The sequence below is a fragment of the Cetorhinus maximus genome, chromosome 12 (assembly GCF_964194155.1).
Source record: "Cetorhinus maximus chromosome 12, sCetMax3.hap1.1, whole genome shotgun sequence".
Taxonomy (NCBI): Eukaryota; Metazoa; Chordata; class Chondrichthyes; order Lamniformes; family Cetorhinidae; genus Cetorhinus; species Cetorhinus maximus.
The window spans coordinates 11923450-12463526 of record NC_135890.1 but is presented as its reverse complement, the minus strand read 5'-3'; the positions used below and the strand labels follow the sequence as shown (position 1 = coordinate 12463526).

Genomic DNA, 540077 nt, shown 5'->3' with positions numbered 1-540077 from the left:
GGGGACCTTCCTAAACAGAGATGACATGGGGCTCATGGCAAGACCTCCATTGCCTACATTAGATTCCATCCAATGAACACAGAAACAGGTCATTTGGCCCATCCGGTCCATGCCAGTGTTTATGCTCCACCTGAATGAACCTCCTCCCACCCTTCACCCGCTCCCACATTTCTCCATCTAATACCATCAACATATCTATCTGTTCCTTTCTTCTCCTCCTGCACTGCACCGCGCGCCCCCCACTCCACCCCCCCCGCCCCCCATGCTAGGTGTCTCAACTGTTCCTTGTGGTGGTGAGTTCCATGTTTAACTTTTCTGGGGCCAAGATCACCTCTTTCCACCCCCATGACATCGCCCAGCTCTGCATCTTACTCTGTTCATCTACTGCAGAAAATCTCATGCTGTGCCCCCTTGTTATCTCTAATCTTGACTATTCCAACGCTCACATCACACTGCCAATTAGTGACTGGAGCTTGAAACAAATTTGTAAGAAATAACTGTTGGTGTAATAAAATTGCCTTATTAATGTTTACATTGCACCTTTACATTTTAAATCTTGTCACGATTTTTTGTAACGTTTTACCTCAACGGGAGGTAAGGCGAACAAGAATTGGAAGCAGTAGGCAAAATTCTGTGTGTGAAAATATACGTTCACATATTCAAATTTATTACATGCATAAAATGTACATCATAAAGTGGGAGACAAAGAGCAAAGCATTATTTATCATTGAACTACCTCTGGAATACAAAATCGTTTTCAGAAAAAGCATAAACATTGAAAAAACATAAATGCTGAAAATCGAGACGACAGCTGAAAATTTACAGCAGACCAGTTAAGATCTGATCGAGAAAATCAGTTAGCTCTTCAGGTGGGAACAATACAGTAATCAAAACTGAATGTGGAAAAATACCCCTCGTTTAGGGCACATCTTACACACACACACGCACACACACATCAATGTTCAGGCATCAGGATGTGTTTTCTGATCCATTGTCGCTGGGTCAATATCCTGAAACTCCCTACCTGACAGCAGCTGGGTGCACCTTCACCACATGAACTGCAACAATTGAAGAGGAACACCTACATACCAACTTCACAAGGGCAGCTAGGGACGGGCAATACATTCCAGCCTTATAAGTGATGCCCATATCCATAAATAAATCAGTAAAAGAGAAATGCTCCCTTCAATACTTTCACTGATGCTATAATTGTCCTATGTCTGGGGTAGCCTGATATGGCCCTTTTCTGGTCTATAAATGGTAAGTCCAGTCTCCCAGGCATTAGTTTGTTCTTTTCAACTCCGGGATTAGAGAAATTCCAGGAACCACAATGGTTTTCCATTAACAACGGAGTCACCATTTGTTCCAGGATTAGGTGGAGTTAACCTAGTTTACATGGGTCTGTGGAGTGAGATCGAACAAATGACTGAGGCAAACAACATAAAATTGAGAACGTCAAGTTTACATTGGATCAGGTCCAATTCCTCTTTAAGCTTACAACATTTCACATGAAATATTTCATCCCATTTGAGGCATTTATTATGAATTCATATTTGTGACTTTTTAAACCACCAGCAAGTTTCTAGCTCCAGAAAATCAGATTGCCTTCCTTGTAAGCTTTCTTTCCATTCTTGAGTGTAAAATCTTTTGAGTTTGTTACCCAGGTTGCAATCAGGAAGAGTCTCAAAACACTCCTCCCACTTCCAAGATGAAACCATCTATGTGACTGCCTCTTCCGTACCCAATATATACAGCAGATAACTTTGGATGTTGTTAGTTATGTTTCCCAGGAGAAATGAGGATGTATAAATGATTGCAGAAAGTGCCACAAACAACTATAAATCATAAACAAAAATGAGTACTTGTCATCACTAGAATAAGCTGACTTAATCATTTTTTAAAATATTCGTTCACGGGATGTGGGCGTCGCTGGCAAGGCCAGCATTTATTGCCCATCCCTAATTGCCCCCATTCAGAGGGCATTTAAGAGTCAACCACATTGCTGTGAGACTGGAGTCACGTGTAGGCCGGACCAGGTAAGGATGGCAGATTTCCTTCCCTACGTGACATTAGTGAACCGGGTGGGGTTTTTTTTAATGACAATTGGTAACCGTGGTCATCATCAGACTTTTAATTCCAGATTTTTTTATTGAATTCAAATTTCATCTGCCATGGTGGGATTTGAACCCAGGTCCCCAGAGCATTACCCTGGGTCTCTGGATTACTAGTCCAGTGACAATGACACTGCCTCCCCCTATATGCATAAGTGGCTTTCATAAACTTTATCACTTTTATTGTGTTCCTACTTTCTGGATACTCTGTGAATATGAATGAACTGTGGAAAAGGCAACCTGTCGTTCCAAGAAAATTTAATATTTGCATTAGGTTTTTGTGGCCGATAACTGAAAAGCAATCTAGCTGTGGGGCTATAATGCTTAACTCAAATAGGAAGTCCAATCTGGGATCATTTTATTGACCCCCGCCCTATCTAGCGTGGGGCCTAAATGGTGATTAAAATTACTGTGATGACCAATGACCTACCTAATTATGCACTCATAATCTGAGAGTTTGATCCACCCTTGCTTGCTTGGAAATCAGCCATAAAGTTATATATAAACACCATTACAATGGGAGTAGCCTGTCAAATAAGGGTTAAGAAAATTTGTTCTGCTGATCTCCCTTTCCAAGCACGTATCCTGACTTCCCTCTTTACAAGTTTAGAAATGATTTAGCAGCAGCAAGTTTGTTCCTCAGATTGTGCAAAAACAAGTAATGTGACTTCCTGAAAAGACTTGTGGTTCAGATTTCCCAAATTTTGTAACGAACACCAAGTCTTGGAACTTCCTGTTCCAACCTTAGGCCTTTCAATGGATATTCCTATTGTGCCAGCTTCAAAAGCCACTTAGTCAGATGAGTTCTTGCTTCCTTCAAGCCAAGGTGAGATCTTATATTTGTAATATCTGATGATGTAACATAACGCTGAGTTGAACAGGAAGCCCCAGTTGTTGTGCCTGCTCACTTGAAATGACGCAGGCCATCTGCCACCATGTCGCTGATTCTGCTAAATCTGTTCCTAAGGCTGCGTGAGAACAAATGTTAATAGCATGAGTTCTTCAAATGGCTATGGTTCAGACTTCCTCTCAAGGTGGATCGGACTGTTAAGACAACTAAATCAATGGACAAGGGATACTTTCACTACATGGCTGCAGATCTCAACCTTACGTTGAATTTAGAAACAGGCCATTTGGGCCATCGAGTCTGTACCACTGTTTCTGCCCCAATGAGCTTCCTTCCACCCCATTTTATCTAATCCTATCAGCATACATTCTAGCTTCCCCTAAAGACACCCCCATTTCATTTGCCTCAAACTATTTTATGTGGTAGTGAGTTCCACATTTGAACCTGCACTCTCTGGGTAAAGAAGCTTTTCCTGAATTTTTTTATTGAATTTTTAAGGTCTACCTTTTACTTACTGATTCTAATTTTGAACTCCACCACATAGATTTCCATAAATTGACACACCTTGTTATCACATTCACCTGAAACTTCTACTATAGCCAACCAAATTTGAGGAAATAATGCAGCTGCTGCCTTACCAGGCAGCTGATGTTCACGCTAATTTTGCTGCCAAAGTCAACACCATATCCTCATCAGGCAATCAAGGTGACTTGCAACACAGAGAGAAGCCATTTGGTCCATAGTCCCTGTGCCAGCTGTGTGAAAGAGTTATCCGCTCCCCCCATTCTTTCCTCATAGCCCTGCAATGTTTTTGCTTTATTCAATTCCCTTTTAAAGTTACTATTGAATCCGCTTCCACCATCCTTTCAAGCAGAGTATGGCAAATCAATGGCTGAATGACAAATGCATTTCAATTGAGACAATGAAAAACTCGCGTCCTCAGGAAATTCACCAACTTGTTAATGAAATTTCAGGAAGACAACAATTTGTAGCTCTAGTGGATGTTTGAAAGCGAAGTATGGTTCGATTCTAATGGAAATGGACAAAATCAGAGAAATGTGGAATGAATACATAGAAGAATGGTATGATGGTGACAGAGGACCTTGACCAGATATAGGCCCAGAAATTTTGTGAGAAGAGGTGAAGTTGGTGTTAAAGAAGATGAAGAATGGGAAGCACTGAGACAAAATGAAATAACAGGAGAGCTAGGAACTGAAAAACTATCATTACCAACTAGATCTACAACACTGGCATTATCCCTGAAGATCTAACCATGTCTATTTTTATCGCTTCGCCAAAGAAACCTGGCACAATAGAATGTGAGATACATCAAACAATCAGCCTAATGTGTCATGTAGTAAAGATCAACCTTAGAATCCTAATGGCCAAAGTTAGAAAGAAAATTAAATCAGAGATTTAAGACACTCAGTGTGGCTTTGTAGAAGCTAAAGGAACACAAAATGCAATCTACCTTTTAAGAACCTTGCAAGAAGAGCCATTGAAATGCAAATCAAGCTCTACCTACGTTTTATTGATGACACTAAACCATTTGATAAAGTCCAACACAATCTTCTCATGAAAATGCTGGAAGAGATCAACATCAACCAGAAAGATCTTCGTTTCATCAGGAATATTTATTGGAATCAGGTAGTGATGATCAAATATGAGAATGAACTCGGTGATTGGAAAGCAGTCAAAAGAGGATTTAGACAAGGCTGCATTCTCTCACCAGACTGCTTCTCCCTATAGAATGATTGCATTCTTACAGGAATTGGAGAGGTGGATGGTATAAGGTAGGAGGGAGCGTCATCAACAACATCCGTTGTGCATACGACACTGTATTTATAGCAACAAACTGCAGAATACTTGCAAATATTAATCAATACACTCATAAAGTAAAATGGTAGATACGGCTTACACTCAAATGCAAGAAAATGTACATTATGGTAATGTTAAAGGACATTCCAGTATGCAACATCACAGTAAATGGATGCAAGTTAGAACACATCAATTAGTTCAGCTATTTAGAAAGCACAGTAATATCCAATGTCCAAATCTGAAATCCAAAGGAGGATTGGATAAGCCAAAAATGTTTAACAAAATTAAGCAAAATCCTAAGAAATGTCAGCTTGAGTCTTCAAATGAAAATCTGTGTGCTAAAATGTCATGTCAGTAATGAATTAAGGATGTGAAGCTTGGAGCATTGGGAAAGAGGAAGAAAGGAAAATCAACAGCTTCGAAGTGTGGTGCTTAAGAAGGATCCTATGGGTTAGCTGGGTGGAGAAAAGAACTAATGAAGAATTACTGAGAAGATAAAAGTTCTTTGGACATGTTATTCGTGCAGATGGGTTGGCATGCCTAACCACCAACAGAAGGATTAATGGAAGAAGAGCAAGAGGGCAACAGTGTAGGAAACAGCTAGACACCATTAAGGATTGGCTTAACCAGAAATCCAACAACGAGACCATTTATGATCGCAATGACTGGAAGGTTTGGAAGACCCTGGTGCCATTCAGCATGGCACTTAGATGACGACGATTCCAGATTATAATAACTCACTGAATTAAAAAAAATACTCCACTGCCCCTTTGGATCTTGTGCCAATTACTTTAAAGTAGAGGTATACTTTTTGGAATATAGATGGAGCAGCAGGAAAAGCATCATAATATAGTACCAGACAAATAGATTTTAAAGACAGGTATTTTTTAACTGCAGAGATTGTGACATGTTCCCATATTTGAAGGCGAGTGAATAGATAATGTTGCTCTGTGATATGCGTATTTCTCTATGGAGTATCTTCTTTTAATGAGGAAAACTAAGTAACATAAATGAATTCCATATTTTATTCTCAATGCTAAAACCAGATATCTGTACAAAGGTCAATAAATTGTAACTATACACACACACATATTGATAGATATGTACATAATATATAGATGGGGTAAAATAAGGAATGGTTTACTCACCCAAACAGTCCTCTGCCATTTGTTCTGGCCCTGGGTTACTGTATTGTGTAACTTATTTTTTAATCATAAGGGCAGTGTCATTCAAGTCACTTTCATATTGCTGGTAGAGATTAATGAGAATACTCCTCCTTCATTTCAGAAGGTGTGTTGTGAAAGCTGCCGATCGTATTACATTAGTACTGGACTCCAGTTTGATCTTGTTTATCGGGATATGAACTTGGAAAACTCCCCTCAGGTTTTATAATGGTGCAGTGAACAAAAAGTTAGATTTGAACAAGAAGTGCTACAGTAACCTATAAGTTGGCCATGCCTTTGTGCCATTGATTTTAAGTTCTCTAACTTGCTATATGTTTGTGGCGTTGGATAATTGTGACCAATAAGCAATATTTAATCATATTCTGCTAGTTTTCCTATATTAACAGAGGTGAAACTCTGCTACCTGGCACTTTGAAACCTCTGATTTTCAATCGTAAATGATATTTCTGTTACTCAAGTCCAATTAGTAATTTTTTAGTAATTAGTATTTTTTCATGTATCTTTTCTAGATGGAGATTCTCACTTCTGTTTTTTTAACATTGTACATGAGCAGGAAAAGGCATTCCTCCAGGGAATTTGATGCTTTTTGGCATGCAGTAAATAGATTTTTTTTTAACTTAAGTAAAGCACAAATTTAAAAAAAACTGTGCTCCATGTTTTTGAAGAGCTTAACATTTAAGGAACTTAACTTTGTAGCATTACAGATCCATTCGGTATTCTGAATGCATTTTGTATTAATTCCCCTTGCCTTTCCAAGGGTTTAATGTTAAAAATTAATGATCTCAACAGTTGAACAGTTTATTAGTATTGTCTAGTTGTAAACTTGTTTACCGAATGATTTTCACATCAGAATAGACACTTGTGATTCTGGCACTAAGAACCCCTTTAGTCAGTATCACCTTATCACATTGGAGGATGTAACCTTCATAGTTTAATGGGAAGTGGGACTGCTGTGGCAATCCCCAATTCCGTATTTCCTGATCTTAATTGTGCCAAATAAGATGGTGACTAATAAATCCAATGGGAAATTCAGGAAAAACTTGGTTTGGATGTGTGACTCACTACCACATAGAGTAGTTCTGATGAATAGCATAGATGCGTTTAGGGGAAGACAAGGAAAATACATGAGGGGGAAAGAAATGGAAGGTTACGTTGATATGGTGTTAAGAAGTAGGGTGGGGGGAGATTCTAGTTGAGCATAACACTGATACAGGGGTGACTGACCTGTCTCTGTGCTGTAAATTCTATTTCGTTTGAAGTCATTGACAGGAAGCCCTCTGCTTCAGGCACTGAAGAAAAATGTGAAGCAGCACCGGTGTTTCTTAATTTCAAAGTAACAATGAAAGAAAGCTCGGGAACAGGATTGTCACATTGCGCTCTTGCACATGAACAGTTCATCGTGTACAGGGCTCAAGGAATAATAAAGGGAGTGTCCCCCACAAATACAAATATGCACTCATGCACTTTACTTTGAAAACACAGCTGGCCTGTTTGTACAAATTTGGTAGTACGTTGTTCATGTCATGAAGAGATATTAATGTGTATGTGTCTGTGTGTCTTAATTGGATTAAAGCCAACTAGTCTGGATGCTTTGATGTATAGTAGTTTGAGATGTTAATTAGATAAAAGGAAGTTAAAAGGTAAAGTGTACATTTGCATTTGTTGAATAAACCATTCAAAAGAAGGGAGTAAAATCTTGCACCTAGCTGGGAGTCTCCAAGTAATGTGTTTATATTACTAATAAAATTGGTGGAATGAAAGGGTTTATTGTTAGGAGAGGTAAATTTATACTCAAAGGGAAAGGAGTTTGTGTGTGTGGGTCAGAGGCATGTAGCATCTAACCAGCCTGTAAGCCTACAACTGTCTGCAAAGGAACCCCATTTTGAATTGGTAAGGTCAAATGTGCTTTGCTTGGTGCCTGTTTAAAGTCCATGGGTTACTGTTGCCTTGGTGAAGATTTACATGGGAGTGATTAATTTGGGGATTTGTTTAAAAGTTATTATAGTAGTAATTTGTAGACGTGTATGTGTTTAATTTGTGGTTAAATTAATAAATGTTTAATTTAGTTTTATATTAAAAACCTTTTGAGGCTTGGTGGTCTTATTACTGTATGCAGAGCTGCATCTCAAACATACCAATTGAAAATATCGGTTATGACAGTTGTTCAAGTTTCCCTCTGGGATTTAAACAACCCAGCCTTTACCAACTGCTGTGTCATAACACACAATAGGATGTAAGGACAGATTCCTGATCTCAGCTGACTGTGTAGGAAAGGCTGAGAAGGTGAAACTCCAAGAGACCTGAAGAACTCTGCTGAAAAGGGGGTAAATAGGAAAGGACCTCTATATGACTGGCTACAGAGGTTGGTACAGGTACACGGTAATATGCCAGCATGCTATTGTTCTGTATTTGATTAAATGCAGTGCAACAATATCATTTATTGCTCAAGAGCTTTCCTCCTATCTCTGTCAGGGTAGGAATGCCCCAAGTCCAAAGAAGCCACTTTTTAATATCAGTGTAAATGCCAATGTGAATGAAAAGTGGGAATGTGCTTTGAAAGAGCTAGCACAGACCTGATAGACCGAATTACCTCCTTCTGTGCTGTGCAATTCCATGATTGTAACTACACCACCAAGAACACACAATTCTGGTTGGTCAACCTCTTGTTTAAACCACTCGGATGATGTTATATTCTCAGACTTTATTTTTAATTTTCCAAATAACTGTCAGCTAGCTCTGCAGGGTTCTGCTTGTATATGACCTTTAAGGAAATGGTGAATTTGGCTCCTGTGCCCTGTTGTTGCTAGGTGGAATAGAGGGAGGGGAACAGTTTCAGATTATACAATGACGTCTATCAGGTTTTACTCCTTTGCAGTGAGAATTCTCTCAATTTGGTTTTAAAATGCAACTTTCCTGAGGTCTGTCATACAAAGATAGTTTTACAAGCACAAGAATCCCTCCAATTTGTCACCCAACTTCATCTGTAATTGTCAATGGTAAGCGTAAACAGACTATTCAGCTGGCAAGAAGCATTTGTTGGCCAGGGGCTGCAGCTGAACTGCTGACACAGGCAAAAGCAACTTTTCACCTGACGTAACCTGAGCTCAGTCACTGGCCTGAGCAACTTTTGAAACCTGAGTCCAGTCACTGGGCTGAACTGGCTAGAACCGGTTTTGACGTAGCTGAGCATCTTGAAGACAAAGGAAATGTGATGAGTCCTTATTTAGAAAAGGAGGAACGAGGTGATACTGCAAGTCTTGGAACAGAGCCAATGAGAATATGCCACAGATCAGGCAAGCAGACCTAAACTAACGGGAGAGAGACAGCACAGCTTGAAGAGATAAGATTCAGTATAATACTGGAAGGATTTCGGGCGTGGAGCAGCGAGACTCCGGAGACCAACCATCGCAGAAGTGGAAGAACCTACATCAGCAACGTAGAGACGCGAGAGAGAGAGAACGGAATACCTGGCCAGCATCAGCTCTCCTTTTCGGGTATTAGCTTTTATATTCTGTGACCACTCAGGGAGTGTCAGAGAAACCTAGTGGGTGTGCGTTTAGATCCTAATTTTGGGTATAAAACTGTATAACCTGCTGTAAACTGCATGTCTATATTTAACCAGATGTATAAGCTATATGTAGATGATCTAACGACATGAATAAAGCGAATTTAGAGTTAAGAGAGAATTGACTCTTCTCCTCTGTGCACTCAGCCAATAACGGTTACCGGTGATCTCCGGCAACACATTACATCAGAATCCAACGCATCCACATGTATGCTTTCCAGTCAAAAAGAAATCGCTGGAAAGTGTTCAGTGGCCTTTACAAATGCATTCTTTTCCTTCCTAGATAAACTATGACCACTTTCACAGACTATGCTGCCGCCCCAGCTCATTCAGCACATGGCGGTATCCAACTGGACTGAGGCTGGGTATCACAGTGTGGGATCACAGGAAAGCTGTAAAACTGTAACACACTAAACAGATCTTAATTCAGCTAAAAGCTAATCATAGACATTTGATATCTGACCCCATGTGGCAGTTTTTATGCGTATGTCTAGCCGGAGTCATTGGCTAGCAATTCATATCTGGAAGCCTGTCTATGGGAACCCTCCCTATGCCACAGGGGCACTGAATAAAGCTGTCAGTGTCTTGAGACATCTTGCTACATTTAAGGTACCATATAAATACAGGCTGTCATTGTAGATTCCCCATCTGAGGTCAGCCAGCTCAGCATTGGTCAGTCATCAAACCTAGTACGTTCTGTTTGGCTCAAGTACCAAACCACTGCAATAAGTCAGGGCTGGGACTGAGGGTAAAACTGATTTGTAACATTATCAGCGCTCAGGCAGCAGTCTCCATTGACTGCACATGGATGGTTAAATGCTGTGATCAGGAAGTTGCTGTCTGAGTTATCCTGCTCTTCCACAGGTTCCGCATCTCACTGAGATTCTCTGTATTCAAACACATGGAATGGACAAGTCACTACGATTATGTGATAAGTACCCACTAAATTTACGAGAAAAGGTTAGGGCTTGTCGATTCAAGTTTAAGTGAGTTTTTAATACCTTGATAAGTCTTAATTACTAACCAACAACCTCTCTGGCTCTGAAAATGAGTCTGGATTCTTATTCCTTTAGAATTTTAATTATTGGAAAGCTAAAAAAATTTTCTAAAACCTTTTTGTCACTTTTACTGACCTCTGAATCCAATCTTTCTTTTCTGCTCTTTATTATGCTTTTTGTACCTGAGTTAGCATTGAACTAAATATTTTAAATTACACTTTCTGCTTTAAACTGCACTGCTCAGTAGCAAGTTCTTCAATCTGATTAGTTACAGAGCTACACAGTTGCTTGCCCTGTTCACACAAGTCTCTGAACCCTTGTAAAGGGTACTGCACTGAAATGGCTTTCTAATAACCCCAATCTCCAGCGCAAAAACCCATAGAAAATCTGCGAGCGAATGAATGGGGTGTCAAAACAAAAACAGAATTACCTGGAAAAACTCAGCAGGTCTGGCAGCATCGGTGGAGAAGAAATCAGTTAACGTTTCGAGTCTTCATGACCCTTCGGCGGAACTGAGTATAGTTAGGAGAAAGGTGAAATATAAGGTGTCAATATTTATTCACTGCTTACTGCAAAGTCTGGCCCAAGATCTTGTATTAGCACATGATTTTGCCTCCTGTTTCACAGGACATATTTAATGTTATTTAATTCCCCACCCCACTCCACTCCCAACCTGACCTCTCTATCCTCACGTTCCGACACTGTTCTAATGAAGCTCGATAGAATCTCAAAGCACCTCATTTTTTGCTGAACTATTTTAGAGCCTTCCGGATTGAACACTGAGCTCAACAATTTCAGCTCTTAACCACTGCCCTCATTTCATTGGGTAGCAATTTCTGGTAATGGTTCTGCTTTTGTCATTTTCCAGTTTCTCTAGACTCAGCTTTTATTTATTTTGGCATCCCATTACCACCCGCCTTTGCCATGCACCATCGTCCCTTTCGTCACTTACTCACTCCCGCTTCCCACTCTGTCACAGGCCTTCCTTTTTGTTACTTCCTCCCTTCCTGCTATTCCCTGCTTTTGTACTTGCTTAAAATCTGTGACATCTCCAACTTTTTCCAGTTCTAATGAAAGGCCATTGACCTAAAACATCCACCCAGTTTTGCCTTCAGTGATGAGGCTTGCCACTGACCTCGTTAAAAGTTGCCTACAAAGATCTAAAGATCTCTCTGCATGGATTTCCCCTTTCCCGATATTAGTTTGATTTTGGCGTCAAGTCTTTGGGTTCACCAGGAGTCCAGCAACAGTGATGTCATCAAGCAGGCCAAGCAGCCAATCACATTGAAGAATTCTCAGACAGCAAACCAGGAAGCAAATTGTACAAATTATCATTCACTTTTTGTAAATTTTACAGAGTAAAATAAAGATTGAGACATACACATGGAAGTATGATAGATGCTAAAATATCGTAAAGACATTTTTTAAAAATGTTAAAAATCTCTGGAATGTTATAATGTAGGAATTTGACATTACCCAAATATAAAATTTTCAGGCCTAGCATTTGTGGAGAGAGAAACAGAGTCAGACTTTTCTTTGGAACCGGGTTTTTTTTTACAGCATAAAAGGGAAAGTTCATGTCCAAGCAAGTGATCTCTAAAGATTACTGTCTGCAGGGACTGCAACAGAGCACCCTCTAGTGTGGGGGAAGCAGGGAAATAATAACAGTAATGCCTGGATTTCCACATTAAAAGCACAAGCACACAAATGAGCAGATGCTGTCAGTTTCAGAGAGGAACACAGTTAACGTTTCCAGTCCGAAGCGTCATACGGACTCGAAACGTTAACTGTGTTCCTCTCCGCAGATGCTGCCAGACCTGCTGAGTTTTTCCAGGTATTTTTATTTTTGTTTTGGATTTCCAGCACCCGCAGTTTTTTTTGCTTTTATCTGTCAGTTTCAGAGTCGTGATCACGGCAAGTGCTGGTGGGTTCACCGTTATGACAGCCACCTTCGCGCGTTAACTCTGTTTCTCCTCCACGGATTCCATCTGACCTGCTGAGTATTTCCAGCATTTTCTGTTTTAATATTGTGTGAAATCCATTTTTTTTTTAATTTGGAAGAGATTATTATTTATTAACTGTGATATGCTGGCTGAAAATGGAAGACATAAGATGGAGTAAGGAATAACTTTTTTTTGTTATTCACGGGATGCGGACATCACTGACGAGGCCAGCATTAGTTATCCTAATCACCCTGGAACTGAGTGACAAGATTTCGTCCCATAAAAGGCGTTCGCGTCCAGATGAGTTTGTACAACAATAAATGAAAGTTGTCATGGTCACCATTACTGAGACTAGCTTTATAATTGATTTAAATTCCACCAGCTGCCGTGATTTGAACCCACACCCCTCCCCCAAAGCAATATCCTGGGCCTCTGTCACGTTATTATTATTATTATTACGCCATCGTCTCCTTCCCTCTCAACAATTTGACGGCACTGCTCATTCACCTCCGACCCCTAAAATCTTTCCAACTTGGGGGGGGGGAAAGCTTTTCCCCAGCAGCGCTCCGTGGTGTTGCATTCAAGCAGAATATTTTTTTTAAAAAACACATACATGCGACTCGATGTAAATCCCTCCCCCTTTAATCCTCCCAGACTGATCTCATTGCGACTAATTAACCCAACTCCGCCCATTAAAACATGCTCACCACCAACCCCACACACACACACATCTTCCACTTCCGCATGTCAGTTTCGCAGCGCCCATCACTTCCCGCATGCGCACGCGCCGCTTGATGTTGCAACCGCAATGTAGCGAGTGTCGTCCGAGTCACGTGACGGAGCCCAGCTGATGTGAAGATGGAAAGTGGTAGCGGCGGCGGCAGCAGCAGCGGCGGCGGCGGCAGAGCATTTCAGAGAGGAATGGGAGACATTGGTGAGTTTTTCCAGAGTCTGGGTGACGCGATCGACTGTGTGTCTACTGACTGAGACTGTCCGTGGAAACACCTCGTCTTGTGCCGCAGCAGAATTATTTTGTTTTTCTATGTGTGTGTGTGTGTGTGTATCTTGCTTTGTCAACAGCTGCTGGCATTTGTGTAATGCCTTTAATAACAACAACAACAGCAGCTTGCATTTATATAGCATCGTTCCCTTTACAGGAGCACGATCAGACCGAATATTGACACTGAGCCAAAATATTAGGGCAGGTGAATAAGACCTAGGTCCAAACTCTGTTCCCTAGCTACTGACTCCATCCCTCTCCCTGACAACAGTCTGAGATTAAGCCAGTCAGTTTTCAACATTGGGTATCACATTTGATCCCGAGATGAGATTCCGACTTCATTCTTGTCATCACTAAGGCTATTTCCGCCCCTGCAGCGTCACAACTTCATCCCTGTCTCAGCTCATCTGCTGAAACCCTCATCCATGCCTTTGTTACCCCTAGGCTTGACTATTCCAACACACTTCTGACTGGGCTCTCACACTCTACTGACTGTAAACTTGAGGCCATCCAATGATCTGCCAGTGTTTAAACTCGCAACAAGTCCCGTTCCCCTATCACCCCTGTGCTTGTTGACCTACATTAGCTCCTGGTCAAGAAACATCTTGATTTTAAAATTCTCATCCTTGTTTCCAAATCCCTGGTCTTGCTTCTCCCTATCTCTATAATCTCCTCTAACTCTGTAACTCTCTGAGATATCTGCACTCCTCTACTTCTGGCATCTTGTGCATCCCCAATTTTAACTGCACTACCATTGGGATCATGCCTATAGTTGCCTCGGTCCCAAACTCTGGAGAATACTCCTTACACCTCTCTGCCTCACTTTCCTCCTTTAAGACACTTCCTAAAACATATCTCTTTGACCAAGATTTTGGTCACCTGACCTAATATCTCCTTTATGTGGTTCAGTGTAATTCTTTTGTCTTAATGTTCCTATCAAGTGCCTTGGGGCATTTTATTACAGTAAGGGTGCTATATAAATATATATTGTTGTGGTCAAAGAGGTAAGTTTTATGGAGAATTTGGAAGAGGTGAAGTTTTGGGAAGGAGCTTAGATAGTAGGGAGCTGAAGGAATGGCCATCAATGATGGGGGAAGAAAACTGGGGATGTAGAAGAGGTCAGAGTTGGTGAAACGTGGAGTTCAGGGGATGATTATAGGACTGGATGGACAGAGGGAGGAGTAGCACCACATGGATTTGAACACAAGGATGAGAATGTTAAATTCAAGGTGTTGGTGAATCAGGAGTCAATGTTGATCAATGAACTCATGGGTAACGGGTGAACGAAACTTAGCCATCCTTAAGCCTTGGATGAGCTTAAGTTGGCAGAGAATAAAAGATAGGAGACTCTTCAGAGGAGCATTGGAATAGCCTGGAGGAAGCAAAGGTTTCAGAAGCTGAGCTGCAGATGGGCAATATTACGAAGATGGAAGTCTTGATGGTGGGGATGTGGGTTGAAAGCTCAGCTCAAGGTCAAATAGCACGCAGCGATTGTGAACATTCTGTCTTAAACTGACCAGGAAAGGGGATGGAATCGGTGACAAAGGAATTGACATTGTGATGGGGACTAAAGACAATAGTTTTCCTTCCTTTGTTTAGTAGGTGCCATCTTTCAGGTAAAATATTAAACTGACGCCTGCCCTCTCAGGTGAATGTAAAATATCCTGTGGCCAATGATGCGATCAAGGAGCATCATGGAGGAGAGCAATAGGAGGGGAAGATGATAGATCCTTGGGGAAAGATCAGAGGTAATGGTGCAGGAGTGTGAAAAGAAGCCATTGCAGGTGATTTTCAGGCTACAACTCGATAGTGAAGAATGGAACTAGGTGAGTGCAGTGCCACTGAGCAGGACAACCAAAGGGAGGTGTCAGAGACAGATGGTGTGGTCAGCTATGCCAAAGACTAGACAAATCCAGAAGGATGAGGAAGTGATGGTTTACTGAGGTCACAGTTGCAGAGAATGTGCATTGTGACATGTGCCACTTGTAATTGACATCTTTAAAGGATAAACTGGATTTATATTAAAAAATGAGATTGCCGCTGTGTTGTCATTCTATTATTTTTGTTTCATGAAAATGTTGAAGGCTTATCAGATATTATCAATGCTACTACAGTGAGATTTATGTTTCTTTACATATTTCAGGAAAAGGTGTAGTATAGCAGTTCTAATTGAAAGGGACCAAGCTGCCTTTGTTAACATGCACTTAATGTACCACCCAGCATGGAACTGAGACATCCAGATCAGAGAAGCCCCAGAATTAGATCCTGAATAGGTCTAGGGTGTGCCATGCCAACTTTCCATGTAGCAACTTGCCTCTGCATCCTTACTTTTCACTAGGCGTCACTAAAAGGCAGTATGTGTGTGCAGATATCTGACAATAGAATTAGGCTGAGGTTGCACCGCTCTATGGACAATAGCCTTGCAATGCACACAGTACAGGATTACCCATGAGCATCATTCATTTCGGTTATCATGCAAGTGAAACCAAACCTCAACACAAGTCAGCTTCCTGGGGAGGGGAAGACAGCAAAAAAAAAACATTAATTGTCATTTATCCTCATTCAGGTCATTTTAGTAATCATAGATATCAGAGTAGCATTGTGGTTATGTTACTGAATCTGGACTAATAACCCAAAGAACGTGTGTGGAAATCTCAACATTGCAGTGTGAAAATTTGAATTTAATTAAAATAAAATCGAAAACAAGAGAGAACTTTAAAAGAAAAATTGCCATTAAAAGTCCAACAAGTTCACTGACATCTTTTTTAGGGAAGGAAATCTGCCAACGTCGCAATCGGATTATGGCAGTGCTGTCAGCTGATATTAGCTAATTCCGCACAGACCAGGGATCAAGCCTGGACACTGCCTTGCCTATATATCACGGCTTATACTTGATAAACCCGCTAAGTCATCAAGAGAAGCTGCAGGTTGCACTCAATGCTGGAAGGTGGATTTGGACGAGAGCAGAATTGGGTTTAACTAGAATGATACCTCCATATTGAAATACTGTGCCAAAGCTTGGCATTGAGCACAAGTCAGAAACATTCCCCTGGGAAAGATCTCATGGTATGATTTTGAGGATGAACCAGCGATTTCTCCCTGGCGTGGTAGCTGTTGTAAGGTTGTTTGGTGTCTTACTAAGAAGTCTGGAGGCTTGATGGTTGAATGTAAACCGTTTATTGGTAAACCATAACTAGATTCATGTCAACGGTACTACCATGCATGAGTGCTGGCTCCTTTTCAGACTCTTCTACACACAGTCTACCAGCACGTGATTCTCTAAATCAAACCTTGGAGTTACAGCTCTGCAGTCTACATTAACCCTTGCTCTGCCCAAACACCCTTATACTGCACCTCCCCCAAGTCCTTACCCAAATATATTTACAATACAATCTTCTTTACTTGCTATCCCTTCTCCCCCACCTCAAGTCTCTGACTTTTATAAATTCAGGCGGCCTGGAAGAATTGTCAAGTCTCCAGATCTTGTTCTTGTCACGTTTGGAGGCTTGGTAGTTTGTTGTTTTGGGTTGACTTTGTTGGTTTGGCAGTGAAATTATAGTACTCAGTGTTTTCAGTACTTGGTTGTCTCCATTTGATTCACTTTTTGCGCTCCTTCAAGAGGCCTTTTTCTTTATCGACAATCCATCTGATTTGTTCAGACAACCGAGGGTTTGTCCCGTTCCTTCCAAAGGGAATGTTCATTCCTAGAGTGCACTCGGATTTTCTTTTTCTGTGGGATCCACCACACGGATGGTGACGTTTCAAAACATGGAATGCTCATTTCCACTTCTTTCACAATTTCAGCCAAATATTTATTTACTGTCTTATTTTCCAATCCTTTTTCATTCAACTCAGCAACTATTTTGGTGAGTTCAGTTGTCTTTGTTTCAGAGTTATCTGCTTTTAAAGGCTGGATTTACTCTTCCATTACTGCGCATCTCACATTTCATGCTGGTCAGATTGGACCAAAGTTCAAGAATTTCATTGCTCTTTTCACGATGAAGTTCCAACATTTCATCAGTTTTGGCTGTTAATTCTGCATTCAACCAAATGTTCTGGTTCATCAGTAATTCCTTTTCCTATTCCAGGCATTTTTCACACTACTTGATAGATATTTCTGATACTTACGTTCGTCAAGTTCTAATTTTTCATTAACAAACTCATCTTTTGCCTGTGAACTTTGGTTCTCTGCACTGAACAGTTTTCCCTTAGCAGAGCCTAATTCCTGTGTGCGACCCTTCAAGCTCACGTTCTGTCATTTTACTTCTGCTAGTTGTTTCTGAGACTCTTCAGTCCTTTGTGAGAGCTCCTACTTTCTCTTGCAACTGTTCAACTTTTTCTTGACATTCTAGGTTCTTGATTTTCGTTTCATTTTTCAACTCAATTGTTCTCGGTACATTTGAGGCATCCAGTACTTTTTCTAGTTCCTGAGCTTCAGTGTTGGATTTACATCGTCCGATCTTATTTCCATCTTTTCTTTCTCTGTCTGCAGCAGAGCTTTATCCTTGTCCTTCATTTTGGTTTCTCTGTTGGCCAGATCTGTCTCTGATGAATTCTTAACTAATTATGCTACGCATGGCTTAATCATCTGCTCGCAGCTTGGAAAGTTCTACGGCTTTTCCTTTCAATGTCTTCTCTTTTCCATTCAACTGGTTGTTCAGTCTCCTTCTTGTACCTCTTGGCTTCTTCCTCCTGGAATACAGAACATTGCTGAGTCTTCTCTGCCAACTGGTTCTTCAATTTGTTGAGAGTGTCATTAAATTCATTTTGCTTCTCTTTGTAACTTTCCAGAGGAACAAACTTTGGGATCCTTATAGCATGTGAAGGTCCTTCACCGGGTTTTCCTTTTCTTTCCGAAGTTCAATTGGTTCATCTTGAGTTTTCTTGTGATTCAACAGAGTCTCCTCAACTTTGTTCTGCTGTCGTTCCATTCTGCTGTTCAAGACAGTCTTCATTTCTTCGTGTTGCTGAAGGGTTATGTACTCGTTTTGCATTTGGTCTTGAAGGGCAATCAGCTGTTCTCTCAACTGTTTATTTTCTTGTTGACCTCTTGCCAACCCACTCTGCATTTTAGTGCATTGCTTTGTCCCTACTAATAGTTTCAAAGCAGCTTTTTCTGAAGTTGTATGCAGCATATTTTTTAACCACCATGTTTTTCAATGGGCATGTATTGATTCTTCAAAGTGTCTTTCAGGCCAATTAATTCTTTGAATACCTTTTCTGCTTGCACTTCTGGTTGAGTTCGTTCAGCTTGGCTTTGATACAAACATTTTCCTGTGGGATATCTTTTTGTTCTTTTTGCAGGTTTTGTTCCTTCTGGGTTACCTCAGATAGCTTTCCTTCATTCACAGCCAGTTGCTCGCTCTGCACTGCCCCCTACTGTTGCAGTTTGGGTAATGTATTGGCAGTTTCAAAAGGCTCTATTTGTAAGCCTTTCAGCTGCTTCTCAGCCTCTTCTTTCTTTTAACTAAACTCTTTGGCTCGTGCATTTCATTGCACTGACATGGTCTGCGACCATCATGTGGTTTGCTTAGCTATTGTCTCAGCTTGTGTCCCCTGACTCAGGCCTCCTGAAAATGCCTCGCTGTCCCTTGAATAGAGTTATGGAGTGATTATGGCACAGAAGGAGGCTATTAGGCCCATCGAGTCCATGTCTTGGGATCTTTTATGTCCACCTGAGAAGGTTTGCAGGACTTCAGCATAATGTCTCCTCTGAACACTGGTTTCTCTGACAGTTGAGCATTCCCTCGGTACTGCACTGAAGCATCAGTGTAAATTAAGTGCTCGAGTAGCTGGATTAGGACTTGAGATCACAACCTTTTGGCTCAGGTGAGGGAGATATCAATTAAGCCAAGGCTAACATCGGGAGGCTTTCTTGGAATGTTTTGAGGTCACAAAGGGTGCTTTGTGGGTGCAAGTCTTTCATTACTTGAAGATTGGCACCAGTAGGACTGTTGTATAGCAAGGAGTTAACATCTGGAGGAGAGAGATGGAGATGAAATTAGTGGTTAGGGGAAAATGTGAATTGAAAATCCAGGTTACTTCTTGACTTGTGAACTTTTTTGGAACTATGAGGCAGCAAAGATCAGCTCAGTCAAGACAGGATGGAAGAAAACTAATTAAAATTTTATTAAAAACTCTATTTTGATGTAAGTCAACCTCAACTCAATTTGATTTGTTGTTCATGCCGTAGATAAATGATACAAAGGAATAAATACTTATAGGGATATATATAATGTCTGTTGATGATGACTAAGCTATGGTCTAGCATTGAACCAAAGGGAGATTGATAGCATTCACAGAGCTTTAGATCAGTGAAGTGGATGGGCTTGTGTGGGAGAAATAGAAATTTAAGAAATTTATCAATTTGTGCAACACTGAGCAGAAATATGTGAAATTATTTCCTGTAAATTATTCCTGTAAGAGTACACTGTAAAATGATTGCCCATTAGTATGTTTATAAACCAGTTGCTGACAGTATTCTAGCTTGGTTCCTGCTCTTTCACTGTCTGTTTCTTATTTTCACTTTCCACCATTAAGTTTCACTTTCAGAATCGTGCATTACTTTTCAGTTTCCCTTGTGTAAGTCACTCTCTTTCTCTTTCATTATCCCTTGTGTTTGCCTTTTGCTTTATATCCATTCTCTCTAACACTTTCTATTCTTTCCTGTCCCCTTCCTCAGTTTGGGCATTTCCACCAGCTGGTGAATGGGGGAGAGGCATTGGAGGAAGATGGTGTGGTTGACTGTTTAAAAGGCTGCAGCATGATCAAGGGGGAATGAGGAGGGATAACACATTATTGTTACAGACAATGTCGTTCAGGCTGTCTTTCCCTTTCCACCTCTCTCCATCTATCACTTTCTCTCTAACTTACTTTTAGTTTCACTATTGTTCCTCCGCTTTTCCCTCATTGTGTCTCCCCCATTTTCAGGTATGGTTTCTCGTTTGCTTTACCTTTGTCTCAATTTATGCTTTCTATGCTACATTTTAACCCCTACTTTAACTTTCTATCTTTTTACTCTTTCAATTTCTCTCTCTCTCGCACACTCCATTTGCGTTGCCTTCAACTTTTGCTCTTCCTAATTTACTGCTTTTCCATCTTTTTCTTTCATTCAAATGCAATTTTATTTTTCAGATTTTTGGCTGGCTGTCCTCTTGTTTTGCTCTATGTCTGACTTTCACTTTCCTAGTAACACTCGTGTACACACTTTTTCATTTTGTGTGCACTCACTATTCTTGCTCTCACACTTCTTGCTCCCACACTCATTCTCTTTCTCAAACATTCCTCCTTACCCTTTCTCATTTTTCTACCCTGATATTCCCTGTGCTTGTTTTTTTTTCATATATTGATTATTAGTTTTTTTTAATATTTGTTCGTGGGGTGTGGAAATCGCTGACTAGGCCAGCATTTATTGCCCATTCCTAGTCGCCCTTGAGAAGGTAGTGAACATAAAACCTTTTACTTCTCAATTTGTTCCATCTTTCACCTTTTTTCTAAATTAACTTTTTTTTGTTCTTGTCTTTTTTTTCTCTGTCTCTGCTTATCATTTGATCTCTTTTTCTCTCTCCTCTTTCATTTCACTCTCACCCTCTTTCCCCCTCATGCATGCACACACATTTTCTTTCCTAAACTGTTTCTCTACAGTCCTCTCTCGGCATAACCTTGGTGTACAATAAAATCTCCCAAAATGTTAGACGTATAAGAGAAAGGATAAGCTGGAAATAGTAAATTAGGGGAGGGAAGACCAAAAACAGAGTCAAAAAATGAGGCTTGAACAGGCTTTTAAAGGGGGAGGGAAGTAATGAGGTGATGCGATTTATTGCTGGAAAAAGAAACAAATTGAACCCCTTATCCACTGCAAAAAGAAATGTTTGTACAAAGAAATTGTTAAGGGTCATGGAGGAGGGTCTTTTCAAAATGTAATGCTTTGTATAGAATATAGAGGCTTTTGATTTAATTTATTTTGAAATTTTGGTTTTACATAAACCTTAACCTTAATATAAAGAGAAGGGAATCTGAATCTGCTAATTGTAAATTAATTGTATGCAGGCCGTGAGTGTTAACTGGGGATTCATTTGTGCCACTATAAATAGACACAGACTGAAACTGCAGTTGTAGGGTTGAATTGTATGCTTGTAATGTTCATATCTGTAAATGCTTATAAAAGTATGTCAAGATTGGCTCCAGTTCTACTGGTCACCAACTGGCTTTCTGGAATATAAGAGCTGTTACAGAAAAACATTTTTTTTTATAAGAAGTGACTTCACAATTATTTTCTTTTTAGGTTTTTGGGCTGACCATACACCCGTGCATGAAGCAGTCAAAGAAGGCGAGATCTTTAAACTGAAGCAATTGATTGAGAATGGTGCTTGCGTGAATTTAGTTACTGTAGACTCCATAACCCCATTGCACGAGGCGAGTCTGCGGGGGCAAATCCAATGCGTACAAATGCTGCTTGCTGCAGGAGCACAGGTAAAATCTGAGTGTTCATTCATTAACTGTCATGTGTTTGTGTTATTCCTCTATAAATAATAGGTTTCTGAGAGAGACAAGCGAGGAGAAGAGTCATGGCTTGTAGGACAGAACATGGCCTAGGGTAGGAGAGAAGATCCTGTAAATTGAGTGTTCTCGTTACGTGAATTTTGATCACTTGTAGCTTGTAAGGAGAAGGGAAGACCCAGGCAGGTCAAGCGTTCCATAATTTGAAGGATATGGGAAAGAGAAAAATTGGAGGTGTGTGTAATCTCAATCTCAACATGGTGGGGATATAGGAAGAAGCAAGTGTGTAGGATCTAATATTTGGTCCCCAAGAGGAACATGCTAAAATAAGCATTAACTCTGTTGATAACGGGAGAGGAAAAAGGTTGTGAGAGAAGCATCTTCTATCTGACTTTACGTGTTTTCTTATGCCCTGTTTAGACGTGCAAAAAGAGTTGCTAGATGATTCGGGTGCAACAGTCAAGTTCAAAGAAAGGGCTTGTGTATATCACTGAATCCAGGATGTATCAAAGTTTTGAAAAAAATTGATATATCTTCACCCGAGATCTGAGACATTTGGCAATGTCTAAATCAATTCTGGCTCCAATGCTTTTCAGACTGGAGGAGCTTACCAATATTTAGAGGCTGCAACATCTTAAGTGAATAAATCTGTTGCATGTTGTGGTACTGAGACCAGAAGGCACAGGCTCAGTTTCTGGTTTATGCTAATGGCATGCTACTATTGGACATGGTATTCTAGGGTTAGGAAGTAGAAAATTAGCTAGAAAAGTAGTACGTGGAATTCTCTTCCTCAGAGCAGTGGAAGCAGGGTCGTTGAATATTGTTAAGGCTGGGTTAGATAGATTCTTGATTTAACAAAGGAGTCAAAGGAGGTAGAAAGGAAAGTGGAGTTGAGGCCACAATCAGATCGACCATGATCTTATCAAATGACGAAGCATGCTCTAGGGGCTGAATGGCCTACTCCTAATTCCCATGTTCGTATGTAAAAACCTGCTTTCGAAGCTGTTCCCATTCAAAACCCAACAGAGACTGGTTGGACCAAATGGTCTGTTTCTATGTCATAACTTATAAATTTACCCATGTACTACATATGCCAGCTAGCTTCACTCAATATGAATTCCATCAGCGTTTTCCAGATTAACATTGAGCAGCTTCAGCAAGTTGAACAATGACTGTTACTCTGCAGAATCCTGGCATGAGTCAGCAACCTCGTGGGGTTTGGGGGGGTGCAGTAGAGGTGAAAATGTCTCGGCGAGGAAAGAGCAAGGAGCTCTATGGATCCATACTATATGTACAAGGAAACTGGTGTCTGAATCATGGCATGTACAATCTCATTCATGTTTGAACACTGACTCTACAGAACCTTTGTGCCAAGTGTTGGGTTAAACATTAATGGGGATAAATAGTGCCATGAATGTGAACAGGATCTTTCTCGTGGGCATGTTTATCATTGGGTTCCGCCCAGCTTTGATGTGAGCTGAGGTTTGGCACCCAGTACCATGTGAAATTTGTACCATGTGTACTGAGTACAGGGTGGTTGCCTCTTGTTTGGCAATTGTTGCAGAATTGTGGCTTAATTGTGCTTTGTGACACAGAACACTTCAGAGTGATATTAAAACTAGTTGCACTGCTCATACTGGTTGGGTTGCGGCAAAGTTTTGCAATAAAGAACAGAAATTCTTCCTCCGTGCTCTTGTGAAACTGGTGGATCGCCTGTTCGGCTGCAAGACTCCATGTTAGGTTCAATATGTTTTAAATGCAGGAATTACAGGAGAAAACACATGGCAAACAAACCTGGGGTTCAGAAAGAGTTTTGTGTGTGATTCGCTGAACTAGGTGTTGAAGTATTTTTGTTTGGTTCGTAGGAAGTTTGAGCTAATCAGAAAATCATGCCAATTTTTCTACTGTGCTCGGGTGCATTTTAAGATGTTACCCGTCACATGCAAGGTGGCTATGTCTTCAACCAAGACATTTTGGAATTACTTCCTTAAAGTGTTCCTTCAGGTATTGCCTGATAATACAGCATTATGGAGCCATTCATGTGGACACTGTGGAAATCTCCCAATTTCCCATAGAGCCAGTCTTCTCCGAGGGGAGCAGTCACAGCTAAGCACCTGATTCTGTTCATTTGGTTGACTTTTGAATAAAGCCACCCAGATTTTGTTTCTCAGTGTGCCCTATTAGTTGGAATTTTTTGTGCATGTTTAGCCTTAAACATTTTCTGCTCCCAAAGTTGCCGGAAGTTTCAGCTGAAAGGAACCTGAGAACAGGAATCGGTCATTTAACTCCTTGAGCCTATGAGATCATGGCTGATCTTTAACCCTATATAACAGCACAGTGAGGGTAGCAAGACATGTGAGACCTTGGCGACCAACAGAGCAAACAGTGTATCTCCGTTTGCCTTGGCTGGACTAAAGAACCCTGAATTTATAGTAAACTGAGCTGGGGTTACAGTAACCAGATTCAACCAGTTAGCTAATTAACTACTGGGCTCCTACAGCTGAGAGTGAGTTTACCCTGTCCAAACTGCAAGAAAGAAAGAATTTATCCAGTTTACACAGTACTTTCCAGTCACTGCTAATTACAAACTAGATTAGATTTTAAGAGCAAGATTTAAGAACAAAATTAACACTTCCCCTTTCACCTAACTCCAAGTCTTCACTCAGCTCAGCTGCACTCCATTTTCTCTCAGAAGGTAAGTGAGTCTTTGGAACTCTCTTCCTCAAAAGGCGATGGAAGCAGAGTCTTTGAACATTTTAGAGGCAGAGCTAGATAGATTCTTCATTAACAAAGGAGTGAAATGTTATCGGGAGTAGGCAGGAATGTGGGATTGGGGCTACATTCAGATTAGCCATGATCTTATTGAATGGTGGAGCAGGTTGAAGGGACCGAGTGGCCTACGCCCGCTCCTAATTTGTATGTTCAGATGTTAATGGATTAGATTAAAGGATTGAGAAATAGAGGAATGATGGAGAATGCACTATAGTGGGTGAACTCAGTGCTGAATTGGATACACAAAGAGAACTCAAGTGAGCGAAAAATACATTAGATTCAGGGAGATTATGGTAACAAAGAAAAAATCTCCTAAAACTCACAACCTGAAGAAGTGAGACTTCACAGTTCTAATTGTTCATGTTCTGGGTAAAGAGGTTGATAGGCACATGTTGACAATTATTACATCATTAAATGGGTACTTACCCAGTGAATTACTAGATTTAATTTTTTTGTGTGTTTAGTGGATAATTAATGCGCACATTCAGCAACATCATAAACATCATGGGAAGGGCGAGCATGAGATGATTTGTGAAGCTAATGGCAGACTGGCACAAATTGGCTGGTAACATGTGCCCATTTACAATTCATGTAGTGAGGAAGAGCTCCCGCAAGTTACAGGCTGATATAGTGGCGAGCATCATTCAAGTGCTGTTAATTGTTTCAGCAATATATGGGCCATTATGTACATTTCACTCCTGAAGACCACTTGATATGAAATTTTTAAACTCTATGATAGCCAGTAAGTCAAATTAAGAGGTACACATTAAGTAACGGAGTTCTAATGATAGTCAGTCCCAACCAGCTTCTCACCCCTTCCCACCCTCATTCTTATTTTGGTTACTTCAGATTAAGAAGCGATTGTAATGACCTAAATTTGTAACCCTTGTTTCCTCACTGCTCTGAAAGCAATGTTTCACACAGATCCTGGCAGCTGCAACCTAGGGGTAAACTGGAGGTATTCTTTCAGTGTTGACAAGGCTGTGTTTGCCTGACCCGCGGCTGTTTGATTGGCCTGGGAATTGGAGGAAACTTTTTCTCTTGCAGATATTGTGACCTATGAGCCTTATACACAGTAACTGTTTTGCTGCAGAGTGATTTCAACTGAATGCAATCTTCAGGCCCTCGTTCGCTGTTGAAAGCATCGTGTTACCCCAGGAAGCATGCGTGGAATTTGCACTGAGTGAAGAAATGTTCTCAAGTAATGTGAGCTCAGAAGCTCAAAACATGTTTATTTGATTAAAGGGTGACACAACATTGAAGCTTATTGATTTACCGCATTAATAATTTTTTTTTATTATTATTCATTCACGGGATGTGGGTGTCTCTGACTAAACCAGCATTTAATGCCCATCTCTAGTTGCCCTTGAGAAATTGGTGGTGAGCTGCCTTCTTGAACCGCTGCAGTCCATGTGGTGTAGGTACACCCACAGTGCTGTTAGGGAGGGAGTTCTAGGATTTTGATGCATAACCTTTTCACACCATTGATTCTCTCCACCGCCAATGAATCTGGTCTTTTCATCTTGGGTCTTAGGTTTTAAATAGTGCTTTTGACCCTTAGAATGTCCCAAAGTACTTTTTTGAAGTGTAGCCACTGTTGAAATATAGAAATTGCAGCAATCTGTGTGTGTACAGCAAGATCCCACAAACAGCAATGTGAATGACCCTTAACCTGTTTGTGATGTTGGTTGAGGGGTATATATTGGCCAAGACAGTGGGGGAGAACTCCCTTGCTCTTTGAATAGTGCCATATGATTTTTTTTTTACATCCACATGAAAAGGCTTGTGGGACCTTGATTTTAACACTCATTTGAAAGGTGGTACCTCTGACAGTTGAGCACTCCCTCAGCACATTGTTTTCTGTTCCCATGCAGTGCCTATGTACTTACAGAGGTGCCCAGTGAGTTTTATTACTTGACTGGAATCTGCGGCAGATAATCCTTATCTTTTTTTAATGACAGATTCAAGAAAGATAGAGAGAGTAATGTGTTAGACAATTAACTTCCACTTATGATTATTTCAAACTATTACGTGCAGAACAGTGCACAAAGTCCCACTTTAGAAAACTTATGTGCAAAGAACTCCCAAGGGATCTTAAACAAGTGCCTGTCCAGGTTATTCACAGTACTTCTTGAAGGTAGCTGAAGTTCCTAACTGAGTTTAACATTGTATCCTTTTTTTAAAAATAGCATTTTAAAAATAAACATGCAGCACCTAAGATCTTGCTGAGTTTAACTTTGATGACCTGAAGGTTATAAGATATCCAACAAACAAATTCCCAAACATAGTTACAACCAAACAGAGCCTTATTCTTAGTCATGTTCAATCAGCAAACTTTTGTTTCCCACCTTTGCTGTTCCTGAATTATGATTTTGTTTTCGAGTGTCATTATGATCAAAAGAATAGACCCGGAGGGCTCCAGTTTAAACCAGTTTTTTTTTTCCTACTTGTTGCTTAGCCACAATTGCCACAATAGCTTCACTGTCCTGTGTTAAAACGGCAATGTGAAATGTATCTATCCTCCTAAAATCTGTGTCTCAGGTTGATGCCAGGAACATTGACGGGAGTACTCCGCTATGTGATGCATGTGCAGCGGGCAGCACTGAATGCGTCAAGTTACTGTTGAACTACGGAGCAAAGGTGAACCCACTCTTCTTCGCTGCATCACCGTTGCATGAGGCCTGCATGATTGGTAACTCAAGTATCATTTACTTCCTTATTTATCAATTCATTAAAATGTATGTTATGTAACTGAGAGAAATGGGACACTTCAACTTCACACCTCTCAACACCAAGCAACAACAACTTGCATTTACATCGCTGCCTTTTGAAGTGGTAAAACAGCACAAGGCGCCTCAGAGTAATGTTGTCAAACAAAAATTGGCACTGAGCCACATCAGGAGATATTAGGATAAAAGCAAAGAACTGCGGATGCTGGAAATCCAAAACAAAAACGAAAACAAAAATACCTGGAAAAACTCAGCAGGTCTGGCAGCATCGGTGGAGAAGAAAAGAGTTGACGTTTCGAAACGTCAACTGTGCTCTTCTCCACCGATGCTGCCAGACCTGCTGAGTTTTTCCAGGTATTTTTGTTTTTGTGTAGGAGATATTAGGACATGTCACCAAAGGCTTGGTCAAAGGTGTGCGATTTAGGGGGAACGTCTTCAAGGAGGAGCGAGGGAGGAGAAACACAGAGAAAGGGAATTCCAGAGCTTCAGGCCCAGACAGCTGAAGGCACAGTCACAAATGAAGGAGTGATTTAAAAGTTGGGAATGTGCAAGTGGCCAGAATTGGAGGAGCGCAGAGACCTTGGAGGGGTTTAGGCTGGAGGAGGTGATTACACAGGGTGGGGGGTGACATCAGGAACATCTGATACTATCGACTGCTTTTATGATAAAGACATCCTTGTTCAAATCCATAAATATATGACGCGGTCATTCATTTCCTTCCGTGACCTGCCCCTAGTTAGCTATAAATCTGGCACTCCCATTACCAGCCTCTACAATGTCAAATATTCCTCTGATTTTTTTTTTTTCATGGTGAACCATGGCTTTGAAATTTGTCACTGGAAAGTATTGAAAGTATTTGATTTCTTCCTAGCTAACAAAATGGACTGGTCTCTGCTGATTTTTGCTCGGTGCCCAACCATTGCTGAATGTCACTGGGAGAAGCAGCACCGCAAACTAGTTGTATTCACCAATGATATCCCATGTGGTGGGTTATTGACCTCTGAGGTAGGCCAATTTGGGAGCGGGTGCAGCAATTGTTTAAGACTTCTCTGCACAGAGAGAGGGGTGTTTGGAGACAAACCCCACCCGCTCCAGAAGGGGAATGAAGCAGTAAAAACTGGGAAATAAGAATACTGGTCTGAACTGGTCTCGCATACCTTAAAATAGAACACCAGTGAAAATTGGGATATAAGAGCACTGGTCTGACCTGCTTTTTTTTTCCCCTTCTGGGCCTGGACCAATCCACCTGTGCTGTGACAGGGAGAAGAGAGGGTGTAAAAGGATACAGGTGGCTTTGTTTTAATTCCTATAATTTCCTCTGGCTTTTGTTTCAGGTAGCGCAGAATGCATGAAACTGCTCATCGATGTCGGCGCAAATCTAGAGGCTTACGACTGCCATTTTGGAACCCCGTTACATGTGGCTTGTGCAAGGCCGCATATCGACTGTGCAAAGCTGTTGCTGAGCGCAGGTAGTATGTTTGTCTCCAGGCTGTAATGGAAGTGGCCTCTTGTTGGCGTGTTTATTTGTGAATTTTTGTGCCTCTTAAAAGATGACAGCGCTAGCAAGTGGAACACGTTCCCTCTCCGCAGCCGTTATCTATGGTATTCACTTCCTGCTCAGTTGTAGGGCAGGCTAGGTGCAAAAGGTAAACCTGCCCTGTTCTGTCACAGTGATCTACCTTAACCGCAAACTCTGAAGGGTGCCCAGTACCCACTTCCCTCAAAGCTCCAAACTGAATCTGTTTCTCACACCTGTGATCTTTGTGACCAGTCTGCTTGAGGTTCAAGCAGTTTGTATTGAGTTTTATTATTATGGAATGCTGTGACTGGCATTGGGGACAGTCAACTGCCTGAATGAAGATGTCCAAGGTGCCATACAAATGCAAGCTTGTCCTTGTGTTTTTGAATGTGGTTATTCTGCTCCTCAGGATAGTGTCCTAGGCCCAACCATCTTCAGCTACTTTATCAATGATCTTCATTCCATCATAAGGTCAGAAGTGGAGATGTTCGCTGATGATTGCCCTAAGTTCAGCACCATTTGTGACTCCTCCAATACTGAAGCAGTCCATGTCCAAATGCAGCAAGACCTGGACAATATCCAGGTTTGAGCTGATATGTGCCAGTGCCAGGCAATGACCATCTCCAGCAAGAGAGAATTTAACCATCGCCCCTTGACATTCAATGGCATTACCATCGCTGAATCCCCCAATATCAACATCCTGGACGTTACCATTGACCAGAAGCTTAACTGGACTAGCCATAAATACTGTGGTTACAAGAGCAGGTCAGAGGCTAGGAATCCTGTGATGAGTAACTCACCTCCTGACTCCCCAAAGCCCGTCCACCATCTACAAGGCACAAATCGAAAGTGTGATGGAATATTATCCACTTGCCTGGATGAGTGCAGCTCCCACAACACTCAAGAAGCTTGACACCATCCAGGAAAAAGCAGCCCATTTGATTGGCACATCATAGACAAACGTTCACTCCCTCCACCACCGACACAGAGGCAGCAGTGTGTACCATCTACAAGATGCACAGCAGCAACTTACCAAGGCTCCTTAGATGGCACCTTCCAAACCCGCAACCACTACCATCTAGAAGGACAAGGGCAGCAGATAGATGGGACCACCACCTGGAAGTTCCCCTCCAAGTCACTCACCACCCTGACTTGGAAACATATCGGCCGTTCCTTCACTGTCGCTGGGTCAAAATCCTGGAACTCCCTTCCTAACAGCACTGTGGGTGTACCTACACCACATGGACTGCAGCGGTTCAAGAAGGCAGCTCACCACCACCTTCTCGAGGGCAATTAGGGATGGGTAATAAATGCTGGCCCATCCAGCGAAGCCCACATCCCATGAATGAATTAAAAAAATAAATAAATAAAATTCTGTTTCAGGGGCAAACGTGAACAATGCTAAGGTCCACGAAACAGCACTTCACCTTGCAGCCAAGGCAAAGAATGTAGATTTGATAAAAATGCTAATCGACTACGGAGCCAACGTTTATGCACAGGACAACCGAGGGAAGATGCCTTTGGACTATGCACAATCTGGATCGCTGTCCTCAGAGTGCTTGGAGTACTACCAGAGTAAGGATGTTTGTCATGTATTAAATATGTGGCATGAAATGGCATGTAGCTCAATCCACCCGTATCCAATGCCACCCACTTACCTAGGGTTCCAACATCCCCCATTGTGTGAAATTGTTTGAGATGCTCTGCGCTGGATTTTAGTTCTGGGGCCGGGACCCCCCCCCGAAATCGGGTGCAATTCCTGGGTCCCAACTCCGTGTTTTGTCGGCGCTGGACGCCCCACGGGATTTTTGATGAGCTAGGCTGACTGGAGGCTGGGAGTGTGCTTGTTGTCCAATTTTTAAGGATGGCGGATGGTCAGCTGAGGCAGGCGGGCCAATAGGAGGCCCTCCAGCACTGACACACCCACAGCGCCCACCTCTGACAGTGGGGTTGCCAATCTAGGTAGGAGAGAGAGGGGATGCCTCAAGATGGAGGTGCCTTCTAAAGATTTTATTAAAAGGTTAAAACTGGCCACAGCTGGCAGCCCACTACTGTGACAGGGGATCATGATCATCGCCATGGGGTCGTAGGTGGGGCAGTAGAAACAGTCGATGGAGCACTCTTCTGGTCTGCTGCATTTTGTGCCCGACCGGCGATTCCTGTTGGCATCGGCAGAGTGGCCTTAATAGGCCCTTGCTGATGCCTAATTGGCTCTCCCTGCCCAAACTGCATGTTCCAAGATGGCCGGGAGGTAGGAACGTGTTGACAAACCAGCGTGCCAGCCGGTGGGAAAATATTGCAGGTCCGTCTGCCTCTGTTGACGTTTCGAGTCCTCACGACCCTTCAACAGTTCTGTTGAAGGGTCGTGAAGACTCGAAACGTCAACAGTGCTCTCCTCCACCGATGCTGCCAGACCTGCTGAGTTTTTCCAGGTATTTCTGTTTCTTTTTTTTTGTTTTGGATTTCCAGCATCCGCAGTTTTTTGCTTTTTATCGTCTGCCTCTGTAGCTGTTTAAAAATTCAACCTTTTGATTTGAGCGCAATAGTTATTGTAACATGCGAATATACTGCCGTTATGTGGTAGTTTGAGGGATAGCAGCTGCCTATTCCCTCAGAGTCCTTGTTCCCTGCACTTGCACAACAAACTGGCAGAATACCACTTTGTGGGGAAAAAAATATTATTTTTTTCTCTTTCTCTGCTTAAGAGGTCCTTTCAAACTTTACCTGTAAGCGCCTTTTTAAAATTCCGACTCTGGGAACAAGGGTCAGGGGTAGGGATGTGGGTCTGGAATCTGACTGCAGTGAGGGACAAGGGGTTCCAAAAAAATATGACCCGACTACCCCAGACCTGCCGCTAACACTCAGTTGACGCCATTACTGTCCGCTGTGGGTCCTGGCTGTAGTGTTTTTAATACAAAATGTACTTCACATTTTTCATTGGTAAGAGTATCAAGTGGTATGTGTCAAGTGGTATGTAACACAAGCAGGTAAATGAAATCGAGGTGTAGCTCAGCCATGGTTGAATTGAATGGCAGAATGGTAGCTCGAGAGACTGAATGGCCCCCTCCTGTTCCTATGTGATAAACCATGGATGATGCTTAGAAGTTGGCTGCGGGTCACGATCCAGGCTGGCGCTCCCAAGAATGGTGCCAACAGGTGGGTGCCTGAATGTGTTATGGGTAGGAGGCAAGGTGGACCATTTGGGCAGTGACGATATTGAGGTGTGACAGGTAAATATGAGCTGAGAATTTGGTCCACCATAGCTTTGAAGAGCCACAAACCTGAGCCCAAAAGATCTAAAGTTTAATTTCTGACAGCATTGGCGGTTTTATGTGAGAGTTTAAAATACTTTTGCCATGTTTTATTTTAATGGATTTGTGTGCTATGTTGTACATTAACGTGTCGAGTATTGCTGAAAAAAGAGACATGCGGTCAAAGCTTTTCGTCTTGGACTCATCAGGACAGTTCCCAACAATAGCTTTTTCAACTAAATGAAAGCTTGGGACAGCCATTCTCTGGTTCATTCCCCATGGTAATGCCTTGACCAATCCGAGTTGACCTGCCTGGTTTGAATTTGAATGAAAGCTTGGCAATTAACTGTTCCCTGGTGCATTCTGCATGGTGCAACGCCTCTACCAATCAGCACTCTCCTCTCCTCTCATGCAGTATAAATTGTTGTTCCCTTTACTATTGGTATTCTTGCGAACTGTCCTGTTGGGTGCAAGACGAAAAGCTTTAAGAGCATGTCCCTCTTTTTCAGCAATGCTCAAGTTCTGCGCTACCAAATGACTATTTAAGCTGTTGGTCATTCACAAACTAAGGGGTAGAGGGGCGATAACATCTACCAAAGAAAATTCTGAGTGTTTGGTGTAATTTAGTTTCACTTCCATCTTGTTTGTTTACAGAGTTTTGTTGCATTTTATGATTTGTTGAAAGCGAAGTTTGAGTGAAAAGGGTGCTGAGGTTGAAGTGAGAAAGTATAGTTCCTGTGTGAGTGAATCAAAGAGCGTGACTCACTGTGTGACGTGGCAAACAGGAACCTATTTTCAAACATCATGGATTTTTTTATAGGAGGAATGTGTATGTGTTTGCCTGTCTCTTTAACCATTGCTCTTAACCAATGTGTTTTTACTTTAGGGACACCGCTGAGTTTGTCACACTACTGCAGAGTGACGCTAAGGAAAGCCCTTGGCCCCCGGAGATTGCACGCAATCTACCAGTTAAACATTGCCCCAAGACTCATCAGCTATCTCTGCTATGATTGAACCTTCTTTTAACTCCCAAAATATTAATGGGCTCTTCAAAACTATGATGAACTAAGGAGTAAGAGCCCAATCAATGATTTTTGTGAACACGTTTGATGCACTTTCTTACAGTTGCTGCCAATAGAAGACCAGAGACTACAAAAGTACACTGAACTGAGCAGTAACTTCTCTCATATCCCAAACTGCAGCTGAAGTTCAAAACAATCTCCCCAAGTGCAAAGGTTGACTCTCAATCATTAAGTTTGCTGACGTTCTCTAGATGGCAGTAGAAAGTACTTTTAACCTGTCTCGCCCTGTTGATTTAAATTTAAATCTTACCTGTATAATTAAGAAGTTTTTAAACTTGGTCACCATGGAAATCTCCACTTATCATTGCAGAGTATCTATTGACGTCACTGTGTTCATCAGTGAGTTGGAGACGAGACGGGACTTAACATCAAGACTCACAGCAAATAACATATTCAGCAGCAAACTCAGCAAACAGCAAAGCAAAGCAAATATAATCTGTTTAGTCTATTTTGAATGACTCTGCAGTAAACAGAACCCGTGACTGAAATTACAGCAACTTCTAATAAAATCAGGGAGATATTTTTCCCCAGCAAATTGCAGCGAGTGGGAGGATAGTCGCAAACAGATTATAGGCGTAAAATCAATCCTGTCACTTACTGCATTATGGTCTCCAAGCATGATCGATGGGGGAAATGAACCAATCATTTCCATTCTGATCAGGAATGGCTGTGTCCCTATATGTAGCTGTAATGACTTAATGGATGTGAGAATTCCGAATTTGAAAATTGCATTGTGCAATATTGTATAAATGTTTAGCATGTTTGTTATTCCTACGTGTCCACTCCACTTTCACTTCAGCACCCTGTTTTGGCTGGAATCTTCTGTCCTCTCCCTTGGCGAGATTGGCAGGGGGCATTTAATCTGGCAGGTGGGGACCCAACCATCTTCCTGTCTCCACCCTGGCTAAACCTGCAGCTTGAAGGCCCGTGGACAACCATCTGCCCTACCTCCAATTGAGGCCCTTAAGCAACCAATTAATGCTCACTTAAGGGCCTCATCCCACCACCACTGGTATTAACCCAACGGTGGGCAGGGGGCCTGCCCTGCAGGAAATACGACAAGCAAACTCTGGCAGGGTTGCTTGTGGGCTCCTAAGAGGTGGGGGCTCCCCTGTTTAAAGGCACTTAGCACCTAATCGAAGGACCTAGCGTCAGTAAGGGATTGAGGGGAGGTGCCACTGAGAGCCACCCCCCTCTTTCCCCCCACCCCTCCCCCCCAGGCCTGTCAGTACTCACTTGTGGCCTGGGGTCCATTGATGATCGTAGGCCTCAGGTGGGTGTCATACTGGCAACAACCACTGCCTCCCTGGTGGCGCTGCCATTCAATAAAGCAGCCAGCTTTTGATTACCCAACAGCTCTCAGTGGGTGGGACTTCCACCCCAGGGTCCTTGATCCCAGGAAAAGGCCCCCTACTGGTCCGTCGAGGGACTGAATGGAAAAAGATGCAGCAGGACTTCCTGCAAAGAGCAATGTTCTCGCTGGGTCTCCAGCCAGCAAGCAAGAACCATGTTGCCTCTGTAGATTCCGGCCTTGATTCAAGGTGTTTTTTTTCTTTTCAAATCATTATTGAGATGTGGGCATCTTTGGCAAGGCCAGCATTTATTGCCCATCCCTAATTGCCCTTGAGAAGGTGGTGGTGAGCCGCCATCTTGAACTGCTGCAGTCCCGGTGGTGTAGGTACACAGAAGGAGTTCCAGGATTTTGACCCAGCAATGATGAAGGAATGGCGATATAGTCTCAAGTGAGGATGATTTATAACTTACCAGAGACCTTGGTGATGGTGATGCTCCCATGCATCTGCTACCTTTGCCTTTCAGGGGATGGAGGCTGAGAGGCTAACATGTCTGTCAAAACAAGAGAAAATTGTTACAAGATTAGCCAGTAGAGCATGAATAATTTCTAGACCCAGATTCATACAAGAGATTTCTCTGGGTTTATTTTTCTACATCAATTCCCTGCTTGACTGTTAATGCATCGTACGTTAACAAAATAGTGTTACACGACAGTTAGATTCACCAAAATGTCTGGTGATGTGAGGACCACAAGAGAATGGCTCGAGTCACTAAACCACATTATCACTTGTCACCAGAATTATGCAATGGCCTAAAAATTGGAATAATCTGTTTGGTACAGTCTAGGACGTAAAGGGCATTATTTCAACTGAGTGCTTGACCAATGGTGGTGAACCCAAGGGGGATGAGCTTCAAGGCAAGAGGTCTTAGTTTTTACCTTCCTTTCTTTGATGCATTTGAATTTTAAATTTGTTTCTGGGGGGCTGGGTGCTGGTGGTGGGGGGGTGGGGCGGCGGAATCTGCCACATTCATAATTCTTACTAGGTTTTCTCACATTTTGGTCGCTGTTTCTGAGGTTTGGGTAGGCAAAATGTGAGCAGACTTCCACTAATGTCACTCTTGATGTGGCTGCAGGAGGGCATGTAGAATTACCCCAGCGATACGAATCCCACTCGTTCACTGCTTTTACCCCTCACCCCACCCCATGGACCTTCCCATTAAGACACAGCTGGGGAGATGGTGGTGCAGAGGTAATGTCACTGGACTAGTAATCCAGAGGCTAATGCCCTGGGGACAAGGGTTCCGATCCCTCCAAGGCAGCTGGTAGAAATTAAACTCAATTAATAAATCTTGAATATAAAGCTAGTCTCAGTAATGGTGAGCGCCATGAGAACTATCATTGATTGTTGTAAAAACCTATCTGGCTCACTGATATCTTTTTAGGGAAGAAAATCTCCTGTCCTTGTCCAATCTGGCCTACATGTGACTCCAGATCCATAGCAATGTTGACTCTTAACTACCCTCGGAAATGGTAAGCCACTCAGTTCAAGGGCAATTGGGGATGGGTGACAAATGCTGCCCTTGCCAGTGACACCCACGTATCATGAAGGAGTAAAGAAAAAGAAACTTGGCCGAACACGGCCTCTATCTCCCCACTCTATTCATCCAACACCATTCACTGTCCATCTTTTTTTATCAATAAATGGTAACTTATCCATAGACGTTCAACAATAGTCTTAATGCTGCCCACTAATTTCAATGTTTTCCTAAGCCTTTCTGATGTCTGTAGATGCACAGTAGTTATTTCCTGTAAGTAAAATGTCAATGGTTTGACACGAGTGATAGTGAGAGTGGTTTATCTGGTCGGACCGGGACTTGTCACAACTGCAGGAAATTACATAGGACACCTTTTCGTTTCAAATAAGAACAGAAAATGCTGGAAATGCTCAGCTGTTCTGGCAGCATCTGTGGAGAGAGAAACAAGAGTTGAAACGTTTCAGGACTGTGTGACCTTTCATCAGAAATCCATTTTAGCACCTTTTTGTGTTTGTATTAGTGTTCTCCGTTTCTCTCTCTACAGACGCCGCCAGATCTCCTGGGTATTTCCAGCATTTTCTGTTTGTAACTCAGATTTCCAGCCGTCATGGTTTTTTGCTTTTGCACCTTTTTTTTAGTTTAATGCTTCCAGCTGCCAGGCGATGGTTTATAATTAATATTGTAAAGAAGTAGGATTCGCCAGTTTTGATGCTGGCTGAATGTAATTATACTATCACTTTTGCTTTGTCGCATCATTCTACAACATCTGTCATCTAACTGTGGAATGAAACATTGTGACTTCCCCCCACCAACCCCTCCTCCCACCCTCCTCCCACCCTACTCCCGTTCAGCGTCAAGCCACATTCCAAGAAGATTTGGATTTCATTGGGCCTGCTGATCGCTTTACAAACTGAAGTAAAAATGTTTAAAATGTTTCAAAAAGCGCTTGCTCCTGCTTTGAACCACCCCCTGTGTGGAGTTTGGTGCCCGTGTACAGTTCCTTTATACTGGAGGAAGTGAAAATTTGCAGACTGTGGTACAATTGCAGTGTAGCAAGAAGCCGATCACTCACCAATCACAGTATAGCCCCAAAGTGACCTGTATTCATTCAACCCTGGCTTGCCCAGACCACATTCTGTGTTCTGGTGTAGATGGCAATCTAGGGTTGAAATCTTCTGAAAAAAATAGTCCCATGAACATTATTGGAGACTGAAATAACTTATCCCTTCCCTGTTTTTCCCCACTTCCCATTTCCTGCCTCCTGTGGGCACCAAGTGAGGTGGACCTGAGGTGCACTATGCCTATAAGCAGATCGTTGTCCTTGAATCTTTGGTCACATGTCATCGGCCTAGGCTAGTGGCTTTTCCATTGGAGGCCCACCCCCTGGAAAGGTTCACCTGCATTAGGTGTTGGCTGAAAGGCAGCTGTTGGCTAAGACAGATATGGCGCAATGTTCTTAAACGGCAATGAATGCTTTGAAGTGCAAGGGCTGTTGTGGAGCCATTTTGGTGGCCGTTTTGTGCACAGCCAGAACAAGCACCAAGTAAACCAATCATCAGTTAACCTGTTTCTAATGGTATTGGTTGATGCAGGAATGCTTGCGTTGAAATGCCCATGAAAGAAAGGCTTACTTAGGCTCATTCTCGCCCATCTGCTCGTGCGTCAATCTGACGGGGGTGAGGGATTGGACAGAAACCATTCAATCGCATCCGCTCCTGGCTGACTTCTGCCCACTGCTAGCAGTGGGGGAAGCAAAGAGGAGTCCATGAGGTGAACGTGTTCAAATACTTTCCCTCAGTTTTCAGGCTGATTCCAGGATCTTGGCAGACCATTTTTTTTTTTCGCTGTTGGAATTTTCCAATGGACCAATGAAGAGGAGAGTAAGGTGGAAGGTCAGAAGCTGAGCTGGATAGAGTGAACAGTCTTTTCATTATGTTGTCGCCCTGTCTCAAACAGACCTCAAAACAATGGAAAGTGCTTTGTAATTGTTTTCGGTTAATAGGTGAGTAGGTCCAAGAGATAGAAGCTCATAATGTTCTCTGCCCTTGTCGCAGTGATGAGCTGTCAACTTTTTAAATGGCTGCTGTTCTTTGTGATTATGTGCAACGAGAACATTTGGAGATAACCGAGCGCTCGCCAGTTATCATTTACAGTCCCCGTGTCAAACTCCGCTCCCTAGCCACCAACTCCATCCATCTCCACGGCAACAGTCTGAGTTTAAACCAGTCAGTTCACCACCTTGGTCTGACACATTTGACCTCGAGATAGTTTCTAACCTCATAGTCACCCCATCACGAAGGCCGCCTATTTTCATCTCCGTGACATTGCCCAACTTCGCCCCTGTCTGAGCTCGTCCGCTGCTGAAACCTTCATTCATGCCTTCGTTACCTCGAGACTTGATGGTTCCAATTCACTCCTGGCTGGTCTCTCACATTCTACCCTCCATAAACTTGAGGTCACCCAAAACTCTGCCACCCATGTCTTAAATTGCATCGAGACCCTGACACCCTTGTGCTCACTGACCTACATTAGCTCCCAGTCAAGCCATGCCTTGATTTTAAAATTCTCACCTTTGTTTTCAAATCCCTCCACAGCCCCTGCCTATCTCTGCAATGTATTCCAGCCCCTTAGCCTTCCAAGATATCTGCTCTCCTCTAATTCTGGCCTCTTGAGCATCCCCAATTTTAATTACTTTACCTTTGGTGGCTGCGCCTTCAGGTTCCTGGGCCCTAAGCTTTGGAATTCCCACCCTACACCTGTCTGTCTCTCTGTCTCACTTTCCTCCTTTAAGACGCTCCTTAAAACCTACCTCTTTGATGAAGCTTTTGGTCAATTGACCTCATGTAGCTCACTGTCGTACTTAGTTTAATAATGTCCCTGTGAAGCACCTTGGGACATTTTTGTTACATTAAAGATGCTATATTTATATAAGTTGTTGTTATAAGCACAACTAGGTGGAAAGTAACTCTGCCACCCTGTCCTAATGATGTACCTCAACTCCAAATTGCAACAATTCTCCTCTGCTACTCTAGGTTATATCCAGCTGGGTAGAGTGTTATGGACAAGCCTTTTTCAAGAGGAAGAAATTATTTTTGTCTTTAAAATAGAATTTTCATTAGCAGTTTTAATTTTAAGAGTGGGAATAAAGCTTCTGCATCATTACATTAATTGTGTGCAGAAAAGGATATTTTCTCTGTAAAATATGTAAATATCTTGTCGCTCAAGGTGTTTAGGCATTGCTATGACATCACCATTAAAATGCATGTCTGCAAAACATTGAATTCTACATGTGTGCTGTCTCTTTGTCCTGCCTGTTTTTGCAGTCCCTGTTTACTTGAAGCTGTAGCAAGTGAAATGCTGCCAGTTAATGGTGTCGGATGTAGTCATCGCACCGCGGAGCACAGGATGGGGCCATTCAGCCCATCGTGCTTGGTGCTGGCTCTTTGAAAAAGCCATTTCAGTTAGCCCCAATTCTCAACTCTCCACAGCCCTGCAAATTTTTTTCCTGTTAGATTTCCGCCCTGGATTTTTCACTTACCTGTCTTTAGGTTTGAGAGCGGGTGCAGGAAAGAATAGAGATTACATAAGAATTTAATTCAGCATCATATTGACAACAGGGAAGTCCGGAGATTTTGGTGCCTAACAGCCTTTTGCACATTGGATGTGCATGTATTCAAAGTTCAAATTGCTAGCTAGTGCCTAGATTAATAAATTTAAGTTTTCTTCAGGGTTTGTCTTCACATGGGGATTGCTGGTCGGGAGGGGGCTAGAGAGAGTGAATGGTCTTTTCAGTCTTAAATTACGTTGCCCTCATGTCTTAAGTAGCCCTCAAAACAATCCAAAGTGCTGTGGAATTGTTTTCTGGTACTCAGTGAGTCGTACTGAGCAATAGAAGCTCGAAATGCTTTCTATCATTATCCCAGTGTTGAACGATTGACTTCAATCCCCCCCACTTTTTTAAAAATGGCAGCTCTTCTTTGTGATTATGCATAATGAGAGTATCTGGAGATAACTGAATAATCGTCAGTTATCAGCACAGCTAGGTGAGAGGTAACTCTGCCACCCTGTCCTTTTTAATGCACCTTAATTCAAACCTGCAACATTCTCCCTCTTGTACAGCACCATGGCAACTCCATCTCCTGCACTAGACGTAATTGTGGCCATGACTGTGTGAAGTTACCTATTAATGCTTTTACGACCGGGACGAGAGGAGTGCGCAAATTATCAAGCCCCACTGCTCCGCTGGTCATACCATTAATTTAAATCTTTAATTTTCCCACCAAAATGGCCAATTTTTTAACCTATTCTTCCAGTACCCAGAAGAAAAGAGACTCTGACCAGGCTTCTTTCAAAAACTCTAAAACAAAACTTCTTTTAGCAAGTTGCAAGTACTGGTTAACACAAGTGTAATTGGGAAGTATAGATAGGTAGATAGGAAGATATCTCTTCCTAAAGAATTCCCCCAGCACACACACATGCACACAGACAGACAAAGGAAAAACAGATAGGATCTCTCTGCAGAGATGCCCTTTGGAGGATGGGCATTATAAAATAAAGGACAAAGTCCGCAAAGCCTCAACGCTGTTGACCTGCAGTCCTCTCGTGTGAAGACAGGCCGCTGGTCCTGGTGAATGCCTGGACGTTCTCTCCACTGGTCTCCACTTTGCAGGTCCAAATGCAGACCGATGACACTCAGATGAGGGTTCTCTGGCTACAGATTGATAGCCCCACATAATTTTAGGCAAGGTAGAGCGAGGGAGCCAGTCAAGGTAGTCTTCTTTCCTTAGTTTGGTCTCCAACAAAACTCCCTTTCAAATAAGCAGGCTCACAATTTAAGTTTTTTTCTCTCTGCCATGTGACTGCTTTTATGTCTCCCAGCTTTTCATTAATTAAAGTGTTTTGCAGTTCAACACAAACAACTCCTTCTCAGATGCCATATAGGTCAGGTGATTTCTTGGAAGAGGCCTGCTTGTCTATCAAGGTGAACTTATGACCTTTCAAAAAAAAAATCCCAGGTTAGCATCCAGATGACCAGATCATGCCAGGTCCTTCCACTTTGTAAAAGAAAACTTCAGCCTTTTAGCGAAATGATTCTAACACTTCATCAAGAACAGTTTTTCATTGTATGTCCACACCCACTAGGATGTGGACAGCTGTCAAATCATGGATTATTAAAGTGTGTACCATCTACAAGATGCAGCAACTCATAAAGGCTCCTTTGGCAGCATCTTCCAAACCTGCGACCTCTACCACCTAGAAGAACAAGGGCACCAAATGCATGGGAACACCACCGCCCCCAAGTTCCCCTCCAAGCCACACACCATCCTGACTTGGAAATATATCACCATTCTTCACCGTTGCGGGGTCAAAATCCTGGAACTCCCTTCCTAACAGCACTGTGGGTGTACCTACAACACATGGGCTGCAGCGGTTCAAGAAGGTGGTTCACTACCACCTTATCAAGGGCAATTAGCGATGGGCAATAAATGCTGGTCTTGCTAGTGACTCCCACATCCAAAGAACGAATAAAAAAATTTATTCACAGCCACCAGAGAGACTGAGAGGGAGAGAGTTAACCTAACATATCTGACTGGGCTAAATTTGATCTAAAGATCTAGGAGGGAAAAAGGGCTGCACAAACACTTCCTTGTGTACCTCCCCTGTGCAAGTAATTTATTATCAGAGTATGCAAAGACTGTTGGAGATAGCAGTGGAATGGCCAGAGGTCTAATACGAATGACACTCAATCACCAAAAAGCATTTTGATAATCTTCCCACTGGATTAATGTCCTGGTGAATGGCTTTGAAATAGTGAGGCACAGAAGTAAATACATACATGCTGATGAAGGCAAGTATGTGGGGAGTGATTGATATCATGGGCAGTTAGGTTATATGACGCAAAAGGGTTGTTTTAAAAATAGCCTCTAATACTACAGGAACTTCTTGCTGTGAGAATAGCCCCTTTAGTCATCTGAACCCTTTTTTATGCACAGCCTACTCTAATAGACTTGTATCTATCCCTTCAGGAAATGCCTTCAAAACACAAAATCATTTCCATAAATTAGTTTTGCTGCAGAACACTCTCACTTTAGGTGGTTTCCTCAAATCTTGCACACCGTTATAACCAAGTGTAACTGCAGTGTACATCTGAGCAGGAGGAACTGGGCAGATTCAAGTTCAGACAATCCAGAGAAGTGTTGTCAAATTATAAATACTCCAGGTCTTCAAGGATTTCTTAATATTCTGTGCATTCCAGGAATGAACGTTTTGCAGTGAAAGCCCCAAGACTGGGCACATGAGATCAAGCAAAGGGTTCTTGTTTACCTATTCAGGGCTTGGTAAGCTTGATAACAAAAAGAGCAATTTGTTAAATTTAGTCAAAAATGCGAGATCTTAAGAGCTGCAATTCTGCTCCGCAAATGCCAATAGTAATTAATTATAATTAAATAGCTCGATGCATTTATAATGTTTTATAAAAATTTTATTGCATTTTTTTAATCTATTGTGTTAAAATTTTTGTAATTAGCACCGATGTTATCATGTTTAAAGCAAAGAACAAACGGAATTGAGGGCATTAACGTTGGCTAAAAATGTAAATGAAAATTAGATGAATGCCGCAAACACGAGATGGGCATACTTATATTTGCATAAATAAGAAGATGGATGAAAAACATAGGAAATGTAAAGAATAACTTTTGCTTTAATGTTGTTTCTGTGGGTTCAATCAATCAAGGTCAGGAGCTGAACATGAGCCCTTAATGAGGTGTAAGCGGCTCTGGGATTGTAGGTTGCAGAGACCCCATGAGCTAGTTGGATAGACACAGCCCTAAAGATTATAGCTGAAAGCTGACTGAACTGAGGGCAGCCTACTGTTATAGAGTTGATCTTCCGATGACTTTTCTTAGTGGAAACCTTCGACTTTATTTACAAGGCAGCAGCAGTAACTACACGCCTTCATCAAGCTCCTGTGGAGGAACTACTACCCGTGCACCCCACAGTAGAATACCATCTTGACTGCTCATCTCGTGTCTTCGGCTGAAGAACGGTTTCAATTCATCGGAGACTGGCTCCTGGGACCGACCATGTATCATTTGGTCTCTCACTCGTGACAGGACTGGATCACGATTGTTCAGTTTCTTCTCTGTCTGGCACAGACCAACGAGGAATCTAGAAAACACATCACTAGTACGAGTTCCTGTGGAACTGGGACATGTTCGACATTCTCTTGCAAAGGCAGGTGACTCAGGGCATTAGCATTTTCTATATGAATCCCTGGTCTATGTACAAAGGTGTATTCATACGCTGGCAAAATTAGGGCCCTTCTTTATATTCTTGCAGGGGCCATGGGAGGTATAGCCTTTTCCTCGCTAAACTGACCCAGAAGCGGTTTGTGGTCTGATACCATCGCGAAACGTCGCCCGTGCACATATTGGTGGAATTTCTTTACACCAAAGATAATTGATAGACCTTCCTTTTCGATCTGAGAATATCCTTTTCCAGCTGTGGTAAGCGTCCTGGATACATAAGCTATTGGCCTCTCTGCGCCGTCATCTATTTTATGAGATAGTACCGCTCCCACTCGATAGGGGGACACATCGCAAGTTAGTACCAATGCCTTTGTTTGGTCATAATGCACTAACAAATTGGAAGAGTGTAAGGGCTGTTTTACATTCAGGAAGGCTTCTTTTTGGGGTGCCTCCCAAAACCAACACTGGTTTTTTCTTAGCAGGGAATTCAGAAGGGCCAGAACTGTGGATAAATTTGGTAAAAATCACCCATTATAATATCATCCCTAAAAATAATTTAGGTTCAGAGGTGTTCTTGGGTGCAAGTGTCTGCCTTATTGCTTTAACCTCCTCTTCAACTGGGTGTAACCCTTGAGCATCGTCCCGGTGGCCCAAATAGATGACTTCATTTGCTTGAAAAGTGCATTTTTCCTTCTTCAGGCGCACTCCTGCTTGTAAAAATCGCTTCAGGACTTCCTCTAGGTTAGCCAAGTGTTTCTTCCCTGTGAATCCAGTTATAAGTACATTGTACAAGTAGACCACAACCTGAGGTGATCCCTGCAGTAAGCTCTCCATTGTCCTCTGAAAAATGGCACAGGCTGAGGAAAAACCAAAGGGCAGACGTGTATATTGGTATCACCCTTTGTGGGTATTTATGGTGACAAATTCCTGAGAGGCATCATCCAGCTCTAATTGCTGATATGCGTGACTCATATCAAGCTTTGTATACATTGTCCCTCCTGCTAGTTTGGCATATTGGTCTTCAATTTTGGGAATAGGGCACTTGTCCAGCTTGGCTGCTCTGTTGACCGTTAGTTTATAGTCCCCAGACACCCGAATGGTTTAGTCTGGTTTAAGGACAGGGACTATGGTTGCTGCCCACTCTGAGAACTGAACCGCTTTTATGACACCCAACCTCTCTAGCCGGTTCAGCTCAACGTCAACCTTCCATCTCAGGGCATATGGCACTAGCCTTGCTTTCAAGAAACGGGGGGTTGCTCCTGGATCATAAATCTTGGCTTGTAGGCCTTGGATTTTTCTCAGTTCATCCTTGAAGACGGTGTCATTTTTTTAGCAGCTCATATAGTCCACCTGCTCTCAACTGGAAGATTTCGGACCAGCTTAATTTAATCCCCTTTAACCAATTGTGCCCTAGGAGGCTTGGCCCTTCACCTTCTACCATCATCACTGCTAGCTGTGCCGATTGGTTTATATAATGAACAGTTGCTCTGGTGATACCTTTTACTTGGATTTCTTTGCCTGTGTACATTTTCAGCTTGGCAGATGTTTGTTCCAAATTTAGTTGTTGATCACCTTTATTTAGATATCTGAAAGTGTGTTCTCCTATTACAGTGGTGGAAGCTCCTGTGTCTACTTCCATTTTTAATGGTTTACCATTTATTTGCACTGTAACAAATATTGGCTCTGTCTTCCCAACTTTCATGTTGAAAATGAATAAATGCCTGAATTGGTTGTTTCTGGCTCTTCTACACAATAGACTTCATTGGACTTCCGTCACTTCTGTGACAAAAATAGCATTGTATTTTTTCATTATGCCAATCGCTAGAAGAATGATTGTTTCCATGTTGCTGAAAGTTATTTTTCGATTGAGTTACTAAGCTTTTTCCTCTAATTTTTCACTTAGCGGGGGCTGTTTCCCACTTCGCGATGGAGTCCTGGCTTTTAGCGCCACTTTCGGCTGACTGTCCCTGCCTGACTAGGAGACCGGTGCCATTTTGCGCCCCTTGAACTGCTTGTGAATCCCTTACAACACTTTCCATCACCAGCGCTATTGCTAGCGCTTTCTTAAAATCAAGATTCACTTCAGCCAGCAATCTGCGCTGAATAGTGTCCTCCTGCACACCACATACTAACCAATCTCTGAGCATGTTATTCAGGGTTTCACCGGAATCACAATATTCCATTAGCTGTTTTAATTTCGCCACGTAGACAGCAATTGTCTCACTCGGGCCTCTATTTCGTGAATTGAACCTGAACCTCTGCATTGTGACTGAGGGTTTAAAAATGTCCCTTAACGAGGTCTGCTAATTCACTGAAAGTCTTTGAATCTGAGGTACTGGGTGCCATCAAGCTTCAAATCAAACTGTAGGTTTTGCTCCCACAAATACTCAGGAGGATCACTCTCCTCTTCTCTTCCCCTACGATTTTATTCACTTGAAAGAAGAACGCAAGATGTTCTATATACTGAGACCAATCATCTGTGGCTGGCTCAAAGAGATCGATTCTGCCAAACTGGTATTTCGGATGAGTATATCTTCTGTTATTTTGTAGCGAACTTAGATACTCACAATCGCTGAGCGAGGTACAGCACCGAATCTGATTTATCCTCGTCGCCGGTTTGTTATAGAGTTGACCTTCAGATAACTTTTCTTAGTGGAAACATTCAACTTTATTTTCAAGACAGCAGTAGCAACTACACGCATTCATTAAACTCCATAACTAAAGAAGTACTCTCCCTGTAGAGGTTCCCCGTGCTGTTAACACATGGGTTTACACAGATGATGTGATCTTTCAACACAGGATTATTCTTAAAGCTACAGTCAAACATTTCCCAAAACTATAATTAACACACTCACAAATGGCTGTTCTGCTAATTTCTTGTGTACTTTTCAATCCCCTTTTCCTGAAATTGCTGACCCCCGACCTCTTCAGCACTCGTTCCTGTGTGAACGTAGAGAGACTGCTTGACATTGGAGGGATGGAGTGGGGAGGACAGGGGCTTTGAGGAAAATCACAGGAAGCCTGATTTGATCCTGACTCAAGGTCCACACACATGCAGTTTCCAGCACTAGTCATTGGATGGCGATCAGGAGCTGGAAAGCTGACCAATTTTCTGCTTGCTGTTTTAAAAATCAGTGCCCTGACAAAGGCACAAACTGAAATCAACTAATTCAGACCAGGCCAGGGATTAAAATTGGGATCTTTCTGATCTCAAGAACCAAACTTGGCATTAAGTCAATGGCACGCAGACAATCAGTCTCATAGCGGGGAATTTTAACCCCCATAACCGGTCCATATGGAACAAAAACAAAAATAAAAATACCTGGAAAAACTCAGCAGGTCTGACAGCATCTGCGGAGAGGGACACAGTTAACGTTTCAAGTCCATATGACTCTTCAACAGAACTAAGGAAAAATAGAAGAGAGGTGAAATATAAGCTGGTTTAAGGGTAGGGTGGGACAAGTACAGTTGGATAGAGGGCCAGTGATAGGTGGAGATTACCAAAAGATGTCATGGACAAAAGGACAAAGAGGTGTTGAAGGTGGTGATATTAGCTAAGAAATGTGCTAATGGTGACATTAAGGGTAGAAAGCAGGATGAGCAAGGTACAGATAGCCCTAGTGGGGGTGGGGTGGGGGGAAGGGATCGAAATAGGCTAAAAGGTAGAGATAAAACAATGGGTGGAAATACATTTAAAAATAATGGAAATAGGTGGGAAAAGAAAAATCTATATAAATTATTGGAAAAGAGGGGCAACGGAAAGGGGGTGGGGATGGAGGAGAGAGTTCATGATCTAAAGTTGTTGAACTCAATGTTAAGTCCAGAAGGCTGTAAAGTGCCTAGTCGGAAGATGAGGTGCTGTTCCTCCAGTTTGCGTTGAGCTTCACTGGAACATTGCAGCAGGCAAAGGACGGACATGTGGGCATGAGAGCAGGGTGGAATGTTGAAATGGCAAGCGACAGGGAGGTCTGGGTCATGCTTGCGGACAGACCGAAGGTGTTCCGCAAAGCGGTCACCCAGTCTGCGTTTGGTCTCTCCAATGTAGAGGAGGCCGCATTGGGAGCAGCGAATGCAGTAGACTAAATTGAGGGAAGTGCTGCTTCACTTGAAAGGAATGTTTGGGCCCTTGGACGGTGAGGAGAGGGGAGGGGTAAGGAGCTGGAAATCTCAAAAAATCTCAAACCTGAACTCTGCCCATCTCAAACCTGGTCCATTTACAGTTTTAACAGAGATGGGATGGAGGAATTGGGTAATCGACCCTCACCAGGAGGGAGTCCCTTGTTTACCTGGATGGGCGAAAACTCTCCAAAAAGAGGCATCCAGCTGAAGAGAATGAACTTTGAGGTGCCAAAGGGCACTGGCAGACCTGCAATGATTTGTTTATTTAAGATAGTGTGAGCCATAAACTCAGGAAGATCCTAGTCAAATTCCCCAGCCTCAACTGAGTTACTGATTTCACACCAGACAGCAGCGGGATACAGCCTCAGTATCTGTGTTGTAATAAGGAAAGAGAAAATTAGTAGCCAGAGTTCATGTTCCTGATTGCAAGCACGCGTGTGGGCCTGAGCTGAAGCTGTGATGCCTCCTACAGTCAAATTCCCAATGGCACTCGATGTCTAAGCTGCCGTGTGTAGTCGGGTTGGTTGGGTAAGGTACCAGGAGCCAAACAGGGCTGTGCCCCAGCAGAAGTTTGGAAAGATTCAGGTGATGTAAGGGCAAAAGCGAAGAGGGTTGAAGAAGGAAGTAAAATAAATTCACCACCTGACCTGGAATGCAGGGTGGTCAGCAATTGAACCAATCAACATGCAGGACTGAATTTTACACTCGGGAATTGGGAATGTCGCCATCCCACGCACATGTAAAATCCGGCGTGGTGATGCCGGGATGCTATCCTGATGTCAACACTCCGGTTTCCGATATTACGGAAGCTGGAGCCTGCCGAAATCATCAGCCCGTCCGCCACCTTTTCAAAACACATTAAAGGGCAATTGAGTTTGTTAACAAATGAATATTATGCTGCCCACGCCACAGTGTGGTTGGCGGTGGAAGGTGGACAACTGTTGGCAGGCTGCATCTTAACCAACTCTGGTGGCAAAGCGGGAAGGAAGGGTGGTTCCAACCTCCATTGGGGGCTGCCCTGTACACATTGGGAGGGTCCCCTAAGATGGTACCCACCGCCCCCCTTTGTACCTCCCCCGCCTTCCCCCCGACCTCCAAAACCCAACCCACCCTCCCCTCCCCCCAACCCCTCCCTAGGGTGCCCAATACCTCCCCACTCAAACATCCCAGACTTATCTGAGTCCAACATCCATGCTGCCTCCTTCCTGGGATGGCTGGCTGTCCTAGCAGTGAACCCCTACTGACTTCTGGCGCTGTTGCGCCCAATGCACTATCGCTGTGCGACCGCCTTTGTTTAAAGTCGGTAGGTTTGTGACTGACTTTTCTACTCCGGGGTGGGGGGGGGGGGGGGGGGGCGGGTGGTGGTGGCGGTAATTAAATCCAGCCCGCGGTGTGAAGAAACTATGAACTGACCAGTGTTCACCATGTGGAGAAATGTAGGCGCTGCTGTGTTGAAATGGTAAACAGGTGGGAACAGTTTGTTGGGTGGGGGGGGTTTGGGTGGAAGAATAGGTAAAGTCCTAAAAACTGATCAATTCCTCATTAGAACCTCCCCCATTTACTGGAAGGAATGAAGAAGTGTGGAAATGTGCACATGTGCACTTATCCATCTTATCCCACCCACCTTTGCAACCTTCCCCATTGGTAATCCAACATGTACCCTCCGCCCTCTCACTGGCTTGCAGTATCTCCCTCTGTCCCTAACTTCCCCTATCAGGGGTACAGGGAGCATTCAGCCATCATGGTCTTGGTTTTCCGAAAATCTTCCCAAACCCCTCCACCTTACCACACCTCTCCCTCTTTCAGGTGAGACTTTAAACTGACCTGCCTTCTTGGGGTGGATGTAGGAGACCCCGCGGCACTGTTTCGAATGAGATCAGGGGAGTCCTCCCCTGGCCAATGCCCTGGCCAATATTTATCCTTCAATCAACATAACAAAAGCAGACTGTCTGTTCATTATCACCTTGCTACTGTGGGAATTTGCTGTATGCATATGGGCTGCCACTTTCCCTACATAACAGCAGTCACTACACTTCAAAAGTATTCCATTGGCTGTAAAGCACTTTGAGATATCCTGTGGTCGTGAATAGTGCCATATAAATGCAAATCCTTTTTTTCTTTTTGCCTTTAAAGGCCCAGTGCACCTTCGGCCATCTCTCCTGCTGCTGCTGACAGTCTGTTTTTCCATCTATGAACACTCCAGGCTGCTATCCATAATAATGTCAAAGGTTTTCAATGCGGTAGAAAGGACGCTCATTTTGCACGATGACTATATGCTGTAAAAAGCTGTAATACAATCAGATTCAAGAGGGCCGAGGCCGATTTTTGGATTATTTTATTTTCTTTGTTTTTAGGTTTGCAGTGGAATGCAGGATTAGCGAGGCAGTTGTACTCTTCAAGGTTGCGTGGAGATTAGATGTCAAAGCTTAAGAAGCAATAAAAGATTACTAAATTAAACAACCTTGGCCTAGGCAGAGTGGGACAGGGGTGGGGTGGGAACGTAACTTTAAGAAAACTGATCAGTGGAAAGTACGGACAGGAGCACCTACAGATAACCAGCTTCACGATTCCATCTTTCCAAACTTCTCCATTTCTGTAACACCCTGACTGGTTAGCAGTATGTCTCTCTACCTTCTAATCAGGGAGCACTCAGCCATCTTTTTTGGGACTCTTCCTAAACCCCATCCACCTAACTCCACCTTTCCCCACCTTTCCCAGTGCACCTTCAGTCAGCTCTCCTACTTGTGCAGACAGTCTGTTTTCCCTTCTCTTCTGCCATGAAATATTATGGGATACTTCGCTGAGGCAATGGCCCTATGCATGTGCAAATTACTGTCATTGTTAATAGGGACACATGACATTTCTTACGCCCTGTACAGAATAATTACCTTCTGAGATAAACCCATTGCCTACAATGACCACTCTACGTACACAGATTAGAGTAATGTACCATCAATAGTCAGTGCACACCAAGCTGACATTGATGCATAAAATCCGTAGAAACCGGCTGGAACAACCTAGAAATGTCCCAGTACTTGTGTTCAAAACAAATTTCATGTATTCCAAAGCACTTTCTCCACAAATCTCTTCCATAAACACTATTGTGTGTAGTCAAAACTACCTTCTGATTGGCACAGTTTTATTTGGAATGTGGGAGACTATATTTTTAAGTTTCCATTACTAAAGCTGGCACTTATCCTAGACATGGGTTTTTGTGAGTCTGTGATCCTATCAGGTTGAAGGCACGGGGTTCAGGAGAAATGTCTGAAGCCAGACCACAAATTTAACCTTAACAAGCATCAAGGTAAAAGCACCCCTCACCCTTTTCCACACGTTAACAATTTCAATGCCACTCAGCCCAATAATGAAGCTCAGTGATTTGGTTACTCCTCCTCCTGTCTGTTTCCAAATCAAGATTCAGTTCCCTTTCAGACTTTTTTTTTAAAACACTTTTGACTAGAACCCATGATCTTATTTGATTAGCAAGAGAGCAAAATATGCTTATAATAAGAGATGCAGCAACATAATGGTTATGTTACTCGACTTGTAATCCAGAGACATGGGCAAATGCTCCGGAGACATGTGTTTCCACCATAGCAAATGGGAAGTTAAATCCGGTTAATAAATCAATCTGGAACAAAAGCTGGTAAGGGTGATCGTGAAACTGCCGGATAGTCACACAAACTCAACTGATTCACTGACGTTCTTCAGGGAAGGAAGTCTGCCGCCCTTACCTGGTCTGGCCTACATGTGACCCCAGACTCACAGCAACGTGGTTGACTCTTCGCTGACCTCTTCAATGGCCTTTAAGCCGCTCAGTTATATTCAAGAAAGCCGAGCACCGCCAACACCTTCTCAATGGCAGCTAAGGATGGGCAATAAATGCTGGTCTTGGCAGCAAGGCCCACGTCCCATAAATGAATTAAAGGGAGGGACATGTTTGTGATTTCACTAAACCTGGAGCACTGATTAAAGACGAGCGTTTTTTTTTTGCTGCCTGTCCTGGAAGCTACACTAATGAATTCCGCCCCTAAATCTTCACCCTGTAAATCCATTCTTGGAAATATTTGTATTGTACCAGTCGCGGCTCTTGTAATGTAATATCAATTTCAGTAATGGAAACAATGAATGTCCAGACTGAATCTCCTTCAATAGGATTGCAGCTTGTACCAGATTGCAACTGGTACGATACAAATATTTCCAAGAATGGATTTACAGGGTGAAGATTTAGGGGCGGAATTCATTTGCATAGCTCTGTTTCCAGGAAAGGCAGCAAAAAAAAAATGTTCGTCTTTCCTCTGTGTTTTTCCACATTATTTGGTTTACAAAGACAGTGGAGTCTATTATTTTCCTCCTGCCTCCTCACGTGTTTGTGAGCAGATATATTGAGGCCCTCACGATACAAGTGCTAGAGAGGACTTGTTCACTAATGATGGGAACTAAATCGTAGGATGATACAATACAGAAAGAGGCCTTTTGGCCCATCATGGCTGTGCCAGCCCTTTGAAAGAGCTATCCAAGTAGGCCAACATCCCACGAGTTTAATGAGAAGGAAAACTGAGCATGTCAGAGATCTCAAGTAAAACACATAGAGCTCAAACTGTACAATGCCTGAAACAGAATTGGTAAGGTTAGCATTTCAAATAGGAGCCCTTGTAGCTTAATTGTGATAAAGAGCCAAGCCTGAAATATCAACATGATCACAAAGAGCCATGGAGCCGATTCAATTGTGAATGACCCTGAAAGTGCCCCAAAATCAGTAAAAATGTGGTCCTTAAATGATTCCAAGTTCTTTGCCTACACTCTTCTATCCAGAATTTCATTCTATGTGTCACTCTTTGTTAAGAACTTCCTTTATCAATCCTAGTTTGAACCGGTGATTCCTGCTTTCTCTCCAAAAAATTAACTTAAAGTCATTTTTTTTGATTTACCTTTCCCACGCTGTAGTTGAGATCACCTCTCAAATGCTTCCTTTCAAAGTTGTAAAGACGTGGCTCCCTCAAGCCTTTTGCCTCATAATTCAGACCTTTGACACTTGGGCATCATCCTGTGGCTCCTCCCAACGTTCTCCTCAATGGTTGAATGTCTCCCTTGTGTCTTGCTAACCAGTACTAGGCACAGCGCTCAAGACGTGCACTAGCCTGAGCAGCTTGATCACCATTTCCTCTGACACATCATTCATGTTATATGTAGTAACCCATGGAAATAGATCCCTTGTGATCTTACAGGAATTTGACAAAGAAGAATGGGTCTGACTGGTCCCATTTATCTGTGTGCGTCACTGAGGGAAAAGCTACGCACCAGTTCTTGCAAGGACAGGTCACATCGACCCAAGCTAATGCTTGAGAAGGCAAATGAATATTTCAATGTGAACCAGGTACTGAGAATACACACTATTCGATCACTAATATATTTGACGTATTAGTGAAAATTTGAAATGTTACTTGACGGCAATGATTTAAAGAGATGACTTGCACTGTCGGAATTTAATACTGGGCTGGCAGTCCATAAAGGATTTAGAGTTTAGTTTCTCCTTGAGTAATTTTGATCGCCTAAGGTGTGGACAGTGGTAGGGGTTTGGGTGTTTATGTGGTTATAAGCCTACCTCACAGGACATATCTCACAACATAGCATTGGGGTGGGGTGTAGATTCTTTCTTTTTATTCGTTCACGGGACATAGGCGTCGCTGGCTAGACCAACACTTATCACCCATCCCTAATTGCCCTCGAGAAGGTGGCGGTACTGCCTTCTTGAATCGCTGCAGTCCACGCGTTCTAGGAACACCCACAGTACTGTTAGGAAAGGAGTTCCAGGATTTTGACCCAGCGACAGTGAAGGAATGGCGATATATTTCCAAGTCAGGATGGTGTGTGGCTTGGAGGGGAACTTGCAGGTAGTGGTGTTCCCTTGCATCTGCTGCCCTTATCGCTCTAGGTGGTATAGGTTGCAGATTTGGAAAGTGCTGTCTAAGGAGCCTTGGCGAGTTGCTGCAGTGCATCTTGTGGATGGTACACACTGCTGCCACTGTTCGTCGATGGGTGGAGGGAGTGAAGGTTTAAGGTGGTCAATGGGGTGCCCATCAAACGGGCTGCTTTGTCTTGGATGATGTCGAGCTTCTTGATTGTTGTTGGAACTGCACTGATCCAGGCAAGTGGAGAATATTCCATCACACTCCTGACTTGTACCTTATAAATGGTTGGCAGGCTTTGGGGAGTTGGGAGGTGAGTTACACTCTGCAGAATTCCCAGCCCCTGACCTGCTTCCGTAGCCACAGCATGTATATAACTGGTTCAGTTCAGTTTCTGGTCAATGGTAACCCCCCAGGATGTTGATAGTGTGGAATTCAGCAACGGTAATGCCATTAAATGTCAAGGCACAATGGTTAGATTCTCTCTTGTTGGAGATGGCCATTGCCTGGCATTTGGGTGGCACGAATGTTGCTTACCACTTGCCAGCCCAAGCCTGGATATTGTCCAGGTCTTGCTGCTTTTGGACATGGACTTCTTCAGCATCTGAGGAATTGCTAATGGTGCTGAACATTGTGCAATCATCAGTGAACATCCCCACATTACTGCGGATCTGGTGTCACACGTAGGCCAGACCAGGTAAGGATGGCAGATTTCCTTCCTTGAAGGGGCATTTGAGAACCAGATGCATTTCTATGATAGTCAACAATGGTTTCACGGTAGCCATTAGACTAGCTTTTAATTCCAGATTAATTTAAGTTCCACCATGGCAGCTGGTTGCCAGGGTCGCCTGTTGGACTTCAAGCTTGAGGCCTTATTGGAGGGGAGGCAAGGGCAGCCCTGCAGTTGAATGTAGCACACAAGCATTTGGGGTGGTGGGTAGGTTGGGTTAAGGAAGCGGCCACGCATTAGGAACACTTATATAAAGTGACCATTCCTCTGCAACTGAGACAGTTCAGGCCCAGCTATTGATATGATTGGAGTTGGGATTCTAGCTTATCAGCCCACTCAAGCAACACAGAGGCACCAAAGTTATACCAAGTGTTCCAGGGCTTTTCACCCCTCGAACACAGACGGCAAACTAATGAGCATTTTAGTGGACTGCGGAACAGTTGGATGACTGGACACGTTGTACAATCTCCTCGCTAAAGCTGACCATGGAGCAGTCACTGGTGGAGGTGCTCACAGCCCCTGCAATGTCATCATCCTGGTTTGGACCAGTCTCCCCCAAGGTTCAAGCTAACAGTGCAGTCTTGCAGCGCAGATTAGGAGAATGCCAATGCCTGAGCTGAGAGCGCAGCATGCAGTCCAATGGGCAAAGCTGCCGGCAAACAGTCAGGTGGAGTGGGGCAGAGGTGGGTGGGGTTTTGGGCAGCCATGCAGTGCACTAAACTCTGGCCACCCAAATGGTGGCCAGCACTCTCCGGGATGTGTTAAGGGGTCTTCACACTTGACCAGGACAGGTTCTTAGTGCACCCACATTAACCCATATGCCTCTTTGTTTCATCCTTCAAGAGGATTACATCAGGATCATGGAGCCTGGTGAACTAGCTGTATGCCTCGTGGCGTACAGAGAGCGAAGACGACAGAGGAGGGAGCGACTGACTTGCCTGTCTGCGCAGAGGGAGGAGCAGCACCCTCAGGAAGAAGGGGCGGCTGGGGCTCCCGCACATGCCACGTAAGAGCCACAGCGAGCCATTGCTGGTTGGCGCTTAGCGATACCCAAAGTCAACAGCCATGCCATCTTTCATTCCTGCAGATGACCGTTCTCGGTTACAGAAGACTGTGCATGTCTAGGGAACTGGTCAGGCACATCTGCCATCTGCTGCGGGATTTGGCACCACAAGGACATGGAGGGCATCCGCTGCATTGGCTGTGAAAGTGACCGCGGTGCTCAATCTCTACGCCAGTGGCTCCTTTCAGGGCTTCACATGTGACCTCTGTGGGATACCACATGCCTCCACTCACAAATACATCCATGAGGGCACACAACTTTGTGCATTTCGCGTGGGACCAGGGCAGCCAGGATGCAAGAGTGTTTGGATTCACCCAGATCTCAGGTTTCCCACAGGTGCAGGGTGCGATCAACTGCACTCATGTGGCGCTCAGGTCTCTGTCACAACACGCGGTCAACTACGTCAACCGTAAGGGATTCCACTCGCTGAATGTGACCACGTGTGCGACCACCAGAAATGCATCCTGCAGGTGTGTGCACGGTTTCCAGGTAGTGTGCATGACTCTTACATTCTCAGTTGGTCACAGATCCCTGATGCATTCCAGGGTCCACAGAAGCTGCAGGGATGGCTCCTTGGGGAGAGGACGTGGCTGATGACACCTATGCAGCGGCCTCAGACTGCAGCAGAGCGACGGTATAATGACGCTCATGCAGCAGCTCAGAACTTGGTGGAACAGACCATCAGGATGCTGAAAATGAGGTTCCGGTGCCTGGACCAGTCTGGTGGAGCCCTGCAATACAGTCTGCAGAGGGTGTCATGCATCGTCATCGCCTGTTGTGCCATTTACACCCTGGGGCTGCAACAGGGAGAGGAGCTGGCTGAGGATGAGATGGAGGAGCTGGAGGTCTCCTCAGATGAGGGTGAGGAGGTCCTCAAAGGCGGTGATGCCGGGGATGAGGCCCTCGCACTGGCCAGACGAGGCAGGCGCGCTCAGGAGGCCCTCATAGCTGCTAGATTTGTGGAGGATGATGACGACATGCAGTGAGGAGACCCCATAGATCCTCACATCGCAGTTGTGAATGTTTAACTCCAGTCTGGCTTATGGCAGCACAAATAATCTCTGTGAGAATGCTCCTGTCATGGAGGCACAGTGGAGGCCCTAATAGTTGCTCGATTGCAGGAGGACGATGGTGACATGCAGTGCACTCCATAAGTCTTCACAGCCTCTGAGAATGTCTGACTCCTGTCTGGCTGAGGGCAACTCGCTTCAACACCTGACCCCTTCTGGTGCACAGCGTCAATGGCTACAGATGCTGAAGAGATGGGGACTAGCCCCACCTTAAAGGAGCTGTGGGCACAGAGAGAAAACGATGGAACCCTGTGACACCTGCCCACGACATTCTGGCAGCAACGACAAGCACCACCGTTGAGGTGCAGGCATCAGTAATGAGTCCAGGGAGTGTGAAGCTGGACAATCACTTTGGTCTGAAGGCTGCACAAAGCACAGGGAAGAGGTCCTGGACTGAGACAGCTGCCTTTATCTTGTGCAGAAAGGCTTCACATCTGAGTGACATGAACACTGCTCATCAGAACAAGGAGCCATAGGCAGGGAGACATTATTGGGACTTTATTGACAATAATGAACAGTGTGTACAAGCGATTAACACCCGTGTCCAGGCTGTGCAACTATATCGTCTTAACTTTATTAACCCTGCTGCTAACTCTTGGTGCTCCCTGGACATCCACAGCAGAGGTGGAGGCAGCCTGCTGACTGCTACGCCCTGTCTGTGACGACCCTGGCAGTCGTCCTCTGGAGGGCCAACACCTGGAGGACCCCGGCCTGCTTTCGGGGTCCTGCTGTGTGGCAGCGGCACCCACCTCGTCATGCGGAGCCGAAGCTGCTGAGGTCACAGGAAGAAGGGATTCAGATGGGTCGGACATTCCTGGAGTCACCTCGATGGATGGCCCCAGGGTGTGCGCCTGCTGATCCTCCACCCTATGGGTGCCCAAGGGCTCCAGACTGACTCCTTGAGGAGAAAGGGTAGTTGGAGTGAGATCAAGCTGCCCCGCACCCTTCTCGCATACAGACTGTTGGAGGCCAACTATGGCATTAGCGATGGACTTGAGACTGCGCAGCAGTGCAGGAGCAACGTCCTGGACCTAGGTCTCCATGGCGGCCGCCATCCTACCAGTGTTGACCTTGGTGCATTGGCATGCTGGCGCTATCAGCTCAGCCTGAAGATGGACGGACTCCTCCATCATGCCTTGCAACCTGAGGAGTGCAGCGGACATCCCTTCCTGATATTCCTGAGCTTGCCTTTGCAGCTCCAGCAACTGTGACATGACCGAGTCCAGGGGCTCGTCACCTGACTTGGACTCAGCAAATTTCTGGCCTCCAGTAGTCCTCTGAGTGTTGGACACCTGGGAAGCACCTGCCGCCGTCTGCTGTGGATCAGAAAGTGCGATGTGCTCACCAGATTGTGATCCCGAGGCTACTCTAAAGCTAGGTCCCACTGAAGTGTGTGTCTCTGCGCTGGTGGAGGGTGTGGGTGAGCGCTGTGATGGAACTTCAAGGAGGGTACCTTCAGATTCCTCTTCAGACGTTTCTTCCGGGCTTGATTGGAGGCCCTGGGTCATGGAATCCGTCGGCTGTTTCCCAGATGAGCCTGCGGAAGTAAGGGGAGATAATTAGTGCATGGCAGTGGCCTGTGAAACAGGACACATCACTCACAGCATGGTTGTCTGATGGATGTTGCATTGCTGGGCCCTCACTTGGTAGAGCAGCGCCGACCTCACCATCAGCACAGGAATGGTCCAGATCTTCACCGGCCAGCTGGATGGCTCTGTTTTCAAAGACCATGGGGACCTTGATTTCAGGCATTCCTCCACCGGTCTGCGACCTCTCCCTCTTGTTGTCCTGCATGAATAGAGATGGAGACAGTGTAAGCAGGATGCCTGCCAGACCAGATGATAAGTATAAAAACAAAAAGCTAAAAGCTACTGCGGATGCTGGAAATCCAAAACAAAAACAGAATTACCTGGAAAAACTCAGCAGGTCTGGCAGCATCGGTGGAGAAGAAATCAGTTAACGTTTCGAGCCTTCACGACCCTTCGGCAGAACAGATGATAAGTATGCCTGGCATGTGTGGGTGGTGAGTGGTCCATGGACGGGATGAGGACAATGACAGTGAGTGTGAGAGAGTGAATGGTGATGTCCCTTGAACCAGCAGTGAGTGAGGGCCCTGTGGATGTGTGATGGGTTTGTGAGTGTGTGGGTTGAGGGTGATTAGAAGAGTGACTTGCCCTGAGGGAATGGAGATCATTCATCCTCTTGTGGCACTGGGTGGCTGTCCTCTTTTGAAGGGCGTCGGACCTGACCACCACCTCTCAAGCCTGGTTGCTCATGCCACTGCCCATCCTGCGGCCAGAGCGGGGGTAGAGGACATCACGGCGGGCCTCCACGGCATCCGAAAGGGGTTTCAGTGACCCGTCGCAAAACTTGAGGGCTGCAGTCTTCTTGACTTTCGTGGACATCTTCCCTGCAAGCAATCGTGGGCTGGAAGCACTGAAATGTGCACAGGCGGCTAGACTTCAAATATGGTGCCCGGTGTGATGAAGCAGCGAGGTGATGTCGTGGTGGGTGAATGAGAGCCTGCCCGCCATGGAAACAGCGTGTTTCCCGGGAATGCATAATTAACGCGGCGGGTTTGGGACGATACGGCGTGAAAAACCCGCCATTGCGGCCAGCGGGTAAAACGTCATTTTACCCACCCGCTACCACACTTAGTGCAAACCTGGGACGATTCCGCCCAAAGTCATTTATCCATCAAATGGCCCCTGAAAGCAAAAAAAAACCCTTACTTCACAATTCTTTGTCCATAAAACAGCTTAAAGGAAATGTGCAAATACTAGATTGAAAATAAACTTAAATGAAAAATACAAATTTTGAATCAAATGAAATGTTTGTTTTACAATGTTGGTTTGCTTGCTGAGCAACAATTAAATTTATCAAGAAAGTTGGTGGTGAGTGGTCCCATCAGTAGGCAATTCAACAGTAGATGCAGGTCCTCTGGCAGACTATTGATTCAGCAAAATAGTCACATGGCTACCAGCACCTAAAAGGATCATTAGGAAACTGTACAAGACAGTTGGGTGATTACTGTTGATAAATACGTTTGATGAAGAATAACGCACATCAAGTTTTTATTGTTTTGAGAAGATTCCGCGTCAAGACTTCAAATATGGCGCCTGGTGTGATGAAGCGGCGAGGTGATGGCGTGGTGGGTGAATGAGAGCCCGCCCACCATGGAGATGGCATGTTTCCCGGGAATGCATAATTAATGCGGCGGGTTTGGGACGATATTTGAAGTTGCTCAAGGTCAAGTCACAGGTTATGCTTTTTTCTAATTCATTCATGGGGTGTGAGCCTCACTGGCAAGGCCAGCATTTGTTAGCCAAACCTATTTGCCCTTGAGAAGGTGGCAGTGGTCCATCTGTTGTAGGTTCCTCCCCCCACCATTTCCTAACCTTGTAATCTTCTCCAGCCCCACAACCCTCTGAGACATCTGTCCACTATTGGTGGCCATGCCTTCAGTTGTCTTGGCCCCAAACACTGGTATACCCTCCCAATATCTCTCCAGCTCTCTACCTTGCTCTTAAGACATGCCATAAAACCTACTTCTTTGAACAAACTTTCAGTCACCTTAGCTAATATCTCCTTTCATTATATTTTATTCTATATACTCCTGTGGGGTGTGTTAGGATGTTTCATGATGTTAAAGATGCTATATAACTGTAACTTGTTGTTGTAATTGTGTAGCAATTGTAATTTTAAACCTTTCATACTGTTCATGCGACCATATGGACGAATCAGCCCTAAGCACGGGCAACCTTAGGGGCGGAGTTTTCTGGCCTCGGTCTCGGTATAAGAATGTAGCTTCATCAGGAGAGCTGTAAGTAAAGCCTACTGTTTCTACCAGAAACCTGCCCGGTACTCCAATTTTATTGCAATTTGCAATTGGGCTGTAGATTCCCCTGCAGAAACGGCATAAGGTTTTGTCCGGCAGTAAAATTGTGAGAAAGCAGCAACCAGTGGGCAACGTTCCCCATTCCTCAAACCACTGGAGTACAACCATGATGTTACTGCAGGGGGAGTTCCACACAAAACGCCCTGGCCAGCAGCTCTAGAGCCCAGGACGCAAGAAAGCAAAGACTGAGAGACGCCAGTTTAAGTGTCCAGATACATTCTTTCATAATACGTAAGACCGAGTGGCAATTTAGATAAATCCTCTTAGCCAATAAACATGAAGGTTTATAAGTTGGCATATGGTTTTTAGTCAACACAGTTTAAATTAGAGCTGGCAAGTCCACAATATTTTGAGTGAAGCTTGCTGTGACTATAATAACCTACTTCTGAACTTCTCACTGTACAGAAATGACTCCAGTTTGCAGCATTGTCTGACACTGCTCAGGACTTTGGGGTAAAACTTAGACAACAAGGATAATGTAACCCAGCTGATTCTAACCAATTATAATTAACTATGCCAGAACACTTCATATCTTACATCTTCCTCCAGCTCATGAAGTAGATGGAAATCTCCACATTTAAAAAACATTTTCGCAAGCATCCCGGTCCCACGAAGAAGATGAGAATGAAACACGGGTTAACCTGCGTGCGCTTTTTGTTTTAAGTAGCCAGTTCCGTTAGAGAATTGCACCTTTCTCCAGATACGGAATCAGGAGGCGCACTTCAGTTTAACGTTTCATTCAAAGGATGGCAACTCTGACAGTGCAGCGTTCCCTCCACCAGACACGGGTAGTGCAGATTGTGGGTGGAATTTTATGGCCCCATCACAGCGGGGGCAGGGCTGAAAAATCCCAGAGGCAGGAGGGGCCCTGAAATTCCAAACTATGACTCAAATCCTCTGGTGCAGGGTTCAAATATTTGAAACAACAATTTATCTAGCGCTTTGACGCAATGAAATGTCTCAAGGCGCCACACAGGAGCATTATAAACCAAAGTGTGACACTGAGCCACATAAAGAGATCAGACTGGGTCAAAGAGGTTTTTTTAGGGAGTGCCTTAAAGGAGGTAGTGAGGTGGAGAGATGTAGACAGGATGTTCTGCATGATTTTATGTGGCTGTTCCAGTAAAGTTTCTTAAACTTACGGTAAATAGGTATGACTAATAACAAAAGCTAATGCGGAGAGGAGCACAGTTAACGTTTCGAGTCCGAATGACCCTTCAACAGAACTCAGTAAAAATAGGAGAGGTGAAATATAAACTGGTTTAAGGGGGAAGGGTGGGACAAGTAGAGCTGGATATCCCCACCTATCACTGGCCCTCTATCCAGCTCTTCTTGTCCCACCCCTCTACTTGTCCCACTTGTCCCACCCCACCCCCTTAAACCAGCTTATATTTCACCTCTCTTCTATTTTTACTTAGTTCTGTTGAAGGGTCATTCGGACTCGAAACGTTAACTGTGTTCCTCTCCGCAGATGCTGCCAGACCGGCTGAGTTTTTCCAGGTATTTTTGTTTTTGTTTTGGATTTCCAGCATTCGGCAGTTTTTTGCTTTTAACAAAAGCTAATGGTTTGTTTGGGGAGGCAAACATGTTCTGCGTTCAGTGTCTTAGGAATTACAAATCCAAATACACATTACAAACTGTCAGTTTTTATACATTTCTCTCACTCCTTTTACATACTCAGACTTAGATTTAGTTCCTCTGGTCCGCTGCAGGACAATGGACAGCAAGACTCCGCCACCAGTCCTACTCCATCACAATTTTCTTTCACCCCAGCCCCAGTGGTATCCCGCTCTCGAAAGTCCTCCTTAAAGACCAAAGGTCTCGTCTGGCCGGCCCTAATTTCTTTTTCCAACCGGTGGCATCCATTCTACTGCCGCTCCAGCAGGGTATATGTCCAGGAGGTGAAATATGTGTCCGGCCAGTCACAGTCATCTCTCCAACACGATGTCCCACAGGTGCTTCTGACCAGTTCCCTGTAACAGTTCTTCATTGGTGATATTGGCTGGGATTTTCCAGTCCCGCCTGTGGTGGGAATGGTTGGGGGCGGGACGGGAAGTTTGACGGACCGGCCAAAGGTCCGTTGACCCCGGGCAGGAATTTCCGGTTCCGTGGCGGGCAGGACAGGAAAATCCTGACCACTGTCTCTCCATGTGATGTCCAGAATCTAACGTAGGCAACGCTGATGAAAGACGTCCAACTTATGTGACAGCTTTCTCTTCCCATGTCCCATGTCGGTTGTTACTCCGATGGACATGTAGAGTTGCAGCTTCATGGCCGCGTTGATGGTGTTGGGTGCCCACAGACTGTGTGAAACCACTGGAGGACTGACGTTGCATTTTGCTGATTCTTGTATGGATGTCACCCTCCCTGAAGATTTTGCTTCCTAGGTAGGGGAAGTGGTCAAATGTCCTCGATGTTCTGTTGCCCAGTGGTGGTGGTGGGAGGGTCTTATTGCTGTCCTGCTGCCACCGTCTTGGTCTCCTCACAGCTGATGCGTAGGCCAACTTTGGCACTGCTGCTCTCAAGGCGGGTGGCCATGTCTTGGAGCGCACGCGTGACTCTTTGGTCGGCAAGGCGATGCCGCCTGTGAAATCCAGGTCCGTCAACGGGTGCTGCCATGGGACACCTGCCAAAGCCACGCCAAAGACAGTCCCAAGCCCAGTTGGAAAAGGAGGGGGGGTTGGGTGTGGGGCTAGCATCCTCACCCTGTAAAAACCCATCACCACTGCAGAAACAGCAAGTTATAGCCCTCTACATAGCAATCGGCATAATTCTGCACTATATAATTACATGAAAGTTAAATTCTAACTCCATATAAGGACGATTTAATTGACTTATCCTTTGTCAACAACTTAATGAGCTAACCAGTATAATGCCGTTTCTTTGTTATCTTGCTAATAGTTTCACTCGCTGCATATAATTGCTAGTCCACCAACTGAAACCTTTACTTATAACTCCATCTTTGTTGCTGTATCATTCGTACCAATTAGAAAGGACGATGGAGGCTCCGAAATATACTTTGTAGAATGAACCACACTGTTATCAACTGATTTAATCTCTTAGCATGCAGTTTGGCACGCACTTCTCTGTTTAACAGGTACAGACTAAAGGTTAATATTCCTCCAATATAAAGAGGAACCATGACCACATGGACTTGAGGGCACCTGATTAAACCTTTCCTTACAATTGTGATGTAAGGCTTTCAGCATTTTAATCTCTGGCTCAAAAAAATGTTGCTCTACTTCTGGCCTCTTGTGCATTCCCCATTTTCATTGCCCCATCATTGGTGGCCATGCCTTCAGTTGCCTCCAGGTAGTGCAGAATTATGTGGAGTGCTATGTAGAGGGAGTGAGAGAAATGTATAAAAATTGACAGTTGTAATGAATATTTGGATTCGTAATTGCAAAGACACTGAACACAGAACTGCAACATGTTTGCCTCCTCACACAAACCATTAGCTTTTCAATGCTTAAGAACCAAATTGATTTGCAGGGCAAATTTTCAGTAAGAACCCCTCAGGGGAATAGAACATCAAGGAAAGTGTAAAATGGTCCCAATTCACGAACACTCGTTTTATACCCCAGGTAAATGTTAACATTTTTTTTTGTAAAAATATACTTTATTCATAAAATATCTTCAATCACATTCCAAACCATTTCAAAAACACCATTACAAGGGTACAATCCAGGTTAAACTTTTACAAAATGTATCACCAGGTGCATCAGTACAAACAATATTACAATCATTTACAGCCTTTCATTTTGAGCTGTACAGCCCGAGGGGCTCTAAACAGTTCCCAGTCTCTCGGTGCGCTGTGGCAGAAAGGTCTTAGACAGCGACCCTTCCCCATTGCGCCTTTGCGGCAGCTGCCCCAAGCTTTAGTGCGTCCCTCAGCACGTAGTCCTGGACTTTGGATTGTGCCAGTCCGCAACAATCGGTCGGGGACAACTCTTTGTGCTGGAAGACCAACAAGTTTCGGGCAGACCAAAGCGTGTCTTTCACCGAGTTGATGATCCTCCAGCTGCAGTTGATGTTTGTCTCGGTGTGTGTCCCTGGGAACAGCCCGTAGAGCACAGAGTCCTGTGTCACAGAACTGCTTGGGATGAACCTCGACAGCAACCACTGCATCTCTCTCCAGACTTTCTTTGCAAAGGCACAATCCACAAGGATGTGAACAACGGTCTCTTCCCCACCACAGCCACCTCGAGGGCAACGTGCAGAGGGGGTGAGACTCCTGGCGTGTAGGAAGGATCTGACGGGGAGGGCCTTTCTCACCACCAGCCAAGCTACGTCTTGGTGCTTGTTGGAAAGTTCTGGCGATGAGGCATTCTGCCAAATGACTTTGACAGTCTGCTCGGGGAACCATCCCACAGGGTCCACCCTCTCCTTTTCCCTCAGGGCCTCTAGGACGTTACGTGCTGACCACTGCCTGATGGACTTGTGGTCAAAGGTGTTTTTCTGCATAAATTTTTCCACCAGGGACAGGTGGTATGGCACGGTCCAACTACTTGGAGCGTTCCGCGGCAGCGTGGCCAGACCCATCCTTCGCAACACCGGGGACAGGTAGAACCTCAGCACGTAGTGACACTTGGTGTTTGCGTACTGAGGGTCTACGCACCGCTTGATGCAGCCACACACAAAGGTGGCCATCAGTATGAGGGCGATGTTGGGCACGTTTTTTCCCCCTTTATCTAGAGGCTTGTACATCGCGTCCCTGCGGACACGATCCATTTTCGACCTCCAGATAAAGCGGAAGATGGCTCGAGTGATCGCCATCGTGCAGGAGTCTGGAATGGGCCAGACCTGCGCCACGTACAGCAACAGTGAGAGTGCCTCACACCTGATGACCAGGTTCTTACCGGCAATGGAGAGGGAGCGTCGCTCCCACATGCCCAGTTTCCTTTTCACCTGTCTTGTACGAATATACATATGAACATATGAATTAGGGGCAGGAGTAGGCCACTCAGTCCCTCAAATCTGCTCCACCATTGTGTTGCACTGTCGGAAAACAATAGTAGCATTATAACAAAACTGTGCATTGCTCCTGGCATTGCTCACAGTAAGCTGGCTGATAATCTATTTTATAAAACGACAGGTGCAGTAATGCACAATGTATTATTCCGTTGCTATGCAGCAGCATTTAAACTGGCCTATCTCTGTATCAGCATAAAAGTCTAATTGCAGTAAGCAGTCAGAGATGAATTGCTGTGAGGGAAGTTTGCAAATTGGAATGTGGTCATAAATTTCTAGCTTCAGATAATTAATTAAGCACAAAATGACCCCTTTTCTTTTTTTAAATTATATTTTTTAATACTTCAAGGTTTGATGGAGGATGGACAGACAGGCAGGAAGGCAAGCAAGCATCAAGAGAGGGAGTTCAATGCTCCCTTTGTCTGTCTCCACATAGTCTGTAGCTTAGAGTCAATGTGCTAAGCTGCTACATTTCCAGACTCTGCTCCCCCTCCCCAAGCAAACCCAGGACTTGCTATCTAAAAGCAAAAAACTGCAGATGCTGGAAATCCAAATCAAAAATAAAAATACCTGGAAAAACTCAGCAGGTCTGACAGCATCTGCGGAGAGGAACACAGTTGACGTTTCGAGTCCGTATGACTCTTCAACAGAACTAAGTAAAAATAGAAAAGAGGTGAAATATAAGCTGGTTTAAGGGGGGGGCGGGCGGGTGGGTCAAGTAGAGCTAGATAGAGGGCCAGTGATAGGTGGAGATAGCCAAAAGATGTCATAGACAAAAGGACAAAGAGGTGTTGACGGTGGTGATATTAGCTAAGGAATGTGATCATTAAGGGTAGAAAGCAGGACGAGCAAGGTACAGATAGTCCTAGTGGGGGTGGGGTGGGGGGAAGGGATCGAAATAGGTTAAAAGGTAGTGATAAAACAATGGATGGAAATACACTTAAAAATAATGGAAATAGGTGGGAAAAGAAAAACCTATATAAATTATTGGGAAAAAGGGGAATCAGAAAGGGGGTGGGGATGGAGGAGAGAGTTCATGATCTAAAATTGTTGAACTCAATATTCAGTCCGGAAGGCTGTAAAGTGCCTAGTTGGAAGATGAGGTGCTGTTCCTCCAGTTTGCGTTGAGCTTCACTGGAACATTGCAGCAGGCCAAGGACGGACATGTGGGCAAGAGATCAGGGTGGTGTGTTGAAATGGCAAGCGACAGGGAGGTCTGGGTCATGCTTGTGGACAGACCGAAGGTGTTCCACAAAGCGGTCACCCAGTCTGCGTTTGGTCTCTCCAATGTAGAGGAAACCGCATTGGGAGCAACGAATGCAGTAGACTAAATTGAGGGAAGTGCAAGTGAAATGCTTCAGCGCGCCATTCGCTTGCTCTGTGGTATTCCTGGTTGCTACATGGCTCTCATTGTAGGCACACTGACCTCATGTGATCGGGTAGCGGAGGGGAGTCATTAGCCAGGTGTAAAGCGGTTATACCTTGTCACCAAGCTGCCAGCCTCTGGTTCATTCTGCTGGGCACGGCTGACTGTCCTGCTGCGAGGCTGCAAATCTGGACGTAGAAGATGGTAGATGTGGTAATCTGAGGTACAATACACCTTTAAGAGAATGTGAGCAGGTTGGCCACATGACTGTATGACCCAATTGCTGTGTAGTGCAGGCTACAATGTTAAGTAGTAAGCAGGGGACTGGTTGGAGAAGCAAACATCATGTTAGCTGTCTGTTATCTGTGTAAATAAACAGCATGTGCTTCATCTTATATTGGTCTCTGAGTCTGCAGTATATTGTTGCCAATTCACCAGCCGTTAGATAGGCGTGCAACCATGTTTGCGAGCAAAGTGACCCACGCAACTGTAGAACATAGCAGTAGACTTCAGTCACCCACTGCTTGGTGAAACGCAGCCACCTTGGACATGTTCCTGGCTGAGGTGGGGGTGGGAGATGTTCTCCTAAAGACCCTTGGTGGGCATGGCCTTCTATTGAGAGTCCTTTTCCCCCTTCTCCCTCGGCACAGAGTTTCCCTTTTCTACTGTCCATATTCCTCTGATCACCTTGTTAAGATCCAGCACCACGCACTCGAAAATGCAAAGACTCCTCCAGTCACACAGTACACAATACTTACATTAACACTGCACCAGCAAAATCATATAAAGCATCTCACATGGATAGCACATTAATCAGCGGCATTGGAGGTTTCCTCATGTAGTTGAACACATATTCAGTTAGAGGTCATTAAAGGGGGCATTAACTGGACCTGTGCTACCTAAATGGCAGGTCGTGCACCAGATCAGTGTTAGAGGCCTTTTGATGTCACGATCCACGCTTTCAATGCACACACGGCACACCCTTGCTTGCGCTTTCAGTCAGGGCATGCTGTGTGGGCCATACTCAAAGTGGCCAGAAGCACTGTGGCCGACATTTATTGAGTTCAGGCCTTCTGTAGTGCCGGCACTAACATTGCTACGGAGTCAAATTTCGCAGCCTAAGCGTCAGAGCTTTGAGAAGCTCAGAGAGTGATAGACATTAACATATGCTGTGCTCAGTTGTGCTGGTGTGTGTATTAGTGTGTGAGTTCATTTGTCTGCGTCAATGTTTGTGTGTGTGTGATATGAGTGTGTATGTGTGTGTGTGTGTGTATGTGCTTGTCTCTCTGCCTGCGTCTGACTACCTTTGTGTCACAGATGCGTGATTTATTGAGGGCCAGTGTAACCTAAAAAGTCAGGATAAATTGCTTGAGTCAGAGAGGTGGAATGCCACACTTGGTCTGGTCAGTTTTACACATTTCTGGAGCCAATCCCCTCCCCCCGGCATATTTCGAACATGACGAATAAAGTGGATTGCCTTTCTTTACACAGGTTTACATAAAGGCCATTTATCAGTTCAACAAGGTTTTAGGTTGAGCCCGTTTACTGCAAGGTTTCTAGCAACCTTTGAACAGCCCTTTGTTGAAATCATCCACCCTGTAAATGACTGCAAGCACGTTTGATTAATAATCCTCCAAGGCATCTAGCCATGCCCTAATGTGCAGGTACACTTACTCTGAACAGCAAGAAATTACACTTTGTAATATCAGCATATTAGTATAAAATGGCTCTAGCATTCTCTTATCAAACACATTAACCAACTCAACAGGAGTCTCAGTAAAATAACAAAATCATTTTCTAAAAGCCTTTTAAAAGCTTGCACCCCATCATCACAGCCTTCAAGCTGCCAATGTCGAAATGCGTGCATTTGCAATGACGTTAGTTATTGCACTTGAAGCACCTTGTTTGTTGTTGTCATTTTATTAACAGGGCTCTGACCCAAATTTAATTTCTACATGATCTACCACACGTAAACATCGCATGATAAGGAACTGGCTCAAACCGTCCCATTACTGTAAATAATTTAATTGCCAGACCAGGACTTCAGCACAGAAATTACCCTGACTCTCCAGTACAGCATTAAGGAAGTGCTGCAACCTAGGTTCTGAATGAGGCATTGGATCGGAGACCTATCATCTTGGAAGGGAGATGCAGTGGGACTAATTGGAAAGAGGTCATTGGTCAGCTGTTTGCACTTTCATCTCTGAGTTAAATGGTCATGGAGATTCAAGCCCCACTCCTGTGACTTGAGGAGAGAATGTAGGGGGAGATTTCCATGCAGTACCAAGGGAGTGCTGCACTGTAGGAGGTACTATCTTTTGGAAGAGATGTTCAACTGAGATATCTGCCTTCTCAGGTGGCACAATTCAAAGCAGAGTAGGGGAGCTCTCCCCGGTGTCCTGGCAAATAGTTATCCCATATCTAACTTTTGAAACAGGTTTTCTGTGTAAATTGGTGTTTCATACCAACAGTGACAACACTTTGAAATTATTTAATTGCCTGTGAAGCACTTTGAGGCATCGTGAGGTTGTGAAAGATGCTGCATAAATACAAGTGCATTCTTTCATTCTTTATTCAAAGGAAATGAGAGAGTGGTCCCAGTGCTCTGCCCATTATTCCTCCCTTAACCAACACCACCAAAAAGATAAAAACAAAAAGCTAAAAGCTACTGCGGATGCTGGAAATCCAAAAGAGATTATCAGGTTATTGCTGCTCATTAACATTCCTGACACAAAATAATATTTGCAGTTACTTTCATATAAGCAGCCATTACACTCTATAGTGATTTATTTCTTAAGTTATTGGCTTTCTACAGAAATAAGGCATGTACTCACGCCCTAAGAGCCAACCCTAATGCTGGCTCAGGTCCCACACTGACCTGCAAACGGAGACCTGGGCTGTGTTGCTGCTGTTCCTCAGTGTTGGTCCTCGGTATTGGTTGCTGACTCACTTGTTCAATATACGCACACAGCTCAAACATTTATGTGGAACTTTTAGCATCCTTAAAATATGAATAATTCAGGATGTTTTGGGAATGTTGGCTGATGTTTGACTAGCTTTTAAATGTCAACTTGAAAGGATTTTTCATGTGTCTCCAATTACAGAACTTCCATTCTTTGATTACCAAAGTGCAGATGTTAATCTGTTTGATAATCTCCTTTCTTTCCACAATATTTCATTCGCTTTCAGAGCCTTGCTATTGGTTTTCGTACTATCGAGTGGTCATCTAGCACGTCCTTCACCCGGACACTCACACGTCCCAGTGAGTAGCTGTTGTTCACATCAGAATCTCACCAGAAAGTATCAGCAGGCTGAAATAAAAACAGAAAAATTGGAAGCACTCTGCAAGTCAGGCACCATCTGTGGAGAGAGAAACAGAGTTAACGGCACAGAACTTCCAACCTCTGAATGGTCGGACCCCAGAAGTACCCCTCAAGGTGCTCTGGGACAGCCCTCGGAAGTCACTACGCACTGACTAGATGGGAATTCTCTTCAAAGTTTGGACGTCCAATGGACAATTCCCCTGCACCTGGAACCCTCTGAAACTCCGCACTAAAGTCAGAGACTTTGTATGGTTCTGACTCACTTATCAGAAGAGTTACCAATGAAAGGTTAGAAGGATTAAAACCAGTTCTAACTCCTGGGTAACACTCACCCACCTGCCACCTTACACCCTCACCCACTTACCTGCCACCCTACCCCTTCACCTACCACCCTACCCCATCACCCACTTATCTGCCATCCTACTCATTCACCCACTTACCTGCCACCTTATATCTTTACCCACTTACCTGCCACCCTACCCCCTCATCCACTTACCTGCCATTCTATCCCCTTATCCACTTACCTGTCACTCTACCCCCCTCACCAACTTACCTTACATACTTACCTTCTCTCAGTAGCTTCTTAGAGTGGTTTGGGGACATTTAAACTCTCCTTACCAGAATACAGTAGCTAGTGCCGTAGGCATGGGGCATGGCTTGTCTTCCCCCGACGATCTCGTTCTATAAGGAAGGACACCCAGAACAGCTACACTCCACATTCCTGAAGTGGCCCCGTTCGGACTTCGGACTGTGATTGCTGTGCCTCAGAATACTCGGCCCAATGTTTCAGGTCGATGCCTCTTCTCTTCTTCTTAGGCAGCCCTTCGGGACTGAGGATGACTTGTTTTCTTTCCGGTTCGATGGGTCCTGTGACGGCTGATAAATTCGCTGCCTGATCTGCAGACTCTGCCACATGAGGGGCAGGTGGCGCTCGGAGGGTAGGGGAGATGAATTGTTTGAAGTTTGTGCGCTCCCTCCAACGTCTCAACATCACATCTGCACATTCTCGATGAGGTCTTTCAATGTTCAGTGCCTTCCTGTACGAACCTTCTCCATTTTGGTCGGTCACAAGCCAGAGTCTCCCATGAGTCAGTGGGGATGTTTTGACCTCTTCAGGGATGTTCTGAAGACATCCCTAAAGCTTTTCCACTGTCCTCCTAGGAGTGTCCTGCCACGACTGAGTTTTGAGTAGAACAGTTGCTTTGGGAGTCTGGTGTCAGACATACGAACGACATGTCCTGCCCACTGGACATGGTTCACTGTAGCTATGATGAAAGGTCATCTAACTGAAACGTTAGTCCTAATTCTCTCGCCACAGATGCTGCCAGGCCTGTCGAGTATTAAGGGTATTTTCTATTTTTATTTCAGATGTCCAGTAGCTGCAATATTTTGCTTTAGAATGGGTATGTTATTCTGCTATGTCAGGTGACCAGCTCAGCTGAGTACCGCCCTCATCCCATATCAATGCGCACACATGCACATTTCTGTTCTCCCCAACCCAGCTGTAATGCCTCTACCACTGCCCCAGTCAAAATCAGCTACCTCAGCAGACACCAAAAGTCATGCCTGGAACATTTTGGGCCTGCCTGACTCACTTTCACACCAGACGGTTGTGACTGATGAAGGAACCTCTCACCCTGATTTTCTACCTTTTCTACAGGGAGTGGACTCCCTCAGCTTAGAGCTTCTCTGCAGTAATGCAGCTGAGATAAGCAGTGTGTGTAATATGTACCAATAGTGAAGTCCCACCTGCTATTACCAGTGCAGCATCTTGGCCTTCCATACTCTCCATTCGAGCGTCCTGTAGCCATACTGGAGCTATTAACAGGGAATCAATTATTTACCTAGAATTTTCAGCTCAGTGTAAAGCTAAAGAAAGAAAGATTTTGTATTTCTATAATGTTTTTCACTACCTCAGGATGTCCCAAAGCACATCATTCCAATGAAGTATTTTTTGAAATCATTCACTGTATGAAACATACAGCACCTAATTTGCGCACAGCAAGATCCCACTATGAGATAAATGACCTGATCCAATTACGTTGATTGAAGGACGAATGCTGGCCAAGACACCAGAGAGAACTCCCCTGTTCTTCTCTCAATAATGCCCTGCGATCTTTTATGCCCATCTGAGAGGCCAAGCTGTTCCTTGATTTAATGTCTCATCCAAAAAACAGCACCTCCAACAGTGAGGGTCTTCCTCAGCATTATCCTAAAGTGCCAGTTGGGATTATGGTACTTAATTCACCGGAGCAGGGTTTGAACCTGCAACCTTATAACTCAGAGCTAACACTGGCACCACAGAGCCACAACTTGCCATGAGCTTGCATCTCCTTGCTGGCACAATTCTCAAAGCAGTCACTACATTCTATGCAAGTGTATTGTAAGGATATATTATCGTTGAATTTTAGCTCAGCTCAGTGGCTCCTCTTTCCCTAAACCAACCCAGCCAAAAATGGGAACTTAGCATGCGAGGAACTACTTACACAAGCTTGATTATATCTTACCGCAATGCCATACTGAATTAATTTAACAGGAATTAGTAGAAGTAGTGATGTAATAGATATGGACTAAACTATTTGTACTGAATGAGCAGATGCACACACAATATTTACTTTCTCCTTAATATTTAATGTTCGCTTTAATTCAACTTTATTATGTTCTTCCCTTCACAACACATTGCAACCAGTTTGACATGTTTTGCTGATGCCTTTGCTAATGTCACTCAATGGCTGTCTGCTGGGCACTGAGAGTCATTCAGTGTGACCCGTGTTCCAATGTTTGAACCCTAGGGAGGAGCAGCTGATCTGCCCTCAGCATCTCCGCTCTGATATATTGACAAGTGCAGTATAATCAGGAGAGTTGAGAGTGTGAACTGGCATCTAATCAGTCCATGTTACATTGCAGTGTAGATACAGTGCCATCTTCTAAATAATATGGTTGAAGCTTCAAGCAACATATCATCTGGATAGCCCATGATGAGGGTGTAAGAACAGTTGGCAGAGACAGCAGTGATGTTCGAGCGGGTACCTAACCATGTTTGGTACCTAACCATGCTTCCACATTCAGTCCTTTGGTCTGTGCTAACTATGTTGACCTCAGATAGACAAGCAGTTGGCTTCCTATGCCCGTGGGACAGGGGAAGGGGAGGGCAGAAAAATGTCAGCATTGGATCCCAATCCCGATCACTATATGTTGAGTCCAGCTGCATGAAGTGTTCATGTCAGAACCCAGGGCAGGGACAGGATGGGCTTCAGTTATGATGACCTAGCCCACACCTCCCCGAACCCCACTGACTAGTCTCCTCCGTAAAGGATAAGTATTTGGTTGAGGTGTTGCACTGTACTCCAGCACAAAGCAGCCCCTTCAGGAGAAGAGAACAGGGGATAATGAAAGCTCAAACAAAACTCCGAACATCACTCCTGGCAATTGTAAATGAATCTTGTTGCTGGGGGAATTTGACCAAATGGTTGGTGGGTGAGGTCAGGAAAAGATATTTTCAATTTTGCATATCCTTGACATGTGGCAACAGGTGTTTGGTGTTTCAAGCAATAAAATCCTTTAGAACGGGACACAGAAACAGTAAAGGTCAAATTCCGAGGAGTCAAACACAGACTTTAAAAAAGATATACAGTACAATGCTGGAACCATAAAAGTTATTACAGATTGTATCAGTTAAAACTTATGAATAAATTATTCCAAAAGACATGATCATTACTCTTAGAATTACAAAATGGTTACAACACAGAGTAGGTCATTCAGTTCACTGAGACCATGCCAGATCTCTGATGAGCAATTTCACTTATCCCACTCCCTGACCCTTTCCCCGTGCTCCTGTGTTGTATGTAGCTGGAACTATCCCTTCCCATCTAATTTTCCTCCCCCTTTTCCTGGAGATGTTGATTTAAACCAGGCCATGGCTCCACCACCAAACATCCTCAACGCTTCATTGGAATGAACATTCTTGATATTATATCTTACCACAATGCCACATTGTATTGATTTAACAGGAATTAGTAGAAGTAGTGACGTAATAGATATGGACTAAGCTATTTGTACTGAATGAGCAAATGCACACACAATATTTATTTTCTCCTTAATATTTAATGTTCGCTTTAATTCAATTATATTATGTTCTTCCCTTCACAACGCATTAATGCGTAAGCCCCTGCGAGTCCGCAAGCTATTCAACTGTGATGTGAGCCAAAGCTTTAGCAACCCTTTGGCAATGGGTGAGAGGTGGAATGGCTGGAAAAATGGCGTGGGAAGGCATTGGGGACATGCCAATTTGCCAGTGGTGGGAAATTTGGCCAGGAGCCCAACTGAGTCACTTAAGAGGCCAATTAAGGGCCATTTCCCATCTCTGTAGGCATTTTGCCTGTATCGGGTGAGGCCCACCACCATATGGAAAGACTGCTCAGTGAAATCTGACAGCCTCCCAGCAGGATCCGGATGTAGGGGGTGTACCATGGCCCATGGAGGCCCACTGCAAAAATACCACCGTGCATTGTGACCCTCCCCCCTTGATTGTCAGGGCCTGACTTCTTGGCCCTGGCATCTCCCAAACCCACTTATCCCTCTGGAGGGTGCCGGAACATTGAGGTGCCCTCTCCCTGTAGCTGCAGCCTGAGCAATGGCCACTACTAGCAGTAGCACTGGCTGCAGAGCTGCCAGCCCTCTGATTGGCTTGGCACCCCTTATGGGTTTGGGGGCGGGGGGGTGGGGTTGGGAGAGAGCCACAGTCCTCAATTGGAATAATCCTCCCCGGGCAATGCACAAACCAAAGTGTTAGGATCCCAGCTGCTGTTTATAGTGGACAAGTCAGATCCCAGGATGAAACCTGGCTTGACAGATTCTAACCTTTTTTTTTAGAAACCGTGGAAGAAAGTTACTGAACAAATTCACAGGAGTCTGCTGATGAATTTTTAATACAAAATATTTATTATAACAAGAAAAGTGAACGATATTACGCCAGACAAAAAGGTTAGAAAGATTTCAATACAGACACAAGAAAATGATTCAAATTCCCATTATTTCTTGACCCCAGCAATATCTTTACGGGTACATCAACCAGTGAAGAATTACCACTAGTCTGACACTTGGGACAGGCACAGTTGCACATCGTTTTCTTCCAGAGGATTTCTCTCCCCCAAGACACCTAAAAACCATCCTCTAAGCTCGCTGTTGCTTCAACTGCAGAACAAGCAAATGAGTTTCCTTAAACTCAGTCTTCCAGCCGCACCTCTGCTAAACTGATCGCTTTACTGACCCCCATAACTGATTATTCAGTTAACTGCAGTCCCACTAGCCCTGCAGATTTTCTTCTAAAACAGCATAAAAATCCCCATCTTCTCTCTCTGACCCACACGTTGATCACTCCCTCTCTCCACTCCCGTCTTTCTCTGCATCTATGTCACTGGGTCACTGTTGCTAGGTCTTTTCTATTTTTTTCCTTTTCTTTCCCACTGAACTTTCAATCCCTTTTAACCCATCTTTTTAACTTCAGGGGTTGTAAAACCCCACTAAAATGTATATATTTACAAACACCCAAAAGTCCTGAAACTTTTTAGTCACAGTCTACCTTGACACCCAGGCACCATAAACAAAACCTAAATGAAACTAAGATAAAGCAAAACAATGCAGAAGCTGTAAATCTGAAATAAAAACAGAAAATGCTGGAAAAACTCAGCAGGTCTCACAGCATTTGTGGAGATACAGAGTTAACGTTTCGAGTCTGTGTGACCCTTCTTCAAAGAAGGGTCATACGGACTTGAATTTTGTTTCTAAATGAAACTAAAACCATTTTACCTTTCTTAACACACAAATATATATAATATATACATATATATTTTTTATATATATATAAATTCTGCTTAAAATTATACATTGTTTTTAACAGAAACATGGCCATCATTCCAATAAAATTTAGCCCGTGGTGATACAGCCAAAACTATTTTCATCCAGTGTTCATTAGATAGCAATCAGGAGAAGGAATTCTGAATGTATTTTCCTTTCCCTAGCCTCAGGCCGCTGAGACTGTAGCATCTAACTGTTATCTCCTGTGATATCATTCAATTTAGCATTTACCAAGGTTTTGACCAGTGGCTTAGACTTTCTAAGCCAGCGGCATAGTGGTTTTGTCACTGGTCTAGCAATCCAGAGCCAGTTTCGAATCTCACCACAACAGGTGGTGGAATGTGAATTCAATAAATAGCTGGATTATGTCTAATGCTGACTATGAATCCATTGTAATTGTTGTAAAAACCCACCTAGTTCACTAATGCCCTTTAGGGAAGGAAATCTGCCGTCCTTACCTGCTCTGGCCTACACGTGACTCCAGACCCACAGCAATCTGGTTGATGCTTAAGTGCCCTCTGAAATAGCTTAACAAGCCATTCAGTTGTGTCAAACTGCTAAAAACAATCATGCAACCGGACAGACAACCCAGCATCGACCTAGGCACCAGAAATGACAATGGCAAACTCAGCCTTGTCGACCCTGCAAAGCCCTCCCTACTAAAGTCTGGGGCTTGTGCCAAAATTGGGAGAGTTGTCTCACAGACTAGTCATGCAACAGCCTGACAAATAGTCATACTCATGGAATCATATCTTACAGATAATGTCCCAGACACCACCATCACCGTCTCTGAGTATCCCATCAGCAGGACAGACCCAGCAGAGGTGGCAGCACAGTGGTATACAGATGGGAGGGGGTTGCCCTGGGAGTCCTCAACATCGACTCTGGAACCCATGAAATCTCATAGCACCAGATCAAACATGGGCAAGGAAACCTCCTGCTGATTACCACGTACCATCCCCCATCAGCTGATGAATCAGTACTCCTCCATGTTGAACACTACATGGAGGAAGCACTGTGGGTGGTAAGGGTGCAAAATGTACTCTGTCTATGGGATGTCAATGTCCATCACCAAGAGTGGCTCGGTAGCACCACTACAGACCGAGCTGGCTGAGTCCTAAAGGACATAGCTGCTAGACTGGGTCTGCGGCAGGTGATGAGAGAACCAACAAAAGGGAAAAAATATACTTGAACTCATCCTCACCAATTTGCCTGCCGCAGATACATCTGTTCATGACAGTATCGGTAGGAGTGGCCACCTTGTGGAGACGAAGTCCTGCCATCACATTGAGGATACTCTCCATCGTGTTGTGTGGCACTACCATCTTGCTAACTGGGAAGATTTCGAACAAATCTAGCAACTCAAGACAGGAAAACCATGAGACACTGTGAGCCATCAGCAGCAGCAAAATGTATTCGACCACATTCTGTAACCTCATGGCCTGGCGTATCTCCCACTCTACCATTACCACTAAGCCTGGTTTAATGAAGAGTGCAGGAGGGCATGCCAGGAGCAGCACCAGGCATACCTAAAAGTGAGTTGTCAACCTGGTGAAGTTCCAACACAGGACTACTTGCGTGCCAAACAGCATAAGCAGCAAGTGATAGACAGAGCTAAGCGATTTCACAACCAACAGATTAGATCTAAACTCTGCACTCCTGCCACATCCAGTCATGAAAGGTGGTAGATAATTAAGCAACTCACTGGAGGAGGAGGCTCCACAAATGTCCCCATTGTCAATGATGGAGGAGGTCAGCACATTCGTGCAAAATATAAGGCTGAAGCATTTGCAACAATCTGCAGCAAGAAGTGCCAAGTGGATGATTCATCTCGGCCTCCTCCAGAGGTCCCCAGCATCTCAGATGCCAGTCTTCAGCCAATTCGATTCACACCACATGATATCAAGAAACAGCTGAAGGCACTGGATATCGCAAAGGCTATGGGCCCTGACAATATTCCAGTAATAGTACTGAAGACTTGTGCTCCAGAACTTGCCACGCCCCTAGCCAAGCTGTTCCAGTACAGCTACAACACTGGCATCTACCCGGCAATTTGCCCAGGTATGTCCTGTACACAAAAGGCAGGACAAATCCAACCGGGCCAATTACCGCCCCATCAGTCTACTCTTGATTAGCAGTAAAGTAGAAGGGGTCATCAACAGTGCTATCAAACGACACTTGCTTAGCAATAACCTGCTCACTGACGTTCAGTTTGGTTCCACCAGGGTCACTCAGCTACTGACCTCATTTCAACCTTGGTTCAAACATGGACAAAAGAGCTGAACTCCAGAGGTGAGGTGAGAGTGACTGCCCTTGACAACAAGGTAGCATTTGACCAAAAGTGATATCAGGGAGCCCTAGCAAAACCAGAGTCAATGGGAATCAGGGGTAAACTCTGCTGGTTGGAGTCATACTGAGCACAAAGGAAGATGGTTGTGGTTGTTGGAGGTCAATCACCTCAATTGCGGGACATCACTGCAGGAGTTCCTCAGGGTAGTGTCCTAGGTCCAACCATCTTCAGCTGCTTTTTCAATGACCTTCCTTCTACTGGAAGACCAGAAGTGGGGATGTTCGAAGCTGATTGCACAATGTTCAACACCACTCGCAACTCCTCAGGTACTGAAGCAGTCCATGTAAGTGCAGTAAGACCTGGACAATATCCAGGCTTGGGCTGACAAGTGGCAAATTCCATTTGTGCCACCCAAGTACCAGGCAATGACCATCTTCAACAAGAGAGAATCTAACCATCACCCCATAACATTCAATGGCATTACCATCTCTGAATGCCCCACTATCAACAATCTGGGGGTTACTGTTGTCCAGAAACTGAACAGGATCAGCCATATGAATACTCTGGCTACAAGAGCAGGTCAGAGGCTAAGAATCCTGCAGCGAGTAACTCACCTCCTGACTCCCCAAAGCCTGTCAACCATCTACGAGGCACAAGTCAGGAGTGTGATGGAATACTCCCCACTTGCCTGGTTGAGTGCAACTCCCACAACATCCAAGAATTTTGACAACATCCATGACAGAGCAGCCGCTCGATTAGCACCCCATCCACAAACATTCGCTGGTTTGATTGATGGCTGGTTTGATTGTTAAAACAATAAAGACATTCCCTTAGACCCATTTCCACTTCCGCTTCTTCACTATAATTTTTCTAGAATTCAATGTGGCTAAAATTGTGGTTTTAATAATCCAGAAGGTTGTAGAAGTTTGTTAAAGAATTCTGTGGCTTCCCATCACTATATATAAATATGCTGCATGTGGCTGATTTCTCCTAATTCTAGTTTACAGTCTACTTTAATCATGTCCAAAGCCTTCACTCAGTGTCACTGACTATATCATTTCTCTTGCCGAAACACTTATAATTTTCTTTTACAAACATATGTCACTGATTGCATCAAAATACAACATCGCACAATTTATATGCGACTGTGACTAATTGATGCCACCAGGGATGATGTGGGCAATTAGCTGGAGTCCACGAAGGCCAAAAGGCATCTCTCTCTAATTAGAGGGATAGCTCAAAGGAGCACCACTCCACATCCAGCGTGAGGCAAGGCAAGTCAGTGCATCTGGTTGAGCCCATGCTGTTGGCACCATCCTGTGTACTCTAGCCATCTGGCTAAATAAGGTAGCCAGCCCAGTTACAGTATTTGTAACTCTGTGTTGTAAGATTGCAGGTTCAAGTACCACTGCAGGGCTTGAGAGCTAAACTAAATGGTTGAATTTTACATGCCCCAGGTGGGCTTATTTCCCATGGGGAGGGCATGTAAAATAGGGCGGGTACCCATCTCATCACCTTCCCGCTCTCCCCCATAATACGGGGGGGGTGGGGGGGGTGCCAAAATCGGCAGCCCGCCCACCATATTTAGATGAATAATCAAGGGTCAATTAGGCTTGTTATCAAGCAAATCAACCCTGATAGTACATCACCCACACCATAAAACATTTGGCGGGAGCAGGAAGCCCGATTTTTAAAATCAAATGTTTAAAGGGTGGGGAGGAAAGCGGAGGGGCTGGGGGGCGTCACAATTCAGGGACTGCTCTTTACCAACACAGGGTGCCCCCCTTCACCACTTCCTTCCTACCCGCTCCCTCCCTTAAACCCTTCACTCCCTAACCTACCCAAACCCCACCCCCACCCCCCCGGCCCAAGAACCCAGATTCACGGGCCTGAATATTCTTCTTCTTCTCCTGCAGTACCAGCAGCTGCCACTGGTGCCTTCCTGGTGCTGCTGTGACCGATGGGGCTGCTGGCCAGTCCAATCGGTGAAGCTATCAGCTGTGGCTGGCTTGGTAGGTAACACCCTTACCTCTTAAGCCCAAGAAGGTTATGAGTTCCAGTCCCATGCTTAGGACTTAAGCGCAGAAATCAAAGCCAATATCTCAGGGCAGGACTGAGAGAATGCTGCATTCATGGAGGTGCTGTCTTTCTGATGAGATGTGAAACAGAATCCTTTGTTTGCTCTTTCAAGTGGATGTAGAAGATCCTGATGCAGGAAAGATTTTTCATGGGATGTGGGCATTCACTGGCTAGGCCAGCATTTATTGCCCATCCCTAATTTCCCTTGTTCAGAAGACATTTAAGAGTCAACCACATTGCTGTGGGTCTGGAGTCACATGTAGGCCAGACCAGGTAAGGACAGCAGATTTCTTTCTCTAAAGGACATTAGTGAACCAGGTGGGTTTTTACAACAATCGGCAAAGGTTTCATGGTCGTCGTCAGACTTTTAATTGCAGATTTTTATTGAATTCAATTTTCACCATCTGCCGTGGTGGGATTTGAACCTGGGTCCAGTGACCATACTGCTATGCCACTGCCTCCCCGGTGTCCTGGCTATCTACCTTTTGAGGTGTTGATAAACTATATCCCCTTCGACCACCTTCAAGCTTTTGTAAAACTCAAGTTCGATTCCAGTTAATCATCACAATGTCATTCGCCTCATATTGTCTTCTTCTACCCGATTTTAAACCTGGCAGCATCCTGCATTATGGGTCTTCAGCCTGTCATGAAGAGATATTACTGTCCGTAATGTTATTGCAAATTCCTTTTAAAATGGAATTGTAGTGGGGTCTCGTGTCTATGGGGAGAATTTTCCCTCTGGCGGGCGGGCTGGGCGGGCGCGGAGCTGATCGCCGCCCGCGGTCGGCTGCACACCGCCATTTTATGCGGTCGGGCCAATTAAAGCCAGCCCAGCATAACGCGCAGCCGTTAGCATGTGTGCGAAAGTGTGCAGCAATCTCCCTGAGGCACGGAGCTGCCTCAGGGACACTGAATGGATCATAAAAGTTTTTAATAAATTAAGTAAAAATTTATTTAAACATGTCCCCTCATGTGTGTCACATGAGCTGGGACATGTTTGTGATGTTTGGAAAATTTATTTAACCGCTTTACAAAACCTTCAGGAAACCTCATCCCACCCGTGGATGAGGTTTTCCTGAAAAACGCGAAGGCCGCACGGGCTCTTCGCCTGCCCCCCTCACCCCGCCAACCTTAAGGTCGGACAGGCAGCTTTCTTAACTGGGTTAATTACTTTTTTAATAGCCTTGACATTTCAGTGGGCCCGCAGCCACCTCCAGTGCGCCCCCACCGAATGAAATATCGAAATGACACATGATGATGTCGGGACGCATGTCCAACATCATCGTGCATCATTTTACATGTCGGTGTGTTGGGTCCATCCCCGCAAGCCAACCGGAAGATTCAGCCCCGTGTGTTTGACTGTGTGTCTTAATTGGATTAAAGCCAGCCAGTCTGGGTGCTTTGATGTATAATAGTTTTGAGATGTTAATTAGATAAACATAAGGAGGAGAAGGTAAAGTGTGAATTTGCATTTGTTGAATAAAGCAATCAAGAGTGGGAATAAAATCTTGCACCTAGCGAGAAGATGCCAAGCAATGTGTTTATTTATTTTCTCAGCTTACTGATTAAATTGATTGAATGAAAGGATATTATTGTTCGGAGATGTAACGTTAACAGTCTGCTGATACAATGGAAAATTTACATTCAAAGGAAAAGCTAGGTATAAACAGAAAGGAGTTTGTGTGTGTGAGGCAGAGGCATTTAAGACCTAACCAGCCTGTAAGCCTACAACTGCGCCTGCAAAGGAACCAAACTGCAAGGAACCTCATTTTGAAATCATAAGGTCAAACGTGCTTTGCCTGGTGTCTGTTTACAGTCAATGGATGGGATTTTCTGCACCCGCCTGCCACTGGGATCTTCCGTCCTGCCACAAGGCAATGGACTTCTGGCTGGGGCACCGCCTCGCCTGTGATGGGGCCTTAAAATCCCGGTCTATGGGTCACTGTTGCCTTGGTGGAGATTTACCTGGCAATGATTAATTTGGGGATTTGTTTAAAAGTTATTATGGTAGTAATTTGTAGACATGTGTACATGCTTAAGTTGTGGTTAAATTGATAAATGTTTAACTTAGTTTGATATAAAAACCTCTTGAGGCTCGGTGGTCTTATTCATGAATTCAGAGCTGCATCTCCAACATACCAATTGAAAATATAGTTTATGACAGTTGTTCAAGTTTCTCTCTGGGGTTTAAACAATCAGCCTTAACCAGCTGCTGGGTCATAACAGATCTTTGTTGAAATCTTTCAATGATTCAAAGAAGGCTCGGACTGCTAATAATGATAGCATAAGAAATCGAGCGAACTGTACGAAAATAATTATTGGGGAAGCGGAAGGTGAAAGAAAAAAAAGTTGACGTGTCTAATTCCCACGTGATATGTAAGTTTGAAAAAGTGATGGTTGTACTTCTGCTTCCACTGTTAGGCTGCTCCTTAAATTTTACCTCAAACTTTCGGTTTCCTGTCCTAATATCGGCTTATGTGGCTCGGTGTCCAGTTTTGTTTGATTGTTCATGAAGTGCTTTGGGACGTTTTACTGCACCATATAAATGCAAGCTATTGTTGTTATTTTGCTAATCACATTTTGCAATTTTGGTCCATTTTTTGCATGAAAACGTAAAATAAATAGCCTTGTCTATAATACACAGAAGTGGTTGCTATGCTGTATAATTAAGGTTAAGCGTGTGATCAATGTCCAATCAATGGAATTGAACCACACATGGTACAAATTTCCAATGCTTCAGTAGGGTGAAGAGAGGAAAGTACCCATAGGTTGACGGCTACAGGCTTTTTGTGAGCACACCCCTTACCATAGCGACTGCAAGTACTCAAGAAGAAGGCTCACCACCACCACCTTCACAAGGACAACTAGGGGTGGGCAGTAAATACTGGCCCTGACAATTAATTAATGTATATTTTAAAAGGGCATAAAATAACTATGCTATTGTCCTACAAAGCCTACTACATGTGACCCATACAATGAATGGATCAGCCCTGAACCAGACCAGAAAAAAACAAGGAAATAAACTGGGTACCATTCAGTTTTCTTTCCCTGTGCAGCTTTGAATTCCTGCTGTGATGTACGAGTTTTGAAGCAGTAAAATAGGTTGTAAAAGTAAGCGCAGCACCATGAGTTGATGCAGCTCCTTGCTTGTCTAGACACCATAATCTCATTTGCTGAACGTTTACAAGAAACATTTAAAAATTATGACTGCTGGAATAGTGTTTTGGTCTTGAGATCAGCAGCCTGGCACATGAAAGCTGTTGGTAATGTTCTCAAATGATTGAGCCAAGACTATTCTTTATGATGTGATATAGGCGCCAATCATTATTGCTGTTCCCACAGTGCCCATCTGCTAAAAAAATCAAGCAGCTCCAAGGTAGGGAACCAGGGGAAAGTGGAGCTGCCAGGACACTGTGCCGGGGATGGATTCCTTCTCCTGTCAATCTCTCAGTCAGGGTGACGCTATGTACGGGATCACTGATTTACAGTTGAACTCTTGGGCAGTTACTCTGTGCGGTCCTTCCAGCTCTGGCCTTTTGTGCTTCCCTGATTTACTTTGCTCCATTGTTGGAGGCGGAGGGCTCAGGGGAGGGGCCGGTGAGAGGGAGGAAGCGAGCGAGGGAGCGAGAGAATCTGCGAGCAGGAGGGTCGGGGAGGGAAGCGGTGAGTGAAAGAGTCGGGAGAGATTGGTGGGGGTGGGGTTTGGGGAGCGAGGGAGCATCTCAGGGAGCAGGAGAGGCCTCTCCCCAAAATGGCGGCGATTGGATCATGCACGTCTTGTCGACCCTGGTACGAAACAATGCTAAAGCGAAAGTCCTGATGCTAAGTGCGCACAATGGCCCTATTAAATCCGCGATGCTAAAGCGAAACACTCTGAATGAGGCAACTTAAGATGGTGACTTACCGTAATCTCTCTTAATCTCCCTATTTTTAAAATTCATTTATTGGATACGGGCATCACTGCTAGGCCAGCATTTATTGCCCACCCTTAATTGCCTTTACCTCCCTATTTCTTTCTCCTCCTTTTGAATGCTCCTTAAGGTTTGTGTTCTTTTTCCTAATATCACCTGGTTCAGTGTCAAGTTTCGTCTGATTGTGTTCCTGTGAAGCCTTGGGACATTTTACGACGTTAAAAGCACGATATAAATGCGCAAGTTATTGTTACAAAAGCAAAATACTATAGATGCTGGAAATCTGAAACAAAAGCAGAAAAAGCCGGAAATACTGAGCATGTCTGACAGCATCTGCGGAGGTAGAAACCGAGGGCAGAATTTTGCCCTTGACGGGCGGGCGGGCAGCCGATTGCTGCCGCTGAAACGGGCCGTGAAGCTATTTTCCGCATGCGGGCCAATTAAGGCCCGTCCAGCGGGTTAGGGAGTCCCGTGGAGAACGGGAAAATAGTCACGGGGGGCAGGCGTGCTCAGACTGCCAGTTCCAATGGGGAACCAGCGGCCTGTACAAAGAGTGGCCAGGCAGTCTGCTCGAGGCAGTGCACCAGGGTCACTCGGGGAGAGAGACAGGCAGCTATAGGACAGGAGCATGAGCAGGAGGAGGGGGGCAAGGCTGCAGGAGAGGCCAGTCTGCCCCTCGCTTCTCTGATGCCTGCCTTGCTGTCCTCCTGCAAGAGGTGTCCAGCCGTCGGGATATATTGTATCCGGAGGATGGGAGGAGGAGGGCCCCCCCATGTCACCAGCCAGGTGTGGGAGGAGGTGGGTGAGGCTGTCAGCGCCCATGATGATGTGCAGCGCACTGACACCCAGTGCTGAAAAAGATTCAATGATTTGCTGCGCTCTGGAAGGGTGAGTACCATGTCAGCCTTGGCCATTTGACCCAGAAGGTGCCATCTGCTGGCCTCGGTGCCGCACCTGGTTGTGCCTCCCTGCCATGGGCGCTAAGACCCTTGTGCTATTCAAAGTGATGGACGCCGAATGTCTCCAAGATATCCGTTGGGGGAGGGGGTTGGGAGCAGCCGGAGTATCTTCTGGAGACTGATCACCAGTAGTGTGGACAGGACCCGCTGGAGGCCTCAGATGGGCCACTGTGGTTGGGGTGCGGTGTGCGCGTGCAGAGTACATGAGCAATCAGCCCCAATAAACCCTCTTCTCTGTTCTGCAGGCAAAAACTGAACACTATCAGCGGGAGCGCCAGAGGACTGGAGGTGGGCACCAGCGCCTCACCACCTACAAGGAGCAGGCCATGGAGCTGGGCAGGAGTCAGGAGGCCAGGGCGGCCGGGGGTGGTGAGGCTGGGGTCCAGCGGCCAGGTATTTGAAGCCCACAGTCCCATCCACTCTGTCTCCCCACCATCCAAACCACTGATGGTTGCTGCAATCGTTAATGCTGAAACACTGCTCATTCACAGACTGAGACACTCTGACGTGTGGGTCATACACAAAGGTCCCTCGTCCACTTGAGGAATCGCGTCTCCACCGCCTTCCAAAGTCACCTTATCCCATTTGTGACCACTATCTCCATGGCCTAACATGCCATGGCATCGCTGCTGCACAGCCAAAGTCTTATTGCATCTGAGGGGGTTTGGGACCTCCACCATCCTTTCAGCCAGTGCGCCCCACATTACTCTGTCCAAAAGGTCCTCAGCACCTCAGCTGTGAACCTCATGGCACTCAACTTAAATAAATGCCACCATGTTACTCATCCCTGCGCCAAGGGGAAATGTTGCCTTCTGCCCACCCAGTCTATGCCCCTCCTAACGGAATGAAGGTCAATAATGTGACCTGTCAATCTCCTGTGATCCACGGCAAACGTTGTGTTTACGATGTTTCCTCAGCCCCGCATCTATCCAGGCCAGAATGCATCCAGGTCAAGGACCTCTGCACTCTCCCCACTCCAATGGCACATATAATGCCATGTGGCATTCCTGAGGCCATCTGACCAGCCTGTCTGTTTGCGCGTCTAATGTTTGGGCCTCCTCTTGACTCTTTTTCACCCCATCAATGTTCGTCTCCTTAGGGTCTTGAAGGGTGAAAGACTTATGAAGCTGGGGCGGGAAAGGGATGAAAGGTTGAACTGACTGTACACTAACTGATGCACTGTCCTTGTTAATTTCAGCATCACCACCACATGGCCATGCCCAACGACACTGCAGCCCCCCCTCTACACCTGAGGGCCAAGACGTGCAACTTGCAGCACGTCATTTCAGCCAGCCAGGCACCAGCGCAGACACATACACCTCAGTGGGAAATTTACTGTCGGCTAGTGTCCCGGGTCACAGTGGAGAGGGCACTTCACAATCGCTGGAGGAGATGGTAGGGACAGAGAGTGCCATTGGTACCAGCAGCCAGAGGGCTGCAGGGGACGAGGCACATGCTGAGTCCAGCACTGATGATGTGCCTCTGGAGTTGTCACCAATGCAGCAGCTGCAGGACAAGCGGCAGGAATTGCGTTTGCATCTGGCAGGGCTGCATGAGGGTATGCTTCAGTTGGTCTCTGCGATGGAGGAGTCCAGGCAGAGTGCACGTGAAGGCATGAACCTCAGGGCAGAGCATCAGGCTTCCTCCACTGAGAGATTGGCGACTCTCATGGAGAGGGGGTTTGATTAGATGGAGATTCTTCTGATTGGGTTACGCTCTGACCTGCAAGCCCTCACAGCGGTACTGGCCACGGGTGGTCATTCCCAATGTGGGAGATGTTGTGGGCACCAAGCATCGGCGCTTGGTGCCCATGCATCTGCAGTGAGCAGGGAGGGTCGTCGCTACGAGCTCCTCTCAGGGCGCTCCGGGTGAGGGCAGCAGCTCCTCCGCCCCTCTGCCAGTCAACGTTGCTTCTGTTGAGGCTGCGACAACTGGGGAGGTGCCAGTTCTGGAACTGGCCACTCCCTCCCAGGTGGGGCCATCACAGGCTCCACGGGCCAGAGGATGCCTGCCAAGGTCATTGACACCAACAGGACTGCAGAGTCAACAGGCTGTCTCTCAAGCCACTCCGACCAATGGAGCGGCACCTAGACGTAGCACCTGCAAATGAAAGCATAAGGCATGTTAGGCACTCAACAGGTATCTCACTGGTGATTTTGTGTTGGCCTTAGAATAAAGAAAAACATACTTATGTTTGCAATAGAGACGTTTCTGTTATATGTTGGACATAATAAAGTCCACTTTTCTGACCATGGCTGAGGGTGTTTCCTTTGTGCTGCATTTGTCTTTTTCACAGACATATCATGAGTGTTTGAGTGGACATTGATGTTTCTGTACTAAGCCCTTATTTGCAGCTGAACAGGTGGAAGATGTAGCACCTAAGTGCCACGTGTGGAAATTCCAGGCAATGCTGGTCCTGCTGATCCATGTGTGTGGAGCTAGCTGAAGGTTCGTTGGATGAAATTATCCCGGGTGTCCCTGCCTCCTTGGTGTAGTAGCAGGTTGGAGTGCTGCCCTTCATCATTGCCCTGTGTTTCCTCATCCTCTGAGCCACTGCTGGATTCATCATGTGCAGCCTCATCCAGGGCGTCAAGGTCTTCATCGTCCACTGCATCCCCCCTTTCCAGCGCAAGATTGTGCAGAGCGCAGCATACTACCACTATCAGAGAGACACGATCTGGGGGGTACTGGAGTGCGCCCCCTGAGCGGTCCAGGCAACGGAAGCACATCTTGAGCCCTTGTGGTGCCGTAGCTCCTATTGTACCGCTGCTCAGCTTCTGTTCTTGGATGGCATAGTGGCGTCATGAGCCGCCTTCTGAGGAGATAGCCCTTGTCACCCAGCAGCCAACCATCCAGCCGAGCCGGAGCACTGAAGAGCCCCGGCACCTGGGAGTGTCTGAGGATGTAGGTGTCGTGGGAGCTGCCAGGGTACCTTGCACAGACTTGAAGAATCAGCATCCTGTGATCACACACTATCTGCACGTTCATGGAGTGGAAGCCCTTCCTGTTGACGAAGGCACCGAGCTCACCTGCTGGCGCCTTGATGGCCACATGTGTACAGCCTATAGCACCCTGGACACGGGGGAAGCCAGCAATGGCCGCGAAGCCTCTGGCTCGCTGTGTCTGACTTGCCTGGTCGCAGCGGAAGTAGATGAAGGTCAATGCCCATCTGAACAGAGCGTCTGTAACCTGCTTGACACAAGTGTACACAGCTGATTGGGAGACACCACAAAGATCACCCACCGAGCCCTGGAAGGAGCCAGAGACATAGAAATTGAGGGCAACTGTGACCTTCAGAGCTGTTGGCATGGGGTGTCCACCCACACAGTTAGGGGAGATCTCAGGGCCAATCATCTGACAGATATAGTTGACTGTCTCCCTTGAGAGTCGGCGCCTCCTTCGGCACTGCACCTCAGAGACATATTGAGGTAGCTGCTTTGCCGCCTGTAAACCCTGGCAGCAGGATAGTGACGTGTTCTGTGGACCCTTGCACCTTGGACAACCTCTTAGTCCTGCGCCCATTGTGCCTGCGCCTGGCCTCCCAAAGGTGGCTCCCCTGGAGGCTGATTGTCCAGTCCTGGCCTCCTCCTTGTTCTATCCCTCCCTTCCTCCACAGGGGAGCTGCCTCCAGTGGAGATGTCAGAACCCATATCCCCAGGCTAAATGGAGGCCTCCGGAAAGCTGCAGGCCCGAGAAAGATTACTGTCTGCAGGCTGGTTTCAAAGAACACAAAAAGCTCTTGGAAATCAATGTGAACTGCTAACAATCAAACAGGCAACTTTAAAACACATTCTGCAATTAAAACTTTGTGGAAAACATGAACAACCCCTCTGAGTCCACATATCCTGACATTGAATGAGTTTTCTTAAAAAATCTCCTACCTGCCTGCCCATTGGGCCCGTGCTCCGACCCGAAGTTCGCACGGGCCCCTCAAAATCCTCGACAATTGGCAAGTTAAGGGCCTTAACGAGGCCTTTAATTAATGGCGGGCGTGTGTCCCACTGCATAGCGTGCCCGCCGACTGAAATATCGCGATGCCGCGTGCTGACCTCGGGACGCTCGCGTGACGTCAGTGCGCGACATTTTAAGCGCTGGCGTGTGGGCCCCGCCACCCACACATCAGCCAGAAAATTCTGCCCAGAGTTAAAGTTTCACGTCTGATAAAAACTTACACAACTGAAATGTTAACTCTGCTTCTGTCTCTACAGATGCTGCCAGACCTGTTGGGTACTTCCAGCATTTTCTGTTTTTACAGCAAGTTATTGTTATTTTACTGATTGCATTTTTCAATTCTGATCCACATAATATCAGCATCCTTGTCTACAAAACACAAAAGTAGTTGCCATGCTGTATAATTAAGGCTCTGTGTGCGTGCGCATGTGAGTGTTTGTGTGTGAGTGTGAGTGCGCGTGTGTGTGTATGAGTGTGCGTGTGTGTGTATGAGTGTGCGTGTGTGTGTGTACACGCGCGCATGTGTGTGTGTGTGAGTGTATGAGTGTGCGTGTGTGTGTGTGTGAGTGCGCACGCACGCACGCGAGTAAGGGTATTTGTGTGATAGCATTTTTGCTTTAGTGTCAGAAGCTTGACCAATGCATCTTCCCTAAATTAACACTACAAGAGATCTTGCTTCGCAGAACTTCTCCACCACATTTACCTACCTAAGAGTTATTACGCTTTAAAGTAATGAATTGTATGTTTGTGAGAGATGTGAGATGGTGCTGTATAAATGCAAATCTGCCTTCTTTAAATGACAGAGAGTTCACAGGACAAAATTTGTTAATAGATGAAATCAACTGAACCTCTCACGGGTAACCACGTTCTCTCTTTGTATTATCGTGCCCAGTTTAATGGATGTCTTGTCATTGGAATAAATTGCACAAACAAAACAGAGTTGTGGGTGCGTGACTCAAACTTCCAACTAAAGAATTTGGCATGGAGAGAATTAAGTCCTTTAAGTCCCATCTGGTTGGAAGATAAACTGCTGTTATGACGTGGCATAAACCCATAAGGGAAACTTGGCCATGCTATCATAACAGTTTTGCAATTCGTATTTATTACAAGAAGATTTGCGCCCTGAATTCAGAAGTAACGAGTCCACTAACACCTTTAGAGATTTTAAAAATTAAATTAAAACATTTATTAACAAAAAAGATTTTAGCACATACATAAGACTACCGTTACTTAATATTATAACAAACCCCAAAATTCCTAATTAACCTGACTCTCAACTACACACCTTCTTAAAGGCAACAGTCCAAAATGGATTTTAAATGTTGATAGACAATCCAGCAAGTTTACCACAACACCCACTCAACAATGGAATTCCAAACTTTGGTTACTGGACACAACAGAGTTCTGGAAAGTGGATGGATGTTTTTTCCCCAAGGCTGTTTTACACAGTACTTTTAGATCTTACATAGTCCCCCAACATAGTCTTCTATCCTTCTTTATACATGTTTCTCTCTCTTTAATCTGTAAATTCCATTGTTCTATATGCCTTTGGAAATTTAATTTCCCCATTATATAAACATCTTTCGTGTTGCCAATATGGTCAGTACCTTTGGGAAAAATAAACATACTGCTTGGCCTTGCTCACCTTGTTTGTTGTTAACATCCTATCATCCCTTGATGAAACCCAAAACCCAAACAATCCCTTCACTTACCTAAAAATGCAAATTTCCTTCACACTCTACGTGCTAAGCCCTCATCCATGTTTACTCGTTAGCATTTCAAATGCCTTTTACTCCTAACTACTTTTGATAATTTCAAGCTTGCAGTCTATCTGACTCTAATTCAATTAAATCACACAGACAGAACCATCCACACTCACACCCAGAAGCCTACTTTACAATAAACCACAATAATATAATGAAAAATATGGTGGTTACACGACAATGCTTTTTCCAACATCTTTTGAACTTTGACACTATCCAGGGCCAGCGAGTCCTCTAGGCAGTTGCCTGGGAGGCACCTTTTGTGGGGGGGCAGAAAACTGCCGGCTTTTTTATATTAAAAAATGGAACTGAAAGCTGGCTGGATCTGTACTGATGAGCAAACAGCAAATTTGTTTCCACTTTCCACAGATTAGGTTATTTATACTGAAAGGAGGGGTTGTGCCTATTACTCCAGCTGCATTCTCATTTGAGAAATAGTGGTAACTTTTTATACCGATCACTATTTTAATAACCTTGTAAAATAAGTTGTGGCTCTGGCTGGGCCACCTAGCCTGTCCACTGCGGCAATCCACCATCCCTTTAATTAGGTGTGAATTGCGGCATCTTTTAGTGACAGCCAATGCACTACGGAAAAGCAATTAATGCAATGCAGATTGCATAACAATACTCTGATAATTAAAGATTTAAACTATCCTGAATTCCTTTATAAGTGCCTCTGTTGTTAAACTCAATCAAGCCTTTGTGTTTTATTTCTATTCCAAAATGTAGAATGGGGTGGGGGGTGGGGGCGGAGGATGGGAGAGTTGGGACAAATTAGCACAATAGAGCCATGGAACCATAGAAAAGTTAGAGCACAGAAGGAGGCCATTCGGCCCATCTTGCCCATGCCAGCCCGCCAGGTGCCCCTTCTAATCCCACCTTCCTGCACCCGGCCCATAGCCCTGCAGCTTACAGCACTTTAGGTGCAGATCCAGGTACTTTTTAAAGGAGTTTAGAGTTTCTGCCTCTATCACCAACTTGGGCAGCGAATTCCAGACACCCACTACCCTCTGCGTAAAAAAGTTCTTCCTCATGTCCCACCTACAACTTCTGCCACTTATCTTGAATCTATGTCCCCTGATTCTAGAATTCTCCATCAAGAGAAACAATTTTATCCTGTCCACTTTATCTATTCCCTTCATAATTTTGTACACCTCAATCAAGTCACCTCTCAGCCTTCTTTGTTCTAAGAAAAATAATCCCAACCTATCCAATCTCTCCTTGTAGCTACACTTTTCTAACCCTGGCAACATTCTTGTAAACCTCCTCTGCACTCTCTCCAGAGCTATTACGTCCTTCCTGTAATGTGGTGACCAGAACTGCACACAATACTCCAGTTGTGGCCTCACCAGTGTTTTATACAATTCCAACATTATATCCTTACTTTTATATTCTATACCTCTGCCAGTGAAGGAGAGCATTCCATCTGCCTTCTTTACAACCTTGTCTACTTGAACTGCTGCCTTCAGGGATCTGTGTACTTGTACGCTAAGATCTCTCACTTCATCTACCCCTCTTGATATATTCCCATTTATTGTGTAATCCCTGTAACTGTTTGACCTCCCTAAATGTATGATCTCACACTTCTCTATGTTAAAATCCATCTGCCACTTTACCGCCCACTCCACCAATCCATCAATATCGTTTTGGAGATTATGGCTCCTCTACACTATCCACTACTCGGCCAATCTTTGTGTCATCTGCAAATTTCCCAATTGTGCTCCCCACGTTCATGTCCAGATCGTTAATATATAACACAAACAACAAGGGTCCCAACACTGAGCCCTGTGGAACACCACTTGAGATAACTTTCCATTCGCAAGGGCATCCATCGACCATTACCCTTTGTTTCCTGTTACAAAGCCAACCTTTTATCCAGTTTGCCACATTACCCTGAATCCCATGGGTTTTTACTTTCCTGACCAATCTGCCATGTGGGACCTTGTCAAATGCCTTGCTAAAATCCATGTACGCAACATCCACTGCACTCCCTTCATCAACCCTTCCTGTTACTTCCTCAAAGAATTCAATCAAATTTGTGAGGCAAGACCTTCCTTTAACAAGTCTATGCTGACCATTCCTGACTAGTCCATGCCTTTCCACATGACAGTTAATCCTATCTCTCAGGATTGATTCTACTAATTTGCTCACCACCGATGTAAGACTAAGTGGCCTATAATTGTTTGGCATTTCCTTTGATCCTTTTTAAACAATGGAACTACTCTCAAATAGTCTACTCTCGATCATCACTAAAGTGATGGAAGGGATCATCAACAGTGCTATCAAGCGGCACTTGCTTAGCAATAATCTGCTCACTGATGCTCAGTTTGGTTTCCGCCAGGGACACTCAGCTCCTGACCTCATTACAGCCTTGGTTCAAACATGGGCAAAGGAGCTGAACTCCCGAAGTGAGGTGAGAGTGACTGCCCTTGACATCAAGGCAGCACTTGAGTGAGTGTTGCATCAAGGAGCCCTTTGCTAGTTTTGCTAACCGGAGTCAATGGGAATCAGGGTTTAAACTCTCCACTGGGTGGAGTCATACCTAGTGCAAAGGAAGATGGTTGTGGTTGTTGGAAGTCAATCATCTCAGTTCCAGGACATCACTGCAGGAGTTCCTCAGGGTAGTGTCCTTGGCCCAACCAACTTCAGCTGCTTCATCAATGACCTTCCTCCCATCATAAGGTCAGAAGTGGAGATATTCGCTGATGATTGCACAATGGTCAGCACCATTCATCAGTCCTCAGATACTGAAACAGTCCATGCCCATATACAGCAAGATCTGGACAACATCCAGGTTTGACGGTCGCGTGGCAAGAAACATTCGCGCCACAAGTGTCAGACAATGGCCATCTCCAACAAGAGAGAATCTAACCAACACCCTTCGACATTCAATGGCATTACCATCGTTGAATCCCCCACTATTAACATCCTGGGGGTTACCATTGACCAGAAACTGAACTGGATTAGCCATAAAAATATTGTGGCTACAAGACGAGGTCAGAGGCTGGGAATCCTGCAGCGAGTAACTCACCTCATAACTCCCCATATCCTGTCCACCATCTACAAGGAACAAGTCAGGAATGTGATGGAATACTCTCCATTTGCCTGGATGAGTGCTGTTCCAACAACACTCAAGAAGCTTGACATCATCCAGGACAAAGCAGCCAACTTGATTGGCACCCCATCCACAAACATTCACTCCCTCCACCACCAACGAACAGTGGCAGGAGTGTGTACCATCTACAAAATGCACTGCAGGAACTCACCAAGGCTCCTTAGACAGCACTTTCCAAATCCACTACCATCCAGATGGACAAGGACAGCAGACCGATGGGAACACCACCACCTGGAAGTTCCCCTCCAAGCCACTCACCATCCTGACTTTGAAATATACCGCTGTTCCTTCACTGTCGCTGGATGAAAATCCTGGAACTCACTCCCCAATAGCACTGTGGGTGTACCTATACCACATGGACTGTAGCAGTTCAAGAAGGCAGCTTCTCAAGAGCAACTAGGGATAGGCAATGAATGCTGTGGGCCAGTGATGCCCACATCCGATAAATTAATAAAAAAGAGGCAAATGCTACTGCATTTAGTAACACGTACAGAAATGAAATGCAAATGTTTTAAATTAAGTCATTGACAAGCAACTGAACTGCACTATTTTCTAAATTAGAACATTAAAGATAGTTTTTCCAAATCCAAGTAGTTACTGTCCTAGTGCAGCGCTGATCGAACTAATTCACAAACCTGAAACAATATTTTGAGATCTCCTATTAAATGGCAATAAACTCTCTGAGCTACAATCTAGCTTAACAATTATATTAAAACGTGTGGCCTGCGTAGTTGCCAGTATATATACACTTGCTGGATGATGATGCAGTGTAACCTTTTTATTAAGGCCCCTCCCAGCGTGGAAGACGAGTGGCAGCGCTAAACGCTGCCTGTGCGGGCGGGTGGGGGAGGGAGGCCGAGTGGTCTTGGCGCGCCATTCACGTATGCGCGAGAACGAGCGTTTCAATCACCCTGAGGCACAGAGCTGCCATCATCAAGGAGATGAGGCGCTGCTTAAGAAAAAAATAATAAAAAGGAAATAAAAACGTCATAAAACATGTCTCCCCTCGTGTGAATCTGTCACATGAGCAGGGACATGTTTTTAATTCAACTGTTAAATTTTTATTCGTATTTGTATTTGATTTTGGGAACCTCATGTCGCCCGTGGATGAGGTTTCCGACCGTTAGGTTGAACGGGCAGTGAAAAATTCAGTACAATTGTTAACTTAATGGCCTTAATAGGCCTTTTAATTGACGGCGGGCACGCTGCCAACTCCAGCGTACGCCTGTCGAGCGAAATATCGCGAGTGTGCATTCGGCCGGCGTCAACGCGCTTGATTTCACGCTCTGGCGTGGCGGGCGCGCGCCTGCATGCCAAGCGTAATTTTCTACCCACAATTAACTTTCGAAAATGAATTACTGATGGGTGGTTGTTATCCGCAGCCTGTCTTCGCTCCTCTCTCAGCCTCCCACAGTTCTGCTGCTGTGCACTGCCATTTCAAAATATCTGCAACCCTAAAAATCGATTTCTTTGACTGTGATAAATTCCAAATGGTTTCAGATGTGACCAATTCTGTTTCCCTTACTCCAACGAAAGAATCTGTGTCTCCTTTCCACACTTATATCCTAATCTCACTGCACGACATTGTGCCAGGATTCCCAAACCCCTTTGTGATCTTATGGAACAAAAGATCCAAATTGGAAACCACCAAATCTAGTACAAGTAATAAGTTAAAAAAGACCCTGACATATTTGTAAATTCCAAAGTACTTCCACCTGGCTAGATTGTTGGTGCAGAAATTGTGATAACAAAGAATCTTGAAGCTTGAATATCCATGAAAAAAAGTGTAAAATCGTGGTGTGGAGCTGATCGTGGGCGGCGTTCGGCTTCCCAACCGCCCACGCCCCCACCGAGTACCACCACCAAGGGCAAAATCCTGTCACGCGTGTGTGTGTGTGTGTGCATGTGCGTGCGCATGTGCGTGTGTGTGCGCATGTGTGTGTGTGTGTTTCTGTGCGTGTGTGAGCGCATGTGTGTGCGCATATGTGCGTGTGTGTTTGTGTGTGTGCGTGTGCGCGTGTGTGTGTGCACGCGTGTGAGTGTGTGTGTTTGTGTGTGCGCGCGTTTGTGTGTATGTGCATGTGTGTGCATTTGTGTGTGTGTGGGTGTGTGTGCATGTGCCTGTGTGCATGTGTGTTTGCGTGCGTGTGTGCGCGCGTGTGTGTGTGCGCCTGTGTGCCTGTGTGTTTGTGTGTGTGCGTATGTGTGTGTGTGCGCGCGTGTGTGTGGGTGTGTGTGCACATGTGCCTGTGTGTTTGTATACGTGCGTGTGCATGTGTGCGCGTGTGTGCACATGTGTGTGTGTGTGCGTGCGTAAGAGTGTGCACACGTGTGTGTGTGTGTGTGTGTGCGTGTGCCTGTGTGCATGTGTGTTTGCGTGCGTGTGTGCGCGCGTGTGTGTGTGTGCGTGTGTGGGCGCCTGTGTGCCTGTGTGCGTGTGTGTTTGTGTGTGTGCGTATGTGTGTGTGTGTGCGCGTGTGTGCATGTGCCTGTGTGCATGTGTGTTTGTATGCATGCGTGTGCATGTGTGCACGTGTGTGTGTGTGTGTGTGAGTGCGTGAGGATGTGTGCGCGTGCGTGCGTGCGGGTGTGTGTGCGCGTGTGTGTGGGAGCCGGGAGTCAGCAGGCTGAAGATTCACTGACAGCAAATTCCCTTGTGCCGACCCTGACAGCTTCCTGCACTGAGATCTTGATTCTCTCAATTACAAACAACTAATAAAAAGAAACATTTTTGTTCGAGGTGTGTTTCAGTTGGTACAGTTGGTTACAGCCTTGCCTTTGCATTAGAAGGAAATGTGTTTAAACCCATAACAGGTTTTGAGCTGACTTTGTGCAGACATTTTGTTGCAGTTCCAAAAGTGTGCTGCTTTGCCAGTGAGATGGTGGGACATGAATGGTCTTGGCTGACTGTGCAGGTGGATGTGAAAGATCCCCTTGCCTCTTTTGAACAGCAGGGCATTACCTACATTTCTGCCTAAAACCAAACTGATTCCTTATTCATCTCATTGTTGTTTATCACACATTCCTGGGGCAGAATGGAGGCTGAGATTGCCTACACAGCAAATCACTGCATTCAAGCACAACTCCTTGTATGGAGTTCTTTGAGGCATTTCAGTTTGACAAGGCACTATGTATAAATGCAAGTATAATTATTATTAATTTGATAACCATCTTTAGTTCTGGTTTCATCAGAGAGAGAGAGGCTGAACTGGGCTAGCTATAGAAATACTGTGGCTACAAGAACAGGTCAGAGGCACGGAATTCTGCACAGAGTAACTAACCTTCCGACTCCCCAAAGCCTGTCTACCATCTAGAGGGCGCAGGTCAGGAGTGTGATGGAATACCCTCCACTTGCCTGGATGAGTGCAGCTCCATCAACAATCAGGAGGCTCAAAACAAAGACAAAGACAAAGCAGCCAATGCACTACCTTAAACTTCACCCTATCCACCACCGACACACAGAGGCAGCAGAATGTACCATCTAAGATGCACTGCAGAAACTCAGCGAGGCTCCCTCAGCAGCACCTGCCGAACCCACAACCTCTACCACCTAGAAGGACAAGGGCAGCAGATTCATGGGAACACCACCACCTGGAAGTTCCCCTCCAAGCCACTCACCACCCTGACTTGGAAATATATCACCGTTCCTTCACTATCGTTGCGTCAAAATCCCAGAACTCCCTCCCTAACAGCACTGTGGGCTGTACCTACACCACATGGACTGCAGTGGTTCAAGAAGGCAGCTCACCACCACCTTCTCAAGGGGCAATTAGGGATGGGTGACAAAAGCTGGCCTAGCCAACGATGCCCACATCCCAAGAATGAATAAAACAAACTTTGCTTGTCTTACCTGTACACAATGGTCAAGGTTCAATTCGGTCTGGGGTTTATCTCCAGAATATGGTTTATGCACAGGTTCTGAATCGTTCCCTATTCTCAGTGACTAACTGCTGACTACATCAGAATGAACATTTCTTGACCATAATGGACTGATTCTTTCCTTTCTTATGGTTGAAGTAATACAAAATGAATAGATGGGTCACTAAGATAAAAGCAAAATGCTGAGGATGCTGGAAATCTGAAATAAAAATAGAAGATGCTGGAAAAACTCGGCAGGTCTGACGGCTTCTGTGGAGAGAACTAAAAAACAGGGTTAACATTTCGAGTCCGTATGACTCAGCTCTGAAGAAGAGACTTACGGACTTGAAACGTCAACTCTGTTTTGTTTACTCTCCACAGATGCTGTTAGACCTGCTGAATAGGTGGGTCACATTTGGCTTATACCTTTAATTGTGCGCAAGAATAGTAATTGATCATTTTTCTCATTATAGACACTCTTTCTTTGACAAAAGATAAAAAGCCGATTTTAGTCCTTTGTGTCAAAAGGAGTTTCCATGAACTATTAACTAAAAATAGCACGAATCAGACAGTGTTATTGGGAAATGCTTGCTGTTTGAATGCCTCTGTCAATACCAGAGAGGTCAATCTCCAAACTTCCTGGATGTGTGCCCTTGAGCAGAATATTTGTCAAATGAAGTTATTTTTTCCGCATCACTTCTCCTCTTTTGGAAACTCCCCACATCTCACAGCTGAGAAGTCTCAGTCACAGGCACCCTATGACATGCAACTAGTAGGAGGCCTGTGGTGAACTGACCAGCACTTGCTATTCCTTGTAGGGAAATGTCTGGACCCTGCCTATGCCTTTTGCATAAGGGCATTACTAGGCGTTTGAAATGCACAGTATATATTCCTTGTAAAGCATACAGCCCAAGGGACTCTACACAGTTTCCAGCCCCTTGCTGTACAATAAGACCATAAGCCCATAAGACATAGGAGCAGAAATTAGGCCATTCGGCCCATCGAGTCTGCTCCACCATTCAGTCATGGCTGATAACTTTCTCAACCCCATTCTCCCGCCTTCTCCCCGTAACCTTTGATCCCCTTACCAATCAAGAACCTATCTATCTCCGTCTTAACTACACTCAATGACCTGGCCTCCACAGCCTTCTGTGGCAATGAATTCCATAGATTCACCACTCTCTGGCTAAAGAAGTTTCTCCTCATCTCTGTTCTAAAAGGTCTTCCCTTTAGTCTGAGGCTGTGCCCTCGGGTCCTAGTCTCTCCTACTAATGGAAACATCTTCCCCACGTCTACTCTATCCAGGCCTTTCAGTAGTCTGTAAGTTTCAATCAGATCCCCCCTCATCCTTCTAAGCTCCATCGTGTATAGACCCAGAGTCCTCAAACGTTCCTCATATGTTAAGCCTTTCATTCCTGGGATCGTTCTCATGAACCTCCTCTGGACCCTCTCCAGGGCCAGAACATCCTTCCTGAGATACGGGGCCCAAAATTGCTCACAATATTCTAAATGTGGTCTGACCAGAGCCTTATAAAGACTCAGCAGCACATCCCTGCTTTTATATTCTAGTCCTCTCGAAATAAATGCAGGCATTGCATTTGCCTTCCTAACTACTGACTCAACCTGCAAGTTAACCTTAAAAGAATCCTGGACTAGGACTCCCAAGTCCCTTTGCACTCCAGATTTCTGAATTCTCTCCCCATTTAGAAAATAGTCTATGCCTCTATTCTTCCTACCAAAGTCCATGACTTCACACTTCCCCACGTTGTATTCCATTTGCCACTTCTTTGCCCATTCTCCTAGCCTGTCCAAATCTTTCTGTAGCCGCCCCAACTCCTCAATACTACCTGTCCCTCCACCTATCTTTGTATCATCTGCAAACTTAGCCAGGATGCCCTCAGTTCCTTCATCTAGATCATTAATGTATAAAGTGAAAAGTTGTGGTCCCAAAACTGACCCCTGCGGAACTCCACTAGTCACCGGCCGCCATCCTGAGAAGGACCCCCTTATCCCCACTCTCTGCATCCTGCCAGACAGCCAATCTTCTATCCATGCTAGTACCTTGCCTCTAACACCATGGGCTCTTATCTTACTGAGCAGCCTCCTGTGCGGCACCTTGTCAAAGGCCTTCTGGAAGTCCAAGTAGATAACATCCATTGGCTCTCCTTTGTCTAACCTACTCGTTACCTCCTAAAAGAATTCTAACAGGTTTGTCAGGCATGACCTCCCCTTGATGAAACCATGCTGACTTTGCCCGATTTTACCAGGCACTTCCAAGTATTCTGAAATCTCATCCTTAATAACGGACTCTAAAATCTTACCAACGACTGAGGTCAAGCTAATCGGCCTGTAATTTCCCATCTTTTGCCTCACTCCCTTCTTAAACGGGGGTTACGTTAGCGATTTTCCAGTCCTCTGGAACCCTCCCCGACTCGAGTGATTCCTGAAAGATCACCATTAACGTCTCCACTATCTCTTCAGCTATCTCCTTCAGAACTCTGGGGTGTAATCCATCTGGTCCAAGTGATTTATCCATCTTCAGACCTTTCAGTTTTCCTAGCACCTTCTCCTTGGTAATGGCCACCATACTCACCTCTGCCCCCGGACTCTCTTGAACTTTGGGGATGTTACTCGTGTCTTCCACCATGAAGCCTGACACAAAGTACCTATTCAGTTCCTCTGCCATTTCTTTGTTCCCCACTACTACTTCAGCTGAAAGGATCTTAGACAGTGACCTTTCCCCATTGCGCCTCTGTGACTGCTGCTCCAAACTTTGATACGTCCCTCAGCACATCATCCTGGACCTTGGAATGTGCCAGTCTGCAACACTCAGTGGAGGACAATATCAAGAGTATTGAAGTTGTATTCAGATATCTCAGGGTGTAGCATGCTGTATGGAGACAAGTTGAATTTTATTGCACCTTCTGTCATTTTCAAGTCAAAATATTTTGTAATGTAATTTTACAAATTTTATGAATAAAGTATATTTTTGGAAAAAAAATCACTAGGGGTTTGGTAAGCACTTTCTCTGAGAGGGAATCACAGGCACAGACCTCTCTTCTGCCATTCTATGCTACAGTGCTACAGTTCTATACTAATCCTCAAAGCAATTGTGGGCGAATTCCTGTATTTAATGCAGTTAATTAAGCCAGTCATTAAATTGAAGGAACTCTCAAAAGCCAATACCTGGGAATCTAATTCCTTTTCTGGGTGATTGATTTCCGAGGAAGTCAGATGTTCTTCCATTTTCACAAGGTAAAAACACACACAGATCCCTCCCAAGTTCAAAGCTCATTGAGACAAAATGTTCTTAGTTGAATGTTACAGGAGCTTTTATTAAGAGAGACTCTTCCAGGTCATTTGAATATTTGGAATGAGTCCCATTCAGCACCAAAGCCTGGGAGACTATGTTGGTTAAGTGTACTTCTGAATAGATGTAATGAAACATCTGCTGACATATTTCAACCCCTCTATACATTACACTGCACTCTACTTAAGAGTCTTTTCTTCTTGGGCAGTTCCTCAGGATCAAGGATGGCTTGCTTCCACTCTGGTTTGATAAGTCCAATGCATGATCTGCAGACGGCTACATGTTGGGCATCTGCGACATGTTGGGTATCTGCCACATGTTGGGTATCTGCTACATGTTGGGTATCTGCGACATGTTGGGTATCTGCCACATGTTGGGTTTCTGCTACATGTTGGGCATCTGCTACATGTTGGATAGACGGGTTGTTTAGAGATTTGTGTGCTCACTCTGACACCTTGGCTTTACCTCTGCACATTCTGGTGCCTTCCCAAATAAACTTTCTCCATTTTGATTGGTCATAGGCCAGGGTCTCCAGTGAGCCGGCGGGGATGTTTGACCTCTTCAGGGATGCTTTGAGGACATCCCTAAAGTGTTTCCACTGTCCTCCTGGGAGTCTCCTTCCATTACCAAGTTCTGAGTAGAGCAGTTGCTTCAGGAAACTGGTGTCAAGTATATGAGCTACAAGTCCCACCCAGCAGAGCTAGTTAGTGGCAGATACTTAATAGTAAGTTTGTGTTTAGTATAAATTATTTCCAAATTCTTCCTAGAAGTGGGTACAAAGGTTTAATTAACAAAATGATATCAAGGGTGAGGGATTTCAGTTATGTGAAGAGAGTGGGGAGGCTGGGATTGTTCTCCTTAGAGTAGAGAAAATTAGGGGGAGACCTAATAGAGGTGTCCAAAATCCTGAGGCATTTTGCTGCAGCAAGTAGGGAGAAACTGTTTCCTCTGGCAAAGGGGCCATAGAAGAACTAGAAGGAAAGATTTGACAGGCTTACACACAGGCTTGTTAAAGTCTAGAATGCACTACCTGAAAGGGTGGAGTCGATGTTGAGGACTCCCAGGGCAACTCCCTCCCGACTGTATACCTCTGTGTCGCCACCTCTGCTGGGTCTGTATGTCCTGCTGGTGGGACAGGATATACCCAGCAATGGTGATGGAGTCTGGGGTATTATCTGTCAGTATGGGCTCCATGAGGATGACTATGTCAGGCTGTTTCTTGACTAGTCTGTGAGACAGCTCTCCTAATCTTGGGGCTAGTAAGTTAGTGAGGAAGACTTTGCAGAGTCGACAGGGCTGTGATTGCTGGGATGCCAGGTGGTCCATCTGGTTTCATTCCTTCTTTGTGATTTTTGTCACAAAATTACTAGGCCATTTCAGAGTCAACCACATTGTTCTGGGTCTGCAGCTAGGCCAGACCAGCAGATTATTAGTGAACCAGATGGGTTTTTACAACAATCGACAAAGGTTTCATCCAGATTTTTATTGAATTCAAATTCCACCATCTGCCATGGCAGTGTTTTGAACCCAGGTCCCCCAGAGAATTGCCCTGGGTCCCTGGATTACCAGGTCCAGCGACAATAACACTGCGCCATTGCCTCCCCTATTTCTATAACACGTTCACATTGTCAGGGCATCCCAAAGCACCTTAATCCAATGACTTAAGTTCCTTTTACTTTTTATGAGATGATAAAATATTTTTGTGTTCCCTTTTACGTTACCTGTGAATCCTTCCTCATACTTTCTCTTTGCCCTCCTTATATACATTTTCAATGGCCCCTTGCAACCTCTGCATTCTACCTGGTTTTCTATTGTATTCTATAGGTATTTGACATTTGTCATAAATCTCTTTTTTCGATTTTGTTTTAAGTTTTGTGCCCTTTCTTCATCCAGGCATCACTTGTTTCGGTTTCCCCTTCCTTCCTGTTTTTGGTCAGTAACCGAAACTTCTCTGCCTTGAAGAACTGCCACTGTTCATCAATTAACAATCTTGTTAGGTAAACCTCGGAATATACCAACGTATTCAGGAGAGGCAGAAAACAAGTGCTCTCGTAACTTTGTTTCAGTTGATGGTATGCTCAGAAGTTTTCCTCAGTAATGCATCTGTCAGCTACCTAGCAAGGTATCCCTCTGTTAAACAGTAACATAGAAATTACCATCCTGTGTTTTATAAGCAAGATCGTAAAAGCATGTGGATTTTCCACCCAAATTAGATTGATTTACGAGTGTGCTGCAACTTTGGAATCATTACTCTAAGTGGAAAAAATGACTTAATGTCCAGTCTGTCACAGGTGGTGTTTTTTATAATATGGAGGCCCTGCTGTCATTAATGTATTTAATGAGCGAGTGGCTTAGCTCATGCTTGTGGAATAAACTACTTCCGCCAGTAAAGAAGATGCTCCACTTTCAACCTCTAGCTTTGTGTCTATTTAGCACTTATATCATTAAATTACTTAATGTATGCAAATAGTTTCTCCTATGCAGGATTCAGCAAATTATGAGGGCAATATCGCAACATTTGATGAGAAGAGGTGTGTTATCAGTTAGGCCCATTTCACAAAATGAGGAACCTTCTGGTTTTCATGAACTGTGCTCGAGGGGGAATACAGGGGAATCGAAATCTAAATCGTAGTGATTGTCAAAAAACAGAAGTCCAAAAAGGGAACATCACCACAGCTATAGAGAACAGAAAATTTCCTAACCTGCTAAGAGCTTAAATTATAAACTATTGTCCTCATTTCCCTTCTCGTTCTTCTGTGGCCCCTTTGCCAGAGGAAACAGTTTCTCCCTACTTGCTGCAGCAAAATGCCTCAGGATTTTGGACACCTCTATTAGGTCTCCCCCCTAATTTTCTCTACTCTAAGGAGAACAATCCCAGCCTCCCCACTCTATTCACATAACTAAAGTCCCTCGCCCCTGATATCATTTCGTTCATTAAACCTTTGTACCCAGTCCAAGGAAGAATTTGGAAATAATTTATACTGAACACGACTGAAACAAAGTTATGAGAGCACTTGTTTTCCGCCTCTCCTGATTTATTCCGTTGATATATTCCGAGGTTTATCTAACAAGATTATTAATTGATGACCAGTGGCAGCTTTTCAAGGCAGAGAAGTTTCAGTTACTGACCAAAAACAGGAAGGAAGGGGAGACCTTTGGCGTGCAGGAGCGGGCCCCGCACGTCCGCGTGTAAAATGACGCGCGATGACGTCAGGCGAGCGTCCCAACGTCACCGTGCGCCGTCGCGATATTTCGCTGGGCGGGCGCGCGATGATGTCCGACGTGCGCCTGCCATTAATTAACGGGCCACTTAAGGCTGTTGAGGCGCCAATCGACGCTGATTTTTCGGCGCCTGTGCAATCTTCGGGTCGCGCACGGGCGCAACGGGCAGGCGGGTAGGACATGTTTGTATAAACCTCATCTACGGGTGGGATAAGGGGGCTCAGTGGGGTTGCGAGTGTGCACAGTCAAGCATTTATTTCTGAAAGTGTGTGATCTGCAGTACTTCAAAACACATACCTGCTACTTGGACTGGACTCTTAACCTTCAGGTCAGCACTCTGCAGTGAGTAATCTTTTCTGGGCCTGCAGGTTTCAGGAAGCCTTCTCTTAGCCTGGGAATGGGAGCTGAACTATCCACTGGAGGCAGCTCCTCTGAGGAGGCCAGGAGTGCACATTCAGCCTCCAGGGGAGCCACCTTTGGGAAGAGAGGCGCAGGCACAAGGGGCGCAAGGCCAAGAGGTAGTCCAAGGTGGAAGGGGCTGCAGAAGACGCCACTATCCTGCTGCCAGGGAGACAGTCAACTATCTCTGTCAGACGATAATGCCTGAGATCTCCACTAACTGTGTGGGTGGACACCCCATGCCAGTGGCTCTGAAAGTCACAGCTGCCCTCAACTTCTATGCCTCTGGCTTCTTCCAGGGCTCGGTCGGTGATCTTTGTGGTGTCTCCCAATCAGCTGTCCACACTTGTGTCAAGCAGGTTACAGATGCTCTGTCCAAAGCGTGCATTGACCTTCATCCACTACCACTGGGACCAGGCAAGCCAGACACAGCGAGGCAGAGGCTTCACGGCCATTGCTGGCTTCCCCTGCATCCAGGGTGCTATAGACTGTACACATGTGGCCATCAAGTCACCAGCAGGTGAGCCCGGTGCCTTCGTCAACAGGAAGGGCTTCCACTCCATGAACGTGCAGATAGTGTGTGATCACAGGATGCTGATTCTACAAGTCTGTGCAAGGTACCCAGGCAGCTCCCACGATGCCTACATCCTCAGACACTCCCAGGTCCCTGGGGCTCTTCAGTGCTCCAGCCCGGCTGGATGGATGGCTGCTGGGTGACAAGGGCTATCCCCTCAGAAGGTGGTTCAAGACACCTTTCCGCCATCCAAGAACAGAAGCTGAGCAGCGGTACAATAGGAGCCAGGGCACCACAAGGGTGGAGAGAGCCATCAGTCTTCTCAAGATGCGCTTCCGATGCCTGGACTGCTCGGGGGCCGCACTCCAGTACCCCCCCAGATCGTGTCTCGGTGATAGTGGTTGCATGCTGTGCTCTCGACAATCTTGCGCTGGAAAGGGGGGAACGCAGAGGGCGATGAAGATGTTGACGCAGTGGCTGTGGCTGCACACGATGAGTCCAGCAGTGAGTCCGAGGATGAGCATTGCAGAAGGAAATGCTGAGGGGGTAGACGCTGACCCAGGCATACTCCAGGGAGGCAGAGACACCCGGGAGGCTTTAATCCAACGAACCTTCAGCAAGCACACCACAGACGGACCTCCAGGACAAGCCTGGGCTGTAGGCTCGATACGCGACACCTAAGTGCAAAATCTGCCAGGTTAGGAACAGTCACTAAGGGCCTTGTTAATAAAGCTGAATGTCCAACAAAGCATTCATTACAGTTTTGGAAACAATACACATGCAAAAGAAAAGGGGCACCCTCAGCAATGGTGACATATCTGTCAAGCAAACCAACTTATTCCAAAAAAAAAGAGAATAGTGTTACCAAACAAAGCAAATCATAAGGGCCTTATCTCAGGCAAACACATAAGCACCAGTGAAAAACTCGTGGTGTGCCTAAGGTGTCTTATGTTTTTGTTTTCGGGTGCTACGTTTTGGTGCTGACCCATTGCTCGGAGTGGCATCTGAGCCAGCCTGCTGACTCTGCTGTCCTTTTGGCCTCGATGACCTTGGTGGTCGTCCTCTGGCCCGTGGAGCCTGTGCTGGCCCCGCCTGGGAGGGAGTTGCTGAAGTCAATGCCGATGTGAGGGCTTGCTGGTCAGAGCCAATCCCCAGGAAGCCCTGACAGGCCTTCTGGAGGAGCCTCTCTACGAGAGTGTCCACTCTCTCCATGGAGGAGGCTTGGTGCTCGGACATGTGGCTCATTGCATTGGCGATAGTCCGTGTAGACTCCTCCACTACAGAGACCGTGCCAAGCATAGCCTCATGTATCTCCCCCAGATGCTCTTGCACACCCGGCCACATTTCCTGCAGCTGCTGTGTCGCGGACGACTCCAGAGGCACATCATCAGGCACCGACTGAACATGTGCCTGGTCCCCTGCAGTCCTCCGACTGCTGGCGCCATGGGCACTCTCTGTCTCTGCCAGCTCCTCCAGCGACCGTGAAGTGCCCTCACTGCTGTGCCCCAGGACTCTAGCCGATGTTCGAATTCCCACCGAGGTGCTAGTATCTACACTTGCGCCTGCCTGGCAGAGATGGTGTGACGCTGGTGGGACTTCAGGCCCCTCAGGTGTGGGAGGGGGCTTCTGCTGCTCCTCCTCCCGGCCCTGCTCCAATGATGCTGAAAGGAAGAACAAGGACAGTGGATCAGTTAAAGTGGAGACAATGTCAAAGTGCATCCCTGTCCCCCGGGTAGTCATGTGCTCATCCTTCCATAACCAATGATCAAGTCATGTTGCAAAATTAAATCAATTAACATTCAGCAGTGCTATGACTGCTGGGAGAACAATGCTGACCTCACTGCTGGCCATATATAACTGGCCGTAGCACCCCAGCCTCACCGACACCAGTGGACCTGGATGCATGGCGCCTCTCCAGATCCAGGGCCTCCTGCTTGAAGCGGCTAAGACTGGCAATCTGCACCTGGCCGCCGCCAGTCCTCACACGCTCTGCCGCGTTATGAGCATTCTTCTCCTGAAAATGACAGATGAGCATTGATTAGTGCAAATTGCACATTGGCTCTGTTCGTGCACGGCCCACCCCAACCAGAGTGGGACATATCAGGGCTCCAGTGCCTCCTCATCCCACTGCTGCTGAACACACACAAAGATGCTAGGCCTGCTCCATACCCCCCCACCCCTCCGCTTGGCCACATGCTGCCTAAATCACATTAGACACCACACGGTATATCCTTCCATACTAAGGAGACGCAAGCACGTGGAGCGCAGAGGGCAGCAGATCAATTGGTGCCAATGCCACCTTGAAGCTCCCCTCCCAGCATCTCATCACCCTGACTTTGACATGTCCTGGAGTTCCAGCACTGCCCCTAGGTGCAGCTCCTCCAGGTTGCCCCCAAAACAGTCATGTGGGTCTCAGTGCATCACGTGCTGTGGGTGCAGAACCCATCTCTTCACCACCTTCTCAGGCTGACCTCAGCATGTTCGGTATCTGCTTGCCCACCCAGCAAAGGACAAATGACGTCAATGATTCAATGCAGTCATTACACTCAGACTTGGGGGTGGGGAGCAGCATGGGGGGGTAAGCCGACCCGCTTGGTTACATGACCAATGCTGACATGGTACTCACCCTGCCAGAGCGCAACAAGTCGTTGAAGCGCTTGCAACACTGGATCCAGGTGCGCCGCACCACATCGCAGGAGCTCACCACCTCCACACCTCCTCCCAGGCACGCTTCGTCATGTGGCGGGGCCTCCTCCTCCCATCCTGGGGAACCAGCACCTCCCATCATGCTGCCACCTCCTCGAGGAGGGCAGCAAGGCAGTCATCTGAGAAATGAAGGGCACACAGGCCCCCCACCCTACCCTCCGGCCTGGCCTGTCCCACTGCCCTACCCTCCGGCCTGGCCTGTCCCACTGCCCTACCCTCCGGCCTGGCCTGTCCCACTGCCCTACCCTCCAGACTGGCCTGCTCACCAGAAGCCCTCTGGTGAGCCCTTCCACTTGACATTGTGAGCAGCCTTGCAAAGGCTGCCAGTGCTACACATAAACAGGCCACCGGGTCGCCATTGGACCCAGTGGACAATGCACTCCCGCCGCCGCCCGTCCACTCTCACTATCCTCGGGAGCCAGGCATTGTGCCGGTTGGGCCTTATTTGGCCTGCCCGCGTAAAATGGCGGCGCAGACCCAATCGCAGGAGGCGATCAGGTCCACGCCCGCCTGTGCCCACTCCCCCCACGCCAACCAGAAAATTCAGCCTTCCATTCTGAAGGACAGAATCCATTTTTAAATAAAGCTCCCACAAAGATGTGTCAACAAGAAAGAAATATATTGTATTTACATCACGGTTTTCTTGCCCTTAGGATGTCTCAAAGCTCATTTCGACCCTGCCCCTTTACTTCCCCTCTCCTCACCGTTCAAGGGCCCAAACACTCCTTTCAAGTGGAGCAGCATTTCACTTGCACTTCCCTCAATTTAGTCTACTGCATTCGCTGCTCCCAATGCGGTTTCCTCTACATTGGAGAGACCAAACGCAGACTGGGTGACCGTTTTGCAGAACACCTTCGGTCTGTCCACAAGCATGACCCAGACCTCCCTGTCGCTCGCCATTTCAACACTACACCCTGCTCTCATGCCCACATGTCCGTCCTTGGCCTGCTGCATTGTTCCAGTGAAGCTCAACGCAAACTGGAGGAACAGCACCTCATCTTCCGACTAGGCACTTTACAGCCTTCCGGACTGTATATTGAGTTCAACAATTTTAGATCATGAACTCTCTCCTCCATCCCCACCCCCTTTCCGATCCCCCCCCTTTTTTTTCCCAATAATTTATACAGATTTTTCTTTTCCCACCTATTTCCATTATTTTTAAATGTATTTCCATCCATTGTTTTATCTCTACCTTTTAGCCTATTTCGATCCCTTCCCCCCACCCCACCCCCACTAGGGCTATCTGTACCTTGCTCGTCCTGCTTTCTACCCTTAATTAGCACATTCCTTAGATAATATCACCACCTTCAACACCTCTTTGTCCTTTTGTCTATGACATCTTTTGGTTATCTCCACCTATCACTGGCCGTCTATCCAGCTCTACCCCCCCCACTTAAACCAGCTTACATTTCACCTCCTTTCTATTTTTCCTTAGTTCTGCTGAAGAGTCATTCACACTCGAAACGTTAACTGTGTCCCTCTCCGCAGATGCTGCCAGACCCGCTGAGTTTTTCCAGGTATTTTTATTTTTGAGTTAGTTGATGCACTGGTTTTAATTTTCCAAAATTCCCAAGGTTCGGGGAAGGTTCCGTTAGATTGGAAAATAGCAAACTTAACTCCTTTATTCAAAAAGGGCGGGAGACAGAAAGCAGCAAACTACAGGCCAGTTAGCCTAACATCTGTCATAGGGGAAATGTTAGAAGCTATTAATATAGATGTTATAGCAGGGCACTTAGAAAAATTCAAGGCAATCAGTCAACAAAGTTCTTTAAAAGGGAAATCATGTTTAACCAACTTATTGGAGTTCTTTGAAGGAGTCACGTGGCTGTGGATAAAGGGGAACCAGCGGATGTACTGTACTTTGATTTCCAGAAGGCTTTTGATAAAGTACCACATCAAAGGCTATTGAGGAAAATAAAATCTCATGGTGTAGGAGTAACATATTGGCATGGATAGAAGATTGGCTAGCTAACGGAAAGGAGAGAGCTGGCATAAATGGGTTTTTTTCTGGTTAGCAGGATGTGACGAGTGGTGTGCCATGGGGATCAGTTCTGGGGCCTCAACTTTTTACACTTTATATAAATGACTTGGATGAAGGAATGGTTGCTAAATTTGCTGACGACACAAAGATAGGTAGGAAAGTAAATTGTGAAGAGGATGTAAGGAGGCTACAAAGTGCCATAGGTTAAGTGAGTGGGCAAAGACCTGGCAAATGGTGTATAACGTGGGCAAATGTGAAATCATTCATTTTGGCAGGAGGAATAAAAAAGCAGTTTATTATCTAAATAGTGAGCCCTGAGATTCTGAGGGATCTGGATGTCCTAGTGCATGAATCACAAAAGGTGATGCAGGTACAGCGAGTAATTAGGAAAACTAATAGAATGTTATCATTTATTGTGAGTGGAATTGATTACATATGTAGGGAGACTATGCTTCAGTTGTACAGGGCATTGGTGAGATCACATCTGGGGTATAGTGTACAATACTGGTCTCCTTATTTAAAGAAAGATGCAAATGCATTAGGAGCAGTTCAGGGAAAGTTTATTACACTAATACTAGGAATGGGTGGGCTGTCTTTATGAGGCAAGGTTAGACAAGTTAGGACAAAAACAAAAATACCTGGAAAAACTCAGCAGGTCTGACAGCATCTGCGGATACAGTTGACATTTCGAGTCCGTATGACCCTTCATCAGAACTAAGGAAATAGAGAAATGAGGTGAAATATAAGCTGGTAGAGGGGGGTGGGACAGATAGAGCTCGTTAGGGGGCCAGTGATAGGTGAAGGCAAAGAAGTGATTGCCAAAGATGTCATAGACAAAAGGACAAAGGGGTGTTGACGGTGGTGATATTATCTAAGGAATGTGCTAATGGGGACATTAAGGGTAGCAAGCAGGACAAGCTAGACAAGTTAGGCCTGTATCCACTGGAGCTGAGTAGAGTAGGAGGAGACTTAATCGAAAACCTTTAAAGCCCTGAGGGATCTTGACAGGGTGGCTGTGGAGCGGATGTTTCCTCTTGTGGGAGAATCTAGAACTAGGGGTCACTGTTTAAAAATAAGGGCTCGTCCATTTAAAACAGAGACAAGGGGAAATTTTTTCTCTCAGAGGGTTGTGAATCTGTGGAACTTTCTTCCTCAAAAGTCAGTGGAAGCAGAGTCTTTGAATATTTTTAAGGCAGAGCTAGATAGATTCTTGATTAACAAGGGGGTGAAAGGTTACCGGGGGTAGGCAGGAGTGTGGGGTTGAAGTTACATTCAGATCAGCCATGATCTTATTGAATGGCGGAGCAGGTTCAAGGGGCCTAGTGGTCTACTCCTGCCCCTAATTCGTATGTTCATATGTCCTAGGATGTTTTACAATAGTTACAATCTGAATGAAATCAAACTGATATCTTGGTTTCATTTCTAAAGCGATGGAAAAATTCAGGGAATTAGAATATTTAGGCCTTTTTTAAGCATCCAATGGCCTTGAGTTTTCTTTCAGAGAGGTGGTGCCAGAACCAATAGCACTGGCACAAAGTGTCCTGACCTGCCTGGGCCGGTTGGCTTTGTAACAGGTTTTCTGATCTTCCACAGTGATACAGAGCAAATACTAATATATTAATGAAGAGTGCAGGACGGCATACAGGGTCAGCACCAGGCGTACCTAAAAATGAGGTGTCAACCTGGTGAAGCTACAACACAGGACTACTTGTATGCCAAACAGCGGAAGCAACAAGCGATAGACAGACCTAAGCAATCCCACAAAGAATGGATCAGATCTAAGCACTGCAGTCCTGCCACATCTAGTCTTGAATGGTGGTGGGCAATTAAACAACTCACTGGAGGAGGAGGCTCCACAGATATTCCCATCTCAATGATGGGAGAGCCCAGCACATCAGTGTAAAAGGCAAGGCTGAAGCATTCGAAACCATCTTCAGCCAGGAGTGTCAAGCGGATCATCCATCTCGGCCTTGACAGTGCTACCAAACGGCACTTACTCAGCAATAACCTGATCACCGACGCTTAGTTTGGGTTCCACCAGGGTCACTCAGCTCCTGACCCCATTGCAGCCTTAGTCCAAACATGGACAAAAGAGCTGAACTCAAGAGGTGAGGTGAGAGTGACAGCCCTTGACCACATTTGACCGAGTGTGGCATCAAGGAACCCTAGCAAAACTGGAATCAATGGGAATCAGGGGGAAATCTCTCCGCTGGTTGAAGTCATACCTAGCACAAAGGAAGATGATTGTGGTTGTCGGCGGTCAATCATCTCAGTCCCAAGACATGATTGCAGGAGATCCTTAGGGTAGTGCCCTAGGCCCAACCATCTTCAGCTGCCTCATCAGTGACCCTCCCTCCATCATAAGGTCAGAAGTGGGGATGTTCGCTGATATTTTCACAATGATCAGCACCATTTGCGACTCCTCATATACTGAAGCAGTCCATGTCCATAAGCAGCAAGGCCTGGGCAACGTTCAGGCTTGGGCTGATAAGTAGCAAGTGACATTCATGCCACACAAATGCCAGGCATTAACATCTCCAACAAGAGAGGATCCAGCCATCTTCCCTTGAAATTCAATGGCATTACCATCACTGAATCCCCAGTATTGTTATGACCGGTCCCCTGATGAGGTACCCCCAATTGTTATGATCCCGTACGAGATACCCCAAATTGTTAACTTTCTGAATGGGACCCCAATTTTGTTATGCTCCTGAGCAAGGAGGAATGAGTTGGTTCCCCTTTTTCATTCAACTCCCTTGGTTGGTCACAACAAGGTTATTTTAAAAGGGATCCCTTCCCTCATGGATGCCTTTTCCCAGTCCATATTTATTTTTTAGAAGGAGCCAATTTAACCAGGCTTTCTTGAGTCAAAGAAAGAGTAAGTTTATTTGTTACTAAAAACCTGAAAAAAAATAATAAAAACGCAACAAACAGATCAGAAATGAGAAGTTGTATCCAAAAATAACAGTTAAAAAAGACCTATGAATCAGTCTTTAGCTTGTCTGTGAGGAGTAGGTGGCGAAACATTGTGGCTATTAAATTGGGTGATTCCGGTAGAGCTGATTTTGGCAGTTCAGCAGTTGGTTTGGAGACACTTGGTTCTGCAGGTTAGCTGAAAGAGCTGTCCTATTTCCTTTTTCTGATTGTTGCTTTGCTGACTTGCCTCCAGCCACAGAGAGAGAGTAGAGAGAGAGAGAGAGAGAGACTTTTACCTGCAAGCTGCAGGGATGCCTAGTTGATGTTCTTCTGCTGTGACCCTCACAGCACACACCAGCACACCAGAACTAGAACACACACATAAGGTTTGCAACTAGCTTTTTAACCAATTTTCTTGTGTATTCCTGGAAGGGAAAAAACAAGCATGCCTTTCGCTCAGAATCTGCTTTCTTTCAGCTCGGACTATTTCCACATTCTGAGATATAACTCAGCAGGAGATTGGTTTCTACTAAGATATGGTAATCAGTCTCCATTGTCTCCACAACTAAAAGAGATTAAGATTTAGTCTTTTGAATTACATCTCTTCCTTTCAAGTGTCTCTGTCTGAAGTAAGCCCTGACGCCTTTTTTAGGTGCAACATTCTGGACTAGTCATTCAAATATAATCCACATAGAAATTTTCCGGAAAGTAGTTACTTTACATTCTCAGCTAGCTTTTGCTTGTATGTCTCTTTTAAAACACACATGCCTTCCTTAAAAAGTTCAATATGCCCATAACTAATTCAAGGTTGTGGTCCGCTATCATGACACTATCACCTTCCTGGACTGAACTGAACTAGCCATATAAATACTGTGGCTACAAGAGCAGGTTAGAGACTAGGAATTCTGCAGAGAGTAACTCCACCTCCTGACTCCCCAAAGCCTACAAAGAACAAGTCAGGAGTGTGATATGGAATACTCTTCACTTGCCTGAATGATCCATCCAGGTCAAAGCAGCCCACTTGATTGGTACCGCATCCACCACCTCCAACACTCGCTCCCTCCACCACCAATGCACAGTGGCAGCAGTGTGTACCACCTACTAGGTGCATTGCAGCAACTGACCAAGGCTCCTTCAACAGGACCTTCCAAACGCGTAACCTGTACCACCTAGAAGGACATGGAGAGCAGATGCATGGTAACACCACCAACTCCAAGTTCCCCTCCAAGACACACACCATCCTGACTTAGAAGTATGTCACCGTTCCTTCACTGCTGCTGGGTCAAAATCCTGGAACTCACTCCCTAACAGCGCTGTGGGTGTACTTACACCACATGGACTGCAGCGGTTCAAGAAGGCAGCTCGCCACCACCTTCTTGAGGGCAATTAGGGGTGGGAAATTAATGCTGGCCCAGCCAGCGATGTCATCAGCCCGTGAAAGAATTTTTAAAAATATACACGAATGTTAGGAGTAGATTCAGTATTCTAAGATTAACCCTTTTCAACTAATAAACAATTTGAAGCAGCGCTGCTCAACCCTCCTGGGTTCTATCCTATTTCAACTTTACTTTTATAGAGAGATGGTGGAGATGGGGAAATAATGGCCTCGTGACAATGTCACTGAATCAGTAATCCCAGAGGTGCAGGCTGATGCCCTGGAGACACGGGTTCAGGGCAGCTGGTGGAATTTAAATTCAATCAATAAATCTTCAATATAAAGCTAGTCTCAGTGATGGTGACCATAAAACTATCATCGATTCTTGTAAAAACCCACCTGGTTCACTAATGCCCTTTAGGGAAGGAAATCTGCCGTCCTTACCCGTTCTGGCCTACATGTGACTCCAGACCGGCAGCAATGTGGTTGTTCCCCTCTGAAATGGCCTAGCAAGCCAATCAGTTCAAGGGTAACTACAAAGTAGGCAAAAAATGCTGGCCTACCCAGCAACACCCAAACCCATCAAAGAATTTTAAAAAAAGATAAAGGACTGGGTTTTGCCTTGGACTTTGGAGCCCCACAGCACCAGATGGGGGTCCTGAGCCTGCACTTCATAGCAAAGACAGATAGAGCAATCTTCCCAGAGGTAGGCTCCTAATTGGCTGCCTCTGGGCTCACTGACCTATTAAGGACACCGGGCGGGCTCCCGATATTGCTGGCCCAATCAGACGGCCAGCAGCTCTGGAGTCTCTGCAGCCCCACCGGGAGAAGTGGGTGCTGCTGAGGCAGGTAGAAGATCACAGATGAGCCTTAATATAGAAGTGCTCTTGCTGGCCTGCACATCAATCGACAAATCACCAACATTTAGACCAATAGGTGAACCTGGAAGGGAAACCTCTGCTGGACCAGTCTCAACCGCAATTGCATCCTTTCATTAATGCAGCCCCGTCTTTGTGGCATGAAGTCTCCGACTACAACCTTTATGCTACACCCCTAAACGAAGGTCTCTCTGCCATTGACATAATGGTGGAGGGGTGGCAAAATTGTCTCTAATTGAGAGTTCAACAATGTTAATTAGCCAATGCCTCCGTGGAACGAGCAGCTAATCCGCTTCCCAGCCCCTTTCCTGGGAAAGTTCCCTGGAGATGGGAATGCGACAGGGAGCTGTCCTGACACAGCTCCCTCCTATTGCCCCACACCCCCATCCCTATCACCCCCCCCCACCCCCACCTGCGAGTTCACCACCACAGAGCCTGGAAGTAGTCAGGGTAGAGAAATGCTACTCAGCCTATGAAGGCTTGCATTAACCATGCTAAAATAATAACCTGCAGTATCCCCTTCACTATGCCAACTAATGTACTTTAATTCTATCATTTTAAGGAATTTTCCTTCTATTACTCCAAGCACTGTGGAATAAAGGCAATTTTATTTGTTTCCAAAGCAACGCTGGAGAATGGATAACAAATGCTCAACCCAAACAACCCAGCCCTATCAGAACTTATAAACGTTTGCAAGGCTGTGTGCCCCTCCTTTCAATAACAGATGTACAGGTTCCACTGGTATGGGTGGCCTTCAACTCATAATTTTCCACTAGTGAGAAGCTGAAGGCAAAAACTTTCAAAGCCAAATAAAACATGTAATCAACTTATCTTCCTGAAATAGTTCTGCTTTATTTTTTTTTTCTGAATTTCCTGGGACCCGCCTTCTGGTTTTGAGGTGGGTCCAACACTGGGAAAAATCACCTTGTGATTGAACAAACAACAGCCCCAAACACCAATTTTATGTCAGGCAATTGAGTGACAGCTTAGCAACCATTGACCTGGCCATATCATATGATATATATAAAGCTTCAGCTAAGGGCCAAGCTGACATGTTAAAATGAATCAATAATTGAACTAGTTGTGTCTATGAAGGCAGTAGCATGTTATATACTTCACTTAGGGAGTCCCAGAGTGACATGCACATGTGGCAACATACTCCTTACATGCATGTTGCTGGCCAGAGATATGGATAGAATGGCAGAGGCTCCAACTTCTTTCCATCTCATGGCTGATCCCAAACCTCTCCCACTCTTACTGCCTGCTATTGGCATGTGTTGGAAGGATTTACAAGTTAATACTCAACTGGCTTGGCCATGTTAAGATTGCACCTCAAGTCCTGGAGTGGGATTTGAACCAGAAGCTTCTCAGTTCAGAGACAGGGACACTACCCACTGTGCCACAAGGCCTCTTTGCTAATTGAAGGGCAAGTTACTTTACCCACAATGCCAATCTGAATGCACCTAGATAGTAAACTTGCCTACAGTGCAAGTAGTGCAAAGGTACCTGGAGAAAATTTACAACATGAGCTTAATCATCGCTTTTCATATTACAGCTTTTTGCTAAGCAGTAATGATCAAAAACTGAGCATGTAAGCATTATATCTGGATTTCTCAATGAGTAGTTTTCTGGCACATGTGAATCTCCATAGCCACTTCATTCCAAATACATAGCATTACATTGGACAGATGGCACAGAAACAAGCCTCTCGGCCAAATTAGTCCGTGCCAGTGTTTATGCTCCGCTTGAGCCTCCTCCCATTTTTCCTCTTCTAAATCCATCATCATAACCCTCAATCCCCTTCTCCCTCATATGCTTGTCTAGATTCCCCTTAAATGCATCTATACTGTTGAACCACTCCCTGTGGTAGCCAGTTTCATATTCTCATATACTCATATACTCCTTGGGTAAAGAAGTTTCTTCTGAATTCCCGATTGGTGACTATCTTATATTGATGGCCTCTAGTTATGCTCTTCCCCACAAGTGTGTCCAGCCTATCAAAAAATAAGCTGTAAAGCTCAATCTTAGCTGTCAGACCCAGTGGTGGGATACTGCCTTCTCCCTGCTTTGAATTACCAGCACATAGTTTACATTGGGTATTTTACATTAAGGGTGACCTCCTTCCTCAAGGATAGTGGAGTGTGGAGGGGCAGTTTAGCAGTTGTTCTAACAATCTACAGTGGCTGATGGACCCCCTGCTCTGCTTTCTGGTTCTTATAGTGCAGCTGCTGCTGCTACCAGAATGATTCATGCTCCTTCTGCAGTCTGAACAAAGGCTGATTCTAAGGACAGGTGGTACTTGAACCGAGTTCAAGAGTCCCTAGTTCCTCCTGAATTTAATACTGGAACATGGGAATGTATGTAGAAACTTGGCTCATTTCAAGCTGTTCCACCTTGTAATTAGTCGTTTAATTAATAGTTTAACAACACTGGTGGTAACCATTAATACCAGCCATTAATCTAGGCTCCAAAATACAATCATGTACATTCATTTGAAGCTGATTTTTTCATCAAAACTGCATTTTTTTGCTCCCAGTTATACTTGCTGAAATACGCTTAATAAAATCCAGACTTACACCCATAACATTACTATTGTACAGGTGGTGCCTTCTATTTTCACAAGCAATAAAACAAACCTAATCACAACACAGCATTTCAGAACCTTCTGTACTGCAATTATTTAAACCTGGTCTTTGTTTAAAGCAGCCAAGTTTCCATTCCAATAGCTTCAAATGGAAATGTTGATCATTTTTGTAAATAAAATAAAACTGGCCCAAGAAGATTAGAAAAGCTATTTATTTTTTTCCCAAAATGCAAAATGAGATTCTCTCCCCAGGGAATCTGTGTCAGTTGTTAATGGTATGTTAATTCTATTGCTAAGGTACAAATGTGAAGGGCATTATTTAATTAAGTACTTAGAGCACTTACAAAGAGATACTGCTGGGCCACTGATGTCCATGGGTAGGAAGCAGACATATGTAATGCTGTATTCTGTGAATAAACCTACTATCAAGAAAAATATTAGTGCCTAATTTCATACTTTACCAACTGGCTTGGGAACAAAATAACATCAGTCAAATAATCTCATCCTTTTAAAATTTATAGTGAGTTCAGGTTGTCATATCCCAACTAAAGTGATCAGATTTAGGAGAGATAACAAGTCCTGGTTTTAACAGGGTTTAGGACCAGGGCTTCCTGAATAGACCTATTCCCAGCTTTAAGGTATCTCAACATCAATTCTTCAGATAATGAAGCAGTCGATGCCCGCATGAAGCAAGACCAGGTCAATAATCCAGGCTTGGGCTGTTTGTTAAGTGACAAATAACATTTGCATCACACAAGTGCTAGGAAATTACTATTTCCAGCAAGAGAGTCCCTAACCACCTCCCTTTGACATTCAATGCCTTTGCTCTTGTTAAACCCCAATCATCAACATCCTTTGGATCATCATTGACCAAAAACTTAACCAGGCCAGCCACATAAATACTCTGGGTACAAATACATTTCAGAGAATGGGTATTCTGCAGCAAATGCCTCCAAGGTCTTTCCACCAACTACAAGTCATAAATATGAAGTTTGATGGAATACTTTCCACATGTCCAGGTGAGTGCATCTCCAACAACTCTCAAGAAGGTCAACACCATCCAGACCAAAGCAGCCCACTTGGTCGGCACCCCATTCACAACCTTCAACATTTATTCCTTCCACCACTGGTACACAGTATAACAGAGTGTACCACCTACAAGATGCACTGCAGTAATTCTCCAAGGCTTCTTTGACAGCATTTTAGAAGCTTATGACCACTTAGAAGGACAAGAGAAGCAGGTGCATGGACACATCACCACTGACAAAAATCCCCCCAGGCCACACATCATCCTGACTTGGAACCATATTGCCATCCCTTCATCAACACTGGTTCGAAGTTCTTAAACTCCCTACCTAACAGCATTGTGGATGTCCCTACACCACACGGACTGCAGTCATTCAAGAATGCAACACCTTTTAAGGCAAGCAGGGATGGTTAAGAAATGCTGGCCTTGCCAGTGATGCCCAGACCCCTTGAATTAATAAATAATAAAAAAACAAAGCTGTTGGGAAATTGAATGAATGTATTAATTGGTAAGAATTTTCTTTGCTTGGAATACCATGTGGTGTATCATTAGTTGGTTTGGTGTTTGTCACTTTAGTCATCTGTTAACTAACTTTTATTCCTTTTCCTTTCAGTGTTTCACCTCCTCTCCTGAAGATACTGAATCGAGTTAGGGTATGCTTCCATAGTCACTGACCAGTCTTCATGAGCTTGTCCAAATTCCTCATGTGTGATCCTGTGGTGGGTGTTAGACAGAAACCTGATCCTGTTTCACTCAACTCCCAGCCGTATGCATTTTTCAATATAGTTCCACGGAAGTGATTAGAGACCAGAAACGTGGCTGATTTTTTAAACTGGCAAAACTTCCAATGAAGGTCAATCCTTTAAAGTGTTAATTTTTTTCACTTACCAGACATTGACAGGTTTTGCTGTTTTTTCCAACCTTTTTGTGCTTTTAATTCAGGGCTTATTTACACATTGACTTTAACAGTTATGCTGACACATTTGGGCTTATTCCCCACATGCCTATGTCCCTCCCTTTCTCCACTCTTTCCCGCTCTGGGCACCAGATAGATAAAACACACTTCAAGCACATTCACTCTTTCCCCAGTGGTCTATAATCCCTGTATGTCTCGTATCAGGTTAATATCATGCCTCTAAAGGACCCCTAGCGAGCAGTAATCTAGCCATGGCTGTGAGCGTGAGAGGCCTATAGCAGTGGGAATGGTCATTATTTCTAGTTACCATTTAAAAAACAGGCCTCCAGGCTCAAAGACTTCTGGGAGGATGTAATAAAAAATGCATTAACTTCTTTGGTCTTGCTAACTGACCATCTTAGATCTTTAGGAGCTAAACCCATGAAACCAGGTTTTTTTATGGACCCAATTGCCTTTTTCTTCGAGATGTGTGGTTCTAAACTAATGTCAGCTCTGATTTAAACAGTATGGATAAGAGGAAATATGCACATTGTAGATGCAGGGCTGCATTGTATCTTTTTGCAAATGTGACCTCCACTAACTATTGCCTGGTCACACTTTGGTCACTGGTGTAGATAGAGTTTAGGAATAACATCTCAAGTGTCAGCTGCAGCTCAATGGATCACATTCTTACCTCTAAATCAGAAAGTTGTGGGTTCAAGTCCCGCTCCAGGGCTTGAGTGTAAGAATCTCAGTCGACACCCCAGTCCAGCACTGAAGGAGTGCTGCACTGTTGAAGGTGCTGCCTTTCAGAATAGATATTAAGCTGAGTCCCTGTCTGCCCTCTTAGCTGGATGTAAGAGATCTTGTGACACTGTTTTGAAGGAGAGTTGTTCTGGTGTCCTGGCCAATATTTATTTCTCAACTGACATCACAAAGACAGATTATCTGTTCATTATCACATTGCAGTTTGGGGGAGTTTGTTATGTGCAAATTGGCTGTTGAGTTTCCTACAATACAACAGGGACTACACTTCAAAAATACTTCACTGGCTGTCAAGCATTTTGGGACGTCCGGTGGTCATGGTAGGCACTATATAAATGCAAGTCTCTCGTTTTTCATCTGGCATTATTTAATACATTTTTTGCAACCACAGGTTGCTATCCCAAAACTGATTTTTCTTTTCGCTGTTTATTGATAGCTTGCTGATAAATTGTGTAAATCAATGATGGAGCTATAGAAATTGCTTTGATATCCAGGGGGTGCCAAGTACTCTTTAATGGTATGGATATAATATCAGAAAACACTTGCTCAGATATCTGTCAAATTCTACCTTGAGTCAACCACTGCGCATAATAATCCAATAATAATGAAGGTGGCACTGAAAGTATTATTTGCCTAATAAGTGAGTGGATGTTTGGAACTGATTCCCATGAAGCACAGTTGATTAATTCTGCTAAAAAGATAATAGAATAAAGATGGTAAGGATAAGCACAAAAATAGATAATCAAAATAAAAAAAAGGAGAACAATACTTGTACCATAGTTACAATGGATGAATCATCTGTGATCATGAATCATCACCAGAGCTAGCTAGTGCAGGTCATAAATTTTATCTGATTAACCTTGAGAAGGCTTGAAGGTTTTACTCGTGATTATGCTTTCCTCAGGAGACTGACTAGCTTACATAGCTTCAATAGATGGGCAAATTGGACTTGGTGTGTGAGGAGAATCTTGAGGGATTGAATAGCCTTTTCTTGTTCAATACTTTCATATGTTATCAAAGGTACAGTCAAATACTGGAATTCCCTAGGATATGGTTGCTTGCAATTGTCTTCTTCATATTCTTTGTCCCACTTTTTTTTTTTAGTAATTGCTCCTCTTTTTTGGTAGTACGGAACTTGAGCATCGCTGAAGAAAGAGACATGCTGTGAAAGCTTTTTGTCTTGCACTCATTAGGACAATTTGCAAGAATACCAATTGGAAAGGGAACGACAATCATTCATGCATCTCCTGGTGACTGGTATTGGAACAACATGGGCTGAGGCTTTGAAGCAGATTATCTAACTCCTCTCTAAATTGAAATAGGATGGATTGCAGAAATAGGTACTCTGTATTCAGCAAGAAAAGGATTGCTGAAAAAAGAGACATGCTGTCGAAGCTTTTTGTCTTGCACCCATCAGGATAATACACATGAATACCAATTGTAAAGGGAACAACAATTTATACTGCAGGAGAAGAGAGTGCTGATTTATTGGCAAGTGGCATTGCCATGGAGAATGCACCAGGGAGCAGTTAATTGCCAAACTTTTGTTTAAGACCTGCCTGGTTTGACCATGCTAACCAATCATGAATGATGGTTTGGAAATGGTCTTTCTGCAAAGGTTTACAAGCTGTCTCAACCGAGAGGTAGATTTTCTTTCTCTATGGTGGATGTGAGTGCTGAAAATTAAATGAGATTGATGTTAGCCTGTTCTTGTTTTGCATATTAGGCCTCATTGTAATAAAGCTTCTGACATTGAGCTGCACAATGGGTTAACAGCTTGTGTGCAATGGCTTAGGGCTGAATGTTCCTGTGGTGAATTGCTATCATAATTCTTCAAAAAACACAGACACTTCACTCTTTAAAGAAGCCAACAAGAGAAAATATTACAGATGTATAAAAGATACTAAATAGAACTACAAAAGGTAAATCAGGAAATCATTACAATTCATTAAAATAAAATAGCATGAGAAGAAGACATTGGTAAAATTGGTTAAAGGCACCTTCAAGACTATTGTCATGAAGCACTTTGTCAAACTGGGTGGTGTTTGCTTGAATGATCTCTTAGGTGGGGGCAAAAACATTTCGAGTCACTTAAAGGCCAGTTGAGTGTGATAATTGTGGAACCATGGGTTTTATAAAATCGTAGAATAATACAGCACAGAAGGAGGCCATTCAGCCCATCGAGTCTGTGCCTGCTCTTTGGAAGAGGAAACCAGTGAGTTCCATTCCCTCAGCTCCTTTCCGATATCCCTGCAATTTTTTTCTCCAAGTATTTATCCAATTTCCTTTTGAAGGCACCGAGTGGAATCTGTGTTCACCACCATATTAAGCAGTGCATCTCCAAATCCTAACCACACTTATATAAAAAAGATTTCCCTCATGTTGCCTCTGCTTCTTTTTCCAATTACTTTAAATTTGTGCCCTTAGATGATTGAACCTTCAGCTATTGGAAACAGTTTGTATTTATTTATTCTACCTGTGACTCCTCAGATACTGAAGCAGTCCATGCCCATATGCAGCAAGACCTAGACAATATCCAGGCTTGGGCTGACAAGTGGCAAGTAACATTCACGCCACGCAAGTGTCAGGAAACGAACATCTCCAATCAGAGAGAATCTAACCATCGCCCCTTGACATTTAATGGCATTATCATCACTGAATGCTCACTATCAACATCCTGAGGGTTACCAAATACTGTGGCTACATGAGCAGGTCAGAGGCTGGGAATGATGCAGCCTTCATGAGGGAGGAATAAGATAAGGCTCTGAACATTCTTTTTTGGAGCTCGATAAATGCAGAGGTTGTAACTGAGGATTGCAAAATAATTATGTTTTTATTGATATTCCAAAATAACCTAAAAACTTCTTCCTTTGCACAGAAAATGATTTCTCTGGGTACCCAGCAGAAGAATGTCAGATACCTGCTCTTTTTGAAGTTTAAGTCACAGCAGCCCCACAGTATCACTCTTGCAGCGATGGAAAGATGGTTTTCCGGTTCTTGTGGTCCATGCTCTACCAAGATTCGGTTGTGCCCCCTGAAAACAGCAAAAGGACAATGAATGTTAAAAAGAAAGACTTGCTTTTATGTCGTGCATTTCACAACCACCGGCCTTCCCAAAGCACTTTACTGCCAATGAAGTGTTTTGGAAGTGTAGTCACTGCTGGAGATCTAAGCTACAGATCTAAGCTCTGCAGTCCTGCCACATCCAGCCGTGAATGGTTGTGGACAATTAAACAACTAACTGGGGGAGGAGGCTCCACAAAACCCCTATCTCCAATGATGGAGGAGCCCAGCACATCAGTGCAAAAGACAAGGCTGAAGCATTTGCAATCATCTTCAGCCAGAAGTGCCATGTGGATCATTCATCTCTGCCTCCTCCTGAGGTCCCCAGCATCATAGACGCCAACCTGCAGCCAATCTGATTCACCTCATGTGATATGAAGAAATGACTGAAGGCACTGGATACTGAAAAGGCTATGGGCCCTGACAACATTCTGGCAAAAGAACTGAAGACTTGTGCTCCAGAACTAGCCATGCCACTAGCCAAGCTGTTCCAGTACAACCTCAACATTGGCGTCAACCTGGCAATGTGGAAAATTGCCCAGGTATGTCCTGATCACAAAGAACAGGACAAATCCAACCTGGCCAATTACCACCCCATCAGCCTACTCTCGATCATCAGCAAAGTGATAGAAGGAGTCATCAACAGTGCTATCAAGCGTATCAAATGACACCTACTCATCAATATCCTGCCCACTGATACCCAGTTTGGGTTCCGCCAGGGTCACTCAGCTCCTGACCTCATTACAGCCTTGGTCCAAACATGGACAAAAGAGCTGAACTCAAGAGGTGAGGTGAGAGTGACTGCCCTTGACATCCAGACAGCATTTGACCGAGTGTGCCACCAAGGAGCTCTAGCAAAACTGGAGTCAATGGGAATCAGGGGGAAAACTCTCCGCTGGTCGGAGTCATACCTAGCACAAAGGAAGATGACTGTAGTTGTTGGAGGTCAATCATCTCAATCCTGGGACATCACTGCAGGAGTTCCTCAGGGTGGTGTCCTAGGCCCAATCATCTTCAGCTGCTTCATCAATGACATTCCTTCCATCATAAGATCAGAAGTGGTAATGTTTGCTGATGATTGCAAAATGTTCAGCAAAATTTGTGACTCCTCAGATACTGAAGCAGTTCATGTCCATATGCAGCAAGACCTGGACAATATCCAGGCTTGGGCTGACAAGTGCAAGTAACATTCGCACCACACAAGTGTCAGGCAACGAACATCTCCAATCAGAGAGAATCTAACCATCGCCCTTGACATTTAATGGTATTATTATCACTGAATGCTCACTATCAACATCCTGAGGGTTACCAAATACTGTGGCTACATGAGCAGGTCAGAGGCTGGGAATTATGCAGCAAGTAACTCAGCTTTTGACTCTCCAAAGCCTGTCCACTATCTACAAGACACAAGTCAGGAGTGTGATGGAATACTCTCAACTTGTCTGGATGAGTGCAGTACCAACAACTCTCAAGAAGCTTGACACCATCCAGCACAAAGCAACCTGCTTGATTGGCACCACATCCATCACCTTAAACGTTGGCTCCCTCCACCACGACCACAGTGGCAGCAGTGTGTACCATCTACAAGATGCACTGCAGCAATTCACCAAGGCTCCTTCAACAGCACTTTCCAAACCCTCTACCGTTTAGAAGGACAAGGGCAGCAGATGCATGGGAACATCACCACCTGCATATTCCCTTCCAAACCACTCACCATGGACTGCAGCGGTTCAATAAGGCAGCTCATCATCACCTAGCCAATGACGCCTACATCCCGTGAAAGAATAATAACAAAAATTCAATTTTAACAGTTTCAAAGACACAATCTGAACTCTAGCACCTAACAGCCCAACACAGAGTCATTTCCTTTTCTAACCCTTGATTGGCTGCGTCATGATCAGCTCCACTCCTAGCCATGACACACTGCCAGGTGAAAAAGGGGAAAAGGGGAACCCAGTATTGGCAGCTTAACTCCTTCACTTTTCCCCAAGATTGGTGCAGCAAATAAACGTACAAATAAGTATGGAAGCTCTCTTAGTCAAGGGAACGATAAACAAAATTAGCCTCTCTAAACCCCTGTGTATCTCTGAGCCTCTTGTGTATTTCTGAGCAGACTGTTGCAGAGTGACCTCATGTTTTATAATCCTTTCAAACAATAACGATGCACAACTTGGTCAGCGGATGTACAGACTGGTTCTTTGTTGAATTACATCAGATGATCAGGTGGGTTGATTAATACCAGATCTGGATGTTCTGCTTCTTTTTTACATCCAATGTAAAATGATGAGGTTGGTGGACTCCAAGACACTAAGCTGGAATAATCAGGTAAAATCATTGTAAACTCATCAAACTCAACTGATCCTAGTTGTGCTGCGATGGTTTTAGATCATCAGTGGCCGAATAGGCAGCCAAAACTAGCATTCAAGGTGATTTGACAATGTATGTTCAGTGTTTGTGTTAACCAAGTTCAGTTTTGTCATTAAGTGAAATATAAATTGAACCCTGGAGCATTGCAGAGTGAGAGCCCTCATAGGGAACACATCGCACACGGTTTGTTTTCACACCACTTGGATTGTAGAATCCATTGCAGTGTCAAGTCTGGACCCATGGGCGCTCCATGCTCCCCCAATCTTTATTTGAATATTTAGAGAGAATGGAGCCCATCCAGTGGCTGCTGCTGGAAGTGTATATGGGGGCAGGGCTCTGCTGGGATGCTTCCCACATTGAATTGACTTTGCCACTCACTGTCAAGGCTCACCACGAGGAACAGCCATTCAGGTGAGATTTGGAGAGTCACTGATGCTTGAGGAACTACATCATAACAAGAGGCCTACAACTTGTAAAGCAGAGAGGAGAGAAAATTGGCAACAAAATGGTGCAGTAAATAAAGAGATGAAGCTTTTCCTAAGGAAGATTTTGCTGCTGTTGGTCCATTTTGAACATGGAATATATTTTTTGCCTTTGAACAGTATTCTCTACAAAATAAAAACAGAATTACCTGGAAAAACTCAGCAAGTCTGGCAGCATCGGTGGAGAAGAAATCAGTCAACGTTTCGAGCCCTCATGGCCCTTCAGCAGAATCTGCTGAAGGGCCATGAGGGCTCGAAACGTTGACTGATTTCTTCTCCACCGATGCTGCCAGACTTGCTGAGTTTTTCCAGGTAATTCTGTTTTTATTTTGTTTTGGATTTCCAGCATCCGCAGTAGCTTTTAGCTTTTTGTTTTTATAACAGTATTCTCTATATGAACCTTACCCCACTGTTGAAGATAGCAATTACAATAAAAGTTGGATTGGGATATCAAATTAAACACAACTGCAGTTAAAGAATACTGTTCATCAGTAACCAGAGGACACATATTTAAGATAATTGGCAGAAAGAAGATAAGGAACCTTTTTTTATTCAGTGGATTTTGACCTGAAATGCATGAAAAGATGCTGGAAGCAGAATGAATAGCGGCTTTCAAAAAGGAATTGCCAAATAGCTGAAAGGGAAAGATTTGATATGGGGATATAGCAAATGAGTAGGACTAATTGGATGACCCTGTCAAAAAGCCAGCACAGGTACAATCAGGCAGAAGCATGCTGCCACCATTTTGGAAAGCTCGCCAAAAAGTGTGGGAAGTCCCATTATTCGGCAGTGAATGGCAGTACCATCTTGAAAGCCTGTAATCTCTTAAAGCTGTACCCACACTTATAAAAATCTTCAAAATGGATCGCAATTCCACACTTCCAGCTCCTCTGGGATTCACCCATGGCCCAGACCAGTGACATAATTGGAGTCTTTGGAGGAAAAGATTTTTAAGATACAGCATTGCTACAGGTCTAAATAAAAAATTAAAACCAGAAGAAGTCAGTACACTTCTTTACTCCACTGGGGCAATTGCAGATGACGATGCTTTAAAATCCTTTGACGCTTATTTCAACCTGAGATCCAATAAAATTTTGGAGAGACCCAGATTTAATAAGAGAGTCCAACTGCCCAGGGAACCTGTTGATTCCTTCATAAACAATCTCTACAGGCTAGAGACAGTTTAAAGTCTGAGCTGATTTGAGACAGAGTCTTGGTAGGTGCTGCAGACGATTCACTCTCTGACCTTCTCCGAGCTAAGGATGATCTCACCCTAGTCAAGGCAATCCAGCTGGTTAGACTGTCTGAGCTACTTGAACAATACAGGACCATCCTAAGGGGAAAGAACACTTCATTGGGCAGAAACCAATCCTCAGTCCATCATATCAGGTCACAGAAACGCAGGGACCATCCCTGAACTGCCCAGCAGAGTGACCTTGCCATTGCTGTGGTGCGAAGCGCCCTCACAGGAGAGATCAGTGTCCTGCGAGCACTGCCCAGTGCTTCCACTGCAACCGACATGGGCACTTTGGTAAACTGTGCAAGTCAAAGCATCAGCTTTACACAGAGAGCCCAAAGGTCATCAACGAGGTCGAGGCAGAAAACCCTGAAGACATACAGCTGTGCTTCTTGGGTGAGATCAAAGAATGCGGTCCTTTATTTTAGAATGATGGCGTCCTGGTAAATGGTCGTTTAACAAATTTTAAATTAGATCCGGGTACCAGCGTGACAGTCCTGTCAGACAAGGGACCATGGCTCCAAAGCCTTTGGATTTGAACAACCAACGCTCCACCTTAAGGAGCAGGGGGAATCCGATTCCCCGGTCATCGGCGTGATCCTTGAACCACTGAGGTATGGCAACAAACAGATCTTTGAGCTGACAAATGTTGTCCGGAATCAGCCTTTCTCTCCTCGGAGCAGGGATGCTCCCTGCGTAGCCCCAGAATCCTCAGGACGGCAGAAAATGTCAAGACGACCACTGTCGTTAGCCAGCCAGAACAGCACGGTCCTCAAACACTGAAGAGTACTCAGACTCTGATATCACCTGTGGTTTCTCTTCTCTTTGCGGAGCAGGTTTGTCCATCATCGTGAGGTGGGGAGGCGTAGTGGTAATGTTGCTGGACTAGTAATCCAGAAACCCTGGCTAATACTCTGGTGATGTGGGTTCAAATCTCACCACGGCAGCTGGTGGAATTTGACTTCAGTTAATAAATCTGGAATATAAAGCACTTCTCGTGATAGTGACCATGAAACTATCATCGATTAATGCAAAAACCCATCTGGTTCACTAATGTCCTTTAGGGAAGGAAATCTGCTGTCCTTACCTGGTCTGGCCTACATGTGACCCCAAGCCCACAGCAATGTGGTTGACTCTTAACTGCCTTCTGAAATGACTTAGCAAGGTTAGTTTAAGGGCAATTAGTGATGGGCAACAAATACTGGCCTTGCCAGAGACACCCATGCCCCATGAAAGGATTTTTAAAAATTCCAGGTCCGGGAAAGTCCCCAGTGGTCAGACCAACCTACCACACATGAGATTACCATTACACCTCTGGTGGAAGTGGTGTCAGAGAAGGATCAACAGCCTGAGGGGCATCTAACCCCAACTATGGGGATGGTGCAGTTGGTAGGCACACCACCATTGCACACTGCAACATCCAGCCAGCATGCAGAACTGCCAGCAAAAAGTGCCCTGGTCTTCTTTGGACTAACACCATGGGATCCACAGGGCCTCAATTTGATATCACACCTCAGAGACAGCACCTTCAACAGTGCAGCACTGGAGTGTCAGCTTAGCTTGTTGCAATCAAGTGTCTGGAGTGGGACTTGAACCTTCAATCTTCTGATTCAGGGTTGAACAACAGAAAACTGAAGGTGTCTCCACACAATGTGGCACAATGGATTGGCAGGGTAGCAGCAGGTAGAACATTTCACCCCCATCCCCGCACCCACCCCCACCCCCACCGCCACCTCCGTCCCCAACCCTGAATCCAAGGGTTGGGTTTAATGCAGCCTGTCATGGTGGGAAACATGGTGGCTGGGCCCACTTAATTGCAGGAGAGGCCACATGTCAGTTCCCCAGCGGCGGTTAAGTTGGAGGCCAGAAGGGACCCATTGGGGAATCTCGCCCATTTGTGATGTGTTGTCAGTTAGGCTCATTTTTGAGCCAATTGACACCAATTATTCCAGAGCCCATGAGAATTTAGTAGTGGCTCAGGGATTAAATGGAAGTGTTCAGCTTTCTTGTGCCTCCCGTAGGCCGCCCAACAAGCCCTGTTGTGTTTGCTTGTGGCCTTATAGGGGGCATCCCTCTTTCAAAGGTACTCTGTGCCCGATCAAAGGGCCCGGCATTGGGAAGCTGGCTGGCTTCTGAAGGCAGCATCACCCCGCTTGACATTGCCTCCAACCTTGTGCCCCCCCCTCTCCCACAACCTCCATCTCGCCCTCACTCACCTGAGTCCAACGGTCCCACAACAATTTCTGCTGAAGAACCTGGAGCATTACTGCCATCAGCCACTGCTCCTGGTGGCGCTGCAAGCAATGGGGAGCTGCTGGCCTCTGATTGGCTGACAGCTCTCGACAGGATTTCTGCCCTCAGGGTCCTAAATCCTGACGAAGGCCTGACGCTGGCCAGTTAAGTGGCACTTAATTCCACCGGGCCTCCCCCTTAGAAGCAACGGGATTTTCCTCCCAGTTTTCAAACCGGGGCTGAACCCGTGTCAGTTGCATTAAATTCTGCCCCATATTTCTGGGTTGGGCGGGATCAGTAACGTAGGGCTTGCAACCAAGATGGGGGAATTCTCGCTGCCATAAAGGAACCTACAATTTCACGGCTGCCGAACTCTGCTGCACACAGCAAGGCAGCGAGGATTTAATGGATGCCCAGAAGGTGCAACTTTTTATTGGGCCCCCATCAAAGTCAAGGCCTGAAGAGGTATGTCCCATGTGAAGGGGGGAAATGCCACGGGTAACTGTAAATTCCTCGGAGATTTTCCCAGCTCTACAACCTTGGAGCTATAGGAGCTGTGTTGAGGATCCGCTCGGTCACCTGCGTTGTACTTCACTTGTGATTGCCTTTGCTGTAATGTTTTGTGCGATGATAATGCGATCACAGTTTTTTTTTTGGGCGTCTGCCAGTAGCCCATGCTCAAGATGTCCCAGAGTTCCACAGTCAAGGAAGTGTTTTTCATTGGAGAGGCTGTTGCTATGTGGGCAAACACAGGGCAATTTGCTCACAGAGAGTCCCACAAACAGCCAAGTGCATGAATCTTTCCACAATCTGGCTGTTGATTGCAAGACGCATGCTGACCAGGACATTGGGAAAACTCCCTGCTCCTCTTTGGCTAGAGCCAAGGGACAATGCTTGCAGCATTTCCCCTTCTGTATCAGGAGTCAAACAGAATCCACATAAAGAAAAAAAATCCTGCTGTTCGCTGTCTCCCTTCTGGATTGTAACACTATCAATCAATTCCTTTTGACAAAACAGATCACAGCCAGAGTGAGCAACCATTAGTATTTGCATAAATTTGAGTATACTGAGCTTGATATACAGGGCAGAGGGGTTGACCAGTAGTAGCTGATCTCAGCCTCCTCACTTCAACAATCATTCTGGCAAGACTGAGCAAGTCACAAACTACAGGCACTGTTTTTATCAACCAAGCCTTCAGGGCGTTGCAGAAACATCTGATTGTCATGCATGAATCATGCTGATTTTTGAGGGTTTGTTCTTGCAGCCACACTAATTGTATCCATTCAGCTGAGCCTGCATTCTTTCATGGTAACAGACAGGTTTGAAACCATATTATAACTACATACTGAGATTAGAGGGTGTTTTGAAGTTACAAAATGTGTTCATCAGGTGGTTCAGTTGCTAGTTGCACTATTCTCTCATCTCGCAATTAATTTGCCTAAACCCAAATCATTTTTAAAAATTAGGAAATGTTGAATATGGAGGTGAATGGCTTTTAAAGGGGCTTTGATTGTGTATGCACCAAGCACAGCAATATGGTGAAATATAAGCTGGTTTAAGGGTGGGGGGGGTTGTTGGGACAAGCAGAATTGCTTGTCCCAACAACCACCCCCCACCCCCCACTTAAACCAGCTTATATTTTACCCCTTTCCTATTTTTACTTAGTTCTGTTGAAGGGTCATGAGGACTCGAAACGTCAACTGTGCTCTTCTCCGCCGATGCTGCCAGACCTGCTGAGTTTTTCCAGGTATTTCTGTTTCTGTTTTTGTTTTGGATTTCCAGCATCCGCAGTTTTTTGCTTATGTAACAGCAATATGGTGGTTCAACTCACCTAACGCCATGCAAAAATATCCCTGCATTGTTTGTGGGTGACAATGTTGCATCAAAAGACGCTTTAACCTTACATTATTGCTGGTGACTTCTGGTGTGTAAGTCTTGCACAGTTAATAGTATTGCTAAATGCAGCCATTAATTGCCTCAATATGACGAAACTTTTAATTTGGTCTCTAAATCCGCCACCAGCTTCTCTTACTGCCCTTGGCTTGGTTCAGTAGTAGCACTCCCCTCTCCAGAGCCAGGGGCTATGGGTTCAAGACCCACTCCAGAGACTGAGCACAAAATCTAGGTTGACATTTCAGTGCAGTACTGAAGGATTGCTACGCTGTCAGATGGGACAAGAAAGTGAGGCCCTGTCTGACGTCTCAGGTGGGTGTGAAGGATTGAATTTGAAGAGATGGGGAGCTCCTTCAGTGTCCTGACCAATAAAAAGCATCACTAAAGACTACGTGGTCATTTTCATATTGTTGGTTGTGGAACCTTGCTTGCTGTTTGCATATTTCCCTACATAACGACAGTGACTATGCTTTGAAAGTACTTCATAGGATGTCCCAAATTGCTTTACAGCCAATGATCATAAAAGGTGATATACAGAAGGTACAAAGTTTCTTTTTCCTAAATGAGCTAGATTAAATCAATGAGCCCAATGTCTTGCATCACAATATAAAATTGAATCCTACAGTGTACATGATGAATGCATATGACTCAGGATGTAATCCATCGCCCATGGCATTTTTATTGCAAACTGCAAAACGTTATCCTGTGCCTCCGGATACCTGAAGACAGATGTAAAGAGTGAGTCGGATGAATACTTAGAAAAGGAGAGGGGGCCATGAAAAATATGAACTCGGGGGAGAAACCCCCAGGGATTAGGTTATTAGGGATTGCTTACTTACAACTGAAATTTATTGAAAAATTTACCTGCTTGAAGCTCATTAAACTTCCTCTTAATCCTAACCACACTTCCCCCCCCCATTTAGCTTACACTTCTGAAGAAAATGCAACTCCAGAGTACATAATTACTCTTTATAGCTCCCATCCCTCCATTTTATAATGCCTTGACGAAGCAGACTGTGCCCAAATGATTTAATCATTAAAGGTTTCACGCCCCCGTGTACACTGAGCTTCAACATATAATTAATACAGGCGGCAACATATGGTGAGTCCAGTATTAGTCCCCTTTCTTACCTAATCATAAGGCGTGGATTTCCTCAGGGCAGAAACTGGATGCAACTCGTCTCAAGCCATTTGGGAAAATGCAGACAAGTAAATGGCAGTGTTCCAGAATGTGGTGAAGCACTTCAGGCCTCTCTGCATTTCAGCAAGTACGAAATCTTCTCAAGGTTTTTATGGCTGGTTTTGAAATTCTTTGACCCTCGCTCCCTTCGCACCTTTCTCACTTTTCTGTCGGTGCCATTGCCCTCATTCCTTAGGCACCGGCGGCTCAGTGCACCGTGTCCAACCGGCTATTCTTCAGGCGTGAGCCCGGGCTTGTGAAGGTCAGCTGCCAGTCACCCGACTGACTACGTTGCCTTGAAGCACAACTCTTTATGCAGGGCTGTCTTTCAGTCATGCAGTTGGAAAGAGGTAAAACCTATTAAAGCTTCCGCATGGGAAATCCTATTATTATCGGTTAACAAATCTCCATAAAGCCGTTGGATCGTGGGAAAAACCCAAAAGGTTCTCTAATGTAAACAGAAACAGGAGTACCTGGAAAAACTCAGCAGGTCTGGCAGCATCGGCGGAGAAGAGCACAGTTGACGTTGCGAGTCCTCATGCTTTTATCTTTGGTTCTCTACTGTGGTGGTTCTCAAATTTTTTAGGTTGAAGAACACCTTTTCAAATGGATTAGTAATCATGGATCACTCCATCTAAATTGGGGAAAGTGGCACCCTGGGTGAATGTGTTCTGGGGCCCTTTCTTAGAGTTTAAGTATGTACTACTTAAATATATTTAAAAAAAACTCCCCTCTCTTGAACAAGGCTGATCTCACCTGGCACCATCACCAGCCTTGGTAACTGCAGGTCTACCTGCCGATCTTCGTGCCCTTCTCAGCACTCCTCCATGCCCGTTCCCCTCTTTAGGAGGGACAGCTGCCCACTTTGTGCTGCATATGTAGCCACCATGTTCCACTCACACCTCATATCTGTCCTGCCTCACTTACTCTTATCTGCAGCATCCCCTGACCATGGCACCCTAGGCAGTCATCCACATTGCCCACCTGGAAGGCAGACCCAGCTTGATGTCTTTCACATTATGTCATGGACCCCCTGAATAGTCCTAACAGATCCCAAGGTTCTGTGAACCCCAATTTGATAACCACTTCTCGAATGGGGGAGGCAGTGGTATTGTCACTGGACTTGTATTCCAGAGACCCAGGGTGATGCCCTGGGGACCTGGGTTTCAATCTCACCACGGCAGATGATGAAATTTGAATTCAGTAAAAATCTGGAATTGGCAGTCTGATGATGCCCATAAAACCATTGCTGATGGTTGTACAAACCCATCTGGTTCACTAATGCCCTTTAGGGAAGGAAATCTGCTGTCCTTACCTTCTCTGGCCTACATGTGACTCTAGACCCACAACAATGTGGTTGACTCTGACATACCCTCTGAACAAGGGCAATTAGGGATGGACAATAAATGCTGCCCTAGTCAATGAATTTTTAAAAATGTACTTTTGGGAAGGAAATCTGCCATTCGTGCCTGGTCAGACCTATGTGTGACTTCAGTCCCGCCCAACACGATTGACCCTTAACATCCCTCTGGAGTGGTCTAGCAAACCTTTATGCATCCTTTAACATTTGAAGCAGGGAAAGTTGCAGAGCTATGAGAAAGATCAGGTCTTGGGATTAGATTTGGATTGTTTTGGGAAGGAGCCTGCACAGACACAGTGGTTCAAATGGCCCTCTTCTGTGCTGTAAACCTTCATAATTATATACCCCCAGGCATCTTCCTAGGTCTGTATTGGGAATAATACTAAATTGTACCTTCTGCAGTTTTTACATCAACTGTGCTTGTTATTATATCAAATGGATTATAATTTACTTTGAAAGGTGGACGAGACCGATGGTGTTAAATCTTTCAGTTTACAGCTAAGTAAAAAAGGCCTTTGCATAGCTATCGCCTTCAATCAGGAAACATATCAGTTTCAAACTGTGAACATAAACAGGGCCGAGTCAAAAGCTCCCTAATTCCAGTGTTGCTGCTCAGGTTTCATGAGTTACTTTCCTTTACATTGCTCATAAATTAATACCGTGTTAAAGTTAATGACTATGCCCTCTCTGCCTGTAAAAACAAAGGAAATAAATTGAGAAATACCTACAATCATTAACCTTGATTTCCTCCAGGAATGCTCATCTCTAAGGTATTTATTCCTCGATCAATCCTGAACATCCTGTCAGCGATATGACTGTTCACAAGGTGCTGAGAATTATGCAGCCAGCTTTCCTTAGACTCTCCCAACAGGCAACAAGTTCTTGTGGATTGGGGAATAGTGTGCCTGTGGCACAATGTGGCTCGTTATCTCTATTTCCAAAAGAACAAGTGATTGAAAAAGGTCATGCACCTCACTATGAGGTTCAGACCCTATCTTTCACAGCTTTCTTTAGCACAGCTGGCTGGGACACAATTCTTGTGCCAGCTGTTAGCTGTTTTAATTTATACAGGTGAGGCTGGGCACAATCCACCATTTGTGAATAGAGCACATCCCATAATTTTGAACAAACTCTAGATACTTGGGCAACTTCACGAGATAGAGACATGAAAATGGTACAATTTCCACAACGCTAGCTCCACTTAAGAGTACAAAAGGTTCAAATGATTAAACTTACATATGACAAAAAAAAAGACACAATAGAGCTCTTCAATCTACTTGAACTCACTGGTGAAAGGGTGGTGGAGAAACTCTCATAACACTTAAAAAGAACTTGGATATGCATCCAAGTGCCATAACCCACAAGGATACGGACCAAGAGCTGTAAAGTGGGATAAGGCTGGATGGTTACTTGTCAGCCAGCACAGACACCACAGACCGAATGGTTTCCTTCCATGCTGTAAATATCCTTGAGCCTATGTATGCTTCTATAATTAAAAGTTGAATTAGACATGTGATTGAATTTGGAGAATGAGGGCAGGATTAGAGAACACAAGTACAATTTTCACAAGCTTGATATTTTTTTTTAAAAGTCTCATTAGAACTGTGCACATGTGTAATACACATTCACAGAGAAGGGTGTTAATTCGAGGGCATTTTATGCATTAAAAGGGGGAGAAATTGAGAGTTACAGAAGGATATCAACAGCAAAAACAGAAAACAGAAAATGATGGCGATGGCACCATCCATTGAGAAAACCACGCTTCAGTTGATGTTTCAGGTATAAACCCTTCATTCACAGCTACCTGGCTTTATCATCAGGGAGAGGTTGAGGAAGGAATTCAGTGCTCCTTGAAATAAGAAGGGAAGAAATTACATTTTATCTATGACTTTATCCCAGAGCACGTAACAGAAAATGAACTGTCTAGAAAGCTCAGTCACTTTTGTTTTGTAGATAATTATAGCAGCCATTTTGTGTACAGCAATGTCCCACAAACAGCAGTAAATTCTATGACCAATTCATCAATTTTTTTGGTTTTGGTTGAGGGGAGGATGTTAGGGCTGATGCCTGCTCTTCTTCGAATGGTGCCTCGGGGCCTTTACTTCCATCTGAACCAGTGAAAGTCTGACTTCAGTCTAACATTTCATTAGATGAGATGTTAAAACAAGGCCCTACCGAGGAAAGCAAATCATCAGAGCTGGCTGTCTGACTGGAAATTGTGTACATACGTGTAGGATGAGGAAAACGGCAGGCTTGATTGTGATTCCCTTCATGATAAAATAGCCTGTGTTCAGCCCCAGGCTTTTCACCTCCCAAATCCGAATTTATTTTCCATCAGATCCGAGGCAGACAGCAATTCTCAAATGTACTCTTGTGTGCCACTATCTCACTACCATTTTCCACAGGCCATTCCCAATGGGGTGTATTCTGCCTGCCAGTACGCATCCAGCGCTCAGAGGTAAGTGGAGGGGGCCTCGGACAACAAGGGGGTGGTGTAAGAATACTCAGAGCATTGATGTATTTTGTTTAAATCGACATAAAAGTTTTCTAAATGCTTTTAAAACCAGGCAACCTTTTCCCTTGCTGGGGCTACCTCTCTTTTGCAGGAACCTGCTACCCCCATACCAACACAACTCCCAGATAGCATGTAAACATTGGAAATGCAGGTATCCTCAACAAGGACGCCTCCAGGGCAGGTGGAAATCCTAAAGATGAAGTAGTGCCACAATCTGGGGAGGTGGTTGGAACAGAGGGCCCTGGCTTGGACCTCATTATCTAGCCTCAGACATGAAGAATAGCCACTGAGGTGAATTACTTGGGGCCTGCTCACAACTGAGGACCCCCACACGTTAGAATTAGCATCTTCCGTATAGGAGGGAAGTAGTAAAAGTTGAAAATTTGGGAAAAAGTAGAACATTAAGTATTTTATTCAATCACTTGCATTTATACAGCACCTTTCACAATGTCAGGACATTTCAGAGCACTTTACATCCCATTAAATACTTTCAAACTGTAGTCACTGTTGCAAGGTAGGAAACAGGGCAACCAATTTGCACACAGTAAGGTCCCAGAAACATTTATATGGTAATGACCATATTTCTTTTTGTGAGATGCTTGAGATGTATATATTGACTAATACAAGGGAGATAACGCTTCTGCTCTTCTTCAAAAAAGTGGAGATCTTTTACATCCTCCTGAAAGGGCGGATGGGGTTAACATCTCATCTGAAAGACGACACCTGAGTGAAGCACAACCTGTAGTACTGTGTTGAAATGTCAACCCAGATTATGTGCTCTAGTCTCTGCAGTGAGATTTGAACCCATAGCCTCCTGACTCAAAATGCTACCCACTGAGTTACAGCTGACCTAAGGAAGAACAGAAGAAATTTAATTGGAGCAATGATCCTAACATCAATAGGAAAAAAACTGGTGATGGGGATAAAAATAATGACTAGAAGTGAATAGATCAGAAGTTAAACATAAGGGTGAGCTTCAGCTATAGTAATTGCTGTGAGATAGTTGTCAACATTAGATATCCTGGGCTGAATTAGCCTCAGAAATGTCAGGAATTGGGCAGATGTAACTCTACGTAATAAACATTTGAAGCACATGTAAATGGAAGAAAAAAAATCACTTCCAAGTCTCACCATCCTTGAATATACTCTGCAATATGTTGTACTACTAAAATCCACTTTTTATTTCAAAGTTGCTTTCTGCTAATGAAAATATGGCAAAATAAATGGTGATGGAACAGCTTTTTCTTGAGACCCCAGCTAAGCTCCATTTTCTGAGGAGGTCAATATTTGAACAGAACACTTCAGTACCAAGTACCATTTACCCAGCACATTCAGTTAAGAGAAATGATTTAACTTTTGACACTAAAAACTGTACAATTGCTCAACAAGTCCCTCATCATTATTATAGCTTATCACCCCAAAAACCACCAGATTTGCCATTAGGACTGCAGAATGTTGATAGGGTCACTCTACCAGGTTCACGTATCTGTTGCACAGAGGTGCAATTTCACATCGGAGGTCATTTCTCAGTTGTTAATTGGTCAGACTGTCAACAGCCTTTCCCACTCCACAGGGAGGGGCAGGGCAAAGATGGTTGCCAACAGCCTCTCAACAGTTAATCAGCCACTCTAGAGGGAAGTGTGTGTGTGTGTGTGTGTCAGACAAGCACAGGATTGAGCTTGTCTGCAATGTTCTCCAGTAAAATAGCTGATCAACAAACTGTCCAAACCTGTAGATTAAGAATGTCACTTGGACAGTGTTCAAGAGGAACCTGAATAGTACAGCCAGTGCCCGAGGCAAGTTGGAAGAGGTGGAAAAAGCTGCTTCGATGATGAATCCAGTGTGTCGACTTTTGAATTAGATTTGAAGTTTGTACCCGAAACTGGGGAAACACAGCAAAACTGGGAAACACAATCACCAAAATCAAATTTGCCAAGTTTGTGCCCAGATGCTTTATTTATTTTAGACAAAAAAAAACAGGGCATATTTCCCATTAAGGGAGGGAACGGTTTCCTTTACCTCCTCATCCCATTTCCACAGTACAGATGAGTAAACACCTTCAAATCCTTATTGCCCCTGACCTGGAAACACACACCCTGGTAGCTGCAATAATACTGAACATTTCCACAATTAAACACTTGTGGTAGATCTCTCTAGATTCGAATGTAGTGCTGAATACAACTTTATAGGATATAATATGACTTTCCTTAGCGTAAAAGATGACCCTACCAGATGAACAAATAAAAATATGAAATTACAGATTTTACAGCACATAAACAGGCCATTTGGCTCAGTTGGTCTATGCTGGTGTTTATGCTCCACATGAGCCTCCTCCCACCCTATTTCATCTAACTCTATCAACATATCCTTCTATTCCTTTCTCCCTCATATGTTTGCAACTTGCGTCAACTATTCCTTGTGGTAGCAAGTTCCACATCGTAGCCACTTTCTGGATAGATTTTATTCCGACTCTCATTTTGGATCCTGACAGCAGCTAAAGTTGGGTGTGAACTCTGTCTCTTGCAAGCTATGATATCAAATGTCATTTTAAAAGCAAACTCGCCAACATTTATGAGGGGAACACTGGTGGCAAACTCACATCCATATTTGGAAAGAATATCTATTCAATAAAATATCACATCGCCCCTTCAAATACACAAAACTTCATCCTTTTGGTCCTCCAGAGGATTGGCTTTCATCAGTTAAGTGACAAGATCGAGCTGACATCCCAGACACACAGTAATTTAGTCTATATTTATTCTGTGGGAGTGAATGTTATTTTTTAACTGCTCAGGAAAAAGGAGGCACTCAGAGGTTTGTGGACCTTTTAACATTTGAAAATAACACTGCCAAGTCACAGGCACCAGTGAAAAGGACTGCACAATGTATCATTTTTGTCAGTTTATTCACTGCTAGCTGATATAAAAAAGGCTGTTTTGTATTTTAACTCTCTGTGCAGCTGTAGAGTTTACATGCTTACTCCTATTAAACTGTCCATTGGGACAAATTGCTTTTACAAGATGGGCTTTGAATGGATATTTTCTCAATATGTAGGCTGGGCCATTGTTTGTTTATTCATACTGAAGGAGAAAATTTTCCTCCTGTCCCACCCCTCCTTTGAACTCTGGATGATTTTAACCTCCCTAGCCCAAGGTCACGTAGACCAGTTATAGCTTTGCGAATGATGGTAGCCTTGGGTTCTTTCTGGTCTGAGCATCATGCTGCGCACTGTACTTAGCCCCCAAAGAATCAGGGAGTCAAAGTTTTTAAAAGCAAGCAGTTGAGACACCCTGAGGTTAACTCTTGCATAGTTCTGAACTGAATGCAGATTCTGGGGCTAGAAACAATGAATATTTTACATGGGTTGGAGGGGAAGGGGGTAGAACATGCAGAAGTCCATACGTAAATGTAACTAAGGAAAGTTATTTTTTTCACTTGATACTACACCCAATACAAATGATTTCATTAAAACATGTGGTGCTTTCACATCCCTGATCTGTAATCTTAACCCTGTAAGACGTACACTTTGTAAAAGGCATCGCCAGTTCTTGGCAAATCACTTTAAACTGTTACTAACCCCAGAATTTACCAACTGTGTACAACATTTTAATTTGAATGCAAATTGTACAGATAACAAGTGATAACAGCTGGCTTGTATCATATGTTACAGTGAAGGCTGGAACAGAATCTGTTGCTTGCAACAGGCTTACAGTTACACTTAGTCAGCTGTATTCTTTGTATAATAAATGACCGAAGCCTGGCTTATAAATAATATAATTCAAGCATTTTATTGTTTTTGGTGTCAACCTTTCCAGATAATACCACAGTTATACATTAAACAATAAAGGTGAAAAAAGGAATTCAACAATACACATCAAGATAATTACTCAAGAGGCCATTCAATTGTTCTTAGCTCACTAATCTAGAAAGACCTGAAAATATTTCCATTTCTGCATTCGGTGAAAACATTCGCGTTTTCATCTTCACGACGCCATCAGGGAACCATTCCATGTGCTGACCGCACTGTGCGAAGAACGTGCTATCAGTCTCAAGATTGGCTTTTTAGGGGTTTGAACCCATGCTCCCTTCTCTCAAATTAATTTTTCACAGGATTGCAGTCGATTAGACAATTTTCCAGCCATGGACATGAACAGGCTATAGGCAGCCTTACAAATGCAAATATCCAGTCAATTTTTGCACTCAAGGCGAGAGGGATATTAGCATGGGGTAAGCTACACTTTCAGTTCTGGCACTCAAGAGTATCAGAATGAAGCACTCCCAAATCAGTTAGAGAATGGGTAAAATGCCAAGTGATGCGGCCTCTAGCATCTCCCAACAATTGGGTTGAAAGCACAGCAACAAACAGGTTTTGAGATTGTCTGAAATTGTCAAAGCCTCGGAGATGCTGAGGAGATTTACTGGTAGGATACCAGTGTTGAGAGATTTTAGTTAGGTGTAGAAGAAGATTAGGGAAACTGGGATTGTTCGCCTTCGGCGCAGAGGTGGTGGTGGAAGCAGATTCAATAGTAACTTCCAAAACGGAATTGGATCTATACACGAAAGGGAAAATTTTGCAGGGCTATTGGTTTTGATGAGAGGCCATTGACCCGAAGCATTAACTGTTTCTCTCTTCACAGGTACTACTGCTGGACCTGCTGAGATTTTTTTTCCCCCACAGCATTGTCTAGTTTTATTTCAGATTTCCAGAATCTGCAGTATTCTTTTGTATTATGATTGAGATTCAATAGAGGTGTAAAAATTATGACTGAACTGAAAGGGTCATTGGCCTAAAACAGCAATGCTGTTTCTAAAGATCATCAACCTGAAACATGAACTCTGCTTCTCTCACAGATGCTGCCAGACCTGAGTAATTCCAGCACTTTGTTTCTTTTCAGATTTACAGCTTGTTACTCTATTTAATTTGAATCCATCCATATGAAATGGAAGTAAACACCACCTATTAGCAGGGATCAGTGTAAACTTAAAAACAAAATGGCCACACAACATAGGTTACAATTTTCCAGTTTTATTGTGTATTTGAGGCTAAATTTTTACATCAGAGAAATTCCCAACTACAATATTTCTTTCGCATTTACCACTTTTCCATGTGTATTTTATATACAATTACCACTACATACCAGACCCCCTCTTCAGCACTCACTTTCATGAAACATACTTGTGCCATTTTACGCTGTGACATTTTTTTCCACATTATAATGCTAGCGGCTGTTTAAACCTTACAGCCACTTGTGCACCATCTCAGTTACCTCATGGCTGTTTGCCAAATTACTTCTTGCTCACCAGCTTTCTTCTTCAATTCCATTAAATCCTCATTCTTCTCTACCTTTCTGCAACTTTCTATTATCCATCAAAACCTATTTTCTTAGAAATTCTCTCAGTAGTCAGAAGCACAAAACACTTTGTACACACTTACATTAACAAAAATCTTGTGCAAGATCATACAGCAGGTGAATGGTCAAAACAATCACAGGAATGGCTCAAAGACTGAATTGCATGACACCTAGAAATTGACTTGACAAAATTTTTGCTGATTGAAAAAATGCATAAAATCAAAAAGTACTTATGTCTGAATTGCTAAGTAGTTTTTCCTCTAAGTATTACTTTTGATCTCATTTTCCCTGGTTAATTAAAAAAAAAGTTATAAACTACACAAATAATAAAACTTGAAGCCTGCAGGGACAATGGATAGCATAAGGGAATGTATAGTACAAAAATATTGGTAAGACAGTAAATGCCATTGACAAAACTGCAGCAAATGAGGCTTTAAACCCAACTCTGCTGCAGTGAATAACCCAGTAATTTAAAAACACTACTGGATTACAGTCACTTTGTGGAAGAACCAGAATAGTTCAGCAAAGCTGATTGCATTTAATAGCTGCCATAAAACACACACACACATATATATATATATATGAAAAATATATATATATATATATAAACAAGAGATTAGCAGTTTAATCCTGCTGCTACACCACAGTACAAACACTGTACAGACGTATAAATAGAGTTCTTTTCCTGAGCCAGAAACATGAGTGCTCACACTAACGTTTCTGATCTCTTTGTCATTTGTTCTTGTTGCTCGACTGTTTCCAAGCTTTGTTTTGATAAGAAATCACACTGCTCTCCTATTTCTTCACTCCCTATGCTGGTTCTCAGGCTGCTTGCTTCGGATTCACTTGTGTCCATGTTGGAGCCTGTTTCTGACAGACTATCTGCCATTTCTGCACCTTCAGAGAGGATGGGTGACTGTCCTTCCTGTGAGAGCTCTGCTGGCTGGGATGGGCTTTGCTCGGCTTCTTCATTCAACTCAAAGAGCTCTTTGTGGTCTGTCGGACAAGGTGACGTCTGGTAGGGGGACACAGCATTTCGTAGGCAATTCATCCACTGCTGTTTGTTGTAAATATCATTGGCCTGGAGTGTATGTGATGACTGCCCTTGCATTGTATGTCGGAAACGAACTTTGAAGATGTTTTTAGCTGTGAATAAAGAACATAATAAATGAGAATAGTTTTGGTGGACAAAAGGCTAGTTTTCTCATTTAATAATATTTACACATTATAATCTAAGAATCTGTGAAGAAAGCACAGATATCCATGTCCACCTATTTGAGAGGAGTGTACGCTGTAGACATTACAACTGTAAAACAAATCTTGAGTGCATGTCATTTACTAAATTAAAAATTAACAGCAGCAACAGTAGAAAAGATTGAGATTATCTTATAGTCCTCCACCATCTCAGGAGTTGCAATTAATTGACATGTTGCTAATGCAAGTTATTTGTCCACATTTTAGACATTGAAAAAAGCGCATGATAGTTCGCAGCTACAATCAGCAATTCATGCAGCTGCTAAACTTGCCATTCTACACGCGATCCTTGGCTTACCTTTGTCAGAATTGCCAAAGGCTCCTCTGAAGGAACCTCCCATTTTTGTATCACCATCCTGAAGATCTTCCAGTAGAAGATCTTTAACTGGGATTGGCTGACGGTATACTTGGTAACACTGGCGGTCATTACGGGACACGGGGCGAGTCAAAACCAGGATTTCTTGGAACAAGAAGACGTACAGCTTCTGGAAAGGTTAAAAACAAAAAGATTAAAAACTTTTATTTCCCCCAAAAAGTCCTGCAAATGATTCTGACTTAATAACTCATCACACGCTAGTAACAAAAGATAATAAACCCGCGGGTATTGACATTATCAATTTTTCTCAATTCAGTTGTATAACTCCAAATATACATACAGATAACAAAACTCAAAATACACAAAAATAATGATGGCAAAGGGTAACTAATAAACTTACTGTTCCCCGGTTGTTTCGCAACTCTCCGTGGCAAAGCAGCACTCTGCTGCTTTCAATCCGAGCATCCTTCTGTCTCTCTTCCAGATAGTCCAGCTTGTCAATGTAGTACTGACAGTCAGATTCTCCTTTTTTCACATTGATGTCTGATAGGACTCCTTGAATAATGGCGATCTAGAAAGCAACATCTGAAGATCAGCAATTGCATTAAAATGTACTCCAATGGCTATAAATGTGTGGCTTGCTGCCTTTATTAAAGGATTTAACAAGCATTTTCTTTACAAAAGTTGTGGTCAATTGAAATATCTGAATTGAAAACAAAACAATCAATTCTAATTTAAAGCTCCTGCACTGTTGTCGATCACTGCTAACACTGCAATATCATAAGCCTGCAACCTACGTTCTCTGTAAGCTGCGTGGCTGCGCAACTCGAAACACCTGCAAAGGTCTTGCATCAGTTGGCCCATTTAGTTATTGCACATGCATAGCTACACAAAAAAAATTAAAGGGGCTGTATACTTAAGCCCATGCGTTGTAAAAAGAAAATTAGAGGGAACGTTGCCTGCAACCACACTTAAGCGTAGATGAAGAGAGGTACAGATACATGCGTGTGGAAATGCTAGTAGAAAAAAAAAGCCACTGAAAAGATGAACAGGATTCTGGATTTCATATTTGGGGCACTGAATGCAAAAATCAAAAAGTGATGCAATTCTGGTAATCATATGATAAGGAATTATATTGTAGCAATGGCAAGCAGACAATATAGGTTCATCAACTGAAATAAGTGATTCAAGTTGAAAGCTCAAAAAAGGGGCATTTTTCAACAGGTTAAGGTGGGCCTAAATGATTTTTTTTAAATGATGAAAAGTTTTCAGACAGTAAACAAATGGTGAAATGCTCCTCTCACTTGTTAGAAAATTGGTAACAAAAGGCCACAAACAGGGTTATTACTAGAAGAATGAAGGGGAGAACCTCAAGTGGCTGCTGAAACAAGGAATGAATATATTCTTTAAAAGCAGATTGGATACATATTTCAACATCTTCCTGCATTTTTAATGTTTTTTTTAATAAAAAAGAGCAGATAAATTCAGCGAAGAGTTAGCACTAAAACTGGAAAGATAGGCTAAATAGTCTCCTTCGATGTAATTTCTATAACTCAATCTGCAGAATGTTATGATGCATGGTTTCTGTTTAAAGAAATATTAATCCTCACAGCAACAACGTAGCTACATCCAGTATAGACACTTACTGCATCTTCCAGACTCTTCTGGTCCAAGTGATCAGTCGGCGTATGTCGCAGGATCTCCTTTAACAGTAGGGGGTACTTGACCAACCGGCTGCGAGGAATATCCAGGAAACTCCAAAGGTCCAGTTTCCTGCTGAAGGGTGACTCGAGGCAGCGCTGAAGGAAATCCTGCACTCTCTTGTCTTGTTTCTTTTGATCCAAGAGTGCTTTTGCTGCCAGCTGGTTACTGCAGTATTCCTTATATTCATCAAGCCGTGGTAACTGGAGACACAAAATATACTTGAGCATCAGGAGTAGTTTTGTAATGAAATGATGGGATGAAATTAATTTATATAAAAATATGAAGAGCATTAAAGAATTTGAATTAAAATTGTTCTAGAAGTAAGTATTTTAATTAAACTATAGCCGTAATATTCTGGAAAGTTGGAACTAGCCAAGTCAATATGCAGAAAAAGTAGCCCAAGCGATTTAGACATTTCACGCAATGTGACATCTGTCATCCCATAACACTATCTCGTAAAAATGTCTTTCAGATATGTAGATTGAAATGAAGCCTTGTCCACTTAACTAAACTTAAAAATAGGGTTTTCGAATGTACCCGCATTTAGACATGCTGCTTGGGGTAACTCAAACACATTGCCGTATCTTCTGGTAAATGGTTCTGAGAAAAAAGAAAAAGCCTTCGGCAATGGCTGCTTGCTTCAGGACTATCCTACATCATTAACCAAGGTCAGCCTTTGTTGCTTAAGAAGTAAATTCATTGGAGGACGGCACAATAAAGACCCTCCCTTGTTAACCAATATGGTTGCAAATGCTCTGATTTATATTTGTTAACACTCCCACATCACAGCAATGTAATGTCATTCGGTAATTTGATGATGGTGAGTATTAAATCAAGTTATAAGCCTTTGTTTATCCAGAAAAACTGCAGTCTTACTTCTAATGGAATTATTTTAAAGCAACCTACCCAGCTAACAAGAATTTGACCAATTTGTTCCACTGTTCCATCTTGTTTTGTAGCTTTTGCAAGCTTGGTCAGCAGATCTGGAAGAAAACAAATGCATCCATTCAGTTGTCAGCAGCATCAATCATCAACTGATGATTAACATGAAAACCTAAAACTCGAGTAAAAAGAAATCATGTATTTCAGCACTTGGACCAATTGTGCAATTAACTTCCCTTTGGTTTAGAAGTCAATGCATCACAAAAAGCCACTTGACACTTGAGGCAGAATAAAACTATTTGGGAGTACAACAGCGATGATAATTGGGAGTTCCTTTATTTATTAGGGTACATGTTGATGCTCATTGTCAAAGAATTAATTTGATTTAAATTATCTTTCAAACGGAAGTGACAAGTGATGTGCTATTATCATCAACTGTCCCACAGTGATAGATTTTTTTTTATAAAGAAATATTCACCTTCATGCAGAGGGATGTAAGAATCAAGAGCTCCAAATATCTGTGTCAGTTCTTCTTCTGTCATAATGGACAACTTCAGCATAGGGTCATGATAAGCCTGCGCACAACAGACAACAGCAGAGTGTTTACACAATTCTCTCAAATAAGTTTTAACCAACAAGAGAAGGTATGGAGCAGAATGTTCATACTGCTATAAATTCCTTACACTGGTGCATCTGATTTTAGACTTTGCTACAATATAACTCAGCAGTTACTGCTCAATTCATTTGGATGAACATTGTTATAAAAATCATTTTATTATATCAGCCTTGAGCCAGTAAACCAAATGGTTAGTGTTTATACGCTTATATAGAACAAAACTTCACCAAAGGGTAACTTCTACGAGTATTCATTCAAAAAGGTATTTAAACTGACAGCTATTTCTATATGACTAAGAACTAAAAATTTATTTGCAAGGAAACAAGTATTGCGTGCTTTCACTAGAACACTGACCTTTCTTGCTAATTTTAGGTCTTCAATTAAATCTTGCTCCCCTCGAAACAGCTCAAATATAGCCTGGGAAACACAAAGAAAGCAACTTCAGATGACATGTACTTGGCATGAAACAACTGTGCAAAGAACGGCATGTTATCATAATCATCTAAAAATAAACTAATTTTATCTTCCAAATATTTTTCCCTGAAACTTTTAAATTTAGCTGTACCTATTATTGCTAAATTCAAAAGGTAAAAGCATACAATGTTCATTGCAGAAGCAGCTGGTTGAATTTAACATGTACTTGAGTGCAGGATTAAGGCATGGAGACAATTTTGAGAGTTTGATGTTATGTCTACATAGATATCAATGCAAATTAACTGCCCTGAGAAAAACAGTTTTGTGGATTTTGGAACAAAAAGTAGCACTGGTAGGCCAAATTAAATAAGTGACTGATTTAAATGGTTAAATATAGTCTTCACAATTCTCTAAATAATGCCAACATCATGGAAAAAATATCTTCCAGATTGAGATGAATGCATTAATATTTCAACTTTCTTTAAAAAAGACTTTCCATTTCATCTTTTTGTTTTCCTTCCATCAGACATTTTTATTCAAAAGAGTTTTGAAGTTTACTAGATATATTTTGTCCTTACACAGGAATAAAAAGTGCTTTGAAAACTATCTTCTATTGCATGTACTTCATACCTCTTGTCGTTTAATTTCCTTCGAAGAAAAGTTCTGCTTCGTGCTCATATCAAGAGTCTCGGACCACAATTTGCTGTTGCGCCTTTTAGGTGGAGTTGGGGCTGAAGTTTTGCTGCACAGCTTTTGTGAGCAACTTGGAGATTTGTTGTCACTACGGAATGTGATGGATCTCTGCAGTTGGAAAAATTGAGACTGTTAGCATTCCAAAAAACACAGCATTATAAAGCACCTAAATTCAACAGGTTTGAAAACTGCTCACTCATTACAACTTCTCTGTCCTGAACCAAAAATAAAAATCAGAAATTTTCTTCATGGGATGCTATACTTTGAAACTGTACATCTACGACATCATGGCTGGGGACTCAAACAACAGCACCAAGTGATAGAGAAAGTTCTGTCAAGATGATAACACGCACACACACACACACACACGGGTGGACGAGTTCATTATTTTGTTACATTTTCTTCACCAAAGAAAAAACACTAGGTAAGATAGCATTCAAGGAGCTCCTTCCAAATCTACACAATGAAATGACCAAGATGTTCTCAAAATCAAACATGCAACATAGGCTTGTGTGTGTAAACTACAAATATGGCTTAGCACTGAATCCTGATGTTCTTTTTTGTATAAAACAGCATCTGATTTGAGGTCAGCTTTTGACATGTCAAATTTCTCAAGAAATTCTGACTATACTTGAGGTTCATATCTGTATACAAAAGGTGTTCAATGTTTGTTTTTATGCCAAGGTAAATTAACTGAAAGCTATCAGCTTAAGATTTCATCACGTACACATTCACTGTAATACTGATCAAACAGAAACTCAAATAAGAGGCTTTCAAACTCAACTTTAGTACAAAATTTTGTTAGCCTCAGAGATGCCCAAGCCAGGTTTGCACTGGTAGAACTTTTCCTCTTCAGCATCTACTTTACCGTTTAACTCAAAAAAGGAAGACAAAGACAGGATCCAAGAATGACCATGATGCCCTTATTGCTAATCAGTTTCTCAAAAATTTCCCAAAAAAGCTTACACATAAAAGCTGCTTTGGCGAGGCAGCAGTGTGCACCCATTCCCTGCTAACATTTGTGAAGAGGAGAGGGCAAGAGTATTTATTCATTGCCTTGTCGACTCTCTGAAGCATTTCAAAGTGCTTCACAAAACCCAAGGTTGTTCTGAAACACAAGGGCTGTTAGGTAGAAAAACAGAAGGGGCAAGAAAGAAACATTACCTGTAACGTTTGACCAAAGCGTCTGACTGCGCCATTTTTTGAGGGTGATATTAAATTTGCCAGAGACGTTACGCGTGACAAGGGTCGAACCCGCTTGTTGCTTGGCTCCTGTAAGAGAACAAAAGTACTGCTCATGAACTCTGATTGCCAACTAAGACATTTGTTCACACACGACCAAAAATACAATCAATGTTCTCAAAGCAGACAAAAGCTGTGTTTGGTTACTGACTTAGACCAACCTGGCCAAGTTCTACTGCTCTAGCCAGGAACAGTGACTGTCTTTAGGGGCAGAAGGGAAGAGGTGGATAAAGTTTTTTTTCTGGTAACTAGGAATGCGTTTCATCAAGCTGATGAGAATTTCCCTAACCTAGCATTGACAGACAGCCCAAGGTCTCTCTCAGCAGTCTAGGTGCAAAAAAGTTGACTTGGTGCCAATAAGATTCCTTACACCCCATTCAAGCAAAGGGTATTCGACAAGTGACCTGGAGTAGCTCAATGCCGATGTTAAATGTGAGAAAGTACACCCATTCTACCAAACAAAAATAAACATTTGATGTGGTTATAAATGAAGAATCAGTCCAAGTAGCTCAAAGTGGAATTCATACACAAACAGATTTCAACTCTAATCCACAGGTTTAATGACAGAACCTTACAAAACATATGAAAACCCTCCAACTTCAAGGCAAGTGATAACCAGTACTTAAGCGTTTTGATAATTAGAAGTTTCCTCTGTTTCAAAATCACCATTTTGGATGAACAAGTAAAATTGTACAAAAATGGATTGAGCTATTTTATACATTGTGCAATAATCTCACTTTGCATCAGTGTTCTAACTGGCAGGTTAATCTGTGTGCTATGGATAGCTGCTTCCCAGAATCCACTGTAAGTTCAAGTCCACTGGATCTTTCTTGCAGACAATCAAAAACTGTGCACCATGGACGTTAAAACGTCTCTCTCACTTAGTAGCAGACTACACAGAGCAATAGTTGTTTGGATTTAGATCAACATGTGTCTCCAACCTGGATTTTTGTTGTAATCCCAATAAATTCTTTACACGCTATCAGGAACGTTATGGTCCCTCTCTGACCACTTCCTGCTTCTCCTTGGTCCTCATTATTTAAGCTTCGAAAGGAAATCTATTTCACGTAATTTCTTGTCATTTTCAGTAATGGGCCATGTTCATTTAATTAGAAACCTAGGTCGTCACCTTATGTCCATGGATTATTATTTGCTTCCTTTTCACATAGCTAAATGTTGGCAAGGCCTGAGATACAAGCAACCACCTGAATTGCTTTTAAATGATTTAATTGTTGGTGCCACCAGTCTCTCAACATGGGGATCGATTAGCCAGAAGTAACCTCAAAAATCCCAATAGGTCCCATTTGAAACATGCCACCAGTTGCATGAGACCTTTGCATTAGGAGCTGGCAGCAGTAGGATGCCATTAAACAAATAGAAAAACAAAGATTGAAAAGGCAGGACTAAATAAGGAAGTCGAAATTAGGAAGTGTCAAATACAAGAGAATTCCAGAAAGAAGAAAGGGAGAATTCTAACTTATGAAAGGGCTGAGGCTTTATGCAAGAGGCAAAATTTTACAGCCCCATTGCGACGGGGTCAGGGCTGTAAAAAAATGGCAAGCCATTCAAAAGTCCACCGACTTTGGCAGGACCATAAAATTCCACCCAGGGTTAACACAGCTTTTAATTCAGCTTCTAGGGTCTGGCATCCATCAGCAACTCCTGTGGTTCATGATGCTGAATCAGCTTTCTATAGTTCAAAGGCCGATTCGTAGGCCGGGTTTCACCTGGATCAGAGTGTTTTGCAGCAGGTTACAGAAACAGGCTCCGCAGCACAAAGTCAGGAACCAGTTCCTGGATGGCAGCCTTTTGCAATCCAAATAAAAATATAAAAGCAGCTCAAGAATTGTGGTGGGAGAAAAGTGTGTGTTTGAGCCCAGGGACAGGCTTCTTTCAGGTAGCATTACTTGCATGCAATGGTTCCATTGATTTGCACGCCACTCAATTGTGAGTTGGCATGAATTGGGTGTTTTTTTCAAGCTGAACATTACTTAACAATTATAGGCGTAAGAAGAAAGCATGCCTGAAGTGATTCAGCTCATGTTCCTACAGGAATGCTGAAATACAGCAACAGAGCGTTACTAGGTGTGAAGAAAGTAAACTCAGTCATCTAATGCTCGACCTGTACAATCGTGGCAAACCTGCTTTTTAGTTTTCCATAAGAATTTTCACATTAAACTGGGGTCCCAGGAGAGTTGAGATTAAACTCAGATCCCCAACCCATACGCCAATCTGGCCAATTTATTTAGATTCCTACCTCCATTTTAAAACAAGAGCAGTTGGGATGTCAGAAATCCACAGCTTGAGAAGGAACCAACTCTGCAATATTTAGTTGCAAACAAAAAAAAATCAAAGGCAGTTCAAGAAAAACCATGTTTCTAATAACTGTGGATGGCCCAAGGATCGTATGGCTGTTATGATGCCATACCCTCTAATGTAGAAGTGCCATAAAACATGGAGCACGTAACAGAAAATTGATTACATAAAAAGATTTGAGCAAATGCTTGTTACAGGTAGCAACAGAATAGCTGCAGAACAGCTGATTGGAGTCAAATTAGACAGATCAATCTTCCATTCCTTCGCTTCCTGCCAGCTCTAACCCTCGCTGAGGCAAAAAGACACTTGACAGGACAGTTCATCTGCAATATTGCCCCTCCTACCCAGCTGCTCTACTGCATTATTCTTATTTGAAACTGGAGTGCAATGTCAGATAGCCACAAAAATGCAACTTCCAACACACAGGATACATCAAACATTGAAACCACCCAACATTTTATATTTTATAGTATTTGGTTCAGCATTGAATCTTAGGCCATCTGATGGAAGGCAAAGTCCTTTTTATTAGCACCATTAATTGCCATCTAGCATGAACATAATAAGCGCCCAGGCCTATACTGAATTATTGTAATGCAGGATGAGAAGAAAAACTGAGGAACGAAATCTGGAAGGCCAGGCAAAATGCTGAAAATAATAGTTCAGTTCAGGTCAAAATTTGTTGAAATTGTTTTTTGGTGCTGATAGTTGTGTATGTCCATTATTTTCTTCGTGTGGCTTTTTTAGTTTAGCTAGTGACTGTACGTGTACCTATACAATACCCATATAAGCACTTGTGCTGTGTGCTTATCATAACACAACATATGCATTCAAAGTTGACTGCAATGAGGAAAAACCTCATGACTTTGCCCAAGAGATACATGTTCTGTCCATACCTGCCAGGCACACCTGTACAAACTACTCTGCTACAGCACAGACAAGCGGCCGATATTTCAAGCAATGTTCATTTAAAACAACAATGCCCTTGGGGCAGAGAAGTCACGACTGAGGGAGTGATTTTGGTCTTCCCACAACCTTGTTTTTTCTAACATGTAGCAATGGAAAACATACTCCTGCCTGTTGCTCACTGTCCCCTCCCCTTGTCAACCTGAACCCAGGCCAGGATCAGCATGTGGATGGGCTGCTGGGCTTCCTGCGCCCTTCAACACACCAACTGGCGAGCTGTCAAACAACACTGGAAACAAGTGGGCAAATTTTCAGCAATATCCAATTAAAATTTAGTTGCTACACACTTCAAAACTACTTTGTGCTGCTAACCGTATAATCCCCATTTTTTGTATGAATCCTTACACAATGGCAATCTTGTGCATCACTCACCAGTATGTTACAAGCCACTTTTATTCTGTCACTTGTTTGGTTGTAATTCTGGAAGATTGATGTCAGTGAGTCACCTCCTCAGGTTTGCAATACTAGAACTAGCACCTTATCCAGGCAGATTTGCAGACCTGGTTTGATGTAAGTGTACGATTTCACTGCTTGGATAAGTGAGTTAGGTCCAATGGCATAATACTGGGTGTTGGTTCACATGCTGACATCCCAGAATGTGACAGAAAACAAGTTATCAGTCTAAATCTGGATAGAATGATAAATGGGCAAATATAATGGAAATTTAAAATCAAGGAATTTATTTGCACATGTAACTAATGTGTCTTCGTCCCGCATTCACTAAACCCCTGATAAATGGGCAAATATAATGGAAATTTAAAATCAAGGAATTTATTTGCACATGTAACTAATGTGTCTTCGTCCCGCATTCACTAAACCCCTGATAAATGGGCAAATATAGTGGAAATTTAAAATCAAGGAATTTATTTGCACATGTAACTAATGTGTCTTCGTCCCGCATTCACTAAACCCTATATTCTGGTTCTCTGCCAATACTCAGCTAGCCTCAACCATGGTTCTTAGCGCACTTCCTAATCCTTTCACATACTGTTAAACATGGAAATACTTTTTTTTTTAAAAGGACCGCTTCATCAAGGAAGTGGTTTTGGATTATGCTGGTTGATGTGGTAGTTCCTTAAAAATGACCACATTCTTTTATCATGCTTCCTTCAAACCTTAAAACTAATTTTTAGATTCAATCTGAATACAAGATCATTAACACTTCACACTGCAAATCAAACATCACACCAGTAACATCAAATTTTTGCCATGTTTGCAGAAAGACAATCCATCTAGTACAGCTTCTGCAATCTTTCACCTTGGCTCGTTAAAGTAAAAAAAGGAAACTGCAGCTCTCCACAGCAAATTCTCAATTTTCAGTGCTGTATACACAGTGGGATGCAGTTTTGTATATTCAATATTTAACAGTGATGGATAACCCAAAGTAGCTAGAATTTTAAGTTGTAGGCGTCTTTTGCATGAGAAGGGAAACTTTTAAAGTTTTTGTTGTGCAAATTCAAGTGTTAAACAGCTGCAGCCTCTTATTGTAAAGGCAGTTGACATCCATCTTTGGATGGATGCTATAGATAACCGAAGGTTATTTGATCCTTGGGGAGTGACACTTGCATCACAGATGAATATTCATCTACGTGAGTTACTTTGATCCATACCTCTGGCTTCATCATAGATGCCTATATTGCTCTGTGTGCTTGCCTCTTTTAGGAAATTCTTTGTGAAATAGTGAAAAAGGTTTAAAAAAAATCAACAGAGATTGCACACCTTTGATGAAAATGGACACTGAACTGTCCCCACAATTCCTGACGTCCAGAGTTTCATCTTCAGTATTTCTGTTTTTATTCATTTTTCTTCCTCGATGTTTTAGAAATGTTCCTGCATTTTCTGGGCTTCCTGTCCATTTCTCTCATTCTGCAGTTCTCTGGCTCTGCTCTTCTCAATCTTGCAGCACTACCTTTATCCTGTGATCAATAGCCTTTGTGACAGTTCAGATAGCTTGCTGTGGTTACTGTAAGTTCACAATTATAAATGTTGTCTGGTTTAAAACATTATTTTACATGCATTAACCTAAGTATTCAATGTACTATGGTAGGCAAGTTAAAACTGCTTAAGTTCGAGTTATTCCTTTAGTCAACATAATTGTTATTTGATCACTGCAGCCAGGGCTATGAATTTCAATCCATTCAAGACTAACTGAGAATACTGCTCGCCAATAATCAAACATTTTACAATTACGGGTGCTTAAATGCTGTAATTGGAGGTCTGGCTCTATACCATCACAGTAAACTTGCCAGATTTGTTGTGGTGGGAAGACTTGCTCTTTTCCTCCGGGTGATGGGGGAGGGCGTACAGACTAAGATGTAAGCAAAACTACGAATGCTGGAAATTTGAACAGGATTGTTTGGCAGCAACACTTACTGGTACTTGTTTAAATCTGACAGAGACATTTGTAAATGAATTTGGAAAAAAATAATAAAAGCAGTAAAATAATAATATAGTTAATTTGAAATGCTAACTTTTCATGTTAACTGCACAAGGTCTTTCTTTGTAATTGTTAATTCCAACTCTTGAAACCACCCACTGAAATTCAAATTAGCAGTAATTTTCAATTCGAGCCATTGGCTAAAGACAAGAAACAGGAATTATTCTGACAATGGGGTGACAGATCATCTCAAATGCCTTTTCTGAGAACAGGAAGAATTCAGGAATCAAGATAAATCTGCTCCTTTTGTTTCCGTGATTAAGTGTGAATTCTTTGCACTCTTGACATATAGGGCAGCTGTCAAAGTCGCAAACCACCCATAGATCCAAGGATCAGAGATTCTTGACTCTCAACTCCCAGAGAGAAAAGCCCTTTCATTTCAGGCACAACCATCAAGAGGATGCATGCTAATATGATGCTGGGAAACAAGTTTTGCAATGGCAGTTACAGAACTGAACCAACATTCAAATATCAGCATGTGTGCAAGTTTGCATGTGCGCAGCATTAAAATTGTAAAATGTGACTTATTGATGGAGATCAAAACTTTCCTCACTTTGTTTTTTTTTAAAAAGAGGCCATCAAGAGAAAAACCCCATTCCTGACATTTTATGTGGCACGTGCACAGGAACTTTAACCACTCAGTTTACCTCAACCTTATATGGGTATGTCACCCAAGTGTTTATAGTGCTCTTCCTGTGGCCATCAGTGGAAAACCAGAAGGTTCACGGGTCAAGTGCCATTTTGTTTTTACAGAGTTGGAGTTGAAACATGTTAATTGGTGCCCATAACTTGACTCGGCACTCAGGCAGATATGAGGGGGATAATATAAACAAACAATCTGCTGTCAATTGCTATCCAATGATTGCTGCTGGAAGATTTATACATTTGTATATTGAATGAGAACAAATCTATCCTCAGCAGTCATGCCCTCAAAAGCCAAATAGCTTTTTCGGCACCCACAAAATGTACATATGTAGATGCAGGAAGGCTTGTAGATAGCCAACTCAGCAAGAGTAGGTATTTTCAGAGAAGGTGAAAAGTGGGAAAACGGTGATAAGTTTTAACTTGTTTTGTAGCATTTTAGTCAACACAACAGTTCTTTAACTAGTGTAGTGTCAGATCTTCCTTTAGACGTTATGTAGATGCTGTTGTACATGTCCACTCTATTTCCCAGAACACTGTATCAGAAGTAAAATCTCACACCTAAAATGAAACTGCGTTGGTTGGACAGGAAATAGTATAATCTTAAACTATAAACCTTTCAAAGGATGTTATGGGAATAGGGACAATCTTTAGGACAATCAAAAAGTTCCAACATGTGCATCCTGTAGCAAGAAAAGTCCCTTCAAACATCAATCTTCAGATTTTGGCAAAAGAACGGACATCTCTGAATGACTTATTGAATTTGGCCAAATGCTAGTCACCACCTTCATACCTTACTGTTTCTAAATTAATGGGAAAACACTGGCAGGCAGTACATTGTTCTGAAATTACAAATTCCCATCATATTTTCTAGAATATGTAACAATATTGAATAATGCTTTTGAAACTTTCCCTACACGTCCCAACCAACCAGAAAGACCCTATTTTGAAGACCATCCTTGTGTTGCACCAAGAATTTTTGATGTGGTACTTGAAATTTGCTTTCCATAAGTTTGGACCTATGCCCCTTGTACAATTTGTGTTAGCAAGTTAAGAGGAGTTTGGGATATACTTTCCCTCTATGAAACTATCCCTTCATTTGCTTTTCCAAAGATGAAAACCCAATTTTCTCATCCCCCCTCTCCACCCCAGTCCAGTCTGGAGACTCTTCTCCACACTTCTTTCAGAGTTTAAATGGCTCCCTTGCAGATGACCAGAACTGGACACCATATTCAACCTGCAATCTTATTAGAGCGCTTAAGCATAATTACCTCAGATTTGTAATGTACAATTTGGTTATATAGTTCAGCATTCTTTGTTGATTTTGGTTAGAATTAATTATCAGGATGTGGGCATCACAGGTAAGAACAGCATTAATTGTCTATCCCTAGTTGCCCTTGAAAAGGTGATAGTAGGTCCTCTTGAATAGCTGCAGTTCACTGTAGTGGTTTGATACAACTAAAAAACTTGCTTAGCAACTTCAGAAGGCAGTTAGCAGTCAATGTTGGTATGGGACTGGAGTCACATGTAGGAAAAACAACAGATAAGTAGTGTGTTTCCTTCACTAAAGGGCATCAGTGAACCAATTGGGATTTTGTAATAATCCAACAGTTTATGGTGTTTTTTCATTGGTAGTTTTAATTTTAAGTGAATTCCAAATCTCAAATAGCCATGCTGGGATTTGACCAGTTCAGCAACATAATCACTACATTACCCACATTCAGAGAGCTCCAAGTTATTGAGTATGTTAAACATTTTATCTACTGATTATTCTAGGTCTCTTGTCTGGAGCTATTTTGATATCTTTTAATCAAGCACTTGTGTCATCCACTTTCTTCCTTGTACAGTACTTCATACTTTGTATTAAATATCATCTGCCATTGTTCTCTATTTACATATTTTCCCTCCCTCCAACTCTGGCTCCAAGTTTGCTATTGCCTACAGATTTAACCTGTTTGCACTGAATTTCCCAATCCAAATTAGAAACCCGTTAGTATGTTATCCATAAATCCTCAACCCTTTACAGTAAAGTATAGCAGCGACTTGTGCATTAAAAGGTGCTGGGATATAAGCGGGAGTTCATTTAAAATGTCACTTGGGCAGAGAAGATAATTCAGAGTACATTATAAATAACATTGTCTCAAAGAATGAAGATGCAATTGTAGTTTAATGGTGTTCAGACAAAAAGGCAATTTACAGATTACTCCCCATTCTTTAAGGGCTTCACTGATTACATCTTAACATCCAAAAGAGAAGCATTATCTCAACACTGTTACATAAATTATAGTTATCCAGCGCTCTACCAAACAAAGAAATACTGCTTTGAATGATTTAAACACTGAATACACTATTTCTACTTTAACATTTTTTCTGAAACTATGGATACATTTACTTGACTAATTTATTTCCAAATTAAATTAATCCACAATCTTACTTTAAACTTCATGACTGTAAGTCCTTAAGATATGGAATTGAATACTAGGATTTTGGTCTGTGCTACATGATTTCCTTCAAGTGTTAACTTGTTATACTTTTGCTTACATATTTCAGATTTCATATTACATATTTCTTTGCTTACATATCCTGTGCTGAGGGCAGCATCTTAATTTGGGATATGTACAAGCAGTTTACTTGTACCTCACACAGCAGGGATCAGAGAATGGGTAGATACTGATGGAAGGTCAACCAGGGCATCCTCACTGCTGTGCTGGCTAAAACTAGCTAATTTAGTAGAGACAAGGGATCAAACCTGGACCACCTTCTTAACCAGGGAACCCCAATTTATGATTTTGATTAAACACAAATATGATAAGGGTGGGTTTTCCCCCAGACTTATTTTGTAGCAGTGAACACCAATTCTACTATTTGTGGAATGAAATTTCCTTTCAAAAGGTATCGTAACCCAGAGTTTTTTAAACAATTTTTTCTTCTCCAGCTCTAATACGTTTTCTAGGCTTTTAAAAAATCTGCTTCAGTCCACCATTTTCATTTTTCCGTGTCTTGTGTGTGCTTTGTGGCCTCCATGCACTTGCGGACAGCTCCTTGATAAAGAAGTCTCATTGGTTATGTAATGACTGTCCTACAGTAGATTTGTTTCCCATATGTGTAATCAGTAATAAGGTGAACGCTGTTTGCTATTATAACAGCCAATCCTTGTAAGCAAACAAAGCCTTCTGCACCATGGAACAGTAATATCTCATTTTTCTTCTGTCTCACAGTGAGTTCCAATCTCAGATCAGTTATCTGGAGGGTAGGTCACATGGCTACAAGGTAACTTACCCATAATAAAGAGAGGGAATAAAAAAGTCTAAAAAAATTAAGTGAGATGGTGAGCATGCCCTTACACCACCTACCACTTCAACACAGAACATTTTTTGTAGATAACAAGGGACAGATTAGTTATACATGTCATTAGCAAAGAAATGGTGCAAGGCATCAAATGGTGCTTGCTGGTGGTGGTAGGGAGGAAAGAGAAAGAAAATGAAAACTATGAGGGAGCTTGTAAAAGGGCTTCACAATATTCCACTATGTAGCCAGACAGGAGTTATAAATGAAATTGCATTTATTATAATTTAAGGTGTAATGTTTGCAAATGTGTTGGTTTTCCTTGCAATCTGTTGAAAGCTAATTTTTTGGATGATTTTAGTATGTAATATTACATAAAAGAATAATGTCTACTTTCAGTAAATATATTTTGAATATGAGGAATATTCTAAATCCTTTAGGTTGGTTTCAAAAAGTATATTTTACAAGGTCCTCGCAAAGCATAGGATTAGAAAAGAACTGGAGTGGAGTTTTAGGAAAACAAAACTGATGAAAACTGAGCCAAACTTTACCATAATCAGAGGTCGTCCAAACTGGGAAGCGAAACAGGAAAGCAGAATAAGGGTCACAAAACACTGCTTGAGAAAAGTGATTGCCTGTTAGCTCTTAGGGGAAGCAACTGCCCCAATGTAAACAGTATAAAAGCTATTTGAACCAAAACTAACAAGACCAACCTGACAAAGAACCATCAGGTCATTTCCAGCTGATTCTCAACAAAAAAAAATCAGCAAGTCAACACAGATTAACATGATCAAAGTCGTCAATTGTTGGGAAATCCAACTAGTGCCCTCACCCTCCCCCACCAAAGTCACCAAGAAATGCCTGTAAATGTGCAAAATATACTTTAACAAAGACAGCAATTAGAAGAATTCTTCAAACCCCCAGCAATTGTCAGTTTAGTTATGCTGTAATGCCATTTTGTCACATTTAAGGTTAGCTTTACATAAAATGGCAAAAATGTTCCTAGCCAATGTTAATCAATAGCCTTGCATGCACTAGTTTGGAAATCACAATTGCTAAGTTTTCAATTGGACTTTGATTTTAGTGGCCGTTGTGGTGGGGGGTGGGGGGAAGAAAGAAAGAAGGGATAAAAATTAAGATAATTCATGTTCACTTATTTTAAAATGCTGGTCCCGTTTCAGAAATGTTGGGTAACCGGTTCAGGAGCAATATATTTTTTGAGAGTTCTTTTGTGGGGAGTTTTCAAACATTTTTCTTCAACAACAGAAGCCAGAGGAACATTGGCTCCTCTTAGCTAATCTAAATTATATTAAATACAGAGCATGGCCATCGACTTTCCCCTGGTGATCAGAGGGTGAAAAACATTTTGCAAGCCTAATAAAGTTAGGCAATACTTTATAATTGGCTAGATAACAAAGTTCCAACTGTGCAGCAATTTAAACTGACAACAGATTTGACCCACATGCCAGTTAGACTTTTATTTAGACATGGTATCAGGACCCAGTCTTTTCAAGGACTGGCAAAATATATCCGATCATTCTGCACAACTGTCCTGACAAACACTGAGCCTCTTTCAGCATATATGAGAAACAGTATCTGATTACACTGAATGCAAACTGCAGCCCGAGGTCATAGCCTAATTACTTAGTACCTTAAATAAAAGGAAGTTGGGACCCCGGCAACTGACGTAGTATTAAAAGTAACAAAAATACAACTTCGTATTAAAGAAAACTTTACGGATTATAGTACACAACTAACCCCACTCTACATAAAACTTACATATCAAACCAAGATTAAACTTGTGCTTCAGCGAGTGTTTAAAGAAAATTCTTACCTCCAATTCTTTTGTGGGGAAGACCTGCGACTGAACATCTACCACGGTAATAGTCCTTTTCGTGGGCAAAAGGTTTTGTATCTCATCAAAAGCAACCATACTTCCTAAGTTCCTATTCAAGCCCTGTTAAAAGGCTGAAGTTCAGTGCACAAAACGCACTCCAGTCTCCGTGCTGACTTCTCTACTCTGCTGCTGCCGACTAGCTCACACGCAACCTTAGACAGCTGGGAGGAGCTAATGCTGAAGTGCAGCTGCCCACACTTAGGTAATCAATCATCTGGTAACTCCGTAGGTGGGCCACACCCTCTCTGCTCCATCGACAGATCCTTCAGAAGTTGAAAAACTCTGAACAGAGTGGGAAATTGAAAGCCACAAACTGAACTCGAACTAATTCAACTCAGATAGATAGCAAGGATTCCAACATATCCCTCCCTCTTGCCCACAGAAATGCTTCAAAGGCAAATACATTTTGTTCAAAGTACTCTATTTTTATAGTCAAAACTTGTATATAAAAAGAAATCAAAAATCTTTTTATGCTTGAAAGACGACCTGCCAAGCCTCTCTCCTGCTATTAGGCTGTTCGAGGTGACACCCTAGAATGGCTCAAATGAAAGCAGTGGAAGGGATGGGATTCCTTTCCCCAAAAGCCAGTCCCCTCAGGCTGAAGCAGTTGTGCCCAACATTGGCACTCTGTTCAATAGGGAGTTGAGCTTTCAGCCCCACCAGGCCCAACAATGCCCACTTATGCCACTGCCGAAACCCGCATCAAAATCTTTAATATCTCGAGTATCAACTTCACTGACCTCCCTGGTTCCTTAAATTTCAGCTGATGTAGAATTTCATGGTTGAGCCCTCATGTACCAATCACCCAATTGCTGTAGTGCCCCAGTGAATAAATATCAAGATCCTTGTCTTCATTTACAAATTCCTCAGCAACCTCATGTCAGCTGCCTTACCACTTTCCTTCCCATTTTAAAACAAACATACTGAAAACTTTCCTTTTTAACTCCCCCTTCATGATCATAGACTCAAAGGTCATATTGCGCATGAGGAGCACTATATAAATCAAAGTAGTTTTTAAAATCACCCTCAGTCACTTAGTTAAATTCCTTCACTCCCTGCACAGGTTCCATTCTTGTCCCAGTAAAACATCAGGGTTTTTCTAACACCTGGGAAACTACATACCCAACTGGTAGTGCAGTTCCTTGTAATTTGATGGCTCCAGATTAGCTCTTAGGGTGGTCTAAATCTGTGAACCCATGTTGGCTTCAAAAGGAGCTGTTCCACAACACAGTTGGTTATTGAAGTCATCAGTAAAGCAAAGCAGTAAGGGGGTTTGGACTGGCAGGAATCAGTACAGGTTTAAAAAAAAACTTTACCATGCTGCCCCCCTCCCCACTTGCATATAAAATGGCAACTACTGATGAGAAAGGGCTCTCCTGGCTTTGGCTATCTCTTTAAAAAAAAATAATGAACCCGAAGTTCTCTCTCTTGATAGCATAACATGTTTTCAAGAGGGAATTAGAATACTATTTGAAAAGAAACAATCTATAGGGCTACAGGTAGAAGGCAGGAGAATGGCACCAGTGAGGCGCTCATTCAGAGAACTGGTGCAGACATGATGGGCTGAATGGGCTTCTTCTGCACTGTAATGATTGTGATTATGATCTGTATTTTGATTCTCTATTTTAAAACCAGAATTGGATTGGACACAGAGGCTTCATAATTGGTTTTATGTCAATGTCTCTTACAGCGAGGCATGAAGGAGGAAAGAACACACCAAAATTTCTGTACCTGGGGTTGCTGCTGCATATTGGGTTGGCAGTAATTAATGTTGCTCACTACTTTGGAATGGAACGAAAAATTAGGAAATCTGTTGCAATTTTTTTCCTGTAGACAATGCAATACTGTCTGCTGTTAGTTAGACTTGCCCACTTGCTGGCAGTAATTAACACTTCTGTTTTAGAGTATTTAGACCGAAATTACTAGACAATATTTTGCGGTGAGTTTAGTTTGTAACTAAATTGCAAATACAGGAACGTCACATGATTCAATGCATTTCAATGGCAAGGCAGACTGCAAGATACCATCTGCGGAGAGGAATACAGTTAACATTTCTTCAACAAGAGTCATTCGGACTCGAAACGTTAACAGTATTCCTCTCCGCAGATGCTGTCAGACCTGCTGAGTTTTTCCAGGTATTTTTATTTGTTTTGGATTTCCAGCATCCACAGTTTTTTGCTTTTATCTGCAAGATACCATGTCTGCAAAGCTGCCAGTAGAGCAGTGCATTTTAGACAGCAACCAATGAATTTCCACATTTTAACTGCATACCTCACACCTTGCTTGAAGATGCTGTTGAATTTGTGCATACACGGAGAGCGCTGCTAGGCATGTTGTTATTTTTGATAGCAAAATATATGCTAACATGTTTCAGTCATTCATGGGGGAGTTTGTGGAGTGTTTGAGACAAATACAGGTATAGAAACAGGAGAAAAATCAAAGGAACAGAACAGAGGGGAAACATTACAAGGAGTAAACTAGAAACTGGAATATGAAACAGAATTGCAAAATGTTTTAAATGCGACAGGGATGTGTTAAACCAAAATATACCACAAACTTAAGCTTTCAACTTTAATTTATCACTTGCTCCTTGACCTAAAAATGAAACGGTGACATTTAAAAAAAACTGCATCAGGATTCACTGATGACTAAACTGCTCAAGCTGGTAAGCCTGGCGATTTTTCCCATAACTGCACTGTATAACATTAAACTGATCTGGATCATTTAGAACCACCAAGCTTGGCAATAGAAATTAATGTCTAAGAAAATATTTATTCTGAAATGGTTTCAGGATATCATTGAATGGCTTCCTTCTGTGCTGCAACCATTCAGCCTGTCAAGTCCATGCCAGCTATCTGCAAGAGCAATTCAGCTTGTCCCATCCCCCAGCCGTTCTCCATGGCCCTGCAATTTTTTTTTAAATATCTCTCTTCGGATGCTGATCCAATTCCCTGTTGAAATCCACAATTAAATCTGCTTCCAATACCCTCTCAGGCAGTGCATTCCAAATCCTAACCACTCACTGCATTAAAAAAATGGTTATTTTGCTAAAGACAACACGAGAACTTATCGCCTTAAGTTGGGGTCCTCTGCTACGACCCCTGTGCCAATGGGAAGAATTTCTCCCAATCTACTCTGTCTAGACCTCTCATGATTTTGAACATCTCTACCAAATCGTTTCTTAACCTTTTCTTTAAGGAAAATAACTCCAGCTTCTCCAATATATCCTTATAACTCAAGTCCCTCATCTCCCCCCCACCCCCCACCCACATTCTGGTAAATTTCTTCTGCACCCTCTCTAATATCTTCACATGTGGTGCCAAGATTGGACACAATACTTCAGTTGAGGATGAATCAATCTTCTTTTAAAAGGTTCTTCATAATCTTTAAGCCCAGGAGCCTATATGGCTTTTTAACCACTTTCTCAACCTGTCCTGCCACCTTCAACCATTTATGCACATGTACACTCAGGTCTCTGTTCCTGCATCTCCTCCTTTAGAACTGTACCCTTTACTTTACATTGCCTCTCCTTGTTCTTCCTACCAAAATAAATCATTTCAGACTTCTCTGTATTAAATTTCACCTGCCACTTATCCACCCATTCCACCAAACTGTCTATGTACTTTGAAGTTTTACACTATTCTCTTCAGTTTTGTATCGTCAGCAAATTTTAAAATTGTGCACTGTACACCCAAGTTATTAACTTATAACAAGAAAAGCAGTGGTCCTAGTACCGAATCCTGGGGAACACTACTGTATACCTCCTCTAAAAAACAACTGTTCATCACTATTCTGTTTCCTGTCACTCAGCCAACTTTTTATCCATGTTGCTCTTTAGTTTCTTCATTTAGGGGATGTGGGCATCGCTGGCTAGGACAGCATTTATTGCCCATCCCTAACTGCCGTTGAGAAGATGTTGGTGAGCTGCCTTCTTGAACCACTGCAGTCCCGATGGTGTAGGTACATTCACAGTGCTGTTAGGGAGGAAGTTCCAGGATTTTGACCCAGTGCCATTGAAGGAATGGCGATACAGTTCCAAGTCAGGATGGTGAGTGGCTTGGAGGGGAAATTCCAGGTGGTGGTGTTCCCATGTAGCTGCTGCCCTGGTCCTTCTAGATGGTAGTGGTGGTGGGTTTGGAAGGAGCCTTGGTGAGTTACTGCAGTGCATCTTGTAGATGATACATACTGCTGCCACTGTTTGTTGGTGGTAGAGAGAGTGAATGTTTGTGGATGGGGTGCCAATCCAGTGAGATGCTTGGTCCTAGATGATGTCAAGCTTCTTGAGCGCTGTTGGAGCTGCACTCATCCAGGCATGTGGAGGGTATTCCATTATACTCCTGACTTGTGCCTTGGATATGGTGGTCAGGCTTTGGGGAGTCAGGTGGTGAGTTGCTCACCATAGGATTCCTAGCCTCTGACTTGCTGTTGTACCCACAGTGTTTATATGCTAGACCAGTTCAGCTTCTGGTCAATGATAACCCGCAGGTTGTTGATAATGGGGGATTCAGCGATGGTAATGCCATTGATTGTCAAGGCACGATGGTTGGATTCTCTCTTGTTGGAGAAGGCCATTGCCTGGCACTTGTGTGGCACGAATGTTACTTGCCACTTGAAAGTCAAATCTGGATATTGTCCAGACGTAATCTATCCCATTTAGCAGGGTGGCAGTGCCACACAACACGATGGAGGGTGTCCTCAATGTGAAGATGGGACTGAGTCTCCACAAGGACTGTACGGTGGTCACTCCTACCGATACTGTCATAGACAAATGCGTCTGCAGCAGGCAGGTTGGTAAGGATGAGGTCAAGTACGTTTTCCCTCTTGTTGGTTCCCTCACCACCTGCCGCAGACTTAGACTAGCAGTTATGTCATTTAGGACATGGCCAGCTTGGTCTGTGGCAGTGCTACTGAGCCATTCTTGGTGATAGACATTGAAGAACTCCACCCAGAGTACACTCTGCACCCTTGTCAGCCACTGTGCTTCGCCCAAGTGGTATTTAACATGGAGGAGTACTAAGTTACCAGCTGGTAATCAGCAGGAAGGTTCCTTGCCCACGTTTGACTTGATGCCATGTAACTTTGTGGGGGCTGGAGTCAATGCTAAGGACTCCCAGGGCAACTCTCTCCCAACTGTGTACCAATGTGCTACCAGCTCTGCTGGGTCTGTCCTGCCGGTGGGACAGGACATTTAGGGTCAGCTGTAATATTTGCTATGGCTACATAGCCTGAAATCATAGTCAAAATCCAAAATATAATGCTCAAAGAGGTTTGCTGGAGTGATCTTGAGAAACCCCCAACAAGTTTGAGGTAAACAAGCTTTTAAAAGCCATATGGACAAGAAAACCCAGGATTACCATAATGTAACTCAGGCAAGTATTTAAAATGCATCGAGATAGGCTTCCCTAGAGATTAATACATGCTTGGAATTATCTTCCAGTTGGGGAAAAAGACACAAAAAACAAACAAATCAAAATGCAGCTGGATATTACAAATTGAAGAGTTTGGATAATGGAAGGAACTTCAATGGGCCAAGGGTTTTTTTGTCCCCACTTTTTCACATATTGAGTGGGCAGAGGATGGAAAAATGGAGAGAAATTTGACGCACATACACATAATTGTAAAGAAAATGGAGAAACAAACTAATACTGCAATAAAATTTGGAGCTAGCATTTGTTCTCTCATTCCTACAGCTGGCACAAAAGGAGAATAATGGGTTGACAAGCTTAAGAAACATAAACTGTTCTTGTATTTTGCTGCCAAAAGCTTAAGCAGTGGCTTTATTCTTGTCCTGCTCATATGATAACTGTTGATAAACCAATTTGCAAATTATTACAGCTTCACTGTGCCGGTTTATTACTTATTTTACACTGTTACCATACAGGCTGCTTCCAACAGCAATTTTACCATTGGAGAAAATGCTGCAAAGTAAATGCATCAATACCAGTACCACCAATGCCAAAGATATCACTGATTCAACTTAACAGGAAGTTTGCTACCTGAATCCAATGGCAAACGAACAACATTCATTGCTACTATATCCTTTCTTCTAACAAGGCCACTCCAGACAGGGTTGCAAATTTGACTTTACACCGAATGTACATTTACAAATGATTCTTCCCCAAATGATGATTTTAAAATTGCGTTTACCATTTCAAAGCAACTAAATACAAATCTCACATGCATGGTTGCTAAATCTGTGTACAGCATAGTGAGAGATTTGGCAGCAAGGAACTGGACTACAGAAGAATTTCAATGGTAGCAATTGAGGAATACATACCAGCTTTATGTACTGCTGAGTCTGCCCTACATATATTGAACTGAAATTTAGGCAATAATGAGAAAAAGCACATGGCCTTGACATCTCTAAGCTAAGGCACCTGATGGTCAACTTCTTTCTAGGCCACATTCTTTAGCTTTGTTGCTGGGCACTGTTGGGATTGATCAGATATGAAGCTCCATGTAATGTTTTCCTTCCCCTGCTGGATGCCTCCCAGTCCTAACTCAACTGGGCTCAGAATGGGAACAAATTGAGAATTAAATTAACTTTCATCCCCATTAAATGGCAGGAAGTTAGTGTTCCAGCATTCAGCACCATTGTGCCAACATTCTTCATTAACAAGCACCTTTATTATTTACTCAGCTTCTATATCCCTCAGATGGCGAACAGAAAAAAATGCAGACTCCCGGGTTCTTGCGATGGCCAGATTATAGAAACGTCTGAAATTAAGTTATACAAGCCTGTGTTTCAGCATAGAATTTTGAAATCAATTATTTCAACTGGAACAATCTCTTATGCATCTAGAAAATTAAATCACCTGTAGAGAAAAGTCTCAAACTTTCCGTAAATTTGAAGAAACTGTAAATACAGGAAATACAGGAAAAATGGAAAGAAATACAGGAAAAGTGCAGAAATGAGTATAAGAGAGATGCATGTGCATTACATGCAATACAAAACATTAAAATTCACAATAACTGTTGCACAAAGCCTGAGAAACAAATTTAGTCCTTAAAATCCTTTAATATATCCTAGGCAGTCAGAATACTTTACTTTAGAACGACAAAATAATTCCTTTATGAAGGTTTTTATGAATCAAGTGTCAGTATTCCATTGCTAGATCTCAATTCATGAGTGGGGCTTGATTTGATCAGTCACCATGCATGATTTGCAGATTATTGAAGACATATTAATGTTTTCAATGAAGTGAATTCCATGCTCATGGCTACATATGCAAAATTTGAAGGATTTAATCAAGAAGAGTTTTTTTTTGGGGTGGGTTCTTGGATACACTGGAATGTTTTTAACCCATTCCTCTTCCTTTGTTATTTTTGTCAGACTGTGATGGTATCTGCTCATGTACTGTGCGCTTTTGTTAGAAGTAGGTTAAAGATGCAACTTGATTAGAAGCAGTAGATAGTTATTCTGCTGACTGGTGCAAAAGAATGCCATCGATTTAACATAATTCTTTGCAGAACTTTGGATGGTTCCAGGAATAATGAGGGTACAGTATAAAGATATTTGAATCACAAAACTAAATAATAGTTTTATTATTTAATTACTGCCATAAAATAATGGGGACACAGCTCTATTATAAAGCAATATTTTAACTAAGTGTTTCTGATAAGCTAAACGCCTGAGCCTAGGACATATAGATGTTCAAACTGGGATCAGAGAGGATTCCTTGGGGTCTCCACACAGTGCAGGCATTGCATTGAGAATTCTTTGTTCTATATTTTTGAGTCTTCATTCGCATGGTGACGCATTATATGTGTTACTATTTACCAACAAAACCATTTTCTTCATTAACAGCATGGTTTTCTTTTGTGTGGTGCACACTGCAAGCAGTCCCACACATGGAACAAAAAGTTTAAAAGCTACTGTTCTAGGGGTTCTACATCCTGAACCCTTATAGCTTATATTCTTAAAACTCATAGCTTTGAAAATCACTCCATGCGCAACTTGTCTAATCTAAAGGTATACTGTGGAATTGCATTTCTTGCACTTGTTTTTATCTCCTTCCTTGAAGGTGCACAATTCTTTTGGGAATATGGATTCAGGTGCTAAACAGGCTGCCAATAACTTACATAGGATGTACTTCAGACACATTCGGCCCAACCAGTCCATGCCGTATTTAAGCTCCGCTCGAGCCTCCTCCCATTTTTCCTCATCTAAATCGTTCATCATAACCCTCAATTCTCTTCATTCCTTTCTCTATCATATGCTTGTCCAGTTTCCCCTTAAAGAAATTACCTATTCTTAATAGTGAGTTGTACAGTCTACTCAATTATTGTGGGTACTACAGATGATACTCGTCAGAGTCACTGAACAGCAATCACTGGGAAATTCATTGCTGTTATTCTGCTTTTAAGGCAAAGCCTCAAAGGCCAATTATAGGGCTGCAACTGCCTCCTTACATGAGCAGAGCTAACTCAGCCAAAAGCTGATTGTCCAGTCTGAGTGGTAGCACTCCTACCTGAGTTAGAAGTCATGGACTCAAACCTCATTCCAGAGATTGAAGGACATAACCTTTGCTAACACTTTTGTGCAATACTGATGGACATCTGCACTGCTTGCTGTGTTGTCTTTTAGGTGAGGCACTAAACTAGGACCCTCTCTGCCAACGCAGGAGGAGATAAAAGATCTCATGACACTATTCAATAGGGAGAAGTGGAGCTCTCCTGGTAAGTTGGCCAACATCAAAATCTCAACAATCATTGAAACAAACTATATCTCATTGGCTGGTCATATTTGCCTATATCAGAAGTTCTTTTGAAGCCAAAAGAACTTCACTGGCTATGAAACACTTCGGGACATTCTGAGGATGTGAAGAGTGCTACATAAATGCAAACTTTTTCTTTAAAGTTTAAGAATCTTTACTATTGGCTTCAGGTGATATTTGCACCATGTGCATCCCAGAACATGGATCTTGCACAGCCCGTGGTGACTCTAATATAAATCTACTGGATTCACTAAATCTGGTCACATTAAAGGTATAAAAAAAATCATATCTGTATGCCATGTTAACCAAATTGAGACTTCTGAATACAGTATGTACCTTCACAAGTCTGTTAATTGTTTTTTTCCAGTTCCTTTTTGATTTTGGTACTGAATCTGTTAAACAGAAAGGAGTATAGAGATTTGTGTTTGTACAAAAGTGAAGGTTGTCTTTCTTAAAATTGATGGATTTCCAACAGCAAGTAACTAGAAAGGAGCATTACATTCAACACTAAGAGATGAACTGGTGTTAGGGTGTCTGTGGCAGAACACAAAGTTATGGAAATACCATCTCATTTCATGGGTGTAGAAACCCAGTTTTAGTTGCTCAAAATGTAATGTGGTTTTGACTGCAACTTTATAGCACAACAAACCTACCAACACACACTGTAGCCGACTGGAGGCTTTGTATTCCACTGAATGTTGCTACTGAGATCTAAAAACGTAAGAGTGATCTGATATATCAAATTGCTGCACATAAGTCACTCCGCCATAATGGATTTAAAGTTTTGACAATGCAATGAAAGGGTACAGTAGAATAGGATGAAAAAGTAACCCAGGCATATTATAATGATCACACAAGAGCTAACATTTAGGAGTTCACTAGCATATTTTCCAACAAGAATCCCAAACTCGTTTTATCACTGGAAACTCTTTTTCTCCGCCTTAGACTATGAATGCCAAGGCCAATAGCACCATAAATGCTATCCCATCTGAAATAATCTAACTCAGCACAGGTCAGATATCAATTTTTTTAAAAAAAAAATGTTCTTGGGACTTGGGCGATGTAGGCAAGACTGCATTTATTTCCCATCGCTACTTAGCCAGTAGTGATAGGCCTACTCCTTGACCTGCTGCAGTTCCTGTGGAGATGGTAGCCTCACATTAGTACTAAGTAGGCACTTTCAGGATTCTAACTCAGTGACAGTAAATGCTCATGTCAGAGTAATGTGCAACTTGGAGAGGAAATTGGGTAGGGGAGCTGCGGGTGGGGAATGTTGTTGCCTTGCTCCTCTTGGTAGTAAATGTCAGAGGGTAGTCAAGAGTCAACCACATTGCTATGGGTCTGAAATCAATGTAGACCAGACAAGGTAAGGGTAGCAGATTCCTTTCCTAAAGGACATTCGTGAACCAGATGATTTTATGACAAATCTGATAGTTTCATGGTTACCATTACGGAAACTAACTTTTTATTTCAGGTTTATTTAATTAACTGAATTTAATTTCACCAGCTGCCGTGGTGGGATTTCAACTCATCACTGGATCATTAGTCACGCCTCTGTATAGTCAAGTAACATAAACACTGTGCTATCATACCCCTGTATGATAAAACATTTAAACTTGTGAAACAAAGCAACTGAGCAAGAGAAATACCTCCTTTCATCCTTATCCAAAGGTCTAAGCAAGTACTGAAATATTTACTTGTCAAGTAAATCAGCTCGTCAGAGACAGGCGAACTCCTTTCAAAATTATGAAACATACACTAATGGAACATATATTACCATCATTACAGAGAAATAGACAGTCCTTCAGAAAGTAGAATGAGATACTTAAACTGGCCACAACACTAATAACAAAAACAGAATTACCTGGAAAAACTCAGCAGGTCTGGCAGCATCGGTAGAGAAGAAATCAGTAAAGTTTCGAGCCTTCACGGCCCTTCGGCAGAAATGCACAACACTAATAAGTTGTGAGCTCTATAAAGATTGATCAAAATGTACAATATTTTATTAAAATCAAAAGTAACCTCTCACACTCTAAGCAGCAATTATTAAACATTAGGCACCTGGTGGAGTTGAGCTCATTCACAGCAACAAGAATTCTCTGGTTCAGTCTTAAGGCAGAAAGAGTTGAGCAAATTTTTCTTTCCAACAACCTTTACCAGTCCTTCCAATCATGCCTTAAAAAGGGTCGCTATTTAAGAATAGAATAGGGCTTGATGGTTTGAATTAAATTAGACCTACATGTCCTTCTATTCCTAATTGTCCAACAAGGAAGGGATGAACAATCCATTTGACACTATCTTGAAGCAAAATATATTACAAAAGATTTTCAAGAGCTAACTTGCATTTATATAGCACCTTTCACAATCTCAGGACAGCTCAAGCCCTTGAATCAATTAAGCAATTTTGAAATCACTGTTGTAGAGTAGGAAACATGGCAGTCAAAATTTGCACAGCAATGATCCACAAGCAACATTAAGATAATGACCATAAAATCAATTTTAAAAATGTTCATTTGTGGGAAACAAAATACGTTGTCTCGACCAGAATCAGAACCAAATGTTTAAAAAAAAGCACATGAACACCAATTCTGATTTGAGACCCTAGGACATTACAAAAATCACCAAATGGACAATGAACACAAATAGACAGCCAGATGTTTTGATCATGGAAAAGATAGTTGTAGGGACAGTAGATATACTGTACAACAGTAACAGTAATCTTTTTAAAAATTGGTCACAAGGAGCAAGATTTATAGCCCTATATAACAAAATCATACACCCGTTCTCTAAAATTGAATAATTCCCCAACTTTGATGAAAAAATGTTTTGACATGTCTTTTCTTATTGGTCCCCAACACACAATGAAGTTTGTTCATCTCAAAACAGACATCACTTAATGCAAAAGCCAGCTCTCTTTCAACTGCACTCCACCATCCCTTGCGAAATACATAGCACAGGGAGTGACATTGTGAATTTTACTCCAGCATGTTGTAACCACGCCTGTTACTTTCCCCCAGGGCTTATGCGTGGCCATCACTGGAGACAGGTTGTCTGATCCTGCTGTGTGTTGTGCAGATGTCAGTAGTGGAGATTAGCGGCATAGCAACAGGCAGCTGCACCACAATTTGATACTACGAAGATTCAGCCTCGAAGGCTACCAAACTCATTTGTTTATCGTGTACTAAATTTCCTGAGTCTTACAGGACAGTGAGACTATTGGCTGACAATACTTAAACCTAACATTGAGCTTGATTAATATCGACTCTGGGATAGATACCTCCTGCCTTTACATATTTGATTTAGATTCTACTGTTTAATTGCTACTCTCCAGATTTTGATTTAACTTGCCTTTATGCAATTTCTCCCTTCTCAGCCCTTTTGCTCAATTTTTTTTTTGCTTTGCATAGTTTTTCCTCAAAACAATTTATCAAACAGCCTACATTTTTCTTCACTGATGGTAGTCAAATCCAAGTCTTGGCAATGAAGTAGCTCGAGTTCCCTAACTCAATTGTGTTATCAAGGGTGATGCCTCATGGAGTCCTTACGCTTCTCCATGGGGAGGATGAAAATGAGCTGTCTTATTGGTTGATTTTGTACCCTTATGATGATTTAGTTTTCAGATAGTGTTCACAGTAACTTGGCAGAGCAATCTGCCTACCTTCTCAGTCAAAATAAGATGCCAGAAGGGGCACAAGCCATGCTGTAGCTAACATGCATGTATTTGACCTAGCCTTTTTTAAAAAAACATTTCCTTATAATCACATCGTTAAATCAAGCAAACTCCTATCATCTCTCAAAGGCACAGTGCACTGCAGGGATTTCGAAAATTAATCCTGGTCAAAAAGCAAGCAGCTAACTTCTACAGTCAGTTCCCACAAGGTAGGAAATTTTAAAACTTGTGTTACAAATTGTTGGACTTCTGGATTCAAAGTGGATAATTACATCAGTAATTTACATGATCTATTTCTGAACTGTCATTTATTCAAATCTCTCAAAATCAACACAGCTCCTTTCACTCCAAATGCATGCAGCATCAATTTTAAGATGGGGTTTAAGTGGATTCTGGAAGACTTGTCATTTTTGAGTTGACTCCTGTCCCCAGGTTTACATTACTAGCTACTGGCTCCTCTATCCCAGCAGAATCGTAGCCCACCAATGTGTCCTTCTCTTGATCCGAAGGCACAATGCTAGGAAATACTGTGGCTGCATCGAGAATGCCTCACACCTGATGACCAGGTTCTTACCCCCAATGGAGAGGAAGCATCGCTCCCACATGCCCAGTTTTCTTTGCACCATTGCCACTCTCTCCTTCCAGTTTCTAACGCATGCCCTGCTCCCTCCGAACCATATCCCCAGCACCTTCAGGCCGTCAGCCAGTTCCCAAAGAACATGGCCTCGCTCTTCCCACGATTTACCTTGGCTCCCAAAGCCAGTTCAAACATCAGCTGCAGCTGGGGGGATCATCAACTCGATGAAAGATGCTCTTTGGTCTGCCTGAAACTTGTTGGTCTTCCAGTGCGGAGTTGTCCCTGACCGAGTGTTGCAGACTGGCACATTCCAAGGTCCAGGACTACGTGCTGAGGGATACACTAAAGCTTGGGGCAGCCGCCGCAAAGGCCCAATGGGGAAAGGTCACTGTCTAAGACCTTTCTGCCATAGTGCGAGGGGCTGGGAATTGTATAGACCCCTCGGGCTGTACGGCTCACAATGGATGTATGCATCGAGTACTAATTGTATTATGATTGTACTGAAGCACTTCAGAGTGCAACATGATGTATGTCGATAACTCCAATCCCATTGCATTGTCGGACTGTCTGTAATGACCATATTGAAATGATTGTAATATTCATTGATTGTATTGAAGCACCTCGTGATCCATGTGTAAAAGTTGAATCTGATTGTACTTTGTGATGGCAATTTAGAAATGTTTTGTAATGTTCTTCCAGATATTTTATGAATAAAGTATATATTAAAAAAAATACTGTGGCTGCATCAAGCTGTGCATAGACCCTTGGTACGCAAATACCAAATGTCACCATGTGCTGAGGTTCTACCGGCCTCTGGCGTTGCAAAGGATGGGTCTGGCTACATTGCTGCAGAATGCTCCAAGCGGTTGGACCATGGCATACCACCTATCCCTCATGGGAAAGTTTATGCAGAAAAACATCTTTGACCACAAGCTCATCAGGCAGTTGTCTGCGTGTAATGTCATAGAGGTCCTATCAGATAAGGAGATGGAAGATCCTGTTCAATGGTTCCCTGAGGGGACTGTCAAAGTCATTTTGCAGAATGCCTCATTGTCAGAACTTGCAAACAAGCACCAAGGTGTAGCTTGACTGGTGGTGAGAAAGGTACTCCCAGTCAGATCCTTCCTGCATGCCCAGAGTTTCACCTCAGCATGTTGTCCTGGAGGTGGCTATGGTGGGGAAGAGACTAGTGTCTACCTCCTTCTGCATTGTACCTTGATCTGGAGAGAGATGCAGTGGTTTTTGTCGAAGTTCATCGCAGGAAGCTCTGTGACGCAGTACTCTTGTGCTCCACAGGCTGTTCCCAAGGGTGCGCGCCAAGATAATCATCTGTGGCCGGAGGACCATCAACTCAGTGAAAGGCAAGGTCTGCCCAAAACTTGCTGGTCAAAGTGCAAAGAGTTGTCCGTGACCAAGTGTTGCAGACTGGCACATGCCAAAGTCCACAACTATGTGCTGCGGAACACACTAAAACTTGGGGCAGCCATGGCTTTCAGCTATAGTATACAGAGGGGCTACAAAATGGGTAAAACCCATTGGTTGTATGCCTGATAAGGAATGTATATTATAAGTAACAGGACTGTTGAATTGTATTGAGACACCTCAGAGTAGAACATGCTGCACAGAGGGAAATTGAATTCTATTGCACCTACTGTAATCTTTAACTTGAAACGTTTTGTCTTCAGGCTGTATGCCCGATTTGGAATATATAATGTAAATATCAAGAGTATTATATTTCTATAGAAGCACCTCAGAGTGGAAAATGATGTATGCAGACAAGTTGAATTTTATTGCACTGTAATTTTCAAGTCAAAATGTTTTGTAACGTGCTTTTATAAATTTTATGAAATTATATTTTTGAAAAAAAATACTGGCAAAACATTAGTTTCCTTCAAATGATGAGTTAATTACACTCAATCTCTATGGATACTGTGCTATTAAATGGACCCAGGCTGCCCAATCCAACAAAGCAACAGTCTGATTGCATTCAGCAAGTTACATTTATATAATGATTTTAAGCACGGAATAACCTCCCAAAGCACATCCACAGGAAAAAAGGAGCAGAGTTTCTATTGCAGGAGGTTTACAAGGGGTTAACTAAAATCTTAAAGAGCTGGGTTTTGAGCTTTTAAAAAAAAGGGCAAAATATTAGAATCATAGAAAAGTTACAGCACAGAAGGAGGCCATTCGGCCCACCTTGTCCATGCTAGCCTGAGGACACCCAGGTGCCCTTTCTAATCTCCACTTCCTGCACCTGGCCCATAGCCCTGCAGCTTACAGCACTTAAGGTGCAGACCCAGGTACTTTTTAAAAGGGTTTAGAGTTTCTGCCTCTACCACCAACCTGGGCAGCAAATTCCACGACCTATTGGTGGATGGCTGTGGGCAGAACATGTGTTCGTGTGGGATGTTCCACAGAAAGGACAAATGGCTGAGGACTGCCAAAAATAGTGGAACAGAGGAGAGAAGGGAGGAGAACAGGATGCTAGAGTCAGAGGACTGAAAGGCAAATTAAGTTATAAGGGTAAATGAGGTTGTAGAGGCAGAGTGGGGAGACCTGTTTCTGCTTCTCCCAGCAGATTCCGAGTAGTGTGCCCAGTTCTGGGCACTGCACTTTGGGAAGGACTGAAGGCATTAGGGAGGGTGCAGAAATGATTCACGAGAATAGTTCCAGGGATGAGGAACATCAGTTACGTAAAAAGATTGGAGTTGTTGGGGGCTGTTCTCTTTGGAGAAGGTTGAGAGGGGATTTGATGGAGATATCCAAAATCATGAGGGGTCTGGACATGGTAGTTAGGGAGAAACTGTTCCCATTGGTGGAAGGATCAAAACCAGAGAGCACAGATTTAAGCTAATTAGCACGAGGAAAATCTTTTTTATGCAATGAGTGGTTAGGATCTGGAATGCAATCCGAGTGTGTGGTGGATGAAGGATCAACTGAGGCTTTCAAAAGGGAATTGGATCATTATCTGAATAGAAAAAATTGCAGGGCTACAGGGAAAAGGCAAGGGAATGGCACTAGGTGAATTGCTCCTTCAGAAGGCCAGCACAGATATGGCAGGCCAAATGGCCTCATTCTGTTCTGTAACCATTCTAGCATTCTGTGATTAAGTAGCTGCTTGGGTGGAGAGGAAGTGTTTAAACATGATGCTCTGGCCACCAGGATGTGAGGCAGGCTTGGGATACCAGCTAGTCTTTTCATGTCCACCAATTTTTTGTTTATATATGTAGATGAGGACAAGAACTTGAAAAATGTATCTGTTGAGAGACAAGAATATAGGCCATTAGAGTGGTTGCAGCTTAATGCAGGACAGGAGCCAGGTGGCAAGAGTTTTGGCAACTTGCTGTTTATGAAGACTAGCAAAGAGATAAGGGAAATGGAGGAAAAAAAGGTCCAGATTCTGGTTTTACTCACAATGGAATAACGTAAGGCAAGCTCTAGGCAATATTAGTGTGCAACAGGAAGAAATGAGGTTTGAAGCTTACTTTTTGAGGAACAGCCCACTATGGCAGCAGGACAGATGGACAAGGTGGCATATGGTATACTTTCCTTAATTAGGCAAGGCAGAGCATAAGGACATGGTGGTTAGGCTAGAAGTGTATAAACATGAGTTAAGCCTCATCTAGAGTACTGCATACAGTTCCAGTCACCACATACAGGAAGGATGTGATTACACCAGAGATTTACAAGGATGAGGCCAGGAATGGAGAAGTTTATCTATAAGGTAAAATGGGACAGGTTGGGGTCCTTTTGTTTGGAACAAAGGCGGCTGGGTGGAGATTTCATTGAGCTGTATAAAATTATGAGAGGTCTAGGTGGAGTGAATAAGGACTAATTTCCCTTTATAAAGAGGTCAATAAAAAGGGGGCATTGGTTTAAGTATTTGGCAGAAACGTTAGAGGCGAATGGAGAAGAGGGTGGTGGGGCTCTAGAACTCACTGCTTCAAAGGGTGGCCAAAGCAGAAACTTGCTGGAAATTAAGAAAAGGTTGTATAGCTCTTTTTCACCTGGCATAGACAGGATGGACCAATTGGCCTTGTTGTGCTCTAAATTTCCATGATTCAAAACTTTCATGTGGCCCGATTCAGTTTGTGGCAAAGGCCAGAGAGGAAGATGGTTTTAATGAAAAGCAAGTGGAGATCATGGCAAGGGCCAAAAATAGTGGCTTTGGCTTTCTTAATATTGGTGGAATAAAATGGCTGATTTACATCACAAACAAGGGAAGAGGTGCAGAGCCGAGTGGTGTCTGCAAGCCTTGTTACTACACAAATTTCAACTGCACATTTGGATACATCTCAGGTTGGCAGCCAGCTGACAATTAAAGAATTTTGTTCCGTTATATTTGAAACAAATGGATCAAAAATATCAACATTGATTCAATTGGTGCAAATGCTGGTTTTGTACATTTTCCTCCGATCTGGAATACAGTAGTGGAAATTACAGTACTAAGAAATCTGGAATGGTCCCTTTAATAATGCTCTAAAAGTATTTATAAAAAAAAATCTAAAGCTATCAACAGAAAGCTTGTCTGGGCTAGTAAGAAAGCAAGCCACAGCCAGCAACTCAACAAAGAACTTGCATTCAGATAGCACCTTCCAGGACTTCAGATGTCCTAAAACACTTGAACCTAAGGCACTCAAAGTCAATTAACTGCTTTTGAAATTAGTGGCTGTACTCCCTCTGTGCTGCACTGAGTATCAGCTTCAATTTTTACGCTCATGTCCTAGAACCATAGAAAAGTTACAGCACAGAAGGGGGCCATTTGGCCCATCTTGCCCATGCCAGCCCGAGGACACCCAGGTGCCCTTTCTAATCCCCCCTTCCTGCACCCGGCCCATAGCCCTGCAGCTTACAGCGCTTAAGGTGCAGATCCAGGTACTTTTTAAAAGAGTTTAGAGTTTATGCCTCTACCACCAACTTGGGCAGCGAATTCCAGACACCCACTACCCTCTGCGTAAAAAAGTTCTTCCTCATGTCCCCCCTACACCTTCTGCCACTTATCTTGAATCTATGTCCCGTGGTTCTCGAATTCTCCACCAAGGGAAACAATTTTATCCTGTCCACTCTTATCTATTCCCCTCATAATTTTGTATACCTCAATAAAGTCACCTCTCAGCCTGCTTTGTTCTAAGGAAAATAACCCCAACCTATCCAATCTCTCCTCATAGCTACATTTTTTTCTAACCCTGGCAACATTCTTGTAAACCCCCTCTGGACTCTCTCCAGAGCTATTACGTCCTTCCTGTAATGTGGTGACCAGAACTGCACACAATACTCCAGTTGTGGCCTCACCAGTGTTTTATACAATTCCAACATTATATCCTTACTTTTATATTCTATACCTCTGCCAATGAAGGAGAGTGTTCCATCTGCCTTCTTTACAACCTTGTCTACTTGAACTACTGCCTTCAGGGACCTGTGTACTTGTAGGCCAAGATCTCACTTCATCTACCCCTCTTGATATATTCCCATTTATTGTGTAATCCCTGTAACTGTTTGACCTCCCTAAATGTATGATCTCACACTTCTCTATGTTAAAATCCATCTGCCACTTTACCGCCCACTCCACCAACCCATCTATATCGTTTTGGAGATTATGGCTATCCTCTACACTATCCATTACTCAGCCAATCTTTGTGTCATCTGCAAATTTCCCAATTGTGCCCCCCACGTTCACGTCCAAATCGTTAATATATAACACAAACAGCAAGGGTCCCAACACTGAGCCCTGTGGAACACCACTTGAGACAACTTTCCATTCACAAGGGCATCCACCGATCATTACCCTTTGTTTCCTGTTACAAAGCCAACCTTTTATCCAGTTTGCCACATTGCCCTGAATCCCATGGGCTTTCACTTTCCTGACCAATCTGCCATGTGGGACCTTGTCAAATGCCTTGCTAAAATCCATGTACACAACATCCACTGCGCTACCTTCATCAACCCTTCTTGTCACTTCCTCAAAGAATTCAATCAAATGTGAGGCAAGACCTTCCTTTAACAAATCCATGCTGATCCCTGACTAGTCCATGCCTTTCCACATGACAGTTAATCCTATTTCTCAGGATTGATTCTACTAATTTGCTCACCAAAGATGTAAGACTAACTGGCCTATAATTGTTTGGCATTTCCTTCGATCCCTTTTTAAACAATGGAACAACGTTTGCATTTCTCCAGTCCTCTGGTATCTCGCCTGTATCTAGTGAAGATTGGAAAATCATCCTCAGAGCATCTGCTATCTCCTCCCTGACTTCCTTCAGCAGCCTCGGAAACAATCCATCTGGCCCTGGTGACTTATCAACTTTCAAGGATTTCAACCCTTCCAGTACTTCCTCTCTCTTTATGACTATCCCGTCCAATATCTCGCAGTGTTCCTCCTGGACTACTATATCTACATCCTCCCTTTCCTTTGTAAACATGGAGACAAAATATTCATTCAAAACCCTTCCCACAGCCTCTGCACCTACACACAAGGTTCCAACTTCATCTCTGATAAGTCCCACTTTTTCCTTAACTAACCTTTTAGCATTAATGTATTGGTAAAACATCTTTGGGTTATCTTTAACTTTACTTGCTAATCTTTTTTCATGCCCTCTCTTTGAGTTCTTTATTTCCTTTTTTATTTTGTCTCTGCACTTCCTAAATTCATCTCGGTTATCTACAGTGCTTAGTTCTTTGTGCCTATCGTACACTTTCTTTTTCTGTTTGATCTTCCCCTGTATTCCTCTAGACAACCAGGGAGATCTAGATTTGGCAGTACCACTCTTATTTTTGAAGGGGACATATCTACTTTGTAGGATTAGGATCTCACCTTTTAGTGCTTCCCACTGATTTTCCACTGTTTTGTCCTCCAGCAGTGCTGTCCAGTCCACCTCAGCCAAGTCCCTTCTCATTTCTGCAAAATTTGCCTTCCCCCAGTTCAAGACTTTTACTCCTGCCTTATCTCTGTCCTTTTCCATGGCAATGCTAAATCTAACTGAATTGTGATCACTGTCCCCGATATGGTCGCCAACTGTCACTTCACCCACTTGCCCTTCTTCGTTCCCCAAGACTAGGTCTAGAATTGCATCTCCTCTCGTTGGGTTTGTCACTAATTGGTTGAAAAATTTTCCTGGTCATACTGCATGAATTTTTCTCCCTCAATGCCCCTTATATTGTTTGAATCTTAGTTGATATTAGGATAGTTGAAGTCTCCTACTATTATTGCCCTCTTGTTCTTACAAGCAGAAATTTGCCTACATATTTGTTCTTATATCTCCCTTTCACTATTTGGGGGTCTGTAGTATACTCCCAGTAGTGTGACTGCCCCTTTTTTATTTCTAAGCTCAATCAATAAAGCCTCGTTTGTTGACCCTTCTCACAACTGGAATTGATTCTTTAGCCATTAGTGCTACCCCCCCCCCCTCCTTTTTTATCTCCTATTCTATCGTGTCTGAACACTCTATAACCAGGGATATTAAGCTGCCAGTTTTGTTCCTCCTTTAGCCAGGTCTTCGTTATAGCAATGACATCCTGCTGCCATGTGTCTACTTGTGCCCTTAACTCATCTACTTTGTTTGTAATACTTGCATTGAAATATAAACAGTTTAACCCCGTCAATTTCCCTTGCTGGACACTTTGTAAACTTTGCTTCTCCTGTAACTCCATGTTTATCACGATGTCCCTAGCTAATGTTCTACCTCCATTTTTCTGATCTGAATCTGACCTATCTGATCCTACTCCTGGGATCCCATCCCCCTACCACACTAGTTTAAATACTCCCCAACAGAACTAGAAAAACCCCCAGCAAGGATACTGGTCCCAGCTCTGCCTGGGTGAAGCCCGTCCGGTTTGTACAGGTCTCACCTTCCCCAGAACCTGTCCCAGTGCCTCAAGAATCTGAATACCTGCAGCCACTTTGGTCGATCCTCTTATTCCTGCTCTCGCTAGCACGTGGAACTGGGAGTAATCCTGAGATTACTACATTTGAGGTCCTGCATTTTAATTTATCTCCTAACTTCCTGTACTGAGCTTGCAGGTCCTCATCCCTTAGTTTACCTATGTCGTTGGTACCAATGTGTACCACGACCACTGGCTGTTTACCTTCCCACCCCAGAATGTCCTGCAGCCGCTCCGTGACATCCTGGACCCTGGCACCAGGGAGGCGACATACCATCCTTAATTCACGTTTGCGGCCACAGAAGCGTCTGTCTGTGCCCCTAACTATTGAATCCCCTGCCCTAGGCTTGGGGGGGCGGGCAGTGGCAAAGTATTATTGTCACTTGACTAGTATTCCAGAGACCCAGGGTAATATTCTTGGGACGAGAGCTCGAATCCCACCATGGAAGATGGTGAAATTTGAATCCAATAAAAATCTAGAATTAAAAGTCTGATGATGATCACAAAACCATTCCAGATTGTCGTAAAAACCACTTGGTTCATTAATGTCCTTAAGGGAAGGCAATCTGCCACCCTTACCTGGTCTGGACTACATGTACTCCAGACCCACAGCAATGTCCTCTGAACAAGGGCAATTGGGGATGGGCCATAAATGCTTGCCTAGACAGCGACGCCCACATCCCATAAACGAATAAATAAAAAAACCCAGAACCTTCTGACTCAGCCAACTGAGTCATCGTTGATATTCCACTCAAACCTCTGGAGCGGGATGTGATCCCAGAACTTTCTGACTCAAGGAGAGGGCTATCGTGGAGTTGAGTCTCACATAGGTTTGAGGTTACATATTTCCAGTATCACATTCATGTACATGTAGGTTAGATCCCATATAAAGAGCCTCAAAGAAAAGCAGCTTCAAACTGCAACAGCATAGAGCAAAACACAAACAATCATGACAATCATTCATGTTTCTGACACCATACAGTTAAAACGGCTTATTTTGCCTCAGCACTAAAACAAACATCGTTGTGCTTTGCAGGAATGATACACAACTGATAAATTATAGCATGTGTTTATTAATGTACAGTATGTACACAAACAATTTCTGTTTGAACAGGAATTAACTTCACAAAAATAAATTCTGGAACTGGCTGTGTGACAAAGCACGAGATGTGTGCAATTCTGGACACATGGATAAAAATCTAAGATAAGACCGCTATTTTGTCACTTAGGAAGCAACTTTATTAATGTTTGTTTAGCCAGAAGTCAGTTATAATATAAATGCTAATCCAGTTTTTTGAACTTACCAAGAAATTCCATCCTTTTTTTTTTACATAAGATGATAGATGTAAGAGTAATGCTATTTGGCCTATCGAGCCTGCTTTGCCATTCAATAAGATTGCGGTTGATCTGGTTATGGTTTCAGCTCCACTTTCTTGTCTGGCTCCGATAATACTCGACTTCCTTGTCTAACAAAAATCTGTCTAATCTGCCTTGAATAAATTAGAAGACCCAGCCTCCACTAATTTCTGAGGAAGAGAATTCCACATACTAACGACTCTTTCGGAGAAAAAGTTTCTCCTCGTCTCTGTCTTAAAAAGGAGACCTCTTATTTTTAAATAATGTCCCCTAGTTTTAGTCTCCCCCACAAGAGGAAACATCCTCCGGGTATCCACCCTATCAAGTCTCAAGAACTTATATGTTTCAATAAGATTACCTCTGATTCTTTTAAACTATAATAGGTATAGGTCCAACCTGTTCCACCTTCCTTCATGAGACAACCCCCTCATCCCAGGAATGAGTCCAATGAACCTTTTCTGAATTGCTTCTAAAGCATTTATATCTTTTTTTTTAAAAAAGAGACCAAAAGGGCACACAGTGCTCTAGATGTGGTTTCACCAAGGCCCTGTACAGCTGTTGCAAAACTTGCCTATTCTTATATTCCATTCCTTTTGCAATGGACACCAATATTTCATTTGCCTTCCTGATCACTTGCTGTACCTGCAGGCTAACTTTGTGTGATTCACATACTAGGACACCGAGATCCCTCTGCACCACAGAGTTCTGCAAACTTTCTCCATTTCAAATAGCATACTGCTTTTCTATTCTTCCAGCCAAAGTTAACAAGTTCACATTTACCCACATTACACTCCATTTGCTAATTTTTTGCCCACTCACTTAACCTGTCTATATCCCTTTGCAGATTCTCTTCCTCCTCTTGACAACTTACTTCCCATCTACCTTGGTGTCATCGGCAAATTTACCAAACATACATTCGGTACCTTCATCCAAGTCACTGATATAGATTGTAAATAGTTGAGGACCCAGCACCGACCCCTGTGGCACTCCACTAATTACAGCTTGCCAATCTGAAAAACAACCATTTATCCCTGCTCGACACTTCCTGCTACCCAACAAACCCTTTATCCATGCTAATATGTTATCCCCTACACCTCGTGCTCTTATATTGCACAGTAACCTTTGATGTGGTATTTTATGAAATGCCTTTTGGAAATCCAAGTACATCACATCTATCGGTTCACCTTTATCTACCTTAAATGGTTACTTCGCCAAATGATTTCTCCTTCACAAAGCCATGTTGGCTCTGCCTGATCAGATCTAGATTATCTAAGCATCCTACTATAATCTCTTTAAAATGGATTCTAGCTCTTTACCTCTGACAGGTGTTAGGCTAACTGGGCTCCTGCTTTTTGCCTCCTTCCTTTCTTGAATAAAGGTGCAATTAGTAATTGCGTAGCAGCTTAAAGCGCACATTATCGCATTTATATTAGTGGCTTAGTGGATCCAAGCATGTCTGTGCTAGGATGTTATTCAAACAAATTATAGGGTTTTTTTTTAGTGCTAATAATAAGCATGTAATTTTTTTGGCAGAACCCAATTAAGTGCCAAAAATTAAATTTTCAATCAAAGCTTTCATCAAGGTTGCAAGTAGCATGCAAGAACATGCACATTAGAACAGGTTCCTGTTTACCAAAAATCTAAGGAATCAAGTATATAATGAAAAGTTAGTGCAGTTTCATTAAAGCTGATCTCCTATGGTGTTGATCAAATAATAACCATATTTGTTCTTCAGTTTTACATGAAAGATTGTTGAAGGTCACATCAATGCACAGCTAGGTGCAGTGAACGCAGAGTTATCCAACAATCTCTTATCTCTAAAGGGCCCCTTCACATGCATCAACTCTACCTTGCAAAATGCCTTGAGATATTGAGAGGATGTGAAATGGTGATATACATATTTTCTTCTTTCCTTCAGTGGTTCTTCAATTGTTTCTGATTTTCTCAAACTTGGGAGGCTGGTAGACAAATAAGAGTTTGTAAAATCAACTGTCATTTTTAAAGTGCATTGAATTTCATCTGCATTTATAGGATTTTAATTTGCACTGACAGTTTGGGTGACTTTGTATGGTGGCTAACACAAAGAAAGGAAAAAATAAGGAGCAAGACTTGCCCTACACAGTCCTCCACCCTCTTGGAAAAAAATCACGAAACAGGAGAAACAAGTTTGCCAATTTTTGTGAAGCTCGAGATGAGTTATTAAAAAGGGATATTCAGCTCTGATGTGCTCATGCAGCATATGGACTATTCTGAACATGTTCGCTTTCAAAAGGAAACCTCAAATTTGATGAAGATGTTAATTATGTAGGTGACAAATTGTATTCTTGACTGATATATTGTATTCTTGACTAGATGGGTTTAACATAATCCCCTAACCACAAAGATTAGCGAGATTAAGAGGTTTGTTGGGCTGAAATGTCTTTAATAGTGGTCAAATGAGGTGCAGGCACCATTTAGTTAACCAATAACTAATTAGCATTAGAATCTTATTTACGAAGTGAGAAATCCATCCATTTTAAGTTAAGTAGTCTTTAAACAGATTGTTATTAAAAAAATCAGCACAGGCCTTGTTCCTTTATGAATTAAACAAATAAACTGGATAAGCCTGTGCAGAAAATGAAAGGCACAACAGTGTTGGGTGAGGCACTGTAATAAGACACTCAATTGTTAGCTATGTATACAGCAAAATATGTAGACAGCAAAGAATCCCAAAGTGGGAGGACGACGTCATGGCTATTTTTTGCTTTCCTATAACAAACATAAGTAATAGAAAAACAAGAATGGCAAGTTAAAAAGCTGGATGAAATGGCTGGTAAGCTTAAAACAATCCTTGCTAGATTAAATGGTGACATGAGATCACAAGTAGTAGTAATATGATATGAATATGAATATATATATATATTTGCTGCTCTGTTTCATGTGCAGGACCAGCTGCCTCTATCCCCTGCTCTCTGCCTCTCATATGGCTGCGGATCACACCAAACAAACTGCTCTCTGTGAAATATCATTGATTTGTAGGGAAGCCTTTAACCTGATCTCAAAAATGACTTCCTCTGCCTTTTTCCCCATGGAATCATGAAACATATTTGCCTTGTACCCAGGTAGAAATGCTGATTAGTTATCTTTGACCTCAACCCCGTTTCATCTTAGAAGGAAATGTATTGTTTCAGCACAACTGTTTACAACCTGATACCTTTGAGGCTTTGGGAGACTCAAAGTGTCTCCTCGTGGTAAACTTAGAGACTGTTGCCATTGTCTCCAAGCGCAAATACCTTGCACCTTCTTCCCAGAAAAAGAAATCTAAACCTTCCTTTGATCTCTAATAATCAAACCACCCAGGCTTGTCAGATACACCGCAGAACAGGTCACTCGAACCCCTTCATTTACTTAAAGTTATAGTCCCAAAATATAATGATCTTAGAACCCAAATCAGGGCTCCATGTAGCTCCGAATTAACTTGAGCAAGATTTCCTAGAGCTAGTCCTACAATGCTTCATTGATATACCACAAGGAGCGCAATTCCATAATGGTGTCAAATGTGATTTGCCAAGTGGTTAGTTGATCTGCTGGACCCCATCAACATTTTTTAAACCTGCCTTACCTTAAGACATTTAGAAAGCAACTTTTCTGGTCTAATCACTTTAAATGGGAATTTATCTTAGTTATAAGATAGTTTTGTGTATCGTTGTGTCCAGACACAGAGAATTCTCCCAGACAGGATAGCCAGAGTTCCAGCCAGGGAGAGCAACTGAGTTCAGCCTTGCTGGAGTTCAAACTGTTGCAGTCGCCAATTGTTAGCTGCAGCATGAACAATCTGTCAATTTGCAGTTTAACAAATAATACTGTGTTTTAAATGGGTTTGTGTTACAGAAATCAAATTATCTGGCCACACAAACTATAGTCACAGATTTTAGTTGAGCATGCTGCATGAATTTGCTGAGGGGCTACAAAATTCCAAGGGCTCTGGCTCTAAGGCAGGTTGGTTCTGTAGTGCAATGGCTTTACAATCTGGTGTTAAATGATTTCAGAGTATTTGGTCTATCTGTCTCAGTATGATACTAAGTAAATTCATGCTTGATCCCTGGTTTGTGCTAAATCTCAGCCAGAACACAACTAGGTCAACTGCATTCTGTTCCTGAGTTTGGACAGGGAGCAGAAATATGAAATGAAGGGAAGGTGAAAAAAGGTCATTCACGATTTCAGCTCCTCATTTCACCAATTACAATTAAATTCAGTTGTGATTGGATAAAGGCAAATTGAGTTCATCTGTAATGACTCCTACTCCCTCACTGGTGAATAAACTCAGGCATTATTCTAGGCTCTCACAGGAAGAATGGCCATGTCTCAGTTGATAACTGTAGAGCTACACCCTAGTGTGAAATCAGTACTTTCACAAATGGAAGATCCGAGTTAAAACAATTATTCAGTGCTCAAAGCTATTAGTTAACTTTGTACAACGAAACCAAACTTTTCAATGTATCACCGGAGTTTACAAATTAATCACAGAAACAGTAGACCTCACTTAAAGACATTTCATCACTTCTTCCTTTCTAAATTCACAGCAATACAGATAACATCTCAATTCCTACAAAGCCTTTCCACAATTTTATAAAGGCTCCAAAAATAGTCAAGGGTTCTGGTTTCTATTGGTTAGCTGGTATACTAAAAAGTGCCGACTTGACATATACTTTTCTTTACAACTGCAGCCTCTTAACATGTGGGATCTTTAAAACTGAACGAACAGCAATAGCACAAGATCTTCAAGGTGGGGTAGGGTGATGGAAGAAACAGACAAACACCTTGTCAATTCTACATAGGAGAAAAACAATGAATTATTGAGACTAAAATAGAAAGAGAAATATGCTATTGTTATAGTTAGGTCAAGAACATTTTAGGAATGTACATTGCATCATGAAGACTCTGAAGGTTACAAATATTAGCCTGTGGCGCTCCTAAAAAAAAAGTCAAAGAACAGTGAGTTAAATGGCAGAGAAGATTGTTAACGTAATATTGGTGTGCTTCCGACAATTTGTTTTCATATCAGAACAGTGAGGGCAGCTGAGGAGAAATAGCTCAACAATCTCATCACAGTAAGGGTTAACACTGATGGATAATTATTTGCAATTTTATGAGTTCTGGCCAGTCAAATAAGTATGACAAAGTAGTGGTTATGTCACTGAACTAGGGGCGGAGAGGTTGAGGAAATTCAAGTCCTGCTGTGGCAAGCTGTGAAATGGTATTCATTAATGACCATGGAAAGTGCTGGATTATCATAATATTTTGCTGGAAAGGGAACTTGCTACCCCTACCTGGTCTGGGTTACACACAAATCATCCATTCTACTTGGTTGGCACAATACCTGCTCAACTGGCCTCATGAACCAAGTTGTCAGGGAAACTAACATGATGTGGCATTGCCAGCATTGTTCTCATCACAAGAAAAAATAAAATAATAACCCAAGTACTCTGATTGATGACATAACGGTATCTTCAACTACTGACCATGAGGCTTTTGTGCCATTGTTATGACATGGTAGGTGATGTGTGCCAGATGGACCAAATCCACAACGGAAACTTGGTTGCACTATCACAACGATTTCGCAATTTGTATTTATTATGAGAAGATGAGTGCACTGAATTCAGAAGTAATGAGTCCAAGACCTTTAGAGATTTTAAAATATTAAATTATATTTATTAACAAAATAAAAGATTTCAAGCAAATATATAAGATAACAAATAGTTACTACTTTAACAAATCCTAAAGTTCCTAGTTGACTTGACTTCCAGTTACACCCACTTTAAGGCAACAGTCCGAAATAGATTTTAGATTTAAAACAAAATCAGCAAGTTAACAGTACCCACTTGACAGTGGAATTCCAAATGGGTGTCTCCAACTTCAGTTACTTTACATAGCAGATTTATGCACAAATGGCTGGAGGCTTCTTGAAGGCTGTTTCACACACGCCTGTTAGATCTTACATGGCCTTCTCCACATAGCCTTTCATTTACCTTTATATATGTTTCTCTTTTTAATATGTAAATTCTATTGTTCCACATGTCTTTGAATCTGTATCTTCCTCATAATATAAAAACTTTGTTGCCAATATTGTAAGTAACCTTGGGGAAAAAGAAACACACCCCTTAGCCTTGCTTATCTGGCTAATTTGTAAACAGACTGAGATCCCTTTGAAATCCAACAATCCCTTCATTTATCTAAAAATGCAATTTCCATTCACGCCTTACATGTTAAGCCAGCGTCCATGTTTACTCATTAGCATGTCAAGCACCTAGCTTCTTTTGATGATTTCAAGTTTGCAGACTACTTGACCCCAAATGTAATTAAATCACACAGACAGACACAACTATAATCACACCCTTAAACCTACTTCACAACAAACCAGAAAATGATTATACTTTCGTCACAGCCATGCAAATACCTCCATATCAGTGCACAAGAAAACTGCGAGGAAATCAAAACACTTAGTGGCAGATACCTATAATGTAGTGAGTAAAATAATGCAGTGAGTAAACTCTGTCAGGTAATGCTGAATTATTTGATCTCAACTAGGCAGCAGTTGAGCTTTAGACTGGCCTCTAGGTCAAGGAGGAGGGCGGAAAATCAGCCAGAGTTTCTTCACTTGACTGCAGCATTATAATTATTGCTAAAAAATACACATTCACGGATGTTAGGTGTTAACAAAATCAGACTCAGCTCTGGGGTTCTCTATGGTCAAAATAACTGCTCATACTCGCTATCTGGATTCATTTGGACAAAGTAGATGGGGGCTGACAGCACCTCTGGGGCTTTGTGGCAGCAAGGGTCAATATCTTTGTGGAAAAGAAAGTTGAATTTTGAGAAATGGTGAATTATTTTAAATCATTTCAAAACTTAAATTATTAAATGACAAATGTTCTATTTCTTCCAGTTAATAATGAAGCATCATCTTGGCTCAGTGGTTGCACTGTCCTCCAAAATCAGAGGGAGTTCGAGCTCCAGTCAAGGACTTGAACACGCATACAAAAGCAAAGTACTGCAGATGCTGGAAATCTGAAATATACAGGTCTTGAAAACATATGCTTGGCTGACACTTCAATGCTGCACTGTGGGAGTGCCTTGCTCAGGCCAGATATTAAATGGAGCCCTCATTTTACTTCTCTAATGAGTCCAAAAGATCGCAAGACAGAATTCATGATAGAGCAGCAAGTTCCTCCTTAACAAATACCAGCAAAACGCATTAGCTGGTGAACTCATTTGCTCTTGTGAAACATTGCTGCACAGAAATTGGTTGCCGTGTTTGCGCATATAACACCAAATACACTTCAAATATGATTCAGTAACTTGGAAGCACTTTTTGATGCCCTGACGATAATCATTTATAAAAATTACTTCTCAAAATAAGAAAGTTGCGAATTAAAAAACCTTTGAAAAGCCTGCCTGACAGCTATTTGGTGGCCAAATTTTAGCCAATTATTATAAAGGGGGAAGAAACAAAAGGAGTTATCAGTATTTGTTCCAGAACTTAATTATAAATCCATCTCATCCTTCGTGGCACATCTCAAAACAGCCATATTTGAGGATTTGAAATATTCTTTTGGTGGAATTCCAGTAATTTTCATAACTTAAAAACACTGCACTTCTGAAATCTAAAGAAAATTTGTTGGTCTAGTGCATTAACTAAATACCAGCCTGAAAAATAAAAACTGATCGAGATGGAGGAAAAATGGGTGAGGTATGGGAGCAGCAAATTACAACATTACAAAAAACTGAAAATAGAATAGAACCATAATTGGCAGTTCCTCCAGCTGCTACAGAGCAAAGATCATGAATAGGAATCAAAGAATGAAATTTCCCTATATATTACAAAACCATGGTCACACTTTCATTGTTAATTCTAATTTGGTCCACTTCAGTCAGAACCGTACTTCCCTTTCTGCTTCCACATGAAGCATTAAATGTCCCACTGAATTTCATACTCAAAGCTGCAGTTTGCGCAAAAACTAAACTGAAACAATTGATGCACCAAGTTATTACACTTAATATATAGATTTGAGTATTTGTGGTAACACACTGAAAAATCATGATGCAAAGAGGTAAAATCTGCTCAAGAGGGATCCCCTAAATCAACCAACTCCAACCATGCATACAGAAAGGAGAAAAGAGATTTGAAAATGTTGCAATACCACTGTGCTACAGGCAAGTCATCTAGCCAAATTGTCATTTAAAGGAAGGGCTTGCATTCATATAATATCTTTCGTGTCTCCAGGACATCTCAAGCCACTAAACAGATAATGAATTATTTTCAAAAAGTTATAGTTATGTTGGTAAATGTGGTAGCCAATTTGCATACAAAGTTCCATACACAGCTGGTTATTAATTTCATTACTAACATTTATTATGCAAAATCAAGTTTCCTGAGGGGCTCTCTCTCTCTCTCTCTCTCTCTCTCTCTCTCGAGTTCTGGAATTACCTGTTCGACATTGCTGGTCAGATAGCAAAATGCTAGAAAGGTTAGGAGGGTTTTTTTTAAATTTGAGATTAGATATCTTATTTATCTCTCAGATCAATAAGGTTCTTGCACATCCAGGCTAGAGTTCATAGTCTAACTATTATGCATATAGTACGTACAATGGTAAAGTACATTTAACAGCACTTACAACCACACCAGGGCATGAGTAGGTTGGGGACTCATTTCTGAACTTAGCATGCAGGTTGATCAGGTGTCTTTACAAATTCAAAGCATCTGTACAAACTAGCACTTGTTGTAAGTTTCTAGTCATCACTGATTACTCCCAGGAATTTAGGAACCAGTATGCAATGGTATGTTTATAATGCAGTTCCCTCAGTATTCACATGATTACTTTATATCTAAACTGGCCATTGCTTTAGGGTCAGCCTTGGTTCAAAATATCCATGGTCATTACTCTAAAATTGACTTATACTTCCCTGCTCAATAAGAGGATAATATTACTACAATACAAGGAAGAATTAACAGTATACCATTATAGACTCTTCAAAAGCCTGATTACCACTTTCCTGCAGAGACCAACTGAGGCTGCACAACCTTTATGTTGTACAACCAAATAAAAATGGTGATCTATTATTTCATTTTCCAGCCATCAGACCCTCTCCAATGAATTGGTTAGATCCATGCAAGTATAGCAATGGGAAAGCCAGATTATGGTGTGCAAAGGAAAATAGAAGCACCTGCACTGATCTAGTTTTTACTGCTTCTACAGGTGCCAGGGGAAAACTTCAGCTAATTAGTAATGTCAATGCAACTTGCCATTTCTCAGGAGTTCCTGCAAAATGCATATTATGTCTAATCTTGCATAGAAGGACAAGTCACCTCATATCCCCTCCCAGCTGTCAGCCTCAGATTGGTATGGACTTGGAAATGTATTACCTACCTGATTTCCAAGTTCAGAAATGGTGTAGAGCACAGTTAGACAGAAGGAATTGACAAATAAACCAAGACCAGCAGATTTGCCCACAGACCACTACCAGCAGCAGTATGAAAGCAAATAACCGCACTCCAGTACTAATGTGTTCAGGTACACTGTTGGATTTCTTCGCAAAATGTGCCTTACATGATGGCAAGTGACTAGTGTGTATAACACAGGAAAGAGAAAGATACTAAGTAACACATCTGGAGTATTGCATACAGAACTGGTCTCTTTATTTAAAAAGAAAGAAGTAAATGCATTAGCAGTTCAGAGAAGGTTTGCCAGACTAATACCAGGAATGGATGGGTTGTCTTCTGCGGAAAGGCTGGGCAGGTTAGGCTTGTATCCACTGGAATTTAGAAGAGTAAGAGGTGACTTAATTGAAACCTTTAAGGTCCTGAGGGGTCTTGACAGGGTGGATGTGGAGAGGATGTCTCCTCTTTTGGGAGAATCTAGAACTAGGGGTCACTGTTTAAAAATAAGGGGTTGCTCATTTATGAGAGATTAAGACAAATTTTTTCTGAGGGTTCAGTGTCTCTGGAACTCTTCCTCGAAAGGCCGTTGAAGCAGAATATTTTTAAGGCAGAGCAAGATAGATTCTTGATTAACAAGAGGGTGAGAAGGTTATTGGGGGTAGGCAAGAATGCGGGGCTGAGGTTACATTCAGATCAGTGTTATGACACAGGTGGTAAATGTTGAGCTGTTCAAAACGCAGGGGGAGACTTGAAACAGCTGCCACAACTAATTGTCAATTTGTATGTTTCGGGATGCAAGCTTTGAATTCAGATAAAGACCCACCGAGTCTCAAGAGGTTTTTATAAAACTAAATTAAACATTTATTAATAAAAGAAAAGATTGTAAGTACATATATATGTCCACAAAATACTGCTTCAATAACTTTTAAGTCTCCTAGTTAATCTGATTCCCAGTTACACCTTCGTTAAGGCTACAGTACAACACAGGTTTTAAAAGACCCTGGCAAAGTAAATAATGAACAAAAACAAAAACAGAATTACCTGGAAAAACTCAGCAGGTCTGGCAGCATCGGTGGAGAAGAAATCAGTTAACGTTTCGAGTCTTCACGACCCTTCGGCAGAACTGAAGCATAGTTAGGAGAAAAGTGAAATATAAGCTGGTTTAAGGTGGGGGGGCGGGGGGAGAGAGAAGTTGAGGGTGTGGTGATTGTGGAGATAAGCAAGCAGTGATAGGAGCAGATAATCAAAAGATGTCACAGACAAAAGGATCAAAGAGGTGTTGAAGGTGGTGATATTTGTCTAAGAAAAGTGCTAATTAAGAATGGAAGACAGGACACTCAAGGTACAGCTCTAGTGGGGGTGGGGTGGAAAGACTAACAAAGTTTTAGTTTTAGATTTAAAAATAATGGAAATAGGTGGGAAAAGAAGAATCTATATAAATAATGCCCAGAACAGTCAAATTCAGAATGAATTCTCTTAACTTGCCCTGATGGCAGCAGTTTGGTATATACAGGCTGAAGGTGTTTCACACTTGTTACATGTTAAAATGCCTGTCCTTACACACAGCCTTCGCTCCTTAATACATATTTTCCCCTTTGAATGCAAATATCCATTGTTTCACTATGTCTTAGGACTTTACCGTCCTGATAATAAAAATCTCTCATCGCACTAAGTTTTATCAGTAATCTTTGGGAAAAATAAACACACTGTTTCTAAACTTCACCTGGCTAGGTGACACATTCCATCCCTGCTTTGAAAACAATCTAGTCTGGTTTATTTAAAAATTCAAATGTCCTTTTATACCTTACATTCTAAACCTCCCCCATGTTTACATCAAAGTCTTCAGATCAGCTTGCCTTTAATCCCATTAAGACACTCACACACACATCCCTATTACTCTATTTTACAATAAATTCCAATAACATTATGAAAATTATTATAACTTCCTGACATCAGCCATGATCTTATTGAATGGCGGGGCAGGCTCGAAGGGCCGAGTGGCCTATTCCTGCCCCTAATTCGTATGTTCATATGTAGTACAGAATAGATTTAGCCAATGAACATCAGTATAGCATTAAATAACTGTAGAGTGCAAAAACCAGTGTAAATTTTATTTCATTTATTATGCCATTAAATGCTTATTTATAATCTTCATAAATTTCTTCTGTAAAGTCCTAAATAGTTCTATTTTTGTGGTGTAGACATACTACATGGCTCAGTATGCATACTGCATAGAACTGGTGGCAACATTTTTTGCAGTGCTTATTCCTTGTTGAGAAATTGCTGAAACATTGAAAATACAAGAAATGGAAAATTAAATGTTTTTGGCCTGAGAACGATACAGATACAGAGATATCTTTTGATCTTTTCACTTGCCACAACTAGAGTTGGGTAAGTTTACATCAAGGGAGAATTAAAGTTATTGTAAATAGTTCTTGATCAAAAAAATTAAATATTGAATAGCATCCCTCTGTTCCAACATCTATTTTAATGAACCTCTTTGGAATTTAACAAGATCAAATTTCCCACCGATTACCCATTCCTTCCCTGAAGGCATTGACGCCTTGTTCTTGGAGAACAGTTACACACAGACAGGCAGTGCAGTACTTCACCAAACTGGCTATTCTTCATTATGGCTAACAGGAAGTATTATATCCTGCACTAAGTCTCACACATTCTTGACCTTGACTTTGCTGATCTATATTGGCATCCAGTCATCCAATTTAAAATTCTCATCCTCATGTTTAAATCTCTCCATGGCACTCACTCAACTCTGGCCGCCAGCCATAAACCCCTCTCCATCCAGAACTCCAACTCTCCCTCTCCTGAACTAAAAGCACTATATAAATTTGCTGGAAAGGGCATATTTCAGGACAGTACTGAGCATAAATGCAAAACATGAACATGAGCTCTCCAAGTTCACTTGAGAACAGTCACATCTGTAATATACTAGAGGTCTAGTGTATTAGAGGAACACCGCTCCAGCACAAGTCACCTCATGAAGGAACATGAGTGAGATATGAGGAGCAAAAGGAAGAGAAAACCCGACTGTGACCACCCTCCCCCCGCCAGGGGAAAACATTTGGTATTGTCATAGTTTTAAAATTAAACAATGGTCAGTGTGGCACAGGATATTTAAGAAGCAACATAATTCCCCAGTGTAGTGGAACACAGGTAGAACAGACTGATAATTTATTGCACTATTGAATGCAAGCAGGCGCCAGGCAACTCCCTGCATGAAGGAGGCCTAACTTAAAAAGACAAATACTTGGAGGTGTTGACAGAAACCTGAAACTTGTAGACTTATATAAGTTTCTAATTTTACAAATGCCCTTCGTTCACTTGGTTTCTCAAAGTGAAACCTTTCTTTAGGCTTCTACATAATTATTAGGAGTGTACTCCTGTAGAGCTTTTGCCCGACTACAGTATTTGACTGGTTATTGCTGTACATAGTTCACTGATGGTATCATTCTATGGCTTAACTAAAAATAATGCTAGAGAACAGTTTTCATTTATGCCAGCCTAACACTTCTGAAACATAAATGGTACCATGAAAGAGAAGTGAACATAAAAATGTAGAGCATTACAACAAAGTTACGTCCTAATGCAAGAAACCTCAACTTGATTATTGCATGCTCTCCAGGTCATGAATGCAGTGCAAATTTACTTAATTGCCCAACATGGCAGAGTCTCAGTCACAGAAACTGTAATCTGAACCATCATCACTGTTCTTGGCAGTGTGGGGTAAAGGAAAGAAGGATTACAAATGCATGTGCTTTTAATTTTGCTTTCTGGCGCTTTTTTTTTATTAGTCCTTTGTCCCAAGAATATTTTACCACTGGTTATAAGAAAAAGTATGACACACAATCGTGTCATACTAGAAGAAATATTTGCTTCTTGGAACAGACAGTGATTTCCTGTGTTGGTGAAGTTTCTGTAAAAGGTCACATGTTGAAGTTAAGCAATCCTAGATTTTAAATTTTGCGTACTTGTTTTCAATTCCACGTCCTAGTCTCTCCTTATTTATATCCTCTTCCATCCCTACACCCCTCGAAGGTATCTGTGCTCTTCCAACTCCAGTCTCTTGAGCATCCCCAATTTTAATTGCTCCACCACAGATGACCTTGCTCTCAGCTACCATGGCCCTAAATTCTGGAAATCCTTCCATGAATTTCTCCACATTTTAACCTCTCTGTCCTCCTTTAAGACACTCCTTAAAGCCCAACTCCATTTGGTCATCTGTCCTAATATCTCCAAATGTGGCTCAGTGTCAAATTTTGTTTCAATAATGCTCCTGTTGTTATATGTTGTAGTATGTGCCTGCATGCCACTGTCATGCAAAGGTGCTCAGCAGAGCAACGTGGTGAATGTGGGACTGGAGAACAGCACCACCCACGGTATGGTGTACAGAGTCACATGGTAACGAACAACGAACAGTCCAGAGAGAACACACTGGAACCAGTCTGCATGGAGGTAACAGCACCATGCATGACAGTAACCTGGAATCTGTAAATAGTTAAAGGTTAACAAAAAATTCACGTTTAAATATACAAGCCTCAAGATCCCATTGTTAAGACGCCACCATGCACCATAATACAAAAACTGCGAAGCACCTTGGGATCTTTTAGTAGGTTGAAGGTGTTTTATAAATACAAATTGTTCTTGTTGATGTTAAAGTTCACTAGAACTGCACTTCCCAGTGACTGGTTTCACAGTCACATTGGGAGGGGCAGATGTGCATCAATATGGAGGAAAATATCAAAGATAATGGAAATAACTGCACCAAATGCAATCTCGCAACTTATCATGCTTGTGCTTGAACTTCAACTGGAACTATCTACTCTAATTCCATTCTTCTGCCTTTTCCTTTTGTTTTGAGCAATTATCCAATTCTGATGAGAAACATGATTGAACTGAAACACTGATGCTGTTTCTCTGTCCAAAGAAGCTGCTAGGCCTCCCACATTTCAGCATTTTATTATTTCTAGCTTATCATATTCTACTTATGATAAATCATTTCATGTTCCAATGACCTCTTGTATGTTAATATTCTTCTAATGATATCTGTAACCTATTGTTTTATGGGTTGTTGAATCAGCAACAATCATACACCATGTACAAACTTTGATTAAATTCCACTTATTCACCTGTGTTCTCATGAAAATGCCCTAATTTTTGAGCCTAACTATAACCTCTCATTGTGAGTATTAATTCAGTGAATGTTTGCTATATTTTTTGCATGGAATAAAAATTTTCCTATAATGAAGTGCCCAGAAAAGAAGGCAGTAATCTAAACATGGCCTAACAAATGTTTTGTTACAAATTCAAATCTTTAAAAAATGTTTGCCAAGTTTTTTAGCCACCTGACTGAGAAGATGGTGATAGTCTGCTTTCTTGAATCACTGCATGTATTGTGATGAATTTTAGAGTGGCTTATTAGGCTACCTCAAAGATAACCACAGTCTGAGGCAAGGGTCATGTGTAAAGGTAGGGCTAGCACCTACCCTTCCTGAAGGAACATAGAGATCAAATTCAGTTTTAATGATAATCCAGCATCTATCAAGACCATTTTATATAGTGCCATCCTACGACATTTATCAACTTCAATTTCAACCAGCTGTGGTGAGATTTGAACTCTCAATCTCTCAGCCCAGTACAGAAATTACACCTAAGATATTATGTGTAATACTGAATGCTACTATGTACAAATATACAAATAGAGCACCTTAAAAAGGCAGGAATGCCCCAATGCAAAAATAAAATATATAAACCTCTCATCTTGTTGTTAGTCACAAGCTGGGTTAGTGCACATACTAGCTACTAAACATAGCCCCAAGTGATCTGGTTTTCAATTCACCATGACAGAAACCCATAATGTGATGATGCTCAACACTTAGAACATAAAACAGAATTATTTTTACTTTAACAATGCATCCAAATTATCTACTGTATATTCCATTGTCAAAGCAATTGGTCCACCTGGCTGTGCTGTTTTATTTCACAACTAAAAAGCATAGCAGACTCAATCTTTAAGAGTATTTTTTGATCTCTGAAGTTCTTTCCAGTACTTTCCATTATTGGTGCCAATTATCTATTTCTTGCAGTATTTTTCCATTCAGTTTGGAAAATTCCTCAAGTTGAGGGAGTATTTAATTTTTGTTTTTGACACTTAGTACATGTCCTGTGGAATATCAACCAAGTTAAGAAGCTTCATTATTTAGTTAATAAGTTAAAAATAAAGATGAGATCTTCCCACTGGGTTAGCAATCTAAGCCGTACAGACAATAAAGTTACTAGCTTAATCTATGATCTGTGCTGAACTAGCCATGGGTTACTACAGTTAGCCTCAGGGCCTTAGGTTAGGATGATGGACAATGAGCCAAGGTTCCATTTCTTGACTCCTCTGCACAGAACAAACCTGGAAATCAGTGTGTGGACATCAAAGTAGAACAGGCTCAGGGTCAACAATTGACTGCAGGGGGCCAACATAACTTTTTGATATTCACTGTTTAAATTCACAAGTGATGAAACAGATCAGGCTCAGTTGAACTGTACCCCGTCAATGTCTTATCAATTACATTGTTAAAGTTTGTTCATGTCAATTACATTGTCACAGTTAAGAGAAACAGGTGATGGATATTAACTGTCTATGAGCATATATAAATAAGGGCTAGCAGGGACACTGGATGAGAAAGAACAAGAGAGAGACAGAACAAGTCAAGAAAGTCTCTCAATAAAGAAAAGCTCTGTGTTTCGGTTTTGGCTTTACCAACCAACTTGGATCAAATTAACATATCCAAGCAAGCAATTAACTTCTTTAGGAGAGAAGAGAGAAAAGATGGTGAGGAAAAGAAATTGGAAATAAAACTAAAGCTGTAATGGGCTGCAACTGTGAATGAAAACGACCCATTGAGAATAGCACAAATTCCATCACTGTCACCTTACTTTGCTTGTATATTACCATGTTGGTCAAACATGTGCCAAAACAGATGACAATACAGTCTAATTTAAGCAGCTAACCACACACTACATTTCAGAACTTGTCTATGCAGTTTGTAGTAATATTGTACAGAAACAAACATATATTGAAGCCTCTGTGTGTAGTTGATGATCTCTTCAAAAGGTATTTGACAAGGCACAACTTTCCATATGATACTTCTTCTCAGTCAAAAATCAAATCTCCTGCTCCCCAATAGCCTGGTAGGTAAAGTGATAGCTAGTGGAATGCTACGGCGTACAACTCATGTTCGGTTGTTAGATGGGGGAAGAAAGGAAGAAAATCTCCAAAAGATTCAAAATCCATTAAAATAGCAATCCAGATTAAGCGTAGATCACAAATAATTCAAATTGGGCAAATTTCTAAATTTGGTGAAACCAGGGTCAAAGGACAGAGGACCTGAGGTGATTCTTATTTCAAACACTTATCAACAGAGAGAAAATAATCAGAAACAGTCGAGAAGAATTTCAGAAAGGAAAATCATGCTCGACAAACCTAATAAGAATTCTTTAAGGTCATGACAGAAATGTGGATGGAGGAAATGCAGTAGATGATGAGGCGGGGCTGAGGGAAGAACAAGAGGACAGGAGATCAGACAGGGGTATCTGGGCTTTCAGAAAGGTTATGACAAGGTACCAAATGAGATACTATTGAATACCATGACAGGGTATAGTGGAAATGGGATTAAGAACCAGTTAGAAGGGAGGGCAAAGAAGCCGGTATGGCTAATTTTTCAATGTTGTTCAAAATGGTTATGTGTGTTTCATAGTGTTTTGTTCCAGGACTGTTTTCGTTCGCTGTTTTTTGTTTTAAACACTCTCAGAAAGTGAGCGTCTTGTGCAAGACAAACATTTATTGCCCATCTCTAGTTGTCCTTGAAAAGGTGCTGATGGACCTTCGACTTGAACCGCTGCAGTCTGTGTGGCAAAGATGCTCCCACAGTGGAGTTCCAGAATTTTGACCCAACAAAGAAGGAACAGTGGTATATATCAAGATGGTGTACAATTTGGAGGTGATGGTATTACCATGCACCTGCTGCCCTTGTCCTTGGAGGTCATGCAGCTGGTTTCAGAGGTTCTGCCAAAAGCAGCATTGGCAAGATATTGCAGTGCATTATGCATACAAAACACTCTGTAGTCGTGGTACACTGGTGATAGAGCAGGTGGATATTTAAGCTCAAGTGTATGAATGATTTGGCTGTGGAATGATAGTGAGGTATCCAAATTTGCAAACAATACCAAAATGGGAATCACAGTAAATAGTTCTAGCCTCAAAAGAAAGGCGATATTGAGTAGATGAAAATGGCATATGGAATTCAATGTCAGTAAATCTGAGGTGATGTATTTGGGCAAAAAGAAAGCTATTACTATACACAGTGGGAGAAATTTTGAGTGATGTGGAAGAGGAGAGGATTTGAGGGTTCAAGTTCACAAAACATTAAAGAACCTTACTTGCATAGGGTCAGTAAAAATAATTAATGGAATATTGGGCTTTACGGCAAAAGGTGTGCAAAAAATATATGATAATGAATATATATAAAACTTCAGCAAGACCACAACGAGAGTCATGTCCTGTTCTGAACATCCAGCGTGAATTGTGAAGCTGAGGGAAGAGAGAGCACAGGGCAGATTCACTCGGATGTTACCTTTTATAAGGAAATATACATTAAGAAAGACTTCAAAAATCAGGGCTATTTCATTAAATGAGAATAAGAGATGATTTGATAAGGGTATTCAAAAATCATGGCCGACAGAGTAAATAAACAGACCGTTTCGAATGATTGACAGATCAGGGAACCTAGATATAATAAGTTTAAGAGAAGATTTGGACTGAAAGCAGAATACACTTTGTTTTAATGAAAAAAAAACAGGTGGTTCTGTGAATGAGATTACCAAAGTTAATGATGGAAACAAGAGGCCATGTCAACATTTAATAGGTTGATGTGGAACTGTAGTGTGTCTTGTACTGTTGACATGTTGAAAATAGAGCTGACATAAGCATGAAAGTTTGGCTGAAGTGTCAGTATTTGTATTGTTGCTGTAATCCCAAATCTTAGAGGACTGGCAACCTGATCCATGTCTTTCAAGTCCACTGGTCTGCATGCTTTGCACGAACAAGAGTTCAGGAGCAATAGCAAAGCTATCAACCATAGTACTAGCAAAAGGACAGAGTGTTATCTTAATACTACCACAATATCTTCATTAGGAAAGCTCTCATTAGAAAAACCTGTTCATCAATTAGAAATCCAACTGTTTAAACTCCTTTGCAGAGTGGAACTTGAACAGAAGCACTCAAATCAGATACTTAATTAGAGAGGCAAGCTTGCAAATTTCCCTTGAAAATGAAAAAAATCCGAAGTCAATCTGAAGAAGGATCGAATGCCAAACTGGGTCCCTGAAAATGTTACAACAATTAATAAGTTGGATATTGTTGGATATCCAACATGTATAATTACTGTTTCAGCTCAAATTAAGGATTAACACAAAAAATAATTAAAATAAAAACCATTAAGAAATTAAAATATTGACAAGTTAAACTTAAAAATAATACTAAAATGGGAAGCATAGTAAATAATTTGAAGGCTCAAAAGAAGGCTGCAAGGAGATATTGAGTACATAAGAAAATGGCAGATGGAATTCAATGTCAGTAAATATGAAGGGGTACATTTGGGTAAAAAGAATAATAAGTATTCTCTGAATGACAGAAATTTTGAGTGATATGAAATGGAGAATGTGGGGGTGCGAGTTCACAAGACATTAAAAGAAACATCTCACATGCATAAGGCTTCAGGGAACAATAACTTTGATATTCAGAACAGAAAACTGTGAGCATAGCAAAATACAAAATTAAAAACACCAACTGGCACAAAATCTGTGCCTCAGATTACATTAACACAATTTTAAAAGTCATGCAAAAACAAAAACAAAAATACCTGGAAAAACTCAGCAGGTCTAACAGCATCTGCAGAGAGGAATACAGTTAACATTTCGAGTCCGTATGACTCTTCAACAGAACTAAGGAAAAATAGAAGAGAGATGAAATATAAGCTGGTTTAAGGGCGGGGGGCGGTGGGACAAGTAGAGCTGGATAGAGGGCCAGTGATAGGTGGAGATTGCCAAAAGATGACATAGACAAAAAGGACAAAGAGGTGTTGACGGTGGTGATATTAGCTAAGAAATAAGCTAATAGGTGACATTAAGGGTAGAAAGCAGGACAAGCAAGGTACAGATAGCCCTGGTGGGGGTGCGGTAGGGTGGGGAAAGGGATCGAATTAGGCTAAAAGGTAGAGATAAAACAATGGATGGAAATACATTTAAAAATAATGGAAATAGGTGGGAAAAGAAAAATCTATATAAATAATTGGAAAAAAGGGGGATCGGAAAGGGGGTGGGGATGGAGAAGAGAGTTCATGATCTAAAGTTGTTGAACTCAATATTCAGTCCAGAAGGCTGTAAAGTGCCTAGTCGGAAGATGAGGTACTGTTCCTCCAGTTTGCGTTGAGCTTCACTGGAACATTGCAGCAGGTCAAGGACGGACATGTGGGCATGAGAGCAGGGTGGAGTGTTGAAATGGCAAGCGACAGGGAGGTCTGGGTCATGCTTGTGGACAGACCGAAGGTGTTTGGCAAAGCGATCACCCAGTCTGCGTTTGGTCTCTCTAATGTAGAGGAAACCACATTGGGAGCAGCGAATGCAGTAGACTAAATTGAGGGAAGTGCAAGTGAAGTGCTGCTTCACTTGAAAGGAGTGTTTGGGCCCTTGGACGGTGAGGAGGGGAGAAGTAAAGGGGAAGGCATTGCACCTTCTGTGGTTGCATGGGAAGGTGCCGTGGGAGGGGGTTGAGGGGAAGGGAGTGATGGAGGAGTGGACCAGCGTGTCCCGGAGGGAACGAACCCTGCGGAATGCCGCCGGGGGGGGGTGAAGGGAAGATGTGTTTGGTGGTGGCATCATGCTGGAGTTGGAGGAAATGGCGGAGGATGATCCTTTGACTGTGGAGGCTGGTGGGGTGATAAGTGAGGACAAGGGGGACCCTATCATGGTTCTGGGAGGGAGAGGAAGGTGTGAGGGCGGATGCGCAGGAGATGGGCCGGACACGGTCGAAGGCCCTGTCAGTCACCGTGGACGGAAAACCTCGGTTAAGGAAGAAGGAAGACATGTCAGAGGAACTGTTTTTGAAAGTGGCACCATCAGAACAGATGCGTCGGAGGAGAAGGAACTGAGAGAATGGGATGGAGTCCTTACTGGAAGCGGGGTGTGAGGAGCTGTAGTCGAGGTAGCTGTGGGAGTTGGTAGGCTTGTAATGAATATTGGTGGACAGTATCACCAGAAATTGAGACAGAGAGGTCAAGGAAGGGAAAGGAAGTGTCAGAGATGGACCATGTGAAAATGATAGAGGGGTGGAAATTGGAAGCAAAATTAATAAATTTTTCCAGATCTAGACGAGAGCATGAAGCAGCACCGAAGCAGTCATCGACGTTCCGCAAAAAGAGTTGTGGGACGGGGCCGGAGTAGGACTGGAACAAGGAATGTTCCACATACCCCATAAAGAGACAGGCATAGCTGGGGCCCATGTGGGTACCCATAGCCACACCTTTTATTTGGAGGAAGTGAGAGGAGTTTACGGAGAAACTGTTCAGTGAGAAACAAGTTCAGCCAGATGGAGGAGAGTACTGGTGGATGGGGATTGTTCAGGCCTCTGTTCGAGGAAGAAGCGAAGAGCCCTCAGACCATCCCGGTGGGGGATGGAGGTGTAGAGGGATTGGACGTCCATGGTGAAGAGGAGGCGGTTGGGGCCAGGGAACTGGAAATTGTTGATATGATGTAGGGTGTCAGGTGAATCATGGATGTAGGTGGGAAGGGACTGGACAAGGGGAAGAGTATGGAGTCAAGATAGCAAGAAATGAGTTCCGTGGGGCAGGAACAGGCTGACACGATCAGTCTGCCGGGACAGTCCTGTTTGTGGATTTTGGGTAGGAGGTAGAAGCGGGCCATCTGAGGTTGGAAGACTATCAGGTTGGAAGCTGTGGAAGGAAGATCTCCAGAGGAGATGAGGCCAGTAACAGTCCTGGAAACAATGGCTTGATGTTCAGTGGTGGGGTCATGCTCCAGGGGGAGGTAGGAGGAAGTGTCTGCGAGTTGACGCTCAGCCTCTGCGAGGTAGAAGTCAATGCGCCAGACAACAACAGCACCACCCTTGTCAGCAGGTTTGATGACAATGTCAGGGTTGGACCTGAGAGAACGGAGTGCAGCAAGTTCAGAGAGAGACAGGTTAGAGTGGGTGAGAGGAGCAGAGAAATTGAGACGACTAATGTCACGCCGACAGTTCTCAATAAAAAGATCAAGAGAAGGTAAGAATCCAGAGGGGCAGGGGTCCAGGTGGAGGGAGAATATTGGAGGCGGGTAAAAGGATCCGTTGAACGGGGAGAGGACTCCTGTCCAAAGAAGTGAGCACGGAGACGAAGGCAGCGGAAGAAGAGTTCAGCACTGTGCCAAGCCCGAAATTCATTGAGATGAGGGCGTAAGGGTATGAAACTGAGTCCTTTGCTGAGCACTGAACGTTCAGCATCAGAGAGGGGAAGGTCAGGGAGTATGGTGAATACACGGCCGGCGCTGCGATTGGAAGATGGGATGGGGACAGAGGGACGGGCAGGGATGGAGGGTCCTGGATGGGCGTTGGTGTGGATGAGTTGTTCGAGCTTGCGTTCCTTTGCACCTGAAAGGAAGAGACAAAGTTTCTTGTTCAGGTGTCGGATGAGACGAAGAATAAAATGAAACTGGGGGCACGGGCAGCTTAGAAATAGGGTGCGTTGGTGCTGCTGAAGGGAGAGGTCGAGTATGTTCATATGGCGGCGCATGGCACTGAGTGTGGATCTCAGGATGCGACGAGAACAGCAGTCCGAGGAGCGTTGTATGTCCCAGAGATACCTGTAATCCTGGGTGGGTTCGAAACATGAGGGATGGAATTTCAGTTGAAATCCACGTGGGGTAAGTCGGAGACGGAGACAGTCACTGAGGAAGGAAGTATGGCTGTGAAAGTGAGTTTTATTAAACACCTCGTCAAACACCAGGAGAGAAATGGAAAGCAATGAAGGTGAACAAGGCAAAAGAGAGGCGGAAATCCTGTCGGAGGGAAGAGCAATACTTCTTCAAGGTAGGCATGCCTTTAAGAGAAGTGGCAGTCAATTAAACACTAAGATAAAAGCAAAAAACTGCAAATGCTGGAAATCCAAAACAAAAATAAAAATACCTGGAAAAACTCAGCAGGTCTGACAGCATCTGCGGGGAGGAATACAGTTAATGTTTAGAGTCCGAATGACTCTTCAACAGAACTAAGGAAAAATAGAGAGGTGAAATATAAGCTGGTTTAAGGGGGGGTGGGACAAGTAGAGCTGGATAGAGGGCCAGTGATAGGAGGAGATTGCCAAAAGATGTCAAAGACAAAAGGACAAAGAGGTGTTGACGGTGGTGATATTAGCTAAGAAATGTGCTAATAGGTGACATTAAGAGTAGAAAGCAGGACGAGCAAGGTACAGATAGCCCTAGTGGGGGTGCGGTGGGGTGGGGGAAGGGATCGAAATAGGCTAAAAGGTAGAGATAAAACAATGGATGGAAATACATTTAAAAATAATGGAAATAGGTGGGAAAAGAAAAATCTATATAAATAATTGGAAAAAAGGGGGATCGGAAAGGGGGTGAGGATGGAGGAGAGAGTTCATGATCTAAAGTTGTTGAACTCAATATTCAGTCCGGAAGGCTGTAAAGTGCCTAGTTGGAAGTTGAGGTGCTGTTCCTCCAGTTTGCGTTGAGCTTCACTAGAACATTGCAGCAGGCCAAGGACGGACATGTGGGCATGAGAGTAGGGTGGTGTGTTGAAATGGCAAGCGACAGGGAGGTGTGGGTCATGCTTGTGGACAGACCGAAGGTGTTCTGCAAAGCGGTCACCCAGTCTGCGTTTGGTCTCTCCAATGTAGAGGAGACCGCATTGGGAGCAGCGAATGCAGTAGACTAAATCGAGGGAAGTGCAAGTGAAGTGCTGCTTCATTTGAATGGAGTGTTTGGACCCTTGGACGGTGAGGAGGGGAGAAGTAAAGGGGCAGATGTTGCACCTTCTGCGGTTGCATGGGAAGGTGCCGTGGGAGGGGGTTGAGGTGTAGGGGGTGATGGAGGAGTGGACCAGAGTGTCCCGGAGGGAACGAACCCTGCGGAATGCCGCCAGAGGGGGTGAAGGGAAGATGTGTTTGGTGGTGGCATCATGCTGGAGTTGGAGGAAATGGCGGTGGGTTATCCTTTGAATGGTGGGGTGATAAGTGAGGACAAGGGGGGGGAGAGAAAAGTGTGAGGGCAGTTGCGCAGGAGATGGGCCGGACACAGTTGAGGGCCCCATCAACCACCGTGGGTGGAAAACCTCGGTTAAGGAAGAAGGAAGACATGTCAGAGGAACTGTTTTTGAAAGTGGCACCATCAGAACAGATGCGATGGAGGCGAAGGAACTGAGAGAATGGGATGGAGTCCTTACTGGAAGCGGGGTGTGAGGAGCTATAGTTGAGGTAGCTGTGGGAGTCGGTAGGCTTGTAATGAATATTGGTGGACAGTCTATCACCAGAAATTGAGACAGAGGACAAGGAAGGGAAGGGAAGTGTCAGAGATGGACCATGTGAAAATGATGGAGGGGTGGAAATTGGAATCAAAGTTAATAAATTTTTCCAGATCCAGACGAGAGCATGAAGCAGCACCGAAGCAATCATCGATGTACCAGAGAAAGAGTTGTGGGAGGGGGCCGGAGTAGGACTGGAACAAGGAATGTTCTACATACCCCACAAAGAGACAGGCATAACTGAGGCCCATAGTCACATCTTTTACTTGGAGGAAGAGAGACCAGTTTAAGGAGAAATTGTTCAGTGAGAAAACTATTTATACTTACCACAGGTATCCAGGTATATTCTTTTTCATTAACTGAAGTTTATTTGCCATGATGTAAGAATTTCCTCCGCCCAACTGACTGGGGGAAATTACCTGGTAATACTGCCCTTTCAGAGGAAAAAGAATTACACCTACACCATGAACACACTGCCCTCCTACCACCTCTCTAACCCCAACCCCAAGTCTCAGTGCATTGCAGCTTAAACTAGAGGCAACTCCTAGGTTTTGCCTCCCACTCAAAAAAGCTTTAATGAGGCCTAAAAGGATTAGCAAGAGTGTTTTGAAACATTCTGCTTAAATGAACTTTAAAATGAGCATCTAACTAATGAACAGCTCATTTTCATATCTCAAAGCCACACTAGTTCATAGAATTATACGGCACCCAAGTAGTCTATTTGGTCCAGGCTACCTGAGCTGGCCCTTTGAAAGAGCCAGTTAATCTCACTCTCCTGCTCTTTCCCACAGGCCTGTAACTTTTCCCCACCCCGAGGTTCTGAACCAAAATATAGGGTGGCACTGAAGGCAGCTTTGTATTTTTAGAATTAACATAAATTAATAACTGAGAAAAGCTCTAGTTCCAATCTACTGTTCCTGCACATTAGTTCACACTACCAGGAAATATATGACAGCAGTTTGGAGGTAAGTCTGAGGAATAGTACATACTAAATATTGAAATTTCAAGATAGAAAGGACATAGGAAGTTGGGGGGAAGGCACAAGCAAGCAGGGAGAGGCATAAGAAAGAAGGATGGAAAGGACTTTTCAACACATCAGGATATTTCAAAATGCTTTACAGCCAATTTAGTACTTTTGCAGTGTACTGATTGCACACTGTACGAGTGTAAGAAACATAGCAGCTAATTCGCGACAAGGTCACATAAACAGCAGCTCATTTTGGCTTTTCTTCCTTCAGAGTTGAGGGATTCAGGTTGGCCAAAAGACTGAACTCTCCTGCTCTTTTTCTAAGTACTGACATAAGGTCTTTCATTCCCATGTGAGGAGGCAGACAGGACAGTTTAAAGTCTCATCTGAAAGATGGAACCTTCAATAATGCAGCAACTCCCTTAGCACTGCACTTAAGTGACAGCCTAGATTATGTACTTAGGACTCTGCACCATGCCTTGAACCTATGACCTTCCAATTTACAGGTGAGAAAACACCAAATTTGCAAAATAAAATAGACATTAACTTGGATTTATGATAGAACACAAACCATGCTTACTGTCAACAGGAAACCCACCAAAGTCAAAGTATGAAACGGTCTCCTCTTACCCCCCACAACTCCACCAGAAATTTCTGGTTGTCTGTCGGGGCTGAATCATAAGGACATAATATTCAAATCAATAGTGTTTCAAGCTGGACTATCATACATATAGGGATAATTTTTGGTCATTGCATTCATACTTGCATTTATATCGAAAATTACACAAACAAAATATTTCTTATAATGAATTACTGCTTAAGTACAAGGATCATTGCTCTTTAGAAAAATGGGCTTACTGAGGCCAGTCTAACAAAGCAGTGCAAAAATGCCGAAAGATGCAACTCTTCACTTATTTTCTGGATTATCCCAAAGTATTAATTTTTCACCTCTCCGTCTACATATCTCCCCACAATGGCATCATTTGCAGGTGCAGGGTCAACTGTGTCTCATGATGTGTGGGGCAGGTGTGATGGACCAATTGATCTTCTCCTGTCTGTCAATTTCATATTTTTGCATGCTTGCCACCACTTCACTTGCCCTACAAATTCTTCTGATGCATAAGGATCTCAGCCTTGATTGCAAGCCTCGACTGTCAATAAGTCTTCACAATCTCACTGACATCCAAAGGTTTTTTTAAATTGGGATTGAAGCGGCATTAGTTTTTGAAATTGAAAAAGAACTTTACTAAAATTTTTCACTCCCTGCACTGTGTGCGAATGGGGGACTGAGAATTCTCAAAATGGACCTCAAATAGAAAGATTTTACATGGCATCCCACAGGATTGAAAATGGAAAGACATATTGGCTTGTCTGTACCATTTCATAATGGCTTATAAATATTTGTTAACCTACACATATGGGATCTGGCAGTGAGGAGCAGCAACCAAGGGGTTCCATCTGGCAATTCCCTACCTCCCTCCACCCCAATACTCCCAAAACACCTTGACTGCAAAGCTACTTCCAAATATGTACAATATGTATCAAATAATGAATAGCCTTTTCCCCGTCCACTGAAAAGACATGTGCGGCACTCACTCAGAAACCACCCTTTTGCTCATCACTCATCTACAGGCTGCCCAAATCCAAAATGAGAGTACCTCTTCTCTCTTTGCAGATGCTGTATGCTTTGAACATTTTGTGGTTTTGTTTCAGATTTACAGGGCCCAATTTTAACTCTATGTCAGTGGATGGATTTTAAGTGAATAAAAAACATCCAATATCGGCAGTATTATTTGAGTTCTGTTCAAGTCTTTTTCAGTCTTTTACCTTGTATGCTTAATGAGGTCATTTCAATGGTGAATTAGTAAATATGGTAGTTTTTTAAAAAAAAATTCTAGAGTACAAGGCAAATAGCATATGGAACACAGGTGAGTGATATCTTCAGTGAATTTGTAAAATCACTGAATGTGACTATGGAAACCAGCTAGATTTTTCCAGCATTCCCACACTCTGGTGACTATGCTAAATAACAGTAGAACTTCTGGTTCACAGGACATACTCCTGAAGAAAAGATTGCTGACTACAGGTCCAATCACTGAGAAAGAAGTCTCTTTCAGCTTTTCATCTCATCTACATTCAATTAATATATATGCACCAATTGGGAGTTTACAAACATCGCTTCCTTTGGAAAAGAAGAAGGAACCCATATTTCTAATGCAGCTTCCATCACCTCATGATGTCCAAAAGCACTTTATGGTCAACAAACTACTTCAGAAGTGTAGTCACTGTTGTAATATAGGTAATGTGACAGCCAATTTGCATGTAGCAAGGTTCCAAATACAGCAACACGAGACAATGACCAGATAACCTTATTTTTAAAAAAGGTGATTCGGTTGAAGGATAAGTACTGGCCAAGACTCCCTGTTCTCGGAATAATGTTGCTTCATATTGACCGGAGGGGATAGACTTGGTTGAACATCTCATCTGAAAGACTGCACCACTGCCAGTACTCCTTCAGTACTGCACTGAAATGTCAGCCTAACCTACATGCTCAGGTCTCTGCTGTTGAACCTACAACCTTCTGACTCAGAGGGGAGGGTGTAACCAACTGAGGGATACCTCACCATTCCACCACACCCAATCTCACCCACCAGACAACTGAAAGCTTTTTTAAAAATGTTTTCCTCTGACTCCCATCTCTCAACACTGTAGTTCCTTTGGTTGATCCTGTTTTTTTAAAAATAAAAGTTGGCCTTTTAATCCATTATTGCAACAGGCAACCCCCTTACTGCTAGAGAGGGTGATCACCTCCAGTCAACGATCGATCTCTAGATTCAAATGCTAATAGCCAAATGGCAAGGCAACACAAAGAAACTAGTGCCTGTGCAACTCTGCCTGGCTTGATTCATAATCACCTTGGAATGTGGAATGGTGGTAATGGAAACAAAGTAAAGTGGAAATATTTCTTGTGGCAATATAACAAAACAAAATGTTTTAAAAATCTGTATTCGATATGGACTAGTTAGACCAAATGGTCTGTTTTTGTGCTGTACAGATATTGTAATTGTGTGTGTCAACATCTCTCGCATTGTTTAAGGCAAACATCTGTTATTGAGATTTTTGGTTTGCAGGTATGCCCTTGCACAATAATGGAGTCACAATAAGTATTTTAGATGCTAATTGAGTACAATCTCCTCAACTGCCAATTCCACTTGGTGACAAAGCTATTCTCGAAATATATACTTAAAGCAAATCAAATGTTGCAGGTAGCCTCTATTTTGCCAAGCTACAAAACATTACTGTACCTTAATATCTAAGCTGCAAAGGCTGACGACGTCATCATCTTTCGCTCGTCGTTTCCTTTTCTTCTGGGGGAAAGAGAAAGAGTTTTAGCAAGTAACTAAGTATGAAATAGATTAGAAATGCCAAGTACATGAGTTAGTTCAGTTCATCCACAAAAAAATTATTCAATAAGTTACAGGCGATATACGTGGCATGATTCACCACAAAATGCTGATAACCCTTCAGGGTTTAAAATGAACAATATCCTTCTTCCAATATCAATAACCTTACAATGCTACCAATAACAAAATTGAACCATCTACCGAAATGCAAATGCTCTTTGATCACATAAAACACAGTGACACTTTTCACTTGTGCAGAAAAAAGACAAAGTTAAGAACTTACCATACATAGCAAACAGTATAATATTTTGTTAAAAGCAAAAAACGGCGGATGCTGGAAATCCGAAACAAAAACAAAAATACCTGGAAAAACTCAGGTCTGACAGCATCTGTGGAGAGGAACACAGTTAACGTTTCGAGTCCGAATGACTCTTCAACAGAACCAAGGAAAAATAGAAAATGGTGAAATATAAGCTGGTTTAAGGGGGGGGTGGCACAGGTAGAGCTGGATAGAGGGCCAGTGATAGGTGGAGATTGCCAAAAGATGTCATAGACAAAAGGACAAAGGAGTGTTGACGGTGATGATATTAGCTAAAAAATGTGCTAATGGTGACATTAAGGGTAGAAAGCAGGACGAGCAAGGTACAGATAGCCCTAGTGGGGGTGCGGTGGGCTGGGGGAAGGGATCGAATTAGGCTAAAAGGTAGAGATAAAACAATGGATTGAAATACATTTAAAAATAATGGAAATAGGTGGGAAAAGAAAAATCTATATAAATTATTGGAAAAAAGGGGGGGATCGGAAAGTGGGTGAGGATGGAGGAGAGAGTTCATGATCTAAAGTTGTTGAACTCAATATTCATTCCGGAAGGCTGTAAAGTACCTAGTCGGAAGATGAGGTGCCGTTCCTCCAGTCTGCGTTGAGCTTTACTGGAACATTGCAGCAGGCCAAGGGCGAACATATGCGCATGAGAGCAGGGTTGACAGGGCCCTCAACCGTGTCCGGCCCATCTCCCGCACATCCGCCCTCACACCTTCCTCTCCCTCCCAGAACCATGATAGGGTCCCCCTTGTCCTCACTTTTCACCCCACCTGCCTCCGCATTCAAAGGATCATCCTCTGCCATTTCCGCCAACTCCAGCATGATGCCACCACCAAACACATCTTCCCTTCACCTCCCCCTGCGGCATTCCGTAGGGATCGTTCCCTCTGGGGCACCCTGGTCCACTCCTCCATCACCCCCTACACCTCAACCCCCTCCCACAGCACCTTCCCATGCAACTGCAGAAGGTGCAACACCTGCCCCTTTACTTCCCCCCTCCTCACCGTCCAAGGGCCCAAACACTCCTTTCAAATGAAACAGCATTTCACTTGCACTTCTCTCAATTTAGTATAATATTTTGTGTTCATTTTCAAACATTAAGTCCTTTAAATGAGGGGAGGTGTCAAATGGCTGTTCTCCCAATCTGAACTACATTTGGATCCTTTATGCTGATCAATGAAGATATGGATCACGAACATTACTGTTGAATTAAGGGGGCCAATTTATCATTGCTAAAGTGGGGAGCGAGCACAAGGTCATTGCTGTCTTTGATTAGAAACCAGGGACGTACCAAGAGTGGCCTTTGTATTCCACAGGCACTGAGAGACATAAATAAGTTCACAACAAAACCCAGGTACACTCAGCATTATTCATATTTGAAATCTACCCAACACAGTACATTTTCCAACTGCCTTCCGTATTTGCCTTCCTCTACTACAGTCAATTAATCCTTGAGAATTAACCCCAAAGACACCTCAAGGAACTGGCTAGTATTGTAATAATAAGGTTTCCCCACTATAAGTTTTTGTATAAGTCTAATCTAAATTTAACCCTTCAAGGCTGGATATTGCCAATGTTCTCCTTGCAGTTCTACACTTAATAAAACACATCGTCTTGAATGAACACAATCTAAGTTCATTCAAAGGCAATCTTGCCAGGTCGCACTGGCTCCTGCTGTCCCAGAGAGCTCTCATTCTGACTCTCAAATCCCAAAAGGTACATATCTTTCCTCACTGTGATCTTATCCAGCCTGCAGCACACTGACGTGCTGTCTGCTTTTTTGATAATAGCCTACTTTTCATCCTGCACAGCTCCCTTCCTTAATTCCTATCCCATCGCCATTCTCCCAAAAGTCATCGTCTTAATTTTATTTTTGCTCCCTTCTCAAATTACTTTTTTCTGTTTTTTTTTAATGAGAGGACTGGTCACCTGCAGTAGTACTTGAAACTGAAATGCAACTTCATTGCTTCAAAGTTTTTTTTCCAAAATGGCGTTATAATATAAAACAAGATAACTATATATTTCTCGGATGCAAGAACACCACGTCACAAGATGCTTTCATTCCTAGCCTCCAGAGGCAAAGCAAGGCTGCTGGCAAATGTAAATTTGAATTGCTGGTGCTATCAAGGAGGCACCATTTTGTTTTGGTCACAGGCAGTATTGAGTTTCACAGTCTTGCCATGTCCATCAGAAAGTGGGTTATGCCAGAATTTCAAGTACTGTTCGCTTCCTGAAACCCAGGCGCTTCTCAGAAATTACTTAATTCCGTATGATTGGAAACTGGAACAGCTCACAAAGAGGGGTAGTTTTCAAAAATACCAACAAGGACAGCAGTCCTAAGGTTTTGACATCAGGAATGAAATCCTTTTTTTGTTTATACACTTCATTTAATTTTAAGGCTAGCTTTTCATATTGAGCGAACTGAAATGCTGTCTGCATGGATATCTCAACATGCTTGCCACTCTTGAGCTATGATATGATTTCACATAACAATATTGAAAAGCGCTATTTTTTATTGTCACTAATTGATCAATAATGGCGTTGAGCACGGGGAACAAAGATACATGTAAACAAGGCTGTCTGATCAGAAATTGTCCCAAGGTTTCGCACTCCCATTAAAAAGAAATCCACTGTCAGAAACAACTGCTCTTCCAACAAGGAAAAAAATTTTAAAACGCCAGGTGTCAGACAGCGGAACATCAATACTAATAGATGTGATGGTTCAATTTTAATTTTTCACTGTGAACTACATATTATTGGTCACACACTTATCAAAGACCATCGTTAAAGCCAGCCCAGTGGTTCCTTCTAAAATTTAGATTTTTCCAAGTATTCTAAAACTATTTCACAAGCAGATTTTCAATTTTACTGCAGACACAAACACCAGGAAAACTGCAGGTGTTTGATGCAAGATTTCTGTACCCACATCTTCATATCCTTATCTGATATTCCTTATGACTGAGCAGAGTTTTGATTTCTTGTTCTGTTTTTCTCCAAGACAATCAGTTTCTTTTTATGTCATGCAAGTGAACCCATTCTTACTGTTTAGGACTGAAAGCAGAGTGCAGATATAGACAGGAAGAGGCATAGACAGCAATATTTTATCAAAGAAAACTCTTTTAAAATTCATGTCTCATGTCTGCAGAGAAAAATCTGATTTGAAGTCTTCTGTTTACTTGGGCTGCATTAGTGCTGCCTTATCACAGTGAATAGTTTTGGATTCTATTTACCCAGTGGAGGATCAACACATTCACAAAACATTCACTTTAACCAATTACAAGCACTTCATAACTCGTTTACGCACAATGTAAGTTGCCATGCTTGGAATGAAAAGCTACCCACTGCATTTCAAGCTGATACACAAAATAGATATTGCATCAAATGCAGTTACATGCAAAGTGATGGGGGAAGAGTTTCAAAGTGCCAGCAACAATGTGTTACAATCATTATTTGTCCAGTTGCTTTGGGAAAAGGGGAATCTGCTGCTTGGAACATCAAGCTTTCACTTGAAGAATATCTTGTAAACACAAGGTGTGAATCTATTACTTGCCTTGTTTCATATTTCAAATAAGGAGATGCACCTCCAATTATCAGCACTGCAGTCATATTAATATGCCAAGCAGCAGGAAAACCTCATTTAATATTTACCTAATGTAACACCTCTGAAAACATATTGGAAAGTGCACCAGCCGAATCCAACACATCAAAACAATCTGAAGTGCAAATGGATTTGCTCTCTTCACCCGCCCCCACCCCCCAACCCCCTCCTTAAACCAGCTTATATTTCACCCCTCTCCTATTTTTACTTAGTTCTGTTGAAGGGTCATGAGGACTCGAAACGTCAACTGTACTCTTCTCCGCCGATGCTGCCAGACCTGCTGAGTTTTTCCAGGTATTTTTTATTTTTTGTTGTGCAAATGGATTTGTTAATCACTGCCCTAAATGAAAATATGAATGAAGTAGTGACACCTGTTTAGCCCTATAAAGCAAAATAGCAACGACAAACAACTCCTGTGATGTGAAATGGCATTGATTTGGTGAACTGGCATATAAATGCATCTTAATACTGCAAATTGTATCACTGCACTGTTGTTAATGTTAATGTTTCCAGCAGCACAAAAATAATGGATTTTCCTCAACACGGCTGTCATAGAATCATACAGCACAAAAGGGAGCCATCTGGCCCATTTTGGCAATGCTGGCTATGTAGAAGTTAAACAATTAGTCCCATTCCCCCGTTCTTCCCTGTTGCGCCACAAGTTTCTTCTTTTCAACTACAGATCAAATTCTCTCTTGAAAGCAGAGATTAAATCTGCTTCTATGATCATTTCAGTCACTGCACTATTCACTGCATCAAAAACTCTTTACCAATTATTTTAAATCTGTGTCCTCTGATTACAATAACACGATGCCCCTGGCAAAGTGCTGGCAGTACTCGAAGCTGCACACAAAATGCTGTTTTCTAGCAGCAGGGATGTTGAATGCAGTCAGCCTGCAGAGGCCAGAAATGTAGCTTTTGCACGCTGATCTCAACAGACCTTAACCAACCAGAGAAGCAAACTAGCATTTTCTCCCTAAGCTTTACCCTCAAAGACACTCAATCATGCTGAGGCAGAGCTGAATTGATGAGGTCCTAACACTTTGTCACAGCGTTTGATCTAACTGAGAATATCTAGGCGTAGTGTGCCATTGTTATTTGATTGTGGGATGGATCCAATCAAGCCCAATTCTGTCCTCATCCAATGCGCATTATGATGATCCTTGGCCAGACCCCCAAGTTGCTGGTAACATCCATTTAGGGACCAATAACGTTTTGTTTAAAAGTAGACAAAGTTTGAGATTCAAAACTTGCTCAGTGAATAAAACCACAAGATTCCATGGGTTTTGAACAAACAAAAATAAACTTTATTATACAAGGTCAGAAAAATAAAAATTTACAATATCCAACCTATTCTAACATTCAGGGTTGATACGTGGTACATGTGACTAAACAGGCAAACTGTAGCCGAATGCACCACACAGTAGAATAAATGCTAAATGCAACCAAAACAGGTTCCAAAATTTCTTCAGGAACCCACTCAGAGATCAGTAACACCGTAAGTCAAATCAATCTCACAAACTCCGCCTCTCTCTCTCTCTCTCAGGGGATTTCAATCTTCACCTTTGAAGATCTTGCCTTGGAACTCTCTCCAAAAGTCCTCCAACTCAGGCGGCTTCAACACTGGCCCATGTCGCAGGGTTTTAATCTCATATCCTGATATTCTGTTCCCCCGGATTCCTGAGCATTCACCGAAACACCAACTTACAGGCACAACTTAAGATCTTCAGCCGTGTTGAGCAGAATGGTACTGCTCCAAAGGCCCGCAGCACTGAGTCACCAACCTTCGCTGCCTTCTTCACTTAAAGTCTGCTCCCTGCAGCCCTTTTCCTGTTGAGAGCCTGTTTCTCTGCTCCTCTCTTTTCCCGTAACTTAACTGGAACCTGTTTGTCCTGTACCTGGGACTTCCCTTTGCGGACCTCTACCTGTCCCCTCTTTCCTTTTTGGGGCTGCTCCCTGTCCCCTGCTGGAACACCACTACTCTATGGCGCTCCGTTCCCAGTCACCTGACCTGGGTTTTTGCGCTGTTTTCCTTTATGCACAGGCATGCTGGGCCAGTCCTCGGCCCAAAGAACTTAAAGATGCAGCTCTGCGCACATGCAGTCTGCTCCCTGTCCGCGCATGGGCGGAAACTCCCAAGACTGACAGGGCTTGGGGTTCTTGACCTCTGCGCTCAACATTAAGTTTAGGTTTCATGACAGCAAATACAGAAATTGAAAATCATGATCAGGAGCATGAAATCAGGACTACTTTCCCCTTGCCATGCTCATGGGCACTGAAACTAACTGCAGCACCACCATTGCCATTTCGACAGCACAATTTCCTTATTTCCACCTATGCTCTGAGTTAAATGACATGAATTACAGAACACCAGAGTGATCAGGACATTGCAGGATTGCTTGGAGTACAAATTAACTTCTACAACATTAAGCGTACAAAGGTTTTGCAGTTCAAGTTGGATTGATCTTTAGTGTGTCCAGGAAAGCATCAGCAGTAGATTCCATCAGCTGTGACTCAGTTGGTAGCACTCTTGCCTCTTAAATCACAGGGTTATGAACACAAAATCTAAACTGACAGTGCAGTATAGAGGGACTACCAGAAGAGGGTTGAGACAGAGTGCTCCTTAAAATCTGCCTCTTTGAACAAGCTTTTGGTGACCCACCCTCATATTGCCTTGAGGTTCAGTCTCAAATTTTGCTTTATAACATTCCTGTGAAATGCCTTGGGATGTTTTATGGATGCTTGGAAATAAGGAGAGGCAGAATAAATATTCTTTTTTGAATTGTCAAATGGTATTATTGATTTTATACATTGTCATTAAAATACAAAAAAAAATGCTGAATTTGTACAATAGTGTTTTGGCCGCAGGTGGATTACTGGATTATGAACATCCTGTTAGAACCATGGAAAGGTACAGTGAAGATTCGCTAGAATGATGAGTGGAATAGGGGAATTAGTGTTACAAAGACAGGCCCGAACAATGACATGATATTCCCCAACTGAAAGAGAAAATTGAAAGGACATTCAATTGGCATTTTCAAAATTTTGAAGGGCTTCGAGCAGCTGAAGTGAACAAGTGTTTTCACTGCTTAATGAATCAATAACAGGGGTGCAGAGACTCCAGATTACTCAGTAGAAGAATGATGGGGAAAGATAGAAGATCCACTACCCCCCAACCCCAATGAAGATATTAGAAACAGGGACAATGAAATGGGTTAAGTATTTGAGAAGAAAAATAGGGGAGGATACAGAGAAAAGACAAATAAAATTAGACTAAATAGTTTGAGGTAAAGATCACCAAGCACTGGCCTGATCACCTCCCTCAGTGCTGCAATTGACATGATTCCAAGGAAGGAATGAAAGGTACAGACTCAAAAACTTACATTTCTGCATCATGTAGAGAGGCATCTTAGAACATATTGCAGGGCAATGAGTGAGTGAAAGGAAGCCAACATGGCTATACAACAATTGTCATTAGCCAGCAAAGATCCCCCTTATGTTGGAAGCTCAACATGAAACCAGGTTACATACACTGTGCTTTATGGGCAGGAGATTAATCACAGATTACCTGTCTATTTAACTGGCAATGTTTCTGCTGTGAAAGTCTCAGTTGTTGACAAATGATATAATCTCATCAGAAACTGAATGGCAGCAGTGTTCCAATGCCAGAGATAAGTTGATCACACTGAAACTGCCTTGGGCTTTTTTTATTTAATCTACACACTGATAGGCCCACAGAAACTCAAGACATAAGGGTTATTTATACTCAAGAATTCGGCAGTAAATGCTGCACTAGCGCAAGTGAAACGACAGCACCCAAAACAGACTAAAAAACAACCCAATGTTTTGTGAAACACCTGACATGTTTGTGAGATGACCCATGACTTCCAGTTTGCTTAACTACTCAATTTTGACATAGCACCAACCAGTATGCATCAATAAATGGAAATTCTCCAGAGATTGATTTTTAAAAATCACTAGGTTACTTGGTTAAGAAGCTTAAGTCTTGGATCCGAATTTACTCCCACTTCTCTGATCAATTTATTTATTTGGTTCTTTTTCATAGATATAATCAGGGTTGCCACATTCTGAAACTTACAATTAAAAGAAGCCCTTCCTAATTTTGAAATGCTGAACCTCAAAACAATACTTCCAAAAATATTGAGACTCGCCATGAAGCTTTCCACATTTCTGCCCCTTGGCAAGTAGAATGTTAATTCAAAGTTACTTAATTCAAAAGGCTGGATAATTAAAATTTTGTGCTAAAAAACTCTCATGTCATTTTAACAGAGTTATTTAATTCCAATTACTGGTCGCATTTTTGAGAGGAAGAAGTGACTTCACATTAAGAGCAGTGGGCTGCTGCATAATAATAAAAAAATATCGATCTTGGAAAATATCCTGCATTGTGACCAGGTCAACCTCATAAAGCCTAACATGCAAAGCTCATCAGCAGTCATCCATCACAGCAAAACCTCAAAAGAGAGAAATATTCTTCACAAGAAATGTGATCATCTTTACAATTAGAGCAGGGGTACAAGGACTGACATTAGTAACACTTGGTTCAAAGAAGAAAAAACATATTTTTACACCAACAAGGATATCTCTCCTTGGGGGTGGTACAAGTCATGTTTGTGCCGCAAATGTCACAGGCAATGACCATCTCTAGCAAAAGAGAATCTAACCTTCTCCCCTGGACATTGAACAGCATCACCATTGCCAAATCCCTCCGCCATCAATACCCTGGGGGTTACTCAACACTGACCAGAAACGGAACTCAACCTGCCAAATGAATACTGTGGCTACAAGAACAGGTCAAGAGGCTTGGAATTCTGTGGAAAGTAACTTACTTCATGACTCCTCAGAGTTTGTCCACCATCTACGAGCCGCAAGTCAGGAGGTTGAGGGAATATTCACCACTCGCCTGGATAAATACAGCTCCAACAACACTCAAGAAGCTCCATCCCATCCAGGAGACATCAGCCCCCTTGATCAGCACCCCATCCGCCACCTTAAAAACTCACTCGCTCCACCCTGGCGCACTGTGGCAGCAATGTGTACCACAAATAAGAAACACTTAGACTCTTTCACCAGCACCTTCCGAATCCACGACCTCGACCATCTAGATGAACAAGGGCAGCAGGTGCATAGATACATCACCGCCTGCTAGTTCCCCTCCAAGCCACACACCATCCTGACTTGGAACGATACCACCGTCCATTCACTGTCACTGGGTCAAAATCCTGGAACTCCCTCCCTAACAACACTGTGGGTGCACCTACACCACATAGACTGCAGTAGTTCACTGCATTGGCTCACCAATTCTTACATTAAATGATAGCAATCACACAAGAAGAAACCCAAGCCTTTAAAAAAGCAGCCAAGGGGGTAGGTGGTGGCAATGTGGTATTGTCTCTGGACTAGTAATCCAGAGACCCAGGTAATGCTCTCAGGATCCATGTTCAAATCCCACCATGATGGTGGAATTTGAATTCAATAAAAATCTGGAAATAATAATTGTCGACTATAATAACCCATCTGGTTCACTGAGGAAATCTGCCATTCTTACCTGCTCTGGCCTACATGTAACTCCAGCAATTTGGTCGACTCTTAAATAGCTCTGAAATAAGCCTCTCAGTTGAATCCAACTGTTGCTAAGTCTATAAGGAATGAAACCGGACGGACCACTCGGACACTACATGGACTGCAGCGGTTCAAGGTGGCAACTCACCATCACCTTCTCAAGGGCAATTAGGGATGGACAATATGTGCTGGCCTAGCTAGTGACACCCAGATCCATTGGAAAAATTAAAAAAACAGAAGACACACTTACCAAAGTAAATTCCCAAGGTCCAGGGGTCAGAAAGGTGAAGGAACTTCCTCGTCGGAGAGGAGGCCTGAAAAACAGTAAGCCAACAGTTCATGGGAATAGTTCATTAGGCTTGACGTGATCCAGTTAGAAGGTCCCAATATTCTCTCAATAATGAGATTATAGCTGGAGATCTAAGACAATCGAGTACACAAAATTCAACACAGTGCTCAAACCTAGAAATTGAACAATTTACTCTAAACTCTAGCAAAAAGGCATACCAGCTAATGAAACCCAGGGCATCTTCCTTGTCACTTTTTTTCGATGTTAGTAATGCAAGCAGATCTGGCAATTAACCAACAAGACACGAGGGGCTGTATAACTGACCTGGTTAACAGGGAGCTTTCTAAACTCATTAACCAGCTATACAAGGCCATGCTAACAACAGCTGTAATTTGAGCCAGAGTATTTCTGGGTCTAAAACTGCATCATGACCAACTGCTCTTCATGATGTTTCATTCACGTGTTCAAGCAGCATCGTATCTACCTGCCTGACATGAATTTTTGTTTTCTTGTCAGTCCAATTGGGAATTAAATGTCTTTTTAAAAGTTGAACCTAAACAAATTTATTTCAGATTTCACATTGCCTTTTATAACACTACACTTTCTTAAAAAAAACTGTTGCAACCTAAATATCCCATTACAATACTAGATTATCTTTTGCTTGTGAAGGAGCTGAGACAATTGGTGTTCTCCCTAATTTTATATTCAAAAAAAAAAATTCAATCTCCCTTTTAAGATTTATTGATCAGGTAGCTCATCATTAAGTTTCAACTTCACGAATAAAAACAAGAGTGTCCTGTAATACCTCACCAATGCCTGAATTCTATTCAACTCAAGCTGGAGAAGGACATGACTTAAGTGGCCTCACTTCCATGAACAGATTATAAATATTATCAATTTTATCAAGATCAATAAAATAACTTAAATATTTAAATACAGGAAATATGATAACAAACCACACTTAAATCATTACTTAATACCAAACATTTTTAAACCAGCAATTTCATAAGTAACTAGCATTTATTCTGCCTATCTTTCACAGGAAAAAACTTCTGCAAGTTAGAGTGGGAAAAAGTTTAGTTTCAAAAGCTGGAACTTACGTTGCACTGCATTTCTGGAGCTAGTTAATATTTTTAATTGTTTTAAAAAAATTACAACTATGTTAAACCGAGGAGATTAAAAGGTTAGTTGGAAAGCAAATAATTTAATCGTGTCAATAATCCTCCATAATTCAACAGGAATGATTTGACTCTTTGTTCAAATAGGAACACAATCAACGTACAATAGAGTCCTCAGTGGCTCTTGGAATTTAATCAACACAAAGTGGTGCAAAACAAAATGCTGGCAACGAGATCTGTAGAATACAAACACCAGAAATCCTGTATCAAATAAATTATAACCCAAATACAGCTTGGCCAAAGCACACTAGTTCATGTCTGGTCAGTGCTCAGTGTCACGTCTCAAGAAGCCAAGACAGAAGAGTCATTTGTTAAAGCAACAATTAACTTACAATTGAATAGCATCTTTAACATTGCAAGGGAGGGACAAAGTTATGAAGGGATTTGTAAATGAATATTTTGACATTATTTTCTATTCACGAGATATGATGACTATGACAAATCAGTGTTAATTGCCAATTCCTAATTGGCCTGACGAAGCTGTGGGGGAGAAAATTCAGCACCATAAAGGCCACAGCAGTTCAAGGGCTATCTAAGGGATTTTCAGCAACAATAGGCCCAAGTCAGAAAGATGAGCAACTTGAAAGGGAATCTGTACATCATACCTTTTCCACAATCTTCTGCTCATGTCATTTCAGCAATAGAGGTCATGGTAAATGCTGTCAAAGTAAGCTTGGTGAGCTGCTGCAATGCATTCTGCAGATTCAAATACTGCAGACAGTCTGCTGGTTCACGTCAAGCTCCAAATATAGTGAGGCCTCACCTATCCAGATGAATGCTCAGTATTCCATCACATGCCTGCATGAGCCTGAATTTGATGCATTGAAGGCAAAAGAGCCAATGTAAGCCAGTAAAGAGGGTGGCATGAGCTCAGTGGGACTTCTTATCAAGAAGGATGCATATGGCAGAATTTTGTAGAAGTTGAACTTTACGTGGAATGGAGTTCAGGGGGCCATGGAGGATTTTGGAGGCTTTCGCTAGATGAGCTAAAGGTGTGGTGGAGAATTTCAGTTGCAGCGAGGTTAAAATAAGGATGCATGCAGGTGATATTGTGGTGATGGAAATAATGGTCTTACCAAGAGGAAAAGTGGAGTTCAGACCACAATCAGATCAGCTGTGACCTTACCAAATGGTGGAGCAGGCTTGAAGGGCCAAATGGCCTACTTGTGCTCCTATGTCCTATGTTCTTTTGATGGACTGCAGCTAACAGGTTTTTAAACTCAAGTCAGAGTTAAATAAGACACTAAGACTACGCGCCAAGTCAGAGCATATGTGATCAGGGGTTTGGGTACAGGTGCCAAACAGCAAAAGAACTTGCAGCATATGTCACCTACAACACAGAAAAACATCCTAAGGTGCTTCAGAGAGGTATATATGAAAAAAAAATTAACCAAAGAAGAGATAAGCAGAGGAGTGGCCAAATCTTGGTTAGATATTGGTTTTGAAAGGGTGGAGGAAAGGCACAGAAGTTTTGGATGGGAATTTCAGAGCAAGGAGTCTAATGGTCGAAACTTTCTCAGGATGTTTTTCTCTGCTAAAGCTGCTATATAAATGCACACTGTTCTGTTGTTATCCTATTTTGCCCCTACACGCAAAAGAAAAAGTTGCTCAAATTTACCACTTGCTCATGGAAACTAGGAGTCTCCTGTTGGACATGAGGTTCTCAGGGATCTATCCTTGACGACCTCCTATTTCAAATCTACATGATGCCTCTTGGTGACATCATTCCAAAACATGTCAGGTTGTACATGTATGCTGAAGGCACCCAGCTTTGCCTCTCTGGACCCTCAACTGTCTCTTTGCCATCCAGTTGTGGATGAGCAGAAATTTCTCATAGACTCAGACATCTAAAGCACAGAAGGAGCCCATTCGATCCATCGTGTCTGCGCTGGTCAACAAAGATCTGACCACACTAATCCCATTTTCCAGCGCTTGGCCCATAGCCGTGGATTTCCTCCAACCAAATATTGTGAAGACTGATGTTATTGCCTTTGGCCACCACAAACTTGTTTCCCTCGCCACAACTCCTTCTCTCTCTGACAACTGAATTAGCCAATTCATAACCTTGATATCATATTTGCTGCAGAGATGAGCTCTGGTCCAGTTACTTGCACTTCTGTAACATCGTCAGTCTCTATCCCTGTCTCAGCTCATTTTACTGCTCAAATGTTCATCAATGCCTTTGTTGCCTCTAGAATTGATTATTTCTATGCTCTCCTGGATGGTTGTCTATTTCCACCCTCCATAAAATGGTAAGCTCATCCTTAACTCTGCTGTCCGTATCTTAATTCGTAACAAGTCCGCTTCATTCATCAGCCCAAAGTTTTACTGACCTAAATTGGCTCGGTCCGGCAACATCTTGATTTTAAAATTCTCACCAGAGTTTCCAAATCCATCCAACAGCTTGCTTCACCATCTCTCTGTAACCTCTTCTGGCCCTTTAACCATCCAAAATCTCTACACTCCCTTGAATTAAATTATTAGAAAAAAGGGGGATTGGAAAGGGGGATGGAGGAGAGAGTTCAAGATCTGAAGTTGTTGAACTCAATGTTAAATCTGGAAGGCTGTAAAGTGCCTACTCGGAAGATGAGGCGCTGTTCCTCCAGTTTGCGTTGAGCTTCACTGGAACATTGCAGCAGGCCAAGGACGGACATGTGGGCATGAGAGCTGGGTGGCGTGTTGAAATGGCAAGCGACATGGAGGTCTGGGTCATGCTTGTGGACAGACTGAAGGTGTTCTGCAAAGCGGTCACCCAGTCTGCATTTGGTCTCTCCAATGTAGAGGAGACTGCATTGGGAGCAGTGAATGCAGTAGACTTACTTATTTTTAAATTTATTTCCATCCATTGTTTTATCTTTTAGCCCATTTCGATCCCTTCCCCCACCCCACCCCCACTAGGGCCACCTGTCACTTGCTCATCCTGCTTTCTACCCTTAATGTCATCATTAGCACATCCTTTAGCTAATATCACCACCGTCAACACTCCTTTGTCCTTTTGTCTATGACACCTTTGGCAATCTCTTCTTTGCCTCCACCTATCATTGGCCCTCGATCCAGCTCCACCTGTCCCACACCCCCCTTCAACCAGCTTATATTCCACCTCATTTCTATTTTTCTTTAGTTCTGATGAAGAGTCATACGAACTCGAAACGTTAACTCTGTCTTCCTCTCCACAGATGCTGTCAGATCTGCTGAGCTTTTCCAGCTATTTTTGTTTTTATTTCAGATTTCCAGCATCCACAGTATCTTGATTTTATCCTTAAAGGGAATTCAGAGGTAGAGAGGCAGGGGAGTTTCAGGAAGGAATTCGAAAGCTTCGGGCCTAGACAGCTGAAGGCACACCCCAGCACAGTGAAGCAATTAAAATCGGGAATGCATAATCAGGGAGGAGTGCAGAGTTTTTGGAGGTTAGAGACAAGCTATGCAGAGATTGAAAAAAGTGGATGAAAATTAAAAAAATCAAGACATGGCTAGATCAGGATCCAATGCAGGTCAGCAAGCACAGCTGTGATAGTGAGAGCAGGACATTATGCAAGTTAAAATAGAGGCAGCAAAATTTTGAACGAATTCCAAATTTAGACGGTAGAAAATGGGATACAGCTATGAAAGAATTGGGTTAGTCAAATAGAGAGATAGCAAAAGCATGGGTGAGGGCTTCGGCAGCAGATGAGCTGAGGCACAATCAGAGGCAGGAAATGCTCTGGAGGTGGAAGTATGAGCTTGGCAAGAAGGAGTCACAGTTGGAAACTGATCTCCAGATCAAATAGATCACCAAACTTGCAAATGACATGGTTCAGCCTCAGGCAGAAACCAGGAAGAAGGATGAAATCGTACATTGTATTTACAATTAAGATGAGGGCCATTCTATCCAACAGCTCCACTTGAGCCTAGCTGGCAAGGCCCAAAGACAATGACTCTGGTCTTCCAATATTTAGGTGGGGGGAGATCTCTGTTCAAAAGAATACTGGATGTTGGACAGGCATTGTGATACAGAGTGTGGAAAGGTAAAGCTGGGCACCAATGTACACATGCCATCCAAATTTATGTTTTCAACTGATGCCACCGAGGGGCAGAATGTACATGAGCAATGGGATTCGGCCAAGGGCAGATCTTTGGGAACCCAGTGTGCAAGGGCAGACTCTCAGTTTCCATAAACGGATGGTAAACTTATACAACTACATTTTACTACAAGTTAGCTGCCAGATTAGAAAAACAGGTTCATAATTAGCATTGATAATTTGCTCCTCTACTCCAGGCTCCAAATTAAAAGACAATCGTTGTAAAAATATTAAATGAACTTGGATTGTTATGTACATTGTGACTAGATTCAATAGCTAGTGGGTGACATTGAATGTTTTCTCCAGCTTCTCAGTCCTCACTCTAAGAATGTCTAAATGAGAAACTGACCAGTGTAGTACAAGGGTATCTGGCATTGCAAGGGTTAATGTGGGATTGGGAACAGTGCCGCACAGTGTGATGGAGAGATTCACATGACCAGAGTCCAGAGAGAGTTGTGGACTGGAAGGAGACCTGTGAAGACACCAGCATGGAGATAGCCCCCAGCTTGGACTAAACACTATATATATGTACTTAGTTATACGTTATCGATAGACACTCACCGTTCAACCATACAAGAGTGAGAACCTCTTCATGAGACCACCTGAACATCCAACATGGTGACAGCTTATGGAAAAACCCAGAACCTCAGAGAAGCTGGAGCAGAAATTCAAAAGCTGGAAAATTAAAGGAGCAGAATTCTGACTTGGCTGAAAGCACCTGAAGCGAAGACACAGAGAGGGGCCACCTGAAAGAAGCTCCATAGCAGAATTGGAAGCAGAGGGCAGAAGAAACAAATCCACTATGCAGCTGAAGGCTCCATAACATCTCACGGAGGTCCAGTTTGAAAACCCACAGAGTGCAGAGTCAAAGGACTTAGCAGAGGTGAGATAAAAAAATTTGCCAGAACTAGTGTAAAAATACTTCCAGTCTTTTAAAAGTCATAGCAACTCGTTTCCGAAAGCACTGTGGCCTGCCAGGGTTCAGAATCAGCGTCACAGCACATGGCGGGCGAGCTCGTTGCAAGCAGACAAAAATTGGCAGTTTAAAAACCCAGCCAAAGCTGAGAAATGATGTTAAAACACCTGAAAATCCATCAATAGTGCAGAGAAGGCCCAGAATAGTCCATGAAGTGAATTGCTGCACAAAACTAGACACATATACAAGAAGTCAGGACCGCTATCACAGCAGAAGCTTGCCAAAACCCGATAAGCACAGGAAGGCTCATGAAAAAAAATGCTTACTGCGGCTCCATCTTTGAAACCTGCACTGCATTTAAAGCTGTACCCACATAAAATTTTCAACAATCATGGATTATATAAAAAAAAAAGACTTTTCTAGACAATTTTGGTCTTAACCACAGCCCAGACCAAGCACAAAATTGGATTCTTTGGTGGAAGAGATTCCTTAGATATATGACAGCTTCACGTCTAGACAAAAAGACAGGAGCTCAACAAGTGAATACACTAGTTTATTCAATAGCGTCGATAGTTGACGGTATTATTGCAAGTAAGGAATCAATGAAACTTCAGCTAAATTCAACGTCGCTTGACACATTTTAATCCGAGAAGCAACAAAATCTAAGAGAGCAAATTTCAACAAATGGGTCCAACAACCAGGTGGACCGCTTGATTAGCTGAAGGCTGCGACTACAGTGACCTCAAATCAGGACTTAAGGGACAGAGTTGCTGTCCGAGTGGCGGATGATGCCCTTTCAGACATGCTTCAGACCAAGAAGTGTTGACCCTTGAAAAGGCCATTTAACTAGTCAGGTCATCCAAAATCTGCCTGTAGCACCAATCTTTTTAGGTGGTGAAAGCAAGCCATGGTAAAGAGCAACCCCTCTGACCAAGGGGCAGAGATACTCCAGGCCAAGGGAAGCAATAACCAAATTAACCACAAGAGGGTGGGGAACCAAGTCACCACTGTGGAGCCAAATTACCTCACAGGCATGGCCAATGTTCTGCAATATCAGTGCAGTGTTTTAATTGAAATTGCATGGGATACTTCAGGATGCTAAGCACAAAGCTAAAACACTAAGACGGGCAGAAGATTCCAAGGAGATTGGCGAGATTGAGGTACCACACCAAGAGGAGACCCAGGTGCGCTTCTTGGGTGAGGTCAAAGATCCTAGATTACCTTTCTGGAATAGTCATCTCACCAACTTTAAATTGGACACAAGGGACAGTATTACGGTCCTCTCAGACAAGGAGCTGTGACTGAGACACTTCTGGCTACAAACGACAGAAACCCCACTCTATGGGCCGAGAGGAATTCAACTTCTGGTTATAGGCATGATTCTGGAACCATTAAGATATGGCAGCAAACAGGTTTTGAAGTCTTGGACATCATCTATAACCAATCATCATCTTTTCTGACCAGAGATGCTTGTGCCGTTCTTAACCTTCTTAAAACGGCAGAAGATATCAAAACAACCTCTATCATTAATTACACAGAACTGCAAGTTCTCAAGAGGCCTAATAGTAAAGAGACTCACGACTGGGACTTCAGCTCTGAATTATGTTCACTCTTGACAGAGCCGGTTTGTCCATTTTCTTTTCAGGCAGCAGAAGCTCCTTGTTGGTCAGACCAGTAAACCACTCACAGTTACAAAGGGCCTCGAGTGGAAGACAACCAAGAGATTGACCAGCAGCAGTAAGACAAACCTGAAGCTCAGGACCCAATGGCTGCTGTCACAATACCCCTAAACACCACAGCACAGACACTGCAACCTCCAGCCAATGCACCCATCAGCAAAACGATGCTGGAACAAGGAAGCAACCATCAACATGCCACAGCACACCTGAGAAGCACAGAAGCACACCAAAGAGAATGATGTCACAGAAAAGGTCAAACTGCAAGGTGAGCCCATTGATAAGACACACGTAAAGGACGGGGAGAGACACCTTCAATTCCCACAAGGATCACGGCAGGCCAAATGCAAAAAGAAACACAAGGTTCGCACCAAGAACAAACAGAATAGATTCTCTCTGAAGTGAATGAGATAAGCTGGTTTGCCCTTGAGCAAACGAGATGGGGAGTCGACAAAGTGTGGTTCAATTCCAAGGAGCGGAACAAGAGAATAAGACAACAGTCAAGCACCAGAAAAACAACATACAAAGCAATATCCGAATCAACAAGGTTTGCCTAAATTAACTCCTCAAAAAATCAACCACCAGTCCTCCAAATATTACCAGAACAAGATCTGGAAATATTGTCAAGCCTCCAGACTCCCTCAATGTATAAAGACAGAGACTTGGTGGGGGAAGAGAAGGGCTAACATTACGGTCACGTAAATACATTAAGTAAATACAATTGTACTGTAAATATATTGGATGAAGACTTAGGGGAATAGTACAAGGGTATCTGGCATAGCAAGGGTTAATGTGGGACGTGAACGCACTGTGATGTAAAGAGTCTATTATGACACAGCCGATGGCAAAGGCTGAGCTGTTCAAATCCCACACTGAAACTTGAAACAACTGTCATAACTCATTTTTGCAATTTGTATGTTTTGAGATGTAGGCTTTGAATTCAGTGGTAATAAGGCCACCGAGTCTCAAGAGGTTTTTTTATAAAACTAAATTAAACATTTATTAATACAAGAAAGATTGTAAGCGTATACATATGTCTACAAAATTACTATGATAATAACTACAAAAATCCCATAATTAATCTGACTCTCAGTTAGAACCCCAGTAAGGCAACAGTAAAATACACAGATTTAAACAGGCCTCAGGCAAAGCATACCCTGGACAGTCGCATTCAAAATGAGTTTCTTTCAGTTCTGGGTCCTTGGCAGACAGGCTTGAGGCTTACAGGCTGGAGGTTTTTGGTCTTAGAATCCCTCTCCCTTATACCAACTGTCTTCTCTTCCTTTATACATATTTTCCTCTTTGAATGCAAATTCTCATTGTCAGTGGGTTTTTTAAAAAACTTTAAATCTTCTAACAATAAAACCCTTTCATAATACCCACCTTACTAGTAAGCTTTAATAAACAATAAACATATTGTTTCGGAGCTTCACCTGGTTATGTGTCATATTTCACCCGCTCTTTTGAATGGTCTATTTAAAAATGCAAATTGCCCTCTTTATACCTCACCTCCTATTTCCCTATGTTTATTTAATTACCATTTCAAACCTACTTCTCTATACATCAAAGCCTCTACACCAACTGGCTTTAATCCAATTAAGACACACACACACACACACACACACACACACACACACACACACACACACACACAGACACCAATAAACTCTATTTTAAAATAATTTCCAATAACATTATAGACATTATAATATCTTCTTGACAAGTCACATGACCAGAGTCCAGAATTGTGGACTGGACAGAGACCTGTGAAGAAACCAGCATGATGTTAGCCCCTATCTTGAACTATACCCTGTACAGATGTACATTAGTTATGTCTTATCAATAGAAACTTCATGTTTAACCATAAAAGACTCAACTTCTTTATGAGGCCTAGTGAAAATGCAACAAACAACAACCATGTCTAGTCTTCCGATTCTAAAATAGGTTACAGCTCAGCTTGTCTGTCTTTCAATGACACCCGAGTGACAGTTTGGCTTTGATGAACATGTTAACCAATGTGCCAATTAGCTCGTGGCTCAGGTAGTAATCCGGAGATGGTTACCTTTCTGGTTCTGGTTTTTAATTTAGCCCCTAGCAGTTTATATTCCCTCAGCAGAACCTCTTTCCTTGTTCTACCTATATCGTTGGTACCTATGTGGACTACGACAACTGGATCTTTCCCCTCCCACTCCAAGTTCCTCTGCAGCCCAGATGAGATATCCTTAACCCTGGCACCAGGTAGGCAACACAGCCTTCGGGACTCTCGATCCTGGCTACAGAGAACAGTATCTATTCCCCTAACTATACTATCTCCAATTACAACTACATTTCTCTTTTCTCCCCTCACTTGAATGGCTCCCTGTACCACGGTGTCATCTGAATGGTTGCGAGACCTGAAAAACAAGACCTTAAGGACCAAAGGTACAGAGTTTTTCAGATGCAAAGGAACGCAAGCTCCAACAACTCATCCACACCAACGCCCATCCAGGACCCTCCAACCCTGCCTGTCCCTCTGTCCCCATCCCGTCTTTCAATCCCAGCCCCGGCCATGTATTCACCATACCCCCTGACCTTCCCCTCTCTGATGCTGAACGTTCAGTGCTCAGCAAAGGACTCAGTTTCATACCCTTACGCCCTCATCTCAATGAATTTCGGACGGCACGATGCTGAACTCTTCTTCCGCCGCCTTCGTCTCCGTGCTCACTTATTTGGGCAGGAGTCCTCTCCCCGTTCAATAGATCCTTTTACCCGCCTCCAATATTCTCCCTCCACCTGGACCCCTCCCTCTGGATTCTTACGTTCTCTTGATCTTTTTATTGAGAACTGTCGGCGTGACATCAGTCGTCTCAATTTCTCTGCTCCTCTCACCCACTCTAACCTGTTTCTCTCTGAACTTGCTGCACTCCGTTCTCTCAGGTCCAACCCTGACATTGTCATCAAACCTGCTGACAAGGGTGGTGCTGTTATTGTCTGGCGCACTGACCTCTATCTCACAGAGGCTGAGCGTCAACTCGCAGACACTTCCTCCTACCTCCCCCTGGAGCATGACCCCACCACTGAACATCAAGCCATTGTTTCCAGGACTGTTACTGGCCTCATCTCCTCTGGAGATCTTCCTTCCACAGCTTCCAACCTGATAGTCTCCCAACCTCGGACGGCCCGCTTCTACCTCCTACCCAAAATCCACAAACAGGACTGTCCCAGCAGACTGATCGTGTCAGCCTGTTCCTGCCCCATGGAACTCATTCCTTGCTATCTTGACTCCATTCTCTCTCCCCTTGTCCAGTCCCTTCCCACCTACATCCGTGATTCATCTGACACCCTACATCATATCAACAATTTCCAGTCCCCTGGCCCCAACCGCCTCCTCTTCACCATGGACGTCCAATCCCTCTACACCTCCATCCCCCACCGGGATGGTCTGAAGGCTCTCTGCTTCTTCCTTGAACAGAGGCCCGAACAATCCCCATCCACCACTACTCTCCTCCATCTGGCTGAACTTGTTCTCTCAGTGAACAGTTTCTCCGTAAACTCCTCTCACTTCCACCAAATAAAAGGTGTGGCTATGCGTACCCGCATGGGCCCCAGTTATGCCTGTCTCTTTATGGGGTATGTGGAACATTCCTTGTTCCAGTCCTACTCCAGCCCCCTCCCACAACTCTTTCTCCGGTACATCGATGATTGCTTCGGTGCTGCTTCATGCTCTCGTCTAGATCTGGAAAAAGTTATTAATTTTGCTTCCAGTATCCACCCCTCCATCATTTTCACATGGTCCATCTCTGACACTTCCCTTTCTTTCCTTGACCACTCTGTCTCAATTTCTGGTGATAGACTGTCCACCAGTATTCATTACAAGCCTACCGACTCCCAGAGCTACCTCGGCTACAGATCCTCACACCCCGCTTCCAGTAAGGACTCCATCCCATTCTCTCAGTTCCTTCGCCTCTGTCGCATCTGTTCTGGTGATGCCACTTTCAAAAACAGTTCCTCTGACATGTCTTCCTTCTTTCTTAACCGAGGTTTTCCACCCACGGTGGTTGACAGGACCCTCAACCGTGTCCGGCCCATCTCCCGCACATCCGCCCTCACACCTTCCTCTCCCTCCCAGAACCATGATAGGGTTCCCCTTGTCCTCACTTATCACCCCACCAGCCTCCGCATTCAAAGGACCATCCTCCGCCATTTCTGCCAACTCCAGCATGATGCCACCACCAAACACATCTTCCCTTCACTCCCCTCACCTCCCTCCCCCCACCCCAGCGGCAGCATTCCGCAAGGATCGTTCCCTCCGGGACACCCTGGTCCACTCCTCCATCACCCCTACCCCTTAACCCCCTCCCACGGCACCATCCCAAGCAACCGCAGAAGGTGCAACACCTGCCCCTTTACTTCCCCTCTCCTCACCGTCCAAGGGACCAAACACTCCTATCAAGTGAAGCAGCATTTCAGTTGCACTTCCTTCAATTTAGTCTACTGCATTCGCTGCTCCCAATGCAGTTTCCTCTACACTGGAGAGACCAAACGCAGACTGGGTGACCGCTTTGCGGAACACCTTCGGTCTGTCCACAAGCATGACCCAGACCTCCCTGTCGCTTGCCATTTCAACACTCCACCCTGCTCTCATACCCACATGTCCGTCCTTGGCCTGCTGCAACGTTCCAGTGAAGCTCAACGCAAACTGGAAGAACAGCACTTCCTCTTCCAACTAGGCACTTTACAGCCTTCCGGACTGAATAGTGAGTTCAACAATTTTAGATCATGAACTCTCTCCTCCATCCCCACCCCCTTTCCGATCCCCCCCAAACCTTTTCCAATAATTTATATAGATTTTTCTTTTCCCACCTATTGCCATTATTTTTAAATGTGTTTCCATCCATTGTTTTATCTCTACCTTTTAGCCTATTTCGATTCCTTCACCCCACCCCACCCCCACTAGGGCTATCTGTACCTTGCTCGTCCTTGCTTTCTACCCTTAATGTCACCTATTAGCATATTCCTTAGATAATATCACCACCTTCAACGCCTCTTTGTCCTTTTTGTCTATGACATCTTTTGGCTATCTCCACCTATCACTGGCCCTCTATCCAGCTTTACTTGTCCCACCCACCCCTTAAACCAGCTTATATTTCATCTCTTTTCTATTTTTCCTTAGTTCTGTTGAAGAGTCATACGGACTCGAAACGTTAACTGTGTTCCTCTCCGCAGATGCTGTCAGACCTGCTGAGTTTTTCCAGGTATTTTTATTTTGCCAAAGGTAGAGTTTCCTTGAAACCCACTGCCACTCTAGATGATGAACTATGCTATTTGAATCAACAAATCACGACCAAATCTTGGGTGGACAACTCAAATGGAATCACATTTTGTTACCATTGAGTTGTATTGCACTACTACTGAATTTTTTTTTTAAAAAGCGTGATTACATGGTAGGTGGAGGCTCAATTCCTTTAACAATCAATATGTTGATACCAAATCAGACAGAATTAATGCATCTGGTTCAGAGAGGATCGGCTAACAGTTAAAATTATGAGGCGTGATACTGAAGACTGCAGTCTCTGAAGGCAGGGAAAATTGATCATCAACATTGATGCTTAGAAAATTTGGCTTAGTCTGCCCTTGCTGAAAATGATATCACCACAGCCAGCAACACAAACAGTGCCCTCGCCCTTCTTTCCACTCATTAGGGGAACAGTGCTCAGGTCCTCTTATTTGTTTTGGCAACCGAGCTGTTGGAATGAGGAAAAAGGCAAGGCTCAGAGATAAAGAAGGTGGAAGTGGGAGGGAAGGGACATGAAAACACATTTGGCAACAATAGCCTTTTGTTACTGCAGAGCCCAGAGGGAGCAAGTAGATCTTCCTCCCAAGTTTCTGTATGTAAAAAAACAGCTATTCAAAATCCACAATGCTCCTCCTGGATAACCACTAGCTTAAAATGGCATTGTAACAGGCTATCAGTGTGCTAATTAATCAGAGTAATAACAATTAGCTGGATAGGCTTCATTAATTCAGCTCAGTTCTGCTGTGAGTAGCACATGGACGAGGCGCTTGTGCTTTATCCATGCAGAATCGATGTCAAGAGATTTCGGAAGCACAATTTTTATTTCTTGGAGCTGCTGGTGATCGTTTGTCTCAGCGCTACACTAAAAAAATAAATAAAAGTAAAACAGCATCATAAAATTGCTTCCTTCCAATGAAAATATATTATGGGAGATTTCCCCCCCCCCCCCCCCATAATCTCCCAAAGACCCCAAAATACACTGGAGTCAATGGAACTGGGGTGACAATTCCACAGACATCATCCACCTTCTGACACTTGATCCAAGAAACTACCTTGATCCTAGAAACCCTAGACCAGAATTGTCCAAAACTTTGCCCACAGGCCATACACACGCTTCCCCTCACAATATGGCAATCCATTTCTCAAAGCATCAGCAACTCAGACTTAGTTTATTTGTATTTAGTCGTTTGGCAGTACAGAACTTGAGTATTGCTGAGGAAAAAAAAAGACAAACCATACTGAAGCATACTGAAGCTTTTTGTCTTGCGCTCATCAGGACACTGAGTGAGACACTTCCAGTATCAGGGAAGCTACTGCTCCAATTAGTATCATTTGAGCATGGTCGCAAGAACTAAAGAAACAAAACCTGAAGGACCAAAGAAGAGACAGAGTTTCCTTGGAACCCACAATCACTCTAGGGGATGAGCTTTACTGTAAGTAACAGTTACGGTCTTACAAGAAGTTTACCATGCATCACAAAATGCATTGCTCTGCTGTACACCATTTCCAGGAACAGAATTCAAGACTTCCTCAAGCATCCTGTTTAAAGTATCAAACGAAACCACAAACTGATATTCCTGTATGAACCAAAAAGATCTCATATAGCTCACCACATAAACAAACTAAAGGCATTATATTATTGTTCCAACATGGTGGGATAATCTCCCCCATAAATATATATCATCCATTGCTAACCACAGTTGAAGATGAATAACAAGCTGATTATGATCAAGTTCACCTGCTGGTAAATGTGTTAGAGTAAATTAACTCTTAAGTGCAGCAAAATAAATCATATGACATACAGCTGATAAACACTATTAGTTTTAGGCCAGCATATTGTGCCCTATCGTCAAATCACAGACAGCACATACAAGAACAACTTGACAGTATCCACCTAGATGGAGAATAAAATGGTGTGTTTTCTCATGCTTAAATGAATGTTGCCCCCTAAATCTCTTCTCTCGGAGAAATTACGGAAAGCTTTTTTGTTTACCATGCTGAAGTTGAAGCATCATTCAAACGGAGTTTTTGGTGAATAAAAAACAACTAACATTTGTCCACAAATTTTATTTTCAAAAACCGTCTCCCTTAACCTTACGAGAATACAAATTGCTATTTTAACCTCTCTTCACAGCTCAAATGACCTAAACTTTAATTGTTGCTTTCCCCAATATCTTAATGGAAGTCAGGCCAGCACATCTCGACAAGTAAACTCGCATGAATATGTTAGTGTTATTGTCTGTCAAGTGTACAGCACTTGTGATGCACCCACTCATGTTATTTGCCTTAGCAACTGTTGCATATGATGTAATAAGTTCAACATTAACTCAACAATTGTACTTACACTGATCCACCTTATGTTAATAACCCACGTTCAATGTGTAATGTTTGGTATTACACAGCAACAGGATAGCATAAACCATTGCGAAATACAGGATTGGCCAATTGCCAAGTCTCAGAATGGCAACTTTGTTAACATTTTGCTTGGGGCATCATCCCTCACACACTACTTGCTGACAGAGCTTGGCGCCCTACTTAAAAAGAACTTGAAGATAATTATCAATTGTCATAAGGCAGGAGAATTTGGGAACTAAGCCATTTGAGGGTGAGGGCAGGCATATGATATAATGGGAAGGGTGAAGAGGGGAAATGTCAAACAGGCAATGAAAGGCTTCAGCTGTAGCTCAGTGGTTGCATTATTTTGAAGAGGAGGAAGGAGGGATTCTTTCCAGTGTCCTGCAGAGAGTAACCCACCTCCTGACTCCCCAAAGCCTGTCCACCATCTACAAGATACAAGTTAGGATTGTGATGAAATACTCTCCACTTGCTTGGATGGGTACAGATCAACACTCAGGAAGCTTGACACCATCTGGGACAAAGCAGCCCGCTTGATCAGCACTCCATACACCATCTTCAACATCCACTCACTCCACCACTGATGCACAGTGGCAGCAGTGTGTACCATCTATAAGATGCACTGCAGCAACTCACCAAGGTTCCTTCAACAGCACCTTCCAAACCCATGACCTCTATCATCGAGAAGGGCACGGGCAGCAGACACATGGGAAGACCACCACCTGGAAATTCCCCTCCAAGTCACCCACCATCCTGACTTGGAAATATATCACCGTTCCTTCACTATCGCTGGGTCAACATCCTGGGACACACTCTCTAACAGCACTGTGGGTGTACCTACACCACATGGATTGCAGTTATTCAAGAAGGCAGCTCACCAGTACCTTCTCAAGGACAATTAGGGATGGGCAATAAAACTGCTGACCTGGCCAGCAAGTCCCATGAAAGAATTTTTAAAAATTCTCATCTAGTTATTATCACATTGCTATTTGTGGGTGCTTGCTATGCACCAATTGGCTGCCTTATTTCCTACATTACAATAGTGGCTAGATTTCAAAAAGTACATCGATAGTCTTCAAAGGCTTTGGGATGCCCTGAGGTAGTGAGATATGCTATATTCTTCCAATTGCAGCTACCATAGTAAAAAGCAATGATTTACAAGAAGCACTTGAGCCACGCATTCATTTGACATTTCTTTATTCAACTGCAACTTCCTCTGTTCCCATTAACTGTAATTTCAGCTTTACATGTTTATTGAGAATCCCTAGAAATTGAGTCAAGTTTACAGTTTAAAAAAATTCCATCCCTGAGTCAAAGTACTGTAAGGTCATTTGCTGTTCTTAAGGCCTAGAGCTTTACATCAATGGTTGCCTACCTCCCCCATTAGAAGTCAGTAGCAAGCAAACACCAGTGTTTTCCCTCAGTTTTAAATTGGTAATGAAAATAATTTGCTGGTAAAATGTAAAATTCAGTTAGAAAAAAATTGAGTATAATATAGTGAACAGCAATATTCCAAATTTGGTACTTCACAGAACTTAGAGCTAAAGCTTGTCCTTGCACTCCACACAACACAAAACTAACCAACCAATAGCTGCAAATACACAATTGATATACAAAAGCAAAATACTGCCGATGCTTGAAATCTGAAATAAAAACAAAAAACGCTGAAAATACTCAGGTCTGGCAGCATCTGTGGAGGGAGAAAAAGAGTTAATGTTTCAGGTCAAGGACCTTAAGAATTTCCAGTATTTATGTTTTTAAATGGACAATTAATATAATTGCAGGGGCAAGAGACAGAAAGAAAAAGGGGGAAATATACCACACACATCCAGTACATGCGCCCAGGAGATGGCCTATTTCAGATAGCTTCCCACACCTCAAAGCAGTTATTTAACAGTACTTCCCACAGGCTTCTGCAAAGTTTCCTGGTCAATCTCATCTACAAAATGCGCTCAGTTCTGGAATCCCTCCCCTAACCCCTCTAGTCAATGAGGGAAGACAAATGTATACTTGCTTTTAAAAAATTAAAATGGAAATATTTCTACAATTGACAGATTTTTCAAACTACTTTTATGACAACCTTGTTTTCATTTGTATTGAAACAAACTTAAATTAGCACCTAACATTCACACTACTATATTCAAACAAGCTCCTTTATCCTGCCAGGAGTTTCACAGTGCAAAAAGCTCTTTGGAAGGAAAATTAGAAAAGCAGAATTTTTTTTTGAATGGTGAGAGATTGGGAAATGTTGGTATTCAGAAGGACACAGGTGGCCTTGGTACATGAATCATAAAGTTAACATGCATGTTGTAACTTCATAGTACTCTAAATGTAATATACAATTGTAGAGTTTTGGTCTCTTAACCGAGAAAGGATTATATTGGCCTCAGGGGAAGAACAATGAAGGTTAACTTGATTGATTCCTGGGATGAGTGAAGTGTCCTATGCGGAAAGGTCACAAAGACTGAGCCTTTATACCCTGGAATTTAGAAGAACAAGAGGTGATCCCATTGCAACAAAATTCTTAAGGGGCTTCATAGACGCTGAGAGAATGTTTCCCCTTGCTGGGGAGCCTAGAATTAGAAATAACCATCTCGTATTAAGAACTGAGATGAGCAGAAGTTCCTTCACTCAAAAGGGTTGTAGATCTTTAGAATTCTCTATCCAAGAGAGCTGTTGATGCCCAGTCATCCAATATGTTTGTGATGGTAACCAAAATCTAACAATTAAGAGATAGTGTGGAAAGGTGGATTTAAGGTAGAAGATCAGCTATGATAATACTGAATACAGGAGTGGGTTTAACGGGTTGAATGGGCTACTTCTGCTCCTATTATGTTAACAGCCAAAGTATGAAAATAACAAGTCACGGATGCAGGTCTCAAGGATACAGACCACAACAAGGCCTATAACAAGCATTTTTTGAAATACCTTTAATGTTGCAGATAAGACAGACATGTCAAAGCTTTTCAGCTTGCACTCATCAGGACACTTTGCAAGAATACCAATACAAGGGGAAAACAACAATTTATACAGTATGTGAAGAGAGTGCTGATTGGTTGGCAAGTGGACTCTGATTGGTAGAGGCATTGCCATGGGGGTGACTGACAGTTTATTGCCAAGCACTGTTTGAGATTTAAACTAGGCAGCTTGACCCGGATTGGTCAAGGCATCACCCTGAGGAATGAGTCAGCTGTCCATTATTTTGTTTAGCTGAAACAGGTGCAATGTGTGTACATGTTCTTTCTGTCTGCAAAGAACAGGCCCCTGTGAATTAATATATGTAGCTTCCAGTACACGCAAACGTGCCACACTATGAGCCTGACTGACAATCTTAAATTGGTTGTCAGCGTAATTCTTAGCACACTGAGGATTATTTAGCAAATGTTGTCCAATCACGGAATCACATCTAACGTTGGACTGTTTTGAGTTTTGCAAGCACCGGCTGATTGGGTATGGTCTGTGCCTTGCCCGTTGTGAACAGTGGCTGGGACATGCTGTTTGATATGATCCACCAGCTTTTAGGACATACGGCCTACATACCTAGCATCACACTGGCATGAAATTCATCACAGAATCACAAAATTTAAATGGCACAGGAGGCAATTTGGCCCATCATGTCTGCACCAGCTCTCCAAATAAGCATGACCTAGTGCCATTGCCCTGCCTTTTCCCCGTACCCCTACACATTATTTGAATATAAACAATCATCTAATGCCCATTTGAATGCCTCGATTGAACCTGCCTCCACCACACTTCCAGGCATTGCATGCCAGACCCGAACCACTTGTGTGAAATGTTTTTTCTCACATCACATTTGCTTCTTTTGCAAATCACTTTAAATCTGTGCCCTCTCATTCTTGATCTTTTTGTGAGCAAGAACAGCTTCTCCCTATCTACTCTGTTCAGCCCCCTCATGATTTTGAACATCTCTATCAAATCTCCTCTCAGCCTTCTTCTCTCCAAGGGGAACAATCCCAACCTCTCCAATCTATCCTCATAGCTGAAATTTCTCATCCCTGGAACCATTCTTATAAACCTCTTCTGCACTCTCTCCCATGCGTTCACATCCTTCCTATAATGTATAGTGACACCCAGAACTGTACACAATACTCCAGCTGAGGACCAACGAGTGTCTTATATAAATCCAGCATAACATCCCTGCTCTTGTACTCTATGCCCCTATTAACAAAGCGGAGGATTAACCACTCTCTCCACTTGTCATGCCACCTTCAATGATCTATGCACATATACACCCAAGTCTTTCTGCTCCTGCACCCCCTTCAAAATGTCATCCCTTATTTTATATTGCCTTTTAAAAAATTTATTCATGGGATGTGGGCTTCGCTGGCTGGGCCAGCATTTATTGGCATCCTAGTTGCCCTTGAGAAGGTGGCGATGAGCTGTTTTCTTGAACCGCTGCAGCCCATGTGGTATGGGTATACCCACAGTGCTGTTAGGAAGGAAGTTCCAGGATTTTGACCCAGCGACAGTGAAGCAACGGTGATATATTTCCAAGTCCGGATGGTGAGTGACTTGGAGGGGAACTTCTAGGTGGTGGAGTTCCCATCTATCTTCTGCCCTTGTCCTTATAGAAAGTAGTGGTCATGAGTTTGGAAGGTGCTGTTGAAGAAGTCTTGATGAATGTCCATGTTCTTGCTACCAAAATGCATCACCTCACACTTGTCCGCACTGAACTTCATCTGTTACCTATCTGCCCATTCCACCAACTTGTCTATGTCCTCTTGAAATTCCACACTATCTTCCTCGCAGTTCACAACACTCCCAAGCTTCATATCATCCACAAACTTTGAAATTGTCCCCTGCAGACCAAGATCTAGATCATTAATATATATCAGGAAAAGCGAGGGTCCCAATAACGACCCCTGTGGAACTCAACTACAAACCTTCCTCCAGCCCAAAAAATATCCATTAACTCTCTACTTCCTATTTCTCAGCCAATTTTGCATCCACGTTGCTACTGCCCCTTTTATTCCATGAACAATAACTTTTCTCAAAGTCTGTTGTGTCGTACTGTGTGTCAAATGCCTTCAAATGCCAAGTACACATCAACAGCACTACCCTCATCAACCTTTTCTGTTACCTCTTCAAAAAACTCCAGCAAGTTAGTTGAACACAATTTCCCTTTTAGAAATCCATGCTTGCTCTTTCTTATCAACCCATATTTTTCCATGTGACTACTAATTCTATTCCAAATAATTGTTTCTAGAATCTTGCCCACCACTGAAGTTAAACTGACTGATCTGTAATTGCTCAGCTTATCTTTACAACCTTTTTTGAACAAGAGCGTAATGTTTGCAATTCTCCAATCCTCTGGCACATCCCCCCAGTCAAGGGAAGACTGAAAGATTATGGGCAGTGTCCCTGCAATTTCTACTCTCACTTTCTTCAATATCTTTGGATGCATCTCATCCGGTCCCAGTGCCTTGTCAACTTTAAGTACTGACAGTCTATTCAACACTTGCTCCTTGTCAATGTTGAACCCTTCTAGTGACGGAGTTTCCTCGTCTGTCACCATGGCCTGGGTAAAGATGGATGCAAAGTATTCATTTAATACCTCAGCCATGGCCCCTTCATCCATGTGTAAATTCTCTTTTAGGTCCTTAATCAGCCCTACTCCTTTTACCACCCTTTTACTATTTATATGCCTATAGGAGACTTTGGGATTCCTCTTTATGTTGGCTGCCAGTCTTTTCTCATAATCCCTCTATGCTTCTCTAGTATGTTTTTTCACCTCCCCTCTGAACCTTCTGCAATCCTCTTGGTCCTCAATTGTATTTTCTACCTGACACCTGTCATAAGTGCACTTTTTCTTCTTTATCTTAATTTCAATTTCCTTTTTCATCCAGGGAGCGCTGGATTTGGTTGCCCTACCCTTCCCTTTCAATGGAATATGCCTTGACTGCGCCCGAACCAATTCTTTTTTGAAGGTAGTCCATTGTTTAGCTACAGTTTTTCCTGCCAATCTTTCGTTCCAGTCTATCTGGTTCAGCTCTGTTCTTGCCCCATCGAAGTCAGCTCTTGTCCATTAAGTATTCTTACTCTGGACTGTCTATTGACTTCTCTATCATCCTAAAACGTACAATACAAGGATCACTGTCTCTTAAATGTTCCCCCACTGACACTCGATCTACTTGGCCCACCTCATTTCCAAGAACCTGGTCCAACAGTGCATCTTTTCTTGTTGGATTGGACACCTACTGCTGTAGAAAATTCTCCTGAACACAATCGAGGAACTTGTGCCCCTCTCCGCCCTTTACACTACCACTGTCACATTCTACATTTGGGTAATTAAAGTCCCCCATTATAAATATTCTATAATGCCTGCATCTCTCTGTAATTTCCTTGCAGATTTGTTCTTCTACCCTCTTCTCACTATTTGGTGGTCTATAGACTATCCCGAGCAATGTAATTGCATCCTTTTTGTTCCTTAGCTCTAGCCAAATTGATTCTGTCTTTGAACCCTCTGGGACATGCTTTTTCTCCAGCACTGCAATGCTTTCCTTAACCAGTACCGCCACCTCTCCTCCTTTCTTACCTCTTCTGAACACCTTGTACCAGGGAATATTTAACACCCAGTTCTGCCCTTCCTTGAGCCAGGTCTCAGTTATCGCCACAACATCATATTTACACATGGCAATCTGTGGCTGTAACTCCCCAATCTTATTTACTACACTCCGTGCATTCACATTCATGCAAAGTAACCCTGATTTAGATTTTGTTACTTTCTCCCTTGCCCTGACTTTACCTATTAACTTACTATTCTCTATACTAGTGCTATCTGTCCCTCGTAGTATTTTGTGTACCCTGGTATTCCTCTCCAATATTTTCTCTTGGGTCCCACACACACCTGCCGAGTCAGTTTAAAGCCCTCCCGACAGCACTCGCAAAATACCCCACAAAGAACTCAGTCCCAGCTCTGTTCAGGTGCAACCCGTCTAGCTTGTACAGGTGCCATCTTCCCTAGAGCCAGTCCCAGGAATCTAAAGCCCTCCCTCCTGCACCATCTTTCCATCACGGATTCATCTGTCTTATCCTCCTATTTCTGTACTCGCTGGCATGCGGCACTGGGAGTAATCCGGAGATTACTTTATTTGAGTTACATTTCATATACCGCATTACTCATTTGTGTGATAGGCAGAACGTCTTTTTGGCTTGATGGCAGCATCCTGTTAGTGGCGAATACCCCTCGTGTTGCTACGGCATAGTAGCAGTGCGAAACAGGTAGCTTAACCTGTTGCTCAAATTTTTGAGATACCTTGTCCTTTCAAGGTAATCGGAGGTCAACTGGGCACTTTTCAGGGCTGAATGTGACAGCCTTAGGCCCATTCATGAGCTTGCATGATATACAGCGCAAAATGATGTGATCAAGGTAGCTATTATCACACAGGTTGTCTTTGATGCACCCTATTTCAGCACCAAGCTTGCATGGTGTGCAAATGGCTCGGGCCCTATTTACAAGGTTGCCAATTGTGGTGGTGCGGGTAGGGTGATGGTGTACAATACCAAAAAGAACACCAACAACTTGTGTTTACATAGTGTGTTTAAAATAGTAAAACATCCCAAGGCAGTTCACATGGTAACATCAAACAAAATGGAACAGTGAGCCATATGAGAGTTGCATGTTCTAGAGCCAGCCAGAGAGCAGGGTATACTAGATCTGGTAATGTGCAATAAGACAGGATTAATTAATGGCCTCATAGTAAAGGTGCCTCTACATAGCAGTGATGAGGTGTCAGCTGTGGCTCAGTTCATAGCACCCTCGCCTTTGAGTCAGAAGGTTGTGGGTTCATGTCCCACTCCCGGAAACCAAGAACTGTGAATGTACTCGAAAGAGTTACATGCGATCTGTTGATAACTCGAAAGAGTTACATAGCAGTGATCATAACACGACTGAATTTCGCATTTTGTTTGAGTGAGAGAAGAGTGGGCCTAAAACCAGTGTTTTGAATTGAAATAAGGGCAATTATGAGGGCATGAAGGCAGAGCAGGCTAAAGTGAACTGGGAAATTAGATTAAGTGCAGTGGCAGACATTTAAGGAGATATTTCAGAATACTCAGGAAATATACATTCCAGTTAGAAAGAAAGGCTCCAAGGTAAAGACGGACCATCCATGGCTAACTAAGGAAGTTAAATATAGTATTAGATCCAAAGAAAAAGCATACAATTCTGCAAAGATGAGTGGCAGGTTAGAAGACTGGACAGAATATAAAGAACAGCAAAGAACGACTAAAAGATTAATAAGGAGGGGGAATTTAGAGTACTAGAGAAAACTTGCTCGAAACATAAAAACAGATAGTAAGAGTTTCTACAGGTACTTAAGAGGAAAAAAAGTAAAGTAAACATTGGCTCTCAAGAGTGTGATTTTGGGGAATAATGGAAAATAAGGAAATGGTGGATGAATTGAACAGATATTTTGCATCTGTCTTCACTGTAGAGGATACAAATAACATCCCAGAAATAAGTGTGAATCAAGAAGTGAAAGGGAGGGAGCAACTTCAAACAATTACAATCACTGGGGAAAGGGTATTGGGAAAATTATGAGAATTAAAAGCTGACAAATCTCCAGGTCCTGATGGACTTCATCCTTGGATCTTAAAAGAAGTGGTTGCTAAATAGGAGATGCATTGGTTTTAATTTTTCAAAATTGCCGAGATTCTGGAAAGGTCCCATCAGATTGAAACTAGAAAATGTGGCTATTCTATTCAAGAAAGGAGGGAGCCAGAAAGCAGGAAACTATAGGCCAGTTAGCTTAACATCTATCATAGGGAAAATGCTAGAATCTATTATTAAGAAGGTTATAGCCAGGCACTTAGGAAATCTCAATGCAATCAGGCAGAGTCAACATGGTTTTGTGAAAGGGAAACCATGTTCGACTAATTTACTGGAGTTCTTTGAGCAAGTAACAAGCAATGTGGATGTGCTGTACCTAGATTTCCAGAAAGAATTTGACAAGGTGCCACATCAAATGTTACTCAGCAAAATTAGAGCTCATGTTATAGGGGGCAACATATTAGCACAGACAGAGTATTGGTTAGCTAACAGGAAACAAAGAGTTGAAATAAATGGGTCATTTTCAGGTTGTCAAGAGTTGAGTGCCACAGGGATCATTGCTGGGGCCACAACTATTTACAATTTATATCAATGACTTGGATGAAGGGACCAAACACATGGTTGTTAAATTTGCAGATGACACAAAGATAGGTAGGAAAGTGAGTTGCCAAGAGGGCATAAGGAACCTGCAAAGGGATAAAGATAGTGAGAAAAAATGTGGCAGCTGGAGTATAATGCGAGGAAATGAGAACTTGTCCACTTTGGCAGGAAGAATAAAAAAGCAGCATATTATTTAAATGGAGAGAAATTGCAGAACTCTTAAGTACAGAGGGATGTGTGTGGCCTGGTACATGAATCACAAAAAGTTAGTATGTTAGTACCGTAAGTGATTAGGAAGGCAAATGGAATGTTGCCATTCATTGCAAAGGGAATGGAATATAAAAATAGGGATGCTTTGATACAATTGTACAGGGCATTGGTGAAACCACATTTGTAGTGCGAGTACAGTTCTAGTCTCCTTATTTAAGTAAGTCTAAGTGCATTAGAAGCAGTTCAGAGAAGGTTCACGGCTGATACCCGGGATGGGGGTTTATCTTCAGGAAAGGCTGGGTTAGGTTGGGCCTGTATCCATTGGTGTTCGAAAGAATGAGGGGCAATCTCATTGAAACATACAAGATCCTGAGGGATAAAAACAAAAAACTACTGCGGATGCTGGAAATCCAAAACAAAAACAGAATTACCTGGAAAAACTCAGCAGGTCTGGCAGCATCGGTGGAGAAGAAAAGAGTCAACGTTTCGAGTCCTCATGACCCTTCAGCAGTTTTTCCAGGTAATTCTGTTTTTGTTTAAGATCCTGAGGGAACTTGACAGGGTGAATGCTGAAAGGGTGTGTCCCCTTGTTGGGGAGGCCAGGACTAGGGACACAGTTTAAAAACAAGCGGTCTCCCATTTAATACAAAGATGAGCTGTTTTTTTCTCTGAGGGTCATGAGTCTTTGGGCCTCTCTTCCCCAAAGAGCAATGGAGGTAAGGCCATTGGATATTTTAAAGACAGAGGTGGATAGATTCTTGACTAACAAGGAGTCAAACGTTACCAGAGTTAAGCAGAATGTGGAGTTCAGACCATCATCAGATCAGCCATCATCTTATTGAATGGCAAAGCAGGCTCGAGGGGTCGAAAGGCTTGCTCCTGCTGCTAATTTGTATTTTCATATGTAAAGGAGATATTATGATCAATGACCAAGAGCTTGGTCAAAAGAGGTAGCTCAAAAGGAGAGACGAGAGGTGAACAAATTTAGGGAGGGAATTACAGATTTAGCTAGCTGACAGCATGGCACCAACAATGGAGTGATTAAAATAGGCAATGCTCAAAAGCCAGAATTGGAAGAGTGCAGATAGCTTTGCAGGTTGGAAGAGATTAGAAATAGAGTTGAGACCATACAGGGATTTGAAAACAAGGCTGAGAAATTTTAAAAATTGAGACATTTGGATGTTAATGTAAATCAGTGAGCACAGGGTGACAGGTGAACAGTGCCTGGTGTACATTACAACATGGGCACAGAGCTTTGGATGACGTCAAGCGTATGGAGGGCATAATGTGGAAGGCCAGCAGGAGTGCATTGGAATATTCAAAACAAGAAGCAAAAAAGGCACGGCAGGGGGTTTCAGCAGCGGACAAAAAAAGGCAGACTCAGGAGGTGTTTCAGGGGTGGAAATAGGCAGTCTTAGTAATGATGCAGATATTTGGTAAGCAGCTCACCTCCGGGTCAAATATAAAACAAAGGTTATGAATGGTCTCGTTCAGCCTCAGGTGATTGCCAAGGAGGGACGGATTTAGTGGATACAGATTAAATTACACTTTGTGGAAAATTTAAAAAAGGTTATATGGAAATCTTCTATCTCGTCACAAATATGTCTGAGAACAGAATAAATAAATTATTTTTTCCACTGGCTGGAATGAAGAGGTTCATACTGATGATACACAAACCACCTTTATCTTCATGGCAAAAGTGTACTGCAAAATAAAAAACGTGCATAGTGAACCTTATGTTCTCTCCTGAATGGCCCCCACCTTGCAAACTACCTATTTGAGTCAAAAACAAAAATACCTGGAAAAACTCAGCAAGTCTGACAGCATCTGCGGAGAGGAATACAGTTAACGTTTCAAGTCCGTATGACTCTTCATCAGAACTAAGAAATATAGAAATGAGGTGGAATATAAGCTGGTTGAAGTGGGGTGGGACAGGTAGAGCAGGATAGAGGGCCAGTGATAGGTGGAGGCAAAGAAGAGGTGTCTCTTTGGCAATCTCTTCTTTGCCTCCACCTATCACTGGCCCTTTATCCAGCTCTACCTGTCCCACCCTCCCTCAACCAGCTTATATTCCACCTCATTTCTATATTTCTTAGTTCTGATGAAGAGTCATACGGACTCGAAACGTCAACTGTATTCCTCTCCGCTGATGCTGTCAGACCTGCTGAGTTTTTCCAGGTATTTTTGTTTTTGTTTCAGATTTCCAGCGTCCACAGTATTTTGCTTTTAATCTATTTGAGTCATTTGGAAAAGGTGCAGTATACACAACCGTGGCTCAGTTGGTCACACTCTCACCTCAGAGTCAGAGGTGCTATATTTTGGATGATACATACCATCAAGGTCCCAACTGCTCTCTGAAGTGGACATAAAAGATCCCATGGCACTATTTCAAAGAGCAACAGGGGAGTTAGCCCTGGTGCACTGGCCAATGTTTGTCCCTCAATTAACATCTCAAAAACAGATTATCTATTGCTGTTTGTGGGAATTTGATGCGTGCAAATTGGCAGCTGTTTTTTCACATTACAACAGTGACTACACATGAAAAACATTTCATTGGCTACTGAAGACTCCAGGATGTCCTGAGGGCATGAAAGGCCCTTTGTAACTACAAGTTTTTCTTTCTTTAAAACGATTAACTTGCATTAAGGTTCAGGTTCCTCTTCCAGCCCATGTATGAAACAGTTTGTTGCTGGTGGCATTGCAACTTCTCAAAATGGAATTGATCTGTAGCAAACCCATCGCAATACTAGGTTATAACTGTCAAACCAACTGATGGCTTCATACCTACCGATAGTCATACCTGTTACCTGTTCTGGCTGAATTGGACCACTGGTAGTCTCATAGCTCACCAGCAGCCTCTGGTGGTGCAACTCAAAGCATTACAGTGCAGTCCTCTGCAGTTTCTTAACCCAAGCAGAGTAAAATCTCTATTACAGATCTAGAAGATTCCATCGTTATTTTTTTGCTGTTTTATGGTAAATTAGAACCAACTCCCACAAAACAATAGTATCTTTAGTAATAGACTCTGAGGTTGGTTATTTTTCATCGGCAACATTTCTCAATTTATGCAATTTTCAATAATTCCTAACGACCACTTGTCTGCAATTATCCCATATTTATTCCTTATATTTTGTTCTGTGATGGTCTATATTTAAATAAACTAATTTCATATGATTAATATTTCTGCTGAATAAACCATTGTTTCAGCATATAGTATTAACATGCATCTCACGTCACCAGTTTATAATTTCTGAAAACAGGCTCCTTTAAAACTACATAAGTTCACACAGGTTATACAAGTCCTGTCCAAAGTCCAGTAACCAATATCTAGTCACTCAACATGTGAAAGTGCATGTGATTATCAGCTGAAGATATGATCTCAGTAGGCAGCAGTGCTGTTCAACCAATCAGCACTCACAACTCACCATTAACAGACACTTGGGTGAGTATTGAAGAGAAAAATGAAGACGGACTTTCCAAATGCACCAATCAACTTCTAAATGATCTTTTCAACCAAGGCACACACCACAAGAACGTTGATTTCAGACTGATTTTACCCCCAAGTGCTGAATCATTTGTCAGCTGCTTCAGCACACGTCACTCAAGTGTTGTTGACATTGGAATATTTTAATCACTTTGATTACTATTCTGGAATATCAGGTAGCTATCTTGGTGATGTTTGAAAGGTCTATATTTTAAATCACCATTCACCACAGACCCTTAGATGATAAACCAAGAGCCAAACTGCCTTTTAAGTAAGCACGCCCCTTAGAGCACAAAGATGTCACTTGCAAGTTTGAAAACTTATTTCACTCTAATAGAGCATATAACCACATCATCAATATCTTGATATTTTCCTTACAACTAGAGTTGAGAAAGATTGCATTTAAATTGAAAGTTAACTTGCTGAATGTGTCCAGAGATAACTTTGAAAAAATACTGCAGAAATTGTTTTGTTACAATTAGTTTAATTCCATTCTCTGGCACCCTTGTTTGTAGAAAGTAAATTAAATCCACCTTAGAGAAATAAACTAAGACAGAAGGTGCTGACGCATTTATACATTTGCAATACATACGTGGTTATAATAAATGCAACTATTGTAATTAAGACAACAGACATCTCCAACTAAGATTGCCAAGTAAGAGATTTACATCGCTCTGACGCGATGTCCTCCAGTTGCAAATGTCAACTTGGCCTGTCGGCGGGTTATTTAATATTTCCTGCTGTAACAAGTGAGTGACCTGAGTAACAGGGATACAATCTTACGAGTTTGACAGTAAACAAAAGCCAGGTTAACAGTGGTGTTTGGCTGTGCAAATTGTTGTGGCTCTGCCACCACATATTTCAGAGTTGCTGCTGCACTCTAGTGGACATTTCACTTTACTAACACAGAATTTAACTTTATTTACATAACTTGTTTCCAAGTGAACTAATTCTGTTGCAAAATGCCTCCTTTTCATATGCTTGATCAATTAATCTGAAATATTATGAAAAATAGTTAAAGGCAATTGGGGATACCAGACACTACAATGGAAACCCTTTCACAAGGTGGGCTGTGAATGACGAAAGCTGCATCAAACTGGATTTCATAAATATCAGTCTCCAGCTGAGAAACTGATTAAGTCAAAACCCACCCACTGGATGCACATTGTTCACGTTCTCCTTTCAGTTACTTAACGTTTACTTAGCGTTCTTCATTTCCAAAAACTCGAGATGGGACAACAGCAGGGACTGTGACAGCTTTTTTTTTTTTTACACACTGCTCGCACAAAGCTCTGCTGCACGAGAGCTCATACCCACAACCAAAGATTTCCTGACTGTTGTTGCTTCATTATGGGAACATAACAAGCAAAAACATGGTGCATCCACGTGGAGGGGAAGTCCAGTCAACTATACCCATCACCCAGTCTTTTCCTGTGACAGTGGCAGAGGCCTGTGCTGGAAGCGTGCTGTCTCAGTGTGTGGGTGGCACACGAATGGAGGGGAAAAAAATGAAGAAAAGAAAGAAAGTAGAAACATGTGTGTTTTGACCAGATACCAGGATAATGGAGAGAAGGGGTTTCTTGTGCTGACTTGGTTAACTTTCCTCTCTCAATGATCAAAGATAAATCAACTATTCATTTATTGGGCTTCTGTTTGTGGGATTTCACATTCACAAATGTTCTGTTTTTTTTCTAAAAACAGTCATTGCACAGCAAAGTAATTCCCTGTATGAAAAAAAGGTACCACATAAATGCATATGAGAGATTTTTGTCAGAGCTCATCATTTTTTTTCTCCTAATTCTTGTCTCCATTTCATCCCCAGGAGACAAGATTACTCAGTGATAGTCTTCATTAAGAAAGTAGGAATTTCTCACCCACAGAAGATTACCAGTTCTATATTAGCACGACTTAAAACTACACCAGAGCAGTAATCTCTCTGGCATTCTAAACTTCCAGAAAACGTGTGGCAACTTAGTCCAAACTATATTCAAAACTGAATCGTTTTATTTTCAGCTGGCTCTTTTTCCCAAAACTATTTACTTAAAAGGTCTTAGTGATACAAGACACAAATCTGAAGCACTAAATGCCTATCCTGGCCTGTCACGACAGGTACATTAGCTATCGATAATATGTTTAGACCATGTGACAGATACTGTACAGATTTTCAGTGCTTACTGGGAATAACATCCAGCATGTATTACTGCAGGTCAAAAACAGTGCTCATTTCTACTCCGTTCTTCTTGAATGCATATCTTTACACTTTTTTTAAAAAAGTATCAGGCAAATCTTTCTGTCCAAATTCAAATACAGTAAGACCTCAGCTAAAATTGTAGTAGCGTTCCTGAGAAGTGCAACTTTGTGTGGTGTGGCCCACATGGTTGCAGTGCCAGAAGCGCTTCAGAAGAGGAGTCATACAGACTCGAAACGTTAACTGTCTTTCTCTCCACAGATGCTGTCAGACCTGCTGAGTTTTTCCAGCATTTTTTGTTTTTGTTTCAGATTTCCAGCATCTGCAGTATTTTGCCTTTATATTGCCAGTGCCTGTGTACTTTTTGCTAACCTGACAGGTCAAATTCTGTAGATTTGTGGAGGCCCCTAGTGGAGTAGCAACATAATGCTTAATTTCACATAAAATATTGACTTAGCTTGCAAATTGAAACATAAGATCCTGAGGGGACTCGATAGGGTAGATACTTGGAGGATGTTTCCACTTGAGGGTGGGACTAAAACAAGGGGACACAGTTTAAGAATAAGACAGAGATAAGGAGAATTTTTTCTCTCCAGAAAGTCATATAAATCCAACTGGCTCTGTAGGGACCTGAATCCTTATTTGGTCTGCCACACATGCAACCCTTAATGCTCTCAGAGGTGACCTAGCAAGCCACTTACTTGTGAAATAATTGCTACATAAGATACATAATGGTTGGACATACTAACAATGACAGACAAGGTTGGCAATTACAGCCCAATCACTCTTGCCAATTCTTCCTCAGTGACTTTCAAGAATGGTATCCAAGTTGGAGGAGTTGTCCCACAGACCAGCCAAACAGATTGTATCACGTGAATATCAGGATGGTGGAGGTAAACAAGTTGGGTGCAACAATTCCTCTGTTCCTAACAGCCAACATCCCCCAGAGCTCTCCATCGTCATCCCTGGGAATGTCAGACCTGCTTGTGGAATAGACCCATGAGAGATGGGGACAGTGTTATACAGTCAGGTCGGATTATCTGCCACTCACCCAGCCAAGTTATTCCAGCGCAGATCCGACAATGGTCTTTATTTAAAAAAAACAATGGGAAAATGCCCAAGTATGGCCCAGTCACAATCTGTTCAATCAGCTAATCCAAACTGTTCACAACTGGAAACAATGTGGAAAATGCTGTGGCTGCAAGAACAGGTAAGCGGCTGGGAATTATGTGAGTAACTCACCTCCTGCCTCCCTGGACATTGGTGACTGGATGACTATTTAAAAAAACATGAAAGCAGTGTAAATTTAAAATTCCTTCAGGAAATAAGAACGTCATTGGCAAGACCAGCATTTGTTGACCATCCCGAGCTGCCTCAAGAAGGCAATGGTGAGCTGCCTTCTTGAACTGCTGCAATCCATGTGGCATAGATACACCCACAGTACTATTAGGTGAGGAGAGTTCCAGGATTTTGACCCAAACACAGTGAAGGAATGGCAACATAGTTCCAAGTCAGGATGGTGTGGCTTGGAGGCAAAGTTGGTGATGGTGTTTCCATGCATCTGCTACCCTTGTCCTTCGAGATAGTAAAGATCGTGGGTTTGGAAGGTGCTGCCAAAGAAGCCTTGGAAAGTTATTGTAGTGCATCGTATAGGTGGCACAGACTGCTGGGACTGTGCATCAGTGGTGGAGGGAGTGAACTGTTAAAGGTGGTGGATGGGGTGCTCATCACGTGGGCTGCTTTGTCCTAGATGGTGTCAAGCTTCTTGAGTGTTGTTGGAGCTGCACTCATCCAAGTAAGTGGAGAGTATCCCTTCACACTCCTTGGGTTTTGTAGATGGTGGACAGTCTTTGGGGAGTCAGGTGGTGAGTTACTCACAAAATTCCCAGCCTCTGACTTGTTCCTGCAGCCACGGTATTTATATGGCAGGTCTAGTTCATTTCCTGGTCAACGGTAACACCCAGGATATTGAAGGTGGGGAATTAAGCAATGGTCATGTTGTTGAATGTCAAGGGGAGATGGTTAGGTTCTCTTTTGTTGGATATGGTCATTACCAGCCACTTCTGTGGCATGAACAGTTACTTGCCACTTATTAGCTCAAGCCTGAATCTTGTCCACGTCTTGCTGCGTGCGGGCATGGACTACTTCAGTTTCTGAGGAATTGCGAATGGTACTGAACACCATGCAATGATCAGTGACCATACCCACTTTTGACCTTATGGAGGAGAGGTCATTGATATAACTGCTGAAGGTGGTTGGGTCTATGACATGGCCTGAGGAACTATTGCAGCGGTGTACTGGGACTGAGATGACTGACATCCAACATGCGTTACCATTTTCCTTTATGCTAGGTATGACTCCAACCAGTGGAGAGTTTACCCCCTGTTCCCATCGACTCAGTTTTGCCAGGACTCCTTGATGCCACACTTGGTCAAATGCTGCCTTTATGTCAAGGCAGTCACTATCCCTCACCTCTGGAGCTCAGTTCTCTTGCTCATGTTCAGACCAGGCTAAAATGAGATCTGGAGCCAAGTGGCTCTGGCGGAACCCAAAGTGAGCAGTGAGTTACTGATGTATATGTACTTCTTGATTGCACTGCTGATGATACCTCCATCATTTTCATAGTGATTCAGGCTACACTGAAGGGATGGTTATTGTCGAATTGGATTTGTTCTGCTTTTTGTGGACATGATAGACCTGTGCTAATTTTCATTGTTGTGGCTGCAGAGGAACAGCTTGGCTGGAGGTACGGTTCGGTCTGAAAGACAAGTCTTCAGTACTACAACCGGCATCTTTCCAAAGCCTTTTGCTGTATCCAGTGTCTTCAGTCATTTTCTGATCTCAGATGAAGTGAATCAAAGTGGCTGAAGACTGACATCTGTGATGCTGGGGGCATCAGGAAGAAACAGATGGATCATCCACTCGACACTTCTGGCTGATGGTAGTTGCAAATTATTCAGCCATGTCTTTTGTGCTGATGTGCTGGGCATCCCCATTATTGAGGAGGGGGTGTTTGTGGAGACCCCTCCTCCAATTAGTTCTTTAATTGTCCACCATCATTCACGACTGCGTATGGCAGGATTACAAGAGCTTTGATCTGATCGGCTTGTTGTGGGGCCAATTAGCTTAGTCTATTGCATGCTGTTTCCACTACAAAAACAGAATTACCTGGAAAAACTCAGCAGGTCTGGCAGCATTGGTGGAGAAGAAATCAGTTAACTGATTTCCACTGTTTGACGTGCATATAATCCTGTGTTGTAGTTTCACCAGGTTGACACCTCATTTTTAGGTGTGCTACCACCCACAAGGTGCACTGTGCAACTCTCTTCAACAGCACCTTGCAAACCCACAGCTTCAATCATCCACAGCTTCTACCACCTAGATGCACAAGGGCAGCAGTTGCACCTTCTGGATGTTCCTCTCAATCATTCACAATCATAACTTGGTACTATATTGCTGCTCCTTCTTTGACACTGGGGAAAATAGAACCATAGAACCTTAGAAAAGTTACAGCACAGGAGGCGGCCATTCGGCCCATCTTGTCCATGCCAGCACGAGGACACCCAGGTGCCCTTTCTAATCCCACCTTCCTGCACCCGGCCCATAGCCCTGCAGCTTACGGCACGAAAGGTGCAGATCCAGGTACTTCTTAAAAAGAGTTTAAAATTTCTGCCTCTACCACCAACTTGGGCAGCGAATTCCAGACACCCACTACCCTCTGCGTAAAAAAGTTCTTCCTCATGTCCCCCCCTACACCTTCTGCCACTTATCTTGAATCTGTGTCCCGTGGTTCTAGAATTCTCCATCAAGGGAAACAATTTTATCCTGCCCACTCTATCTATTCCCCTGATAATTTTGTCACCTCAGTCAAGTCATTTCTCAGCCTTCTTTGTTCCAGGGAAAATAACCCCAACCTATCCAATCTCTCCTCGTAGCTACATTTTTCTAACCCTGGCAACATTCTTGTAAACCTCCTCTGCTCTCTCTCCAGAGCTATTATGTCCTTCCTGTAATGTGGCCAGAACTACACACAATACTCCAGCTGTGACCTCACCAGTGTTTTATACAATTCCAACATTATATCCTTACTTTTATATTCTATACCTCTGCCAATGAAGGAGAGTGTTCCATATGCCTTCTTTATAACCTTGTCTACTTGAACTGCTGCCTTCAGGGATCTGTGTACTTGTACGCTAAGATCTCTCACTTCATCTACCCCTCTTAGTATAGTCCCATTTATTTTGTAATCCCTGTAACTGTTTGACCTCCCTAAATGTATGACCTCACACTTCTCTATGTTAAAAGCCATCTGCCACCTTTCCGCCCACACCACCAACCCATCTATATAGTTTTGGAGATTATGGCTATCCTCTACACTATCCACTACTCAGCCAATCTTTGTGTCATCTGCAAATTTCCCAATCGTGCCCCCCACGTTCACGCCCAAATCGTTAATATATAACACAAACAGCAAGGGTCCCAACACTGAGCCCTGTGGAACACCACTTGAGACAACTTTCCATTCACAAGGGCATCCATCGACCATTACCCTTTATTTCCTGTTACAAAGCAAAACCTTTTATCCAGTTTGCCACATTACCCTGAATCCCATGGGCTTTTACTTTCCTGACCAATCTGCCATGTCAAATGTCACCTTGTCAAATGCCTTGCTAAAATCCATGTACACAACATCCACTGCACTCCCTTCATCAACCCTTCTTGTCACTTCCTCAAAGAATTCAATCAAATTTGTGAGGCAAGACCTTCCTTTAACAAATCCATGCTGACCATCCCTGACTAATCCATGTCTTTCCACATGACAGTTAATCCTATCTCTCAGGATTGAATCTACTAATTTGCTCACCAACGATGTAAGACTAACTGGCCTATAATTGTTTCGCATTTCCTTCGATCCCTTTTTAAACAATGAAACAACGTTTGCATTTCTCCAATCCTTCGGTACCTTCCCTGTATCTAGTGAAGATTGGAAAATCATCCTCAGAGCATCTGCTAACTCATCCCTGACTTCCTTCAGCATCCTCGGAAACAATCCATCTGGCCCTGGTGACTTATCAACTTTCAAGGATTTCAACCCTTCGAGTACTTCCCCTCTCTTTATGACTATCCCGTCCAATATCTCGCAGTGTTCCTCCTGAACTACTATATCTACATCCTCCCTTTCCTTTGCAAACACGGAGACAAAATATTCATTCAAAACCCTTGCCACAGCCTCTGCACCTACACACAAGTTTCCATCTTCATCTCTGATAGGTCCCACTTTTTCTTTAACTAACCTGTTAGCATTAATGTATTGGTAAAACATCTTTGGGTTATCTTTAACTTTACTTGCTAATCTTTTTTCATGCCCTCTCTTTGATTTCTTTATTTCCTTTTTTACTTCGTCCCTGCACTTCCTATATTTGTCTAGGCCATCTGCAGTGCTTAGTTCTTTGTGCCTATCGTACGCTTTCTTTTTCTGTTTGATCTTCCCCTGTATTCCTCTGGACATCCAGGGAGGTCTAGATTTGGCAGTACCACTCTTATTTTTGTTGGGGACACGTCTACTTTGTACAATTAGGATCTCGCTTTTTAGTGCTTCCCACTGGTTTTCCACTGTTTTGTCCTCCAGCAGTGCTGTCCAGTCCACCTCAGCCAAGTCCCTTCTCATTTCTGCAAAATTTGCCTTCCCCCAGTTCAAGACTTTTACTCCTGCCTTATCTCTGTCCTTTTCCATGGTAATGCTAAATCTAACTGAATTGTGATCACTGTCCCCGATATGGTCGCCAACTGTCACTTCACCCACTTGCCCTTCTTCGTTCCCCAAGACTAGGTCTAGAATTGCATCTCCTCTCGTTCGGTTTGTCACTAATTGGTCGAAAAAATTTTCCTGGACACACTGCATGAATTTTTCTTCCTCAGTGCCCTTATATTGTTTGAATCTTAGTTGATATTGGGATAGTTGAAGTCTGCTACTATTATTGCCCTCTTGTTCTTACAAGCAGAAATTTGCCTACATATTTGTTCTTCTATCTCCCTTTCACTATTTGGGGGTCTGTAGTATACTCCCAGTAGTGTGACTGCCCCTTTTTATTTCTAAGCTAAAACCATAAAGCCTCGTTTGTTGACCCATTTAGTATATCATCCCTTCTCACAACTGGAATTGATTGTTTAACCATTAGTGCTACCCCCCCTCCTTTTTTATCTCCTACTCTATCGTGTCTGAAGACTCTATAACCAGGGATATATAGCTGCCAGTTTTGTCCCTCCTTTAGCCAGGTCTCCTAGAACTTCCTCCCGAACTGCACTGTGGGTATATCTACAACACATTACCTGCAGTGGTTAAAAAAGGCAACTCACCACCACCCTCTCAAAGGCAATTAGGGATGGGTAGTAGATGCTGATCTTGTCAGCAGCGCTCACATTCCAAGTGCAAAAAAAACACACGGTGGCACATGGGGCCAAAAGGCCAAGAAAAACTCCCCTAATCAAGAGTTAACCAACCTCAGCCAAGGAAGGAGTAGACTCTGACTTGGGTCGGGGAAGCTGTGGTGGGTGGTGGTGGGGGCCTTTGAGGGGGTAAAAAAGGCAAACTAATAGTACGCTAGTGTTGCCATATCCCCTCCAAATTGTTATCCAGATCCACTTCTCGGAAATGTGCCTGTTTGTCATCAGGTGATGTTGACAAGGGTTTACTGTGGAACCTCCCCATTTCAAGCACTCACTCCCTTAATTCACAGAAGGAGGGCAGTTGGATGAACATGCAGACTTGTGTCTCAATCTAATGTTAATGAGTTTTTTAAACTACAAAAGTATAGCTATTTAATTAAAAAAGATTGTTACATTGCAACAGTTCTGCCTTAATTTTGTTACCAACATATTTGAAAGCAGTTCTTAGACTCGCGCCAGATACTTTCATGTGCCCAATGTAAAAGTTACACTTGCACAGGCAAGCCTATGATTGCCAGGGACTGTGGCAATATTCATAGAACAAAATCTTGAACAACTGATGACAGGGAGAAAAATTTTTCGGAAGTATGCACTTCAAATAGATGATCATACACACTTGAATGCATTGACAAATAACACTGACCATGTGTATATTTCAGGCTAAAACTGATAATGAAGTTTATTAAATGAAATTGAACCAAAGAATAAGTAAAAAGTTTATTTCACTAGCTTAGTGATTTAGTTGATTGCCAGTGCCTATTTGAAAATAACATCCTACATCTGAATAGATTATTGACGTAACCATTTAGACCATACACCCGTGATGCAAAGTTTTACACAAGACTAGATAAGCACTAGGTGTTCTACTGGACAAAGCTCAACTGCCTTGCAAATAGAAATGCGACAATATCATTGCTGCTGTTTGCAGTTAGATATCTTGCCAATTAATTGCAATTAAATTCAACTGTCAAACACAACTAAGTTTCAAAGGAATAGGGTCTGCTTGGTCGATAACAAGCGAAAAAATTACATCCCTTCAAGAAATAGCTGAACTGTCAGCTTTACTCAGGAGACAAATGTAAACAATTGATGGCCTACTGATCGATCTTAATCGTATGATATTAGCAACTGATTAACTACACACATCAGGTAATGATCAGGCTATGTTGTCCGTTGTGCAACTGCGACTTGCTCACACAGAGGGGGCAACAACAACAGAAATTCTGCCAACATGTGGTTGCAGGATCCATTTTAAATGGCCATTATGAACAAGTCGTGAACAACTATTAATGTTAAAGCAGAAACAGAAGTAAAGGAAAATTACAAAACTACAACTTGGGAGAAATAGTAATAAAGAACAGAAACTTTGGAAAGAAGGCAAAGGGTGAAAAACAGTTCCCCAGATTACCAGAAAACAATGAGCTGCACATAATATAAACCATAAAAACATCTATTCGTACCATCTAAGATTTACCTTAACTCAGGCCTCTTGAATCAACATACACTCAGGCATCAATATGGTGCAGTGCATCTTAAGTGGTGTTCTAAATAGATGTTACTATGTTACTCGTTTTACTATTTGGCCTGTACTAGATTTTATAAAATTTCCAGCAACTGACAATAAACCAGACCAGTCAACATTGTTGACTTGCAAAAACACACAAATTTTGCAACAGCGCGAATGGTGGCAAATTATAAATTCTACTGTCCAATTTACCAATCTGTTGATGACTTCCTCCGCATATTCCTGTATTTCTAATTTTGATACATGTCAATGAACATGACAGTGAATTAAAGCAGTGTTGTCTATGGCCAAAGTTTTACAGGAGGCACCTTCTGTAAGAATTTTTTAAACTACAGAAGTTCAGCTATTTAATTAAAAAGAGTCGTCACATTGCAACAGTTCTGCCTTAATTTTGTTACCAACATATTTGAAAGCGGATCTTAGGCCCTAAGCTCTGGAAGTCCCTCCTTATGCCTCTCCATCTCTTGACCTCAATTTTCCCCTATAAGACACTCCTTAAAACATACCTTTTTGACAACACTTTGGGTCATCTGACCTCATATCACCTGAAGCGGCTGAGTTTCATATTTTGTTTCATATGCCCTCTGAAGCACCATGGGGCATTTTATTACATTAAAGGCACTATATAAATACAAGTTAGTGTTGTTTGCCTAGCCTTGCTCAATAATTTCATCAAACTTTATTTCTGGGTCTCAATGGTTGTCTCCAAAGACCATAAGACGTAGGAGAAGTAGCCCGTTCGGCCCATCAAGTCTGCTCTGCCATTCAATGAGATCATGGCTGATCTGATAATCCTCAACTCCACTTTCCTGCTTTTTCCCCATAACCTTCGATTCCCTTACTGATTAAAAATCTGTCTTTCTCAGTCTTGAATATGCTTAACGACCCAATCTCTACAGCCCTCTGCGGTGAAGAATTCCACAGATTGCCTACCCTTGGAAAGGAGAAATTCCTCATCTCTGTTTTAAATGGGCGACCCATTACTTTGAGATTATGTCCTCTGGTCCTAGACTCTCTCACAAGGGGAAACAACCTCTCAGCATTTACCCTGTCAAGCCTCCTAAGAGTCTTATATGTTTCAATAAGGTTGCCTCTCATTCTTCTAAACTCCAATGAGTACAGGCTCAACCTCTCCTTATAAAAAAATCCCTCCATCCCTGAGATCAACCGAGTGAACCATCTCTGGGCTGCCCCCAATGCCAGCATATCTTTCATAAGGGGACCAAAGCTGTTCACAGTATGCTAGGTGTGGTCTAACTAGTGCCTTGTATAGTTTTTGCAAGACTTCCCTATTTTTATACTCCATTCCCTTTGGAATAAAGGCCAACGTCCCATTTGCCTTACCTATTACCTGCTGAACTTGTATGCTAACTTTTTGGGATTCATGCACGCAGACGCCCAAATCCCTCTGTGCTGCAGCTTTCTTCAGTCTTTCTCCATTTAAGTAATATTCAGCTCATCTATTCTTCCTGCCAAAGTGCATAACCTCACAGTTTCCCACATTATATTCCATCTGCCATGTTTTTGCCCACTCACTTAACCTGTCTATATCCCTCTGTAGACTCTTTGTGTCATCCTCACCACTTGCCTTCCCACCTACTTTTGTGTCATCCGCAAACTTGGCGATAGTACATTCATTTCCCTTATCCGAGTCATTAATATATATTGTAAATGATTGTGGCCCCAGCACTGACCCCTGTGGCACTTCACTAGTTACAGGTTGCCATCCTGAAAATGCTCCCCTTATCCCAACACTCCGTCTCATTAGTTAGCTAATCCTCTATCCATGCTAATACACTACCCCCAACACCATGGGCTCTTATCTTAAGTAGCCTTATGTGTTGTACCTTATCGAACCCCTTTTAGAAATCCATCTATATCTACGGTTCCCCTTTATCCACCCTGTTTGTTACCTCCTCAAAGAATTCTAATAAATTTGTCAGGCATGATTTCCTCTTCATGAAGCCATGCTGACTCTGCTTGATTATATAATGCATTTCTAAATGCTTTGTTATTTCATCCTTTATGATAGACTCCAACATTTTCCCAATGACAGGTGTTACGCTAACTGGCCTATAGTTAACTGTTTTTTGTCTCCCTCCCTTTTTGAATAAGGGTGTTACATTGGCAGTTTTCCAATACTCTGGGACTTTTCCAGAATCTAAGGACTCTTGGAAGATTACTATCAGTGTATCCACGATATCTGCAGCTATTTCCTTTAATATCCTTGGATGCAACCCATCAGGTCCAGGTGACTTACCGGCCTTCAGCCCCATTAGTTTCCCTAGTACTACTTCTCTTGTGATAGTTATTGTATGTATTTCCTCCCCCGCTTTTGCCCCATGATTATTTAGTATTTTTGATATGCCATTAGTGCCTCTTACCGTGAAGAATGATGCAAAGTACTTATTCAACTCCTCCGCCATTTCCAGGTTCTCCATTATTTCCCCAGCTTCATTCTCTACTCTAAGGGGCCGATATTGACTTTGGCCCCTCTCTTCCTTTTTACACATTTAAAGAAGCTCTTATTGTCCATTTTTATATGACTTGCTAGTTTACCTTCTCCCTCTTTTTTTGGGTCTTCTTCTGTTGGTTTTTAATACTTTCCCAATCCTCTGGCTTACCACTAATCTTTGCCACATTGTATGTCTTTTCTTTCACTTTGACACTGTCCTCAACTTCCTTGGTTAACCATAGTTGGTTTATCCCTTTCCTACCTACAATCCTCCTTCCTCACTGGGATATCTTTGTTGCGAGTCATTAACTATTTTCTTAAACATCTGCCATTGTTCATGAACCGCCTTTTCTGCTAAACTCCTTTCCCAGTCCACTCCAGCCAACTCTGCCCTCATTCCTTTGTAATTACCCTTATTTAAGTTTAGTACAGTTGTTTCCGAACTAAGTTTCTTACTCTCAAACTGAATGCTAAATTCCACCATGTTGTGGTCACTGTTTCCTCAGGGATTTTTTACTCTGAGATCATTTATTAAACCTGCCTCATTACACGTTACCAGATCCAAAACTGCCTGATCTATGATTGGATCCACAACATATTGTTCGAGGAAACAGTCTATGAATACAATTTTTGAATTCTTGCTTGTGGCTACCTCTGCCAATTTGATTTTCCCAATCTACATGAAGATTAAAGTCACCCATGATTAATATACTGCCTTTTTTACATGCCCTCATTATCTCCTGACTTATTCTCTGTCCTACAGCACAGCTACCGTTAGGGGGGCCTACAGATTAATGCCACCAGTGTCTTCTTCCCTTTGTTATTTCTTACCTCCACCCATATGGATTCCACATCTTCTGATCCAAGTTCATTTCTTGCTATCATATATTTGCAGTTTTTATGTAGAAGTGAACCCCACTTTGCCCCTCTGACCTCTGTATCAACAGATAGAAACTTGATGAAGCAGTAACTTGCAAATACCATTTAAAGGCTCACTGGAACTGCCAAAAATTGTTGTCAGTTGAATGATAATAATGACTGCAATTCATAAGTTTCACCTTGTAGCTAGCTTCCCTGTGAGCGTCTCCCAGATTTAGCAAAGTAATAAATGACCATTGGCTTAAAAAAATTCACTCACACGATGTGGGCATCGCTTTCACTGGCCTGTCAGGACATAAGAGTCAGCCACATAGCTTCAGATCTGAAGCCCTGTTTAAGGTGGGCTATGTAAGGGCCTTCCCTAAAGGAGATTAGTGAACGAGATGGGGCTTTTACAGCAATCCAGTGTTTTGACGGTCACCATTACGATAGTCGCTTTTTATTCCAGACTGACATGACTGAATTTAAATTCCTGAGCAGCAATGGTGATATTTGAATTCATGTCTCCCAATCATTAGTCCAGACCTCCATGGATTACTGGTTCAATAACATTAGCACCATACTACTGTATAACCAGATAGTTGATTATAGCTATTTATTAGGTTAATATCAGGTCTCTGCAGTTTTATCTGCTACAATTTATGTTGCAATAATGAAGTTTTTTTTAAACCATCAAAATATTATAATCATATCACAATGTTTTCTTTTGCTGACCTTATTTCATTACAGATACAGAGGGTTGTGCGACTTTGGAACTCTGCCTCAGAAGTCAGTGGAAGCGGGATCATTGAATGTTTTTAAGGTAGAGGTAAATAGATTCTTGTTAGGCAAGGGGACCAAAATGGGTAGATGGGAATCTGCAAGAGATAATGCAGACAGAAACACACATGGAAGTTTGGTCACAAGTTAATCACCTTTTGACGATTACATGACTTATGTCAATAAAGCAAATTCTTCATGTACGCTTTTTTTTTTAAAGTGGCCCTGTTGTCTTGGCTTTTGAACATTGAAATTTAATGTGGAACTCGAAACACAAACAGATCAGCTCTGATTTTCTTGAATGGCAGGGCAGGCTCAAGGGACCCAATGGCCTACTTCTGCTCCTATTTCATACGTTCGTACGTTTACACAAAAATAAAATCGGCAGGCCAAAAATTGACAAGCAGCCTTAGTTTAAATGATCAAAGTAACCTAATTTCATTCACTAATTCTCCCATACCAGGGTACGGTGAAAGAAGGAGAAAAAGAATTACTTTTCAAAACACATTCTAAGAGGTGATCCCATTTCCTTACATATCTCAGCTAAAAAAGTCACAAATTGAAACAGTTGCCAGCTTAAATGTCAGTGTGTGAAGGGAAGCTGGGGGAGCGTGAAGGTGGGGTGTAAAAGATCTCCCTGAACGGTGGATTGGGCGATCAGGGCAGAGCAGCTTCATGAATGGGGGTGATGGGGGGGGCGCAAGGGGGAGCGCGCAGAGGGGTGGGATGGGACAGGATGGAGATGGGCAACCCCCCTCCCCTGTGGGCACAGGGTGCCCCACAGCCCGCAGGGTGCAGGGGGTGGGTAGAGTGGGTTCAGGCCCCTGGCAGGGCGCAGGCGTGGTTGCCCACCAAAGCATGGAGTGGCTATGTGAGGGGGATTGGAAGGGGATGTATGTGAGGGGGATTGGAAGGGGATGTATGTGAGGGGGATTGGAAGGGGATTTATGTGAGGGGGATTGGAAGGGGATTTATGTGAGGGGGATTGGAAGGGGATGTATGTGAGGGGGCGGAGGGGATGTATGTGAGGGGGCGGAGGGGATGTATGTGAGGGGGATTGGAAGGGGATGTATGTGAGGGGGATTGGAAGGGGATGTATGTGAGGGGGATTGGAAGGGGATGTATGTGAGGGGGATTGGAAGGGGATGTATGTGAGGGGGATTGGAAGGGGATGTATGTGAGGGGGATTGGAAGGGGATGTATGTGAGGGGGATTGGAAGGGGATGTATGTGAGGAGGATTGGAAGGGGATGTATGTGAGGGGGATTGGAAGGGGATGTATGTGAGGGGGATTGGAAGGGGATGTATGTGAGGGGGATTGGAAGGGGATGTATGTGAGGGGGATTGGAAGGGGATGTATGTGAGGGGGATTGGAAGGGGATGTATGTGAGGGGGATTGGAAGGGGATGTATGTGAGGGGGATTGGAAGGGGATGTATGTGAGGGGGATTGGAAGGGGGTGTATGTGAGGGGGATTGGAAGGGGATGTATGTGAGGGGGATTGGAAGGGGATGTATGTGAGGGGGATTGGAAGGGGGTGTATGTGAGGGGGATTGGAAGGGGATGTATGTGAGGGGGATTGGAAGGGGGTGTATGTGAGGGGGATTGGAAGGGGGTGTATGTGAGGGGGCGGAGGGGATGTATGTGAGGGGGCGGAGGGGATGTATGTGAGGGGGCGGAGGGGATGTATGTGAGGGGGCGGAGGGGATGTATGTGAGGGGGCGGAGGGGATGTATGTGAGGGGGATTGGAAGGGGATGTATGTGAGGGGGCGGAGGGGATGTATGTGAGGGGGAATTGGAAGGGGAGTGCAGTCCTACCCAGGCCTTTGCTGCAGCCTCTGTGTCTGTAACTGGTCGCTCGGCCTCTCCCTCCCTCACTCACCGGCCGCTGCTGCTGTCCGCCGGCTCTGGAGTGCTGCCGGATGGCGCTGAGGATTTCCTCTTGAGCGGGGGCCTCCTGTTCTCTTTCTCGGGCAGCTGTGGCTGACTCATGGCGCCGGTGCGAGTGGACGAGGGCCTGTATCTGTCTGTCTCCCACCCACCGTCCCTGGTCTCTATTCCGGTCACTGGCTGCCCCGCCCCCCACACCCCTGGTTTGAAACTGCCGCAGCTCGAACGCACCAATCAGCGCTCGCCTCGTTGCTGGGACAACGCCAAGGCCTTCCCTCTTCCACCTGCAATCTGGAGCCTAAATCGAGCTGGCTGCAGGAAGGCTGAACACTTATCACCTCAAATCTTCAGTTAGTCTTGAGGGTGAGAGAGAGAGAGAGAGAGAAGTGATATAACATCCACGGTTTAAATGCTCAGGGTGCCAAGAACTGTCTTCCTGCAGCTTCCCCGAAGTGAAACTACTAAATGCAAGGCTTATATGTGATTCTGAGAGGTTTGTAGCTCTTGAAAATGATTGTCGTCTCACTGGGTATTTTCAGAATCACAGAATTTTTAATGGGGCAGGAGGCCATTCGGCCCACCGTGTCTGCACTGGCACTGCCAATCAGCACCATGATTTCGTGCCAGAATGAAAGCAGAAAACGCTGGAAAATCTCAGCGGGTCTGACAGCACCTGTGGCGAGAGAAACAGAGTTGACATTTCGAGTCCGCAGGACTCTTCAAGCATCTGCAGTATTTTGGTTTTATGACTTAGTGCCATCCTGCTTTTTCCCAGTACCCTTGCAACGTTGTTCCTACTCAAATAATCATCTATTGCTCTCTTGAACGCCCTGATTGAGCCTGCCGTGTCCACCCCACTTCCAGGCAGTGCATTCCCAACTCAAATCAAATCGCTGTGTGAAACAGTTTTTTCTCGCATCACATTTGCTTCTTTTGCAAATCACCCTGAATCTGTGCCCTCCCATTCTCAATCCCTTGACCAACAGGAACAGTTTCTCCCTGTCTACTCTATCCAGCCCCCTTGTGATTTTGAACATGTTATAGAGTTGATCTTCAGACAACTTTTCTTCATGAAACATTTAACTTTATTTACAAGACAACAGCAGCAACAACAGGTTCATCAAAAAACTCTATAACTAAAGAACTCCCTCTGTCGAGGTTCCCCAGGCTGCTAGCACATTGTTTACACAGATCATGTGACCTTACAATACAGGATTGTTCTTAAAGCTACAGTCCAACGTTTCCCAAAACTATAATTACTACATTCCTGCAAATTTTGTATTTACAAGGATATTTATCTCATGACATTACAATACTTACACAGGTCATGAAATTACAAGTTCTGCTTTTAAGGTTGTTTCCTAATCCGTGTGGAACGTCACAACTCCACGACTTCAGATTCTTTTGTAGGAAACACATTCTCTGGAACCGCATTAACATCAGGAACCTCATTAGGCACATGCAGTTCAGTGTCTTCCACTCCGAAAGAGACATCAGGCATGTCTGTCCTTGGTTGAGCAACTTCAACAGCAACCACTGGTTCAGTAATGGTTACAGGTGGAGCATCATTTTGTTGGGGTATCTCTCTTTTTCATAACTGATCCACATGCTTACACGTGATCCGGCCCTCCACTTCCACGTGGTATGACAATGGTCACAGAACTCACTTTACCAGGTAACCACTTCGGTCTTCCACCGAAATTCTTTACATATACTGCTTCTCCAGCAGTAAATTGACACTCACGACTATGCAAATTATGAGAATTATGAGTTGCTTTTTGGTTCCCTTTGGTTCCTTTTTCTCCACCTTCCCCTCCAAATTGGGAAGTATTAGGCCTAGTCTTGTCTGAAGAAAGTGCCTCACCAGTAATTCCGCATCCTCTTTCTACGTGTTATCTTTTTACCACAGAATTTAGTCTCGGCCTTCTTTTTGACTTCACTGTCGGCCAGACTTCTCTCAGCTGCAATCTCAACTTGTTTTACTTCAATAGTTGAGCTATCCATAACTTCGTTATCTACTCATATCTTGGAAAGTTCTTTGATTTTTGCTTTGAAGCTCTTTAGCTTCATCTAGCTGATTCTTCAGCTTTTCTGTTTCCCTCTTATATCTGTTGGCTTCCTCCTGGAAACTTGAACATTAATGCATCTTCTCTGCCATGTTAAATTCTTCCTGTTTCTCTTTGTAATTTTTTAGAGGCACAAACTGACCAGTGGGATCCTTGTAGTGTGTGAAGGTCTTTCAACAGATTTTCCTTTCCTTTGTGAAGTTCGCTTACTTCATCTTGAACTCTGTCATTCAGCAGAATCTCTTTGGGTTTCTTCTGCTGTTCTTCCATGCCATTGTTTAAGACAGTCTTCATTTCTTCAGGTTGCTGAATGTTTACACACTCCTTTTTCATCCTGTTGCGGTCCTTGGACTGTCCAGGCTCTTTCTGAAGTATTTTGCCTTGTTCCTTTTTCAAGACAGGAACTCTTTCAGCCTCCTTTTGAAATCTCACTGGCCAATCAAGGTTAATTTCCCTCAGCCATTTTCGACCGAGAAGGCTCGGTCCTCTATTTTCTCATACCATCACTGGTAGCTGTGCTGATTGGTGTCTATAATGAACAGTGGCTCTGGTGATACCTTTCACTTGGATTTCTTCGCCTGTGTACATTTTCAACTTGGCAGATGTTTGTTCTGAATTTAACTGTTGATCACCTTTATTTAAAGATCTGAATGTGTGTTCTCCTATTTCAGTGGTAAAAGCATCCATGTCTACTTCCATTTTTAAGGGTTTACTATTCACTTGCACTGTAATAAATATTGGCTCTGTCTTCCCAACTTTCATGTTGAATAATGAGTAAATGTCAGAATTGTTTGTTTCTGGCTCTTCTAGAGTATAGAGTTCATTGGACTTCGTTTGTTGTTTGGAGACCTGTTTAAATCTCACTTTGCACTGTCTCATTATGTGTTCACTTCTGTGACAAAAATTCTATTTTTTTATATTGCCAATCGCTAGAAGAATGATTGTTTCCACGTCGCTGGAAATTAGTTTTCGATTTAGCTGCTAAGCTAAATTTCCTTTCAATTTTCAGTTAGCGGGGGCTGTTTCCTGCTTTGCGGTGGAGTCCTGGCTTTTTGCGCCACTTTCGGCTGACTGTTCCCACCCAACGAGGAGGATGGCGCCATTTTGCACCCCTAAATTGCTTGTGAATCCCTTACAGCGCTTTCCATCACCAGCGCCATTTCTAGCGGTTTCTTGAAATCAAGATTCACTTCAGCCAGCAATCTTCGCTGCATCTTCCTGCATCTCTCATACTAAATAATCTGTGAGCACGTCATCAGGGTTTCACCGAAATCACAATATTCCATTAGTCGTTTTAATTTCATCATGTAGGTAGCAATTGTCTCTCCCAGGCCTCTATTCCTTGAATTGAACCCGAACCCCTACATTGTGACCGAGGGCTTGGGTTGAAAATGGCCCTTAATGAGGTCTACTAATTCACTGAGAATCTTTGAATCTGGGGCACTGGGGGCCAGCAAGCTTCAAATTAACCTGTAGTTCTTGCTCGCACAAATACTCTGGAAAATCGCTCTCTTCTTTTCCTTCCCCCATGATTTTGTTTGCTTTAAAGAAGAATGCAAGATGTTCTATATATTGAGACCAATCATCTGTGGCTGGTTCAAAGGGATCAATTCTGTCAAACAGTGGCATTTCGGATGAGTATATCTTCTTTTATTTTTAACAAACTTAGATACTCACAATTGCTGGGAGATACAGCATCAAATCTAGTGTATCCTCATTGCCAGTTTGTTATAAAATTGATCTTCAAGACAACTTTTCTTAGAGGAAACATTTAACTTTATTCACAAGACAGCAGCAGCAACTACACGTGTGCATCAAACTCTATAACTAAAGAAGAACTCCATCTGTCAAGGTTCCCCACGCTGCTAGCACATTGGTTTACACAGATCATGTGATTTTACAACACAGGATTATCCTTAAAGCTACAGTCCAATGTTTCCCAAAACTAATTTCTACAGAACACCTCTATCAGATCTCCTCTGAGCCTTCACCTCTCCAAGGAGAACAGTCCCAGCCTCTCCAACCTATCTTCATAACTCAACTCCTGGAACCATTCTTGTAAACCTCTCCTGCACTCTCTCCAATGCGATCACATCCTTCCTGTAGTGTGGCGTCCAGAACTGTACACAATACTCCAGCTGAGGTCTAACTAGTGTCTTATATAAGCTCAGCATAACCTCCCTGCTCTTCTCCTTTGCCCCTATTAATAAAGCCCAGGATACTGTATGCTTTATTAACTGCTCAGTCCACCTGTCCTGCCACCTTCAATGATCTATGCACTTATACACCCAGGTCTCTCTGCTCCAGCGCACCCTTAAGAATTGTACCCCTTATTTTATATTGTCTCTCCATGTTCTTCTTCCCAAAATGAATCACATCACACTTCTCCACATTGAACTTCATCTGTCACCTCTCTGCCCTATGTCCTTTTGAAATTCTATACTGTCCCCCCTCACAGTTTACAATGCTTCCCAGTTTTGTATAATCCACAAACTTAGAAATTGTCCCCTGCACAACAAGATCTTGATCATTAATATATATCAGGAAAAGCAAGGATCCGAATTTTGTTTTTAAAATTAAGTTCTTGCAGATTACTGTAAGTTTACTTGTTAACTTATATTTTTCTTATTTGTTCATGGGATATGGGCATTGCTGGCTAGACCAGTGTTTATGGCCCATCCCAAATTGCTCTTCTTGAGGAGGTTGGGGTGAGCTGCCTTCTTGAACTGCTGCAGTCTATGTGGTGTTGGTACATCCACAGTGCTGTTAGGAAGGAAGTTCCAGGATTTTGACCCAGTGACAGTGAAGGAACAGCAAGAGTGCTATGTGTTCTTCTTGTCTTTTGGTTCACAGATGTTGTTAATAATCATACTTTCAGTTTGTAAAGATCAGAAACTCTTTATGTTTAATTTTGCCATGCTGTCTGGTACAGATGAAAAAACAGATTGAACTGGTTATCACTTCAGTCTCAAGTGCAGCTGTGAAATGTGGCCCCTTGGAACACTTACACATAACACATTAGTTCCTAGCTACTTACAGATAATACAACAACATATAAGAGATATAATTCCAAATCAGGATGATGTGTGGCTTGGAAGGGAACCTGGAAGTGGTGGTGTTCCCAAGCATTTGCTGTCCTTGTCCTTCCAGGTGGTTCAGATTACAGGTTTGAAAGGTGCTTTCAAAGACGCCTTGTTGAATTGCTGCAATGAATTTGTAGATGGTACGCACTGCTGCCACTATGCGTTGTGGTGGAGGGACTCATGTTTAAGGTGGTGGATGGGGTGCTGATCAAACAGGCCTGCTTTGTCCTGGATCATGTTGAGCTTCTTGAGTGTTGTTGGAGCTGCACTCATCCAGGCAAGTGGACAGTATTCCATCACACTCCTGACTTGTGCCTTATAGATGGTGGACATGCTTTGCGGAGTCAGGAGGTGAGTTACTCTCCACAGAATTCCCTACCTCAGACCTCCTCTTGTAGCCACGGTATTTATACAGCTGGTCCAGTTCAGTTTCTGGTCAATGGTAAACCCCAGGATGTTGTTAGTGGGGGATTCAGCAATTGTAATGCCATTAAATGTCAAAGGGAGATGGTTAGATTCTCTTGGTAGAGAGGGTCATTGTTTGGCACTTGTGTAGTGTGAATGGTATTTGCCACTTGTCAGCCCAAGCCTGAATGTTGTCCAGGTCTTGCTGCATATGAACACAGACTGCTTCAGTATCTGAGGAGTTGTACATGGTGCAGAACATTGTGCAATCATCTGTAAACATCCCCACTTCTGACCTTACAATGGAGGAAAGGCCATTGATGTGTGAGGCATCAGTTTTTGGAAATTTTGAAGGACATTGAATTTCGGATATTCTTCCTCCTGAGTTATTTTTTAAAAGTTTGCAATATTAATTCATTCAGTGAATGCCATTCTTCAAAAAAACACAGGTCAAGATAGATGCCCAGCAGGGAACACCTGGAGAGGGAAGAGATTTTTTGTATATCTAAGTTAACAAAGAACTGCTGTTGCCACACTACAGCCTCTTGCTGATTGGTTAAAAACACCTGGCCTAAGAAAAGTATTCTTTGAACTTCTTAGTATTTAAAAAACACTTAGAGAATGAGTGTTGGTGACTTAGAAGCAGACTGCAAGGAAAAGACTCTTTATTTCCCTCTCTCTGTCCCACCTTGGTGTTAAACTTTCCTCAGAAATGTCTCATCAGGAAAACTCATTTGCCAATTTGGGAGTTCGCAAAGTTGTGATAAATAAGTCATCAAGGACAGTCTCACCAAATGAATCCCTCTGAAAGAACTTCCAGATCTATTGTGACCAGAATTCTGTTTGATCAACAGCGTCGAGATCTTTTCAAATTTTATAAAATAAAAATTGTCTAATATAAATATAATTGTCTATAATAAATATAAAAAATCAAAGTTTAAGGAGAAGGTAAGAGTGCAGGTTAGTAACCAGGCTGATTGTTACCAAAAAATGAAAGGAAGGGACAGAGTGTGTGAATGCCATATTGCACCAAAGATTCATATAAGAGTAGGAAAAATTGACAATAGGGCAAACTTAAAGGCTTTGTATCTGAATGTTCATAGCATTTGGAATAAAACTAATGAGTGAACAGCGCAAATAGAGATAAATAGGTGAGATTTGGTGGTGATTACTGAGATGTGGTTACAGGGAGAACAGGTTTGGGAGTTGAATATCCAAGGGTACTCAGTGTTTCGGAAGGATAGGCAGGAAGGTAAAGGAGGTGGTGTAGCTTTGTTATCAAAGGAAGAGATCAGTGCTACAGTGAGGAATGATATAGGGACTGGAGAGCAAGGCATAGAGTCAGTCTGGGTAGAAATAAGAAATAGCAAGGGAAAGAAGTCCCTGGTAGGAGTAATCTATAGGTCCCCAAACAGTAGTTCAGCAGTAGGGCACAGTATAAACCAGGAAATACTGGGAGCATGTAAGAAAGACACGGCAATAATCATGGGTGATTTTAATATGCATATAGACTGGACTAATCAAATTGGCAAGGGTAAGGGAAAGTTCATAGAGTGTATTAGAGATTGTTTATTGAAGCAATATGTTATGGAACCAACCAGGGAGCAGGCTATTCTGGATTTTGTTTTGTGTAATGAAATGGGATTAATTAATGATCTCATAGTAAAGATCCTCTAGGGAAGAGTGATCATAGCATGCTAGAATTTCAAGTTCAGTTTGAGAGCAAGAAACTTGAGTCCCACACCAATATTCTGGAGTTAAAGGTAACTACATAGGCACGAGGGCAGATTTGGCCCTAGTGGACTGGGCAGGAAGACTACAAGGTAGGACAGTTGATGAACAGTGGCAGATATTTAAGGAGATATTCAGTTCCTCTCAAGTAAAATATGTTCCAAAGACGAAGAAAGAAGGCAAGAGGGGGGAAAAGCATCCCTGGCAAAGCAAGGAAGTTAAAGATAACATAAAGGCAAAAACTAAGGCATACCAAATTGCAAAGGTCAGTAGCAGGCTGGAAGATTGGGAAACTTTTAAAGATCAACAAAGGATTACTAAAAAATAACAAAAAGAGCAAAGATAAATTATGAAAGAAAACTAGTGCAAAATGTAAAAACTGATAACAAAAGCTTCTACAAGTATATAAAAGGAAAGAGAGTAGCTAAAGTGAATGTTGGCCCCTTGGAGGCTGAGACTGGGGAGTTAATAGTGGGGAACGCAGAAATGGCAGTGATGCTTAATCAATATTTTGCCTCAGTTTTCATGGTGGAGGACACTAGTACCACCCCAATAGTAACAGGTAGTGCAGAGTGTATGGAGAAGGAGGAACTTAGAACAATCACCATCACTAGAGAAAAAGTACTAAGCAAACTATTGGGATTAAAGGATGACAAGTCCCCAGGACCTGATGGCCTACATCCCAGGGTCTTAAAGGAAATGGCAGCAGAGATAGTGGATGCATTGGCTATAATATTCCAAAATTCCTTGGATTCTGGAAAGGTTCCAGTAGATTGGAAAAATGCTAATATAACACCCTTATTCAAAAAGGGGGGGAGGCAGAAAGTAGGAAACTATAGACCAATTAGTTTAATGTCTGTCATTGAGAAATTATTGGAATCCATTATTAAGGAAGTAGTAATGGGGCATTTGGAAAGTCAAAATGCAATCCATCAGAGTCAGCATAGTTTTATGAAGAGTAAATCGTGTTTGACTAATTTGCTGGAGTTGTTTGAAGATGTGACAAGCAAAGTGGATAATGGGGATCCTAGTATATCTGGACTTCCAGAAGGCATTTGATAAGGTGCCGCACAAAAGATTAATACACAAGATAAGATCACATGGAGTTAGGGGTAATATATTAACTTGGATAGAGGATTGACTAACCAACAGAAAGCAGAGTCGGGATAAATGGGTCTTTTTCTGGATGGCAAGCTGTAACTAGTGGGGTGCCACAGGGTTCGGTCCTTGGGCCCCAACTATTTACAATCTCTATTAATGACTTGGATTCAGGAATAGAAGGTACTATGGCTAAATTTGCAGATGACACCAAAATAGGTGGGAAGGTAAGTTGCAATGAAGAAATAACAAATTTACAAATGGATGTGGACAGGTTAGGTAATAAGGAAGGCAAATGGAATTTTGGCATTTATTGCTAAAGGAATAGAGTATAAAAATAGGGAAGTGTTGTTGCAACTGTACAAGGCATTGGTGAGATTGCGCCTGGAGCACTGTGCAAAGTTTTGGTCCCCTTCTTTGAAGAAGGATGTAGTAGCATTGGAGGCGGTTCAAAGAGGTTCATTAGATTGATTCCAGAGATGAGGGGCTTGTCTTCTGAGGAGAGATTGAGCAGTTTAGGCCCATACTCACTAGAGTTTAGAAGGATGAGAGGAGATCTAATTGAGGTATACAAGATGCTAAAGGGGATAGACAAAGTAGACATGGAGCCTTGTGGGGCATTCTAAAATGAGAGGCCATAGTTTTAAGCTAAGGGGGTGGTAGATTTAAATCACAGATGAGGAGGAATTACTTTTCTCAAAAGAGTCGTGAATCTGTGGAATTCACTACCTCAGAGTGCAGCGGATACCAGGATGCTGAATAAATTTAAGGAGGAGATAGACAGATTTTTAATTAGTAACGAGTTGAAAGGTTATGGGGGGAGGGCAGGAAATTGGAGTTGAGGCCGAAATGAGATCAGCCATGATCGTATTGAGTGGTGGGGCAGGCTTGATGGGCTGAATTGTCTACTCCTGCTCCTAGTTCTTATGTTCTTTTGTTTTATCCTTTCAAAAAGAAATGTTCCCATACTCCAGTCTCTGCAGAGGACTGTGTTTGTTTTGTCCTGCTTTGTTTTAGTGTATGAGTGTATGGGGGTTCGAATATCTTTTTTTCCAAAAGGGGAAAATTGTTACACTTCTTAACTCCAACTTGTATGTTAACCAGTTTATTAGCTTGTTTTTAAAAGGTAGCTTGTTTTATAATAAAACAAATTTTTTCGTGTTTACTGAAAGAAACCTGGTTAGAGTTTATATGCTCAGAATAACAGTATCAAAGGTAAACAATTGGCCAGTTTTGTGGGTGAATTAAACATTTAAACTATTGGTAAGACCTGTGGTAAAGTGGGGCTAGAAATACTTTGACGGAGAGAATAAACAGGAGAAGGTACAAGTAGATGTAAGTAAGGAAACGGAGGTAGAAATTAAGGATTCTGAAATAGATCTTCCTCTGATTAAATTGGATGATGAGGAAGTGCTTAAGAGTCTAGATGTAATATTGGATGACCTTGCAGAAAAGTGTCGGAGTGACTTAAAATATCTATTGCAGTCACACAAAGCAATTTGTAGAAATAGACTGGGGAAAATAGATTTAGCTGTGCATGATGTTGATGTGGGGGATTCAGAGTCAATAAGGCAACACCCATATAGATTAAATATAGTAAAATTAGATCAAGTGTGGAAAGAAATTGAATTTATTCTACAAAATGCCATCATAGAGCCCAGTCACTGTAATTGGAGATCCTCCATTGTAATGGTGCCGAAACCGGATGGATCACAAAGACTATACATTGATTACTGAAAAGTGAATGCAGTAATAAAGGCAGATTCATATCCTATTCCTTGATTGGAGGATTATATCGAGGAAGTGGGATAGCCAACGTTTATCACAAAAATTGAATTGCTGTGGGGACGTTGGCAAGTACCCTTTTTGGAAAGGGCAAAAGAGATATGAGATTTTGTGATGCTGGATGGTTTATATCAATGCAAAGTAATGCCTTTAAGTATGAAGAATACACCAGCAACATTTCAGAGATTAACAAACAAGTGATTGAGGGATGGAACAATTGTGCTGGGTATACTGATGAATTAATAGTATTCAATCAAACGTGGGAGGAACATTTACAACATTTAAAGGAACTATTTGATTGACTGCAGGATGCCAATTTAGTTGTGAACTTGGCTAAAAGTGAATTTGCGAAAGCATAAGTTACATATTTAGGCCACAGTATTGGACATGGTCAAGTGGCCCCACGAGATGCAAAAGCAGAAGATGTTGTGGAATTCCCAGTGCCTACAGCGAAATGGGAAATTTTGAGATTTCTAGGCATGAGTGGATTTTATTGGCAATCCATGCCAAACCTCAGCTGTGTAGCTGCTCCGCTGACTGAATTGTTAAAAAAAATGGAAAATTCTAATGGACTCAGGGGTGTCAGATGCATTTGACAGATTGAAAACCATACCAACAACTGCAAGTGTTCTATCAGCACCTGATTATACAAAGCAGTTTTAAGTTGGCTATTGATGCCAATGATGTAGATGTTGGTGCTGTATTGCTACAAGAAGATGAACTAGGAATTGATAAACCAGTAGGATATTTCTCACAGAAGTTGAATGTACACCAGAAGAAATGTTCAACTGTAGAGAAAGAGACTTTAAGTTTGGCGTTAGCTTTGCAGCATTTTGAAGTGTATGTTGCAAACAATTCTTCAGAGACAGTTATATACATTGACTACAATCCTTTGAGGTTTCTGGAAAAGATTTGGAACAGAAATGCAAGACTGTTTTGGTGGAGGTTTATTATTGCAAACCATTCAATTTTCAAATTATATATGTGGCTGGACGAAAAAAATTGATGGCAGATTTTATGACGTGGCAGATGATGTGTGAGGGCAGATCAAATCCACGAGGGAAACTTGATCACATGATCACAACGGTTTTGCAATTTGTATTTATTTCGAGATGCATGCCCTGAAATCAGAAGTAATAATTCCACCAAGACTACAGAGATTTTTTTAGAAAACTAAAGTAAACATTTATTAACAAAAGAAAAGATTTCAAGCACATACATAGGTCTACAAATTACCACTATAATAACTCCTAAAACCCCTAATTAATCTGGCTTCCAGTTACAGCCCCGTTAAGGCAACAGTAAAAAATAATCAGTTTTAAACAGATCAAGGCAAGTCAACACAATACCCTGGACAATAGAATTCAAAATGGCTTTTCCCAGCTTTGGTTTCTGTAGACAGGCTTAATGCACAATAGTGGAGGTTTCTCACATTTCTGTTAGATCTTACAATGCCTTTACTGACACATAGCCTCCTTCCCATTTATACATGTTTCTCCTTTTTAATGTAAATTCCATTGTTCCCATATGTCTTTGGAACTTTACCTTTCTCATAATATAAATCTTTTCATGGTGCGAATATTGTCAGTAACCTTTGGGAAAAATAAACACATTGCTTGGCCTAGCTGCTCTTTGAAATTCAAACTGCCCTGATTTATCTAAAACTGCAAATTCTCCTTACCTTACATTCTAAGACTTCAGCCATGTTTACATATTTAGCATTTCAAACCTAGCTTCTTTTGAGGAGTCAAAGCCTCCAGACCAGCTGTCCCCAATTCAATTAAATCCCCCCACCCACACAGAGTAACTATCCAAACCCCACTATTAACCTACTTTTACAATAAATCACAATAATATTATGAGATTGATTATTCTTTCATGACACAGATGCGTTGTCAAGATATTAAAATTCTAAAGAACTTGAATATTGGCAAATGGAGAATATATTGGAATGAACTCTATTTTTTACAAAAGACTTGTGTAGATATTTTCATGGTTAATGCGTGTATACTATAGTTTTGTTTGTATAGTTAAATGTAGTAAGGAATAAGAAATGGGTTGAAAAATGGAACCATATTTTTGGAATTATGATGGTTCATTTTTTGTTAAGGAAGGAGATGTGAGAATGGATGTTACTTTTTAATATTTTGAGTGTGTCTGTGTGATTTAATTGAGCTGGGCAGAGTTTGAAAGGAGTCAGGTTGTTTGATGGGTTGGAAACATGAAAAGGGATAGAGATGTTAAGTTTGAGGTACAAGGAAATAGGTTAGATCTGACATTTGCATTTTTAGATAAGTTGAGAGTTTGTTTGAATATCAAAGGGGAGTCAGAGATAGAAAGAAACATGTTTGCATCTTGCAGGAGTTCCATAGGTAAGCACTACTGGGGTATTATATTATATTATATTGACCCGAAAGCAAAGACAAGATGGAAACACGAAAGATCTTATATTTGGAAGGGTTTGAGTTTCAAAGTAGTATGAGAACAATGGAACTGAAATGAAAGGGAAAAACAATATTTTAGAGTTACTGTAGGACTATAAAGATAGCTGGGGCTGGTCAAGCTGTTGAGCTATATCTGGAGCTGTGGGCTGGGAGAGGATGCAGTTTGAATCAACCATCCAGTCAAGCCAGAAAAGTCTTGAGCTGCAACAAGCAGTTTTATTCTGAAGTGGATTCAACTGCAGAGTGGAAGGGGTTAAAGGTCATCAAGTATACCTTTATTGAAGCTACAGCAGTTTGCCTTGTGTAATATTACTGGATTTCATAGTAGACATCCAAAAGGGAGTGTTGCCTGGAAAGTGTTTACTTGTGGGTTTGACCAAGCAGAGAGTTTTGTGGGAATGATTTGTAAGAATAACCTTAGTTGTGTAACTGTAATCTTATTTGCTTAAGCTTTCTTTAATTTTGTTAATAAAACTTTGACTTTTAATTTTTAAAATCCCAAAAGTGCTACTGGACCTCTTGTGTAAGTAAGTCTTCTTCTTGGTTTCAGAATACAAAAACAAATACAGAAACAAAAAAGTTTCCCTCTGGGATTTGGTTTGCGCAGCAATTAACACTGGCTGTTGTCATAACACCAGGTTGACACCTCATTTTTAGGTATACGTGGTGCTGCTCCTGGCATGCCCTCCCACAATCTTCATTGAACCAGGGTTCCCTGCCTTGGGATCTCAAAATCCACCATGCAAATTTTGCGCAAAAGTGGATAACACTGGAACAAAACTGGGAATGGAGGACTGAGGACGTTCCTGAGATGGAGGTCCCCAGCGTTCCTCTGAACTGTCCACCATCTGTAAAGGAATAAACAAAAACTGCAGCAGCTGAAACGCCTGGCAGTCAAACACCACTCCCAAATCTGAAAGACAGCACCAGCTGCCATCTCAATTGAAGGACTGTTGGTTGTTATAATGCCTGCTTGTGGTTGAGTGTTTCATTTGGCTTAAATCTTTTCGAACTGCAAAATATTATTTTCTTTTGGGTGAAAGATGTGACACGTGGCACACAGTTGTTGTAAGTGTGTGTGTGTGAGAGAGAGACACACACATACATTTCTTCACATATAAGTCATGTGATTAATTAGGTGATTCCTTTGTGTTCTCTCTCCTCCCTTGTGTGACTCAGTAGCAGCAAACAGTTGTAACTCCTGGAAATTACTTTAAGTTTATTAGTTATTTTATGTACATAAATAAGATGCTGATGTTCTTTATTAGAACACCAAAGTACACCTACTACTTGAGGGGGTAGCAACACACCCTTAGCATTATTTCTCTCTATTTCCCATTATTTCTCCAGATGCTTTAAAAGTAGAACATAATTTTATTCACGTTTTGCATTTACCTGCCAATTTTAATTTGAAAAAATACTAACCATAATCTCTACAGAGTGCTGATGGTCTTTTTCCTTTTTAGTTGAGTCATGTAGGTGAACATGAACAGAGACGCAAATGTACAAGTCTCTCTCATGAAAAGGTACAGCTAATATGATAATTTACACATTGGGTTAAAGTTAATCCTAAATCATAATGCGTGTCTACCAGACACCATGGGCAGAATTTTCCCGTTGGCGTGCGGGGGCTGGACCCATATGCCGACATGTAAAATGACGCGCGGTGATGTCGGGCGAGCATCCCAACGTCACCGTGCGCCATCGCGATATTTCAGTGGGCGGGCGTGCGATAATCTCCGATGCGCGTCCGCCATTAATTAACGGGCCACTTTACGCCCTTGAAGCGCCAATTTACGTGATTTTTTGGCGCCTGTGCGGTCTTCAGGTCGTCGCATGGGTGCAACAGGCAGGCGGGTGGGAGGTATTTGTATAAACCTCCTCCATGGGCGGGATAAGAGGGTTCAGTGGGGTCGCGAGTGTGCTCTGTCAAATATTTAATTTGCAAAGTAACTGATACTTGCCTGCGTGAGCTCAGTACTTCAAAACGCATACCAGCTGCATGGTCTGGACTCAAACCTTCAGGTGAACGCTTTGCAGTGAAGAATAGTTTTTGGGCCTGCAGGTTTCAGGAAGCCTTCCCTTAGCCTGGGAATGGGAGTTGAACTCTCCACTGGAGGCATCTCTTCTGAGCAGGAAGGGAGGGCTAGAAGGGGGAGGAGGCCAGGAGTGCACATTCAGCCTCCAGGGTAGCCACCTTTGGGAGGAGAGGCGCAGGCACAAGGGGCACAGGGCCAAGAGGTAGCCCAAGGCGGAAGGGGCCGCAGAAGATGCCACTATTCTGCTGCCAGGGTATACAGACAGCGAAGCAGCTACCTCAATATGTCTGAGGTGCAGTGCCGAAGGAGGTTCCTTCTCTCAAGGGAGACAGTCAGCTATATCTGTCAGATGATTGGGCCTGAGATCTCCGCTAACTCTGGGTGGACACCCCATGCCAGCGGCTCTAAAGGTCCCAGTTGCCCTCAACTTCTATGCCTCTGGCTCATTTCAGGGGTCGCTGGGTGATCTTTGCAGTTCTCCCAATCAGCTGTCCACACTTGTGTCAAGCAGGTTACAGATACTCTGTTTAGGCATGCATTGACCTTCACCCACTACCGTTGGGACCAGGCAAGCCAGACACAGTGAGCCAGAGGCTTCGCAGCCATTGCTGGCTTCCCCCGCGTCCAGGGTGCAATAGACTGTACACATGTGGCCATCAAGACGCCAGCGGGTGATCCCGGTGCCTTCGTCAGCAGGAATGAATTCCACTCCATGAACGTGCAGATAGTGTGTGATCACAGGATGCAGATTCTATAAGTTTGTGCAAGGTACCCAGGCAGCTCCCACGACGCCGACATCCTCAGACACTCCCAGGTGCCGGGGCTCTTCAGTGCTCCAGCCCGGCTGGATGGATGGCTGCTGGGTGACAAGGGCTATCCCCTCAGAAGGTGGCTCATGATGCCTTTCCGCCATCCAAGAATAGAAGCTGAGCAGCGGTACATTAGGAGCCACGGCTCCACAAGGGCTGTGATGGAGAGAGCCATCGGTCTTCTCAAAATGCCCTTCTGGTGCCTGGACCGTTCAGGGGGCACACTCAGTACCCCCCAGATCATGTATCACTGATAGTGGTTGCATGCTGCGCTCTCCACAATCTTGCGCTGGAAAGGGGGGACGCTGTGGGTGAAGAAGATATAGACACAGTGGCTGCGGCTGCACAAGATGAGCCCAGCAGTGAATCCGAGGAAGAGCACGCACAGGGAATTGCTGAGGGGGTCGATGCTGACCCGGGCATACTCCAGGGAGGCAGGGACACCCGGGAGGCTTTAATCCAATGTACCTTCAGCAGGCGCACTACATATGGACCTCTAGGACAAGCCTGAGTTGCAGGCTCCATACTCGATACCTGAGTGCAAAATCTGCCTGGATAACAACATTAACTAAGGGCCTTGTCAATAAAGCTGAATGTCCCGCAAATCACTCATAGCATTATTGGTAACCATCCACCTGCAGAAGAAAAGAGGCACCCTTAGCCATGGTGACATGTCTGAATTTAATGGTCTAACAAAAAGACCTTAAGAGAACAAAATGACATAGGTGTTCAACATCACACCAACTCGTAAAGACCTCATTGTGGGCCAACACAAAAGCACCAGTGATAAACCCGTGGTATGCCAAAGGTGCCTTATGTTTATGCTTTCGGGTACTACGTGTGGGTGCTGCCCCCTCACTGGGACTGGCATCTAAGATAGCCTGCTCGCTCTGCTGCCCTTTTGGCCTCGGTAACCTTGGCGGCCGTCCTCTGGCCCGTAGAGCTTGTGCTGGCTCCTTCTGGGGTGGAGCTGCCAGTTCCACAGCTGGCATCTCCCCAGTCATCGCAGCCTCATCGGATGCAATGGTCACTGGCAGAGGGGCAGAGGAGCTGCCCCCCTCATCCGGAGCACCCTGAAAGGAGCCCGCAGAGACGACAGGCAGCTGCTGCGCTGACGTGATGTCAGTTCGGATCTCCCTGCTCGTCGTGGATGGATGGGCACCGAGCTGGGAAACTTGGTGCCCAGACCATCTCCCACACTGGCACTGACCAGCTAAGGTCAACGCCGATGTGAGGGCTTGCTGGTCCGAGTGCATCCCCAGGAAGCCCTGATTGGTGTCCTGGAGGAGCCTCTCCATGAGAGTCACCACTCTCTCGGTGGAGGACACTTGGTGCTCAGCCATGAGGCTCATTGCATCGACGATGGTCTGTGTAGACTTCTCCACCACGGACACCAAGCCAAGCATAGCCTCATGTATCTCCCCAGATGCTCCCGCACACCCGGCCGCATTTCCTGCGTTTGCTGCGTCGCGGACGACTCCAAAGGCACATCATCAGGCACCGATTGAGCATGTGCCTGGTCCCCTGGTACTCCGACTGCTGGCGCCATGGGCACTCTCTGTCTCCGCCAGCTCCTCCAGCGACTGTGAAGTGCCGTCACCTCTGTGCCCCGGGACACTAGCTGATGATCTAATTCCCACTGAGGTGCTGGTATCTGCGCTGGTGCCTGCCTGGCAGGGATGGTGTGATGCTGGTTAGTCCGAGACTTCAGGGCCCTCAGGTGTGAGAGGAGGCCCCTGCTGCTTATTCTCCCGGCCCTGCTCCGCTGATGCTGAAAGGAAGAACAAGGACTAATCAATGCTCTTCTCTCCTTTTCAGGAGAAGAATGCACATAATGCCACCCAGCAGGTGAGGACAGGCGGAGGGCCGGCCCGGGTGGCAATGCTTAGCCAATTCAAGGAGGAGGCCCTCGATCTGGAGAGGCGCCATGTGCCCAGATCCACCGGTGTTGGTGAGGCTGGGGTGCCGTGGGCAGGTATGTTTGCCCAACACTGAGGTCACCACTGTTCTCCCAACAGCCATGGCAGTGCTGAATGTTCAGTGATTGAAGTTTGCAACATGGCTTGACCATTGCTTAAGGAAAGATGAGCGCAGAATGATCCGGGGAACAGGGATGCACATTGACATTGTCTCCACGTTAACTAATCAAATGTCCTTGTTTTCTCTGCGGCCGGCCCACCCCATCCAGAGTGGGATGTTGCAGGGCTCCAGTGCCTCCTCATCCTGCTGCTTCCGAACACTCACACAAAGATGCCAGGCCTGTCTACCCCCTACCCCTTGGCCAAATGCTGCCTACATCACATTTGGTACCACCCGGTCTAACCTTCCATAACAAGGAGGCGCAAGCACGTGGAGCACAGAGGGCAGCAGATCGATCAGTGCCCCGCCACCTTGAAGCTCCCCTTCCAGCATGTCATCACCCTGACTTTGACATGTCCCGGAATTCCAGCACTGCGCCTAGGTGCAGCTCCTCCAGGTTGCTCCCAAAACAGTAGTGTGGGCCTCAGTGTACACGTGCTGTGGGGGCAGAACCCATCTCATCACCACCCTCTCAGGGTGACCTAGGCATGGGCAATATCTGCTGGCCCACCCGGCGAAGGACACATGCTGTCAATGATTCAATGCAATCTCTACACTCAGACTTGAGGGGGTGGGGGGGTGGGGGGGGGGGGGTGGGGGGGTGGGGTTTGCTGCCAGTGGGGAAAGCCTACCTGCTGGGTTAAATGTCCAATGCCAACATGGTACTCACGCTTCCCGAGCGCAAGAGGTCATTGAAGCGCGTGTGGCATTGGATCCATCTGTGTTGCACCACGTCGCGGGAGCTCACCACCTCCGCCACCTCCTCCCAGGCGCGTTTGGCCATGTGGGGTACCAGGACCTCCCACCATGCTGTCACCTCCTCAAGGAGGGCAGCAAGGCAATCGTCCGAAAAACGAGGGGCACAGTGCCCCACTGCCCTACCCTCGTGCCTGGCCTGCTCACCAGCAGCGCTCTGTGGATCCCTCCCAGTAGCCAATGTTTGACAGCCTTTGAAAGGCTGCAGCAGCTTTTTTAAACAGGCTGCCGGGTCGCCATTGGACCCGGCGGTCATTGTAGTCCTGCCACTGCCCGTCCGCTCCTGCTGTCCTCAGGAACCGTGATTCGCGCTGGGCGGGCCTTAATTGGCCCACCCGGGTAAAATGGCGGCACGGACCCAATCATGGGCAGCAATCGGGTCTGCACCCGCCCGCTCCCGCTCCGCCCGCTCCGCCCGCCAGCCAGAAAATTCTGCCCTATGTTCCCTGCGGTTCCCATCGATGGCAGGAGGCCTCAGGTGTACACCATATATTCTCTCTACAAGGCACGGACAAGATTACGGAAGACCGTAAGGCAGCCAGAGGAACCCTCCCTGCTGGTCCCGAATCTGTGAATAGCCATCTTTCCCAGGCCACACTGATGGTCTTTTGAAGTTTAGGATGAAACAGAGAAACAGAAAGTGTAAAAGGGTCAATGCAGCGAGTGGGTCACAGCCTTATTTTTTTAACTACAACAATAATACATATTCTTGCTGTTTGCTTGTTTTCCTTCATTTTGCCCTCTGACTTTATGAAAGCATTAACTGTCTCACTGGTGTACCATTCTTTGGACAGTGGTTCCCAAGTGACCATTATCAATCTGTAAACCTTGACAGGGTGTACTGGCAAACTATCTGCCTGTGGAGAATGTTACATCTGAGTTTGATCCTGTCTTCACACCATCCAAATGTACATATTTCCACTGTAGCTTACCTTATTATAAGTATGAAACTTAGCGATCAGTTTTGTACAGGAGTCCTCACATATCTGTGTAAGAGGTTGTGGGTTCTATGGACTTGAGCACATAATTCAGGTTGCCATTTCACTGCAATAATGAGGGAGTGCTGCCCTGTTGGAGGTGCTGTCTTTTGGATGAGATGAAATGAAACTGTGGCTCCTCCTGCCCTTTCAGATTGATGTAAAAGATCCCACAGCACGACTTGAAGAAGAGTTGGGGAATTATCTTGTTTTCCGAGGCAATTTTTATCCCGCTACCCACATCTCTAAAATAGATGATCTGACCATTTTACTTACCCTGTTTCTTTGCAACAGAGTTTACACGTGACTGGTGAAAGTGCAAAAGCCAATAAGGCAAAAGCCAATAAGCCCTTTGACAACCCGAAATTTGTCTTCCAATGGGAACTCAAATCGCTTATGTTTTATTTTGTTCACTCATGTCATCTGCAATGAGAAGCTGTGATAATCTTTCTACAGGACAACATTTGACATTATGCAATAAGCACATGAAGCAGGTTCACTGAAATTTTTTTTCATGAACTCACAATGTCACAGCCAATAAATTACTTTCAATGTGCAGGGATTGTGGTTGGGAAATGCAGCTGCCAATTTTCACACAGGTCCAAAGAGATAAATGACCAAATAATTAGGAGAAATACCTTGCTCTTGGTTAGTGCCATTGGATCTTTGATACCCACCTGAGGTTTATTAAGACAATCAATATTGACTGCTGTTTTCTGGGTTATTGGTGTACAGATAAGCATCAAGCTTATTCCTGATAATCAGTTGTATTATTTTACATGGAATGGAAATAAGATGAATGCGTCTGTAGATATCATCTGTATTTTGTCCCTTTTTTTGAATATAGACATCATGTTTTTTCTCAATCTACTGATAGCTCCACCATGTTCTGTAGTGGTTATCAGTGTCTGAAATCTCTTTCCTAGTCTTTTTCAGCACTTTAGGATAAATATCATCTATCCTCTGTTTTGAGTTCTCATAAATAGTCCTTGGTTAACTCCATCTGGGGAGGGCACAATGCCCATGTCATTTTTTGGGAATACTGTGCTTGGTGAACAGTGGGAATTAGTTTCCATTGCTATGAATTCCTTCATTAGGCTATAACAATTTTTGACCCCTCACCTGTCTTTATATTCAACTTCCAATGTACTGGCTCCTTGCAGCTTTTTTGTTAGTTGTTAATGATGAAAATGTCTGTAAACTATGATGTTTTTCTTTGCAGTATTTGCTGGTGAACATTTACCCATGAATTATTACCCATGAATTGGGGGGAGATGATAGGGTAGCGATAGTGTCACTGAAATAGTAATCAAAGAGCCCAGGCTAATGCTCTGGGGACACCAAGGCAGCTGGTTGAATTTAAATTTAATTAATAAAATCTTGAATTGAAAGCTAATTTCAATAATAGTGACCATGTAATTATCATTAATTGTCGTAAAAACCTATCTGGTTCATTAATGTCCTTCAGGAACATCCTTCCTTTAGGAAAGGAAATCTGCCATCCTTACCACATCTGGCAACACATGACTCCAGATCCACAGCAATGTGGTTGACTCTTAACTGCCCTCAGAAATGGCCTCGCAAGCTACTTAGTTTTACGATGGATTATTATCATTGAAAAATGTTGAGCTTTTTGAAATGGACTCTTTGGTGCCTGCTCTGAAGGAAGATTAGATAAAATTTATGAAACAGAATCTGTCAGAGTGCTGTTCACCCAGGGGTCTTGAGATGGATTAAGCAGTGGACTCAATTGTAGATTAGCAAAGTGAGCACTTGGTAAAGAGCATAATGAGTTAAAAACATGAACAGCAAATGAAGGATAATTTGTTCAGCCAGTGCAGTCAGATCTAAATTACAGGTATTGTATCCTACTTTAGGATCAATAGCCTAGCGAGGAGTAGATTGTTTGTACTGAAATGTCAGTTCAGCAAAGGTTTCTGGGCAATAATTGCCAGTAGGGCCAAAATCAGACAGCATCATCGATTAATCATTGCTCAAAGCTGCCTTGGGAGAGAGACTGTACTGGCTTCGAATTTGCTGCATTATTTGTAAACATTCATTCTACTGACAGCGAAAAATAAGGAAGAAAAGAGTAGAAGACAGCTGCTCTGCTGGAATGTGAGAGATTTAAAAAAAACTATTTTATCCAAGAACAGACAAAAGTAGAAACAATATAAAACAACCAGCAATGATTTTCAGGAGAACCACAGGAGACAATATGTTGCAGTCCAGGAAGATGTCAAGGAAGAACTAACCATCTCAATTTCCACAGACCAAAAACCTGATTACCCTTTATTCTGAGCTGTGCTCCCCAGTTTACGGTTGTATAATATGGTTATCTGAAAAAAGTAATGTGTCTCAATGTCACTAAAATCAGAAAACCAGATGAAAGCCTCACTTGATTCTTGACTTGTCAGGCTGAATAAGAAAGTTCGACAAGTTCATCATGTAAATAACTGGGAAGATTTTCCTAAAGTAAAACAAGCTTTTTTTAAAGAAAGAAAAATGTAAATGCAGAAGAAGAAGGAAAGAATCCAATCTTCAGCCAAAAATAGCCAGCATTCAATAGAGTCTAGATACACAAACCAAATGCAGAAATCTTCTCCAACTCTGATAACTGGAGCTAGAAAACATCAGATAAAACTATGCACACATACTTAGTTGCCAAATGTCAACCATGCTACAGTTAAAGTTAATGAGTAGCAAGTAGCAAATGTAACTCCTGTACTTTATTATTTGCTTATTTTTTTATTTGCTTTATTTTACTTACGCCAATCCTCCCAGTTATATATAACAAGCTTGATTACATTTTTGTTAGTCATTGTCAATACTAATATTATCTTATAATTCTCTCTCTTTTTAATAATTTCTCAATTTTGACGCAAAATTCACATGCCATCAGAACAAAGCAGGAACTCAAGAATCTTGTTCATTGGACTCTTTGATTGGACTTCCAAGAACTTGGACTGAACAGTGATCACTATCAATTTTAATTGTTTCTATCGTGTGGGTGGACTTCATATTCGCTGCCCTTTGCTAAGAAATGCAAACAGCTCAGTCCTAATGATATATATGTCTGCTCAGTAAATCTATTCTGCCTTTATGAGGAGCTGTCATGATATGAACAGGATGAACTATTTCCTGAACAGGAAACAAAATGCTGGAATATTGTCCTTCAGGACTTGACAAGTGGTGGTACAACTTAGCCATTTTTGGTAACAATCGTTGAAGTCTCCCATTTGCAGTACATTCTACACCCTTGTTTCTGTCATTTTCCCTCTGTGATGCCCGACATGGAGAAGTATGAGTGGATCAGTTGAGGGTGCAGTAAGTGACAGTTATCAGGAGGTTTCCTCAACCTTGTTTAACTTAAAGCCATGAGACCTCATGGGGCTCAAAATCAATATTAAGGACTTCAGGGATCATCCCACCCAGCTGTAATCATTGTGGTCCCACTTCTGGTAGATCTATCCTTCAAGGACTGACTCAGTCTGGTGATGCAGGATCCTGGGATGTTGACTGATAGATATGATTCTTTGAGTATTACTATAACAAGCTACTTCTCGACTGGTTTATGGGACAGCTCACCGAAGTTGGGCATCAGCCTCAACATGATAGTAGGAAGGACTTTGTAGGATCAACCAAGCCAAGTTTGTCTTACTTTCAGTCTGATACGATGCCTGCATTTTTGCCAATAGATATGTCCGATTTTCTTATCATCGAACTTGGTGGCAATACTCTACAAAGGGGTGGCTTGCTTGGCTGCTTTAGTGGGCGTTATGAGTTAACCACATAATGTGGGATTGGTGTCATATGTAGGCCAGATCAGATGGAGTGGCGGGTTCCCTTCCCTACAGGACACTTGTGAACAAATTGATTGTTTATGACAATTCTGCAGCTTTCATGCCTACTTATTTTTCTGGTATTAGTCCACGGATTAGTGACTTATTGAATTCAACTTCACTATTTCCCAAAGCCTGATCTGAAACAAGATGGATCCTTTATGTATGCCAAACATGTTTTTCCATTCATTGATCCTTCTTCATTATTGGTGCCCAAAACAATGTGTCATTGGCTCATCCCTATGTTATCTTTTGGAGCTTCTAATTTCTACCTCACCGAAATGTGGACCAATCTATTAAAAAAAAAACTAGCATTCACTTAATACCTGTCACCTCACAGCTGCTGAATTACTTTTGAAATGTAATAACTATTCTTGCATGAGCAAAATGCACAGAGCAAGGTTCCACAAATAACAAGAGAAATTATACATTTTAGCGGGGCCGAGGATATCACCTGACTGTTTTTGAATACAGTCCTGAGATTATTTAGACATTGTAGTTTACTTAACAGGCAGACAGGGACTGTTCTGTTTTTATCATGATATTAAAGGCACCAATCACTCATAAAGGTTTGTGTAAGCATATTGTGGATCCATTTATTAAGACTAGGCACATTGGAAGATTTATACAAAGGTAGAAAGCTTGAATACATCAGCAGCAGAGCTATGTGTGCTGTGTACTGCTCACAGGCCAGAGTGAAACTGAGACTGGAATACATGACACACTTCCCCTCTAGTGATGGCATGCTGCTATCTTTTAAAGGCATATTACAACATTCCCCTTTCTTTTTAAAGATACTTCCCACACTTCCTTCCAAAGAAGTATAACTGTTTACATGTTCATATATAACATGTTCATGTTTAGTCACTATTACATAAGTGTATAGAACTGGGTGAATCAATGAGTCTCTAAAGCATAGAGGTGATCTGCTGGTACATCAGATCTTGTAATGGTAACTTTATCTGGAGGTTTCTTTAATGGCTCACAGCGATCTGTGGGGTTGTCATTCTTGGATGTTGTTCATAGTTGCATTCCGGATCTTGCCCTTGATGCAATAGGACTGGATGGTGGTTGAGGAACTGCTAATGATCTGATTTGTCCTTGGTCACACTGCACCGTTGTGCCATTTTGTGAAATTTGTCACCTCGGCTGGTTTCCACCTACCTTCTGTGTGATCCTGGATGTGAAATTGTTGTCCCAACTCCAAACTTGGCAATTCCATACCCACATTTTTATCATGAACATTGGTCATCTTCTCTTGAAGTTTTAAAATTGCCGTCTAGTTTCTGAGAGAATAGAATGGTTAGGAGGAGGTAGATTGGGACACACTGGTCTGCCAAACATGAGTGCTACCAGTAATGAAATAGGTTCACTTACAGATGTCACTCTCAGATATAACATTGTAATGTGTAGATCTTGCTTGGTCTGTCTACATTTGAGAATTATGGATTTCACCATGTGAACTACTCATTCAGCTAGGCTGTTAGATCTAGGGTAATGAGGAGAAGAAGTAGAATGATCGATATTCCACTTCTCACACATATCCTGAAATGGCTGAAAATAGCACTGAGAGTGTGTGCAACAGTTATGTTTGATGTGCAATTGTCAAATAGTGGGGTACTTGGTAAGGTAGCCAATGATGACAAAGTCAGTGCCATGGACATGAAAGAGGTTACATGCAATTTTGGACCAAGGATGGGTAGGAACTTCATGTGGAATCAATGATTCTTTGTGTTGACTTGGCATATGCTCTTGACATGCCTTGCACTTCTTGTTGATGACTTCAATGCCATTGTTCATACCAGGCTAATAGACTGTCTCTCTTGCGAGTCTTCTCATCCGATCTATACCCATGTGTGAATGGTGATGTTGTTGAAGAATACCAGGTCACAAAGATTCTGGTATGATGATCCGCCTGCCTTTAAAAATGACTCCTCCAGGAGAAGCCTAGCACATCCTGATAAAGCCAAAATGGTCCCACATGTTCGTGGATATGCTGAATTGAATCAGGTCATCCTTCAGTGATGGTTTTCCACAGTTTCTGTAATGTGGAATCTTTCACCATTTCTTCTTGTAGCTGCTGGCTTTTGCGTTGTGCAGAATGTAACAGACCAATTGACAGACTTGCATTCTTCTGCAACTGTAATGTTGCAGCTCCCTTGAAACTGCCTATTTTGTTGAAACCTTCTGGATATTTCGATGTTAGGTCGTGAACTGATAGGAGTAGTTTCTGAGATTGATTGCCGTGCGAGGTCTGACTGATTCCATGGATTGTCACTTGTGCGAGGTCACGACATGTTGGTAGACCTACAATCACTGGGCATTTAGTCTCCATGATGTAGAACATCTGTGACACTCAGGAGGATTGATTGTACTTGCACTCCAGGACTATGGTACCTACACATGGAATTGGTGAACCGTTATACACTGAAAATGACAGCAGTAGGTTTCACCATGGCCTTCCATGTCTGTGGATTCATGTCTTTTAGAATTCACAGAGGTAGTATGTTGGCACGTGCCCCATGTCAGTCTTAGCCAATAATGAATATTTGCCAACTTTCTTAGGACAGATAATTTGAATCTTGGCAAACACTTCGGACAGTGCGACGGTATTTATGTATACCATGTTCTGTGTTCACTGCTCTTCCTCTCATCGTGCACATCATCGTCATTTACTGGTTTGTCAATCACCTCATGTATGTATGTTGACGAGATACCAGGTGGTTGTCCTTATTGCTTGAAGGTACCCATTGTGTTCAGTCTGTTTGGATCAGTGCACAGCTCCTAGTAGCTGCATCAGCCTTTGATCTATTGCATTGCCACTGCTAATGGCCTTTTCTGTCACATGCCTTGCAGTATTGATAGAAAGCTGGGCATTTTCTTGGTGCATGCAGAAGGCTACACCTTCCATATGTCTTACTATGTTTGGACCATTCTAGTGAATGCGTCAACATTTGGGGTGGTACTTAGGACCTGTAAGCTTTATCAACCTGTGAGGATTGCTTTGTACTTCCATCCTTAAGTAGCTCTTCGATACTATATACTTTGGGCTTGTCTAGCAGATCTTTCTGGAATGTTTCCATGGAAGTGGATGCGATCACCAACTGAACAATTCTGTCTGCTAGCTTCATGTTTGAAAAATCACAGTATGTACCCTTTTCTCTGTATCTGCATCTATGGATTCTCTAGGCTCTGGTTGAAATGACATGAACTCAATGAATACAGAAGTTTAACTTGAATCTGAACCAGACTTCCAATGTAGTCCATATCTTTTGGGGATCCTTTTGCTCTCCTGCTGTTTATCCTGATGTGTTCAGCCTGTGTAGACCTTCATTTCCAATTGCTAGGTGAATTTTTATGGCTTGCTTGTCTGGTTCAGATATACCTGAATCAAGAAACCATACCTCTGTACACTTTAAATGTTTTGAATTTGGATTGTAGGTCAGTTGCATCCCAATTCAAACTGGGGAATTTTGTGGACATTCTGACAATACTCCTTTCACCTTCTTTCTCCTATGGTACCTGGGATGAGTGTCGCTGTAGCCTTTTTTGCGTGTTTTTCCAAAGCTCTGTCTGTTATAATTGCAAACTTCTCTGGCCCGATTTTTATGCTATTTTATTTTGTTTGACTCTCCCTCGCTGGCTATTGATCCGGCCCACACCCTGGTCTTTCACCTTTCCCGACTGAGCTCACCTGATGCTGGTCCTCTCGACACGCTGCCCCACTCACTGAACTGGTAGGCTAATGGCTGCAATCTCACCACGAGGGATCCTTCTGCTTACCAGATCTTTATTTGAGCACTATCTCTGCACTGTGTCTTCAAAACTTTTCTGTGTAGTCATCGTGCTACGATTTCAACACTCTCCAATGCTGCAAACTCGTTGTGGCCTAACCAGAACATCGAGGGTCATCACATACTATGTAGCATGATCTAAGGCTGTTCACCATGTTGTACCTATGCTTAATCTTGCTACTATGCTGTTTTACGACTGCTGTGCACCATGATATGTTTTTATATGATATAAAGGCACCAATTGTTCATAAGGGATTGTGTAAACACATTGTGGGTTCATTTATTAAGACTAGGCACATAGGAATATATATACAAAGGTAGAATGCTTGAAGACATCAGCAGCAGAGCTGTGTGCTGAGTTCTGCTCACAGGCCAAATTGAAACTGAGACTGGATCATATGACACACTTCCCCTCTTATGTTGGCATACTGTGATCTCTTAAAGGCATTTTACAACAGGGCCGAGGTTAACCATATCACCCAAAAGATTGTACGTCTGACAATGCATCATTCCTTCAGTACTATACTCAGATGTCAGCCTAGATTATATTTTAAAGTCCTTTGCTTGGGGCTTGATCTCATAACCTTCTGTCTTGAAGGTGAGAGTACTTAAACTGAACCAAGCTGATGCAGTTTTATGATCATTAAAATGAGCAGTTCCCTGCTCCAAAAACACTCATGAATGAGAAGGAAGAACATCAACTAATGGTCACAATGTCAGTTTTTTCCCAGGAAACTATTTCCTTAAGAGGAGCTGCTACATTATTGGACAGTTTCATTTTATTTTTCTTCTGAAAATATAGTGAAAATGTCAAAGTTTATTAATTAGAATAAAATGATAACAATGCTACATAAATGCATTGAATAACTTTTTGATGGTCAGTGGAGAAGACAATATCTGATGTAGCAAAAAGAAATACAGACCAGAGGCCACAGGTTCAATTTGAGGGCTGACAGCTCTATAGCAGTATTCCCCAACAGAGCAGCCCACTTGGGTAATCTGTTCTCTGGATCCTGCCAAGTGTAAAAGCTCCTCTTGAACTGATGGCTAGGAAGCCGTAATGTTGTTTCTTATCTCCAGTGCTCTTCGAGCAGTCCCTCTAACATCCTTCTCCCCCACATTGGCTTGGCTGATACTAAAAACCCAATGTAGGTGTAAATCTACATCTTAATACTTGATCTCACAGTGGATTAGCACACCAGGCTTAGTGCTTCAAATCAGTCTTTCATGCAGAGTTCCCATTTACAAATCGTTACCAGAAATTGGATAGGTTGCCAGCTTTTTGATCATGTGCAGCCCATGAACAGCAAAAGAAAAGGCCAAGAAATTATGTTCAAAACCACTAAATTGTTGCTGAGGAAACACTGTAGTTGGCATGGATTTCGACAAGATTGTAAAATGAAAATGTACACAGATGTTTGAAAAAAATCACCTTCAAAATGCAAACACAGATCTTTGCTCCTCGTTGGATCATTTCTTATGCACCTTATATTTTATATAGTGATGGTTTATATTTCTATAAATTGTCTGTTTTTCATGATTTAATCCGGACTAATTTGGAACTCTATGTCTATTTTCTTTGTATCTAGAAAAATAATATGCATTAATTTTATAGAGAAATGAAACCTACTTTATCCCTGAATTTTAACCCACAGTTACAGTAATGCTAAAGCCATGTGGCTCTTTGTCACTTCACAACTACTGCCTTAGCTGATATTAGCAAAAGGGATCAAACATGACTATCTAGTTATTGTGGCTTGATGCCACATCAACAGGTACTTTTATTCATTAAACCATAGAGATGTTAACAAGCATTATCACTGTCTGATAAGAAATCACCAATAGATTTGCTCAGAGGTCCCCTCCCTTAGCAAATTCCTGATTTTCAGCTGAGCTGTCTGATGGAAGTATTGAGGAAATATTCCAGCCTATCCATTTATATATCTATATGTGAATATTATAATATACACACATACAAGAAATAGAGGTATAGAACTAAATTAAGCCTGGCAGAAGTAATCTCATTTTGAGGGATTGACATTGATGAAAAACTGAATCTCAATGCAGGACTGAAACCCTTAAAAAACAGCATAAAAAGCTGAAATAAGTGCTGAATATGCCAGGATGAAAGATTTACTTCTCACTTGATCTCACCTCAGCTATAATTGGAAAAATCTAGTTACTTAGAGATTAAGATGGGGGTTTCATTGTTTGTGGAAGTTATCAATAAAATACTGTTCCATGTGCATACTTAACTTTTTTTTTTAACTCGAACCATTCAGTTTCAATTATTCACTTAATGAAAATAAGTGCAATTTGAAGCACTGAGAATAACTATACTTTTGCTAACAAAGAAAATAAAATGTGATTTGATATCAGAAGGAAAGACCAAGCAGCATGTCCAATCTATTTTGCTACCCCACTCTCTGTTAATCACTAGTATCTCCAGTCAAAGTTATCAAGTGAAACTGGCTTGTGACTGGTCAAAATGGAGAAGGCTTACCCTGAGACTTCATTGGGAACATGCAAAGGTGAAGTTGAGTTGCTGGAGGAAGTTTACAAACCTCCAAAGAATTCATCTGCCTAACCCTTTGAGCACCACTTGCCCCACATGAGGCAGAGTCTGCAGATCGCACATTGGACTTATCAGCCATCTCACAACCCATCGAGCTGGAGTGGAAGCAAGTCATCCTTGATCCTGAGAGACTGCTGAAGGAGAACTGAAACCTCAACTGAAAGTCGGTACGTGTGTTTCATAAACCATGAATCATTTACATTCCACCAAGTGTAAACAAGTCGAGCACAATCAAGGGAATTAGCGAATTCCTGATTTTCAGTTGAGTTATCTGATGGAAGTATTGAGGAAATATTCCAGCCTAAGTGGCAGATGGAATTTAACCCTGAAAAGTGTGAGATGATACACTTTGGAAGGAGTAATTTGACAAGGAAGTATTCAATGAACGGCATGACACTAGGAAGTTCTGAGGAACAAAGGGACCTTGGCGTTTGTGTCCATAGATCTCTGAAGGCGGAGGGGCATGTTAGTGGGGTGGTGAAAAAGGCATATGGGACACTTGCCTTCAAGGCACAGATTACAAAAGTAGGGAGATCATGTTGGAGTTGTATAGAACCTTGGTGAGGCCACAGCTGGAGTAGTGTGTGCAGTTTTGGTCGCCACATTATAGGAAGGATGTGATTGCACTGGAGGGGGTGCAGAGGACCAGGATGTTGCCTGGGATGAAACATTTAAGTTATGAAGCGAGGTTGGAGAGACTTGGGTTGTTTTTGTTGGAGCAGAGAAGGTTGAGGGGTGACCTGATCAAGGTGTACAAGATTATAAGGGGCATGGACAGGGTGGATCGGGAGCAGCTGTTCTCCTTAGTTGAAGGATCAGTCACGAGGGGACATAAGTTGAAGGTGAGGGGCAGGAGGTTTAGGGGGATGTGAGGAAAAACTTTTTTACCCAGAGGGTGGTGACGGTCTGGAATGCACTGCCTGGGAGGGTGGTGGAGGCGAGTTACCTCACATCCTTTAAAAAGTATCTGGATGAGCACTTGGCATGTCATAACATTCAAGGCTATGGGCCAAGTGCTGGTAAATGGGATTAGGTAGGTAGGTAGGTCAGGTGTTCCTCACGTATCAGTGCAGACTCAATGGGCTGAAGGGCCTCTTCTGCACTGTGTGATTCTGTGATTCTATCCATTTATATATCTAAATGTGAATATTATACACACATACAAGAAATAGAGGCATAGAACTAAATTAAGCCTGGCAGAAGTCATCTCATTTTGAGGGATTGACATTGATGAAAAACTGAACCTAAATGCAGGACTGAAACCCTTAAAAAACAGCATAAAAAGCTGAAATAAAAAGCATGGCACTGGGGTTGAATTGGCACTCATTCACATTTACAATGGCCCAGAATATGCATTTTTTTTAAATCTGAAAAAATTTGAATCTTAACAATTATCACCAACCTAACTGCTGTTTCTGGCTTGAAATTACTTTGAGAGCTGCTGAACGACATGCCTTTGACTGAGAAGTGACATGAGTCAGCTGCAAAGTCAACTGATGTGTTCATTTGGCTCCATTGGCAGCGTATTTGCTTCTGACTCAGAAGGCGCACCACAGGACTTGAAGCATGTGATTCAATTGCAGTCTAAGGCACTGTCTTCTGAAAATCCTTTCATAAAAAACAGGGAGTGTAAACATTACTCCATTAACCAACATTATCAAGAACAGGCCAACCAGTTATTCATCTCATTTGCAGTTTGTGAACATTGCATCATGTAAACAGATTGCAAGTTAAGAACAACAGCCATTCATAAGTAATTTATTGCATGTGAAACAAGTTGGAGCGCCCTGAAGAGTTATCATGCAAATGCAGTACTTCTTGAGTTCTCTGCCCGAAGGCATGTCTGACACACAGTGCTGCAATGTGCACCACAAGTAGGGCAAGGAGACAGGTCCCGAATTTACCCAGCTAGTATGGGGATTGAACCCTATGCTGTTGGCATCAATCTAATCCACACTGGCCATTCAGCCAGCTGAGCTACTGCCCACCACCATCCTAAACCTGCCAAGGAGTCCGAGTTGCTGTGGCAACAGGCACTTTTACATGCATGTTGTCATCTGGAGCTATGGGTAGTGATGGCAGAGGCTCCAATTTCTTTCCAACACATTGATGACCAGGAATCTCTCCCACTCTTACTGCCTGCCATTGGCACATGTTGGAAGGATTTACAATTTGATACTCAACCTATTTGTCTGACTGCATTACAAACACACCTTCCTTGGTCCTCAAGTGCCTGGAGAGGCACTTGAACCTGGACCTTCAGGCTCAGAGGCTGGGACACTATCCACTGTATCACAAGATCTCCACTGCATGTCTAAGCAATTTAAAAACACGGAACCAAAACAATGAACAATAGCCGGGGTGGGGGAGGGAACAGGCAGAGGCAATGGGGGAGTAGGGTGAAGAGTACCCAGCTTAATTGTTGTATCCATTCTACAGTAACTTTCCACCCTGCAACAGTAACTTGTGTAAAGAAAATGAACTTGTATTCGTATTGCACTGTTGTCCCCCCCCACTGGATGTCTCAAAGTGCTTTGCGGCCATGTCTTGTCGTTATTGTGATGGAGACGAGCTTCCACAAACAGCAAGGTGATAATGACAATAACGGATAAGCTGGTTTTTTGTGTGTGTAGGTGTGTGATATTGAAAAGCTGGAATGGGGAAAGGTGTTCATCCCAGCTTTTTCTAAAAAAAAAATCAAAGCAAGTGCATGAGGAAGGTGAGGGAGGGAGGGAGAGAGAGTGAGAGAGAGGGGGGATGAGGAGCAGTTGGAGGAGCGGGGTTGTAATGCCCCTGTTTCTTGGGGCTGCAGACCTGAGCGCAAGCAGCGTCCAGGTGACAATGTGTCAGCGTCCCAGGTGAGTCTGTGGCTCTGCCCAGTGGCCCGGAAGTAATTCCCGGGCATTGCGGCATCGGGAGCGGTGGGCAGGCGCGGCTCGAGCGGGGGCCGTTTCCATAGTTTTTTTTTCCTCTTTCCCCGTTTGAAAAGTGGCCTCGAGCTCCCAAGTCACCGCCGCAAACAAGCGAGTCCGGTGGCCGCGCCGGGGCGGATTTAAACCGACTCACACGGGACGGAGAGAGCAAAAAGAACCACGAGGATTACCATTTAAAACAATGTAAGCGTCGAACCTTCCCTTTATCGAGGGGGGGAAAAAAAAATAAGGTAAATGATTTTTTTGTGGGGAAATAAAAGTTTGCTTTCTTTCTGGTTGTTGGGAGAGCGGTGGCCGGATAACTCCATGAAAACGATAAACTTTTTTTCCTTTTTGAAGTCAAGTCGCTTCTGAATAAAGAACCAGGGCGCAGACGTTTTTACGCGTCGGTGCGCGGCGCCTCAGTACCGCGGCCTAACTGGGTGTCTGTCATGACGGGGGCCGCCGCAACCTATCTTGACGCCTGTATCTTCCCCGCCCCCAACCCCGTCTGTCAGTGGCTGAGAGGCTCCGCCCAGCCCTTTGGATTGGCTGCCGCCTCACGTCAATCAAGTGGGCGGCGCGGCGCCCGTTTCCGTTCCCGCCCTCCCTCCCTCCTTCGCAGCCAAGGTTTGGTTGGCCGGCGTCGTTAATCGCAATGAGGGAGAGACAATTGGTTAGTGAGTGCTGCGCCTGATTTATTTATTAATTTCTTTATTATTTGTCTTTCAAGGATTTAAACCGACTTTTCTTTAACTCTTGGCTAACAGTTTCGCCTGCTTTATAGAGATGTTATTTCGCATTAGAAGTTTTGTAAGCGACGATTTATGTTTAATTTGTTTTTTTTCCCAAACCCCCCCCCCCAACCAACCTTTCCCTCAAATAATTCAGTTTCGTGAAACCATGTAAACTTGTGGAAGTGGGTTTACCCCATCTTTTCCCTTCACTGTTCTCAGGAAAGAAAAACCTTTTTTTTTTCTCTCCTTTTGGAAAGCACCCCCCACCCCCCCCCCCCACACCCCCTTTGAAAGTTGAGCCGTTTTTGTTGGGAGTTTTTTTTTTCTGTTTCTCGCACTGCAGTTTCCCCAGAAAGAACCTGAGGCTGAGCCATTGATCTTTTGCCACTCCTGCCAGGAGGAACCTGCTTTTGTGTGAGTGAGACTGCTCAAGAAAGCAGGAAGAAGCAGAACATGACACTTGAAACGTCTTGTTGGATTAAGGATAGACGCCAACCTTGGGAAGGCTCTTGCGCAAATTGCGAATTTGTCAAGGGACCCAGCAGTTTTTATCGTTTCATCGACAATTGAGTAAACGAACTCGCATATTTGTTATCAGAAGATACCTAAGTATAAAACTGAAGATTATTTTGGCTTTAAATGGAAGGATGTTTGCTTCCCAGACATCTTGGTGAAAGGTAAAACTTGTGTTTATCGACGTTTTATTTTGAGGAACTATGAAATCTTTTGGCCAAATTTGGTTAAGTTTGAAGCACCTACAGAACCGTGTTTCGAATATTTTTTCCTGACATTTTTGTTTCCTAAAATCAAAATTTTAACTGTTTAGAAGTTTTAGCATCTGACCTAGAACATTCAATCCCAAACACTGGCAAAAGTAATTTTATAGTAAGCACACATTGCCTGGAATGGAGTTATTGAAAAGGCTATCCTTTACACTGCTTTTTGCTTAAGTTAATGTTTTGAAGTAAAGTTATTGAATTTCTATAAAGTACTGATTGCTATTTGTCTATGTATTTCAGTTTACAAATTGACTTGTATTTATATAATGCTTTTCCTATAGTAAAAATATCCCAAGGTATTTCACAGGATTATTATAAAAAAAGACATGAATCCTCAGAAGGAGATATTAAGCTAAATGTGAGGTAGGTTTTTGGAGCATCCTGGTGGAGGAGAGAGAGTTATGGAGCCAGAGAGAATTCTCGGGGCCAAAAAGCTAAGGTGTAGCCACCAATGGTGAAGCAATGGAAATCTGGGATATGCAAGAAGCTAGCATTGAAGGTGTGCTGAAATCTTGTTGGGTTATATGGGTGAAGTAAGTTGTAGTGATAGTGAGAGACAAGTCAACAAAGAAGAGAATTTCAAAATCAGTGTTGCTCGATCAGAAGTTGGTGTAATTTAGCATGCACAATTGTAATGGCCGCTTAGGATTTGATGTGAGATAGGCTATGGGCAGCAGAGTTTTGGACGGTGCATGGAGGGAAGTTGACTACAGCAGCAATGGAATAGTTGAGTATGGATGCAACAAAGGCATGGATGAAGATCTCAGCAATAGATGAGCTGAGGCAGACGTAGAAGTTGGTGACCTTGGTTATGGAGATGATATGGGGCTGGAAGCTCAGAATGTAGAAATATGATGCAAAGATTGCCAACAGTCTGGTTCACTAATAGAAATTTAAGATTGCATTTTTCAAACCGAATGCAATTACCATTTTGATCTGAAATTGTTGTATTGGCCTGTTGTCAAGAGTTAGCAAAAGTTGCGTCTGTCATGCAGTTGTGATCAGTTTCAATTGTCATAAGATTGATAACCGGTTCTCACCAAGTTTTGAAATAAAGTATGGAGAAAAATAGAAAGAAAAGTCTTCGTTTGAACTATTGTAATAGTTCTTGATTGTAGAGGATTTCTGTTGTGTGTGCTAGAGAGGCAGATGCATCAATTTTTAATGTTTGGAAATGCAGTTGCCCTTACACAATAGTGAGAGCATGCAGACCTCACCAGTAATGAGATGGCTTGTGACTGTCATGGCAAAGCAATAAACTCTTCAGTGGAGGAATTGTAAGATGGTTATTGGCAACCAATCTGGTTTGATGGTAAATGGTGGCTCTCCTCAACCTCACTCATAACGCAAAGACGCTTAGGCCAGTTGTGGGGCTTCTACCCTTGTGTGGAATATATTTCTACAAGTCCAGACAGAACTAGAGGCATAGATGTTTAATATATTGCAGGGCTACAATCATCTATACAAACCTTTTCTTTTAATATAGGGCATGAGCTCCAGCCTCAGGATAATTAATTGCAGATCAGGACCATATCGCTATCACATGCAGAAGAAGACACCATTATGAGTGAGTAAATGTTTTTATGCTTGAAAATGAGTTGATATTGCTGTATGTAAGGTTGGTCATTTAAGAACTCTTCGAATTGCATAACCGGTGTAGAGTCTAGAAACAGAAAATTTAACACAAATCAACATGAATAACCAGCATGCAGATGATAAAAACTTGTAAACACTGTAAACTTTGAGAAGGACAGTATAGAATTTCGAAAGGATGAAGACAAGGTGGAGTGGGCAGATAGGTGGCAGATGAAGTTCAATGCAGAGATGTGTGAGGTGGTTCATTTTGGTAGGAAGAACATGGAGAGACAATATAAAATAAGGGGTACAATTTTAAAGGGTGTTCAGGAGCAGAGGGACCTGGATGTGTATTTGCATAAGCCATTAAAGGTGGCAGGACAGGTGGAGAGAGCAGCTAATAAAGCAAACAGTATCCTGGGCTTTATTAATAGGGGCATAGAGGTTATGCTGAACTAGAATAGGACACTAGTTAGACTTCAGCTGGAGTATTGTTGAAGGCTAAGAGGAGATTTGATAGAGGTGTTCAAAATCATGAGGGTCTAGACAGAGTAGATCGGGGAAAACTGCCTCCGCCTGTAAAAGGATCGAGAATAAGAGGGCGCAGATTTAAAGTGATTTGCAAAAGAAGGAAATACGATGTGAGAAAAAAGTTTGCACAGTGAGTGGTTCGGGTCTGGAATGCACTGCCTGGAAATGTGGTGCAGCCAGGTTCAATTGAGGCATTCAAGAGGGCACATGATTATTTTAATCGAAATAATGGGCAGGGTTATGGGGAAAAGGCAGGAGAATGGCACTGAGTCATAATGCTCATTTGGAGAGCCTGTGCCGACATGATGGGCCGAATGGCCCTCCTCCTGCACTGTGAACATAAAATACCTTATAAAACCAGTTATGCTGTTTAAAATGAAAATATTAGTGAAGGATGAATGCCATTTATCTCTTTCTGTTTAGTTTAAATGATTTAGGTTTTGTGAAAATAATCTGTTGACTAACATTACAATTCATCATCTAAATAGACCAATTATTTTTGAGATCTGTGTTTGGTCGATATAGACTGTGCTAGGTAACCTGGAACTGACCAGTAGATGATTGAAAAGGAGATGGGATAGATTTGAAGTGGCATTTACTTGTGATCTCTGTACATTAGTACTTGTAGAGGCATAATATGAAATTGAGGCAGTGTAAATATTTCTGCAACACCATGTCCAAGATATTAATTTAAAAAGACACATTATTGTTTGCAAGCGTGTGGCAAAGCTGCTTTTTAAATTAAATCTGATCAAAGGAGCTTATTATTTTCAGGAATCACTTTTTTTTTGTTCTGTCGTGTGATACTTGGGAATTTTGTCTGTTCCCTAGCCAATGACTGCATTCCTCTGCCAACTGTCTGAGACTGAAGCAGACCTTCAAACTCTTTGTGCCATATTTGACCCCAAGATGAGCTTCTGACTATATATTTGCTCAATCACCAAGACTGTCTACTTCCAACTCCATAACATCACCTGATTCCACCACATCTCAGCTCACCACCTTCTGAATCTTCTTCTGTTTTATTTTGTTAACATTGAGACTTGATTATTCCAGTGCTCTGCTGGCAGTCCTACCTTTTTCCACCCTGCGGAACTTTTTTAAAATTCGTTCATGGGATGTGGACGTTGCTGGCCAGGTCAGCATCTCTTGCCCATCCCTAATTACTCTTGAGAAGGTGGCGCTGAGCTGCCTTCTTGAACTGCTGCAGTCGATATGTTGTAGGTATACCCACAGTGCTGTTAGGGAGGGAGTTCCAGGTATTTGACCCTGCAATGGTGATATATTTCCAAGGCAGGTTGGCGAGTGGCTTGGATGGGAACTTCCAGATGGTGGTTGTCCTTCGCGATGGCAGCAGTTGTGGGTTTGGAAGGGTCTGGAGCACAAGTGTTCAGTACGATTGGCGGGATATTGTCGGGGCCCATAGCCTTTGCAGTATCCAGTGCCTTGAGCTATTTTTTAGATATCATGTGGAGCTCATCCAAAACTCTGCCTGTATCCCTACTTGCATGAAGGCACTTTCCATGCCTAACCTCTGACTTACATTGACTCCTGGTCTGGTTTTCTAACTCCTTGGCCCCACCTTTCCTATGAATGTAATCTCCTCAACTCCTGAGTCTTTGAGATCTACATGCCTTTCCAATTTTGGTGTCTTGAGCATCCCCAATTTTAATCACTTCAGCATTGGTGACTGTGCCTTTAGCTGCCTAGACCCTAGGCTCTGGAATTCCCTCCCTGAACCTCTCCACCCTTCTATTTCTTTCTCCTCCTTTAAGATATTCCTTAAAAGTTACCTCTTTGTCCAAGCTTTTGTTATCTGTCCTGACACCCCTTCATGTGGCTTGGTCAAGTATCTTTGTAATAGGAGTAGGCCATTCAGCCTGTTAAACCTGCTCTACCATTCAATACAATCATGGCTGATCATCCACTTCACTGCCTTTTACAAACATAAGAATACTATCTCTGTTTTCCTTTGTCTTTGGTACTTAGAAACCTGTCAATCTTGGATTTAAACATACTCAATCGCTGAGCTTTCAGCCCTTTGTGATCGAGAATTCCAAAGATTCACAACCCCCTGAGTGAAATAATTTTTCCTCATCTCAGTCCGAAGTGGCTTCCCTCTTATTTTGAAATCACGTCCCTTGGTTCTGGACTGTCCAGCCAAGGGCCTGCTTACCTGCATCTACCCTGTCTGACCCCTTGATGATGATGGCAGGCGAAGATCATGGGAAAGCTTAGCTCTGTGGTAAATAAACACGCTGTGAAATGTCTTGCTATGTTTTAATATGTTGGTGGTATTATAGAAATGCAAGTTGCCCTAAAATTCGTGAAGAATTTCTGGACCCTTTCACAAGGCTAACCTTTATCATCGTGTGTTTTGTAGATAGTTTTGATCTTTTTTAACATTTGTAATAAATCTAACTTTAGCCAGTTGAAAATTTTCACTGTACTGGTTGCCAGCCTACTTGCTTTATTGTTACGTTTTTCCAAGCTGTCAGTGGATGGCAGGCTCCCCCCTCCCCGCAACCCCAAATTGTTTTCATTCTATGGTTAGTTAATTGACAAGCTTCTAAGATGATGGACAAGGAGACAGTGTGTTCACTATGTGAGCTCCACTTGCATGTTATATCTTAGTTAGGAAATGTCAGAGACTTGAAAACTTAGTTGTTTATATTTGGCAAATTGGAGTGTTAAATCAATGCTGGGACTTAAATTTACAGTCATCACACCCAGTTTGCTCTTCATTCGAAATCATATTTTATGCTTTAATAATTTAAATTATACGCTACTTTGTATCAGTCAATTTAAAACAGTAGAGGAAGATTATTGTGCACATAAAGAATTGAATTCAGTGACTTTAGATTAATTGTGCATGGTTGAAAGACAAGTATGGTGGGACTATTGTCATTATGATTTCTATTAAATTATATTTATTTTAACCTGAAAACAGAAAGCTAAATAAATGATCCCAGAATGTTATTTTGATGCACTTGAAAATGTCCACGATGTGGTGAATTTCAATTAAAAAAAAAGAATTATCTTGCAAATATTTAGCATCTTTGATAATCCCAGGATGTCCAAAGCACTTCACAGCCAATGATGTCCTTTTGTAGTGTAGTCACTGTTGTAAATGTATGCAAATAGAGTATGATATGTGATTTTTGCAATAATGTTTCATCTTGATACAGTTAGTGATCATTTGGCTTTCAGATTTTAGGAACCTACAGCACTTAGCACAACAGAATTATACAAAGTATTATCTTTAATGATCCTTAAATACTAAGTAATCTCTAATTTATAAATGTTAAATGCTAAGTTTAGTGCTTTTATTTTGGATTTAGTGAAAGAAAAATAATCTTGAAAAAAATACTTGAGTAATTAGAAGTTCTTAGTCCGCATCTCTTGTTCAGGAGCTGTGGTGATGTTTTTGATACCACCATATGAATTTGTAATTACAACAGTTGTTTTGTTGTAAACATTCACTTGAAAGCAGGTAGAGAAAATTAGTTCAGAACTCTTGGTTAAAAAATGGGAATATTGTGGAGATTAAACTTTAGAGTAAAAGCAAAATATGGATATTCAAAAGATATTAATTTAAATGTGTGATTGCTAATCGTACTCAGATTCTTGATTTTTTTTCTCTTGTGTTTTCCAGTAAAGCAAATTTTGAATTTATTTTGTAAGGAACAGATTGCTCCTCTCTCTGTAATTGTGTTCTATTGTCATTACCTTGGGGGGGTTAACAAAATTCAGCTGGAGCCTGAGAGACTTGGTGGATTGCAGAAATGTTCAATGGTTTCTAAGAGGAAATAGAGAACAAGTTTGTTCATGATATGTGATGAAGAAAATGGAAACTTGGATTGATACATTTTTAGATTTGGTGTTTGTGTATTTTTGGTGTACAGTTATATACCATCTAGTTTACCAAGGTCATGGATTAAAGCCTACTTTAGAGACTTGAGCACACAGTCCATGCTGACGATCTTGCAGCACTAGGGGAATAATGCATTGTTGAGGATGGTGTCTTTCGAATGAGACAGTAAATGTTTGCCTGGATGTAAAGGTTCTCATGCCATTATTGATAAAGAGCAAGGGAGTTCTTCCAGTGTCCTGATCAATGTTTATCTTTCAATGAACACCACTAAAACAGACTGGTGACTTAACTCATTGCTGTTTGTAATGATGACATAGCTGCCCTTGACGCCAAGGCAGTTATTGATTTGGTATGGCATAAAGGAGATTGAGCAAAATTGGAATCAGATGGAGCACCCTTGAGGGGCTGGTGTCACACATGACACAGAGGAAGATGATTGTGATTGGTGGAGACCAATCATTGCTGCCCCAGGACAGATGGGAATTCCTCTACAGTATTCATAATGCAGCTATATTAGGCACTTCACTAATGGCATCCCTTCCTTTATAAGATCATGAGTGAGGTTGTTTGCAGACTATGCCGTAATATCAGCTTCATTTAAAATGCCTTTATTACAGCAGTCCACGCAGCCTAAAGAAGAAAGAAAATAACTTGCATTTATATAGCGGTTTTCATGATCTTGGCATGTCCCGACACACTTGGTTGGCAATGAAGTAGTAATGCAGGAAATGCAAAATTCCATTTGTGCACAAAGATCTCAAACATAGTGATGATATAAAAGACCGACTCATCTATCTTATTGATGTTGATTAAGGGGCAAATATTGGCCAGGATATTAGGGAGAACTCCTTGCTTTTCAAAATAGTGCAAGAAGAACTTTTACATTGACGTAAGCGGATAGGCAGATCCTCTGTTTTCATGTCTGGATTTGGTGCTTTGGGGTGAGACATGAACTTTGACTTCGAAGCGAGTGGGGTACCTCAACATAGGTTGACCCTATACAGTAGGAGCTGGACAAAATGCAGGCTTGAACAGAAATGCAGTAAGTAACATTTGTGCCACAAATGTGAGGCAATGACCATTTCTGAACCAGAAAGCCCACTGTTGTTCATTACCTGCACTGTCAATATCCTTGGGTTTACCATTGACCAGAAGCTGAACTGGAGTCGTACGGTCAAATTGATTACCTCTTCATCCTTCAATGCCTTCAAGGCTTGTCAGGAACATTAAAAAATGCTACAACAGCACTGAAGAAATTCAACACTGTCCAGGAAAGAGTAGACTATTTGCTCAGTGCATTAATCCTGTTTTTCAGTATGTAGTACTCCATGATCCACTGAGGCAACTCAGCACGCTTACTTTGAAAGAACCACTCAGTCCCACAACCTCTACTAGTAAGGGAAGGCAGCAAGATTGTGGGAACCTTGATTCTTCGCCAAGCGACACGTCACCATTACTTGAATATGTCTTGCAATTTCCTCAGTAAAACTGGACCAGAATCTTGGAATTTTCCTACTTCAGGTAATTTTGGGAGCATTTTCATCACAGTCTACAGCATTCAAGGAGAAGGCCCAGCTTCATTTCAGCTGCCAAAGATGGGCAAATTTTTTTTGCCTTGCATGTAATATGGCATCCTGAGAACAAATCAAGTGCTTAATGCATGAAGTTTAAAGCTGAGCACTGGGTAAACAAAGGCTGTGCACCAAGGTTGTGCACCGTTGGTGTCTGCCTGAATGAGCAGTTGGAGAAAGGCTTTATTGATCAACTAAATGAAATATAACTTTCCTATTCATGTGTTGCTGTCTTGTATTTGTGGAACTCTTAGAAGCATTGCCCAAAGCTGTTCTCGTGTTTGTTTTTTTTCTCTCCTTTGCATTTCTGCTTTTAGTGATTGTTGTGTCGTGAGTCTGCTGGTTCTCAGGGCATCACCCCATTTATAAATCAAGAGTAGCAGTTAGATAACGAGGTCCATGCATGATTGTATGTCTACAGCTGTTAAAATGTTAGCTTGGTTTCTGGCCATACACCCTTCTCAATGTCAGGAGGAGGCTCTTCTTTGGAGGTGCAAAATATTAAAAAAAAGAATGTTGAGTTTAAAGCTAAGACTATTTGCAGCCAATCCAAATTGGCCAGGAGCAGCATGTGCTACCAGAGCATGTACTATTTGCATTTGGGGCATTGGAAGTTGGTCATCCTATTGCCTGAGACAGTGGGGTGTCTCTTGTGACAGTGCTGTAATCTAAATACAACAACTGACTGATGTGTCTTATCTCATTAAAGGTACTGTCCGAAAGCAAACTAAGCCATAGAATCAGGAAGGTCCCAACGTTTCTGCAGTTCACTGCAGCACCTCTGGATTAGTATTATACAAATTGGCCAAGTTTCCTGTACCTGATCGTGCTCAGTAACTCTTGCTCTTGATCGTATCGTGGCTGTAAGTTTGTCCACACTGGATAATCCACTGGTACCTTCCGTTCAGGTTCATATGAATAATGGTCTTGAGTGAGTTGCAGGAAAGCTGCCAACTGCTCAGAAACTCTGCTTCAGCTTGAGTAAGCACTTGGTGCTTGTGCAATAATGTTAGTTGGGGAAAGGGAGCATATTTAAAATGTGATTCATTTGTCACAGTCATTTGATGCATTTTCCCCTGCATTAGACCTGACCTTAACAAATGTTCAAGATACTTAAAGCCTATTTGAGTTGGATCTGGAATTTGGGTATGTATTGGGTGATACTGTGGCATTGTGTTCCTTGCTGAGACTTATTGCCTCTTTCTATCTAGTCCCTCTATCACCAGGCTTAAACTGGCCATTCTGATTTTTCACAAAACCATCCATGCAAGCTGATACAAATCCTGTTTAGAATAAATTAATAGGTAGCAAGACAACTTTTGTGGTTCTGCATCAAGAAAGGCTGCATTTCTGGAGTTGGCTGAAGGTTGAGCTCTTTTAATAGATGCACACATTTTAACAGTGGTTAACCAATATAAAACAACTTGTCAGTCATCACTAAGAACACGACTTTGCTTCTTGTGAAGGTGGGATTTCCTTAAATGGCTCCCCATGCCAACTGGAAGACAATTAAGTACCTAACAGCGATTATGAAAATGTTGTATTTCGATAAGGGATTTTGAAACTCATGGGCTAAGTTGTTTGAGATAAAATTTATTACCAATTTAACCATACACAAATCAGACCGTTGGTTTACATTTTCAAAGGCACTCAAGGAATTTGATCTCAAAATGCCATGCATTCTTCCACAATGTAATCTAATGTATGTTAAATGATTCAGTCATTGTATATCAGTGACTCTGATATACAATGACTGAATCATTTAACACACATTAGATTACATTGTGGAAGAATATATATCCTGGTGGGTATCGCTCCTCCTGATATAAGAAGAACAGTAGCCAGCAAGAAAGAGTGACTCCGTCAAACATCAGATGAGAGGTACCCTCTACATGGTCATACACCTACATCCAGCCGCCTAAAGTCAAGGAAGAGCTTCACGAACAGTATTGTTCTATTACAATCAATCCCATCTGAAGCCCGCATTGCTTTGTGGAAAGACCGGCTCGCCAGTCTCGAACAACCCCCAGCGATGGAAATTCTACCGGATGAAAGCCTTCCCCCAGGAGCTAATTGCAACTGGGCAACCTGGAAGTGCCTTAACAGACTTAGGACTGGTGTAAAACAAAAACAAAAATGCCTGGAAAAACTCAGCAGGTCTGACAGCATCTGCGGAGAGGAACACAGTTAATGTTTCGAGTCTGAATGACTCTTCAACAGAACTGTTGAAGAGTCATTCGGACTCGAAACGTTAACTGTGTTCCTCTCCGCAGATGCTGTCAGACCTGCTGAGTTTTTCCAGGCATTTTTGTTATTGTTTTGGATTTCCAGCATCCGCAGTTTTTTGCTTTTATGTTAGGACTGGTGTAGGTTGTTCAAAGGTGTCACTAAGCAAATGGGGATATACAACCAGCCTGACAACTTGTTAATGTGGAACTGAGCCACAGACTATGCAACATCTCCTGCAATGCCTATCGCCAGAGGAACCCTGCACTGTTGCAGATCTTGCCAAATTCAACAACAAGGCGCAAAAATGTGTCCAGTTCTGGCTGGGCCATGTATAGACTGTCCGTGGACACAAGAAGAAGTAACTCTGATACATTATAAGGGATAAAACAGCATATCCTCTGATTCACAATGAGTAACACCAATAGAGGTTCATACATTTAATCTGTTAAAAGTTCTACACATTGTACATATTTTTAGCACTTCTGAAAATCTATCGTTGTCTGATCGGCTCGAATTCCCAGAAACGAATGAAAAATATTTTACCCCACCACTGACTTAATTAAGTCTCTCATTTCCTCACCAACTATTAACACCCATAGCCATCATAAGTAAGTCAACACAAGATTCACTATTGTTTTCGTTCCCTAGATGCCAAAACCTTTTTTTTTCCACTTCTCACAGAGCAGTCCCTCCCTGGAATTCTAGAACTCCCATCATTTGCAGTTAATGTTGTAAACAAACTTGAATGGCTGGATGGTTTACTGGTTGCAAAGAGAACTGGAGATTTATGTAGATGTGCATAGGCTATTTACCTCACGGAACACTAGTTATTGTACTGTTTGAGACCATAGAAAAGTCAACTGTGGAGTGCAATTGTTCATTGTTGAACAGTGTAGATGGAAATGTTGCAGTGTATTTGTACTGCAACACTGCTTCACTCAGTTTTGTTTTTTCTGAAACTCTTTGTCCTTTGGAAACTGCTGTATTTATATTATGCTGATCTGCAGAACTGAAACAGTGCTGAAAAATGTACTGTGTTTGTGCAAAATTGTGCATGTGCTATTTTAAAATCATTAGGTCACAATTCAGTGTTGGCTGTTGTACCCTCCCCAGTGCGTGAGGAAGCTCTCTACAGGCCATTGAAAAATAATCACATTATAAACCTGTATCGCTGAACTGATCTGTTGTGCTTGTGTACAACAGGGGAAAAAAAAGCAACTTCTGCCACCCAGTACTTCTGTCATCTGGCATTACTTTTATTGATGCCACGATGAAGAAATAATGCCATGAATTTATACAGGGCCTTCTGACTTGCCTCAAATATCTTGACGTGCATCACAGATAGTGGATTACTCTGAAGTGAGGCGCTTTAGTTGGCGAATGTCATAACCTTTTTTTGCACATGTTCCCAAACAAAGCAGAAGTTTTTAAAAATTCATTCAAGGGTTGTGGGCTTCACTGTCTAGGCCAGCATTTATTGCCCATCTCTAATTGTCCTTGAGAAGGTATGGTGAGCTGCATTCTTGCGCTGTCGCAGTCCATGCGGTGTAGGTACACCAACAATGGTGTTAGGGAGGGAGTTCCAGGATTTTGACCCAGCGACAGTGAAGAAACGGCAATATATTTTCAAGTCAGGTTGGTGAGTGGCTTGGAGGGGAACTTCCAGGTAGTGGTGGTGGTGTTCCCATCTGTCTGCTGCCCATGTCCTTTTAGCTGGTAGTGGTTGTAGGTTTGGAAGGTGCTGTCTAAGGAGCCTTGGTGTGTTTTTTGCAGTGCATCTTGTAGATGGTACACACTGCTACCACTGTGCTTCGGCGGTGGAAGGAGTGAATGTTTGTGGATGGGGTGTCTATCAAGCTGGCTGCTTTGACCTGGATGGTGTCAAGCTTCTTGAGTGTTGCTGGAACTGCATTCATCCAGGCAAGTGGAGAGTATTCCATCGCATACCTGACATGTGCTTTGTTGATGGAGGAGAGGCTTTGGGGAGTCAGGGGGTGAGTTACTCGCCACAGGATTCCTAGCCTCTGACCTGCTCTTGTAGCCACAGTATTCATATGGCAAGTCCAGTTCAGTTTCTGGTCAATGGTATGCCCCTGGATGTTGATACTGGGGGGTTCAGCAATGGTAATGCCATTGAATGTCAAGGGGCAATGGTTAGATTCTCTCTTATTGGCGATGGTAATTGCCTTGTGTGGCGCGAATGTTACTTGCCACTTGTCAGCCTGGTGACTACTTCATTGCTTTTTGTGGTGATTGAGAAAATGTTTTCCGTATCAATTCCTTAACAAAGGAAATAGGAGCACGAGAAGGCCACACGGTCCTTCAAGTCTGCTCTGCCGTTTAATAAGATCATGGCTGATCCTTGACCTTAATCTCACTTTGCTGCCTAATCCCCATATCCCTTGATTCCTTACTATCCAAAAATCAGTCAGTCTCGTCTTGAATCCCCTCAACAAGAGTATCCACAGCCCTCTTCAGTAGAGAATTATAAAGATCCACAACCCTCTGAGTGAATAGATTGCACTTTGTCAGTGCAAAATGGCCATCCTCTTATCCTGATGCTGTATCCCCTAGTTCTTGACTCCCCAGCTAGTGGAAACATTCTCTCACTATCTACCCTGTCAGGCCCTGTTTGAATCTTATGTTTCAATGACATCTCCTCTCATTCTTCTAAATTCCAGAGAGTGTAGGCCCATTCTCAATTTCTCCTCAAAGGACAATGTTCTCACCCTGAGAATCAATGCAATGAACCATTAGGGTATCACCTCTAAAGCAAGTTTATCCTCCCTGGGGTACAGAGACCAAATCTGTGCATAATATTGCTTGTATGGTCTCGCCAAAGCCTTGTACAATTGCAGAAAGACTCTCTTTATCTTGTACTCCAACCCCCTTGCAATAAAGGCCAACATACCATTTGCCTTGTACCATTTGTCTTTCTAGTTGATTGCTGTACTTGCCTGTTAACTTTGTTTCATGTACAAGGATACCCAAATCCCCCTCAGTACTAACATTTAATAGTTTCTCACCATCGCCATTTGGCTTTTCGAAATCCTTGGAGAGATTTATGAAGTTCCTGTTGTGTCTCATTTGTTGCCGATGCTACTCTGTGTTGCAGTAAACTGCAACTTGAATTGAATTTACCACTTTTTAAAAATAATATTCCTAGCAAAGGCCCACTACACAATATTGGTAGGGTTTATGTTTAGTAGTTTAAAATTGAAATCACCTAATTTAACTGAAAATTATTGGTCAGATTTAGTGATGTTTTGACAAACTGATAGTGACACAATGCTGCAGTCTTAAAGTTATTGAAGTGAAGAATGCAGAAAAATGCAAAGAAAGACAAGAATTTAGAAAGTGAAGTAAATAACTGTGGGAGAAAACCCACAGAGACCAGTATTTTTTTTATATGGACTGAATAATTTAATGGTTTCTGGCACTTAGTTTATTTCGAACTGTTGTTGTCCTTTCAAGCTGTTGTCCTTTCACCTCCTGTACTTAATACTGCAGTAATAAGCCATGAAATTATGACACTGTCTAACCTGTTTTCATATGAGAAGTTGATTGCTCCTTTCCTATGCCAAAACGTGGAAAATATCTCAATTTAAAAAAATGTACAACAGAATTTGGTTCTCTTAAGTGGGAATACTTGTTGCAGTATTCTTTTCACAGTTGGACTCTGGTTAAATTCATTTACAGCAGTGTCATTTGTGGTCAGCCTTCTCTGGAATAAAACTGCACCAAACTGAGTTAAGTATATACTATATGCTGTAATTACATGATTTACTGTGGTTTAAAACAACTGTTCGTGCCATTTCAGCAGATGACGCTTCACCTGTTTACAAAACTCACATGAGTAAATTCAGTAAGAGCTTTAGGTACTCTGGGCCTTAGCCTGTGAATAGTTTATCAACAGTTTGTGAACAACTTGCAGGAATTTTAATTTGCTTTTGAAAATTCAGGCAAAAAGTTGATAGTTTCTGTCATATTTAGATGGCCAGGACTACTTCTGAAATGTTTCTAGAAAACACATTCCATCTTGAAAGCAAATTGATATTTACATTGCCTCTAGAGTTTAATACAAGGGAAGTACGAAACTATTCAATCTGTGTGCACGCAGAATGTCTTGCATTTAAGTTGTCGTTTCAGAAAGTGCAGTAACTACTTGTCATATGAACCCAGAACATGAGAACAGAAGCAGGGTAAGTTTAGGAGGAGGAGGAAAGGGATGCCTCACAGTTCCTGTTGTCAGACATCCATACACACCAGGCCTGTTGTTTAGTGTAATTTATAGTTGTGACTTGTGACAAAAACTTGAATGCTGGAATTGAGTGTGCATAGAAAGAAATTTTATCTCATCAAGAAATTTGAAGCACGCAACTATTGCGGATTGCGGGTTGCTTGGTGTAGTTGCAAAGATTATTCTGATCTGTTCTTTAGCCATAGTTATGGATTAATGAGACTTCACTAATTTCTTAATTTTCTTTTTCCCCTTCCCTCCCCCACCCTTTAGGACATTGACTTACTGTGTATGTTTTGCTTGCCCCCTGCTATCTCCCTGATTCGGGCTTCGACGTGAATACGCGCCAGTGACCCCGCATGTACAGCAATAGTCACTGGATAATGAATAAGGTCTGCTCATTCATCTCCCTTCTAAAGGATGGCAGGGCTAATTTTTTGCGCCTTTTGCCATGACCCTGGCTGAGTTCAACAATCTGAGGATTAAAGCTGGAACTTTCTTGGCTTGTATGGCTTGACATATTACTGGATGAAGGCAGCACTGAATGATCAGGGAACCAAAATCATTTTTTTCTTTAAATCTAAGCATCTGGAATTGTAAGAATTTTTTCAAGTTTGTTATTACATGCGTTTGCAAGAACAGAGATATCAAAAGTGAGTTATTTGAGGAGTTTGTGATGATGGTGTTTCTGTGGCCCTAGACATGACTCTAGGATGGTATGTTCCCTCCCTGGTGCTAGGATCAAGGATGTCACAGAGCGGCTGCAGGACATTATTCTGCGGGAGTGTGATCAGCCAGAGGTCGTGGTCCACATTGGTACCAATGACTTAGGTAGGAAAGAGGATGAGGTCCTGAAAGCAGATTTCAGGGAGCGAGGAAGGAGATTGAAATGCAGGACCTCTAAAGTAGCAATCTCAGGATTACTCCCAGTCCCATGTGCAAGTGAGCATAGAAATAGGAGAATTTCATGATTGAACACGTGGCTGGTAGGCATAATGAGAGAGGAAATACAGGAGGGACTGGCACCTTTGAAAGTGGATAAATCACCATGGCAGGATGAATTATATCCCAGGTTATTAAAGGAAGCCAGAGAAGAAATAGCGTATGCTCTGAGGATAATTTTCCAATCCTCACTAGATACAGCGAAGTACCAGAAGTGTTGGCGGTCTGCCAGTGTTGTACCAATATTTTAAAAGGGTGCTAAAGATAGGCAAGGAAATTATAGGCTGGTCAGTCTGACTTCAGTGGTGGGCAAGTTTATTGGAATCAATTCTGAAAGACAGGATAAACTGTCATTTAGAAAGGCATGGATTGATGGGGTATAGTCAGCATGGTTTTATTAGGGGAAGATCGTGTTTTACTAACGTAATAGAATTTTTTGAGGAAGTAACAAGGAGGATTGATGAGGGTAGTGCAGTGGATGTTGTCTACATGGATTTTAATAAGGCATTTGACAAGGTCCTATATGGCAGAATGATCAGAAAAGTAAGATCCCATGGGATACAGGGAAAGGTGGTGAATTGGATCCAAAATTGGCTCAGCAACAGGAAACAAAGGGTAATGGTCAGTGGATGTTTTTGCAAGTGGAAAGTGGTTTCCAGTGGTGTTCTTCAGGGCTCAGTGTTGGGGCCTTTGCTGTTTGTCGTATGTATTAATGATTTGGACTTAAATGTGGGAGGCACGATTGAGAAATTTGCAGATGACACAAAAATTGGCCACATAGTGTAGAGGATATCTGTTGTCTCCAGAAAGATATCAATGGTTTGGTTGAGTCGGTGGAAGAGTGGCAAATGGAATTCAATCCAGAGAAGTATGAGGTAATGCATTTGGGCATGGCAAACAAAGCAAGGGAATAATCTATAAATGGGAGGATACTGAGAGGGGTTGAGGAACTGAGACCTTGGAGTGCATGTCCACAAGACCCTGAAGGTGGCAGGACAGGTGGATAAGGTGGTAAAGAAAGCTGAGGAATGCTTTCCTTTTTTGGACGAGGTATTGCATTCAAAAGCAGGGATGTAATGCTGGAACTGTATAAAACACTGGCTAGGCCACAGCTGGAATTGTGTCCAGTCCTGGTCACCACATTACAGGAAGGACATAATTGCTCTGGAAAGAATACAGAGGAGATTTACAAGAATGTTGCCAGGGCTTGAAAATTGCAGTAATAAAGAAAGATTGGATAGGCTAGGGTTGTTTTCTTTGGAGCAAAGGAGGCTGAGGGGGTGACCTAACTGAGGCGTACAAAATTTGAGGGGCTGAGATAGGATACACAGTAAAGACCTGTTTTCCTCCAGCTGAGGGGTCAATTTACAGGGGCATAGATTTAAGGTGATTGGTAGAAGGATTAGAGGGGACATGAGGAAAATCTTTTTCACCCAAAGGGTGGTGGGTGCCTGGAATTCACTGCCTAAATCGGTGGTTAAGGCTGAAACACTCAACTCATTTAAAAGGTATCTAGATATGCACCTGAAGTGTTGTAACCTCTAAGGCTGCGGACCAGGTGTGGAAAGTGGGATTAAAAGTGAGTGGATAGTTTCTTGTTTTTCTTTATGGCTGGTGCAGACATGATGGACTGAATGGCCTCTTTCTGTGCCATAATTTTTCTTTGGACAATACCTGAGGAGAGGGAAACATTTGCAATGTCATCTCATAATGGGCAAAGTAACAAGTTATGGGTCTCGTGGATAGATAAGAGCCAGAGGAGAGAAACTAAGGAAAGACATGGCTTCAGTGTTAGAGTGGTGAGTATCTTGAGATTTAGCTTGATGGAGAACAGAGGAGAAACAAGCTAAAAGAATGATTTCAATCTTCATTATGAAGTCCATGAGCTCATGGAACTTGGTGGTGAGGGTGGAAGGGACAGAAGAGAGGGGTCTTGGATAAGGATATCAGTGGAGTGAAGAAGCTAAGGATCATTTTTGCTTTTCCAAGGGTGGGAGAGAGCATGATGGTTTGAATAGGGACAATGGCATGAAAGGTGGTGAGATAGTGGTTGATCAAATTGACAACCAGCTGCAAAAGTATTGTGGTGAATGGAGTGCCAAAATCTAGGCAGTTTGGCAAGGAGACAGTGGAAAATATGGTTTTTAAAAGTGAAGTGTAATATGTGGAACAACATAAGGTGCCTCATGATTGATTATCAGGCAATAGTGCAGGGCAGCAATACGGGTAATGGTGGTCAGACTGTGATAGGAAGGGCAAGAGCATACAAACATAAGAGTGCACCAGAAAATATGATCGAATTAGGGAAAAAAGGGCTTTAAGCTATCAGAGGGTGAGAAGGATTCAGGTGAAGGGAGATCTAGAAATACAAAGATCAAAGTTGAGGCAATAAAAAGTTTATCGATGAGGTAAAGAGAAGCTAAGTGGACAGGAAGGGTCAGAGAGTTTAACAGTAATGGTGCATCACAGAGTAAGGTTTATGCAGGGAACAGTGGTATAAAAATACAATTGAAGTCCCTTTATCGGAATGCATGGAGCATGTGCAATAAGGTAGATGAACTGTTGGCACAAATGAAGATAAATTGTTTAGATTTAATTGTCATTATGGAGACATGGTTAAAAGATTGGGAAATAAATATTCTGGGATACAAAATATTTTGAAAAGACAGACTGAATGGAAAAGGAGGAGGGGTAGCCCTGATAAAGGATCATGTAAGGATATTAGTGAGAAAGGATCTTGGCTCAGAAAATCAGGAAGTAGAATCAGTATGGGTGGAGATTAGGGATAGCGAGGGTTTAAAAATTGCTGGTCGGAGTAGTTAATAGGCCCCTTAACATTACTTTTTCCACTGGAAAGAGCATTAAATAATTTATTGGAGCTTGTAAAAAGGCAGTGGAAGGTCATTGGTGACTCTAATATTCATATCGACTGGACCAATCAAATTGACAAAGGTGGTATCTCACAATCACATAGTGCAGAAGAGGCCCTTTGACCCATCGAGTCTGCAGCGACATGTGAGAAACACCTGACCTGCCTACCTAATCCCATTTACCAGCACTTGGCCCAAAGCCTTGAATGTTATGACGTGCCAAGTGCTCATCCAGATACTTTTTAAAGGATGTGAGGCAACCCGCCTCCACCACCCTCCCAGGCAGCACATTCTAGACCGTCACCACCCTCTGGGTAAAAAGGTTTTTCCTCACACCCCCTCCCAAACCTGGTACAAATTGATCAGGTCGCCCCTCAGTCTTCTCTGCTCCAACGAAAACACACAACTCTATCCAATCTCTCTTCATAACTTAAATGTTTCATCCCAGGCAATATCCTGGTGAATCTCCTCTGCACCCCCTCCAGTGCAATCACATCCTTCCTATAATGTGGTGACCAGAACTGCACACACTACTCCAGCTGTGGCCTCAGCAAGGTTCTATACAACTCCAACATGATCTCCCTACTTTTGTAATCTGTCCCTCGATTGATAAAGGCAAGTGTCCCATATGCCTTTTTCACCACCCCACTAACATGCCCCTCCGCCTTCAGAGATCTATGGACACACATGCCAAGGTCCCTTTGTTCCTCAGAACTTCCTAGTGTCATGCCGTTCATTGAATACTTCCTTGTCAAATTACTCCTTCCAAAGTGCATCACCTCACACTTTACAGGGTTAAATTTCATCTGCCACTTATCTGCCGATTTGACCATCCTGTCTATATCTTCCTGTAGCCCAAGACACTCAACCTCACTGTTAACCACCCGGCCAATCTTTGTGTCATCCGCAAACTTACTAATCCTACACCCCACGTAGTCATCGTTTATATAAATGACGATTAATAGGGGACCCAGCACAGATCCCTGTGGTACGCCACTGGGCACTGGCTTCCAGTCACTAAAGCATCCTTCTGTCATCACCCTCCACCTCCTACAACTTAGCCAATTTTGAATCCACCTTATCAAATTACCCTGTATCCCATGTGCATTTGCCTTCTTTATAAGTCTCCCATGTGGGACCTTGTCAAAGGCTTTGCTGAAATCCATATAAACTCCTTCAACTGCACTACCCTCATCTACACAACTGGTCACCTCCTCAAAAAATGCAATCAAATTTGTTAGGTATGACCTCCCTCTGACAAAGTCACTATCCCTGATCAAACCTTCCCTCTCCAAGTGGAGATAGATGCTCTCCTTCAGAATTTTCTCCAATAGTTTCCCTACCACTGACTGAGATTCACTGGCCTGTAGTTCCCTGGCTTATCTCTACAACCCTTCTTAAATAGTGGAACCACATTAGCTGTTCTCCAGTCCTCTGGCCCCTCCTCCGTGGCCAGAGAGGAATTAAAAATTTGGGTCAGAGTCCCTGCGATCTCCTCCCTTGCCTCCCTCAGCAGTCTGGGACACAAATCATCCGGACCTGGAGATTTGTCCACTTTTAAGTCTGCCAACACCTTGTCACTCCCTATATCAATGTGCTTAGAACTTTGCAGTCTCTCTCCCTGAGTTCGATACCTTCATCCGCATTCTCTTGGGTGAAGATGGATGTGAAGTATTCGTTCAACACTCTACCAATGTCCTCTGGCTCCACCCATAGATTGCTCCCTTGGTCCCTAATGGGCCCTACTCTTTCCCTGGTTATCCTCTTCCCATTGATATACTTATAGAATATCTTGGGATTTTCCTTACTATATGGTATGGCAGATGAGCTTGTAGAATGCTTTTGTGACAGTTTCCTGGAGCAAAATGTTGTGGGATAAAGTTATTTTAGATCTAGTATTATGCAATGAGGTAGGGTTAATTAGTAATGTGATAGGAAAAGATCCACTGGGAAATAGTGATCATAATGCAATTGAATTTCACATTGTTTGAAAATGACATGCTCCAATCACAAACAAGAATCTTAAACTTAAACAAAGTCAATTTCATAGATATAGAGGAGAGAGCTGGCTGAGATTGATTGGGTCAACAGACTAAAAGATATGGCAGTAAATAAATAGTCGGAAACATTTAAAGAAACAGTTCAAAAACTTCAACAAAAATTCATTCAATTGAAAAGCAAAAACTCGGAGAGAAAGATCCATCTATGGCTAAGGAGGTTAGTGTAGTATATTATGTTGAAGAATAGTAGTAAAAGTACTATTATTTGAGTGTTTTAGGAATCAGCAAAAGGCCACCAAAAAGTTGATTAAAAAAGGAAAAAAACTTAGAGTAACTAGCCAGGGATATTAAAACAGTTTGTAAAAGCTTTGACAAGTTGATATAAAGGAAGAGAGGAGCAAAGGTAAACATTGTTCCCGTAGAAACTGAGACAGGAAAAATTATCATGGGGATTGAGGAATTGGCAGAGACATTGAACAAATATTTTGTGTCACAGTGGAAGACTAAGTCACACACCAGAAATAAGGGGTGACCCAGGGGCTAAAAATAATGAGGAAATTAAGGTCATTATATTCATATGCAGGGATCTATCCCCTGCAAGTAGAAAGAGCATGTCTAGGCATGGCGCCTCTTTTGAACTAACAAAAGCATGGGGGCCAATCGTGCCGCAATGCATTCTCCATGGCAATGTCTTGACCAATCAGAGTGGTATTGTCAACCAAGCAGCACCTTTTTTCTCATGCAGTGCAAATTGTTTCTTCCTTTAAATTATGGCATTCTTGCATCTGTCCTGATGAGTGCAAGATGAAAAGCATTAACAGCATGTCTTTTTTTTTCAGTAATGATCTATTCTCTACTACCAAGCAACTGTTAAAGTAATTAATACCAGCAGAGAAAAGGTACTGGAGAAACTTAAATCCAACAAATGCCCAGGACCTAATGGCTTATATCCTGGGGCTCTGAAAGAGAGAGCTACAGAAATAGCAGATGTGCTAGCTATGATTTTCCAAAATTCCCGAGATGCTGGAATGGTTCCAGCAGATTAGAAGTAGCAAATGTAACACCACAATTCAAGAAAGGAGGGAGAGAGAAAACGGGAACTACAGGTCAGTTTGTCGAACAGCAGTCATCAGGAAAGTGCTGGAATCTATTATTTAGGAATTCTTAACAATGCACTCAAAAGGTATAGTTACAACAAGTCAACATAGTTTTATGAAAGGGAAATTCTGGTCGACAAATTTATTAGTGTTTTTAGAGGGTGTAACTAGTAGGGTAGATAAAAAGGGAACCAGTAGATGTAGTATACTTGGGTTTCCAAAAGACATTCAATAAGGTGCCACACAAAAGGCTAATACACAGGATAAGGGCTCTTGGAGTTGGGAGTGATATATTAGCATGATAGAGGATTGATTAATGGACAGGAAGCAGAGAGTAGGGATAACTGGAGCATTTTCAAGTTGGCAGGCTGTGACTAGGGGATTGGTGCAAGGATCAGTGCTGGGGCCTGAGCTATTTTCAATCTATAGTAATTTAGACAAGAGACAGAGTAATGTACTTAAGTTTGCTGACAACGCAAAGGTAGGTGGGGTGCAAGCTGTGAGGAGGATGCAAAGAGATATAGACAGGTTAACTGCACAAATGGCAGATGGAATATAATGTGGGGAAGTGTGAGGTTATTCACCGAGGCCACAAGAATAGAAAAGCAGAATATTTTTGAAATGGTGATACTTGTAAGTTGATGTTCAGAGAGACTTGGGTGTACTCGTATAAGGAACACACAAAGCATGTAGGTACAGCAAGCGATTAAGAAAGCAAATGGCACGTTGGCCTTTATTGTAAGGGGATTGGGGTACAAGAATAAAGAAGCCTGCTACAATTGTATGGGGCTTTAGCGAGACCACATCTGGAATACTGCATGCAGTTTTGGTTTCCTTATTTAAGGAAGGATGTATTTAGTTTGGAGGTAGTACAGTGAAGGTTCACTAGACTGGTCCCTGAATTGAGGGTTATCCTATTATGAGTCAATTGGGTCTCTTTTCTCTGGAGTTTAGAGGAATGTGAGATAATCTTGCTGAAACATTTAATGTTATGAAGGGGCTTGATACTGATAGGTTGTTTACCCTGGCTGGAGAACCTAGAACAAGGGGTCACAGTTTCAGAATAAGGGGTTGATCATTTAGGACTGAGATGAGGAAAGATTCCTTCATTCAGTGGCTTGTAAATCTTTGGAACCCTCGACCTCAAAGGGTTGTAGATGTGCCAACATGGAGTATATTTAAGGCTGAGAGAGTATATTTAAGGCTGAGAGAGTATATTTAAGGCTGAGAGAGTATATTTAAGGCTGAGAGAGTATATTTAAGGCTGAGAGAGTATATTTAAGGCTGAGAGGCAGATCTTTGGTCTTGCAGGGAATTGAGGGATACAGGGAAGGAGCGGGCAAGTGGATTTGAAGCCCAAGAGCAGCCATGATCATATTGAGTGGAGGAGCAGACTTGATAGGCCGTATGGCCTTTTTCCTGCTCCTATTTCTTATGTTTTTATGTAACTTGCGGTTGTAAAATGCTTCATTTAATTCAAATGCTTCAGAGATTCTTGAAAATTACAAAATTAAACTGAACAGAATAGAAACTGTGTTTGAGATTCATGAACTTGAAGTTGAGATTCTGTTGTGCAGTGTTTTTCCTCCTTTCTCATGAAGGCATCAGCTTTCTGCCCTGGCTGATCTCCAGCACTTGGCTTAAGTAAGCGACCGTCAAAAGCGTCATGGAGAATGGAGGAGTGTTTTCAGGCTGTTTAACTGTTGGGGTAGCACTCCCATGCTACCCCACCTAAGTGTCACTAACTCATTGCATACTGGGGTTCAAATTCAGACTACACTGATTATTCTTGAAGTTGAGTTTTATGGTTAACTTTCATTAGCCTTAAATACCTTATTTTCTAGTAGAACAGCTGTGATTTTATTACCATAAATATATTGTCAATTCAGTTATGCTTATTGTACATGAATTGTAGAATGATGCATACTTGCGAATAATTGAAAAGCAATGAACTGAATGTTTTAAAAAATTCTCATCAAACTTTAAATTAGAAGTTACAGTTCATGCTTGCGCGAACATTTGTGGTGTTGATGTCCCGAACTTAGTGATGATTTTCACTGCTTACATCACAGTTTTAATGTTAACTGCAACAGAAATTGCACTTAAGACTTTTAAAAATTGTAAAACTGGGATGAGTTCAGATTCAATGTACAAATCACTAGATAAATTGATGTACATTATTATGGACTTTTGAATGTGACATTTTTAGTCTCTCAAATGTGATATTCAATGCATTGGATAGCCTGGTTTAGGCGATGAAGCAAGCTGAAACATGGATTGATTGATTAATTGCCCAAAATGTTCAGTAAACACTGCTGACTTAGTGACTGAAAAGATTGCAGAATGCAAACTGAAATAATCAATGTGTTAAAGGTATTCCTGCACGTTGCTTAACAGCAACCATGAGTTCAATATTTTTGTTGACTTAATAATGTAGATCATTGCTTTGATCATAATGAAACTTGCCCACTCTGTCACTAACTATATTTTCATTATTGTCATGTGATTGCTGGTAAACAGATTTTTAAGGTTCTATTTACTTATTTTTTAAAAAAAACTTCTGTTAGTAAATGCTGTATTGCTCTTGATAAATATATTTCTTGTCTGCCTCTGTTAACTGCATATATCATTGTTGTGATGACAGAGCTTCAGTGGTGTTTTAAAGACTGAATAGGAATGTCAATGCAATAATTTCTTAGCGATGCAATGCTTGACATTTATTCATTTGTGTGGTGAGCATTTTTAGGTGCTGTGAGGTACTGATGCATTCATTAAGAACTGGTAATTAGAAGCCTTGTTATCCATAAGAATTTATTTGAAAATGCAAGACGGATTCCATCCTGATCCTTTTAAAGTTGGTTAAAAGGGTACCAACATCAGGAATTTGTACCAGACAAGCTGCAAATTGGCAATATTCAGGATTGAAGTGAGCTGCCACCCTGCAACCTTCAACAAAGCTGTTTTTGAAGAACTGGAATTGTTTATATAGAATTGCATGAAAAGTAACACTGGTTAAGAGATTAGCAGTAAGCCAAGCCACAGAGTGTGGACCCGCCACGTGTTGAGAGTTTGATCTCATCAGTGCAGCTATGGGGAAACACTGAGTGGATGTCAGTTGCTTCACAAGGAAATGAGAAGATTCAGAGGCTGCTATCATGCTTTCCACAATTCCTTTGATACCACATGATTGCACAGTAACTTGTGTTTTCATTGTGCTGAATCTCCCTAATTTATTCCAAGAAGTGGAACTGGCAATTAGGGAGCTGTCCGTTCAGTTTTGCCTTAGTTACTGATGTGACCTAAAACAACTACCATGTTATCTTTAAAGGCAGCCCAGCATTGTATGGACAATGTGCGAGTGTCTGGCACTTGCTAAATATATATTTGTCAAAGGCAGCTGTTGTAAACCCTGTTGCTAGAGATTGTATTTGGCTTTGAAGATTAGAGCATCAGGCCACTTAGAGTTGCAGACCGCAATAAGTGGTACTCGACATCAGAAGCAGCACAGTGAGAGAAAAGAGGCTTGGGGAACTATAATAAAAGGCCTAGTTGTACATCTCCATTTGTGTCACAACTGATAAGAAATATATAGAATTCGGGGAATGAAGTTCACCTCGGAGGAGAGGAAGTGAAATAAACCAACTTCCAAAAATTAATTGAAATTTGTTTGAATGAAGACTTAATATTATTGTTCAAAGCTGTTGTCATTTTTTTATTCCCTGTGACATCAACAGTATAGTGATTGGCTCCATGTTTTTCGCAAGGGCATTTAGAGTAAGTACATTGGAGTACAGTTGCAGTCAACTGTTTGCATAGCAAGAATTTTAATGAATGAAAGTAGCAGCTACTTGCATTTATGAAACACTTTGAGTGTAATGTAATATCCTAAGGTGCTTCCCAGGTATTTTATAAAGTAACATTTGACACCAACTCACATAAGGAGATGTAAGGACAGATGACAAAAAACACGTCCAAGGAGGTAGGTTTTAAGGAGGTAAAGAGGTGGAGGGGTTTAGGAAATCCTAAAAATTAGGGCTTATGTCACTGAAGACATGTCCATGTATGATAGAGTAATGAAAATCAGGGAGGCTTAAGAAACTAGCATTAGATGAACGCAGATAAATTTGGGGCGGAAAGGATTCAGAGATGCAGAGAGGTGAGACCACAGAGTAATTTGTAAATGACGATAGGAATTTTAAAACGGAGGCATTGCTTGACCAGATGTCATTGTAGGTCAGGGAGAACAGGGGTGATGGGTGAATGGGATTTGGTGTGAGTAAGGACATGGGAAGCAGAGTTTTGGTTAACCTCAAGCTCACAGAGTAGAATAATGGAGGCCACCCAGGAGTGTGTTGAAATAATCCAGTCTAGAAGTATTGAAGGCATGGAAGAGGTTTAGGCAGCAGATGAACAAAGACAATGGCTTCGGCCTTCCCAGTAATTAACTGGAGGACATTTTTCTCATCTAGTACTGGATGTCAGACAAGCAGTATGACAAGTGAGGTGAGTGTGACTGCCCTTGATACCAAAGAGCATTTGGCTCTGAAGAAGGGTTGCATGGACTCGAAGCATTAACTCTGTTTCATTCTCCACAGATGCTGTCAGACCTGCTGAGTTTTTCCAGCATTTTCTGTTTTTGTTTCGTCTGTTTTTGTTTCATCATTTGACTGAGTATGGCATCAAGAAGCCCGAGCAGAACTCAAATCAATGGGAACGGAGGGGAAAACTCTAAACTGGTTGGATTCATACCTAACATGAAGGAAGATGGTTGTGGTTGGTGTAGGTCAATCATCTCAGTCCCAGGGCATCACTGCAGGAGCCCCTCAGAGTAGTGCTCTAGGCCCAACCATCTTCAGCTGCTTCACCAATGACCTTCCTTCTGTCATAAACTCAGAAGTGGGGGTGTTCGCTGATGATTGCACAATGTTCATCATTTGCAGCTCCTCATACTCAAGCAGTCCATGTCGATATTCAGCAAGACCTCGACAACATTGAGGCTTGGGCTGACAATTGGCAAGTAACATTTGTGTCACAAGTGCCAGTCAATGACCATCTCCCAAGAGAGAATCCAACCATTTCCCCATGACATTCAATTTTATTACCATTGCTGAATACCCCACTATCAACATCCTGGGGGGGTTATCATTGATCAGAAACTCAACTTGACGAGTCATATAAATACTGTGGCTACAAGAGCAGGTCAGAGGCTGGGAATTTTGTGGAGAGTAACTCGCCTCCTGACTCCTCAAAGCCTGTCCACTGTCTACAAAGCCTTCGTCCATCTACAAGGCTCAAGTCTGGAGTGTGATGGAATACTCTCCACTTGCCTGGATGAGTGCAGCTCCAACACTCAAGAAGCTCGACGCGATCCAGGACAAAGCAGCCTGCTTGATAGGTACCCCACCTACCACCGTCAACATCCACTCCCTCCACCACTGATGCACAGTGGCAGCAGTGTCTACCATCTACAAGGTGCATTGCATCAACTGTCCAAGGCTCCTGCAACAGAACCTTCCAAGCCCGCAATCTCTGCCACCCAGAAGGACAAGGGCAACAGATGCAAGGGAACAGCACCATTGCAAGCTCCCCTCCAAGCCACGCACCACCCTGACTTGGAAATATATCGCTATTCCATCACTGCCACTGGGTCAAAATTCTGGAACCCCCTAACAGCACAGTCTGTGTTCCTATACCACATGGACTGCAGTGGTTCAAGAAAGCAGCTCTCCGCCACCTGTTCGAGAGCAATTAGGTAAATGTGTTGTGCATTGTGATCTAATATACTATATGTAATAGTATTTAAAAATAACTGAGCTGAACACGATGAAGATGAATACGTTCCAGAGTTTGGGATGCTTAGAGGGTAGGCTAATTGCAGATAATCACATTGTTCATAAGCTTTATTAAAGTTATGCTTTAAATATATTGCCACAAAGGGGTTAGTCTGATTGGAAATGGGTAAAACGTTTGAATAAAGGATGAGTAAAATTGAATTTGAGGCATTTAATGACATTTAATGTAGTTCTGGGATTGATGTGTTTACTGTCAACCTCATGCTACCATTATGAACGGTCAACAGCATTTAAATATACAAAAGCAAAATGATGTGGATGCTGGATATCCAAAACAAAAAAAAATGGAAATACTCAGCAGCCCCCGGGCACCACTGGTGAAGAGAGAAACAAAGTTACTGCTTCAGTTGTGTGACCTATCTAAAGAATCATGTTGGGTTTCATTATGGGCCAGATAGATGCAAGCTAATGCTCTCCATTACTTTATATTAACAATACACATTTCCCTCGAGTAGAGAATTTTGCTGCACATGAGTTTTTCCATTTTTTACAACAGTTTTTTTTAATATGGCCTCTGAATGAAAATGAATTGTTGCCCAGCTTTTTGTTGTTTGGCAGTGACGATGCAAAACTGGATTGAGATTACCAAAGTTAATTTTATGTAGGTCTTCAAAGCAGAGGCAAATTTAGTCCTGCCAATTAAGAGGATTTAGCCTTAGATGTGGTGTGAACGCACTATGCCACTTCGTACTATAGAATCATACTTTTCACAGAGTGGTTATAACTTTGGTAAAGTTCTCTTTGAAACAGAAGAAAGTTCTATTTAATGTTTTTGCCAGTTTTATTTCCTTTTCTCCTTAAGATTTTGACTTAATTCTGGTTGCTGTTCATTACCTTGCCAAAGGTTGATCTTAGTGTGTACCTAGAAGTGTGTTAGGAGGGTGTTACAACTCATAGTTCATAGTGGGTTTTTGTGGGGGCGGGGGGGGGGCAGTGGCGGAGGGCGTTGTCTCACATTAAATGTGAACTTCCAACGGACATGACTGGATAATGATCCAGTAGTGGCAGCCAGTTGCCATGCAATGCTTTATTTTTGATATTCATAGAGAAATAACAATTATAGCTTTGTAATGGAGCAGAAAACTGGGGGATTCACATATTTGTGTTGCAATAAATAACTTGCGTAAAACATTTTTGCATTATGAATTTGTTAGATTCACTACAGTACTCCATTCTCCTGTTTGGAACAGTTAGAAATAAATTAGAAATAAGTATGCTATTTACATCTGGGATCATATTTACATCCATTTGAGCAATAATATTTAATGTAAAACAACGTGTGAATGGCTGTTTTTAAAAAAAAATCGGTACACTGCATGCTACCATTTTGGTGAAAGGAAACAACAGGATAAGGTGTCAATGATTGCCACCTCAAATTTATGTAAAATTCAAGAGATGTGAGCAGCAAACTGTGATAGTGTATTGCTATCATCAGTTCCCAGACAAGCTACTGTTCACGTCTTTGAATAGATTGGAGTTTAAGGAGCAAAGGCTTAGGAACAGAATGTTTGCCTTTAATGTCCTGGGAAGGTTTGCCAGCTGAAGCCAAACAATGTTATTTGATACAAAAAGTGTTTGGTTAGTCGAGTGCTTAATGTGTCAGTGAGTAATTCCTGTGCAGCATTACTGCATCTAACAGGGAGGTTTCAGGGTTGAATTAGGTCATGGGGCATCAGCCCAGTCAGTCTCTGGGTTAGTGTAGTAATTATGGTTTTATTTAGTCTGTAATGTACCTTTTAAGAATAATACTTAAAGATCACATGATCTTTCATAACCAATAGGAGAGTAGCGCAGGCTACCTTCACAGTCGGCGTGGAGATGGAGTTGGAGTTGAAAACACACGTGTCGTTGCTGCTGAGTATTTTGTAAATAAACTTAATGTTTCTACCCAGGAAATGTCTGTTGATCAACTCGATCATTAATCGTATAACTCGGCCACCCTACAACAGTTAGGGAGGAGCAAATTCAGCAGATTTTTCCTTTGCTGATCACTGCTTGTGTCTGTTGGAAAGTGCAGGCATGTGCATTCTGGGTGAGGTACTAATGAACATATGTTTATGATGTGTGTAATGTTTTGTTTAAAGTGTGCATTACACGTGTCATTGTATCTGGCTCAAATATTAGTAAAAGAGAAGGCAGGTAATCGTCTTCTTGAGTTTTCTGCCCAAAGACAGGTCTGACCCACAGCGCCACAACCAACTCCAGGACAAGGAGAGACAGTGCCAGTTGGAAGGCGTTCACCCAGTTTCTGAGCCCTATGGCGGACAGACAGTCAGGACGTGGTCTCTCCCTGGGGGTGGCTTCTGATTCTGGGGATTGCGATGGGGAGGGAGAGGAGACTTCTCATCCTGAGAAGCCGTTCACTCAGTTCCTGAGGCCTGCAGCAGATGGACAGTCAGGGTGCAGCCTCACCCCAGTTTCCGGGGATCAGGATGGGGAGGGGGTGAGGCTCCTGATCCATCCGGTGACGGTTGCACTTCCGCTTGCAGCTCTAGGGCTTGTTTCTCCTAGCACAGCATGTCCAAGCACCAACAGAGCAAGCAGATGATGGAATATTGGCTGAATTACACACCACCCTTTCCACACCACTTGAGATATGCTGCCATGACAAGATGGTTTATTGGAAGAAAGGTGCCTTCCCAAAAGAATTGGAGGGGAAAGGCAAGAAAATGTTTAGGAAATCAAATGGAATAAAGAAAACTGTGGGACCCCTGAGAGATTCTGCTGCTGGCACTGTAATATTTGCAATTCCATATTACCTCCTATAAAGATGGCGGTCGCACATACAACTGCACATGCACGACGCTGGCAACAAACGTAGCCTAGTCCAAAGCATTGTGGAATTCTAAGCGTGAATTGTGCCCGTAATCACTTGACATTGGCGTTTCCGGAATATTTGATGCTGTTTCGAGTATCCTTTAATCAGGGTAGCTCCCATACAAATCTACCCACACCCCTGTTTTGAATATAGCCTTGGTGGCAATTTTTGCCTATTTGGGGTGTTCCTCACATTGCACCAAGATGCTGCATTACAGTGATCGATTAAACATTGGTAATAATTTGCAGCTGCTTGTGACCAGTCATTTGAAGCCTCACTCTTTTGGTGCTACAGATACATCAAATTTAGCCAATTTATCTGCCTTTGGTAGATAAAACCTGTGATTAAGTTATTTGAAATGATTGATTGGTGTTTGTTCATCTGCAGCAATTGTTTGAGCACTTTTCTGATTGTTTGAGCACTTTTATGTTTGAATTTTTTCATCCTGAAGTCCCATTGTCCTGCACCAGTCAATAATCAGTTACAATCTATATACGGTTCGACACTGAGTCATGGGAAATTTTATATTTGGGCATCTGTTAATAGGTTTGAGCAGAAATCTATGCCTAACTCCACTTCAGCAAATCTGACTGTCCTGTATAATAAGGGTGTATTTTACCGATTGTCTCCCAAGTAGAAACTTGAGGCCACAATCTTTAAATATATAGAAAAACTTGCATAATTTTGAGTTTATTCTCCATTGTATAGACTCTTCTTCATTCTCGTAGTTGTACTCCATGTTGTTTTCCAGTTCTTTTTTAATGTCCTTTGCTGGAATATTGATTCCAGGCCTGCACACAAGATCCCACGTGTGGCCTTGCAATTCTCCTAATGGCAACAGGATAACTTTCACTTTCCATACATTTTTCTTTATGCAAAGTAATGTTGTATTTGCTTTAGTGATGACAGCCAAATGTTAAGTTACTGTTTTCAGGAGCTGCCTGATCCCTTTCCTGATTTTTTTTCATTATTTTCCCATTAATCTATAATTTGCTTCTACATCCAGCATTTGCTGAATACTGCTGGTCTCACACGGATACAAAATATTCTGAGATTAGTTGTTGCTGATTAACTGCTTATGATACCCCTGACTTGGTAAGTTAAATCACAAGTGTGTTCACAGGTCCTATTTTTCATTGTGCATAATGAAGATTGTCAGTGACCTTTGCGTCAGCAGTTGAGTAACAGTCTCTTATTGGTTAGATTAAAAGTCGACAACCAGATCTCTCACTTAAAACAATACTGAAAGCTTCTTATAATAATACTTAGTGACGGGGGATTTGTGTCCTGAGCTGCAAATTACCAATTGAGATGTGTCTGTACAATAGTACTGCTATGCATGTCTCATGTACTTGACTCTTTTTACATATTTCAAGCATAAAGCTTAATTATATTAACTGTTGAGAATTTTTTTCTTATTCATTCATGGCATGTGGGCTTCGCTGGCTGGGCCAGTATTTATTGCCCATCTTAACTTCTTTCAAACTGGAGGACAAAATACAGATGTGTGGTCATTTGGGAAAATCTACTGAGAGGCAGGCAAAGATCAATGCTACATTGAGAACACTGAACAGGTTCAGAATGGGCTGCTGGGACAGAGTCGGTGTTTAACTTGATAGCCAGGATATGGTGGTGTATTTTATGGTTTTAATTGCTCCAATGAGCGATTGAGAATTAATCCAGTGCAACGGAAGTTACTACAAATGTTTATTAGTTCATTTATTTTAAAAATACAAACCCGATTGCTGATTTGCATCCAAGTCAACTTAGTGAACAGCAACATGCATTTATAGCCTTGTTTCATGTGGGAAAGAACCCCAAGGTGTTTCATAGCAGAATACTTGGACAAAAGTGAATGGAGCCCGAGAGAGAGATTGGGAGGTGTTAGCAAAAGCAGAGTCAAGATATGGGTTTTAGGGTGCTTCCTTTTGATGTGTGGGATTTGGAAAGGCAGAGGGATTTAGGTATTTTTGAAGTGCAAAATCTAGACAGCTGAAGATGTCGGTGCCAATGGTGGAACAAAGGGAGGGGGAAGCACCAGACATGAGTCAGAGGAATGGCCAATATTCCATTTGCTTTCGTAATTATTTAGTGTACCTGCATGCTACTTAACTTTTTGTTACATAATTGCAAACGATTAAATGCTAATTCAGAGAGCATTAAGAGCGAACCACATGGTACCAACAGCACTCAAGAAGCATGACACCATCCAGGACAATGCCCACATCATCGGCAGCCCGCGTCATCGGCACCCCAAACACAAACATTCACCCCCTCCAGCAGTGTACCATCTGCAGGATGCACTGCAGGAACTCACCAAGGCTGCTTAGACAGCACCTTTCAAACCCACGATCACTACCATCTAGAAGGACAAGGGCAGCAGATAGATGAGAACACCAACTGGAAGGTCCCCCCCAAGCTGTTCACCATCCTGACTTGGAACTGTTTTGCCGTTCCTTCACTATCGCTGGGTCAAAAATCCTGCAACTCCCTTCCTAACAGCACTGTGCGTGAGCCTGCACCACAGGGACTGCAGCGGTTCAAGAAGGCATTTCACCACCACCTCCTCGAGGATATTTAGGGGTGGGCAATAAATGCTGGCCTAGCCAGTGAAGCCCACATACCATGAAAAAACTGGATAAAGTTAGCAGTTTTCTTCCTGAAGAACATTTGTGCCAATCTGACTGTTCTGATGGCTATTTTATCTGGCCCCATCGCACAGATTGCTGGACGTATTGCACAACTTGCCATGCAAAACCTTCACAACTTGCAGCGTAGAGATTCAAGCTGGTCACCTCAGGGTTACAATTCCAGAACTATAACAATTGCAGTATTCAACCCAGTGATGATTTGCTGAATTTTATTCCAAAGCATTGGAAAAATTCTAGAAATGTCACAAATTCTTCCAGACAGAATTTTAAGCTCCATCCCATTCTCTCAGTTCCTTTGCCTCCGCCGCATCTGTTTTGATGATGCTACCTTCAAAAACAGTTCCTCTGACATGTCCTCCTTCTATCTTAACCAAGGTTTTCCACCCACGATAGTTGACAGGGCCCTCAACTGTGTCCGGCCCATCTCCCGCGCATCTGCCCTCACGCCTTCTCCTCCCTCCCAGAAACATGATAGGGTCCCCCTTGTCCTCACTTATCACCCCACCAGCCTCCGCATTCAAAGGATCATCCTCCGCCATTTCCGCCAACTCCAGCATGATGCCACCACCAAACACATCTTCCCTTCACCCTCCCTGGCAGCATTCCGTAGGGATCTTTCCCTCTGTGACACCCTGGTCCACTCGTCCATCACCCCCTACTCCTCAACCCCCACCTACGGCACCTCCCCATGCATATGCAAAATATGTAACACCTGCCCCTTCACTTCCTCTCTCCTCACCGTCCAAGGGCCCAAACACTCCTTTCAAGTGAAGCAGCATTTCACTTGCATTTCCACCAACTTAGTCTACTGCATTCGTTGCTCCCAATGCGGTTTCCTCTACATTGGAGAGACCAAATGCAGACTGGGCGACCGCTTTGCAGAACACCTTCGGTCTGTCCGCAAGAATGACCCAGACCTCCCTGTCGCTTGCCATTTTAAAAATCCACCCGGCTGTCTTGCCCACATGTCTGTCCTTGGCTTGCTGCATTGTTCCAGTGAAGCTCAACGCAAACTGGAGGAACAGCACCTCATCTTCCGACTAGGCACTTTACAGCCTTCCGGACTGAATATTGAGTTCAACAACTTTAGATCCTGAACTCCCTCGTTCATCCCCACCCCCTTTCCGTTTCTTCCCCCCTCCCTTTTGTTTTTTCCAATAATTTATATAGATTTTTCTTTTCCCACCTATTTCCATTATTTTTAAATCTATACCTTTTATGGCCCTTTAGTCTTATTTCACCCCACCCCCACTAGAGCTATCTGTACCTTGCGTACCCTTCTATCCATTCTTAATTAGCACATTCTTTTAGATAATATCACCACCTTCAACACCTCTTTGATCCTTTTGTCTGTGACATCTTTTGGTTATCTGCTCCTATCACTGCTTGCTTTTGCTTGTCCCTACAACCACCTTAAACCAGCTTATATTTCACCCCTCTCCTATTTTTACTTAGTTCTGTTGAAGGGTCATGAGGACTCGAAACGTGAACTTTGTTCTTCTCCGCCGATGCTGCCAGACCTGCTGAGTTTTTCCAGGTATTTCTGTTTTTGTTTTAGAATTTTAAGTTCATTGGCTGAGAAGCAAGTAACTGAAATAATGGCAGAAATGACAAAGAAAATGATAAAACTAACCTGTGTAGCAGCATTTTGTGTTTAAAATGCCAAACAATATTTTCCGTCGAAGGCCTCTGAGAAGAGATCGGTTTGAATTCACAAAGCTTCTGTCGTCATCCTGTCAGCTGAAGATGTTCAACATGCATGTGAGATTTTATTCAATTAATGGGTAAAAGTAGCCATTCATAAGAGCATGCCAGTAGTTGACCTGAGATTTGCTGACAGCAATACGACCTGAGGGTGATGAAGCATTTATGGCATTAGATATTCACCAAGTTGTACTTAATATAATGTGCATACATGGATTGCTCCTGTTGCAACAAAGCATGTTCCCCAACCTACCGTTAGCACCATGATGGGACATCTTCTCGTGCATTAAAATAGTGGTGTATCCTGAAGTGAACGAGGTCAAAAGTATAATTGTGGTTCAAAGTTGCAATTCACTTTGTCAAGGCTTCCTGTTTTTTTGAAATACTAATCCTTTCAGTTTGATTACCAGAACTTCAACCAAGTGACCAAAGAAGAGTTTTGCCCTACTGCTTATTTCCTTCAAGGTACATTAATGAAGGCCCATTTAGTACAATAAAATATTTCTGTAGCAGGAACAGCTACTTGCAGTCTTAAATTTCTAACTGCTGATGCTTCTGCTTCTTTGCAGTTTGGGGGATGGATTCCATAGTATAGACAGTAACGGAAATAAAGTTCTAATTTGCTCGTAAATTCCATTAATACTGGAAGTTCTTCAAATGGTACAGCTTCACGCAAGTTTTCGTGTAGCTTTGTATGTGTTTAAATTGCCCAGATGAAGTGCATGTTTAAAAAAAAACACTTGTTCAAATTTGCAAGCACTTTTTGAGCATTGACAGTGTTGTTCAAAATTGTTTGTTTGTTTGAGGTTGGTATTAGGGAAATGATAGCACAGTGGTAATATTACTTGACTAGTGATCCAGAGGCTTGGACTAATGCTCTGGGTATGTGGCAGCTGGGGGAATTTAAATTCAATTAATTGTTAAATCTGGAATAGAAAGTTAGTCTCAGTAACGATGATCATGAAATGACTGGACTGTCATGAAAACCCATCTGATTTACAAGGGATGGGCAACAAATGCTGGCTTTGCCAGTGACACCCACATTCCATGCAAGAACAAAAAAGTCCTAATGTCATCATGTGACTCGAGACCCAGAACTATGTGCTTGACTCTTAACTGCCTTCTGAAATGTTGACCAAGCCACTCAGTTATGCCAAACCACTTACAGAAAAGTTAATTAAGAAAACTGGGTGGCAGACCACCCAGCATTGCCCTTGGTACTGGAAATGACCAAGCACACCCTTCCTAGTCAACCTTGCAAATCTGTCTGAACATCTGGGAATCTGTGCCAAAATTGGGAGGGCTGTTTCATAGACTAGTTAACAGCCTGATAGTCATACTCACCAAGTCATACCTTATAGTCCATGTCCCAAACTCGTCCATTGCCATCCCTGGTTATGTCTTGTCAGGACAGACCCATCAGAGGTGGCAGCACAGTGGTATACAATTGAGGGATTGGACCTGAGAGCCCTCAACTTCAACCATTAATTTTAATGGCATCAGGTGAAACGGGCAAGGCCAACTGCTTGCTGATTACCACCAATTGCTCTCCCTCAGTTGATGAATCACTACTCCTCCATGTTGAACACCATTTGGAAGAAGTATCGAGGGTAGTACAGGATGTACTCTGTGTGGGGGGCTTCACTGCCCATCACCAAGAGTGGCTTAGTAACACCATACTGACATAGCTGACTTAGTCCTGAAGGGTGCATCTGCCAGACTGGGCCTGGGCAGGTGGTTAGAAAACCACCTAGAGGGAAAAGCCATCTACATGTTGCAGATGCATCTGTCCATGACATTATTGGTAGGAGTGACCTCCGCACAGTCCTTGTGGAGATGAAGTCTGTCATGTCTTCACATTGAGGATATCCTGCATTGTGCTGTATGACACTGATGGATTTCCCCATTGCTTCAATGGATGAGTGTTCAGCAGAGGGAAAAAATAGAAACCGGTTTTGAGTCTAGAGTCATGTCATCTCATGTGTGAAGTTAGACCAAGTCTGTTTGCATAACCGATTGCAAATACTGCATGTGAAGTCAGCGTTGGAGGGAGGGATGGATGGAGGCAGTGACTTTGCTCTGCGCTCACTTGTCTTGAAGGCACTTGACCCAGGAGGGCATGCCAGGAGCAGCACCAGACATATCTAAAAATGAGGTGTCAACCTGGCGAAGCTACCACACAGGACTACCTGAGTGCCAAACAGCATAAGCAGCAAGTGATACAGAGTTAAGCGTTTCCACAACCAACGGATCAAATCTAAGCTCTGCAGTCCTGCCACATCTGGTCATGAATGGTGGTGGACAATTAAATAACTCACTGGAGGAGGAGGCTCCACAAATATTCCCATTCTCAATGATGGGGGAGCCAAGCACATCAATGTAAAAGATAATGTATTTGCAACAACCTTCAGCCAGAAGTGCCCAGTGGATGATCCATCTTGGCCTCCTCTGGAGGTCCCCAGCATCACAGATGCCAGTCTTCAGCTAATTTGATTCACTCCACGTGATATCAGGAAATGCCCGAAGACGCTGGATAGTGCAACAGCTATGGGCCGTGACAATATTCTGGCAATAGTACTGAAGACTTGTGCTCCAGAACTCTCTGCGCTCTGAGCCAAGCTGTTCAAGCACAGCTACAACGTCTGGCATCTACTTGGCATTGTGGAAAATTGCCCAGCTATGTCCTGTACACACAAAGCAGGACAAATCCAACCTGGCCAATTACTGCCCCATCAGTCTACTCTCCATCAGTAAATTGATGAAAGGGGTCATCAACAGAGATAGTAAGGGCACTTGCTTAGCAATAACCTGCTCACTGACACTCAGTTTGGTTCCTCCAGTGTTACTCAGCTTCTGACCTCATTACAGCCTTGGTTTAAACATTGACAAAAGAGCTGAACTCCAGAGGTGAGAGTGCAGCATTTGACAGTGTGGCGTCAAGGAGCCCTCTCAAAACTGGAGTCAATGGGAATCAGGGACAAAGCTCTCCGCTGGTTGGAGTCATACCTAGCTCAAAGGAACATGGTTGTGGTTGTTGGAGGTGAATCATCTCAGTCCCAGGACATCACTGCAGGAATTCCTTAGGGTAGTGCCCTCGGCCCAATTATCTTCAGCTGCTTCATCAATGACTGACCTTCCATCATAAGGTCAGAAGAGGAGATGTTCACTGATGATTGCACAATGTTCACCATTCACAACTCCTCAGAAACTGAAGCAGTCCATGTCCAAGTGCAGCAAGACCTGGACAATATCCAGGCTTGGGCTGACATGGCAAGTAACATTTGCACCACACAAGTGCCAGCCAATGGCAATTGTTTGGAAATAGAGACAGTTTAATTAAGTTATTTGTATTTTTGTGGATGTTAAGAATGAGTTTTAGCTTTAATGTTTAAGTTTGCTTTGTATTTCTGAATTTGTGTATTAGGAAAGGTCAAATGTCGTTTTAGTTTCACTTTAAAAGGTGATGCATTTCTAATGAGAGCTTTACGACTTAAGCAAATACGAATAGAAAAAAATGTGCTGTTGCCTAGTAATGGTGGCCCAGATAGGTAGGTCCCTCCCGCAGACACACAGAGAGACACAGACAGACAGACAGACACATACACACACACACACACACGAAGGGAAACAGCAGTTTGATTTTTGGAAGCTGTTTCAGTTCAGTTGGTTTTGAAAGTAGCTGCCAGGAGAGACTGGAGCAAAAGGGACAAATAGCAAATCCTAAGCTAAAGAAGAGACCCCAAAATCCAGGGGAGTGCAACAGGGGTATGTCCCAAGAAGACCTTCTAGTCAAAGTAAGGACAGGAACCTGGAAAAGGCCCTGTTAAGTGAAGTTAAGAGCGAGGGGCAGAGAGAAAGACTCCAAGCTTCAGATTTAAAGAGACAAAAGTTGCAGAAAGCAGATTTAAAGTGAACAGCTTGCAAGAGGCAAGAAGGTCCAAAGAGACAGCTGAAGGCCTGTAACTCTTTGCCATGGGCATGTGAAGCAGTGGTACTGTTGATGGCTGAGTCGGTGGGAGGAAGTGTGTGGAAGACAGCTTGAATGCTTGTTGTGACCCAGGGGAGAGGCATATCAGAAGGAGAATTCAAAACCCTGGAGTTGAACCCTTGTGGAAGGGTTCTGAGAAAGTGTTGGTTTAGGAGAAGATTCCAAAGTGAGTTCCGGGCGAGTGGAGATTGGCAATCCTCGTGTGAAAGACGGAGTGCAGTGAGACCGTGTGATTAGTGTCTGGGGGGAGTTGAGAAGAGATGGATAACATCTGGGTGGTGACATCTGTCACTTGATTTTAGAGTGTGGTCTGTCTGACCACAGGGTGCAATAGGTTTACATGGACTGTGCACCTACTGTGAACATTAAAGTATAAGGTAGCTTTTTGTAACTTGGATTATCCTTACAAATCTATATATCTGTAAAGATATAGTTGTGGGTGAAGGAGTATTGTAATATATTTCATCTTTTTTTGTTTAATCGATGTTTTATTCCTTTAAAATTTAATTGGCTGACTCTGTTCAGTAGCCACTCTACACGTATCGAAACAAACAAACTAATAGTTAGAATCTATCAAGCTGGGTTCCACTCTGGGATCAGGCTTGTCCACGGGTAACCTCAGTTGGGATCATAACACCATCTCCAACAAGAGAGAATCTGACCATCGCCCTTGACATTCGATGGCATTACCATCACTGAATCCCCACTATCAACATCCTGGGGGTTACCGTTGACCAAAAACTGAACTGGACCAGCCATATAAATACTGTGGCTACAAGAGCAGGTCAGAGACCAGGAATCTTGAGGTGAGTAACTCATCTCCTGACTCCCCAAAGCCCATCCACCATCTACAAGGCACGTCAAGAGTATGATGGAATACTTTCCGCTTGCCTGGATGAGTGCCGCTCCAACAACACTCGAAGCTTGACACCAGCCAGGGCAAAGCTCGCTTGATTGGCACCCTTTCCACAAACATTCACTCCCTCCACCACCACCGAATGGTGGCAGCAGTGTGTACCATGAGGGGCCTAGATAGGGTAGACAGTAAAGACTTGTACTGACCCCTCAGCTAGGGGAAACGAGGCGGCATAAATTTAAGGTGATTGGTAGAAGGATTAGAGGAAACTCGAGGAAAAACTTTTTCACCCAGAGGCTGGTGAGTGTCTGGAATTCACTGCCTAAATCGGTGGTTGAGGCTTAAATGCTCAACTCATTTAAAAGCTACTTGGATCCACATCTGAGGCACTGTAACTTGCAGGGCTACGGACCAGGTGCTGGAATGTGGGATTAAAATGAGGGGCTAGTTTCTTTTTCTTCTTTTTCTGGCTGGCACAGATCTGATGGGCTGAATGACTTCTTTCTGCACTGTAACTTTTCTGTGGTACCATCTACAAGATGCGCTACAGAAACTCGCCAAGGCTCCTTAGCACCTTCCAAACCCACAATCACACCCATCTATAAGGCCAAGGACGGCAGATACGTGGGAATACCAGCATTTGGAAGTCCCCCTCCAAGCCACCCACGACCCTGACTTAGAAATATATCGCTGTTTCTTCACAGTCGCTGGGTCAAAATCCTGGAACCCGTGCTCTAACAGCACTGTGGGTGTACCTACGCCAGGTGGACTGTCGTGGCTCAAGAAGTCAACTCACCACACCTCCTTAAGGGCAATTGGTGATGGGCAATAAATGCTGGCCGAGCCAATGACGTCCGCATCCCATAAATAAATTTTTAAAATGTCAAAATCGCTTGATTACAGAGACATCTCCATTTGGGTCTGTCACAGGTTGTTTTTTGCCATGGGTTGGGGTCCAGTTGCAAGTTCTGAGGTTGGCTTTCAGATTGTATCTAAATTTGCCATTGTCCTGTAGCGTGGGTTCCTGTGCTCAGCTGGCTTCCGAGGACTGCCTTTGGTATGTGGGAATTCTCCATGCAAACTCTGAGCTATGATGATCATGCTCTTGATGGTATGCAGCACTTTGCAAGAAGCTCGGTGTTAGGTATTTTGTCCTGCCACCTGATGCGGCAAATCAATCTCAGACAGTGAAGGTGGAATGCTTCTAGTTGCTTTGTGATGCTGGTAGGTTGTCCAAGTCTCACACTCATTGTGAAGTGACGTAAGAATCATTGCCTGGTAGACTTTGAGCTTTGTTCTGAGACAAACTCCATTCTCTTTCCAAAGTTGAGTGAGCCTGTCAAATGCCGAGTTTCCTTTTGCCAGGTGATGGTCGATTCCATCACTCAGAGGTTACCGCCTGCCCTGAATTGAATGTGTACCCCTGTGTTGAGAACTTTGTATACCGGAGCCTGGCTGAGAGGTATATGCCAAACAGAGCTGGAACCAGTACATAGCCTTGCTTGGTGCCATTGGTGACAGGAAAGGCATCAGATGACGCACCACTTTGCATCCTGCTGGCCATCATGCGACAAGGGAATAACACTGATCCTCTTTCAGGGCAGCACATTTGTATAGAACTTTCCACAGACGTTCCCAGTTTACTGTGTCAAAAGCTTGTTCAGCTCGGGGGACTTTTCTTGAATCTGACTTGCTGCCAAGACCGTTTCATGTTCCCTGATATGCACAGAAGCCACACTATGATCCAGGGTACGCAGTACATGAGTGAGTGACAATCCAATTCAGAATAATCCTTGCAGGAACTTTTCCTGTTGCTGAAAGCATTGATATTCCACAATGATTGTCACAGAAGGACTTGTTTCCTTTCTGTTTGTAGAGCTGTGTTATGGAGAGATCCTTGTAGTATTGGGACACAGCATCCTGGTTCCAAATTAGGCAGAAGAGACAAGTAAGTTTGCTAACCATATGAGCCCCTCTGTACTTGAAGACTTCAGTTGGGATGCCATCAGCTCCTGGTGGCTTGTCCTTAAAATGCTGCTTTATGACCTTTGTGACTCCCGCTTGAGAAGGATCGAGAGCAAGCTCTTCCAGAGTGTGGTGCTATGGAAGTGACTCGATGGTATAATTGCACACGATGGATTGTTGGTTTAGGACATGGCTGAAAGAGCCTGCTCATCAAGAGGGCATGTCATGCCTATTTGTTAGGAGCTAATTGCCATCTGCTGAGAGGATGAATGTCACAGCATTGGTTTGGGCCCTAGACTGATTGCTGACCTCTGGGGGATATCAGCAATTCCTGTGGCTAGATTGTGTTCCAGTTCTTGTCTCTTGGCCATGTCTTTAAGAACAGTTAGGTCTAGCTTCTTTTGTGGTTTGACTCTGTGCCGAAGTGCCTTAAATTTTATCTTCAAAGACACAACACTGCTAACAAGCTGGTGGTCAGACCAGCATTCTGCACCTCTGAGGGAGTGGGTAGTTCGCATGTCCCTGAGATCTCTCTGCTGTACAATAACATAACCCAATGTTGGACTGGGTAGTGTCAACTTGGATTTCTAAAAGGGAAATAATTTTTGACAACCTTGTTGGAGCTTTTTGAGGATGTAACAAGCAGAATAATTAGGGGGAACCAATGGAAGTGGTGTATTTGGATTTTTCAGAAGGCTTTTGATAAGGCCCCCACACAAGAGGTTAGGAAGCAAAATTAGAGCACATAGGCTTTGGGGTAATATACTGGCATGGATTGAGAATTGATTAATGGACAGAATAAGAATGAACAGTTCATTCTCAGCTTGACGGGCTGTAATTAGTGGGGTGCCGCAAGGGTCAGTGCTTGGGTCCCAGCTATTCTCAATCTATATCAATGATTTGAATGTGGAGACCAAATGTAATATTTCCAAGTTTGCAGATGATACAAAACTAAGTGGGAATGTGAGTTCTGAAGAGGATGCAAAGAGGCTTCAAGGGCATTCAGACAGGCTAAGTGAGTGGTCAAGAACATGGCAGATGGAATGTAATGTGGAAAAATGTGAAGTTAGCCACTTTGGAAGGAAAAACAGGAATGCAGAGCATTTCTTAAATTGTGAGAGATTGGCAAGTGTTTAATGTCTAAAGGGACCTGGATGTCCTTGTTCATAAGTCACTGAAAGCTAATATGCAGATGCAGCAAACAATTAGGAAAGCAAATGGTATGTTGGTCTTTATTGCTTTAAGATGTCTTGATGCAATTAAATAGCGCCTTGGTGAGAATGCACTGGGAGTATATAGTGTATAGTTTTGGTCTCCTTGCCTGAGGAAGGATATACTTGCCATCGAGGGAATGCAGCGAAGATTCATCAGACTGAACCTCGGTATGGCAAGATTGTCCTATGAGGAGAGACTGGGGTGAAGGCGCCTACATTATCTATAGTTTGAGAATGAGAGGTGATCTCATTGAAGCATACAAAATAAAAGGGGGCAGTCTAGAACCAGGGGATGACACGCTCAGAATTAAAGGTAGGCCATTTAGAACTGAGACGAGGAAGAATTTCTTCACTCAGGGTGGTGAATCTTTGGAATTATCTACCCCAGAGGGCTGTGGAGGCTCAGGCATTGAGTAAATTCAAGACAGATTGACAGATTTTTAGATGTTAAAGGTAGCAAGGGATATGGGTATGGTGCAGGAAAATGGCATTGGATAAAACCATGATCTTGTTGAATGGCGGAACAGGCTCGAGGAGCTAAATAGCCTTCTCCCATTCCTTTTTCCTATGTTCCCACGCCTTACTGTCAAGGTGCTGGTTCTTGGATTTAGCAATTCAGTAAAATGTGTGGCTTGTACCAGCCTCCAAGTTGAGACTCCTCAGCGAGCCTTGTTTTGCTTAGGGCGGCTATGTGGCAGCAGTGGTAACCTGGCAGATGCAGGGAGAGCAGGCTGTTTATTGGGTCCCTTTTTTCCCCCTTCCTCTTTCCCCAGATTGGTGACAGCAATGCTGTACCTAAAAAGTTCTGTTGCCTCAGGAGGGCTCAAACTCCACATCTGCCAAACTCATAGTCTCCTAATCCCGGACAGCCAGCTTCTACCTCCTTCCCTAAACCTACAAACAGGACTGTCCCGGCAGACCGATTGTGTCAGCCTGTTCCTGTCCCACGGAACTCATTTCTTCATATCTTGACTCTGTTCTCTTTCCCCTTGTCCAGTCTCTTCCCTCCTACATCTGCGATTCCTCTGATGCTGATGTCATATCAACAATTTCCAGTTCCCTGGCCTTAACCACTACCTCTTCACCGTGGATGTCCAATCCCTCTAGACCCCCAACCCCCACCAGGATGGTCTGAGGTCTCCCCGCTTCTTCCTTGAACAGAGGCTGAACAATCACCGTCCACCACCACTTTCCTCTGTCTGGCTGAACTTGTTCTCTCTCTGCACAATTTCTCCTTAAACTTAAGATAAAAGCAAAATACTACGGATGCTGGAAATCTGAAACAAAAACAAAAATTGATGGGAAAACTCAGCAGGCCTTACAGCATCTGTGGAGAGAAAGACAAAGTTAACGTTTCGAGTCCATATGACTCTTCAGTTCAGTCATACAGACTTGAAACATTAACTCTGTCTTTCTCTCCACAGATGCTGTCAGACCTGCTGAGTTTTTCCAGCAATTTTTGTTTTTGTTTCTCCTTAAACTTGTCTCACTTCCTCCAAATAAAAGGTTGGCTATGGGTACCCGCATGGGCCCCAGTTATGCCTGTCTCTTTATGGGTTATGTGGAACATTTCTTGTTCCAGTCCTACTCAGATTCCCTTCCACAACTCTTAGGTACATTAATAACTGTTTTAGCGCTGCTTCATGCTTTTGTCTGGACCAGGAAAAATTTATCAATTTTGCTTCCAACTTCCCTGTCACTGGATAGGAATCCTCAAATAGGGAAACTATTGGAGAGAATTCTGAAGGAGAGAATCTATCTCCACTTGGAGAGGGAAGGTTTGATCAGGGATAGTCAGCATGGCTTTGTCAGAGGGAGGTCATACCTAACAAATTTGATTGAATTTTTTGAGGAGGTGACCAGTTGTGTAGATGAGGGTAGTGCAGTTGATGTAGTTTAAATGGATTTCAGCAAAGCCTTTGACAAGGTCCCACATGGGACACTTATAAAGAAGTCAAATGCACATGGGATACAGGGTAATTTGATAAGGTGGGTTCAAAAATGGTTTAGTTGTAGGAGACAGAGGGTGATGACAGAAGGATGCTTTAGTGACTGGAAGCCAGTGTCCAGTGGCGCACCACAGGGATATGTGCTGGGTACCCTATCATTTGTCATGTATATGAATGACATAGATGACTATGTGGGGGGTAGGATTAGTAAGTTTGCGGATGACACAAAGATTAGCCGGTGGTTAACAGTGAGGTTGAGTGTCTTGGGCTACAGGAAGATATAGACGGGATGGTCAAATGGTCAGATAAGTGGCAGATGGAATTTAACCCTGAAAAGTGTGAGGTGATGCACTTTGGAAGGAGTAATTTGACAAGGAAGTATTCAATGAACGGCATGACACTAGGAAGTTCTGAGGAACAAAGGGACCTTGGCGTGTGTGTCCATAGATCTCTGAAGGCGGAGGGGCATGTTAATGGGGTGGTGAAAAAGGCATATGAGACACTTGCCTTTATCAGTCGAGGCACAGATTACAAAAGTAGGGAGGTCATGTTGGACTTGTATAGAACCTTGGTGAGGCCACAGCTGGAGTAGTGTGTGCAGTTCTGGTCGCCACATTAAAGGATGTGATTGCACTGGAGGGGGTGCAGAGGAGATTCACCAGGATGTTGCCTGGGATGAAACATTTAAGTTATGAAGAGAGATTGGATAGAGTTGCGTTGTTTTTGCTGGAGCAGAGAAGACAGGGGCGATCTGATCGAGGTGTACAAGATTGAGGGGCATGGACAGGGTGGATGTGCCTCTAGTTGAATGGTCAACCACAAGGGGACATAAGTTTAAGGTGAGGGGCAGGAGGTTTAGGGAGGATGTGAGGGAAAACATTTTTACCCAGAGGATGGTGACGGTCTGGAATGCACTGCCTGGGAGGGTGGTGGAGGCGGGTTGTCTCACAACCTTTTAAAAAGTACCCGGATGAGCACTTGGCACGTCATAATATTCAAGGCTATGGGCCAAGTGCTGGTAAATGGGATTAGGTAGGTAGGTCAGGTGTTTCTTACGTGTCAGTGCGGACTCTATGGGCTGAAGGGCCTCTTCTGCACTGAGATTCTGTGATTCCACCCTTCTCTCACCTTCACATGGTCCATTTCCGCCCCGCCCCCCACCTTTCTGTCTCCATTTCTGGTGATAGACTGCCCACCAATATTGATTACAAGTCCACTGACTCCCACAGCTACCTCGACTACAGCTCCACACACCCTGCTCCCTGTAAGGACTCCATCCCATTCTCAGTTCCTTCGCCTCCGTCACATCTGTTCTGATGATGCCACTTTCCAAAACGGTGCTTCTGACATATATTCCTTCTTCCTTAACCAAGGATTCCACCCCCCCTCCAACTGTGGTTGACGGGGCCCTCCACCGTGTCTGACCCATCTCCTGCGCCCCTGCCCTCGCAGCTTTCCCTCCCCCCCAGAATCATGATAGGGTCCCCCTTGTCCTCACTTTTCACCCCATCAGCTTCCGCATTCAAAGGATCACCCTCTGCCAACTCCAGCATGATGCCACCGCCAAACACATCGTCCCCTCACCCCGCAACTGTTAGCATTCCGTAGGGACCGTTCCCTCTGGGACACCGTAGCCCACTTTTCCATTATCCCCTTCCCACGGCACCCCATGCAATCGCAGAAGATGCAATACCAACCCCTTTACCTCCTCCCTCCTCACTGCCCAAGGGCTCAAACACTCCCTTCAGTTGTAGCAATGCACCTCCTTCAATTTGGTCTACTGCATTCGCCGCTCCCAATGCGGTGGCCACTACATTGGAGAGACCAAACGCAGACTGGGTGACTGCTTTGCAGAACACCTTTGGTCTGTCCACAAGCATGACCCAGACCTTCCTGTCGGTTGCTAGCCATTTCAACACACCATCCTGCTCTCATACCCACATGTCCACCCTTTGCCTGTTGTAATGTTCCAGTGAAACCCAACGCAAACTGGAGGAGCAGCACCTCATCTTCCGACAGGCACTTTACAGTCTCCGTTCTTAACATTGAGTTCAACAACTTCAGACCATGAACTCTCTCCTCTATCCTCACCCCTTTTTTAATTCCCTTTTTTCTACATTCATTTTTATTTTTGTATCTACTTTTAAAAAAAATTATTATTTTTTATTCATTGTTTTATCCCCCTTTTTTTAAACCTCTCCTTATCCCATTTTCTATCCTTTTTTTCCTGCCCCACCCCGAAAAGGGCCATCTGTTGCTTGTTCCATGTTCTTTCACACAGCGCTTACCCTTGTTCTGACATTATCACGTTCTGCTTTCTTAGCTTGATGCCACCATCAGCACCTTTTTTCACCCTTACCACTACCACTAACACTCCCTTTGTCCTTTTGTTCATGATATCTTTGTCAATCTCCTTTATCCCCACCTATTGCTGGCCTTCTATCCGGCTTCATCTGTTCCACCCCACTTAAACAGAATTCGCTTCATCACATTTCTACCTCTCTCCAGCTCTGAAGAAGGGTCATACAGACTCGAAACGTTAACTCTGTTTCTCTCCACAGACGCTGCTCGACTTGAGTTTTTACAGCATTTTCTGTTTTTGTTTCAGATTTCCAGCATCTGCAGTATTTTGCTTTTACCTCCAAGGATTTATCCTTGCTGCTATTTTTGTTGCCTTTGCATTCAGATCCTTGGTAACATAATTTGCCAATACGGGATCAGTTTCCATATATATGCTGTCCCCTATGTCTCCATCGCTTCTCTCAGTGCCTCTACTGCCTCTGTGTTGTCAGACTGCTTTTGTTTTGTATATTAATGAGACTTGGGTGTTGCTGGCAAGGCCAACATTTATTGTCCATCCCTAACTGCCTCAAAAATGATGAGCCACTTCCTTGAATTGTTGCACCCGGCATGTAGGTACATGCACAGTGCTGATAGGGAGGGAGTTTGAGGATTTTTATCCAGTGATAGTGAAGGAACAGCAGTGATATATTTGCAAGTCAGGATGTTGTGTAACTTGAAGGTGTTGGTGTTCCATATGCTTTTTGTACTTGTTTCTCTGAATGGTAAACGCTGTGGATTTGTATGGTACTCTCTAAGGTGCCTTGGCAAATTGCTGCAGCGCAACTTGTAGATGGTAATGTGACAGCAGTGTGTACCCTGGTCATAGAGGGAATGGATAGTTAAGGTGTTGGATGGGGTGCCAGTCAAGTGGACTGCTTTGTCCTGGACAGTATCGAGGTTCTTGAGTCTTGTTGGAACTGCACTCATCCAGGCAAGTTGGGGAATATTCCTTCACACTGACTTGTGCATTGTGGACAGTGGATAGGCTTTGGGGAGTGAGGTGGTGAGTCGCTCTGACGTTCTTGTGTAGCCGCAGTATTTATGTAGCTGATAGTTAAATTTCTGATAAATGGTAACACCCAGGATGCTGATGGTGGGGTATTCAGCAAAGTAATGCCATCAATGAAGATCCCCACTTTTGTGTAAGATTGAAGGGAGGAGCATCATGTGACCTCAAAGAAACAGCTGAAGATGGTTGAGCCTAGAACACTGCTCTGAGAAACCTCTGCAGCATTGTCCTGGGTGTGAGATGATTGGCCTCCAACAAAGTCAATGGAGAGATTTCCCCCTGATTTCCATTGATGTCAATTATGCAAGGGCTCCTTGGTGTCACACTGAGTCAAACACAGCCTTGATATCAAGGGCAGTTACACTCAGCTCACTTATTGAATCTCTACCCCTCACTTATTGAATCTCTGCACCCCCTCCCAAAACCCATGTCCTTATGATGACAATTTAGCCTTTATTGATTATTATGGCTTGACACATCATTGGTTCTTTTTTGTTGCATTCATAATTAAAAACACATGCTGGCAAAGTTTAATGTATTATCTACTCGTCCAGTTAGATGACTTGATGAGCTTTTTAACCAATTATTCAACCAATTAAGTGGCTCATCGTGACCTTAGGAAAGCAAGTTTATTCATGAGTCTTGGGCTGGAAGTTGACTCGGATTATTCGTAGCTCAACAGCATGCATGAAATGCATCATCCATTGATAGTGGCTCTACACAGGATATGCTAACTTAGCTTGCATATTTGCAACATTTTCTGTTTTCCTTCCAAGATTTCCAGTATTTGCAGCTTTTATTTTGATTTATCAGACTCTTTTATAAAGTGTTTTAAAAAATTTATGCTCAGTATGTGGGTGATCTTGACAGGGCCACACATGGTGTTTTTGTAACAAAATAACTGTGTGAATTGCCAAATTTTACAAACTGAAGAAAAATGTGAACTTCTCTTAGAATTTGAGTTGTTGAATGGACAGAGAATCTTTTAGAATTGAATTATTTTATAGAATGCTATTAAAAGATTTGGAAGGGAAGTTCTGGCAAAGAATATGGCTGGTGCATAGAGATGAAGAGAGTGTAAAACTTAGAAAATATTAAAGTGAAACAAACTATTAAATGTTTATAAGTGTATCAACACCAACAAAAGGTGCCTGAATTAGTTAAATTAACGTTGCTGCACAAACTTCAGTATTTTTATCGAAGCACCTCAATTGGTAATATTTGCATTGGAAATAGCTTAAGTTTATTCAATGATGGTGGAGAATAACATTTTGGAGCCTTGTATTTTATTGAACTCACATATCCTCATAGGGAGTCACAGTTGTTTCAGAACAGTACAGATGTTGTAATGAACAAAAATATCATGTGGACCACTGCTTTATGGTAATGTGTCAAATTCTCTTACTCTGCTACTGCTACTGGTGTTTCTGGGATTGAACTTTGCATGTTGTCCATCTTTCTGTGAAATCCATAAATGAGTGGCTTTTTTTCATATGTTTATTTGTGTTTTTATTTAATTTACTTTTGATTTTTAAAACCCAGAATACCTGAGGTGACGGACAATAAGCAGCGCGCTGGGGATCATAATGTAAGATTTGGGAATAGATGGAAGAATGTGATTGAGATTTAATAGCAGCTATGGTAGCTGCGAGGTTAGGTAGCATTAGGATGGAAAAGGGCTTGCTAGCATTTGGAGAGGAGGAGATCCTCCGATCTGGGAGCACTGGAGTAGTGGCCTGGGATTGAGGACCACTGGTGGGCAGGGATTGGGTAGAACGATCCTGGTGGCATTGAAGAGTGGAGTAGAAAAAATTGTCATAACTTGTCAGCAATATGTTCCCTGCTGTTAAGTGCCCTGTCAGCTAGTTCCTGGCCTTGATCCAGTTTTTATTGCTGTGTCCAATACTGTATTTTTGGGCAGTTGACAATCTTGGAATCAGTGCACATGGTGCCAGAAACAGCCTTTGGATGTGAAAGGGATGGGAGACTGGGAATCGATAAAGAAGGAAATGCCTGATGGCTGGTAGCAAGCTGGTTCCTGAGTGGGGGAAATTGGGGTAGTCTAGATTAATTTGGTATCTCCATGCTCAAATCATTTACAGATGAGTTAAATCGTGATTAACAAATTTGAGTTTTAACCTTTCAGCTCGAAGAAATTTGGTTGAGAAAATGTGACACAGCAAGAGCAATGGAAATGTGTGGTTGTGCTTTTTTAAAATCGTGTAGCTAGGTGTGCAATGGAGCTCTAAATGCCTGTCTCAGGGTGAGCCAGAATGTTACGTTGTTGGAGGTGATGGGTGTTGGGGCTGGGTGCACATCCCTTCCTTAGGCAGTTGTTATTTGGAATGTGCTGTCTGAAAGGATGGTGGAAGCAGAGTGAATAATAACTTTCAAAAGGGAATTTTATCTCTACTTAAGGAAATATTTGCAGGGCTATGGGGAAAGAGCAAGGGAGTCGGCTAATTGGATAGATCTGAGTCATCAGAGCCATGGTGTGCCAATCAATAGACGCCTCCGGTGCTGTGAAATTTTATGAATTCTCCCAGATGTGATATCATGAAGTTGAGTGTGAATGAGAATTCTGAGTTGTTGGAGCACTCCCAGAATGTGCCATATGGGCAGATGTTTTGTTTAGATCTTAATCCTCATCAACTGTGCAAGGCAAATTGCATTTTGCAAAATATGACACAGATCTTTTTTTGGTATGGAATATTTGCTGAGCACCAACCGGCATGCTGGGTCACCAGAGATTTGAAAGATGGAATATAACTGACAACGAAGTTGAATATATATTATGTCATCTGGTACTCTTGCTGAGTTACATGGCAGTAATTGCATCAAGTGATTTCCTTTATTTACAGTATACATAGCATACTCTGTGCTGAAGTAATGGTGCTGCTGAGCTTTTAGATGTGTAGTATTGCACATCCAACATGGTTATATAAATGACATGTTGTCTGTTACGGGTGAATAGGGAACATTCTGCACGAGTATATTTAATTTGGCGCTGCTGTTCTTAGGTAGAGTTAACAATTGTTAACCTTCTTAAATTCCACCATTTAAATTTGCTATACAGTAGCTCTTAAATTTTTGTTAATAATTACTTGGTTATCTACAGCTTGCAAATGTGACACATTTTCTATTTCGATCCCTTATGTCAGTGAACGTCGTTCTCAACAGTCAATGTGTAATGTCTGTGTAATAAACATGTTCTCTGGAGAAGCAACGTTTTCCACTTTCACCAATGCCCCCCCCCCCCCCCCCCCCAATATCCAGCTTGTAGCTTAGTTCACTAAGAAATTTTCTCATGTTCCAGTTGGAGGAAGCTTCATTTGGAAGTGTTCTGCGGGTGTGCTGAATATGCTTTATCTCTTGAATTGTATTCAGCATTGGGGGTAGGATTTTTGCCAAAGGCTGGCCTGGTTAGACGTGCTTTTCCTTCTGATCGTTTCTGAGACCGTGTCTCAGCCATACATTGTGCACTTGCAGAGTTCAGTGCAAGTGGCTACCTGCTGTGTTTGTCTTTGCTGTGCTGACGACACGAATCAAAATGTTGCTGCTAGGCTGCTCAGTCTGGTATTTTGATTTTAGTTTCAGAATTGTATCTTTTAATGAGAGGTTTGATGAACACTTTTGGTGAAAACTGGCATAGCTTTTGTTCTGTGCTGTATCCTTGCAGTATTAGACCTTGCAAAACATAGGGGAAGAATATTCTGAAGTGTTTTAGAGATGAGACCTGTTGGAATTCGAAGAGGAAGGTTGACACCCGTTGCCCTGGCGAGCCATGATGCAAATTTTACAGATTATGAAGGAACTGGTGTCACCTTCAAAAAGAAGTGTTGAAAAGAAAGGTATGAATGCAGCTCCATTAAAATAGTAAAGCATCATCATGTTCTGTGTTTTTGTGTTAAACGGATTCTGCCTGTGAAATCTGCCAGATTTGCTGTTTTGTTGCAGTTAGTTATGATGCTGCATTGGAGTTATCACTGATCAGGAATGGAATTGATGAAGCTCCTCTAATGGTTAAAGTTGAAAAGCAATTTTTAAAAAATGGCTAAACATCACACGTTATTTGCAAGGAACATTTTGTACCTTATTGTTTAAATGTGGATGTTACAGCTGTAAGTTTGCATTTGATTTTTTTTGCTGAATGAGCAAAAGTTGTTTGTCAATATCTTTGTTAGTTGCAAATTTTCCTTCTAAATGGCAGCAGGATGCCTAGCCAACCTGTTATTTGACAACATACATGTTCGCCGAGGGAGGTTGGCAGACTGGGAGAAAAAAGAAACAAATTGGTTTTTGTTTTTGCAATCAATTGACATATTTGAGCTTCTGAAAGTTTACACTTTGATTAAGGTGCACTTATTTTATACAATAAAACTTATTTCCCCATTTCTTTCCTTGTACCTCTGCATTTACAAGCTAAAGACACGCTTCCTAACTTCCTTGTGTGAGGATTTAGAGCTTAGTGGCAGGCAGTGTGGAAGACTGGGCTGAAGAGTAAGGCGATGATTCCCTTAAATAAAGGAAAGCCCCTGACCTTTGGTGGTTATGTTAAAAGGGGCACAGAGTGAGAGCTCAGTGATAAGAGAAAGCTAGAGGTCAAATGCACTAATCCCTTGAAGGCAAATGTGTACTTTCAAAATAATGGAAACAAAATGGTGGGATGGAATCTAGGCAAGTTACTTTTCCTTTTCCTTGCAAAAAGAATTGGAATAGGTCTGCATAAACCATTTTAGTCCAGCGAGGATGCTGATAGTTTCATTGACCTTTTGGCTTTATTGACTCTGCTTTATTCCAGGGAATTTTGAAGAAGATTTTGAAATATAAGAATAATGATGCCTGTTGAGGAAATCACTGTACAACAAATCATCCTGTGATTGCAGAAGCATTTGCATTTGTAGCTTTAGTGAGAAAAGGAAGAAAATGTTAGCTGTGAAAAGCAGTTATTGATTGCCAGTCTGCAAATTTTGTTAAAAATATGTTTGTGAATGTAAGGTAAACATTTTTAAAAAAAGAACTGCTGTAAATGTACCTGGAGAAAACTGACTGATGATTCAATTAGGAAAGTTGGCTCTGAGCAATTAACTGTTTCAAACTCTGAGTATTTGTTGCTCTTATTAGTTTCTGTATGGTAATATGCAGGACACAATGATTCATCCTCTTAGACAACGATGGAACTATTGAATTCGGTTTTGTGATTGGAGGAATTTTACCTTCATAATATTGAAGGTCAGAGCTGTAAGAAAATCTTTTTATTGCAGCATTTCAAAATCTGTTGTCTTTTATACGATGATATGTGAATGTCGCTGGCAAGGCCAGTATTAATTGGACATCCTTACTTCCCCTCGAAGGTGGTGGTGAGCCACTTTCTTGAACTATTGCAGTCTGTGGCATAGCTACACCCACAGTGCCTTTAGCATTTCGACCCAGCCAAAATGAAGGAATGATATATTTCTAAGTCAGGATAATGTGTGACTTGAAGGAGAATTTGCTGGTAATGGTATTCCCATGCATCTACTGCCCTTGTTCTTCTGGATGGTAGACACAGCATAAGAACATAAGAGATAGGAGCAGGAGTAGGCCATTCGACCCCTCAAGCCTGCCCCTCCATTCAATAAGATCATGGCTGACCTGCCCCAGGCCTCACTCCTCTTTTTCGTGCCAGCTCCTCATAGCCCTCAACTCCCCGATATTTCAAAAAATCTATCTACTCTTTAAATACTTTCAGTGATCTAGCAGGTTTGAAAGGTGCTGTTGCAGAAGCCTTGGCTGGTTGCTGTAGTGCAACTTGTAAATGGCACACACTGCTGCCACAATGTGCTTGTGGTGGAGGGAATGAATGTTTAAGATGCTGGACTGGGTACCAATCAAGTGGGCTGCCTTGCCCTGGATGGTTTTAAACTTCTCAAGTGTTATTGGAGTTGCTGTCATCCAGGCAGTGGAGAGGATTCCATCACACTCTGACTTGTGCCTTATATATGGTGGAAAGACTTTGGACAGTCAGGTGGTGAGTTACTCATTGCAGAATGTGTGGCCTCTGACCAGCTTTTTTGAACACAGTATTTATATGGTGGTCAGTGGTAACCCCCAGGATGTTGATGGTGGGGATTCAGGGATGGGTAATGCAGTTGAATGTCAAGGGAAGCTGATTAGACTTTCCCTTGCTGGAGATAGTCTTTGCCTGGCATTTGGGCGGTGCAAATGTTACTTGCCACTTTTCAACCCAAGCCCAAATGTTGTCCAGGTCTTGCTGCATGAAGATTTGGGCAGCTTTGTTATCTGAGGACTTACGAGTGAAACTGAACACTGTGTAATCATCAGTGAATGCCTTTTGACCATATGAAGGAGGAAACATCATTTGTGAAAGATCTGAAAATGTTTGGGCACAGAACACTGCCCTGAGGAGCCTCTGCAGCGATGTCCTGGGACTGAAACTGACCTCCAACAACCACAACCAATTTTGTTAGATATGACTCCAACCAGTGGAGATTTTTCTACTTGATTTCTATTAGATTCAATTTTGCGAGAGTTTCTTGATGCCACGCTTGGCCCAGGATTGTAACTCGTTTCCCTGGGAATTCAGCTCTCTTGCACCAAGGCTGTAATGAGGCTTGAAGCTGAGTGGTCCTGGTGGAAGGCAAAAGGAGTTTCGGTGAGTAAGTGCCACTTGATCGCACCATCTACTTCACCACCTATCACTTTGATGATTGAAAGTGGACTGAAGTGACGGTAATTGACCAGATTGGATTTATCCTTTCTGTGGACAGAACATAACTGAACAATTTTCAACTTTGCCAGTTAGGTGCCAGTGTTGTAGTAATATTAGAACAACTTGGCTCGAGGTATGGCTAGTTCTGGAGTACAGTTGTTCAGCACTGCAGCCATGGTGTTATCAGGCGGTGCTCATAGCCTTTGCTGTATCCAGTCTGCTCAGCCATTTCTTCTGTGAAGTGAATTGAATTGGCTGGAGAATGGCATCCATGATGGTGGGGACTTCGGAAGGGGCCCAAGATGGATCATCCACTGGGTACTTCTGGCTGAAGATGTCAATGCTTCAACCTTACCTTTTGCATTTAGGTTCCAGACTCTGCCATCATGGAGAGTGTTCCTTGAGCCACCTCCCCCTGTTAATTGTTTAACTATCCATCACAATTCATGACTGGATGAAGCAGGAATAGTGAGCTATTATCTGATTCATCAGTTGTGAATACAGACAGTTGAGAGCCTTAACATAACATTATTTTTTGCCCTTGCAGCACTGTGTTGACTTGAGCGGCCAAATGAATTTGGATCACCATTGTGATTGAAGTAACTTTTTCCCTGACTGGTTAACTGTCATATTGCAAATAAATGATCTTTTTAAAAGCAAAATACAGACTATCAGCTACTTATTGACATAATAAACTTGTTGGTTCCCATCATGATTCATTGAGTTCATGTGGTGAATTCCTGAACCATGCAGATTTGAGCATTGAACATCATGATCTCTGCAAAGTCAATGATAGGAGCCTGTGACTGGCTTCCTTTTGCTTGCATTGGTAAAGGAAAAATTGATCAGTGCTCTTGCTCCTGATAGCTGACCAGAGACTTTTGCTGGAATTGTGCACGTTAATGGCATTTGAGTCAGTTGTGATGCCCTGCATAATTAAATAGCTTTCTGACCCTCTTTGTCATGATTCAGATGTGAAGAGGTACTTGGAAACTCTTTCGAGTTATCAACAGTCACAGATTGCAACTCTTTCGAGTACAATCACAGTTCTTGGTTTCCGGGAGTGGGACATGAACCCACAACCCTCTGATTCAAAGGCGAGGGTGCTATGAACTGAGCCACAGCTGACACCTGGAGAGGTACTGGAGAGTGCCTGGTACTGATTGACTTGTGTCCCAGCCAGGCGCCAAAATCTTCAGGGCAGCAAAAAGACAAATACAAGGTGATCATGTTTTTCCAAAAGTAATAAAAGTGGCATTTAAGCCAAAGGTCAAGTTTTGGGACAGGAACCATGGCAGGCAGATTTTTAAAACAGGAAGCACAGTTTATTCAAGGAAATGAATTTTGAATAAACTGTATGTGGATATTTGGAACTGTAATGCATTTCATTTTAAAAATTAAAAGAATGAGTGGATTTGTCTTATGGGTATGTTGGGCAAAAATTTACAATAATTGAGCAGCAGCAAGCTGTTTTGGTAGGGTTCCATGAAAATTCTGTGAATTGATTAAAGGAGCAGTGAAATGGGAACCAACATCCTTCATAGTGCTACTTTGTGTCAAAAAACTTTGAACTACAAATGACATGTGGAAGTCCTGTTCATGGCTGTGACATGATCCAAATAAACTAGAGATCTTGCTTCACAGTTTTATGATTTAGTTCATTGTTTAAAAAAAATTATGCTGAACTTTGAATCCAAGAAGGTGATGAATTATTTGAGGATGCCATGCACAGGAACCTTCATGGAAAGATTTGAACCAGGTTGATTTCAATGTTTTTAGTGTTCAACCCTAGATAATGTTAGACAAGCACTTTTTAAAATAAACTTCAAATCATAAAATATTTATATTAGCTTCGCATCAAAAAACCCTTTTTCCTGAATCATTTGAGCAAGATGTTTGTTTTACATAGCTTTATACACAGGCTGTATTTCAGCACATAGGACTAACAGTAATTGTGTATACTGCAGGGACATAAACAGTGTTGGACAGTGGATAGGTTAGTTGCATTATTGCATGATAAGATATCCAGCTAAGTTGATATGCAAACTTATGGAATAAGCCAATTTTAATGCAGGAGGTCCATTCCTAAGGAAATAGTTAATGAATTGACTTTGGGCAGAACTCAATTTTTTTTGGTTCAAATAGAACAAAATGTAAGTGTTGGTATGATGGAGAGCTGGTCACCAAAAATGTCCCATTTCCATTTTCACTTGTAAGTAAGAATATTTTGCCTGCTATGCAGAGCTCACGTGAAAAAAAATCCCCATTATTAGTCATTGGGAAAGGCTGCTCGTGTCCAGATTCTTTAGTTGAACTTTAGTTGAGTCATTAAGTGTCTGTTTTAAAATGCAGATTTATTTTCTAAATATTTATTAATTGATCCAAATGGGGTGAGCATCAGCCTGCAAATCTTTCCAACATAGGCCAATGGCAGATGGTAGGAGCAGGAGAGAGTCCTGGTCAACCATGTGATGGAAAGAAAGTTGGAGCCTCTGGCATCATTATTTGTAGCTCTGAATTACATCATGCATGAAAAAGCCCATGTTGCCACAGAAACCCGTGACTCCTAAAGGGACCAGTCGGCTGGATGGCTAACGTGGATCAGGTTGGTGCCAGCAACATGGGATTTGATCCCCTTTCCAGCTGGGGTGGATTTGGGGCCTACCTCCTTTCCCTACCCATGATGGAGGTCACGGCACTATAGGTCAGACCTACCTTCAGGCAGAGAGCTGAAGATGAAGACGATTAACTGCCAATACAAAACCAAAATACTGCGGATGCTAGCCATCTGAAATAAGTACAAAATAGTGCCGGAAAAACTCGGCAAGTCTGGCAGCATGTGTGGAGAGCAATAAAGTTAATGCTTCAAGTCGATGACCTTTAAACAGAATCGGGTTCTGATGAAAGGTCATCAACCTGAAATGTTGGCTCTGTTTCTTTCCACATATACTGTCTGACATACTGAGTTTGTTTTGGCATTTTTTATTCTTATTTAAGAAGATTAACTGACCTATGGTAACGTAGATGTATGGATGACGTGATGGACTGAATGGCCTCCATTTCTGTAGTGGAACATTACACTGTAAAGTACATTTAGTTCTTCCAGATCTGAGGTGGATTATGGTTCAACAATTCAGTAAACCATCTGTTTATATCCTGGACTTTTCTTGGCTTTTGATTTAAATCAAGATTATGCTTATTTATCTCTATTCATTGATTTATTTGTACAAAGTGTACCTTGGTCTACGAATCCTGCCACCTTTCATGGGTTGCCAGATTGAGCTTTGTTTGGATAGATGATGGTAATTCTCAGTAACTGGACATAGAAATGCTAGTAATGGAAAACCGTTTTTATTTTTGAAAGTGATCTACTTTGTGCTTTCCTTTCAGTCGTTCTTTGTTGCTATACTGCTTCAAAATGCTTGTATATTTGCTTTTAAATGTCTTATAATTTCTGCCAAATTCCTTTCAGACTTGTACATTACACTATTCTCAAGAATATTAATCTTAGTGCAGTTTAAAATTCTGAACTTTGTCACAGCTGTCAAATCTTCAGAGCTGCATTTCTTGCTGAGCTGCTTTCTGCCATTTGGTCCATTTTTTACGAGTGAGATCTTAGCTTATCTCTTTCAGCTGTATTTCATTTTCTCCAAAATGTCAAACTAGCTACCCCTTAGAATCTTAACTTGTGTTGGTGTCTTGATTGACATTGCATGAAAACCATAGCCTTGCTGTGAAAATTAATTCAATTTATCTTTACCCTGCCTCATTTCATAAGTTCTTATGGTGGTTGTACACCTCAATAAAGAGTGAGGATTTATGTTGTAAATAAGTCATTTGCTTTTTCGTTGGAACTTATTCATGCAGTCTTGTCAATAATAAAGCTGATTAAAATGGGAGGGAAGGTACATTTTGCTGATGTACAATGCCAGTAATTAGAAAGTATTTTGTAAACCCACCATTGACTGTTACACAGCTCACTGCCATTATTGTGTATTTTCACAAGATTCATGTTCTTCATATGAATTTCAGACCAAATGAGAATTTCCCAAAGTGAAGTGATCTATATTTAAGAGTCAAAAGCTTTTCAAAGTCAGTAAATTTAAAAAAACTGGCAATAGGTTGCATTACTCTCATTTGTATAAATTCACTGCACAGAGCTGAAACAGGCCATTCAGCTCAACCAGTCCAGGCATTTATCCTCCAGTCAAATCTCCTCACATCCTTCCTTATCTAATCCTATCAGCACAATCCTGTATTCCCTTCTCCCTCATATGCTTATCCAGCTCACCTCAACTCCTCCCTGTGGTATAGAGTTCCACATTTACGCCTCTACTTGGGTAAAGAAACATCTCCTGAATTCCCTGTTGACTAGAGGCCATCAACATAGTCTTGCTCTCTCCACAAGTGGAAACATTCTCTCTCAAAACTTAGAATTTTACAGACCATTACTGAGTCACGCTCATCCTCTTTTCAAGTGAAAAGAGGCCCAGCTTGTTCACCCTTTCTTGTTGAGTCCAAACTCTCAGTTCTGGTGACATCCATGTAAATTTTCTTGCACCCTCTCCACTGCCTGCCTACCCTTGTTATAATATGACTATTTGAACTGTTGACAGTACTCAAAGTGTGATCTCATCAAGGTGTGATACAAGTTTAGCATAACTTACCTACTTTGCTATTTTCTACCTCCAGAAATAAACCCTAAGCTTGATTTGCAAACTTTGACCTTATTAATGTGCACAAGAACTTTAAGTAATTGTGTATTTATACTCGCAGATCCCCTTGCAATTCCTTTTAGATTCTTAGTTTCCAAGTAAGATGTGACCTTGTATTTGTTAAAATGAAGCATCTCATACTTAACTGTGAAATTAATTTGCCAATTAGATGCCCATTCTACAAATTTTATTTTTTTGAGTGTATCTTCACACACTTTTTCCCTTTTGGGGAATAGTGGTGAGGCAATAGAAGGATTCCCAGGCGATTATCAGCCCGTTGAAACGTGTCATGAACGCCCCTCCTGTGGCCAACAAGTTCTAGTGTGGGACCCAAACCCAGAGCTTCAGCCCAGAGGTAGGGACGCTACCACTGCGCCACAAGATGCTCACTGCAAGCCTATTATCCTTTTGTAACTAGTTTCAGTACCCCAAAATTTGATGCTGTCTCCAACTTTAGTAAATCTGTGTTTTTGACTCAAGTCTAAATCATGAAGAAAAATTGTGAAGAACTGTCGTTCCAGTATTGCTCATTATAGGACACCATTTCTCATTTGCTGCCACTCAGAATAGCTACCCTTTATCCCCACTCTGTGCTTTCTGACTTGCGACCAGCAGCCAAACCAACAACCTACTTCTTAAAAAGTATTTAAATTTATATTCCAAGTTCTTCTGCACCCCCCTCCCCCCAATATTGCTCAATGATTGAGTGAACGAAATCCCCTGACACTTAGCCCCTGACACCATGTGGTCAACTCTTAAATGCCTTCTGACATGGCCTAACAGTTGTATCAAAGCGCTAGAAAGCCTGAGGAATGAAACTGGATGGACCACCCGGCATCGACAACAGCAGACTCAGCCCCGTCGATCTTGTAAGGCCCTCCTCACTAACATCTGGGGGCTAGTGCCAAAATTAGGAGAGCTGTCCCACAGACTCGTCAAGCACAACAGCCTGATATACTAACAGAATCGTACCTTAGAGATAATGTCCCCAGACACCACCATCACCATCTATGTCCTGTCCCACTGGTAGGTCAGACCCAGCAGAGGAGGTGGCACAATGGGATACAGCCGGGAGGAGTTGCCCTGGGGGTCCTCAACGTCGACTCTAGACCCCATGAAGCCTCATGGCATCAGATGAAACATGGACAAGGAAAGCTCCTGCGGATTACCATGTACCGCATGCCCCCAACCCCCATCTCGCAAAGCTGATGAACCAGTACTCCTTCATGTTGAAACCATTTGGAGGAGGCACTGAGGGTGGCAAGGAAACAGAATGTAATCTGGGTGAGGGGGCTTCAATGTCCATCACCAAGAGTGGCTCAGTAGCACCACTACTGACCGAGCTGGCTGAGTGCTCAAGGGCATAGCTGCTAGACTGGGCCTGCGGCAGGCGGAGGGAACCAACAAAGGGGAAAAACATACTTGACCTCATCCTCATCAGCCTGCCTGCTGCAGATGCATCTGTCCATGACCGTATCAGTGACCACCGTACAGTCCCTGTGGAGGCAAAGTCCTGCCTTCTCATTGAGGATACCCTCCATTGTGTTATGTGCACTACGGCTGTGCTAAATGGGATAGATTTTGAACAGATCTGGCAATTCAAAACTGGGCATCCACGAGGCGCTGTGGGCCATCAGCAGCAACAGAATTGTACTCAACCACAACTTGTAACATCATGGCCCAGCACATTCCCCACTCTAACATTAGCACCATGCTAGGAGATCAACCCTAGTTCAATGAAGAATGCAGGAGGGTATGCTCCAAGTGGCACCAGGTATACTTAAAAAATGAGCTGTCAACCTGGTGAAGCTACAACTCAGGACAACTTCTGCACCAAATAGTGTAAGCAGCATGCAATAGAACTGAGCAATCCCACAAGCAACGGATCAGATCTAAGCTCTGCAGTCCTGTCACATCCAGTCGTGAATAGTGGTGGGCAAATAAACAACTCACTGGAGGAGGAGGCTCCACAAATATCCCTATCCGCACTGATGGAGGACCCCAGCACATCAGTGCAGAAGATAAGACTGAAGCATTTGGAACAATTTTCAGCCAGAAGTGCCGAGTGGATGATCCATCTTGGCCTTCTCCTGAGGCCCCTAGCATCCCAGATGCCAGTCTTCAGCCAATTCGATTCACTCCACGTGATATCAGGAAATGGCTGAAGGCACTGGATACTACAAAGACTATGGGCCTTGACAATATTTGGGCAATAGCACTGAAGACTTGTGCTCCAGAGCTTGCCGCGCCCCTAACCAAGCTGTTCCAGTACAGCTGCAGTATGGGCATCTACCTGGCAATGTGGAAAATTGCCCAGGTATGTCCTGTGTACACAAAGCAGGACAAATCCAGCCTGGCCAATTACCACCTCATCAGTCTACTCTCAAACATCATGGAGCATAGGAACATAAGAAATAGGAGCAGGAGTAGGCCATTCGGCCCCTCAAACCTGCCCAGCCATTCAATAATGTGATGACTGACCTGCCCCAGTCCACAACTCCTCTTTCATGTCAGCTCCTCATCGCCCTCAACCCCTCGATATTTCAAAGATCCCTATCTACCTCTTTAAATACTTCAGGAGTCAGGAGTGTAATTCAGACTGCCTGCAGTATGTAATTTGACCATGTTACCAGCCAGGCTACAAAGTTCACTATGCTGCTATGATTATGCAGTATGGCTGAGGAAGATGCAAATCATGTGTGAATGGTGGTATGATGGAATGCATAAAATGGAACTGTTAACTTTGTGAAAATTCTCTGTTACCTAGTTCAGTGCGTTTGTAATTATAGATGTCCTTAGCTAGTAAAATAAAAGGCTTGATGTTCCAGTTAATGCGTTAATTCCTTTAGAGTTTTCTGTTTTCCTTCTAGAAATGATTATTAAGTTCAGAATGAAGGCATCAAGATAAACGATACAACTTAAAAGGCAGAAAAATTCATTCAAATATTAAATGGAAAAGAAATGCAAATACTCCATGGCCTCCAATGTCAATTAGAAGTACTATTACAGAAAGCGAGTAAAGATTTGCCAGCCAATAAACTGGTGGATGTGTGGGTGGGGTGCGTTTGTGGCAGGTTAGCGTGATTACTTGCAAGGAAATTACATGGAGGTGCAAAAACTATAGATTTGTTATAATGGGGTACTTAAATTATCCAAATGTAGACGTTGATAGTAATAATGCAAAGGCCAGAGAGAACAGTTTCTGAAGTGTTTGAGAATTTTCTGTATTGGTATATTTCTGGTCCAACAAGGACCGAGACGTTGCTGGATCTGTTTCTATGGAATGAGGTGGGTCAAGGGGATCATGTGTCATTGGGAACATTTAGGAGACAGTGATCATAACATAAGTTTTAGGTTAGCTGTGGAAAGGACAATGAATAATCTAGAGTAAAAATAATTGATTGCAGGAGGGCCAGTTTCAAATGTGGTGAGATGGGATCTGCCTAGGTAAATTGGAATCGAAGATTGGTAGGCAAAATTGTTAATTTAAAGAAGCGATGGTTTGGGTATAGTCAAGGTACATTTCCAGAATGGGAAAAGGTATAATAGATGAAGCCAGAGTTCCCTGAATGAAGTTAGATGAAGCAGAAAAAGGGGTATATGACAGATGTAAAATTGATGATAAAATTGACAACCAGGCTGAATGAATATAAAGTTCAGAGGAGAAGTGGAAAAAGAAATGAGAAGCAAAGAGAGTGCATGAGAAGAGGCTGGCAGCTGACATAAAAGGGAATGCAAAAGTCTTCTATAGGCATATAAGTAGTGAAAGGAGGAATGGGACCAATTAAGGTCTTTAAAGAGATTTATGCATGAAGGCAGAGCACATAACTGAGGTACGAAATGACCAATCTGCATCTGTCTTGACCAAACACGATGCTGCCAAAGCTCGTGAGAATGAAGAGACAGTTAAGATACCAGATGGGCGAAAAGTTGATGAAGAGGAGGTTTCTGAAAAGCGAGCTGTACCTAAATTTGACAAGTCACCAGGACCAGACCAGATGCATCTTAAGATAGAGGGAACTAAAGGTAAAAATTCCAGGGGCACTGGGCCATAATCTTCCGATCTCTCTCAGATACAGGGATGATGCAGGAAGACTAGAGAATTGCAAATGTTGCACCTTTTCTTTTGAATAGTGTGTAAGGATAAGCCCAGCAACAGCAGACCAGCCATTTTAACTTGAAGGGTGGAAAAGCTTTTAGAAACAATCATTTGGGATAAAATTAAATCACTTGGACAAATGTTGATTAATTAAGAAACGGCAACATTGATTTGTTAAGGGTAATTTAAAAAAAATTAACTTGATTGAATTTGTTGAGTTAACAGAGGGGTTGATGAGGATAATGTGGTTGATGTATAGTATATGGATTTTCAAAAGGTGAAAGTGCCATGTAGCAGCCTGGTTAGCAAATTTGAAGCCCATGGAACAAAAGGGACAGCAGCAATATGGCTGAGTGACAGAAAACAGATTACTGGTGAAGATTTGTTTTTCCAACGAGAGGAAGGTATACAGCGGTTGGTACTGGGATAACTGTTTTTCTTCTTATATATTAATGACCTAGAGTTGGGTTTGCGGGGGAAAGTTTGAAAATTTGCAATTGATACCAAACTGGGGTGCTATTGTGAACTGAGGAGGATAGAGATGGACTCTGAGATGACATAGGCTGATGGAATGGGTGGATACGTGGCAGTTTAAATCTAATAGAGAGAAGTGTGAAATGATCGATTTTGGTAGGAAGATTGAGGAAGACAACATCAAATAAAGGATACAATTCTTAAGGGGATGCAGAAGCAGGAGGACCTGGTGTATATGCGTAAAAGTCTTTGAAGGCGGCAGAGCAGGTTGAGAAGGTGTTTAATGATGCATCTGGGATCCTGGATTTTATAAGTAGAGGTGTTCAAGTACAAAGCAAGGAGGCTATGGTGATCTTTATAAAATACTGGTCTAGCCTCAACTTCAACATTGGGTCCAATTCTGGGCGTTGTATTTTAGGAAGGATGCAAAGACATTTAGGGAGTGTGCAGAAAAGAGTTATAAGAATGGCTTCAGGACTGAGGGACTTCAGTTACAAAGATGGATTGGAGAAGTTCTGGTAGTTCTCCTTAGAGAAGGTTGTAAGGAGATTTGATAGAGATGTTTAAAGTAATGAGGGTCCTGGACGTTGTAGATCGGAAGAAACTGTTCCTGTTTGGGAGAGGTTAAAAACCACAGGACGCTGATTTAAGGTGATAAGCAGAGGCAACATAAGGAAAAACTCAGCGTGTTGGATGCAGATTCAATTATGGCTTTCAGAAGGGTATTGGATAGTTATCCGAAGAGAAAACTTGCAGGGCTATAGGTCTAATTCTGGCCTCTTGTGCATTCCCAAATATAATTGCTCCATCATTGGTGACCTGCCTTCAGCTGGCTCGGCCCCAAGCTCTGGAATTCCCTCCCTGCACCTCTCTTCCTCTCTAGCTTGCTTTCTCCTTTGAGACGCTTCTTAAAACCTACTCCTTTGACCAAGCTTTAGGTTATCTGACTTAATATTTCCATATGTGGCTCTGTTTTATATTTTGTTTTATGTTAAAGGTGCTATGTAAATATAAATTGTTGACTGGGACTAGCTAGTAGAGATGCGAAGCTGGGTCATTGAATTTATTAAAGGCTGAGTTAGATTTTTGATAGACAAGAGAGTCAAAGGTTATGGGAGGCAGACAGGAAAGTGGAGATGAGATAATGACCCAATTCGCCATGAAATAATTGAATGGCAGAGCAGGCTCAAAGTCCAATTGGCCTACTCCTGCTCCTAAGTCCTATGCTCCTCAAAGCTCTTGCAGAGAGCTGGCATGGGCGCGACCATCCAAATGACCTCTTGTGCTGTAACCACTGTATGATTCTAAACTATATCAGTCCTTCTGGGAGAGAGCCTGAAGACTGTCTTGGGAGCCTGAAAGCTATTTTGGAATTGTGCATGTGCACTCAATTGGCTGCCTGCAAGTGCACCTGGACTCCTGAGAGCCAACTGGAGAGGAAATTAGAATTGGGGGCTGCCGAAGCACGCATTGCCTTGCCGAGCCTGGGACCTGAAGCTAGTCGGCTTTGCCTGGAGCCAGCTGTCTTGCTGTGCCTTGCCTGGAGTCTGAAAGATGTGGGGCTGGAAGCTGTCTGCTGTCTTAAGGATCTTGAGCTTGGAAATTCAAGTGGCTGTATCACAGAATCACACAATTGTTATGTCACAGAAGGAGGCCATTCGACCCATCGTGTCTGCATTAGCTTTCCAAATGAGCATTATGACTCAGAGCCATTCTCCTATCTTTTCCCCTTAACCTTGCACATTGTTTCTATTTAAATAATCATCGAATGACCTCTTGAATGCCTCGATTGAACCTGCCTCCACTGCACTTTGAGGCTATGCGTTCCAGGCTTGAACCATTCGCTGAGTTGTTATTCCGCACATTACATTTGCTTCTATTGTAAATCACTTTAAATGTGTGCCCCCTCATTCTTGATCCTTTTACAAGTGGGAACAGTTTCTCTCTATCCAGCCTGGGGTCTCCTGTTTCTCTTGCCTGTAGTGTACTGGTCTCTCAAGTTGCTTGCTGCTTGGATCTTGGTACCTTTGGCTGTGCTTTGCTTTGTAGCTGACCTCAATAGTAATTTTTAATCGTGTAGATTACTGTTTTAATCATTGGCATCAATAGTAATTTGTAGTATTGCGAGCAATCAATTTCTGTGCTTTAATTGTGGATTCATTGCTGCTTTAATCAGTCATACAGTTATTCGGAAACCATGCATCATGACTGTCGTTAAAGCAGCAATCAGTCCACAATCAGTTCATATGTGGCACGTTGCAGGCACAAATTGCAGGCACAACTACTGACCATGTTGGTCAAAGAAAGACTATTGTAGAAGACTTGGATCACAAGTCTTTGATTTGAAAGATTTAAAAAAAATTTTTCCCCACTATTGATTGTTGATTGGCATTACCAGTGTTTGTGAACTATAATCCCTGACACTTCAAAGTTTCTTTGAAACGTTGGTTGGGCTGCTGCGTCCCAGGTATGGAATTAAACAGCGATGTTTCATACACAGCAGCCAAAAATAATTTTGTTTCCCCTTTGTCTAGGTAGATAGTAATGTTGCTTCTCATATTTCTGTCATACCTTTATTGTCAGCTTGCTGCCAAAGTTGCTATGCCTATTTTCTAAAGTTACAACTAAAAATGTCCTTTTCCTGACAAGCTAAAAATATTTTCTTGCTTAGTTTATGTATGTATTAGAATACTGAAAGTTAGAAGTGACAAGGATTTGGCAAAGTGCTACATGCCATTGTGAGCACTTGTGAAGCAAGTGTTTCTTTTGGAATGTGACTGTGCATTAGTTATACTTCTCCATCATTAGCATTGCACCTTGGGTTTGACAGCCCTCCATTGCTGGTTTTGCTGTAATGAGTCAAGTTGGTACAAACCAGGATTTCAAATTTTGACCCTCTGAAGTATATGTTTCACATCTCCTGGCACATATACTTGCAAAACCATTTTTGGATGGTCCCTCCACTACCTCACCTTAATCCCAATCACACATCCACTTAGTTATGCTCCTTTTGTTTTCCCATATCTCAGCACTCATGTCTTAAAGTTTCATAGAATAATTCTAGAAATCTCCTCCAAAGTTCTTTCCTGCCCTTTTACCTATCCTTTTTATTACTTGCCAAGCATTAAACATTTCACTTTTTAATGTTTTTGGCTGTACTTCAATAGTTTTTGGCTGTACTTCAATAGCCACCTGTAATAAAGAATTGAATGTGTTATCAGTCCTTGGTGTGAAAAAAGCACAAATTCAACTTCATAAACCATGATTTTTGTATTATTGCCTGTGTATAAAGCCAAGATTCCCATTTGCCTTTCTAACTCCTTTTTCTACATGTATTGTCCTTTAAAAGATCTCAATATTTGCATATATTAAGAATCTTGTAAGATATATTTATTTCTAAAATGCACTATTTCATATTTATTTGCAATGAATTGCATTTCCAGCCAGGTACATGTTCTGTATATTGTCTGTTGTAACCTTCTTGCTCAGTTTGTAGTGACCCATAACTTGGTATCAGCATACTTGAACCCCAAATTCTTTGTGGCTCTGTGCAAATCATTTATGTAAATAGGAAGCAAAAGAAGTTCCAAGATACATCCCTGGAACACTAGACTTTATGCATTCCCCAACTTGAAAAGTTACCTCGACTATTTGCTTTTTTGTCGTTCATGATCCCTTCACTCTATTAGCTTCATTCCTACTTGTATAGTCTGATGAAGTGCCACATAAAAATGTCCCAGGAAATCCATTGTTACAATTTCGATTGCACTCCCTTTCAGCATTATTTCTTGAAAGGTTCCAATGCATTAATCAGCTGAAACCTGACCCTTTACAAATCCATGCTGACACTCCTTGATCGGCCGATTCCATTTTAAATGTTAACTATGTAATATGGGATTAAATTAGAGTTTACCCACATGGTAGAACAAACTGCTGTATAATTTCCTGGATTGTCAATTGTCCCTGTTGTTTAATATTGCCGCCCTTCAGACTTACGTACAAATCATGTTTTCCAAGGATTTTAGGAGAAATGTTGTGTAAGTCTCCATTGGCCCCCTTCCTAATTCCCCTTAATGTTTTGGGATGGATACGACAATCATAAAAATTCATTTTTTTTTATTTGAAGGATGCCAAATGAGCAGTTTAGGGGGTTTAACTCAATGCAGAGTAAATAAATATATGCTTTTGGATTTATTAAATGTTATTGTGTTACAATATTTTAGAATGTGTAAAGTGGCCAAGATTGAATGCACTTATAAAGAAGCAGCCAGAAATTTGAGAAGTACATTTTGCTCACCAAAAAAGAGAGATTTTTCATGCACATAAAACATACAGTTCCACATTTTTGTGTCTAAAGATAACTTGCAGAATGCTTAGTTAATAGCTGACAAAATCAGTTTCCTTTTTTGTATGCAAAGGGCATGTGTTACATCTCTAAAGTTGCACCCATTAATAAACCATGGACATGGTTAGTTCACCTCGTCACAGTGAAAATGTGGCTATTGAACTCACTATCTCCCAGCTGGGTGCAAGTAAAATTTATCAGGGTTCTGTCTCTAGGTTACTATCTAGTGACATTGCCCATTATGGATAGTACTTAGATTTAATAGTAATAGACTCTGTTTTTCTTTCAGTTTTGAGGAACTGTGTGCATAATCATTGCAGTGATCTGGGTGTACTTGAGTGACTTGTGGAGAGAGTATTCACTTATAATGCACTGGCTCCAGAGCATAACAATGTGTTTGTGAACTATTTATAAATTGATTTTCTCCCAATTTTATCTACTTTGCTCCTTTTTAGTTTCTCTTCAGCAGAGATTCCGAACTGTGCCTAATTTATGAAGTGTGTCTAGCCACTCAAACACATGTGGCATCAGCTCTGATGAAAAGCCATCGATCTAAAATATTAATTCTGTTTCTTCCTCACAAACGTTGCTAGATCTGCTGAATATTTTCCAGCATTCTCTGTTTTTATTACACAGAACATTGAGATGTTGAGAAATTTTTGATCTCAAAAGGTCCAGGGAGAGATCTAGGAATCGATACAATCATCAGTTAATCAAAAAAATGGGCTGCAAATAGAGTCAAGACAATGGAAAGGCTGTGAAGAAGAAATAAGCTCTGCACTCAGCAAAACAGAGTGATCGTGCACCAGTGACATTTACAATACATACAGTAAACTGTGTATTGTATGTTGTATCTAGTCTTGACCTAGTCAAGCAAGCTTCAAGAAACCCTGGCTACCTGTGATGTAGACACATTCAGCTAAACTATTCTGTGCTTGAATCTCCTTTGCAAAAAATAGCTGTACTAGTTCAGACAAGACCATTTCTGCCCATTTTGCCAGTAGGTCATAGATTTGATGCCAACTTCATCTCTTGCACCTTTTGACTGGCCCTGTCTGGCAATATTTATAGCCTCTACTGCCTCCTTCCTGTGCCTTTTTAGTGATGTTGAGGCTGTCATTCCTCTATTATCTTTCTGTCCCTTTTTTTATCAATTATCCTATTCATCTTTTAGCATAACTCTCTCAATCAGCAATTCCCTAAAATATTTGCCACAATGTGACCATTTTAATTTGTGACTACCATTATCCCAAATTTGAATCCCTTTGAGACCCCTGACCCCATGAAGTCTCATGGCATCAGGTCAAACATGGGCAAGGAAACCTCCTGCTGATTACCACGGAACCACCCACCTCCCTCAGCAGATGAATCAGTGCTCTTCCATGTTGAACACCACTTGGATGAAGCACTGAGGGTGGCAAGGGTGCAGAATGTACTCTGGGTGGGGGACTTCAATGTCCATCACCAAGAGTGGCTCGGTAGCACCACTACTGACCGAGCTAGCTGAGTCCTAAATGACATAACTGTTATACTGGGTCTGCAGCAGGTGGTGATGGAACCAACAAGAAGGAAAAACATACTTAACCTCACCCTCTCCAACCTGCCTGCCGCAGATGCATCTGTCCATGACAGTATTGGTAAGAGTGACCACCGCACGGTGGTTGTGGAGAAGACGTTCCACCTTCACACTGAAGATACACTCCATCGTGTTGTGTGGCACTACCACCGTGCTAAATGGGATAGATTTCGATCAGATCGAGCAAGTCAAGACTGGGCATCCATGAGGCTGTGGGGCATCTGCAGCAGAATTGTACTCGAACACAATCTGTAACTTCATGGCCTGGCGTATCCCCCACTCTACCATTACCATCAAGCCAGGGGGTCAACCCTAGCTCAATGAAGAGTGCAAGAGGGCATGCCGGGAGCAGCAAAGCAAAGGCTTTAGGCATACCTAAAAATTAGTTGTCAACCTAGTGAAGCTATAACAACAGGACTACTTGAGTATCAAACAGCATAAGCAGCATGTGATAGACAGAGCTAAGCAACCCCACAACCAACGGATCAGATCTAAGCTCCGCAGTCCTGCCATATCCAGTCGTGAATGGTGGTGGAGAATTAAACAACTCCCTGGAGGAGGAGGCTCCACAAACACCACCATCCTCAATGATGGAGGAGCCCAGCACATCAGTGCAAACTATTAGACTGAAGCATTTGCTGCAATCTTCAGCCAGAAGTGCCAAGCGGATGATCCATCTCGGCCTCCTCTGGAGGTACCCAGCATCACAGATACCAGCATCGGATTTCCAGCATCTGCAGTTTTTTGCTTTTATCACAGATACCAGTCTTCAGCCAATTCGATTCACTCCACGTGATATCAAGAAATAGCTGAAGGCACTGATAATATAATATTCCGGCAATAGTATTGAAGACTTGTGTTCCAGGGCTTGTCGCACACCTAGCCAAGCTGTTCCAATACAGCTACAACACTGGCAATTCCCGGCTATGTGGAAAATTGCCCAGGCATGTCCTGTGTACATAATGCAGGACAAATTCAACCCGGCCAATTACTGCCCCATCAGCGTACTCTTGATCATCAGTAAAATAATGGAGGGAGTCATCAACAGTGCTATCAAGCGGCACTTGCTTAGCAATAACCTGCTCACTGACGCCCAGTTTGGGTTCCGCTAAGACCACTCAGCTCCTGACATTACAGCCTTGATTCCAACATGGATAAAAGAACTGAAGTCCAAAGGTGAGGTGAGAGTGCCTGCCCTTGACATCAAGGCCGCATTTGACCGAGTGTGGCATCAAGGAGCCTTAGCAAATCTGGAGTCAATGGGAATCTGAGGAAAACTCTCCGCTGGTTGCATTCATACCTGGCACAAAGAAAGATTGTTGTGGTTGTTGGAGGTCAGTCATCTCAGCTCCAGGACATCGCTGCAGGAGCTCCTCAGGGTAGTGTCCTGGGCCCAAACATCTTCAGCTGCTTCATCAATGACTGACTGTCCTTCCATCGTAAGGTCAAAAGCGGGAATGCTCACTGATGATTGCACAATGTTCAGCACCTCCTCGGATACTGACGCAGTCCATGTCCAAATGCAGCAAGACTTGGATAATATCCAGGCTTGGGCTGACATGGCAAGTAACATTCGCGCCACACAAGTGCCAAACCACTGACCATCTCCAACAAGAGAGAATCTAAACATTGCCCCTTGACATTCAATGGCATTCCCATCACTGAATCCCTCACTATCAACATCCTGGGGGTTACCATTGACCAGAAACTGAACTGGACTAGCCATATAAATAAAGTACAGCAGGTCACAGACTAGGAATCCTGTGACGAGTAACTCACTTCCTGACTCCTCAAAACCTGTCCACCACCTACAAGGCACAAGTCAACAGTGTGATGGAATACTCCCCACTTGCTTGGATGAGTGCAGCACTCAAGCTTGACACCGCCCGGGACAAAGGGCAGCAGATAGATGGGAACACCATCACCTGGAAGTTCCCCTCCAAGTCACTCACCATCCTGACTTGGGAATATATTCACAGTTCACTGCTGGGTCAAAATCCTGGAACTCCCTAACAGCACTGTGGGTGTACCTACACCACATGGACTGCAGCAGTTCAAGAAGGCAACTCACCGCCACCTTCTCAAGGGCAACTAGGGATGGGCAATAAATGCTGGCCCAGCCAGCGAAGCCCACATCCTGTGAATGAATAAAAAAAAATGCCTTGCTTTCTTTGGGTATCTCTCACCTTTTGCCCTTTTTGTTTGCCTATCACTATTCATGTAATTTGGACAACAGTCTTCTGCATTTGCATTGTAAACCACTGCAATGACAGATGAGATAAAATGCAAGGCAGCTGTGTATTATTTTCTTTACAGGGTTAACACTGCCTTCTCATCAGCTTTCCAAACTATGCATCAACTGTTGTTGAGTTTGGGCAACCTATTTTCAGGCATCCACTGATGCCACTTGATGCTGATTGTTTATAAGTGTGCTTGGGTGGCCTATTGCTTACACTGAAACTTCCCTCTTGTACTCGTACAATGCTACAAGTGAGATTGAGAGCTCATTGTTGTCGGATGCGGTGGAAATGAACCTGTGTCCTCTGACTTCGTGCCATTGAAATTAGAGCTCAGGATGCAGTGAGACATGCTGCCAAAAATGAACTGTTATATTCCTCGCTCTGCCTCTCTGTCTCTCGCTGTCAGTTGGCCCGCCCCCGGCTCTTTCTCTCCTGGAGGTTGGGAATTCCGCTCAGGAGAGCATTGGAATAGTTTAGTCTTCAGGTACCAAAAGCCTAGACAAAGCTTTCAGCAGCAAATGAGCTCATTTTGGAGGTGGGCGATGCATTTGCAGTGAAGTGCTTTTACTAAAAAGGATAAGGGTTTGAAACTCTGCTCATTGTGAAATGGAATCCTGAGGTTGTGAAAGATCTGGTTCAGTCTGAGACAGTGTCTGTGATAGGGCGTAGAAGTGGCAGCAAGTGTTTGGAAGTATGACCCAATTAAATATTCCTGAACACTTAGTTTAGTTCCTGATGCATATACTGCTCAAAATTCTTTATAATTCAGCAGTCTGCTTGCAAGCTTCGTGTGTTTGTCTGTCTCAGTAAGTGCACTTTTCCCCTCTTTCCACCCCCCCCCCCCCCCCCCCCCCCCTCTTCTTCCTCCTCCTCTATAACATCTGACATGTCACTGGGCAATACAAAATTATGCGAGAGTACAAGTCTATTGTAATGGGTTCAATCATTGGTACATGAAACAGCTTTTAATTTGCGTAATGATGAAAAGCTGCAACGTAAGATTCTCAATGTACTTTAAAACCTACAATATAATAAGAATTTTTAATATCTGAATCTGACCAATATTTCAAGTAAGCATTAGGTTGTAAATAACCAAATCAGTACAACACAGTGATGATGCCAGTTTTGGCAAATAAATCTGGGGGAAAAAGGAATTTCTCTTGAGGGTCTACGCAGCTTAGAAGTTTTCAATGTGAGTTTAGTACTATAGCAATGAACAACCAGTAGTGTAATGCAAAAACAAAACAGGCAAGAAATGAATATTTTGGAAGTTTAAAAGGCGAAGAGAAACTAGTGACAACTAAAGTGAAAAAGGAACTGACTGACTGATTGGATAAGTAACCTGTTCGGCAGTGTGATTTGGCGACTCTATGGCTGTGAGAAGACGGTTAATGAGACGGGGGAGTGCAGTGCGGCTTCAAGGTTTGTATTTCCCTTTCATTGTGCATTGAAGCATTCATTTTATTTTCACAGTATCTGGTTGACTAAAAAAAACAAGTGGCTACTTGTTGAATTCGTGTTGCATTGTCATGTACTTAAGTTGAAATTATTTTTTTCATTGGGAGAATTTTTTTATCCTTCCGTACATAATTTCACCAGTTAGAAGTATTGGTTTCAATTTTTGATCTGTTTTATAATATGTCAGTATGAAACGTCTATAATATTTCCTTAAGTGTGTAAGTAAGCAGTTGTGCATTTAAATACAGTAGAAATTTTTTTGATCCCTCCAATTTGATTCCTACCCCATCTCTTGATGATACTGACTGCCCTTCAGTACCTTGCCCTCATTTTTATTCTTTGCCAATGACCATGAACAGTAACTGCTGATGCTGGGGGCTGTACTTTTTGATACAGGGGGCATTGAAAGTCCTAACTCTACTGGTGTTGAAGCATTTTAACTTTTAGACCTTCTAACCTCAGGAAAATTGGATGAGGAGGGAGGCATTTGTTGGCAAGCATTGCTACCAGATGGGCTAAGGATGGATGGAGACTTCGAGTGGTTGAAAATTTGGAGTTTCACAAGCATCTCTGGAACTCCGACTTAATAAACGTTTTATGTAGAAACAAAATTGATCCAAATTAACTTGCTCAGAGAGGGGAGAAATCAGACAAATAATTCTTTGATTTAAATTGTTAACTGTTTAATAAACCTTTTTAGCATGCTGTTTGATGCATTGTGAGGTTAAAAAGAACACCAGACAACAGTGACTTGCATTAATTCAAAGTAGAGGTGGTAATTCAGAATCTTAGAAAATGGAGACTTTTGGATTTCTGTATTATTACAGAAATACTTTCAAAGTATTTCCAACTTAAGCTAAATTACTTATTAGAAACAAAATTGGAAGCTAACATGGAGCTGGGGAAAAAAGCTAGACTGCTCAGTAATACTTCCAAAATAAAGCTGGAATGGAACCAGGGCAAAACTGCATCCATAACTATGTCTAAATGCATCAAAGTTGAGGAGAATGGAGCAAGAGCTGAAGGAAAACACACTAGGGAAAATCCTTTCACCATAAAGGTTGAGCAGTATTCCGTTCGTGCATAAATTTACAAATAAGGAAATAATTGGATAATTGAGAAACTGACTTGAAGGAGGCCAGGGGCTGAAAACGATTTGATTACGTGGTGTGCCATCTCCGAAAGAATATAGCACCCCTAATAGAGAAAAATGGCCCAAGACCTTTCATTTTTTAAAACAATTCTGGATGTTTTCTTGGATTCATGTATCTTGACCCCCGTCATCTTCAATGTCTGCGAGGCATTGACTGACAGGAAGAAATTATGTTCTCTACACAGCATATGTGTGCACAATTTTTCTGCAGCTTTTCTTTTCGACTAATGATGAGCAGTGTTACTGTAATACTGCTAGCTAAACCCTCCTGTATTAGCACGTTTCTTGCCGAAATGGTTCACAGTCAAAGAGTAAAGCATTATTTGTATCATGTTCTCCAGCAAAATGAGATTACTGATAAATATGGTGTGGGGTGGCAGCCATCGATTACTATTATTGGTAATAAGTTACCTCAATTGAGTACTAGACAATTGATCCATTCAGGTTGCCTGAACACATGTCGACTAACTGCAGGGATATGACACGGGTAGTTCAGCAATGTTGTCGATGACAGGCAGCTGAGTTCGAAGCAGCCATGGCTTCAAACAGAGTCATTCTGATGAATGTTCTTGTATGTATTTCATGTATGATTTCTTTTAAAAACATATATTTGGAAAACTTTTTATATTCCATTTGTGTGCTGGCGTAGTTGCCACCCACTAGTGGAAACATCTTCTCAACATCTACCCTGTCAAGCCCCCTCAGAATCTTGTACAATTCAATAAGTTCACCCCTCATTAACTCAAATGAATATAGGCCTAACCTGTTTAGCCGTTCTTGATAAGTCAACCCCTTCATCCCAGGAATCAGCCTAGTGAATCTCTTTTGACCTGCTTCCATCGCCAGTATCTCCTTTCTTAAATATGGGGACCAAAACTGTGTACACTTCTCCAGGTGCAGCTTCACCAACACCCTGTACAGTTTTTTAAAACTTCATTCATGGGATGTGGGCTTTGCTGGCTGGGCCAGCATTTATTGCCCATCCCCAGTTGCCCTTGAGAAAGTGGTGAGCTGCCTTCTTGAACCGCAGCGGCCCACGTGGTGTGGGTACACCCACAGTGCTGTTCGGAAGGAAGTTCCAGGATTTTGTCCCAGCGACAGTGAAGGAACAACGATGTATTTCCAAGTCAGGACAGTGGGTGACTTGGAGGGGAAGTTCCAGGTGGTGGTGTTCCCATCTGTCTACTGCCCTTGTCCTTCTCGGTGGGAAGTGGTTGTGGGTTTGGAAGGTGCTGTCGATGGTGGACAAGTTTTGGTGGGTCAGGAGTTGTAACAAGATTTCCTTGTTTTTAAACTCCAACCCCTGATCAATACAGGCCCAGATTGCATTTGCCTTCTTAATTACTTCCTGCACGCTAACTTTTTGTATTTCATGCACCCAGGTCCCCCTCTGCCGCACTTTCTTGGAGTCTCTCTCCATTTAAATAATAGTCTGCCTTTTGTTTCTTCCACATTCGGTGTATCTCAAGCACGCCCACACACTCACTCATTCTTTGACACTACGTCCAACTTGCCCAGCCTTGCCCCCCCGCCCGTTTGCTCGCTCGTTCGGCCTCTGCTAAAAAATGCACCTATCAGCAGCAGACATGGGAGACTAATGGCCTGTGGTTGGTGGAGCAGTTCCATGCAGAGTCTTCCATTGAAACTCACCTGTTTGAATGGACTTTTGAAAGCTGACTTTGGGGGGGGGGCACATACATTTGCATCGTGGGCTGCATCAGGCCCACGGGCTATACGTTAGACAAACCTGCTTTAGCGGATTCCGAGGATAAAATTGTTCTTTTTGGCACTTCATTTATTTGATACTATTTCCAGTTTCTTTCATAATCTGCAGTGAAGCTGGTATATTATAGATGTCTCATCCAAAGCTGATAGGAATGCGAAAGGGGATGTTTTCTCAATTTTATTGCTAACTACTTGCTATTTGTTGCATTCAAAATAATTATTTACCTTATTAGAACAAGTTCTTTCACCAAATAGCAATTGATAATGTGTTTGTGAGTAGTTGGCATTTTTGCAGGCATGTGCCAATGAGAATGAGCTGCCTATTTTTTTTTTTCCTCCCTCTTGTTCCCCCTTTCCCCAGGAACCATGACAGGTATATAAAAGGAAATCTCTGCAAGGGGATTGAGATTAGTTCTTGTTTTTGAGTAGTATGCTTTTAAAGGGAGAAGTTCTCTGTATGTATGAGGTACTTGACTTATTCTGTATTCTATGTTGCTGGGTTGAAAATGAACTGCTGTAACAATCAGTGGAAAGGTACAGCTGTCAAATCTAGGATGCAAACATTTGGGTGAAATGGTCATAATGCACTGATGTCAGATTGGAAATTTTTGTAGAATTTATATTCATGTTAGTGCTGGTGTGTATATAGTTCTGCTTACATTGCAAATTGTTGCAAAGAGTTATAATAAAGTTGACTTTAGTAGTGGAGAAGAGCAAAGAGCAATCTAAATTCAAACTTTGAAATTGGAACAAGGCTGATTAAGGATCTATCCAGGTAAAATGGAGCTAAAGACTGGTAGGTAAAACAGTAATGAGACAATGGGTGATTTTCAAGGAGGAGATTTTTCAGGTATAGGCTGGATACACTCCAACATGGATAAAAGTATGGGAACTAAAGCCAGGGCTCCTTGGGTGACGAGGGAGATAGAGAATATGATTAAATAAAAAAAAAAAGAGGGTGAATGAATTGGTAAATTCTTGAAGTGATAACCAGGCCCAATGCAAAAAGCTGAGTGGGTAAGCAAAGAGGGAAATAACACCGGTAAAGAGAATATGAGGATAGAATGGCAGTTAACATAAAAGGAGCCCAAAAATCTTCCACTGGTATGTGGGTAGTAAGAGGCAGGATGGATCCATCAAGACTGAGAAGGTGATATATTCTTCATGGTGCAGGGCAAGGTTGGGCTTCTTAAGTACTTAGTATCTGTGTTTGCTAAGGAGGAGGATGTGAATGAAATATTGGTCAGAGGTGGCAGAGGTAAGGAATGGGGTGAAAATTGATAGGCAGGTTGTAATGGAAATATTGACTATGCTTAAAAGTAGATAAGCTGCTTGGTCCAGGTGGCTTGCATCCCAGTTTGTTAAAGGAAATGTAAGTGGAGATAGCAGAAGGGCTGGTCATAATCTTCCAATTTTCCTGAGATACAGGGGAGGTGCCAGAGGATTGGAGAGTGGTAAATATGACAACGCCCTTATTCAAGGTAGGGTATAAGGAAATTCCTCGTCACTACAGGTCGGTCATTTTAACATCAGTGTTGTGTTAGGTTTTAGGAACAAGTTTTTTTTTGTGCTTTCCCCGAAGGCAGGTCCTTGGCTCATTGTCTGCTGATGCTTCATCCTGAGTTATTGTTATTGGCAGTTTTTGTCAGGTTTGGGTTGCCATTGCCTTCAGAGGCAGACTGAGGTGGCAGGTCGAACAGTAATCGGAAAAAAATCAACCAGCACTTTGAGAGGTTTGAGTTAATTAAGGAGAGCCAGCACAGATTTGTAAAAGGCAGATCATGTTTGACTAATCTCATTGAATTTTTTTGAAGTAACAGAGAATATTGATGAAGGGAATGCAATGGATGTTGTCTGTATGGGTTTTAAGAAAGTGTTTGACGAAATACTGCATAAATGGCTGGTTAACAAAATTGAAGCTCATGGGATAAGAGGATCAGTGTCACCTTGGATAAATAATTGTCTTAAGGACAGAAAACAATGAGTTGTAGTGACAGTGGTGGTCTTCAAGGTTCAGTTCTTGAACCACTGCTTTTTCGATGGAATACTAAATAAAGTTTCAAAATTTGCTGATGATACAAATTCCTTGCAACAGGACATAGTCTCACAGAATGGACAGGAAATTGGCAGATGGCATTCAACACAGAACTGTGAGGTAATGTATTTTGTCATCAGGGATAGGGAAAGGCAATACAGACTTAATGGCACAGTTCTGAAGAGTATGCAGGGACCTTGGGGTCCATGTGCACAGATCATTGAAGGTGGCAAGACGTAGTCAGAGGGTTGTTAGCAAAGTATATGGGATCTTGGGCTTCATAAATAGAGGCACTGAGTACACAAAAGCAGGGAAGTTATAATTAACCTTTATAAAGCCCTGGTTAGACCACAACTAGAGTACTGCGTCTATTTCTGGTCACCACACCTTCGGACAGATGAGGGTCCTTGAGAGGTTGCAGAGGAGATTTGCCGGAATTGTTCCAGGGATAAGGGATTTTAGCTACAACATTAGGTCAGAGAAATTTGGGTTATTTTTCCTTGGAACAAAGGAGTTTAAGGGAGATTTGATAGAGGTGTACAAGATTATGATATAAGTTAAGGTAGACAAAGAAAAGCTGTTACCATTAGCTGATGGTGCAAGGAGTAAGGGACATAGCTTTAAGGACTAAAGGTTTTGGGCAAGAAATGCAGGGGAATGTAAACTCGCTGCTGTAGGTGGTGGAAGCAACAACTAATGATTTCAAAAAGGAAATTGGATGGGCACTTGAGGGAAATAAACTTTCGGGGCTATGCAGGTGGAGTGGGGACTGACTAGATTGCTCTACAGAGAGCTGGCATTGACTTGAGGGACCAAATGGTCATCTCCTGTGCCATTATAACTGTTCAAATCCCAGCAGTTTGTGAATTGAACTTAAGTTAATCAAATCTGGAATAAATCTGTAATGGTGACCATGAAACTGTCAGCTTGTTGTAAAATCCCATCTGGTTCACCATGTCCTTTCTGGAAGGAAACCTGACATCCTTACCCAATGTGATTCAGATATGACTTCAGACCCTCAGCAGTGTAATTGTTGCTGTACTGCCAACTGAATTGGCTGAGTTAGCCACTCAGTTGTATCGACACTGCTGCCAGAGTAAAACCAGTTGCATCACCCAGCATCAGCCAAGACATTGGATTCTGACATGACCAAGGCACACCCAGCCCAATTGACTGTGTAAAGCCCTCCTCCTAACATCTAGGGCCTTATGCCAAAATTGAGAGCTGTTCCAAGACAAAACCATATTTGCAGTATCATACCTATGTTATTTAATATTTGAATGAAGATCGACTACACAATGCTGTGCTACAGAAGGATCTGTGTGTCCTTGTAGATGAAGTTAGCATGCAGGTGCAGCATGTAATTACGAAGACAAATGGAATGTTGACCTTTATTTCAAGGTGGATGGAGTATGATAGTCGGAAAGTCCTGCTATTGCTGTACAGGGCACACACCTAAAGTACTGTGTACAATTTTGGTCTCCTTACTTAAGGAATTATACATTTATATTGGAGGCAGTTCAGAGGAGGTTCACTAGGTTGATTCTTGGGTTGAAGGGGTTGTTTTAAGAGGAAAGTTTGAGCAGATTGGGCCTATACTCATTGGAGTTCAGAAGAATGAGAAGTGACCGTATTGTAACATAGACTCTGAAGGGGCTTGTCGGAATCTAAAACTAGGGGCGTGGTTTCAGAATAAGGGGTCACTCATGCAAGACAAATGAGGAGGGATTTCTTCTTTGAGGGCTGTGAATCTTTGGAATTCTCCACCGCAGAGTGCTGTGGAGGTTGAGTCATTACAATATATTCAAGGCTGAGATAGAACGATTTCTGAACTATAGATGAGTTGAGGGTTATGGGGAATATACAGGAAAGTGGAACTGGTAATTTTATTGAAAGGTGGAGTAGCCTCGAGGGGCCATATAGCCTCCTCCCTCTCTTCCTTAGTGCATCAGCCAACATTCCAGAATTCTATGATATCAAACCTGGGCATGCCCCATCCCCCGGCAAGTTGAATCACCAGAGGTGGTGCACAGTAGTATTCAGTAAGGAGTTTGTGGCCCTGTGAGTCCTTAACATTGACTCCAGATTCCATGAAGATTCATCATGAGATCGAACATGGTTATCCTCCTGATAACCACCTGTCTTCACGCAACTTATGAATGAGTATATTTTTCTGTTAAACACCACTTGGAAGACCACTGAGGGCAGCAAGGGCTCAGAATGTATTCTCTGTGGAGGACTTCAAATAACCATCACCAAGAACGGCTCAATAGTACTGTGACTGACTGAATCCTGAAGGACGTAGCTGCCATGCTGGGTTTGCAGCAGGTGGAGAGAGAATCCATGTGAGAACTTTTTGATCTTGCCCTGACCAAACTAGTTGCAGATGTATCTGACTGTGCCAGTATTGGTAGGAGTGACCTACATAGGGTCCTTATGGAGACAAAATCTCATGTTCAAATTGAGGACACCCTTCATTGTGTTGTGTGGCACCAGCACTATGCCAAATGGTGAAGCTTCAGACTAGATCTATCAGCTTAAAACTGGGTATCCATGAGGTGCTGTAGGCCGTCAGCAGGAGCAGAAGGGCACTCTGCTGCAATCTAACCTTGTGGCCTGGCATATCCCTTGACCTTCATCACCATCAAAGTAAGTGACCAACCCTGATTCAATGAGGAGCGTAGGGGAGCATGTCAGGAACGACACCAGGCATATCTGAAAATTAAATACCAATGTGGTGATGAAGCTACAAGACAGGACTAGGTGCATTGTTATAAATACATAGCTCGTGGTTCACAGTCATATTTCTGAGGTAATTTTTAGCTCTGGGAAGATTAAAGTTAATGGTAGAAAATGGGATAAATGCAACTAAAGCAGCTTGAAGGCTGGTACACTTAAAAGGTTGGGGCCATGTTGACTTGAGGGGATAACAGCTATAAAGGTAAGATCATAAAATAGCAGGTGGGCTTCCTTAACTGGAGAATTGGAGACAAGGTGACGATGCTAATAAAGAAAGGCAGCTCAGAGTTGTTTTGTTTTGGGAGTTAATAGCAATAATTAATTTAAAAGCTTTCAGTGACCCTTGGAAGGCTACGTTGTCGTGGAGATGGGTAGAGCTTAAAGTTCTAGGGTTTCAATTTACCTGTGTTTGCTGGGGGAGTGAATGTTCTGCAGCAGGAGAAAAGGTCATACCAAAAAGATGCTGCTGTTAGCAGGCTCCAGGTGGCAAAAGTGTTGCTGTTCGTTGGCACTGTGCAGTTGGGGCTCAGCAGAAGTCCTGGGAAGTTGCAAAGGTGGCAGAAGATCACTGGCTCAGTGCTGGAAAGGCTCAGAAAAAGCCCTGGGAGCCATTTATAACTTGGTGTAGCTGGGAGATTGGAGCTTGGTGAGATGCAGGGGCAATGCAGCCCAGTGAAGCTAGCCAGCTAAAGAGCTGAAGTTGTGCCAGTAGGTAGATGCTGAAGTGCAGACTTGGGAAACTAGGGGATGGAGTCTCAGGAGAAACACTGGGAAGTGTGCAGCCATTGAGGCAATCTAAGTTGGAATGGCTTTGAGGCAAGTCAGAGGCTTGGTCTTCGAAAATGAAAAGTTTGTAGTCCCTTGTGAGGGAGACAGAATTTCAACAAGGCTAGCTGACTCTTAACTGACATTTGGGTGGGTTGTTGAGAAATCTGTGGGATCGCCTTGGTTGCATTTGCTATTTATTGTATGGTTTGTGTTTGACCACTGTTTGCCTGTTAATTAACATGTACCTCATATTAACCCTGAATGTATAAGAAAAATATTGTAAATTGCTTTATCTTTTTGACTTTGTATAATTTATTTTTGTTTGTTCAAAACCCTTGGAATCTTGTGATTTTATTCTCTTAACAAGTGTCTTGAATTTGAAACTTGTTTACTTCAAACAAAATGTTATTGGTCCCTAACCAGTTCTTAGGAAAAACTTGGGGCTGTGGCCTCGAATCATAACAGCATGCTAACGGATCTAAGTGATCGCACAACCAGAGGATCATATCAAAGCTCTACAGGCCTGCCACATCCAGTCATGAAGGTGGCTAACAGGAGGAGTCTCCATGATTGAGCCCAGCACGTGTGCAAAAGACCAGATGCTTGTCAACATATTCAACGAGAAGTGTTGAGTGGATGATCCCCCTCCGCCTCCTCCTGAGGTTCCCACTGTCACGGATGCCAGTCTTAAACCAATTTGACTCACTCCATGTAATGTAAAGAAATGGTTGAATGCATAGGATACAACAAAGGCTGTGTTGCTGAAAACTGGTTCCTCTAAAACTAAGCATGCCTCTAGCCAATGCAGCTGCACTACTGGCATCTACCTGGCTTTGTGGAAAATTGCCCAGCTATATTCTCTTCAAAAAAAGCATGACACAACCAGGCAAGCTATTACCTCATCTGCTATCCTTACCTGGCCTATGTGACTCCGGGACCACAGCAATGTGGTTGACTTTGAAAATGTCCTCTGAAAAAGGACAATTAGGGGTGGGCAAGCCAGCCTAGCCAGCGATGCCCTCGACACATGAATAAATGAAAAACCCCTACCCTCGGTCATGACCAAACTATAGGAGGTGTCATTGACATTGCTATCAAGTACTACTTATTAACCAGTAATCCACTGACTGCTGCTCAGTTTTGGCTCTGCTAGGGCCACTTGGCTCCAACCTCATTACAGCTTTGGTCTAAATATGGGGCAAAATAACTGAATTCCAAAGGCGAACTAAAGATGACTGCCCTTGACATTAAGACAGTATTTGTGAGTATGGCACCAAGGAGCTGTTAAAAAATCGAAGGTAATGGGAAGCAGGATAACTCTCCACTAGCTGGAATCATACCTTGCACAAAAGAATATGGTCATCTCATCCCCAGGTCTGACTTGGGTTTCTTCGGGAAGTGTCCTTGGCCCAACCAAGGGGAGTTTGGAAGAGTTGATTTTGAGCATTTGCTTCCTAATCTTTGACAAGGATCACAATTCCAAAGGGCCAGTGGCACAAGATTTACTTTTGCAAAATCTTGTTCCTTCCCAAACTCATCCATGCACTGTTTCCTTCCCCCATCAGCTAAATATAACCACATGCTTGGTTAGGAACTGCCACCTTTTCCTAACTAATAACAATAATTTAATTGGGGTAGTAGTTATATGGTTTAAGACTTCTGCTTCCTGTAGGAGGCATGTCCGAACTGGTTCACAAACCCACAATATGGTTTCTTGAGATAAAGGGACATTGGAAGAGGATGAGCACACAGAATTATGATTTGCTCACACAAAGGGTAAACATCAAAATGGACTGGTTGGGCTGAAGGGCCTGTGTGCATGTTGTAAATTTTGTCTAACTCCTTTTCAGTATGAAACATATTCGAGGAGATCCTAACTCTTTCACTTTGCAAAAGAGAATTGGGCAGCAAAATATTATGATGAGGCTCTGGCAATTCTTTGGGCTAAATTTAAACTTCTATAAATCCCACATGCTGATGGCTAAGGAAAGATTAAGTGTTTAGTGATCATGGAAGCTGCTAAGAACTGCTTAAAGATGATGTTGATTTATTGGTTATGTTGATTGTCATGTTTTTTAAGACTCCTATGTCCATTCGAAATTAATTCTTGACTTTATAACATTGTTCATGAGATATACATGTTTTTCATTCCTATGTGCAATAATTAGTACACGTCTGTATTAAGTTTCATCTGCCATTGTTTGGTCTATCATTTATAGCCCCTGCTGCCAACCGAAAAGACGAGAGGAAAGGTTGAGCATGTGTATTGGCCCTCACTACGGCCGCCTGTGTTGTTTTTCTGGACTTAGAAGCATCTGTGGTTTTAAAATGCTCATGTTCAGAGCATTTGATTTAAAAAAAAAGCTTTGCTGCAGAGAATGTCTAATAAACTGCAGTGGAATTATATTGGCAAATAAAGTAAAAAGACAAATTTGTGAACGAGTTTCAACCTTAACTTGGGGGAGGCACAGAGAGGAAAGAAATGACATTCAAATCATATTGATCTGTCTTTCTAAGGAATTGCAGCAGTTTGGAAAAATTGCACAAATTGAAACAGTTTCAAAAGACACATTTGATTTTTTATTTGGGAAACCATCTTGTTGAAGGCTTTCTGAAGTGTCCTGCAAAACCCAGATAGCTCCATTGGTCATGAATGGGAATCTCACTGCCAGGGTCATGACCTTGAGTCCCATGTTGGTGATGATTTTTCCTTTAATATTTATTTGTTATTCAAAGCTTATAATTGTCCAAAATTTTGATAAAATTTCAAAGTGAAGCAATGTTGAATTTACAGTTGTTATTTTTGCTATCACAAGAAGCTGACTATTAAAATGGTTTCTCACTGAGAAGTTGCAGTTTATTTTCCATTAACTGATTTTGTTGTACAGAAGACAGTTATAAAACACAAGCTTTCAAAAGAAATGCATAATTCAGCGACAAAGCAGAACTGTGGTGTGTCTCACTTTAAACAGCCTGACATTGCTTCTGCGCGTGTGCAGGAAGTGCTCCCGCCTCGTGTTGTGGCACGAATAAATGCAGCCTTAGTCCATTCTCATTTACTTGTTTAGTCCATTCTGTAGTTTCTGGCATGCCTTGTTTGATTCTCTGCCTCACAGTTTAGTGCTGACTGTGAATGTAACCAGCTTGCATTGAGTTTCAGAATTGATGTTTAGTTAATCTTCAGTTAATTTCTTATCTAGTCCAAGGTTTTATCTCAAATGCCTACAGCTTTGAGCTTAATTCATAAGCTTGTAGATGGCACTTTATGGTAAACCCCAAGATATTTTGCAGTCAACTTTCACTGTCAGCTCCTCAGAGGTGTCAAGGAAGGTTGCCAGGCAGACTTGCCCTTTTTGAAGTTGAGATGCCTGTTGTTTAACAAACTATTGTACAGATGATCCTCAACTTTCTTCTGAATAATTGACAGTTATTTTAAAAATCACTGACTTGAAGCCTCTTTCTTAAGCAGTCCCTCAGGATCGAGAATGACTTGCTTCCACTCTTCGATGGGTTCTGAGATGGCTGATAAGTCCAACGCATGATATACAAACTCTGCCACGGGTGGGCAGATTGTGCTTGAAAGGTTCGGTATATGTGCTCTTTCCAACACTTGACTTTGCCTCTGCATGTTCCTGATGAAGTCTCTTGATGTGTTCGCTGCCTTCCCAAATGAACATTCTAAATTTTGGTAGGTCACAAGCCAGGGGGTCTCAAGGGTCATGTTTGACCACTTCAGGGATGCTTTGCGGATATCCCTAAAGCATTTTTGATGTTCTCTTGGGAGTGTCCTCCTGCACCGAGTTTCGAATAGAGCAGCTGCTTTTGGGGTCAGGCAAACGAACATGTCCTACTCAGCTGACTTGGTTTTGAGTGATTAACGCCTCAATGCTGGGCATGTTGGCTTGGGAGATGGTGCTGCTGTTGGACAGCCTTTTTTATCACTGGATTTGGAGGATCTAAAAAGGCACTGCTGGTGGCACTTTTCCAGTGCTTTGAGGTGTCTGTAGTAGCTTGCCCAAGTCTCCAAAGCATGTAGGAGCACAGGGATTACTGTTGCCTGGTAAACCATGACCTTTGCCTCAGATTTGAGATCTTGGTCCTCAAATAATTTTTTTCTCAGTCGGCCAAAGGCTGAGCTGGCACATTGGAAGAGATGATGAGTTTGGTCATCTATGTCTGCTTCTGTCAAGAGGAGACTCCCAAGACACAGTGTTCCTCATTTTCCAGAATCTTACTGTTGACCTTAATTGATGGAAGGTGTTGTGCTGTGGGAGCTGGTTAGAAGAGGACCTGTAGTTTTCCAGGTGTTTAGTGAAAGGCATGGAGATAATTTACAGATCAGATAGGAAACTTCAACCAACACAACCTTCAATCCAAAACCAAAATCACTCCAACCTTACTTGTTGATCTTAAGTACGCAGATGATGTTTGTGTGAGCACTCACTCAGAAACTGAGCTCCAGGTCATTATCAACTACTTCTCCAAAGCATATGACTTGAAGTAAGCCTCATGAATCTTTTGTTCCTGGTATGTTTTGCATTTGGGCACCATGTTGCGTGTTTCTAATTTGCTGATACCTCTGCACAGTCCAATGACTCCCTTCTAATAATTGCCATTTACTTGCAAAATTTTCTCTCATCAACATTGTACAGGTAAAAAATATCTAACACTAATGATCCATTTGTTCTAAATTCTATCAGGTTGTCTAGGATCTCACTTTAACTTAAGCTTCAAGCTTTGAGTTATGCCTTCGTACTTTTTTTGGTGTGTTGGGGTTCTGGCATTGGAGAACATGTACTTTCCTTGTGAATATTTTGAGGAAGTAAACTTTCAGAGTGCTTACTCTTGGCTCATGATCAGTTTCAAGTTTATGAGTATCATCCTGTTTTGTGTGCTTGAATTTGTTATGGGAAGGCAACAGAAATTGACCCCATCAGTAAAAGGTGCACAAGAACCACAGAGAGAAAACTTGGAGAAAGATACAAATGCCACAATAGGAATGTTTAACAGCCACCGACAAACGGGCCAGAAAGATTTAAACTAGCACAAACGTGAGAAGTGTTGCACAGAATGAATATGGGATAGGAGACAAATGTTTGCAGAACCATTTTTTTGTTGTCAAAGCATCATAGCAGAAAAAGCATTGATCGTTTTCAAAAAGCTACGTGCACAGTTATTAATATATCACCAGTGACCTGTGCAATGCTAAGCCTAGTTTCGGCATCAACGTGACATTCTCACACAACTAATCTGAACTGAAACTTCTCACCTGAAGTGAAATCATCAGCATTAAAACATCAACCATATAGGAGGAAGTGGCTAGCAACCAGAGAAGAACAGCCAACTCCAGATGAATCAGACAATCTTAGAATTTCAAATCCATTCCCAGTTCTCTTTTTATATCGCCATATTATCCCACCCACTCAAGCATTTCATGTATTGATTTTAATGCAGTCAGGATATGCATTTCAGCCCCAAGGTTGGTATATGGGTAAATGAGAGATCGACTGAAACACCCTTTCTTGAAAGGAGTGAGGCAAGTGTCCACTGTTGCCCAGCTTCTTCACTCTCATTTGCATGGTTAAGTTGGATGATGTTTTAGGGATGTGTGTTTTGCATCTTTTAAAGAATAACACCCCTAATCTTGTGTGGAAGGTATTTGACACAAATGCACCCAAAGGTCATATAGACTTCTCAATGATTTGGTTGAAGATTTTCAAACAGTGGTGGGGTTTTGCATGCCAGCTACCTGATTGACAAAAAGACCATGAATTCATGTGGCTGATTCAACTGCTGCTAACCTAATAGTGCACTTGCAGATAAGGGTAGAGGTTACAAAAATTGTAACAAGACAGAACTAAAGTCTCTGCGTCTGAATGCACATAGCATTGGTAACAAAGATAAACTAACAGCACAAATAGAAATAAATATTTATGATCTGTTAGCCATTACAGAGACATGTCTGCAGGGTGATGAAGACTAGAAACTGAATATTCAAGGATATATGACATTTAAGGACAGGAAGCTAGGAAAAGGTGAAGGAATAGCTCTGTTAATTAATGATGCCATTGGTATAAAACTGAGAGATGACCTTAGTTCTGGAGATCAAAATATGGTATCAGTTTTGGTGGAGATGAGAAATAGCCAAAGTAACAAGTCACTTCTGGGAGTTTTTTTATAGGCCCCTTATAGTATCCGTACTGTAGGACAGGTATACAGGAAGAAATAATGGGACCTTGTGAGAAAGCTGTGGCAATAATCATGGGTGATTTTAATGTAAATATAGATTGGACAAATCAGATTGGCAGAGGTCACTTGAACGATCAGTTCATAGTCTTTTTGGGACAGCTTCTTAGAGCATTACGTTTTAGTGCCATCCAAGAGAGCAGGCTATCCTAGATCTGCTGGTGTGCAATGAGGCAGGATTAATTAATGACCTCATAGTGAAGGCACCCCTCGGTAGCAGTGATCATAATCTGATTGAATTTAATGTTGAGTTTGTGTGTGTGTGAGAGAGAGAGAGGAGTGGATTTAAGATGAGTGTTTTAAACATAAGGGCAATTATGAGGGCATGAAAGCGGAGCTGGCTAGAGTGAACTGGGAAATCGCAGATGCCAGTCATCAACCAATTCAATTTGCTCCCCTTAATATTAAGAAACAGCTTAAGGCACTGGATGCTGCAAAGGCTATGGGCCCTGACAACATTCCAGCAACAGTACTGAAGAATTGTGCTCCAGAACTAGCTGTGCTCTTAGCCAAGTTGTTCCAGTACAGCTACAACACTGGCAGCATCCTGGCAATATGGAAAATTGCCCAGGTATGTCCTGTCCACAAAAAATGGGACAAATCCAGCCTGGCCAATTACTACTCCATCAGTCTACTTTCGAACGTCAGCAAAGTGATGGAAGGGGTCATCGGCAGTGCTGTCAAGTGACACTTACTCAGCAGTAACCTTCTCATTGACTCCCAGTTTGGGTTCCGCCAGGGTCACTCAGCTGACCTCATTCCAACCTTAATCCAAGCATGAACAAAATAAGTGAACTCCAGAGATGAGGTGAGTGTGACTGCCCTTGACATCAAGGCAGCGTTTGACTCTGTGTGGCACCAAGGAGCATGAGCAAAACTAGAGTATATGGGAATTAGGGGAAACTTGTCCACTGTTTGGAGTCATACCTAGCACAAAGGAGGATGGTTGTGGTTGTTGGAGGCCAATCATCTCAGTTCCAGGATATCACAGCAGGAGTTCCTCAGGGTAGTGTCCATGGCCTGACCACCTTCAGCTGCTTCATCAATGACCTTCCTTCCATCATCAGGTCGGAAATGCGGATGTTCGCTGATGATTGCATAATGTTCATTATCGTTCGTGACTCCACAGATACTGAAACAGTCCATGTCCAAATACAGTAAGAGCTGGACAATATCCCGGTTTGGGCTGACAGTGCCAAGCAACATTCCTGCCACACAAGTGCCAGGCAATGACTGTCTCCAAGAAGGGAGAATCTAACCATTGCCCCATGACATTCAATGGCATTACCATCGCTGAATCCCCCACTATCAACATCCTCGGTATTAGCATTGACCAGAAACTGAACTGGACTAGCCATTTTAATACTTTGGCTGCAAAAGCAGGTCAGAGGCTAGGAATTCTGCAGTGAGTCACTCATCTGACTGCCCAAAGCATGTCCACTATCAACAAGCATAAGTCAGTCGTATGATGGATGAGCGCAGCTCCATCAAGAAGCTTGACACCATCCAGGACAAAGCAGTCTGCTTGATTCTCAACCCATCCAGCACCTCGAATATCCACTCCCTCCAGCACCACCACACAGTGGCAACAGTGTGTACCATCTACAAGATGCACCGCAGGAGCTCACCAAGGCCCTTTAGATAGCACCTTCCAAACCAATGACCACCACCATCGAGAAGGACAAAGGCAGCAGACACATGGCAACAGCACCACCTGGAAGTCCCTGTTCAAGCCATTCATCATCCTGACTTGGAAATATATTGCCATTCCTTCACTGTCGCTGGGTCAAAATCCTGGAACTCCCTCCCTAACAGCACTGTGGAGGTACCTACACGACATGGACTCTCACAGTTCATGAAGGCAGCTCACCACCACTTCTCAAAGGCAATTAGGGATGGGTAATAAATGGTAGCCTGTCCAGCGACACCCACATCCCATGATTGAATTTTTAAAAATTTCAATAATTCCCTTGTGAAGCACCTTGGGATGTTTTGCTGCTTTAAAAGTGCTGTGTAAATGTAAGTTGTTGAGGCAAAATAACTGTATAAATTTTCAGTGATTTGAGTAAGTTGGTTTACCTTCTCTTTAAGAAATTTGCATGGGACTGGTTCACAAGTAAAACCAGATGGTGTGAATTTGCTTTGAGCTTGAATAAATTTGCTGCAAGAATTGAATGATTTGCAATACGTTGTGGACAAGTATTATGTTATTGTAGTGTGTTAGAGGAAGGCTGACACAGGAATTCTGACGAAACCAAGGGCTAGATGCACTCTTAAATAATAGTTGATCTGTTTTGTTGATGCTCCAAGTGGAATATGCAATTTCATAATAGGAATGTGGTACTCTACGTGGTTGGCTGTTGTGGTGTGGCAGCACTGTGATAAGGTCCCAGAATTTGGTAGTACTTTGACTGGATTCTGGGGGTAAGGAGAGAGATGATTTGTCTGTCTGACATTTCATCTGAAGGATGACACCCTCATTAATGCAGCTCGAATAAAATACTATATTGCCATGTCAGTCTAAATTGTGAGCTGAGATGTGGTAACTATGGTCAGGTTTCATGCCACAGTCAGGTTTGAATAAGATGCAAATTAAGTAAATACGCATCTAAATAGACTATATGATGTTTTCAAAAATAAATAGCCATTTCTTCAAATATTTATCCAGCTCAACACTTCTGTTTCCAGACTCTGATTCCATTATTCCCCTGTGTAGTCCATTCACAGGTTCACTACCCTCTACACAAAGCACTTAAATCTAAACCCTGTGTGCACATGCACTCTTTTAAACCCAAACCCCTCTCTTCTGGTTTCAGAGTTAATGGCAATATCAAACATACTATGCTTTAATTTATGACATGCTGCATTATGAATGCATGGAATAATATCTCACCTGATCCCCTCTTATCCCAAGTAAGCAAGCCCAGACTCTTCAATCTGTCCCATTACCTCTGGAGTACTTCTGGGATCCAACTGTGACCCCATCCCCTCCTCTATATGTGGCAGCATCAACTAAAAACTTGGCATCAGGTTCCACATGCTTATGAAACACAGTCCTACTTAGCACCACACCTCTGAACACTTGCACTCCAACTGTGTTATCAACTGCTTGTTTGACACCTTGTTCGGAAAGGACAAATTTCCTCCAATTAAACTTTGGAAAGAGCAAAGCTTTTGTCATTGCCGCTGCCAGAAACCTTGATCTCCAGCTAATTCCATCTCCCTCCCAGTCTACAGTCTGTCTGAACCAGCCTGTTCATAACCTTATCATCCTATTTGACTTTGATCTTGAGTTGAGCTTCTGATCTCATATCTTCTCTATCACAAAGACTGGCTACTGCTGCTGTAACCCTCATGTATCCTCTCATGATTTCAGTGTTGACCACTGCAGTGCTGTCCTGACCAAACTGCTCACCCTCCATAAACTTGAGTTCATCCAAAACTCTGCCCATATCCTAACTTGCATTAATTTCTGTTCATCCATTACCCCTGTGCTCGTTAACCTATATTGGCTCCCAGTTCACCAGTCGCTCAATTTTCAGATTTTCATTCGTGTTCAAATCCATTTGTTGCATCGCCTCGCTGTAGCTCCATCAGCTCCCTCAGTCCTTTAACTCTGAGAAATCTGTGTTACTCTTTTCTTTTCCCCCACTTCCTTTGCCTCACAATTGGTGTCCATGCCATCACCTATCTAGGCCCTAAGCTTTGGAATTCCCTCCCTATCACTCTCTGCTCTCACTCCCTTTTCTTCCTTCAAGATACCTACATCTTTGACCAAACTTGGCATTATCTGCCCTAATAGCTCCTCCTTTGGCTCGATGTCAATTTTTGTCATTTGCACTCCTTCCCTGGGTTATGTTCAAGGTTCTAAACACATTCAGGCTGTTGTTGTCTTAACTTGGATGCTTTGTGTGATATTCATTTAATTGTCTTTTACTGCATTGCCTTTAGTATTGGCACTTCCTTGCTGTACTGCAACAATCAAAATTGTACGCAGTCCTCTAGCTGTCACGGTACTAGTGCCTTCTGTAGATTTGTAATTATCTATTAGGATTTGTGTTATAAATCTCTGGCAGTACATCCCCAAAGCTAGTTAGCTTCCTGTACTGCTTCTAAACACTGTCCTTTTGGTTTCATAATGCTATCCACTGTCACTTCCAGATGCCCACTGTTTGTGTTGTTTCCTGTAGCCCATGAATACCTAGACATAGTAAAGGCCTTGAATTGTATGTTAATTTGCACTTTTTTTGAATAACAGGCCTATTTAACAAAGGAAATTCTTTGACTGCGAATACTATATTTACATGGTTAATTTCCCTTCCCTAATGTCTCATTACTTTGTCTTTGTCTAGAATGTCTAAATGGCATCATTTATCAGGTCACTATCTCCACCTATCAAGATTTTTTTATATTTGTGTTGACAGTTCCCTCGTATTTGACTGCCCCTCTCACTCCACCTGATGCCATCTGTAAACCTACATAGCTTTGATTCTCCCTGCAAAACTAAATTGTTTATATCCACAGTAAATAAACATGTCCCCAACATTGATCCTGTGACACCTGCTAGTGATCCGAGCCCACCTCGGTGTGACTCCATTCACAACCTCACTTTGCTTTCTGTGGTTTAGTGAAATTCTAGTCCATCTCAGAAGCTTGCCTCATGCTCCATGTCTTCCTGCTTTGTGAGCTAATCACTTGTGTGGTATGATGTCAATAGAATTGCTTTGCATTTGTATTCAAGGTGTTTCCATTGTACACCAGGCCTGTTATTTCATGAAAAAAAAAGCTGAAATTAACTTGGAAGTCAAGACTTTTGCTATGTCTAGATATTCCTGGATGAATTTTATCCATATTAAATATTCACTATAGTCTCCTGAAGACCTTCATTTTCATTTTTAGTTGAAAATAATTGGTGTTAAATATTCAGAAAGGAAGAGGTGAATAGTGGCGATAACCCAGATAAAATTGTTTACTCATCAAATTAAGATAGAAATCCTAGACAGGATAAAAGGGTTCAAAGTAATTCAGCTCTTTTATAATCCTTAGTCAGACCCCAAGTGCTCCTCTCCGCAAATGCTGCCAGTCCTGCTGAGTTTTTCCAGGTATTTTTGTTTTTGCTTTGGATTTCCAGCATCTGCAGTTTTTTGCTTTTATTACTAAAATTATTTGATTACAGGCTAATGTGTAAATACAACAACAAAATCAAATAGAACACAAACAATCATTTATAAATATAACACTCAGTAAACACAATTGTTATATTTCCTCAACATAAATCGTGTTTGAGTTGACTTCAGTCGCATACCAACTTGTCAGGAGCTGTTGTAACAAGGGCATAAAATCAGTATCAGTATTAGTTAGTCTGCAACAGATGTGACTCAACCTGTTGCACCCAGTTTCATTTTGTAAAACCAGCTGAGAGGAAGCAGCTATTTTGAAATCATTTTGTTTAATAGCTTTATTTATACTCGTGGAAGACTCATAATGTTGACCCATTCTTTTTCTGGTCTCCCTGTAGATCCAGATGCCGAGCAGGATGCGGCAGCGAAACTTGCCGAAGAGCGAGCTGAGATAGTATCAAAGTATGACAAGGTGAAGTATTTTTAACCTGCATTTTATGTGAGAATTATTTTCTCTTTTTTAACATTGCTTGTGGAGTTAATGACTGCTTCAGACATTCTGTTGAATTTGATTACAGAGGAATGTAGGCTGGAGGAATAAAGACTTCCTTTAAACTGTCCCAATTCAATGCAAAACTTGGTGGGCATTTCCTGTTAGTCAAGTCTTGCTTTTATGCATTTTTCCTTTAGAGGCTATCAATCTACTGTCATGCTAAATTAATCAGTAGCATTACATCTAACTATCAGAGAGCATGGGCCATTAATGAGGAATAGGATGCACCTTAGCCAGCATCTTCCTATTTTGTCTGGCTTTATCCATTGCTTAATGTATTCCTAACCAAATTATCCCAGGTTGACAGTCATTTTGGAGATGATATATTGTAAAAATATACAGCTCTGTATGTAGTGTAGTATCCTACTTCTCTCTTATACATTCAAAATATAAGCAGCAACTACCGAGAGAAATTGAGCCCTTCAATGGTAAAACTTACTCTATTGGGTCCCTTTAATAGTAGAAGATTGGATAAAGGAAACAGTCGATTTGAGGAAGTATCTATAGGTATTTCATTACATTAATAAGCATTAATATTTAAATGTCTGTTTGCATTCATGGAACATCCATAAATGATTGTGTAGTTAAATTGAAAAATTAAGGTGTGAATTGCCTATGAAATGGAATTATTGTAATGTTGTTTAAACTCATTGGTTATAATTAAGCCAGCTATATCTGTTGGAAAAAGAAACTGGGTGTTGTTTTCAGCTATATTGCACTTTCACAAACAGCAGCTGAAAATCTTCTCTTTAACCAGGCCATATTATAAATTTATGCAGCCTCCTTTAAATGCTGAGGGCAAGGAAATTGTGGTTGGATATCAGTGACTGTACTTGTACAATTTATAAGGGCCTAGAAAATAATTTTGTTGTATCACTCAGCTTTGACCTCAGCATCAGATTCAGCCCCAGTCCCAAGTTCTGCAAAGGCCCCCTCACTAACATCTAGGGATGTGCCAAAGTTAGGAGAGCAAGCCAATTCCTTGATATAGCTATGCTCACACAAACATGGCTGTCAGCCAATGTCCCAGACTCCTCATCACTATCCCTGGGTATGTGCTGTCCCACTGGCAGAACAGAACCACCAGGTGTGGTGGCAAAGTGGTATATAGTTGGGTGGCAATGGCCCTCTTAACATGGAATCCAGACACCATGCAGACTCATCATCAAGTCAGACATTGGCAACGGGAACCCCCTTTTGATAATGACCTTTCCCTTTGCAGATAAACTGGCTGAGATGGCCGAGTCCTGAAGGACATAGTTGCCAGACTGCAATTTGTTGCAGGTGGTGAGTAAACCAACATGAGGAGAGAAATCATCTTAAGATCACCCTCACTAATCTGCTGTCGCAAATGCACCTGTCCATGACATATTTATAGTGTGACCATTTTACAGTCCTTGTGGAACCAGTGACCTTATTTTTATTCATTCACGGGATCTGGGCTTTGCTGGCTGGGCCAGCATTTTTTGTTGCCCATCCCTGGTAGCCCTTGAGAAGGTCGGGATGAGCTGCCTTCTTGAACTGCTGCAGTCCATGTGGTGTAGGTACACCCTCAATGCTGTTAGCAAGGGAGTTCCACGATTTTCACCCAGCAACAGTGAAGGAATCGTGATATATTTCCAAGTCAGGATGATGAGTTACTTGGGGGGAACCTCCAGGTGGTGGTATTCCCATTTATCTGCTGCCCTTGTCCTTCTAGGTGCTAGTGGTCATGGGTTTGGAAGGTGCTGTCTAAGGAGCCTTAGTGAATTCCTGCAGCGTATCTTGTAGCTGGTACACACTGCTGCTAATGTACGTTGGTGGTGGAGGGAATGAATGTTTGTGGATGTGGTGCCAATCTAGTGGGCTGCTTTGCTCTGGATGGTGTCTAGCTTCTTCAGTATTGTGGGAGCTGCACCTATCCAGGCAAGTGGGGAGTATTCCATCACACTCCTGACTTGTCCCTTGTAGATGGTGGACAGGCTTTTGGGAGTCAGGAGGTGAGTTAGTCATGCTCGATTCCTAGCCTCTGACCTGCTTTTGTAGCCACAGTATTTTTATGGCTAGTCCAGTTCAATTTCTGGTCAATGGTAAACCCCAGGATGTTAATAGTGGGGGATTCAGTGATGGTAATGCCATTGGACATCAAGGGGTGATGGTTGGATTCTCTCTTGTTGGAGATGGTCATTGCCTGACACTTGTGTGGTGCGAATATTACTTGCCACTTGTCAGCCCGTGGCTGGATATTGTTCAGGTCTTGTTGCATTTGGACATGGACAGCTTCTGTATCTGAGGAGTCGTGGATGGTGCTGAACATTGCGCAATCATCAGCGAACATCCCCACTTCTGACCCTATGATGGAAGGAAGGTCATTGATGAAGTAGTTTAAGATGGTTGGGCCTAGGACAGTACCCTGAGGAACTCCTGCAGTGAGCTGAGACGACTGACCTCCAACAACCACAACAGTCTTACTTTGTGCTAGGTATGACTCCAACCAGCGGAGAGATTTCCCCCTGATTTCCATTGACTCCAGTTTTGGTGGGGTTCCTTGATGCCACACTCTGTCAAATGTGGCCTTGATGTCGAGGGCAGTTACTCTCATCCCACCTTGGGAGTTCAGCTCTTTTGTCCATGTTTGAACCAAGACTGTAATGAGGTCAGAGCTGAGTGTCCCTGGCGGAACCCAAACTGGGCATCAGTGAACAGGTTATTGCTAAGCAAGTGCCACTTGATAGCACTGTTGATGACCCCTTCCATTACTTTACTAATGATCAAGAATAGACTGATGGGGCAGTAATTGGCCGGGTAGGATTTGTCTTGTCTTTTGTGTACAGGATGTACCTGGGCAATTTTCTACATGGCCGGGTAGATGCCAGTGTTGTAGCTGTACTGGAACAAATTGGCTAGGGATGTGGCAAGTTCTGGAGCACAAGTTTTCAGTACTATTGCTGGAATATTGTCAGGGCCCATCGCCTTTGTAGTATTCAGTGTCTTCAGCCATTTCTTGATCGCACATGGAGTGAATTGAATTGGCTGAAGACTGGTATCTGTGATGCTGGGAACCTCCGGAAGAGGCTGAGATAGATCATCCACTTGGCACTTCTGGCTGAAGATTGTTGCGAATGCTTCAGCCTTATCTTGTGCGCTGCTGTGCTGGGCTTCTCTATCATTGAGGATGGGGATATTTGTGGAGCAGCCTCCTCCAGTGAGTTGTTTAATTGTCCACCACCATTCACGACTGGATGTGGCAGGACTGCAGGGCTTACATCTGATCTGTTGGTTGTGGGATCGTTTAGCTCTATCACTTGCTGCTTGTGCTGTTTGGCACGCAAGTAGTCCTGTGTTATAGCTTCACCAGGTTGACACCTCATTTTTAGATATGCCTGGTGCTGCTCCTGGCATGCCCTCCTGCACTCTTCATTGAATCAGGGTTGATCCCCTGGCTTGATGGTAATGGTAGAGTGGAGGATATGCTGGGCCATGAGGTTATAAATTGTGTTCAAGTACAATTCTGCTGCTGCTGATGCCCCACAGCGCCTCATGGATGCCCAGTCTTGACTTGCTAGATCTGTTCGAAACCTATCCCATTTAGCACGGTGGTAGTGCCACACAGCACGATGGAGGGCATCCTTAATGTGAAGGCGGGACTTCATCTCCACAATGAATGTGCGATGGTCACTACTTTTGATACTGTCATGGACAGATGCATCTGCAGCAGGCAAACTGGTGAGGATGGGGTCAAGTATATTTTTCCCTCTTGGTTCCCTCACCACCAGCCGCAAACCCAGTCTAACAGCTATGTCCTTTAGGACTCGGCCAGCTCGGTCAGTAGCGGTGCTACCAAGCCACTCTTGGTGATAGACATTGAAGTCCCCCACCCAGAATACATCCTGGGCCCTTGCCGCCCTCAGTGCTTCCTCCAAGTGATGTTCAACATGGAGGAGCACTGATTCATCAGCTGAGGGAGGGCAGTACGTGGTAATCAGCAGGAGGGTTTCCTTGCTCATGTTTGACCTGATGCCGTGAGACTTCATGGGGCCTGGAGCTGATGTTGAGGACTCCCAGGGCACCTCACTCCCGACTGTATACCACTGTGCCACCACCTATGCTGAGTCTGTCCTGCCGGTGGGACAGGACATACCCAGGGATGGTGATGGTGGAGTCTGGGACTGTCATCAAGCTATTAACCTGTATAATATTTTGGAAAATATTTTTCTTTTAAAATAGAGGTTTAACCTGAGGGTATGTCTTAATGGTTAAAGCCAGGTAGTCTGGGTGATTTGATATTGGGTACTAGTTTTGATATGTAAGAAGGATAGCATGCATTTGCATTTTTTGAATAGAGCATTCAAGAAGTGGGGTGAAAATTGATGCTTTTCTAGCAGTTCCCATTCTCTGGAAGGCGTGATTCCGTGAGGACTAGTTTTTGCTTGACTAGTCTGTGAGACAGCTCTCCCAATTTTGCCATGAGCCCCCAGATGTTAGGAAGAAGGACTTTGCAGGATCAACAGGGCCGTGTTTGCCATTGTCTTTTCCGGTGCCTCGGTAGCTGCTATATTACTCATGAAATTGGCATTATGAAAGGGGTTTCATTGTTAAAAGGTGAAGTTCAGAGAGGTTGTTGATACAATGAGAATTAACATTCAGTGGGGCTGGTAGATACAACTTCAGTAGTTTTTCGGGTGTGCAGAGCAGAGGCAATGTAAGATCAAAAGGCAGCTGCAAGCCTCCAACTGGCTCCACAGTGAAAAGAACCTAATTTTGAATTTGTAAGGTGAACATGCTTTGCCTGCTGTTAGGTTAAGTCTATGGGTTGCTGTTGCCTTAATGGAGATTAGTTTGGGAATTTGTTAAGTTATGATAGCAGTAATTTGTAGCCATGTGTACATATATTTTTAACCTGTATAAATTAATAAAACGTTTCATTTAGTTTAATGTAAAACCTCGAACTAGTGGTCTGATTCCTTAAAACACTTAAACATAACACTTAAAATTATTGGTTATGACAATTGTTTTAAGTTTCCCTCTTGGATTTTTAAAATAACTCCGCTTTACCAACTGCATCGGTCATAACAGGGACATTATCTGTAAGGTATGATTCCGTGAGGATGACTACATCAGGCTGTTGTGTGACTAGTATGAGATAGCTCTCCCAATTTTGGCACTAGCCCCCAGATGTTAGTAAGGAGGACTTTGCAGGGTTGATAGGGCTGCGATTGCCGTTGTCGTTTCTGGTGCCTGGGTCGATGCCGGGTGTCCCGTTCGGTTTCATTCCTTTTTTTGAGACTGTAGCAATTTATTACAACTGAGCGGCTTGCTAGGCCATTTCGGAGGACATTTAAGAGCCAACCACGTTGCTGTGGGTCTGGAGCCACATGTAGGCCAGACCAGGTAAGGACAATCAATTTCCTTCCCTGAAGGACATTAGTGAGCCAGATGGGTTTTTACAACAATCGACAATGGTATTATGGTCATCATTAGACATTTAATTCCAGATTTTTATTTATTTTTTATTGAATTCAAATTCCACCATCTGACGTGCAGGATTCGAACCTGGGCTCCCAGAGCATTACCCTGGGTCTCTGGATTACTAGTACAGCTACAATACCAATACCACTATGCCATCGCCTCCCCCAGACCCCTGTTCACACTGAAGCTACCCTTCACAGTGTTGTGTAGCTCGATCAAACCACTAGATGACTTAGATTCAGAACAGATTTAGCAGCTCAATAGTGCACATCCACGAGGGTCGATGGGTCTTCTGCAGCAGCAGAATTGCATTCCACCACAATCTGCTATACCATTGTCTGGCAAATCTGTGCCATTTCCAAAGGCATGGACCAACCCTGGTTCAGTGAGTATAGAAGAGCATACCAAAGTGCACTTGAAATGGGGTGCCAATCTGGTGAAGATACACAGGACTACAGCCATGTTAAACAGCAGAAACTGCGTGCTATAGACACAAATAAGCGATCTTGCAATCAGCATGTCATCTGAGCTCTGCTGTACTGCCACATCCAGTCCTGAATGCTGGTGAACAATTAAACAGCTAATGGGAGGAGGAGGGCCCATGAATATTCCCATTCTCAGCAAAGGAAGAGCACATGTGTGCAAAAGACATGGTTAAAGTGCTCACAACCACTTTGGCTAGACATGCCGAGTAGATAATGTGTTTCAGCTTCCTCCTGAGGTTCCCACCATCACAGAAGCCAGACCTTAGCCAGTTTGATTCACTCCATGTTATATGAAGAAATGGCTGAGTACACAGGATACAATGAAAGCTTTGGCCCTGACAACATCTGTCTGTAGTGCTGAAGACTGGTTCTCCTGAAACTTACCAAGCCCCTAGCCAAGTTGCTCCTGTACAGCTGCAGCACTAACATTTAGCCAACAGTGGAAATTTACCCAGATATTTCTTGTCTGTGTAAAGCAGGATAAACTTAATCCAGTCAGCTACTGTCACATCAGCCAACTCTAGAACATCCTATCAAATTGCACTTAAACATCAAAAACAATTAGAATACTCAGTTTGGGTTCCTCAAGGACTTCTTGGCTCCAGGCCTCATTATAGCCTTCATCCAAACATCGTCCAAAGACCTGAATTCCATGGGTGAAGTGAGAAGTGCCTGCTCTTGTCATCAAGGCAGAGTTTGACTGAGTGTTCCCCCAAGAAGTGTAATAAAACTGAAGTAATGGGTTTGGAGGGAGGGGGACCATATTCCTTAATATCTTTGATTAGCACAAATCTCTCGAGCACGTAGCGATAATTAACAATTCGTCTTTACGGGTGGAAGTGTTTCCTAATTCTTGCCTGGAAAAGACCATGGTCCTAGGTTCCCCAACCAGTGGAAATAGCTTTTCTCTTTTAATCTTATTAGTTCCCTCTATATCTTGAAAACTTGGATCAGATCATACCTTAGCCTTCTAACTTACAAGGAATGCCACTCTTGTTTGTGTAATCCCTTCCCATCATTTCACCATGGAGCCCAGCCATGGTAAATCTTGGCTGCACTCCCTCCAAGGCCAATATATCCAGAAAAAACATACCATAATATAACATAGCTAACACAAAGGATGATCGTTGTGTTTGTTCGAGGTCAGTTATCTCAGCTCCAGGACATTGCTGCAGAAATTCCTGAAGGCTGTGTCCTAGGCCCAGCCATCTTAGCTGCTGCATCAATGACCTTCCCTCCATCATAAGGCCAGAAGTGGGGATGTTCGCTGATGATTAGGCAATGTTGCCTTCCATTTGCAATCCGTCAGATACCAAAGCAGTTCATGCCCACATGCATCAAGACCTGGACAACACTCAGACCTAGGCTGCTAAGCGTCAGATAACATTGAATCCACACAACTGCTCGGCCATGACTGTCTCCAACAAGCAGAGACTCTAACCACCTCCCCATGATATTCAATAGCACTATGACCATCGCATCCCTTACCATCAACATCTTGAGGATTACCATTGTCAAGAAAATTAGCTGGATCAGCCGTATAAATATTGTGACTGCAAGAGTAGGCCAGAGGTTGGGTATTCTGCTGCGAACGATTCCCATCCTCACTCCCCAAAGCCTTTCTACCATCTAGAAGGCACAAGTTAGGAGTGTGATGGATTGCTCTCTCTTTGCTTGGAAGAGTGCAGCTCTAACAAGACTTGAAACTTGGCACCCCATCCACGTATAACAATCACTCTCAGCACCACTGGCACACCGCGGTTGCAGTGTTTATTATCTACAGCATGCAGTGCAGCAACTTGCCAAGATGGCTTTGACAGCATCTCCCAAATTTGCAATCTCTGCTGCAAAGGAAAGCAGAGGGCAGCAGGCACTTGGAATTCCATCACCTCTAATTTCCCTCTTAAGTCATGCGCAATTCTAACTACGGCATGTAATGCCGTTCCTCCATTGTCACTGGTTCAACATCCTGGAAGTTCTGACTTAACATCGCTGTGGGAGTACTTTCACCACGTGGACTGGAGTGGATCAAGAAGGCAATTCACCACCACCTTCTCAAGGTCAACTAGGAATGGGCAATAAATGCTGGCCCTGCTGGGGATCCTCAAATACCAAATATAATTAAAAATAATTTATAACAGATATTAGTGCTTTTTCATGTTTGGGGTTCTCTCTGTTTTGTGTATGGTAGGGTCTTGATTTTTGCATTCCTCGGAGATTCTGTTTGTTGTGTGAATACCTCAGTGTATGTATAGTCATTTGTCTGTGAGGTGGGTCTCAACTTTTGTTCATGGCCATTTCAAATTTTGCGGATCGGATGTTTGAATTTCCTTTGCACCTTGGCTTGTAGTTCTACAAATTGTGCAGCCGATTGTGCGGTTGATGTGGCATCATTGTGAAGTGCCCAGCTCCAAAATGTTGGACATCCCTGTTCTATGGAACGCCGTCCCAAAAGACAATTCATTCCAAAAGCTTGATACCAGCAAAATCCCATAGTTGGGCAGGCTGTGAATGGAGTTAGAGGAGGCCACATTAATATGAATAGTTGCAGTATCTCATCTCAAATTGCATGAAAGCTGCTGCAATACCAAGGCAGTGGAGGGCAAAGGAGAAATGGAGGTTATTGCTGATGCTATTAGATTCTGTGCTGAATACAATAGTGAGCTTGTTATTGGCAAGGATGTGGGTCACATTACATCTTGAAGGCCTTCATTGTGATCAGTGGTAGAGTTGGCGTTAAAGTGCTTTGTTGCCAGCCTGACTGCTTCTATAGTATAAAAGTTCACCCATGCTTCAATATGCCTTTTTATCTAAAGGTTTGAATTTGCCTTAGTTGTAGAGGTTTGAATAGAGCATGGTAGACTATATGTATATATGTCCAACTTAGAGATTTTTCAATTTGAGTTCTGTTTGCATTTTCTTTCATTTTTATGATTTTCTTGTACCTTTTTTCTAAATGCTCCATGTGATGAAATATGCAAACTGAAGCAATCCGAGTTTGAGAATGCATTGAAGTAGTTGATGGTGCTTGCAGTCTTTACCAAAGTTGCATTTTTCACTAATTGGTTGGAATATCAGATATAACGTGAAGGATACCAAGCAATTGCTATATATTAGAGATAGAAGTCAGCACAAGTGCCCTTGTGAATAGAAATATAGGAAACTCAAATGGAAGCACGAAGAAAAAGATAATATGAATGCATTGCATCAATATCCCTTCAGAAGAGAACAGTTTTACCCTGACCTTCAAGGGACATATTGTCCTTTCAGGAAAGCAGTAGAAAAAAATATAAGACACTATCAGTTGTGTCTGTCATTACATTGTATTTTATGATTCACTCAACCAATGTACTCTGTCCTGACTGCTGTGTTTGGTTTTATAAAGTGAAATTTTTCTTGCTTAGAGGCAAGTCTAAATCCTCAGAGAGGCAATTTGCCATAGCCTGCTTCCCAGCGTTGAACAAGACATTTGTTTACCAATTATGGTAATTATAAGGCTTATTTACAAGGCTTTGGAGTATTTTTTTTCTTCTGTGTGTAGCAGTGTAATATATATGCATCGACAGTGAAGGCCAGATGAAAATAATTCACTGATCAAATTTGACCTAAGGGCTGCCTGTGGACATGGCCACAACACTATGGTGGTCTGCAGCAGCTTTCCACTTCTGAACTGCAAGCAAGTTATTAACGGTAACGGATGAACCATTACGTTTCAAGGAAGATTTGGCTGGCGTGTTAGCACACTGCTCGGGGACAGATTGGGGAGCAGCAGCCTTTCTCAGAACGTGCTTTAGCTGAAATAGATTCCTATTCAGTGCACACACAAATTTTGTGTTCATTCAGCCTTAGTGCTGTAAGGGTTGATGTTTCATGTGGTTGCTACTGCTAATGATTTAAATAGTTTTGTGTCCCGTTCCAGATTCCTTAAATCAATTCTTTATTTGATTTGTATGAGATTAGAGGCTTTTGGAATTTCCTGTTGGTGTTTATGGGATTAGATTTGTGTTATTTGTCATATTCTAATCAGTATCTCTCTAGCTCATGATTTTTTCTTCAATTTTCTCTTCCCCCAACTCCATCCCACAGAACAAGTGTGGTTGTCGTAGTAGTTAAGTTTGTTCCCTTCCATATTTCTACTCTGCCTGGTAGCTGGACCTAGAAGCAAGACTTTGGATCAGGTTCCTTGTTTTTCATTGTGCACTGTTATTCCAGTATTGACCTTATTCTGAAAGCTTAATGTTTTGTCTCAGCAGAACATTTTTCCCTTTATAATTAGTGGTTTGATGTTGCATGTTGAGGATATACAGCTGGAGTGTTTCTTTTAAACAGGAAAGCCAACTGAAGTGGTACTGATCTTTATAATCGATGGTATGAATGCAATGCTTAATTGCGAGATTTCCCAAGATAAATAGCCTCATGAATGAGCTGATAGGGCAGCTGGTCTGTTTGTATACTGGATTTGGATTTGGATGTGCCTATCTGTTTGTCTCTCTACAGCTCAATAACTACAACTTGGAATAGATCCTTGTCACTGTTTTCCCACCACCACACCCCCCCACCACTTGAGTCCCAGTCATTTTGCTTGCAACAAAATTCTTGAGGAAAATAAGGTTGAGTAACCTGATTTTTGAGTTTTCCAAATGGATTTAGAAAAGCATACTGGCTCGCAGTGTAGGGGTTTGACACCACGTAAATGTCTCATGGTGGCAATTAGAGGCTTTAGAGCTAAGTTAGTGGCTGTGGTACTGAGCAACCCAAAGGTTATGGGTTCAAATCACATCATATTACTGCTAAGTTGTGCACTGGAATTGAATTGGCCCGGTTATTTATGGGTTAGTGTGAGAAAAAAATGAGCTGACTGACGTATTATTATAAAAAATCTACTTGAATACTAATGCTCAACCTCCGTTTGACTCAGTCCCGCACTGCGTTGCTGACTCTTAATTCCTTCAGGGCAACTAGGGTTGGGCAATTGTCATGAAGATATTAATGTATATAATATTATTGGAAATTATTTTAAATTGGACTTGTAGTGAGGCCTGTGCCAATGGGTGTGTGTCTTAATTGGACTAAAGCCAGCTAGTCTGGGTGCTTTGACGTATAGTAGTTTTGAGGTGTTAACAGTAAGGTAAACAGTACATTTGCATTTTGTTGAATAAACTATCCGAAGATTGGCAGTGAAATCTTGCACCTAGCTAGGGGACACCAAGCAATATTTTAATATTACTAATAAAATTGGTACCGTGAAAGAAGATTTATTATTAGAAGAGGTGGAGTTCAAAGGGCCTGTTTATGTGCATAAACAAAAATTGCTGTCTGAGTTGCGTTGCTCTGCCTTTAGCTTTGCAAAAATGACATCTCATCTCATTGTCAGTTTCACCATTGAAATACAGTAAATGGCATGAAACTGTTGCACTGCTGTGGGTAGACATGAACTAAACTCACCATGGAAAGTCAAATTAGCATTTCAAGTCAAAATGCACTTATAACAGTGTTTATTACTGCCGGTAGTCTGAGGCACTGAAAATTAAATGTTAGAAGTGTGGAGTCTCATTCCTTCAGGTTTCAATTGTTGGAGGTATAAAAAAAGTAAAATTAAAATTTTTTTCATCCTCCTTTCTTTTGCTCATTCTTAAACCCATCTTTCTTTCCTCCCTCTGTAATGTATTTGACATTGCATTCACCCAGTTGAATTTACACTTCCTTCTCAGTCTTTTCACAGCTTCGCAGTAATTCAATCTGATGGTTAATAAATTGTGCAGTTGTTTGACCTATTTTGTCAGGTCTCAGATGCCCTGCTTGCTTCACTACAACACTATCAGCTTGCACATTGGGCAACTTATCAAGCAAAATATTAGAAGATTCAACTGAAACATGCAAGAAATTTGATGACGCAACATTAGATGGTCTGATATAGCAAAATTGGCTCCTCATCTCTCAATTCCTGTTTCGAGTTGCATAGCAATCTGTTTTGGACAGATGCTTTTATCATTCCTCAATTAATGGGTCAAAATCCTGCAAATCCCTACCTAACACCAGACTGCTTTATCCTGAAAGATGTTGGAGCTGCTTGATTGTTGTTGGGGCTGCATTCATCCAGGCAAGTGAAGAATATTCCATCACTCTCCTGGCTTGTGTCTTGTAGATGGTGGACGGGCTTTGGGGTTTCAGCAAGCGAGTTATTAGCCGTAGAATTCCCAGTCTTTGACTTGCTCTTGTAGCCACAGTATTATATGGCTGGTCCAGTTCAGTTTCTGGTCAATGGTAACCCTCAGGATGTTGATGAGGGTTTCAGGAATGGTAATGCCATTGAATGTCAAAGGGAGATGGTTGGATTCTCTATTGTTGGAGATGGTCAATGCCTGGCACTTGCGTTGTGCAAATTAAACTTGCTACTTAGCAGCACAAGCTTGAATGTTGCCCAGGTCATGCTGCTTGTGGGCACAGACTGCTTCAGTATCTGTCAAGTCACGAATGGTGCTGAACATGGTGGAATCATCAGCAAACATCCCCTACTTCTGACCTTATGATGAAGGGAAGGTCATTGATGAAGCAGCCAAAGATGGTTGGGCTTAGGACACTACCCTGAGGAACCCCTGCAGTGATGTCCTGGGACTGAGATGATTGACCACCAACAACCACAGCCATCTCCTTTGTGCTAGGTATGACTCGAACCAATGAAGAATACTTCCCGATTCCCATTGACTCAGTTTTGCTAGGGCTCCTTGATGCCACACTCAGTCAAATGCAGCCTTGATGTCAAGGCCAGTCGCACTCACCTCGCCTCTGGGGTTCAGCTCTTTTGTCCATGTTTGTACTAAGGCTGTAATGAGGTCAGGAGTTGAGTAGCCCTGGCAGAACCCAGATTGAGTGTCAGTGGGCAGATTATTTGTGATTAAGTGCCACTTGATAAACTGTTGGTGACCCCTTTCATCACTTCACTGATGACCGAGAGTAGAACAATGGGGCATTAATTGGCTGGGTTGGATTTGTGCTGCATTTTTGTGTATAGGATATACCTGTGCAATTTTCCACCATTCTTGGGTAGATTTTAGTGTTATATTAGTACTGGAACAGTTTGGCTAGGGGCGAAGCTAGTTTTGGAACACCTCTTCAGCACTATTGCTGGAATGTCGTCAGGGTCCATAGCCTTTGCAGTACCCAGTGCCTTCAGCCATTTCCTGATATCATGTGGAGTGAATCGAATTGGCTGAGGAGTGGCATCTGTAATGCTGGGGACCTCAGGAGACAGCCAAGATCGATCATCCATTCTGCACTTCTGGCTGAAGATGGCTCCCAATGCTTCAGCCTCCTCTTTTGCACTGACAAGCTAGGCTTCCCCATCATTGTGGATCCTAAGGAGCTAGGAGCAGGAGCAGGCCACTCAGCCCTTTGAGCCTGCTCCGCCATTCAGTAAGATCGTGGCTGATCTGATTGTAACCTCAACCCCACTTGGCTGCCAACCCCCGATAACCTTTCACCCCCTTGTTAGTCACTAATCTACCTAGCTCTGCCTTAAAAATGTTCCAAGACTCTACTTCCACTGCCTTCTGAGCACGAGAGTTCTAAAGACTCGGCCCTCTGAGAGAAAAAATTTCTCCTCATCTCTGCCCTAAATGAGCGACCCCTTATTTTTAAACATTGACCCCTAGCTCTACACTCTCCCACAACAGGAAACATGCTCTCAACATCCACTCTGTCAAGACCCCACAGGATCTTAAAGGTTTCAATCAAGTCGACTCTTACTCCTCTTAACTCCAGTGGATGTAAGCCTAACCTATCCAACTTTTCTTCATAAGACAACCCGTCCATTACTGCTATTCATCGAGTAAATCTTCTCTGAACTGCTAACGTATTGACATCATGCCTTAAATAAGGAGACCAATCCTGTAGACCTTACTCCAGAGTACAAGTGCCCTGTACAACTGAAGCATAACCTTCCGATTTCTGGAATTAATTCCCCTCACAATAAACAATAACATTCTATTAGCTTTCCTAATTAATTGCTGTATCTGCATACTAGTCTTTTGTGGTTCACGCAATAGAACACCCAGATCCTTCTGAATCTCAGAGCTCTGTTATCTCTCACAATTTAGATAATTTTCTTTCTTATTGTTCCTGCCAGAATGGTCCATATCACATTAGCCCACTTTTACTCCATTTGCCAGATCTTTGCCCACTCACTTAACCTATCTATGTCCCTATGTAGTCTCCTTGCATCCTCTTCACAATTTATTTTCCTACCTATCTTTGTGTCATCAGCAAATTTTGCAACCATGCTTCATCCTAGTCATTTGTATGAAGTGTAAAAAGTTTAGGCCCCAGCACTGATCCCTGTGGCACACCACTTGTTAAATCCTGTTGACCAGAAAAAATCCAATTATGTCAAACCATTTATGAGGACATTAGTAGAGCTTCCTCCTTCAGTTAGTTGTTTAATTGTCCACCACCATTCACGATTGGATGTGGCAGACTGCAGAGCTCAGATCTGATCCATTAGTTGTGGAATCGCTTAATGCTCTCTATCGCATGTGTCAGGAAGATATAATATTATTGGAATTTATTGTAAACTCATATCTGTGTCTATACGTGTGTGTGTCTGTGTGACTTAATTTGATTAAAGGCAGCTGGGGTAAAGGACATTTGCATTTTTAAATAAACCAGACTAGATTGTTTTCAAAGGAGGGGTGACATGTATCACCTAGCTAGGTGAAGCTCAGAAATGGTGTGTTTATTTTTCCCAAAGATTACTGGTAGAATTGGCACTATGATAAATTTTTATGATCACGGAGGTAAAGTCCAAAGACATAGTGAAACAATGGGTATTTGCATCCAAAGGGGAAAATGTGTATAAAGGAGAAAGGCTGTGTGTAAGGGCAGGCATTTTAATAGCTGACGTGAAAAGCCTTCACCTGTCTCAAACTGCTGTCTACAAAGAACTGAAGTTAAGGTAACTCACTTTGGATTGGATTGTTTAGGGTATCATGTTTCTTTGCCTGGGTCTTTTAAAATCTGTGTGTCTTACTGTTGCCTTAATGGAAGTGTAACTGGGAGTTAGTTTAATCTGGGAATTTGGAAGTTATCATTGTAGTAAATTGTCGATGTATGTGTTTAAAATCATTTCCTCTATTAATAAAGGTTTAATTTTGTTTTATGAGAAACCTATAAGATTTGGTGATTTTATTACTACTGAATTCAAGGCACTCATCTTGAAATTTATACAAATTGCAAAACAACTTGTGGCAGTTGTTTCAAGTTTCCTTTTGGGATTTGAGCAGGTCAGCATTTACCATTGGCTGTGCCATAACAACATGCTGATTATGCTGTTTGGCCTGAAAATAGCAAGGCTTCACCAGTTTGGCACCTCATTTTAGGTATGCCTGGTGCTGCTCCTGACATGCCCTCTTTCACTCTTCATTGAACCAGGGTTGACCCCCCCACCCTGGCTTGATGGTAATGGCAGAGTGAGTGGTATGCCAGGTCATGAGATTACAGATTGTGTTTGTATGTGATTCTGCTGGTGCTGATGGACCACAGCGCCTCATGGATGTCCAGTTTTGAGTTGCTCGATCTGTTCAAAATCTATCCCATCTCGCATGGTGGTAGTGCGTGTCCTCAGTTTGAAGATGGGACTTAGCCTCCACAACGACTGTGCGGTAGTCACTCCTACCAATACTGTCATAGACAGATGCATCCGGAACAGGTAGATTGATGAGGACAAGGTCAAGTAGGTTTTCCACACTTTATGGTTTCCTCACCACTACCTTCTCAAGGAAAATTAGGGATGGCAATAAATGCTGACTTAGCCAATGATGCCCACATCCCATGAACAAATAGAGAAGATCAAGTCTTGCACCCAGCCTACATTCTGTGCCCTTGCCACTCTGTGCTTCTTCCAAGTGGTGTTCAACAGGGAGGAGTACAGATTAATCAGCTGAGGGGGGAATTGTAGGTGGTAATCAGCACTTTTGATGATCTGCCATGAGACTTCATAGAGTCCAGAGCCGATGTTGCAAACTCCAAGGGCAACTCCCTCCCGACTGTATGCTATTGTGCCACCACCTCTGGTGGGTCTGTCCTTTCTTTACAGGATATAGCCAAAGATGGTGATGGTGGTGTCTGTGACATTGCCTGTAAGGTATGATTCTGAGAGACAGGCTGTTGCTTGACTATTCTGTGGGACAGCTCTCCCAGTTTTGGCACAAGCCACCATATGTTTGTAAGGAGAACTTGTTAGGGTCAACAGGGCTGGGGCTGCCATTGCTTACGGTGCCTAGGTTGATGTCAGGTGTTCCATCTGGTTTCACTCCTTCATTGTAGTTTGATACAACTGAGTGCCTTGCTAGGCCATTTCCAGATCTATTAATTGAATTTCAATTCCACCAACTGCTGTGGTGGGATTTTAACCTATATCCCCAGATCATTAGCCAGGGCCTCTAGTGATACTATGCCTCTACCTCCCCCTCCCAGAATCTCTCAGTGCAGAAGAGGCCCTTCAGCCCTTCGAGTCTGCACTGACATGTGAGAAAAACCTGACCTACCTACCTAATCCCATTTACCAGCACTTGGCCCATAGCCTTGAATGTTATGACGTGCCAAGTGCACATCCAGGTACTTTTTAAAGGATGTGAGGCAACCAGCCTCCACCACCCTCCCAGGCAACGCATTCCAGACCATCACCACCCTCTGAGTAAAAATATTGTTCCTCTCTCTCACACACGCGCACACACGCACACACACACACACACACGCACACACACACACACACACACACACACACACGCACGCACGCACACACACACACACACCCTCTCTGCCTAAACCTCCTGCCCTTCACCTTAAACTTATGTCCCCATGTGACTGACCCTTCAACTAAGGGGAACAGCTGCTCCCTATCCACCCTGTTCATGTCCCTCATAATCTTGTACACCTCGATCAGGTCGCCCCTCAGTCTTCTCTGCTCCAACGAAAACAACCCAAGTCTATCCAACCTCTCTTCAAAACTTAAATGTTTCATCCCAGGCAACATCCTGGTGAATCTCCTCTGCACCCCCTCCAGTGCAATCACATCCTTCCTATAATGTGGCGACCAGAACTGTACACACTACTCCAGCTGTGGCTTCACCAAGGTTCTATACAACTCCCAACATGACCTCCCTACTTTTGTAATCTGTGCCTCAATTGATAAAGGCAAGTGTCCTGTATGCCTTTTTCACCACCCCACTAACATGCCCCTCCGCCTTCAGAGATCTCCCCCTGAATGATTTCATGACCGACATTTAACCATTGAGGCTGGTAGAGCGACCATTTGGAACCACCCAGTCTCTACGTTCTATCACTTGTTGATTCTGTTATCAATCATTTTAAAACATTTCCACATTGGTTGATGAGTGCCAGGGAAAGAACAGATCCCCCCCTCAGGCATTACGAGCTGTACAAACTGAAAAATACCGAACCTGAGGTCGTCCAGTACCGTAACAGGGCCAAATGTATTGAAAACCAGATTGTCCAATACAAAACTGGACAAATAGCCACCCTTGTATATAGGGAGAAACTGTTTCTGATGGTGGAAGGGTTGCAAACTAGAGAACACTGAATTAAGGTGAATAGCAAAAGGGCCTAGGTCAAAATGAGGCCAAACCTTTCTATGCAGTGAGTGGTTAGGATCTGGAATGCACTGCCTGACAATATGGTTGAGGTAGATGTAATCATGGCTTTCTGAAGGGAATTGGATAATTACCTCGAGAGGAAAAGATAGGGAATGCGGCCTTAGTTGTGTTGCTCTTGCACAGAGACTGCATGGTGTCACAGGCAGAATGATTGTCCTGTTCTGTAACCATTCTGTAGGTAAGGAACCAATTGAATTGAAATGTTCATACACAGAAATCAAGAAGTGATACACATTTAATATCCTTCAGTTTTGATTTAATTTTGCAGACTTGAATTAAATGATTGATTGGATTAAGCTGGAAGCTAAAGTAATGATTTTTTAAAAATCAGAATAAGTGGATTTTTTTTTTACCATAATGAAGAAATTTGACAACCCTCAAGTATAAAATTAACTTAAAAGCATAAAAGCAAAATACTGCGGATGCTTGAAATCTGAAACAAAAACAAAAATAGCTGGAAAAACTCCAGGTCTGACAGCATCTGCGGAGAGGAATACAGTTAATGTTTCGAGTCCGTATGACTCTTCATCAGAGCGCAGATGCTGTCAGACCTGAGTTTTTCCAGCTATTTTTGTTTTTGTATAAAATTAACTTTTCAGGGCCAGTGAGAGTGTTTAGCATTAAATCTCAAGTTAGTATGTATTAAAAACCCAGTTACACTCATGTAAAACTTTTCCTTGGGTTTTACAGTGCAAAAGTGGAAGTTTTCGTTAAGTCAAGAGATCAGTGGAGATTGCAATCTGTGGTAAACCCTACAGAGCCATATGGAGAAGAGTAGACTTACTGACGACAACTTTTGGATTTCTACATTATTCTGCGCCTGTGCAGACTCTGAAGTTGCTGTCAGTTTTAATGGAGTAATGATGGAACACACTGCCAGTTTCTTCTTCATGGCAAAATCCTGAGAGTGCCTCTTGAGTGACAGCCATGAGCTTTAGAAGTACTTTGATTTTCGTTCTTGCCCTACATGACCCAGCAGGCCTGCTAGCATTGTATGGCTTTTGTACCACTGACCAGGACTGTGAACAGAATTGTTGCACCACCAGGAAATTTCCAACAGTATTTCAGTACAGCGATCAATCTATTCTTTTCATAATTTTACATGGATAAGTTCTCTTAATATTTGAAACTTGACAATAGTGTTACTTCACTTCACAGGCATGTTGAAAGTTAATGTCACCTTATATGATTCACAAGAGACCATTAATAGTGGTCCTACAAAAATGGATTTAATTCAGAAAACATTTTTGTTTGCAATCTAAATGCTGATGTGCTATATGCACCAGTACAAATTACCTCTTGCCAAATTGTGGAAGGAGGGTTCTGAATTGTTGGCTTCCAATGTAGGATTTGAAAAAGTGCATTTCAATTGCATTGCAATAAATATCTTACTCATTGACAGGATTGCAAAAATTTTTTGTGGCTCTCTCCTATTGTGTAGCTTGTGGGGCTTTGCAGTTCCAGCTGAAATAAATACATTGCTTGCCTTCAACTCAGTATACTTCAGCCTTAGAACTTGCACTAGTTCGAGGGTTACTGAGGGAGGCTGACCTCAGCAGAAAAGGCAGGAAACCACTGTTCAGTCAAAGAAAGCTGGCTTGGGACAAAATTAGGTAAAGTAGCTAAATACTGGACATTGACACTGGGGTCCAAGGGCCTCGACGAGCCAAGAAACAAATCTGATAACAGTGGCCTATGCCAGTGAGATTCAAGAGGCCTTCTTATTGAGAAGGTTCCCAAATAACAATTGTGAGAGGTATTGCTTGTATGTTTTCTATGGGCCAATCAAATTGTTTAAAAGGAACAGTGACTCACTTGACACTCGGATGGCCAGGAGAGGACTAAAACTGAACTTCTTAAATAAGCTAGATCAATGGAACCAGTCAGCCTGAGCCTGAACTTGAAGGCCATAGTGGTGCTATTCCAGGCTAATCCTCCACCATAATAAGGACACCTGCTTTTGGGATTGTATTTTAATTTCTTAATCAAATACTTTACTTTTTATTACGTTAGGTAACAACTAATACATTTAATCAAAGGTCGCCAATATATACAGCATATAATTTCAAAGTTAATGAATTAAACAAAATGCAGAGATTTAAAAATAAAAACATGGCAGATCAAAACCAATGCAGAAAGGTGTGTAGTGCTACATTTTGGTGGGATGAATGAGAAGAGACAATACGTGTTAAATAGTAAAATTTAAAAGTGTGAGGACCCATGTTATTTTTTAAAAATATTTTTGGGGAATGTTGTGTTCTGTAAACAACACTGGGTGTCTCTTTTTGTGTCTGAGATTCAATTAAGCTGGTATGAGATTGATAGGCCGCTTGGGGGTTCGAAACATGAAAAGGATAGAGGTGTCAGGTTTGAGGTGCAAGTAAATAGGTTAGATTTAACATTTGCATTTTTTAAATAGGTTGAGAGTTTGTTTGAATATCAAAGGGGAGTCAGAGGTAACAAGAAACATGTTTGTATCTTGCAGGAGTTCCATAGGTAAATAGTAGTGGAGTTATTATATTTTGTTGACCTGAAAGCAAAGAGAAGATAGAGGCATAAAAGAATTTATATTTTGGAAGGAACCTCTGAGTTTCAGAGATGAGAGAGCAATGGAACCAGAGATGAAAGGGGAAAAAGATATTTTAGAGTTACTGTGGAGAGCTTAAGGGGAGTTAACTGGAGCTGTTTGAGCTGTTGAGCAACAGCTGGAGCTCTGAGCTGGGAGAGGATGCCGTTTGAATCAGCCGTCCAGTCAAGCCAGAGAAGTCTTGGGCCGCAACAAGCAGTTTTATTTTGAAGTGAATTCCACTGCAGAGTGGAAGAAGGTAGAGGCCATGTGGTATGCCTTTATTGAAGCTACAGCAGTTTGCCATGTGTAATATTACTGCATTTCTTTTTATAGTTAACATCTATAAGGGAGTGTTACCTAGAGGTGTTTACTTGGGAGTTTGACCAAGTATAGAGTTTTTTTGGGGAAGGTTTTGTAAGACTATCTTAATTGTGTAACTGTAAACTTGTGTGCTTAAGTTTTCTTTTACTTTTAATTTTTAAAAATCCTGAATATGTTGCTCATTGGTACGTTGCCTTCTCGTTTTCAGAATACAAAAAAAGAGGTTATGGCCCATAAGCCAAGTTTCCCTCTGGGATTTGGTTTGTGCAGCAATTAACACCGGCTGTGGTCATAAGAGATATGCAGGAACAGAAAGACTTGGGAGTGTACGTACACATTTTTGAAGGTGGCAGGGCAAGTTGAGAAGACTGTTACTAAAACATAGGATCCTTGGCTTTATTAATCGAGGCATAAGAGTGTGAACGCAAGGAAATTGTGCTAAACCTTTTGAAAAAAAAAGCAGGTTAGGCCCAGCTGCAGTTCTGGGTTCCACACTTGAAGAAAAATGTCATGGGCTTGAAGAGGGTGCAGAAGAGACTTAGTATAATGGTACCAGGATGAGGGGCTCCTGTTATGTGAAGAGGCTGGAGAAGCTTGGGTTGTTCTCCTTGATGAAAGAAGGTTAAGAGGAGATTCAGTGGAGGTGTTCGAAATCATGATGCATTATGTAGAGTTTCCAATGGCAGAAGAGCCAGAAGGGGATAGATTTGCGGTGATTGCGAGAGGCAACATAAGGAAACATCTTTTAGACAGCAAGGTCATGATCTGGAGAAAAAAACAGCTTGAAGGGGTGGTGGAGGCAGTTTTACCAATAACTTTCAAAAGGGATGAATAATACTTCAAGGAGAAGGTTTATGGGGTTACAGTGAAAGCAGGTGAGTGGAATCATTTGGATAGCTGTACCAAAGAGCTGGCACAGACACAATGGGCCTTCATATTATTGAATTTTGCCTGCTCCTTCACTGCTTGTCCATCATCACAAGGCTTGTGGAATTAAGATATTGAAGGCAACAATGAAAAGAAGAAATATGATGAATGGCACCTACAATGAGGTTGATTTAAGTGAGCAAAACCTGTGTAGTTGGCCTTATTTTTTCTGCATCCCCTGAATCTGAATCCAGTGGCAAGTGTAAGTCCAGATGTCTCAAGATGAGGAGGGTTACAGTGGATGGTCTGCAGAATCAGATCATGATCCATGCCAAAAACCTGAGCTTTACTTAAAGTCTTGCTGCTATGCATTCTTAGCTGGAGATGTTAGCCTCTGTTAATCTGTCGAATGCATCACAGCAGTCCTCGTGTGGTCAGGAGGTGGGAGTCACCATCACCTGGTATGCAAATCCACAGACTGCCTGCACTTATTGTAGCTTGCAAGCCAACGCAGTTTCCCCAGAGTGGTGCCATTAAAGTTCACCAGCAAATACTTGGAGCCATCGATGAAAGTTGTGTAAGTATTGGAGGACCAAAGATTTGGGAATCATTAAGGGATGTGGCGTGCCCCTAGTTAGAGATATTATCCCTTCTGCTTAACACCACACCCTGATCGCATTGACATATGTATGAATGCACCAAGCAATGAAAGCAGTATTTAAGAGTTAGAAGCATCAGTAATAATGGAGCAATAGGATATGATACCTATAACTGAAAGGTGGTTTATTATTGGACAAGACTAATGTTATGATTCCCATAGAGACCGATACATTGTAGGCAGATATTTGAATTTCCAGTAACTGACTGGAAGGATCTCAAAACAAGATTTCAAGTTTAATACTTTTACTGTAACAAACAAACCAAAAGCAATATTGATTAAACACTATTTAATTAGGGAACTTGGACTCTGAAGTACAGAAAACTTTCCCTATTTAACTTGTAAAATGTTTGAAAAATTCCCCTCCATGGGTATACTTTACTCCGTCCCCTAAGTGGACACTTGATTCTCCAGGAATGAGGCCAAAACTATTCTCAGCTCCCAATGGCTTGCTTTCTTTTTCTTTTTCCAGCTGGGAGACTTCTAATCCACAAACTGACATTGATGGTGAGGTTTGCCCTGGAGATTCCCCCCTCCAGCCAAAGCTAGGCGAATCTTCCAGCCTCGTTTAAATCTCCAAGACCGTGGCCTCTTCAATCTGAAACCGGGCTCCCACCCACGTTCTGCATGATGGACAACAGAGACTGGCTGCCTCTGCCTCTCGGTCTGTCTGTCTGTCTCTCTCTCGCGCACTCTCTCTCTCTCTCGCGCTCTCTGTCTCTCTCTCTCTCGCGCTCTCTCTCTCTCTCTCTCGCGCTCTCTCTCTCTCGCTCTCTCTCTCGCGCTCTCTCTCTCTCTCGCGCTCTCTCTCTCTCTCGCGCTCTCTCTCTCTCTCGCTCTCTCTCTCTCTCGCGCTCTCTCTCTCGCGCGCTCTCTCTCTCGCGCGCTCTCTCTCTCTCGCGCGCTCTCTCTCTCTCGCGCGCTCTCTCTCTCTCGCGCGCTCTCTCTCTCTCGCGCGCTCTCTCTCTCTTGCGCGCTCTCTCTCTCTCGCGCGCTCTCTCTCTCTCGCGCGCTCTCTCTCTCTCGCGCGCTCTCTCTCTCTCTCTCTCTCTCTCGCGCGCGCGCGCTCTCTCTCTCGCGCTCTCTCTCTCGCGCTCTCGCGCGCGCTCTCTCTCGCGCGCTCTCTCTCTCGCGCTCTCTCTCTCTCGCGCTCTCTCTCTCTCTCTCTCTCTCCCTGCCCCCACCCTCTCTCTCTCCCTGCCCCCACCCTCCCTCTCTCCCTGCCCCCACCCTCCCTCTCTCCCTGCCCCCTGCCTCTCTCTATGATCTTTGCGACTGACCTTTTATCTTAAATCCCGCAAGTGGCCTGCCGTGGTCTTTTCCAATCTCAAAGCTAATCTCCATGACAACATAGATCACATGAGCCTGGTATCTGGCTGGAAATGCTAATTAGCTATCCTCTATACCTCCAGCTTCATTCTATCTTGGAATCAAATAGACAGGTTTAAGTATAACCATTTATTAAAAAGTGGCATTCCTAACACCTCCCTGTGAGACTTGGAGGCAAAGAATCTACCCAGGGTGAGTTGATATTCTTATCACGGTCTACAGTGTGACCATCTTACACCTTCTTTCCAGTGGAACAACTTTAACTATGGCACTCCACCCTCCACCCCGGCCACATCTCCTCCCCCCACCCCCACCCTACCACCACCACCAAACCTTAAACAGTCAAGCCACCCAAGCTTCTTAACAGGCAGCTTTCAGAACAGATCACATGACCCCCTTTATTCCTTCATTTTAGCCTAAATTAGAGACAGTGTTTCAAAACATAATTTCATAAACTTTGTATTTGTAACACTAGGAACTTATTTTCCTGCTTATGACATTTTCTAGCTAGTTTGGTGGGTGGTGGGAGAGAAGAAAGATGCGATGGCAGCACTGGTACGCGATTCTGTCACAATGCTGGGCATTAAGTATATACAAAGAGGGCTATACTAAAACAGAATTCATATGCATGAGAAATGGGATGGGTAATGGCCCAATACCTGTATGCTAGAGGCCACTAAACATAGAAGACACCAAACAGTCAAAATGCAACAAAGCAGGAGATCTGCAGACAGTTAAGAGGAATATGTAGGAGCAATCTGGTAATTTTATTAGGTGATTTTTAGCTCTCCCATGGTAGTTTGGGCTGAAGGTAATGCATGTAGTTCAAGTGGGTACCACTTTTTAAAATGCATCCAGGATTTAGTAAATTGGTGTGTTTCCAGCCCAAAAAGGAAAGAAGAGTTGTTGGTTTTAGTTCTGGGACTCAGTGAGACAAGTAAGTGATATGACAGTTAGAAAACAATTGGGAAATTGTGATCCCAGCTCAGGTGGCTAAGACCAGGGGAAATAAGTACCAAATATCATTGTTTTGGACTGGAAACAGCAATGTTGAATAAAAGGGATCTGGCTTAAACTAATTGGGCAGAAAGGACTGCTAACATGCACATAAATCATCAGTGGCAAACCTTTAAAAATGAAGTTAATAGGGCTCAAAATATATAAATGTAGTACTTTCTTAAGGCAAGAAGGGACTGCATCAAAGTATGAAGTTCTATGGATAAATTATTAAATTTAAAGAAGGCATGTCATTAAATTAGAGCTAATAATACTTAGATAATCATGAATATAGAAAGTATAGCAGGAAGATTGGAAAGGCTAAAGAGAATATGGAATAAGTCTACCCAATAATATAAAAGGAAATAGTAAGGTTTTTTGTAAGGAAATAAAACAAAACGATAGGGTAATACCATTCAAGGGCGAGCAAGGGAAGCCCAGTTGTGGAGGACGAAGGTTTGGTGGAGATATGAAATAAGTATTTTGCATGAGTTTTTAGATGTGATTTATGCCTACTGGCGGAGTATATGGAACAATTACTGGAGCTAACGCTAGATAAGGAATTGATTCTTAAAAAATTAGCAGACCTCCAAGATGGACAAGTCACTGGCCCCACAAATGTTTGACTAAGTCCAGTAGGAGATAGCAGAGGCACTGATTTTTCAATCTTCAAATGCACAAATTGTACTGAGACTGGATCATAGCTGCTGTGACACCCTCATTCAAGAAGGGCAAAAGAGTGAAGGATAAACTGGGTAACTGGGTTATTTGATCTAAAACTTGTTGTGGACAGACTTTGAAGTGACCCATTTCCATTTTCAAGAGGTGTTTGACAAGTCATTTCACACAAAGCTTGTTGGCAAATTCAGGTGTATGATATAAGAGGAAATGTAGCAACAGAAATAGCAAGTCATTTGTCAAACAGGAAATGAAGAGTTGGGGCCCGTGAGTTTTGCTCAGACTGGATTGGAGTTGGAGGTATTCACCCCCAGGGGTCATTTTGCACAGAGATGGTCTTGGGTGTAGGAAACATAATCTCAAAATTTATTGGTGTTCAAAATTTGTTGGTGACTCAAGTAAGGAAGTTTTGGCAAACAGTAAGGAGGACTGTGAACAGTTCCAAGAAAAATGTTAATAGAATGGGCTAACAGGTGGCAGATACAATTTAATGTAATTAAATACCAAGTCTACACTGTGGGAAGGAATAAAAGGAATAGGAGCACACATTTACACTTTAAGGTGTGGATGAACAGAGACCTTGGGTTTCAAGTACATAATTCCCTGAAAATGTGCGTACAGGTAGATAAAGCCATTAAAAGGAATTTTGAGTCCAGGAGCAGAGTATAAGAGTAAAGAAGTAGTAAAGTATTGTACAAAACACTAATACGGTCTCAGAGTAGTGTGTTCAGTTTTGAATGTCTCATTAGATAGCATTCATTGGAATTTGACAGGATAGTGTAAAAATAGCTATATTAATGAATTTTTACTTGAGCAGAGAAGGCACAGAAGAGATTTAATCAAGATAGTCTTAAAATCATGAAAATAGCTTTCCCGTCTTCACTCTATTTCCTCAGAGATGTCGTTGTTGAGAGGCTAATCATTTACAATCCTGACCAAGCGCGTGGCTGATATAGGGACCATTGAGGAAAAATTGGATAACTAAAAAAAAATCATTTCATGAGATGTGGGCATTGCTGGCGAAGCCAGTATTTGTTGCCCAACCCTAATTTGCCTTGAGAAGGTGATGGTGACCCGCCGCCTTGAACCACTGCAGTTCATGTGGTGTAGGCACACCCACAGTGCTGTGAAGGAGGGAGCTCGAGGATATTGTCCTGGCAATAGCCAAGGAACGGCGATATAGTTCCAAGTCAGGATGGTGTGTGGCATGGGGGAGCACTTGGAGTTGGTGGTGTTTCCATGCATCTGCTGCCCTTGTCTTTCTGGATAGTAGAGGTCATGGGTTTGGAAGGTGCTGCCTATTGTGACTGATGCAGTTGGTTTAAAAATTTAAATTAAAAAATCCCAGAGGGAAACTTTAAACGACTGTCATACACTATAATTTTAATTGTTATGTTTGAGATACAAATCTAAATTCAGGAATCAGTCCTTGAGGTTTTACATTAAACTAATTGAAATACTATTAATTTACACAGGTTAAAATATATATACACATGGCTACAAATTACTACTATCATAACTTTTAACAAATTCCCAAACTAATCTCCATTAAGGCAACAGCAATCCATAGACATAACCAAACAGCAGGCAAAGCATTTTCACCGTACAAATTCAGAATGAGCTTCTTTCACTGTGGAGCCAGTTGGAGGCTTGCAGCTGCCTTTTGATCTGTGGCTCTGCACACCTGAAAACTACTGAAGTTATACTTACCACCAATGATTGAATTCAAGTTCTCATTGTCTCACCAGTCTCTTTGAGCTTTACCTTTTAACAATGAAACCCCATTCATTGTACCAAATTTTATTAGTAATATAAACATATTGCTTGGTAGCTGCAAGAAAGGTGTCAAGTTTTCACCCCACTTCTTGAATGCTCTATTCAAAAAATGCAAATACACTCTACTTCTCTTTACATTTCAAACTAGTACATATCAAAGCACCCAGACTAGCTCGCTTCAATCCAATTAAGACATACCTGCAGACTAAACCTCTATTTTAAAAGAAAAATATTTTCCAAAATATTATATACATTAATAGCCTCATGACATGTCGAAGGAGCCTTGGTGAATTGTTGCAGTGCATCTTGTAGATGGTGTGCACTGCTGCCACTGTGCGTTGGCGGTGGAGGCAGTGAATGTTGAACGTGATGGATGGTGTGCCAAACAAGCGGGCTGCTTCATCCTTGATGGTGTTGAGCTTCAAATGTTGTTGGAGCTGCACTCACCCAGGCAAGTGGAGAGTGTTCCATCAGACTCCTGACTTGTCCCTTGGAAATGGTGGAAGGCTTTGGGGAATCAGGAGGTGAGTTCCTTGCCGCAGGATTCCTCCCCTCTGACCTGCTCCTGTAGCCACAGTATTTATACGGCTGGTCCAGTTCAGTTTCTGATCAATGGTTAAACCCCAGCATGTTGACAGTGGGGGATTCAGTGATGGTAATGCCATTGATTGTCATGGGGATGATTGGATTCTCTCCTATTGGAGATGGTCATTGCCTGGCGCTTGTGTGTTGCGAATGTTATCTGCCACTTAAAAGCCCAAGCCTGGATATTGGTCTGGTCTTACTGCAAATGGGCACGGACTGCTTCAGTATTTGAGCCACAAATGGTGCTGAGCATGGTGCAATCATCAATCAACATCCCCACTTTTGAGTCCTCATGACCCTTCGGCAGAACTGAGTATAGTTAGGAGAGAGGTGAAATATAAGCTGGTCTAAGGTGGGGGGCGGGGGGAGAGAGAAGTTGAGGGTGGGGTGATTGTGGGGATAAGCAAGCAGTGATAGGAGCAGATAATCAAAAGATGTCACAGACAAAAGGATCAAAGAGGTGTTGAAGGTGGTGATATTATCTAAGAAAAGCGCTAATTAAGAATGGAAGGCAGGATACTCAAGGTACAGCTCTAGTGGGGGTGGGGTGGAAAGACTAACAAAGTTTTAGTTTTAGATTTAAAAATAATGGAAATAGGTGGGAAAAGAAGAATCTATATAAATTATTGAAAAAAAAAAGGGGGGGAGAAACGGGGTGGGGATGGGGGGAGGGGGAGTTTAAGATCTAAAGTTGTTGAATTCAATATTCAGCCCGGAAGGCTGTAAAGTGCCTAGTCGGAAGATGAGGTGCTGTTCCTCCAGTTTGCGTTGGGCTTCACTGGAACAATGCAGCAAGCCAAGGACAGACATGTGGGCAAGAGAACAGGGCGAAGTGTTAAAATGGCAAGCGACAGGTTTGGGTCTTTCTTGCGGACAGACCGCAGGTGTTCCACAAAGCGGTCGCCCAGTTTGCGTTTGGTCTCTCCAATGTAGAGGAGACCGCATTGGGAGCAACGAATGCAGTAGACTAAGTTAGGGGAAATGCAAGTGAAATGCTGCTTCACTTGAAAGGAGTGTTTGGGCCCTTGGACGGTGAGGAGAGAGGAAGTGAAGGGGCAGGTGTTGCATCTTTTGCGTGGGCATGGGGAGGTGCCATAGGTGGGGGTTGAGGAGTAGGGGGTGATGGAGGAGTGGACCAGGGTGTCCCGGAGGGAACGATCCCTACGGAATGCCGCCAGCGGGGGTGAAGGGAAGATGTGTTTGGTGGTGGCATCATGCTGGAGTTGGCGGAAATGGCGGAGGATGATCCTTTGAATGCGGAGGCTGGTGGGGTGATAAGTGAGGACAAGGGGGACCCTATCATGTTTCTGGGAAGGAGGAGAAGGCGTGAGGGCGGATGCGCGGGATATGGGCCGGACACGGTTGAGGGCCCTGGCAACGACCGTGGGTGGAAAACCTCGGTTAAGGAAGAAGGAGGACATGTCAGAGGAGCTGTTTTTGAAGGTAGCATCATCAGAACAGATGCGACGGAGGCGAAGGAACTGAGAGAATGGGATGGAGTCCTTACAGGAAGCGGGGTGTGAGGAGCTGTAGTCGAAGTAGCTTTGGGAGTCGGTAGGCTTGTAATGGATATTGGTGGACAGTCTATCATCAGAAATTGAGACAGAGAGGTCAAGGAAGGGAAGGGGTGTCAGAGATGGACCATGTGAAAATGATGGAGGGGTGGAGATTGGAAGCAAAATTAATAAATTTTTCCAGGTCCTGACGAGAGCATGAAGCAGCACCGAAGTAATCATCGATGTACCGGAGAAAGAGTTGTGGGAGGGGGCCGGAGTAGGACTGGAACAAGGAATGTTCCACATACCCCATAAAGAGACAGGCATAACTGATTTCTTCTCCACTGATGCTGCCAGATCTGCTGAGTTTTTCCAGGTAATTCTGTTTTTGTTTTGGATTTCCAGCATCCGCAGTAGCTTTTAGCTTTTTGTTTTTATCCGCACTTTTGACTTTGTGATGGAGGGGTTGTCATTGATGAGGCAGATTAAGATGGCTGGGCCTAGGACACTACTTTGAGGAACTCCTGCAGTGATATCCTGGGACTGAGATGATTGACCTCCAACAACCACAACCATCTTCCTTTATGTGAGGTATGATTCCAACCAGTGGAGAGTTTTCCCCTTGATTCCAGTTGACACCAGTTTTGCCAGTGTACCTTGGTGCCATACTCAGTCAAATGCTGCCTTGATGCCAAGGGCAGTTACTCTCACATCATCTTTGAAGTTCAGCTCTTTTGTCCACGTTTGGACTAAGGGTGTAACGAGGTCAGGAGCTGAATGACCCAGGCAGAACCCAAACTGAGCGTCAGTGAGCAGGTTGTTCCTGACTAAGTGCCACTTGATAGCTCTGTTGATGACTCCTTCCATCATTTTACTACTGATCTAGTGTAGATGTCTGATGTGGCAATAATTGGCTGGGTTGGATTTGTCCTGCTTTTTGTGGACAGGACATAACTGGGAAGTTTTCCACATTTGCCGTGTAGATGTCAGTGGTGCGTCTGTACTGGAATAGCATGGCGAAGGGCTTCAGTGCTATTGCTGGAATGTTGTCAGGGCCATACCTTTAGCAGTATCCACTATCTTCAGCTGTTTCTTCATATTATGCGGAGTGAATCGAATTGGCTGAAGACTGGCCTCTGTGATGCTGGGGACCTCAGGAGGAGACCGAGATGGATCATCCACTCGGCACTTCTGGCCAAAGATTTTTGCAAGTGCTTCAGCCTTGTTCTTTGCATTGATGTTCTGCGCTCTCCTGTCATTGAGAATGGGGACATTTGTGGTTCGTTGTTTATTTGTCCACTCCCATTCATGACTGGATGTGGCAGGACTGCAGAGCTTAGATCTGATCCGTTGGTTGTGTCACTTAGCTCTGTCTATCATCAGCTGCTTTTGCTGTTTGGAACGCAAGTAGTCCTGCATTGTGGCTTCACCAGGTTGACACCTTATTTTTAGGTATGCTTGATGCTGCTCCTGGCATCCCTCCTACACACTTCATTGAACCAGGATTGATCCCCTGGCTTGGTGATAGAGTGGAGGATATGCTGGGCCATGAGGTTACAGATTGTGGTTGTGTACACTTCTGACTGCTGCTGATGGCTCACAGCGCCTCATGGATGATCAGTTTTGAGTTGCTAGATCTAGTCGAAATATATCCCAGTTAGCACAGTGGTAGTGCCTCACAACACAATAGAGGGTATCCTGAATGTGAAGGTGGGACTTCGTCTCCACAAGGACTGTGCGGTGGTCACTTCTACCAATACTGTCGTGGGCAGGAACATCTGTGACAGGTAGATTGGTGAGGACGAGACAAGTAGGGTTTTCTCTCTTTTGGTTTCCTCACCGCCTCACACAGATCCAGTCTAGGACCTATGCCTTTTAGGACTCTGCCAGCTTGGTCTGTAGTGGTGCTACTGAGCCACTCTTAGTGATACATTTTGAAGTCCACCACCCAGAGTATATTCTGTGCCCTTGTCACCTTCAGTGCTTCCTCCAAGTGATGTTCAACGTTATGACGTGGTAGATGATGTGTGCCAGACTGATCAAATCCACAAGGAAAATTTGGCCATGATGCTACAACAGTTTTGCAGTTTGTGTTTATTATGAGAAGATGTGTACACTGAATTCAGAATTAATGAGTCCATAAAGACCTTTAGCAATTTTAAAAATGAAATTAAAATATTTATTAAGAAAAGATTTTAAGTACATACATAAGACTACAATTACTTAGTACTGTAACAAATCCTAACGTTTCTAATTAACTTGAGTCCAAATTACACGCACCCTTTAAGGCAGAAGTCCAAAATAGATTTTAGATTTAAAAAAACAAGTCAGCACTTTACCCACTTGTCTGTGGAATTCAAAAAGCTTGTCTCCAACTTTAGTTACTGGACACAGCAGACTTCTGCAAGCATGGCTGGAGGCTTCCCGAAGGCTGTTTCATACACTCATGTTAGATCTTACATGGCCCCCCCCCTCCCCCCCCAAACATAGCCTTTCATTCTCCTTTATATATGTTCCTCCCTCTTTAATATGGAAGTTCCATTGTTCCATATGTCTTTGGAACTTTACCTTTTCCATATAAAAATCTTTCATGTTGCCAATATTTGGGTAAAATAAACACACTGCTTAGCCTTGCTTATCTGGCTAGTTGTAAAAATCCTAACACTCCATTGAAATTCAAACAACCCCTTCACTTATCTAAAAATGCAAATTCCCTTCACACCTTACATGCTAAGGCCCCATCTGTGTTTACTCATTAGCATTTCAAGTACATTTCTACACATAACTTCTTTTGATGATTTCAAGCTTGCAGTCTACCTGACTCTAAGATAATTAAATCACACAGAAAACCAACTACACGTACACCCGTAAACCTACTTTACAACAAACCAGAATAATATAATGAAAATTATTATACTTTTGTGACAACATGGAGGAGTACTGATTCATCAGCTGAGCGGGGGTGCGGTAGGTGGTCATCAGCACTTTTGACCTGATGCCATTGACTTAAGAGTTGATTTTGAGAATTCCAAGGGCAACTCCCTCCCAACTGTATGCCACTGTGCCAGAGGGACAAGGTATACCCAGGGATGGTGATGGCGGTGTAAGGTATGATTCTGTGAGTATGATGATATGAGGCTGTTGTTTGACTAGTCTCTGAGACAGCTCTCCCAATTTTTACACAAGCCCCCAGATGTTAGTAAGGAGGACTTTGCAAGGTTGACAGGACTGGGTTTGCCATTGTTGTTTTTGGTTCTGAGGTCAATGCTGGCATTTCGTTTGGTTTCATTCCTTTCTGTCAAAGTTTTTTTTAAGAGTCAACCACATTTTCGTGTCTAGAGTCACATGTAGGCCTGACCAGGTAAGGATGGTATATTTCCTTCCCTAAAGGACATTCGTGAATTAGATGCGTCTTTCTGACAAACAATGGCGGTTTCACGGCAACTATATCGAGACAAGCTTTTTAATTCCAGATTTATTAATTGAATTTAAATTTCACCAGCTACCGTGATGGGATTCGGACCTATGTGCCCAAAGGATTAGCCTGGGCCTCTGAATTACTAGGCCGGTAACATTACCATTGTGCCACTGCCTCCCTTATTTAAAACAGGGGAAGATGTGTGTTTTGGCAAGAGTGAGACTGTTTGGATTGTTCTAGCCAAAAAAAGGCCAAGGTACAATGGTCTGAATGGCCTCTTGTGCTGCAAACTGCTATAGTTCCATGCTACTAAGCACAGTCCTGCTATTTTACCTTTGTGTCAACACTTGCATACTTCTGGCAGAGGTTACTAGCCCACAAATGGGAATTGGAAGCCTCAAAGATTTTATTTGGCAATGGGACTGAACGAAACTGTGGCACACCATTCTTTGCCCTACCTTTGTATACAAAATTTCAAAACAGGGACATGTGGCGTTTGTGGCCCATTTATCTTTTGAACCACGAACAAACTGAAGGTGAAAAAGACCCTATTGTTCCATAGTTTTGGTACTAAATTGAATTTGTAATAAATTAATAGATACATTTTTAGCAACAGCTGTCTTTATCATCAGCTCAAAATTGAATGCATCATAACTAGACAGCTTTATTGATGACCATGTCTGTTCATTTATTTCAGGGACGGGAAGGAGCAAAGATTGATCCGTGGGAAGATGCAGACTTTCATATTTATAAAATCACTGATCGATTTGGCTTTCTACAGTAAGGCTCAGTATTTCTTTTTAGACTTGTGTTTTGAAGTTCAAGTTCTGCACCAATTATTTTTGTAAAAAAAAGGAATATATAATCAATTAAAGGATTTGATTTGATCTGGAACTTAATGTGCTTAATAGTTCATTATATTGCTCGCTAAGAGTGTTCATTTACTTGCTGATGAGGTCAAATCATGCAGCCTGAATTCTTGCTCGAATCTGAATTTATTTGCAAAAAGCCATTCTCACAAAGTTTTCACATGTTTTGAATTGAACAGGTTTCCATTCAGATTATGCATTGCAAAAACTTGCAGTTTTTTTTTCCTGAATGTGCTTTATTCATCGTGGTCAGCATCTGGGCCAGGTTCAACAAATCTTTAAGGGTAAAGTGGGGACGCCCCCATCCCCTGCAAAATGTCCTGCATTTATTTTTTTTAACTGGCCTGCCCACAACATCCCATTTCATAATTTATACTTTCAAAGATAAAGATTATCTAAGCTTCTGAGTTGTGCATGATAAAAGGCCTCATTTTCTGCAAACTAGGCTATGAGCTCACTGTCCTGAGCTGTCCTCCTGCAGCAGTTACTTTGGAAGTGATGGAATACATGGCAGTAAATAAGCTTGAATGGGATTTGGATATAAGTGGAAAACCACACTGTCTGCATGGCTTTTCAGAATATTGGGGACCTGTGGTTCCTTTGAGTGGTCTGGAACTGCTCCAAAACACAGACACAAGGACACGCATATGCACACGCTCACCATGCACCTCATTAGGATGTCTTGGAGGAATTTTGCAAGAAATAAGGTCTGATTTCAGGTGGCTACTCAGCTGACAAAGTTGATGCTTTGAAAAAACTTTCAAGCTGGCACTTTTGTGTGTAACTTGGGGTAATACTTGAATAAAAGAGAATCTCTTTGATTTATCTTGCTCTTAAATGGAGAAATATGGATGCCTCAAATAATTTCTGCTGTCAATTAATAGAAGTGTTTCTAATCCATATGGACTAAAATGCATGTTTAAATAAGTTGGGATTGATGTTTCTTTACCAGTGAAATGGCACAACAATGCTTTTTCTGGAAAAAAAACCTTTAAAGCTCATAATTTTGCTAGTTTAAATACATTGCAAGGAACTGAAATGACTGACCATCGTCTCTCAATTGTCTCTTCTCTGTCCTCAAATCAGTTTCCCCACAGAGGTTTTCTGCTATTGCTGCTCTTCCCTACTTACAGTATATTATGAATATTAGTACAAAATAAGCAGAACAAATTATTGTGCACAAGAGAATAACAAACTGTAGCTATGTTTAAAAAAAAAAAGCAATATCATACAGCAGAAAACAGGTCTTAGATCACTTCTGGCAAAATCATGTAATTCACTATAACACAAAATCTGATGATAAAAAGCACTTGGAGAAGTAGAACATAATTGTCACCTGTACGTTTTATAAATTGAGCAAAGAATTGACTGTGTTCTAAGGCAGCAATGCATTTCAGGGTAAGATGACTTTGATGTGTTATTTCCTTTCTCGTGTGTTCAGATATGCTTTAATATGTACTGTGGTTTGAATCTGTTTTCCTGTCATTTCACAATAAATAAAAATGTGTTAAAAAGATAACCGCTATCTCTGAAAACCAGGCACAGATAAAAGTGTTGAATTCATAAACCGTCGAAGATGTTGACCTTGACTTTACCGAAGAATATTTAACTCCTTGTCTTCCAATTTTTCCATTTGAAATTTGTGCAATACAATGTATCTTTTTTTATATTCGTTCATGGGATGTGGGCATCACTGGCTAGGCCAGCATTTATTGCCCATTCCCAATTGCCCTTATTCAGAGGGCATTTAAGAGTCAACCACATTTGCTGTGGGTCTGGAGTCACATGTAGGCCAGACCAGGTAAGGACAGCAGATTTATTTCCCCAAAGGACATTCATGAACCAGATGGGTTTTTAAGATAATCAGCAGTGGTTTTGTGGTCATCATCAGACTTTTGATTCCAGATTTTTATCGAATTCACATTTCACCACCTGCCATGGTGGGATTCGAACCCAGGCCCCCAGAGTGTTACCCTGGGTCTCTGGAATATTAGTCCGGTGACAGTACCACACAATGGTATCTTTTCATTTTCTGTTGTGTGACTGACAGACCAGATTTAGTGAATGGAAATTTAAATTGTACTGATTTTGGTGTTTGGCCCATTTCTATATGTTGATAACATAAGTATTTCTTGAATTCAGAATGCATATCTATTACATTTGAGTTGACATGTCATAAACTTGAAATGCGATTTGATAGGCCAACTTTGCAATTAATTTTGATCAAAGTAAAGCAATGTTGTTCATGCTACCCTATTGCCAAAGTGACGTAATAAAATCAAATCACAGTAACACATTTTGTGGACTGCATAGAATCCTTGTGATGCACCTGATAGCTTAATGGATCAAGATTTTACCACTTCAATCATGGTGCTTGATTTCTAAAAGTAAAAATTCAGAATGTTTTGAAATGTTAGTGCAGTTAAAAAGTGCAGATGATTTTGTTCAGTGTAGTGAAAGATGTATTGCAGATATGATTATTGAAACCTCTTTTATTTTTGTAAACAGTGCTAAAGAACTACCAATGCCTGATGCAGTAGAAGAAAGAGTAAGTAAAAAGAAAAAATTCTAATTGCTGTCCGGAGTTCCTTTTTTTGAAAAGCTGTAACCCCATTTATATGATGTAGTGCAGTAATCATTTTGCTGGAAGAATTTTTTAAGATCAATTGGATAATGAAGTGACAGAGGATAGCTTAGACACTTCAGTTGACAAAATATGCCAGTTTTTGAAATTTGAACAAATCTGAAATAGATGTCTAGAATTTTGAACAGTAAATGACTCCTCCTTGATTATATTATGTTGACAAAACAGTCACTAACAAATGATAATTTGTTTGCAGCCATTTGAGGTGCTGCCTGGAATTCTTTTTCTGCTACATACTGAGAAATCTGAAGAGCTTATCATTAAATTATTTTGATTGTAAGCAAGCTAGTTGACAAAATGTCAGCAGTGCATAAATGGCTCAATTATCAAATTTTGTAATAGGATTCAGGCTAGTTGACAAAAATATTCGGGGAAATTCTTCTGACAAATATTCTCTTCTCCATGCAGAGCCTTCTCATTTACACAATTTTTTTGACTTGGATTCTGGCTGTAAAGTTCAGAGACTTGTAATCAACAGTTCTGAAAATTATGTATTTATACCAGTGAAATAGAATCTTCAAAACACAATAACAAAATAGTTTAATGATTTATGAAATTGTCATTTGTGGTAGTACAGAACTTGAATATTGGTGAAAAAAAAGACTTTTTGTCAAAGCTTTTCATCTGATTTGCCCTGATGAGTGCAAGATGAAAAGCTTTGACAAGAAGTGTCTCTTTTTTTCAGCAATACACAAGATTTAAGAAATGATAAGCTGCATCCCGCCTGCCCCATCTTTACCACTAATTCTCCATGCCTTTCCCATCTCCACCACTAATTCTCCATGCCTTCCCCCTCTCCTACCCTGCCCCCTAACATGGCACTATGCACATGCAATGAGTAGTGGACACTATAGGAAAAGGGTAGCACACTTTTGGATGCACTTAAGTTTATAAAGCTGGATGCTGGCCAGGTGAAGATTGGTGTCGTCGCATTTAATGTTGACAAAGACATAGATGAGCTGCGGTAGGATTAGAGTTGCGGTGAAGGTGTAGAAGCGATTGTGAAATGCTGCCAGATGATGGGGGAAGGAAGTGGGGACACAGGTAGAATGAGTAGAATAGGAAGGGGTTAGGCTCCAATGGGTGTGCTGGATCACAAGGTTGATGGTCATCTTACATAGGCAAATATTATACCATGCTGATTTAAGAAAAAAATACAAAGTCCATAATCTATTGTACACCTACGATTATGAAATTGGAGGTTAAAATTCACAAGGTTCTGAACTCTCCATGGAGCTTTGCTGGTCGCTTTGCATAGCCAAAGATTGCAGGTGATTTGCTTGTGATTTCCCCTCCATTGATTTCATTTCAGTTTACTTTTAGATATCAATTCAGATGCTGTCCAATTTATAGTTCATCCTGTATTGAGTATAGAAAAACAAAGGGTTGACTAACTTGTGAAAAATGACCTCAATTTTATTTTAGCTTGTTTGGAAGACTTGTTAATAGAATGTTATCACTTACACTGGAAATCACTTTTAAGAAATGTATGAAGCAAATAGATGAATGTTTGTTTATTTGGTGTTGTCTGTAACATTTTGGCAGCAAACAACCTGTTTTATAATCAGAGTTCTTCTGTCTTGTATCCTACTTTTAAATATCCATAGTAATGAATTGCTAACTTGTGATTACAGTTAAAGCAAATTGAGATTGAAAGAACGGGAAAATGGCTAAAAATGTTGAAAAGCTGGGACAAATACAAGAACGGTGAAAAGGTAAATCTGCCCTGTTGATTAGTTTCACAAATTTGTGTACAAGCTTATATAGAAATGCAATTTTCACATTTATGCTGGTTGCTTTGGTACCGTTGGATATTTTATTGTAAACAACATAAATGTTCACAAAGTTTGCAAAGGTGCATGTGCACTAAATTATTAGTTGATTTCAGAAGGTCAACTCCATATTCAAATTTCTTAATTCTTAAAGTGCTATTGTGCTTTGTGGCAGTATACGTCAGAAAGTACTTATAAGATTGTATTCCCCTCGGGCAACATGGTAGTGCTGCATATTTGAACAAGTACGTTTGGAAATCTCAGGTTCAAGTCCTAACTAGGGAATTTATAATCTTAGCAATAATGTAGAGAGAGGAGCTGAAGGAAGCTGACAAGATAGTGTGAAGATCGAAATGACAGCCTAGGTCAGACCTCAGCTGGAATACAGCAATCTGTTTTGGATAATGGTATTCCCTTTTTGGTTGCTATTATGTACCATAATAGTGACCAGCTCATGACTGTAGAATGTGTGGCCTGAGGGAGAACCTTTGCTCAAAGGGAATAAGAGGTTTTTTGTCCTTTGGGGAGGAGAACAAAAAAAAATCCAAATGCAAGTTTGGACAAGAAACCATAGAAAATGTTACCATACTTGCTTCCTATTTTCTCAATTGATAAAACTGTGTGTTTCTATGATTTCATGTATTGCCTCAATTATAAGACACTTCTCTGTGGTTTTTCTTGCTGCTGTTGTGTTATTTTTGTAGTGAGTATATTGAGCTGGATGTTTCACAAACAAATGACTAGTTTGAATGGGTGTACTTCAGTTTGTATCATGAATTCAACTGCTCTGTGTGATCTTTAAACTTGAGTACATAGTTTTTGATATGTATTTAGCACAGTTTATTATTTTTTTTAATTAATTCACCTTCAGAGCAAACTTGATTTTATAGTGTAGTCACAAGGATTGAGGTTAAGCTCTGTTGGCTTGGGTGGGGGAGTAGGTTGGCAGTGGTGGTGATGACATTTATGAAAGCTGGAGTGCAGTACTTGTGCAGGAACCGCTTACTATATCCACTAAAATAGGAGTCAGGAATAGAAGTTAGTTTCTCAAGATTTTGATGAGAATGAAACTGAGGGAGCAGGAGGTTGTTCTTATGAAAGGGTGAGCTTGGAGAGGGTAATAGAAAGATGGGAGAGTAACTGGAAACAGGTGGGGATTTAGGGCAGGCTGGGATACAGCATTGGGGGCTATATTTGGCTTTGTGGGCAAGGAAAAAACAGCAGAGGCCATTGGATTGCTGGCTTCTCTATTCGATACAAAGAAGATTATGACCTCCCCACATGATGGTAAAGATGAGGGAGGGGCTCAAGGAGGTGTCAAAGAAAAGGAACCAACATTTGTCTTTACCTTCCAGACTGAAGCTAGAATGGTGGGCAGTTATAATAGAGACCCAGTCAACCTCTATTTGTTTGTGGATGTTAAAGCCATATATAGCAGACGTGCTCAAGTTTGTGACCTTCAGATTTCAGGAAACGAAGAAGGTAACCCTTATCGGAGAACAGTAAGGGAAACAATCAGCATAGGAGTTGGTGAAAGTTTTGTTAAGGAACAAAATCTCAAAGGTGGAGGTGAGAGGATTGAGCAAATCAGACTCCAGAGGAGTATGGAGGTAGAAGCGTCACATGTGACTTGCTGGTGGAAATGGTGATGGCATTGCAGAAATTATATAGCCTGGCAGGGAGCCTGTAATAAAGGTTGCATTTAGTTTTGTAAGAGACCTATAAGCCTCGGTGGTCTTATTGCTACTGAATTCAAGGCACTCATCTTGAAATTTATACAAATTGCAAAACGGTTGTGGCAGTTGTTTCAAGTTTCCCTTTGGGATTTGAGCAGCTTAGCATTTACCATTAGCTGTGCCATAACAGGAACACAAGAAATACAAGCAAGAGGAGACCATACTGCCTGTCAAGCCTGCTCGCCATTCAGTACAATCGTGGCGGAAATTGGGCTTTAACTCCATTTTCCCGTCTGCTCTCCATATGCTTTGATTCCCTGCGAGACCAAAAATCTGTCTATCCTAGCCTTAAATTTATTCAATGATGGAGCATCCACAACCCTCTGGGGTAGATTCACAACCATTTGAATGAAGTAATTTCTCCTCATTTCAGTCCTAGATGATTGGCCCCCTTATACTGAGACTGTGCCCCAAGCTTTAGACTGAGTGGAGAAAGGTTAACCAAATATTCTGTTAAAATTGCTTGGGAAGGAAAAGCTGATCATGTTTTGTGCAAAAATCCCTCTGATAGTGCAAGGTTCTGCTTTTGTGGCGATGTGAACTTCATAATATCACTGCTGGGGAAGGTTCAAATAAAATGTTCTTTAGTGAAGTCAGGAAATATTTGTGTTGATTCAACTAGAGAGGTGGAAACTAATAGCTTTTTCCATTCAGGATGTAAAGCTTCATAATTAAGATATTGATTGTGAATTCAAGGTCATTTTAGCCATTGCCCATCCCCCAGAGAAATCATTCTGCCAATGACAGCAGAATATAAATTTCCAGCTTGACAATGAAAGAATTGCATTGACCTTGATGATATGATGAACGCTGCAGCTATTGACTCCTCTAAAGGTATGCTGCATGGCATCACCTTGCCCTGAGATCTTTGTCAGTGTAAAGATTTCACAATAGACAACATAGTGCTTGTGCTGTGAAACACTTCAAATTGCCTAATCGTGAAATTTTGACAGCATGATATGCAGTACAAATGTTCTTGTTTTTATAACCATGTTTATATATTTTGCCAAATTGAAGGTTTTAACGTTAAATCAAATAGCCATGATCTAAATCTCATGAGGCACCTTTGCTTTTGTATTGGAGCAGTTTTTAACCAGCAAAGTGCACTGTAATGATTAATGTTGAAGATGAATGAAAATGAAGATACAAAAGCATAATTTTAATATGTTCGTTTCGTCATGGTTAATGTTCTGTGTTAAGTATTTATTTGTCCCTATATACTGCCTTTAGTAGTGCATGAACCAAGGCAAAAGGTAGGTTTGTTTCTGACTAGGTATGTATGTCTTCCTGATAGAAGACAGTTGTGTGTTTTTCTTGACAATGGGCATTTATAAGAATTGTCAACGCAAATTATAAAAACATTTGCACTCAAAATGCCAACTGTACATAATTGTAATACCAACTGCTTTTAATCCAACGCTTGAGACTATTTCAATGTTTTGTTACTTTTACTATTGTGTGAAAGAGTAACCACCCCAAAAAAACTCATTTGCAGTGAGATAGTTTTACTAAGGTAAAGCTCCATTGGATAGACCCTGCCATCGCTCCTCAAAACTGGATTTTTAACTAACAATCTGTTAATCCTGTTGAAAGCTCCAATTAATACAGCATTCATTGTCTTTTGGGAGTGGGAAAAAAATCCAGATTTCTACAAACTTTTGTTTGGATAAAGCTTTACCGATTTACAGTCTGAATAACATTGGATCTAATTTTAAGATCATACCCTTTTGGTCTTGATTCCCACCTGTGAACATAATTTCTCTCTTAACCTGTTTTTTTTTTACATGTCAATATTCCTCTGCCTTTTGTTCTCAAGGGAGTGCAAGACAAATTTTACCACTTCATAATTTAACCTTCATAAATTGGGTAAAATTCTGGTGAATCTGCACTGCACCCATAACAAGGCCAATATATCATGCTTGAGGTGCGGTGCCCAAAAAGGAACACACTACTCCAGATGGAATCTGAACAAAGCTCACAAATCTTGTGTGTTAGGTCCTAAGTTTCACAACTCCTACAAAACTCTTGCACAACAAGCTTGGGAAATTCCTTTTGTGTACAGTGTAAGGGAATCAAAAAGCATCTATATAAAATATTTTTATGACATTTTGATCACCAGGGCTCATAGTACGCAGTCATAAAAATATACCCTAGCTTTTTATGCTAACATAAAATTCAAACATGAAGCCTTTTTACATTATAGTATAATTTATCATGTTTATACACTTCAAGTGGCATTTTGTGCAAGTAACAACTGTACCACTGCGTTATATGGGTGAATTATTGTGGCATTGCTCATTTTTCTACTGAAATATTTTTTCTTTAAACATCATTTATTTCTAATTGACATTGAAGGGTTAAATTCATACTCTCAGCTTAATTTTTTTTATAACTTGTGCTATATGTCCTGGTGAATGGCAGTTTTTGAAATTGACTTTTGCCAGTAAGCCCTGTATCATTTGACGAGAGCACTCATTGCTTGCACCTTCTACAGCATTATATAGAGCAGGTGTATTTCTTTTTTCAATTAGCTTATCTTTTTCATTCATGTGGTTAATTTTGTTGCAGCTCTGAAAAACCTTTCACCTCAAGGTTGCTTGTTGTTCAAGTGTTTCAGCATTTATGGCCCAGCTTTCTTTTATGTTGGCCTTCATACTGCTGCATACGTTGCTCTTCGCCCAAGCCAGACATACCTGCCAATGTGACATTTGACAATGCTGAGGCCTTGTGGACAAATTGTCCTTGCTTTGCCAGCCCTTCAGTGTCAGCTGCTGTAGCTAGTAGGTCAATTTGCTTTTTAAACTTTGAAATAAATATAACCTGAGGCTGTCCCTAGTACACAAAATAATTTCCTCATGAACTGGGGAGGAGCATTGGAAATTGTTGCATGATATAATAGTTTAGCTCAAAAACCTTTCACTTTTGTGTCCTGGGTTTAGTTCAGGTCCAGGGGGAAGATCTTCTCTGTCTGCTGGCTGTAAATGCCCTGTGAATTGCCTGGACAGTTGAAATCCATTCCCCTAGTGTATGGATCCACAATACAAAATTGTTCCAAATGCTAAAATTCGAAATTTCACTGGAACTTAATACATGCTATGGAGAAGTGCCAAACAAAAGAAGGCAAATAGGGCCAGACTTGGCCTGTAATTGGTTTTAGCAACACCAACAACCTATATTTACATAGTATCCTTAGCATTATAAAACATCCAAAGGCGCTTTACAGGAGCATTATAAAACAAAATATCGTATCTGTCAGGAAGAGATAATGTATATAATGTTATTGGAAATTATTTTTTTTTAAATAGATGTTTAGTTGTGTATGTTAATTGGATTAAAGCCAGCTAGTCTGGGTGCTTTAATGTATACTAGTTTTGAGATGTAAACAGTAGGTAGAGAGTACATTTGCATTTTGTTGAATAGAGCATTCAAGAGTGGGAGTGAAATCTTGCACCTAGCTAGGAGAGACCAAGCAATATTGATACTGATAAAATTGGTACCATGAAAGGAGTTCAGAGGGCCTGGTGATACAGTGAGAATTTACATTCAAATGGGAGTGATGGGTATAACAGGAATTTTGTGTGTACAGGCCAGAGGCACGTAAGATCTAAGCCTGTAAGCCTGCAACAGTCTGCAAAGGAATCAAATTGAAAGGAACCTCATTTTGAACTCATAAGGTGAAAATGCTTTGCTTGGTGTCTGGTTAAGTCTATTGGTTATTGTTGCCTTGGTGGAGATTAATTTGGGAATTTGTTAAAAGCTATGATAGTAGTAATTTGTAGCCATGTATGTGTGTTTAATTGGTTGTAAATGTTTTATTTAGTTTGATCTAAAAACCCCTTGAGAACTGGTGGTCTTATTCTCTGAATTTAGAGTTACAACGCAAAACATACCAATTGAAAATACAGGTTATGACAGTTGTTTAATGTTTCCCTCTGGGATTTTAAATAACTCAACCTTTAACAACTGCTGTATCATAACAGTATCAAACCACAAAAGGAACGGTTAGGCCAGATGACCAAAACCTTAGGCAAAGAGGCAGGTTTAAAGGATAGTCTAAATGGAGGAAAGTCAAGTACAGAGGCAGCAAGGTGTAGAGAGGCTTTTCCAGAGTTTTGGGCCAGGCAGCTGAAGGCACAGTCACCAACCGTGTAACGACTAAAATCGGGGACGCTCAAGAGCCAGAATTAGAGTGCAAATATCTTGGAGAATTTAGGGACTGGAAATGATTACAAAGATGGGAAGTGATGAGGCCATGGAGGGATTTGAAAACAAAGATGAGAATTTTAAAATCAGGATGTCGCTTGACCAGGAGCGAATGTAGGTTATCGAGCACAGGGCTGATAAGAGAAAGGGACTTGCAGCGAGGTAAGGCACAGGCAGCAGAGGAGTGCATTGGAATAGTCAAGCCTTGAGGGAACAAAGGCATCAATGAGGGTTTCAGCAGCAGATGAGCTGAGTCAGGGATGAAGTTGGGCGATGTTATGGAGGTGGAAATAGGCAGCCTTAGTTGTGGCCTGAATATGCGGTCAGAAGCTTATCTCTTAGTCATGTGACATCAAGATTGTGAACAAAGTGGTTTAATCTCAGACTGTTAGGAGGGAGAGGAATTGAGTCAGTAACTAAGGAACAGAGTTCAGGATGAGGACCAAAAATCGTGGCTTCAGTCTTCCCGATATTTAACTGGACAAAATTTCTGCTAATCCAGTACTGGATGTCAGATAAACAGTCTGATAGTTAAGCAACAGTGGAAGAGTCGACAGAAGTAGTGAGGTAGAGCTGGGTGTCATCAATGTACACATGAAAACTAACGCTGTTGATGTCATTGAAGGGCAACATGTAGATGACAAACAGGAGACCAAGGATAGAACCTTGGGGAGGAGTCGTGGAGAAGCCATAACAAGTGATTCTCTGGCTACAATTAGATGGTTAAGAATTGTTCCACATGAGAGCAGCCCCACCCAGCTGGGTGACAGTGGATGGAGGTTGGTGAAGGGTGGTGCACTCAACCATGCCAAAGGCTGCAGATGGGCCGAGGAGAGAACGTTTACCTTAGTTACGGTCATATAGGATACGATTTGTGACTTTGATAAGAGCTATTTCAGGACTCTGGCAGGGGTGAAAACCAATTGGAGGGATTCAAGCATGTTGTTCCAGGAAAGATGGGAACAGATTTGGGAGGTACCGACATGTTCAAGGTCTTTGGAGAAGAAAGGGAGATTGGAAACAGGATGGTAGTTTGCAAGGTGGGGTCAAGAGTTGAGTTTTTGAGGAGAGGGGTGATGTTGGTAGATTTAAAGGAAAGAGGGACGACATTATTATCGACTAGCATGAGGATCAGGAGAAGTTAGTGGTCAGCTGTTTAGTGGGAAGAGGATGGAGGGATCGCAAGGCGGGTCTTATGTACGAAATTAACTCAACATGGGCGAAGCTTTGGAATTGGGTATGCTGTCCCTTTTCAGTTATAAAGATACAAATAGTTAATATGATAAAAGTAATTTTCATGGAGATCAGGTTTAAAACTGATGAAACAATAATAAGGAATAAATGCACTGTATTTGGATAGATACTTATTTTACATTTAACAAAGAAATCCTCAAGTCAGTGATTACTATGGATCTTCATTAGAGTTTAGTTTAGTCAGAGCAGAGAAATTTAATAAACTTGAGTTGCCCATGATACTGGGAACAAACCGAGCCCAGAAAATATAAGCAGACAATAATTTTCTTCAGTTGAATTGACTAAATAATCAGATTTACACTAAATTGGATTTGTCATGGACAGTAGTTGCAAACTCTATGCAACGTAACAGCTTCCTTAATGGTGTATTCATATAACAAACCCTTTGATGACCTGTTGGTTGGAGGCAATGATAGTTGTACTAAGCTTTAGTACAAACCAAAAGGCTGCAAAGTTCAATTCCCGATGGATGCTGACTTAGCTGATCCCAGCGAAGGCAGCAGGTGGAATGCTGCAGTTGCCTTCAGACCAGAGTAGATGTGGCGCTGAGTTGGGGGGAGGGGAGACCCTTGGAAAATCACTCAAGTGTTTGAACGTATAATTATTCACGATTCCTGATGGAAATACTTTGTGAACTTTGATAATATTATCTGCTGGCATCCATGAACCTATATTACGCAAGAAATTCTCCTTTTTGTGTAGGAGGAGAAAATTGGCCCAAGATAAAATACATGACAATATGAAGCAGAGTTGCCCAGCAATTCAGACCAGCTGTATTTGTCATTTTGATCTGACTGGATCCGTATCATCTTTCCGCTACCTTTTTGAATCTTTTAGTTTGTGTTACAATTCTTGAGCTCTGATTGTCTAAGGGAAAAATATGAATTCCTGCTATTTTTTATTTATTTGTTCCTAGGATGTGGACATCACTGGCTAGGCCAGCATTTATTGCCCATCCCTAATTGCCCTTGAGAAGGTGGTGGTGAGCTGCCACCTTGAACCGCTGCAGTCCATATGTTGTCGGAATGTCCACAGTACTGTGAGCAAGAGAGTTCCAGGATTTTGACCCAGCGGCAGTGAACGAATGGTGACCTAGTTCCAAAACAGTGTGGCTTGGAGGGGAACTTGCTGGTCATGGTGTTCCCTTGTGTCTGCTGCCCTTGTTCTTGTAGGTGGTAGAGCTTACTGGTTTGGCAGGTGTAATTGAAGGAGCCTTGGTGAGCTGCTGCAGTGCATTTTGTAGGTGGCACACATTGCTACCACTGTTCATCGATGCTGAAAGGAATGAATGTTTGTGGAAGGGGTGCCTGGATGGTGTCAAGCTTTGAGTGTTGTTGGAGCTGCACCTATCCAGGGGAGTGAAGAGTATTCCATCATGCTCCTGAATTGCACCTTGTAGATGGTGGACAAGCTTTGGGGAGGCAGGAAGTGAGTTACTCGCTGTAGGATTCCTAGCTTCTGACCTGCTCTTGCAGCCAAATAATTTATGTGGCTAGTCCAGTTCAGCTTCTGGCCAATGGTAACCCTCAGGGTGGTGTTAGTGGGGGATTCAGCGATTAGTAATGCCATTGAATGTCCAGGGCCGATGGTTAGATTCTCTCTTGTTGGTGATGATCATTGCCTGACACTTATGTGGTGCAGATGTTACTTGCCACTTGTCAGCCCAAGTATGGATATTGTCAAGGTCTTGCTGCATTTGAGCAAGGGCTGCTTCAGTGTTTGAAGAGTTGCAAATGGTGCTGAACATTGTGCAATCATCAGCGAATATCCCCACTTCTGACCTAATGATGGAAGGAAGGTCATGGATGAAGCAGCTGAAGATGGTTGGGCCTAGGACACTACCCTGAGGAACTCCTGCAGTGTTGTCCTGAGATGATTGACCTCCAACAACCGCAACCATCTTTCTTTGCGCTAGGTATGACTCCAACCAGCGGAGTGTTTACCCCATGATTCCCATTTATTCCAGTTTTGTGAGGGCTCCTTGATGCCATACTCGGTCAAATGCTGCCTTGATGTCAAGGGCAGTCACTCTCACCTCACTTCTGGAGTTCAGTTCTTTTGTCTATGTTTGAAACAAGGCTGTAATGAGGTCAGAAGCTGAGTAACCCTGGCATAACCCAAAATGAGCATCAGTGAGGAGGTTATTGCTAAGCAAGTGGTGCTTGATAGCACTGTTGATGACCCCTTCTATTACTTATGATCGAGTGTAGATTGATGTGGTGGTAATTGGCCGGGTTGTATTTGCCCTGTTTCTTGTGTACATGACATATATGGGCAATTTCCCACATTGCTGGCTAGATGCCAGTGTTGTAGTTAAACTGGAACAGCTTGGCTAGGGGAGCTGCAAGTTCTGGAGCACAAGTCTTCAGCACTATTGCTGGAATATTGCCAAGGCCCATAACCTTTGCAGTATCCAGTGCCCTCAGCCGTTCCTTCGAGTGAATCGAATTGGCTGAAGAGTGACATCTGTGATGCTGGGGACTTAGAGGAGACCGAGATGGATCACCCACTTAGCACTTCTGGCTGAAGATTGTAACGAATGCTTCAGCCTTAACTTTTGCACTGATGTGCTGGGCTCTTCAATCATTGAGGATGGGGAGATTTGTGGAGCCTTCTCCAGTGAGTTGTTTAATTGTCCACCACCATTCACAAATTGATCTGGCAGGACTGCAGAGCTTAGATCTGATCTGTTGGTTGTAGAATCATTTGGTTCTGTCTATCACTTGCTGCTTATGCTGTTTGGCATGCAAATAGTCCTGTGTTATAGCTTCACCAGGTTGACATCTCATTTTTAGGTCCTGCACTCTTCATTGAACCGGGGTTGATCCCCTGGCTTGGTGGTAATGGTACAGTGAGGTGATATGCTGGGCCATGAGGTTACACATTGTGGTTGAGTATAATGCTACTGCTGATGCCCCATAATGCCTCATGGATGCCCAGTCTTGACTTGCTAGATTTGTTCGAAATCTATCCCATTTACCACAGTGGTAGTACCCCACAACTCAATGGAGGGCTACCTCAATGTGAAGGCAGGACTTCATCTCCACAACGACTTTGCAGTGGTTGCCCCTACCGATACTATCATAGACAGATGCACCTGCGGCAGGCAGGTTGGTGAGGATGAGTTGAAGTACGTTATTCCATCTTTTTGGTTCCCTCACCACCTGCTGCTGACCCATTCTACCAGCTATCCCTTAGGACTCAGTCAGCTCGGTCAGTGGTGGCGCTACCAGACCAGTTATGGTGATGGACATTGAAGTTCCCCACCCAGAGTACATTCTATGCCCTTGCTGCCCTCAGTGCTTCCTCTAGGTGGTATTCAACATTGAGGAGTACTGATTCATCAGCTGAGGGGGCGCAGTATGTTGATAATCAGCAGGAGGCTTCCTTGCCCGTGTTTGACCTGATGCCATGGGGCTTCATGGGATCCGGACTGGATGTTGAGAACTCCGAGGGCAGCTCCCTGCCGAGTGCATACCACTGTGCCACCACCTCTGCTTGGTCTCTCCTGCCAGTGGGACAGGACCTGGAGAGGGATGGTGGTGTTTGGGACATGACCTTTAGGGTATTATTTGGTGAGAGTGACTGTGTCAAGGTGTCGCTTGACTAGTCTGAGACAGCTCTCCCAATTTTGGCACAAGCCCCCAGATGTTACTAAGGAGGACTTTGCAGGAACGACAGGGCTGGATTTGCCATTAAGATAAAAGCAAAATTGTAATGGTTCCTTGACCTCTCTGTCTCAATTTCTGGTGATAGACTGTCCACCAATATTCGTTACAAGCCTACCGACCCCCTCGACTACAGCTCCTCACACCCTGCTTCCTGTAAGGACTCCATCCCATTCTCTCAGTTCCATCACATCCGTCGCATCTGTTCCAATGATCCCACTTTCCAAAACAGTTCCTCTGACATGTCTTCCTTCTTCCTTAACCGAGGTTTTCCACTCAGTGGTTGACAGGGCCCTCGACCATGTCCGTTCCATCTCCCGCGCATCCGCCCTCACACCTTCCTCTCCTTCCCAGAAACATGATAGGGTCCCTCTTGTCCTCACTTATCACCCCACCAGCCTCCGCGTTCAAAGGATCATCCTCTGCCATTTCCGCCAACCCCAGCATGATGCCACCACCAAACATATCTTCCCTTCACCCCCCCGGCGGCATTCCGCAGGGATCGTTCCCTCCGGGACACCCTGGTCCACTCCTCTATCACCCCCTACACCTCAACCCCCTCCCACGGCACCTTCCCATGCAACCGCAGAAGGTGCAACACCTGCCCCTTTACTTCCCCCCCTCACCATCCAAGGGCCCAAACACTCCTTTCAAGTGAAGCAGCACTTCACTTGCACTTCCCTTAAGTTAGTCTACTGCATTCGCTGCTCCCAATGCGGTCTCCTCTACGTTGGAGAGACCAAACGCAGACTGGGAACTTTGTGGAACACTTTGTGGAACACCTTCGGTCTGTCCGCAAGCATGACCCAGACCTCCCTGTTGCTTGCCATTTCAACACACCACCCTGCTGTCATGCCCACATGTCCGTCCTTGGCCTGCTGCAATGTTCCAGTGAAGCTCAACGCAAACTGGAGGAACAGCACCTCATCTTCTGATTAGGCACTTTGCAGCCTTCCGGATTTAACATTGAGTTCAACAACTTCAGACCATGAACTCTCTTCTCCATCCCCACCCCCTTTCCGATCCCCCTTTTTCCAATAATTTATAATTTAAAAAAATATATTTTTTAATATATTCTTTTCCCACCTATTTCTATTATTTTAAAATTGATTTCCATCCATTGTTTCATCTCCACCTTTTAGCCTATTTTGATCCCTTCCCCCCACCCCACCAGGGCTATCTGTCACTTGCCCATCCTGCTTTCTATCCTTAATGTCACAATTAGCACATTCCTTGGCTAGTATCACCGCCATTAACATCCCTTTTTCCTTTTGTCTATGACATCTTTGGCAATCTCTTCTTTGCCTCCACGTGTCATTGGCCCTCTATCCAGCTCTACCTTTTCCACCCCCTTCAACCAGCTTTTCTTTCACCTCTTTTCTCTTTGTCCTTAGTTCTGATGAAGAGTCATACGGGCTCGAAACGTTAACTATGTTCCTCTCTGCAGATGCTGTCAGACCTGCTGAGTTTTTCCAGATATTTTTGTTTTTTGTTCTGGATTTGCCATTGTTGTTTTTGGTATCTAGGTCGATGCCTGGTGGTCTGTCCGCATTCATTCCTTTTTAATGACTTTTTAGCGGCTTGATGCAACTGAGTGGCTTGCTAGGCCATTTCAGAGGGCATTTAAGAGTTGACCACATTACTGCGGATCTGGAGTCACGTGTCGGCCAGACCAGGTGAGGACAGCAGATTTCCTCCCCTAAAGGACATTACTGAACCAGATGGGTTTTTATGACAATCGACAATGTTTGCATGGTCATCATTAGACTTATGATTTCAGATTTTTATTGATGGGATTTGAACCCGGATCCCCAGAGCATTACCCTAGGTTTCTAGATTACCAGTTAAGTGACAATATCAATACGCCGCCTCCCCCAATATCAAGAAACTGCTGAAGGCACCGGATACTGCAAAGGCTTTGGGCCCTGACGACATTTCGGCACGAGTACTAACAACTTGTGCCCAGAACTTGCTGCGCCTCTAGCAGGCTGTTCCATTACAGCTACAACACTGGCATCTAGTCGGCAATGTGGAATATTGCCTGGGTATGTCCTGGACACACGAAGCGGAGAATTTTAATCTGGCTAATTACCGTACAATTACCAATCTGTCTACTCTCAATCATCAATAAAGCGATGGACAATATCCAGGCTTGGGCTGACAAGTGGCAAGCAACATTTGCGCCACACAAGTGCCAGGCAATGACTCTCTCCAACATGAGAGAATTTAACCATTGCCCCATGACGTTCAATGGCATTACCATCGCTGAATCCTCCACTATCAACATCCTGGGAGTTACCATTGACCAGAAACTGAACTGGACTAGCCATAAAATACTGTGACTCGAAGAACAGGCATGAGGCTAGGAATCGTGTGGTGAGGAACTCACCACCTGACTCCCCAAAACCTGTCCACCATTTCCAATTCGGGAGCATGATGGAAAACTCTCCACTTGCCTGGACGAGTGCAGCTCCCACAACACTAGAAGCTTGACACCATCCAGGGCAAAGCAGCTCGCTTGATTGGCACCCCATCAACAAATATTCACTCCCTCCACCACCGACGCACACTGCCAGCAGTGTGTACCATCTACAAGATGCACTGCAGGAACTCACTAAGGCTCCTTCAACAGCACCTTTCAAACTCACGACCTCTACGACCTAGAAGGACAAGGGCAGCAGACACATGGGAACACCACCATCTTCAAGTTCCCCTCCAAGCCACTCACCATCCTGACTTGGAAATATATTGCTGTTCCTCCACTGTCACTGGGTCAAAACCCTGGAACTCCCTGCCTAATAGTACTGTGGGTGTACCTACACCACATGGACTGCAGCGCTTCAAGAAGACAGCTCACCACCACCACCACCTCAAGGGCAATTAGGGATGGGCAATAAATGCTGGCCCAGGCAGCGACTCCCACATCCCATGAATGAATAATAAAAAGTTATGACTCTAACCAGTAGAGAGTTTTCCCCCCGATTCCCAATAGCTTTAGTTTTGTTAGGGCTCTTTCAGGTCATATTTGGTCAAATGTTGCCTTGATGCCAAGGGCAGTCACCCTTGCCTCACCTCTGGAATTGAGTTCTCCTGTGCTTGTTTGGACCAAGGTTGTAATGAAGTCTGGAGCTGAATGCCCCTGGTGGAACCCAAACCGAGTGTTAGTGAGAAATCAGCTTAATCATACATAAAAAATAAATAAGGCACAATGTTTTGCTGCACTGAGCCTTTCATGGGATTGAAAATTAAATTGTACTGCGCAACATATGTCAAATTTAGTTTTCATTGAATATTAAATGTGGAGCAAAATTGTTCAGTTCAATTCTGCACTCAGGTTTTTTAAACCTAGCAATAACAATTTTTAACTGGAATCTAATGAGTAATATTTTTCAAGCCATGCAATTTCAAACTTTTGGGATTACATGGCAAAATTTATGTGTAACTTCCATTCAATTTTCACAAAATCGAAAAGTAACTTTGTAACTGCTTTAACAGCAAAAAGTCAGCTGCTCGGGAGTTTCCAATTACTTGATAGGCTTCTTTACTGAAGGGAAAACCTGTTTTGAGCGTGGGGGAGAGTAGCAAGTTTCATGTGTACACAAATTTTACAGCCTCAGTTCTCTTTTTGTTTTCTTGGCAAAAGTCACTTGCTAGCTTTGCCCTCTGTATTCCTGGCTGTAGAGAGGTGCTTTGTTTAACTGTTTCCATTTTCAGTGTTGTCATCTTCTCTAATTGACTTTTTACTATATATCATTCAATAAATAGTATTTCAAGAATTCAAATTTCAGTAGGCTGTAGTGTCTAGCCAGAATGCAAGACCTATCAGATGATAGCATTATTACGGTAAATTGGAATGGTATATTTCTAAGATCTAAACCAGCAAACCAGGAATTCTTGTTGACAAATGAGCAAAAAGAACATTTTAAAAAATTTAACCCAGCTATTTTGTCATTTGAATCACATCTTTATGTACACGTAATTACATTTGAAATGTTAAGGAAATATTTTTCACAGGTTTAACAACACACAACTTGCTCATTCAGTATGTCAGCACAAGATACATATTTCATTAAGATTCAACTCATTATAAAAGATGAAATAAATTATAAATTATTTGTTGGTAAATTGTTTAAAAGGATTGCATTATCAGTTTTCACTGGCAAATAGCTCCTGAATTTTGACTCTTCAGAACATTTAAAGAAAAAAGTTTGTTCAAGCCAATTAGTAGGATATGTTGCCACAACATGGGTGGGACTGGTAACTTCCTGCATAGTTTGTAATGACTGCAAACAACAAACTTTGAGCATTCCACTTTGGTTTAAAGCTGTCAGTCTAGCATATGTCTCTCTTTTTGTTTGTTTTTTTTAAATGTTGATAGCTACTTTGACATTTCAAAATGCTTTACTGCAAAGTAAAATTAACATCCAACTTATTAAGTCGGGCAATGAAACAGGAGTAAAGATAGCCTTCCAATTGGAGAGAGAAAACCACATGAAGGTTTTTTTTTCATGTCAGAATTTACAGGCGCAATGTCCCATTTGTGTGCTGATACTAGGCTCCATGCACAACTTGTACATTTGTGGAATACCATCTATAAGATGTTTCTTTGGGGAAATCGAGCCCGGGGATCACCCATCAGCAACCAGAGTATAAACATAGGCTCTGAAAACAGCCAGTTTCCAGAAAGACAAGTAAGATCAGTAAAACTAACTGTTGTTTGGAAGTGAAATAGTAGAATAAGGTGATGCGAAGGGGATGAAGTTCCTGAAATTTTCTGTTCTAGAAACAGTGGGTTGATTAGTTGGATTTTGCTTTTTACTGGGTGATGAGCATCAGGGGAGTAATCAAATAACACATTTAAAAATGCAGGGGATCGCAACAGATTCCCAACAGGCAAAGAAATGCATTGAAACGCATGCTGTTTGAGAAAATATTCATCACAACTTCGCACTCTGGTCAAACCATGGTACGGGCCCTGAAAACATTGCAAAGGCATCTGACACGGGGGCAAAATATTGTGGATGCTGGAAATCTGAAATAAAAACACAAATCCTGAAAATATTCAGCAGTTCAGTCAATATCTATGGAGAGAGAAACAGTTAATGTTGCACGTCAAAACTTTTCTTCAGAACTGCAAAATGTTAGACAAGTAACTGGTTTCAAGAAGGTGAAATGGGGGAGAGTGGAGAAAGAACAAAAAGGAAGGTCAGTGGCATGGGTGAAAGACAGGAGAGATTAAAGGATGAAAGAACTTGTACAGGGCCTAAGTGGGTGATAATGGGACTGGCAAAGAAACAAAAATTGTGTCCAGTTGAGGTATGAATGGCAGAATGAATAAAGGCTGCCATCCGAAAGCAAACACAGAAAAAACAAGACTAAGACCGAAACATGCGAAGAAAATTAAACAAAATGGGGTCAGAGATTACAGTCTGAAGTTGTTAAACACAATGTTGAGTCTGGAAGGCTGTAAAGTGGCCAGTTGAAAGATGAGGTACTGTTCCTCAAGCTTGTGTTGAGCTTCTCACTGCAGTCAGCCAAGAACAGAGAAGTCAGTGTGAGAGCAAGGTGGAGACTTAAAATGGCGGCCTATTGGAAGTCAGAGGTGAAATGCTTGGTTGAGGAAAAATAAATATGTATCAGAAGCATTGGTATGGAAAGTTACATCATCAGAACAGATGTAATGGAGAAGGAGGAAACAGGAAGAATACAGTGGTGTGCTGTAGGGAGCAAGGTATGATAGTATTTTATGGGATCACCCTGTAATTTTACTACTTGTCCCATAAACACTGGTTGGCTCTCCGGAATGCTTCGTCCTGTGTTTGTTGAGCAGCAACTGGAAGGTGGCTGTCAAGTCTCCTTTTCCTGCTGTCCTATTATTATTGTCTACGCATGCACATTGTGCTCCTGCACATGCACTGAAGTCAGCCCACTCAGCTACAGCTGAAGTCTGGAGGACTGGAGCCAGTGCTCTGAAAGAAAGCTAAGTTGCCAAAGTTTGCAGGGTTCAGTAGTTGAGGTGGGGAGGTGGGGATGAGAGTGGTGGAGTCAGAGTTTTGCCAGGCTGCTGGGCTAACCTGGCCAGGTGGCGATGCCACAGGAGTAGCAGGGCAGCTGGAGTCTTTGGGTTGGGCGGGTGGGGGGTGGGGGTGTAGGCTCTGGGTCAAGTAGGTTTTTGGGGGTGTGAATTAGAGCCCGAGTTCTAGGAATCTGCCACGCCCGGAGGGGAGAGGAGCTGCTGATTAAGTGAGTCACTTAAGATGGCTGCTTGCTTAGTGGAAGGGAGGGGTGTTGGGGAAGGTGGCTGCTCAGTGTGGGTGGCAGGAAGGAGTTGGAGGAAGAGAGGCTCCTGAGTGATTGAGGGCAGATTTGAGAGGAGAGGTTGCTGAGGGAATGAGTTGAGGAGAGGGTCTGCAAAATGAGGGTGGGTTGGGAAGAGGGGCTGCTGTGTATGAAGGAGGATGGAGCTGGGGAAGAGGGGCTGATGATTGAGGTGGAAGGGTGTTAAGAAAAGGGGCTGTGCGCACACCCTCTCTTTCCCACCCCCACCACCACCAGCCTCGCCAGCATCCCTCCCCATCCAAATTGTCCCTTATTTTATTTGTGCAGGTTTGGTTACCCTGGGGTGCCAGGAAGTGCAGTAGCTGTGGGAGTTAGTGGGGTTATTTGTTGCTAGCCTATTCCCAGCAATGTTCTGGAAAAAGAGGTGAGGGAGGGGCTCGAGTTGGACTGGGACAGGGGATGTTTACAATTCCCAAAAAAGGCAGGCATAGCCAGGACTCATGCATGTATCTTTAGCAACAACTTTTATTTGGAGGAATTGGGCTAAGTTGAAGGAGGAGTAAAAATAAAATGTTGGAAAAACTCAGCAGGCCTGACAGCATCTGTGGAGAAAGAAACAGAGTTAACGTTTAGAGTTTGTATGACCCTTCTTCACAGTCTCAAAACGTTAACTCTGTTTCTCTCTCCACAGATGCTGTCATACCTGCTGAGTTTTTCCAGCATTTTCTGTTTTTATTTCAGACTTCCAGCATCCACAGTATTTTGATTTTATCTAAGTTGAAGGAGGAGTTGCTCAATATGAGAGCAGGTTCAGCCAGGCGGAGGAGGGTGGTAGTGGTTGGAGTCTGATTGAGCCTTCGTTCAAGGAAAAAGCAGAGAACCTGAAGACCGTCCTGGTGGGTATGGGGTGTAGAGACATTGGAAATCCATGGCAAAGATAGTTATGGCCAGGAAATTGGAAACTATTGAAGTGACAGAGGACATTGGAAAAGTCACGGGTGTTAAGTGCGAAGAGACTGGACAAAGGGGCAAAAAGTAGTTGAGATCGGAAGAAATAAGAGGAGGCTTCTTGTTCCTGTGCAATTGTTCCACCATCAGTTACCAGTTGTTACCATCAGTAAGTTCCATAATATGTCTCAAATAACATGGCTCCACAATCTTAGTAAAATGAATGTGGCTTAGATTGAAACTGAAGAATTAATTTTTTTTAATTGATTTGAGTTCTCTGGCCTTTTAGTCTGTATAAATAAAGCATTATCAGAAAGGATCTTAGTGACTTGCACATATCTGAAGAAATCACTGCTGTCAGGTACACTAGACTTTTGCAGCAAAACAAAAACCAAACCACTGTTTCTTAGAAGCTTGGGAAGGTATCACAGCTGTGTAATAACAGCACCAGAATGCCCAATGTTGCTCTTCACTGAGCCCCAGTATATATTTGCTTCAAGTGTTGAATTAGGACATTAGTTGACACACACTGTTAAGCAACAAATCACCAAATACATAATTTCTTTTTGCTGCTTGTAGCTATGTTTAAGCTGCAGCCTGCATTTAACAGCTTATTTAGCAAACCTAGGAATGGAGTCATTTGATTACCAGATATTGATTGTTCTGTCATTTCTGATATTGTTTCCCCTAATTGAAGTGTGAAGTGTCAAAAAGGAATAGAATGCTCCTAAATTATAATTAATCCTGTTTACCTCACTTAAAATATCTGCTTTATATGGTGATAATATGCAAGAGCCAATTGCTCTGCAAGAGAAAGACTACAGAATGCTGCAGCACAGAGGGATTTGGGAGTCCTTGTGCATAAATCCCAAAAAGCTAACATACAAGTTCAACAGTTAATGGGGAAGGCAAATGGAATGTTGACCTTTATTTCAAAGGGAATGGAGTATAAAAATGGGTAAGTCTTGCTAAAACTACGTGAGGCACGAGTTAGACCACACCGAAAATACTGTGAACAATTTTGGCCCCCTTATCTAAGGAAAGATATACTCGCATTGGAGGCAGTCCAGGGAAGGTTCACACAACTGATCCCGGGCATGGAGAGATTTTTTTATGAGGAGAGGTTGAGTAGGTTGGGCCTGTACTCATTGGAGTTGAGAAGAATGAGAGGTGACCTTATTGAAACATGTAAGACTCTAAGGAGGCTTGACATGGTCAGTGCTGAGAGGTTGTTTCCCCTTGTGGGAGAGCCTAGGACCAGAGAGCATAATCTCAGAGTAAGGGGTTGCCCATTTAAAACAGAGATGAGGAGGAATTTCTTCTGAGGGCTGAAGAGGCTGGGTCATTAAGTATATTCAAAGCGGAGGCAGGCAGATTTTTAATCAGTAAGGGAATCGAGAGTTATGGGGACAAGGTAGGAAAGTGGAGTTGAAGATTATCAGATCTCATTGAATGGTGGAACAGACTGGATGGGCAGAATGGCCTACTCCTATGTCTTATGGTCATCAATCCTCTTAGAATTAATTTCTAGAGGCTTATGATGCCTTCCCCCTGTTGGATAACAAAACCAATTGATTATTACATTAAAATTACAATGTGTATAGACCAAAACGTGTGGATATCTAAATAAATCATATAGAAATGTTTGTATTAATTATTGTCTGCAGAAAACAGTCACATTATGCTGTCACATAGTTCCTGAATATTCTTTAGAATGAAGCATTTCAGTTTCTTGGAATGGGGGCTGGATGAATAATTAAGTACCAGTGTCAGTGCCAATATGATGTCATGCAACCTCCTGTTCACATGCACTGGAAATAGTAGATATGGCATTCAAATAAGTATGCAATTTTACTCGATTGCTGAAAGGAAAGACAGACAAATTGAACAGCGCTGCTATAGTCTCAGAAAATGCCAGGAATACAGAGCACGCCATTCCAAATATGGTGTTTTGCGTGCATTGAGCAGTTGATGTTGGTAGCATACCATATCCCAAACCTCTGTCAAAAGTACTGTCTGTAGGCGTTGGAAAGACTTCAATATACAACAAGTCGGTTCTGTATATGGAAAGATTTGGCAGGTTTGGCCTCTTCACTTTTCTGCTGAAGAAGGCGCTGCTGAGCAAAAGAGGCTCGTGGGTAACCATAAGGAGCTGGAGACGTAGTGAATAAATGAATGGGTAGGGGAAAATAGCTCATACCAGTCATAGCTGCTGCTGTGCATAAATAGAGTTCATAGTGCAAACCCCTATCTTGCCATGTCTGATGAGGGCATTAAATATTTTACAGTACTGCACCTTCATCCTCTGAGAAGTGATTTACTCAAGAAGGCCTGCAGCAGGACACACATTCCTTGCTGCTGGACCGACACTGATTCTGAGGCAAAAGCCCTGCTCTTTGCTCATTAAGTCAGCTGCATGAAGAAAATTTCAGCTACTTGTCTGAACATTATAACATGAAGATTATATTGAGAATCGCTGAAAATTTATTTTATACCATTTGCAAACTTAGGAGATTTCACTTATTACAGTCTTGTTCAAGTCATTAATTTATATATAAAGAATAGCAGGACTCCCAAAACCCAGTGGACCTTTTGGATACCATGCTCTTGTCAATCAGAAGAGTTTCCATTGATGACTGCCATCAATTTATAGCTTTTTACTCTATTTAACGTTCAGCACTATATTTTACTTTGTATTCTGTGGCTCATTGGGCGGAATCGTCCCAGATTTGCACTGTGGTAGCGGGCGTGAAAATGTCATTTTACCTGCCAGCCGCAATGGCGGGTTTTCGTGTCGTATCATCTGCTTCCCGCCTCGTTAATTATGCAGCCACAGGAAACACGGCGTCTTGCTGGCAGACAGCCTCTGAATCGCCCGCCACGCCTTCACCTCACCGTTAGCTCATTCCAGATGCCATATCCAAACTGCAGGCACACACACAATTGTCAATGCTTTCAACCCAGGACTGCTCCAGTGAAAGCCAAGAAGAGTTCAGTGACCCATCACGAATGCTTTGGCTGCAGGAGGTCCAGCAATCTCACTACTCTGGCTTGCCGGGGGGGTGGTGGCAGTGGTGGTCAGTGCCACTGCTGCACAGAAGAGGTTGGCCATCCAGTGCACAAAGAGGATTGATGATCTTATCCATGTCACCAGGGCAAGGCAACCATCTCATCACTGTAAACTCTCTCACTCACAAGGCCAACATACATTCGCTGGCATTTCTCTCACTGCCAGTTCAAGGGACATTATTACTCACATCTCTCTTTTGCCTCATCTTCTCTGGAGACTGCTTCCTCAGCCCTCACCATCAACATATGCTCCCAAACACACCCTTGATACCCCTCTTTCTCAGTACATCCCTTCCCCTGCAGCCTCTTCCCTTGCCTGAGGCCACTCCCTCCACCCTTCCCCAAGCAAACCCTAGTCCTGCAGCCATTGAAAAGCTACCCACGCATTATAGCTGGTCTGGTAGGTAGAGACGTACCTGTGAGCCCTACTGGAAGTGATGTGGTGCTGCCTGCAAAGCCTGGTGCTGATGATTGCAAGTGCTGCCTGAAGCAAGGTAGGCAAACAAACCTCAAAGTCCTGAGCGAAGTGCAGCTTGCCAGGTGCACATTGCTTATGTACAGTTGTGAAACACGTCAGCGTGCAATCACACTGATGTGCCCTAATGATCCAGCATGGGGGGATGATTCTGGCGTGCAGGGTTTATAATGATATGCAAGTGTTGAAATTAGGTTCCTGACGTTGGGAAGTGGGAAACGCAGCCCGCCATTGATGGGTGGAACGGACGATTGCAAACTGGTTTCAAGACGGTATAAAACCGATTTTTGTCCTTCTCACCATATTGCCCACTCACGCTCGCCATGATACCTGCCGCCAATGGGACTGGACAGTTCCACCTATTAGCTTAGCATTTGATGCAGGACCTTGACAAAAGTTTTCCTCTACCCATCATGTGTTTAGTGTCTTTAATAACAGTAGTAGGTTGTTGAGACCCAACCTTTATTTTCCTTCAATCATGCCAAGACACTTTCAAAAATTATACTTTTCAAGTGTTCCCGCACCAGATTTCTCATGGTAATTTCAAAGATTTTCTCTGTAGTTGATGTATACTTGCCTGCTTGTGTCTTGACCCTTTTAAATAATGGAATTATCCTAAATCTAAATTACAAAAACGTTATTAACCACTCAACTAATTTTATTTACTAAGTACTCACCTGCACCCTTTGTTTACTACTGGTTGTATCATATTTTGTACCGTGTAGCAGCTACTAAAATAGGAATATGAAAATAACTTTAATTTAATCTTAGTTATCTGATTTTTCCCAGTAATAGATCAATTCAGTACTGAGGTAAAATGAAAAACATACCAGAAAAACTTCAACATAACCATTCTTGAGGCTAAAATATTTTTTAAAAAATTAGGGAGATTTATGTGGAAAGTACAACTGGAAAGTAAGTAAAACCTGAATTTTTTGCAACATAAAGCAACTGTAATCACAGCTAGAGTGGTTCAGTGAGAGAGGTCATCAATTTTAAAATCAATGCACGTGCTACCGTAGAAATCTTGAAAATTAATGTGAAATTTGCAAATTCTTTAAACAAAGAGGAGTTCGAACTGGACTTTTTTCAACAGCTAAATTTGTGAAGTAATATTCTTAGCTTTTCCAGCCATTGATAAGAATAGTTCAGTCTCGTGCTACAACAAAATGCAAGATTCCTAGTATAGTTTCTTCAAATCCATCTTCCAAAATGGTATAATGGAAAAGTTAGGACATACAAGTTCAACAGGTAATAGGGAAGGCAAATGTAATGTTGGCCTTTATTTCAAAGGGAATGGAGTATAAATATAGGGAATAAAAGCAAAATACTGCGGATGCTGGAAATCTGAAACAAAAACAAAAATAGCTGGAAAAACTCAGCAGGTCTGACAGCATCTGCGGAGATGGATACAGTTAACGTTTCGAGTCCGTATGACTCCTCATCAGAAATATAGGGAAGTCTTGCAAAACTATACAAGGCACTAGTTAGACCACACCTAGAATGTGGTGAACAATCTTGGTTGGGCCCGTGCTCTTGGAGTTTGGAAAAATGAGAGGCGACCTTATTGAAACACACAAGATTCTTAGGAGTAAAAGCAAAAAACTGCAGATGCTGGAAATCCAAAACAAAAACAAAAATACCTGGAAAAACTCAGCAAGTCTGGCAGCATCTGCGGAGAGGAACACAGTTCATGTTTCGAGTCCGTATGACTCTTCAACAGAACTAAGTAAAAATAGAGAGGTGAAATATAAGCTGGTTTGGTGGGGGGGTGGTGGTGGGACAAGTAGAGCCAGTGATAGGTGGAGATAACCAAAAGATGTCACAGACAAAAGGACAAAAAGGTGTTGAAGGTGGTGATATTATCTAAGGAATGTGCTAATTAAGGGTAGAAAGCAGGACAAGCAAGATTCTTAGGGGGTTTGACAAGGTAGAAGCTGAGGTTTCCCCTTGCGGGAGAGTCTAGGACCAGAGGGCATAATCTCAGAGTAAGGGGTCGCCCTCTTCTCTGAGGATAGTCAATCTGTGGAATTCTTTATCGCAGAGGGCTGTAGAGGCTGGGTCGTTAACTATATTCAAGGCTGAGATAGACATTTTTAATCAGTAAGGGAATCAAGGGTTATGGGGACAAGGCAGGAAAGTGGAGCTGAGGATTATCAGATCAGTCATGATCTCATTGAATGGCGGAGCAGACTTGATGGGCCGAATGGCCTACTTCTGCTCCTACGTCTTATGATCTTATCAAGTCAACAAATCATTTATTTTTATTTAAAAAGTACATTACTGTATTCAAACAAGGTCTGGACAAGTTGTGATTTTAATTATGCCAAATACCTATAGCGGTGCTCGCCTTGATATAGTGCTGTTCAGGTAACAAAAGCCCCAAAACTCTCTACAGAAGAATGATAGATGTTGCTTTTAAATGTTGGATGATGGCATGGCTTAGTACATTTGAGCTCCCATGAACGTCACCCCAGTTAGTTTGTGGATCATTCAATGCAGAGGGGGCTTGATTGATTTTCGTATCTGGTAAAGACCATGTCAAGGCTAGACTCTTTCCCCCACCAGAATGGAAATTGTTCTTGCAGCCATCTTTGCAGGTGATTATGAACATTGAGCATTTAAACATTGTTGTTGTCAGCTTTGAGTAACTTAGAATATAGCTAACAGTTTTTTTTAACTTTGATTCAAAGGTGATACGGAGAATTTACAAAGGAGTTCCACTGCAGCTGAGAGGAGAGGTCTGGTCTCTGCTTCTGGAAATACAAAAAATAAAATTGGAGAAAAAAGACTTGTATGATGTAAGTTTTTTTTTGCAATTTCTGATGCTTTTAACTCAGCCAGAGCCATCCCCACATGATTTTTAGTTTACCCACAGAGTTAAAAGCAAAGGAAGAAGCATGGTTGATGTACCATGCATCTATATATCTGTAAATATAAGCTTGTTGATAACTAATCATAATTGGTAAATTTAAATGATGCTTTGGAATTTTGATAAAACTTGATTCATGATTTCTTTCTATCAGATGATACATAATTTTTATTAAAACAGATGTCGTGCTGAGAGTGATTTCTTTTTATTCAAACCTTTGATATATTAGCATTGTGAAATAATGTACCAGCTGACTTATTGTACCTTCCTGTAATGCATTCCAGTTAAATACATCATTGCTTATGATTGGCAGCTATATTGGGCTACTTTTGGTGATATCTTTGTTCAAGTTGAAGAGTAGGTTCTGAGTACAATGTGTTCCCCGAAGCACTGTTTTCCTAATTCAGTATTTTTTTGTGCAAGGTACAATTTGTTGGCTGTGGAACATTTTCCATATGAATTAAATTGACCTGGGGTAAACCCAGTTCCCAGAGATTAAAGGATAATGTAGCAAATCTCTGCTCTGTCCAGCCCCCTACTTAAAAATAGGTGATTCTTTTGGATTAAGTTGTGAATGGTGACACTGGAAAGATATGCTTGTAGTGCATTTTCTCCCAAGTTTTATGTCCTTGCTCTCCTTAAATGGGTTAAAGGAAATACTAGAGCATAGTCCTGCTTTCTGAGCTTTGCTTTTTTCATAACCTGTGGGAAGTACCTACCCTACCCTTGCTGCCTAATTCTGGCAAGCCTGGCTGAGTTCAGAAGCTGATTGAGAGCAAATCCCTTTGTTAATTATTTATTTAATAAGCCAAAATTCTACAGAGTTATTTATATTGCTAGAATTAAAACAAAATCACAAGTTTTCAGTAGTGATGTCTTATTTTAAATGTACGGCAGGTGTAGAAGCCTTTATTTAAATACAGTTAATGTTGAAGAATGAAGAAATATCATCTTCAGCTTTGACTCCTAAACTTTGAAATTTTGATCAAAATTAATTTTCAAGGTGATTGATTCATTGCCAGTATTCATTGAATGGTGATGGTGCTAATTAAATGTGGTCCAGATTGTCAGAAGTACTAATTCTATTGTCAACAATCCACCAAACAGTAAAGTATTCTGAAATTTTATTATCTCAATTTTTATTTTTGGAGTTATGGCAAACTTGATGTAGGGCAAATATTCAATCTTGTGCAGCTATTTAGTAATATGTATTGGACATGGAGAGAATTTTCATCTCTGTTCTACTTAGTGCTGAGCAGACTCCTTGTATCATCATATCAGTTTTAATATTTTCTATTAGTTCTACTAAAGATGCTTTTTTGCAGCTTAGCTGCGACTATTCAAAGTTTCTAATCCCTGCCGCTGACTGGCTATATAATGACAGTCTGTGTTGAAATGCTGCATTGTGCCTAATTTTCACCTGGTGCTTTGTACAATGTTTTCTGTAATTCAGCATAATGTCATGAAGGCTCAGAAGTTGGTGTTGTACAGCTCAATTTATTTAAAGGAGAAGTTTATTGAAGTGCCATCCAGTTGTAAGATTGAGGTATTACACCAATAAAAAATCCTATACAATAAGTTTTTTTTTGTCCATGTGAGCCACAAATCCCTGACCTGGAGATGAAGCATTTTGACCCCTCTACCTGATGGATTTTGAAATAACATCTGTTGTTTGTTTGTGAGGTAACCTCAGAGTGATTAGTAATTAATATTATTAATATTAGTTAATATTTATAAAAATTATGATTACTAATATTAGTAATCTAATACTTAAGAGTGCTGAATTACTCAACGGGCAAATGAACAGCATGGTGCGATATGAGGCATTCTGGACTTTGAATGCCCAGGTTTGAATCCTTACCCATTTAGTTCCCTCTCAACCAGGAGTGTATTTTTAAGACTCTTAATGTTGGGTTTGGCGTTCTTCTGGGGTATCAGCTGGTGTTCCTGCTCTTGATTTCTGCCTAATGAACTGTTTGATGAGGCCTATTTTGTGGGTGTTGAATGTAGACCGCTTTTTGTTGCAATTTTCTCCTTTGCTGCCTCCTCTCTTCCCCATCTCCAACCCCCTACCTCCTTCCCCGAACATGCAATTTGCCAGCAATTGAAGGCTCACAGATGAGGGAGGTGAAAGGTTACTGATGCTCATGGGACTGTAATCAAGCATGAATCATTGCTTATGGAAGAATTGGGTTAAGAACACCAAAAGATTAGAGAAAAATTACAATTTAATTCTTCTTACATTTCCATAAAATGTGAATGCTTTTAAGATCAATAAATAGACCTGAACTATAGTTGAGGATTGTACAGAACTGTGAATTAAATACAAAATGTTTTGGAGATGCTGTCAAAATGTGAATTTGAATAATTTATAACCAAGTAGTTTTAGTTTTTTAGCATGATGTATTGAGCAGATAGTATTGCTGACAATTCCCAAATGTCTTATTTCTTTTCTCTTTCGCATTTAAAAAATACTTTAGAAGCTTAAAAGCAGAGCACGGACAATATCTCCAGACATCAGGCAGATTGACCTCGATGTGAACCGTACTTACAGGGACCATATCATGTTCAGGGAAAGATATGGAGTCAAGTAAGGAAATTTTTTGCTTGCCTCTTAAATGTTCCTGCATTGTACTTGCATTTGCTTGGCACAGTCAGTAATAATCCTTTTCATAAGCTATATTTCACCTATAGAGTTTTCTCAGTACATAGATACTCCCTTTAATACTTCCATCAAACAGCTGCCAAGAGGTGCATAAGGTCAAAGAAAGTGAAGGGCCAATTATCTTTTTCCTCCTCCCTGTGTGAAACTGACTGATGGTTAAGCAGCTCCGCAAAGCAGCATGGCCTGATCCGAAAGAGAATTGTGTGTGTGAATCTATCTTGCTGCACTATAACGTCATGTCTTGAAATTCGAATGAGCTGCCTTGTCTGCCATTTTGATTTCTTGAAAATCAAATGGTTGCATTGAATTATTGTGAACTTCAGCATCCCATTTTACTTATTCCTTTCTATGTTTGATTTTGTGTGTTCTGAAATATTTTTGTTTGTGGAGTGATTACTAATGATCTCATGGGGTGGGGTGGGTTCTGCCTTTGCAAGGAAAATGAATTAACATAAACACCTACAATCAGGAACCCTGCGATGTATTTGCTTTGACTGTTTAATTTAGATCCACCTCCTTGTTGGCTCATTTCTTTCAAGTTTGTAATGATCATATTGGCATCTAAACAATTCTTCAAAATTAACAGAAAGAAAGATGTGTAACCAGCTTTGATGACAATTCTTTGTTGTGGTACTTTTTTTTAATGATTGATGACAATGTCTCTTTAAATATCATGGGTATGCATCTTGGTTGAAGGTTGCACCCTATAAGAATTAACATGCAGGTAATTGGAATTACAGTATGACTGTTTGACCTTTTGCATCTTTTCTTTGGTATTGTGTTGACTGTAATAGCGTACACAATGGATTTCAGCACTTTGTCTTCAGCACTGCAATTAAACACTTTCATGCTGTGCATGTATTTTCTCTCTGTTGAAAAATATTCTTCAATTTGTTGGAAATGTTGACATCTTTATTTGTTTCATTTATTCCTGGTTCTGAAAAGGGTGTCAATAATTTGGACATAGTTGGGAGTTGGCTTTCTTTTTGACTTTTATTACAATAGGAATACACAGTGATGAAGGTTGATAGTAAAAACCCATTAATTTAAATTTTTGACCATCATCGGAGTTGACCTTGGTGTTTATCATCTACAGATTTGTATCAAAGTCATGACAGATAAGCCGCCGTCAGGCATTACTTTAACAATGCAACTTTAATGGTGCTTAATGTTTTGCTTTCATTCTACATATGCCCCTGCCACTTGCAGCTGTGATTGCCAGATTAGTTAATATAAGTTAGTCACAATCAAATATTAAGTCTATCAGTGAGTGTGACACTCGAGGCCATTCATTACGTTGTGTATAAAAATGCAGGCATACAATACTTAAATTTGATGAACAGTGCCCTGCCTCGGGGGTGGGTCGATGTCATTACCCTTTCCAATATCTCCAGCTGACCTGAGAAGCATTCTTATTTATTTATTTATTTTTGCCAATCACTTGGCAACTAGTTAAGCAAGTTCTGCCTAACCTCAGCCTCTCATTACCTTTTGTGGCCTTCATGTTGACCAGGATATCAGTTATGGTGTGCACAATGCCAAACCTTGCATCATGGAACACTTTCCTCTGAAATAGTTTCAGAATTTTCTTGCAATGAACTGAAATTCTGAACAAATTGAGCTTTTCAACTTAATTCTTTTTTAAGTCAGAGTTTACAGCAAGATGTGATGGAATACAGATATCTATTTCTTAACAATGATGAATATCCATATGAATATTACTTTTGACGTCAAATATGATGTGCAAATATCATGAACTCATCTTTAGCTCATTAGGGACAACATTTCAAGATAAAACCATTTATCATCCACTTGTCACAGTCAATGCATAATGGTCAGTAAGCAGACCTTTGGAATTACTGAAACATCTGTTCTTATAGGTACAAAATACTGGTTCAGAATTGTGGAGGCCACGTTTTATGAAATGTTTTATTTTATACATAAAATGATCAATAGCTGGAGTAGGTTGACAATGCCTGAAGCTTGTATACAATTTAACAAACAGCTAGATTCTATAATGGGAAGGCAGTAAGGCTGATATTCTGAAAAGATGAGATCAAATGGGCCTTCATTCAGTGACTGGTTGGTATAGTTGGCGGTGCTGTAGCCTCTTATTCAGAAGATCGTGTATTTCAATTCCATAATAGGATTTCAGCACATGACCTCAAGTGGGTGACATTTCAGTGCAATAATGAGATAGCATTGCATTTTTAGGAGTGTCAGCTTTTAGCTAATATGTTTTAAGTAAGGTACTGTGGGCAGAATTGCCCCAGATTTGCACTAAGTGCAGTCACGGGTGGGGAAAACAACGCTTCTCACGAAGTATTGCCCCAAACCCACCACATTAATGATGCATTTCCGAGAAAGAGGCCTTTTTGATGGTGGGCAGGCTCCAATTTGCCGTCTTCGTTTTCTGTACATCACAAGGCATACAACTAGTTTATCGTGCCCCATGCTCCTGATGATGTACTCCTGCAGGATGAAAGCAAGAGACGCGTGGGTTAGCACGGGTGTCCTAAGAGCCTCTCTTGGTTAAGTCTGAAGGCCCCTTAATGCATCCTGGAGAGTGCTGTTCACCACTTGGATGGCCAGAGTTTAGTGTGCAACATGGATGCCCGAAACCCCGTCCACCTCCGCCTCACTCCACCTGACCTATTGGCAGCAGCTTTGCCTACTGGAGTGCATGCTGTGTACTCGGCTCAGGTGCAGGCATTCTCTTAAACCTCACTGCAAGGCTGCGCTGTTAGGTTGAACCGTGGGGGAGGCTGGCCCAAACCGGAATGCTGACATTGCAAGGGGCTATGAGTGCCTCCACCAGGAACTGTTCCACTGCCAGCTTTGAAAAGGAGATTGTACAATGTGCCTAGTCGTCCAACTGTTTTGCAGTCCACTAAAACACTCATTAGTTTGCAGTCTGTGCCCAAGGGGTGAAAAGCTCTGGAGCAGTTAGTGGCACTTTGATGCCTCTGTGTTGCTTGAGTGGGCAGATAAGGTAGAGGCCTGACTACTCACATGTCAATATGGCTCCGTCTGAACTGTCTCAGCTACAGAGGAATGGTCACTGTAATCAAGATTTCCTTAATGCATGGCCGCTTCCTCCTGCCCATCCCACATGTGCTTGTGCACTACTTTCAACCCCAGTGCAGCCCTTCTCCATCGCCCCCCCGCCCAACGCGCTTTAACCTTGAAGTCCAGCAGGCAAACGCTGTTCAACATTACTGTGCACTCACCTCCGAGTTTGCCTCAATGTGCAGCCTGCCAAGTGCATTTGTATGCTGTTGTGAAACACGCTTGACGTGGGCGGACGTTCCAGCGATTGGGGGTGATTCCAGCGGGATGACCTTATGATATGCGGATGTATTACAATGAGGTTCTTGATGCTTGATGGTGGGAAACGCAGCCCGCCATCAATGGGCTGAGTGGATGATAGCAAACTGGTTTCACGGCGCCGTGAAACCGACTTTTGGCCTTCTCGCTATATTGTCTGCTCACGCCGCCGAGCACACCCGACGCCAACGGGCAGGGAAAATTCTGCCCTGTGTGTCTTTTCCAGTTGCTTCGTTGACTGTAAAAGATCCTATGGCACTGTTTAAAGCAGAAGAAGAATTTTTAATAGTGTCAGCCAGCACCATAAAGACAGATCAACTGCTAACTTATTGCTGTTTGTGGCATCTTGCGGTATCCAAATTAGCTTGCATCTGCAATACTTTTATTCTGATTTAGAATTTCAAACTATATCATTTTAAATTGGAGATCAAAGACATTCTATTTTAGTTTCCTAATTCTTAAAGTTTTGCAGCTGCAATCATGGCAAAACATATTTTACTCATTTGTTATGGTTGCCCTTTACGTCATACATTAATGGCTGTAGAACTACAAAGCATTTTCAAAATGAGCACTTTTCACAAGGCTTTTCAATTTTGGAAGTTTCGAATTCTTTCAATCAAAAATCAAAATCTGATGCTTTCAGACCATCTTCCTGCAAGGTTTCCTTCTATGGGATAGGACAGAACTAGCAGGGGCCAGTTGGTTAGAATGGCCTATTTCTGTGCTATAAATACTTTGTAAGAACTTCCCTATAAACATTAGGTGGCTTTATACCACTGTTGGGCCTACATCGAAACCAGATAATGTTTTCTTTCTTCGTAATATATTATTCCAAACAGAGTGAGGGGAGCAAGCTCAGTAAGGTAAGGGAAGCAGAAGTAGGGGAACATGTAGGCAATAGTGACCATAAATTAATACGGAAGATATAATACGCTTTAAGAGAACCACTGAGCTGCACATGGACATGACAAAGACCAGCGTAATATATTGGCGGAAAGCAGATTTTGGGGGGTTAAAAATAAAACCTGGAAAAATAAAATGGACAGCAATACTGACGGACAGTAATTTGGAATAGCAATGGGACAACAATTAAAATGCTATTCAACAGAGTCCAGGAAAAATATATTTTGCTAAAAAACATCAATATGTTAAACACTAATGAGCCATCATGAACGAATGAAGATATGAGTGAAAAATTGAGGATAAGAAAAGAGACATGCAATTAGTACATGGAGAGTAGGGGAGAGCATAGAAAAGGAGAAAATAGTGTTTAGGAGAGAAGTTTTTTTAAAAATAGAAATTAGGAAAGTAAAGAAGAACTAGAAAATTAAATTATCAAGGAACCTGAAAGCATAAGTCGTAAAACATTTATAGGTATGCAAATAAAATGAAAAGTGGGATTAGAATAGAGCCACAAGGGATAGACGGTAAAATTACAGGCTAGCAGAAATATTAATTGCTTAGCTTCAACATCTACTGGGCAACAGATCAGTTGGACATGAAAGTAAGATTAAAAATGACATAACTTCAATTTAAAAAAAAAGAGAAATATATTAACTATTCAATTTATTAAATTAATTAAACTCAAAGGACAAGACTCTTGGTCTGGATGAATTGCATCTGTGCAATTTAAAAGAATGTAGAGAAGATATAGCAGCAGCACTAAGTATTTCATAATTTGTTAGAAAAGCATGTTGCACTGGAGGACTAGTGGAAGCTAACATCATATCAATATTTAAGAAGGAAGATGGAATATGAGCAGGAGAGTATAGCTTAACATTGGTGGTAGGAAAAAAGTGGAAACCCTGCTGAAGGAGAAAATAACAAAAAGCGTTTAGAAGTCAGGAATATAATGAATAGCCAGCATGGATTTTGAAAGGAAAAGCCTTGCTTGACCAACCTCCTTGAATTCTTTGAAGAGATAACAGCGAGAGTAGATGAGTGTAATGCCATAGATGTGATTTACCTCAATTTCCAAAAGGCCTTTTTGCCACTTAATAGAATAATGTGTAAGGTCAGAGCATGCAGAGTCAGGGGACAGGTGGTGAAATGAATAGCGAGCTGACTAACGGACAATGCAGAGCAGAGGTAAAAAGTAGCTCATCATAGTGGGAGAGGGGAATATTGGGTACTACAAGCTTAAGTGCTTGGACCAGTTCACAATGTACATTAACTATTTTTAGACTTTGGAATCGAAAACTCAATTTTTAACTTTGTGGAGTAGTCGTCAACACTGAAGAGGACTCCAACAAATTACAAGAAAGCATTAATAAATTTGAAGAATGGACATATAAATGACAAGTAATTTCAAGGCAAATAAGTGTGAGGTATTATGAGGTCACATTTATTAAGAATCTAAATGGAATAGAGGAATGAAGGGATCTAGGGATGCAAATACATTGATCACTAAAAGTAGCCAGACAAGTTAATAAGTTTTTTTTAAAAAGGCATACCAAGTATTTGGATTTATTCCTAGATGGATAGGATTGAAAAGCAGAGAGCTTACACTAAACATATATCGAACTTTACTTAGACCGCACTTGGATTGCTCTGTATAGTTCGGATATCCATCTTATTAAAGAAATATAGTTGCACTGAAGGGGGTGCCAAAAAGATTTACAGGGATGATACCAGAAATGGGAGATTACATCTATCAGGAAAGGATGAACAGGCTGGGTCAGTCTTCTCTTGAAAAAGAGAAGGCTGAGGGGTGACCTCATAGGGGGTCCTGACAATTATGAAAGGTTTTGATAAATCAAGCCTTTCTGAATGTCGTGAGGAGCAATACTAGAGATCATCAATATCAAGATTATTGACCAAGAAATTCAGATGAAACTACTTATCCAGAGTGCAGTGCATACATGGAGTTTGATAACGCAGTGAGTGATTGAGGCAAATAGTATAGATGCATTTAAAGGGAATCTAGATAAGGAAAGAGAAGTACAGGGTTGTTTTGATAGTTTAGAAGGATAGGAGGAGGCTCAAGTGGAACATAAACACAGGCATGGACAGGTTGGGTTGAACAATCAGTTTCTGTGCTGTATATTCTATGTAATATACTTTGTTTTTGAGATATTAAGTTCTGTGAAGAGTGGTGCCGAAGTGGTAAATTCTTTAAATTCAAAAATTGAACTATTTCAGTAGCTTCACAGAAAAGCAGCTTCTGTTGCTGTCACGTCAATGCTAATAAAAGTTCAATGGAGTTTGTCTATTCTGAACAAACTTCACATGAAGGTAATTTTCACTCCAGTTACCCTGATTGCTCTTTAGTCAGTGATGCTAGGTGACTGGTTTTAATCCACACAGTTTGAAGGTTGTGAATTTATCTATTTTGAAGTTTTCTTCTGACTTGGTATTTGGCAATGTCATCCCAAAAAGCCTTCTGTTCAGCCTCGTAAGTATATTTGGTGGGAACCTAACACACACAATCCAAGAAATTTGTAACTGACGCTGTATTGATGATTGGTTTCAAGTTATCTCATTGGAACATAGGACTTAGGAGCTGGAGTATACTATTTGGCCCTTCAAGCCTGCTCCGCCATTCAATATGATCATGGCTAATCTCATTGTGGCCTCTGCTGCACCTTCCTGTCTACCCCCTCTAAAGTTTTGACTCCCTTGCCTATCAAAAATCTATGTAACTACTTTCTGGGGAAAAGAATTCCACACACTAATGACCCTCTGAGAGAACCAAATTCTCCTCATCTCTTGCCTTTAGAGTTTGACCTCTTATTCTTAAAATATGTCCCCTAGTTTTAGTCTTGCTCACGAGATGAAACATCATCTGGGTATCCACCCTATCAAGTCCTCTCAAGATCTTGTATGGTTCAGGGGAGTTACTGGCTGGAAATTGCTCCACTTAAGAAAAATTTTCATATACCTGAACCATTTGTAGGTCCTGGCCCAACTTGTGTTGCAGTACTTCCTTTGGCCCCTCCTTTCACCGTCCAATTAAGAATGGCAGGCACAGAAACAGAAGGTCAGTTGGAGGGCCTGCAGGACTGGACAGGCAGCAGCACGACTGGGAAAGATGGGTGCTGCTGAGGCAGATGGAAAACACTCAAAGTGGAAGCTCCATTGGAAGGTTTCAGATTGATAAAATGAAAGTTTGGAGCCAGCAATGTGGAGGAGATGAGCCTTTCACAAGAATGCTTCTGGCTGTGGTTGCGCCTGTTTGAACCTTACAGTTCTTTGATAGCGGCATGGACATGCTTTCTGTGATAGTGGCTTAGACAGCAGCTTCCAATGTCCCTCTGATCCCCCACCATGAGACCACCTTTAATGGGTTGCCGACACAGTGTGGGGTCTCCATGCCTTCCAGAAGATTGAATTGCTGTGCACTATTAAGGGCTAATTCCCATTTTACACATATTGATTGACTATCTGTCACGGGTGGATAGTTAACCATAGGGCACCCACCTTCAGGAAAATGTACTGGAGGCGCACATGTGTCGGGGAGCAGAGCCGATGTGCCTCAGTCTGAATTCCAACTCCACCATCACTGCCTCGAAAGCCACCATCCCAGGGTGAGGGCCAGGAAGATTCCCACTAATAGCTGTTTGGTGCAGTCTTTTCAGGCATTTCATCATCCAGATCCACTGTTTGACTCGCTGGCCACAGAATCTTTTTGAGTAACGAGATGGATGCTTTTCTCCTGAAAGATGAATCTTCCTCAGCTACCATTTTGCTCTTTTGCAAATGAAGTTCTACGTTTGCCTGAGAAATGGATCGGTGTCAACTGTTGCCATTTCTCATGATTAGCATTCTGCAAGGCACCATTCAAGTGGAATAAGCAGTGCAGTGTCCAATATATGTCCTGCTGTGATGATGTACTACATTTCCTGTATAAATTTTCACTTAACAGCTTGGTTTTGAGCTACTGGAATATGCATGACAAACAAAGAAGTCAGCACTTTGTTTCAAGCACAGTACAGCACATTGTTTTGAACCAATTAACAGAGCCGTTCATTTATATAAAATTGCCATTTTTGGGCAAAAAAGCCCTGGAAAAATGAGTTTCAGTATTATTCTCTCATACCCGTTTACTAAACAGGATTGGTGCTGTTTTAGGAAGATCTGTGAACACATGCATTCTAAAGAAGCAGCAAGACTTCACTTACAAGGTCACTCAGGCTCTGACATAGATTTATCCAGCAGCTTTCAGATCAATGCAAATTATATTTGCAGGTTTAGCAACTTTGAAACCAGAAGCAATTGATTGTACGACCTATTACTTTGAATTACTAGTAATATTTATACACCACCTTTTGGAGAGGAACTTTTTCAATATAGATGTTAAAATGATCCCTGCAGAAGATTGCCTGAAACTAATCCCAACTATTTTGTATGAGCTGGGAAACTTACACTTGCTTGCCAAATGGAAGTAAACGATGCAATGAATTTTCTTTCAACATTCCATTGAGTCTCCTCGTGGTGCCTGTGTTAAGGTTTCTTCCTCTCCACCCTCATCCAAACAGAATAGTGGAAGTGCCCTGGTTAGTTTTCAGATGGGATATAAAATAATTTCCTGTTTTAGGATTTATAAATTTATAGAACATATTTATGTGTGAATACACATTAATGCTGTTTATAAGTATTTGACTATTTCATTTATAATTGCCAGGTGCAAAGGCAGGGGGCATGGCTGAGATATTAAATGAATACTTTGCACTGTCTTTACCAAGGAAGAAGATGCTACCCAGGCCATGGTGAAAGGGGAGGAAATTCAGTCACTAGAAGGGTTTAAAATTGCTAAGGAGGTGGTATTGGATGGGCTGTCTGAACTTCACGTTGACAAAGCACGAGGTCCAGATGAGATGCATCAAAGGATACTGAGGGAAGTAAGAGTGAAAATTGCATAGACACTGGCCATAATTTTTCAGTCGTCTTTAGACATGGGGGCGGTGCCAGAGGACTGGAAAATTACAAACGTTACACCGTTGTTCAAAAAAGTGGGTAAAGATAAGCCCAGCAGCTAGAGGCCAGTGGGGAAACTTATGGAAACTATAAGTCGACACTGAATTAATAGTCACATGGACAAATGTGGGTTAATTAACGAGAGTCAGCCTGCATTTCATAAGGGAGAATCATATTTAACCAACTTGCCAGAGTTTTTTGAAGAGTTAACAGTTGATGAGGGCAATGCTGTTGATGTGGTGTACGTGAACTTCCAAAAGACATTTGATACAGTGACACACAACGTTGTGAGAAAGGTTACAAGTCATGGAATAAAAGGGACACTAGAAACATGGATACAAAATTGGCTGAGTGGCAGAAAACAGAGTTATGGTTTTTCGGGCTGGAGGAAGGTTTGTTGTGGAGTTTGCCAGCGGTCAGTTTTGGGGCCCTTGCTTTTCCTGATGCATATTAATTAGACCTTGATGTACAGGGAACAATGTCAAAGTTTGCAGATGATACAAAACTTGGAAGCATTGTAAACTGTGAGGAGGCTAGTTTAGAGCTTCAAAAGGACATAGACAACTTGGTGGAATGGGTGGATACATGGCAGATGAAGTTCATTGTGGAGAAGTGTGAAGTGATTTATTTTGGGTACAAAGAACACAGACAATATAAAGGGTACAATTCTAAAGGGGGTGCAGGAGCAGAGGGACCTGCAAATATATGTGCAAAAGTCATAAAGGGTGGTAAGATAGATTGAGAAAGCAGTTAATTAAACCTACAATATCCTCGGCTTTATGAATGGGGGCAAAGAGAACACGAGCAATGAGGTTATGTGAGCTTGTAAAAGACACTAACTCAGCTGGAGTGCTGCTGGGCACTGCATTTTAGGAAGGATGTGAAGGCATTAGAGAAAGTGCATAAGAGGTTTTACGAGAATTAATCCAGGGATGAGAAATTCCAGTTATAAAGGGGATTATAAGAGAAATTCCAGTTTTCAGAAGGTTCAGACACTTGGTATCCTTGGAGAGGTTGTAAACTGGATTCAAAATTGGCTGTGTGGGAGAAGACAGAGTGGAGTGGATGATTACTTCTCAGACTGGAGGCCTGTGACTAGTGGTGTGCCTCAGGGATCTGTGCTGGGATCATTGTTGTTTGTTGTCTATATCAATGATCTGGATGATAATGTGGTAAATTGGATCAGCAAGTTTGCTGATGACAGTAAGATTGGAGGCGTTGTGGACAGCGAGGAAGGCTTTCAAAGCTTGCAGAGGGATCTGGACCAACTGGAAAAATGGGCCAGAAAATGGCAGATGGAATTTAATGCAGAAAAGTGAGAGGTTTTGCATTTTGGAAGGACAAACCAAGGTAGGACATACATAGTAAATGGTAGGGCACTGAGGAGTGCGGAGGAACAAAGGGATCTGGGAGTTCAGATACATAATTCCCTGAAAGTGGCGTCACAGGTAGACAGGGTTGTAAAGAAAGCTTTTGGCATACTGGCCTTCATAAATCAAAGTATTGAGTATAGGAGTTGGGCTGTTATGATGAGGTTGTATAAGACATTGGTGAGGCCAACTTTGGAGTATTGTGTGCAGTTCTGGTCGTCTAACTACAGGAAGGATATCAGAAAGATTGAAAGAGTGCAGAGAAGATTTACTAGGATGTTGTCGGGTCTTCAGGAGTTGAGTTACTGGGAAAGATTAAACAGGTTAGGACTTTATTCCTTGGAGCGTAGAAGAATGAAGGGAGATTTGATAGAAGTTTACAAAATTATGAGGGGTATAGACAGAGTAAATGCGAGTAGGCTCTTTCCACTTAGATTAGGAGAGATAAACACGAGAGGACATGGCTTTAGGGTGAAAGGAGAAAGGCTTAGGGGGAACATTAGGGGTAACTTCTTCACTCAGAGAGTGGTGGGAGTGTGGAACGAGCTGCCGCCTGACGTGGTAAATACGGGCTCACTCTTAAGTTTTAAGAATAAATTGGATAGATACATGGATGGGAGAGGTCTGGAGGGTTATGGACTGGGTGCAGGTCAATGGGACTAGCGGAATAATATTTCGGCATAGACTAGAAGGGCCGAATGGCCTGTTTTTCTGTGCTGTAGTGTTCTATGGTTCTATGGTTCTAAAGATAGATGGGAGAAGCCTGAATTCTTTTCCTTGGAGAAAAGAAGGCCAAGAGGAGATTTGGTGGAAGTATTCAAAATGATGATGAGCTTGACAGGGTAGGAGAAACAGTTTCCATTGGTGGAAGGATCGAGAACCAGAGGACATGTATATTTAAGGTAATTGGTAAAAGAAGCAAAAGCAAACTGAGAAAAAATCTTTTCCACACTGAGTGGTTAGGGTCTGGAATGCAGTGCCTGAGTGTGTGGTGGAGGCAGGTTCAATTGAGGCATTCAGGAGGCAATTAGATGATTATTTGAAAAGAAGAATGTGCAGGGTTATGGGGGGGAAGGCAGGAGAATGGCACTCGGTGAAATGCTCATTCAGACAGCCAGTACAGACATGATGAGCCAAATGGCTGCCTTCTGAGCTGTAATAATTCTGTGATTCAATTCTATGTTCTCAAAGTCCTTTAAGCTGCATCAGGGAAAACCTTTTTTCAATACAAAAATCATTAAATTATTCAACTTAAAGTGGAAAGTACAAAACAAGAAATTAAGTATTGAATCCAGTAACCAAAGTTTAAGTAAAGGGACTGAAAACAGCAACAAACATGAATGGTAGTGGATAGTTAAATAACTAACCAGAGGGAGAGGCTCCAAAAACATGGGGGAGTACAGCATGTTGGTGGGAAAGACAAGTCTGAAGCATTTTCAACTAGTGGTGTCAAGTATTTGATCCATCTTTGTCTCCTCCTGAGGTCCCCAACATCATGGATGTCAGTTTTCAGCCTATTTGATTCACTCACTGTGACATCAAGAAATGGTTTAAAGCACCGGATACAGCAAGACCATAGGTCCTGACAGTCTGCTGGCTGTGTTATTGAAAACTTCTGCTCCAGAATTGACCGCACCCTTAGCCAAGCTGTTCCAGTGTAGCTACACCAGTGGCATCCACCTGACAATGTGGAAGATTGCCCAATTATGTCCTGCCCACAAAAAGCAGGACAAATCCAATCCATCCAATTACTACTCCATCAGTCTACACTCAATCATTAGAGAACTGATGGAAGATGCTGTTGACAGTGAGCAGCACTTTCTCAGCAACAAACTGTTCACCGATGTTCTGTTTCGTTTCTTCTATGGCCACTCAGCTCCTGATCTGATTACAGCCTTGATCCAAACAAGACAATGGGGCTGAATTCTGGAAGTTCAATGAGAGTAACTGCCCTTTGCATCAAGACAGCATTTGACTGAGTGTGGAATCGAGGAGCCTGAGCAAAATTCAAGTCAGTGGAAATCAGGGTGGGAGGAGCGGATGGAATTTTCTGTTTGAGTAATGCCCAGCAGAATGGCGATGGTTATGGTTGTTAGAGATCAATTAGCTCAATCTCAGGACATTGTTGATTGCTGCTAGAGTTCCTCAGGGGCAATAGAAACATAGGAAACAGGAGCAGTTGTAGGTCATTTGGCCACTTGAGCCTGCTTCGCCATTGAATATGATCATGGTTGATCCTCTATCTCAACCTCGTACTCCTGTGCTCTCCCCATAAACCCTTGCTGCTTTTTGAGTCCAGAAATCTATCTATTTCCTCCTTAAATATATTCAGTGACTTGACCTCCACAGCTTTCTGTAGTAGAGAGTTCCATGGACCCACCACCCTATGAGTGAAGAAGTTTCTTCTCATCTCTGTCCTAGATGGTCTATCCCATATCCTGAGACACTGACCCCTTGTTCTAGACACCCCCAGCTAGAGGAAAATACCCTCCCTGCATCTAGTCTGTCTAACCCTGTCAGAATTTTATGTTTCAATGAGATCTCCTCTCATTCTTATAAACTCCAGTGAATACAGACCTAGTCGGCCCAGTATCTCCTCATAACGACAATCCTGCCATCCTGCGAACCTTTGCTGTACTCCCTCTATGGCAAGTATATCCTTTCTTACGTGAGGAGACCAAAACTGCAATACTACTCCAGGTGTGGCCTCATCAAGGCCCTATATAGCTGCAGTAAGACATCCTTGACCCTATACTCAAGTCCTCTCGCAATGAAGACCAACGTCCCATTTGCCGCCTTAACTGCTTGGCTGCACCTGCATGCTTGCTTTCAGCAATTGGTGTTCAAGGACGTCCAGGCCCCTTTGTACAAACATTTCCCAGTCCATCATTATTTAAATAGTACTCTGCCATTCTGTTTTTCCTCCCAAAGTAGATAACTTCACACTTATCCAGGTTATACTGCATCTGTCATGTTATTTGCCCACTCACCCACTCCTTCCCTACAACTTTAGGTCAGAAGTGGAGATGTTCATTGATGATTGCAGTGTTCAGTACTATTTGCAACTCGTCAGATACTCGAGCAGCCCGTGCCCACCTGACTGGGACAATATTCAGGGTTGGGCTGATAAGTAGCAAGTGTCATTATGCTGCACAAGTCACATGCACTGACCTTCCCCAACAAGAGACAATCTAAGCATGTCCCCATGACATTCAGCTGCAATACCATCACTTAATCCCCCACCATCAACATTCTGGGGCTTAGCATTGATTAGAAACTCAACTGGACCGGCCATAGAAATACTGGTCATCGGGGAGGCGATAGTATAGTGGTATTGTCACTGGAGTAGTAACCCAGAGACCCAGGGTAATGCTCTTGTGGTGGGATTCGAACTCAGTGGTGGAATTTGATTTCAATAAAAATCTGGAATTAAAAGTCTAATGACCATGGAAGTATTGTCGATTGTTGTAAAAACCCATCTGGTTCACTAATGCCCTTTAGGGAAGGAAATGTGTCGTCCTTACCTGGTATGGCCTACATGTGACTCCAGACCCCAGCAATGTGGTTGACTCTTAAATGCCCTCTGTTGTAGCAAACTGCTACAAAGTCACAAAAAAGGAATGAAGCCGGATGGGCCACCTGCAATCGACCTAGCCATTGGAAACGATACTGGCAACCTCAGGCCTGTCAACCATGCAAAGTTCCCCCTACTAACATCTAGGGGCCAGTGCCAAAATTGGGAGAGCTGTCTCACAGACTAGTCAAGCAACAGCATGACATAGTCATAGTCACGGAATCATATCTTACAGATAATGTCCCAGACACCAGCATCACCATCCCTGGGCATGTACGTCCCGGGGTCCTGCCCCACCGGCGGGACAGACACAACAAGATGGCAGCACAGTGGTATACAGTCGGGACGGAGTTGCCCTAGGAATCCTCAACATTGACTCTGGACCCAATGAAGTCTCATGGCATCAGGTCAAACATGGGCAAGGAAACCTCCTGCTGATTATCACACACTGCCCTCCCTCAGCTGATGAATCAGTGCTCCATGTTGAATACCACTTGGAGGAAGCACTGAGGGTGGCAAGGGTGCAGAATGTACTCTGGGTGGGGGACTTCAATGTACATCTTCAAGTGTGGCTTGGTAGCACCATTACTGACCGAGCTAGCTGAGTCCTAAATGATATAGCTGTTGGACTGGGTCTGTGGCAGGTGGTGATGGAACCAACAAGAGGGAAAAACATACTTGACCTCATCCTCACCAACCACCATGACAGTATCGGTAAGAGTGACCACCGCACAGTTGTTGTGGTGAATACATCTCGCCTTCACATTGAAGATACCCTCCATTGTGTTGTGTGGCACTGCCACCATGCTAAATGGGATAGATTTCAAACAGATTTAGCAACTCAAGACTAGGCTTCCATGAGGTGCTGTGGAGCATCAGTAGCAGTAGAATTGCACTCGAGTACAATCTGTAACCTCATGGCCTGGCATATCTCCCATTCTACCATTACCATCAAGCCAGGGGATGAACCCTAGCTCAATGAAGAGTGCAAGAGGGCATGCCAGGAGTAGCACCAGGCATACCTAAAAATGAGGTGTCAACCTAGTGAAACTATAACACAGGACTACTTGTGTGTCAAACAGCATAAGCAACAAGTGATAGACAGAGCTAGCAATCCCACAATCAACAGATCAGATCTAAGCTCTGCAGTCCTGCCAAATCCAGTCGTGAATGGTGGTGGACAATTAAACAACCCACTGGAGGAGGATGCTCCACAAATGTGCCCATCCTTAATGATGGAGGAGCCCAGCACATCAGTGCAAAAGATGAGGCTGAAGCATTTGCTACGATCTTCAGCCAGAAGTGCTGAGTGGATGATCCACCTCGGCCTCCTCTGGAGGTCCCCAGCATCAAAGATGTCAGTCTTCAGCCAATGTGATTCACTCCACGTGATATCAAGAAACTGCTGAAGGCACTGGATAGTGCAAAGGCTATGGGCCGTGACAATATTCTGGCAATAGTACTGAAGACCTATGCTCCAGAACTTGGGGTGCCCCTAGCCAAGCTGTCCCAGTACAGCTACAACACTAACATCTACCTGGCAATGTGGAAAATTGCCCAAGTGTGTCCTGTACAGAAGATGCAGGACAAATCCAACCTGGCGAATTACCGCCCCATCAGTCTACTCTCAATTACGAGTAAAGTGATGGAAGGGGTCATCGGCAGTGTTATCAAGTGCACTTGCTTAGCAATAACCTGCTCACTGACGCCCAGTTTGGACTCCGCCAGGGCCACTCAGCTCCTGACCTCCTTACAGCCTTGGTTCAAACATGGACAAAAGAGCTGGACTCCCGAGGTGAGGTGAGAATGACTGCCCTTGACATCAAGGCCACATTTGACCAAGTGTGGCATCAAGGAACCCTAGTAAAACTGGAGTCAATAGGAATCGGGGGAAAACTCTCCGCTGGTTGGAGTTATACTTAGCACAAAGGAAGATGGTTGTGGTTGTTGGAGGTCAGTCATCTCAGCTCCAGGGCATTACTGCAGGAGTTCCTCAGGTTAGTGTCCTTGGCCCAACCATCTTCAACTGCTTCAGCAATGACCTTCCAACATAAGGTCAGAAGTGGAGATGTTCATTGATGATTGCACAAGGTTCCGCACCATTCACCACTCCTCAGAAACTGAAACAGTCCATGTCCAAATGCAAAGGACCTGGACAATATCCAGGCTTGGGCTGACAAATGGCAAGTAAACTTTGCGCCACACAAGTGCCAGGCAGTGCCCATCTCCAACAAGAGAGAATCCAACCATCGCCCCTTGATGTTCAATGGCACTACCATCACTGAATCCCCCACTATCGACATCCTGGGGTTTACCGTTGACCAGAAAAAGAACTGGACTAGCTTTATAAACACTGTGGCTACAAGAGCAGGTCAGAGGCTAGAAATCATGTGATGAGTAACTCACCACCTGCTTCCCCAAAGCCTGTCCACCATTTCCAAGGCACAGGTCAGGAATATGACGGAATACTCGCCTCTTGCCTGCATGAGTGCAACTCCCGTCAAACTCAAGAAGCTTGACACTGTCCAGGAAAAAGCAGCCTGTTGGATTGGCACCACATCCGCAAACATTCACTCCCTCAACCGCCGACGCACAGTAACAGCAGTGTGTACTATCTACAAGATGCACTGCAGGAATTTACCAAGGCTCCTTCAACAGCACCTTCCTAACCCATGACTACTGCCAGCTAGAAGGACAAGGGCAGATACATGGGAACACCACCACCTGGAAGTTCCCCTCCAAGCCACTCACCATCCTGACTGGAAACCTATCACAGTTCCTTCACTGTCACTGGGTCAAAATCCTGGAACTCCCTTCCTGACAGCACTGGGTGTACCTACACCACCTGGACTGCAGTGGTTCAAGGGGCCTTGGTAAATTGATATCATGCATCTAAAAGATGATATAAACTGCTACCAATTTGTGCCACTGGGGGTGAATGATTTAAGGTGCTGGATGGGCTGATCATCAAGTGGGCCACTTTGACTCGGATGGTGTTGAGCTTCTTGAATGTTCTTGGTGCTGCGCTCATCTAAGCGAGTGGAGTGCATTCCAACACATTCCTGATTTGTGCCTTGCAGATGGAGGACATTCTCAAGGTTAACTAGGGATGGGCAATAAATGCTGGCCCAGCCACCGAAGCCCACATCCCGTGAGTGAATTTAAAAAAAGACCAAATCACAGGGTTGGAATTCTGTGATTAGTAGCTCCCCTTCTGACTCCCCAAAATCTGCCCTCCATTTGCAAGGCACAAATCAGGAGTGTGTTGGAATGCACTCCATTCGCTCAGATGAGCGCAGCACCACAACATTCAAGAAGCTCAACACCATCCGAGTCAAAGTGGCCCACTTGATGATCACCCCATCCAGCGCCTTAAATCATTCACACCCAGTGGCACACATTGGTAGCAGTTTATATCATCAATAAGATGCATGATATCAATTTGCCAAGGCCCCTTCAACAGTACCTTCCAAACCTGCAATCTCTACCTCCCAGAATGACATGAGCAGTAAATGCATGGGAACACCACCACCTGCAATTTCCCTTCCAAGTCTCTCACTATTCTGACTTGGAACTATATCACTGTTTTTCACTTTTGGGTCAAAATCTGGGATTAGATGAATAGCATTGTGGGTGTATCCACACCACATGGACTGCAGCAGTTCAAGAAGGGCAATAATAGTTGACATTGCCAACGGCACTCAACATGCAAAGAATTAATTTAAAAGAATGCGTGTGTGTGTGCGTGTTTGTGCCTTGATATAATAAAATGACCCTGGGCACTTCACGTGAGCATTATCAAACAAAATTTGACACTGAGCTACGTAAGGAAACACTACGACGGATGACCAAAGATTTGGTCAAAAAGGTATGTTTGCAGGAACATCTTGAGGGAGGAAAGAGACAGAGAATTTTTGGCAGCTGTGGCTTCAGCTCCCCATGTTGGGAAGAATTAAAATCGAGGCGCTGCAGTGATCTTGGAGGGCTCTAGGGCTGGGGAGTTAGAGGTAGGGAGGGATGAAGCCATGGCGGAATTTGAAAACCACCATGATTTTAAAATAGAGGTGTTGCTGAACTAGGAGCCAATGTATGTCAAGAAACATCAGTAATAGGTGAACAGACTTAATGTGAGTTAGGATACAGTTTTGAATGAGCTCAAATTTATGTAGGGGGTGGGGGGGGGTGTAATATTGGAGACTAGCCAGGAGAAAATTGGAATAGGCAAATCTAAAAGTAGCTAAGGCATGGATGAGGATTTCAGAAGCACATCAACTCAAGTGGGGAGTTGGGTGCTGTTACAGAAGTGGAAGTTGGCAATCTTGGTGATGGCGCGGATATATGTTCAGAAGCTCATCTTGGAGTTGAATACAACACAGGCTGCAAACAATCTGGTTCAGCCTTAATTGCTAGAAAAGGGATAGAGTTGGTGGCTAGGGAATTGAGTTTGTTCTGGATACCTAAGACAATGGAGTCAATCTTCCAAATGTTGGAGGAAATGTTTGCTCATTCAATACTTCATGTTGGACAAACAGCTTGACAAATTGGAGTTAGTGAAAGATCAAGAGGTGATGGTGAGTTGGAGCTGGGAGTTATCGGTACAAGCGTGAAACCTGATGTGTTTTCAGATAATTCTGCCGAGGGAAAGCATGTACATGAGGAGAAATGGAACGGGGCCAAGGATTGATCTTTGGGGAGCTCCAAAAGCAACTGCTGAAGTGGAAAGATAAGCCATAGCAGATGATTCTTTGGCTATAACTGGATGATGAGAATTTAATCAGATGAGGGCAGCCCTACCTGGATAGATGATGGGGCGACATTGGTTACAGAGAGGTCTAGAAGGCTGCATGTATATATTACCACTTTGACAAAGCTAGCAACCTTTGCTTTTTTTGTAAAGATTGCTATTTCATTTTTGCAGTTAAAACAGATTTGTTCCATTGCTAAAATGCTAGTAGCTAGTTTGAATCCTCCTGTTACTTATGTAATTTGACAAATGATGAATGTAATAAATTCCTGTCTTATACCAAGATGAGGGTTGATGCATTCAGTAGACTTTTGGGTTGAATTTAAAATAACTTGATTTCAGATTAAAATGGCATAGCTTTATGCTTGCTATCATGTAATTCAGAAAGTTATACTTGTATTCCATTTTAACATTTCTCGTTTTTCATTTCCAATATTCAGAAAGAGAATTGAGTCTTTTCAGTACTTTTAGTTTTGATATAATGGCTTGTCTGTTAATATTTTAAGTCATGATACACATTAAGGTATTTGCTATATAAAATTAATTTGTTTTATATTTTTATATTAACTTTATCAATTTGATTTTTTAATTTTTTAATGGTTTATATTGATACGAAGAATAGAAACTATAATGACGATGAACCTCCTTTCAGTGAAATCTTCACAATAGCTGCCAGTTTAAAGGCTTGAAGCAGCACTGTATTCCAATAAAAGTTTTTATTAAAGATTGCATTATTGAAAGATTTAAAACCTAAGCCTCTTGGGATTAAAGCAGCCGACAATCATGAATAAAAGCACCTTCGGCTGATTGCGGTCCCGGACTGTGTGGACATTTGTTGCTGTTGTTTCTTTCTGGAAAATCGTAGCATTGCATAAAAAATCAACTAATTGAACTGTGTTCTAACTGCATTAAAAAGAATAACTCTTTCACCTCTTGGATTTGGGGGCATGGTAGAGATGGAATCACCTTTGTTAACAACAGTCTTGAACTGCAGTTTGTGTTAAATGTAATTGGCAAATCATCTCAACTTGTCTGAATGTGGTTATTTTAAGCTTGTGCCTAAGTATTTTTGACCCTTCATGATTCTAAGACTTTTTTATTTTGACTTAAATATTTACAAAGATGATGCAATACTTTGACAAGTGCGTGAGATTTATTTTAACTATTTAGTATATTAAAATTTTCCCTATAATTTGCTGTCCTCCCGCAAAGCAGTTTCAGGCAATGTGTGAATCTTGTTTTTGTACTGCTGCCCAATTTAATATCTTTATGGTCATATCTTGTGTGTTCCTGGCATGCTTCTGGAGATATTTAAGTATTAATGATATGTACCTAAGACATGAAAGGGATCATAAACTATGTAAATCAACCTTTTTTTTTGCTCGTTTAAAAATGGACTTTGCTGAACCTAAGGATGGCTGCTGCAGGTCACATGATTCACCAGATTGACCACAGTTTGTGGAAATTTCAAACAGCAGTTACAAGGACAAAAGAGTTCTACCCTTATCCTTGTGGAATCTCGTACCTCATTGTAAGAATGCATTATAATCTACAAAACTAGAAGACTAGCAGACAAGTTGTCTCCCAGACTGGGCTATGACAAAGGGAGAGCCATTGAAACTCATTGTACCGGCAGAGGAACTAAACGTCGCCATCTATCTCCTAAAATAAATAACAGATCTTAAGCAGAAGCACATAAATTGCTTGTTAAGCTGCAAGTAACTCATTAACGGACAACATCATATCCAAACTTCTAGCCTTTGGACAGCTTTTAATATTACATTTCCGGCTCACACAGCAGTCTGCCAATTTCACCCCAACCTGCAAACATCTGACAGCGGGACTCCAGGCTGACCAAGCAGCCTGCAACAAACCCCCTTCAAAGTCTGTTTATTCGGAAGCCTACTGGCCACCGCCTGCCAAGCAGACCAAGTCTCTGAATATCAACCTCATCCCATTGCATTGCCATAATCTTTAAAGGAATTTGGCACTTATGCCCCCAGCCAGGAATCTGCCTGAATTGGAACTTGTGAGTGAACCCTTTCAGATTTGGATTTTCAGGACTCTGGGAAACACGTGCACTGATATCTATTTCTGTGGTTCTTTTTAACTGTTAAGTTATTCATTATTGTAAAATCCCTCTTTCCTATCTCACTGCATACGCACGTGTGTATGAAGTTATGAGCAGCCCCCCCTGGGTTTGAATGTAGGAATAAATTAAACTTCTGATGTAACCCTAAGAGAGTTTGCTGTGAGTCACTTGAAAATAAAATGACTACTGTTACGACTGGGATGGGAGGAGTGCACAGTTTGTCTAGCCCCACTACTCTACAGATCGCACCATTCATGTAAATGTTTAATTGACTCACCAAAATGGCTATTTATTTACCTTGGCTGCTCTTCGACCCTGAATCAAAGGGACTTTAACCAGGCTTCTTTCAATAAACTCAGAATGATTGATTTATTATAAATCAGAACTTTTTTAAACAAGTTGCAAGAACTGGTTAACACACAATTTGTAATCTGGAAGCGTAACTGTCTATCCCTTTGGAAAAAACCGTAGCATGCACAAGCATGCACGCAAGCACAAGACCAACAAATAGTCTCTGCAGCGATTGGCAGTTAAAGAAAAGTTTTATGAATAGGATAAAGTTCGCAGGGTTTTGGTGCTCCCTCGTGTGAAGACAGATCATTAATCCCAGTAGATGTCTGGAGGTTCTCACCAATGGAGCTTCAGTGTGAAGGAGAATAGAGTCAGATCAATCCTTGGGACCTCCCCCTTGTCTCAGCCTCTTGGGTTTCCAAATACATTCAACCTTAACTGAGATGAGGGTTCCTAGCTGGACACTGATAACCACACTGCATTTCAGGCAAGACAAAGACAGTGCAAGCTCAGCAGCTTTCCCCTTCTCAGTTTATTCCCAACTGAGTTCAAAAGAAAAAACTTCAAAACATAAAACTCATATCAGTCAGGTCCTTTCCAGTAAGTTACTAGGACCTTTGCCTTTAAAACAGTTTTTCCCCCCCAGAAATTAAAATATTTGCAGTTCAAATAAGCTAATAGCTCTCCTCCTCAAGTGCCATGCTGGCCATTTAGCTGCAGTCATGTGATTTCTTGGGACAGGTTTGCTTGCTCACATTCCAAGGTGAACTTATGACCTTATTAAGAAGAAAAACCAAGTCAGTTCCGAAGTGTCCAAATAATGCAATGCCCTTCTAAATTTCAAAAGTAAAGATCTTGAAGATTTGGTTCTAAAACTACACAAACTAAGGTTTTTTGGAAGACGCGCCACAGCCTATTTTTAAACAAAAAACATTTCTGCTTACACACGGACTGTGAGAAGATAAAGGAGTTAAGTTTTGTCCCTCCTGTCCATAAAAATTAAGAACTTGAAAAGGTTACTTTCAAGTATGTTCACTGTCAGTCATTTGGCTTATAAGTGGAACAAATATGTTGCAATTAATGTCACATTTAAAATTTGGGAAATAGGAATGGAGTGCATTTAAATTTCAAAACTTCACATTTCTAGTATTGAACAAAGAACAAAGAAAAGTACAACACAGGAACAGGTCCTTGGCCCTCCAAGCCTGCGCTGATCATATTGCCCGTCAGCTAAAACATTTTGCACTTCCGGGGTCCGTATCCCTCTATTCCCATCCTATTCATGTATTTGTCAAGCTGCCTCTTAAACACCACTATCATACCTGCTTCCACCACCTCCTCTGGCAGCGAATTCCAGACACTCTCTACCCTCTGCGTAAAAAAACTTGCCCCGCACATCTCCTCTATTGTTTTCTCCTCTCACCTTAAATCTACGTCCCCTAGTAATTGACTCTTCCACTCTGGGAAAAAGCTTCTGACTATCTACTTTGTCCATGCCACTCATAATTTTGTAAACTTCTATCAAGTCGCCCCTCAATCTCCGTTGCTCTAGTGAGAACAATCCGAGTTTCTTCAACCTCTCCTCATAGCTAATAACCTCCAGACCAGGCAGCATCCTGGTAAACCTCCTCTGCACCCTCTCCAACGCCTCCATATCCTTCTGGTAATTTTGAGGTTCATAATAAATTTTCAAAATACATGTTTTCTAAAGCAAAATGCAGAAATTACACAAGTGAGGAGGGCACTCAGTTGGGCACATGGCTCCGCCACCCTGTGTTGACTCAATGTTATTACAATTACACAGCTCTTCCTTGAGGCATTACCCTGCCCGGTTGATGCTCTGTACCTGCAAAGTTGAAAAATGAGCCTTTTTTTGAGCTTCCAGGGAGCTTTCAGGCCAATCCACATTCAGCAACCTGCTCTAAAAATTCTGCTCACATTTTGACAGCTGTGACAAATTCCACCACAGCAGCTGAGACAACCCACAACATTCTAAAATAAAGGTTAATTTGCCTATCTTCCCATGTTAACAGACCCTTTAAAAATTTTCAGGATCTAGATCTGCATTTTTGCCCAAACTATTCAGTTCTTTCTTGGGCCTTACCCTATCTGTGCACCAAGTTTCTTTGAAATCCATCCATTAGCCTTTGAGATATATTGTTTACAGGTGAACAGACTAACAAATGGGCGAAAGCATTACCTCCGCCCATTTTCAGTGGTGGAGATAATGATACAAATTTCCTTTGATTAATTCCACTTCAGACTGCAATCTATCATAGAATTATAAAAATTACTCAAAAGTACAACACATTGGGAGCAACTGATCGATTTTGACTTGTTCTATGCACACATCATCAGGTTGTCTGTTTTTAAAAATATATTTATTATCTGGATATGGTTGATATAAGGCCAGCATTTTATTGGCCATCTCTAGTTACCTTGAGAAGCTGGTGGTGCTCACTTTATTTTGAGCCACTTGTAATTTAATACTTTTTTCACAGTGTAAATATATCACTTTGAATTGAGGTTGGATCAATTCAATCCAAAAGTATTATGGCTATGAAATAGTATGGTATTTTGCAGTAAAATTTTTATTCCAATTAATTGATTCTTTCATTCTCTTTCTCCACTCCCCCTCCACTCCCTTCCGAGTTTATAATGCTGGTATTGTCAAAATTATTAAGATGCTCCTTTTATGAAACAAGAGGCTAAACTTGACTTTAATGCCAATGTTGATCGTGGATTTAAACTCAAATGGGAAATTTCTTAAAAGGGGGCAGGGTGGGTGCATGTGCATTCTTTATAAAAAATAAAATTTAGATTAGTACTGTATTCAAAGCTGCGGTGTTCTCTGGTGATTCCAGTTGTTGTGCTAAACGGCTGTTTTTACTGTTACTAAAGAATTGCAACTTACTGACTTATGTGGAGTTATTAGTTCTCTTCACAAATATAGTGTGCGTGACGTACCTCTGAACATTTCCTCCAAAAGTAAAGATGTCATGAAATGATTGAGTATACTGCCCCAAACAGCCTTTCTTTTGCTTCAAGGGCACCATAATATTTGACTGGAATGTTCGTAAAACACTAAATGATCATTGTTCAATGCCCCTTTATCCTCCCTAAATGTCTCCCTTCACATAAAGTCCTCAAACTATATTCGTGGCCACCCTGTGACCTTGACGTGTCACATGGCTTCAGTACTGCATAGTTCCAATCACGGATAAGACCATCTCTGGTCACTTCCTTTTATCTCTTGCCACTCATATCCCCCTTCCATGCCCCAACCCTACCTCCTTCTGTATCCCATTCTTGGAAAAAGCAACCCCCAATTGATTTACAACACCTTCTTCAAAATCCCAATCACCTGTACTTTGGCCCTCTGTTTGCCACAACATTCCTGCAAATAGTGATTTACTGAACCATGCTTTCACCTCCACCTTTGTCCTAGCCCTCAATAAAACTATTACTCTCTTTCTGACCCTAGCCATTTCCCCTGGTTTGACCCTCATCTCAGCTCACTTAAATCCAAGTATATTTGAAAGGATATGGTGCACATCTCACTTAATCATCCACCTGTGTTTCAAGTGGTCTGACTGGACCACTTGAAACACAACCCGGGTCCTACCCTTATTTGCTAAAACTGCTCACTATTCCTGGATCACCCTGAAATGCAAAGGTGTAACCCCTGGCTTATTTTCTGAACGGCGGACTGTCATCTTAAACTCCTCTCCCCTGTCTTCTGCACACTTGCCTCCAACAAGTGGAAGGAGTTCATGGACTAGTTTATCATAAGGATTGAGACTATCTGTCCATCTGGCTCTGCTGTTTCCCTCTCTTCTACTAGCCTGCCTAGCCAAACTACCTTTAATACTACTCCTTGTGCTAGCCTTGAAGTTGTATCTGCCTCTAGTTTCTCTCCTGTCTCCCCTCATGCCCTCTGAGCTCATCCTGTTCATGAGACCCACAACCTGTTTCCCCGACCCTGATTCCACCAAACTACTGATCACCCAGCTGCCTCTCCTGGCCCTCACGTTAGCTGATATTGTAAATGGCTCTCTCTATTCAATTGTTGCCCCATTCCCCCTTAAATCTGCAGTCAGCACCCCTCTCCTCAAAACAACACCCTTTACCCCTTCATCTTTGCAGACTCATGTCTCATCTCCAATCTCCTTTTCCTCTCAAGTCCTTGAACATGTTGCCTCTCAAGTCCTTTCACACCTTTCATTCCTGCAACTCTACCAAAATAGCTCTTAACAAATGACATCCTGTGTCCCTTTACAAATTTAAACCTTGCATCCTTTGATCACGGTTGACCATAGCATTGTCCTCCACTGCCAGCTGGATGAGACTACACTCACATGAATACATTCTTCTATCTAATCGTATTCAGAGAATCACTTGCAATGGCTTCTTTTACTGTTACCAACAGTGTGCCCTAAAGATCAATCCTCGGACTCCCTCCTATTTGTCACCTGCCTGTTGCTCCTTTGCGACATCACCTGAAGCCTTGCATTAGTTTTCACTTGGACGTTGACGGCGCCCAGCTTTACCTCACCACCACCTCTCTTGACTCCTCCACTGTTGTGAAGTTATCAAACTCTTTATCCGGCATCCAGCACTGGATGAACAGAACTTCCCACCAATTAAATATTGGTAAGCCTGAAGCCATTGTTTTCAGTACCCGCTCCAAGCTTTGCTCCCTAAATGTCAACTTCATCCATCTCCCTGATAATAGTCAGAGCTTTTAAGCCAGTCTGTTCACAATCTTGGGGTCATCTTTGATCCTGAGATGAGCTTTCAATCTTATAGTCATGTCATCTCTGAGACTGCCGATTTCTACCTCTGACGTAGCTCGACTTTGCCCTTGCCTCAGCTCATCTGCTCTTGAAACCAAACAAGAACCAATAGGGCTCTTGTTACCCCTAGACTTGACTTATTCCAACACATTCCTGACTGGTCTCCTACATTCTACTCACCGTTAACTTGAGGTAATCCAAAACTTTTGCTGTCTGTGTTTAACTCGCAGCAAATCCCGTCCCCTTATTGCCCGTGTGCATGCTGACCTACATTAGCTCCCAGGCAAGCAAACGGTTCTTGATTTTAAAATTCTCATCGTTGTTTTCAGATATCTGCAGCCCTCTAATTCTGCCCTTTTGTGCATTCCTGACCATAACTGATGCATTATTGGGAGCTGTGCCTTCGTTTGTCTGGGCCCCAAACTCTGGAATTCCCTCCCTACTCTCTGCCTCTCGACTGCATTTTCCCATTTTATGGACACTCATTAAAACCTACCTCTTTGACTAAACTTCTCGTCATCTGACCTAATATCTGCTTTGCAGCTCAGTGTCAAACTTTGTTTTATAATGCTCTTCTGGAGCACCTTGAGGCGTTTCATTACGTTAAAGGCTTTATAAATGTAAGTTTTTAAAATTACAACTGAATTTGGTATACTAATATATTGTCTAATGTTTTTAAATCTTAGATATCAGCTATTCTCAACTTGTTTCTTTACTACACCCATTACCACACTCTCTTATTGGCGGTTGCATCCCGAAACCTTTTGTTATTTAAACTCTGCTGCCCTCTACCCTATCAGAGACCTTCCCTTTCATACTTCCTGCCCCCTTGCCCCCCACCTCCTGGCACCCCCTTCCCACTGGCTTTAAAACTCCGAGATTTATTCTTCAGTTCTGATGAAAGGTCATCATTGTTAACATGATTTCTCTCCATAGACGCCTGACGTGTTGAGCATTTTCAGCATCTTTTGTTTTAATTTTTGATTTCCAGCAACTGCACTATTTTGCTTTTGTAGCTGCTATTCTGTATTGATTGCATATATGAATTCAGATGTTATGCGTTTGTTTAATATGTCACATTGGTGGTTATTGATGTTATACTTCAAGTCAGTGTTTTCTGGAATTGCTGGACATTTGATGATCGGCAAAGGAGTACTCGCGGTCTGTGAAAGCATAATCACTACCTGAGTACATGAGTGAAGCCAAGTGGCAGCAGAGTCAAAGAAGCATGGTGGAGAAATCTGATGGAAGCCATACCATAAATATATTGTCCAAAATGGAACTGAGGAATGAGAAGAATGGCTTGGTAACTGATAGCCAGCAACCAGGAGAGACACCATGAAGCTGTTAATGGATTTTAACAAATGCCTGAAAGATTTTCTTCATTGCAGCCTGTTTGTCATTTACAATGCATATCCACAGCTTAGGTTCAAGAAATAGCCTTTTCTCGGGACAGGAACCTTCAGTTGCAAAATAATATCTTCCCTTGAATGCTGTGCTAGACACAGTTAAAATGATGAAATCTGCATGTTCTTTAGGAACCACACATGAATGTCTCTCTTGCAAGTGTCCAGCGTACCATTTTGCTTAACTCCTTGGCCACTGGCATGTGTGTAAACGGAGCACTTGCACACCTGAATTTCCCAGAACTCTAGGTCTTGCCTTCAGATTTAAGGAAGATGTCCTGAATAAATATGTATTTATTGAATAAGGCATGGGGCAAAATTGAAAGGTAATTTCTTTGCATTTCTCTTCTACAGGCAGCAAGCTTTGTTCCACGTTTTAGCTGCTTATTCCATGTATAACACGGTATGTTTTTTTGTAGTCAGTATTTTAAACAGTTTTCAAAGCTGGTTGTTACCTTTCTAGTTTATATTGTCTTTCTGTTAGATTGTAAATGTGAAAACTTTTCAAAATGAAAGCTATTAAGGACGGCTTTCAAAATGCACAATTCCAACAAAGTATTGGTTGGAATTCTTGAAAGGAGGGGTGGTGTCAGGCAGGGGGCAATTGAGTGTGAAGGATACTTGAAGGAAAATCTAGGAGAATTTTTTGTTTATTCATTATGTTACCCCTTTTTGAAAAAATTCACAGTGCCAGGAGAATATTTATTGTGGGCATAAAATTCATCAATTGCTCTTCAGTAATCATACATCAAAACGTGTCACTAATGGTTGTTTTGTAGAGTGAAGATGAGATAAAATCTTCAGGAGTTCGATCTGCTTCATCCAATAGCTTTGTAGAAGTTCACTGACTACATTATTACAAACTACTGAGAGCACAGAAATATGCTATTCAGCCTTCCAGATCCATGTCAGTGTTTATACTCTGCATGAGTCTGCCCCCACCCATCCCCCTCATCTGACTCTGACACACCCTACTAATCTCTTGATCATGTGCTGAAATGGCTTTCCCTTAAATGCATGTCGGCTATTTTTCTCAGCTAGTCCATGTGAGGGGTCTTGCATATCCTAACTGCTGTCCGAATTGCAGGGTTTCTCTCCTGAACTCCCTGGTCTATCTATTAGTGACTGTCGTATATTTATGGCCTCAATTCTGATCTCTTCTGCAAATGGAAACAATGGCTCTATGTCTACCCTATCAAAGCCTTTCATAATTTTGAACACTTATCGGTTCACCCCATCTATTTTCTATGGAAAGGGCCCCAGCCTGATCAATCTTTCCTAATAGGTATAATCTCCCGGTTCTGTTATCATTTTAATTAAAAAAAATTTTGCACCTTCTCTAGTGTTTAAATCCTTGTTTATAATATAGAGGCCAGAACTGTTCAAAATGTTATCTAACCAAAGTTCTACACAAGTTTAACCTAACTTCTTTGCTTTACAATTCTGTTCCTCCTCAATGAACCCAGTGCTTTTTTGTTCTTTTTGGCCTTATTAACCTCTGAAGCTACTTTGTGATTTGTGTATCGGTACTCCACCCCCCACCTGTTCCTCTCCTCCATCTCGATAGATTTTACCTGAGGAGTTTGTGGCCTCTATGTTCTTCCTACCAAAATGTTTTGCCTCACATTCTTCTATTTTGAAGTCCATTTGCAATTACATGCCCATTCTGCAAGTTTATTAATGGCCCAGAACTTCTAATTTCCGGGGGTGGGGGTTGTACCCGGGAGAAACCCCAGACGTCCCTACGGAAGGACTGCATGACAATTTCTCAGGAAGCATAAGCTTCTGACGGGCAATTACCCTGCACTGAGAATGACCGGAAACAATTTAGAATGGAGGACCCCCCACCCCACTGCCAGCACCCTGACTCCCCCGGCCCCAACTACCCCATCCCGGACCATCTGATCCCTCACCCACCTCAACTACCCACCCCGACTACCCTCCCAACCCCACCCCAGGGTGTCCGAACCACCTGACCTGACCAATCTAACCCCTCACCCACCTAGCTTCTCAAAGTGGGTGGGACCTTTAGTTTACTTGGTTTATGGCAGCTAGAGTCGCAAAAAGGGAGCATTGCTTCACTTCCCCCAACGATGCTGCCCTGCACTGGGAGGAGTCCAGAGCTGGTGCGCTGCACATTTCTCAGCAGGCCTGGGTCAGAAGTCCTTGTGGGAAATGTGCAGCTCCACACTAAGGTAAGTAAAAAGAAGCAGAGTGGAAACCCTGACTGCATTTGCCACTCCATGGAAGTTCTGGCCTAATGTCTTGCAGTATTTTGTTACAGTCCTCCCATGTATTACACCCTGCATTTTGTTCTCATGTGTAAATTTCAAAATTGTGCTTCTGATTTATGAGTCTAAATTATTTATCTACATGGTGAAAAGCAATGATCCCAGCACCAGTCCTTGTGGAATGCTACTTCCACCATTTGCCAGTCTTAGTAACTAATTTTAACCCCTACTCTCAGCTGTTTTGTAGCTGACTTGCGATTCATTCTGCTCCTTGTCCCCTGATTCCACATGTTCTGACCTGGTCATGAGTCCATTATATGGTACCTTATCAAAGGCTTTTTGGAAATCCAAATATGTTATGTCTACTGTGCTACTTGTGTTACATTTTCCTGTAAATTCAAACGCTTCAATAAGGTTGGTCAAGTTCAGTTTTCCCTTTTGGAATGCATGAAGACTGCTCTTGATTAGGTTTTCCATCTCTAGAAGTTTTTGTGTGATATCTTTGGTTAGGAATCCCATTGTTCTCCCCAACACAGAATATATATATGAATTATGTTAGCTGTCCCCCAATCTAATTCCACTGTTGCCTTTTCTAGTAACTTTTTATATATGTGTAACGATGCTTCTGGCATATTTTCTATCGCTGCTTTTAATATGTGTAGCTGCCATCCTCCGAACCAGGGATTTTATCAGTTTTAATTAGTTTATCAATTATCCCACCTCTTTCTATCTTGTGTGCCTTTATATCCTATTTGATTTACCCTTCTAACATTGTCTACCGTGTTAGCTTGCCTGGTAAATACCAAGGCAAAATAATTAATATTTCTGCCATTTTTCTATTATTACCTGCGAGTTTATTGTATGTATCCTTTAATGCCCTATCCCTGTCTTGGTATTTCTTTTGTTTGTACCTGTCAAATACTGTACTATTTCCTTTTTTATTCCTTAATAATTTCATTTTATAGTTTTGCTTTGCCTTCCTTTATTCTTTGATAATTCTTTGACATGTGGTACTAATTTGGTATCTCTTCAATGGTTAATTTTCACATCCTTTCTCTGCTGATAAAGAAAAATGCATGTATTTGCACTGCTACTTTGTTGCAGAGTTTCACATTTTGACAGCCATTAACACTTCTGCTATGGGTGTTATGTCGACTGCAGAAATAGGTTTAAACAAACTGCTGCATTTTCTGAAGGTCTGTGATTTCAATACAAATTAGATTTGGAAAGGAAGTTGACAGCTGTTCTTTTTACATTAGGTTCTTTTTGCTAATGTTTATATTTGGTAAACCATTAATAAGAATTAATGTCGTTTGGTAGTATGAAACTTGAGTATTGCTGAAATAAGAGATATATCTAAGTTTTTTTATCTTGCATCCACCAGGACACTGAAAGAATATCAATATAAGGGGAAAACAACAGTTTATACAGTATGTGAAGAGAGTTTTGATTGGTTGGCAATTGGAGTTGCCACCAGTGGTGGTGACTGATAGTTAACTGCCAAGCATTGTTTGAAATTTAAACCAGGCAACTTGACCCTGATTGGCCAAGGCATCACCCTGAGCAATGAGTCGGCAAATGGCTGTCACTTATTTTGTTTAGCTGCAACAGGTGCAATGTGTGTACATGTTCTTTCTGTCTGCAAAGAACAAGGTCCTGTTTATTAATACATGTAGCCTCCAGTGCACACACATGTGCCTCACTGTGAGCCTGACTGGCAATGCTAAATTGGTTGTCAGCGTAATTCTTAGCACACTGAGGATTATTTAACAAATGTTGTCCAATCACAGAATCAGTATTTTGAGTTTTGCAAGCACAGGCTGGTTGCGTGAGGACTGTACCCTGCCTATTGCGAACAGCAGCTGGGACATGCTGCTTGATACGATTCACCAGTCTTTGGGATGTACGACCTAGCATCTCACTGGCACTGAAATTCATATACCTCATTACTCATCTGTTAGTGGTGAATACCATTCGTGTTGCTGTTGCATAGTAGCAGCATAAAACAGCTAGCTTCACCTGTTGTTCAAATTGTTGTTTCGTGCTGCTACAATTGAGTAGCAACACAAGTGGTATTCACCACCAACAGGATGCTGCCATCAAGCCAAAATGATGTTCTGCCTATCTCACAAATGAGCAATGTGGTATATGAATTTCAACCAGCCTGTGCTTGCAAAACTCAAAACCGTGTTCGACATTAGATGTGATTCCACAATTGGACAACGTTTGCTAAATAATCCTCTGTGTGCTAAGAATTTCGCTAAGAACCAATTTAAGTTTCAGCCTAGCTCAGAGTGTGGCACATTTACATGTTTTGGAAGCTACATATATTAATACACAGGGCCCTGTTCTTTGCAGACAGAACATGTACACACATTGCACCTATTTCAGCCAAACAAAATAAGTGGCAGCCATTGGCTGACTCATTCCTCAGGGCAATGTCTTGACCAATCAGGGTCAAGCTGCTTGGTTTACATTTCAAACAATGCTTGGCAGTTAACTGTCAGCAACAGTGGTGCATTCTCCATGGCAACACCACTTGCCAACAATCAGCACACTCTTCACATCCAGTATAATTGTTGTTTCCCCCTTATATTGATATTCTTGCCAAATGTCCTGATGAATGCAAGATGAAAAACTTAGACATGTCTCTTTTTTTAAGCATGACTCAATTATTTAATTCCAAATAAAACTGTATAAATTAAATATCCAAACCTCATTCATTTCCATAAAGGGAAATTACTAAATTCCCTGTAAGTAACTTCTGTACCTTTTTTTTTCATTTTATTCAATTCAGGAAGTAGGTTACTGCCAGGGAATGAGTCAGATTACTGCACTGTTGCTTATGTATCTGAATGAAGAGGATGCTTTCTGGGCACTCGTGAGACTACTGTCTGACTCAAGACATAGCATGCATGGTAAGATACTTCCAGCTATGTTAATTTAAAAAAGAAAACCTGTTGACTATCATTGGAAAAAAAAAGAATGACCTGATTGAGTAAATTTTGAGTTTCTTGTTTGTATTGTTTGTGGTCAGTCACTCCCTATGAATGTACATGGATAGCACCCAGACACCATGCTTTTGAAGGCTTTCACTTGTCCGTGATTGGCGGGGCTCTTCAGTATATTCGCCACACATCTAACATTTCTCTCTCTCAAAAGCAGGGTTGCTCTTGCGCTCAGTTTCCACCTCATTAGGTTCCTCATCTGCCAGATCATCATCTGCATTTTCTACTGCTTGAAATGTGATCTCATCACCCAATACATCTTCCTGTGGCCTCTTTGTTTTCAAAGACATCTATTGCTTAATGTCTTTCTCTTGGCAATTTCCTATTCAACTATAATGGATGGTTATTAGTGTCATCTCAACCATTGTTGAGGGCTCCATTCTTTACGTATGAAAAAGCAATGCATATATTTGTGCTTCCTCCAGTCTTTCTACTCTTTGTGCCACTGACACGTCTCTTTATGAATTTGTTTAATTTATACCATTTACTGTTTAAAAGCCATGGGACTGCACCAGAATGTATGTAAATGCACAAAATGTGTTAAATAAGGTTGGTGAGCTACAAGTGCAAATAGCCATGTGGAAATATGATGTAGCAATAACAGAAATGTGGCTTAAAAATGGTGAGGACTGGGCACTTGATATTCACGGATACTAAGTGTTCAGAAAAGATAGGGAAGGGAAAAAGGGAGGTGATGTGACAGTACTGATTAGAGAAGACATTATAATGTTAGAAAGAGAGGATGGGGCCTTGAGGGGGCAAGGTTCGAATTAGTTTGGTTGGTATTGAGAAACAAAAAGAGTGATCGCGCTTTTGAGGTATTCTATTGGTCTCCAAATAGTGAGAAAGAGAGGAAATTTGCAGGGAATTCAGAGAGGCATGCAATAAGTATAGAGTGGCGATACTCGATGACTTTAATTATCCAAATATCGATTAAGATAATGTTAGAGTCAAGGGTAATGAAGGGAAGGAATTTATGAAATGTGCTCTGGAGAACTTCCTTGCCCAGCATGTTTTTGGTCCAACAAAGAAGGAGGCATTGCTGGATATGTTGCTAGGGAATGAGGTGTACGAAGACAACCAAGTGTCTGTGGGGAACATTTGGGTAAGAGTGACCATCATATCCTCTGGTTTAGATGAGTAATGGAGAAGGGCAAGCAGCAATTTAAAGTTGAACTTTTAAATTGGAAGACCGCTAACTTCAGTGGGTTGAGAGGGAATCAAGTCAGGGTAAAATGGAACCAGCGACTGACAGGAAAATCTGCAGTAGCAAAATGGGTGAACTTCAAGGATCAGATGTTTCAGGTAGAGGCTGGACACATTCCAACAAGAGTTAAAAATAGGGGTGTTATGGCACAGCTGATGGTAAATGTTGAGTAATTCAAATCCCAAAGGGAACCTTGAAATAACTGCCACAACTTGTTTTGTAAAATTTCGAGATGTGTGCCTTGAATTCAGCCGTAATAAAACCACTAAGCCTTGTAGGTTTTTACAAAACTAGATTAAACATTTATTAATAAGAGAAGTCATTTTAAACACATACATAGATCTACAAATTACTACTATGAGAACTCCTAAATCCCCTAGTTAATCTGATTCCCAGTTACACTTTCATTAAGGCAACAGTAAGACACACAGATTTTAAAAGACCCAGGCAAAGAAACACACATTCAATACCCTGAACCAGTTGAATTCAAAGTGAGTTTTCTTAACTTCAGTTGCCTGAAAACAGCAGCTTGAGGCATAGATGCTGAAGGCCTTTCACACTTGTTAGATCTTAAAAATGCCAATCTTACAAACAGCCTTTGCTCCTTTATGCATATTTTCCCCTTTGAATACAAATTCCCATTGTTTCACTATGTCTTTGGACTTTGTCAGAAAGGTAATAAAAATCTCTCATAACACTAAGTTTTACCAGGAATCATTGGGAACAATAAACACACTGTTTCTAAACTTCACCTGGCTAAGTGACAGATTTCATCCCTCCTTTGAAAAGAATCTAGTCTGGTTCATTTAAAAATGCAAGTGTCCTTTTACACCTTACATTCTAAACTTACCCCATGTTTACATCAAAGCCTTCAGACCAGCTGCCTTTAATCCAATTAAGTCTCTCTCTCACACACAGACACAGATACCACTATTTTACAATAAATTCCAATAAAATAATGGGAATTATTATCCCTTCCTAACAGGGGAACAAAAGCCTTGGCTGTTGAAGGAAATAGAGAATATGATGAAATGAAAAATGAGGGTGTATGATGCATGTCAAATGAATTTTTCAAGCAAGGGCCAGGCCAAATACAGCCAACTGAAAGGGAAGTACAGAGGAAAATAGAATTGGCAGAGAGAATATGAGAATAAAAATGGTAATTAACATAAAAGGAAACTGAAAAGTCTTCTCCCACCATGTAAATAGTAAGTGTGTAGCAAGAGGTGGGATGGAGCCTATCAGAGATAATGAGAGCGATGGAGCCTGAGAGGTGCAGGACAAGACTGAAATACTGATGAGTACTTTGCGTCAGTGTTTCCGAAGGAAGATGATGCTGACAAAATATCAGTAGAAGTTGAGATGGAGGAGGTAATGGATGAGGTGAAAATTGATGGGCAGGATGTGGTGGAAAGGCAGGCTATGCTTAAAGTGGATAAGTCACTTGGCTTGCATTGGCACAATTGGTTTTGATTCAGAAGACAATTTGTTTCAAGTAAAAGCAGAAAATGTTGGAAATACCCTGCAGGTCTGGTAGCACTTGTGGGCAGAGAAACAGGTAATGTTTCAGGTCACTGACCTGTCATCAGTTGTCTGATTATTTCTTGATAAACCTGGGATGTTTTCTTCAGTGCAGTAAGGACATTGCTAAAATCAGCAGATGGAAGCATCCTGACAGCTCATTTCTGTGGTGACACCTACTTCCAGCAAAAACAGGACCATAGTATCTCATTTAAAATGAGGATCTTGGAATATTCTATACCATGTTTCATGGTGGTGGTTAATGCAACTCTACAGATGCGTTCTTGTGATTTATGGCGTAATCTGGATCCATGAATGAATTTACTGTGCTGAAAACCAATCCTGTGCATCAGTTATGCATCAGGTATTGACAGCTGCCTCTTTTAAAAGTTACGTGAATAAGGATTTCGCCATTGTTGAAATGAAGCTATGTTGCATATGGATGAGTTGAATAAGTTCATGAGAATTGCAGCTACAACTCATCCAGATGACATAGGCTCTGTTTTGCTCAAGACAAGGTGAAGTTGCCCTGATTAGGGAATTTGTTACCTCATAATACAATTAAAATACACTCTTTATTTTCATATTCACATATTCAATTTCTTGCCATGATTTTTTTGCACAGCAGTTTCCCAGTTTGATCTGTGCTGTGAATAATAGGCACATATCTGAAGACCTGGTGCATGTCTGCAGAGATCATGGGGGCTGGAGCAGGTGTGGGAGAGGTGGTGAGGATGTTGAATTAAATGGAAAACCACTGGGCAACATTGCTAAGTTTCCCATCACCCTCTTTCACTGTTGTAACAAAGCAAGACTCAAATTAGGAATAAGGGGATTAAATGACTGTGGAATACAATGCTGTATAAATTTGAAATTATTTTTATTCGGCTGGATTTCATGGTCAGCAGCGAAGCAATGGTACCCCCCAGGGACCTTGAAGAAAGCTGCCTACTCAGCAGATCCATCGATCCCTGGTCTGGGTTTTCCCTTTCCTAACATCTGTTTGATTCTGGCGTTGTGTCAAGGAATCCCCAGCTGTCCAATGGCAGTAATATTATCAAGAAACTTAAGAAGCTAATCACATTGATACATTCTCAGAAACAGCAAACCAGGAAATAAAAACAGTTGAATCCCTTCACTCTTATTTCACTTTCTCTAGAATTTAAAATTAAATGCTTCGGATATATACATGCAATTAAGATGGAAGACAAGGTATCAAACTTTTATAAAAAATTGTTCTAAAACTATTTGAATTCAATTTTTAAATCATAATTGACATTCAGCAAATATAAAATTACTCTTTGTGGCTCAGTTGTGAATTTAGGACACCATTTTAAAAAAAAGTTACTCTTCGTTCAACGCCATTTTAAAAAAAAGTTACTCTTCGTTCAACAAGGTGTAATTTCTTCAAGGATTTTTACAGCAAGACTAAGTTTATAAGTGCAAGTTCTCATCAGTGATTTTTAATTGATCACATCTTGGAGGTGTGGGGACGGGTAGCCTCGACAGTGTAAAATCACTGTCAGCACTTCTGGATTTTGGATTTTCATATTTAACTGCACATGTCTGGGCTTGAGTTGCTTTCTGTTTCAGTGGAGTAATAACGGCAAACATGGGCAGTTTTGCCATCATTACAACTGCAAATTCTGGGCCCTAGTTTTTGACCAAGACTGTAAGAAAAGCATTGAATTGAAAGTAAATTAACAGATCACAGAGATGCATTTAACAGGAAGTTAGATAAACACATGATAAAGATAGGAATAGAAGTATGTATTTGATGGAATTAAAAAAGAAATGTGGGACGAAACTTGTGTAGAGCAAAAACACTGGCATGAACCCATTGCGCTAGATAGCTAGTTCCTGTGCTATTAATACCTTGTAATAAAACAGAGGAGGTTAAGAGGAGACCTAATAGACTCTCTAAAATTGTGAGGGGCTTTGATAGAGCTAGTCGACTAAAAATAACTAAGAAAAGAACTAAAGGGGAAATTAGAATTTTTTTCATGATCAGACCTAGAATACATTACCTGAAAGAATGGTGAGAGCAGATTCTGTAGGAACTGTCAAAAGGAAATTGGATATGTATTAATTTGTAGGGTTATAGGGGGGAAAAACTAGGGTATGGGACTAAATTGGACAGCTCTTTCAAAGAGAAGGCTCTAGCATGATGGGCCAGATAGCCCACTTCTTTGCCGTAAGATTCTATGATGTAGCTTTTAATCAAAAAAAAAATCCTGGTTTGAAATTCATTTTATTTTGAATTTTTTTACATGCATCTATGTTATGGTCAGCGCCTTTTAACAGAGTACATGAGTTGATGATTCCATAAAGAGTAATACATTTAAGCGATATTTAATAATCTTCAAGTATGTAACAGAGCTGGAGGTTATTGAATACCTGTTATGAGAATCCTTTTAAACTGAGGAAAATTTGTATTTTCCTGAAGTTTGTTCTTCTGAAACACAAAATGCAGTGCTCTTTCATAAGACTGCAAAATTGATGCATCTACATTTTGATGCACAGCATGAGCTTTCACAGATCTCAATGGATTTTCTTTACAGAGGGGTGCAGTCTAATCATTTTTTTTAAGAGTTAAAGTTAGTTATACAATGTTTTCCAAGATGCTGTGTGAACATTTTTGAGCTTGCTATTTGACATTTCCCAAATACCCAGCTATGTTCACCTATATCTCACTTATTGCAACTTCAGCTATTTAACTTACCATAAATCTAAGTGTTTTTATTAAACTACAAGGTACTCATTAATTAAATATCTTTCAGGGGTGTACCTGGAAATTTCTTCAAGTTCAGTAATGCTTTGAATTACGCTAGGTAGGCAGTGGCATGGTGGTAATGTCACTGGGCTAGTAATCCAGAGGCCCATGCTAATGCTCTGGAGAGACAGATTCAAATCCCACAATGGCAGCTGGTGAAATTTAAATTCAATTAATTTTTTTTTAAAAAATGGAATTAAAAGCTAGTCTCAGTAATGGTGACCATGCAACCATTGTCATAAAGACCCATCTGGTTCATTGATGCCCTTTAGGGAAGTAAATCTGCCATCCTCACCTGGTCTGGCTGCCTGTGACTCCAGACCCACAGTAATGTGGTTGTCTCTTAAACGTCTCTGAAAAGGCCTAGTAAGCAGGTCAGTTGTGCCAACCACTATGAAGCTTAAAAGGAATGAAACCAGACTGATCACCTGGCATCAACTTAGGCACCAGAAACAAAATCGGCCCATCTAGCCCTGTTAACCCTGCAAAATTCTCCTCATGAGCACCTGGGGGCTTCTGCCAAAATTGGGAGAACTGTCCCATAGACTAGTCAGGCAACAGCCTGACATGGTCATACTCAACAAATAATACCTTACAATGAACCAGATACCACCATTACCATCCTTGTGTGTTGTTACGACTGACGAAGAGGAGTGAGCTGGCTCCCCTTTTATTTTATCCCCCCTGGCCAGGTTGGTCGCCACAAAAGTTTTAAAAACTTTATTTTCTTCTTAAATGCGTTCTCCAATCCAAATGTATTTATTTGTTAATCAGGAGCCAATCAAACCAGGTTTCCTTGAGTCAAAGAGTAAGTTTATTAATTACTAACGCAAAAAAAATGATGTGACGACACATTCGCACACATGTGCGCACACATATACATACATAGTTAGGGTGAATAACAAGTTAAAAGAATATATGATTAAGCCCTTTGCTTGCCTTTGAGGTGTAGGTTGTTGAGCAGTGTGGCCATTTGAAGTTAGTTGGTTTCCTGTAGAATTCTGGAATTGAGTTTGTTCAGGTCTGCACTTGTTGAAGATACCCTTTTAGCTGATAGAGAGCTCTTCCTGCTGTTTTCCAAGAGTATTTCTAGATGAATGTAGTTTTTTTTTCTCTTCCTGTTTGTTCTTTGTCTCTCTCCTTGGCAGAGCCAGTTTTTAAACTCCTGTCTGTATACTTCCAGAGGGGAATTCAATTAGAATGTTGTGCATTCATTGTTGTAGACCAAGTGATTCCAATTTTTAATCTTGTATCTCTGAAGCTTTTGACATATTTCAAGATATAAATCAAGAAGGGATTGTTCATCCTCCACAGAGATTTTGAATGTCTGATGCATATCTGATCAAAGTCTAACATTTGGCATCTTCAACGCCTTTGTTTCAAGAGTGCCCCTGTTCGAAGTGAATCTTCACACCCCTGAGGTGTGAACTTCCATGTAAGAGGCCTGCAGTGCCATTCATACACTTTCCAGAGAAGTGGTCAACTTTACAGTGTCAGTCATTAGGTGACTTTATGACAGCCATTTTTTGATCAGTGTCTTTTCTATTTTTTTTTTAAAAACGGTCATCTTTAAACAGTTCCGTACATCTGTGGTTGGCTGTTGAAGTTTTAGGTAGCTCTTGGTCAGTTTCCTGGTATGTGCTGTCCCACTGGCAGGAGAGACCCACAAGAGGCGGTGGCGCAGTGCTATATAGTTGGGAGGGAGTTGCCCTGTGAGTCCTCAATATTGACCTTGGACCCCATGAAGTCTCAAGGCATCAGGTCAAACATGGGCAAGGAAACCTCTTGCTGCTTTCCACCTACTGTCCCCCTCAGCTGATGAATCAGTACTTCTCCATGTTGAAAACCAATTGGAGGAAGCACTAAGGGCAGCAATGGCACAGAATGCACTTTGGCTGGGAGACCTTAATGTCCATTACCAAGAGCAACTCTATAGCGCCACTACTGATCGAGCTGGCTGAGTCCTGAAGGACATCTAGAGTGGGACTGTGGCAGGTGGTGAGGGAACTACGAGGGACTATTTGATCTTGGCCTCACCAATCTTCATTTCATGGATGTATCTGTCCATGACAGCATAGGTATGAGTGACCAGTGCACAATCCTTTTGGAGATGAAGTCTTGTTTTCAAATTCAGGATACCCTCCATCATGATGTGTGGTGCTACCACTGTGCTAAATGAGAGATTTTGAACAGATCTAGCAACTCAAAACTGGGTATGTGTGAGGTGCTGTGGGCAATCAGCACCAACAGAATTGTACTCTACCACAATCTGTAACCTCATGGCTTGGCATATTCCCCACTTTACCATTACCATGAAGCAGGGGGATCAATGCTGATTTAGTGAAGGGTGCAGGAGGGCATTCCAGGAACAGCGCCAGGCATACCTAGAAATGAGATGTCAACCTGATGAAGTTACAAAACAGGGCTACCTGCATGCCAAATTGCAGAAGTAGCAGCATGTGACAGACAGAGCTAAGCAGTCCCAAAACCAACTAAGTTTGCAGCCCTGCCACATTCGGCCGTTAATGGTGGTGGACAATTAAACAAGTAACCGAAGGAGGAGGCTCCACAAATATCACCATCCTCAAAGATGGGGGAGCACAGCACATCAGTGCAAAAGTCAAGGCCGAAGCAGTTGCAACCATCTTCAGCCAGGAGTGCCAAGTGGCCATCCCAGCCTCCTCTTTCGGTCTGCAGCATTACGGATGCCAGTTTTCACTCGATTTGATTCACTCCACATGACATCAAGAGATGGCTAAAGTCACTGGATATTGCTAAGGCTATGGACCCTGATAACATTCCAGCAGTGGCACTTCTGCTCCAGAACTTAGCCAGGCTGCTAGCTGAGCTGTTCCAGTACAGCTATAATATTGGCATCTACCTGGCAATGTGCAAAATTGCCCAGGTATGCCCTGTGCACCAAAAACAGGACAAATCCAACCCAGCTAATTACTGCCCCATTAGTCTAATCTTGGTCATCTGCAAAGTGATGGAAGGTGTTGTCGACAGTGCTATCAAGTGACACTTGCTTAGCAACAACCTGCTCACTGACACTCAGTTTGGGTTCCACCAGGGCCACTCAGCTCCTCATTACCACCTTGGCCCATACATCGACAAAGGAGCTGACCTCCAAAGGTGAGGTGACTGACTGACTGTCCTCGACATCAATGCAGAATTTGACCAATTCTGACATTAAGGAGCCCTAGCAAAGCTGAAGTCAATAGGAATCAGGATGGGGTGTAGGGGGGATCTTCTCCACTGGTGGAGTCATACCTTGCACAAAGGAAGATGGTAGTGGTTGCTGGAGGTCAATCACCTCAGTCCCAGGACAATGCTGCAGGAGTTCCTCAGGTTAGCGGTTTAGGTCCAACCACCTTAGCTGCTTCATCAATGACTTTCCCTCCATAATAAGGTTAGAAGTGGGGATAAAAACAAAAATTGCTGGAAAAACTCAGCAGGTCTGACAGCATCTGTGGAGAGAAAGACAGAGTTAATGTTTTGAGTCCGTATGACTCTTCAGAACTAAAGAGAAGTAAAAATGTGGTGAAAAAAATACTGTTGAAGTGGGGCGGGACAGGTGAAGTTGTTTATAAGGCCAGTGATAGGTGGAGGCAAAGGAGAGATTGCAAAAATGTCATAAACAAAAGGTCAAAGGGAACAACACCACCAAATTCCCATCAAAGCCATACACCATCCAGACTTGGAACTATATTGTCGTTCCTTCATTGCTGCAGGGTCAAAATCCTGGAACTCCCTAACGGTACTGGATGTACAAACCCCACATGGACTGCAGTAGTTAAAAAAGACAGCTCACCACTGCCTTCTCGAGGGCAATTAGGGATGGGCGACAAATGTTGGCCTAGCCAGTACACCCGTTTCCTGTGAAAGAATAAAAATAATGCTCTAAGGCAGCTGTTTGTTTTAAAAAGATTTGGAACCTAGTGAGATATTGAACACCTTTTCAGCATGAAGCTATGTCCGCTTCCTGTCAATGTTGGATAATTGATAACTCTCTGTATTTACAGCATTTTGTTTCATATTTCAGATTTCTAGCATCAGCAGTATTTTGCCTGTGCCAGCCTGTCTGTGTCTTACATTGTCACATAATAATTATTTTGAAATAAGTCAGACTAAGCTACATCCTAAATGTTATGCAAAACACTCTGGCTTGACAGATTATTAAATTTGTTTTGAACGTATATTTATTTTTCGCAATTATTTTTCATTTAGGATTCTTTGTTCCTGGTTTCCCAAAACTATTACGGTTTCAAGAACACCATGATCGGATTTTGAAGAAGTTCATGCCCAAACTTAAACAGCACCTAGTGAGTATCTTCATCTTTTGCAAAATTAGCAATAAGATCTTGTAAAGATATATTATCTTGCATCTTCAACTTTAGCATAACCCCATAGGTTGTGTTTACAGTTGAGCCTAAATGAGTCAAGTTACATGCTCGAATGATTGTCTTAAATTGGTTATTAATGTAGCTATTAGCACACTCAGGATTGTTCAGCAAGTGATGCTCAATTGTGCACTTATATCTAACAGGTGATGTTTGTTTTGTGTTTTGCCAGCACAGGCTGGTTGAGTCTATATTTTGCCTATTAAGACATGCATTCATATGAAGGGACCAATTCTCTACAAACAAAAAGAATATATTCAAGCCTTGCGTTGGTTTTGAATTACCTGGCAGCATGGGAAGTCTAAAGCTCCCAGTTGCTTTCTCGGTGGCAGCGCCTAGGTCAATCAGAATCGACTTGCCAACCAATCAGCACCCTTTTCTCCTGTAGTATAAATTGTTGTGATCTTTTGAATTTTGGCATTCTTGCATTTGTCCTGATGAGTGCAAGATGAAAAGCTTTGGCTACATCTCTCTTCTTCATGTTTTAATTGTATAGTATTTTTTTTCTAAACTGTAACCTTACCTTTTTAAAAAAAAAAATTACTGGAACTCTGAATGGAATAGCAAAGTAACATGTTTATAAAAGATTATTTTGGAGCGGATTGCTGTATTTCGATATGAATAGTAAAATATGACCTGTTTAAATAAGAGCAACCTGCAAATATGACTTTCCATTTCACAGTAAAACAGTTGCGTATAATTTTGTAACTTACAGTGACTTTAGGTTTGGTTCTGTTTTAATTTACCCCAGACTAAAAGGCAGTATCATTACGTTTTAGCACATTTTCTTCTGCTATAGAAATCTTTTCTTTTAAATGTAATGGATGATACCTGGGAAGAAAAACATCTAAGAACATACATTTCCCTGTAGCTTTCTGACATCTTTAAGAACTTGTTAGGCTGCATTTATACTGCAGCCACCAGTCTTGAATTAATAATTGCAGTCTTCATTCCAGCCAGGCACTACCAAGTTCCTTAACTCCAGTTGCTAATATCCTACCCAGGAAAAGGCCTTGCACGTGTGAGCTCCTCTCCAGATATCCAAATTTTAAAGTTATGAGTGCTGCCACTCTCATTCTGTAAACAGTGCTTACCATTGAGATCTATTTCAGAGTTAACTGTGATTTCAGCATTACTGCAAAGCAAAAATCACTTTGCAGTAACACTAAAGTTGTCTTATAAATAAAATGTTGGTTATTGCCAACTAATCCCCCAATAAGCCAGATTTCTCTCAGAACATTTTTCGGCTCTGTAAGTAATTTACTTGAATGTTCATTGTGAGCGGTTTGTACAACACAAGGTTAGACCTTTGTGGGAACTGAGTCATGGAGCAAGCTCCCTAGTATTAGCAGGATATGGAATGAATTGATGTCAATTAAAGGGCAGTCTGCAACAAGAGAAAATGAGGGAACAAACATCTCCCATTGGAAGGAAAGTGAGGATGTGAAAACAGCTGTGAAATTGCTCTCCCGCTCAGTTTTCACCTTTTTTTCCAAATAATTTCTCAATGTAATTCATGAATAACAGGATTCTGATGAGAGAGCTTTGATGCAATTTTAAAGGAAAACATTGCTTTTTTTTGAATGGTCTCAAAAATGATATTTAATGATAAGGAATTCTTTACATTATTGAGTGGGATAATGAAATGGATTCCCATGATTCATAGGATTTTTTTAGATTGAGAGGAGCATGTAACATATGCAAGTAATGTCATTCTTGTTTTTAAAAAGCAACTAATAATATGAGAATTTAATTTTCACTTTTTTTAAAAAACAGGATTCCCAGGATGTATTTACAACTTTGTATACCATGAAGTGGTTCTTTCAGTGTTTTCTGGACCGTGTAAGTCTGAGGAGGGTCTTTTTTGGGGCTGTGGTATATACTGTGAATTTTGTTAATTACTCTAATATTGCAGCCAATTGAATACATGGTGTACAGCACTGTGGGTGTGAGACTGTCATATCATTTGGGTACCGGTAATGGTCTTGAAAATTGAGTTGTTTATATCTGCACGCCTCTGTCTGTTTTGCATGATGTCCTGTCTGCTTTTATAAGACCATGGCCAGAATTTTTCCTGTGTCAGGTGGGTGAGGGTGGGGGTGGTCGTGGAGCCAACCGCTGCTTGTGATCGGCTCCATGCCGCCATTTTACACGGGCGGGCCAATTAAGGCCCGCCCAGCGTAAGACACTACCTGTGCGGGAGGAGGGAGAGTTGGGGCCAGCGCTCTTTCACGCATACGTGCGAAAGAGCGCTTCAGTTTCCCTGAGGCACGGAGCTGCCTCAGGGAGATTGAAGCGGTTTGTAAAAACATTTTTACAGACACTAAAAATTTAATGAGACATGTTCCCTCATGTTACTGTCAAATGAGATCGGGCATGTTTTTATTTTTCATATAAAATTTTTATTTCAGTAGTAAAAGCTTTAGGAAACCTCTTCCCACTTGTGGATGAGGTTTCCTAAAAAACGTGAAGGCTGCTTGGCCTTTTCGCCTGCCGCCAACCTTAAGGCTAGATGGGCAGCGTAAACAATGACGCTAATAAATTCGTTAATGGCCTTAATAGGCCTATCAGTTATTGGCCGGCGCGCAGCTGACTCTGGTGCGCGCCTGCCGAACGAAACATGGCGAGGCAGCACGATGACGTTGGGCGCATGCCCGATATCATCGCAGGTCATTTTACACGCCGGGTTGTCAGGCCCACCCCCCACACACCGACTGAAAAATCCTGGCCCATAAGACATAGGAGCAGTAGCAGGCCATTCAGCCCATCGAGTCTGCTGTGCCATTCGATGAGATCATGGCTGATCTGATAATCCTCAACTCCACATTCATGCCTTTTCCCCATAACCTTTGATTCCCTTACTGATTAAAAATCTATCTCAGCCTTGAATATACTTAACGACCCAGCCTCTACAGCCCTCTGCGCTAAAGCATTCCACCGATTAACTACCCTTTGAGAGAAGAAATTCCTCCTCCTCTCTGTTTGAAATGAGTGGCCCCCTTACTCTGAAATTGTGCCGTCTGGTCCTAGACTCTCCCACAAGGGGAAACAACCTCTCAGCATCCACCCTGTCAAGCCCCCTAAGATTCTTATATGTTTCAATAAGGTTGCCTCTCATTCTTCTAAGCTCCAATGAGTACAGGCCCAACCTACTTTTGAATGATAGCCAGTGCATTCTTTAACAGTACTTCCTATATTTGTAAATGCAGTTAACACTTGATTTATTTTTTGCTAGATGCAAACGTATTTTTGATGGATTAGCCAATAATTAAAGCATTATATGAGCTGAGACGTTTTTCTTAACGAAAAGAAGAATTACAAGGAAATGATAATAAGAATTGAGGAACTTGCAGACCGCTTTAATGAAGAACAAAAATATTAGATCACTAATGCGCAGTTTATTATTGTTCTAAGTCATACTGTCCTCTTCTACACTTGCTAAGTTTGAAAACATTACAAGAAATACTTGGTTAAAGAAGGGAAAATTGACCAGATTTGCCACTCCTGCTTGTTCTTGTGTGGTCCCTACTGGAAAGTGTGTGCGGATATTGAATGAGGATAGATTTTAACTATGGTGATTTCTCATCCCTCACCCGCTCATTAAAATACTGTCTAGACTGGAATTGAACCACCATTGGGTAATGCGCTGAGGAGCTACTGCTGTCCATAGAACATGAGTTGAAAATGAAGACAGAAAGAAGGAATTTGACTTTTTAAATCAAAATCTGAAGATTGTAACAAGACATTACTGAGTTCTCTTCATCAGTAGCATAATTGTGCGTTATGTTTTTGTATTGTTAAGATACTGTTAGGGACTCTTAGTATTTAAAGAATAAATCAATTAACTGACACACATGCCACAGGATTTCACATATTTTAGCAAACAAACTTCTTGGTACGTACAGAGAGAAATTAAACAGAGCAAGCACCACAAACTTAATATTAAAGCTTATCAAGACTTATGATGTAAACTCAGTTCTACTTGTTACTTGCCCGCCACCCCCCCCCCCCCCGCCACAAAGAGTTTTTTTGCCTCATGAAATTTTTAAGATTCATTCATATATTCTCTGGGGCCAAATAAAAGTTGTATCTCAGCTTTTTGAAATTGGCTCTGATTTCCCTTCAGCGTTCCAGCTGCTCTCCAGTGCACAAGACTTAATGGAGGTCCTTCCATTAGTTATTGGTTAAGTGACCCTTAATTTTTTTCTTTACCCAACCTCATACTCTGGATTCCACAGCTCAAGCCGAGGCCTTTCTGTGACTCTTGCGCAGTAGCTTAAATCATCAGAAAACATTCTCTGTTTCCAAAAGACAACTGCTATGGTTTCAAACCACAACCAAACTGATTACTTCCAGAACTCCAAATGCAACTCAGTTAACTACCTTTCACTCACAGGATTGTTGTAGATTTTTTTCTTGGAGCTTCCAGCTAAACAAATCTTCCAGTCACTTTCCCGCTTATGAACTTTGTATTAAACTGAATACCAGCTCCCACTCGTAGATTATGTCATGGACAATAGATCTAGCTTTTATGCGACTTCAGGTGTAAGTCTGGCTTCACCCCTTGACTGCCAAGGAGCTACAAGCTACGTAAGACCCAAAGCTGACACCGTTTTTTAGCTGCTTTTCCAAACATCAACCAGTGATGCCTGCTGGTTATGCCCTAATTGAATTCAGGGATAAACTCAAAACAACGAATCTCACTGAACTCGATCGATTTCCAAGGCAAACGACACCCCGTCCTGTTCCCAGGCAGAAATGCAAATGAACTACCTTTTAATTCCAAAGCTTTCCTTAATTCTGGGAAACCACATGAATAACACAGCCTTTACTGGAATAATTGGAGGCATCATGTCTCCAGCTTTTTAGTTAAGTAAGACCACCTGCTGTTTTATGACTCTTTTCCCCCCCCTCCAAACCCGCCCCCGTTCTCAAATCTGACTTTATCCAGTAAATACAAGTTACCTTTTGAATTTTAATTATTTTAAGTCTGTGTAGTTTGCCAGCCTCTCAATGTTTACCAGGGATTTTGCCGCTGAATTTACATTTAAAATTCAATTTCTAAAACTAAAAGGCTATACCTTTAAAACATATGAACTATGATATTAGGCATATGTAATAATACACAACAAAAACAAAAATACCTGGAAAAACTCAGCAGGTCTGGCAGCATCTGTGGAGAGGAGCACAGTTAACGTTTCGAGTCCGTATGACTCTTCAACAGAACTAAGGAAAAATAGAAAAGGGATGAAATATAAGCTGGTTTAAGGAGGGGGGGTGGGACAAGAAGAGCTGGATAGAGGGCCAGTGATAGGTGGAGATAACCAAAAGATGTCATAGACAAAAGGACAAAGAGGTGTTGAAGGTGGTGATATTATCTAAAGGAATGTGCTAATTAAGGGTAGAAAGCAGGACGAGCAAGGTACAGATAGCCCTAGTGGGGGTGGGGTGGGGTGAAGGAATCAAAAAAGGCTAAAAGGTAGAGATAAAGCAATGGATACTGTTCCCAGAGCCTGCTTCCATAAGCAATACCCAAGATTTCAGGGCTTGGCCTGTTCTCATCACACAGCTGTTTTTATTAGAAAATAGTACTTTGTATTACACTGTTCTGCTTGTTAGATTTCTGATATGAAATTATAAAGACAAACAGACAGTTTGACATTTGTTAGTTACGTCTTAACTTTTAGATCATATATCACCGCTTCCAATGGGGTATCTAGCTTTTTTCTGAAAAATGCCATTTCGAATAACTCTAGCACAGTATTCCATGGCTTTTTCCTTGCCACCTCCATCCCCCCAACACTCGAGGTTTTTCCATTCCTCAAGGCATTGGCTCATGCTGAGATACATCATTAGCACTGGCTGCCTTCTGGTACCTTGTCCAGATGATTATATTTTACACGTGTTCCTAAACAGTGAGTGACAAAAGGCTTTTTAACCATGGTAAGTAGTGAGGGACATCACAATCTAGCATGCCTCATCCACCACCCTCATACATTTACTTTCCAATCGAAGTTTATGGGCAGCAATCACAAGTGCAAGTGCTGACCAGTTCGTGTTTTATTTAAAAATTTGAAGGTGTATAATGTGCCACATTGTTTGTTTAATCACCATATTGGTAGCCAGCAAGAATCATTCATGATTTTAATTCATTTCTCAACTGTTTTCTGGAATCCTTATGTGCCATAGTACCTCGGATTCTCAGTTTGAAGATCCAACTCTTCATCTCCACAGCTTCAATTTGACAGTTTCCTGCAGGCTTCTTTTCACATCCTGATAGATTAGACTTGGACTATGATCCAGTATATGAAGACACTATCAGATTGCAGTTTCAGATAGTAGAATTCAACACGCATTGAAGATTTTACTTTGAGGTAACAGACTCGCTTCTGAAGGTTCGTAAATTATCTTTGTAGTGCATATAAATAGATAGTTTAAGAGGAAAATGAAGAAAATAAAAAATGAAGATTTGATTATCAGAAATATTATCGAATAAAATTATGGGAAAGGTAAGGGGAAAAAAGTTGAGAACCAAAGTCAATTTTAATTTAGTTAATCACATGAAGAAAATGCAGAATAAAGGGCAGAGCAAAAAGATGAATTAAAAATAAGTTGAAAAGTAATCAAAAAAGGAAGAAATGAAAGGGGAAAATACAAGCTTAATTGAAGTAAGGGTAAAGAAATGAGCAATAGTAGAAGGTTTTAGAAAAGCTGACTTAGTGGCTTGTGATTGGTAACTTTCTGCCAAGCAAAAGAAAGCACAATTAAGTGAACATGCATATCATCAAAGGCTTACATTAATTTTAAAACCCATGATTATGTATATGAATAAAGTTTGTGGACGTCATGAAACCACGAGGTGTATTGAGAAGCACCAGGAGAGTCTACTCTGATGTCTAATTTAATTCGATAACTCATTAAATCCATGACAATTAAAAGTTTACAGTCCTGAATTTGTATCTTCGGTTTTAGTGCCTCCCTATTGCCCAAATGAAATGTTCCATTAAACTGGCAATGCATAACCATGGTTAATTATAATTCATGAAATAATTGACCACAAATCAAGTTGAAATACCAGGGGTAGGCGAATAAGTTTTACCCTGATCTCGTCAGGCATTCTGCAGACAATGGACCTTTTCATTTGAAATGTCAAAGCTATTCAGTTTGAATACATTTTATTTTGTGATATTTGGTGTAGAAGCAATCCCTGGCATTTTAGGAGTGCTGTGGCTTGCACTGACTCATTTTAAAGAATGCCTGTACTCTAGGCTCACAACTATTTTGCATGCTAACCAGTGTTTCAGATAACACTCTTATGCTTTGTTTAAACAGCCAGATTTCTGTCTGAATGAGTCGGCTACACATTCATCTCTGGGATTGCCATTCTGAGCAATATTAACCCGCTTCTTCCCCCCATCCCCAAGTAATATTTATATATAAAACATCACCGTTCTTTGCTTAATTTAATTTATTGATAAGTTGCACTTACTAAAGTGGAATACGTTCTCCCTGCCTAAATAATTTAGCTTCTACAAATCTGAAGATAGTTGTATGTTAGCAATCCCCTGAAATTTCAGAATGCAGAGCCGATTGGTGGAGCGTAGTTTCAAACCTGTTCACTCTTATTTTGCAATCTTAGCCACATTCCTTTGACTGATGAGTATCTAAGGCACTTTTCCACAGGGAAATTCAGAATAAGTGTCACCCCAGGATTCATCTTGCACACTTTCTGCATTATAATAAAATTCAGATCAGCAGTGGCTGAGCCCAGTGAGGATGTTGCTAGAGTTAGAGTGGCATTGTGTAGTTATGGAGCAGGCCTCACCTTTAATGTAATAAAAGATCTCAAGGAGCGTTATCAAATAAAATTTGATATCAGGTCACAGCAGGAGATTAATAGGACAGATAAACTTGCTTAATGAGTGTCTTAGAGAGTGTCTTAAAGAAGGCAGCAGGCAGGAAGTTTAAGGGCTCAGGAATTTGACAACCGAAAGCACAGTAGTGGCATGATTAAAGTCAGGGATGCGCAAAATGTCAGAATTTGAGCAGTGCATATAACTTGGAGGGTTGTAGGTATTATGATCCCCAGCTGAGGTTACCACTGGATAAGCCTGATCCCAGGGTGGAACCCAGCTTGATAGATCCTAACTTTTATTTGTTTGTTTAGCTATGTGGAGAGAGACTACTGAACAGAGTGACCGGAATCAGCTAATAAACTTTTAACTAAAGCATAAGACATTTATTAAACAAGAAAAGATGAACTATACTACAATACTCCTTCACCCACAACTATACCTATACAGATATATACATATTTGTAAGGATAACATGATTACAAAAGCCATCTTACACTCTAATGTTCACAGTAAGTACAATCCACGTAAACCACTTGACGACCTGTGGCCAGACACACCACACTCTGAAACCAAGTGACAGTTGCCACCTCAACCAGATGCTATGGATCTCTCATCAACTCTCCCCAGACGCTTGTCACACCTTGAACCAACCAGCCTCACTGAACTCTGGCCAGGATTTTCCCCTCGGCGATTTGGCCCAACTTTAAGCGAGAGAAAGAAATCACCAGTGGTCCCCACAGTGGCTGGTCTCACAACTTTGTTTCCAGTAGCTGATGCTCTTAGAGCCTGGGAGTATCAAAATCCATCTGGTTTAAATATTGCAATGAAGTAAATATTCCCCGCTCGCCAAGGGGAAAATGATGCGGGCTGACGTCGGGTGGAATCCCCGACGTCATCCTGGGCCAAATCCCCGATGTCATCCCAGGCCATTTAAATATTAAGGAAGGCGGGCGGACAGCGAAATCAGCTGTCCGCCTGCCAACCTGTCAGTGGCCAATTAAGGCCATTGACAGGCTCACTAAGATAGTTAAATGCCCTGCCCGGCCAACCTTAAGGCTGGCGGGCAGGCCAGGAGCCCCAGTGGCCTGTGGATTATTAATGAAACTTCATCCACTGGCAGGATGAAATTTCATTACTGTTTTGTAAAAATTTAATAAATTTTATGCGTTTGTTATCAACATATCCCATCTCGTGTGACATTGTCACATAAGGGGGACATGTTAATTTTAAAATGTCTCTATTTTTTGACTTTACTTACCTTTCACTAAACTCCCTGAGACAGGACTTTGCCTCCGGGAGCAGTGTGCTCTTTCGTGCACATGCGCGAAAGAGCGCACCTTGACAGTTGGGGATTCTCCACACACACACACACACACACACACACACACACCTCCCCCCGGATCAGGAAGCACTATCGGGCAGGCCACTGGGAGAGCCTTAATTGGCTCGCCCACTAAAAATGGCAGTGGGCCCCGTTTCAGCGGTGGGTTTCGGCTGCCCACCCGCTACCGCCGAGCCGGTTGGGCCCACCCACCAGCCAAGGGCTAAATTCTGCCCTCTGTCTTTCACACAAGTGTTTCCAATCTCCACTCTGAGAACTCACTTTGGAATCTTCGCTCAGACACCTTCGGCAAGGATTCACCTCCAGGCTTTTGAACTCTCTTTCCGATGTTCCTCTCACCAACTCAGCTGTCATCAATTCACCACTGCTTCACATGCCCCTAACAAAGAGTTACAGACCTTCAGTTGCCTCTTTGGACCTTTTGGCTTCTCACAAGCCTTTATCTCTTTAAGCTTGAAACTGGAGCCTTTTCCTGCTCCTCACTCTTAACTTCACTTAATAGGACTTTTCCCAGGTTCCTGTCCTTTGACTAAAGGTCTGCTTGGGACTTTCTCCTGTTCCACTCCGCTGGATTCTTGGGGACCACCTTCTTTAGCTTGGGACTGGCTATCTGTCCCTTCTGGGCTGCTTCTGCCTGGCAGCTGTCTTCAAAACCAACTGAACTCAATCAGCTTCCAAATAAAACTGCTGTTTCTAGTTTTTTCTGTGTGTCTGTGGAAGGGACCTGCCTCTCTGGACCCCTGTTGCTCGGCAGCAGCCTAGTTTCTCTACTCTTGTTTGTTTAGGCTACCTCAGAGTTGTAAAAAGCTCACTAGTAATGCAGGCATCCTTTACAGTGAAACTAAAATTTGACCTTAACATACAGATACAGAAATATAAATCAAACTTAAAACATTAAAGCTAAAACTTATTCCTAACGCCCACAAATACAAGCATAAATTAATTAAACTATCTCTATTTCCTAACATAAGGATGGTAGAAATTACAGAGATAGGGAGGGATGAAGCCATGGAGAAATTTGAGAACAAGCATGTTGATTTTAAACTTGAGGTTGTTCTTAACTGAGCCGCTGTAGATCAGTGACGACAGGGTGATGGGTGAACAGGATGGTGCAAGTGAGGAAACATACATTAACATTATTGTTTAAACTCGTATTTCAGTTGAATATTTGTGAGAATGAAATGTTAGTCCTGAATGGAATTATGATACAAATTGCTTGACCTAGGGTGCTTTGGCAAAAATGATCAATCCATCCATTAGGAATGTTTGTAAATTAGGAAACTGAGACAGTTCAAGCTGTCAGAGAAATCAAGGATGTGAAAGGTGATAAAAGAAGGTGTTAAGTTTTCTTTGCCAGAAAATGGAGAAAACCTGATAAATACATGCTGCAAAAGCCTAAGTTAGTATTCAAATGGAATATATTGTAACAAAACCTCAGTTGCCAGTCTCTGTGATTATATGTGTGATTATAATACCAAAAACTACAAAGTATTTAAAGCACAGATGCCACTATTGCAGGCTCCAGATTTCCCATGGTCATGTGGGGAACCTAGTTTATACACAGCTGAAAGCACACTCTTCCTGTAGATTTGTAGTTAATTCATAATATCCTTAGTGGAAATAATATAATCTTCAATGCTCGTACAAAGTTCTAGTCTCTTACCTGTTAACGCTATTTTTAAATGACTTCTAAAGTAGAAGACTTGGCTCGATAAGATGTTTAAACATCTAATGTTTATCAGCTCTCTGTGTAACTGCTGTTAACGAGAACAAGGACGAGAACAGTATACATTTTAGTCCATGTATCACAAACGGGATGTCATCCTCTTATTCAAATGCAACTTTTAATTGCCATCTTTATGGCAATCTGCTTTATTTGTAATGCAGTTCATCAGAAAGCCTGTGGCACATTATTTCACAAGAAAAAAGTAACTACACTGATGGTCAATCTTGCATTTATATTCAGAACTTCCGAACAGTACAACTGTAGCAAGGGACCCATTGTCAGGATCTTTTTAAAAAAAAAACTGCCTTTAAGTCATGTGTTGTGTGACTTCATAAGTGCAAGTGAAAAAACATGTAACACTGCAGTTATATAACTACACGCAGATAGGGATAAGCCACAGTAAATAAATCACTTGGATCCTCTGGTTTTCTTTCAGTGGAAAACCATGCACTGTGCAACTCCATTTACATAAGTATTTATTTCCTTTTGTAGCCAAAATAATTGTTTGCCAAGTGGTTCCCCCTGTTTGTGTTAGGTATCAAAACAGATCTTCTCTTCAGATTTAAATTGATCATCCTGTTTTCTTTTTACCTGAGTTTTTCTGTGTTTTAAAAGTTTTACACAAAGGAAGCATAATTTAGACTTTCTAGACCAGATTCTTTACACACAAATAATTTTGTAGTACACCACAGAAGCATGTTTTAAATTGGTATGGTGAAGATTATGTTTGAATAGCATAGTTTTTTATTGCTTCAGCCCTTACTGAGGATGAGTATTATTTGAACTGAAGAAGAACTCTTAAGGTTTGCAGAGGCAAGTTGTGACATTATTCACATTACTACCAACGTGGTTGCCGAATAATCTTGTAGTCTTCGGGTAAATAAGTCTCAGCGGTTGGTTAAATTGCACCCAAGAATCCTTAAAGAATTAAGGGAGAAAACTGCAGGAACTCTGGCACAAATCTTCAGAGATCACTGAAAACTAGAGAGCTGCCTGGAGACAAGGAAAAAGGCAAGTTATTTCCATTTTTAAAAAGAGCAATTAAGGAGATCCAGGTTATTGCAGACTGGTGAGTTTGATGTCCATTGTGGCCCAAGTTACCACTTTGAAGATAAGATTATGGAGAACTGGGCAGAAATAAAATCATCTAAAATATCCAATATGGATTCATGAATCTTAACAAATTTTAGTCTTGAACGTGGCCATCTTGGATATACAAATAAAAATCTTAATGTAAGGTTACATTGTCCACTTTAAAAGGCTTTCTTTAGTAAATATTAAGACTTTGTGTCTTAAAATATCGGTCATATTAAATCCATAGAATATATGTCTTGCTGAAGCAGAGAAATCACACATGAGCACTTTCTTGTATGACTGCTGTTAGCAATTAACTCGAGAGCATCCATTAAAAACGTTTTGCCTTCCTTTAAATACTATACTTCAGGACTCGGTAATTTTTGAGGGAACCCTTTCAGATTAAATTGTTCTTGTTTCCTTTGTGCAGATACTTGCTTTTGATAAATGGGGGAACATTGGTTGTTTCTTACAACTGCACCATTTAGAATATACAAACCTGATTAGATTTGATCATGAACCTGTGACATTGGGCATAAAACAGTATGATTGAACTAGATGTGATCTGGTACATTGATTCTTTTATAGAAAACAGATTGTATATAAAATAATGTTATTTAAGTCTGAAATAATGTTTGAACCATCAAATTAAAGAGACAGGGTGGTGCGCTTCAGGCTAGTCATTGAATTTCCATTTACATTAATCAGCTGAACAGCAAATTTATCCCAAGGGAGCCTTTTACTTCCATCTAATTCAATCCATAATTCCACAGAATTGCTCTTCTCTAATGAGCAACACAGCATATATCTGGAGGGTCAGTAATTTCATACATTAAACCTTTTACATATAAATTTAAAGCTAATAACAATAAAGTATTGCAGATTAGTTGAAAGTGTTTGTCTTAAGTTTGTAACGAATGAAATTGACATAGCAGAGGTATACTTAGTGATAATCAACTCATCTCTTTTAATTTCTTGTTCATGTTACGAAGTAGTTGAAAACAAATAGAATGACCACTTCCATTGACAGAACACTAGCTTACAGTTTTACTAAGACTTTATAAGATCCTGATTATACCCCACTTCTCATGCTGTTTTCAGTTCTGGTTAATGCAAAGTCATATACAGAGATTAGAATAGATGCAAAATTGCACCCATGTGTTAAAACAATGAACATATTGAAGAAACTCTAGCTATGTAGCCTAGAAAATAGGGAATTAAGGGGGACTTCTTCAAAATATGTTAACTATATTAAACTATTTAAAGCTGCAGTTTGGTTTACCCAGAATATAACTTCTAAGTAAGCCAAGAAAATAGGATCAGAAAATCTTAATTGTGAAAAATGAGTTTAAACTGATACATTTATAATCAATAGATGTTACATGAGATCTTTTGTTCTTTACTCAGTAATGATGATATGAATAGTCCGTCCAGATGGATAGTAGTAATGACAACTTCTGGGTGTTTGGATCGACATTTTTTTAAAAGTCATAGTAACTGCAGCTATCTGTACCTGCATTTATCATGCCACAACGTTATTCATTACAGGGTATTCCTGCCTTTATCTTTAGATTTCCTTTTACTTCTGTTTATTTACTTGTTACAAAGGATCTTGACATTTTCTGTCTATAAAAACTGGTGGGGAAAAAGTAGTTAACTGAAGCAGTTTCCTCTAACCGCTATTAGGAACAAAGGAAATAATCAATTTTAAAGCAAACAAATAGCTTTTTAGAAATATAGTGTAAAACCTGAAACATTTCCAAGCATATTTGTATACCTCATTTTTTTTTATTTACCTTGTCACAGACTCCCTTCACCCTAACATTGAGGCTATGGGACATCTACATGCTAGAAGGAGATCGGATTCTCACAGCAATGTCATATACAATTCTTAAACTTCACAAAAGTAAGATCATTTCATTCACTATTCACACTTTTTTTTTCTCTTTTGTAGCTTACAATGATCCAATTATACTACATAACCTGAACCTCCTGAATATTCTAAAAGCAAAATACTGTGGATGCTGGAAATCTGAAATAAAATCAGCAAATGCTGGAAAAACTCAGCAGGTCTGACGGCATCTGTGGAGAGAGAAACAGAGTTAACGTTTTGAGTCCGTATGATCCTTCTTCCGAGCTAAAGAGAAGTAGAAATATGATTAAATTCATACTGTTTAAGGGGAGTGGAGCAGGTGAAGTTGGATAGAAGGCCAGCAATAAGTGGGAGCAAAGGAGCGATTGACAAAGATGTCATGGACAAAAAGACAAAAGGAGTGTTAATGGTAGTGGTAAGGGCTAAAGAAGGTGCTGATAGTGGCATTCAGGTAAGAAAGAATGTGTCAATAGCAGAACAAGAGTCAGCACTCTGTGAAAGAAAACATGGAACAAGTAACAGATGGCCAACTTCAGACCATGAACTATCTCCTCTATCTTAACCTATTTTAAAATCTTTTCTTTTTAAAAATCTTTTAAAATATTTTTATTTTTTAGCCACTTAATTTTATTTTTATTTATTTTTATTTTTATTCATTTATTTATTTTTTTATTCCCTTTTTTCCCAACCATCCCCTCTGCCCACCCCACCTACATAAGGGCCATCTGTTACTTGTTCCATGTTCTTTCATGGAGGGCTGACCCTTGTTCTGCTATTAACACATTCTGCTTTCTTGCCTTTATGCCACTATCAGCACCTCCTTTAGCCCTTACCACTACCTTTAACACTCCCTTTGCCTTTTTGTCCATGATATCTTTGTCAATCTCTCCTTAGCCCCCACCTATCGCTGGCCTTCTATCCCACTTCGCCTATTCCAGCCCCCTTAAACAGTATAAATTTCAACATTTTTCGACTTCTCTTAGCTCTGAAGAAGGGTCATATGGACTCAACGTTAACTCTGTTTCTCTCTCCACAGATGCTGTCAAACCTGCTGAGTTTTTCCAGCAATTTCTGTTTTTCCTCCTGAATATTGTGCTTTTCCAGACTGATGGTAGTTGGTTTAGATCAAACCTAATGACTACATTAAAGAAAAACAGTTTTGTGGGCTTATAAGTGTTGTAGGTATTAGGGGGGAAAAAGGTGAAACTAAGCACACTCCACCTCACAAATCGCATTTGTGTAAAATTAAGCTTTCGCACCCGCTATTCTTAATCGAGGCTGGCAATTAGAGGCAAAGGGTGTACGTTTATTCTTGTAGTGGACTTCCACCCACGAAACACTTTGTCAAAACTATTCCATTTCAGTTCAGAAGCTTGCATCAATTGGTACTGTCTACCATCATTCATACTGGACTCAAGCTGAGATCTCAGGGGAGAAAATACAGTGTTTTTCAACTGCATTTCTACCACATTATCCACTCTATCTCTTTCTATCCCAAAGGCTAAGTATCACACCCCTTCGTTACCTCCATTACCTCATTAAGCAATGTGTAAGCCTTAATAATGAATATCACCAGACCTTTTAACTATGGGGAGTACCTCAGCGGAGATATTTTTATCACTGTGCTCTTTGCTATGCTCTAATCACTGTTTCTAATCTGGAGCAAGATTCTTGACTTAGTTTTGGGACTAATGGAGGCAATTATAATACCCCATCTGAACATGGAATGAGCTAACTCAGCAGTGACCAGGGATTGAATTTTCGACTTTCAGTGTTGCTATAAGTGCATTTATCTACTGAAGCCTTAGAGCAGAGATTACTTTTTATTTAATGTAGTTAGCTCTATTTTTAGACCAAAACAATTAACTGCTTATTCAGCCCTTTCTTTCATGGCATTCTGGCCACTCAGCTGGGAGGTTACATGAACTGCTCGGATCCTTTTATAGCTTTCAGTACCTATGCCATCCCTTGCTTATCCAGCAGGAAGAAAAAAATTCAATTGCTTCCTTGTAAGGTGGGATGGATTATTTACAAAACATCCCAGCTGAAAAACTGACAAAACATAATAGCTTTCCCAATTAGTGAAAATGGATAAAATCTTTGGAGAAAATTGTAGCTGGGGCCAGTGTCTCAATCTGGACAATGTGGTGCCACTGGGGCAAACAGCAAATCATAATTGTTGATTTTTATAATGAGAAATACAAATTGTGTGACTCTGTGTATATATTTTTCTAAAAAGAATTTTGTTAATGCTGGGACAAAAATAATAAGCGTTGAACAAAACTGTGCGCTACTGTTTGGTATGGTTATCTAAGTACAGTGTCAGGTAATGTAATTTGTTAGATTTTAAGACAGTAATCTGCCTTTGGGAGCAGAAATGAATTAACAGTAAAAGCCAGCCTCTCCTCCTGGAATCAGTTCACCAGTTGAGAAGCAAAACCACAATTTATTAAGCTGGCACTGTTAGCTTGCATTCCCTTTGTTCTGTCCACTAATAGATACAATGCATGTGCATTCCATGGTGTGTTATGTTGAAGCAGGCTGGATTCATGTAGCCTGCAATATATTGTGTTCCAGTTGGCTTTGTCACCTGTTCCTGTTTTATGTCATCATAGCTATTCTATTTATGCACGATTAACATTTCACTGAGTCCTCAATCTCTTCCTCACCCTCCCTACAATCTTCTTTCTTTCTACATAGGGAATAGAGTCATCATTGGTACTGACACTAGTAGCCTTCAGCATTTTACCCAAATTACCATCATTCATTAGTGATCCTAGACTATGACCAGCAAATTGTTCAGTTATTTGAGGGGTGGAGGCAGGGGTATATTGTTATACATTTACCCTTCCCTGAAAACTCAGTGGATATTTGATGAGGGTAGTTTGCATCTCAGTTGAAATACTATGTATTTCGGATTACATAATATGAATGAACACTTGAAAAAATATTGGAGTTCAGTTGTCTCCCATGCAACCATAGCTCACCATTTAATTGTTTTCCCTTTGCATAAGGATGAGAGGAGGTTGGGCTGGAGAGGGGTGCAAGCATATGAGGAGGGGAAGGATGGATGTATGTTGAGCAGAGAAGCAGCTAAGTACATAGGTGCTGCAGCACACTGTGCTACAAAGTGGTGGAATATATATTTGTGATGGTGATTTTCCAATATGATGAGTTCTTGATTTCTGTAGTATGAGCGGGAAAAATTACGAAACAAAGGCTAGGCATTTTACTGCAGGAAGAATGGAGAATAGATTGCAGCAGAATGCTCTTGCATGTAAAAGTACACAGCTTCCTCACCTTGTTAGCCAGGTGATAGTGAGTAGTTCAAAAAAACCCAAAGAGAAAGCAAGAAAATCCCTTCTCCTCCAAAATGGTAACAGAAGTCTGTTTATGTTTATAGAGTATTTGATGAAGTTATCAATGGAAGATTTGATAGAGTTTCTGCAGGAGTCTTTGGCCAAGGACTTTTTCTTTGATGATGACTTCGTTATAGATCAGCTACAAAACTCAATGTCTGAGCTGAAACGTAACAAACTGGACTTGCCACCAGCAGGTGAGATTTCCAGTATAATCATTAATAATAAAAGTAATTTGTACTTGTATATCTGTTTTTAGTAAATTCTTTTAGTAATCATTTTAGGACAAGATTGTTATCCTCTTTGTTCATGTATAGGTTTGCTCTGTGATTTCCAGCACATCAATTTTTCTCTCTTTTCTTGAGAAGTGCTGAACATGAAACAAGGCACTTACATGCATAAAGAAAGACCATTTAACCAAAGTTAGCCTGTGTAGTGTTCTTGCAGATTAGAGTTGTGCATTGTGCAAACCGGTCAAAAACAGCTTTGATAAAATCCAGCAATTTGGATTATCTTCTATTCTCATGTCTACGGAATGTTGTATAGAGAAGCTAGATTAAATGGGAGAATAGTAATAGAAAATTTAAATAATAGTTCACTGATTCTATCATCACCAAATTTTTTTTTTTGCAAGCCAACCAAACGCCTGGTGGGAATTGAGCTCTTTTTTTTGTGTATTTACGTATTTCAGCATTGTCTGCTAAACCAATAATTGGGATTTCTAGTTCTTGTCCTTTGTATTATGTTATTTCTTATCTGAAGTTCTATCTTATCTGAAATCCTTGCCCAGAAAATTGCAGAATTACTTACTGAGGTCTGCTGACCCATTAAATCTTATTTTGCCAATTTATTTAATTGAATGGCAGCAGCAAATAGTTTTCCAACTCTCTTTTTAAATATTTGTTCAGCTTGCTGGGTCTTCTCCTGACTTCCTTTTCAAACCAGTCAAATTAACTGAGTTAGCATAAGTATCTCATCACCATCATTAAATTTATGACAGTATTGCTAGACGTTATAAAAGTTTAGCTTGTTTTTATGTACATTTGCTCAATCAGCAGCCCAGCTGCCTGCATGCCGAGTTGGTACTGAGTTTTTCTAGTTTAGTTCATTTGCGCAGCAGCCAAGAAGCATTAATAATAGTAGAGCTTTGTAAGCAACATTTTATTAATATATATATTTTTAATAATTGTTTCAATCATTTTATATATGTTCCCTTGTTTCTATCTGTAAATACCATAACTATTACAATATTTTGTAATTAAGCACAAAGCATTTATTGATTATAAACTTTTATTTAAAAAATGACCCTGGACTTTAAAAATTGAATGGTTAATTGGTCACTTGTAGTGACTAATTGCAGAACCTTTCATGAACCCCCGACAGGTAGGAGTAAGGTTCCCAATATAAAACTATATATTTTTTTACGTCAAATTATCTGAAGAAATCTATTTTATGCCAGCTAGATTCTGGCAGGATTGTGGGCCTTTTCTGTACTGTGTTCAGATGATTCCCCCATCAAAATTGCAAAGAAAAGCAACATTGATGTAATGCTATAGATATAATGAAATATAATGAGGTATAATGAAAAAAGAAACAAATGGTTGTAGTAGAGAGACAGTTTGGAGACTGGAGGCAGAGAAGGATTGACCATCAAGCATTCTCTTACATCCCATCTGAAGTGTGAAGGCATGCCATCCTCCTCCAATTTATGAACAATGTTCAAGTTTTGGATAAGCTTAACCTTGGATAACCTTAACAAATTTAAAACATTTGGATGGAAAAGAAGCCTTTAGCATGAAACCGCAAACAAAGTTTTCGAAGCCAGTTTAATAATGAGAGTGTTAAATTTGAGGTCAGAGGAAATAGTGAGGCCCAGTCAACCAACTAACTTAAAATAAAGGGAGGCCATTCAGGATCAGCTGGTTCATACTTCCAGAGAAGTCTGTAGTTTTGTCATCACAGCATCCAGCTGCATCTTGAACGATTCTAGAGTTTTTGGCACCACTGCCCAACCAAAAGAGCCTTTCAGGATTTATCATTCTTTGTGTGACGTGCTGTTTCATGTCATCAGTCAAGTACTTGCCTTTTAATTCTTTATATTCCTATATCCTTTTGTGCTCTACTTTAAATTAATGTTTTGAATGAAGCTTCCTGTTCCATTGATATCTCATAAACCTGTGTAAAATTCCCTCTGAAGCATTTCCTTTCAGACTGAAAAGCCTGATGCTTTCTCCTTTGTCCTGATAACTGTCCTTCATGATAGTAGGGATCAACTTTATGACCATTTTCTACCTGGCCTGGATGTTTTCTTCACATTTCAAATCTCCTTTCAGACTGTGTTCTAGAAAGAGTTATGATATGACAGGTGGTAATTGCCAGGCTGACCAAATCACAAAATGAAACTTGGCCAAGCTATCACTGATTTTGCCATTCGTATTTATTACGAGAAGGTTTGTGCACTAAAGTCAGAAGTAAAGAAACCACTACCACCTTTGGCAATTTTAAATATTAAATTAAAACATTTATTAGCAAAAGAAAAGAAAGCTTAAACACACAAGATTACAGTTACACAGCTAAATTTAGCCGTACAACATTTCCCAAAAGATTTCTACTTAACTAGATTCCCAAAAGAACACCCTTTTGCAGGCAACAGCCCAAATTGGTTCTTAATCTATAAAACATCCAGTAATATTACTGCAAGGCATCCACTGTAGCTATAAGGGAGGTATTTCACAGCTTCTCTCTCCTTCTCAGTCAACAATGCAACTACAAGGCTTTTAACAAAACCTTGCTTTCTAGAACAAACAAATACTTCTCTGGGGTGGCTAGAGGCTGCTTTTTCACAAGTCTGTTTTACACAATCCATCTTTCAAGATCTCACATGGCTACCTACACCACACAGCTTTCAATTTTTCCTTAAATATATTTTCCCCCTTTTGATATGTAAATCCAATGTTCTGGCTTTGGAAGTTACTTTTCCCAGAATATAAAAATCTTTCATGTTGTCCTTATGGCCAATACTTTTGGGAAAAATAAACTTTGCCGTATTATTTTGCCAATTGTAAAACATCCGGCCATGTCTCTTTGAAATTCAAACAGTTCACAATTCATTTCTCACTTGCCTCCTTTCCTTATCTGTTTTTACACCTAACCCCTTTTGACGATTTAAACATTGGAACCCGAATGTCTTCAGTTTTATTAAATTAGTCTCTCTCTCACTCAGCCCCCACAAGCCTGCTTCAGTATGCCACAGTAATATTACGAAAAAATGATATTTCCTTTACAAGAGCAATATTCTGTGATCAGAACTAAATCAAGTACGCAGGATCCAACTTCATCGGAGCTGTAAACAACTTCAACATATCCGCCTCAAATTTATATTCCACTGATTTAGTAACATAACTTGGCATTCTGTTTGCTTTGTTGATTCCCCCTGTCCAGTTGGCGTAGTTTACTAACACTCCTAGATTTATTTTCGCTTATATTCTGATTGTAAAACGTGGAGGATTAACTGTGAGTTATCTAAGGCAAGAGATGATCACTAAGTTAACTTTGACAGACATGAAAGGTTTTGTCTGAAGGACAGGTGCCTCTAAACTAACACCTGGAAATTTACCTTTTCAGTTCTTCTTTTGATAAATGTGAGCAATCCCCATAAACAGTGCACACTGCCAGCCTGTTCATTTTAATCTTTCAGTAAACAGCATATATCAGTGCAATGCGTATAAGTTATTTTATCGGTTCTCTTAGAATAAGAACTGAATGCTAAGGCTGTTGCTGTCTTTGATGTACAATATTTAGCAAAACTCACTTTCATATCTCAACTTTATGACAGCTGCAGTAGGGAGCATTTTACTGATGGCATCCTTGTTGATTTTCCCCATTTGTGCCAAGGCATATTATGGTGGTGCATGAACACCCCTAGTTCAATGGAAATGACACTCCAGATTGATTTTTTTTGTTTTAATATTATCTGATTTTTAAACCATTAACCACAATGTGGAAAGCCAAATTTTGCATTTAAGCTGGAAAAGGAGTATGACTTTTTTATTCGTTCGTGGGATGCAAGACTAGCATTTATTGCCTAACCTTAATTACCCTTGAGAAAGTGGTGAGCTGTCGTCTTGAACTGCTACAATCCATATGGTGTAGGTACACCTACAGTGCTATGAGGGAGAGTTCCAGGATTTTGATCCAGCAACAGTGAAGGGACAATGGTATAATTCCAAGTCAGTATGGCATGTTGCTTGGAGTAGAGCTTGCAGATGGGCTGTTCCAACACTCCTGTTCCCTTTGTCCTCCTAGGTGGTGGAGATTGCAGATTTAGAAGGTGCTGTCGAAGGAGGTTTGGCAAATTGCTGCATTTTGTAGATAGTACACACTGCAGCAACAGTGCACCTGTGGTGGCGGTGGTGAATGTTTAAGGTGTTGATGTCATGCAGGAGATGGTACGGTGCAGGGAAAGTTGATATTCCAGCATTTCAATGGGATGCAGAGAGAATTGAAACAGTTTCGAACGTTATGAATGCACGCCTGTTCCGCAATAGTGACAGGCTTGCAACTGACAATCAATATTATCCCAAATAGCGAATGAATCATTGGTCCTGGGACCATAATGTGTGTAAATGATGACGTACACTGTTTGCTCTTTTTTAGTGTTGTTTTGAAGAGTTGAGGTTAAAAAGTTATAACTTAGTTGTTTTCCCTGCAATATAGCATAGATATTAGTTTCAAACATTCACCTACCAATAAGTGCTCATGGTAGAGGCTATGTAGGAAAAGCAAAGCAAATAATTAAATACAGAAACGAAAACAGAAAATGCTGTAAAAGCTCAGGTCTAGCAGCATCTGTGGAGGGAGAAACAGAGTTAATGCTTTGAGTCCATCTGACCCTTCTTCAGAACTCTTGGACTCAAAGCTCTGTTTCTCTCTCCACAGATGCTGCTAGACCTGCTGAGTTTTTCCAGCATTTTCTGTTTTTGTTTCAGATTTTCAGCATTTGCTGCATTTTGCTTTTAGTTAATTAAATACAGTATAGGGTTTTCTTATACAAAGTTGTGGAAAAATTCTAATTATTGAGATAAAGTCATGATTACTTCTTATAGGCTCCCGTTCTGGGTAGAATTAATATTTCAGCTTTGTTTTGAACTAATACAAGCAGAACATCTGCCTTAGTTCCTTGACAATTTGCATTTTACTGGGAATTCTAATTGGTTAATATGGCTTTACCAACATGAGACTCTTCTGAAATGATCGCGATTTTAATCTTTTCATTATTTTAAATGTATGGAATGACTGTGCAGAGTATATGAATGTTCTGTAGGCTTCATTAACTTATTGCATACGTGAGATTGTTTTGTAGTTTATGTATATATGCTGAGGTAAGGCTTGGAATACAATTGAGTTGTGATCATTGTAATTCAGCCCTTTTCCAGTAGATGGCAGGAAAGTTTGCCCATCAGAGCTTTGGAACAAAAAACTGACAAAAATGTTTATCTATTTTTTCCAAAAATATTCTTTCTTTATAAAATTTGTAGAAGTACATTACGAAACATTTTGACTTGAAAATTGTAGAAAGTGCAATAAAATTCAACTTGCCTCCATGCAGCATGTTCCACTCTGAAGTATCTCAAAATATTTGTAATACTCTGGATATTTGCAGTATACGTTCCATGTCAGGCATACAGCCTGAGGGCAAAATGTTTCAAATTGAAAATTACAGTGCAGTAGAATTCAACTTTTCTCCATACAGCATGTTCCACTCTGGGGTGGCTCATTACAATTTCAATATTCTTGATATTCACAATGTGCTCTCCATGTCAGGTATATAACCCAAGGGTTTCGCATAGATTCCAGCCCCTCAGTGTGCTATGACTGAAAGGCCTTACACAGTGTCCTTTCCCCATTGTGCCTCTGTGGCAGCTGCCCCAAATTTTAGTATGTCCCTCAGCACGTAGTACTGGAACTTTGGAATGTGCCGATCGGGGTCGAGGACAACTGTTTGCACTGGAAGACCAGCAGGTTTCAGACAGATTTAAAGAATGTCTTTCACTGTGTTGATGGTCCTCCAGCCATGCGTGTGTTCGTATGATGTTTGTCTTGGTGTGTGTCCCTGGGAACAGCCCATAGAGCACAGAGTCCTGTGTCACGGAGCTGCTTGGGATGAGCCTTGGCAAAAACCACTGCAACTCTCTCCAGACCTTCTTTGCAAAAGCATTTCAGAAGGAGGTGGACAAAAATGTTCATTTTTTTTTTGTAAAAATATACTTTATTCATAAAATATCTTCAATCACATTCCAAACCATTTCAAAAACAACATTACAAGGGTACAATCCAGGTTAAACTTTTACAAAATGTATCACCAGGTGCATCAGTACAAACAATATTACAATCATTTACAGCCTTTCATTTGGTCTGTACAGCCCGAGGGGCTCTAAACAGTTCCCAGTCTCTCGGTGCGCTGTGGTAGAAAGGTCTTAGACAGCGACCCTTCCCCATTGCGCCTTTGCGGCAGCTGCCCCAAGCTTTAGTGCGTCCCTCCGCACGTAGTCCTGGACTTTGGATTGTGCCAGTCCGCAACAAAATGTTCATTATTGCTTTATCTGTTGTTTTTGACAGCCATTGAAAGCTTGCCAAATTGCTGTCCTTTCTACGTTATATTTTAGTCAACCCACAAACTGGTCAACCTGCTATATTAATTATCATACTTTTTTTTGTTACAAAGACATCCAGCAACGTAGTTGAAAGAAGTTGCTTTCAATTTTCCATGTTGTACTTAAAAAATAGAGAATACTGGTTGGGGGAGCGATTAAGTATAATTTAATATGTAATTGAGCTATGTACCTGATCCTCAAGGGTATTGCATTAAAGGTTTTCTACTCGATATTCTGTTAATGATGCTAGTGGTTTGAATATGTTTGTTTTCATAAAAATGTTTTTTTCCTTTTCATTTTTATTTTGATATGGGGAGGAAAGCACCAACCTAAATGTGAGATGGATGATTTTTATTAACTCACTGGAGTAGGGCTGGCTGTGGGAGCCAGACTGTCTGCGTTGGACTAAGGAATAATCACTGCTGTGAAAGATCAAAAAGGAATATATGTTGTGTTAGACCCAGACAAAGGGATACACACCCCTTGTCAAAGCCAGAGTGGAAAGGTGCGAGTCATGTGACATGAACCTCTAGCTGGTGGAACCAATTATGTTGCCTTGCTGTACTGAAAACTCAGTCTGCCATTTTTAACATCTACAAGCAGCAGCATAGAAAAGGGGCTCTGCCCAGATTGAATGCCTAGCCCCATCTACACTGTTTCTGTTGGTACCATCGCCTGTAAGACTGATTCATCTCTGCATGCCTATTTTCTAGTGTGAAGTCAACTCGACTGGAAATATGAATTATACTGCATCAGGTTTCAGCCTGCGGTCCCCCGTGAAGGGATACCTCATTGGTGTTGGATTCTGGACTTGCATAAAAGAATAATTAATTTCTCTGTGGCCTTTGCCCTGTAAATTTATCTTTCCTCTATCCCTCTTTTACTGTATGAGTGCACAAGCTACATTGCGAGCTACTCCAGCGAGCAGTACTTGCTTGAGCGAGAACTTTGCTCACAAGTCTGTTGTGTAGCACTGTATCAAGTGTCTTTTGGAAGCTCATATACACGACATCAACAGCATTGCCCTCAACAACCCTCTCTGTTACCTCATCAAAAAAAGCTAGCTAACTAAACTAGCTCTTTGAGTTCATCCTATCATGAGTTTGCTGTGGGGTTATTCATAGAAATTGGATCCAAGCAAAGCTGAGGGGTTGAGAAATACGCACCACTTATAAAGGGAGGAGTAAATCAAAACCCCTAGTTACCTCATCAAAAAACTCCAAGTTAGTTAAACATGATTTTCCCTTAAGAAATCCATGCTGGCTTTCCTTAATTAATTGGCATTTGTTTATGTGATCGTTAATTTTGTCCTGGATTATTATTTCCACCCAAGTTAAACTGACTGGCCTGTAGCTGCTGGGCTTATCTTTACTCACTTTTTTGAACAAGGGTGTGACATTTGCCATTCTCCAGTCCTCTGGCACCAGCCCTGAGTCCTAAGGAAGGCTGAAAAATTATGACCAGTGCCTCCACAATGCCCACTCTCACTTTCCTCAGTACCCTTGGATGCATCTCATCTTATCCTGGTGCCTTATCAGCTTTAAATACAGACAGCCCATCCAATACCACCTCTCTATGAATTCTAAACATTTTTAGTGACTGAATTTCCTCCCCTTTCACCATGGCCTGGGTAGTATTTTTTTCCTTGGTAAAGACAGATACAAAGCATTTATTTAACACCTCAGTTATGCAGTCTATCTCTGTGCATAAATTCCCTTATTGGTCCCTAATCATCCATCCTCCTTTTACCTATTTATATGCCTATAGAAGATTTTTGGGATCCCCTTTTATGTTGGCTGCCAGTATTTTTTTCATGCTCTCTCTTTGCTTTCCTTATTTGCTTTTTCATCTCCCCTCTGAACCTTCTGTATTCAGTCTGATTCTCAACTGTATTTTCAACCTGACATCCGTCATAAGCATACTTTATATTAATTTCCATCTCTTTTGCCATCCAGGAAGCTCTGGCTTTGTTTGCCCTACCTTTCCCTTTACAGGGGATATCTTGACTGTGTCCAAACTATCTCCTCTTTGAAGGTAGCCCATTGTTCAGCTGCTGTTTTTCCTGTCAACTTTTGACTCCAATTAATTTGGCACAGATATGTTCTTTCTTCATTGAAGTTGGCTTTCCCCTAGTTAATTATTTTTACCCGGGTTATTCTTTGTCCTTTTCCATAGCCTAAACCTTAGGATATAATGATCAACATCCCTTATATGTTCTCCTATTGACACTTAATCCACTTCATTCCAAGAACCAGGCCGAGCAGTACTTCTGTTTTTGTTGGACTGGAAACATACTGCTGTCAAAAATTTTCCAAAATACACTCTAGGAACTCTTGCCCCTCTCTACTTTTTACACTACCATTATTCCAGTCTATATTCTGGAAATTCAAGTCCTCCATTATAACTACCCTATAATTTTTGCACCTCTGTAATTTCCTTGCAGATTTGTTGCTCTGCATCCTTCCCAATAGTTGGTGACTTAGAGACCATACCAAGCAATGTCATTGTACTTTTTTTGCTCTTTAGCTCCCTCTTTCTCCAGCACTGCAATGCTGTCCTTAATCAATACCACCATTCTTCCCCCTTTTCTCCCTTTCCTATCTTTCCTGAACACCTCCTATATAGGGATAGTTAACACCCAGGCCTGCCCTTCTTTGAGCCAGGTCTCCGTTATAGCTACATCGTCATATTTGTACATGGCATTCTGCATCTGTAACTCACCAATCTTATTTACGACACTCCGTGCATTCACATACACGCACAGTAACCCTGATTTAGACTTTATAACTTTCTCTCTTACTCTGCCTCCACCTATTAACTTACTATTCCTTATTCTTGTGCTATCTATCTCTTCAAGTATTCTGTGCACCTTAGTATTCCTCTCTGATATTATCCCCTGGTTCCCACAGCCTTGCCAAGTTAGTTTAAATACCCCCCACCCCACCACAGCACCAGTAAAGCACCCCGCAAGGAATTCAGTAACTCAGTCCTGGCTCTATTTCGGTGTAACCCGTCCGGACTGTACAGACCCCATCCCCCCCAGAGCCAGCCCCAATGTCCTAAGAATCTAAATGCCTCCTCTTGCACCATCTTTCCAACCACACATTCATCTGCTTTATCCTCCTATTTCGATACTCACTTGCACATGGTACTGGGAGTAATCTGGAGATTACTATTTTTGAGTTCCTGCTTACTAACTTCCTACCTAGTTCCCTGACTGCAGGACCACATCATTCACTCTACCTAAAACAAAAACAGAATTACCTGGAAAAACTCAGCAAGTCTGGCAGCATCGGCGGAGAAGAAATCAGTTAACGTTTCGAGCCTTCATGGCCCTTCGGCAGAACTGGAGCATAGTTAGAAGAAGGGAGAAATATAAATTGGTTTAAGGTGGGTGGGCCGGGCTGAATATTGAATTCAACAACTTTAGATCTTAAACTCCCCCTCCCCCCATCCCCACCCCGCTTTTTTTTCAATAATTTATATAGATTCTTCTTTCCCCACCTATTTCCATTATTTTTAAATCTAAAACTAAAACCTTTAGTCTTTCCACCCCACCCCCACTAGAGCTGTACTTTGAATATCCTGTCTTCCATTCTTAATTAGCACTTTTCTCAGACAAAGACCACCACCTTCAACACCTCTTTGACCCTTTTGTCTGTGACATCTTTTGATTATCTGCTCATCTCCACAATCATCACACCACACCCTCAATGTGTCTCTTCCCCCCCCCCCACCCACCTTAAACCAATTTATATTTCTCCCTTCTTCTAACTATGCTCCAGTTCTGCCGAAGGGCCATGAAGGCTCGAAACGTTAAGTGATTTCTTCTCCCCCGATGCTGCCAGACTTGCTGAGTTTTTCCAGGTAATTCTGTTTTTGTTTTGGATTTCCAGCATCCGCAGTAGCTTTTAGCTTTTTGTTTTTATTCACTCTACCTATGCTGTTTGTACCTCTGTGGGCCACAACTTTTGTTCACATGCTTTCCTCAGGGTGCTGTGCAGCTGCTCAGTGACATCTTTGACTCTAGCACCAGGGAGGCAACGTACCATCCTGGATTCTGGTCTGTAGCTGCAGCTGCAGAAATGCCTATCCATTCCCCTAACGATTGAATCACCTATCACTATTGCTCTTCTAGTCTTCCTTGCACTCCCAAGATGCACCATCACTCTCATCAGTATTCACTGAATACTGTACTCCTGCAGTACCTGCCTGTTTCTACTTGACTGTTTAGTGGTCACCTATTCCTCCTCTCTGCATACTCTTAAGCTACGAGGGCAACCACGTCCATAAACCTGCTATCCACAAATCTCTCGACCTCACTTATGTACCACATATGCTGCTCAAGCTCTGAAACCCAGAGCTCAAGCTACTGCAACTCCTGACACTTACTGCACAAATCGTTATCCAGGACAGCACGGGAAGCATCCTGGCGTTCCCAAATAGCACAAGATGTGCACTTTAGAGGTCTGAGCAGCCCTGCCATTCTCTATTAATAACCTTGCTACTTATAATAAACCTTACTATTGTAAATAAACCTTACTAATGTGAATAAACCTTACTAATGCTGATCAACCTTACCAATACTTAACACACTTTACCAGTAGTGATGTGCCTATTTTAAAAAAAAGAAAGATAAGACTCATCAGTATATTACCTAGTTTAAATAAACAGATGGGCAAAACTTGATTTTTCTTTCTGAATGCAGGCTCTCACTAGCTCCTGGCAGCTGTTTTGTACTCTGCTCCTGACCTTGCTCTTTCTCGTTGCTCCAACTGAACCCTCACCTTCTGTGCACTGTTTTGTACCCCATTCCTGTTCGGCCTCTTTCCTGCTGCTCACCGACTGAACTCTCACCTCTCCACGCTGTCTTCTACCCCTCTCCTGGTCTCGTTGCTCTGACTGAACTCCCACCCTCTCCAGGCTGTCTTGTATCCCACTCCTGTTCTCACTCTTTCCTGCTGCTCCGACACTAAAATAGTGCCATGGGATCTTTTGCATCCACCTGAGCAGGCAGATAGGGCCACAGTTTAACATCTCTCCTGAAGGACAGCATATCCAACAGCACAATGCTCCCTCAGTACCTCACTAGACGACCAGCTTAAATTTATTTTTGTCCTCAAGCCCTGGAGGGGGACTTGAACCCTGAACATTGTGATTGAGGTGAGAGTCTGACCAAATGAGCCAAGCTGCTACAAGGGTTCATCTGGGGTTTGAACCTGGGACCTCTCCCATATTAATTCATTGAAAGCTCCTAAGTAAGAACCCTACCCTGAGACCGATGAAGTGTGTTCTTCTAATTTTCTTTTTACATTTGGTGGCTAGCCTATGAAAAATGCGGTACAAGAATATTCTATTGCCTAGATTTATATTTATAAATTTGCTCTTCCTCGGTTTTTTCGGGAACCACTGCAACAATTAGTGACATTTTCATTGTGTGTATGGGCATGGAACTAGATTTTCACATTTAGTAGGACAGCATAGAGGGCAGCTAATCAATGAGCAGCTTGCTGCAGGGACCCACAAAGAAGTTGACTTGTGATGTCGTCGTACTCTAGAGGTCATACCATTTACTTTTGAGACTGCAGTTGCTGGTGCATAGTCAGCAGTACTCCATCAAAGCAAAAAGAGCGATTGTGTTAAGTGCCAATATTGTTTTATCCTAATAGTTTAACATGGTTTGCAGTTAGGTTAATCTTTTAAAGGCTCTACAAGTAATGGTAGTGTTGATTTTCTGTCTTGGTAAACTATGTAGTTGGTAAGGCTGTACTGTATTTTGTGATTCATCTGTGACCAAAAGCTGTGTTATCATCTGGATAATCCATTGAGTACTTCAGTTCCTTACTATGACTGATCAAAGTTCGTATTATGCCTGAAAAAGTCATAGGGCATAGACTTTGACAAATGGCTTTTGCTAATCAAAGAGCCACCAGAAAGTGAAATGTTCATTTAGCCTGTGTTTCGAAATAATAATTCATGAATTAATACTTTATAATTCACTGTATGGCTAATACTTTGTTTGTTGACTTGTATTAAAATATATTGAAGTATATTTTTAAATATTCATTGAAGTTATCCCACTTTGCCTGTTGATAGCAATTATTGATTGGTGTAGAATACCAAATGAGTTTTGAAGTTTAAGATGAACTTCAAAGTTGAAAAACTTTCTCTGATTAGGTTTTCGTGAACACAATACTTTGACAAGTATTTGAGAGATTGTTTCTGCATCATAACTGACCTCTTGCTTCCTTTCTACCTTAGTTCTATTGTTTTCTTTCTTTTCTCCTCATCGGCAGATATCAAACGAGTCACTCTGCCCGGGGGCCACTTTCACTTCTACAGCAGCAGTTGGTGGGGCAACAAATCACAATTGTTTTTTTGGTGTTTCGCTGGAAGCTGGTGTGGCAAAATAGGGTTCAAATTTTCCCACATTTATGAAATTCTGATTATGAAAACTTGATGCTAGCAAACATCTGTGTCTTCCAGTGAGGGTATTGTCAAAACAGTTGCTAATGTTTATACGCAAATTGTATTTAACAATTCATGGTAAGGGTGTGCTAAATTCTTGTCCTCGGGTTACTTGCAATTTCCAAAATCTCTGGATTTATTGATTTGGGTGCTAAAATTAATGCCCTTTTGAAGTTTTCAAAATGCACAGGTGATGTTTGTCTCAGAAGATTGATATAATTGAAATCTTATTTATCTATTTTAATACAAAATATTCTAAACCAGAATGTCTTAATAGAACAGAAGATCGTAAGAAACAGGAGCAGGAGTTGGCCATTTGACCCATCAAGCCTGTTCTGCCATTCAATAAAATCTTGGCTGATCGGATTGGGGCCTTAACTCCATTTTCCTGTCTTTCCCCCATAACCTTCAACTCCCTTGTTGGTTAAAACATCTGTCTAACTCAGTCTTGAATGTATTCAATGACACAGCCTCCACTACTCTCTGAGGAAGAGAATTTCAAAGTCTAATGACTGTCTGAAAGAAGATATTCCTCCACATCTTCATCTTAAATGAAAGACCCTTTATTTTGAAACTGTACTCCCTAGCTCCAGATGCCCCCACCTGGGGAGACGGCTTTTTTTTTTAAAAGAGTCCTTTAGTATTTTTAAAGGACAAGGTTTCTGATTAATTCCTGGAGTATTGCGAAAGGGACTAAATTAAGCTCATGGGACATTTTCTGGGAGTTAAAGGTTGCTTCAAAAATGTTCCAGATCTTCAGGATAACCTATTTTCTAAGTAATAGAATCTGCAATTTATGGTGTTTTTTGTAAAGACCGTCATATTGCACTGGAGAATAGAATGTTTAATTTCTTCCAAATAAACTCCAGCCACACACACATGCAGAGTAAACTGAATTTAATAAATTGGAATTGTAATAAGAGGCCAGCTACACCGGTTATTTCTTTCATCTTTTTTCTTTCTCTTCTTTCTAGCTCTTACTCTTTCTTTTGATTTCTTTTACATTCCATTTTTATCTCAATGTAAGTTAGAGTATAAACCTAAATCTGTGGGTAAGACTATTGATGTTGAACATTGACACTCGGTGTCAGAGAGTGGGATGATCGTCCCTGGCAATTTATAGCTGTACTAAGAGAAAACTGCTAGAGAAAGCCACATCAGACAGAAAATTGATTTTGGTTAATAAATTTATACAGATAGTATTTTGAAATTCATAAAGGGCGCATAATACACAGATAATTACAGTTTTCACACAGATGACCCATTATCACGAATCTCCCCACTCCACATTTGCTTGTATTTGAGGGCAAGGGTGGCTAAGCTCTGGGTGCAGTTTGGTCCTTAATTTCACAAAGGAATGCTGACCCAGTGATATTCCTGGCAATCCAAATCTGTTTCATATATTCGTAGATTTTGATGCAAAATTCCATTAATGTGGGAAAAGGGTATATGAAATCATGCATGGCCACATTGAATTGGGCATGGCTTTTTCTCCCCTTTTTGGATGCAGCTCCCTTATGTTGCTTTCACACATGAGAAAGATCCACCAGTTGCAGCTGTTTCACTGTTAGCTTCTCTTGCAGCCCCTTTGTTGCATATCTTTTGCCTGTTTTACTGTCAAGTTCATGGATTGCCCAGAAAAAAATGAAAAGAATTTGTTTGTCCCTCTGTTAAAAATGTACCAATCTGAGTAATGATTGACAGATTTGGCTTTGTGTGAATATCTGGTTTTTAGCCTTCGGTGCTGATATCACTATGTGTTATTGTCAGTTTGAAGGTGTATGGTTATGAATTTCATATTACATATTACAAGTTAGTCAGTTATAAATAAAATATGTAACATGACATGGCATCCTTCATTTAGTGTTAAAAAATATTTTCTCAAATTAATGCTTTTGAATTTGACAGATCTTTCATCACAAAGATCATAAATGTCCATTTGTGTCTGACGCCTCATGGACAACTTATTTATTAAAACATTTTAAGAAATGCATTCAAAAATGTGTTTAACTATTAACTTAGTGGTGGAACAAAATATGCTTTCCTCATAATTTATTCAATCTCCCCTTAAGAGGATTTGTTGTCAACTCACTAGGATGGTATCCAGAGATGCAAAGGTTCTTAAAACAGTTCACATTTGTCTTTTCATAATCATAAAATAGCCCAAGGAGCTTCATGGTATGAAATTGGGCCCTAGCACAAGCCGGAGGAAGCTAAGGGAGACTTGCTTGATAGGTTAGGTTTAGGAGAATCTTGAAGTTAGGGTGGGATTTTGGGTAGCAAGATAGCTGAAGGTTTTCCTATTGTTGGTAAAACACTGGGGGACTGTGGTTGGAGGGGGATGGCGTGCAGGACAGAATGCACTGCTTCAAAAAGATGATGGCTCGGATTTTGCGGTCAGTAACAACGTTGCCATTGACCTTAAAGAAAGCTGCCCACAAAGATCCAGCAATCTGTGATGTGGATTTCACCTTTCTTAACATTTGTTTGATTCTAGCACCAAGTTGAAGCATTCTTCAGGCATTCAGTCACAATGATGTCATCAAGCAGGCTAAACAGCCAATCATATTGAAAAATTGTCAAACTGCAAACCAGGAAGTAAAGTACATGGACTATCATTCACTTTTAAAGAATTTTAGAGTGAATTAATCATTAGGGCTACACATGTGAATAAAGTAGAAGCTGAAATATTGTTTAGAAAACTTAAATTGTTGTATTAAAAACCTGTGAAATTTTTATCATGCGGAAATTTGACATTTCACAAATATAAAGTCCTGGGGCAGGCAGGTTGGTCAGCAGGAATTGCTATTTGGTACTCGATTAAAAGCCCAGTCACACATCATTCAACAAGGCGTAACTTGTTCAGGGTTTTATTTTACAGGGCTATTACAGTGTAAAAGGAGGAGTTTACATTATTTTAAGTGATGTCTAAAGATTGTCATCTTGTGGTAACTTTATCACACTCTGTGAAAGAGCAGGGAATCACCAATAACAACTTCTGGATTTTTGTGTTTAACTGCATATGTGCACATGCCAGAAATTGCTGTCAGTTTCACAGTTGTAACGATGGATGACCGGCCATCATTACAACTGTAAATTCCAGACCAATTTTTCCACCCTCCTTAAAATGATGCATTGGAGCTCCTTTGGTCAATTCAGAGTAGTGATTACAATGAGTAAGGTGTTTGAGGGCACCACTGATGGATTCATTTTCTTTTCACTACCTCAGATTGGTGGGTCTGCAGATAAGTATGGTTGAGATGAGGCTCATGCCATGCAGGGAATAATTAATATTCTGCCTTAAACAACAGCAGCCATTCAGTGCACTGATATACTTTGCTGTTTGGCTGCCAAAATCTCTATTTAGTTTAACATTTTATAGAATGTTGGTGTGTTTAATTTACCTGATTTTATATTACCTAGTGTCAGGCAAAGCAACAAGTACAATAACAAAATCATTTGCCCTAGTATTTCATATAATTGCACAGTGTGTCAGCCTAGGGGTTTGAGAGCACAGCCACTAACATTCTACTGTAACAATATTTTTTTACAGGGCAGATGTTAAGAGCTGCAGCAACAAGTGTAATAATTTATTTAATACTTGTGAATATACAACTTGTATCAAAATGTCTGAAAAACTCTTCACAAGATGAATTATTTCAAACTGAGTGACATTTATGTAAGGTAGCCGAGCACCAATTTTGCCCCATCGCAATTCCACAAACAGGCACTGAGGCCCATGAACAGTTTGTCTGGCGGTGTAATGAATGCTGAACGCTTTCTGGAGATGCATTTTATTTGATTTTTGTCATGAAATTCAGTTAATCATTACCTTAACATAAGGGATTGTTGCCATTTACTGGGTACTTTTTACGGTTTTAATTCCCTCTTATATTACATAACCGGCCTATTGTCAGTAAGTGCTTATCGGCTTTTTGGTCATGGAGGGTAACACAGAAGAATTCAGTCAAATTCTTGTTCTTATGTCTGAACTTCACACTTTTACACTTTACACAAAGGACCAATGAATAACTTTCAAGGATGGACTCCCAGCTGATGTGATTTATTTTTGTTGTTTGCCTTCCCTAGACCTGGAGGTCAATTGTAGCACCCTGACCATTAAGATTAACTCAACCAGCACAAACTGTCAAAACTTGTATCATCTTGGTTTTTAATGCTCAGTACCACACTGTACCATGTATTTACTCACTAAGTTACAGCGCAAGCTTGAAGCATGATATATCTCCATGATGTAGAGTAAAATGAAACTCAAATTTACTATGCTACATAATTTACAGCACTGGGTTTGGTCAAATAGTGTGATTTTTATTTCATGCAAATTTGCTTCCAATTGCCTGTCCTAAGTTTTGTATGAATAATGCAAATTCACCTAAAGCCAAAAAAAAACTGCCCCCCTTAAACTTTACTTGTATATTTTAAAGAACACATTTTGGGATGCATTTCAATGTAGTTGTACATTTGAGGATTGAAAGATTCTGATGAAACTTTGCTTTCAAGCTTCATAGCCTTTCAGTCCCTCAGTGTATACCACAACGTATTATGTGTTAGCTTATATGAGATAGTTGTAGCATTAAGGATATGATTGAAACATTTCAGATGATAAATGCAAACAGTCAATGGCATAGAAATGTAACTACATATTTGAAATGTTGGAGAATTTTGTAAACTCCCTGGGCCCAGATTTTCCCCATGATGGCAGAGTTCTCTGTTGTGGCGAAAAAGTTGAAATGTCGCGCTCCCGAACACGGCATTTTCTATTTTCCTGGGGACAGGATTGGAGTCAGGCTGGAGTCCACAGATGTGCATTTTACGGAGGCAGCTGGCCTTTTAACTCATCAGCTACGCCCACTAAAGTGGGATTTTGGTAGCCCAGAAATGTGAAACCTACCGTGTGCAGATTAGACCAGGTAAGGACTGGTCTGAACTTGGTAGGTTCGTTTGGATAGCCAGGGCACCCCTTTGGTGAGGAACCATTTGAATATAGTCCCAGGGCACATTTGGGAGAGGTAAGGCACTCTTTGGGATTGTTAAAAGTAAACATGATTGTGCATAAAAAGTGCATAAACTCATTGACAGCTTGGACAGTCAGTTCCAAAGAACTGCCAAGTTGTCAAAGAACTATCAAAACTCATCGGAACTGTCAAAGCTGTCAACAGTTTTAACTCTGCTGGACTTTAATTTATTTTTAAAAAGCCTGGGATTCGTAAAGAATTGGTGCTTTATTTCATTCTTCCTGTTGACATAAGCCTGAGGGCTTTCATTATAGGATTTGTGCTGCAATGACTAATTTTACAAACTAACATTATCACAGTGTGGTGCCTGTTAAGTGAGTTGGTTGACAGCTCCAAGCGGTTATAGAATAGAAATGTTTGTTTTCGTAAGAAATTAGTTGGTGATTTCTATGTATTGAATGATTTAACAGTGTTTTTATTTTGTTGAAAACAGTGATATAATCAATAGATACACAACTTTATTTTACATCAGCATGGCTCCTGAGGTTTGCCCGTGGTGGATACTAGATGAGTTAGCATGGAGGGGGCAAAGGCAAAAGCTGATGGGTGAGGACATGGGTTGGCACTGTTGGCTTAGGGGCTATAAAGGGCCCTGGAGATGTGGGGGGTGGCATAGGGGATATGAGGGTCCATGAGGTTGGATAGAGGGCATGTGTTAGCATAGGGGGCATATGGGGCAATGGAGGATGGGTAAAGGGCATAGATTGGCATGGGTGGGGCAAGGAGAGTATATGGAGGGGTGAGGTTGGAGGGCTGATTTTGTTTTAATCATTTTTTAAATTAAACTCAACGAAGTGCCGAAGCACAGAGACAGGCCTTACCCCCACCCTGCCTCCAAACCCGGCAGCCTCTGCACTCGTTCCGGAGGTGGCGGGCCCGACTTCTAATCTAGCCCCCCTACTCCAGAATAAAAGTCGGAACTGCGGGCCGCCATTTTTAAAGATCGGGTTTGCAGAGCTGGGAATTCTCCTGTCTCTGCACATCCGACCCAGGAGTGAAAATCTGGGCCTTAGTTTTCTGGTGGGGGGAAGGGGAAAAGAAGAAAGAGAATTTCAATTTGAAAGTTCACTGTTAGGAAGGTCAGTATGAATTGAAAAATGTTTGACATTGTATGTGCTTCCCCTGTTAATATTTGTAATCTGTTAACATACATATGAAAAGAAAATATGTTCATCCCTATCATAATTAGAAATGTGAACTTGAAAATGAAATATCTGCAATGTTTTCTAAATACTGTACTCCAATTTGAATTTTCAGGTAAATCTGAAGAATTTCCACAAAAATTACTTGGCCAGGTATCTGTGGAGCACCAAGAACCACCTGTTCGCAATCACATGATCAATGGACAGAACAACACAGCTAAAGTAGGACCTCCAGCATCAAGGAAAAAAGACAGAAAGACATCACCAGAAAAACTGCTGGAGAAACAACCTGACAACAGGCATGGAAAGAGCACTTTGGAAAAGCCAACTGCTAAATCACATAGGGCGGAGTCTTTTGAAAATCAAGGAGGCAGAGTGAAAGTCCTGCCGGATCTTGATGTGAAAAAACAGCATGGGCTACCACCACAGCATGCATTAGCATATGGCAATCCTAAACAACTTAACAATGCTACTGCTAACCAGAACTCAAATGCTAACCCAACTGTTAAGAAGGATTTTGCACCCAAGTGGAACAAACCTTCAGGTTTAAAAATTTCAGAAGCAACTTCAAAACATTCTATGGATGGCAAGGGCAGAACTGGAAGCTATAATGCACCAAGCTCCCCATCCAGTCCAGAGGAGACATTTGTGGGTAGAGCAAAAGCACTGATTATTGAGGTTGGTGAAACAAAAAGAGATTCAAATGCTTCACAATACGACAATGTTCCTGGGGTGGATCATGAATATGAAAATCGTGCTGAGGAGATGGTGGAAGACAGAGAGCATGGGGTAACGCAAAATAATGCTCTCTCTCGAGAAACCACGTTGAAAAATACCAGCCCTTCGAAGCTGTTGCCTGCTCCGTTATCAAGCAATACAAGCAATGTCAATGCAAATTCTCAAGCAAGACCTCCAAGGACTCATTCTGGATCAGTAAGCTCCAATCAAAGACCTTTAATAAAGCGGCAACCTTCTTTGCCACCATCCTACACTAGCCCTCCTGGGTACCATGGTAGCCTCCCACAGTACTCACCCACCAGATCGAAAGACATGCCACAGTACAGTTACAATTTGCCTGGAGGTCGAACAAATCATGACAATAGGCCATATGGTACAAAGCAAGCACATTTGCCAGACTACCAAGAGAATAGAATAAACTCCTTCACTATTACCCGCCAATTTTCTAATTCTTCACAGGCATTCAGAACTGCGGCACAACCTTTAGACCACAGCGGGCAATATGATTCAGTGAACACAACCAACTATACAAGGCATCCAGCTCCATATGAAGGTACACAACATCATTCACCAGAATACCAACAGCATTACACAAGAAGACAAGAGCAATATGAACAACACTGGAATCAGGAAACTGACATAAGGTACAGAAGAAATATGCAAGGATCACCCAGTTTTCGAAATGTACAGCACACTCCTGTCCCAGAGTTTAGCTACCAAACTGTGGCTTTACCTGGCAGCAATATATATAATAGAACTTTGCCATATCCTGATCCACATGCGCAAACAAGATATCCAAATACAACTCCATTTGGTCCCCAATATTATGGAAAGCCTCAGACAGATAGAAGAGCCATCCCAGAATCAGTATTGCTTTGAAACACTGGCTGCCCCCTTTTTAAAAGTGATGTGAACAGTGTTAAAGTAGAAAATCTCTGACTTTTAAAATGTATCTGTGTTTAAGAAGTCAAACAATAGAAAAGTTTGTAGCATAGTTTAAAATTTTGGGTGAGGTTTCTAATTAGAAAATTTCCAAGCAAAGTAAGCTGACAGTATTTCTCCAGTACATCTGGTTACCAGAATTTACAAAACTAAAGAAAGCCACCAACCAAAACTGAGCACCAGCCCCTTCATCTGAAGTTATTTGAGCATGTACTGGTGGTGATCTAGTGCCAACAAGCAGTGAGATTTGAACCCATTCGGACAGCAGATTGAAGCATGCATCAAGTGATGTTCTGCGAGGTTCCTGATCTCTAAGATTTTTGAGGGATTGACTTGCAATCTGTCGTCATCTTCTCACTATCCAGCTCAGAATTGTTAATGTGCAACCCTGACATGCATTTTTTTAATAATAGGTTTATTCAGCAATATTCGTTGCAGTTTTTTGGCCTCAAGTCCTAGGGTATGCTGAGAATTTCCCCATGTCACTTTTGTGATCTCATATTTCATTATTTCCCTTGAGCCTGCCCAGGCAGTTACATTGTCAGCAACAAAACTAATCATGTACTTTCTAACTATGCTTACACAGAAATGTTGAGTGCATGGAGACCAGTGCCATCACACTTGAGCTAAATTAATAGGGGAAAAAAATATGCTACAGATGAAATACAACATAAAACCACACAAATTTTTGTAATGTTAGTGCACATTGATTTTCACATCACTTTTAATTGTGGCCAGGTGCATCATGGCAGATGATTTGTCCAAAATAAGTTTCATTGTAAAGTAAATTAATGTTTTACCCTTTGAATGTAAATTGCACCCACATGCATTTGAATGCATTAACAGGAATTATTTTCCCTCCAGTATTTCTAAAACATTATTAAATGACAGGAACTATCCTGCTAGGTCAAACCATATGATTAACACATTCTCTTGTTTTGGTTGAAAGTTAAAATGATATCGATGGATTTCCGAGCTGCAATGAAGTGAGTTTTTGGACCAGTTTGCTTTGGATTCATGTCTGCAGGTTTTTGTTTCATTTTCTAATGATGCCCAACTAATTTCCGGAAAGCTAGTTGTATCCCATAATGTAAATGTCATATTGACTTTTTTAAAAATGGTTTTTAACTAGAAAGGTGCAGAAAACATAGGCTACAGATTGTGCCTATGTTTGCAGGCAGATTGGGTTGGGGTTTAAAATATTTCAGAGTAGGAAAACACTGAAAGAACATTTAAATTAACTAAACACTGATTCAAACATGATTATCAACTGACTGACTGTATGTAAAACAACACTACTGTGTGTATATGTATATGTGTATGTATATATTATATACACAAATCAAATGTGGAAATTAAATTATCAGTTTATCACTTAGAGACATTCTGACCTGAATAAATTGAAAACATTCACTTCCTGCTCAACTTTTCGCTTGATGGAACAATCGCAGAAAAACCCAAGTAATAATGTTGAAATATGTAATTTTTTGTAATAATCCTTTAAGTCTTAATCATGAGTCTTTAAAACAGACACTGGCTGTATAGTATACTTAAATGAGATGGAGCAACTGAAACCTGCTATCTGAAATATATGTATCAGCATTGGTAAATACTGTAGAATTTATATATTCACACTATTTTCCTAAGTAATCTGCAGCAGTTTTATAGCTGTGTATTCTATTTTAATGTGACTGTACCTTTTTAAAGTTACAAAAAATAATTTGAACAAGATTGGTTTCTTGTGTTTTACTATTAATGGAGTGTTTTTTTCTTTGACATCCATGGTAACATTCTTCTTTTGCTTCTCATGGAAAACATGGGTGTTTCAAGGTAGCTCAGCATCCTTAGTTTAATATTACAGGTTATTTGACCAAGTGCTTTAGTATTATGCTTCAGATCGCCACATAACTTGCATAAATAAATTCTAGCCTATGAGCCCTTAGT

At 42.2% G+C, this 540077-nt stretch overlaps 3 protein-coding genes, 1 long non-coding RNA gene and 1 other non-coding gene across 10 annotated transcripts; 4 read left to right on the top strand and 1 right to left on the bottom strand.

The window, feature by feature from the left end:
• Window positions 1–13172: 13172 nt before the first annotated feature.
• Window positions 13173–37979, top strand: LOC144687219 (ankyrin repeat and SOCS box protein 13-like). Of its 3 annotated transcripts, none has more exons than XM_078553026.1 (6): window positions 13173–13400; window positions 21751–21938; window positions 27279–27429; window positions 28801–28935; window positions 30369–30560; window positions 33629–33728. In XM_078553026.1, the coding sequence occupies exons 1-6, from the start codon at window positions 13325–13327 to the stop codon at window positions 33682–33684; spliced, it is 798 nt and encodes a 265-aa protein (XP_078409152.1). In that variant the 5' UTR covers window positions 13173–13324; the 3' UTR covers window positions 33685–33728. The 3 variants fall into 3 exon arrangements, with proteins under 3 accessions (XP_078409152.1, XP_078409153.1, XP_078409151.1); XM_078553027.1 differs by lacking the exon at window positions 33629–33728 and adding an exon at window positions 37953–37979 and having other exon boundaries at window positions 13180–13400; XM_078553025.1 differs by having other exon boundaries at window positions 13181–13400; window positions 33123–33853.
• A 104454-nt stretch (window positions 37980–142433) lies between these two features.
• On the bottom strand, window positions 142434–160694 carry net1 (neuroepithelial cell transforming 1). 2 transcript variants are annotated; one of them, XM_078553024.1, is made up of 11 exons: window positions 160476–160663; window positions 153997–154240; window positions 148921–149028; window positions 147694–147864; window positions 147004–147066; window positions 146512–146608; window positions 146058–146134; window positions 145094–145351; window positions 143848–144018; window positions 143430–143616; window positions 142434–143023 (listed from the first exon to the last, which is right to left on the bottom strand). In XM_078553024.1, the coding sequence occupies exons 2-11, from the start codon at window positions 154051–154053 to the stop codon at window positions 142584–142586; spliced, it is 1629 nt and encodes a 542-aa protein (XP_078409150.1). In that variant the 5' UTR covers window positions 154054–154240; window positions 160476–160663; the 3' UTR covers window positions 142434–142583. The 2 variants fall into 2 exon arrangements, with proteins under 2 accessions (XP_078409150.1, XP_078409149.1); XM_078553023.1 differs by lacking the exon at window positions 153997–154240 and having other exon boundaries at window positions 160476–160694.
• A 12361-nt stretch (window positions 160695–173055) lies between these two features.
• Window positions 173056–189810, top strand: LOC144687218 (uncharacterized). Its single transcript, XR_013578094.1, has 2 exons — window positions 173056–173134; window positions 189662–189810. It is a non-coding gene; the product is annotated as an uncharacterized LOC144687218 (long non-coding RNA).
• Window positions 189811–234742: 44932 nt separating this feature from the next.
• Window positions 234743–234871, top strand: LOC144688159 (U11 spliceosomal RNA). The gene has a single exon (XR_013578359.1). It is a non-coding gene; the product is annotated as a U11 spliceosomal RNA (small nuclear RNA).
• A 62883-nt stretch (window positions 234872–297754) lies between these two features.
• Window positions 297755–539864, top strand: usp6nl (USP6 N-terminal like). Of its 3 annotated transcripts, none has more exons than XM_078553022.1 (15): window positions 297755–297971; window positions 300770–300850; window positions 392365–392438; window positions 425512–425594; window positions 428192–428231; window positions 429962–430042; window positions 454425–454532; window positions 457084–457193; window positions 485139–485187; window positions 489813–489933; window positions 499755–499849; window positions 501704–501769; window positions 513732–513831; window positions 517202–517354; window positions 536569–539864. In XM_078553022.1, the coding sequence occupies exons 2-15, from the start codon at window positions 300847–300849 to the stop codon at window positions 538068–538070; spliced, it is 2586 nt and encodes an 861-aa protein (XP_078409148.1). In that variant the 5' UTR covers window positions 297755–297971; window positions 300770–300846; the 3' UTR covers window positions 538071–539864. The 3 variants fall into 3 exon arrangements, with proteins under 3 accessions (XP_078409148.1, XP_078409146.1, XP_078409147.1); XM_078553020.1 differs by lacking the exon at window positions 297755–297971 and adding an exon at window positions 298377–298443; XM_078553021.1 differs by lacking the exon at window positions 297755–297971 and adding an exon at window positions 298425–299181.
• The last annotated feature ends 213 nt before the right edge of the window (window positions 539865–540077 follow it).

Bases quoted from the DNA above. Each gene is read 5' to 3' on its own strand.
- LOC144687219 (XM_078553025.1), top strand. From the start codon at position 13,325: ATGGAAAGTGGTAGCGGCGGCGGCAGCAGCAGCGGCGGCGGCGGCAGA. The intron at 13,401-21,750 runs GTGAGTTTTTCC...TTTTCTTTTTAG, and splicing joins GAGAGGAATGGGAGACATTG to GTTTTTGGGCTGACCATACA. The intron at 30,561-33,122 runs GTAAGGATGTTT...TTTTTACTTTAG, and splicing joins GTGCTTGGAGTACTACCAGA to GGACACCGCTGAGTTTGTCA.
- net1 (XM_078553023.1), bottom strand. From the start codon at position 160,574: ATGGTTGCTTTTGATGAGATACAAAACCTTTTGCCCACGAAAAGGACT. The intron at 147,067-147,693 runs GTATGAAGTACA...TGTGTTTCCCAG, and splicing joins AGGAAATTAAACGACAAGAG to GCTATATTTGAGCTGTTTCG. The intron at 146,609-147,003 runs GTCAGTGTTCTA...TGTTGTGCGCAG, and splicing joins ACCTAAAATTAGCAAGAAAG to GCTTATCATGACCCTATGCT.
- usp6nl (XM_078553022.1), top strand. The intron at 499,850-501,703 runs GTGAGTATCTTC...TTTAAAAAACAG, and splicing joins CCAAACTTAAACAGCACCTA to GATTCCCAGGATGTATTTAC. The intron at 513,832-517,201 runs GTAAGATCATTT...TTATGTTTATAG, and splicing joins AATTCTTAAACTTCACAAAA to AGTATTTGATGAAGTTATCA.